This window comes from Delphinus delphis, chromosome 19 (genome assembly GCF_949987515.2).
Source record: "Delphinus delphis chromosome 19, mDelDel1.2, whole genome shotgun sequence".
NCBI classification, from domain to species: Eukaryota; Metazoa; Chordata; class Mammalia; order Artiodactyla; family Delphinidae; genus Delphinus; species Delphinus delphis.
Genome location: NC_082701.1, coordinates 904554 through 1479404, shown reverse-complemented (window position 1 = coordinate 1479404; position 574851 = coordinate 904554). Strand labels below are relative to the sequence as shown.

General features: G+C 48.3%; 4 protein-coding genes across 14 annotated transcripts in view; 2 read left to right on the top strand and 2 right to left on the bottom strand.

Moving 5' to 3' along the window:
- The window catches only part of CEP112 (centrosomal protein 112), a 418686-nt gene extending 348204 nt beyond the window's left edge, over positions 1–70482 (bottom strand). For 3 of the 10 annotated variants that reach the window (XM_059998182.1, XM_059998189.1, XM_059998190.1), the window contains exons 1-10: positions 70359–70474; positions 64213–64326; positions 60939–61129; positions 58802–58977; positions 30101–30191; positions 27130–27228; positions 16452–16499; positions 16116–16196; positions 3712–3798; positions 1055–1154 (exon numbers count right to left, since the gene is read on the bottom strand). In XM_059998182.1, the coding sequence (XP_059854165.1) occupies positions 1055–1154; positions 3712–3798; positions 16116–16196; positions 16452–16499; positions 27130–27228; positions 30101–30191; positions 58802–58977; positions 60939–61129; positions 64213–64318 (979 nt within the window). In that variant the 5' untranslated portion in view covers positions 64319–64326; positions 70359–70474. Of the gene's footprint in view, positions 1–1054; positions 1155–3711; positions 3799–16115; positions 16197–16447; positions 16500–27129; positions 27229–30100; positions 30192–58801; positions 58978–60938; positions 61130–64212; positions 64327–69883; positions 70311–70345 lie in introns of those variants that run through there. The other 7 variants (XM_059998183.1, XM_059998186.1, XM_059998187.1 and 4 more) reach the window with 7 other exon arrangements.
- Positions 70483–83616: 13134 nt separating this feature from the next.
- APOH (apolipoprotein H) lies at positions 83617–95196 on the bottom strand. Its single transcript, XM_059997307.1, has 8 exons — positions 95065–95196; positions 94492–94668; positions 92980–93076; positions 91485–91561; positions 90305–90493; positions 87801–87980; positions 85447–85644; positions 83617–83771 (listed from the first exon to the last, which is right to left on the bottom strand). Exons 1-8 carry the CDS (start codon positions 95126–95128, stop codon positions 83716–83718), a joined length of 1038 nt encoding a protein of 345 aa, XP_059853290.1. The 5' UTR covers positions 95129–95196; the 3' UTR covers positions 83617–83715.
- A 42491-nt stretch (positions 95197–137687) lies between these two features.
- Positions 137688–502365, top strand: PRKCA (protein kinase C alpha). The gene is made up of 17 exons (XM_059996552.1): positions 137688–137985; positions 140800–140831; positions 289621–289703; positions 399173–399284; positions 402599–402727; positions 428200–428356; positions 429418–429552; positions 429795–429891; positions 454794–454925; positions 455924–456097; positions 458058–458149; positions 460345–460407; positions 461308–461446; positions 478663–478743; positions 483467–483574; positions 484674–484814; positions 496182–502365. The coding sequence occupies exons 1-17, from the start codon at positions 137813–137815 to the stop codon at positions 496344–496346; spliced, it is 2013 nt and encodes a 670-aa protein (XP_059852535.1). The 5' UTR covers positions 137688–137812; the 3' UTR covers positions 496347–502365.
- Positions 502366–522757: 20392 nt separating this feature from the next.
- On the top strand, positions 522758–558759 carry CACNG5 (calcium voltage-gated channel auxiliary subunit gamma 5). 2 transcript variants are annotated; one of them, XM_059998468.1, is made up of 6 exons: positions 522758–522858; positions 549957–550210; positions 551694–551780; positions 552687–552827; positions 555226–555371; positions 555610–558759. In XM_059998468.1, the coding sequence occupies exons 2-6, from the start codon at positions 550015–550017 to the stop codon at positions 555829–555831; spliced, it is 792 nt and encodes a 263-aa protein (XP_059854451.1). In that variant the 5' UTR covers positions 522758–522858; positions 549957–550014; the 3' UTR covers positions 555832–558759. The 2 variants fall into 2 exon arrangements, with proteins under 2 accessions (XP_059854451.1, XP_059854450.1); XM_059998467.1 differs by having other exon boundaries at positions 555574–558759.
- Positions 558760–574851: the final 16092 nt, after the last annotated feature.

Genomic DNA, 574851 nt, shown 5'->3' with positions numbered 1-574851 from the left:
GCAGACGCTGAAGAGCAGGTCTGGGATTAGAGACCAAGTTTCCTAATAAGCGGGGTGCTCGCCTCTCTCTCCCTCTCCCTCTCCCCCTCTCTCTCTCTGTCTCTCTCTCTCACTCCATTCTGCCTCTGACTATTATAACAGACTGGGAATTGGCCTCAGCATGTTTCACACGCCCACTGTTACCGGACTACTCCACCCAAAATATGAGGTCCTAAAACTCACCTCTCAAAAATCTTCTCTGACTCCCCAGCATCTATGGGATAAACTTGAAACTTCTAAATCTGAAATTCAAGGTCACGCTTAGGTCACGCCAAGTCACCCATCTTAATCTTTTTCAGTCTGTCTCTTAATGTATAGGATCTCCACTCTAGATACATGGTTTTGCAGCATCCCCTCCACAACTTACCAATATCACATTCCTATCCCAGGACTTGGAACTCTTCTCTCAACTAATCCAATCTTACAAAATATTTTCAGCACTCTCCCTAATGACTGTCTGTTGCATTTCAATGTTTCAACCTATAGTCATAGTCAATTTAACACTATTGATTACATGCTTTCTTTTCCTTCAGAATGAAAGTGTAAATGGGGAATACTTTTTAAATGTTTGTTCTGTCGATCACAATACTAGCATATACTGTAAGGCATAAAGATACTTAATGGAATGAATTTTATTAGACCAAAAGGAGTAATTTCTCTAGACTTCCTTGTGAAAGCCAGTAAGTTCTAATTCTATGACTGACCTATGGCAGCTCCAGCCCAGTGAAGAGGGACAGAATTAAGAAGGAGTAACAGTTACAGACGCTTCCAAATCTTTAACCAAACCAACCACCATTGCTACCACACACACACACACACACACACACACACACACACACACACACAGTTTTTCTCAAGTCCTGTAGAAGCTCACATCAACAGGTCGACTGATGGAAACCCACATAAACATTCCCTTCTCATACTACAAAAGGTCAGAAATAAAATTCTACTTTATACAAGAACTAAAATAAGATGGAAGTGTTATTAAAAGGTTTATATAACAATACAACATCACCTTTCTTTTCAAGTTTTCTAATAGTCTCCTCCGTTTCATTTTGTTTCTTTTTGTATAAAGTTTTCATTTCTTCTATTTCATTATTCTTTCTTTCTAAAATCTGCAAATGAATTTAAAATATTTTAGTATACAATATTGTTTTATGTATGGAACACATAATTTTTTTTAAAAATAGCACAATATTTTTGCAAGTCTATCTCAGCTAATCCCATAAATGGCTTCCCAAAAAAGATGAAAAAATTATACTTTAGTGCATTGACAAAATATTAACTACACTAGAATAACTGATTACCGAAAGACATGTTATCTGCTTTGAATTTTCATGTACCAATTCTTAAGTAGACCGTAAATGATAAATTAGGTGATTCTCTAAACTATACTTCAGAGATTACGCCGTCACAAACTAGCAGAGAGAAGCCATCAGAAACTTGATATGTTGATACAGTGCAACTCACCTCCCCACCACACTGGGATAGCACATCTGCAGACACGCACATCCCTGAACCCTCCCACTAGTGTCCTTCTATCACTTTCACGCACAATAACAAGAATTCCCAGACACGTGGGAACACGTGATGCCATAGGCTTCTTTTATACTTAGTTCTGCTACTGGGAATCAAAAAAGTCGGCTCAAAACATGTCAAAAATCGCATGGATATTTTACATCCTTAATTTATATTGTGTCAGAAGTTTTTAAATGAATCATTTAATAAACTTAATTATGATTATATGCTTCTAAGTACATCTACACGCAAAAAAAAAAAAAACTAGAGAATAACCAAAGAGTAAGAAAGTTTGCAAGCAGAAAAAGAAATGTACTAACCAAAGGGAAAAAAGAAAACCAAATTGAGGCAGAAGTATGAATATCCACTTTTCTTGTGGTTGAGGTATATTTCCTATATACCCAAATTCAGTTTTTTAAAAAAGGTTATTCACCAATGTCTAACCAACTTTTTCTTAGTGCTTTTATTACCAGCATTTTACTTCACCTTTCATTGTTTTAGTCCCACCTCTAAGAATGACTGGTAAATAAGAAAAGGAGATAGTTTGAGCCCAATGTCCATAAAGAAGGTGTGCAAACAGATAAAACACTCTCCATTCTATTCCTTCCCAATTCCTAACACTTGGAAAGTGGCACACATGCAACGAACTGATGGATATCCTTTCCAGATCTAGCATGAGGTCAAGGATTTTATTTATATTTTACCTGGCATTTCAAACTAGTTGCATTGCTTTCTTTTTTCATGCAGAATTTATTTTAAAAGAGAAATTCCTGGAAAGGATTCTATTATTAAATGTTTTTCTTAGAACAGAGCTTTGTAACAGACATACCAAGAAGCCTATTTCAAATTCTATTACCACGATTTTCCCAAATATATTTCTATATTTATTTATCTTATACATCAATAGGTTCTATTTCATTTGGACATACACATATGCTATATTGAAATTATATTACTGAATCTCTAACATATCCATGAAAGAGAACTGTTTTTCTTGAACCATTTAAAGTAAAGTAAAATACTAGTAAGAGCAGAAAGCAATATTTGCCTTTAAAATTTGAATGGAAAAGAGGAAAGGAGAAGGAAAAGGATTCAATTTTTTTTCTCTTTCTAATTTTCAGCCAGTGGTTTCCGTCTTGTTGCTCTGAAAGAAGGTGAGCCAAACACGCACCTGACTAAATACTAGCATGTTCTCGGTTCTACGGAAGCACGGGCACGTGATGCTGTGGCCTCAGCTCCCTGTCTCCACCTTTGTCACTTAACTCTGTGAAGCAGGGTCACAGGCTGAGTTCCAAAACAGACAACACCAGGCTTCCATCTGGATCAATTTTCATGAGTTACAAATTCATACATCATATATTAAAATTATACATTATATACCATTACATTTTTAAAATCAATACTAAAATATAGTTATAAATTCAAATTCAATGTACAATAATTATAAATTGATGACTTTTGCTGTGCTCATTAAGAAGAAAAATTATACTTCAAAGTACAAATTGAAATACTGTAAGGCATAAATCCCAACGAGCTACTGAAAAAAAAAAGCCTACACTGGCAGTGCTAGCATTACAGTGCACGCAGTCTATACCAAAGAGAACTAAATACAAGGGTTTCTTTTTAAATTAAAGGGGAAATTTTAGGGACTTCTCTGGTGGTCCAGTGGTTAAGACTCTGCACTTCCAATGCAAGGGGCGTGGGTTCGACCCCTGGTCGGGGAACTAAGATCCCACATGCCGTGAGGTGTGGCCATAAATAAATAAATAAATAGAAAGGAATTTTTAATTGCCAGAAAACTGAAAGAATCTTAGACCAAAACAAACTCTAGTATTTACAGTTGATGACTTATTTCAGCCTTTATGAAAGGTAATGATAGAATGTAAAGGACTATAAGAAGACCAGCCTTCCATCGATAGATAAAGAAGAACTAAAAGGTCATGTAAACTATAAGGATTTACATAAATACATCTGTTTAGCAAATGAAGTTTAAAGATCAACTTTTGCTAGGATATTAATTTAGCAAATCCCATTTATAAGACAGACTCCCATAAGTACATAAGGAAGTGGGTGGATGGATGGATGGATGGTCACAAGACCTAGAGTATTTCAAATATTCAATATCAATAAGATAATGAACTGCACACACCCTACCTTCTGAACATCAGCATCATGCTTCTGTTGCAGTTTAAGTTTCTCTTCATGATATTGAGCTTCCATCATTTTTGTTTTCATGTCCAACTTCAAGGAAAATATTTCAAAGGTGTGATTAATTTACTTTTCCCTTTGGCAAAAATACACAAATTAAAATAACTACCTATATGAAAGAGAGTATCATTTTCCACCTTTACCTTATAGCCACTAGTCCAGCAATCATACTACATATACCAATATGTTGGTTACATTCTTTGATTACTTCTAAGCTAATTAAAAGTCTTTTGAATAAATCTCACTTGACAGGCAAAAGTGAAAATACCGAACTCAGATTCGTCAGTGATCCCCAGTCCACTCCACCGCCAAAAAGCAGTCATTTTAAAGCGATATTTTGCTAAACCCACTTGGTATTTTAGCCTTTATTATTTTTCAATTGAGTAAGTCTCTATTCAACTTTTTACTTTTTTCTTTTCTCACATCTACGTACTCATTTCTAAATGCTCTTATTTACCTCTATACTTAAATATAACAATTTGTGAAAGAATGTCCATATAGGCATATCACTGATAATGCACAGATTTTCCAGTTCTCCGACTCCGACTCCCTCAGGGCAGTGACTTCATCTCTTTCCAGCGTCTGTCAACAGCTCCTAGCCTCCTAGACTCCTCAGACTGACCCCTGGCCCACCAGTGTTCTGAGCAAAGCCAGCAAAATGTAACCAACACTTGTTAATAATAATGAGTGCATCCTAGGATTAAAAGAGTAATAGTGACAGGTTTTCAGAACAACAACAGAAAACTGATTATCTTAAATGTGAAAGTATTTGACCTGATTCCTTACTATTTAAAAGAGTATGTACACTGGAGTCTGACAGGCCTCATTTTTAACTCTAATCCTAATCCCACTAGACGTTAACTGTGGTGACTTTGGGCAAGTCACCATTCTGAGATTCTATTTCCTCTTCTAATAGTTAAGGATAATTATCTTACCTCAGTGAGTTGTGAAAATTATATTCAATGACATCATTTAAGTAACCACAGTCAGTACAATGATTGGTACAAAGTAAGTATGCAAAAAAAATTAGTCTACAACCTTCAGGAAATTTTGCTTTTAAAATATTAGAAACGTACTGTCAAAACATTTTCTTGAAAATTTTTGAAACATACTTCATATTTTTCAACTACTGTTTTAAATAAATAATGAATCTGAACTAATGATAAATGTGCATAATCAAATAAACATATCAAAATGAAATTTTAAAATTTTACAAACAAAAGCTAACATAACATAAATTCTTGGCATTTGCGACAACATGGATGGACCTAGAGGGTATTACGCTAAGTGATATAAGTCAGACAGAGAAAGACAAATACCCTATGATCTCACTTATATGTGGAATCTGAAAAACAAAACAAATGAACAAACATGACAAAACAGAGTCATATATACAGAGAACAAACAGGCGGCTGCCAGAGGGGAGGGTATCCGGGGAGGAGAGAAATAGGTGCGGGAGATTAAGAGGTACAAACTCTCAGGTACAAATAAATGACTTAAGGGTATGAAAGGTATGATGCGGGGAATATAACCAACAGTTATGTAATATTTTTGTATGCTGACAGATGGTCACTAGACTTATCATGGTGATGACTTTGAAATGTATGTAAGTATCAAATCGCTATGCTGTGTACCAGGAACCCACATAGTGCTGTGGGTCAATTATACTTCAAAAACAAACAAACTCATAGAAAAAGAGATCCGATTTGTGGTGACCAGAGGTGGGGTGGGGGGAAGGAGGGCTGGAGGAAGGTGGGTGGTCATAAGGTGCAAACCGCCAGTCACAAGACGAACAGCTGTCAGGGACGTAGTGAGCAGCACGACACACAGAATGGACCCTGCTGTGCGCTAACTGCAGGTTGTTGGCAGACTGACCCCTAAGCACGCCCACAGGAGGAAAGCAGTGTTTCTGTCTCTTTAATGTGTCTCTGTGAGATGACGGATGTTCACTGCGCTTGCTGTGGTCATCGTTTCATGATGTGTGTGAAAGGCGCATCCTTATGCTGTGTGCCTTACGCTCACACAGCGTGGTGTGCCAATTATATCTCAATAAAACTGAAAGAAAAAACAATGAACGTTCTGAGCGGCAGACAGGGAGGGAGCTGTCCGGTTACTACGCAAAAGGACGCAATTCTGAACATTTCCATCCTCTGGCTTCTAAGTCACGCAATAAGCCTTCCTCATTTTAGCAGAAAGGACGCTGGGTGATCCACATCCACCTGAAGATCCTCAACAGAAGCACTGGGGGTCTACTGCAGAGGAATCGAACTCAAACAGCAACATGACAGAGCTGGGCAGATGCCGGAGACACAACTCACTGCTGCGTCTTTCCACAGCACCTCCCCGAGGGAACGCGTCAGGCCTCAGCTTCCGAGGTCCAGCCCTGAACACCACGTGACCGTGCGGCCACAGCCGACACCACCACCTCCACCCGCTCTGCCTCAAGCTTGGTTGACGCGGCGAGGAACAGACGCCTGGCGCCTGCCTCAGGAATCCACTAGCTAGAGAAGAATCGTTCAGATTCTCGCTCTCAGCCAGTCAGCTACGTGGGGGAACAAACCCCAGTTCTCTAGGGGCAGCAGCCAAGAGAAAGCGGAGAGTCCGCCTGCCGATGAAGGGGACACGGGTTCGTGTCCCGGTCTGGGAAGATCCCACATGCCATGGAGTGGCTGGCCTGCACGTCCAGAGCCTGTGCTCCACAACGGGAGAGGCCACAACAGTGAGAGACCCGCGTACCGCAAAAAAAAAACAAAAAAAAAACGCATGTTTTCTACACCTTGCTTTTCTCTCTGAACCATATCTCATGGAAATCACTCTAAAAACACCTGCTACAGTTTTTTTCATTCTTTTAAATAGCTACCACCTATTCCTCAATGAGGAGAAAACAAAATTTGTTCAACCATATCCTCCTTAATGCATATTCACTCTATTTTCAGTCTTTTTCCACTTCAAACAACACTGCAAAACATTCTCACATATGAGTCCAACACACTTGAACTTTGATTTCTACAGGGTGGATTCTCAAAAGACATGCCAACGATTCAAGGGTGGCTGTATCTTAATAGGTTTTGCCCTCTGTTATAGGCAAATTCACATTTCCACCAAGAGGAGATATCTCACTACTACTCTAAGTTGCACTTCCCTGAAAACTACTGTGTGTCAGCCCCTTTTCCCATGTTCTGGGGCCTTATGAATCTGGTCTTCTATGAAATGCCCTTTCACAATTTTAATCCACGCCTCTGTCTGTCAATCAGTAAAACCTGGTATGCTGTACACATTAAGACACAGTCTGTCTCAAATATTTTCCCCAAATCGATTATTTTTCTATTGATCTTTTGTTGTATTTTTTTACCTTACAAAGTCTTTATTTCACTTGAGTCAAATATTTCTATCATTTCTTTCATACGTTCTGGGTTTGGAAAGGTATTCGGGTTAGAAAGATCCTCTGATGTCAAGATTTTTGCTGTTTTGAAGCTTTTTCTGTCTGGGCCTCTAGAGGTTAAAGGTACATCCAGAATTTGTTTTTGTTTATTTTTGTTTTTAGAGGAGAGGACCCAATTTTATTTTCTTCCAAGTAAATGAAAAGTTGTACCAGGATCATTTACTAAATAAAAGTCTGTTCTCAGTGTATTGACAATGAACTTTGTTACTACTTTTTTATTTTTACGGGGATTTGATTTTTTTCTTGGAATGTTCTTTTTGGTTTTAACCATGTCGGGACTGCCTAATAAAAGCAGTTGAGAAGTATTCCCTCCTCCTCCACAATCTCAAAGAGCCTGTGTAATACTGGAAAATAGTTCTTCCTTAAATGTTTCCTTACAGAAATACGTAGTTGTAAAGTGGAGTATTTTAGTACCCTTTCTGAATAACTGTAGATATTCTTTTTAAGTAAACCAACACTCATAAGTGCTAGGTTTTTAAAGTTACTTGCACTGTAGAATATGACGCTTTTCACACTGTCACAGTAGTTCTATTGGTCTGTCTTGAACTTGGAATGGCTCTTTTGCCTATGCGTGATTTTGTAACATCATCCATTACTCATTTGGAAAACATCAGTTCAATGAGCTACAGAGATTTCCAAATATTGAAAATTTCATTACCTAATATAAAAACTTCACACTGTTTCATGTCACCACCGATCTCACTGGAAAGGTCTTAGTATTGGAAAGTTCTTGAGCTCACAGTGACTGATACAAGGTTGCCAAAATTCTAATTTGTATTAAAAGGTCAAATTTTATCACCAGCAGCAAATATGGTCAGTTGTTTTGCTTAAAGTGACAGGCTCAATTTGTTCATTTTTGAGAAAATGTCTGACACTATCCAAGTCCAAAGAACCATATTTTGTCCCTCGGTCATTCTTTCAAATAAAAATGATACTCCCCGAGAACAGCAGCTACTGCAGTTCACAAGTGACAAAAAGCACACAAGCGTTTTGCCTCTGGCGCGTGGATATGCACTTGGATGTGAACCGTAAGTTCTTTATACATGGCTCCATTTCGTCACTCAGATATCCAGAAGATGCATGTTTGAGGTACGAGATTTAATAAAATTAATGATTTTCTACTTGCTTCATCGAGGATATTCTTAAATAAGATTGGTAATTTTTTCGCTGTGAGCATGTGACAGTGAAGAATATGCCTACCGGTACAATTTGGTGCCACTGCCTTGATGTGGGTTAGGATACAGTTTTACCCAGCACTGTGTTTGCAACATCAATGCAAGTGTCAATACAGTAAAAAAATAAATAACATTTTAAAATTATTACAAAAATAATTTTGACCTCATAGACCTCATGAAAGAGTATTGGGGACCGCAGGGTTCTCAGCCCACACGCTGAGAACCACTGCCCTAGAGAAACTCTTGTACATGTGTGTCAGGAAACATGTACAAGATTGTTCACAGGGTTATTGTTTGCAAAAGTCAAAAATTAGAATAGATTCATCGACAAAATGGCAAGAGACTGCGGAAGATTCATTGAATAGAAAGTAATGCAAATGAGGCCAACCACAGCTAAATGGCGTAACAAGGATGAACGTCACCCACACACTATTGAGCAAAAAAATATGTGAAGTTTAGGTTTATTTAAATGAAGGTCAAAATCCACTAAAACAGAAATATTTTCATTTTTAAGAATGCAGGCATTGGTGGTAAAGTCAAGCTTAAAAACAAAGGAGGGAAATTACCAGAGAAGTCAGGATAGCAGTTACTGCTGGGGGAGATGGATGAGGTAAGATGGGGAAGAGTCAGACAGCAGGCTGCTGACGTCTTGGCAATGATCTCATCCTTGCCTGCATGCACTTTCCAATGGTTCTCTTTTGTATAATTATTTATTATAGTTTGTAAGACTCCGTGTATCTGAATGCTATATTCATAAGAAATGTTTTAAAATATAAATTCTCTCATTATGTCAATGACTGTAGATTACATCATCTTGGATTTATTTAAATTCTACATTTAACTAGCAGATTTGCAAAAGGAAAAAATGCCTAATTGGCATTCTGTGTAAGAAAGAAGCAATATCCCTTTTTAGGCAATGGGTGGGAACATTCAATATGGGTGGAGGTGAAGTTCAAAGGAAATACTCTATTTTATTTCACAAAAAGAGCAGTTTCTACTGTCTGTTCTCTGAAAACTGACGGTTGCTCTGAAAATTGATCTCCCCTTGTGTTGTCTCTTCTTTCATTTTCAGTGACAACAGTTTTCCAAATGTCTTAATCTATGTCAGAAATCTTTTTTAAGAATACTAAAAAAAAAGAACCCCACTGCTTGATGGTGCTCAAGGTCACACAATTCTGTGATGTGGATATCACAGGAAATGTGTTAGCAATTACAAAGGCAAACAAGTCCAAGTATGTTTGTGAATGACAGACTAAGGTTAAAATAAAGGATCACGGTCACCGAACCTTCCCACAATGCCAAATAAATTGAAAAAAACTTCTAATCTTAAAATATTTTATAGGTGTGTTTTTACCAATCAAAAGAAAACTACTACGGTTCTTCAACTCTAATAAAATAATATTGCAAATATTACTCATTTAACATCTAAGGTATTTTCCACACAGTTATAAACTAAAAATGGAAGTTGTGTTTTATAAAGTTTGATTTCCAAAGGCTAATTAAATATTTTAGGACTCTCTAAAGCATCAAAAGAATTGCATCATTTATTAAACACAGACAAACTCTGTAGTCTGTATATAATTTCATGTCACTCAATTCTCTCCACACTTACTGCATTCTTAAACTTAAGCATTTCAACTTCCTAAATTTTGATTTTATAACATTAAGAATTGATTAACCTAGATTATCATCACTACTCATAGTAAAACCCTGTGAAATGGATCTGAGATTTAAATACAAAAATAAGATTTTAAAAGAGACAAAAACACGAAATTTTTTCATAATCTTGGAATAAGAAAGTCTATTCTACAAAAACCAGAAGCCATAGAGAAAAGACTGATAGATCCAACTACTGAAAAGAAAACTTCTATACATTAAAAAAATAGAAATAAATCAAAAGACATACAGAGAAAAATACTTGTAAGATATATGACAAAGACCTGAATTCCTTAACATATAAATTGTTCTTAGGAATCACAATGAAGACAAACAATTTTAACAAAAATATGGAAAGGTATAAGAAAGACAGCTCACAAAAGTGAAATTAAAAAGACAATAAACAGGGCTTCCCCAGTGGTGCAGTGGTTGAGAGACCGCCTGCCAATGCAGGGGACGCGGGTTCGTGCCCCAGTCCCCCAGTCTGGGAAGATCCCACATGCCATGGAGCGGCTGGGCCCGTGAGCCATGGCCGCTGAGCCTGTGCGTCCGGAGCCTGTGCTCCGCAACGCGAGAGGCCACAACAGTGAGAGGTCCGCAAAAAAAAGACAATAAACAGACAAAAAATATGTTCATTCTCACTTACATAAAAGCAATGGAAATATCAAAGCATCAAATATCATCTCACAGATAATCAAAAATGTTTATAATTCAGTGTTGATGAAATGGGAAAATAGACATTCTCATACAGTATTGGTGCAAGTACAAATAGACCTAACCTTTTTTAATAGTTTATTAAGATATACATAATTCACATACTATAACATTCACCCACTTAAAATATACAATTCAATGTCTTTTAATACATCAGAGAATTATGCAACATCACCACAGTCTAACTTAGGACATTTTCATCACTCCAAAAAGGAACTCTCACACCCACTGGCGGTCACTCCCTACTCTCACCCAAGCCTGCAGCCTGAGGCAGACATAACCTCATTTTAAGGGCAATCTGTCAATGTCAATCAAAACTTTAAACCTGCAACCCTGTTACTGGGCAATTCAATTTCACAGAATTTATTGTATAAGAAGAAATATGCAATACATAAAAATATACACAGGGATATTCTTGAAACACTATCTGTTGTAGCAAAATACTCTACAAACCTCTATCCCTCAACAGGAATCTATATTAATAAAATGTGGTCCATCAGTAAAATAAAATACAATGCAACTATGTAAAAAGATGATGCCATGCTACTGATATAAAAAATCATCAGAATATACGTTAGCATTTAGAAAGCAAAATGAAACAGTATATAGAGTATGTGCTAGGATCTTATTGGTATTTTAAAAATGAGATATTCCTGGAAACTTTTAAAGAGAATACATGTTAAATTTTCTGCAGTGATTACCTTGAAAAGATCAGGTGCTGAGGAAATGAAGATTACTATTTCATTTAATATTTAATTTTAAAATAAACGTAACTCACCTGAAACAATGCTATTTCTTATTTTTAAAATGCCACCCAGCAACAACAAAAGCATTTGTAGATGAGAACATGTACAAGACACATCAGGGTTGTCTGATGTGAACATGCAAGAGCCTGCTGAATTTCAAAACAGAAAAGCATTTATCCTCATGCCCATAAGTATATGTCTAACAAAAGTGACTTAATCAAGTAGACATAAGATCATCCTTCTAAAGGATAACTACACACATCACAATGTAACTATGCATTTAAGTTTAGGGAAAAATCCAAGTTAGAAAACTATCTCTTGAAAACAGACAAAAATATTAAAGCGGTATGGGTGGTATTTTCTTTTTTGTTAATTCTTTTTTTTGCAAATGGACCTTTTTGTTTATCCATCTATTCATGCACCATTCTAGAAAGAATTTGATAGTTACACAAATATCGATATACACAAATATAATAAGATTAAAGTACATAGACAAAAAATCGAAAAGAATATGAAATAGAAAGAGACCACTAAGGACAAAGATTTAGGACAGCACGCAAAAGTACACGTCATAAAATATTACAGTTGCTGAAAATATGCTGTGGAAGCTCTGATCTTTCTAGTGACCAGAACAGGGGAAACACCATGATCTCTAACAGTTATATTAGGTTTAGCATAGAGATACACATGCAATTCAGGAAAATCAATGTTTTTCCTAAAGTCTGCATATCTTTCTTTTAATGATTAGTATTCTCTATTTTCAAAAATGAAAATATTAAAAAACTATCTCCTGAAACTGAAAAAAACTTTAAAGAAATACATGTTCTGTATTAAAAATATAATTAGTCATCTTATATTTACAAAGGCAATCTAAACTGCTACCTTCCTCTACCTTCAAATGGCTCCTAATTATCTTTGCCTTTTTATATTCATTCTCATTTTTGCATATAATACATCCTTTACTTGTACCTTATAATCACATACAATGTTCATGACACTTCCAAGCATTAATTTTTATTTTAGAGGTTAAATTGTTTATGACACTAAACTTACAAAAATCCATTATTTCAATTGACCATGTAAGACACAATTCATTACCCCACAGAAATATTTAGAATGCTTATAAAGACAGACATCTAAGGACATTCTTCCCAGAATTATTTATATTAGTGAAAACTCAACCTCAATACCCAACAATAGGGATAATTTAAATTAACTGGGGATAACTGTATAATATGAACTATAATACAGCCATTGAAAATAAATGCTTAGGAACAATATTTAGTAGCATAAAATACTTGAGTGATACAAAACAATGTATATGATATCATCTCAATTTTCTAAAGAAAAATAACATGTTTACAGGATACATAAAGAAAAGACTAAAAGACAACCCAATGACATTTTACCAGTGTTTTTATTTCACAGATGATTTTATTTCTTTCTTTACATACGTCTATATTTTCCAAGTTTTCTTTAATAAAAATCCACAAATTATTTTATAATCACAAATACTACTTTAAAAGAAAGATGAAACTAAGACAATTCTCACACTGGGGCAACTCAGCATATAGTTTTAAATATTTTAGGATGGAGAAAAAAATATGATCAAAAACTTTCATCAAAAATAGTCAGACTTGAGGACACAGGGAGTGGGAAGGGTAAGCTGGGATGAAGTGAGAGAGTGCCATGGACATATATACACTACCAACTGTAAACAGATAGCTAGTGGGAAGCAACCGCATAGCACAGGAAGATCAGCTCGGTGCTTTGTGACCACCTAGAGGGGTGGGATAGGGAGGGTGGAAGGGAGACGCAAGAGGGAGAAGATATGGGGATATATGTATACGTATAGCTGATTCACTTTGTTATAAAGCAGAAACGAACTCACCATTATAAAGCAATTATACTCTAATAAAGGAGTTTAAAAAAAAAGTCAGAAATGACTATGTCGCTACACAAAGAGTTATTTTAGCCAAAATATACACTGGATATATTTTAAGATATGGTGTAAGTTGATGTTTACATGCAAACTTCTCAATGATGCCACAAATATTTTTACAGTATGCCAAAAAGAAAAACAAAAACATGAGGGTGCGGAAAAAATAAAGCCACTCACATTTAAAATTATGAATCTCAAATGCAATACACAATAGCTTTAAATGTTTTCTCTTTCAACACGTATGTGGGGAGCCTTGGTATGTTTACCCCTGACCCAAGATGTCATCATAAAGAATTAGGACATTATTTCACGAAACACCAAAAAAAAAATTCAAAAAGACACCAGGTCCTTTCAATTATTTATTCTATGGTAAGCAGTCTCAACAGTAAAAGGAAAAGGAAAAATAGTTGGTAATGGCTTAGAATGACGTGTAAAAACAATTAATGACAATTTTTTTAAAAGGAAAGAATTTCAGGGCTTCCCTGGTGGCGCAGTGGTTGAGAGTCCGCCTGTCGATGCAGGGGACACGGGTTCGTGCCCCGGTCCGGGAAGATCCCACATGCCGTGGAGCGGCTGGGCCCATGAGCCATGGCCGCTGGGCCTGAGCGTCCAGAGACTGTGCTCCGCAACGGGAGAGGCCACAGCAGTGAGAGGCCCGCGTACCACAAAAAAAAAAAAAAAAAAAAAAAAAAGGAAACAATTTCGAAACAAGAGTTCCAAAGAAGGTGCATCTGAATGTAAGTATTACCCTCAAAAACACTTTTTAGAGTGTAATTTCTTTTTATTTCAACAGGTTCTTCAAACACTAGCAGTGCACTAAGACACAAAACCCTGCATGCCTTAAATAGGAGCTATAAAACGACGGAATATTACTGAGATCAGCAGCAGTCACTCCACCAGATCGAAATTTAAAAGAGGGGCGTGGAATGAATTGGGAGATTGGGATTGACACATATACTCTACTACATATAAACTAGATAACTGACGAGAACCTACCCTATAGCACAGGGAACTCTACTCAGTGCTCTGTGGTGACCTGAATGGGAAGGAAATCTAAACAAGAAGGGATATATGTATACATATAGCTGATTCACTTTGCTGTACAGCAGAAACTAACACAACACTGTAAGGCAACTATACTCCAATACCAATTAATTAAAATACATGAATACTTTTTTAAAAAAAGAAATTTAAAAGAAAAAAGAGCGCTTCCTCCTCTGTTATCGACAAAAATAAACTTATACGCTCATGATATTGTTTGGAATATCTAAGAAAAATATCATTGTCTTCTGTGATATTTTATAAATAGGATGGTAAGAAAACTCTATCATGTTGAAAATACCCAAATTGAAATTAAATTTCAGAAATTCTTAGAAGCCTCCCATTAAAATGAAAGATAAAATTATTGAAATAAATTAATTAGAACCATTAATCTAAGTCCAACAGTATTTTTCACAATTTGCCCATTTAAATAGTGCATTACCATTTACAAGTTACATACATATTCACTGTTCTCATTTGACTTCGTAACAACCCTGTTTAAACAAAAATTAAACTAATATTCTTGACTTCCCTGGGTCATATAACTAGAAAATGGTTAAGGCAGATTAAGAACATAATTCTTCAGGGGCTTCCCTGGTGGCACAGTGGTTGGGAGTCCGCCTGCCGATGCAGGGGACACGGGTTCGTTCCCCGGTCCGGGAGGATCCCACGTGCCGCGGAGCGGCTGGGCCCGTGAGCCATGGCCGCTGAGCCTGCACATCCGGAGCCTCGGGAGAGGCCACAACAGTGAGAAGCCCGCGTACCGCAAAAAAAAAAAAAAAAGAACATAATTTTTCAGGTTCCTAATCTAATTCTCTTTCATCGTACCACATAGATGACCAGTGTTTCATTGGTGTCATAAGCAAAAAAATAATAATAATGATGATTTTTAAATTTTCCAGAATAAAAGTTTTTAAAAGAAAATAATAAAGCAAATTAATGACTACTATTATACATGTGGAGTACACAGGTACCCAAAGACTACAAAATCTTCCTACTAATCCTGTAAAGCAGACACCTCCCAAGTAAGATGAAGAAACTGAGACTCAGGGAGGTAAGTATCTGCCCATTTTCACATAGCTGGTAAGGAGGATTTATATCCACATATTCTTGACTCCACAGCCTTTACTCTTAACCAATAAACACCACTGCCTCTTTAATAATTCTATTTTCAAATGATCAAAGAAAGATAGTACATTGTGTCCTATAGCAGCTCTGGCATAGCTGAATTTAGCAGATCAATTTAAAATAGTAGAAACAGTAAAAATAGTGAAATTAGAAAGATACATTATGAGGAAGCTGAGATAAAGAGAGAATGAAGGGATTCACTGAGGTCAAAGATACTGCTTCTAAAACCTGCCATCCCCCCCAGGCCCTGATAATCAGGAACTGATAGTCAGGAGAGAGCCCCTCAGCACAATCTGTCCAGCAGGCCTGGGGCCAGGACACACAAAACGGAAGACGGGCAACACAAAGTTGAAGACAACCCTGCCTTACCTGCATCAGTATTTTATATCCGTACCAATGACAACCTCTTCCTACCGTGCAACCTTATTCTAACCAGAAAATTCACACTACACAAAATACAAAAATTGTTTAATAAACTAGATACATCAGAAATATCTCGATCCTACCTCCTTCCCATGCATTCGAGACAGTAACTGATCCTCCTGGAGACTGCTGGATTTTCTCAGGCTGAATTTGGGAGTCATCTGCTGAATGAGAAAGAGTCATTCAATACTTTTTCAGTCCTGGTTTATCAAAAAGTAAACTCTAAATTGGCTGAAGTTCATGCCAAAATAATACCAATATTGGAGAAAAATAGTGATTTATTCACTTCCAAGCGATAGGATTAATAGGACTATTATGCTTCATAACGTGGACTTGCATTATTTTCTCTAAATATCTTGAGGATTATTTTCTTTTAAAATATCTAACCGTAGGAAAAGTTCAATGCATTTCTCACCTACCAAAGTAACTGGGATAGGCTTCTGTCTCAGGTACCGAGGATTTTCTATCTGAAAATTTTTAAATAAAATAAAGACATTAATATTTGAGTTTTAATTAAACTATAATGAAAATGTTTCCCATATGTCTTAATATTTAGTATGTTTCTTAGAATGGGTATTGCATAATATATTTTTAGTGCCCCATGAACAAATAAAATATAAAGCATTAACTCCTTCGTGCCATAAATGCACCTGCATGACCCTCTCACAGCCTAACCACCCAGCCTCATCCCCACTTCTCCTCACCTCACATTTCATCCCCCAGGACGCTGAATGACCTACATCACCAGAATATGGTAGGTCTTCCTGTGCCTCTCTACCTCTGTCTACCCTTCTAACCCCTATAAGTACCCTCCTATCATCCTTCGAGTCCCAATTTAATCGCTACACTCCCAGGAAGATTTGATGTATGAATCCTTAACTTTACCTTCATAATAAGAACCGGAATACAAAATTCCTTTGGGATTCCTCCTATATCTACCTTTCTATCCCCCAATATACCCTATGTTCCAAGGGCACCGAACAACTTGCTTTACCTTGAAAGCACTACACTCTCTCCCGTATCTGAGCCTTTGCAACCTGTGAAATCATTCTCATGTGGTTAACTTATTCCAGACTCTCAGTTCAGGAATGTCTCCACCAGGAAATTTAGTTAACTTCCTACTACTGCAGCAGTACCCTGGAGGTTCATCTTCTTTTTGTGAGCTAACATCTATCTTCTGCAAAAATTGTGGACTCTGAAAACAGACTATGCCTGTCTTGTAACACACCTATCCCAACATCCACCACAGGACACAGTAGGTAGTGGGTGTCTCACAAATATTCAGTAAGAAGGAATAAAGGAAGGGAGGGAGGAAGGAAGGAAGAGAAGAAACAAGGAAAGAAGAAAGAAAAGAAGGAAGGAAAGGGCAAACTGCACCTGATCCCACCCTCTTATCATCTCCTGAAGTACGCTGTGTGTCTCTCATGGCTCTTCTGTTATATTTACGTGTTTAATCAGTATGTCTCCATATCTGTCTTTAAGCTCAGTGAGTGCAAGGATGATGACTTCTCAATTGTGTATTCCTGGAACCTAGCATAATACTTAGCATGTAGCAGGCTTTCAATGAAATATTTATTGAATTAATGTACTATATGATCAATTAGAAACACTGATTGTTATCTCAACTATTTGATCCACAAATGAAGTGATAATTAAAAATCATTATCATGGAATTCCAATCTCTTAACATCATAAACTCACAATTTGCTACATGGATAACCTCAAAATGTACAAGAATATGAATGTAACACTAATTATGACTTCAACCTAGGATAGTGGTTCTTACCCTGAAGTAAACCATTAGCATCAACTGACAAACTTTTTCAAACATATATTACTGGGTTCCACTCCTCCAAAATCCCACTGTGTTTTCAAAAAGCTTCTCAAATGGTGTATTATAATTAATAATCATGGAAGATGAACACTCCATACCCAATTTGACAATAAAGTTCGGGGTAAAGAATCAATTAATCAAAGAATATAGCAGCAATGAAATTAAAAATAGAACTTAATCAAAAAATATTTTAATAGGGCTTCTCTGGTGGCGCAGTGGTCGAGAGTCCACCTGCCGATGCAGGCGACATGGGTTCGTGCCCCGGTCCGGGAAGATCCAACGTGCCGCGGAGCGGCTACGCCCGTGAGCCATGGCCACTGAGCCTGCGCGTCCGGAGCCTGTGCTCCGCGACAGGAGAGGCCACAACAGTGAGAGGCTCACGTACCATTAAAAAAAAAAAAAAAAAAAAAAAAAAAATTTAATATAGGATGGATAAACAACAGGGTACTACTGTATAGCACAGGGAACTATATTCAGTATCCTTTAATAAACCACAATGGAAAAGAATATGAAAAAGAATATATATATGTATAACTGAGTCACTTTGCTGTATAGCAGAAATTAACACAACATTGTAAATCAACTATACTTCAATAAAATTCAAAAAAAAAATTTTAAGCCTCTATAGTGACAGATAGGATCTGAAGAATAACTATATTTCTGCACCTAGATTAGAAGAAATTTACAAAATAATTTCTTTCACCTACAGGCTGGTTCCCATAAAGTAATGGCAACTGCCTGAATTTAAATTTCTCTCCCCATCCTCCAAAAATCCATACAGACGAACAAAGAGAGCATTTATTTTTATTAATACCCATCACCCATGCCTACATCACAACAAGGAGAAAGAGATTACAAAAAATTCAAATAACATACAAGTGGCCAAAGAAAGATCACAAATCAGCAGAATTAGATCCTAAGCCAAACCTGAGTGATAACATGGAAAAAAAGCAAGTCCTGAGGGTCCTACTAGTGGTGGGACATAAATGTCATCCAATATTGACCTGTAGAAGGAAAGTGGCTTAAGTGGGTCAGACAAAAAGCCTGAGAGATGAGAGTGCTGGAGACAGAGGAGTCAAAGAGGGTCACGGGGTGTGGGCCAGAGAAGGCGGTCTTAGGAAGCGAGCACTTCTGCAGTAGAGGGAGGGCCCTGGAAGGAAGGCTGTCCGTGAGGAAAAAAGAAAAAGGGGCTACGGAAAGGGGCCCTACGGAAACAAGAAGAAATCAAGGAATCTGAAGACAGGCCAAAATGACAGCCACAGAAGGCACCATCTACTAAAGGTATTGCAGTTCAGTGGAGCAGGAGAAGGGAGCCTCCCTGAACTAAGAAATAAATAAAGTACGCTACCCAAGCCACCACTCTCATACGCTCGCTGGCTATTGCTTGTTCAGAAAAACCTAACAGAAATAATCATGAACAGAAAAAAGAATCCGATGTCCATAAAAGCTTACTATAAAAAAATAGAACATCAAAATCAAAACCTGTCAGCAGAAGGAATCACTTTTTTAAAAATCCATGAAACAGAAGAAAACTGTCATACAGCCCCCCTTTTGCCCTCCCCTGTCTGCAGTGCTCTGATTCATCAGGCTTTTTGGACAGTCCACTTAAGGTAGGCCACTCTCCTGCAGGTCAATATTTGATGATATTTACATTCCACGACCACTAGAACAATATATATTCAAGTACAACTTTTAAATAATTTCAGGAAGTTCATAAAGAACACAACAGATAAAGACAAAAAATAGAAAGATGTTAAGTAGAGGCTGACCAAATAAGAGCTTGGCAAAGCTGCCGGATGCCAATATGTAAAAGTCAGCTGCATTTCTATAAATTAGCAAAAATCATCTAGGAAAAAAGACGATTTTACAAAGACATAATTTATAATCATAAAACAATATATAACTCCTAAAAGTAAATCTAAGAAAACATTCATAAACCCTTTATGGAGAAAATAATTTAGCTTTTTCTGAAAGACATTAAGACTGAAATAAAAAGAGTGTGAAACCATGTTTTTGGATAGCCTCAATATCATAAAAATGTCAATTCCCCTTAACTAGATCTAGTGACTAAATTTATCCAAACCAAAATCTCAATAGGAGTTTTGGAAAATTTAATAAGCTCATTATAAAATGTATATAAATAAATAAAGGGACAAGGATAGCCAAGACGTGCCTGAAGGAAAAAAAACAAGGTGGGTTGTCTTACAAGACATAATAAAACTATAGTAATGAAAATAACTCAAAGGAACTAACTGGAAAGTACCAGAAACTCAAATATATATAAGAATATGATTCATGAAAGATATAGCACTGCAAATTATTGAGAAAATAAGGATGTGTTCAATAAGAGGAAGAAAATAAGAGCAGATCCCTTCCTCACACCCTGTATAATAAATTCCCAAAGGATTAAATACTTATAATTAAAAGCAGAACTATAAAAACTTTCAGAAGACAACTGAGAAGAATGACTTCATGGCCTTGGAGTAGAGAAAATTTCTTTAAACAACACATTAAAAAAGCATAAACAAAAAAGAAATAATAAATTTGACCACTTTAAGTAAGAACTTCTCTCTCAAAAAAATATTATAAATAAATTGAAAAGGCAAGCCGTAAACTGGATGGAGATATTTGCACAAATAATTAGTCTACACAATGTGTAAAGAAGTTCTTTAAAATAAAAGAAAGAACAACAGCCCATTTGAAAAAAAAATGGGAAAAACTTGAGACACATTTCACTGATGAGGAAATCTGAATAACATAAACATGAAAATATGCTCAATCTGTTGAGAAATATGAAAAATGTAAAGTAATACCACAAAGAGATGGTGTCTTACAGCCACTAGATTGGCATACATTAAAAATTTGACAATAAAAGTGTTCCAGATGTGGAGCACTACTGTTGGGTGTATGAATTAGTGCATTTACTTTGGGAAACATTTATTAAGTAAAGATAATAGTAAAATCTACTTAAATATCATACCAGAGAAAGATGCATAGTCTTTAGTAAGTAACACTGTACTATACATATACACAACTTTTTGAAAAACAGAGGCAGCAAATTTCCAGCAGGCAGCAAAGTACACTCAATAAATATTTATTGTCTGAAGGTATATATATGAAAAGTAAGTAACCATTCTCTATTTTTGGAATGGAGAAAACCAGCATAGAAAGTAAGTCCTTCAAAGACACATGCATATAAAACCCTAATTCATAAAGCAGAATTAAATATAAGGGGGAAAATAAAGGAAGAGGGAAACAGAGAATTCCCAAAGATGCTCAAGCTCTAATTAAGCTTAAAATTTAAAACCAAAAGCCAAGAAAACCATCTGTGGCTTATTTTTACCCGGCTCTACATTTGTAAGCAGGGCACAAAATATTGGTTTAGCTAATTACAATGTAGCATCTCAAGTATGCAGAAATAACTATTTCATCCTCTTCACCTTTAAAAGCCATTAAATACAGAAATTAAGGAGTCATCCTGTTATCATAAATTTCCTCTCTCAAGTTGACCAAAAAAAAAATCTATTGTAATATTTAAAAGCAAGAATGAACACTGTAAACAAGCATAAGTCTCCTGTTGTTGTTGTTCATTTACAATACATTGTGTTTGTCTCATGCCCACTTCTAAAATGTAATGAGAACTATTCATAGCAGAGCATGTTCTTTAGTCTATTTGAGGGAAATAAGCAGTCTGTTTTCTGATTTTATAACAGCAGCCAGACGTGCTTTGAAGTTAAATGTTCCCACTTTGTAACCCACAAGTATCATGGACTTGCAGCAATCTGTAGTCTTAACATTCACTTTCTTCATGCTATTTTAGAAGACTTCTTGTTCTCTCATAACACCTCAAGAAAGAATACCACAATAAGAAATGTCCAAAATGGAAGATAAAAAGAACTTATGTGAAATATTAAAGTCTAACAAAATATTATACAGAAAGCAAAAGCCAAAAATAATTTAGTTCCAATAGCATGAATAAATCACGTGACAAAACATTTCTTGTTTGAAAAATAGTCACAATAATAAAATAAATAATAATTTAAACTAGACATAAATACAGATATCTGAATGCTCTCTACTGAAAACTGGCTTTTAACATTTTATTTTGTTAAGTTTTTTAGCCTAATTTTTCGGTTACAAAGAGTTCTGTCAGTTTGTTTCTTGAAGAGATTATTCAGGACTTGGTCAAACTGACCTCCTTATAGACTAACTAATGTTGATCAAATAGAGATGCTCCAAGGTTCCAGAAATATAGAAAGACACTTTATCTGATATTTTAGCTGTCTTGGAGGAAAGGACATTCTCAGGCAATATATTACTAGCAGCACAACTAGAATAAGCGTTTTTAAGTCACAGCATCTGTCAGAAGAACTGCCAAAACTCTTTCTATAGCATAAAATAAATTCAGTTATCAATGTCAAATCAATTATGCTCCAAAATAATGTTTTTAAGTCAATATTTTAGAACTTGAAAAATGTTTTCCACAGAAAAAAATACTACAAATGAAGGTTCATTTGTTGGTTTACTCACGTTTCAACAAACATTTAATGAGCACAAATGAAATACAGATATAGACATCAATCATTGCCACAAGGAAAAGCAAATAAGCCAAAGGAACAGAATGGTAACACACATGTACTGTCACCTGATTTATGAGACGAGTAACACTGCAGCGCAGCAGGAAAAGAATAGTCTTTGCAATAAATGCAAGTGTCACCTGGATACTTATAAGGGACGAAAACAAATCTTAACTTCCTATCTTACAACATATACTACAATCGGCCCCAGATGGCATGTAAATCTAAATAGAAAGAGTGAAACAATAGAGTTGTTAGAAGAAAACATAGAACGTCGTCAGGAACTCAAGATAGTCAAAGACCTTAAACAGGACAGAAAAAGCATTTTTTCATGAGATGAAAATGTGAAGATGAACAGCATTAAAATTTAAAATTTCTGTTCATCAAAGACACCAGTAAGAGAATGAAGGAAAGCAACGAAGTGGAAGGAAATATTTACAATACTATATTCCAAAAGTAGTCATCCAGAACAGATACAAAGCTCTTACATATTCAGAAGAAAAAGGCAGACAACCCAACAGGAAAACTGGAAAAGTCGTCAGTAAGCACTTAACTCTGAGAGGCTACCGGAACTGTCAGCCAACATACTGAACGGCATCTAACTCTATCAGTCCTCAGGAAAATACATATGAAAAGCACACTTCCCAAAGTCACTAACCACTGTCAAGAACGGCTAAGTTTTATAATTAAAAGAAAAACTAACTGACACCACCAAGTATGGAAGGGAAAGTAGAGGGGCAGGAACCGGCCCACGCCGCACCCCGATGACGGTGCAGACCGGCACAGTCACTTTACAAAACCGTTCGGCAGCATCTACCGTATCCATTAGCTTTGCGCTCCTTGGCTTCCAACTAGCGCACTTTATTTAGCCCAGGACTCCGAGGCTCGGCAGCGTGGGCGCTCCTCTCACCTGGACTCGCCCACGCGTCCACTCAGCCGGGGGGACAGCTATGCCCGGTGACTGAGCACAGTTCTGGACAGGCCCCGGCAGGGCGACCACAGGGAAGACAGCCAGGGGTCCCTCACTCCTTACAGGGGGTGCTCGGGGGCGTCTCCAGCTGCCAAGGGCTTGCCGGTGCCCCCCAGCCCTGGACAGGAAGTTCTCCCCCATGGGCTCTGCCCTCAGTGGGGCCGCCGGACTAGGGTAGGGGTGCTGTCCACCCCCGGGAGCTCCCCGCGGGATCGGGGGGCCTCACTCCCGCTGACCTCCCCCACTCCATCCTCCGCCGGGTCCCATTTCCTCCACTGCCTGTCCTGGGAGATCTCCTGCACAAATTCTGAAGAGACCTGACTTAAGGGCGTCACCTAAAGCGTCCCCATTGTTTGTTCGCTCCTGATGGGAGCGAGGCTCTCAGTCAGCACCTAGGTCCCAGGTGGGAACTGGTGGGGGGCTGGTGACCCGATGGAAGGCCTGGGAGAGCCCTCCCCTTCCGGGTCCCACAGCCGTGCTCATGAAAAAAGAAAAAAATTTTACATAAAGACAGTCATGCATGAAATATACGTTAACAAAGCAAGAAAGCTTCCCAAAAGCTAAAGGTTAAAAAGGTTAAAGAGTAATTTAAAAAATAATACAGGAGGAATTGTATTATTTAATTGCTAGCTTTACCAAGTAAATTCCTACTTGAATTATGCATTCCTAGGGAAAGTATTAACACACTCCTAGGAAAAGAAAGAATATAATTGGGGGAGAAATATATTTTTTCAACAATAACTAGAAAATTAAAAATCTAGAACATCTAATGAATCAGAAAGTAGGTGCTGACAGGCAAGCCAGCAACATAAAACATGTGCCCTTAGTACAGAGCACAAAATTCACTAGCTATAAACCGATCAGAGGAAGAAAGAAACAGAAGTGCATTGCACATTCCCATACAAAACTAAAATCAAAGCAAAATCGAAGCTTTTGAATACACTGGGTATTTAAATTATTCTACTGTGATCAAGAGATACAGTTCAACCTGATTAATGCAGATGCGTTATAAATATATAAAAACGCAAGACTTTCATATTTTACACTGTTAGTGCATTCTTTGAACAATAAAAATGTGAAACAAAACCCCAGGCAGTCCTAGTTTTAGGGCATTACCTCAAAATATTTTAGATGTTTTATCTTAATTTTTTATATGAATGAAAATTTTAATCCTCTGAACAGTTAAATAATTGTGAAAAGTACTCTATGTACTATGTGCTAAGAAAGGTACAGCAGACGTTTCAAATGGCTAAGGGCAAAGGCAATTTTCAAAGGACAGCCCAGAATTTTATTTTTCACTTTGATACTGCTTTCTGGCAAACAGAATGGGTCCTTCTGAGGGATTTCCTGTGCTCCTCTCCCACACCAGTAACTCAGCACTCCCCTCCAGTGGCAGCTCCCCTACCCCTTCAAATGTGAAAACGGTCTTCTTATTGCCCTCTCACTATCAATTCTTTCTTCTCTTTCATTAGCATACTCCCCAAATGCCATGGAGATTCACACTGCTTTAAATCCTTCCGGGTCCCCTCCCCTCTAACTGTGGCCACTGCGCTGCCAGCCCCCTCACTCTGAAGTCTCTGAAGACTAGATCTGTCCCAGACCCTGGATACAGCCACCACCTACAGCAGTGCGGCTGCAAAACAAGACGCCAGCCCTGGAGACTCACTCATGGAGCTGAAAACCTTGAACTCCCCAATTAATCTTACCACCTCTCTTAACCCTACCAGTCTAGAATAACACGTTGAAATCCCTGAAATGCTTCCCCCATCAGACAATCAATTAACTGACAGAGACACAACCTTCCCATTTTCCTGCAACCAAACCTTCAGGCACCCTCCTATTCAGCCCACCAATCAGCCACTAAGCATTCTTTATTCTCTTTGAAATGTGTCTCTTTCCTATCCTTTCCGTCTTCACAGACATTACACCACCGTGGAGTCCACCGCAGACACCTAAATGAGGGTTGGCTCCCTTTCTCCGTGTCTATGCACACCCACTGTGACCTTCTTAATACCACCTAGTCACATGTCCTAAAGCACTGCCTTCATTAAAGATTGGTATTTATATGGGATTTCCCTGGTGGTGCAGGGGTTAAGAATCCACCTGCCAATGCAGGGGACACGGGTTTGGGCCCTGGTCTGGGAAGATCCCACATGCTGCGGAGCAAGTAAGCCTGTGTGCCACAACAACTGAGCCTGTGCTCTAGAGCCCGCGAGCCACAACTACTGAGCCCACCTGCCACAACTACTGAAGCCCGTGAACCACAACTACTGAGCCCATGTGCCACAACTACTGAAGCCCGTGCGCCTAGAGCCTGTGCTCCCAACAAGAGAAGCCACTGCAATGAGAAGCCTGCGCACCGCAATGAAGAGTAGACCCGCTCGCCCCAACTACAGAAAGCCCGCGCGCAGCAACAAAGACCCAACACAGCCAAAAATAAATAAATAAATTTATTTTTAAAAAAGAACATTGTTAGTAGGAAGGGTTTTAGGTTTTTTTAAAAAACTAACAACACCTGATGTCAGTGAAGAAGTAAGAAATAGACAGTCCTATATACTTCTGGTTGGAGAACAAATTGGTATACACCTTCTGGAGGGCAATGTACCAAGACCTAACATAACCTAAGAAAGCAACCAAGTAGGTATAAAAGGACTCTTTTATGGAATTTTATTGCAGTATTACTTATATTAGCAATAAACTGGGAGCAACCTACATGCCCAAAAATGTCAGAATGTTTAAATAGGTTATGAACTATCTACTCAAAAGAAAAATTAGTGCTACCATTAATATTCATGCTAATAAAACTATTATTAACTTATACCAAACTTAAAACAGCACATAATAAAATAGTAATTATAATATGACCCCAATTTTGTTTAAATCTTAATTTTATAAATACACACAGAAAAAAATGAGGGAAAGATATATTTAACAAAATGTTAATACAAATTTTATTCATCTGACTTTATGTGTTTTTCAAATTTTTCAAGTTACAAATTATTTTAATAATAAAGTGGGATTAAAAAAATTGATCAAATACCTTTTCACTTCCTGAAAGCATTTAAACAGCATATATGTAAAGTGGAATGTGGAGGGGAAAAAAAATTAATCTCACTACTGCCTAAAATTTAAAAGCTAAACTTCTCAGTTTAGTATTCAAAGCTCCAATGCAGCCCAACGTGATGGCACTGCTCTCTAACCATAACTGAGTCCCGGTCACGGCCACACCTTTCTTCACGCCTCTTTCTGCCTCTAGTTCCTGCCCCCTCCTCCCTACCCACCCAGAAACGTTCACAGCTGGCCTCTGAACATGAAAACCGCCGTCCACGATGGCGGCTCATCCTGAGGCCGCCTGGAGAATGTTTCTAACCCAGCTGACCTTGCTTCTCCAAGTCCTCCTCCTCTCTCCTCCGCCTCAGGATTCTACTTTCTAGATAACTCACTTTGGTTATATAGTTTGACCATACACTATCTTAAAGTTTATTTAACTGTTTCATGTGTATATCTCTTATTTCACCAACAAGAAAGTCAGCTTGTAGAGGGCAGGGACCATTCACGCTTCTTTGGAATGTTATTTCTCTTTCCTGTTCCCCAAGTCCTTCCCAGTGCTCACACAGTACTAAATGTCTAACAGCCAGTAATAGTCATTGTTTAGAATTAAATTAGTGAAGATGTTTTCCAAATACAACATGATTCTGCCACATCAACATACATACATGAAACAAATACTTTTTTACCCCAAGATTCCAACTATTAAGGCGAGCTTCGATGTCACTGTCATCCAAAGAAAGAGCAGATTTCCTCGAATGAATTTCCTAAAGTACAAAAGAGAAAAAGAAAAGCAAGATGAAAAAAAAGACAGGATGGAGGGAAGAAACAAAAGTGGAAAGGAAGGAGGGAAAGAAGGGAGTGAGAGAAGGAAGGAAAGAAGGGCAGAGGGGAGGGAGGGAGGGAGGGAGGGAGAAAACAGGACAAAATATATGTCATTCAGAGTAATAAGAGTTTTGTGTGCCTTTTTTAGTAATGCTATACTACCCTCAGAGGAAAGGATTATGTTACAACGGAGTTAGTTCTCAATTCTAAGTAATGACTGTTTATTACAGCTGCTTAAGGCTATGAGAGGCCTTCACAATATATTCACACAGCAACTAGATTTCAGAAAAAAAAAATCAAAAGAATATTTTAAAAAATAATCCAGACCCTTCTCTTTAAGTTCTTTCACAAGAAGTTTTAATTGTGGTATACCACAGTAACTTTAAAGGGGGGTAAGGAAACACTTGAAAAAATGATTATTTACTCTCATTAAAATTAGTTAACAGGGCTTCCCTGGTGGCGCAGTGGTTGAGGGTCTGCCTGCTGATGCAGGGGACGCGGGTTCATACCCTGGTCCGGGAAGATTCCACATGCCGCAGAGCGGCTGGGCCCGTGAGCCATGGCCGCTGAGCCTGCGCGTCCGGAGCCTGTGCTCCGCAACGGGAGAGGCCACAACAGTGAGAGGCCCGCATACCGCAAAAAAGAAAAAAAAAAAAAAAATTAGTTAACAGGGAAGTTTGTATTGCTGTCCAAGAAGCTTTTTGTTCTTAAATTAATTCTCATTCATACACTGTACATAAAGAGAAATAAGCTTTGGATTCACATCATGAAAACATAATTATTTATTATGAAAAAGTAATTCTTTACTTCTTAAAAAAATTAAGGGACTTCCCTGGTGGTGCAGTGGTTAAGAATCTGCCTGCCAATGCAGGTGACACGGGTTCGAGCCCTGGTCCAGGAAGATCCCACATGTCGCGGAGCAACTAAGCCCGTACGCCACAACTACTGAGCCTGCGCTCTAGAGCCTGCGAGCCACAACTACTGAGCCTGCGCACCTAGAGCCCGTGCTCTGCAACAAGAGAAGCCACCACAATGAGAAGCCTGCGCACCGCAACGAAGAGTAGCCCCCGCTCACCGCAACTAGAGTAAGCCCGGGCGCAGCAACAAAGACCCAACACACAAAAATAAATAAGTAAAAATAAATAAATTTATAAAAAAATAAAATAAAATTCCATGCTCTTTTCCCTCCCATATAATTTATATTATAAACTTATCAAACCAGATTAAAATTATAATTAACTGAGGACAGCCAAAGATCTGTACCCAGGAATGGACAATGACCTGAAAGCCCTACAAACTTAAAAAGTAAGTCTGTGGAAAATAATAATGTACATCCTACAGTACAGCCAAAATATTTTATTTAAATTTAAATTCTTGGTATAGCATTTTCATGCTTTTAGAAAACCTCACTACTAACAAATAAATCTATTTATCTATGGTCATTTAAATTATCTTAAGTGATGAAAAATACATTAAAATGTTCTTCAGACACAGATGTAGAGAACAAACGTATGGACACCAAGGGGGGAAAGCCGCGGTGGGGTGGGGATGGTGGTGTGCTGAATTGGGCGATTGGGATTGACATGTATACACTGATGTGTATAAAACTGATGACTAATAAGAACCTGCTGTATAAAAAGATAAATAAAATAAAATTCAAAATTTGAAAGAAAAAACAATGTTCTTCATATTTTACTGAATCTCCAGATTTCTACTGAACAAAATGTTGGGTTTATTATATACACTATATTAAAATTCATTATTGCCTCTACTGTTGGTCCCTTGCTTTTTGAATGTGTGTGTGTGTATGTGTGAATGAGAATGTCTTTTAAAATGCACCTCCCTTATTTATTTTGAGTAAATATAAGATTGATAATAATTTCACAAATATCTAAAATGTGCTGCTCTTTATATTAAGATATTTATGAAAGTTCCAAACTGGACCCCTCCATCACTGGAGAAAATGGAAGGAGTTATGTTCAGAGCAAATGTTCTGAAACAGTCGTGTTTCACATTCGACTTGCTTGTAACTAAAAGTCTCATCACCCAAGACAAGCTGAGCTATGCTGTAGGAAGCAGGCAGAGTCCTCTTTATCAACCTGACTGGAATGCTCATTAGCTCCATGGTCAAACCAAATCTATGTTAAGTAGTTACATGCAAGAGAAGTATTCATATTTCAAGATAGGAACAGTTCACCTTCATCAGGAAGGCAGTGTTCCCTACTTCACTACAAACTAATCCCAATTTCTTAAGTTTATGACCATTGTGCGTCTAATCATTTTTAGACATATACTGAGTAAAAGGGGAAAAGTTAACTAAAAAACAAAACCTTTTCAAAGTTATTCTTCAATGCACAGGAAAAATGATAAGACTGATTAACACGATGCCTCAGAATCTTTGAGAAAGCAGAAGGAACGCTATGGAACATACCAAATACACCACTTTCTTTGAAACCAGGATATTCAGCAAAACCTTCAGACTTTATTGTTTGTAAGTAATCGTTGGAATTTAACAATATGAAACTAAAAATATGTGGAGATTTTTTTTTTTTTTTTGCGGTACGCGGGCCTCTCACTGTTGTGGCCTCTCCCATCGCGGAGCACAGGCTCCGGACACACAGGCTCAGCGGCCATGGCTCACGGGCCCAGCCGCTCCGCGGCATGTGGGATCCTCCCGGACCAGGGCACAAACCCATGTCCCCTGCATCGGCAGGCGGACTCCCAACCACTGCGCCACCAGGAAAGCCCTATGTGGAGATATTTTAAAACAAGAAGCAAACAAACAAAAAAAACAAAAGTAGAATCTGATCTTACATAACTCCTTGGGGTAATAATCTGTCCATCATCTCTGTAGGTTGGACTCATAGACTGTGATCTGGTTTGGAGCTTTGCAATGCATTGTTCCCTATTGAGAGACCAAAACAGTCACAGTCAGAATTGGGGGAATTCAGAGGACACAGGGGTATTCAAATCTAGGACTACAATATTCTTTTCCTTTTGGAAATGAGATGACTGTTTATATTAACAATGACGTTTCAATAGCAAAGAAAAGAGAAATACGAAAAATAACCACTTGTATTCATTAAACTATAAGTAAAATGTCACCTAAATGCCACATGCTTGCTTACAAACAAATGCTCTTGTTAAGTGGGACTATAATAAACCACATGCATTTCCCCTTTTCCTACGTGTAGGAAGAGAAAAACTGAAGCATACAGTCTCAGAGAAGATAATTGTTTTCAAAGGTTAGCAAGTTTTGTTGGATTCATGTTTCACATCATGATGAAGTCTTAAAATATATAAAATAACAAAACTTTCACATAGCTGAAAGTCTGAATTAATTTGAAGCCATATCAGAAACCACAGATAAATCAAAGTCCTAAATTTAAAAATATGCCATGTTAATTTGGGTAAAACGTAAGTAGAGCATAAACAGGAAAACAGTTTAAGCTTCCAGATGAATTAGAACAAAAAGATTTTTCTCCAATAGAAAATATATAAAATATATAAAATATATAAAATATTGTACAAAAAGTGCCATTCTCAACACTCTACTTTAGCCTAGAGTCTCCCATATATTTTTTCTTTTTTAAAAAAGAGCTCTATTGAGGTATAATTGACATACAAAGAACTGAGCATATTTACTGTGTGCAATTTGATGAGGTTGAACATACGCAAACACCTGTGATACCATCACCACAATCAAGGTAACATATCCAATACCTCCCACCTGTGATACCATCACCACAATCAAGGTAACATATCCAATACTTCCCAGAGTTTCCCTGTGATCCTTTGTTTTTGTTTTGTTGTAAGAATACTTAATATGAGGTCTATCCTTTTAACAAATTTGAAGAGCACAATACTACATTGTTATCTAGGCACTATGCTGAAGATATGGAAACAACCCAAATATCCATTAACAGAGAAATGGACAGACCAGAAGTGGTAGACACATACGATGAGATATTAGCTCTTTAACTGGATTATGTGGATGGCACCTGGTGCAATCATCTTCCTGTACTGCCATATTTTTATACTACCAAGGATAATGGATAAATTACTTTATCCATTACCCTAGGGAATCTAGTTTCCTAAGAAAATATTTGACTTCCCTTCATGTCCACTTCTCTCCCATATATTTCTATTCGAGCTACTTCAATGGAAGTTCCATGATTACAAATATCTATTCTCTGAATGGTTACTTCAAGAGACACAAAATGAAAACTAACCACTATTTAATGAATTAAAGCCACTGACTTTCAACCACTAGCCATATCAGGATTTCCTTCACAAGTTGTGGGTCATACTAAGTATTCTCAAAAGACGGAACAGTAGTTCAAAAAGACAAGATTAAAATTAATGTGTTTTTTGGTAGTTAACACTGACAGAATAACATTCCTCAGACTAGTTACCAAGTAATTGAGAATGTCTGAAAAAGTTGTTTTAAAGAGAGCTGTAGATTTTTTTAATACCCCTACTCAGTAGTCCAGATAGCCAAATACTTAAAAATAAATGAGAAAAGGAGATAAAGTAATATTTTGAGAATAATCTCATCAGCCAGTGTGCTTGAGCTGATATAAAGCATTTAAAACTTAGTATGTGGGAAGAGACACCCTGATATACCATACTAAGTAGTGGCCTGTTCTTCTTTAAGAATAGATTAAACAATCATAAAAAGAGCGATACTTAAAAATTGAAAAATGCTTAAATATTAAAAGTAATTCTTCTCATAGAAAATATTAATAAAAAGAGGACTGAAACATTTACCTACTTATTACACAGGGTGCATACATGAAACAACACACCCTTTTAAGTCACATGTAGCTGTCTTCTGTAACGATCCTACCTTTCCCTTCTTAGTAAATTTTCAAAATAAGTTATTGAATCTATGTCCCACCCTGCCATGTCCTCTCCAATCAACTACAATCTGACTTCCACTCATCCTGAAAGTGCTGTAAGTAAAGTCAGCATTGATCTCCTAGGTACTCAAGCAAATGAGCCGCGATCTGTCCTTCCCCTGGCTGCTCGCACTAAGACATTAGGGGTGGTGCTTTAAAGGTGCCACATTTATTGGCTCCACAGAACCATTCTTTCCCGGTTCCTATCCGGTCCTTTAGAAATCTCCTTCACAGCTTTTTCACTAGCTTTTCTTTCTCTGCCCATCTCATACATGCTATAATCCCTGGGGTTCTGTGTCTAACCATATTTATTTTCCTTTTATGTGCTTTCCCTGGTCAATCCAATATACTATTAGTTTTTCAAATAATAAGGAGAAGCTCTGATTACCAATCTACATCTCCAGCCCAAACTGCTCTCTTGGCCTCCAACCCCATTGCAAATACAAACTGAATCGCCCTACCTCCAATTCAACATGCCCCAAACTAAATTCATTCTATTTCCCCTGAAACATGCTCCAGTGCAGGCCAAGTAAAGCAGAGGCATTGCTGAAGTCAGCTTCTTGTGAAGGCAGTTGAGCCAACTAAAGAAGGAGGTCAGCATCATTGCTAAGATCCAGCTGGCACAAGAAGCATGGGGCATTAAGCACAGAAGTTTCATCTCTTGCCACTGATAATGACTCCAGCTGGAAACACAATTAACTGGAACTCTAAGGAGGCACAAAGACGGCTCAGATTCACAGTGATGGGGCTGGAGGTCAGGGTGAACAGGGAGACAGAGGGCAGGGGGCAAAGCTTAACCCTGTGTTATCCTTTAGGAAGAACAGCAGGCGCTGCCTGCCACAGAGAATAAATAGCAAGTCATGGTGCTTATGAAGACAGCCTACCGTTGGTACGGGGGACCCGATGACAGCGAGGTCAGGACTACGGAGTTTGTGCCAATGAGGAGGAGGGACTGTGGCTCATTCACATGTGGGTGCCAAGATAGCCCAGAAAGCAGGGTCTCGGTGTATGAGTAAGATTCCCTGGCATGCCAGTGCCTCCTTCCTCCTCTGGAGGAGGAAAACTAGAGGAAATGTAAGTTTCCCCTTTCACTTTTTCCTAATGCTAAAATACTTCAACGACGATCCAGAAACATTCTCCCAGCATCTTTGCTGATTCCAAATACTACAGAAACATAGACTTGTCACGATAAAAATAAAGAGATAAGTAATGAGACACATAATAAGCTTTAAAAGCCTAAACAAAGACTGACTGAATTTCTTCCTGCAAAAGAAACTTATACATATGGAAAATTTCTAAAATGTCTTTTTAATTTGTGTCCTCAATGTGATTCAAGTAGACATTTCAGATATAAAAAGGAAATAAACAATCTGTGATCATAAAAATGTGCTTAAAAATGAAAAACATGATTACCAAATTTTAAAACCACAATGTAAGAAGAGAATGGCAGATAAAATATAGCATAAAATCAAATCAGTGACTTAGAAAACTACTTCAAGAAATATTCTGAGAACACACAAAAAAATTAAGGGATGAATATAATAAATAAAAATGCAACAGATAAGGAAGATAAATTCAAAATCTCTCATATCAAAATAACATGAATTCCAGAAGGCATAAATAAAACAGAAACTGGGAAAATAATAATTAAAGAAATAGTAGTGACAATGCCAGTCAAGACTGCATTGGAGAAAAACCTAAAGGAACAACCTAGAACATCTCTTTTAGCTCGGACAAAAAGGCAATGCCCAAAAAACCCCAAAAAATGTAATGCCATGCTATTGTCAAAAAGACCACAAATAAATGTTGGTGAGGATGTGGAAAAAAGAAAACCTAGCACCCTGTTAGTGGGTATGTAAATTGGTGGAGCCACTATGGAGAACAGTAAGGATCGTCCTCAAAACACTAAAAACAGAACTACCATATGATCCAGCAATTCCACTCCTGGGTATACATGCAAAGAAAATGAAAACACTAATTCAAAAAGATACATGCACCCCAATATTCACAGCAGCACTATTTACAATAGCCAAGACATGGAAGCAACCTAGGTGTCCATCAACAGATGAATGGATGAAGGTGTGGTACATATATACAATGGAATACTACTCAGCCATAAAAAGCAATAAAATTTTGCCCTTTGCAACAACATGGATGGACCTAAAATGTATTATGCTGAATGAAATAAGTTAGACACAGAAAGGCAAACACTGAATGTTATCATTTATGTGTGAAATCTAAAAACCAAAGCAAACAAATATAACAAAACAGAAACAGACTCACAAGCTAATTGTTACCAGTAGCGAGAGGGTGGGGGGAGGGACAAGGTAGGAGGAGGGGATTAAGAGGTACAAACCACTATGTATAAAATAAATAAGATACAAGAATATATTGTACAGCACAGGGAATATAGCCAATATTTTATAATAACTTTAAATGGAATATAATCTATAAAAATACCGAATCACTAGTAGTATGACTGAAACTAATATAATATCGTAAATCAACTATACTTTAATTTTAAAAAATGTAATGTCATAAAAAGGACAGGAACTGAAGGTCTGCCAGGCTCTGGTTTCAGAGACAGCTAGAAAGAGCAGGAAGTATGACTCTGGACAAGTAGGAGAGAATCAAAGTTCCTCTAAGTAGAAGGACAAAGTCAAACTCATCAAGAAACCAAAAGCAGGGATGGAGTTCCTTGTTCTTGAGAAGAAGCTGAAAATCAGTGCTGGTGACCACTTTGGAAAGCTCTGGCTTATAAGAAGCTTTGTGCCCTGGAAAGGCAAGGAACACAGACATGGCCTCAAAGCCAAGGAACTAGACTCGTCGTATGAAAGGACAGAGTTCAAAGTGAAAAGAGGGGGCGCAGTGGTTAAGAATCCGCCTGCCAATGCAGGGGACACGGGTTTGATCCCTGGTCCGGGAAGATCCCACATGCCACGGAGCAACTAAGCCCGTGCGCCACAACTACTGAGCCCTCGTGCTACAACTACTGAAGCCCGCACGCCCTACAGCCCGTGCTCCGCAACAAGAGAAGCCACTGCAGTGAGAAGCCCGCGCACCGCAATGAAGAGTAACCCCTGCTCACCGCAACTAGAGGGAGCCCGCGCACAGCAATGAAGACCCAATGCAACCAAAAATAATTTTTAAAAATTAAAAAAAAAAAGTGAAAAGAGGCATTTGGTTCCCCAAATTCCTATAAACAGGAGGCAGCCTGAGAAAACTACTCAGCTTAAAACAAATCATTGCTTCTGTTAAAAAGCAAAAAAAAAAAAAAAGATAATTCAGAAGGAAAAGTCAAGAACCCAAAAGACAGAGCAGAGAACCATGAAGAACACTTCCAGGAAGCAGCACTAAGCCTTAATCAAGAAACTGGCAATCAGCACCTGCTAGATTTCAGAATTTCTATGGAACTGTCATTGGTTTGTGTCTCCCATTTTCCCTGTTTTTTAAATGGGAATTCTCCAGTCCCTCTCTCACCACTGGGGGGGTGGGGGGGAGGTAACTTACAACTTTAGTTCACAGGTGTTTACAGTGGAAGAAGCCACACCAGGAAAGTCTCACCTACACCTAGATATGACTTTTATTAGGTTTACTGAAGTATAACTTATGTACCGTAAAGCCATACCCATTTAAAATGTAGAGTTCCGACAAATGCATATACCTGTGTAACCAGTACAATGAAGATACAGATTCTTTCCATCACACCCAGAAGTTCTCTTGGCCTCCCTGGCAAGCAATCTACTCCCTCCCACAAACCCAGGCAACCTGCATTTCGCAGAATCTCTTATATATGGAAGCAAACAGAATGCACTTTTTATGTCTGGCTCCTCTCACTCAGGAAGAGATTTAGCCATGTTGTTGCATGTATCAAAGTTCATTTCTTTTTATTGATTAGAAGTATTCCATTATATGCATGAACCTTAATTTCCTTTTTGATTCATGTACTGATGGACACTTGTCTCCACATCTGGCTATTATGAATAAAGCTGCTACGGACATTCAAGAATTTATGTGGACATACATTTTCATTTCTCTTGACATGTAGGAATAGAATTGTGAGGTCATGTGGTAAACTATCTAAAACTTTGTAAGAAATTGGTAAACTGTTTTCCAAAGTGGTGGGGGCACTTTATATGCCCATTAATGCTGTATGAGACTTCCAGTTTCATCTCATTGTCACCATACTTGGTTTTCTGTCTTTATCATTTTAGCCATTCTAATGGGTGTATAGTGGTATCACAATTGTGCTTTATAATTTTCATTTCCCTGATAAAGGATGACGTTGTCCATCTTTTCATGTGTGTACATTAGCCATTTATTTATATATACACTTTGTGAAGTGTCTGTAAAATCTTTTGCACATTAATTGGGTTGTTGTCTACTTTTCCTTGAGTTGCACATACTCTAGACACAAATCATTTATCAGATATATGTATTTAGAATATTTTCTCTATATGCAAGGAGCACCATCTATTCATGATATAATACCCTTTGTATAGTTTCTGGATACAATATGCTAATTAAGAATTTTAAAATCTATATTCATGCAGGAATATTGGTATGTAGTTTTACATTCTGGGAATGTCTGTCTTCTTTTGAAAACAAAGTAACACAGACTTAACAAAGTGAGTTGGGAAGCATTCCCTCTTTCTCTATTTCCTGAAAAAAATTCATGTAGGATGATATCATTTCTTCCATAAAAGCCTGATAGAATTCACCAAGGAAACCATCTGGGCTTACAGATTTCTTTATAGGAAGGTAGTTAATTATAAAATAAACTTCTTTGGTTAACTATAGGGATACTCAGATTCCCCATTTCTTCTTGTCTTTTAAGGAATTCTTCTATTTCATCCAAATTTTCACTGATACAAAGTTGTTTATAATAGCCTCATTATACTTTTTTTTTTTTGGCCATGCCACGTGCTTGCAGGATCTTACTTCCCTGACCAGGGATCGAACCCGGGCCCCTAGCAGTGAAAGTGAGGAGTCGTAACCACTGGACCACGAGGGAATTCCCACCTCATCGTATTCTGAATGTCTGTAGGATCTGTGTGGAGCCTCCTCTTTCATTCATTCCTGACATTGCGAATTTGTGTTTTCTCTCCCATTTTATATTTTTAACTGTGGCAAAATACATGGAACATAAAATTTACCATCTTAACCACTTTTTTTTTTTTTTTCTTAACCACTTTTAAGTGTTCAGTTCAGTGGTTGGAAGTACAATCACAGTGTTGTGCCACCACCATCACCATCCATCTCTAGAGTTGTTCCATCTTCCCAAGACAGAAACACCTTACCTATTAAACAGTAACTTCCCTTTCTCCTCTCCCCTCAGCCCCTGGCAAACACCATTCTACTTTCTGCCTCTATGAATTTATACTTCATATAAGTGGAATCATACAGTATTTTTCATTCTGTGACTGGCTTATCTGCCTTAGCATAATACCTTCAAGGTTCACCCATGTTGTAACATGGGTCAGAATTTCCTTCCTTTTTAAGGCTCAAGAATATTCCATTGTATCATATGCCACATTTTTATGCATTCAGCCATTGACGGATACTTGGGGTGCTTCCATCTTTTGGCTACTGAAAATAATGATGCTATGTACAAGGCTATACAAGTATCTGTTTGGGTCCCTGTTTTCAATTATTTTGGATATATACATGGAAGTGGGATTTCTGTATGATATGGTAATTGTATTTTTAATTTTTTTGATGAGCTGCTGACAGTGTTCAACCACAGCTACACTATTTTACATTCCCACCAACAGCACAGAGGGGTCCAACTTCTCCACATCCTTGCCAAACACTTGTTTTGTTTGTTTGTTTTATAGTAGCCATCCTAATAGATGGCATCTCATTATGGTTTTGACTTGCATTTCCAGAATGATTACTGATCAATTTTTTGGAGAAATGTCTATTCAAGTCCTTTGCCCACTTTTTAATCAGGTTGTTTGTTTTTGTTGTTGTTGAATTGTGGGGTTCTTCACATACTCTGGATATTAACCCTTTTTCAGGTCGGTGATTCGCAAATATTTTCTCCCATTCCATGGGTTGCCTTTTCACTCTGCTGATTGCGTCCTTTGATGCACTAAAGTTTTCAATTTTGACATGGTCCAATTTATCTACAGCTTTTTTTGGTTGCTGCTTGTGCTTTTGGTATCATATCCAATAAATCAATGCCAAATCCATCGTCATGAAGCTTTCCCCCGATATTTACCTTTAGGTATTTGATCCATTTTGCGTTAATTTTTTTGTTTTTGTTTTTGTTTTTTGCGTTACGCGGGCCTCTCACCATTGTGGGCTCTCCCGTTGCAGAGCACAGGCTCCGGACGCGCAGCCTCAGTGGCCATGGCTCACGGGCCCAGCCGCTCCGCGGCATGTGGGATCTTCCCGGACCGGGGCACGAACCTGCGTCCCCTGCATCGGCAGGCGGACTCTCAACCACCGAACCACCAGGGAAGCCCACTTAATTTTTATATATAGTAAAAAGTAAGAGTCCTACTTCATTCTTTTGCATGTGAATATCCAGTTTTGCCACGCCATTTGTTGAAAAGATTGTCCTTTTCCTATTGAATGGTCTTGGCACCCTTGTCAAAAATCATTTGACCATATATGCAAGGGCTTATCTCTGGGCTCTCTATTCTAATCTATTAGTCTATATGTCTGTCTTTATGCCAGTACCAGACTTTTTTACTAATTTATCCAATCATTAATTTGTTCATTCATTCATATTCATTTAACAAATAACTGAGTTATTAACTGTGCTCCATGGTACAGTGACAGGCCTTAGGAATATAATTGTGAGCAAGACAGTCTCTCTCCTCAAGGAGCTTTGTGAATAGGAACCACAGACTGATATCAGAGCAGACAACACCCCTTCTATAGTTTGTTAAAGATCATTCCCAACAGTCTTTGCATCATCTTCATAAAACATGAAGTCATAAGGAAAAAACAAACGCTTTATTGATTGCTACGTACAGGGACCTAAGTACCGTGGCCTCTACGTCATTAACACTGACTAATTGTGGTGCCTCGCTCACCAAATCTGGCCAATGCATTATGTGTTACCGGGCACACTCACATTTACGGTGCTGTCTGTCCTTTGTATAGAGGTTGGTTTGGGCACATTTCCTCTTTGCTTCAACAAATACCGAGTACAAAGAACTACTAGAATCTCCAAAGGTGTGTGGACTTATGTATATTTTTGGTGCTCTCTCCAAGTGAATTTAGCATCTCAGTATAGCCAAGCAAGAAACTTATTTAATTCAAAAACTGCTAGTTATTTTTTATTTAAAATGCAAAAAAAAAATATGTTCATTACAAAAGGTAAATAAAACTGGCAACAGATCTAGCTTCCCACATTTCCCAGCACAAACACCAAATGTGAAAGTGAACTGTAGGGTTGTGTACAGTTCTCTCTTTCCTTCATGTATCTTAGACTAGCATCAGCATTGACCGTCCTGCAAAATAGCCTTATTTCCCAGAAACAGGAAGACTACTATACCTGGGTTGGGAAATCCATCCTTGCTATATCCAAAATATTTACATGGTTGTAACATTTCTGATGTTTTTTTTTCAACTCTAGCAATTTTACAGCCACTTTTTACCTCTTCTTCTTTCCACACCTCTAATCTCTATTATGAGGTGCTAGCTACTCGAAGGGAGGTACGATTAAAACTGCACACTGGTGCAGAAAGCTCACTCTATCCTTTGAGGATAGCACGACACTGTTTAGATTACTGTGGCATTGTAGGAAGTTTTGAAATTAGAAAATGTTAGAATTCCAGTTTTGCTTTTCTTTTCCAAGACTGTTTCAGCTATTCAGTGTCACTTGAGATTCCACATGACTTTTAGGAAGTATTTTTCCTTTTCTGAAAAAAAAAGCCACTGGAATTTTGATAGGGATTGTATTGGGTTGGCCAAAACGTTCATTCGGGTTTCCCATGTCACCCAACCCAATATTATTCAATATATCACTTTGGGTTGTATTGTACATCTTAATAATATTAAGTCTTCCAATCCATGAACTCATGTCTTTCCATTTACTGGTGTCTTTTTAAATTCCTCTCAACAATATTTTGTAGTGTTTTTAGTGTACAAGTCCTTGGTTAAGTTTATTCCTAAGTATTTTATTCTTTTTGACACTGTTGTAAATGGAACTGTCTTCTTAATTTCCTTTTCAGATTGTTCACTGTTACTGTATAAAATTGTGACTGATTTTTATTTGTTGGTTTTGTATCCTGCTACTTTATTGAATTTGTTTATTAGTTCTAATAGTTTTTTGTGGAATATTTAGTTTTCTGTATGTAAGATTATATCATTTGTGAACAGAGATCATTCTTCTTCTCTTTTCAATTTCGATGACTTTTCTTTTTCTTGCCTCATTGCTCTGGTTAGGACTTCCAGTACTATGTTGAATAGAAGTGATGAGAGTGGGCATCCCTGTCTTACTACTGCTCTTAAAGGTAAAACTTTTGCTTTCACTCTTATGTATGCTGTTAGCTGTGGGCTTTTCATATACGGCCTTTATTCTTTTGAGGTAGTTTCCTTCTATTCATAGTCTGTCAAGTATTTTTATCATGAAAGAGTGTTAAATTTTGTCACATGCTTTTTCTGCATCAATTGAGATGATCACGTGTTTCTTTTCCATCATTCTGTTAATGTGGTGTACTATAATGATTGTTTCATTTGTCAAATTTTCCTAGCATTCCGTGAATATACCCCACTTTGTCATGGTGTAAATCCTTTTACTGTTCTGTTGAATTGTTTGCTAGTATTTTTTTCAGGGTTTTTCATCAATATTCATCAGGAATATTGGTTTGTAGTTTTCTTGTAGCGTCTTTGTCTGGCTTTGGTATCACAGTAATGCTGGCCTCATACCATGAAGCTGGAAGTATTCCCTCCTCTTCAATTTTGGAAGAGTTTAAGAGTTTGGATTGGTGTTAACTATTCTTTAAATGTTTGACAGAATTCACCAGTGAAGCTATCTGGTCCTAGGCTTTTCTTTGTTGGAAGGTTTTTGAATACTGCTTCAATCTCCTTACTAGTTATAGGTCTGTTCTAGAAATAGAAATAGATTTTCTATTTCTTCATGATTCAGTCTTGGTAGACTGTGTTTCTAGGAAATTATCCACTTCATCTAGGCTACCCAATGTGTTGGTTTACGACTGCTCATTGTACTCACTTATAATGTTTTATTTCTGTAAAATCAGTTACAATGTCTCTTCTTTCATGTCTGATTTCAGTTGTCTTCTTTTTTTTCTAGTGGTTTCCATGATTTTCTCTAATGTTTTCCCATTTTCTGTTTTATTTCCTTTCTTCTGCTAGCTTCAGAGTTTGTTCTTTTCCTAGTTCCTTAAGATGTAAATTTAGGTTGTTGATGTCAGATTTTTCTTTTTTAATGTAAGATTTTACAACTATAAATTCCCCTCATAGCACTGCTTTCACTGCATCCCATAAGTTTTGGTATGTTGTGTTTTCATTTTCATTTGTCTCAAGATATTTTCTGATTTCCCTTTTGATTTCTTTTTTGACTTCTTGACTATGAGTGTGTTATTTAATTTCCACATATTTATGAATTTTCCAGTTTTACTATTGATTCCTAGTTTCCCTACACTTTGATCAGCAAAGATACTCTGTATGATTTCAATCTTTTAAAATATATTAAAACTGGTTTTGTGGACTATCAAATGGTTTTATCCTGGAGAATATTCCATGTGCACTTGAGAAAAATGTATTCTACTGCTGTTGGATGGAATGTTCTCTATATATTGGTTTGGTCAAATTGGCCTGCAGTGTTGTTCAAGTCCTCTGTTTCTTTATGATCTTCTGATTGTTCTAACCATCACTGAATGTGTGGTACTGAAGTTTTCTTACCACTATTGTAGAGCTATTTCTCCCTCCATTCTGTTGATGTTTGACTCATATATTTAAGACTTCTGATGTTTGGTGCATGTATGTGTATAACTGTTATATCTTCCTGGTTCATTGACCCTTTCATCATTATATAAGTTCATTCTTTGTCTCTTGTAACAGGTTATTACTTAATCTATTTCTTATAATACAAATCCACTCCTGCCCTCTTTTGGTTACTATTTGCATGGAATATCTTTTCCATCCTTTCACTTTCAACTTGGATGTGTCCTTAGATCTAAAGTGAGTCCCTTGTCCCTTGTAGGTAGCATATAGTTGGATATCATTTTATTCAACTGCCTTTGTAACCCTATAAAAAATAAAAAGTGGAGTTGTAAACCAGAATTACCATTCTACAGGTTTTTATATTTACCAATGTATTTCTCTCTTTTTATTTCATGAGTCTAACTAGAATTTATCAATTTTATTTAACTTAAAAAAAAAAAACAATGTTTGCCTCCATTGACTTTATTGTTTTCCTGTTGCACTGATTTCCACTCTTATCTATTTTATTTCCTTCATTCTGCTTACACTGGATTCACTCAGCTCTTATTCTTCCATCTTCCAAAGGGAGAAGTTGTGACCACTGATTTTGGATTTTTCTTCTTTTCTGACACAAGCATTAAAAACTCTAAATTTCCCTCTAAGCTGCATCTCATAAATTTTGATATGTTGTATTTTCTTTATCATTTGGTTCAAAATTTCTATAAACCCTTGTGATTTCTTTCGTGACAAATAGGTTATTTAGAAGTGAGTTTTTTTAATTTATAAACGTTTGACGGCTTTTCTGGATGTACTATAATTGTTTCTTATTAAATTCCGATGAGATCAGAAAACATGCTCCGTGTGACTTCCATCCTTTGAGACCAACTGAATTTCTTTTACGACCCAGACGTGACTTATCCCGATGAACATACCATGTGCACTTGAAGAATGTGTAATCTGCACTTATTGGATGGGGTATTTCTTAGATGTCAACTAGGTTGAGGTAGCTCAGAGTATTGTTCAAATCTTCTAAATCCTTGTTGATTCTTTGGTCATGTTGCTCCATAATTCCTAAGAAAGGGATGTTAAAATCTGCAACAATGGCTGTAGATTTGTCTATGTCTCTCTTTAGCTCTTGTTACTTTTTGGTACATGTATTTTTTTTTTAAAACAGATCTTTACTGGAGTATAATTGCTTCACAATACTGTGTTAGTTTCTGTTGTACAACAAAGTGAATCAGCCATATGCATACATATATCCCCATATCTCCTCCCTCTTGCATCTCCCTCCCACCCTCCCTATCCCACCCCTCTAGGTCATCGCAAAGCACCGAGCTGATCTCCCTGTGCTATGCTGCTGCTTCCCACTAGCTAACTATTTTACATCCAGTAGTGTATATATGTCGATGCTGCTCTTACTTCGCCCCAGCTTTCCCCTCCCCACACTGTGTCCTCATGTTCATTCTCTACGTCTATGTCTTTATTCCTGCCCTGCCACTTGGTTCATCAGTACCATTTTTTTTTGGTTCCATATATATGTGTTACCATACAGTATTTGTTTGTCTCTTTCTGACTTACTTCACCCTGTATGACAGACTCTAGGTCCATCCACCTCACTACAAATAACTCAATTTCATTTCTTTTTATGGCTGAGTAATATTCCATTATATATATGTACCACATCTTCTTTATCCATTCATCTGTCGATGGACATTTAGGTTGCTTCCATGTCCTGGCTATTGTAAATAGTGCTGCAATGAACACTGTGGTACATGTCTCTTTTTGAATTATGGTTTTCTCAAGATATTTGCCCAGTAGTGGGATTGCTGGGTCATATGATAATTCTATTTTTAATGGAGCTGGGGGAATCAGGCTCCCCAATTTCAGACTATACCACAAAGCTACAGTAATCAAAACCGTATGGTACTAGCACAAAAACAGAAATATAGATCAACAGATAGAAAGCCCAGAGATAAACCCACTCACATATGGGCACCTAATTTACGACAAAGGAGGCAAGAACATATAATGGAGAAAAGACAGTGTCTTCAATAAGTGGTTCTGGGAAAACTGCACAGCTACATGTAAAAGAATGAAATTAGAACAGTACCTAACACCATACACAAAAATAAACTCAAAATGGATTAAAGACCTAAATATAAGACCAGATACTATAAAACTCTTAGAGGAAAACAAAGGAAAAGCATTCTTTGACATAAGCCACAGCAAGATCTTTTTTGACCCACTTCCTAGAGTAACAGAAATAAAAACAAAAATAAACAAATGGAACCTAATAAAACTTCAAACCTTTTGCACAGCAAAGGAAACCATAAACAAGATGAAAAGACAACCCTCAGAGTGGGAGAAAATATTTGCAAATGAAACAACGGACAAAGGATTAATCTCCAAAATATACAAACAGCTCATGGAGCTCAATATCAAAAAAAACAAACAATCCAGTTAAAAAATGGGCGGAAGACCTAAATAGACATTTCACCAAGGAAGACATACAGATGGCCAAAAGGCACATGAAAAGATGCTCAACATCACTAATTATTAGAGAAATGCAAATCAAAACTACAATGAGGTATCACCTCACACTGGTCAGAATGGCCATCATCAAAAAAATCTAGAAACAATAAATTCTGGAAAGGGTGTGGTGAAAAGGGAACCCTCCTGTACTGTTGGTAGGAATGTAAATTGATACAACCACTATGGAGAACAGTATGGAGGTTCCTTTGCTACACGTATTTTTGAAGCTCTATTATTTGATGCATATACACTTATAACTGTTATGTCATGGTTATGAATTGACCCCTGTATCATTACAAAATGATTCTATTCATCTCTGGTAATTCTCCTTGTCTTAAAGTCTATTTTATCTGATATTTAATATGGCCATTCCAGCTTTCTTATGTTTGTTGCTCCCATTACACATCTCTTTACATCCTTTTAGTTTTAATTTACTTGTCCTTGTATGTATGTCTCTTACAGACAACATACAGTTTGTTCATGCTTTTTGATCCAGTCTAACAACCACTACCTTTAGATTAGAGTGTTGAGTCCATTTACATTTAACGTAATCACTGATATGGTTCTATTTACTCTGCCATTTTGCTATTGGTTTTACATTTGTCCCATCTTTCTTTGTTCCTGTTCTTTCTCCCCTACCTCCTTTGACTGTGTTCACTGACTATTTCATTGTATTCTGTTTTAATCCCTCTAGTTATATTTCTTTCTAGTTGTATGCCTATTATACTTTTAGTACTTGTCCGAGGTATGTGCTAGGCTAGCAGTCCCCAACCTTTTTGGCACCAGGGACCGGTTTTGTGGAGGGCAGTTTTTCCACGGACGGGGGGTGGGAGGGGAATGGTTCAGGTGACAATGTGACCGACGGGGAGCAGCAGATGAAGGTTGCTCACTTGCCCACCGCTCACCTCCTGCTGTGCGACCCGGTTCCTAACAGGCTGCAGACCGTTATCGGTCCATAGCCTGGGGGTTGGGGAACCCTGTGCCAGGCAATATCTAATATGCCTCCCAGTTATCCCAAAATCCCTTGTGTAATGCCCTTTTCTTGAGTGTGGACTGAACCTAGTGACTTACTTCTAATAACCAGAATCTGGCAAAAGTGATGGATTATCACTTCGAAAACTACCTTATGAAAACCCTCTGGCTTTGGACTTCCCTGGTGGCGCAGTGGTTGAGAGTCCGCCTGCCAATGCAGGGGACACGGGTTCGTGCCCTGGTCCGGGAAGATCCCACATGCCACGGAGCGGCTGGGCCCGTGAGCCATGGCCGCTGAGCCTGCGCGTCTGGAACCTGTGCTCCACAACGGGAGAGGCCACAACAGTGAGAGGCCCGTGTACTGCAAAAAAAAAAAAAAAAAAAAAAAAAAAAAAGACTCTGGCTTCCATCTTGCTTACTTCCTCTGATGGAAGCCAGCTGCCCTATTGTGGGCTGTCCTACAGAGAAGTCCAGAAGCAAGTAACTGGATGAGGCCTCTGGATGACAGCCATAGAAGACTGAGGGCCCCAAACCAAGAGCCCACATATAACTGAATCCTATTAAACACGTAAGTGAGAACAGAAATGGATTATCCCCTCAGTTAAACCTTCAACTGAGACCACAGTCTCAGCCAATATTTTGAATTCAGCTTTATAAGAGAACCTGAGCCAGAAAACTCAGCTATGCTCATGAAATAAATGTTTGTTGCTTTAAGCTGCTAAGATTTGGAATAATTTGTTACACAGCAATAGATAACTAATAATGATTTGGGTACATGGAAGTGAGGTGCTGCCTAAAAATTCAGAAGTGTCTTTTGAACCAGGTAGTGGTCAGAGTCTAGAAGGATTTTCAGTAGTGTGCCAGAGAAACACGAAATTGACTTCAACAGGCTGTTAGTAGAAATCTGGAATTTGAGGACATTGCCAGTAAGGGCTCAAAAGGAAGTGAGAAATCCTTTTTATACAGTGGTAGAAAGCCACCCCATCATCTTCAATAACATGAGAAATAGAAAACGTGCCTAATGAATTGGGTGAGTGCTATAGCTAAGTAGATTTCCAAGCAAAGTATGTCTTGCTGCTTACAGTAAGATGCAAGAGGAGAGTAGTAAGTTAAGTGAAGGACAATTAAAGAAAAAGGAACTGGGGCTTCATGGTTTTAAAAATTCTCCGTCTCTCCAGAGGCAAAACATGAGCAATTAAGAAATGGCACCAAGCTAAGTTTGCGCACTGCCGAGAGATTAAGCCAACAGTACAAATCAACAACCTTTTGTTAAGATCAAAAAGATCAGGGCTTCCCTGGTGGCACAGTGGTTAAGAATCAGCCTGCCAATGCAGGGGACATGGGTTCGAACCCTGGTCCAGGAAGATCCCACATGCCGCGGAGCAACCAAGCCCATGCAACGTAACTACGGAGCCTGCGCTCTAGAGCCCGTGAGCCACAACTACTGAAGCCTGTGCACCTAAAGCCCATGCTCCACAACAAGAGAAGCCACCACAACGAGAAGCCCGTGCACTGCAACGAAGAGTAGCCCCGGCTCGCCGCAACTAGAGAAAGCCCTCACACAGCAACGAAGACCCAATGCAGCCAAAAATAAAATAAATAAATAAATTTATTTTTTTTAAAAAAAGATCAAAGGTGGTACATCAGAGTACATTCATATATAAAGACCTTTAAAAAGATTAAGGGTGTGCATCTCAAACAACAGGGCTTCTGAAAAACTTAAGGACACTGTCCTTCAATCTTCTGAGAAGTAACCCAACCTAAAAAGAGATGAGTATATGTGGCTTTTGTCTAATGGAGTGAACACACATAGGATTCACAGGAGGTCTACAAAGGTTTTGAGGAAATTATATCAGCAAAATCACTGTCCTTGGACTGAAAGGGACAGAGTACAAAATGAAAAGGGACCACTGGACCCCCAAAATTCTTCTGGAAGGAAGCAGACTAAGAAAACTACTCACCTGCAAGCACAAACTACCGAAATGCAAACACTTACTATTTTTCATGAAAAAGAAAGGATAACTCAGAAGATGGAATCAAAAACCTAGCGGGAGGAGCCAAGAGACATGGAGCATTATACCCAGATCTTGAGCCTTAATTAAGGAACTTCCGACATTTACCCAACTGGATTTCAGAATTGCTATGGACTTCTTTGTACCTCCTATTATTCTCCTTTTTAGAAATGTCTATAGTAATTATTGTATGTTGGGCGTGTGGGGAGCAGTTAACTACTGGAATAGACATTTCTCCAAAGAAGAGACACAAATGGCCAGTGAGCATGTGAAAAGATGCTCAGCATCATTAGTCATTAGGAAAAATGTGAGTTAAAACCACGAGATACCACTAACATGCTCATTACAACGGCCAAAATCTAAAACACAGAAAATACCAAGAGTTGAGGATGTGAAGAAACTGGAACACTCATATTGCTAATGGGGATGTCAAATGGTACTATTCTGGAAAATGGTTTGATTCCCTAAAAAAGTTAAAAATACACTTACCACACAACCCACTGCTAGATATCTACACAAAAGAAATGAAAAACACATGTCCAAACAAAAATATGTATATGAATGTCCATAGCAGCATTATTCAGAATAATTAAAAACTGGTAACAATCCAAATATCTATTAACAAGTCAGTGGATAAACAAATGTAATATACTCATCAGTGAAATACCATTCAGGAATAAAAAGGAATGAATTACTGATACATGCCACATGAACTTCAAAAACAATAACCAGATGCATAAGACTACATAATTCATGATTCCACTCATATGTAACTTCTAGAAAAGGCAAAACTATAGTGACAGAGAGCAGAGCATTGCTTGCCTGGGGCTTGGAGTAATTCCATATTATAAAGATATTAATTCTTCCCAAGTTGATCTACAGACTCAATGCATTCTCAATCAAAATCTCAACAGGGGCATGTGTATGTGTGTTATTAAAACTGGCAAGATAATTCTAGAATTTATATGGGAATGCAAAGGACCAAAAAGAGTCAAGGCAGTCTTAAAGAAGAAGAAACCTGGAGTGCATGCACTGCACTACCAAAAATCAAGACTTTATTTTAAAGCCACAGTAACTAAGGCAGCGTGGTTAGTATTAGTACACACAGAGAGAGACCATCGGAGGAGACAAGGGTCCAGAAACCCACACAAGTAAGATTTTCTGGTTTACAATAATGGTGTCAACTATAGTAGTGGGGAAAAATAGCTTTTTTAAATGATACTGGGTCAGATGGCTATCATTTATCCACAGGAGGGGGGGGGATGACCCCTACATCACTTCATACATAAGAATCAACTCCAGATATAGCACATATCCAAATGAGAAAGGTAAAATAAGGAAGCTTCTAGAAGGTATCCCCATGATCTTGAGACAGGCAAGGTAAGAAATCTTAAACAGGACACACGCAAAAAAGAATATCAGAGATGACTGACTAAAAATAATTATATTATAATTAAATATTGTTCAACAGAACATACCAGTGAACGTGGGAGAAGACATTTGCCATACATGTATCAAAGAATTTGTTTCCAGAATATATAAAGAGTTGCAACAAATCAATGGAGAAAAGACTGACAAACCATTTTTATTAAAATGGGAACAAACAGGAACTTCACAAAAGAAGATACCCAAATGGTCAACAGGCATAGAAAAGTGTGCTCAATATCATTAGTCATGAGGGAAAATGCAAATTAAAACTCACATGTACCAGACTAGAATTGCTGAAGCTAAAAGAAACTGAACAACCAAGTACTGGTAAAGACGATGAGCCACAGACTTTGAAAGCCTTCCTGGTGGAAATGTAAATTGCTATAACCATTTTGGAAAACTCTTTGGCAGCATCTACCATAATTACACTTCCAAGTCAACACAGTATACATATGTGCACTAGAAGACGTGTGAAAGAATGTTCACAGGATTATTTGTAATAGCTAGAAGCTCGGACAACCCCAAACATCCAACAATGGCAGAATGGAAATAAAAATGTGATATATTCACACAGTAATCAAAGAAAAATCCATTGCTAAATGCAACAACATGGATCAATCTCACTACATAATGCTGAACAAAAGAAGCTGGAAAAAAGTGAAAATACTTTATGAACCAAAAACTAACCTATGTTGATATAATGCAAAATAGTGGTCACCTTTTGCGGGGACGATAAATGACTGGGAGGGAGCGAGAGAGAGGTTTCTGGAGAGCTGGTCATGTTCTCTATGTTGATCTAAGCAAAGAAATGATCAACACAGAATACAGAGCGCTGGCCTTTCAGGACAAGGGGGAGGAGGCATGGCCGAAGGTCTCCTGGAGCAGTGATGTGCTATTTCTTGGCTGGGTTAGCAGCATAGGGACGTTTATTTTCTAACTGCTCTTTAAACTGTACCTGTCATTTTCATACACTTTTTACATATATGCTATGTTTCACAGAGGTAAAACTTTTTAAGAGTAATACAACTACTGCCTTATAAATCAGAAAACTAAAATGAGAACTAACTTTAGATTTCACATCTGTGCATTCATCTGAGCAGCAAGTAATACTGTTATATACCATCTGCGGAATAGTTTTCTTACGGTATTGCTAAATATCAATGAAACATAAAAATAATTAGCAACAATTAATACCGCAGTAAAGTATCAAATAACACTGAAAATAAGAAAATGAAAATAACTTCCACGGATCCACAATATATTTATTTCAATATTTCAAAGAGAACTTTATTAGGAATAAAAAAAACAAAACTAAATTTTAAATAAATGAGAAGCTTGACCAAACCAAAAAATGATCAGAGATTCATAAACTTTTTAAGACTTTGTATTTTTCCCCATTTCCTACTTTAAAATAACACATTTGATTTTAAAATTAAAAACCAGCTTTAAAAGTCACTCATTTAAATCAACGTTTATTAATATATCTCTGGTTTAATAGTATCAACACTCAAGAGAGTATTTTAATTCCCTCTAAGTTTTACAACACATATAAGCTTACTGTCATCCTTTTTTGTTTAAAAGAACAATCAGAACTAAACTGTTCAATATTATGATCTCACAAAAAGAAACTTGCTTGTGAAACAAAGAGATACTTATTACAAAGCCCCACTCGTTAAAAAATTTTAAAAAGTTAGAAGTGACTAAATTTGTCAAAAATCTGACTCAATGAAAAAAAAGCCTAAAAGAAATGCAAGGCCATTATTTTCAAAGCTATTCCATCTCAGTTACAAATTGCTGTCACTTGGCCTTGCCTTGGTAAATACCTAAGAATGATATTTAATTAGCACATCACTGTTGAAAATTAATGAGCAGCTAAGTGGTCCCATGAGGGTGTGAAACATACTGTTCTATTGAGGATCCTAAGAAAGTTTCCATCCCTTGTTTATGAAGCAGTCTTACCCCTAGAGCTCAAGGTTAAACATCTGCCTAACAAGTGTCCATTCTGGCAAAAAGACCAAGTTAATCACATTTGTTCCTCACTAAACGTTCTCTCCAAACACAATGATGAAAAAGATTGACTTTTCTTTCATTAATTTAAGAAAAATGATTAATTTTTCTTTCTTCCAAAAAGACCTGTTGGGGAGAGGTCCTCTTAAACCTTAGACTGACCAACAGGAAGCTACCAGATACTGATCACAGGCGATCCTCACCAAAGAAGGGAGATAGCCAGGAAGTGCAGTAAGCACACAGCACAGGTCTTTCCCGGGGGCAGAGGCAGTTTAGATGCACCAACACCCACCTCCCACTGCCCACCTAGACAGCAGCTCTCCACCTGGCAGGAAGACCCAGGTCTAGAACTCCAAGCCCCACTTGGTAGCCCCTAATCACATATGGCTACCTGAACTAATTAAAACCCCAAATTCAATTCCTCAGCCACAGTAGCCACACTGCAAGTGCTCAGCAGTCACATGTAAATAGTGGCTGCGATACTGGACAGCACAGCTGCGGAACATTCCCACCACTGCGGGATGCTGTATTACACTGCTGCAGAATATACGTAGTATACGTATGGAACGAAGATACGTAATGTACTAGTGCAGAATGTATCTTTGCCTAATCAACAGGGCAATTCTTAAATAAAATGAATGTACTTTTTGTGAATAATATTTAAGGATGTTTTACTACATGTAACCCTAACCATAATTATCTATGCCAATGGACATAAAGAAATCCTAGGAAGGAAAGGTAATGATAAGCTCCCCTGTAAATTCATCCAACAATTTAGAAGCAGAGGCTATTTATAGGTCAGTGCCATTTACATATAGAAATGGAGTTTAACAAATTTAAAAGATTCTATCTACTATAGTTGCGTATACAGACTAAAAATTAAATCAATATTTTTAAAGTGAAAACTGTTTTTTCACACAGATCAACATACTCAACCATAAGTACATTTTTTCATTATACTTGGTCACCATCTGCTGGCGATGTTCTTAAACTGTACCAGCACACGAAACGCTGGCTGTACTGGGAGACATTTTTAAAGGACACAGTCCCCGCTCTTCGCCACAATGCATTCCTGGAAAACCACATCATAAAGAGGCTCACTGTAAAGCAAATCATATTTTCCATAAGGGCAGGACTATAATTAGATTCTTCATTCCAAACTGAAATCTGGCACCAAATAACCCATGGAAAGATCTCATTAAAGCAAGATGCACAAATTATAGTCCTCTACACTCATGTAAAATAGGATAATTATTCTCCAAGTCCTTTCTTAAAGGTATGAACATATTTGTTATTTGAAGGATACAACATAAATCAAAAGATAAAACTTTAATTTATGTAAAATTAACCTAAATCTAATATGGTAAAAGTCATATATAATAAATAATAATTCTGCTTGCATGCTCCTAGAATTCTTAAGCAATCTGGATGATGACTCTTTATAAAGTGGCATCTGAGGAAATGTAAACAACTGCTGCCTTCTTTCTCAGCAGTGAAGTCCTCTAAAATAAGCAGCATTGTCTCTCCTCCACCGTGAAGCAGTGTTTAAAGGTCGGCATTGATTCCACATCTCTCCTCTTTGCTTTCTTCTAACTCGTTAACTCTTAACCAAAGTTTCCAGTAGAAACAATAAGGGGTATTACATCATTCTTTTTCATCGTCCCCTATCCCAGAACCTAACTACACTCTGGTGATAAGCTACCAGACCACATCATACTTGACTGAAAAGCTATAAAAATAATTACAAGCCATTAAAAAGAAGCTTCAGGGCTTCCCCGGTGGTGCAGTGGTTGAGAGTCCGCCTGCCAATGCAGGGGACACGGGTTCGTGCCCTGGTCCGGGGGGATCCCACATGCCACGGAGCGGCTGGGCCCGTGAGCCATGGCCACTGGACCTGTGCGTCCGGAGCCTGTGCTCCGCAACGGGAGAGGCCACAACAGTGAGAGGCCAGCGTACCGCAAAAAAAAAAAAAAAAAAAGAAGCTTCAAAACATTTTTCACAGAACAGGAGGACAAAATAAAATCTATTACCTTTGTGTCTGTCTTTGGGATAATGCACAGAAAAAAGCACAGAGAGACGACAAGAACTGAAGTCTAATGTCACTTAGGCAGCTTCTAATACACGCTGTAATAAAATGTTTAAAAACAGGGCCAGCCACACTGTGTTCCCTCTGTCCTGGAAAAGGGGGCTTGCTGAGTTATCTAAATAAAGGCTGATTCAAAACCTCTTTTATTTTATTTTTACTTTATTTTTTTATTTCTTTGGCCACGCTGCGTGGCTTTCAAGATCTGTTTCCTGACCAGGGATTGAACCCGGGGCCCCAGCAGTGGACGCACTGCGTCCTAACCACCGGACCACCAAGGAACTCCCAAAAGCCTCTTCTAAAATACTATTACCTCTCTTTATTCTGAGAGTGTGCAGGAATCATACTTACAATCTGAACTTTTCTGCATAGCATTAATTTCTTTCTCTCAGAAACACAGAATGACTTTTAGGAACTGAAAATAATTAATGACCAATGGACCTTAAGACAATACCCTTTGGGAAGATTAAATAATGAGAGAAGCAAAAGAGCAGTCACTCTAACAAGCAAGCCCCTGTGTGGCCTGTTAAAGTAACCATCCCCGCACCACTGATGATGGCGTTAGCAACAGCCAGCACTTCCACAGGTCCCGGGTCAGAAGCTCGACGTGCAGTATGCACTTCACCCACACGACTCTGACGTTAGTACTACCCCCATCTCCAACTTACAGGAGACGAAACTGGGGTTTAGAGAAAGTAAGTAAGCTGCCTGAGGATACATGGTTGCCAAGTGTCAGAAGTGATATCTGAGCAAAGGCAAACTGCCTCATTTCAGCTCAACCTAGAAATAACCAAGAACAAAGGTATAGTCGCCCAAGATTGCTAACACAGCTCAAGTGGAGAAAAAATGGATTATAGTGAAGTTTCCATGTTTGCTGCATAAAGTACTCATGCCTACATGGAACACCAGAAAGAATATGGGGTCTGGAATCACAAAGACCTAGATTCCAATACTGAATCCATCACTGGGAATGTTTATTGACCTTACTGAAGCTGTTACCTCATCAATAAATACAAAGGGCAATTTTGTCAACCTCACAGAACTGCAGACAGGATGCAATCAGATAACTTACAAAAGATTTCTAGAAGAGTATTTAGCATACAGTAGGTGCTCCATAAACGTACAACTTGCCTCACTTGGTTCCTATTTTAACAAACTAGAAATACAAGTGAAATCCACAAACACTGAGACTGTTCATTGGGAAAATTTCATTCTTATGTTTAAATCTGTATATTTGCTATATATGGTTAGATTTATTAACGTGTGTAACTATTGTAAATAGTGTGTATGCCCAAGCTTTTTAATAAGATAGTGTTTTGGAAGGCAACCTGACACCATCTATCAAAAAATGTGTGATTATTAAAAATAACACAGACATGTGTACAAAAAATTTTTGAACTTTTCACACCAGATTACTCCCACTCCCTAAAGGTAAAACAGTTTCGTATGTGGCACCCAGAAATATTCCATGCACGCGTACCCATACGTATCCATATATCCTCTTTAAAATACACACACACACACACACACACACACACAAATGGAAGCTTACTACACTTTTATGTACTTCTTTTGAACTTTATACATCTTAGAGATCATTCCATACTAGCCCATATATTTTTGTTACCATTGCACAAGGTGTTGAACCTACTAATAATCCCACCAACAGCTCACCCATTAAATGTTTTACTGTGCCCAGCTACAGCATCACTAATAGCCCAAACACACACAGGCGCATGATGATATATGCACCAGGAAGTTAACTAAGGCGTTCTTTTAACACTAAAGAATCAAAAGCAGCGAGACGGGTAAGTTACAGTAAATCTATCCTATGGATTATTATCTGTGATGAAAAAGATTACACAGGTTACATGACACAGGATTAAGACACAGTTAAGTGACAAAAGAATAATACATGTAGTACAAGCCAACTTATTTTTATTTTTTATTTTTTTTTGCAGTACACGGGCCTCTCACTGTTGTGGTCTCTCCCGTTGCGGAGCACAGGCTCCAGACGCACAGGCTCAGCGGCCATGGCTCACGGGCCCAGCCGCTCCGCGGCATGTGGGATCCTCCCGGACCGGGGCACGAACCCGTGTCCCCTGCATCGGCAGGCGGACTCTCAACCACTGCGCCACCAGGGAAGCCCTATAATTTTTAATTACATACGTGTGGGTATGTGTGTACTATGGAATGATACACACCAAACTGTTGATGCCAACTACCTCTCGTGAGGGAAGTGAAACAAGAACATGGAGGGAAGGACTCTTTTTACCCTTCAGAGTTCTACACTGAGGTTTTTACAAAGAGCGTGCATCATATATAGACTGTATAATTTTCTAAAATGAGGATAAAAACTGTATCAGTCATCTATTGCTGCATAACCAATTACCACAGACATAACAGCTTTAAACAACACATACATTTTCTCATAGTTTCTGTGGGTCAGAAGTGCAGGTGCAGCCGAGCTCAGTCCTCTGCTTAAGGCCACACAAGGCTGCAATCAGGGTTTGCCCAGAGCTGGGTTCTCATCCGGAGACTCAATGAGGGAAGAATCTGCTTCCCCACTGTCACGGTTGTCAGCAGCTTCCGTTCCTTCTGGATATGGGATTCACGGCAGCCTGCTTCTTCAAGCCAGCAAGGAAAAGACAGCAAGCCTCTAGAGCCAGTCTGCCAGCAGGGCAGTCTTATGTATCGCAATGTATTCATGGACGTGACAGCCCATCACCACTGCCATACTCTATTGGTTAGAAGCCACTCACAGGTCCTGCCCACACTCAAGGAGGAAGGACTGTACAAGGCTGTCAACACCCGGAGCAGGATCTCGGGGCCACCTGAAACTCTGTGTACCACAAAGACAATCAGGATCTTTACCATCTCTCAATGGTAAGCACCTGAAAGATGACTGGGAAGTCATTTATATGGATGTATCTCATGGTTGTCTAAATGAAATTAACCAAACTGTACAGGCAGGAGATCTATGTCTATGGTCTCATTAGTAACATTTTGTAAAACCATGCTCCAAGTTCAAATATAATTCAAGTATTTCATTGTCAAGAAAGGAAGCAGCTATTTGACATTAAATACAATAAAAGATCTCTAATAAAATGGCAAGGCAATTTGGAAAGTGGTTTTTATAAAATAAACCATGGGTAATAACATAAGCTTACACCAAGAACTATGAAAAAGGATAAAACCAGGACAGGACTAGTTATGTGTTGAAACTGTCTGAAGTGAAATGCTAAGTTTACTAGTGTGCAATGTGTATTTGGTGGAAAAAAGCATGATAATAAGCCTGACAGAATATGACCTCGTAATACTTCTAATGTGTCTAGAATGAGGCTGCATGCCATATCCTACAGGAAGAATAAAGGTAAAGGGCAGGTGCCGTCTCTGTTGAATAGGGTCCTAACAAAGGGGCTTCAGAAGGACTCTGCATCTTTAATAATATAAAAAGGCTAGGACACAAACAGCATAATCTAAAATGCCATGAGAAATACTTCACATACAAAAAGGTCTAAGTAAAGCAGGATTTTATAAAGTGATCAAAACAGAAACACTAAGGGGGAAAATCTTTTAAGATTAAAGAGGATGTTCAAAGGACAAGTTGAAGTGGTTGTAACATTTATGAGGCAGCATTAAACTTCAGTTCTAAGTAACAATAAATTATTCACTACAAAAACATACATGTGTCAAATATTATAAGCCTCTTAAACTTTTTAAACAATTCCTTGCAGAACGGAGGAGATGTATTAGGTCAACACGAGCAGATTCTAACTTTTTCAGCAGCACAGTATGACCACTCAGAGCAAAGGAACAACTTCAGAAAAAAATATGAAGACAGACCATCAATAGATTCCACCACCACTACTGATCTGATCTCACACATTTTATATCTGGTCTTAAATCAATTGTATTGCCTTTAGATGAAGTAAATGTTAGTTTTACTTTTAAGTGCCTTCATGTACATAAAATTACAAATATCTGTTAATTAACGTACATGCAAATTAAAATTTTTAAATAGATCAAGTTAAGTTAAGAGAAGCATGTAAGTAAAGATACCCCTGAGAAGTTTTGTTTTTGCAGCCCTACTTGGCCTTGGCCTTAGTGAAATTCTAACACTTGACTAGAAAGAGACTTGCCTTTTCCAGTTCCTTCATTGCCTTTACTAATTGCATTGTTAAAAATATAAAAAGGTTAGGACACAAACAGGGCATCTCTGTAGCCTATAACCACACATCCCTTAACTTCTTCTAAAATTTATCCTTCCCTCAACTTTTTCTAACAGTACTTTTTGCAAATCCTTGTGAGCCATTCTCTCTGCCACAATATGCCTGCCTCAAAGAGGCTGTGTCCAGAATAAATTCAATGTGTGGCAGTGCCTAACAGCCCATTCACTGACTCAGGTAGGCACTCACCAAAAACTAAGACTCATCCCGTTGGTCACAGGTGCCCACCCAGGGCCAGGCACTGGAAATACCGTGCAGACAGGAAGAACACTGTCCCTGCCTCAGTCTCTGTAACGAGACCACAATCTCCTTACACCCCAACTTACTGCTACACAGCTAACAAAAATTCCAGTCACACCTCTTCTGCTTCTGAATCTCCTAGGAAGGCAAAAATTAGTATTTAACACCGCCTGCTTTGGACTCATCTATTCATTCCTTTTCACTCTTCCGAAACATGTCCTTAATTATATCACCTCTTCCTGTTCCATATTAATTTGTTTCCCCTTTCTAATAAAAAAATTTCATATGGACTGGATCTCTTGCTTTCTGTTCACCTGTTCTTTTCCACCATAATACCTGAGGTCTGAAAAACATAACCAGACTATATCAACTACGAAGACACTTCAAATTACTAATAAGATTTCTGTATCTTTTAAGGAATAAACCAAAAAAAATTATAGCAGAAAAGAAAGATTACATATCCATAACCTATTCAAATTCCAAAAATTAAAATTACCAAGAGAATGGTGAGGAGTAATGTATGAATTGACACTGTCCAATACTTTAACATTTCAGGGAACATGCCAAAGGTAAAACTCAGAATCTGATAGAAGTCCAATTTAAATCTACCCGTCCTAAAGGCCAAAAGTCATACTACAACAACTGTTTTATTGTGTACTTAACAAACTTAGAAGTTCACGTTTATTTGTACTAAAAATCCTATTTAAGCTTAGTACTCTAGTAAGAAAGCACAGTTTAATAGGGTTTATGTTTGCATTCATTGTTTTATTAAATCAAAACGAACACTGTTCAATGAGGGGGAAGGACAGAGGTTCAAGCATAAGCTTCAGGAGGATATGGAGGATTTATATTTGGTTGAAGTCAGTGAAATGTCCTGAATTCACGCTTGTCATAAAGGGAAACAGAGAACTGTGTCATTTAAAGATTTTCAGGCACCACTTTCCAAGCAGTGGACTAGATAGAAATATTTAACATATATCCAAAAAGCAGCTAAAAACATACTATAATCTTGAATATACAACAAATGGAAAAGCAAAACTGTTATTTTAACTATACAACATTCCTTCATAGCCCTCAACTTCATAGCAAAAATATAAAGTAAACCAACTGCTTACCATAAAAAAAAATGGGAAAATGGAATGTACTAACCAGTTCCAAAGATGGGCTAAATAATGAAACACACTTGAAACCCCAAGTTCATGGCGTACCTCTGGACGTGGGTCGGCGACTGTACCAAAGAGCAATCTTCTCCAGAAGAGAGCGTCCGTGACTCGCTGAGTCTGTGCTCACCGTTCCCCAGCTCGCCCATCACCCAGTCTGGTAATCCTTCTGGGCTGGACAATCCTTTGGCTTGTGCTGGATTTGGTTCATCAAAATAGATGGACTGATTTTTAAAAATTAGAAAAATTATTCTTTCAAAATGTACTATATGAGATAATCAGTTAAGATTTCCATCAAGTTTAGTGACAACCTTTCAAATACTCAAATTCAATTACATAAAAATATATAAAAATGTATCATTCAATGAAATATTAAAATACATAAAATGGATAACTTATTTACATTTTAGTTATGTTGTGCTGTATAAGAAATCTGATAAATGATAAAATTACATGACAGATACATCTGATAATAATGATTTATATTACAAAAGGAATATTAGCTGTATGAAAAGATAAGTGAAAAGTTCTTTTTAAATCATGTGCTCTCCTATTTCTTTCTGTGATCATTAACTACTCTGCACGCACACACACACACACACACACACACACACACACACACACACCCCCAGTAGGCAGAGAAACCAAAATCAATAAAAACCAGAAATAAAAGTTTCTGGTCATCCTGCAGTATCCCACAAGCTAGATGAAAAATCCAAGACAGGTCTCTAGGCCTTTACATTACTAACACTAGTAAAATAAAGCCCTTTCCTACAATTCCATAAAATGAGTGTGAAAGGGAAAGCATGATACAATACACTCATATTTCAACATCTGCATGTGTTTCAGAAAATGTTCTACCTTTGGTCATTAAGAATAGATGGGGGCTTCCCTGGTGGCGCAGTGGTTGAGAGTCCGCCTGCCAATGCAGGGGACACGGGTTCGTGTCCTGGTGTGGGAGGATCCCACATGCCGCGGAGCGGCTGGGCCCGTGAGCCATGGCTTCTGAGCCTGCGCGTCCGGAGCCTGTGCTCCGCAGCAGGAGAGGCCACAACAGTGAGAGGCCTGCGTACAGCAAAAAGGAAAAAAAAAAAAAAAAAAAAGAATAGATGGGCTGGGACTTCCCTGGTGGCGCAGTGGTTAAGAATCCGCCTGCCAATACAGGGGACACGGGTTCAAGCCCTGGTCCAGGAAGATCCCACATGCCGCGAAGCAACTAAGCCCGTGCACCACAACTACTGAGCCTGTGCTCTAGAGCCCACAAGCCACAACTACTGAACCCACGCGCCACAACTACTGAAGCCCGGGTGCCTAGAGCCCGTGCTCTGCAAGAAGAGAAGCCACCGCAATGAGAAGCCCACGCACCGCAACAAAGAGAAGCCCCCACTCGCCGCAACGAGAGAAAGCCCACGTGCAGCAACAAAGACCCAACACAGCCAAAAGAGAATAAAAAAAACAAAACAAGAATCCGCCTGCCAATGCAGGGGACACGATGGTCTGGGAAGATCCCACATGCAGCAGAGAAACTAAGCCCATGCACCACAACTACTGAGTCTGCGCTCTAGAGCCCGCAAGCCACAACTACTGAGCCCGCGTGCCACAGCTACTGAAGCCCGTGCACCTAGAGCCCGTGCTCTGCAACAAAAGAAGCCACCACAATGAGAAGCCTGCACACCGTAACGAAGAGTAGCCCCCGCTCGCTGCAACTAGAGAAAGCCCACGCGCAGCAACGAAGACCCAACGCAGCCAAAAATAAATAAATAAATAATAAATTTTTCTAAAAAACTTTAAAAAAAAGTAATTCAATCCAACCTCTTGTTACATTAAATAATACATACAGAAGAGCTTAATAAACTAGAATTTACTGACATCCATAAATTATTACATAATCCAGTGAAAATTAGTGGAAAATTAAGGCCCAATATTTAAAAATTCATTTTAATGTTTTTAGAAATATTGTAGAATACTGGAGGATGACTAAATCAATTAAGTATGGTTCCATTAGAGCTCAATATCTGATTTCCATTCAAGGTGGAAAAAAACTGAATCAGGGAGCAAAAAAATAGTTTTAGCTAACATATTTTCTAGGACTTGTAGCTTAATAATATGACCATTCCCAAATGGGATGATAAATTGACACTTTTAGAGAAACAAACAAATGCATCTTTTGGTCAAAGACACCTACCATGTATGAAGGTAAAGTTTTCAGCGTCCCTGGCTCAGGGCGGTGAGTGAAAGGGCCCTCGAGAGCCCCTCGCCTGAGCATGTGTAGTAAGAGCTTTGCGTACAGATTCCGATTCCTCCTGCCTGTGACCCCTGCTCCTGTTCCTGAAGGCTCACACAGTTTTCTAATCCAAAGTGCACACCTCTGCCGCTCTAGAAATACACAGGAGCTGTTAGAGACTTGAGTTTTCAAAAAATAAAACATTACATTAAAGACCCATAAAACATCTGCTCTAGTCTGCAGCAGGGATTGGCCGACAGCGAATATTTTAGGTTTTGCAGCCATATGATATCTACCCAACTCTGCCGCTGTAGCATGAAAGCAGCCACACACCATTCACACCACACGTCACCAAATGGTTATGGCTGTTTTCTAATAAAACTTTATAAAAAAGGCAGCAGCCTGGATGTGGCCCAGGGGCTACAGTTTGCCAACCCACCCTGGTCTAGAGTTTAACTTTAAACTAGTAATAAGATCTCAGGATTGCTACCAAATAAATCTGAGACAAAAACGTTGCTGTTCGCATAGCACAGGGAGATCAGATCGGTGCTTTGTGACCGTCTGGAGGGGTGGGGTAGGGAGGGTGGGAGGGAGGGAGACACAAGAGGGAAGAGATATGGGAACATATGTATATGTATAACTGATTCACTTTGTTATAAAGCAGAAACTAACACACCATTGTAAAGCAATTATACCCCAATAAAGATGTTTAAAAAAAAAAAAGGTTGCTGTAAAACCATCTCTAAAATAATTTCCGTTGTGTTGAAAAATCTTTCTGTAATTCTCATTACACAAACCAAGAGAGAGAGAATGCAATCTTATTTAGCATTTTAAACCTAATCTAAAATTGAATCTCAAATGTTTTATTTATTAAACTGGTAATCTTCAGGGATTTGTGGATGATTTATTTAGGAATTTCTTTTAACCTCTCTAAAAACAATTGAGGGTTACATATTTACATGTAATTTTGAAAAATAATTATCCCTTTAAAAGCTCCCTTAAAAATGTAGCACAGTTTAATCCACATATAATGACCTATTGATTATCTTATCTTACCACGACACAGAATTGTTTTTAGGTCTCAGGAAAACCATTTTGACATTAATCTTTTATCAGTCTAACTCAATTTGAGGATTATATATCTAACACAAATCATAAATCTGCTTCAATGTCTTAGTTTCTAAAGGTCATATTCATTTATTGTTTTACCTACAAAAATCCCTGGGGCAGATTTACCACTTTGCTCATACTGGATTTATCACTACATGTATGAAAGGTAGTCTCTAAATAACTTTTGTATTTTTAGCTTTGAAAATTATATAATCACAAAACAAACTTCTTGAAATATCAGGTGTACTTTGTGCAAAAAGAAAATACAAACTAAAGCGGATAAACTTAAGCAAACAGTTTTTCAAACTATATGTTTATACGCCCTGCAGCAAACTGAGATCCATATAATAGTCGGTGAATACAACTTAGGACAACAATCCAGCTAGCAAAAAAAATTAATTCCTCTATTTAAAATAATGGCGAAAACCATTATCAAAAGTAGAATTTAACTATAATGAAATTTAAGTTATTATGAATGTTCAGGTTCCTGACCGGGACGTGAGTGTCTGAGCATTCATTATGAATTAATTACATAAAAGAGGGTCAGGGATGTACCAATACATACTGACAATGAGTCATGAACCAAAGATCACAATTAATCCAATTCTATGTACCCCAAATCCCTTTTTAAAAGAAGATGAGGGACTTCCCTCGTGGCGCAGTGGTTAAGAATCTGCCTGCCAATGCAGGGGTCATGGGTTCGAGCCCTGCTCCGGGAAGATCCCACATGCCGTGGAGCAACTAAGCCCGTGCCCCACAACTACTGAGCCTGCGCTCTAGAGCGCGCGAGTCACAACTACTGAAGCCCGCGCACCTAGCACCCGTGCTCCACAAGAGAAGCCACTGCAATGAGAAGTCACCCCAAGAAGCCCACGCGCCACAAGGAAGAGTAGCTCCCACTCGCCCCAACTAGAGAAAGCCCATGTGCAGCAACAAAGACCCAATGCAGCCAAAAATAAATAAATTAATTTTTAAAAAGTGATACTGCATCTTTAAAAAAAAAGATGAAATATGAGGATAGTCTGAAGTACATTTATAATGAGAGATTTTAATATACACTTATGCTAATCAGCAGATCTAAGACAAGAAGGAAAAAAAGGCACTGAGTATCAGAAGAGGACACAGTATAGAAATATCATTAAATACTAATTCAACTAATCGTGAATGAGCCACGGGACAGGAAATATTCATTTTAAGAAAAGCAGAAGAAGAAAGAAGAGGTTACCATCCAACAAGGCAAGAGAAGAAGGCAGAGGAAGAGGCGTGAAGGGAAGACCATGCCAAGCCACCCTGGACTCGGACAGGCTGCAGGCCCTGCCTGGTACGATGGGTGACCACAGAACGCGTAACTCATACACTGCGCTCCCTCTTCCCAGTGCAGCTCCCTGGAATAAAGATCTAACGTTGAGTCGGCTCCTCATGTTGAATATGAAGTTGACTCAGACACCTCACAGAAACAGGGGACTTGGACAACACGGGGGTAAAAGCCCGTCTCCTGGTCCCACTCCGAACCCTCCTCGCGAAAGCTCCCGAATCAGATTTACCTTTACGGCCAGCCTTACGCCTACTATGACTCAGAGGGTCTTCCCTGCCCCTCAAACTCTTCAACCGCTCTCTGATAAACCTTTTTTACTTGAGACAAAGACTCACAGAGGAGAAAAGGTTAGGAATTGCAGACAAGATGCCAACAAAAACGCATTCACACTTGATTTTAGTCAGTCAACCAATGAGCATGTAAGACTAACAGATTCTTTTCTGCTTTGACAAACAAAAGGGTCAGAGACAGGTGGACAGTAGGCTCCTGAAAGAAGAACCATCTTCATGGTAGGAGGAAAAAGACGCAGGAAAAAACAGTTACAGCCAACTTTAAAGACCCATGCAATTTAAGCTCATGACCTGTGAGAAGTGGTCTCACAGTAATAATACCTTTCCACAGTTCAGTAGTTCACCATGACTAAATTTGTGTTTACCCTCCAACAGCTCAAGGTAAACAATCCTTTATGAGCTTAAGATGAAAACTGTTATTAAATGAATCCACTTTTCATTTTGAAAGTTCATGGGTTTGACTAAATAATACAAAGAAAAAAATTAATTTTAAGAACGTAATTTGCAAACATAATCTTACCTGACCTATGGGGTAATTTTAGAACAAAGGGCTTCATATCTACCACAAAGTGATCAAATTCCGCATCCAGCTTCTCCCATTTTTCTTCTTCGCTTCCCATTTCCATAATTCAGCCTGTAAAAGATTTAAAATTAAAATATTAAGATCTGTATGCTGAAAACTACAGAACTCATGAAAGAGATCAAAGGTAGCAGTAAATACCCCCAAATTGATCTATAGATTTAATGCAATTCCAATCAAAATCCCAGCAGTATTCTTTGTAGCTATACACAAGCTGATTCTAAAATTTTCGTGGAAAGTTAAAGGAATTAGAATAGCAGAAACAATCCTGAAAAAGAAGAACAAGTTTGGAACACTCACATTACCTGATTTAAGATGCACTATAAAAGTACAGTAGTCAAGACAATATGGTATTGGTGAAAGGATAAGACACATAGACCAATGGAACAAACTAGAGAGTCCAGAAATTGACCAACACAAATATGGACAACTGACACTCGACAAACGTACAATTCATGGAGGAATGATAGTTTTTACAACAAACGATGCTGTAACAATTGGGGATCCATATGCATAAATAAATTTAAACAAATAACCTCACTCTGTATGAAAAATTAACTCCAAATAAATAACAGACCTAAGTGTAAAATGTAAAACTATAAAACTCTTAGAAGAAAACATAGACGAAAATCTTCATGACTTGGTGTTAGTCAAGGATTTCTTCGATATATCACTAAAAGCACTACCTGTAAAAGAAAAAATTGATATATTGGACTGTATCAAAATGAAAAATTTCTGTTCTGCAAAGAACTCTTTCCAGGAGTTGAAAAGATAAGCTACAGCCTGGGAGAAAATACTGCACATCATTTACCTCAGAAAGGGCCTATATCAAGAATACATAAAGAACTTTTAAAACTAAACCATAAGAAAACAAACAACCCAATAAAAGTAATCAGCAAAAAAAATTAGTTCCTTTACCAAAGAAGATGTACAGTTGAGAAGTAAGCGCGTGAAAAAGATGCTTAACCTCATTAATCATCAGAGAAATGCAAATGAAAACCACAATGAGATATCACTACCTGCCTATTAGGACAGGTAAAATTAAAAAGGCAAACACCACCAAAGCTGCTGAGGGCTCAGCGCTGAGAGGCCTTCTCACGCATTGCTGGGAGGAGCACAGAGCGGTGCAGCCACTCAGGAAGACAGGTTAGCCATCGCCCACCCCGTTAAACATACCCGTAGCGGAGGAGCCAGAAATCCCCCTCTTGGGCATCTATTCAGGAGAAGCAAAATCTCTATTCGCACAGAAACCCGGATGTAATGTTTCTAGCAGCTTTCTTCTTCTATAGCCACCAAACCCTGGAAACACCCACGTGTCCCTCCCCCGGGAAATGGATAAACCGCCGTGGCCTCGCCACACAACGAAACAGCGCTCGGGCAGAGAGAGGACGGAAGCGCCCACTGGCCCCGCCACACGGATGAGCGTCCATGCGCGAGGACGCGACGCGCAAGGCGCCGTTCCCGGAGGGCCGCGTGCTGTACGACGACACCCACTCGTACGGCATCCCCGAAAAGGCAAAAGCTACAGGCACACAGAACAGCTCGGTGGCGCACTGGGGTAGCACTGGGGCGCAAGGAGAGCACACGGGGCGCTGCGACTGTCCCGCGCCTTCTGCGCCCGAGGTCATAAAAACCCACTCTGAGTCTGTGTAAGAATTCATCACACTGCAACACCAAGAAAGCGATTTTAACCGTACGTAATGTAAAAGGTTTAACTTCCATCAAAAAACGTAAAATACTGGTCCTCGTACTTCTTCCTAATCAGGAAGAAAACCACTGAAAATGAAGGGAGTGGACCCCCAAACTCAGACACAGAGCTTCTGACAAAATTTCTTACGTTAAAAATATACCCAAGAGTCCACATGTTCCTCTCAGGTTCGAAATGCCTTGGTAAGGATGCGCACCATCTCTACGCTATGCACGGTCCCCAATTTGTCATTTGGCCGGTTTACAAACCACACGTTTGGGGAAAGGCTCCGGTGTGCCTCGGCGGCGGCCCTGCTCCACAGACGCCCTCCCTCTGCTCAGCGGGCCCCTAACGTTCAGCAGGGCGCCCACCTCAACACCAGCAGCCCCTGCGCGGACGGCCCTGGACCCGGCCCCTCCGCGTCCGGCCGCCGGCCGTCCCTCGCAGCTCGCGGCGGTGGGCCGGCGGCTCCCTCGGGGCCCGACGAGCCCTGCCGGGGATCTTCCCCCCGCGCCGGCAGGCAGCCGTGCCGGGAAGGGAAGCAGTCTCTGACGTCCACGCTACCGCTCCCAGCCACGGCTCTCGCAAGCCCGCCCGCAACGCCCCTCTTATGAGGCCCCCGCCAGCGGGCCGGACCCAGCGCTCCCCCTGCATCGCTGCCGCCCACCAAAATGCCCTCCGGCCGATCGGCCTCTTTTCCTCCCTACTCCGCACGACAGCGACAGCGACCGCTCGACACCGTCCTTCGCTCCTCAGCTGAGGGTCTGCTGGAGAAAACGGGCACCGCCCTGAGGTCCCACCGGAATCCTCCGTTTTCTCCCATTTCGCCGTCCGCAAGGCAGCCCTGAAACTTTTACCAGCCCTCTCCAAGCCCCTAAGCCGTTGCAGCTCCGCTGACTCTCCACGTGGGAAGCTCACCTCTTCCTGGGAGGAAAACGGCATGCTCTTCCCTCCACCGCCCAACTCGCCTCCTCGGGAGCACATCCTCACGTGCTCGCCCCCGCCCCCGCGTCGGAAGCGGTGACCGTCCTCCCTGCCGCCGAGACCTCCATCACCGTCAGGGGCCTCCTCGCTGTTTCACACTGACTCCTTCCCCTCCGCCGTCCCCATTCGCTAAGCCCCGTGAGCCAACACAGCAACAAACGCTCAGAAAGGTCTCAGAACCTGCCTGTGTGCCTATTCTCACCGCCGCTCTCTCAGAGCAAGCCCTCCCCACCGCCGACTCACCCTAACTCTCCCTGCTTCAGTCCTCACTGGCACCAGAGATGTCCCAAGTACAAAGCTCCGCACATCACTTCCTGTCTCCACCGCCCACTGCCACGGGACAGGATCCAAACCCAAAGTTAGGCCGGCCTGCCAGGGCCTTTGCCTTCTGAGCTCCCTACACACACGCGCACACGCACACACGCGCACAGATGACCATGTCCCACCGGTGAACTCCCTGCCATTCTGCAAACACTCCAAGCCCTTACAGGATCACACAGGCTGTCCCACTGCATGGAGTCATCAAGAAATGCAACTCAAACATCACTTCAGAGTAGAGCTTGCCCCACACATCCCAGACTCATCTCTCCATCTTAGTGTGTACTGCTCACATCTGTGCCACGGCATTCATCACGCTGTTACCTCTTTTTTACACATCTGTGTACTATTTACAGGTCTGCCACCATCTGTGAGCTGCTCCTGGAAGGCAAAGACCGTGACTGACACATCTTAGTAGGTACCTAGCCCATTACACGGCACATAATAGAAGCTGAAGAATCAATCGACTGGTAAATAAAAGCTAATAACTAAAGGGATTAATGTCTTACTTTTACATGCCTAATACAGGCAAACCTCAGAAATATTGCAGGTTCAGTTCCAGACCACAGCAATGAAGCAAACATCGCAATAAAGCAAGTCACATGAACACTGTGCTTTCCCAGTGCACATAAAAGGTATGTTTACGCTATACTATAGTCTATTAAGTGTTCAATAGCATTATGGTAAAAAAATGTACATACTTACCTTAATTAAAAATTACTTTATTACTAAAAAAAAAGCTATCCATCATCTGAGCCTTCAGCAATTTGTAACCTTTTCGGGGGTGGAGGGTTTGAAATATTGCGAGAATTACCAAAATGTAACCCAGAGACACAAAATGAGCAAACACTGTTGGAAAATGGCACTGGTACACTTGCTCAAGGCAGGGCTGCCACAAACCTTCAATTTGTAAAAAACGCGAAAGCGTATAAAGCAAAGCGCAATAAAACAAGGTATGCCTGTGTTTTGTTTTGTTTTTTAATTCTGTTCTGAGTACCAAATAGGTCCCCTAGAATAGAAATACTATTGCCCTTAATTCTATTTACCAAAACCGGTCGTTGTACCTTCTGCATTACAGTAGAAGAAACATATTTCAAATTCAAGACTTGGTTAAGATAAATTTTATTTAAGCGCATTTTCTGATTGGTTAGTTGTCTTGGCATTATTTGGTTGCGTGGTTTTGTTTTGCATTCCTACAATAACTAGCTGCATTCATACATAACTCCATCAGTTATGTACCTGGTAACAGAAGGCTATGATACCACTGCTGGATGTTAGATCATAAAGCTGAAAAGCAAGTGGATGAACAAACAAATGGAAACTCATAAACCCAGAATTTTAAGCACAGCTTTGACCTGGAAGTGTATTTCCAGGCTTAAACAGTTCATCCTGCCCACGTACTCTAACATATGCCTGAGAGCACCCGTAGCTAGACAAAAAGATTCCTAATAATCACTAACTCTCAACAAATCTTTGACACACGCAGGCGACGTTAATGTTTAGAGAAACGAAAACTCAGTAAAAAGACCCAAAGTCGTGAAATTAAACATAAAGCTCAAACTAAAATTCTGAAACCGTTAGCTCTCAGATCCATCATATCTGACCTCTTGGCCATTTAAATATGAATCAGCAATATCTCCAACTAGTAAAGAAGTTGGAGAAAAGTAGAAAGACGATCATAATTGCTATAATAACATGCAATACTGGAGTACACATTTTTTTTAAAAGCACTATAAAGAATCAGTGTGATACTTGGTAAAAGCTAAAACTCAGCTTTTCCTATCCCTTATTTATTCTCCAACAAAATGAAAAAAAAATTAAGTTATCGTTCCAAACTTTCAAGGAATTCTTGCTACAGAAATTACATCTTATAAGTAGGTTATATCTACTTAGTGCCAGCTAATCAAAAACTTTTATTACGATTTATTAGAATTGCAGATTTAAATTATTAGATTAAAAAATAAGGAAAGCTGTATCTTTGACTTAGGTTTAAAATACTTAGAGCGTGCCTGCCAGTCCCATAAATTAGTGCAAACGCAAAAAAGGAGGTAAACTGGGTGAGCCTTGCTTATAGCTACAGTCTAGCTGGCTCAGGTCTTTTATTTAACTCACCGGCACCGTCTTTTTTTAAACCTGTGTCTATGTGGACAGCTACAAAACGGGCTAAGACCTTCTCAAGGTGCTTCGCTGTCATAGGGGTCAGCAGAGCATAAGCGGGCCACCAACATTAAAGGTCCTGCGGAAAAGGAGCCACACCGCTCAACAAGGAACACACCTCACATACATCAGGCCCCGAATAAACACACTCCTCAAAGTTGCATGAAGTCAATTTTGTTCAATCAAACCATACTTTAAATAGATGGCGGATCATTACACAAAACTTGAAAACCGTCCTCCGGTACATGCAGCCGGTTTACAGGTGCCTGTTTCACCCGGCTCGCCCTTTTGGGTGTTTGGACAGTTACCGGACACTGACCGCGCCCTGGCATAACCCTGGAGACGGGGGAGCACGCCGAGGCCTGGGGGGGCCAGTGACGGCTGGGGGGCGGCTGGGCCGCAGCCTGAGGCCTGCGGGGCGGCTCGTGCCCCCGCACCGGCCTTTTCTACCCCGTGTCCACGCACCTGTAAACAGGAAGGCCGCACGACCCTCAACACACAGGCCGCTCGCATGGACGTCCCTCGTCCCTCGGACACTCGGACCCGGGACACTGGGTCGTGGCCAGCGGGCCGGCGGCGGGCCGGGCCTCCCGGGGGCCACCCCTCACCCCGAGGGCCCAGGACGCCGTCCGGCTGCGGGGGGAAGTGTTCCCGCCGGCCTGGGACCCGGGCGCGACCCCGTCAGGTGCCCAGACCCGGACATGCTGACCCGCCTCAACTTTCCCAGAACCTCCCCGCCCTGCGCGGCCCGGACTCCAGTCCGCCCGCGAAGCAGCGGCCGCCCGCGCCCAGAAGCCCCCGCGGCGCCCGCCCCACAGGCCTGCAGGGAGGCCCGGGCCCGCCCACGGGGCGACCGCTCCCCGCGCAAAATTCCACCCGAGAACCCGCGTGTGGGGACCCCGGAGGGGAAATCGGAAAAACGAGAACCTGGCGCCCCTACGTGCAAGCTTTCCGAGCGGCCGCCGCCGTCGCCGCCGTCGCCACCGCCGCCGCCGCCACAAAAAGGTTTCAAATCCGTGCGGGCGCAGAGGTCGCAGCCTCGCAGCAGGCCCGGGGGGTGGGAGGAGCCGGCTGGGCGGTGGGACGGGAGGAGGTGCCCAGCTCGCAGGCCCCGCCCCCTTCCCCAAGCCTCCGGCGGCCGCGCGCGGCGCCGTTGCCATGGCGACGCTCCGGGCCTCGGCTGCCCCGCCCAGCAGGCCGGGGACGGGGACTTCCGCACTAGCGTTTCTCCGCCCCCCAGGCCGCGCGGCGTCGTTGCGCTGGCGACGCTACGGGTCTCTGCTGCCCCTGCCTAGCAGGTCGGGAGCAGGCACGTCCGCGCTCGCGTTTCCCCGCCCCCCCTGCGCTGGGCGGCGTTGTCATGGCGACGTCCCGGCCCTCAGCGCAGCTTCCGGCTCGCTTTCCAGCGTGGCGGCCCCTAGACCAATCCCAAGCAGAGACTCCCGGGATGACCAGGCCACGCACTGGACGCTGCTGCCTTCAGGCATCCCGCTCGGACAAGTAGCTCGTGAACACTTTAGGGGCGGTAGAGAAAGAACGGGTAAAGAGCAGAGAACACGGGGTTGCAGTAGGATATTCAGAGGGTGGACAAACGACATTGAAAGAATCTAAAGAACTGAGAACTTACTGCCTGGTATCTCACAACCCAGAGGTGAATACCGTTGAATTAAAGGAGAAAATGAACACTGCTTTTTTTTTTTTTTTTTGCATTCATAACTATCCAAGATATGAAAAAACTTACCCCAAATTCCGAAGATGCTGAAATAATATGAAAAGGCTTTGTGTTTACCAATTCTGGATAGAATAACAAGATCAAGAGCAAAATGTATTTTTGCTGCTCCCAGGAAGTCTCATCCACCTCGGGGCGGTCTCCATTGCTATGTTGTGGTTTTCTCTGGTCTTCTGTTACATTTCTGGAAAGGCTCTGAACTATATATATTTTTAAAAATACCGAACAGAAACAAAATTTAAATTGTGAAAACACTCACTTAAATGAAATTCAGTTTACCACTGTTTTTCATGTAATTTCACACAGGATTCCTTCTGCAGTATCTGCAATACACACAGTGTGATGCCAAATCTAACATAAACACAGCTTGAAGCATCTTTTCAATTTTCCATAAAGAAAATAGAAGATTCATTCATTTGTAACTAGTTACTTTCAAGCTTCCAGAGGGAAGGCATATTCTTTCCAAGGTGCTTTTTCAAACCCTCCCACTGGAACCAACGGTTTTTCATGATTTCAGTGACAAATTATTAAAGCTAAGGAAAAGAAGAGGTATGAAATACTTTTAGGAATGTTTAGTTTCTCAAAAGCATAGTTGAACATGTTTATAGCTAAAGAATAATGGGTAATTCAGTCATTTGCACAGAGAATCTGGGATGCAATACCCACACATGCAATTGCAGGAATTTGACTACCCAATGAAGAGGTTCAAAACCATGCTGCTGGAAGAACATGAAATGAATTTGACAATTGATGTCTAAATGAAGACTAGCAGAAAAGTAGAAGAAGAAAAAAGGGGATTGAGGGGGGAAATGCAACAAAGTCAAGTTCATCTAAGAAAAAATTGCAGCAGAAAAAAAAATACATGACTTAAAAGGTTAAAAAAATTAAGGTAAGTTTCTTAAAATAATTTCTATATTTAGGTGAAAGTAAGAAGAGAAAATCTCCTTTTACATTTTCAAGAACTAGGAGATTGTCACTATGTGTGTATATATATATATATAAATATATATACACACACACATATATATATTTAAAAAATTAAGATATGTACATAGGATTTTTATAGTTATTTATGTAATACATATGTAGCTGGGATGCCAACTGGAACCTGAGCTGTGTTGACCTTTGGATTCAAGCTTTTGTGTCACGATGTCCATTGGAAATCTCCTTCCATGACAACCAAGGAAACTTCTAGAAAGTAACTCACCCTAGGTGACAGTGAGCAGATATGGTTCAGTAACAGTACACAAACATTGAATGGACAGGTGGTTCCACGTAAAGTACTAGCCATGGGTTGACTTCCAGCTCTCCTCCTTTGCTTGTAACAGAGTGATTCCCAATCTTTTAAGGTGAAGATTTTCCTTTGAGAATCTTAAAAAGCTATACCTCTCCTGCCCCCTGTACTTCACCACCCCTAAATGCCCACATGCCCAAAAATATGAGTACAAATCAAAGGGTTCCCCAAATTCCTCAAGTCCATCCATGGAACCTTGGTTAAGGACTTCTGCCCTACGGATTTTATATCAACTTAAACATTGAGAACAGAAGCTATAGCGGCATTCTTGTCCATAATTTCTGAAGCTATTATGGGCAAACACAGTACAGACATCACTGCCCTCAACACTTGGTTCCAGCAACCTCAGGGCAGGCATTAGTGAAAAGCAGCAGCAGCAGGGATGCCTTCAGCGAGCATCAGAGGCAAGAAATGAGAAGAATATCCTCACAGCTACACACACTCGGAGAAAAACAGATGATGCCCACCATATGGTGGCTAAGGAAGATGCAGAGCACGCATGAGCCCCACCCTGGGAATACTTGGGAAGAAATATCTGGAATCGGAGTCCCTTCAGGGACCCCAAGGGTGAAGACAGATAAATACTCTGTTGTAAATGTTCCAGTGCTCACGTGGCCTGAAAAATACTGTTTCACACGAAGGTTTTATGGCCACAAACCTATGGCAACCAATTAATATGACTTCTATGTCTAGTTATTTCATAAAGGATAATAATTTGTCACCTCAATATATATTTATTGAATGTCTAGTATGTGTAGATTGTTTTAACGGAATGTTTCTTCTACCACGAATGTTCTGACAGCTCACCCTAAACGTCACTTTCTCAGAGAGGCCATCAGTGCTTCTCAAACTACCCCTTATTCTCTTTCAAAGCCCCCTGCTCTTTATCTTCACTGCCTTTATCGAAATTTGTAGTCAAATATTAACTGATATTAAAGATCTTTTTAAAATGTCTATAGGCGGGACTTCCCTGGTGGTCCAGTGGTAAAGAATCCGCCTTACAATGCAGGGGACATGGGTTCGATCCCTGGTCGGGGAACCAAGATCCCATATGCACAGGGCAACTAAGCCTGCGTGCCACAACTACTGAACTCGTGCACCTCAACTAGAGCCCCCGTGCCGCAAACTACAGGGCCCATGCGCTCTGGAGGCCACACGCCACAGCTAGAGAGAGAAAACCTGCCACCACAACTAGAGAGAAGCCCGCGCGCTGCAACGAAAGATCCCACATGCCTCAGCACAGATCCCGCGTGCCGCAACTAGGACCCAACGCAGCCAAAAATAAAAGTAAATAAATAATAAATCTAAAAATTTTTTTTTAAATAATATGTCAGGCTTCCCTGGTGGCGCAGTGGTTGAGAGTCCGCCTGCCGATGCAGGGAACACGGGTTCGTGCCCCGATCCGGGAAGATCCCACGTGCTGCGGAGCGGCTGGGCCCGTGAGCCACGGCCGCTGAACCTGCGCGTCCAGAGCCTGTGCTCCGCAACGGGAGAGGCCACAACAGTGAGAGGCCCGCGTACCGCAAAAAAAATAAATAAATAATAAAAATAATATGTCTATAGTTTCCATCAGGACAAGGACCATATCTGCTGGGGTTTACCACGGCAGACCCAGAGTTCCTAGCACGGAGAGGCAATCCATACATGTTTATTGAACCAAAGAATTAACGCAGATGGGTCTTTCGTGCTTCTCTCTGTACCTGGAGTGGAATATGACCGCCCCATAGCTCCCTGCTGTGGGAGAGGCCAAATTTCTTTCTAAGAGAGTGAGTCTGACTGTCTAATGTGAATCAGGAGAGCACACTTAGTCGAATCAGGTAATGTCAGGACTGGGCATCCCATCATATAAACATGACTTTGTCAGCTCACTCTTGTGCTTAGGGGACAGTAGCTGGGGTTCTCTTCTCAGAGAAGGGGATGGATGACTTACCTCAAATGGTTCCAAGTATAACAGAGCTTCAAGAGTTGGGAGGTCAGAGATGAGTTTCTTCCCTCCAAAAGTTTACAGTATTGTAGGAGGTAGTAACACAAATACCGAATAACCATATTAGAGTCAGATTATGCCACCTGGTTTAAAATAATATGTTATGGGAATAGAGGAGAGATTAAGAAAACACATCACTGTGATTATAAAGTTACCATATGAAAATATATACTGAACCTTGTTTTATCTTTGGCTTTAAAAAGGTATTGAAATTGAAGCATTATTTCCATTGGAAATGTTATTTCCTATCAGCCACAAGTGACTTAAATGAAAATAGAAGGATTGTTCCAAAAACAAATTAATGGTTTACCTCAATATTTAAAAATCAAATGGTAACATAGTTGATAATGATAGGATAAACATGACCCCAAAAATAGTTTTCCTTTCCCAGGTGGGAAGTTAATCATGCTATACTTCTCAAGTTGAAAGGGATCTATTTATTTTCAAAATATAAACTTAAAATTAAGAATTAGTCTGGATAATACTGAGCAATGTGAAGTCAATGATTCTCTACATAAAACTTGGGACAATGTGACTTTTACTAATTAGAAAGATAATTTTTCATAGATATTTTGAGCTAGGCCTGCATTTTGTTATAAGTATTAAATCTGATTATCCATATATTTCAAAATCCCGTTCTATAAAATTATAGTAACTATAGCAGAGACTAGAGGTTACCTCCATTTTGTTTAAGCTACTGTTTTCTGAATTTTCTGTTTATATAAAGTCAAATTTAAACCTGATACAGTAATTTACTTCTCTCAACTTTAAATTATATGCATATAAAACATATGTTTCCTGGGCTTCCCTGGTGGCGCAGTGGTTGAGAGTCCGCCTGCCAATGCAGGGGACACGGGTTCGTGCCCCGGTCCGGGAGGATCCCACATGCCGCGGAACGGCTGGGCCCATGAGCCATGGCCGCTGAGACTGCGCGTCCGGAGCCTGTGCTCCGCAACGGGAGAGGCCACAAAAGTGAGAGGCCCGCGTACCGCAAAAAAAAAAAAAAAAAAAAAAACATGTTTCCTAAAGGCATTCTTTCATACCTTAATTTCCCTGAAGATCCAAATGTATAAGTCTATAGTAATAAATATATTACTAATAATACAGAAAATGAGTTACAAAACAGCTTACAAGCCATTCTACCAATTTACATACTTACCATATACACACACAAAGGAAAACAACGTGTAAGGATGTGAATCAAAGGCGGACAGTGAATCTCTAGGTAATGAAACTAAAGATGATGTAAGTCCTTCAATTTTACTTCCTAGATACCCTCAAATCTCTCCAAAAAATAGCTCTATTTTAGAAAACGTTGACTTAGACATAAAATTATGAAATTCACCGTATTCTTCTCCTCAGACATAAAGTTATGAAATTCACTGTATTCTTCCCCACTCAAACATTTTGGGTGTTTTTTTTCCCATAAATTTATTTATTTATTTTTGGCTAAGTTGGACTTCGTTGCTGCGCACGGGCTTTCTCTAGTTACAGCGAGTGGGGGCTACTCTTTGTTGCGGTGCGTGGGCTTCTCACTGCAGTGGCTTGTCTTGTTATGGACCACGGGTTCTAGGCGCACGGGCTCAGTGGTTGTGACTCGCGGGCTCTAGAGCGCAGGCTCAGTAGCTGTGGCGCACGGGCTTAGTTGCTCCGCGGCATGTGGGATCTTCCCGGACCAGGGCTTGAACCCGTGTCCCCTGCATTGGCAGGCGGATTCTTAACCACTGCACCACCAGGGAAGCCCTCTCAAACATTTTGGAATCGAGGTTTCAATAGCTTCAGTGTGAAGTCAGTTATCCAGTAGTTTGAAGGATTGTGAATAATAAACACATTGCAAAGCAAGTACAAGACACAAAAACAAATGTTAGTGACTTTGGATCACTGAGGTGGATTATCAGGCAATTATTTCCACTTACTATCAAGAATAATCAAGAGTTAACTGTAAAGAGAAACAAAATTTTTCTTCCTAAGCTGAGATTTTTGAATTGCGTATTTTTTTCAGGTTATAAAAGTTTTGATGATTTTATACGGAATTTGGAAAACACTGAAAGGTTTAAAGAAGAAATAAAAATTAATTCTACCATTAAGGAATAGCCACTATTAACAATTATAAATACATTCTCAAATCTTATACATATATACATGATCGTCTTAGTGTCTACTTATTTTTGCATCATTTGGATATAACATAATTTGCTTAATTATTTTCCTGTGATTGGATATATGTTATTAGCAATTTTTGGCTCTTATATAATACTGCAATAATTATCTTCTAATATATACATCTCAGTTGAAGTTTCAACTATCTCCATAAAAGATATTCCTGCAGGCATGAATGAAATTAAAGCTTTTGATCATTACTGCCAAATTGCTTCCTGGAAGTGTTTTGCAAATTTGCAATTCCACTCAAACAGTCCCTGAGAGCGGCTGTCTCACATCAACAATTTTTCTAATCTGTGCTAATTATATATATAAAAATAGTATCTCTTTTTAATTTGTGTTTTCCGCTATTAGAAAAGCTGAAATATTTGAACATCCCTATTAGTCCTTTTTTCAAATTCTTCCACAGAGTGTCCTCTAGTCCTTTGCCCATTTTGGGGGGAAATTTCACATGTTATACATGTCTTCCATATTTTAATCTATTGTTTCAAAATCAGCAAATGGCTCTGTACACAGTACTGATGCCTAAGCTGATATTCTGAATAACCAAATTTCAGTCAGTGATTCACCATTTTGCATTATTAAGATTCTCTGTATCATTACATTGAAATACATGAATGACTCAGTCATCTAAATGGAAAGCAATTTATAAATACAAAGAATGAGTATTATTATTGTTACGTAAAGACATTAGAGATAAATAAAATAATCCTGTAGCCAGTAAAGTCCTTAAATTGGGTAGGAAATAATTCAGAACTTTCTAGGTCACAGAAGAATAAATTATACCACAGATAGATGTAGTTTAAGGAGTGTAGAAACCAAGAATTATGGGACATGTTTTCTTTTCATCACCACTAGAAGACAGAGTTACAACCTGTAACACAATGATTCTGGATTCCTTTCTTTTGCCAGAACTAAGCTGAGGCAATTGATCTGTGCCAGAGGCTATTAACAGAGATAAACTCGGCTATTCGTCCCCCCTCCCTTTCAATAACACAAACAGTCCCCCACCTACAATGGTTCAACTTAAGATTTTTCAGTTTATATGATGGTGCGAAAGCAATATACATTTAGTAGAAACCGAACTTTGAATGTTGCATTTTGCTTTTGTCCCAGGTAGTGATCTGAAGTCAGACGCTCTCTGGTGATGCTGGGCAGTGCGGCAGCCAGGGCTCCCAGTCAGCCATGCGATCAGGAGGATAAATAACCCCTCCACTCCAGCCATTCTGTACCCAAACCATTCTGTTTTTCACTTTCAGTACAGTACTCAATAACTTACATGAGATATTTGACACTTTATTATAAAACAGGCTTTGTGTTAGATGATTTTGGCCAACTGTAGGCTAATGTAAGTGTTCTGAGCACGTTTAATGTAGGCTAGGCTAAGCTATGATGAGCAGTCGGTTGGGTGTATTAAATGCATTTTCAACTTACAATGTGTTTATCAGGAGGTAACCCCATTGGACGTCGAGGAAGATTTGTAGACATATTGCTCTCACCAACGTTCATGCAAACAGCAACCACCTACTAGGCCACTTCCTAGCCTCACCTATACAAAAATCTCCTCACCACCCTGTTTCAGCACCCCTCCCTAGGCTGGAAAATGCCAGCTTTAGAATTCAGTTATTTCCAGGAAGCCACCGGGAAATGCGTTGCTTCCCTAGCAGTGTAAAAAAAGGGAGGAAAGACACAGTCCTGAAGTTTGGCTCTGTAGCTCCGTCACTTGTGTAAACCAACTGACATAACCTCCGTGAGCTTCAGTGTCTTTACCATCCTTATGGGATGATTGGGAAGATGGAGTTAACACAGGTGAGCTAGATGGGAAGGGAAGTGCTTCCCGGTGCCTGACGTGGGAAACGTCAATCTTTTCCTTCCAAACTGTCTGTCATGAACTTTCAGAAGTGGCAGATGCCACTGGGAAGCAGCATTAGCACACAAAGAACTAAGTATGCTGCACGCTCACACACACTCATGTAAACACATTCACACACGCATGCTCACATGCACATATGGGCACAAAGATCACACACTCGTACACACACTTGTGTACACAGATACATCACACATTCGCGCACACGTGCACACATACTCGTGCTCACATTTACAAAACACACACTCAAACAGCATACACATTCACGTACACATGTGCACACCAACCACACACACTCTCAAATGTGCAGACATATACTCACACCCATATGCACAAACCCCAAGCTCTCCTTCCTTCCTTCCTTCCTTCTTTCTTTCTTTCTTTCTTTCTTTCTTTCTTTCTTTCTTTCTTTCTTTCTTTCTTTCTCTTTCTTCTAAATCTATTTCAGTGTTAAGGTGGGGAATGACCCTCAGGCTAGTAGATGGGAAATTTTACTGATAAATACTTATCATTGAGTTTGGGGACTCAGAAATCAGATCCTACATATTGAAAGATTGGTCAATGTCTTAGAAATGAGAAAGTTCATTTTCTATAACTTCCTGAAGAAACATGTTAGAGCACGAAATAAAAGTGACGACCTGGATCCCTTTGTGTTTAGAAGCCCATCTGCCATAATAGCTTACAGGGTTCCAAGGGTCTGCAGTTGCGGGTTAAGCGACATTACATAGCATGGGAAGACCACCTTCAACCTTGTTAAAATGTAGGATGATAACCATCGATTTGTGATTATAATTTCACTCTTTCTGCACCAGGTTGCCTGTGGGGGAGAAGAAGAATACTTTCTGGTACCTCAGCCAGCAGGGAAGGTCACTGCACTCTGGCTGGGGAGGGTACAGCTGAATTTTGGTAACAGGCAACCTGGTGATCTAAGCATTTAAGAAGAAAAACATTTCAAATAGAGAGGCTACTTATGGGACTAAATGGACCATATAATCACTAAATAGGGGGGCTGCAACTGGGCAGTTTCTTCTGATGGGCTCCTCTAATCCAAATTGCCTCTTCAGAATGAAAAATAGCAGATTTTTCTTTCTGTGAAAATATCATTAGAGGAATCAGTACTATGGCCTAAGTTCTAAAGTTTACTCTGATTAATTTTCAAGGACCCAAGCCTATCCAGTGGCCTGAAATGCCTTCAAAGAAAAAAATGATGCAAGAAGCCACCCTCAACAAACTTGCCATATTCCGGGAGTTTTTTATGGAATAGTCTATTAAAAGTTCCATCTGGAGATTCCTTATAAAAAGTTCCAGCAAAAGAGATTTGAATACAGCAGCAACTAACACAACAATGTAAAGCAGTTATACTCCAATGAAGATGTTAAAAAAAAAGACAAGGAATTAAAAAAAAAAACAGATTTGAAAGAACATATATGGTCAGATAAATATTCAGGAGTGAAATTTCTGGGTCATTTGGTAGTTCCATTTTTAGTCCTTTTTTTTTTTTTTTTTTTTTTGGCCACACCACATGGCACGTGGGATCTTAATTCCCCAACCAAGGATCGAACCCATGCCCCCTGCACTAGAAGTGCAGAGTCTTAACCGCTGGACCGCCACGGAAGTCCCTATTTTTAGTTTTTTGAGAAACCTCCATGCCATTTTCCACAGTGGCTGCCCCAATTCACATTCCCACCAACAAGGTAGGAGAGTTCCCTTTTCTCCCCATCCCCGCCAACATTTGTTATTTGTGGTCTTTTTGATGATGGCCATTCTGACGGGTGTGAGGTGATATCTCATTGTGGTTTTACTTTGCATTTCTCTGATAATTAATGATGTTGAGCATCTCTTCATGTGCCTGTTGGCCATCTGTACGTCTTCTTTGGAATAATGTCTATTCAGGTCTTCTGTGCATTTTTTAATCAGATTGTTTTTTTGATGTTGAGTTGTATGAACTGTTCATATATTTTGGCTATTAAACCTTTATCAGTCATATAATTTGCAAATATTTTCTCCTATTCAGTAGGTCTTCTTTTTGACTTGTTGATGGTTTCCTTTGCTGTGCAAAAACGTTTAAGTTTAATTACTTCCCATTTGTTTATTTTTTTGTTTTGTTTTGTTTTTGTGTTTTTTTTTTTGCGGTACGCGGGCCTCTCACTGTTGTGGCCTTTCCCGTTGCGGAGCACAGGCTCTGGACGCGCAGGCTCAGCAGCCATGGCTCACGGGTCCAACCGCTCCGCGGCACGCGGGATCCTGCCGGACCGGGGCACGAACCTGCGTCCCCTGCATCGGCAGGCAGACTCTCAACCACTTGCGCCACCAGGGAAGGGAAGCCCCCATTTGTTTATTTTTATTTCCTTTGCTTTAGAAGAAAGATTCAAAAAAATATTGCTATGATTTATGTCAAAGAGTGTTCTACCAATGTTTTCTTCATTAATTGGAAAAGATACACACAACCCAGTGTTCATAGCAGCACTAACAATAGCCAAGACATGGAAGCAACCTAAGTGTCCATCAACAGATGAATGGACAAAGACGATGTAGGGCTTCCCTGGTGGCTCAGTGGTTGAGAGTCCGCCTGGCGATGCAGAGGACGCGGGTTCGTGCCCCGGTCCGGAAAGATCTCACATGCCGCGGAGCGGCTGGGCCCGTGAGCCGTGGCCGCTGAGCCTGCGCGTCCGGAGCCTGTGCTCCGCAACGGGAGAGGCCACAACAGTGAGAGGCCCGCGTACCGCAAAAAAAAAAAAAAAAGAATATGTAGTGTGTGTGTATATATATATATATATATATGTATACACACACACACACACACAATTGTATACAATAATCAGCCATAAAAAAGAATAAAATTTTGCAATTCGCAACAACATGGATAGACCTGGAGAGCATTATGCTGAGTATGATATCACTTATATGTGGAATCTAAACAATGAAACGAATGAATATAACAAAGCAGAAGCAGACTTAACAGATATAGAGAACAAAGTAATGAATGCCAGTGGGGAGAGGGAAGGAGGGAAGGGCAAGATAGGGGTAGGGAATTAGAGAGACAAGCTACTATGTATAAAATAAATAAGCTACAGGGACATATTGTATAGCACAGTGAATATAGCCAATATTTTACAATATCTTTTTAAATGGAGTATAATCTATAGAAATATTGAATCACTATATTGTACACCTGAGAGTAATACAATACTGTAAGTCAACTATACTTCAGTTTAAAAAAAAAAGCTTCATTTACAGTTTTAAAAGTCTATATATTTAACATTTTTGAAACAATAAATTTAATTAGGAAAATACCTGCAACAAAAGGGAGGATAATAGAACAACATATTCTCTCCTTTTCTGGAGCAAACCCAGCGATCCAGTCTGGGGCAGGGGAAAGGCTCTGAAATTTTTACTGCTTTCTTTCCATTCCTACAGCTGTGAGGTAAGATGGGGGGAGGTCCAGTTTTAAGTGAATAGGTGACAAGTTAAAGAAAACAGTGGTTCTAAAACTTAGTGCTAAAAGAGGAAATCCAGGGTGGATGGGTTTTGTTCAGCAAAATGCCTAAATAGGGCCTTTTGGTTTAGAAAGGGGAGTAACCGCCCACTCTCAAAGCTGACCCTCAATACACGTCATGGAGAAAGATAAGGGGGGGGGGAAGCAGAAGGCGGAGAAGAAGAAGAAGGGGAAGGAGGGGGCAGGGAGGGAGGGGGGAAGCAAGAGAGGTTGAGAGAGAGGAAGAGGGAAGAACATCGAAGGAAAGGATTGAGAAAAAAAGTAAAGCTGTTTTTTAAAGTTAAGTAACGGGCACTTGGAGATTTTGAATGACATCCTGGGAAGTGGGGGGCACACTGATTTCTGTAAAGGGAGGAGGAAGAGAAAAGCATCTTGGAGGAGATGTCGGACCACACCCCGTGAAGGCAGGTGAATCCTGAGGAAGACGCATCCCGGAGGAAACACCTGTGCGGAGACAAAGTTTACCAGTCGCGATGGGCAGTACAGAGCGTGGAGATGGCAAAGTAAACAACTCTTTCTGGGACTTTTATAAAAAGGGATACAGAGACGGAGCAGTAGCTAGAAAAAGATGTGAGGTAACAGTAAGGTTTTCTTTTTAAAACAGTGGTGATATTATTGCATATTTATATGCTGATAGAAATGCTCCAGTAGAAAGGGGAAAAAAAATAAACATGGAAGATCATTCATCAGAAGAACAAAATCCTTAAGTAGGAGACAGAAGACGGGATCCCGGACACGAGGTTTGCCCTTAGACGGGATCTCAGAGAAACGAGGCGGAGGGCAGAGACCCTGGTACAGACATGGCTGAGATGGTAGACTTGGTCATGGGAAGACTGAAAAGGGTCTTTTCTATTTTCTCTGCGAAAAAGGAGCAAGGTCATCGGCCGAGAGAGAGGACAGGGACGATGGCTTGAGAAGGGCTGAGAAGAGAAACAGCCACGTTGGGGAGTTGGGGAGAGAACAAACTAGTGAAATGCGGTAGGATTGCCAGGCACGGTTGAGAGCGTATGTGAGGCCCACGTTCGTGAATCGAAGTGGGACCTATTAGCATAATTGTGAGGTTTTCTTTTTTTCCAGCAACGTTCAGCTGCTCTGGTGCAGGCACAGGGAAGGCAGCTAGAGCCTGGGGTGGGCTTTGCCAGCACGTACTATAGGAGGAGAAAAGGCCAAGGACGTTAGACATAAACAAAGGAGCAATGTCAGTGACCGGTCACGGAATTCTGGTGGGTAAGGAAAGCTATTTAGGCATTATGTAAACCAAACTTGAAGGGCTCAGATCCATTTCTATTGGCCTGAAAGTCGATGCATTCCTTTTTGGTGATGCTCCTCAAACTTCAGAATGCGAAGAATTATCTGGGGACTTTGTTATAAATGTAGATTTGGGGGCCATCCTCGGAAATTCCGGGACACAGCATTTTTTTCCTTTGTAATAATTACCAGGCGATACTGATGCCGGGGTCTGTGGACCATTCTAAGAAAACTCTTGCCTCGCAGTTGTTTTAGGTGAAAGCGTTTAGGAGTCGAATTAGGGAGAGGGTAACTGGGTTACCTAGGTAATTATTTACACTTTCCATTTCACAGCCATGCAAGGACAATGTTCCGAATATTTGGGTTTCTTAACCAGATAATTCAAAGTAAGCCACCCTGGAGTAACACTGCAATGGCTGACGCGATAAATTCAGTCACTTTATTTTTCCATTTCCATTAGGTTCCTTGGACAAACACATACAAGGATGACACTTAATTTTGAATCAGGAAACCAACTTAGCACGGTTTTACATCAGATGCTTCTGTTTTCCAGAAAGCGAAAGAACTGTGCTCTGTTTGGGGAGAAAAAAAAAAAAACATTTTAAGAGAAACAGTCATCTCTTTTTTTTTTTTTTTTTTGATGAGAAACAGTCATCTCTTAAATCTGTTAAGTAGCCAAGCCTAGTCAAATACATTTTATAAACGTGCAGAATAAATCGAATTACGTGAATGAAAGCATTCAGTGTGAGCTTTAAGTGATGCGAGAAAAATCAGGGAAATGATAAGGCACTCGTTTCCAAGAGAGAAAATAAAAGATTAGGTATAATTCTGACAGTCAAGATTAAAAGAAAAAAACTGTATCAGCCCTTTATGTAATCGCCAATGCACCAACAGTGCTGCATCTGTCTGAAGACTGTAAAAGAGAACAGCACGAAGAAGTGCATTAACAAAGCTCTGTTTGGTTTTTTAAATTATCTTCCGCTAATATTTTTTCTGCTGATCTGTGCTAGGATTACTGTGCTTTGTCAGCTTTAGTATATAATGTCTCACTAGGGCTCTGCTGTGTTTTGAACAATAACAATTTATCCAGCGCATTTCTAACTATTTGTAATTATAGTGATAATAACCACCATTATTATCATTGTGTACTTACTCCATGTCACGCATAATATTTCTAATCATCAAACCTATGAGGTGGGTATTATTTGCTAGTTATCATTTCCTTCTCTCTCTCTAGCTGGCCACTTCTCAGACCCCTCTCTCCTCTAATCTGCTCCCAACTCTCTCCTCTGCCAGCTGATACAGGGCTGTCAACATTCTTGAAGCATTTCTAAACCTGGAGGCAATAATAGCTTCTGGCTGGCTCCTCCTTTGTAGAAACAAAGATATGTAGACCTTAAACCTGAAACTAATGCTCTGTGATGACCTAGAGGGGTGGGATGTGGGGGGAGGGTGGCAGGGAGGCTTAAGAGGGAGGGGATGTATGTATATGTATAGCTGATTCACTTTGTTCTACAGCAGAAACTAACCCAACTTTGTAAAACAATTCTACTCCAATAAAAAAAAGTTACTGTAGGCAATGTTAAAAGAAAATCACATTCTTGGGGAAGATATTTTCATAGCTTGTAATTAAAAAAAGAAGTTTTGTATCCAGAATTTATTTTAAAAAATAAATTTAAAAAAACCCCCTGAAACTAATGGCTTTAATGCTGGCCATTATACACTTCTTTATCACCCACAAACACAATATCATCTTCCTTAAAATGTTTGGCTCTAACGAACACTTTGCGCTAATGGGTACTTTTCAAACTCCTGGAATTGCCGAAGGAAGGAAAGAAATGTTAGAAGACCTATAAACCAATGACCATTGACATGAGTTACTTTGTAGTTTGGGGTGAGTTCTTTATCATTTGGGACCAAGAGGTGATCAGTATTATTATTCAGTATTCCATTCAATATTATTATTAGTATTCAAGCATGACCTGGAATTACACATGATGGCATAATTCAACACTCATCAAATAAAACCACAACCCTGAGTTTTAAGGAAAAGAAAAGGAAAGGAAAATGTGGGGAAACTAAATACAGCTTACTGCTTCATCTTGGTATTTCCTCCTGCCCCACTCTCTTTTAAAAAATCCAGTGGCCACATTGACATGGCTTCTTTTAGTCATCAGGTAATCAAAGTACTGATTATGGCGAAGGACAAGCGTAAGTGCTAGCTAAACATTCCAGTGTTGAACTCACCCTTGAAGCATTTGGGGATTTGAATGACGCCGTCTATGCACTGGGCATCCTCTGTATAGCTACACTTCTTCTCCTTATTTTTGCAGAAGAAAGAAATTTTTTGGCCATGCAGCATCCCATTCTTAAATTTGTCTTGGATATTTACTCTCTCTCCTTCATATATCACGGTAGCTTTTTTAACAGATAATTTACAAGACGCTGAAAGAGACAATATTTGTAGTCAAGACAGGACTTCATTTACTCTTTCTTAAAGAAAATGTAGCATTTGAACCAGTAGATGTTCAGACCTGAAACAAAGTGCTCAAGACGAGAAGGTTCTAAGACAGCAAGTAACATCAGTATCATTGCTAACTGTTGCTCCTTATCAATAGAACCTTTAATCATGGCTTCCAAGATCGCCTTTTCTTCCCCTGGAGTAGCCACATAAGAAGGTCAGAGCAGGGCTTCCCTGGTGGCGCAGTGGTTGAGAGGCCGCCTGCCGATGCAGGGGACGCGGGTTCGTGCCCCAGTCTGGGAAGATCCCACATGCCGCGGAGCGGCTGGGCCCATGAGCCCTGGCCGCTGAGAGGCCCGCGTATCACAAAAAAAAAAAAAAAAAAAAGTTCAGAGCAGAAGCATCAGATACTAGGCTTCTGTGCAAAAGAACTTCTATCAGATACCTGCCGTTTCAGGTAAGCGTCCCCGCCCCACTCAGCTCCCATTTATTGAGTTGCTGCACCACCCACCAGCCACTGTGAGTGTTGGCTCATAACAGCTCATAAATGCTCCTTTCTCTGAAAAATGCCCTTCAGCCATAAGAGAGCCACCTCTCCAAGGAGAGTATGCACATCAGTCCACAACCCCAGGGTCAGGGAAGGGAGCAGCCCGCAGCCTATGACGGGCTGAGAAGGGGATCAAAATAATCAGGTCCCCTTGCCTCTCGATAGGATGGACTCCCATGGTCCAGAGCTCCCGGGGGATTAAACTGAAGTTAGACTCCAGCTGAGCCCACATCCTCGTTCAAAACATGGTCCCTGGCTTGGCAGCGTCAGTATCACCTGGGAACCCAGTAGAAATGCTAGTTCTCAGGTCCTACTGCAGCTCCAGCAAATCAGAGACTCTGTTTAAACAAACCCTCTAGGAGATTCTGATGCACAGTGAGGTTTGAGAACCAGTGTCCAGCTCCATCCTACCTGCCTCACATTCTTTTCCCTGAGACTCACTTAATAAACCAACTGTATTTGAATCCCTGTCTCAGGCTCTGCTTCTAGGGGACCCCAACCTAGTCATATGTCATTTTGCCTGTTGTGCCTAATTGCCTTTTCTATTTAAACTGTCCAACCCAGACTTCCCTGGTGGTGCAGTGGTTAAGAATCCGCCTGCCAATGCAGGGGACATGGGTTCGAACCCTGGTCCGGGAAGATCCCACATGCTGCGGAGCAACGAAGCCCGTGTGCCACAACTACTGAAGCCACATGCCACAACGACTGAAGCCCACATGCCTAGAGCCCGTGCTCCGCAACAAGAGAAGCCACAGCAGTGAGAAGCCCATGCACCATAACGAAGAGTAACCCTCACTCACGCAACTAGAGAAAGTCCGCGCTCAGCAACAAAGACCCAACACAGCCAAAAGTAAAATAAACACATTATTTTAAAAAAACAAAACTGTCCAGCCCACAGCAACTTGAGCAGAAATGCAGCGCAAAGTCGGTGTTCTTTGCATAAGCATGACACGGACCAGATCAAGGATAGACACCTAACTCAGAAGCAACCAGCATCTCAGGGAAAAGACGCCAGTGAGTGATGCATCCTTTAGTTGAGAGGTCCTGGTGTAGCATCAAGCCAGGTTCAAGGTGAGTAAGCAGAGAAACAGATATGAGAGAGACCATGAGGCCAATGAGACGTGGAAAGAGTAGCAATAGTTCCTGACTTCCAGTCGCAGTCCTCAAGAGGACCCGTTGTGTTTCATTTCCTCATAGTCAATGTCCATACAATTGCCTGTTGCCTGTTTATAATTTGTCACCATTTCCTGGAACTAGCCGGAATGCGTGGCTGGGTTTTGCCACAGTGAGAAGGGTCTTGACTAGAACAAAGCAAAAAAGGATGCTCATGGGCCAAGGCTTAAAAGCAATTATAGGAAGCCCACACGATCTTCCGCCATATTATCAAGGCTTACAAAATATGTCTACTTCATGCAGTTTCATCTCAAACAGGATTGCTAAGCGTGAAGTTTCCCCATGCCCATATAAATCCCAGTAGCTGTGAATCAAGTCTGAGAAACAAAGTGGAAGATGACTGGAACAAGAAGATGGCAAGTAAAGGCGATCTACTCCATGAATTGGGAGGCAGGTCAAGACCTTACCCCTATTTCTTACCTTTACAACTTGGCTGTGCAGACCATTTTCCGAATTTGCCACATTCTACTTCTTCTGGTCCATCCAAGGCGTATGTATCATGGCAACCATAAGTGGCTTTATCCTTGTAATAAAGTACTTGCTTTGCAGGATAGTTCACAAATCCATTGTCTGGTCTTGATGGGAACGGGCATTTTACTTCTAAAAAGTTTAAGCAGTAAGACGTATTAGTATAAATAGCGTGGGGTCCAGTGGTTACGGAATAGCCACGCGCTTGTCTCTCTTATACCACTGAATCACTGGGTGTTCCTGTGCCTAGAACACAATTTCTGGGGACCTTGGTGCTTAATTCTGTCCCCTTTATCTTATCCTTGTGAGACTCTGGATATTAAAATAGAAACAACAACACTTTGAAAGAAAATTAATGAGTTACCAAGTGCTTTGGGCTTTCACATAATCACAAGGTAGTACTTATTGCAAACTTCATCTGCACACAGTCTAAGATGGTGGGTTTGAAAGACGGAAAAAGTCTGTCTCTTTTAACCAACGGACCATGAAATTAAAACACAGCGATTCCCTCTATGCACACTAGAACAGCATTATTTGGATTTTAAATGTTAAATCTAACTCTTATGACTGTCTTCAGACTATACAAGAAACCAGCATGAAATATGAAGGAGAAAACTGAAGGCTTCCCGGCTTTCTTTAGATCCTCAGCAGTACAGCCCCAAGCCCGTATCCCTATTTACCCCAGTAAAGAAAGCCAGGCTGGAGGGAGGAAGTCTAATGAGATGGTTCAAGGGGACCAAATCCAGTGCTGGGCTGCTTGGATCAGTTTTGGCTCTTCCACAAATTGAGTGCAAAAGAATCTATGAGTCTATAATAACGCTAAAAAGAAATAGTTCATGGAAGAAAAACTCTTCCCTGTAGAAAAATTCCAGCTAATAAATATAGAAAGAAAGATAAACTTAGAAAGCCACCATTTTGTAACCACCAATGTCTCAGTTGACTGAGTTCAAGGATTATCAGTGGATGCTAAAATGACTGCTAGAGAATGAATATTCTCACCGTCTCAAACTATCACCCACAGGTTGCTTACTAATTCAATGAGAAAGAGATGCCTTTACCAAGAGAAGAGGGGCATACCCCACCTGACCAAGGGATCAAATCAAGCATGACAGCGATGGACTGACACCATGTGCCTTCTGATGTGATGGAGTGTATTCTTAAAAAAAAAGTATTTAACTCAAATCCAATCATGAGTAAATAATCGACCAAATTCACATTGTGGAAACTTCTCCAAGACAACTAGCATGTACTCTTCAAAAATGTCAGTGAAAGACAACCAAAAAGGCAGGGGAAAACTCTTAACTAAAGGAAACCAAAGAGCTATGACGACTAGACAGAATCTGTGATTCATGATTAGATTTCACAGAGAACAAAACACGTGTATAGAGGATACTTCTGGATCAGCTGGGGCAGTTTGCATATGAAATAAATATTGTTAATTGTATATAATGTAATTGTTTAAATTATTATTGTTAATAATTCCAAATATGTTAAATGTCTTGAGTACAGTGATAACATATGACAATGTTGTTCTTCGGACATTCATGCTGCTGAAGTGTTCACGGGTAAGTGTCATGATGTGTACAACTTATTTTCACATGATTCAGGGGGAAAATAGTATGTCTATAGAAGGAAAGAGAGAGAATGTCACAACATGCTGACGGCTGATCTATCTATGTAAATGGCTGAAAAGAAAAAGAACCCACTGCTTAGGACTTGGGAGAATTAAATGAGATGACACATATATAGGAGGAGACCAGTGCCTGGCCCAGAGTTTAGTCCCCCAAAAGGTGCTAGGTATTAGTAGTAGTAGTAGTTTCCCTATGCTAAAAAGCACTTACGTTTGAATCATTCAGTAGATATCTGTAACACCCACTGCGGGAGAAGGTAACAGTCCTTAGTATAATTCCTGGTGTGCGTGATAAATTCTACTTGTTATGCAGTGGACAAATTCAAAGATAGTAATGAGGAGTCAAATTAAAGGAGAAAGAATTTTCATATATATTTTTAAATCAAGTATTCTTGTGATTCTTAAGTTTAGGTAAAGACTACAAAAGCTTATATCGATCTGACTGCAACCCAGTTTTTCGCCTGTTTCTTAGGACTCCCCAGTTTAATCCAGCCTCACAGTAATACTCAGCTGTCCATGCACACACCCTGCTCCTTCACACCCCCAGGCCCGCGCCCTTGTGTGGTATGCCTATGCCGTTCCCCCATTCTCCACTGCTCCCGCGAGCCCTTCCTCTGGGAAACCGCAGACAGACCCCTGCATCACAGCTCATCTTCCTGAGCTGAGTCAGGTCTCGCTCATCTGGCATCCTGGGTACCTGGCAGATGCCGGTAAACATTCGTTACACAAGGTCATTAGAAACCCTCCATGACAGAGAAATTTTCAATCCTCTTCAAAAAAGAGATTCTACACTCCCGTGATGATTCTGTCTCATCATTGCACTCACCCTTACATTCTGGTAATTCTGTCCAGTTTCCATGTTCTGTGCAGGTAACGGTGTCATTTCCAAACATTGCGTGCTGTGGCAAGCATTCAAAGACGGCCTTGCCTCCATACAGGGAGTTGTTCCCAGACAATGGCTGATAAACACTAAGTTTTGCAAACTTCGGTATTGGTGGTGGAGGGCAGGTTATAGCTGAAAAAAGAAGGAACTATCATTTTAATGAAAATAGTTGAGTCTTTTAAAAGTACTCTTTACAGAACAACAACAACAAAAATCCAGAGATTAACTTGGGAAAATGCAAACTTTGATCAAATACCAGGGGAAACACAGTCAGCTGGAGAAGCCAAAGAAGAAAATATGATCTGGAAATCAGATGTCTGAACCAGTCAAAAAACTAAAAGATGGGGCTTCCCTGGTGGCGCAGTGGTTGAGAGACCACCTGCCGATGCAGGGGATGCGGGTTCGTGCCCCTGTCCGGGAAGATCCCACATGCCGCGGAGCGGCTGGGCCCGTGAGCCATGGCCGCTGAGCCTGCGCGTCCGGAGCCTGTGCTCCGCAACGGGAGAGGCCACGACAGTGAGAGGCCCGCGTACCGGTTAAAAAAAAAACAAAAAACAAAAATCTAAAAGATGAAGGAAATTTAGGTCTTGCCACCACTGATTTGCCTGCTACAAGACCACGTTGCTTATGATACCATACGTCTTAGATCCAAATGCTACCTTGTAAGACGTTCCTGAGAGTCAGAATTGGCGAAGGACTTTGCTGAGGGAACCTCCTGCAATAGCTGCTGATGACGACAAGTCATCTGTGACACCTGAGCGACATCGTGGTCCTAGTTTAGGTCTGTTTGTTCCTGTGGAATACCTCCTGCTTCTGTACGCTGTCTGTACGGAGCTTACACAAGCAGCATCACACAGAGACTCAGTGGGTTGCCGTCCTTACCTAACTAATCTGGAGTTTCAGTGTTAGAGTCAGCGTCAGGGTCAGAGTTTATCATTCCAAAGCGGTTGTTTCATCTTCCAGAGTAAGATGTCAGGATGGACAGTCCCCAGAAAGGCAACCAACCATTTCATGGAGCTGGGACTGAGGGGTTTCCAGGGTGTAGATCTTATAGTGGTAAAACCAGGGAAGTCCCAGGCAAATCAGCTAGTCACCTCCCTGTAACTGGGACCCACAAACTCACGAGCACAGACAGGAAGTTTCTGACTCCATTCTCCCTCCTTAGTGCATTGAACAGAATTAGCTCCTTTCAGATAAAACCTGCAAAGGGAAAATGTAATCCACTAAATTATAAAATAATCCATCCATGGCATCTCAAATGTCTTTTCTGTTAAGCATTGCTGCAGATTAATACTCTTGGCTTCTCGGGACGTCTCTGGTGGCGCAGTGGTTAAGAATCTGCCTGCCAATGCAGGGAACACGGGTTTGAGCCCTGGTCTGGGAAGATCCCACAAGCCGTGGAGCAACTAAGCCCATGCACCACAACAACTGAGCCTGTGCGCTAGAGCCCACGAGCCACAACTACTGAGCCCACATGCCACAACTACTGAAGCCCACACGCCTAGAGCCCGTGCTCCACAACGAGAGAAGCCACCACAATGAGAAGCACGCACACCGCAACGAAGAGTAGCCCCCGCTTGCCACACGCAGCAACGAAGACCCCCTCCCAAAAAAGTACTATTGGCTTCTTTTCCGTCTTATAATACTGTTTCCTGAGAGGCTTAACATTCCTCTGAGGCTCATCAAGTCTCCCAGCCTAAGGCTGCAGGGAACTGCTGAAGAATGGGAAGGTCCCATCGCTAGTGGGTATGGAAGCCAGCCCTACCCAGTGCCCAAACCCCTTGTCTCCAACCAGCTGGTCAGGTTAACTGCTTCCAAGCAAAGAACCACCTCTTTTTCAGGATCACAAAAGTGAATCAAACCGAATAATCCCTAATATTCCTTTTCTGAGAGCCTGTTGACCCAAATGTTTAAAAACAATGCAGTCTATTTCCATTGCAAATGTACCATTGTCCCTGAAGCCAGTTTGTTCAAGGTCATTCATCATGAAGCCTACCAGTCAATTGGTGTTTCAGATGAAAGGACTGCCTCTTTCACACACAGTATTTCTTAATCTCTAATCACAAACAAGCCTCCTCAGTGAAACTTTGCCCTGCTCTACAGCCGATGAGCCATCGCCAGTGTCACTGATGGTGTATTTGCTCGTGAGGCAGGGAAGTCATATGACCAACCGTAAGTGCTTTCTTCTGGGGATGCTGTGAGGATGAAGGTTATGTTTTACATCATCACACTCAGGCTTCTCCATAAAATTCTCTTCCACGAGGTCACAGTCGATGAAATTAGCCTCATAACTAAAGCCCAAGTCCGATTACTAAAGTATTTTAACTCTCATGCCAAGATTTGGCCCAGAGGTCATAAAGAATTATCACCCAGTTTCAATAATTTCAATGTACTCCTCAAATAAGTAACTAATCAGGAGCAGAAAACTTAGAACGTTGACTTCGTATTTCACGAGCTGCTGTATTCTCCACCCCTTACCCCGCCCTCAACACCACTGTGGACTTGTATTCAGTGATCTGTACTGGGCAAGTCCAGCCTAAAGACTAGAAAAGGACCAGCCTTGATGATTAGCTTGAGGGCGCAGGAATGGGCTGCATCTGTGAGCCAGAAGTCCTTACCCGGTATTGCAAGAAAAATTGATCGTGTTGGGATATTCAAAAGTTGTATAGCGTACAGTTCCGTTTTCTAAGATTCCAGCAAAAGGACATACTCTGGCTGTGATTTAAAGATATAAAGGTCAATTTCCATTTATAGAATTTACTATTGAGATTAAAATGTATCAACTCATTTCTATTATTTGATCCAGTAACTCTACTGGTAACTATTCTAAGAAGAGAACTCAAAATAAGTCAAATGATATATGCACCAAGGCACCCCTTGTATTGTTTGCCATGCAGCATGCGAGATCTTAGTTCCCCGACCGATCGGGGATTGAACCCTCGCCCCCTGCAGTGGAAGTGCGGAGTGTTAAGCACTGGACCGCCAGGGAATTCCCTGTATTGTTACTTCTAATGACAAAAACCGAACAGTCTAAATGTTCACTATCATGGTATTATTTTAATTAATGGTAATTAAAGGGTAAATCCACCTGAAATGTGATACGGCCAATAAAATGTGGATTATGAAGACTACAGAGATATAGTCCGTGCTTCTGATATGCTAGTGAAAATAGAAAAACACAAAATGGTGTCAACTCACTGCAATGAGGAAAGTATACACGTGGAAAATAACTTGAAAAAGAAAGTTGTTAGTGTTCCAAAGTTAAGGCTGATTTCCGGAAAAATTTTCCCTAATGATGTTACAGTGGTTTTTCGTTAACAATTACGTTTTGTCTTTTTTAATCAAAAAGCACATTAAAATCACCGCATGGACACGTATCGTTTTCACAAATGGTATCACCCATACAACCAAAGTAACCAGAGCTCGGATAGGTCCGTACAGTTATTTTTGCTGCTTGACTTCTACATAAAATTGCCAGAAATCCTCTCAGGTGGATTTTGTTCAAGAGCCGACTGTGAAAAAATAACGGCAGCATCACGGAACCACGCTCTGAGGAATAAGTAAGAGCAACCATCGGGAATTCCCTGGCGGTCCAGTGGTTAGGACTCTGCGCTTTCACTGCTGAGGGCGAGGGTTCAATCCCAGGTCCGGGAACTAAGATCCCACAGGCTGAGCCACGTGGCCAAAAAATAAAAAAGCAACCATCTACCATAAAGTCAGATATCTGTGAATGTATATATACATATATAACTGTTATATTGCATATGATATATTATTATATATAATATTCCTGTACATTATTAATTTAATATATTTATATTTTATTATAAATATAATTTGTAATATAATCTCCACTTCTCTTTTCACATCGGCAGTGTTTTCCTCCCCTTTTATCGTACCAAGTCTCTTCTTAAAATCTCCCCTAGTTCCAGGCTGTGCTGCAAATAGCACTTACTGTCCTTAGCCTCTTCTCCTGTGGAACTCCCCACAGACCCTGCTGTTTCTTCACAGCCCTCCACTCCACAGTTCTGCTGGCTTTCTGTACCGCGAGCATGACAAGGTAGGTCATCTCCCCAACATGTCCAGGATGTGAATGACGGGGAGAATGCATGAGATGGAGGCTGACTTACGTGTGCATCTCAGAGTGTTGATGGGCCAAAATCCTGTGAGCGGGCAGGTGAACCTCCGGATCCCTCCCCGGGACACGTAGCCTGGCTGGCAGGAGAACACGATCTCCTCCCCGGGGGCATAGGATGTTTTTAACGGAACAAATCTGGCAAATGGTAAGTCATCTGGCTTGGGACAGACTGAAACAGAGCACAGAGCAGTGGCCCGAGAAATCTGTATTTGCAGGTTTAAGTTCAGCTATAGCACACACAGATGAAAAGTATTTCGTGCTACCAGTAATCTGCACGCTGAGTTCTGTACCAAATGCTTGACTTATGCAATACCTCGCCTAATCTCACCAACTTTTGAAGAGCGCTATTGTCATCTCCATTTCACAGGTCTGTACACTGAGGCTTAAACAAGGTAAATGTCTCATGCGGGAACTTTAGACAGGGCTGTATCAAAGAACAAGCACCAATCCGCTCTCTCAAGCATCCACCCTAAAGGGAATTTAACCAATCATTATGGATCCCTGGCGTATTATACAAGGGGGACGGATATATGAATTATTTTTTTCAAAAGCAAAGAGTACTTACTTCGTCCTGCAATAGCAACGTGGCAGAGAAAACTTGAAAACAAGAGGAGCAACGGAGGAATCATCGTGGAGGGTTCACGCTGGCACTACCGAAGTGGCTTTCCTCTACTAAAAAGACAGCTGTAAATATTAAAGTGCTTAAATATTAACCATTTTGGGGTGTACTTTTATCTCTGTAAATAGAAGATAAAGGATCATGGTTTGACAGGAGCTCCAAGACCTACATTCTTTAATCATTTACTTTTCACTTTGGCGGGTCTGTTGTGAAATCTTTGGTAGATGGTTTCTGTCTTCACGACATTTATGTTAATGACACACAACAGCTCGGTCTCGCCTCTGATGCAATCCTGGTAGTTCCAGGTTGCCCGGCCTCTGGTCCAGACGTCTTGCTCTCCATCCTTGGTTTGTGTAGCGGTGGATAGAAAACGCAAAGGCTGAATTACCCGCTCCACCCCCAGCCTTGGCATGCAAACTGAGGACCATCGCTTATTTTCAGGTCTCTTCACCTCTAAAATGACGTTCCAGGTTCCAGATATATGAGCAAAGAACATCTTCACAGCAGCATCTAAGATTATAAAGCCTAAAAAACTGAGGTCACCATCTTCTCTCACAAACTGACTGCTTCCTCTCTTACCTGCAGAGAGTAACACGACCCTCCTGGTAGCCGGTTTCCAGCCTCAGCACTACCCTTGCATTCTCAATCTCCTCCCACACCAAACCAACGCAAAGCCCCGCTCATCCGTTCTGAAGACTCCTTAGGTCTGTCGAGCCGGATTCTAGATCTGTTTGAGGGATTGGGAAGTCGATGTGAAATTACAGGTATGGACACTAAGAGGTACAGAAGTCGAGTAGGAGAGGATGGGCCAAGGCTGATGATGCTGTTTAAAAGGGCTCAGAGCAGACCATCCAGGACCCCAGAGTTCTCCTACATATCCCTCGCTCTGAGGGACTGAGTATACAAATGGACAATGGCTAGACAACGTATAAAAACAGAGCTCTGACCCACAATCTCTAGCAATGGGCCAAACTTAGAACCAACCAGAGAAAACCAAGTGTGTTCCTCTAATTGAGCACACAGGATGCCCGGCTTCCAGTTAGTCCACATCCAGCTTCCCCAAACCAACACCCTCCCATCAGGGCATGCTTGAGGCTTTCCCTTTTCATCTGCAGTAAAGGTTTCCCATCCTTTAACAGATTTGGGGTGTCTGCCAAACACGAATGATGATGGCTAACTGCCTTCCGGTAGCAAGCTCTGAATACATAGCCTTTGCTTGTTCTCGTTTGGGTGATGGTGTTTTATATCCACAGGTCTAAAGCTCCTTGGGACACATCAGTTTGAGAAATGTTCTTGTCAGACAGCGATTCTTAATGATGTTGCTAACGAACATGATGTTCCGTGCTAAGGAGAACAGTGCACTGCCACTGACATAAAACAAGCGTCCTTCCCCTTTGTGGCTAAATCACAGTCTTCACACACACACACGCACGCACACGCACACACACACACACACACGCACGCACACGCACACACACACGCACGCACACTCCACCTTCCTTTCCTAAGAAGAAGGATTTATGTTTGATTGCTCGCAAGCTCTGTGTTATTGTGGAGAACTCCCTTGATGGGGGAAAAGAGAGAAAACGAATGAAAAGGGCCAAGGTGTCCTGTATAATAAAGATGTGAGGTGGGTGGAGGAACAGAGAGAAAGCCACGGGCTGCACAGCAGGAAAAGAAAACCTGGAGAAGTTTGAAATAGAGGAGAGCAGTTTCGGCAGCAGCTGTAAACTGAACGATAGACATTGGGAGGACCAGTGATGAGGAGGGTTTTTTTGTTTTGTTTTGTTTTGTTTTTCTGTGGTACGCGGGCCTCTCACTGTTGTGGCCTCTCCCGCTGCGGAGCACAGGCTCCGGACGCGCAGGTTCAGCGGCCATGGCTCACGGGCCCAGTCGCTCCGCGGCATGTGGGATCTTCCCGGACCGGGGCACGAACCCGCGTCCCCCGCATCGGCAGGCGGCCTCTCAACCACTGCGCCACCAGGGAAGCCCGAGGAGGGGGGTTTTAATGATGCTTGCTGATGGGTGTACTTCCTCACATGAGGAAACTTTCTGGAGAGGGTGGAAACAGTCTATATTTTATTTTAGGTGGTTGCTACTTGGGTACATGAAATTATCAAAACTCTTCCACTAAACATTTAAGAGCTGTGCATTTCATTATATATTAATTATACCTCAGTTTAAAAACAATGCACCGACTTCCCTGGTGGTGCAGTGGTTAAGAATCCACCTGCCAATGCAGGGGTCACGGGTTTGAGCCCTGGTCCGGGAAGATCCCACATGCCGCGGAGCAACTAAGCCCGTGCCCCACAACTACTGAGCCTGTGTCTAGAGCCCTCAAGCCACAACTACTGAAGCCCACACACCACAACTACTGAAGCCCCCGCACCTAGAGCCCGTGCTCCGCAACAAAGAGTAGCCCCTGCTCGTGGCAACTAGAGAAAGCTCGCACACAGCAACAAAAGACCCAACACAGCCAAAAAAATTTAAAAAAAAAATATATATATATTTTAAAAATGCATGTCTCTCTTCCTCCCTCCCTCCTTTCCTTTTATTCTTCCTCCCTTATTCCCTTCCTCTTTCCTTCCTTCCTTCCTTCCTAATTCCATTCCAAATTCATGGGGTGGACCTGAGTGGGATATTCAGAGTGGCCCTTGTGAGAATGCCAGCCCAGTGGTGTCACGGGAGTGGCATATACAATGGATTGAGCAAACAAGCACATATCTTGAGGCTAATGGGAGTCAGTTTCCTTACTGATGAAAGGAAGTAGCAATAAGGAAAGAACGGAAGCCCAAATAAACCCTGTGGTGGTGTATTGCAAGTGGATATATCAGTACAAACTTTACTTACATAGAGACAGATCCAGAAATAAATATAGATAAGAAGGTGTGTGCATGTGTGTACATATGTACATCTGTATACATGTAATTCCTAGTTCTGTCGACTAAGATAGCCTGGGAATGACAGTATAGCCGGTAGCAATGAGCACACCTAGTGCCTAGATCCTGGTTTCTAAATACACCTCTCCACTGAAAGGTGCCAGGGCTCCTTGGAAAATTGGCTGATTCTAGGAATGGGGCAGGGTAAGTGCAAGATAAGCCTGGAACGTGGGGTGAGGAACAACTCAGGTGATGCTCAGAGAATGGCAGGGACCTGTTAGAAAGACCTCCGGAGTCATTTGAAGGGACTCTCATTAGTCAAATATGGGACAACTTGAGTGTAAAATAAATAATCATAGTAACAAATTAAATCCATTGACCAAAACAGGAATCAACAAGTCTACATTGATAGCAATAAACACATTCATAGATGGGAAGATAAGAAAGTTCTTCCTGACATTAGAATGCCAACTAATCAATATAGCAGGAATATGGAATTAGAAAAGCACAATTTGGAATTTATCACAGAAATATTTAATTCTGGCAAAAAAAAATCAATGGATGTTAAAACTAGGGGTGTTAGTAGGATGTGAAATGAGATGCTCGTATAGTCTTAAAAGTGTCACCACATAAATTAATAATTCATTACAAAGAGAGGAGAAAGGAATAAACTTATAGTGGAGGAACCTGGCAGATACCACTAGAATCAAATAATCAAAATTAACACCACCATTAATGGGACAAATTGACACTGTGTGCCCACCCCGCTCCCCCACAATAGGATGCAATGAGAAGAACACAGCATCTCTTCTGAGATATTCCTGCCCCAAACCTAATAACCCGGGTTGTGTCATGAGAAACTTGAAGGACACCATGCAAAACAACTGCCTTGTAATCTTCAAAAAGGCAAAGGCCATGAAAGGAAAGAAAGACTGAGGAAGCCTGGGAGTCAGGAGAAGTGACTGGACCACATGACGCTCTTGCTATGAGAGCCTGAGGGGACATTTGGTGAAACTCGAAGGGGGTCTCTGGGTTAAGAGTATATGGAAGTTTTTTGTTCTATTCTTGGAACTTTTCTGTATGTTTGAAATTGTTTAAAAATATAACTAAAAACAGGAAAGAATGCATGTCCTTTGGGTGGTTTCCACTTTTAAAAAGATACTGGTCTTAACTGGACCATATGAGGCCTCAACTTTTATTTACATCACTGCCTAAAAATCAATGCAATGGGCAGAACTTTCTCAGTTTTAGGTTTATGTTTATATTCTATTAATATAAAATATATACTATATATATTAATATATAATATATGAGATTATTATATAAACTTTTTTTTTGAATCATCGACAACCAGCTCCTATTTGCCAACTACAGAACTTTGGAAAATGATGCAAAAAATAGTAGCAGCAGGAAAACGAAGAAACAACTAAATCAAACTTAGCTTGACGGCTTTAAGGGAGAGTCAAGTGTTTGCGTTTTTTAAATTTTTTGGCTAGTAAAACTTTCCCTTCTTTGTAAAAGTAAATACAAACATAATGGATGGTAATCTGCACAATTTATAAATTATTATTAGTCCTGCGTGCTTTGCCACTTGAACATGTCTGAGAATTACAAAATGTTCCCAGAACCCTCGCAAACACACACATGGGTCTAACGAAAAACCTTTGTGATGAGCCTTAAGATGAGATGCAATCATTCATCTTCTAGATTGTGATGTATTTTCACCTATAACTTCAGCACCAGCTGGTGGATGTGTAGTCTGGTCTATCTTCCTCTCCACATGGTGCAGCTCACACCCCAGTAACAATAATATAATGACCGAAGAGCTGGCTGAGAATCAATGTGAAATGACATTGTAAAGACACATTTAAACTTGCCATTAAAGTGTGATTTGGCAGAGCAAATGGAAAAAGCATTAAGATAAAAATCCAAGGAATTCTGACGCATCAAGTGCCTGCTTTGTGTTGTTGGGGTTTATAATCAGCACTAAAGAGAAGCCAACCCTTGGATTTAATGTTGCACTTAGGATATTATGTTTTATTAACCATGAACAAGGATACAGAACCACATAGACACTTAGGTTGAAGAATACATGACAACATTTGTTTCACAAGAGACATAGGACCTTGTACTTAAAATTCTTAATGACTGGGGAGGGGGATAAAATAGGTGAAGGGGATTAAGAGGTACAAACCTCCACTTATAAAACAAACGATCCCCGGGGATACAGCGTAAGAAATGTGGTCAACAATATTGTGATGACTTTGTATGGGGACAGACAGCTACTAGACTTACTGTGGTGATCGTTTCACGATGTGTGCGAATATCAAATCATATGTGATACACCTGAAACTAGCATAACATCATACATCAACTCTATCACAATCTTTTAAAATGCGGAAAAATTCTTACTGACTTTATATCCTTTCCTACTCTACTTTGTAAGTTCACTAGAGAGACCTAGACTCAGAGTCCAAGGTTTCGTAGTCCTGAAATCCCATTGCATCACAGGTTCAAAAACGTTCTTATTTACTTCACAAGCAGAGACTTTGACCATAACGTTAAACATTTAGCAACGGTTTAGATTTTAAAAAACGCTTTGCATGTTGTCTCTTTATGGACTGGGATTCCAGCTAACGTCCACCAGTAAAGCTCTCAGTGGAAAGATGCAAATGCCTTTCTGCTCCTATGACAGCAAAGTCTATCAGGAGCTGCGAGCACATTTGCAGAGGGGATAAAGGAACGTGTCCCAGGGCTTCGTGGGCACGATTATATACGTCTAGAAATGCGTAGTCAGCCGAAGTCTGCACTGAGACATCTTTGTGCAAATTCTGGGATCCCCTACTTGCAAATAGCTTTCACCTGGCAGAAACTAATACGTTTATATACTGCAATTTCTATTTTTATCTAGAGCAGTTATTCTTAACTTTGGATGCACAGTATAATCTCTCAGACTGTTTTTTTAAAAAAATAGAAAAATTCAACAGGTAAGGGTCCAGGCATTGGGCTTCTTTAAAGTCCCCAGGTAATTATGATTGCAGTGGGGGCTTAAGACCCATGGATTCAGCATGTCAGTATTTACCTAAGTTCAACTGATAAGGTTCCACCACATAATTCTCTCTCTTGCCAACGTGAGATTACTTTTTATACTTTCTGTAGTGTGTGATTCCTTGATCGCTTGTGAATTACTTCCCAGGTTCCACATATTCATTCATTCTCTTGCAAACATTTCCTAAGCCCTCGTTAAGCTGTACTTGGTGGCTGACAGTGGAATTTCAGAAATACACAAGACTTGACTGTTGCCTGTAAGGAGTTCACAGTTTCCTAGGACTGAGATACGGTGCTACAAATGAAAAAATGAAAGTCCAAGGTTCTTAATTTCCTTAGAAGCATCTGCCGACATTTCACAGAGGATATTTCGCTCGGATTATGTCTTAAAGAACCTTGAGTTTAGCAGTTCAGAGGGCATGAGGTGGAGTGGGGTGAGATGATACGGATGTAGGTGTTCCAGGCAGCTGTCAAAGCAGGAAGGCGTAAGACAGCAGGATGTAACCCCAACAGCAGCAGTACAGCTGAATGTTGCTGGAGCAGAACGTTTCAGGTGAGGAAGAGTGGGAAGTGAGGCTGGGAGGAGGTAGGATCTGGATGACAAAAGCTCTTTATATGCCATGTTTAAGAGTTTGCAGTGAAAGGGAGGACCAAAGTCAAGTGTGTATTTCGGAAAGAATATTAACAGTGGCATATACGACAGATTGGGGTAAGTGGGCAGAGTGGGAGAGAAAGGGGTTGAAAAAAGAAAACCCTTGGTATGTCTCACACTGATCCTATCTTCCATTCTCACTTTCCAAACCAACCTTGCACAATGTTGCATGTTAGTGAGCGAGGGACATTTTTATGCAATTGCCCACGTGTACACCTGGCCGTGATGACACAGGAGATGTGCTGCTCTCCTGGAGCGCGCTTTGCAGAGAAGGCTTTTATTTCCCAAATCATGGCCTGAGATGCCAGAAGAGTGGAATTCTAGCAAAGGACTTGAGGATATTACTCAGAAACTGGAGGGAATTTTGCTGGGAGGATTCATCAACCAGATGTTCAGGTTTTAAGCTGTATATGAAAAGTGCCAATAGTTGGGATACAGAGTCTGTGGAGGAGAATGGGAAACAAACAGAGAAAAGGAGCACATTATTTGGTTCTTCATCGGATGACTCCATCAGGGAAAGAGGACAAGCCCACCACCTTGGAGGAAGTGTGATGTCCTGGTTGGGGCCAGAGGCTTTAATCAGGGAACACTGGAGTTTGAGTCATGACTCCTCCTCTTACTAGCTGTGGCCTCTTGGGCAAGTCACATTCTACGGTTAAGCTCTCATCTCCAACATGGGGGTGAAAATGAAACCTACTTCACACGCTTGTGGTCAGGATTAAATTAGAATGCATGCAGAGTACTTACCAAGCGCCTGGCTTAAACTGAGTGCTTGATGAAATTTAGCTGTCGTTAACATTCTTCTCAGCAGTAATATCGATGCCTCAGATGTCTTACCCCAAAGTTCTGGAAATTCCTGCACAAAAGCATAATTTTTTGTGCACAAAGCCACCGAAAAACTAATAGATTTCAATGAGACTCCGTGAATTGGTGCTCGTTACTAGAAACCATAGAGAACAAAAGACAGAAAGAAAGAGCTACATTCCGTACCCTACTGCAAAGTGTGAGTAGCAGTTATCTCTAGGCAGAGGAGTACGGGCATTTACTTTCTTCCTTTTTTTTAATATGTCAGATTTTTGTTTTATTTTGCTCTCACTGATTTTTAAAATCTTGTCAATAGATAAGACAGAAAATCAATTTCCACATTTGGGGAAAAAATAAGAGATGTCTGTATCAGGAATTCCCTGGTGGTCCAGTGGTTAGGACTCAGCGCTTTCACTGCCAGGCCCGGGTTCAATCCCCGGTCAGGGAACTAAGATCCCACAAGCCGCGCAGCACGGCAAAAAAAAAAAACCAAAAATAAAAATAAAAAAATAAGATATGTCTGTATGAAAATCCACAAACACAGGAGTAGGGATGTAATTCCAATATGTTAAATGAGCGTTCCTGGGAGCTATTTACCAAATCGTCAGACTCCCTGCTGCAGGAATTCACATTTGTATAGAAAATACTACAGATGTTTCCCCCGAGATTCAGTAGAGTCAAATTTTCACCCAGGTAACGTCTAGTGGTCATTACAAACCCCGGCCTGGCCCTCCAGACCTCAGTCTCCTCAGCCCTCCGTCCATCCCTGACATGTGGGTTGAGGGAAAGCTCCCAGCTCCCTCCCTATTCCTGCTTCACTCAAAGTCCCAGGTAGGACAAAAGGCCATTACACTTTGGAACACAAAGAAGAGAACCCTGGGACCCTACACACAAGTGTCATACACTATGTAGAAAAACATATTGTAAGAAATCCAAAGACAAGATCAGTGTGATCTCATCACTAGAGATTCTAGAAGGGAATGAGGGTTAGCAGATGAGGGCCTGAGAACAAAATGCTGAAAATGCATTCGCTAATGAACTGACGTAGAAGGAAATGAAAAGGCAGCCCGACAACTAATACGACTTCCAAGAAGTTCTCTGATGAGCTCAGATATAAAAAGACCATGTTAAAAAATAAAAATAAAAAAGGATGGAAGAAGGGAAATATTACTCAGAATGGATCCACGTGCAGCATAAAGCAAGTCTGCAAAATGTCAGGACCTCAGCTGACGTAACTAAGTGCGGGGTGAGATAAGTTTGTCAACGCTGCAAAGACAACCAAGTCAAAATCAGTATCATATTCAGAATACAATTTTGTGTTTGATTTTCATATCATAAGTGCTTTCCTAGACCATTATTTTATGCTTTAAAGACACGCTTTTTTTTTAAGTAACTACATAACCTTCCATCATCTATACTTCAACCATCTCCTGCTTTGGGACATTTAGGTGGCATCTTTCACCATTATGACTAACACCACAGTTAAGCTCTTTTGCAAAATCTTTGAATCAGTTATTTCCTTAGGATCTTATTTCTAGAGGTGGAATTACCTGGACAAAGGGCAAAACATTTTTAAGGATCTTGATACATAAATGGCTTGACTGCCTTCCAGAAAGGTTAGCCCAATTTATGTTCCAACTTGACAATGTTTGAAGGTTCTAAACACAGTGTAATGTTAACTGACAAAGAGGGAACTGAATTATTTAATTTTTCGTTTTCTTCTGGCTTATCCAGCAAAGAAAATTATACTCACACCGAAAAAAGGAAAATGGACATCATGAAGAAGGAATTGAAGCTTTGCTAGAAAGTAATGTAAGTAACCAGCCATCCCAAATGCATTTCGGGGCTATAAACCCAGGAAAATATATCCCAGGTTGCATGAACTTGTAATTGTGACCTCAGTGTCACTGTCATCAATCTTTACATTATAGGACGTCAAGGAAGCCCATCTAGTACCACGGACATTTTATTTTAAGACATATATGTACAACATTGTGATCTGTGTCAAGAAAATATATAGAAAAATGCTGGAAGTCAATGCACCAAAATATAAAGAGTAATTCATTTAGGAACAGATCTTTTTCTTGTTTTCTCTATCTACAAATTTTATGTAGTGTGTTTGTATCACTTCATGGTGGAAGAAAAAGGAATTTTTTAAAATGATAAACAAGAGAGATGCCTGAAGACACAGGAGGAAAACCAAGAGACTGTGAAGACCAAGCTTCAGTAGGTTTGACATAAATCCACAGCCTGGTGGTAAGAACTGTTAACCAAGACGGTTCATGTGCAGTTCAATGAATGGGAAGTGATCGCTAAAAAACAATGTGTGATCTCTTCCAACAGGTTACAACAAATTAAGCCTAATTCTAGTTCTGACTTCATTTTATGTTAGTAAATAAGGGGAAATGCTTTAGCAATAATGTGTCTCCATTTTAGCAAAGCATTTGAAGACTTATCTCTTGATGGTACCCTTGGGAGTGAGATGCTGAAATGTGAATTGGGATACAATGTTATTAGCTGGCTTCGCAGTAGCTTATACAAACTGTATGTGGCAAGTTCTGCTCAATAGCTATAATACGAAGAAACCAAACCCCAGGAGGTTTGATTAGCCCTGATAGGTCTAAATTATATGAAAGTAGGGACTTCCTAGCGGCCAAGTGGTTAAGACTCCTCACTTCTACTGCAGGGGGCACGGCTTTCAATCCCTGGTCTGGGAACTAAGATCCCACATGCCATGTGGCACGGCCATAAATAAATAAACAAACAAATAAATAAATAAAATGAAAGTAAAAGAAAGCTTGGGGAATGGTTTACTATTTTTTTTTTTTTTTTTTTTTGCGGTACGCGGGCCTCTCACTGTTGTGGCCTCTCCCGTTGCGGAGCACAGGCTCCGGACGCGCAGGCTCAGCGGCCATGGCTCACGGAACCAGCCGCTACCGCGGCACGTGGGATCTTCCCGGACCGGGGCACGAACCGGCGTCCCCTGCATCGGCAGGCGGACTCTCAACCACTGCGCCACCAGGCAAGCCCTGGTTTACTATTTTTAAGAGAATAAGTAGCATAAATGTTCCCCAGCAATACGACCTATTGCTGTTTATTTTATTTTATTTATTTATTTTAAATTTATTTATTTTATTTTTGGCTGCGTTGGGTCTGTTGCTGCGCGCAGGCTTTCTCTAGTTGCGGTGAGCGGGGGCTACTCTTCGTTGTGGTGCGCGGGCTTCTCATTGCGGTGGCTTCTGTTGTTGCAGAACACGGGCTCTAGGTGCACAGGCTTCAGTAGTTGTGGCTCGCAGGCTCAGTAGTTGTGGCGCACGGGCTGTGTTGCTCCGCGGCACGTGGGATCTTCCCAGACCAGGGCTCGAACCCGTGTCCCCTGCATTGGCAGGTGGATTCTTAACCACGGCACCACCAGGGAAGCCCCTTGCTGCTTATTTTAAATTTAAATCTTCAAACTTAAAGTGAGTGTGGACACTCAACAATGTTGATTTAGATGAACCCCTTAAGAAGATCATGGATTTTTAAGAAACATTCTTTAAGCATCTCATTATATGAATATATACAAATACATCAAGCACCTTTAGGGACGATTTCCCTGGTCTCCTAGGTAAAAATAAATCCAACTGGTTAATTAACCTGTCAACAGTATTTGTGATTTCCCTTTGTTTCTACGTGTGCTCATGTTAGATTCTTCAGCATAGAATGCCCCCCTTCTTATATTTGCGCTGCTCCAAAATCTTTCATTTATGTACCAGAACCCTAGAGCCAAGGGTCCTTGCACTACACACATAACAATACACTCTTCTATCCTCTCAGGTCATTTTATGAAAAGCTGGTAAGTTAGAGAAACTTTCCAGAAGAAAACTATAGAATTTTGTCCCCAGTCCTATTCTACTCAATACTTTCAACAAATTGGATGAAGACTTTTAAAATTTCATAAATTGTTAGTTTTTGCACAGAGGAGAGAATGTGGACAGTTGATCTCAAAAAGAGCTCAACACATCGGCCAGAAAGCGCAGGATAAAGTTCACAAGATCTCTGTAAATCTCAGCTTGTAGGTTGATTAAGTAGGGGAAAGAGCCGTTCCAGCTTGAAGAAATTCCAGATGCTTCCACAGAGAAAGAAGTAGAACTGAAATTCAAGCCCAGCGAGCCTTGGGCTACCCAGCGAGGGCTCTGGAGCAGGCATCGCCGGCCCTAAGACGGCTGGGCCTGTGTGTCCCCTACTTGCCCATCACGGGATGCAGGCTGCCCAGACAGGGTGTGACCTCAGGTCAGGCAGTCTGCAGTGAGGCAGCCCCAGGGCAGCTGACGGCGGAGACCCTGTGCTGGCCACCCTCCCCTCAGGTGGGCAACAAGTCCTTCCCTAAAGGAGGGTTTTGGGGGTGCATCTCTGTGGATTCAGAGACTGCTAGAATTTCTCCCCTATTCATTTTAGTCTAAGAACACCCCCAAGTTTAATCAGAGCCCTTGGCTGTCCCCCTGTATGCTACATTTCTCAGACTCCCTTACAGCTAGGCTCGACCATGTGACCACGTTCTGACCAATGGGATGTGAGTGGAGGGATACAGTCAACTTCAAGGCTGCTTCCTTACAAAGGAAGCGGCCCTTTCCCTACACACTCAGTCTCTCTCTCACTTCTATCCCTCCTTGTCTGTGGACTGGAATAGGAGTGGTAGTAAGCCTGCTTCAACCGTGAAGAAAAGAACAATACCTAAAGGAATACCAGAGACACACGATTGAAAGAATCTGGTTCTCTGATGATCTCACAACATAGAGCCTTCTACTTCTTGGCTAGAGAGAAAAAGACTGCTATCTTATTGGAAGGGCCATCTTTTTAGTTCAACGTCTTAGCCAGGATGATATTTCTGTTACCGCGCCACAGCCAACACCCTAACAACTGCTGAGGCGATTGCAACAATGCATCTTTGCAGCAAGGTGGTAGTAATGGAAGTGGTATGCGGTGATCAGATTCAGTTCCATTAGGAAGAAACAGCCATTGTTGTTTGCTGATGGATGTGATGTGAGATTCCAGAAAAAGAGTCAAGAATGACCCTAATTTTAGGCTTCAGCAATTGAAGAATAAAGATGCCATTTATTGAGATGGGGAGACCCGTAAAGGATTGACTTCGAGGTTGGTTTTTACCTGATAAACTTGGGTACCTACAAGAGCCAAGTTGGGTAGAAGAATCTGGAGTCGAAGAGACACATGTAGGCTGGAGGGATGAAGCTGGGAGTATATACACAGTCTTCTTTCTTTCTCTGAAACTCACCAGAGTCTTTGCACTTGTTCTCCGTGCTTGGAGACCCTTCTCCTGAATTTCTGTGCTGTCTTCCCTCTCATCATCTGGGGTTCGTGCCTTCTACAAGCCCGGCTAAAAGACCACTCTGTCCCCCATTCACTCGGCACCACACGGCCCTGCTTTACCTCCTCTGCCACTTTAATGGACACTTGAAATTACCTTTGATACTCTGTTTATCATTGTCTCTCTTCCCACCTAGGGTGCAGACCGTGCCAGGACTGACTCTGTCTTTACCTGTCGCACACTCAGCACCTAGGACAGTGCCTGACACACAGTCCATGCTCCATACATGGCTGGGGGCGGAGGGATGGGAGAAGAAAGGAGTAAAGTAACAGGACAGCTCAAAGCCATTTCCCCGGCGACACTCACCAGCTTGAGGTTCGCTTCTGCTAATAAATCTCTTTGGAAATTTCAAGTGCTTATAAATTTGCCTTATGTTAATATAGATTTGCCTTATTTTTTTTTCCATTTTATTTTATTTTTTCAAAGTTTTTTTTTAATTGAGATATAGTTGACTTACAATCTTGTGCTAATTTCAGGTGTACAGCAAAGCAATTCAATTATACATATACATATATATCTTTTTTCCAGATTCTCTTCCCGTAGAGGTTATTACAAAATATTGAGTATAGTTCCCTGAGCTATACAGTAGGTCCTTGTTGGTTATCTATTTTATATATAGTAATGTGTATATGTTAATTGCAAACTTCTAACTTATATCCCCCTCTTTCCCCTTCGATAACCATAAGTTTGTTTTCTACGTCTGTGGGTCTCTTTCTGTTTTGTATGAGTTCATTTGTGTCATATTTTTTAGATTCCACATATAAGTGATATCATATGATACTTGTCTTTCTCTGTCTGACTTACTTCACTTAGTATGATAACCTCTAGGTCCATCCACGTTGCCGCACGTGGCGTTATTTCATTCTTTTTTATGGCTGAGTAATATTCCATTGTATGCATATGCCACATCTTTATCCATTCATCTGTGGATGGACATTTAGGTTGTTTCCATGTCTTGGCTACTGTGAATAATGCTGCTATTGCACATAGGGGGGCATGTATATTTTCGAATTATGTTTTTTCTCCAGATATATGTCCAGGAGTGAGATTGCTGGATCACATGGTAGCTCTGCTTTTAGTTATCTAAGGAGCCTCCATACTGTTTTCCAGAGTGGCTGAACCAATTTACATTTCCACCAACAGTGTAGGAGGGTTAGCCTTATTTTTCAAACAGCTACATGCTAGACCTATTGTGTGGGTATATCATTATTTATTTAACTAGTACCCTAGGGATGGACATTTAGCTTGCTTCCCGTTTCCTGCTATTACATTCAATGCTGCTGAGACACCTTTATACCTATTTCCTTGTGCACATGTATAAACATATTCATAAGATGAATTCCTAAATGTGGAATCACTAGACTTAGGGTGTGTGCATTTTAAATTTTAATAGATGTTCTCGAACAGCCTCCTACCAGAGCTTGGCAGAGGGGCTGGAATTGCCTTTCCCTGAGATCGTAACCATTTCACAGCCGCCAATAATGTATGAAACGTTGGCAGTTTAACTCGGTTCGCTGAACGTTTCCTTGCATGAACACCAGATGGCGGAACAGACTCTGATGTGTCTGCCACAGGTGACTTGCAGATCAGCTGCAAAGACTTGAAATCTCCTTTTGGTTCTGTAGATTCAGTAGATGAATTTGGAGAACCAGTTGTACATTACTGAATCTGTCGATAGAGATGTTTCAGTTCATCGGTAATAGCAGATGGGAGCCTGTGCTTTTTTTCCCTTTACTTGAAAGCACCCTGAAAAGATGCTCATCTTTTGCTCCATAATTCTTCCCCATTACCCAGACACTACCTTTTCTGCAGCCGGATGGAAAATGTGTGAATGGTACAGAGAACACAAGTTAGCGATCATAACTCTTGGAGTTGTATTGATGTGTGAAAGTGACTTATTTAGTTCATATTGCTTCAACAAGGGAGTGTACGAACATATGTATGTCACATAAAAATATTTCCTCCAGCAAATAGAAATGAATAATTAAAGTTGATGTATTTACTACGATAAGACTTCCATTTGGCAGGTCACCAGCAAACCAATTTCACAGCAGAAAAACATTTCTTTTTTCTTTCCTGGAGAGTGTGTCATTTGAACAGAATAAATCCAGTTAGAGTTGTACCTGCTTGGCCACTGAGGAGTACACTTTAAGATGGGAGTTTAGATAACTGTCCCCAACCTACAGCCTACCTCACACATATATCCAACAGAACAAGTACTCACTGATGTATATGTGCCCACCTGCAAAACATTTTCTAGTCTGTAGGGGGAAATATTTTGTAATCAATCCATCATTCCCCTAAAAGGTCAACAGGTGGAAAACTGAGCTACCTAGACAGGACCCATATTTACTACTTATTACAGAGTCGACTTTTGCTCCTCCTGAGAGAATGACAGAGGTCTTCCTTGTAAAGTGTCTAAGATGACATGTACATAATTTTAGGGACAAAATTGTCTAGTTGTGGTTGTTCCTCGGGTCACTGAAGTCCTTAAGCTGAACAGGAAGGGATCCTGCCTCAAATAAGGAAAAGTTAAGATTGATGAAGACCTATTACATGCTAGGTATCTATCTCAAACCTATGAAGGGCTAGGAAGTCATGGCCCAGAGAAGAAAAATGACTTGTTCAAATGCACATAACTACCGAGTGGCCAAACAGAATTTGGACCAAAGTCTGCTGATCTCCTGGACCAGTTCTAGGTTCTCAGCGTGTGCCCACTGTGCCCTCCCCGCCCCAGACTAGCAGCATCAGCATCGCCAGCATAACTAGAAATTTCTTCAGAATGCAAGTTCTTGAGCCCCAACCTCTCTGATGGAATCAGAAACTCTGGGGGTGGGGCCCAGCAACCGGTATTTTCACAAGCCCTCTAGGGCATTCTGGTGCACGTTCAAGTTTGAGAACCTCGGTCCTAGAGGCGTTCTCCTTCCACAGCATCATGATGCCTGGAAGGGGGGAACCAGTGTTCACCAAGGCACCGCCGTGAGCCAAACACTGACAGGTACGTGGCGTCTTATTTCTTTTAATCCTCACGACAGCCATGGAAGTTAGGTGTTATTATTTTTATTTTACATTGAGGAAACTGAAGCTGAGTACGATAAGGTCATTTGTTGAAGCTCCCAATACCAGTAAGAGTCAGAGAGGCAATTCATACGAGGGTCTATCTGATCCCACAGCCTAAAGGTTCTTCTACTATCCACTAGAAACTTCTATCCTAAGAGCAGCATTGATCGGCTAAGCGTTTATGTGTCCTGAGACCACTCTAGAAACTTCTATCCTAAGAGCAGCATTGATCAGCTAAGCGTTTATCTGTCCTGAGGCCACTCTAGAAACTTCTATCCTAAGAGCAGCATTGACCGGCTAAGCGTTTATCTGTCCTGAGGCCACTCTTCACACGCGATTGTAATAAGTTTGGTTGTCTGGTTTCTCAGCCTAACTCTAGATCAAAGATAACAGGTCAGAGGGATGTTGCTACAAGCAGATTAAAAGGGACCAAGAGAAACAAACGGACAGATGAATAGTCTGGAAGGAGACAGTAAAACTATTACCAAGTGAGTAACTTTAAAAAAATGTTTTTTAACTCTATCACTCCATAATCAGAGAGAGCAATACAAGTTAGTTATAAAAAATTGAAGGTTTGGGGCTCTTTTGTATAAGGGTCAACACTTCCAAACGTCTTGAACTTGTCACTATCATAATCAGTATCCTAATGGTGGGTTTGCCATTGAAAGTAGGTTAGGGGGGCTTCCCTGGTGGCGCAGGGGTTAAGAATCCGCCTGCCAATGCAGGGGACACGGGTTCGAGCCCTGGTCCGGGAAGATTCCACATGTCGCGGAGCCACTAAGCCTGTGCACCACAACTACTGAGCCTGCGCTCTAGAGCCCGCGAGTCACAACAGCTGAGCCCACGCGCCTAGAGCCTGTGCTCCGCAATGAGAAGCCACCGCAATGAGAGGCCCATGCACCGTAACGAAGAGTAGCCCCCACTTGCCACAACTAGAGGAAACCCGCGCGCAGCAACAAAGTCCTAACGCAGCCAAAAATAAATAAATAAATATTTTTTTAAAAAGTAAGGTTAGGTTTTCCACACAGCGATGTGTGAAGTGCATTTCTGACAAATCTGCATAAGAAACAGCTCAAGTGAGAAATGCTTTGTCTCCTGAGGCACCAGGTACCCGTGCAATTCTTCCAAATGGAATCTTGCCATCATCAAGTCCACCATTACCGCAAACCAAGCTGGCCTTTGACTCCTGCACCTGCCTTTCCTGTTGACTCATTTTTATTAATAAAGGACCCCTTGCTGCACCCAGCCGTAGACTTCCACCCAGAGAGACCGAGGCCCTGCCGCGAATCCCATCACATGGAGGAGACCTAAAGCTCCGATGTAAGTTCTTAAGTCTCTGAAATAACAGGTAAGAATCCTGGAGGAGCTGACCCATCCCTTCATCCTTCTGACACAGGAAGAAAGGCCCCATGAGACTGAAGACACTTCAAAGACCTTTTTTTGAATTTTCTTTTCTTTTATTTTTTTATAGAGTAGGTTCTTTTTTTTGGGGGGGGGGATGAATTTTAGCGTTTACTACTATAGCATAAAACTTTTCATTTTCAGTGTCTCTCTACATTCAATCCAGATAATTTTTAAACGATAATTATTCTATGGAAGCACATTCAGTTCTAGCTAGGAAACCCAAATACATGAGTTTATATATCATAATTATATGCACAGCCATGTGTATATATATTACAGATAATACAGATAATACATAAAATTTATGTAATATAAATGATACACATTGAATATTATATCTACCCTATCATTTTCAATTGTTTTTGAGTTTTATTTATTTCTTCTACAGCAGGCTCTTATTAGTTATCTGTTCCATACATAGCCATGCATATATGTCAGCCCCGATCTCCCAGTTCATCCCAGCCCCCCCAGCCCCCCTCCCTGCTTTCCCCCCTTGGAGTCCATACGGTTGTTCTCTACATCTGTGTCTCTATTTCTGCTTTCCAAATAGGTTCATCAGTACCATTCTTCCAGATTCCACATATATGCGTTAATATACAACATTTGGTTTTCTCTTTCTGACTTACTTCACTCTGTATGACAGTCTCTCGGTCCATCAACATCTCTACAAACGACTCAATTTCGTTCCTTTTTATGGCTGAATAATATTCCGTTGTATATATGTACCACATCTTCTTTATCCATCCATCTGTCTATGGGCATTTAGGTTGCTTCCGTGACCTGGCTATTATAAATAGTGCTGCAATGAACATTGGGGTGCATGTGTCTTTTTGAATTATGGTTTTCTCTGGGTATATGACCAGTAGTGGGATTGCTGGGTTGTATGTTAATTCTAGTTTTAGTTTTTTAAGGAACCTCCATACTGTTCTGCATAGTGGCTGTATCAATTTACATTCCCACCAACAGTGCAAGAGGGTTGCCTTTTCTCCACACCCTCTGCAGCATTTGTTATTTGTAGATTTCCTGATGTTGCCCATTCTAACTGGTATGAGGTGATACCTCATTGTAGTTTTGATTTGCATTTCTCTAATAATTAGTGATGTTGAGCAGCTTTTCATGTGCCTCTTGGCCATGTGTATGTCTTCTTTGGAGAGATGTCTGTTTAGGTCTTCTGCCCATTTTTGGATTGGGTTGTTTGTTTTTTTAATATTGAGCTGCATGAGCTATTTATATATTTTGGAGATTAATCCTTTGTCTGTTGATTCTTCTGCAAATATTTTCTCCCATTCTGAGGCTGTCTTTTCGTCTTGTTTATGGTTTCCTTTGCTGTGCAAAAGCTTTAAGTTTCATTAGGTCCCATTTGTTTATTTTTGTTTTTATTTCCATTACTCTAGGAGGTGGATCAAAAAAGATCTTGCTGTGATTTATGTCAAAGGGTGTTCTTCCTATGTTTTCCTCTAAGAGTTTTATACTGTCTGGCCTTACATTTAGATCTTTAATCCATTTTGAGTTTATTTTTGTGTATGGTGTTAGGGAGTGTTCTAATTTCATTCTTTTACATGTAGCTGTCCAGTTCTCCCAGCACCACTTATTGAAGAGGCTGCCTTTTCTCCATTGTATATTCTTGCCTCCTTTATCAAAGATAAGGTGACCATAGGTACATGGGTTTATCTCTGGGTTTTCTATCCTGTTCCATTGACCTATATTTCTGTTTTGTGCCAGTACCATATTGTCTTGATTAGTGTAGCTTTGTAGTATAGTCTGAAGCCAGGGAGTCTGATTCCTCCAGCTCTATTTTTTTCCCTCAAGATTGCTTTGGCTATTCGGGGTCTTTTGTGTCTCCATACAAATTTTAAGATATTTTGTTCTAGTTCTGTAAAAAATGCCATTGGTAATTTTATAGAGATTACATTAAAGCTGTAGATTGCTTTGGGTAATATAGTCATTTTCACAATATTCATTCTTCCAATCCAAGAACATGGTATGTCTCTCCAGCTGTGTGCATCATCTTTGATTTCTTTCATCAGTGTCTTATAGTTTTGTGAGTACAGGTCTTTTACCTCCTTAGGTAGGTTTATTCCTAGATATTTTACTTTTTGTTGAAATGGTGAATGGGATTGTTTACTTAATTTCTCTTTCTGATCTTTTGTTGTTAGTGTATAGGAATGCAAGAGATTTCCGTGCATTAATTTTGTATCCTGCAACTTTACCACATTCATTGATTAGCTCTAGTAGTTTTCTGGTGGCATCTTTAGGATTATCTATGTATGATATCAAGTCATCTGCAAACAGTGACAGTTTTACTTCTTCTTTTCCAATTTGGATTCCTTTTATTTCTTTTTCTTCTCTGATTGCCATGGCTAGGACTTCCAAAACTATGTTGAATGATAGCAGCGAGAGTGGACATCCTTGTCTCGTTCCTGATCTTAGAGGAAATGCTTTCAGTTTTTCAACATTGAGAATGATGTTTGCTGTGGGTTTGTCGTATATGGCCTTTATTATGTTGAGGTAGGTTCCCCTCTATGCCCTCTTTCTGGAGAGTTTTTATCATAAATGGGTGTTGAATTTTGTCAGAAGCTTTTTCTGCATCTATTGAGATGATCATGTGGTTTTTCTCCTTCAGTTTGTTAGTATGGTGTATCACATTGATTGATTTGCATATACTGAAGAATCCCTGCATCCCTGGGATAAATCCCACTGGATCATGGTGTATGATCCTTTTCATGTATTGTTGGATTCTGTTTGCTAGTATTTTGTTGAAGATTTTTGCTTCTATATTCATCAGTGATATTGGTCTGTAATTTTCTCTTTTTGTAGTATCTCTGTCTGGTTTTGGTATCAGGGTGATGGTGGCCTCATAGAATCAGTTAGGGAGTTTTCCTTCCTCTGCATTTTTTGGAAGAGTTTGAGAAGGATGGGTGTTAGCTCTTCTCTAAATGTTTGATAGAATTCACCTGTGAAGCCATCTGGTCCTGGACGTTTGTTTGTTGGAAGCTTTTTGCTTTTTGCTGCAACACTCCTAGCTGGATTTTGTGCTCACTGAGTTACACGAAGCTTTCATAGTTACAGAAGAAAAACAAAGATGAGCTGGCAGCCCACCTATCAGAGTCTTGAATTTCCAGGAGAAATTGGACAAAGTGGTGTATAGGTGAGGGTTCTGCCCCATGAGCATCCTTTGGTACTCACTGCCGGGGCCAGCCCATGGTAAGCCAGAGCTGCTGACAAGATCAGGATAATTCACAGCTCCCAGTGGGTCTTGCCTGGGGAGTCAATGAAATCTCACTAGGGGAAAAAAAGAACATTTCTACCTGAATCCCTCATCAGTCTGGACTCGTTACTGGCTTCTCTGTAGTTGGACTAAAGCAACAGGATAGCAGTTTATGGATGGCTGATCTGAAGCGCATCGAGGCGTGGCAGCTGGGCAGATGCAATGGCACCGAATTCAAGGGAACCCTATAAGTGGCTTCTACCAGCAATGTGGGTCTCAATCAGTACCATCCGGACAAGCCTCGTAGAAAGTGCCCGTGATAAAGCAGCAGCCGTTTCCACAAGCTCTCACGAGTGGTGAAGTCTCTGAGGAATGGGGTAATGCGTGGGGTGGGGAGGAAAGACCTCAGAAGAGACAGCGGCACCCAGAGTCCAGCTCAAGTCCAGTCCGGAAGGTTCTCCACCTCCTCCCAGAGCTCGCTCCGCTCACAACTGCCCTTCTTCAATCTGCTTCTTAATACGGGTGCTCAGTCCCCAGCACGTGCCAGGCACTGTGCTTTCCACACCTTGTGTAACCCTCGCAATTCTATGACATATACGATTATTTCCTCCTTTCTCAGATGCAGAAACTGAGGCTCTCAGAGGTTAAGCGTCTTGCAGCTGTTATGACCTAGAGCTGGGATTCAGACCCAGGCATTCAGACCCCAGAACCTCCCTCTGAACCCCTAACCCTTGCTACTCAAAGTGCAGCCCCCCGCGCGTGGATGTGGCAGCAGCGGTGGGTGTCGGTAGTCACCTGGGAGGGGTCAGGGTGCAGAATCTCTGCCACGCCCGACACCAGCTGAGAATCTGCATTTTAACAAGATCCCCAGGTCACCCGTGGGTTTATTAACTGTAGAGAGGGAGCCTGGCGCTGGCTTCCCACTGCTGTGTCTCTGCCCACACTTCTCTCCAGCGCCCCCGCCCACCCTGAGGACAGGTTAGGGGCTGGACAATGCTGGAGGGGGCGATGGGGCTAGGGCCAGCTCACCATAGGGTCCAAAGGGGTGCTGAACTGGGTCCCATGACTTCCGTAGACACGGAAACGGGATTATGACCATTCCCCAAGCCTGGCAATATTCCTGAGGTTGAGGGGTTGCAGCATTCACCATTCTAATGTTTCTCCTCAGTGCTTGAGTCATCGTCAAGATGCCACCGCCCGCCACGGAGCTCTGCTTCTCAGAGACTTTCAACAGTCTTCAGAGCCTGTTTCAGGGCAGACCTGGTCCCTTCCATAAATGAGCTGGAATTTAAACCCTCCGGCTGAGAATGATGATCCAGCCCTAGAATCAAGGGGATCTAGTGCTGGGGTTGGGAGGTGCCCTCAGTCAGTCAGTGGTTCTTAACCCTGGTGTACACCCCAGGTCTCCAAAGGCTCTTCCGAGACCTACCCCCTGAGTCCTCTCCAGATTCAGCAAATCGGAATCTCTGCAGGGAGGTCCAGGAATCCCTTCTACAAAAGCTTTTCAAGACGAAAACTCTAATTCGAAAAGATACACGCACCCCAGTGTTCACTGCAGCACTGTTTACGATAGCCAAGACATGGAAACAGCCTAAGTGTCCCATGACAGATGAATGGATAAAGAAGATGTGGTACATGTATACGATGGGATATTACTCAGCCATACAAAAGAATGAAATAATGCCATTTGCAGCTACTTGGATGGACCTAGAGATTATCATACTAAGTGAATTAAGTCAGGCAGAGAAAGACAAGTATTATATGATATCATATATACGTGGAATCTAAAAAGTAATACAAATGATCTTATTTACAAAACAGAAACAGACTCACAGACATAGAAAACAAACTTATGGTTACCAAAGGGGAAATGGGTCGGGGAGGGATAAGTCAGGAGTTTGGGATTAATAGATACACCCTACTATACATAAGATAAACAACAAGGATTTACTGTATCGCATAGGGATCTATATTCAATATCCTGTAATAACCTATAAAGGAAAAGAATCGAAAGCTGTACACCTGAAACTAACACAATATTGTAAATCCCCTATATTTAATTTTAAAAAAAGAGTTTTCAGGTGATTATAGAATAATCTCAGGAGTAGCAATTGAAAATAGTTATTTCTATTCCAATCCCACCCCACTTCCAACCAAAATCCTGAGCGGTCAGGGGGCAGAAATGAACCTTAAAAAATCAGAATACAAATGAGTTTTAAGACAAAACACCGGCTTCAAAGGCATTTCAGCTTTGTGGACAGTTGAACTATGGACCCAGACTCTTCCCAGAGCTCCTGGCTGGTTCTCTTCTGTGGTTAGGAAGTGGGCAGCTTGAAAATCTCTGGCCAAGACAATGGTCCCTGAACCTGGCTGTACTTCAGAATGTTACACACACAGATGCCTGGCCCTCTGCCTGAGCCTCTGAGTCAGGAGGGCATCCGTTCAGGACCTGGATGGATTTTCACGTTCCTCCAAGTGATCGCGATGCACTACAGGAGTGTGGATCGCTGGGCTGGGGACTTGCAGCTTCTTCGGATGCCCAGGTAGATCACGTTTTGATCTGAGGGCTGGGACACAGTCCTGAGTTCCCAGAAGGCCCCCAGGGAGCCAAAAAGAGAGGACCACCCTCACCTGGGAGTGATGTCGGTTGAAGAATCAAGGAAGGGGTCTCAAGCAGCCAGAAAGAGACGACAGCAAAGATTGAGTGGAGGAGGGAATCCAGGGCTACAGACCCGCGTCGGGCCGAGATGGAGCTCCGTTTGCTCAAAAACACGGAACACAGCTCTGCTGCAGAGTCTGCGTACAGAGATGGCTTCTGCGATGAAAATCATCGTGCACGCCTGACTTGGCTGTAATTGACTGACTACGGCGAAGGCTGGAAAGTGAAGTGAAAAAGTTACATGTCAAGTATGGATTCTGCACTGGAGGTCCTGTTACTTTACGTCTCAAAATCAAGTTTAAATTGCTTTGGGCCCCTACCTAGTGACTGCAGAAAATCCAGTCTCAAGAGATTCTGGAGGGTCCAGTCTTCCTCTTCTTGGTTATAAAGGCCCCCAACTTCTGCGGCGTTAGACAACCGGGCAGGGGCTGGGGCTGCAGCCTGCGATCAGGATGGCCCCCATCTTTCAAGTTGTTCTTTGGGCTCCAAGAGGCTGCCGATACGCCCTGGTCACCGCCAAGAGATGGTCCTTGACTCCCAGGCACCACTGCTCTGGGCCAGGGTGGGGGTGTCTCAGAAGCACCCTGCACAGAGCACCCCTCACTGGCCAGAGGTACTGCAGGCCAGGCACCCAAATGCGTGCTCCGAGGGAACAGCGCCCCCCTCTGGCCATTTCTGCCTGCCATACTCCCTCCCAGCTGCTCCCATTCGGTTATTTCTCCAGCTGCCCCAGCAAGGAGCTTCTGGACGTGTCATGCTGCCCTGCCCTTGCCAGGGATGCGAGCAAGTGGGGAGTGGTGAGAATAACCCTAGTTAAAGACCTATGTTTTTCCTGGTAACTCTCCCTGATCCTGCTGTGAAGTGCAGGCTTGATTTTAGGAGGCCAAGATGGCTCTCTTGTCTTCTCATTACTTTCAGCATCTTTGGGAAACAGACGGATTTGCCAGCCAGTGAGGCAGCCCTGCAGTCAGAGTAACTGCGTTATCAACACACAAAGGGAGAAGAGGTGGCCCCCGCCCCCGCTCCCACCTCCACCAAGGACAAGCATTGCTCAGAGCACAGTTTTCTTGAATCACCAACTGGACCTCTTTAATTTTGCTGTTAACAAAGGCCGAACCTTGCCTAAAAACAGTCACATCCATACTACGAAGTCTGGCCCTAGGATTTGTGTTAGTACATGGCTACAGTCTAGAGTACCCTGAGACAGCTGCTGTGCTGATTCTAGTCTAGATGTGTATCGGTCAGGCTGCAAGTAACAACAAGTGACTCTGGCGGATGCGAGCACCCAGGAATGCACTGGAAGGATACCAGGGAGCCCGTGGATCCTTTAGGAAGACAGAGGCCCAGGAGGGGAGGCAGCAGGAAGCCCAGCCACGGCATTTGCAGACCACCCGCTCTGCCCTGAGGGTGGCAACACGACCCCCTTGAATAACCCCTCTCCACCACAGTATTTTATATGGAGAGATATCACTTCCAAATAAGGACAGTGTTCTGATGTAAGACAGAAAAAAACCAAAATAACAGCGCCACCAAACTAAGACAAATACAAACGTCCACTGCAAGGTGATCCCAGCACGACCGGTGCCTGGAGCAGTAACCGGCTCTGTGCGCCCTTTCCTAGTTAATTCCACGACAGACCCCAGAGGCAAGTGCAGTCAGAGAGGCTGGGGATGTGCCCGGGGCTCCCAGCAGGCCGAGGGGCCCAGTCAGGCAGACGGGTTTGTCCGGTACAGAGGCTGGCCTCTTCCCCTCCCCCAGCCGTTCCTCCCTGCTGCTCCTGGCCAAGCTCTGATTCCCTAATTGCACTGAAGTGAGCGTTTCTTTTTGGCTCCAAGCCTCCTGCAGATGAAGCCAGCTGCGTGTCTTCCAGCCCTGTGGACTTCCCATCCCTGGGAAGTGGCTGGCTCTCCTTTTCCCTGGATAGAATGTAATTTCCACGTGCTTTTCAGCAGTTTTATTGAATGACCGTGGTTCCAAACTTTTTCATCCTTGACACATCGGCTCCCACATGGTCCTACAGGACAGGGGGCATCCTTGTTAGAGAGAAAGGTCCACGCAGGACAGCCTTTCTCACGTAAGGAGCTGCTTTAGCTTATTCCTTGGTTAAAACCAAGCGTGCCTCGGAGACAAACACTAAAAACCCAGCCACACCTGCAGACCCTGGCGCTCCGCGGGCTGGAAGTGACACAGCCTTTCAACTTAGGGACTTGGCAGTGAGCCAGTCACCTCATTAAAGATCTATGGCAACGGTCGGGGGTGGGGGGGGGAACCTGCCTTCCTATCGGGTCATAATAACAACAAAAAGTGAGGCCAGCCGTATCTGGTGGAAAGAAGCCCAGCTTTGGGCTCAGGAGACACGCGTTTGAGTCCAGGCTCTGCCACCGGCCAGCTGCGTGAGTCTGACCGAGTTACTGAAGCTCTCTCAACCTCAGCGTCTTCATCTGCAAAATGAGGTTTTGGTGAAGATCTAGTAAAAGTACACTCGTGAAAGTTTTGCACAAACATTAGGATGGTATCAGAAGGATGATACCAGAAGGATGATACCAGAAGGATGGTATCAGAAGGATGGAGCAGTTATGAACAGTATGTGCACCAGAACCTGATTCATCAGTCCAAGCCTTGTGTCACAGACGCCCACTGCATGAACGGGAGGAAGAAAAGGCACGCGTGAAAACCACATTTGAAACCACCAGAAAAGCCCGTGAGTTTTCCAGCGGGGGGTCCTCGAAGTGCGACCCCCAAACAGCAGTAGAAGCATCACCTGGGAATGTGTTCAAAATGCAGATTCTCAGGCCCCACCTGGCCCGATTCAATGAGAAACTCTGGAGGTAGGGCCCTGTCACCTGTATTTTAACAATATGAAAAGATTATTTTTAATTTAAAACGTTTTTTAATTTAATAAAAATTTAACAAGATGAACGCCCTTGAGAGGGATGAAGTTTGAGACCTGCTGCTTTACATACGTGACCTCAGTGGGTCGTTACAACAAAGCTGCTTTATCATTCCCACTTTAGAGCTGAGGAAACTGAGGCTCGGAAGAGAAACAGAATGTGCCCCAGTTCACAGGAATTCACCGGCTCCTACATATACGCCCCCGCCCTGCCGCGGATTATCTGGTGGAGGTGTTGAGACAGTCTTTCCTGTGATGATTAAACAGCTGGTGCCAACTTCCAGGTCAGCCAGTGGAGTGACCACAACATCAGGAAGCTGGGTCACTGAGAAAACCCAGCCCTCGGGGGCTGCGCACGATGCCACAGTGACTCATGGAAGTCCGGTGGCCTGCTCTGATGACAAGAGCTCCCCGGTGACCTCTGCACGTCCTTCCTACTTGGCTCCTGTACACGCAGCCCGCTCATCGCCACGCCCCCCCCACCCCGTCCAGCCCTGCTGATAGAGCCAGCACCCTGGCCCTGGCGGAGCTTTCAGGCTGGCTGGCTGCCTCCCCACCCTCCCAGCCTTCCTCAGACTCCCCAGGTGAGGGCAGGAGCCTGGGCGTGTCCTCCCCATCCTTCCAGCCGGACCTCTGCTGCTTGAGGGTGGGGTTCTCCCACAGCTGCTCCCCCGCCCTGCTCCTGGCAGGTCTGGATATGTCACCCGCCACCAGGAAGGACACCAAGAGTCATTCCCAAGGCTTCACCCAGAAACCCTCTTCTCCCAAATGGATTTTCCATTTCCTCGTCGGGTGCCTCCAGAGAGGAGCTACACCCTCACCCACGCACTCAGGTTACTCACCCCACACCTGGGCTAGGGACGAGGGAGAATTTCATCAGGGCTGAATCCATGTAAGTCCTAGGAAAATGTTTCCTTAATGATCTCAGGTCCCCCAAGTTTGGGCGGAAAAGGAGGCTACAGTCAGGGTTCAAGCTACCCGAAGACTTGGCTGAGAACCTTCCAGGCTGCCCATCCCTGGGCATCAACTTGCTTACATCTCACTGGACGCTTTTAGCTGCTGAGGAGTCTGGGATGTGCTCTCAGCTGGGTGCATCGCCTCCAGAGTAGGATGGCAAGGAAGAAGAAGAGGCAAGTGGGCTTGGGTGGACTACGGTCTCCCCAGAAACTTAGGAGTGTAGTTAGTTGCAGGAAGAGCCGTGCCGGTACCACTCACGGACTAAGAAAATGCCGTATGATTTTGCAACCAGGAGGTTCCTAGTGAGCTCTGCAGGGGCAAAAGCTCAGCAGCCACTGGATTGGGAGCGGAGTGTGATTGAAGACAGGTGACAAGGGTTAAACAATGAGCGGACAGTGGGGAGGTGGGGATGTAGGACCCAGACTTCCCCACAGAGCCCCCTGAGTAAAGAGCAGTGAGAAAGAGAGAGAGAGGAGATACGCACACAGCGCCAGCCTTCATTTTCACTGTGTCTTTTCTTCTCCCGGCTCCGTCTTGACAAGACTCAATAACTGTAAAATTGACGGATCTGAGCTTCGGTCTCTCTCTCTCCTTCTTCCTGGGGAAAGTGCTAACGAGGAACGGAATGGCCAAAGGCTGAACCTCAGGAGGGGTAAGCAGGTCCCAAGAAATACGTACCAGCTGAGGCTGAGCGCGGACGATTTTCTCCTTGACACAAAGCTGTTCAGTTCTCACTCTTTCTCCTGACGGTCCTTGCTTTCTCCTTCCTGTCTTTTTATTCTTCCTTTATGATCCTTTCTTTCTTCCATTCCCAATATACATGTCTTAAGTAGGGAGCTTATATTTCTTGACCACCTGCTTATGTGCCAGGTGCTGGACTTGGGGTCTCAACTACATTGTCTCAGTTCTCCCAGCAGCCTTTGTAGTGATGTACATTATTACACTCATTTTACAGAAGAGGAAATTGAGGCTCACAGAGTTTAAGTAATCGGTCAAGGTCACACAGCTAAGTGAAGTGCCCCTGGGAACGACTAGATCTGTTGGATTCCCAAGCACTTTTTCTCTCTATTATTTTCTGGAGGGTTTGTGAAGTGCTATCAAGGGGCTAAAGAAACGTCAGTTACTCACTTGGGTCCAAGGTCACAAAAGAGACATGGAACTGCTGCTTGCTTTTTACAAAGTCCAGATCTGTCTTTCTGTCAAGTACCACTGATCTACTAGTAGAAATCCTCACAAGGAAGAGCTTGAGGAACCCACTGCTTTGCCGTCTGTCTCGGTTTTCCGGGAGCTCAGCCAGCCCCCCACCAGCCGGGGTGCTCAGCCTGCAGGCAGAGTGATGGGGTCCAGCAGCCACGTGCTCCATTTATAGAATCTCTCAGACAACTGATAAAAGAGTAGCAACTTTCAGAGCAACTTGACATTGGTGGAGTTTCTAATAGACACGGGCATTTTCTGCTATTGCTCCAATCTTTTTCCTAAGAAGTAAAAGAGGGTTTTGGCCCTTACTTGGATTATTAGCAGTAATAAAACAGTAATAAATTCTGGAATGAATCCACTGGTGGCCTTTCCAAGAACAAGCCTCAGCTCTGTCTCTCTCTCTCTCCCTCTCTCTGGACCAGTTACATTTCTGATCATGCAGTGAGATTCTTTCATTTGTGGAAAGCTACCCCAGAACATATTTTAGGTGGTGAAAGAAGCCAAGAGTGATGGCTAAATGCTTATTTATTTTCTCATTAATTGGCTCTTTAGTGAACCAAAAATAACCTATTTGATCAACAAACACATATTGATCTCTCCCAAGGCTGAGCGAATGTGAAAAGACACGATCTGAGGTAGTTAGAAAAAGGTATCCTAAGCTGCAATACTGGTTAATCTTTTCATTCCAAACGTCTGGTGGAACCAATGGCTGATATTTTCAAAGAGAGAAGAGCGTGGGCTATAGCAGTGGTGGCAGCTCCTCGGAAGCATTTGTCTTTCACTTTTTAAAAACATGGATCCAGACACTGGGTTGTGCAACACGAATATTTTCCTTTAAAAGGCAAGTACATACAGAGGTTACCCGTGGGGAACAGGAAGGGAGGGGGCAGCGGGGAGAAAACACTTCTCTACTATTTGTCTTTGACCACGTATCTAACTGAGCCTTCCTTTAAAAAACAGAAACTAGTTCAATAAAAGCAAAAAACAGCCCCTGCAAAAGAGGGGGCAAGAGCAGAGAGTGTTTTTGAAAAACTCACCCCCTTGGCCCAGATTCACCGGAAACATATCGTTGCTGTTTCCCTCAAGCTGATGTACCTATTGTAAACGCCCAAGCACCTCTGTCAGCAAGAGCACCAAGTGGAAATGCGGATGGCAGGGTTTCGGGGGTGAGTCCTAACTTCTGAGTCGCTCTGTTTGGTTCTAGATGTCACAGGCACCGGCAAGCGTGAAGGGGAAAGGTGAGGCATTGCTCCTGTAAATGTGAGGGGAAACAATTTTGGTTGTAATTAGCTGGGTGCCCCAGGAGAAATCATACCGACTCTATTTTGTGTTGTTTGCAAACCTCTGGCCCCAGCATCCCCACCTGTCAGTGGAGATTTTTGAGCTCAGAGACTGGTTCATTCGGAGCCCCTGCCTGGTTCTGCGTGGATGGGTAAGCATCCCAGCACCTCGGAGGCTGCAGCTGGAGCCCACGTGGAATCTGTCCCGATAACTATGAATCCGTTTTGCATGCCCCTCCAGGCAATCTGGCTGCAGCGAGAAGAGAGAATAACAAGAGATGCTCTCTCCATCTTCTGCACGCCCTTCCTGAAAATACAGTTGACGCTTGAACAACGTGGGCGGTGCGGAACCTACCTCCCACACAGTCAAAAGTCTGCAGACCACTATCTCTCCTGCAAGAACAAAGGAAGGGGTCGATGACTCACCAGGGGCGGGACGCTGGAACGCTTTGGATGGAGTCAGGACTCAACCCTAGTTCTTTTGATTACACATCCTGGGATCCCTAATCGAACACAAACTTTTCCTCACACTTAGTTCATGTAAAGATCTGTAAAGTGGGTATATAGGTACTATATTTATTGGGAAAGAATCTGAGCAAGAATATACATATATACCCACACGTATATATATGTATAATACATATGTATGAATCACTTTGCTGTACACCTGAAACTAATACAGCATTGTAAATCAACTATTCTTCAATAAAAAGATTTTTAAAAATCTATGTGTAAGGGCTTCCTTGGTGGCTCAGTGGTTAAGAATCCACCTGCCAATGCAGGGGACACGGGTTTGAGCCCTGGTCTGGGAAGACCCCACATACCACGGAGCAAATAAACTCCTGAGCCACAACTACTTTGCCTGTGCTCTAGAGCCCGTGAGCCACAACTACTGAGCCCGTGTGCCACAACTACTGAAGCCTGCTTGCCTAGAGCCCGTGCTCCACAACAAGAGAAGCCACCACAATGAGAAGCCCGCGCACTGCAACGAAGAGTAGCCCCCGCTCACAGCAACTAGAGAAAGCCCGTGCGCAGCAACGAAGACCCAACACAGCCAAAAATAAATAAATAAATAATATCATTAAAAAAATCTGTGTAAGTGGACCTGTGCAGCTCGAGCCTGTATTGTTCAAGGGTCAACTGTACATATATTTACTTACTTCTCATATGAAGTGACACGAGGCAAACTGGTGATTGTTAAGCTATTTTCTATCACCAAAGGGCTCTTTAAAAAAAAAGTGGTTGGTGTTTGATAGTTTAGCCCAATAATCCAATGTTTTCTAGATACTGGAATAGGTAGAAATGGATATAGTTATACTTTTTATTTTTATTTGGTTTTATTTTTTTTGGCCGCACCGTGCAGCTTGTGGGACCCAACCAGGCATCAAACCCAGGGACTGGCAATGAAGGTGTGAGTCCTAACCACTGCACCATCAGGGAATTCCCTAGGTATACTTTTTAAAGAGACCCTATATCTGAAAATTCAATTTCATAAGAGGATAAATTAGAAACATTAAAAATGTTGTGAATGGTTTTTACTAAATCCTTTTTTTAATTCCATAAAGAATTTCTTCAGGTAATGGCTCTTCAAGTTCACCTTAGCACTTGTTTAAAGATGATTAATTGGTTGAATTAGGAATCATAAGAACTTAAAACTCAAGTGTGGAAGACCATTTATGGGGAATCAGTCAGTAGTGAAGTTAGAGCATCTTCGAAAGATCATGAGTCATTGGACAAAAACAAGTCGACCCTGAGCTCCTTGAAGACGGGAACCTTGGCTTTCATCTCTGATTCCAAAGACCTGGCCAGGTGTCCAAATAGAATCAGGACCCTGAGCTGTGGACTCCAGCCACGATGCTTGAGATGATGTGGCACAAAGGTGCCTTCCCTGGGGGCTATTGGGGCACATTTGGGGTCTCAGGGACATGGGGGCAGGGAGGCAGCAGAATGGGGGATGGGCAGAGCAGGTTCTAGAGTCTGCAACCTTGAGCACAGAAAGGGAGAGGCTGGACAGCATCCCTCAGAAACCGGTGCTCCCTGAGAACCAGCCTCCCGGAAGAGGCAGGAACAAGGAAGTGGGGGGAAGAGGAGAGAGGCTGACTGACCCCCCTACCCCGACAATCTCCCATTTCACAGGCCCCCAAAGTGGGACTTACTTCCATGGCCCTCATCAAAACTGAAATGATGCCAGGGGCAAGCAGGCCTCCTGTCCTCCCGAATCTTCTCCCCCTTTCCTGCTCAGGCAGGTTTCTCTAAAAAGCCAGAAAGACAATCCATAGATCTTATTTAACACAAATAAGATCAAGTGAGGAAGTTAACAAGAGATGAAAGGTTTGCGTCAAAGTATGGAAGGCTGGTAACAGATTCCGTTTTGGGGTCTGATGGTTGAGTTCAGCCCAGCCCACTCGAATGGAAGCCCCGTAAGAGAAGGGACTTTATTTCGTAACCACTGTATCCCCAGTGCCTGTGCATGGTGGGACCTCCAGGGGTATTTATTTTACGAAGCTTGCGGTTGGTGAGCCTAAATATGAAAAGGTGAATCCCCAGGGTATATGGAAGCAAAACGGAAAAGTTAGGGATCAGGGCACCAGGAAGCACTGGCTAGCTAAGGGGAGAGCCGGCCACTACCGATTTGGAGAAGAGGAAAGTGGGGACAAACTCAGCCGTCCCAGTGGTCTCTACCCAAGGCCTGCCTGGTTACCTTTATCCAGACAAAGCCCGACAGAAACTGTTGCAGAGGAATTTTTGTCTTAATGGTCAGACATCTAACTGCTTAGGAGTAACAGCAGATTTCATTTGCAACATGTTACATCTATGGTAGAAAACTAGGTGTATCTGGCTCAAGCCTTTCTACAGTTTCATGAATAGTACTTGAGATTCTAACTGTTGAGTTTAAGACTTATCTGTTCTACTGAATTTGCTAGTCTGTGTTTAAGAAATGGCAGAGGAAAAGCAATTAAAAACCATAAAACAAACTTGCCATTTGTTGCTAACTTTGTCAGAGTCCATAACATCACCTTTCTTTACCATGTTCTATCCATAAGTTAAACTATTGCAAATAAGAGAAGCACCCTCCCGGGTCCATGTTAGAGAGCACAGAAAATGACGGAACACAGGATAGTTCCCAGCCACAGAAGCTTATGCATGTCTCCGTTCTTAACTTGCACAGAAGAAATGATGATCCTTGGTTAAAACTGATATCACTGTGGAATTACAAAGTACCAAGCATGGGAGTTTGTGTTCCTTTACACCATCTTCCTGTAGTCCAAGTGCTCTGAGCTAAATTACACACTCTATCAAAAGAAAAAAAAATGTAGCAAATAGATGGTGACTCAGCTGCCTTGAAACATTTGTTTTGCTTGTTTATTTCTTCTCTGAGCTGCATGAGGAAGCTCCATGTTTAGTCACCGAAAGCCATTCCTGCACCACTAGATGGAAGACTGGCTTCTCTCTGACTCTTTCAATATTTACATTGTCAGCAGCAGCGTTCGTTGGTTCCTCACCCAGAAGATCTCCTAAACTGCAAAAAATAAAATAAAAAATCCCACTCTACAGTTGAGAGGACCAGCCTGGGAGAATTCCTCTTGTGTAGCCATAAGAGTTGACATGAAAAATGATGATGGCGCTGGCCATGGACTGCAAGCCATTTAGTGGGCGGGTGTAGGGCATGGGCTGCTGGTCGGGCAGCCAGGGTTCACATCTCAACTCTGCTGGTTGCTACCTGAGCAATAGTAGATACATAACTTCACCTCCTCTCAGCTCAGCACCCCTTTGTCCCTCATAGGTTGAATGGGGATAATACCCCTCAAAGGATGTGAGGATTGAAGGAGTTGACAGTTGCCTGTAAAGAACTTAAAATAATTCCTGGGACATAGTCAGGAATGTTGGTAAATGTTAAATGCATTTTTATTGTCTCTCATTAAACTTTACAAGTTATTAAATCATTTTAGGTCAGCTATAGAGAGCTAAATTATCTTACTGTCAACGAGAGGTATTTATTAGAGACAATGTTTATAAATTTCAAATTTATATTTCATTGGTCCAAATGAGCCAGGAAATACCATCATCTGACTTTACCTCAGCAGACCTCCTCTGGAGCTGTCTCCGGGACAGACCAGCTCTCGTCAAACAGTGTGCTTTCTGCATTCACGCCTTTGAAATTCCAGTAAAAAATTTTTTTCTAAGGCTATGGAGCAATTGGTAAGCCAGTTTTATCAATATTGAACCTTCATTTCTCTCTCTCTCTATATATATATGAATGGTTTGAGCTAAATATATGTATTTATATTAACAATACATTTAATAGATATTTAAATAATATATTTACATTAAATATATTATATTATTTATATTAATAATATATTGATATAGTTAATATATTTAAATAATATATATTGATATTAAATATATATATATTTAGCTCAAACCATTTTTCAGTCACTGACACCCAGACGGTAAGAGAAGCACCCAATTTCAAAGGTAATAAATCAGGATTTGACAACTTTAGTTCAATTCATTCTGAATATGTGTTTGACACTTTTAAGAAAGCAACTCAAGCACTCTTAGAAGTGTATGTGAACACAGTACCCCAACGACGAAACTTGGGTTTCCTGCTGGTTCTGAGACCTTTGTTAAAAGGACAGAAAAAAATCCCTGTATAAATGTGGGTATAAGATAAAATTGTACAGCAAAGATAAAATTAACACAGAAAGCTGTTAATGTGAGTTTTTATGACACTGAGGGTCACTTTTATCATTCTTTTGTCCAGAAAAACATTCAGAAGGACATATTTTTAACATTCATATTTAATTAACTGAAGTTAGATTTAAAAATATAGTTCTTCCTTAAACTTTTAAGTTTGCAAATGGTACTCTTTTATTACTAATCACTTCTTAAAAATATATATTTATTTATTTATTTGGTTGCGCCGGGTCTTAGTTGCAGCAGGTGGGCTCCTTAATTGTGGCTCGTGGGCTCCTTAGTTGCAGCTCTAGGGCTCCTAAGCTGCAGCATGTGGGCTTCTTAGTTGCAGCATGCGGGCTCCTTTGTTGGGGCATGCAAACTCCTTAGTTGGGGCAGGCATGTGGGCTCTAGTTCCCTGACCAGGGACCAAGCCCAGGCCCCCTGCGCGGGGAGTATGGAGTTTTTTCCACTGTGCCACCAGGGAAGTCCCTACAAATCGCTTTAGAGATGCTTTGAGGAAGAGGATAATAAACAATAATAAACAGTCAATTCTCTGGCAAACAAAGGACCCCTTATTAAGACTTAAAACTTAAGTAAGTCTTATAAATCTAGGGAATTCAAATTATAAAAATGGTGCTAAATGAGATGATGGATGTTCCCTGAACTTACCGGGGTCATCGTTTCATCATGTGCGTAAGTAAAATCATGATGCTGTACACCTTACACTCATACAGTGCTGTGTGCCAATTATATCTCAATAAAACTGGAAAGGAAAAAACCTGGTGAATCTTAAAATTCTCTTAAGTGTTTTCATGCTGCTTACAAAGTCTGTGAGATTTCAACTTAAAATCACAGCCCACATCCCTTACTCAGTTACACATTTTCAATTAGAATCTGTTAAATCCTCTAATATGCCAAATTTTCTTGAAAACGAGTATATACACAGTTTCTAAACTCAACTCAAAAATACAAATACTGCAGGTTTAATTTATCATTGATAGAGCTAATTCTAGATCTCTCTGAAGTGAAGGACATTTACCCACTGAAGACAAGACATTGAAACTGACCTACAATTTGAGGTGACCATTTCACTTAGCCAAGGTCATTGCCAGACATTCCAAAAGAGAAGAAATCTGGAACTGTGACACCAAGAATGACTTTTCCTCTGAATGCCTGTGGAGTTGGGCTGTTTTTAATAGACACGCTGCCACAGACTCCAAAATATAGAACACACCACTGTGGCATTCAAATTATTTTGAGCTGAAGTCATCTGAGAATCACAGATGCAGGAAGAGGCTTTTTCTCTGAACTTCCTTATCTACCTAAAAGCAGATCCTTGCAAAAGGACTCAACTATCATAAATCCCCTCCCTGGGAGTTTCACAACTTTTATCACTGGAGATGGAATCAATGGGGTAAGAGATCACCTAAACAGACCTTGTCACAAAAACACCGTATTTCCCATCTATTTTCCTAAGGGCCCATTTATCTTTTTTTTTTTTTTTTTTTTTGTGGTACGCGGGCCTCTCACTGTTGTGGCCTCTCCCGTTGCGGAGGACAGGCTCCAGACGCGCAGGCTCAGCAGCCATGGCTCACGGGCCCAGCCGCTCCGCGGCATGTGGGATCTTCCCGGACCGGGGCACGAACCCGTGTACCCTGCATCGGCAGGCGGACTCTCAACCACTGCGCCACCAGGGAAGCCCCCCATTTATCTTTGACCTTACATAAGTGCCCTTTGGTCCCCTTCTCTTCTCCTATTAAGACGGAATATGAGCCTCAAATTCTAACCACCCCTTTAAGTAACATTTTTCTCTTTGCTTCTGTGTACGTGGGGAAAAAATTGGCCTTTTCTCCTCTTAATTTCTTTTGTCAGTTTAATTCACATGCCCCCATCACTCAACCTAAGAGGTTAGAGGAAAAGGTTTTTTTCCCCAACACCTATCAACCGTATTTAGTCAACATAATTATTTGACATACCTGTTTACTATTCCCTCTCCAGGGTCATTCCCATGATCATAAAAACATGAGGTTATCTTCCTATAAAAAAATGTATTTAGATTTCAGTGACCACCCTCCATTCTTTAAAAACGTTTGCTTGCAACAGTACCCCTTAATCTCTGACTTCAGTTTCTTCCCCCCCACCCCAGACTTTTTTTTTTTGGCGGGATGTTAGTGCCCCACCAGGGATCGAACCCACGCCCCCTGCTCTCTTAACCAATTAAGCACAGAGTCTTAACCACTGGACCGCCAGGGAAGTCCCCTCCCCTCTTTAAAGGCCCTCCAAGCAAGCTTTGACACACTCCCACCTCTCCACTGAAACTGTTGTTCCATTCACTGTTTATCCCCAATATCCTATAACAGTGCTTGAGCATAAGTGGTCAATGCATATTTATAAACAGTGTTTCTGAATGCTTTTTCTATTCTTTCTTGTTAGAGTTATATCTCGCATAGAAACTTGAATGACATTTGAAAGGATTCCAAGGCTTTGGGAGGTGTCACCATTCTAGTTCTAAGGCCACGCCAACTACAGAAACAATTGCAGATTGTAGAGTTTGCCAGAAAAATTAAGTGTGCGTTCAGAAGAACCAGGCTGTCATCGCTGCACTGACTCTTGGGAAACAGCTCCTCCCAAGGGGACGTTGGGATGCCACGTCGCTTACTGATTTACCTAGATAAACCTCGTGGGACATACCTTCTGAGCAGCTTCTCCAGGTTTTCCTGGAATCTTTGCCCTATGTCGATTGGTGGGAGATGTTCTATTTTTACTCCATGACTGCGTACAGCAGGAAACATCCAGACTGAAACAAGATCAAAGTTTTGAAGGTGGTCATGCCTGTGCGTTAAATGAGAGCTATCATCAAAATAGAAGTGAGGGCTTCCCTGGTGGTGCAGTGGTTGGGAGTCCGCCTGCCGATACAGGGGATACGGGTTTGTGCCCGGGTCCGGGAAGATCTCACATGCCGCGGAGCAGCTGGGCCCGTGAGCCATGGCCGCTGAGCCTGCGCGTCCGGAGCCTGTGCTCCGCAGCAGGAGAGGCCACAACAGTGAGAGGCCCGCGTAACGCAAAAAAAAAAAAAAAAAAAAATAGAAGTGAGAGTGTGGATGAGTTAAATTTTCCCGGGTAGAAGTGTCCACAAATTTCCCTCTCCCACTCAAATCACCAAAGAGAATGTAAATTACGCAAAGGCAGATATATATATATATATAGCATACTATGTATATATGTGTATATATATATAGTAAACGCAAGATATTAACGTTCCAGGACCCAGCATTCATTGTTAAACAAAGGCATTGAGCCTCGTAATTGCCAGCGCTCTCCCTCTGCTCAGCCACCCGGATGCTCACTTCTACCCCAAAATACCCTTTTTAAAACAGGCGGTTCCTAGACTTTCTCTGATGCAAAATCCTAGAAGGAGGATGGAAGGCCTTACCCTGAAGGGAAAGAGGGAGGTTTCTGTTGAAAGTGATATATAATAAAGAGTACAAAAACAATAGTACGGGAGAGGAGGAGTAAAAGTCCCTGTAGCTGGGGGCAGAGGAGGGGATGCCTTTGGGGCGGGTGGTTTCTGAGAGCCTGCTCGGAAGGTGCAGGGGTCCGAGTGAATGTGGGGGGCGGGGGGGAAGCAGAAAACAGAGGGCTTGAACAGTCTGGTTGGAAGCACCCCCCACACACATGGAGCCCCTGAGTGCTTTGGGGCTGGAACTAAACTTGCCCCGCACACCTACTGGACAGAGCAGGCTTGCCTTAGCCTCCGGCGAAAGGCAGCTGCAAGCCCTGTGGGAGGGCCCGCGGGTTCTTCCCCTCGTCTTCCAGTTCACGTGTTTATTTGGACTAGTGGACTTGGCTATTTAGCTTTAAACATGTTTACAGTTTTGTTGAGTACAGGATTGATGTAAGTTAACTGTACGCATATTGATTTATTTTAGTTTTTGACCGAGTGCCACACGGCTTGCGGGATCTTAGTTCCCCGACCAGGGAACGAACCTGTGCCCCCTGCAGTGGAAGTGAGGAGTCCTAACCACTGAACCGCCAGGGAAGTCCCTGCATGCATATTTAAAGTCTACAGTTGGGTGAGTTTTGCTATGTGAATATCTGTGAAACCAGCAAATACTGAACAGAACTACCCCCCCCAAGTCTCCTCCTGGAGTTGGTATTTTGGCATGTTTGATATGTGAATATCTGTGAAACCAACAAATACTGAACAGAACTACCCCCTCAAGTCTCCTCCTGGAGTTGATACTTTGGCATGTTTTGCCTTGTTTTAAGCTTTTATTGATATTATCTAGAGATCGAGAGATAAGGCAGGGGACAGATGAAACATGATTCATCATGAATTGATAATTGTTGGAACTGGGGGACAGGTACATGGGATTCGTAGTTTTGTCACTTCCATGGGCTGATACGTCCCCCAGGCAGGTTCAGGGAAGCAACTAAGTACCTGCTCCCATTCCCGTTAAATTCTAGGTGAATGGAAGACTATGAGAGCTGCTTGGGTCCTCTTGCAACTAGGTTTTTCAAAGAATCCAGGCCTTTCATAAAAAGCACTTTAAGGGTGAAGGTGGTGGGAAATGCAGTGGGTTTAAAACATGAACGCCAGCTTACATTTTTGGTACTCCTTCCGTGGGTCATCTTTTGCTTCCTAAGTCACAGCCACTGGGAGTGGAGGGCACGGCATCTGTCACTTCTGGAGGAATCATGGGCCCCAAAGGTGGGGGGTGGGTCTCACCACTCACTTTCTCCGAAATGCATGCTTGGTAAAGCTGAGACCCACCGTCCTACCTTGCATTTGTAGGAGACTTTAGGACTTACTACCCACCATCTGGTTTTATTTATATTTATATACATTTATATATATGTATCATCGGGTTAAATGCTTAAGAAAATCCTAGGGTTGTTATCAATATCTCCATTTTTAGGTGGAGAGAGAGAGAGTTGAGAAGTTAATTTATCCAAATTACACAAATCAGTTAGTGCTGAAGCTCGGACTCGAACCCAGGTTTTCTGGATCCTCCATCTGGTTTGTGCCATGGCTACTAGAGAAAACCTGGGAGAAAGTGGAGGAGAAACACTTTGTGGAGGAAGCAGAACCCTTGGACCCCTAGAAGCTTCCTTGGGCAGTCCGCTCAGGAATTTAACTTCCAGTTGTGGATTGGGGCTAAGGAGGAGGTGAGGGTCAGCGGCTGAAAACACTTCCCGAGCGTTTCACATGCAAATTAGTACCATCTCTACTCCATGCAACAACAGTGAATTTCTGGCAATAAAACCTTTTGTGTTAAAAATAACAAATACCTCCTTTTGGTGACAACATTAAAAATTACGGTTTCCAATGCCCTTTCAAAATGTAAACCCTAGGCCAAAGGCTTCTCTTCCTGCACAGAAAAGCGTTTGTATTCCCACCATCCAGAGACAGTCACTGAAATGAACGTTTTGCCATGTATATCTTTGTATACACCTGTGTGTAACTGCACAGGCATATTTATATCATATAGATGTGGCTGTACATACATTTTAAAAAATGGCGTCTCTGAATATTGTTTTACATCCTGCTTTCCCTTACCAGGGAATTATGGGCTTCTTATAATACAGTGTATCTAATTAGGGATCGATGGTATTTTGCTTTGAGGTTTTCCTAAAGTCTGCTCCAGGCAGCACCTCTGCAAAGAGTGTTGGGCTTCCTCCTCAAGGTCAGGGGTCACAGAGGAGGACTCTCACAAACGGTGTGTTCAGTCTACCATATCTGCTCTCCTGCACTTTCCCCAGGAAACAGCAGACTCTAAAATCATTGCTAACATCCATGTCTCACTGACCACTCCACCTCCCCAGGAGTTCCCCTTTCTGGAATCCCCTCCATTTTAGTGTCACCATGGAGATCCTTCTCAGGTGGGCTGCCGGGGCTGAAGCTGAATCTGGCCTCTGTACTCGGACGCCAAATTAAATCTCGGAGACAGGGTTTTGGGTGAAGCAGAAAAGGATAGTTTTATTTTCCCAGGCAAAGGGGGGCACAGCGGGCTCATGCCCTCAAAACTGTGTATCCCAACCTGGAGGGGGTAGTGAGGAGTTTTCTAGTAATGGTTCAAAGAGCCGTGGTCAGCTCGTGGACCTTCTTCTGATTGGTTGGTGGCGAGGTAACCAGGAGTCAGCATCACCAGCCTTCTGGGTCCACCCGGTCTGGTGTCTCCGTGCTTGTGGGCAGCGTGCAGTTAACTTCTCCCACCTGGAGGGGGTTTCAGTATCTGCAAAACAGCTCAGAGATATTATGTGTGTATCCTTTGAGTGGGGGGACCAACGCCCTGCGCCAAGGCTGCACTATTGTTTCCTGACCGCTCCTCCCTGGTCTCTGCATCCCCCTCCCCTCCCTGATTAGTAACTGTTTGAACCTGCCCGTTGGAACTCAGGGAAGGTCCTGGAGGCTGAATGAAGCCTATTTCCTGTAATTGAGAAGTGGGGGACACAGAAAGGCTTTTGTGCCCAGGAGTGCCCAGGGTCTGGCTCGGTTTCAGGGCCACTTGTGGCCCACACTCTCATCTGTCCTTGCCGGGGGTGGTGTTCCACTGCGCGAGGATTCCCCGCCCCAGGTGTAACCCCACGCCCTGCGCCACAAGTGAGCCCATCTGTAGGCAATAGAGTACTGACGCTCAGCCCAGCCATCAAACAACAAACTTCCAGTGAGTTCTCGCCTTGCCCATAAGGAACGACAGTAAGCACTGAGGCAAGAGAGCAAAGCCACAACCAGACAGAAAAGAGATATTGTCTCTCTCTGGTCTCCCCACTGCTGAGATCAGTGGTTCCACTCGCACACAGGTGATGGCCAGGCTGCTGCCAAGGTCCACTTGATTCTTAGCTCATCTTGCCTGTCACTGTGCTCAGAGATCACCCCATCTGCAACTCCTCCCTCCAGCTCTCCCATATTTTTCTTCTGTCCTTATATCAAGGTTTCAGGGAAACAGAAGGAAGCTTGTCTTCATAAAAGGTGTGAGGACCTTGGTCTTAGATGCAGAGACGGCTGTGAGGCAAGAATCTGTTTCTTTCTACCGTGTTCCATGTGATTTACAAGTATTAAGCCATCAACAACCATGGTGTGAGACGCTTATGGTGTTTTGCAGAGAATTTGCTCAATATTCCCGACATCCCCTGCTTTTCATTCCTTTTATTTTGCCCCCTTGGACTGGAGGGGGCCACCACTACTGGCAAAATTTCTGACCAGGATAGCACGCAGGTGCAATCTCTTTAACCTCCAAGTACATTGGCGGGAGAGATTGCAAGTGAGCCAGCAAAGTGCATGCCCCATTAAGGGCGGGTCAATAACTAACACGTGTCAAAACATGAAAGACATTCCTGTCATCATGCGTTCAACTGGGCAGTCTTAAAAAAGGGTAGCCCTATTTGGTCCATGTGATATGCTCTAAGATAGTATAGATCTTAGGAAAGCTTTCTTGCTTTTTTAAACCTCTCGAAGGATTAAACATGTTCCCTTTCTCGCTATCTTCAGTAGATGAAGTTGTTTTGTGAATTTAGTGAATCTGACGATGAAATTAAACCATAATGAAACGTTGTTTCCCTCATGTATTTTAGCATCCTCCAGGCAGAACTAATGAATATTCAGCAAGTGATTAGTTGGTACAACCCCACGTGCGTCCTCGAAGACCCATGCCAGCCACCCTTTCACAAGCAGTTTTACTTGGTAATTTACAAATGTACTGGCTGCGCTCTGCACCTGCCAGTAAGGCAGTTGTTAGCCTAGGATGCAAAATGAGTTCTAAATTAAGGTTCTGGACTTGTAAAATCAAGAAAGCCTGATCATCCATGATTTAACTGTGGTAGTCAGTGAGTAACGGGATAAACAACCAGGACGAGTCCTTTAACCGTCCTAACATCCAAATTAGACGTCTATACAAGACGCAGGTGAAGCACAATTCAATTGGAAGCATGTGAAAGTGCCCGTGTTCCTTAATTGAAAGTAGCTCCTTTTCTCCTGCCGTGTATAATAAACAGCGTGGTGGCCCGGGAGGGGCGGGGGTTGGATATTGGAGCCAGGTGAAACCTCAAATTGATGCAAGCTTATAAAAGCTGGGCTCTTGGGCCGGAAACACGGTGGGTCTTGGAAGCGGGAGAGGTAAGTGAGCGTCTGAGCGCGGCGAGCGGAGTCTGCGAGGAGGAAGACGGCGACTACGACGACGACAAGCTGGACGGCGTGTGCGGTGGACGGAGCGGAGCGGGCGGCCTAGGGGGAGGAAGGCTGGGAGAAGGGGGAGGCGGTGGCGGCGGAGAACGGGCCCGCTTCCGCGGCGTCCTTTAGCTCCCAGGCCCGGGCGCCCCCTCTGTTTCCCCGGCGGCGCGGAAAACGCGGGGGCGTCGACTCCTCCAGCGCCGGCGCGCCCCCGCCCCCGCCCGCCCGGGCCGCGCTCAGAGCATGCGCGGTGGGCGGGCCGCCTCCGCCGCCCGAGTCGGAAGCGCCAGCGCTGGCGCCGCTGTCAGTGCGCGAGGGGCCAGCAGCGCGCCCGCGGCTCCGCTCCGGCGCGGCTCCGCTCCGGCCCGACTCCTGCCGCGCCTCGGCCGCCGCCCGCGCCCCCCGCTCCCGGCGGAGGTAGCAGGCGGTGGGGGGACCATGGCTGACGTCTTCCCGGCCAACGACTCGGCGGCGCCTCAGGACGTGGCCAACCGCTTCGCCCGCAAAGGGGCGCTAAGACAGAAGAACGTGCACGAGGTGAAGGACCACCGCTTCATCGCCCGCTTCTTCAAGCAGCCCACCTTCTGCAGCCACTGCACCGACTTTATCTGGTGGGTGCGCGCGGCGGGGCGCGGGGCCGGTCCTCCCCAGTCTTGGCCGCCTCTCCCGGGGAACTTGGGGAGCCGCTGGGAGTCCCAACTCGCCTGGGACGCTACGCGCGCGCCGGGCAGGACGCTCGCGGGCGGGACTGCCGGGAGTCGCCGGCCGGCCGCCCCCCGCCGCGGCAGGGGGCGACACAGGCCCCCCAGCCTTCCCCGGCGTCCCAGGAACAGACCGGGAGTCTCCGCGGGTCAGGGCCGAGCGCCGCGGAGAGTCGGAGGGCGGGTCCCCAGGGAAGAGTCTGGGAGGCGGCAGGCGGCGGCTGCGCGGCGCGGCCCGGGTTGGGGGTGAGCGGGGCCGGGCGCCTCGCGGGTGTGGACGTGGCCTTTTTCCTCGGGCTCGGGCTCGGGCTCCGGCTCCTTTGTAGCCTTGGGTCCTGCCCGCTGCAACTCGTACCTGTTGGCCACGGAGTGACTCTGGTTTCCCTGCGTGAGCCTGGGGAGAGCGGACAGGCGACCAACTGTTAAGAGCGTGCAGGGGAGGGGGGAGCTAAAGGGAGCAGGTAAACGGTAGAAGGGCAGATGGAGTCCTTTAAAATAACCCGCGTCAGCACGGGGTCAGGCTGGTAAAACCCAGCGCGTGAGGACAGAGCCCGTAAGAAAAACGCTGGCAGGGCTGAAGGTGTCAGAGTTCTGGTAACTTTCAATGAACGCAGAAATTAACTCGGGGGTCCCCGGGGGTTTACGGGGAATGGGTAAGTGGTGGGCTTTAGAGACGGGTTCTCTGAACCCTGTGAAACTAGAGGAAATCGTGTATGTGCTTTCTTCCCGTGAGAGAGCTGTGGCTTTTATTAACTGGCCTTTTCATAAAGGTCAGTGATTCCTCCTCAATTCTTCTATTTGAGAAAGCTGGAACTAAAGGTAGTCCAAATGCTCCAGTTACAGGAGCAGTAGGCTCTTTCCAATTAGGTTGCTAGCCACTCTGCCTCTTCTACTTCTTGTTCTTGGATGTAGGACACCCGCCCCAAGTCAGACATGTCTAGGGTTCCGTAACTCCTGCCCCCCCCCCCCCCCCCCCCCGCCCCGCCAGGCTGGGGAATGGCGCCAGGTTCATAGCACAGAGCGCGCCCTGCCACCAGCCAGCTGGCATGTGGATCTTGAGGCCCTCTGGAGAACGCTACCTGGATGCATCACAGCTGGGGAAAATCATCTCTAAGGGCGAGGCCCACAAACATGGCGCTAATCAATAGGTGTTTAACTTTTCCTTTATGTGTGGCTTTATCTGAATCCATCACACCTGGGAAAATTGTCTCTAAGGGCGAGGCCCACAAACATGGCGCTAATCAATAGGTGTTTAACTTTGTGGCGTTATCTGAATCCATCACACCTGGGAAGGTCATCGCTAGGAGAGCCCCACCCACGGGGTGCTAATGAGGTGCTTAATTGTCTTAGAAATCAGCTCAACAGTACACTTAAGAAAAGTACAGCTACCTCCGTGAATGGTTTCCAACGTGTAGTCAGCGTATGAAGCAGTTGTGCTCCAGGGAGCACATAGGTAGTTGTAGATAAGACTATTTAAGTTCTTGGAGTATTAGGGCAGAGAGGAGATTGCATTTAGTTAAGGGGAGGTCTTCAGCCTCGTGTATCAGCTGTGAAATTCCATTAAGAGGGAACAGCTAGACTACTGATCACTTTTGCAGGAAGTAGGTAAGGTAGAAAAGGGACTTGCAACATGTATATCCAGGCTCGCTGAAGACTTTCCACTATCAATTGCTAGCCCCTGGTGAACTGACGTGGCATGTCAGGTCACCAGGTGTAATGTGAGTGGAAAATAAAGATCTCCCCGGCCTCTTTCTCACGGAGTAATCCCTGAAACAGTTCTCTGCTTAGCTGTAAAGCAACCCCTTGGAAGTTCCAGGAAAATATTCCCCAGCTTTGTTGAGCAGTGGTTTTAATTTTTCAGTTTTCTTTTCTGGGTCCTTGATTTGCAAGTCATTTAAATATTAAAGCACTGATATTTTAAAACTAAGTGCGTTTAATTATTTTCTGGGTGGGGATGACAGTTAATTATAAAGATATGTGAAGTGCTTTGTAAACTTAAAATGCTATGTAAAGTGAGAGATTATGACTCATAACCTTCTGAGAATTTTAATGTAGTTCATCCTAGTTGGAATGGTGTTTGCAATTTAACGTCCACATCAGGATTTTCTGCTTAGAAAGTAAATTCTCTAAAGTAATTTACAAGAACAAAATAGTTCCTGAATGTGCTTTGAATGCCCTTGGTTCTAGGTAAAATTAGATCATAATCTCACATGTGAAAAATAGGGATGATAGTTTGTAAAATGTGGCTCCTTTAAGCCAAAGTTTAATGTTAAGAGTGGCGCTGCTTGGCGATATCTAGACAAATACTTACATTCACAAGAAATGATGAAGCTGCTTGTTGTCTTTAGGGAGAAACAATTTTCAGTTGGTCTTTAGGGACCAAATTCAGCTTTTTTTTTTAACCGTAAGGTCAGGTTCTCCTTGTTCCCTGAATATTGTAGCCAACAACTTTATAGTCATGTTCTTGCCTTGAAATTTAAGTGTTGATAACAGTGTAAAAAAAAATAAAACTCGAATACATTGAGACAGCTTAGGGAGCCTTTGGAGGTCAGATCTTCTTGAAGCTGCATTGACCCAGTGCTCTGAGCTGTTTAGGCATGTTTTCCTGTCACATCATTGGGTTTCATGTACAAACCTTTAACTAGAAAGCTTTGTTACATAACTGGCTTAGGATGTGGCATCCAACACACAATATGTTAAGAAATCTTCTTGTTTGTTTTTCAGGGGGTTTGGGAAACAAGGCTTCCAGTGCCAAGGTAAGCTGCCCACGTTGGATTTTATTTTCAGGTACAGCATGAAATAAGCATTCCAGACAGGAACAGTGTTTCCAGTCATCTTTTCTTTGATCTCCCCCCCCCCACCAAAAAACGTTGTTTAGATGTTCTCAAAATATGAGGGCTGTAAATTTGGGCCTTAAAAAATTGTTTATTTTGCCTCGTAATCTGCATATAGAGCTGCCTTTTTCTTCAAGGGAAAAACCTTCCTGGAACTTATTTTTTTTGCCAAGAACATTCTTGTCAGAAACTGCTGTTTTGTGTGGGTGTTGAGAAAAAAACGAAATCACGGCGTGTGTGGCTCTTCCTGTTTTTGTCCATTTTTTACCTAGGCATTGGGTTGGACCCCTAATCTTGGGCTATGCAGCACGCTAGCGAGTTTCTGGTTTTTGATGGTCGATTGTCATCCAGAACAAAGTTTGCACGTTTTAAGGCGGCTGCAGCATGAGGCGCGTTATCTCATCTTACGCTCTCCATTGCATCCACAAAGAAATCCCTTTCCTCCTCTGATCTGTAGTTGCATTTTACATCCTCCGAATACCTAACTTTTCATACCCTTATGTTTGTTGAAACATTTTTTTAGAATGCCTTATTGCTTGTGAAGTCATCCCAGTTCATTAGCCCACCTTCTGGCTCTCCTGTCTATATTATGTTTACTTAGTTCTGGTTACATTTCCCATCTGGGCTTCGGTTTATTAGGGCAAGTGGAAAGTGCATTCTAGCCTGGAAAATATTATACTAACAGTGTTTAACGTTAAGTGCGTTAGAGACACACAGGGTGTACTTCCTGTAACTTTAAAATTGTGCTCGTAAGTTGGTTACCATTTAAAACCTGCACGCTTGTGAAGTTGTTTCTTATATGCATTTTCTAAAGATTTTTGGATGCGGGGATTTTATGTATAATCAGTGTTCTACTTTCCTTTACGTTGTGATTAACACCCCTATTGAATAAATTTATTTGGAGAGTCACATTGAGAAATCAAGTTGAGTCCTTTGCAAAAGAATGAAAGGCGTGTTGCCAGTCTAAGAAACGAAAGGAAGATGTGACTCTTTCCACTTCGCAAAGTTGTGGACCTGAACTTTATAGGCAACGTTTGAAGTCTTTGAACAGGATTTTAGGAAGTTTAAAGATGTAACCTTGTGATTCGGGGCTAATGTGATACCTACATCTCCTGTTATTTTTGGTAATGTGTTTGAATGTGGAGGCCTAGGGAAACTCATAAGAAAAATATTTACTAAATGGTCTAGATAATGCACAAGAGAAAGGGGGTATGTTATGTAGAAAATAAGCTTTTTAAATACAAAGAACCCCAGGATAAGGTTTGTCCCTTTGAGACCTGCCGGTTTTGTTGGCCATACTAGGCTACAGCAGGACCTGAATGGTTTTTTCGGCATCTTTTGAACTTCCAGTGGATTAGCAGGTTAATAATCTCACATCCAATCACTCCCTCTTACCTTAATTATAGAAGTGCTACTCATAAATTGCGCAAACACTGTATATAAAAATGAAATCTTGTTTCCTTTCCCACCCTCAGGAATAACTTCTATTTAAGACATCCATTCATTCACTTATTTACACATACTTTTTAAAAATCAAAATTTTCAGTCATTCTGCAGCTTTTTTTTTTTTTAGCAGTAGGTGGTAGGTGTCCTTCCATATCAAAACATCAGTTCTTCCTTATTTGCATGTGTGGAAATAACAAATTGATTCACCGGTCTCTGAGACATTTTAAATGTTTCTAAGTTCTCTGTACTATTGTAGTACAAATACAGTTGTCAATATCCTTGGGCTCTAGGTATTTCTGCAATAGATACATAGAAGTGTGTGTGGATACATTTTAAACTGCAATGAGCACAGCTTAAGTTGCTCTCCAAAAAGGGTCCAATTTGTATTTCAGTATCAATAGAGTACCCCTTTCTCTTCATTCTTACCTATATTTTTGCTCTGGTAGGTGAAAAGGGCCTCTTTCAAATTCCATCTCTCGTGTAAGTTTGAGCACTTCCAACATGTTTTCGCCCCTTGTATCTGTCCTGTGAATTTCCTTATATTTGAAATTCAGGGTTTACAAACCGAACTATAGCAGTGAACGTGTGCTCTATGCAGTATTCTTTGCTTTGAAGAATTAAACCTGATCGCTTGAATGAGTTCCCCTATTGTATTTACAGATGTTTAATTCACAGAAACCATTTCAAGTTATAAGTCTATTTGTGGGGAGCTGCTTGTTACAGTTGTGTAGTTATGTGTCATCTGTAGTTTTTGACTTCTGAGCAGGCCTGTGCTAACCCATTATCTTGTTGTTTGTAACTTAGATGACGTTAGCTCAGGGCAGTGCTCGTAATCACATAATGGTTACCCAGTGTTTCCTATCTTGGTACTTGTCTCAGTCTTCAGTATATTCTTAAATGGTCAGATGTTAAGTTTTCTCCTGATCTCTAACTCAACTTTTCCTGTTGGTTTGGTTTGATAGGCTCGTTCTTAGCAGAATGACTCGTCCTCACGTGTGCCCTTTGCAGCCCACCCTCTAGGGATGACAGCTGGAGGCTGAGGCTGCTTTAGTACCCGTACTTGTCACCTGATGGAGGGGGTGTAGTGTTCCAGCTCTAAGTGTGTGGCGTGTTGCTTTGGTCAGAAGATAAAATACCTGCCGGTGAGTTTACTTCAGCTCAAAGGGGGCAGATGCTCCGAGTCACACATACATGGACTCGTTTAGCTTTAAACCTAAAATATTCACTATTGTTTAGTGTTAAGTCAGAATTGGAAGACTAAAGAAATAAGCAAGTTTTAGTCCTTAAAACTGGGTTTGTAATCTGTACCATCTAGAAAGCATATTTTATAAGGGTGTTTCCAAAAGAAACATGTGAGGCGATTTCCCACTTCTTCCCTTCCCCCAAGATATAACATAAATGGACGCAGAAAGCTTTTCTGAAGAGATCTGTTGGGTCATTCCCGCTTTTACCTGTTGGACTCTATTCCGTCCTTACAGCACACGTGGTACAGGGATGCAACCCTGAAAATGTGTTACTAGGGCAAGTAACAGAAGCCGATCCTGCGGTGAGAATTTGCTGCCTGACGTGGTTGGAACCAAGGGCCTTAAACGTTGGGGGAGGACAGGGTAGATCTTGCAGCCGTGGAACCTTCTTCCGGTTCTTGGAGATGAAGACAAGCCGAAATGACAGGACTCGAATTTGCTGTATTTTTGTTTGGCTTATTGTTCTGTGGGTTGGCTTGATCTGTTCCGTGCTCACTTCACCTCCGTGAGGCTGCTGGAGAGCTTGGCCTTGCCTGCTTCTGAAGGAAGGATAGAAGCAAGCTTGTCTGGCCCTGGGCATTGAGGAAGTTGAGGTTCAAGCCCGGAAGGCCTGGGTCCAGTTGGGGTCTCTGTCCTGCTCAGGCTGCTCCCAGCAGCTGTCCGAGAGTGCCGGCCGCCTCAGATGCTCTTCCTCGGGGGCCGTGGTGCCCCAAGCAGCCGTATCGCCTACTTTGGCTACTGGGAAAGGGAGTGAGCCAACTCGTTTCTTTCCCCCTCAGTTAGCAAGGCCTATGCCCTTCTCTACTTACAGTGATAGAAACAGCCTCTCAAAAGTGACCTGCTTACTTGACGGGCCAAATAGTCTGTTACATCTGGCTAACCTGCTTCTGTTTTCCCTTTTTCTATTCCTTCATGGTGAATGTCACAAGTTAAAATGTACTGTCACCCAGGCTCTCTGAATACACGCTGGAGACAGCATCAGTATGAATTCCCACGGGTGACCGGGGTCTACTGTTGTGGCTCTTCGTCCTGGGTGGTCCGCCTGGCACGTGCAAGCCGTCTGCAGGGAGTTCATTCACGTTCATGTGCTCGCACAGCGCTGCTGAGCCAGGTTTGAGTCTTGAGCCGTTTCCCTGCCGAGCACACATCAAATACTGTGCGTCGTGAGGCTAACTGAAGCTCTGTGTTTTTCCATCGTTGAGGGTGAAGAAATCAGCTTTCTCACCCCTTTCCTGATGACATTCCATCTTGAAGGCCTGTTTCAGGGTCCATATTTCGGCTTACCCAAGTAGGACAGTGCTTGATACTCCTTCTCTGAGAATGAAAGTTGATGTTTGAAGAAAAAAGAATGGTTTCCCCCTTTGGCTGTAGGAGCTGAGGAATCCCAGAAAACCGGGCCGTCTAAGGGAGGGTGATCTCTAACAGGGGGTTGGGTTGGCAGCCTTTCAGAAAAGGATGCCTAGTTACTCACCACAAGCCTCAGGGTTCTGAGAGCCAAGCAGTGTGGCCAGCAAGCGCCAGGAGAGGGTTGGGGGCTGGGACCCGGGCGGGGCTGCGTGGTGAAGCTGGCCGCCTTCGACAGAGTACCTGCCCTTCCCGTGTACTGGATCAGCCACCCCTGGACTCTGGGGCGGCCCATTGATTTCCGAAGTTGATGCCAGGATTTTCCATCTTCAAAACAGGTCAGCATTTCACGACCCTGCTTCTCACTTGGTTACCCTCCCCCCAGATTAGAAGCTATGTGAACTATAGGTGAGTGTCTGGTTACCTGTAAGTTCCAAAAAGGCAGGTCCAGGTAAGAGTGAGTATAATTCGGAACGCTGCAGGTTTTGCACTGAGGTCAGACTAAAGGGTTATTTCAACTTCGAAGATGAAATTGTCTGTAATCCCTAAAATGCAGGAAAGTGATTGAGATGGGCAGCTAGAACTTTCTTCTCCTCTCAGAAGTAGAGACACATGAAGAAAACTTAGTATAGGGGATTCCCCTTTGGTGCCAACTGTTACGAAATGATTTCTGATTAGTGGCTTTTTGAATTGCTCTTCTTTCACTCAGTACATTAAGTGAAAGTGCTTTTATTTACACACACACCCCCCACCCCCCGAAGTTGATGCTGGTAGAAATCTCAAGTATTTATTTTTGCAGATGAATCTGACATGCAAATTTCCTTTACTTCTACCATGTGTCTTAGTGTCCTGAGTGTTTCACTCTCCTGGAGGAGTTTTTAGTCACATTAACCCTTAACATGCTGGTTTTTCCTTCACAGGGGTTTTCAAGGTGCCATTAGCTGTCTGCAGAGCTTCCCTGTACGGATGGAGCCCGGCTCCCTGCCAGGACATTCAGTCTCTTCAGTCCCGCTGCCTTGCTTTTTCTGACTCATCTTAAGGCTGCTCTCCTTCCTCCCATCCTCCTGTCACTTGAAGGAAGCTGTACTTTTCCAGAAAGTGTGTTCTCGCCATGCTTTCTCCAACCTGTTTTTGCCCAGAGAGTACACTTGGAGTCTTAGCCTGAAGTTTAGCCTGGACCTTTTCCGTCCTCCCTGCCATTCTGGGTGCTCTCCCTCTCATAGGACCCTCCCCCCACAGTATTTCCTGTCTGTTTCCTCTACCAGCCCTGGGAGCAAGGACTGAGGCTTATTTCTCTGTCTTCCATGTTTAGTGCAGTGCCTGGTGCTCGGTTGACACTACGTAAATATTTGCTGGGTGTGAGATTGTGTAAATATTAGAGGTATGGTATGAATGTTCCTAGCTGGAAGGATCACAGTCACTTCTGCCTGCCTACTGTTTTTTTATATAAATTTATTTATTTTTGGCCGTGTTGGGTCTTCGTTGCTGCGCGTGGGCTTTCTCTAGTTGCAGCGAGCGGGGGCTGCTCTTCGTTGCGGTGCGCGGGCTCCTCACAGCGGTGACTTCTCGTGGAGCACAGGCTCTAGGCGCACGGGCTTCAGTAGTTGTGGTTCGTCGGTTCTAGAGCGCAGGCTCAGTAGTTGTGGTGCACGGACTCAGTTGCTCCGTGGCACGTTGGGATCTTCCCGGCCCAGGGCACGAATGCATGTCCCCTGCATTGGCAGGCGGATTCTTAACCACTGCACCACCAGGGAAGCCCCTGCCTACTTGGAAGTCTAGTTTATAATCCAAAGTTATGTCAGCGAGGGGTAGATCTTGAGATGGCATAAGAAAAAGTGATTTCTGAAGCTAAGCATCGTTAGTCAAAATATAGAACAGAAAATTCTAATTCATGTGTGTAATAAGTTCTATGTCATGTTAAGCTTAATGAATTAGTACGATAGGAATAAACCACTTGGTGTGCCTGCCTTCTAACTTTAGAGAAGTATCTGGACATCAGAAATGAATCTTTCTGCCACAGCAGGAGGGGCGATGCCTTAGGTGGGGTACAGGGGTGAAAAGTCAAAACCAGTGCCAGGATGTGTTTGGTACAGTCGTTTAAATGGTCCTTTGCTTGGAGATTGCTAATGGCTGAAACCAGATTGTGATGCTCCAGACAGAGTAGTAGCTCGACTTGATTCTGGTGTTTTTAAACTTCTTGTTCCTGAAAGGTTTCTGTATCTTCACCTGAGGAGTGGGGGCGCAGGGGTGGAACGGTTGTCACCCAGTGGCAATCCCGTGACAGGCTTCAGTCAATTGAAAGAAAGTCGTGTTAAGTGCTGCCTCACGCCAGACAATCCAGGAGCTTTCTCATTTCGTATACTTCTTTGCAAAAGCGCCCCGTTGAGCACAGCATATGGTCATTTTTAAAGAAAGGAGTGCCGAAGAATCTGCCAGGCTGGTGGGGTGGAGCTCGGGTTCAGATTCTAATCGTTCTGCACAAAGCACTTTTCAGAGCCAAATGGAAACTTTTTTGGTACTTACAGAGCCTGAATTTATATTAAGGGAGGAAAGAATGCTGCCATTGAGGGAAACACTGAAACATGTCTTGGTGACATAGAATGAAGGCCTTGCTGTCCTCATGTGTCTGTCAGAATTTCCACGACAAACCCTTTATTTCAGGTCTCTCCCCTCAGACTGAAAACTCATGTTAGACTTTAACCTGAGACGTGAACATTTCAGGATTGGCATGGTTTTAGCTGTCAAATCTAGTTGAAATTACTACAGCTACATTAAAAGAAACCCTCTTAAATTATACAAAGGGGAAAATGGCTTCTGGAAATAGAATAGAGGGGAATGATTTGATTAATTGTCAGCGCAAGATAAGAATTATTTAAGAGCAAGTTCACCAAGTAAGATTAGCATGAGGACAGTTAATCTTTGCGTTTGTTTGCTGTGTTTTCCCCCTAATATCTATACACCTCTAGTTTGGGCATTTTGGGAAATACAAGATCATTAATTAACTGGGGTGACTTTAATAGGTAAGAAATAAGAGTGGAAGCCCGGGACCTGATGGTGTGTACTATAAACAAACTTAGATCCAACTTGGACAGACTTGTATGAGAAATGGGATAAGAGCATGATCCAATCAACAGCTGAATTCTGAGCAAAATTCTTTTAGAGATGATCTGACTCCTAAGTGCCAGTGATCCTGTTGGTGAAACCATGATGCTTGGAGTGATGAGTCCAGTGCCTCATGCACTGTAGTCTACGATGGGGAGATTTTCCTGTATTTGAAACACAATAACAAGCGCCCGTGTCGTGCTTACTCTTAAATACTGTTCTGAGCACTTTTCAGTCCTCATTTGATCCTCATGACACTTCTGAAAAGGTCCGCAGCGTCATCCCCATTTTACAGCTAGGGAAACTGAGGCACAGAAGTTTGGTAGCTCGCCCAATGTCACATAGCTGGGAAATGGTGGAGCTGGGGCTCGTGCTAGGCAGTGTGGGTCCAGACTCCGTGCTGTTACCCCAGGTGCCCCGCCGCCTGGTTCCTCTTGCTTTGTCAGACCTCAGCCACCTCACTGGATGGTGGAGGTATGCAGGGATGAAGTTGTTCAACTCGGTGACGCCCCTGTGCTTGCTGCCTGTAGCGGGAGGTTCTGCTGGACACCGCAGGGCAGACAGCCTGGCGGCGTAGATGGAGACAGCTCACCGTCATAAGTCTGAACCAAGTAGGAGTCGACCGACATGAGGATGAAGATGTGTTTTTGGCTCCTTAAGAGGTGGCTTTCGATTTGGGCTTTGTAGGATGCGTGGGATTTCCTTCATTTGGGGAGCTGGGGGGAGATGCTCTAATATGAGGAAATAATGGAGTAAAAGAACCTGAAAGCGACTTGGGGGTCCAGGGAGGCTGTGGTGCTGGCGGTGTTGCCAGCCCTGACCCCCCGATAGGGCAGATGGAGAAATGCCCGAGGGTCTACCCCCTGCCTGTCCCCACAGGTGGGCTCTTCTCTGCTAATCCGTGACTTTCTCTTGTAGTTTTTTTGCGTTACGAGGGCCTCTCACTGCTGTGGCCTCTCCCGTTGCGGAGCACAGGCTCCGGACGCGCAGGCTCAGCGGCCATGGCTCATGGGCCCAGCCGCTCCGCGGCATGTGGGATCTTCCCGGACCGGGGCACGAACCCGTGTCCCCTGCATCGGCAGGCAGACTCTCAACCACTGCGCCACCAGGGAAGCCCCCTCTTGTAGTTTTTAACTGTCATGCTCACTTTTCAGAAAGATATTGCAGTTACAGGAAAGAACAGTATTACACACAATGTCAGATATGTTGTATTTTTTGGAAAATGTGTTTTAGTAAGGGTGCTGCTCTGACACTATTCCGAGGGTCTTTGTTCTGAAGCTGGTACTATTGGTGGCCAGCCTGGCGATTAGGACTGGAGGTGATAACGAAGGCTGAGTTCCAGTAGGCTCATACACATCAATAAGGGAAACAATAAGAAAGAAATAACATCACATATTTAAAACTGGCAGCACATTGTTCTTTAAAAACTGCACACTGGTTTATTTTTCCAGAATTTCTGGTTCATTCTCAGTTATTTCTTCCTTCTCCACGGGGCTAAACTGTGGGGAAAGTGCTATAACCCTAATCAGAATCCTTGGAAGGGAAAGGGGTGCTGCAGAGCACCTCAGGTGGGAACATAAGATGGGCTTTCATCTGGATTTCAGCTTTGCAAAATCGGAACTCACAGAAGACTGCTGCGCTGGTATGTGCTCGGCATATGCGCCCCCCCCCCCCACCCACCGGGAGCTGGCGTTCCCGTGCCCGCTCTCCAGGGATGGACGCTGGGGCAGAGGCTAAGCACTCGCCCACTGTCCTGCAGCTTTGAGACCAGGGTGATGGAGTGTCTGTTGTATCGCAGTAGTTTCTTGTTGGTATCTGAAGCTGTACTGATAAGTAGCCAGTCCCTTTCACTCACGTTTTCACTTGTTTTTCCTTCTGTCAGATTGTCTAATAAAGTATGATTTGTAGTGCTGTTTGTAGTTGGCATAAAACTAGAAAGCTAAGCTCATGCTTGTAAAGGTTTGCGTTAGTTTCCATTTGGATTTGTTTTGAAGTTCAGTGGCAGTAAATGAGCTTAAATTATTTTCCCCCTTTTGAATTAATGCATACAACTATACGTAATTATCTTAAAATGTGAAAATGGGAGATGGCTCACTTTTAAAACTTCGGAAATTGCAACTTGATTCTTAACTGTTTTACAGTGTAGGGAGTAGTTTAAATCATACTTTTTTCTTTTTTTCTAAAAGGTGCTTAATGCAGTTGTAATCATGAAAAGTTGTAAGTTAACATTAATAGGTGGATTACAGAATGATCCTGTTAGTCATAGGCCTAATTTTGAAATCTTCAGTATATCTGATGTTTTCACATGGTGAGTTTGATCACTAAAGTGATTTTTATCACTTTAGTTTTACATTAATTTTTTCAATCTGAGTGACTCAACATGGAAAACTTGATCATGCTGTTTTTAATTTCAGTTTCTAACAGTTCAGAAACATGCAGGACTGATTCTTATTTATTCTTTAGGTTCAAAATCAAGTTTGGGTTAAGGGTCGAGACGCATTGTCTTACTTTCCCTTTCTTAATCAGAACCGTCAAGCACCACAGCACCTGCTGGTTGAGCGGAGTCTGATCATGTGATGCAAATTAACTTGCAAAATCACAGTTTATTAAAGATTAGCTGTTGGGTGGGAGCTGGAACAGTTTATGCTTGAGATGTGCCGTGGGTGGTCTAAAACGAATCTGATGCACTGCTGTAGAATAATTAACGTAAGCGGCAAAGGTATTGGAGATCAGATGATAACTCATTGGGCGAGGCTCTGGGCTTCTGTTCTTCAGTTAATACGGTGAGAGGTGTGATACTAATGCTTGTCATGACTAAAGCATAAACTGGGGGAGAATACAGCATTCATGCCGTGAACTTTGATAGGCTCGTTCGTGAACAAGGTGCTTGGCTAACTTGCCTATTGGTGGAGAATTAATGAAGTTTTATCCCAAAGTTGAGAGTACATCGTCGACTTCTGGCTCTTGTTTGCATTTCCTTTGTGTCCCTTTTATGTCAAATTTTATTTGATCTGTATATATTGTCCGAGCAGCCTAAAACTATGTGGAGACTTAGGATTAAAAAGAAAAAATGGAACTAGTAGAATATAGTCACGTCAGATGGGCGAGATTTTAGTCACTAAGAAGCTGGATAGCTCTCTTAACCATTATATTTACTATATCTGTAGGTAATTAAAAACATGCTTCTATTTAAATGCGGGTTAGTCCTCTGAATTCACGTCCATTTAAGTACTAACCTTGGCCTCCTTGGTGAAGTCTGTAGTCACAGGATCAAGAAGCGCCGTGGTCTTGGGATTTAAAGCAGGAAGGGATTGTGGAGGCTGTATAACTGAGGCCCTGAGTTCACAGCCTTGGACCCGGCCACGAGGGTTCCGTGATGTGCTGTAAACCCAACCGCAAAACTGATCTTCATGCCCCCACTCCTGTAAAGTGGTGCTGTGCCCACTGCCGCTTCCTGCTTCCTGGTAGCTCATAAACCTTTGTACTTAAGCGTACTCTCTAGTCTTACATCTTAAGTTCTATTGCCAGCGAGTCTAGGTGCTCATCCCATAATCTACTGAAGCCTGAGGAAATCTGGAAACTTGGAGCAGGCGCTGGATTCCTTTTATTGCCTTTGAAAAACGGCAGTGCCGTTCAGAGACAAATGTGCATCTTGCTCTAAAGCCTAGGAGGTTTACTGAGTAAGGATTGTATGTTCATCTTTCATGACGTGGCTTACCAGTCTGGTAATAACAAACATCTTGTTTAAAATATTAAAGATGTGTAAGACTTTGAATTTGGATGAGAATTCATGGGCAAGGAAAATGGCTCTGCTTGAAGTTACATATTTGACTTTTGTCCTTCTAATTTTAGCTCCTCATGATTCTTTGGGAGCAACTACATCCCTGAGCTACTTAGTCTACTATTAATCTTACACTGAGATATTACAACAGCTTATTTTGCATTTTATATGTTACCTAAAGTACATATGTACAAACCCACTAGTATTAACCTACAAATGCACATATTTTTGGAGGCCCCCAAGCAAGATTTGAAGGGTGACTAAATATAACCATAAAGTTTATGTGGCTTTGCCTTCTGTAGTACAGTGACCTGTTCTTAGAATTGAAATTATTTCTGAACAGTGGTACAGCCAAATATAGACGTCAAACCTTAGTTTCAGTGTTGACTTGAGGTTCTGATCTTAGAAATACATAAATATAGAAAATATACAAAATGATGGAACTGAAGTTAAACATGGACACTTTATGCATACCTTTTTCAGTATTTTCTATTTAAATCCAAACACAACGTAAGTCTTGTAAGTGTTGCTTGGGGAATTTTCTTTCCTGTCCTAGATTTCTCAGTTGCTTTAAAAATGAGCCAGAAGTGATGGTTCCTATTTTTTTTCCTTGGTGAGTTTCCCTCCCATACTCTTGGACATCTTTATTGCTCCAAGAGACTTTGAATCAGATTCAAAGTTAGGAAACTCAAGGTAAATTATTACTGCTGATTTGATATATATGAATAATTTTGAAGATTTGATAGGACTTGTGTTAAGAGTAGGAAGTTTTTGGGGCTTCCCTGGTGGCGCAGTGGTTGAGGGTCCGCCTGCTGATGCGGGGGACATGGGTTCGTGCCCCGGTCCGGGAGGATCCCACGTGCTGCAGAGCGGCTGGGCCCGTGAGCCATGGCTGTTGAGCCTGCACGTCCGGAGCCTGTGCTCTGCAACGGGAGAGGCCACAGCAGTGAGAGGCCCGTGTACTGCAGAAAAAAAAAAAAAAAGTAGGAAGTTTTTTCTTTTTAAAAACTTTTTATATACAGAAACATGCATTGATCATAAGTGTATAGCTTGATAAATTTTACACCAGGGCCTCCTGTGTAACCAGCAAGGAGTGGGAAGTTTCTAGGCCACTTTTGTTTTTTGCTCCTTTGCACCTGCTGCTGTATGGAAGTCATAACTTGCTTTGAATAATAGCCTTCCTTTTCAAAGTCAGCTTTCCTGGGAAAATCTTTGATTCTGGGGTGAGGCAGTGAGTGGGGAACTTTCAGTTCTATGAACTGAAACTTACACCAATCTCATTTCATCCTCAAGTGATTGAACCATCCTTGGCTCTAACTGGAGTTTCTCATCCAGCTCCTTAAATCTTTGGAAGAAAGCTTTCCTTCACACTTTTATTTTGAACTAATTCTGTTTCACTGGAAAGTTGAAAAATGATACAATGAATTTCTGTTGCAGCCAGCTTCCCCCAATATTAACATCTCTCATAACTGTAGTATAATTAGGAAGAACAGGAAATTAACATTGGTACAGTATTAACTAAACTATAGATGTTATTTGAATTTGCACCAGTTTTTCCACTAATGTCCTCCTTCTGTTGTGGGGTCCTGTATAGGATCCCAGAGTGCATCTAATTTTTTAGTCTTGGAGGTAAATCATGTTTTGTTGTATCGGTATGGTATGTCTAATCATGCATTGGTGCAATCAGATGCCTTCCTTGATTTAAAACAAAAAAATGAGACCGCTCCTGTTTTTTATTACTGTTAGTTGCCCTGGAGTAATGCCAGTCTGGGTGGGGTCTGCCTGTGGTCACTGGTTGCTGGGTGGTTGTCAATGAGTTTATATTGCTTGTCACTGCCAGGCGTCTTATTTGCAAGCAGAAAAATAGGAATGGAAGCCACTGAAGGTTACGGATCTCATGCATCTGCCAGGTTTTTTCTGGAGAGACGAACTAGAAGTTCAGAGCTTGATCTGGAAAGCCAGCTTGTTCTCTAGACTGTTGTTGTCCGATAGAATTTTGTGTATTGGCAGGAATGCCCCATAATCTGCCCTGTCTTGTAGGGTAGCCGCTGGTGCCGTCTGGCTGTTAAGCCCTTGAAATGTAGAACTGAGTTGTTTGTTGCATTCATTTTTAAAGTTAAATAGCTACATGCAGGGGGTGGCCATATGGTATTGGAGAGTTCAGCTTTAGCGCATCCTTAGGGAGGGAAATTGGATCATACCTTTTAAACCTTTCATTGTAAAATAAAATGCAAATGAATAAAACCACACAGAAAATGTATGGTGTAATGAATGTCCATAAAGCCACCGTTGCTTGTAACTGCTGCCCAGCTCAAGCAGGAGAGCCTGCCTCGTCCGCATTTGCTTCGTTTCTTCCCCCAAAGTGACTACTTCCGTGACTTTCAGATCCATCACTTCTGTGTGTTTCGTTTAGTTCTATCATGGGGTTATCCCCAGATACTGTAGTTTAATCTTGCACGTTTAAAAATAATTGGAAATGTCCTTAAGTCTCTCTATAACTTCCCCATTTCCTTATAACTTACCTGGAGGCGTCCCTGGGTTTTTGGACCTGTAGAGTTTCCCACAGTCAGAATCTTGGTAACTAGATGCTCATAATACATCATTTCCCCCTGTATTTCCTGCAAATTGGCAGCTGGATCCAGAGGTTTGATTGGATTCGAATTTAATTTGGGTTATATAGTTTAAGATGCCTTTATAAGGTCACATGCATGTTAGTTACACGTATATTAATGCGGAAAGACCATGAATGGAGTTTTCCTATCAAAGTATCCAACACTGAGAAGTGAATATAAACCAATTGAACTAGTTAAGTTTTAGGGAGTATGGTAAGCCACCTGGGCACATGTGCTGCACGCTACTTGTGGGAAGACTTGGTTGTCGGAGGTTCTCGAAGTGTGCAGTGTTCATTGCACCTCTGTGCGAATTTTACTGTTACCCAGTACTTCTGTGGGCAGGAAGTGTGTGTGTGGATGTGTCTTTTCTGTGGGTGGTGGAAATAATTACTGATTGAACTTATATAGCCGTTTGCTTGTCTAAACCTCACCTACATGACTGTCCATATGGTCGTCTTGTTCCTGGTCTTGACATCCAACCTAAGATCAAAATCGGGTTTTACAGTTATTCTACGCTGGGACATGTGGGCGCAAAGAGAATAAGCGTGTGAGGCGAATTTGGTGTCGTCCTCTTTGGGGAAGATTGTCACCTCCCTGGATCTGCTGTGGACAGAACCATGTACTAGCTGTTGATACGGAGGAGGGCTTTCATAAAAGTGAACAGACTGAGTCTTATCAGGGAGTTTAAAATACAACTGGGTAAGGATGACTTAGACACGTAGAGCACTGAAGAGTACTTCAAAAAAAGTCAACATGTGTAAGTTAAAGTGTAAAAGTTAAGAGACCTTCCAGTGATAAACGAGCACTAGACTGGAAGATAGGTAATCTTGCTTTTAAATCCAGTTTAGGCCTCTTCCCTCGTTGCAGTGGGGGGGTTGGGTTCTATTCGGGGTAGCAAGTATGTAACATTCTTTTGCCGGCTGCTGTGGCAGGTACCATGGGTCTCTTTCGTGGTCCTCTTTCAACTTCATCCTCGAGTCGGGGCTCCAAGTAGCTGTTACCTAGCAGTTGGTGGGCATTGACGTGGGAGGCCAAACGTCATCCTGGGCCACCTGCTTTCTAAGCATCCTGTCAGCTGTTGATCTTCTGATGCTGGAGATAGGAAGCACTACCCCACCTTGCTACTGGGTGTTTGTATATCCCCCTTCTCTTAATTATTCCATTGAAGCACAATATCTCAGAAAAATAATCTATAGTAGTGAATTTTTTTCTAAAAATATTATCATTGAAATGCTGAAAATTTCATGTGATTGCTGGGAATTGGCCTTCAGCCAGGAATTGAGTTGGTTTTGGATGGAAAAACCCGATCCTCCCTTGATGTTTTTCTTTATTGGCAGCGTGTAAAATGTTAAAATTTTCTGACTTCTGTTGGGTCCAAGCCAGTGTGTTTGTTTTTTACTAAATTATGTGAACTTTTTACGGTTGAAATCTGGTATTCGTGGCCTTTTACAGAGCTCCGTGACCCAAATAATCGCTCTGGAGCCCCTTTCTGCTCTGGAGAGGAAATAAACAGTGGGAGTAGAACTTTGTGTTTCACCTTGTAGGAGCCATAAGGCTGAAATAATGGTACCCTGGCCCCAGTGATGCTTGATGATAGTGGGATTCAGACATGCATAGGAGAGGAGATCACGGTGGACGCAAATCAGGATGCAGTGTTCCTAAAACAGTTTGAGCACAGTTGAGGGAGAGGAGAAAAGCCCTAAAGGGTGGGTGGTTATGGTTTTGGGGGAAGCTTGCTTACAATCCTTTGAGCTAGATAGAGCCCTAGGATTACTGTTGGGTTTATAGGGCCGCATGCTTTTGCACGCACAAATCCTATTTGTGCAAATTTGACCTTTTAAAGTTTCCATTACTGTCCCCCATCCCCTTAAATAAAGCTGACCTTTGAACTTTTAGGTTTTATGGCTGAGAAGGCTCTGAGACCTACATCTATGGTTGGCTACCGTCCACCTCCTCATCTAATCATGTAGTCAGTGCGTATTCTCTACCAGGCACTGAGCTATTGCTGGGGATCATAGTACCTAAATTTATTGAACATGGCCTTTGTGTGGCCCAGTGCTAAGCACTTTATACGTAATTTTTACTAGTTAACCTTCATAACCACTGAGGGCAGGTTGTTTTTAGCAGGTTAAGTATTGCCTGAATCTTACAACTAAGTAACTGGGGTTAGGTTTATATTTGAATATAGATCTTGATCAGTGATTCACTTTTTTTTTTTTAATTGTTTTTGGCTGCATTGGGTCTTCGTTGCTGTACGAGGGCTTCTCATTGTGGTGGCTTCTCTTGTTGCAGAGCACAGGCTGTAGGCACGCGGGCCTCAGTAGTTGTGGCATGCGGGCTTAGCTACTCCGCAGCATGTGGGATCCTCCCAGACCAGGGCTCGAACTCGTGTCCCCTGCATTGGCAGGCGAATTCTTAACCACTGTGCCACCACGGAAGTCCCCACTTTATTCTTTCACATGGATTTTTCTGAGGTTTCATCCAGAAAGCTTTTGAAAGTTACATTCTTCATGGATTTGTATATTTAAAAAAAACAAATCCCCCATTTTTACAACTTGGATCCAGATGTTGTTTTCCCTCCCCACTACCCTCCCACCCAGTCCTTCATAATAAAACAGAAAAATCTGTAAGAACATGCTCTTTAACTTCCTATTTCATATCCTGGTGTTATATGATGCTATGAAACAAATGCAGTCAAACCTAGCAAACATTCAGCTGAGGTTTTAAAGATACATGGAATAGATTTACGTTTAAAATAGTAATCCAGTCATTTTACTTTCTAGGAGCGTCCTTTTCTCTGTCCTCACCTGAGGTTGGGAGACCAATTTGTCATGGTCTGTTGGCTGTTCTGCCTGTCTGTCCATCCTTCTGAGCTGCTGGATCAATTCTGTTGACCTGCCCTAGAGTCGGGCGGTGTCTGCCCCGCACAAACTCGGCTTCTCTTAGAATTGGCGGTGTGTCCTTGTATCTGTTCACCAGACTCGAATTTTGGGTTTCTATTTTGGTGGGCCACTAATTTCAGTATTTGTAGATTCTTGATAAAGTTTGAAGGGGAGATCCACTGGAAGTGATATCAGATGGTACCTTTGTTTTACTTCTGATAATCAGTTTATTGGAAAATACTCCTGTAGTAGTGTCATCTCCTTAACTTCCAAATACTTGAAATCAGCTCTGAACTTGTGTGTCCTCCACCCATGTGTCTTAGTCTCTACTTTAGTTCCTCTCCACTCTATCCTTACGCCTTCTCTCGCTTCGTGTTTTTAAAATTTGAAGTCATCAGATGGTTATTTGAATATTAGTGTGACAAGTTTGGGGGAGAGTTCTCTTAAAATGAGGTACAAAAATTGAGGTGACCGTTTACTCCACGGATACATCTGCCAGGAACTGTCTCTAACGCTGGAGAGATACATAAGCCAGACTGAGACTCTGCTCTAAGCCCTCTAGTAATGGGCCCAGTAGTCATGCAGACGCTTATGGAAAGGCCATGGGACTCTGGCAGTGGATGACAAAGGGTGGGGACTGAGTCTGGGGGTCAGGAAAATCTCCCCTGAGGAAACATTTGAGCTCTAATGGGTGTGAAGAGCTATCTAGGTGAAGAAAAAAGGGGAAGCCTTCTGGGTGAAGCAGCCGGCTACAGAGGCCCTAAGGGGAGGGAGCCATGTGTGCTCTAGGAACCAGAAGCAGCCCTTGGTTACTGGAGTGTTTGAACGCGGAGTGAGAAGGCTGGAGAGGGAGGTGGGGCCACCTTGCTGGTCTCGGACCAAGTTAAAGACTTCAGTCCTTGAGCCTGAGAGCCATGGTGGGAATCCGTCACAGGGCTCTCAGGAAGGAGGTGGCCTGGTCAGAATTGCCTGGGGAAGGATCATGCCTGCTGTTAGCTGGAGAACCAGTTCAAAGTGGGCAAGACTGGATGGGGCAGCCCGTGGGGAGGCCCCGCCTCACCCTGGTGAGCGATCGGGTTCCTGCGGCTGCAGAGATGTCTGCAGACCCAGGGTCTGTTTAGGAGGTGATGGATTGGGTGTAGGGGGATGAGCAGGTGGCGACAGGGGCAGTGGTGACATCTGTCGTGTGACAGGCCGGGAGACCAGGCTTCAGGGAATGGCACGTGGCTTTGAACCTGTGGAATATGTAGTCCCTTCAGGGTTTTCAGAGGGGAGAGAGGAAAGGATGGCAGCTGGATCCCGGGACTGGGACTGGGGGTCGGCCAGAGCGGGGAGCGGATGCGCGTCACCTGCTCGCAGGTGGACTTGGATGAAGGGCAGGAGGGCGAGCAGCCAGCAGAGGGGAGCCCTCTGCCCATGATGGGCTGTGCAGATGGGAGCAGCCCTGCCAGGGGAGGAGGGTCGGGACCAGGAGCTTAGAGGGTTGGGGTGAGGCTTACAGGCGGGGGCTGGGTTGATGGGCTGCCGGGCTTGGAGCTTCTGTTGTCCTGGGGCAGAGAATAGAGGAGAGGGGGAGACTACAGCTATCCGAGCAGTGACCCCCGGACAGTTCCTGAGGGTCGTTCAGTGAAACGCTTCCCCTTGGTCTTTCCGTGCATTGCCTTTGAGGTTATGGCTCCCTAGAAATGTTTGTTTCAACCCATCAGGGTTTAAAAAAAAAAACAAAACAGTGACCCTGCTTTCAGTCTTTAGAAAGACGGGTGAAATTGGGTTTTTTAACTCTTAAATTTGTACTCATGCAGCACCCAGTCTTCATTGAGCTGGGTCTTATCAGACCCCTTCTCTCCACCTCACTCACGGGTGTTCCTGCAGAAGGGAACATCTGGGAGGATGAGCTGTTTGCAGAGATAACCAGCTTGTGCGTGACTTGGGGAGGCACGCACCCCAGCTGTCACCCCTCTGCCTTTATTTACTCAGGATGTCTGTATTTGTCAGTAGAAGGTTTTGTGTTTTTAGTCATACAGCTGTAATCTGTATCTCATCCTATCAAAGAGATAAAACGGATCAGTAGGCAAGCGAGCGTTTGGTGTTTGAGAGATTTTTATTAAGCTAGAATATTCTGTTAGAGACTGAACTCCATTTCCATGTATTTGGTTAAATGGGTATTAACGTGATGGCAGGAAAAAGGGTATTTGGAGGGTCACGTGCTCTGGCATTGACTAGATTATGGAATTTCATAAATACGTTAAGACGGACTTTAAAACAACAACAGGAAAAAGGATTTTGGGCTCATCTGTGCGTGTGGGTGAGAGTCGAATGGGGATTAAGGGCTTCTGACTTGGGGGTGTGTGTGCTCCTGGTCAGAATGAAGGGGGCACACCCTGCTTGTGCTTCACTCTTTCTGCTCTTGGACCGTTGACTGCTGTTCTCTTCCTAAGAAATCTGTGTTAGTAACTGCTTGCCCTGTTGTATCCCTGGAGCAGCAGCTCCATAAACTACCGAGGGGCATGCCTACGGTTCTGCGGATGCAGATGGCCCTGAAGATAAGTTGTGACTGAGTGCTTTGCGTTGATAGGCAGAGCTGTCAGAGGAGTGTGCAGTTGGAGCTCACTGCTTCGTGGACTTGGGTCATCAGGGAAGAGAGTTCGGGTGTGTGACTCTCTTAGCTGTATCTTGACAGCCGAGTCTCAGTGGTTTTGGCTGGACCCCTTTGCGTCTCCCCTCTGTCACCCCGAAGACTCCCACGTACATTTATTTTGCTCTCCCACGTGGGTGGTGCCGCATCCTCTACTCAGTCATCGTATCGGTCAGGATAGGCAAGGTTTTCTGCCACAGCAACACGTTCATCCCCATACCTGTGGCTTGATGGAGGTTTGCATCTCCTTCACTGCACCTCGATGGAGGGGCTCCTCTCCACAGTCTTGTAGGATCTTGCCATCTAGAACCCAAGGCCACCTCCTTTGCCAGGAAGAGACAGCATCACACAGGGACTGACCTTTCAGTGCGTCAGCTCAGAAAGGACTCTTGCCCACTGCTCATTGGCCAGAGCAAGTCATGTGACCTTCCAGTGGGGATGGGGAGATGACCACACACAGGGAAGAATGGGAATGTTCGGGCGTTTCTGCCACATCTGTATTGTCAGATTTCCTTCACAGAAATAAAACTGTTCGAATAGAACCTCAGGTGGGAGATGTGTTGCTTATAGCCTGTCCTTCATTGAAGCTATCTTAACGGCAATAGGAGGTACACACAATCAGTTTTGTTAAAGCACTTATTTTTATAGATTTTTCCTTTTATTTGAGCAGTATTTTCGTTTTGAATCCAATGTAGCAAATCAGTTAACTTTTACTCAGTTACTAGAACAAGGGAACTTTTGCTCCATTTACGGGAGGATGTATAAGTCTGATCCATCTCGGAGTAGACTATCAGGATTCTGGTGGTTCCCAGGGCATCTGAATAGTTTCATAGCCTCTGCTGTAGGGTTTGGCGGGGCATGTGGGGAAACTGGGGGAAGGGGCGACATTAGCATCGAACACTGACACCCAGGCTGGATCTCTTCCATTTTCTATGAGGTCTAAAATAGGTTCCTGGCATTTTTTAAAAGATCTGATTTAAGAGTCTGGTCCTTTTAAGGAGACTTCTTAGTTTAGGTAAAGTAAAAACTACATTTTCCTCCTCCAGACCTACTCGACCAGTACTTCTGTCCCATGTGCCCTGCATGGAAATAGCCCTCCAAGAGAAACCAGTGTGGAGGAAAGAGGTCTGCATTACAAATAACTAAATGTACTAGGTTGCCTAATAGCGAATCTAACAAACGATGACAAATGATTTTTAAATACAGATGGATTCCCCTAAATGCTGAAAGTTTTGCATTCCTCAAAGCGCCCAGTCTTTACTCCTATTGTAGGATGGATTGTCGAGCTGTTTTCTGATGCATGTTCAAGGATGAGATGGTCTAGGCTGAATAGTGGGACTGGATAGAGCATTTAGATAGCAGTAGAATGCACCAGGCCGTTGTCACTGCATTTGGAAATGTGTGTTTCCTGATCTAGAGGTAATAGAAGGAAATGAGAAGGACATACTTGCGGCCACCATCCTGAGCCCACTTGTCTAGCCATGTTCTAGTCTTCACTTTCTGAAATGTTAATTGCTGCAGTGCTAGATGAGGCTTGAATCTATCTTGCTGGTATTCCTTAGACATTTATTGAAGAGTTTCTGCCTGTGCGTTGGAAAGAAAGTAGATAGGTTCGGGGGCGGGTAGCTGATCATTTTGGTTCTGATAACTCTTCTGCTAAAAGGAATGGAATAGGTACAGAATTCAAACGGTTATAGTATCCGCTGAGAGAGGGGATGGCTGCAGTTTTGGAAGCTGATTTTGCAGCACTTGGATCGGTAGTCCTCACCTTCCAGAGTGTTACAAAGTCTCTGTTGACTTTCCTACACCACTGCCTCAGTGAGGAAGCAGTGTGGTCCTGCTGTTTATTTGCCCCAGTATTTAATTCATCTTTTAAAATTGGGCCTCCTGAAAACAGTGGCTGTAAAGGAAAATGGATTTTTTTGAAAAGCCCAAATTTCTTAAGTTCCCACTTGGACTAAGATCCCTTTCATTAATTCAAGGATTTGTTTTCTTTGCAAAAACCACTTTGAAGCTAACGTAAAGTCTAGCTTATGCTTAAATTTTTTCTTAGGTGTTTTCCTAGAGTTATTGGAAAAACATCCTGTAAAAGGAAGTTTAGTTTCTCTTCTGTTGGTTCAAAAACCTAATATTGTTTTGTCATTGTTACTTGAGGGGAGCTCAGAAAGACGTATAACAGCTGCTTGGAGTACATTTAAAGAACTGTACTCCCGAATCTTGTTTTTCCTTGACTCCGTTCTCTTCCCCCAAAGACCTTTAAATAGAAGCTGTTTCCTCTGCTGCCTTAAACACCAAACCCTATCTATCTGATGACTTCTGGTCGCCGAGTAAGCAGTGGCAGCTGGCCTTTGAAGGCTACCAGAAAGGACAGAAATACTTTATGGAAATAGCCTGATGGTACCTTAGGGCCTCAAACTTAGCAAATCCCCCCAGAGCAACAAAATAACCCCAGATTAAGAGTCCATCTTGAAACCTGCCCATTACTCTATGAATGCATGCTTAGATTTTCAAATGCTTGTATAAATTTGTATAATAGGTGAAAGTGAGAGGTCTGAATTTATAACTTCGTTGCACGAGCTAAAAGTGTAAGCCTTAGCATTTGATGTGCGCGTCATTTTAATTCTAGGCTTAACAGGAGGGACTGTTTTTGGGTAAAAATGGTGTGGATTGGTTATGTGCTCAACATACGTACTTTCCTCTTGTTTCTGAGTTGCATTAAACTCTTTGGGGGAATGGAAAAAGGACATGGAAGCCTTACAGACAAGCTGTGCACCATAATTTGTTTGTATCGGGCAAAAGCCGTGGACTTTTGCGTAAAGATAATCTCAGTAATGGAAAACCCCCACCAGGGCCTCAGGGAACTGGAGTTGGGTGGGGATTTGGCCTTTGGCTGGGGGAGTCCTGGTCTCAGCAGTGGCGGATAGGTTGTCAGAATGAGGCCCCAGTTTGGTTTAGGTTGTTAGGTTGTGAACGTTCCGGAAGCTCGTGTAGCGGATGGGTCAGCAGAGACTTGCTGCTTCTGCTGCACAGAGTTTGTCCGAAAGATGAGTCTGGCCTAAGTATAACCAGCTTCTTAGTTTCCTTAGGATGGGAGCACATAAACTACCTTCAGGGGGAGAAAAATGAGAGCATAAATATTAACATCAGACTATTTAAAATGTTCAGTGGAGGGCAAAGAGAAAATGTCAGTTAGGCTTTGCCTGCTTTGAATAGACCATCTGAATTTGGGTACCTCAGAACTCCTGTATTTAGAAGTCGTTAGTATTCGTCACTGAGAAAGCCACTGGGTGCTGTTAGGCCAGAAGCCATAATTATGGTACAATTATCTGGCAGTTAAGGTGTGGGAGCCAGTCCTCATCCTGAGGGTGCAGGAGGAGCTTGACAGTTCCTGTTACAAGGTCCAGCACCCAGAGTCAGGGAAGCCCAAGGCCGGTTCTGTGAGAGTCCGGCGGGGGGCGGGCAGGGAAGTCGGCCTGCAGGAAGGATGGATACATGATTCATCTGAAAAAGCACTGGCATGGATGGTCGTAGTTCTTTTTTTCTTTTTCTTTTCTTTCTTTTTTTTTTTTTTTTGGAGAGAGACAAACTACAAACCTCACGGCACCTTGCTGCATTTTATTTTATTTTTTTTTGCCAGTGGTCCTGGATCTCTGTCCAGAAGCCTCCTCAACTTCCTGCTCTTTGACAAAGAAGTTTTGGGATCTGGCGGGCCTCAGTTTCTTCACGTTACTGCTGCTCGCTGGCAGCAGACAGATGTTAAGCGCTTCAAATTCGGTTTCAGTTTATCGGATCCGTCACATTTTCTTCCTTTACTCTCGAAGGTGCAAATCTGATGGGTATTAAGCAACTTTTAAGAACTTCTGTTTCGTGTGAATTATCCTTTCAGAGGTGCAAAATTTAGAGGCGTATTTTGAAATACGTGCTTTGTGATTCTTGCAAGGTGGAGAGGTGTGCTTTGCGTTGGGAGTGCTTAATTCTGAATCTCGAGAAGTTTACTGAAGGGTAAAAATCTAAACGATTTAAGGTTACGGATTTTTGAAAATTACTCAGAAGGCAGGAACTATTTTGGTGAGATGAGTCAACAAGGGTAATCAGTCATAAATAATTAACTGAGATACTTGACCGTGCCAGTATGACCCTAGCACAGTGTGATAGTAGCTTGGAATTTGAAATTGAACTTGACCTGGTTCTCTTCTGAGTATTAGTCTGTGTGAATGAACACCTTTTTTTGCATGTTGCCCTAGACATTTATATAGCTTTAAAAAGCCACCTTGCATGTTACTGCAGTTTATTAAATGTTTCAAACAGGAAGGCAGCTTGTAAAACTGCGGTAGATTTCTAGTGAATTACTTTTTTACAACTCTTGTACAAGGAATTCAAGATCTTGGATTATCGTATATGGGCCACAGGTACAATATATGTGGTTTAATAGGCTGTAAGCTATTGTCACTGTTGCAGTCATGAATTCCATCCAACGAATGTTTTCTGGACCACATTATTTGCGGGATCCTATGCGTGAAGCACTGACTAAAACAGATGTGGCCCTACTTTGATTTCTTTATATATTTAAAAAATTTATTTTTGGCTGAGTTGGGTCTTTGTTGCTGCGCGCGGGCTTTCTCTAGTTGCAGCACAGGCTCGGTAGCTGTGGCACCCGGGCTTAGTTGCTCCGCGGAATGTGGGATCTTCCCGGACCAGGGCTTGAACCCGTGTCCCTTGCATTGGCAGGTGGATTCTTAACCACTGCACCACCAGGGAAGCCCCAGCTACTTTTATTTTTAATTTTTGGCTGCACCACATGGCTTTCAGCATCTTAGTTCTCCCACCAGGGATCGAACCCCGGCCCCCTGCAGTGGAAACTCGGAGTTCTAATCACTGGGACCACCAGGGAATTCCCAGATGTGGCCCTACTTTTCAGGAAGTGCTGAAATCCATCCAATTAAAAGCTGAATGAAAACAAATTCAGAGATGGAGGTGCTAGGGGAGGTGGTTGAGCATCTGAGCCCGTTTGCGTGTAGGTAGAACTAGTGCCGAGCAATTAAGAGTTATGAGAGCAGGACAGACTGGAAGTTACAAACCTAGATACTATAAAAATGATGTAAGCAAATGGAAATCTGGGAGTGCAGATAAAAATGAGAGCAAGTACGAGCATGCTGGCATCCACATCTTTCAAAGTAGAGTCAAACAGTTCTGCCCCAAACCAAAGCACATCCTTAAACTGAATTTTTTTAATAGGCTTCACCAATTCAGAATCATAATTTTGTTTTGCTAATAGGCAAGCAAATTTAAGTTTAATAAGAATGAATTAGCATATCAAATACCTCATTTTTATAAAATTTCTCTCTGTCCATGTACACAGGAAGATACGTGGAATGTTTTTTTGCCTAATGTTAATGATATATCTGTGGTGTTTGATTTATTTTTGCATTTGTCCATTTCTGCATTGCATACATTCTTAACATTTTGTGTTTTTTTTTTTTTTTTTGCGGTATTCGGGCCTCTCACTGCCGTGGTTTCTTCCGTTGTGGAGCACAGGCTCCGGACGCGCAGGCTCAGCGGCCATGGCTCACGGGCCCAGCCGCTCCGCGGCATGTGGGAACTTCCCGGACCGGGGCACGAACCCGTGTCCCCTGCATCGGCAGGCGGACTCTCAGCCACTGCGCCACCAGGGAAGCCCATTTTGGCATTTTTTTAAATAAAATATTTAAAAGTAGATAGTTTTGGTTGTTAGGGATATGAACACTTTTTGTAGTTTTAATTTCCGAAATTGGGGTGGGTAGAGAGGTGATACTGTCTGCCATACTGAGCATTGGTTGTGTGTCACGTTATGCCCATGGACAAGTTTCCTAAGTAACTGAAAACATACATTGGGGCTGTTGATACTGTCGGTACTTAATCCATCTCTTTCCTGCCATGATTTCCGTTTTTTCCACATGACTCTTTCCCCCAGCCATTCTGAGGCCATACAACTCTTTGTTATCACTCAGAGTGCTGTAGCTTCCTTTCTGTGAAGAAGCTTTCCCTCTTTTTTTGTTTGTTTTTATGGAAAGCTATTGAAGCGAGAGAAGTGGGTGTGTGATGGAGAAGGTGGTGTTAAGGTCAGTTTTAGGAGTTACTCAGCCTGCTGTGCGGAGGTGAGACTGGAGGGAGACCAGTTACAAAGGCCCCTGAGGCACTCTTGCCAAAGGATGATGGTCACGTGGATAGAGGAGGTGGCGGTAGGGGTGGAAATAAGAGGCCACACTTGAAAAATGGACGAGACTTAGTGGAGGTTTAGACAGGGAGGGGGGAGGGGGCAGGGGATGTCCAGGGCGCCTGCCAGGTTCTGAGTTTGCACAGAGGATGCTGGTGGTACCCTTCCCCGAGACAAGGCATGTTGGGGGAGAGCAGCTGGACTGTACATCTGATTGCTGAGGCTGGCCCAGGTGACCTTGGGCTTCATTTCAAAATCAGTAGCCTCAGAATGTCTGCATTGTATGTCCAGCTAGGGCCTGTGAATGTACTTTGAGGGGGGGGCTCATCCCTCCCGAACTTAAAAAATTGTCAGCATTTTCTGGGGAGAGGTTCCTTGTGTATCTTAGACTCTCAGGGGAGGGCCATGACTCAGAAAGGTGAGGAACCACTGACTAAGTGTGTTTCATCATGATGACCATTCAATAGGTACATGTCATGGACTCATGAAGCACAAGAATCATATCAATGAATGGAAATTTCCTTCTCAGCTTTGGAGCAGGGAATTTGAACTGCTCCTAAGAGCCATTGTTTCGGGACATCTTCCCTGACCTGTGTCTAAAAAAAGTGTGTGTGTGTGTTTTTTTTTTTTTTTTAACACACTGCTTAGTCTTTAATAGTCACACCTAGTAATCACTAGTGTTTCCCTGTGCTAGGTAACTTAGGTGATTACCCCCTGTGAGATTGGTATTAGTGCTCCCATTTTACAGATGGGGAAACTGAGGTTTAGAAAATGTAAATTAATAGTAGATAGTAAGTGGCAGAACTGGGGTTTGAATTTGACTCCAGTCGCTGCTTTCCACTGTATTTCCTGCTGGTTGACAGAAGTGACACCTGTTGTTTGTATCCTAGTGCTTTGTCCTCAGGTCTTTACTGAGAGAAGCAATAAGCATACTGCAGTCTGATCGGGTCTCTTTTATGTAATGGCCCTGCAAAGGCCCAGAGTAAGATTACCCCCTTTTATTTTTCTAATTTGTTTTCTGTCTTTTCTGTAAACTAAATGCCTTTTATCCTCTACAGCTGGACCTGGTTAGGAATTCTCATACCTTGTCTTGCTTTGAAAGCGGCAGAATACTCAGATTCACAGAATTATTGTACCCACGTCAGACTGGCTGTTTGCATGACCATCCTCGTCTCCCACATCCGTTCTTCTAGCCGGTTCTTAGGTTTGTGGTGGTACTGCTGGTTTTTTTAGGTTGTGATTGAATTAAACCTTGTTAGGATGTTGACTTTTTGAAGTGGTCATTTACGTTCAGCTGGTGTGACTGATGGACAGTTATCTTTCAGTTTCCTCTGGAATCTTTACTGAGAGTAGTGTATTTGTTTATGCCGTCACTTGCCTGATTAGCTTTAGGGGGAAACTCAGGCAGTCTCGGATCATCTGCCAGCGGGAGCCTCTGCTTCCCTTAGCACAGATTGGTGGTTTCTACGTCCCCCTTCTAATACTAGAGGCGGGCTTTCCCAGAGCTACTGGGGGGGACCACTCCTCTACCATGGAAAAGAGAAAGTGTCAGAGGGGTGTCTGAGTGTACCGTAGTCCTTCTGATAGTCAACAGATCTCTTCCACTTACGACATTTTTATCGTGAAATTGTGGATAGGAAAAATGAATATAACAATAGCCTTCAGATTTAAGATGAAGAAATCTCTCAACTCCAAATTTGGAAATGTGCAAAAATTGAACATTAGAAAAGAATTCATAGCCCTCATAAAAAATGCAACTGAGAGACTTCCTTGGTGGTCCAGTGATTAAGACTCTGTGCTCCCACTGCAGGGGGCATGGGTTCGATCCCTGGTTGGGGAACTAAGATCCTACATGCTGCATGTTGTGGTCAAAAAAAAAAAAAAATGCAATTGAGTATGTCAATATTGTGATTTTGAGAAGGCCAGGTGTAGTGCTTGGCATATAACAGATGTTTAATTTTATTGAATGAATGCGTAAGGAGACAGGTGGATGAATGCCACCAGAACGTAAGCTCCTTGGGGGCAGAGTTGCTATATTTCTAGCATCATCTAGAAAGGACTCAATAAGTATCAGTACGTGGTGAACGAATACCTAAATGAATGCCAGTAAAAGATGAGTTGTTGGATTGGTTTTAATACAAAAACTACAGACCCTAAGAGATAAGAGCAAAGTATATATTAGAAAGTCTAGCTTTCAAGAAATATCACTTATGTCTTATGATACCAGAAACCCATTTTTATTTGGAAATATTAAATAAGAGCTAACATTTTGAGTTTAAATATAAATTATATTATGGTCATACTTCTTAAACTCTTAGGTCTCAGAACCCCTTTATACTAAAAAAATTATTGGGGACTCGAGGGCTTTTGTTTATGTGGATTTTATCTACCAATATTCACCTTTATTAGAAATTGAAAATGAGAAAATTTTCATTTGAGAAAATAAACCCTTTACACGCTAACATAAATTACATATTTTATGAAAAGATATTTTTCAAAACGATGTAGAAGAGTGTTACACACTGGAAATCTGTCTGACTTAAACACATTTGGACTCTAAGCTCCTTTTGCCTTTAATCTGTTACATCGTGTTGGAAGTATATGTCGAACATACATGTAATTGTAAAAAGGCAGAGTGTTAGCCTTCTCAGATAATTGGAGTTCTTCCTTGATTTTGGTAGTTGGCAGGTGAGTTTCTCAGGTTGGTAGCCATATAGAATATGAAACCGTATCTGCATCCATTGGTCTCAGGTGTTGAATGGCTCTTTTAAATGCTCGTGACCTCCTCCTTTGGTTTGGAAGACACTACTTCACTTAGTCCTGTGGGTCTTTTAAGTGATACATTTCATTATAAAAAATCAATTAGAGTTAACATCACCATCCATCTCATCAAAAAAAACCTTTAGGTCTTAAGAAGCTGTCAAGCTCGTGACAGATGCAAGTCTGAGAATTCTTTCACTTGAAAGCCTGACTTATCACTGGTGATAAATATTGTCAGTTATTTTCCATGAAGTGACAGGCTCACGTCATTCATTTTCAAGAAAGTACCTGCCAGATCTCCAAGTCCGAATAACCATAGTTTGGTAGTTCTTTCGGGTCAACATGGCGTTCCATGGGAGTAGTGGATGTGCCAACCACATATACTGAGTGCAGCCGAAGCGCTTTATGCATCGCGTAGAATGCGAACATGGAATTTTTAATGCGTCATCGAGACATTCTTAAATATGAAACTGGTGTTGGAGACACTGGGAGTTGGCGGGACGAGTGTCATGCCGGTTGGCACAGTGATTCATCGTAAGGCTCCAGCAGTCTTATCACAAATGCTCTCACGCCGTTGGGGCAGATGTCGACGCAGGAAAGAAGGCGCATAATGACTTCGTTATTATCAGGAAGATAGTTTGGTTCATGTGGACCCTTGGATGTCTGTGGCTCACACTTGGAAGCCAACTTTAAGGGTTTGAAAGCCACATTCAAATTCCTACTTTAATAGACAGTTGTACCAGTGGTCCAAGACAATCCGTAAGTGAGGATTCATATTTCTCTTAGAAATGCATGCGAGGCCTACAGATCACCACCTTACTTTGTTTCTGGTGTGTTAACCTTGGTCTGTATCCTTGAGCCTATAACAGCAGACGGCTGACAGCTCATTGGAGCAGATCGGACAGCAGAGGGGGTGGGCGGCCTGAATTTAGGATAATCTAAGGAGTGAATCACACACTGGATAATGGGGTTGTAAAGTGACTCTCCGCTTTAGTCAGCGGCTTAGCTGAAAAGCCAAACTACAGAGGTAAAAATTACAGGTCTCTAAAATAGATACTTTGTGCAAACTTTTAATGTAGCATTTAGCTGAGAACGCATCTGGGGTTGGGGTGAGAATTCTCATAAATGCTTTGTGTTTTGGAATGTAACGTCGTTAAGAGCATCAGTAATTTCTCTCTGGAAGTGTTGAAAGTGCACCAGGCATCTAAAAAAAGAGCTGAGGTTGCTTCTCTAAGGAGCATCCTGCAAGTGGAGGACAGTGTCTCCTCTTCCTGTGTGTGATTCCAGAGGCCCTTTTAACTCCTAGCGGATGGTCTAATAAACGACTTCATACCTGTGGCAGCAGGTGTGGAGCAGGTATTTTACTGGTGCCTCCCATTTAAAGTTTGACGATAGTTTTTCTCATGAGACCTTTATTTTAGAAAGGAGGAAAGAGATGCTGGGTTTCTGTTGTGCTCCCTCGGGGTTGACCACCCCTCTGTGTCTGGCAGGGTTATGGGCTTCCCAGGAAAGGGCTGGGAAACCAGTAGCTGGTGCGAATCCCCACCGCGTGGGCCTGTCTTACTGAGTGCAGGGCCACGCAGAGGTTTGCAAATATGTCGTCACATCCTTTGTTCCCTCGCTCCTGCTTTTCCTTTTCCCCTGGCCTGGTGGCTGGGAGGAATGAGTCGCCCTCTGCTCCCGGCTGGGCTGCGGAGCGTCTGCCCACGTGGTGGACTCTGGCAGCCCAGGGAGGGTTTCCCGGGCCTCGTGGTCGTCCAGCTGCTGTGTTCTGCACCTTCTCCAGGCTGCTGGCCGTGCGCAGGTACTAAACTCGCTCCCCCGGGAGGAGGACGCTTGGCCTGGCTCCCAAAACCTGCCCGAGCACCCTCACTCGCAGCTTTGATTGGTGTTGGGTGTCCCTTTGGCGGCCTCCAGCCCTCTTATTTTTAGGGCCTTGGTTAACGTCTTCTGTGTGTGAAACATGAAAGGTGAGCCACAGCCGCTAGAATTGGAAACTCAGGGTTTTTAGGCCACTCTTCTCTTGTCACACGGCCCTGTTGGGTTCTTCAGTTACAGAGGTTACAAAACAATCCACCCTGGGAGCCGGTGGGTGGGGGCAGGGCAAGGAGAGGAGGGGCAGCGCCTGGTGGGCATTGAAAAGAGATATTGTAACTAAAGCTCGGCCGGCGTCCTGAGAGCAGTGGCCTCTCGGGTGCTGGCAGGAGTCTGCTTACAACTCAGCCCGGTCACAAGTCGGGCGGGGTGGGGGGGACACTTGGTGATAACGGGACTTCTTTCTCTGTGGGGAACTGGCTTTTCACATGTTGACGTGGTCCGGGGGGAAAACGTGTGTGCCCTGTAGGCGACGTGCACGGCTGATTGGAGAGGGGGAGGGCTCAGGAGAGGGTGGCGTGGGTGCTGGAGTTGGGGGTCCAGCCAGCCCTGGGCACCCCGGGCAGGGAGCTGGGCTCCCGCTCAGGTGAGTGTCAGGGGACCTTCTTAAGAGACAGGGGAGGGTGGTTACAGGGGAGATGGTTTCTTCCTCTTCCTGAAATAAACAGGAAAATGAACTGAGGTGAAAATGGTTACAATTGTTTTCCACCTTTGAAGGCCACGCATTCCTATTGGGGCTGGGTGGTCGCTGCAGTGCCGTGAGCAGCCCACGTAAGTTCAGAGAGTCCTGCGGCTGGTTTGTCCTGGTTTCCTCCCTCTGTCCCCAGTGTGCTGACAGCTCGCTCTCTGCAGTCCTACAATAGACCCTGCTTCTCTTCTTACCTCATCGTATACTGCAGTACCTTGTAATTGTGGATCAGCTCTCTCACTAAAGTGTAAATGTTTGATGGAAGAAACCGCGTGGGCGGTGTGTGTGCTCATGGCCCGTCCTCTCCACCACGCGGCACCCAGCCTGGGAGGAGGTGGGACAGGCACCGCATCACCTGTGGAGCGGGGTAGGTGTGGCCAGCTCACAGTGCAGGGGCGGAGAGGACTGCAGGACTCCCGCCCTGAGCCGCCGTCTCTGTTCCTTGCTCTGTGCTTTAAGCCTGTGAGACTCTTCCTGAAGACTTGAAAGTAAAGCCTTTCACCCAAGGCTTTTAGATTTTCACAGCTCATCACTTAGGGCAGGGACAGTGACTCTCCTGATGCTAATTTAAACTTCCTCCTATGCATGTGGCCGCATTTGAGAAAGGACTATGGGGAACTACAAAATTTTTGAAATTGGAAACAAATATATCCTAGTACATGCTGCTAAAGAGTCTTCTCAGCTCTTCTGGGGGTTATAAATCATTAAATGCTGGCTTTTAAATGATTAAGCATATGACTACGTCATATTAATTCCAAGAAGCACATTGCCTACTCAGACCATAAAGGTAGTTGAAGCCATAAAGGTAGAATTTTTATATAAGGATACACAGGGCACTTTATGGGCGCAAGGATAGGAAACATCGCCAGGCTATGAGGGATCTTGGAACCAGGATCTGGTTGCACCAGGAGCCAAGCCTGAGGTCCCTGGGGGCTCGAGGTCCCTCGGGGCTCACGTCCCCTCCCCTCCCTGAATTGGCTCATTCTTCTCTGTGGTAGCAATCGGGTTTTCTGCACTTGCATGCTTACAGGTTCTAAAACGGCCCTATCAGGTCCTGAGTGTGCCAGCCCCCAAGTTCAAGTGCTAGTAGACAGTCTCAGCGTAAATTCCCAGCAGAGAGGACTTGGTTGGCCCAGCCTGGTCAGTGCCCACCCTGATGCAGGGAATTCCACCCCAGGGAAGGAGTCTGGGGAATGAACAGCTTAGGGGGCTGACCTGAGAGCCCAGCATCTGGGAGCTGTCTCCCGATTCTGGGAATGGTCTACCAAGGCTGCAAAACCCAGAGAAAGCCATCGGGTCTGATACCACCTTGGCTCCTCATCTGCAAATTGTTTTCCACTACTTCCTGTTGAGGGGGCGGGGACCCCTCATGTCTTCCTGGGGCCTGGAGACCCATCCTTGTGCATGAGATGGGATTTTCAGAGCAGGGCACGGGTTATGTAGACAGCCCAGACGATGTCTGCCACGGGCTTGTTGAAATAGTAATTTGGTCCAAGTAGAAGAGTGTCTCGACAGCTCTAGCGCACACGAAAGGAAAAAGAACGTTTTGAGTTGGGTCTCTGAGTTGTGCTGCTGTCGGGGAGGATGGAGGTGGTAGTGGAGATGATCTGTGAGGGATGCTCTTCTGTTTTCTTAGAGGAAATCGTTTTATCCATCCACATCATATTCCAGAAACGTTTCTTAGCCAGAACCCTTCAGTAATGTGGTTTTAATGCCAGGTTAGACGTTTTACTCTGTCAGATTATGGTTTGCCGTCAACCAGCTTTACCTGGCTGTGCTGAAGACAGTTTCGTTTTCTTCGGGGCCGTGCTCTCCAGAGACCTAGTTCACAGCTGGGTGCCTGTGATTGCATTAAACTGATAAAGTCCCCTGGTTAAAAGGGTATGTCCTAGATCTAACATCTGCAATCCTTTCCATTAAGTATAGTACAAGCAGATCTTCGTGTTTAGGTGAAGCTTAACCATTTTTGGTGGCTCACTTTGATCCTAATCTCTATTTTAATTTTTATAATTGCTCCTGGCAACCATCTCTCTGGACTGCCGGCTGAATTTTATGACGGGTGTCCCTTCCTTTACACGATGGATATAATCGGCTCATTTGGGTCAGAAAGGGAGTTTGCTTTCCCTTCTGACTTCTGTACGAAAGCACTGAGGAATTCCCCAGTAGAAACAGTGTGGAAAATATTTGGAAATGAAGAACTTAAAGTGGTGTCAGGTTGTGTGGCTGGCTGAGTAGTTGTGGCCCCGGTGGACTGTTTCCAGACCCTCAAAGCAAACGCTAGGATCTCACTTCAGGCCTTTCCTCCTCCGTCGCTGGGAACTGTTTGATCAACAGGACTTGGCTTGTCTTCGTCCTGAGTTACAGTGCCCGGCAGAGAGAGGCCCCTTCTTACTTTGCCAGTATGTATTACCATCGAATGTAGCATGCAGTCCATCCGGAAAACTTCTGTGTTTTGGGTGTCAGGTTCTTTAAAATCTGTCGTCTGCTTGGTGGAAAGAGCTTGTGGCTGGGATTACAGACACGAATGTGGCCTCTTTCTAGATTGTTAGTTAATATACATCTCTGGACTCCGGAGGGTTTTTGCGGAATGAAGGAGTCCACAGTCATCTGTAAGATGACTTCCAACCCAATGCATCAGGATCCAAGTTTGAGAAACTCAATTTTGGCATTTAGGGTTCTTAATAGGTAGAATGAGTTGCATTAACTCTGCTGCCTGCAGTGCAGGCTCTGGGTCCTGAGTCACTCCATAACACAGTGCCTAAAATGGTAGTTGCATAATAAATACTGTCGAATAAAATAAACGAATAGATGCATGGTGACCATTCTGAAACTCTCGTAAGATAAAATTGCGTGTCGAGGCAGCCGGAGTCTGACCTGGCACTGGGGGTTTGTTTTGAATAATGGAGGATTAAAACCCCTCTTATGTTAATTGTAAATCTGAAGTCCCGGACCAACCTTGGATCACTCTGGTGTCTTACTCTGCAGGGCGTTTAGCCACAGAAGGCTGGGCTGTTTCTTTTTCCTGCTTGCTTGTCTTAGGACTGCCTACTTGACTAATCAGTTTACACTGTCCCTCTTAGGCCACTGATCCTATTTTTCCAGCCGAGAAGCAGCAGGGTAATAGCAGTGTGTCCCACGGCTATTAAGAGATGATATTGCCTTGCCCATAAAGTACTTATTTTTTCTCTGCAAAAGGATGATTAAGCAGAAATTTAATTTTCATTTATGCATTTGCCTTTTTTGTGATGTTTCTTTATCTTCTAGTGTAGTCAGGGGAGAAACATAATTTTTATTGTCATTGCTGATTATGTAATTTTCAGTATCTTAACAGGGTGCTTTCTTGGTCCTACGTGCTTGCACTTCACCAACCCATTATGAACTCTAGTTGCCGGGGGCGGTGGGGAGAAGACACTGAAAATTGAAACGATCCTTGGCATTTGGTATTTTCTGAAAGATTAATTTGAAATAAGCACATTTTATGGTATTTGCTAACAATATTCTCAGTTCCTACAGGTCAAACTTTCTCATTGAATATGGTTTTTCCCCCCAGTTCATATATGCAGAGAAAGCTTCATTAAAACTGAGACCATCCTAATTCAGTCTTAAGCAGGCAGCCAGCCCAGATCCTTAAAAACCCCTGCTGTGAATGTGCTAATGAAAACCAAGAAAAGTGCCAGTGGAAAGGGAGGTGGTGAGATGCCTCTTGTTGCCTCTAGTTTTAAACAGTAAATTTCTAGGATTTTGGAGTGAAGTATTGTAACTGCTGGTCCAGTGGTGATGGAGTTCCTGATACATTACTACTTTTGCTGCTGGGTCTTGAATTCCTACAACTAAACTTCAGTCTGATGGGTACATAGATGTTGTATCATTCTCTGAACTTTTTTTTTTTTTTTTTTTTGCGGTACGCAGGCCTCTCACTGCCGCGGTCTCCCCCGCCGCGGAGCACAGGCTCCGGAGGCACAGGCTCAGCGGCCATGGCTCACGGGCCCAGCCGCTCCGCGGCACGTGGGATCCTCCCAGACCGGGGCACGAACCCACGTCCCCCGCATCGGCAGGCGGACTCCCAACCACTGCGCCACCAGGGAAGCCCTGAACTTTTTTTTAATGTCTACAATATCTTATCACCATTATCATGGCCATCTTCATTTTGAGTCATTCTATCCTCTGGTTCAGCTTCTGAGAATCATTCCTTAGGAAGTAATCTTAAATATGGAAGATTTTTGCACAGAAAGCTTGCCCATTGCTGGTTTACTTAAAATAGCAAAAAATTGGAAGCATCCTTTATGTCCAGTTTTTTTTTTTTTTAATTTATTTTTTGGCTACATTGGGTCTTCGATGCTGCGCACGGGTTTTCTCTAGTTGCGGCGAGTGGGGGCTACTCTTGGTTGTGGTGCCGAGCTTCTCATTGGGTGGCTTCTCTTGTTGCAGAGCACAGGCTCTAGGTGCGTGGGCTTCAGTAGTTGTGGCTCGCGGGCTCTGGAGTGCAGGCTCAGTATTTGTGGCGCACGGGCTTAGTTGCTCTGTGGCATGTGGGATCTTCCTGGACCAGGGCTCGAACCCATGTCCCCTGCATTGGCAGGTGGACTCTTAACTACTGTGCCACCAGGGAAGTCCCTATCCCCAGTTTTAAGGGAGATGATTTAGTGATGATCAGTACTGTACGTACATTCAAGAGGACTAAATTTCTTTCAAATGCTGTTTGGGATGAATAGGAAAAATGCTCACGGAAATAGACCCTGCCACTTACAAGAAATTAAATTATATTCACAGAATGATTAGTGGTTAAACAAATCTCCAGGTAAAACCTGAATTGTGATAACTGATCAGATGATAGTTGACTTTTCATCATTTTGGTTTTTTCCCTGTATTTTTAGTTTTTTAAAAGGAACCACATTTGTATAAAGAAACACCATGTAGGTACTTTAAAGTGAACAAGACATAGCTAGAAATGGGTGCTTTGGTAATAAAAGTAACTCTTAAAATGAATCCTCTCGGGTGCAGAAGTCTCTTCTGTATGTTTGGGGGCAGGGCTGCCAGGAGGTGAAAGAGGTCCTGGTTAATGGCCCCAGTTGTGTCATAGCTCCTGAGTAAAGGAATTGGTGGAAAGAGGGAGGGGAGGAGGGTGTTCAAACAGGTAGGAGGGCACCAAAGGCACCTGTGGTCTCAATCACAGTCTTGGACCAGTGCTCTTGCATTTAGCTTTGTTTTTTATTTACTACAGTATTTTTTAATGCTGTGAGCTGTGGATGCAGTCAGCCTTGATTAGAATAGTAAGGTCTGTCCTGATAGTAAAGGCAGCAGAGGCAAAACCAAATCCCAATAAATAATAATAAAATAATAATAAAGACTTAGATTTAGAATGCATTATGGCCTTTCTAGAAAATGTGTATTCCTTATTAATATTTGATTAAGGAATGTGGAATGGCTACAGGGCTTTGGAACCAGAGTATGGGTGAACACGGGTCTTGCTTGTCGGTTTTCTCATCTCTAAAATGGAAACAAGACCTTTCTTATAGGATTTTGTGCATATTAAATGAGAGAATGTACTCACAAGCTCACTGTAGTGAGTTCATGGTGTGTAGTTGGTAGGTGAGTAGGTGGTGGTGTTTAAAAACCCGCCAGATGCTGGGTTGCGGAGAATAGTCTGTTACAGTAGCTTGGAGTAGACACTTGGTCTGGGTTCTAAATGGTTCCTTGGAAGGGCAGGTGAGCAGTAGCATGATTGCAGGTAAGTTCCTTTGGAGAAGTTTTTTTTCTGGTGAGCTTGAAGCGGAGAAAAGGGTAACAGATTAGAGTGTAATGATATTATTTTGAATTAATATGACAATTAGAACCTAATTACCTTGTTTTGCTCTCCACCTCATATTTTACAGTCTGATCTCTTGAGCATTTTGAAAAGAAGAAATTTGGTAAAATGTACTTGTTTGTGTCCGTGGAGTTCTTATATTTAAGGACTGAACTTAAGAGTTCCTCTGCCTCCCTGGGAATAATGTTTAACTGTAATTGGATAATCCGTGTCATCCTGGGTGCTAGCGGGACTTAATGGTTGCTTTGTGTCAGTGGCTGCAGGATGTGTAAGCTTCTTGGAGCGAGAGACCAGAGTTGTTCACCTTCACCCTTCTAATACCTAGAATGTTCTTTGCATATAGTAATGAGTTAGATGACTCATCAGCCCAATGCCTTAAAGAGTCAGAGCCTAAAGCTACCCTGATGATAAAAGAAACAACTACTTTGCTCTTCACAATGTGGCAGAGTTAATAATTTGTGGGAATGAGTAATGCTCTTCACCCACCGGCAAACAAAACATGCACCAGCACCTTCTTGTTCTTCTTGAGACCCTTTTTTCCCCTCTCGCAGGGATGGCACGTTCGCTCTGCTCAGTGTCAGCGCCTCCTGGCCCGCTCACTTGGTGAATGCAGTCCAAACAGCCCGCTCACACAGAAAAGCCGCCTGTTTCCATACCAGCAGTCATGTTCTTCTGCTTGGTTTCCATAGTTGCGTATTGTTACGTTAGTCTGGGGAGTTGCAGAGAAATTGAACAGGGCATTGGGGTGAGAGTACCTCAAATTCTGCTAAGGAAATGTTTCACCTTGAATAATGAGCCAAAAACTGGCCATGAGTTACTGGCTTTCAGCAGTCTCTGTCCTCATGTTTCATTGGTTGATTGCCTTTTGTCCCAGCTGAGCTCACCTTAAAACTGAAAGTTGTTTGGAAATTTAGTATGAAAAGTTCTTCAAAATTTGCCATTCCCAGAATGCATCTGGGAAGAGCCAAGCACATTTCAAAACGTGAATTTAGATGTTATGAAACTTAACGTGCCCCCCCCCCGCCCCCCATAAAGAGAACTTCTCAGATTGTTGAGTGGCACCAACACTCATCACTAACAGCCCACGGACATGCCTCATTTTAATTCTTTGAAAACCTGCACTCATCAGAAATGATAAGTTTGTAAGTGATTTTTTGAGCCTGCCCCACAGGTCTCTCAAAAAATTATGGTTTCTTAATTATGGAACTGGATTTGATACACAGAAAACTGGCCTCCTGTGGAATTTGTCACACCACGTAATGACATAAACCTCTCAGTAGCTGTAGCAGTGACAGGATTAAGGCCTCATCTCATTTACAGAAGAAGCCATGCCTGGCCCTGTGGGTCTGAAAGTCTGGAGGGCTTTCATTCTTGGGCTCATTGTCATCTAATGAAGACTTGGTTTTATTTAGCAGAACACCTGGGGGGTGTGTGGGTGTGGGCGCAGAGTGCCCAAGGGATGAGCTGAAGGATGCTGACGGGCGACTCGTAAATGGTGTCCCAGATACTAATAACAATTCATTCTAGGCCAACACCAAAAATATTTCAGATTTTTTAGACTTCTCTCAGGGAGTTGGGAACAGAATAGGATTATAGAAATATTTATAGTAGGCATAAACTTGCACATAAAGTACTTTAAGCAAGCATGTTGCAATTATTTTTTTAGAGAAACTGGAATAAGTAATTATTTCTTGTAGCCTCTGACTTCAACTCCTACTAAGCCATGCACATTGTCTAAATGTCTCGACTCGAATGTTTCTTCACCCCTTAAATTTAATGTTCCCTGGACCAAAATTCTAGCAGTCATGGCCTGGATGTCTCTGGAGACAATTCGATTTTGAGAGGACAATTCCTATTTCTTTGTAGAATTGGGACTATTTCATTATCACCGTGGCAGCGGTCGGAACAGCCCCAAAGCCCTTCTTTCAAAATAACTCTTCCAGGGACTTCCCTGGTGGTCCACTGGTTAAGACTCTATGCTTCCAATGCAGGGGGTGGGGGGTGGATTCGATTCCTGATTGGGGAACTAAGATCCCACATGCTGCCAAAAAAAAAAACTTGCTGGGCATGGTTACCAAGACCCTAAATGTATTTTGCTTTATAGTATTTGAGGTTGGAGGGAAAAAGCTTTTTAGTTTCTCAAACTTTGAGAGCCTGTCACATGGGCTGAAGCTGAATCTTAGGAGCGGGGTGGATCCAGTGAGGCCCCCTTAGGTTGAGTGGGAGCCTCTTTCAGTACTTGGGCTGCAGAGACTGGAGAGCATCATCCCTCCTCCTGAGTTGTGGTTGCTAACGAGAGATGCCCGCTGGTTCCTTGCAAGGCTTGCCAGGATATTCTGTGTGTGTTTCTGGCAGGCGTGGCCCGGTCTGGGTCCTCTTCCTCAGCTCTGCTCGGAAGTTGGGAGGTGGGGCGCCGATTGGAAGAAACCTGAAGGTGGGGGAGAGGAGCAATTAGACATTGGCCTGTGGCGGCCGAGGGAGCACGGGAGGTGATGGAGGCCCAGCGCTGATACAGGTGGTGCCAGGAGCCCGCAGGCAGGTCAGACCGAGGGGTAAATGGGCTGCTTTTGCAGCATCTTCCCCGTGCGCCGCCTCATGGGAAGTCTCAAAGCCACAGTCCGTCATCTGAACCGGATGATGCGGTTTCTTGACTTTCTGTGCTGAGTTGAGTCCAGGGCTCGAACAGCTGAGCTGGCGGATGGTCAGTTCCGGGTGGCACCTGCGGGAGTCTCGGTGAAGTGCTGACGGAGATGAGGGACTGAGTCTGGAGTATTTTCCTTTTCTGGTTAAAGTAGTTTAGGGTATAGTCTTTATGCTTTGGTTTGCGTTCCTTTTTGTTTTGGGTAGGTGATTAAAAGTAGGGAAGAAGACCAAGTTCGGTTACAGTAAGCTGTCAATGACCTGTGACTGTTGTTTTCATCGAAGGTTATTTACAAGACTCCGAGGCCTTGGACGGCGGCTCAGCCGGGGCTGTGGGCCAGGAGAATCTGCCCCAAGGGGGCCCAGTCTGAGTGAACTTGTCCTTGTGTATGTTGGTGGCTGCAATTCGGGGCCCAGCAAGCGACGTTTAGCAAGAAGCATCCGTTTGGGATCTTGAGGCTTCAGAGGCCAGAACACAACCTCTACCTTTCCCTTGTAGTTCTTTCTGGAGACATATGCACGTTGATTTTCTTCCTTTTTGGGCTAATAGCATGGAATCTACCTAGTCTTCCTTGTTCTGCTTTTTAGATGGTTGTATTTTATTAAAGGTGGTCCCTGCTTCTTCAGCATTCAGCCGTGTAGAGTGACCTTAGTTTGCCCTTAAGAAATGGAGTAAGTCAGCTGTCCCTGGTGAACACGGTGATCCGGAGAGCGGGGCGCTTGGCGGCTCTCTGCGTCAGACGCTGAGTCCTCCCCACAGCCCGTGGAGTCTGGCTCACAGAAGGGTGTGAGACGTGTCCCCACGGTCCTGCTGTGGAGGCTTCATCTCCTGCCGGCCTGCACCTCCTGCCCTGCTGAGCCACTGGCATAGTCAAGGAGGCGGGTGCTCTCGCCTCTTTGCCTTCTGCTGCTGCTGCTTCTGCATGGAATCTCCTCTCCCCCTTGAGCCTGGCTGGCACCTCTTGGGTCTCAGGTTGGGTGTTTTCTTCTGTCCTCTGTCTAGTTTGGCCCATGACCTTCCGCGTGTCAGCTGTGCCTCTGTTACAGTTGTCCCGTGTTTGCCTTCACTGGATCCTCGCGCGCTCCTTAGGGCAGAGAGTGAGTCTTTGTGTCTCGTGAGCCTGGTGTAAAGTCTGTTGCCAGGCTGATGGGGAAATAGATCTTTCTAGCCCCAGCAGCTAGCGTGGTGCCTTACAGGTTTGTAGGGTCCTCAAGCAGGTTGTCTTGTTTTGTAACGATAGCATCCTAGAACCGCGATCTCTGGAGACAGTCTAGATGTGCCCAGCAATTGTGCGTTCTTTGTCACGCTAAGACTCACCTTGTTTTGCTTCTGCAGATACGTACATTTAGATGAAAAGACATTGCAAAATTGAGCACCAGCCAGCCCAAGGTGCGAGGTAAACATTGCCTGACTACTGTCATGTGTTTTGTTTTTGCTCAGCCCTGGTATTTCACCAGTTTTCATTACCTAGGGCAGTCTTTTCCTATTGCAATTGCATGGAACGAATCTTAGAAGAAATGGTGACGAATAACGGCGTGAAAACAGAAACACGGAGCGACAGCTTTTACTCTTTAAATAAATTTTATTTTTGTGTTGGGTCTTCGTTGCCGTGCACGGACTTTCTCTAGTTGCGGCGAGCGGTGGTGTGCGGGCTTCTCGTTGCGGTGGCTTCTCTTGTGGCTCACGAGCTCTAGGTGCACGGGCTTTAGTAGTTGTGGCACACAGCCTCAATAATTGTGGCGCGCAGGCTCAGTAGTTGTGGCGCACGGGCTTAGTTGCTCTGCGGCATGTGGGATCTTCCCGGCCCAGGGCTCGAACCCGTGTCCCCTGCGTTGGCAGGTGGATTCTTAACCCCTGCGCCACCAGGGAAGCCCCGGCTTGCCCTTTATACTTGGTTTAAAGAAAAAAAAACTAGCTGTCTGAATGTAAAACATCTCCCTAAATTCCATAAGTAATAACTCATTCCTTAATGAGGCAAACTGTCTATAATTTAGTGAATTCGTAGTGTTTGTTACAAGTAAATTCATTAAGAAGGAGCAGTGTTCGAATAAAGACGATGCAGTTTCATAAACAATTAAGGGGTGTCTTCCATGTGCTCTGTACTGTGCCCGGCACAGGGAGTGACCGGGGTGGCCAAGCCAGGGATGGGCTTTAAAAAGATGAGTTTCCTGGGAGGAGCAAGCAAGGGAACGGCCTCCAGCCCAACAGGGGAAGCTTGATAAATGCCAGTGGAGAGCTGACACCAAAGGGGCCTGGAGCCAAAGGACAGGAACTGAGGCGGTGTTACTTGCATTTGGTCTTAAAGAACGGAAGCACTTGAACAAGCAGGCCTGTAAGGAGAGGGGTGTTGTGACATGCGATGGGGGCGGGGGTGGTGTCTCCCTGATTTGAGGAGTTTCCGCTTCTCCTTCCCTGCTATCACTCTTGACGCACACGTTCACGTACTCAGCCAGTGCTTTTTCCTGTGTGCTCTTATTTCTGCTTTTCCATCCATCGTGGTCTTCTGCAGACCTCGTCTTATTTTAGACCAATCGATGTGACTTTGTTTCTTTCTCCTGCATGGGTGGCTCAGTGAACCCTTTAAATGTTTCGCTTGCAGATTATTTCAGAACTGAGGAATAGAAAATCTAATCGCAGCACGTGTTCTAAAAGCGGTAGTTTCCATTGTGTGGGTGTGTTCATGACTCTGAAGGTCTGTCTGTAAAGCTTGTGTAAGAAACAAACACATCCCCACGCTAGGTGAAGAGGGGGATTTTATATAAAAGCAGTATTTATCTTCGCATCTGCATGTTCCCAGAATAGGTTCTTGCCTTCATAGAGCAGTTTTCTTGAGGCTTTGTTGGGGAGTTAGGGCAGACTTTCTGGAAGGACCCCCACATTCAGCATTCTGTTGGATTTGAGGTATCTGTTGAGCGAGACAGCCGGGCTTATAGGTCGTGGCATTAAATAGCCCCGACAGGGCAGAAGGGGGAGGAGGGCTTAAGAGCCAGCTTCTTAAAGCCTAGCAGGAACGGGTGGGTGTAGGTGACCCGGCCCTGGGCTAAGCGCTTTACGTACGTGATCTCATTTAATCCTGTTTCATCAGAGAAACTGGATGTATTTGACTCGAGAGTTCATGCTCTTAACCACACAAAACGCTTCCACTTACTGATTTTACTCTGCCCTCACGGTTACTGCTCCTTGCTTTCCCCAGTGGATTAGCTCTTTCTATACTTCACGGTACCTAGAATAAGTCTCGTGTAATCCTAGAGGCTCAATAAATTCTAAAATGAAGACGATTCTCCTTGACAGAAAATCGGTTTTACTCAATGTATGTCCACAGAACAGTTATGAATGGTTAATACGCCCCGATTATCTTACACCTATTTAAGCAGAAGTATAAAACTCGTGCCAAAGGCTCACGTGAGTGATAGACGATGCACTGTTTAACATTATCTGAGCCATGGCTTTTCTTTGTGAACTGAGCATTGACAGTAACGCAGCATCCGTGTCACTTTTGTTTATATGCAGAATGCATTTGAACCAGGTAATTTATCTTTCCTGAGTGGTCAGAGAAATATGGAGACATTTGTGAGATGTGTCCATGTCGTGACTGGGATACTTTGTGCTTTCTAAGCTGGCTTTATAGTTTAGATGTGGTAGCTGTTTATTTGCCACTGAAACGACCTCCACAGATTGTCATAATCTTCCCACCTACAAAGAGCTCTGTTTCTGCATTTCTTGATGTATAGTGTTAAAGGCAGCTATCGTGAAGATCACCTTTTAGATGTTAACCCAGAGGACCATTTTTGTTGATGCAACTGTAGTACTTTAAACAGTCCTTCTGAAGCCAAAAGTTTTATACCTGAAACGCGGATTGCTCTTGGTAGAAAATGTACTTTAAAGCAAAACTTAATGACTCTACCTTCTGAGTAACCTTCCCAGCTAGGCTTTCCATAGTGACATGTACCTGACTAGCTTATTAAAAATAAATTGCCTTTGTGTTCTCATTTTCAGGGCCTGGGACTAAGGTTAGAAGCTGATTGGGCAACTTTCTTTTCTTCAGGGATAATACCAATAGTGACTATGGAAGAGACACTAATTGACCCATTATAACTGCAGTGAGAATACGAATTAGTTGTAGGGAGTTTGTCAGAGTTAAGTAACAGCCATGAATTTGAAGAGGTGTGAAATAGCAGGACCAGAAGAGAAAGGAAGAATGATGAATGAGAAAATGCACTAGCGGCGCTGGCCGGCTCCGCTGGCCCATTTCCTTGAAAGGAGGGGACCCTCTTTACTCCAGTAAATCTCGTGTGCATCTCTTGTAGATTCAAGAAATTGCTGTTGACTCAATGATTGAAGAACAATGCCAAAGACACCTACAAAATAGCAAAAGTCAGTCTTGAAAAAGCACTTCATAGCAAAAATTAAACCTTTATCTAAATTATTCAGTGATTGAAGAGGCACATTTGGGATTTTTATTCCTTGTTGGCCTTTTTTTAAATTAAAAAAAATTTTTTTAACATCTTTATTAGGGTGTAATTGCTTTACAATGGTGTGTTAGTTTCTGCTCTATAACAAAGTGAGTCAGTTAAACATATACATACGTCTCCATATCTCTTCCCTCTTGCGTCTCCCTCCCTCCCTCCCTGTGTTGGCCTTTATAGAATGGTAATTGTCATGTCAAAGTGATGTGTTCAGGTTGACCTCTGCTCCTCCCCTGTCTTCAGAATTATTTTTTCAGGGCAAAACTAAAATCTTTTGAAAACGTTGCTTTCAGGGGTACCAAAAGTTAAAGCTTGTATAACGGGACTCAATTTGCAGACAATTAGGAAGTTTTACAGTTTTCACAGGACCGTACTGAGTTCACGGCGTCTGATTTCTTTAAAGGAAACAAAAAGGGTCCCGGTGTTTTTTGTGCAAGTCGATGTTAGGGGAGTAGAAATGAAAGAGACCCACTGTTCACAGGTGCCCGGGCCCTTGGCCAGGAATTCCTCAGCCTGGAACGTGAGTCAGAAAAAAGCTGCTGGTCGCACTGGCGGATAAAGGACTTCATGAAGGCCTGGAGCACAGGTGGAAGATGAATCTGGAAGCCAGAGGCCGTTAAATAGAAACAGGGGTCTCGAAGGCGTCCATACCTACAACAGTAGTGAAAACCGAACTGAACATTCGAGGGCTGAGAACTTGGGGCTTCGCTATTTTGACACCTTTCTGCTCTCGCTGTCGTTATTCTGAGAGTCGTGCCAGGGAGTTAGGGTGAAGTGGGCTTGTGAGGCGCTCTGCTGGCTGAGTGACGGACTTGGGTGAAGGGAAAGCAGTCGGAGCAGTCAGAATGACTGGGTCTCGGCTCCTTCAGACCAGACTGGGACCTGAGCCGCGTCCTTGCTGGTCTCATGGTGCTCGGCAGGTTTTCAGGGCTCAGCCTCGTCCTGTCGTCTCATGGGAGGTGACGCCGACTTGTAACATGATAGTCACTCAGTCACGAGACGATGAGTTGAAATGAGGTGCAAAAGGTCCTTGTGCAGGACAGGCGCTTAAAACTTCACTGCCTGCCCACCCTGCATGAGCACTTAAGAGCTACGCTCACAGGAGCCCCTGTTTATAGAAGACCCTACTGGGAGTTTCCCTGTCTTGGGGGGACCTGGAATTAGGGTGCGGCACTGACATGCTCGGCAAGTTGTCCTGACTGGTCATTGTGAACTCTGAACTCGAGCCACGATGTCCGAACTGTCCAGTGTGTGTTTAAGGTAGTGAAGCTCGTTCTGCTGATTCTTACCTTGTACTGAATTCCATGACTTGATTTAAATTATCGTAGGGGATGGGGCACTATGAAAATCTAGGTTCAGTTTTTGACTGTTCCAGGGACTTCTGGCCTGGAGCAAATCCCTTGGCATGTTTCATGTTTCTTATTCATAATAACAGGAGGGAAGGGGTGCTTCTTTAAGGGGAGACATGTGAACACAACTCTTTTAAAACAGCAGGTTCTGTACAAATACAAAACACTGCAATTGGGTTGAGCTTCTGGGCACTTTAGAGTAAAGGGGGCAGGTGGGGGCTGGGTCCTGCGGCCTGGCCTGGCCCAGACCATCTAACCCAGGGCAAATCTCACCTCCTCTACGTTTTAGGTGCCTCATCTGTCAGCTGAGGGGATTGGGGCAGCTTGACTCTGGGCCCTTTGTTCTCCAACATCCCGTTCTGGCCCCTCCCATTGGTCACTGACTGGCACCTTCTCCCTGAGAGGCTGTGAAAAGGGTGGCTGGTAGGCGTCGGGTCAGAGCTGTATTTTATCTTTCAGAATATAGTTTAACTCAGCTTTCATTGATCAGAAACTCTGCCTAAGTGAAGGCTGAGGTAAACATGTGAAGTGCTGGGGTTTCACCCCAGACTTGCTGTCGCGGAGACTCTAAGATTTTGCCTCTTAAAGAGCTTCTGCGACTAGACCCGTCTAACAAGGTCCAGGATATCCTTGTACTTTATGGAGGAGGTCCTGTGAGGATCGGCCTCAGGTCCCAAGATGCCCTCAGGAAACAGTGTTTGCGGGAGGTGGGAGGACCCGCGAGGGGAATTGAAACCGTTCAGGTGGCTCCTTTTCCCCTTAGTAAGCGTCCCTGAGGCTGACTGCAGCTGGACGGCGATCAGATGAGAGCCACGAATGCTGAGACGAACGATGAATAAGCCGGGAGATTTTTAACTTGGGGGCCTTGAAGTACTCAGTCTCCGGTTATTTTCCACCTCCCCCCAGATAGTCCAGTATAATTTAATGGACTCATTCACCTGCACTTTTTAGCACACGTGGTACAGTCCACTCGTGGAGGACGGGAGAGGGGGCGACAGCTCACCAGGTGTTGGTCGTCTTCACCGTCCCTCCGAGTTGGCCATCTCCCTGTCCTGAGCATCCTGCATCTCACCTGGAGGCCCCGCTGAGCCGCCTGGCGCCCTTCCTGCTGCCCGTCTCCCCAAGAGCCCAAGCAGCTTGGTGGCCTCGCTGCTGTGAGGCCCGTTAAGCACTGCCAGGTTTTCTTTTCTGCTTTGTTCTGGTCTTATCACTAGTGTGCATGTGTAATTTATCATCCAAACCAAGATGCTTGTGACAGTGAAGGGGAAGCACCATTAATAATGAAGCTAGCACAACAGGCGTGAACCGGGACTGCCCAGACAGACCGGGACAGCGGTGCCCTGCTTGTCACCTGTACTTGATCAAAGCCACCTGGATGGTAAGGAAGCCTATACCTCAGCCTCTGAAGCTACAGAGGTGTAATCAGTTTCTGAAACAATGAATGGGATCCATGTGGGGCAGGGGGTGGTTAACCGTTACTGGGCACTTCCCAGGTGTCAGCTGTGAGGTCGGCGCTTCAGAGGCTCATTTAATCCTCGTGATAATTCTGGGTACCTTTTTCTGTTCTGTATGGGAGTATATGGCTGCATAGAGAAGTTAAGTATTTGCCTGAAAGCAGTAAGGTGGGGTTCAAACCCAGAGTTGAAGCTCACAGCCACTGTTACACCAGTTAATACAGATGCAGGGGGAGAATAATAGTATAAGAGTGCGGATCGTACATGTTATCTTAAACATTTCCCTTAATCTCAGAATCTCAAAGATTTTCTGTTTATCTCCAGCAGAGGAGTACGGATTTGATCGTAGTACTACAGAATACAAGTAGCAAGTAAAAAGTGCGGTTATGCATTTATTTTTATTCTCTCCAAGTGCCCCATCTTTGGTGAAAATAGTCACGCTTTAAAGCCACGAAAGAGTTGATCTGGCTTCATTGTTGATGCCGAGGGAATTCCCATCTACTGATCAAACGCCCTGCCCTGCAGTCACTAATGAGGTTAGGAGTTGAGAATGGAGAGAGATTGACTCTCCTGAAGTTTAGATCACGTGAGATCAGTTTTGAAAGCAGTCTTCCTCTGTGGAGACTGGTGGTGGGCTTTGAACCTTAGAGAAACAGACTAGCCTGGTGGCGAAGGGTGCAGCCCTGAACCCAGACTGCCTTGGTTCAAGTTCGAGCTCTTCCACTTCTAACTTTGATCTCAGGTAAGGCATGTACCTTCCTCTTCCTTTGTTTCTTTGTAAGGTGCAGGTAATACCACAAACCATGTTGGGATTGTCGAAGGCATTAGTATATGAAGTTCTTAGAATAGGGCCTTGCAATAGAGCAACACTCTGTTTTATCTCTGATTTATATGTTGCCTTTTAAAAGGTCGCAGGTAATACAGTAGAACAAAGTTACCATCTAGTGGCCCGTGTCTTTGGGACATACAGCAGTACTGCCTAGAAACGAGATGATGGATTTTCTCCTTAGAAGTGCTTCCTGGGGCACAAGGCAGTCTCTTGAAAGTGCCTCTGCCCAAGGCCTGGCACGTAATAGGCATCTAATACTTTTTGTTAAATGCAACTGAATTTTAAAATGCTTGGTGTCTAAGTAAATGTAGGAGAGAAAGAAGTGTGGTACTCAGAGGCTGAAGTTGGAAAGATGAGGCTGTGGATAGAGGCTGGGGGCGGGTGTCTGGAACTGCTTATGCATCATTTGAAGGTTGCACCTGCTGCGCTTCACTGTGTGTTAGAATCTCCTGGAGCCTCATTTAAAAATGCATCCCCAGCCTGAGATTCCGACTCGGCAGGTCTGGGTGGGACTTGGGAATCTACTTCTGTGCACCAGACGTGGAAAAATGCTGTTTTAAGTCCACCTACGTACATGTGCCCTTGTAGACCCTTGGCAACTGCAAAAGAGGAAACGCAAAACCACCTGAACGATATGCATGCGGCGCACATGCAAATGAGAGGCTGTCCGAGTCCGCTGATTGAGGGAACGTTTTGGAGCCACGTTCACAGGTGTTTGAGTGGCGCTGGTGAATTCTCTGAAACACAAGCAGTGATCGTAAATTTACAGACCCCTTGTCGAGAGGTGGTAATTTCAGTTGCGCGGAACTTCAGAAACTTTTACTCTTAGCTGAATCTTCGACTTTGTCTAAATAATAAATATATCTAACAAAACATTCTGAAATCATTAAATTTTGCTCTGAAAAAGCCAAAGCCCACGTAACTATGTAAATATATTCTTTTTCCGCAATTATCTGGAGAGTTTCCCTAAGAAATGAATTGGGTGGGTGAGCAGTAAGGATGCTTCTGTCATCTGTGAGGGACAAGCTTAGCAACCATCGAGAAGGGCAGCAAAGGGAGGTGGATCAGCTTTGGTCCCCACGTCCAGTAGAGATGCAAAGCTATTAACTCTGAAATGGTAGAAGTCTGTTTGCCGTCATGGGAAGATAATCTTATGGGTGAAGGCAGCTGGAGGAACGTTGCTGTAAACACGATCCAGCTGCCATTTACTGAGTACTGCGTGGCAGACACTTAAAATGGACTGTTTCCTTACACCCTTCCACTAAACCTCTGAGTTTGCGGTGTTATCCCTATTTGCTGATGAAGGACATGTGGCCCAGAGAGGGAACTTGACTTACCAAGGTCACACAGCCTCTAAGCGGCCACTGCAGCTCTTGTGCTTTAACTGGCATGCGATTCTGACCCTACGTCGATCTCAAGGCCTATGAGGATATACACCAAAATGTCCATGATACCTATTTGAGTGGTGAGAGTATGATGATTGTACTTTTTCTGCTGTTCGTCTTTTCATTTTTTTGGGCTGTGCTTCGAGTCTTGTGGGATCTTAGTTCCCCGACCGGGGATCGAACCCTTGCCCTCGGCAGTGGAAGTACAGAGTCCTAACCACTGGACTGCCAGGGAATTCCTTTTCTGCTTCTCTTAATTCTCTCGTTTTTTTTTCCCCCAGCCACTAGTTTAATAACAATAGTGAAGTAAACCGACAAAATCCTGATGGCTTTCTAAGTGTGTAAAGTTGGTGATTGGTGTATTGCGTTTCCTATTCGGGGATTTACCTGGTGACCATCACAAGCTAAACCAGTTGCTGCAGAGAAGGTGCCATTGAACTCTTCCCTCCTGTATTCACGATCGGGTTCCATCCTGTGCCGGGGGTGGATTATCTCTTGGGTGTAGCATCAAGTACGCAAGGCTTGAATGTAGGTAAGAAGCCGGATTAAACTGTCCTCAAGTTTTTAGCATCTGATCAGTAAACCCTAGGCCTTGAGCAGCCCTCAGTCAAGGAGAGCAGTGTGTCACTAGTTAGCGGCTTTACTTCCAGAGCTGAAGCGTGGGAGCCGGGCTCCTGCAGTGGGGGGCCAGCCTTTCTCCTGCTTCCCCCTTCTGCATTGGGTGAGTGCCCGGGATCGCCACGGGGATGGTGCGGTCCTGGCCCGTGCTGCCAGGTCTGTCTCTGGGGTCGGGGTATGGGCAGGTGGGAGCATCCCTGCGTGCTCTGCTTCGTCTGGGGGCTTTCCCAGCCGTCAGCCCCTCCAGCTCTCACCGCTGGACCCAGCTTCCTCGTCCAGCGGGTCTGCCTGGTCGCCTGTTCTGTGCTGAGTGACAGTGCGACGTGTGGCCTCAGCATCCTGTCTGGAGGAGCTCTGAAGGGTTGGTCCTCCTAAGACTGAAGGCCTGCTTCTCTCTAGGTTTGTTCTCCAGGTCATGCAGAGGTGGCTGCATCCCCTCCACTGTTTCCATGGTACCAGCGCAGCCTGGAGGGTCCCCCACTTATCTAATTTCCTCCTCATCCTCCAGCCCCCTCTGCGCCTCAGACCCCCGAATTAATCCGGCAAAGAGTCTTGGTTGGCCTTGTCAGAGCTGGGCTCCAGGGCCTGTGGGGATTCCTGTAAAGACGGCACGGCAGCTGCCGTCTTACTGAGTGGCTAAGTGCCCGGCGCCCATGAGTTTTATTCTTTCTCTGTTGAACCTTCCTTCCTCGCGTGGGTATGGCCCCCTAGGTGGGTAATGGCTTCACAGGGGAGCGTTCACCATCGGATGGAGGGGTTGATCATCTCCCCTGTGTGCTCTGCTGGGGGAGGGGGGGTGTCTCTGGGCTGCGGTCCTGGGAGGGTTGGGCATGGAGGGAAAGAGGTGGAGCAGGGCTGAAGTGAAATTCATTGTAGGTAATAAGCATATGAGGAAAAGAAAGGACCTAAGTCTGGTTCATGAGTATTACCCGTCACCTGGAGACACCCAAGTCCTCAGACTTGCAGGGCACTGGCTGCGCACAGAGGGATGCGTTTCCACTAGGCTTGCTGGCTGAAGAGGGCTAGTGATTCAGAGGCTGTGCAGACATGGGTGGTTTGTGCCCCCCCCCAGCCCCGTTTGCTTCTTCAGAAACGGAGCCAGTGGCGCTTCTGAGCCGGTCTCCTTACTTCCTTTTACTGTACGTTGTGCTGTGAGCCGATGACTTCTTGGTGAAGCTGGTTTGAGTCTGGGAAAAGCATCCCATGCCTACAGTACCCTAAAGCTTCTGTGTAAGCCATGCACGTTGCTTTAGCGCGTTGTGTGCTGTTGAAGCCTTCGGTGTGGGGGGGTCAGTTCCTGAGGTTGGGTGTCTTTTCTATCATATTTAAAAGAGATTGGTGTTCTCTGGGCTTATTTTACCCTTCAGGTCAGCTACCAGGGAGATGCTGAACTGGGGAAGAACAGGCAGTGAAGAGATGCGTAACGATGCGGGGGCTCAGGGTAGCTCCTGTGGAAACGTCCGCATCCCTGGCTTTTCAGGCTGGGCCTGCCCATCAGAACCGTACGGACCTGGTGCGTTGCTTGCTCCTAAGCCTGGGTCGCTCAGACAGCTTTGAAGGGTGGGATACCGGTACCTACCTTGCCCATGTGTTGTGAAGGTCAGCTGAGGTCGTGGATGATGAGGTGGGGAGACAGGTAAACATGATATAGACAAGACTATCTGCCTAGGTCGTGTGTGTATTCATCGGCTTCCGACATGCTGGGCACAGGACAGTATGCTAGGTCTCGGCGCAGTCCCAGCACACACAGCCTCAGCTTGATGGAAATGCCAGTTCCCGGGCCCCACCGGAACTTGCTGAATCAGAATCTCCAGGCTGGGGTCCGGGAATCTGTTCTAGCAAAGCCTCCTGATAACATACAGTCACGTTTAAAGCCCTGGCACAGTTAGGAGGGAAGCAAATGAGCAGAACCTCGTGGGCAAAGCCAGCAGAGGTTGGTGGTAGAGGGGGCGGGCGGGTCTGTGAACTCGATGCTCCAGCCTAAGACATGAGTCTGAGTGGCCCTGGGTGGGGTGGGAGGAGGCCTCTTGTAGAGTCTCATCCCGGTCGTAGCTCCTACAAGCTCCTCGCTGGGGGGCGGGGGGAAGGGCACAGGAGGCAAAGAAGCCTTCCATGACTGAGACAGAAGTTGCTGGAAACGCACCAAGCCAGTTCGGTGCTTGAGTTCAACCTCCTGTAAAGGGCTGTTGTTCTTCCCTAAACACTTAATCTCTTAAGAGCAGTTTTAGGCTCTCACAAGAATCGAGAGGAAGGAACAGATTTCCCATATCCCCCTGCCCACCTCCTCCACCGTCACCACGCCCCACCTGAGTGGTCCATTTCTTAAAATTGAACCTACATTGACATACAACCCCCCAAAGTCTGTAGTTTACGTTATGGTTCTCTCTTGGGGTTGTGTAGTCTATGGGCTTGGACAAATGTATAATGATGTGTGTCCATGATTATAACAGTATTTTCTCTACCCTAAAAATTATCTTTGCCCTTTCATCCCTACCCTCTGCACCCACTGAAAACCACTGAACTACTTACTGTCTCCGTAGCTTTGCCGTTTCCAGAAGGTTGTACAATTGAAATCATACAGTAGGCAGCCTTTTCGGCCTGGCTTCTCTTCCTTTGTAATCTGCGTGTAAGGTTCCTCTGTGTCTTCATGGCTTGGTGGCTCATTTTAAGTTCTAGATAATTTCCATCCTCTGCACGTACCACAGTTTCTCATTCACCTCCGGCAGGGCGTCTTGGTTGCTTCTAGGTGTGGGCAACTATGAATCCTGTAAAAGGTCTTGACTTCTGCTGTCCCAAAGCCTTGGTTTCAGTTCTGTCAATCCTCTTGCTCTCTTGGACTCTCAGGAAACAGACTGGGGAACAGGAATTGTGCCAGGTCCACAGTGTGTGAGCTGGTGTGTGACGTAGAACCCAGGGACACAGGTTCTTATTTCTGTTGTTGCTGATCGTCACTGTTCAGTGTGCATGGGTAAAAGGGAAAGTTAAGAATCATTGAGGGACTCACTGACTTTTACCCAGTGTACTTGAATGTAAAAGTCCTGATTTTTCTTTTGCTCTGCCACACGTGACATTGTTAAATAACAGATTTATTGGGATATAATTTGTATGCCATAGAATTCACCACTTTAAAGTATACAGTTTAGTGGTTCTTAGTATACTCACAGAAGTGTGCAACGATCCACCCGTAATCCTAGAAGATTTTCATCGTTCCAGAAAGGAACCCTGTAGCCCTTACCAGTTCCTTCCCACCCCACTCCCTCCAGTCCCTGGTGACCAGGACTCATCTTTCTCTTTGGATCTGCCTGTTCTGGACACTTGGTATAAACAGAATTATGTAATATGTGACCTTCTGTGTCTGGCATCTTTCACTGAGCATAATGTTTTCAAGGTCCATCCTCTTATTGGTAACATGTATCTGCCCTTCGTTCCTTTTTACAGCGCAGTAATACTCCACTGTGTGAAGTACACCATTTTCTTCACCATTCGTCAGCTGGTAGACTCGATGGTTTCCACTTTAACTGTTGAGTGACGCTGCTCAGAACATTTGTGTACAAGTTTGTTGGAGATGTGTTTTTCATTTCTCCTGGGGATTTGCCTGGGGCTGAATTTGCTGAGTGATGTTACTTCTATGGTTACCATTTCAAGGAACTGCCAAGACAGCTTCCAGAGAAGCTGCCCCGTTTTACGGTCCCACCAGCACGGCAGAAGGGCTCCACGTCCCACTTTACAATCCCACCAGCATGGCAGGAGGGCTCCACGTCCCATTTTACAATCCCACCAGCGCGGCAGAAGGGCTCCACGTCCTTGCAGACGCTTGTTTGTCTTTAGTCATCCTGGTAGCTGTTAGGTGGTGTCTCATTGTGGCTCATCTGACTTTAACTTTCCTGATGACTAATGATGTTGAGCATCTTTTCCTGTGTTTATTGGCTACATCTTTGGAGAAATGTCCCTTCAAAGTCTTTATTTGTCCTTTGACTTGTAAGAGTTCTTACATAATCTAGATAAAAGTCCTTTATTAGGTATGACTTGCAAATACTTACGGGTTGTCTTTTCACCTTCTTAGTGGTGTCCTTTGAAGCACAGACATAACTTGAAGTCTAGTTTATGCATTCTTTCCTTATGCTTACGCTTTCTGGTGTTATATCTAAGCAAACCATTGCCAAACTTAAGGTCAGGAAGATTTATTCCTATGTTTTCCTCTAAGAATTTTATAGTATTAGCTATACTTAGGCCTTAGGCTCCATTTGAGTTAAGTTTTGAGGCTTTTCTAATTTTTGTTGTTAAAAGTAATCTTTGGTTAGGGTTATTGAGATCTTATAAGAGATTAAAAACATTTTTCTAAAAAGGATTGATGCTCAGCCGTCCTGTTGTTGAAATTACAAGTCAGAAAACCAAAATTATAGGTTTAGTGTTTTGGAGGAATAAATACATGCCGCAGTCTCAAATCAGTTTTTCCTAAAATTGAGCTGACGGCTAGGACAAGGTCCGTTTTAGGAAGTGTTTTGACATTGACCCCAGTGAGCAATTCAAGAAGTGCATACAACAAAAATCAGATTATAAACACTCCTGTGGGCTCTTCCTGGGGAATTGAAGAGAATTGTACTTTATGGGGAAAAACTTGAAAGCATTTGACCTGGTGGTTTGCCCGTAGTTACGTACATTTAGACATGTAAATGGACTATAGTTTTTTTTTTTTTTTTTTGTTGCGATACGCGGGCCTCTCACCGCTGTGGCCTCTCCCGTTGCGGAGCACAGGCTCCGGACGCGCAGGCTCAGCGGCCATGGCTCACGGGCCCAGCCGCTCCGCGGCATGTGGGATCTTCCCGGACCGGGGCACGAACCTGTGTCCTCTGCATCGGCAGGCAGACTCTCAACTACTGCGCCACCAGGGAAGCCCTGGACTATAGTTTTAATCAGGGAGGAAGTGACATCTACTCAGCTTCCTCATACTTGCCTATTTTTAAATGAGGAAATTAATGGTACATACCTCATAGGGTGGTTGTGAGGATTAGGTGAGTTGATACATTAAAAGGCTTAGAACAGCCTGATGGTTAGTAAAGGCTCATTAAGTGCTTCTTAAATCTTCCATTTATTTTTAATATTTTCAGTATAGTTGGGCCACCAATATAACCTGTACTTCTCACTTGAATGTTGAATACTATAACATCTTTGAATTATTGTGTAAATGTATGTTAATTATTGTTGCCCAGAGTAAAGGAATAGTAAACAGTGCTTATGAATAACTTAATGAGGAGGCCTAATGTTTCCATTGTTTTACAACCTGTTTTTCACTTAGTTATAATAACCTAGATTCAGAACAGCAGTTGTAGAACCAGGTGGCAGGATTGATTGACGTCAAGTCCCTTGTCCTTACATCAGCGTAAGGGATGCTAGGCTACTCAGTGCTCCTGAAGCCGCCCCCATAGGTGTTTAAAAAAAAAAAAAAGGAACCAAACAGGCAACAACGTCTCTGATGTGGAGTTTATGTTTGTTCCGTAATTTAAACAAAACAAACAAAACACTCAGGAAAGAATTCTCTACCGACGTGTTCTTTTTCTCCCAGCCCCGACGTGAGAAGTTGGGACTTTAGAGGAACTGTAGGGCTTCTGGAGATGGCTTTAGGCCATTACAGGGCAGCATGTGCAGCTTGGGCTCCGTCTCTGTCCTCGAGGAGTCCCTGCTCTAGTAGGGGCAGGCAGGTGGGTTTGGGTGGGCGCCCCGTGGAGGGAGGGAGTTCTGGTGGAGGCTTGTAGGTGAAGAGCCGGCCTCTTCTCGCCAGGAGGGAACCGCCACCCGGAAGCTGCCTGAGGAGGGAGGAGGGTCACGAAGTTTAAGTTGGGGGTGGGAGGGTGTGGGGTGGTGGAGAGGGTTGGGGAATGACTTGGCGAAAGTAACCTGAGGCCGGTTTGGACTTCGTCGTGCAAGCCGTCAAGGGGTTCACCACTAGGTGTAATTAGTGCGGATCAGCAAAGTAGATACGGATTTGCTGGTGTGTGCAGTGAGAAGAAAATGGCATAGACCGTCTCCGCTGTCCTGCGGTTGTGAAGTTCTGCTGCTTGGCTTGCAGGATTCTGGGATGGTTTAACTCGCTTTGCCCTCGTTTTTAAGCAAGTCTGATTTCTTTCTGACCTGGTGATTTGAAAGCAACAGCCTGTGGCCAAAAATATTGGGTTGGCCGAAAAGTTCATGTGTCTTTACCCGACCCCAATACTATTTCCTTCTCTTTGGTCAAGCTCTGTGGTCATTAGGAAGAATTTGAAGCTCCTCTTGAAATGCAGGCTGGGGATGTGATTATGAGCTTTGTGGGTTCTCAGTACAGAATAAGGTTCTCCAAGAGCGTGGATGCAACACGGTGAATGCTGAGAGAGAGAGATGGGGCAATTAATCTCCATTACAGAGGACTCGTGGATGTGGGTTTTTTGTAAGAGGCATGTGCGAAGCAAGGAGGGCTGTGCTGAGAGAGCTTTGCTGGAGAAAAGGCTGGAATGAGTCACTAAATACTGCTTTCTCCTATTACCATTCCTACTTTAAAAGATCAATTAATATGTATATATAATAGGAAAATTAGAAAGTAGAGAAGGAAGTGGCTTAAGCACAGTGGTTCTCAGTCAGGGGTGATTTTGCCCCCCAGGGGATATTTGGCAAAGCCCCGAGACGGTTCTGATTGCCATAACTAGGGGTGGGACCGCTCCTGGTGTCTGGGGGAGAAGCCCGGGGTGCCGCTCGGCATCTTACAGGCACCGGAAAGGATGATCCAGCCCCAAGGGCCAGTAGTGCTGAGGTTAAGAAACTCTGCAGTAATCCTGCCCATACATGATGATCCACCTCTAATTGTGGGCACTTGATGCTTGAACAGACCGGGTTTGAACTTCGTGGGTCCACTCATGCATGGACTTTTCCAGTAGTGAATGCTACAGTCTGCACGATATGCGACTGGTTACATCCTTGGATACGAAGGAACCTCACGTATGGAGGGCTAAGTCACACGTGGATTTTTGACTTCAGAGGGGGTTGCTTCTCCCCCCTCCCCCCGCCAAGGGTCAACTGTACATAGTTGTTGGTATGGTCTTCAAGCACTGTATCCTGATTAGAATGGTCACCTTAGTCTTCCGAATTTTGCATCCCAGGTTTCTGTCTATACTGTAAATATTCTAATTTACTGCTCTTGTGAATGACCTATAATGAACAGCTTTGTGCGTTTGCCTTTTTCTGATCTAATCGTTTCTTAAGGGTAGGATTTACAAGTGTTCATATTATTTTTTCTAGGGGGGATTTTTTAATGGTCGTTGGCAAACATTTCCAAATTGCTTTTCAAAGGCGTGGTACTAATTTCAGCGCCATCGGCAATAAACGGCTTCCTGTTGGCCTGGGCTCTTGCCAGCATGAAGTGTTGATGTTATGGGAAAAAAACTTTATTGTTTTCCTAATTCTATAGGCCAAAAAGTGGTATTTCTTTGAGTAGTCCTTCACAGTGTGCTGTTCTGGGGGGGAAACTTTCTCCCAAACCTTGTGGAAGACGCACATCCTTAGAATCGCCGTCACTAGCATTAGAAGTTGTTATACGACCATCGATGTCTACTCAACATGATTATTGTGAAAATACTTTTACATCAGTAGAACGATGCCCGTGCTGACTACAAGGAAGTTTCCTAAGAAAGTAAACTGCAGTGGTTCCAGCTTTCTTGGAAGACTTTTAAAAGAACCAGAATCGTTTGAAGCATCATGGCAAATCCTGTTGAATTCTAAGAAAGAAAAATTATTTTTGATGAAACGATTCTAGTTAAACTACTTAGATATAAGTAGGGTTCTGTTACTTGCCTATTTTTGAGTTTTGTGTGCTTCATGGGACACTTAGCGCCCCTTAGCATTTCATAGAGTATGCTTGCTTGGCACATAGAAGAGTCAAATACAAATTAAACATGGGTGAATAAATTTATGCCCACTGTAGGGCTTGGAGTATAATTTTCTACTGTAATGATTACAGAGGGTTATAGCTGAGTGTTACCTCTTGATGGGCTCTTGGTCTTGGTTTTGATTTACAGTACTTGATTTTAAAATATTAGGAATAAAACTCCCAATTGAATTACTTTTCCAGTAGTAAACCTGTTGTATGACATAGTAATTTGTCTTAGAACAGAGGTTCAGAAACTCAGTGTCAAAAGCAAGGATGTTCTCGTCTGTTTTCTAACAGCTATACAAAAAATCTGGTTTGTTTTATTCCTTTTTTGAATAAAACATCTGTCATACTTTCATATGTGTCCTAAGCTTTGGTGGTTCTTTAGGGGAACCATTCCAGATTTTAGAAGTATTTTAAATAGTTGGAAATGACTTTTTCTCTTCAGTTCTTCCAACATCTTAAATTATTTTAGGACTGGTATGTGTAAATGCCTGACCTGGGGTTTTGAGAACTGCCTTCCTCTTTGACTTTTAAAACTTAGTTCTTGTCCAGTATCTTTCTGAATTACGTAGCAGTTTTGCTTCATTCGGGACTATGTGGGCTCACCTAGGATGAAAGCTGTGTGGTGACGTCCAGGTGGGACACAGGTGTGGACCAGCATTGTCCCCAGCGGCTGTGGGTCACTCCCTTCTGTTCTTTTGTGCTGTTCTCTGACTGGCTGCTCTGTCCCTCAGCCCATCAACCTAGAGTTTAACATAGCAGGGATTTAAATTGCTCCGATTCATTTCATATTTGCCATAGGAGACATCTGAAGGCAGCATTTATGCCGCTTTTGTGGGAATCAGGTGCCCAGCTTCATCTTGAACCTGGGGTTATAGCTGGTTCTGTATCACACGCACATACACGTGGGATTTGGTCGTGATATTTTATAAGGCTTTGCCTTTTTCCTCTGCTCAAAATAGTTGGAACATGAAGCCCAAAGTTCTGTTCTTCCCTCCCCAATCGTTGATAAATTTCCAATTCTTTTGGTAAAAACACTTCTAAAAATTAAAATGCATACGTACTCTTGATTTAGAGAAAACAACAAGCAAACAAAACACAAAACAGATGGAAGGGCACAGTGTTAAAATTCCCTTTCCCGTGACCCAGGCCTGTTTCACAGGTGGAACCACCGTTGAGTTCTCCGGTTTGTCCTTTCAGAACTTCACTTTTGACATACGGATCTTACTCTCCCCTTTTTGTTTAATTCACACGGTTCTATAACTGTCCTACAGTTTGCTTTTTTCGCCAACAGTGTAGATCCCGGACCTCTTTCCACATCAGCATGTAGACGTGACTAACCTTGCTAATAGTTGTAGTGTTCTGCTCCGTGGATGTGCCATAATTTACTTAGCTTCCTATGAATGAGCTTCTAAGTTATACGCTGTGTTGCCTTTTTAAACAGCTTCAGCGACCTCCTTAGACTGTCTCTGCATCCTGCCCCACCGGTTGTTGGCTCTTTGACTTCGAACACGTTGCTTTGCCTCTTTGGCTTTGGGTTCCCCTCTGTAAAACGGGGGTGGGTGGTAACAGTACTGCCTCGTGAGAGGGTGCAGAGTGAAATAGCTGTTGCCTGTGAGGCCCTTAGCGCAGCGCCTGGGACCTGGTGGGCGCCCCCTGAGTAGCCACTGCTCTGGCTGGGGCTGTGTGTCTGTACATACGAGAGTGTCAGTGGAGCAGATTCCTCAAAGCAGACTTGCTGGATTGCTAGTTATAGGAACGTGCAGTCCTGACTTTGAGGGGCGTCCCCGGTTGTCTGTGCAAACGTTGCACCAAGTTACGCTTCCACCTGCGAGTGATTCACCTGCTCTTTAAAAGGAAGAGTTTTTTTTTAAAACATAAGGCTTGAGAGCAAGTAAGTTCCTTTGTTAATTCCTTTTACTTATCTCTCGTTCGTTTTGATTACGTAATGACGTGTCTTATGAAATGCTGGTGTGATAATGAGTGCTTTGTGCAGCTCTCCCGTGGAAGAGTTGATGACAATGTGAAGAATCTCAGTGGTCTTCGGACTTGGGGTTAACATTTTCTCCCTCGTTTCAGTACAATGTGCTTGCCCGGGAGAGTGAAGGTTGCTTCCTGCGTGTTTAATGTTCCCTGACATTTGTGTGTGAGTGGGTCCGTCCTGCTTGATGCACAGCGTGGAGACCCACCTGGATGACTGACATCCACTCGTGGTGAAAGAGGAAAACAGCCCTGGATCAATTTTCCTTCTCACTGGGCAGGTTACAGGGCAGATGCAAGTGAGATGCCAGGCTGCAGTTAGAGGCGTTGATGGATAAGAGCTTAGCAGCCGTGTGGGCAGAGAAATGGAGGCTTCTGCGTGCAGTACCTGGGCGGGAGCCTCGTTAGCTGTCGTGGGGCAGGGCAGGGCTGGTAGCTGGCCATCCCCGCTGCAGGGGGAGAGAGAGGGGCAGCGAGGGGCTCTTGGCAAAGCCTGGGAAGCACCCGGCTCCTATCTCCTAGAGTGGGTGATACCCCCTCACCCCCTCTTCTTTTTTGTAAGCGACTCCCGACGGTCCAAGCAAAGGGGCCCTTCACTTTGACCTTCCTGCAGGGCTAAGGGGGTGGTGGGGTCATTGGGAAAGTGGCTTCTAGCAGAGAACGGCAGAAGTCACAGGCTGGACCCGTGCTGGCTTTGCTGCTCCTTACTTTGTGATCACCTGCAGGCACATCGCCAGCTGTGTGCGTGGCCTCTACCTCTGTCTCCCCCCACTGCGGGAGGACACCTTCGTAGGGTTATTGTAAGGACTGGAGAGAGTGTATGTGAAGAAACCAGGGTAGTGTCTGGGTCCTAGTGGGTCCTCAGGAGAAAGGTGGCCAGCATCATGTTTTATCGTCACCACTGCTGATGTCATTGTCATCCTGAGCAGGGGGGTGTGTCTGGCACCCCCCGTGGGCTTTGCAATGCTCTGGTCCTGTTTGAAACATGACCAGTTCGTAGATCCTGGCCCAGGAGCAAAGGTGGTACAGCACCCCGACCTTCTGTGATCAGGCTGATTCGCTGGAAGGTGGCCCTCTGTTTGACACTAGTCGACCCCAAAATTTCATTTCTATATGCATTCTTGAAGTCGGAGATGTAAGGATTGGATTCCTGTGAAATGCACACGAACCATGCCTGACCCATTTGTCAATAATCCAAGTGACAGCGAGTTGCTTGGAACGGTACCAAGTCACGAGGGTGGACCATTTTGCGAGAGATACTTCCCGTCTTCTAGGGTGCTCATAATCGTGACAGATGGTCCCGTTCATAGTTTTGCATTCCTGGACTCCTTGGACTACAACAGCGGAAATCAGGTTATGAAATAATTTTCAAAAGAAAGAGCCCTGACACAACAGAGAGCAAATAGGAGGAAAAGGGAGAACGTGCAGCGAGTCCCACCCAGCTTTTTGTTTAAGGAACACTGCTTTTATCCTCAAAAGAGAGAGAAAGGCTAAACGGTTTCCACAGATGTTCCTGAGTTGTCAACTGTGCCTGCAGAGACTTTGTGGAGGGGAAATGCTGTGAAGCTTGATTCCAGAGTTTCCGTGGGGTCATCTCGACACCGTAGGTGATTGGTCCCACCTTTGGTCCCACCGAGGTTATACCTTAGCTGCTGCTTGTTCAGGTGACCCATGTAGGGGTCCCCAGAAAGTTTCCCGTGGGCTTCCCTGGTGTTAGGAACTGTCGGCATGACTTGCCAAGCCTCCGGGACCTTGTTTTCTTGGATGAGCGCAGCCCCGAGCCTCCAAGCAGAAGGGAGGGTGGCCTCGCCTCTGTCCTGAGGATCAGTCGCGTAGCCAGGAACCAACTCCGGGACCGTTAGCACTCGGAACCAGAGAACCGGATCTGCATGGCAGAGGGGCACTCTGCAATGTCCGGGTGCTTCGGAGAGAGAATCAGACCCTCCTGAGGACCTCTGGTGGAATCTGTGCCCCGGGGGAGAGGAGTATTCCCCCTTTGGCAGATCAGATGGGCCCATCTCCCGCCAGCCTTTCAGCAGGGAATGAAAAGTGCTGGCGGGGGCCTTCAGGCGCGTCCCAGCGCCTCCACCCCACGGGCCAGTAACCCGGGCTGCTCCTGGCGCTGCGTCAGTCTCCTGAGTGGTCGGGTCCCGGGACGGGGCAGCTGGTGGGAGGAGGGTGTCCTCTGTCCTTTGGCTTTGCTGTGGCCTCTCTGTCAGAATGGCTCACCCATCCCCACACGTGGACAGGTCCTGCTGGGTGCTTCAAGGCACGGTTCCACCTCCTACGGCTTTGTGATCCGTTCCCTGGTTTGTTCCATAAACACTGATGGATTGCGATGTACCCTTCAGTGCCCCCGGCTCCCTCTTCCTCCCAGGTGGTCCTGGGGTCGGGGCCAGGCTGGTTCATGGTTCAGTCCCCTGCACCTGCCATGGTGCCTGCTGGCGCGAGCTTCGATGCTTACTGGATGAAAAAATTCCCAGAGTCCTCTTGGCTCGATTACTAAGTGGTCATTTACTCATTAAAAAACACCATAGTTCTTTAATCGGCAATGACTGAGCTTTGTTACTTCACTTTAAATTTTTAATTTTATTTTGAAAACGCTTAGAGAACTTGAGAGAACAGTAAACATTTTTGTTAATCGGGGTCTGCCGACTTGCTGTATCCATCACACACACACACACTTTAGCTGTAGCAGCTACAACCAGGCTGCAGACCTAGAGGCACCTGACCCAGCGCTACACACTGCAGTCTTAGGAAAGGAATTGGAGGCTGTTAGAAAGGACCTTACCAAGAGGAACACTGCGCTTTGGGAGTACAGAGCAAGGAGATGACTGTTAAACTGGAACAATTAGATTTGGTTTCATTGAAAAGGTAACACCTGATCTGAACTGTGTGCAGAGATACAAATTCAGGTATCTGTCTAAAATTATAACAGGGAAAAAGTTCAATCTATCACAAAGCTTTACTATCTTGACAAACTTCAACTTTACCATATTTGGAGCTTTTGCGATTCCTCCGAGGTTCTGTAATAACCACACTTATTTCCTTAGCCTCTCGGGCTGTCATTGACGTGCCTTGAATTTCGCTTGCCTTTCCTAGTAGGCGTGTCAGCTTGCAGAGGGGGCTGTGTCGACCCGTGAGCTGTGTGGTCTGCTGGGACCTCCTTGCTGTGTGAGATGCTTCTCAGAGCTTGGTGACTTCGAGCAATGAACGTTTTCATGATAGCCGTGGCTTAATTTTGCAATTATGCTCAACCGTTCTATACATCTGTGAAAAGGAGATGTAGGCCATTCCCAGAAGTCAGAACTTCAGCTACTTCTGCCTTGTAATAGAGGGTTTCACTGAATCTAAATATGTCCTTGAAGCTGAAAGGCTGCCTCTGAAGCAGTTTGGGGGGATGCGACCCTTTGTAAGATCTAGAGGTGCGTGTGATGTGGGCAAGTGGCCCCCCCGACCAGCGAGAGAGGCTCTTCAGTCCTCGTAGGCATCTTGTTGGCTACGTAGAAGGAAGTTACGGAAGGTAAATTCAGTATTGGCTTGGAGTAGAAACGACAGCTTGTGTGAAGCGGAGAACTGCAGGCGCAGAGCAGTGGGCTTCTAGGACACGGGCAGCGTGAGAGGCAGGGGTCACCCTCGGCAAGCTGGGGTCTTAAGCCCCTTCTCCATAAAGTAAGATGAACTTCTGTTTGGTTTTGTCCAGCATCCTCGTGGGTGGCTCTCCACTGAGGGAAGATACATGGCAGGTGTGAAGACTTGGGAAAACGTGGGCTGATGGCAGAGGGCGTCTTAGTACGACCCTTGCTTCTGGTTCTCCGATTCCTTCAGGGGGTCCAGCCCCCTCTAGGTCTCAGGCACCGTCAGTGCCTCATTGATGTGTTTCTCCCAGACACACACTCTCCGTTATCATCCAAATCCAATTCGTGATCCTCTCAACTCAGTAGAGGATCAAAAAAAAAGTGACTCCCCCCTCCACCCGCCTTACACGAGAGGAGCTCTGATGGGCAGGAGGGGGCCACCATCTCCTGACCCCGGCTTGAGCTGGAGGCCCGGGGCCTAGGCTCATGCAGGGTGTGGGTAGAGGGTGGGTCAGAGCTGGTGGCCTGCTGTCCTCCACGGCCCTGGGCGGGTGATCTGGGGCAGGTGTGCAGCCCTCCAAGGTCAGCTGGTGAAGGTGCCCCGGGGACCCCTCCAGGTGCAGGGGTGTGTCCAGGTTTGAGGGGGGCGCTCCCTGGAGGGGGAGTTGGGCCTGATTTTTGTATGTCACCGGCTTTTAGGACCGGGCAGCCCAGGAAGATGTGTGAGCAGGACTTTGCGGTGCCGGGCATGCGGCCCCTGGAGGGCAAGGTTGTTGAGTACCGTGGGAGACGGAGGATCTTGGTTGAACATCTTACTGTGACGAAAGCATTTTTTTTTCCCGCCTGGAAGCAGAGGTCTACGGAAGCCATGACACGACTAAGCTCAGAAATCCTGGGTCAGGATTGGAGCTGAGCACTTGGCCCACACCCAGCCCTGGCCCATCCTTGGACCTGGGGGTGGGGTGGGTAGGGGGAAAGTGAGTGAGTTTTCAAGGAAGAACTTTCACCTGAAGTACTAGGAGGGGGGCAGGCCTGCCGTGGGTGAGCCTGACGAGCCCCGGTCTTGGTTCCTGACTCACATTCTTTCATGATCCGTTCATGGTTGTGGTATGGGGCTCACCCACTGGGTCTGGGTGCTGAGGAGTTAGCAGACAGGCTAGGGAGCCCTGTTCTCTTGGGGCTTCTGTCTTCTGGGGGCCCGTGACAAATGAGCACATTCCGTCCGCGAGCAGGGCCAGGTCAGATGGTGATGCTGTGCTCTGAGGGGAGTCAACGACTTGGTGGCGAGAGCAGTGCTGCTGAAGAGATACGGTGCAGGTTTCAGCTTCCTGGTAGCCACGCTGCAAGAGGGAAGAGTCACCTTGCTGTACAGCAGAGATTGGAACAGCATTGTGAATCAACTATATTTCAGTTAAAGAAAGAGGGAGGAGAAATAAGTGACACTGATTTCAGTGTTTAACCAGTGTATCTATGTTGTCGTTTTGACGTATCAATAGAAACAGACTTTGCATCGTCTTAGGTCTGGTATGTGTGTCACACTTGGAGCACATCTCTGGACTGGGACCCATGTCAAGTATTCATTCAACACCTGGGTTCGCGGCATGGATGGGGCAGGTGCGGCACGCTGGGGGCGGTGGCATGGGCCCACTTGAGGTTGGGTGGGCACCTTTTAAACAGCATCCCATCCGTTGAGGGTGAGGAATGGTTCCTACAATGGACCTGCTTCGTTTGCTGCGGATATAACCCACACATCGTGGTAGATTGTTTATCTCACTTCCGATGGTTCAGACAGCTTAGTTTATTCAGGCAGTCCTGTCTGGGGTCCTGTCCTGGGCATCTGGGTTGCCCTGAGGACGGGCAGTAAGAGATCCCTGTATGTTCTAGGAGGAGACAGTGGAGAAGAGAGCACAGCCGTCCTTGTGAGAAAGCTTGTAGGTCCTGTATTTTCCGCTGCTTTCCTTAATGATAAGGAATTCCACCAACGTTCACGTCTAACCTGAAAAAGTCTCCTACTGGGACAAGTCACTGGCGCTGGCAGCGTGACTGTTTTTAGCATCATTTCTGTACAGGTTTAAACTGTTACTTTATTGAATATTGCAGCTATTAATTTCAAACTTAAGCAAGGACATGATTGCTAAGTATAGCTTTTGTGCCACCTACTCAGCCTTTTGGCTGGATGAAACCCTACTTGTTGAATGGAATTAAAATAATTTCCATCTGAGTTTTTTCTGGTTCAGCTGCGAATCAAGGCATCGGTTTAGAGTTGGTGAGAGTGGTAGGACCTGCTTGCAAACGCGAGGCAAACAGTCTTAGCAAGTCACCTCCCCGCCTTTGTGTATAAAAATAAGCTTTGGAGCTAATTTGAAAAAAGACAAAAGAATAATTTGTAATCCCCTATCTTCTGCCGTGTTATTTTATGTAGTTCTTTTTTATATTTAGTGTGTATTTTCTCATTCTTAAATATTTGTCAAGAGTGTATAATGGGGCTTCCCTGGTGGCGCAGTGGTTGAGAGTCCGCCTGCCGATGCAGGGGACACGGGTTCGTGCCCCGGTCCGGGAAGATCCCGCATGCCGCGGAGTGGCTGGGCCTGTGCTCCGCAACGGGAGAGGCCACAACAGTGAGAGGCCCGCGTACCGCAAAAAAAAAAAAAGAGTGTATAATGACTGTAATGTACCTTACAGCTCTTCTGTCATCAATTTAACTACAAATGACTGATGTACCATTTTCGTTATAAGTAGTGCTGGGAGATGAACATCTCTACATATTTATATGAAAATCTAAATATTACAGCGTAAGTTGCTAAAAGTGGAACTATCAGGTGAAACAATACAGGCATTTTTAGTGCCTTTTAGGGCTGCCAGATTACCTTCCAGAAACACGGCACAGATTCACATTCTTACCTACAGCGTGTGTGCCTTTCCTTCCACAATCCAACCCTGCTGGGATTTATACTTCTCAAGGAGTTCATTAAGTTGGCGGTAGGCATACCATTTTGACGCAAATTTTTAAAGAAAGAAAATCCATTTAAAGACACTTTCTATTTTTTCCCAGCCCCTCTTTGGAGCCCGTGTCCTTGACCGAGGAGGGGCCAGGTGTCTTTCCGGGGCGTAGCTGAGGGGCGCCGGCGCGTGGGCCGCAGATGGTCCTCAGGGTCTGCTTGCATGAGCCGCTTGCGATGAAGCCTCATACCGAGGACTTGGTGCGTCCAGGTGCTCCAGAGCTTCGTGATGAGGTTAACACGTGTCGTTGGTAATACGTCATAGGGTCACACTGGGACTCCCCCCTCCGTGGGGGATGATTGTTCCTGATGCGAAGTCAAAGGCCGCATCCTGAAGACACCACTGTTGTCCAGCTCCTGAGTTTTGTGACGTTTCCCATGGTCTGCAGAATGTAGGAGCTCAGAAAAATGCTGTGACATTGTCTAAACTCCAAAGGATTGTAGCCGGTGTATTTCCTTCCCCAGAGGATCTGGTCCCTGTCGCATCTTTTTCAGTTACTGTGTACCAGGCCGTGAACCCTCAGCACTTGACTTCCGTGATGCAGCCTTACAGCAGCGACACGGCAAGTACTGTTTTCTTCAGCTTATTGATGACACAGTGGAAGCTCGAAGTGGTCAGGTGACTCCGTTGGAATCACACAGCTACGAATGGGGATTGAATGGACCCCAAAGCCCAAGTTGCAGAGTCCAGGCCCAGCATCCTTAAACTGGGAGGGAATGAAGCAGAGAGAACACCAGGGTGACACTCAAAGCCACTGAGACACCAGCTCAGATGATCTCTAACTGCCACCCGCAGGCAGTCTGTACCCACTGAGGACCCACGGTGGCTGGTCCCACAGCAGTGTTGTGACCCAGTTGTATTTGTCAGGTGAACGGGGGCTCGGGGTGCCTTTGAGATGTCTTGGGAGAAATATCAGAGTTGACGTTGGGCTAATTTGGAAGATGAAATGAAAATAAGTGGGTAAGAGTAAGAGCTGGATGGAGTAAGGAAGGCACTTGGGTGTGGAGAAACCTCAGAGGGGGAGGGAAAGTGCCGTGAGGAACTGCAGGAACCGCCGGGGACTAGAGCGTTAGAAGTGTGTTTAATCTTGCAATTAGGATGCAAGACAGGGAACATTCTACCCTTTGGAGGATGCGTCTGAGTGTTCAGGGAAACCAGAAAGGAGGAATCGCGAGTGTCTAATTAATGAACAGGAAAGGCAGATGGATGATGCGGGAGGGGGTGGCTTTACGCTGCGGGGATGTTTTTTTAACCTGTAAAACTATAGCGTAATTTCTTCCCATTTACAACAGGCTTATGTCTTGGCTGCTGCTAAAAGCATCCAGAGATTTCAGTGCACGAGGCAGACAGTTGTTATGTCTACTTTAAAAATCAAACTTGTGCTCTTTCCAAAGACTTAATTTGATTTGCTCAATTTTTGTGTGTACTGGTTCTGCATTTTCTCATGTAGATTCAGATACGGTTTAGAAGTGAAATACACAGGCGGCTTGGCTTTGGGAAGCACAGAGGACCAGTGCTGTGGGCATGAGCTTCTGGTCGGGCAGCGTTTTCCTACGGTCAAGTGGAATTTTCTTATGGCTTTTGAAAGAAAACGATAGTTTTTATCACAAATCAAAAAAACCCCCTATCATTTCTTTAAAGCTGTAAATGAGATTTTTGTGTGTTCGCTTTGAATTTGTCACATTTTCAATCTGTAATTCCTTTTTTATGATAACATAAAAATGGTTAAGACGGTAAATTTTACGTTAAGTATACCATTCAGTAGTGCTGAGTATATTCACATTCACATCCACTCCAGCCCCAGGAAACCCCCGTTCTACATTGTTTCTATGAATATGACTGCTGTAGATACTCATAAGTGGAATCATAGAGTGTTTTCTTTTTCCAACTGGTGTAATTCATTTAGGATAATGTCCTCAAGGTTTATCCATGTTAGGCATATCACAACTTTTTTTTTAAGGTTGAATGCTGTTCCTTTGACGTATATACCACATTTTGATCCATTCATCTGTGGACGGACAGCTGGGTTACTTTCATCCCTTGGCCAGTGTGAATAGTGTTACTGTGAACACAAGTGTGCAGATATTTCTCTGAGACTCTTTCAGGTCTTGTGGATGTACACCCGGTAGTGGGGCTGCTGGATTATTATGTAGTTCTATTTTCAACTTTTTGAGTAACCTTTATACTGCTTTCCATAGCAGTTGCACCGTTTTACAATCCCACCACTAGTGCACAAGGGTTGCAATTTCTCTATATCCTAACACTTGTAGTTGCGGTTGTGTTTTTTTTGTTTTTGTTTTGTTGGTTTTTTTGATAACCATCCTAATGGCTGCGAGGTCAGTCTATGCTTTCTTATCTATTACAGCAAACTTTTCCTCATAGTTATGAACAGATCTTCAAGTATCATTTGAGGTTCATCTACATTTGCTGCTGTAGTACTCGGAAGGAGAACGTTTAAGACGTCTGTGTGTCTGAGGACTGATTGCCCAAGGATATTCCAGACATGGCTCCTCTTTAGCTGTTATAACTAAATGGAGCCCTACTTCTTTACTTGGTGCAGGTATCCAGTCCTGTAAATACTGAGTTCTGCTGAGTACCAGTTGAGAACACAGAGATGAGCAGGACACAGACCCTCAAGGGGCTGAGGGTGTGGGAAGGGTGAACAGCAACAGAGGGAGGAGCCCAGGTGGGGGGGGGAGAGACTAACCAGGGCCATTTGCAACGGAAGGATAGAGAGGGCTCCTTGCAGATAAAGCCGGAGCTGGACTTCGGAAGGTAAGTGGTTCCCTTGCTAGTGGGGGCGTGCGTGGAGTCCGTGCACACGTGAGCGGAGGGCGGCCCCCGCCTGGGGCAGGGTGGTCGGCGGGAGGGGAGGTGAAGCCGGCCTGCGGTGTGTCTGGAGCTTGGCTCCGACCTGATGAGAGGTGGGAGCCGGTGAAGCTTCGTGTCAGGTGAGCGGACCTCTGCCGGCCGTGAGGAGATGAGGTCGCTGGTGTTGGTGAGGTGTCAGGTGAGACAGGGCTGGGCTAGGGCAGTGGTCGTCGGGATGCGGGAAGACGAGGGGGCTTTCAGAGCACTTCGCACGGCCAGCAGCCGTTTGCCCATTTCTGTGTGGCTGCTGAGGGAGAAACCTGAAGACCGCTCCCAGGTTTCTGGCTGTCGGGCCGTGGTCTGAAATCAGCACTTTGGGAGTGGAGCTGGGGGCAGACACCACCGATTCTGTCTTGGATGTGTTGAGGTTGGTGTGTCTATGGGACAAACACGTGGTGATGCCCGAGGCTCACTTAGCAGAGGCCAGTGGTGGAGATGCGCTCCTAGGGCTCATTAGATGCAGACAGTGCTGAAAACCGTGAGCGTGGGTGAGGTGGTCTCCAAACGGGATATAAGGCAGAACAGTGGGCCTTGGGCCACACTGTTGAAGGAGCTGGAGGATGAACCCTCAGAGTTAGGGGTAGACCAAGAGGAGGGCTGAAGAAAGTAGGTAGGCATCTCCCAGGAGGAGTGGTCAGTTACTTCAGATGCAGCAAAAGAGGCTTCGAAATGCTGCTGAGTCATCTGGGTTCGGTTTTCGTGGCTGCTGGTTGTAGAAAGTCACTCAAGTTAAATGGTTAGTGAGGAAGGAATGTAAAGTATTCTTTGAAGAAGCTCAGATGGAAAGAGAAGCGGGAAAGGTGGGAAAAAGGAGGTCAGGGGAAGCTTTTTTAAAAGGATGGAGAGACTTGGGCGTATTTTAGTGGAAGGGAAGAGGTCAGTTATCATTAAAATAGTTCACATGATAGAGGGCTTGCCCTGTGTCGGCCATGTTCTGTAGCTGTACCTGAATGAACTTGCCCAGTCCCTCCTACAACCCTAGGAGATGGGGAGAGAGTTATTACTCCCAGTTTTACAGATGAGAAAACTGAGGCACACGATTAAGTGCCTCCAGGTGGCAAAGGCAGTGAGAAAGCCCCATCCTATCTGTGTGCATCTCACTCTTGGCCGCAGCACTGTAAGAATGTCTCCTGGTGTTGAGGGAGAAGTTGAAGATGTAGGGCAAAGAAGGAGTAATTAATAATAGAGCTGGGATATAGAAGACCCTGGAGAGGGTGGGCTGCCATCTTTGTGGAATCGGTATTTTTTTCTTTTTGAAGAGAGCAATGAAAGATGCAAAGTTTAATCATATGGGAAAGACATTTAGGGAAAATGTACGAAATCAGAGGAGAGCCCCTAAATATAGATGGACTTGGTGCTAAAGGAGGACGCTTGAAGGATAATTTTTGTGATGAGTTTCATGCATGACTTACCTTTTCATCATCAGCGATGTCCCTGGCCCCTGCATCGACTTGAAACCCACTTTCTGCCTATCATGGTCCTGTTCTCTGTAGGAACAGTGGTTTTGATTTCTCCTGCTGTACGTAGTGGTGCTTTGATTCATATTTATGGGTTAATTGGCTTCTTTACTCAGGATTTGATCTGCCATTGAGGCTGTGGCACTGTGATTTTTAACTTTTTATTTTATATTGGAGTATAGTTGATTAACAATGTTGTTAGTTTCAGGTGTACAGCAAAGTGTGGCACTTAATTTAAATGGTTGTATCAAGAAGAACCTACTGGGTTTTTCTGGAGTCTAGTGACACTTGCTGAGAAATCTTATGTTCGGAGTATATTGAAATCATTGTGACACGGTTTAATATTACACATTTTAAATACTAAGACTTGTACCCTCTGATGACCCTGATTTGGTGGGGAAGAGAAGGAGATGCCCGTCTATGACTTACCGTGCCCCACACGCCTGCCCAACTGGACCACGGGGTGCTTGCTGTAGGAGCGTGTCCGTAATGGGCAAATAGAAATCTCAATTCCATATTGCACGAAAGCTCCCAGGTAAGATACTAGTACTATTTATTTATGAGATTACCCTGTGAGCTGTAATTCACATCCTTGGCCAATCAAATGGAAAAATGAATCACTGCAAGTAGTGTTTTATTTTGAACCCATTAAAGCAATTGAAGTGAAAGTTTTCCAGGTACGCATACCCAGCTCTCTGCAGGAGGGCGAATGCAGGTGTCAGAGTATCTGTATGAATGCTCTTGGTGAGCGAAGGCATACAGTAAGCAGCAGCTGTAAATCCATTTATGAACCATTCAAATAATAGAACTTTGCAGCATAATGCTAGTTTCCCATAATATTTAAAAAACAAATCAGGTTTAAATGGAATGCAGGGAGAAATGGGGCTGTGTAAATTCGAATAAGTACTAATTGGACTCAGAAGATTCCCTTATTTATTGTGCAAGTTGTTGAATTTCCGTTACTCAAATAGAAAATGAGGCGTAGTCCAGAGAAAAGTCCTTTGCTTATGCTCTGTGGTGTAAGGATTGCTGTGGCTTTTCCGAGGCTACATGCACAGTGCGGGAGGAATTGTAAAAGTCAGCTGGCTGTGCTTGTATTTTAAGCAAGGCTGCAGGCAAGCACCACACTTGCTGTTCGCCCTGAATTCTGACTCTTAGGCCCCGTCTGCTCCGTGCACTCACGTGCTGGAGGCCTGGAGGGAAAGCGATGGGTATTAACTTAGTTACAGTGCCCTGCATAGGACTTGGTACCGAGATGCCCAGGAACTGTTTGGTGGTGGTTTTCACTTTGTCCTGCTAGAAAAGCCTCTGCAGAAAACACTCTGGCCTATGTATCATCATCTTTCAAGTAATCCCGGCAAGGTAGCTGCTTCCTAATCTCGACTTTTCCAGAAAAGGCAAAAATCTAAAAGAACTTGTCGGGGCTTCCCTGGTGGTGCAGTGGTTGAGAATCCGCCTGCCAGTGCAGGGGACATGGGTTCAAGCCCTGGTCAGGGAAGATCCCACACGCTGCGGAGAGACTAAGCCGTGCGCCACAACTACTGAGCCCGGGTGCTGCAACTACTGAAGCCCATGCGCCTGGAGCCTGTGCTCCGCAACAGGAGAAGCCACCGCAGTGAGAAGCCTGGGCACCACAACCAAGAGTAACCCCCTCTCGCTGCAACCAGAGAAAAGCCCGCACACGGCAATGGAAACCCAATGCAGCCAAAAATAAATTTATTAAAAAAATAAAAACTTCCTTTGATGGGTTGCAGCACTAAACTGCCGACGGTGCCAGGGGCGATTGTGTAATCGTCTTAGTGTCTGTCTGCGTCTTCCAGTTCTTGTTCGTCTTTTACTTACGTATGTTTGGCAGGCCACAGTTCCCAGGCTGCTGGAGGTTAGCTGCAGTCTTGTCCTCCACAGCAGTAACGCTGGGGAATTGCCGAGACCTGTTTGCCCTGTTATCACTGCCCCTATATCACAGGAGCTGGCAGGCCTCCTTCGTGCAACTGAAACCCATCTTCCTGGAATTTCAGCTCATCCATTTCTCCACCATCAGGCAGGAGGGAAGGTGGAGAACAGCAGTCATTCCCGCGTTGGTCTTTGGTTACTTTGTGAAGAGGAATTCGAAGCACACTTTGCAGAGATGTGTATGAGGCAGGTGTGAGGGTGAAGAGCCATGGAGGTCTCTCAGCTGGCACTCCAGGGCCCTAAGGCGTCATTACCGAAGTCCCTGGTCCTCCTGCTCACTTCGGTTTTTCCTGAAGTGGCCCATAGCCGTGGTGATGAGCATTGGTGCTGTTGTTCTTGGATTTTACACGTGGACCATCCTCTGTTGCGATGCTTTCTGGATCAGGTCCAGCGGTCGTTTCACATGGGAAACATCTGCCTATATTTAGTGTCACCACTAGATCTTCCAGCATCAGTGTTCTGTTACTGCATATTCATTTATAATAGGGGAGAGAAGACACACAACCCTCTGTAATTGCTATTTGAATTTCACAGTTAGAGTAGACATTTAAGGATTTAGTTAGCTTTAAAATGTAAATTTAGAAGTTCCTGGTAGGCGAAGCATATTTCTCTAAGGATTTGTAATCTAATAATTCAACCCCTGCTCCTTTGAATGTAAAATTAATCCTTCCCAATAGGTACTAATGCCTGAATGGGAGAAGGTTGAACGTTCTTGGCAGATGGCTTTTCATTAGCATTTTTTTTTTTTTTACTTGAAAAAGTTGAGTATTTTGGTGGGAGAAAATACGCATTGCTGGGCCGTGCCAGGTCTTCTGTGGCCGTGTTCCTACTGCTGGGTTTCAGGGCTTCCTGTGGACAGTATTACGGTTGGTATGGAGGAACACTGGCATATATTATTCTCACCTCTCTACCAAAAAAAAAATGGCTTCCTTCCCTTCTCTCCAGCCAGCTGTCAGATTTGAACGCCAGCCCTAGTTTCCTCTGTCAGACGCTGAGTTAGCGGGTGAGTGAGAGCTGGCAGAAGCCCGTTATGGTTTCCAATCACCAGACACACCCAAAAAACCCTCGCTGCAGATGTCTAAGAAAACTGAGATATTTGCCTCTGGGTTTCAGTACACTGATCTTTTTTTTTTTTTTTTTTTTTTTTTTTGCTCATTTTGACTACAGATCTCCCATTAAGAAAGAAAAGCAACATTGAATTAAAAATGATTCCTTGATGGGATATAGTCTCTTAACTAGTATGATTTGCTCAAAAGAACTCGGTTACTTTCAGATACTTTGTATCAGTAAAAGTGGCAGCATCTGTACAATGGGGGGATGAGGCTCTGAACAAAAGACTCTTGTCTGGGTCACCTCAGGGTATGGCTGGAATCCCAAGTACAACTGGCTCCCAGGTGGCTAATTACCACTTTGTCGATCACGCCTGGAAGATATGCAGATTCTCTTGCCAGGAGTCCCTGGCGAGGCTGAGGACGCTGAACCTTTGTAGAGCTTTTCTGGGGTTTTCAATGTCATAGAAAAGATGTTGGTGGATCCGAATCTGTTGTGCTGAAGTTGGGCATGAATCTGGCAGTTAAAATGTCAGATTTGAAAAACACGTTTGATCCTTTGGACGGATTTCTGTCTTTGGCTGGAGCCTGATACCAAAGGGGTCAAAGTAAAGATTCTCCGCCTTCACTCTGGTCCACTCGTTTCGCGTCCCCTGCGTCATCCGCCAAATGAGAGGGGGCAGAGCTCGATGAGGATTTTCGTCCTGTGTCTGCTTCTGACTGTGCATTCTTGGCAGCTTCATCTGTGGTAGACACTTTATTTCCAGGAAATCTAATTTCAAGACTGAAAGCCTTTCCCAGGTCACCTCTAGACAGTCTTCCTGGCTTTGAAAGTGGAAGCCTGGGTGCTAATATTTCCACCGTTGTGTAGACTCAGTGACACTCACCTTGTACGTGGCCAGTGGGCATCCTGTTGAAGTCTTGAGTTGAATGTGTGACTTGTGGCCTTACGTTGTCTCTGTTCATTTGTTTTATCCCCCTACCTATTCATTTGGACCCAAACATGTCCCAGGAATGGTTAGACTTCGAATCAATGCAGTTTGTATATGCACATTTGAAGGTGGTATGATTCTGCTACTGAGCATATTTTGCATTTCTTGTTTAAAAAAAAAAGTTCTTCCTTACAGTTAAATGAGCATGTTAGCAAAAGTGTTGCATTTTACGATACATTAACAGAATTTTACTGTTAATATGCCAAGGATTATGGTGTTCCTTCTTGAACATTGCAAGCAGCGTTTGAGGTCTGTCTTGAACACAGGTTGTACACTTGCGTGTGTTTCTCAGGAATAGGCAGTGGGTAAGCAGCTCAAAATCGTTGTTTTAAAAGCTTAAATTCATTTTGAAGTGGGCTGGATAAGGGTTTAAGCATTTATCTCATTTGCTGTTAGAATGACCCATGACACTAAGAAGGTTATGCTCACTTACGTATTATGAAAATTGGCATTGACATTAATTCACTTTCTGTACCTCTTTTATGGTAGATGAATAATATACAGAATAAGAAAGATTTACTGGGAAACATGCTGTAATCAAAATACTGTTAAAAGCAACTGTAGGTTGATGACATGTTATTTGCAGGTAAACTTGAAATTATGCAAGAAGAAAAATACTGGGAAGGAAAACAATTTCAGCCCGATTATTCAGTGTTTAAAAGCCCTAGCTCTGCGATTATGTTGACTACATTCCATTGATCGATTGTTAGTACCTTTATAATGGTGAGATTTATTCAGATCTTTAAGGCAGCATTTTATGCCGATGGTCGTCAAACGTTTTAATATAAGTTGAGCTTTGAAAACTGGCTTGTAAAAACGAGAGAACACACTGATTCCCTGCCAGCTCATCATTTGGATCAACGATTTAAAATGCAGCTTGTGGGGGACTTCCCTAGCGGTCGAGCAGTTAAGAATCTGACTTCAGTGCAGGCGGCGTGGGATCGATCCCTGGTCGGGGAACTAAGATCCCACATGCCACGGGGCAACTGAAACGAAGCCCGCGCGCTCTAGAGCCCATGCACCACTAGAAAAACCTGCGTGCTGCAACTAAGACCCAACGCAGCCAAATAAATAAAAGTTAAAAAAAAAAAAAGGCGGCTTGGGTGTTTCATACCAGATACGTGTTTGAATGTGCCCATCCAAATGAGGACATCCTGACCCACAGCTTGTTCCCTGATTATGCGTTTTTTGGTTTATCTGGTTTTTAAAAAATTGGTTTTAGACTTACTACATCCATTCTTAGTGAAAACATTCATTTTGCCTTCATCAGTGATTAGGGCTGGAGAAAGAGAAGGTCAAATACAAAGCAGTTCATTTGCTTCTTGTTGGTTTGATGTGGGGGAAGTCTAGCACTTTTCATTGAGGGTGTGTAGTATATGACAGTTACCAGAAAACCTTGATTTTTGGTAAGTTTTTGACTTACCACTTAAGTTATGGCTGGAGCAAGTTTAGAAAGCATTTTGAGGTCCACTTGTGAAATATGAACACTCAAGAAATATGGGAGGGGGGAGATGGGGTAAGAAAGGCTCAAGGGTTTGTTTTTTCCCTGTTCTCCTCTGCTTCGTTGGTCGAAAATCTAGGATGCTTCTCTAGACCTCAAGGGGTACCATGCTGGTCGTCTTTCTCTGTTGCATTCAGGCAGGTAACACCTTCATCTTGATATCCTATTGATACTGTTCTATTGATGAATGAAAAATTTTAATAAAGATTATTCCTCTTTCTAGGGAAGGGAAAACTTAGGAAATGTCTCATGCCTGCTTTAGTATATGCAATAGCCCTAGACAGTGTATTCTCTTTTTCTTCAGGTGTATTTGGGACTACTAGAAATTATTTGCATCTCAGAAAGTTAAATATTTGAGAATAAGTTTGTATTTAGATGTTTGCTCTACAGTTTCTTTCCTTTAAAATTTTTATATTGGAGTATAGTTGAATCACAGTGTTCTAGTAGTTTCAGGTGTACAGCCAAGTGGTTCAGTTATACACACACATGTATCTGTTATTTTTCAGATTCCTTTTCCATTTAGGTTATTGCAGAACATTGAACAGAAGAACCCTAACCCTGACGAGATGAAATCCAAAGTCCTTAGTCTTCTGAGAGTTCCAGATGGAAACTGGATTCAGTTGGCACATCCTACCAGTCAGTCTACCATCCTCTGTGTTCCTTCCTTTGCTTTTTTTTTATTCCTTTCTTCAACTCACGGGTACTATCCGCGTGCCTCCCTCGGTGCCATCAGCCTGTAGGGGTGCGAGGGCAGCATCCCCTAGTCCCCTCCACAAAGGTTCCTAGTGTTGTATGAGTGTATTTCTGCTTTGGGAGTCTCCTAGTTTTGTAGGAGACACCAAGAAGGAATTCTTTAAAAATCACCGAATCATATCTATCCATCATCGGAGGATTTTTCTTTATATGAGGATTATTTTTATATTATGTATGTTGTGAGCATTGCCAAAAGACCTCCAGTATAATTTAACAACTTCTAAGTAAATTCACAGATGGAGACTCAGAAGTGGCTAGTCTGTAACTTTGTCACTGACAACTGTACTAAGTTTTTCATTTTCCTGGTTTGAAGGACAGTTTATAATTGCTAAGACTGAAGTACCCTAGTACAAGGACACAGTTTCCTGACCTTTAAAAAAGTTGATATGTTGCTATTCTTGGGTTCTGAGAGCAGTTGTATAAATTTCGTTCCAATTCATCAGCATTTTTGAGTAGTTGAACTCTTGAACTGGAGCAGAAAACGACTTCCTCAGCTGCGTTCTCCTCTGGACTTGGGGTTTTCTGTTTTCCTTGGCTTAGAGATGCTTCTGCCTCTTACTGAGGCCGAGGGAGCTGGTCTACGTATAGGGTTAGTATTTTCTGTGTTTGATTGTTGTTGGTCGTTCAAGAATCCTGAAATCCTTAAAAATGAGCAAGCTTGTTCTTTTTAGATACGATTAGACATTTAAAGATTAGTTATGGCCTTACTGTAAAAATAGAAAGTGAAAAACGGTCTCGAAGTTCATTTAGTTTTCTTGCCCCCTGCACTGGTGGTGCTCAAAGGATGGTCTGTGGATCCCTGGGGATCTATACGAATTTTTCCGATGGTCTTCAAGGTCAAGCTTACTTTCTTGGTAAAACTAAGGTTTTTTTTTTTTTTTTTTTTTTTGCTGTTTAGTGGCATTGGTATTTGTCCCGATGGTGCACAAGCAGTGGTGGCAAGACTGCTGGTGCTTTGGTGCGAGACTGCCCTGGGCCAGCCCTGGGGTGAAATCCACCTCCATGTGCTTGTGGGGATTACAAAAAACAGCTCCGCTCAGCAATGTCCTCAGTAAAGCAGTAGACATTAACTTTATTAAAGTTTAGCTCTTTCCTTGCTGTTTTTCGATACTGTGACAAAGTGGGCAGTGTGTGGAAAGCACCTCTGCTGCATGCTGACGGGTGGTGGCTTTAAGAAAAAACGTGCAGTTTGTTACCAGCTTAACTAACAGCTTTTCTCATGGGACATCACCCTGTACTTAAAAGTGACAGATCAGTTATTCACACTTGGGTGTTTGTTGCTCGTTTTCCTTAAAATGAAGTTAGGCTGTCACTTCAAGGAGTAACTGATTGGATTTACCCTGAGCCCAGGAAGTTTGAGAACTGCTGCTCTGGGAGGGTTTGGGGATCCCCACCAGGAACTCGACAGCTCCCTGAGCTGCTGCAGGTGCCCTGGTCTGAGCCACGCTCTCTCTGCTTCCTGGTGCCCTTACCGTCTGAACTGGCTGAGCACACCTTATCTTAGTGGCAAGACGATGGATGATTTTGTGTTTGGGTTAATTTATGAAAATGCCACCCCCCTCCCTTTCCCTGGCTACACACGTGTACATAACCAGGGAAGTTTGTTTGCTAACTTACTAAGTAATTACTAAGTAATGTGACCAGCTTGGCAGTGATTCTAGTCTCCCAGCGCCTTTGCTACCAATTCTGTTTTTTCTGTTGATGGGTGACAGTGTGATTCAAGCAGATGATACAGTTCGTGGACACCAGGCATTGTACTAACAAGTAGAACACATAGGGAGCTGATTTAATACATTATTGACGTAGTATGAAGCCACTGAAAATTGTTTTTAAAGACGAGTTAGTGACATAGTTAATAAGAAAATGGCAGGGCACAGATGTCAATATAAATAGACCACGAAGTACCCAGGAAGAAGACCGGGCGGAGGAGACACACCGACGCGCCGGCGCTTCTCTCTGGTACCGGGCGGAGGAGACACACCGACGCGCCGGCGCTTCTCTCAGGTGCTGGCCTCACATTTTCCGAATTCTCTAAAACGACATTGGATTATTTTTATAATCAGCAGTGTAAATAAACTTGTTTAAAGGCCAACTTGTCTGTATCTTGTAGTGAAGTCCATATAATTTCTGCTGACTTTAAATTCAGCAATATTTGTATTTAAGCATGACTGAGAAAAGATGCTGTCGCTTAAATTTTGTTGTGATTTTCATTTAGAAAAGAGCAAGGTGGAAAAGCACCTCCTACGGATTTTCCTCCTCAAAGAGCAAGTGAGTCAGATTAGCGCCAGGCGGATGCTGGCTTGGCTCACATGTGAAGGGGGGACGCCCTTTGTAATTTCCGTGAGCCGTCAGAGATAAGAAGCTTGCTGTAAAGTGGCGGTTTACCTCCACTTGCTCAGCTGTAAATTATTAACTTTTGGCCCAAAGGTATCCCTGAAGAGTCCTAAGTTATTCATTCAGGAATACCTTTGTCAGAGGTTTTAAAAACAAACCACCGGATTACTTTCTTTTTCGCGATACGCGGGCCTCTTACTGCTGTGGCCTCTCCGGTTGCGGAGCACAGGCTCCGGACGCGCAGGCTCAGCGGCCATGGCTCACGGGCCCAGCTGCTCTGCGGCATGTGGGATCCTCCCGGACCGGGGCACGAACCCGCGTCCCCTGCATCGGCAGGCGGACTCTTAACCGCTGCGCCACCCGGGAAGCCCTTTTTCTTTTTTAAATTAACAATTTTTTTGTTTTTACCAAGCCGCAAGGCATGTGGGATCTTAGTTCCCTGATTAGGGATTGAACCCGTGCCCCTTGCATTGGAAGTACGGAGTCGTAACCACTGGACCGCTGCGTAAGTCCCCCACCAGATTTCTAAGAGCACTCTTTTTTTTTTTTTTAACATCTTTATTGGACTATAATTGCTTTACAATGGTGTGTTAGTTTCTGCTTTATAACAAAGTGAATCAGTTATACATATGTTCCCATATCTCTTCCGTCTTGTATCTCCCTCCCACCCTCCCTATCCCACCCCTCTAGGTGGTCACAAAGCACCGAGCTGATCTCCCTGTGCTATGCGGCTGCTTCCCACTAGCTATCTATTTTATTTTTGGTAGTGTATATATGTCCATGCCACTTTCTCACTTTGTCACAGCTTACCCTTCCCCCTCCCCATATCCTCAAGTCCATTCTCTAGTAGGTCTGTGTCTTTATTCCCGTCTTACCCCTAGGTTCTTCACGACATTTTTTTTCTTAGATTCCATATATATGTGTTAGCATACGGTATTTGCTTTTCTCTTTCTGACTTACTTCACTCTGTATGACAGATTCTAGGTCCATCCACCTCACTACAAATAACTCCATTTCGTTTCTTTTTATGGCTGAGTAATATTCCATTGTATATACGTGCCACATCTTCTTTATCCATTCATCTGTTGATGGACATTCAGGTTGCTTCCATGACCTGGCTATTGTAAATAGTGCTGCGATGAACATTGTGGTACATGACTCTTTTTGAATTATGGTTTTCTCAGGGTATATGCCCAGTAGTGGGATTGCTGGGTCATATGGTAGTTCTATTTGTAGATATTTAAGGAATCTCCATACTGTTCTGCATAGTGGCTGTACCAATTCACTTTCCCACCAGCAGTGCAAGAGTGTTCCCTTTTCTCCACACCCTCTCCAGCATTTATTGTTTCCAGATTTTTTGATGATGGCCATTCTGACAGGTGTGAGATGATATCTCATTGTAGTTTTGATTTGCATTTCTCTAATGATTAATGATGTTGAGCATTCTTTCAAGTGTTTGTTGGCCATCTGTATATCTTCTTTGGAGAAATGTCTATTTAGTTTTTCTGCCCATTTTTGGATTGGGTTGTTTGTTTTTTGTTATCGAGCTGCATGAGCTGCTTGTAAATTTTGGAGATTAATCCTTTGTCACTTGCTTCATTTGCAAATATTTGCTCCCATTTCTGAGGGTTGTCTTTTTGTCTTGTTTATGGTTTCCTTTGCTGTGCAAAAGCTTTTAAGTTTCATTAGGTCCCATTTGTTTATTTTTATTTCCATTTCTCTAGGAGGTGGGTCAAAAAGGATCTTGCTTGTCATAGAGTGTTCTGCCTATGTTTTCCTCTAAGGGTTTGATAGTTTCTGGCCTTACATTTTGGTCTTTAATCCATTCTGAGCTTATTTTTGTGTATGGTGTTAGGGAGTGTTCTAATCTCATACTTTTACATGTACCTGTCCAGTTTTCCCAGCACCACTTATTGAAGAGGCTGTCCTTTTTTCACTGTATATTCCCGCCTCCTTTATCAAAGATAAGGTGACCATATGTGCGTAGGTTTATCTCTGGGCTTTCTATCCTGTTCCATTGATCTATATTTCTGTTTCTGTGCCAGTACCATACTGTCTTGATTACTGTAGCTTTGTAATATAGTCTGATGTCAGGTAGCCTGATTCCTCCAGCCCTGTTTTTCATTCTCAAGATTGCTTGGGCTATTCGGGGTCTTTTGTGTTTCCATACAAATTGTGAAATTTTTTGTTCTAGTTCTGTGAAAAATGCCAGTGGTAGTTTGATAGGGATTGCATTGAATCTGTAGATTGCTTTGGGTAGTAGAGTCATTTTCACAATGTTGATTCTTCCAATCCAAGAACATGGTATATTTCTCTATCTATTTGTATCTTTAATTTCTTTCATCAGTGTCTTATAATTATCTGCATACAGGTCTTTTGTCTCCTTAGGTAGGTTTATTCCTAGATATTTTATTCTTTTTGTTGCAATGGTAAATGGGAGTGCTTTCTTGATTTCACTTTCAGATTTTTCATCCTTAGTGTATAGGAATGCCAGAGATTTCTGTGCATTAATTTTGTATCCTGCTACTTTACCAAATTCATTGATTAGCTCTAGTAGTTTTCTGGTAGCATCTTTAGGATTCTCTATGTATAGTATCATGTCATCTGCAAACAGTGACAGCTTTATTTCTTCTTTTCCGACCTGGATTCCTTTTATTTCCTTTTCTTCTCTGACTGCTGTGGCTAAAACTTCCAAAACTATGTTGAATAAGAGTGGTGAGAGTGGGCAACCTTGTCTTGTTCCGGTGGACAAGTGGAAATGCTTTCAGTTTTTCACCATTGAGGACAATGTTGGCTGTGGGTTTGTCATATATGGCCTTTATTATGTTGAGGAAAGTTCCCTCTTTGCCTACCTTCTGCAGGGTGTTTATGATAAATGGGTGTTGAATTTTGTCGAAAGCTTTCTCTGCATCTATTGAGATGATCATATGGTTTTTCTCCTTCAGTTTGTTAATATATGGTGTATCATGTTGATTGATTTGCGTATACTGAAGGATCCTTGCATTCCTGGAATAAACCCCACTTGATCGTGGTGTATGATCCTTTTAATGTGCCGTTGGATTCTGTTTGCTCGTATTTTGTTGAGGATTTATGCATCTATGTTCATCAGTGATATTGGCCTGTAGTTTTCTTTCTTTGTGACATCCTTGTCTGGTTTCAGTATCAGGGTGATGGTGGCCTTGTAGAATGAGTTTGGGAGTGTTCCTCCCTCTGTTATATTTTGGAAGAGTTTGAGAAGGATAGGTGTTAGCTCTTCTCTAAATGTTTGATAGAATTTGCTTGTGAAGCCATCTGGTCCTGGGCTTTTGTTTGTTGGAAGATTTTTAATCACAGTTTCAATTTCTGTGCTTGTGATGGGTCTGTTCGTATTTTCTATTTCTTCCTGATTCAGTCTTGGCAGGTTGTGCATTTCTGAGAATTTGTCCACATCTTCCAGGTTGTCCATTTTATTGGCATAGAGTTGCTTGTAGTAATCTCTCGTGATCTTTTGTATTTCTACAGTGTCAGTTGTTACTTCTCCTTTTTCATTTCTAATTCTACTGATTTGGGAGTCTTCTCCCTGTTCTTCTTGATGAGTCTGGCTAGTGGTTTATCAATTTTGTTTATCTTCTCAAAGAACCAGCTTTTAGTTTTATTGATCTGTGCTATCGTTTCCTTCATTTATTTCTGATCTGATCTTTATGATTTCTTCCCTTCTGCTAACTTTGGGGTTTTCTTGTTCGTCTTTCTCTAATTGCTTTAGGTGCAAGGTTAGGTTGTTTAATTGCTTTAGGTGCAAGGTTAGGTTGTTTATTCGAGATGTTTCCTGTTGCTTAAGGTAGGATTGTATTGCTATAAACTTCCCTCTTAGAACTGCTTTTGCTGCATCCCATAGGTTTTGGGTCGTCATGTCTCCATTGTCATGTTTCTAGGTATTTTTTGATTTCCTCTTTGATTTCTTCAATGATCACTTCGTTATTAAGTAGTATATTGTTTAGCCTTCATGGGTTTGTATTTTTTACCGATCTTTTCCTGTAATTGATACCTAGTCTCATAGTGTTGTGGTCAGAAAAGATACTTGATACAGTTTCAGTTTTCTTAAATTTACCAAGGCTTGATTTGTGACCCAAGATATGATCTATCCTGGAGAATGTTCCATGAGCACTTGAGAAAAATGTATATATTCTGTTGTTTTTGGATGGAATGTCCTATAAATATCAATTAAGTCTATCTTGTTTAATGTGTTATTTAAAGCTTGTTTCCTTATTTTCATTTTGCATGATCTGTCCATTGGTGAAAGTGGGGTGTTAACGTCCCCTACTATGAATGTGTTACTGTCGATTTCCCCTTTTATGGCTGTTGGTATTTCCCTTATGTATTGAGGTGCTCCTATGTTGCGTGCATAAATATTTACGATTGTTATATTTTCTTCTTGGATCATTCCCTTGATCATTATGTAGTGTCCTTTGTCTGTTGTAATAGTCTTTATTTTAAAGTCTGTTTTGTCTGATATGAGAATTGCTACTCCAGCTTTCTTTTGATTTCCATTTGCATGGAATATCTTTTTCCATCCCCTCACTTTCAGTCTGTATCTGTTCCTAGGTCTGAAGTGGGTCTCCTGTAGACAGCATATATATGGGTCTTGTTTTGTATCCATTCAGCCAGTCTGTGTGTTTTGGTTGGAGCATTTAATCCATTTATATTTAAGGTAATTATTGATATGTATGTTCCTATTCCCATTTTCTTAATTGTTTTGGGTTTGTTATTGTAGGTCTTTCCCTTCTCTTGTGTTTCTTGCCTAGAGAAGTTCCTTTAGCATTTGCTGTAAAGCTGGTTTGGTGGTGCTGAACTCTCAGCTTTTCTTTGTAAAGATTTTAATTTCTCCATCAAGCAGCCGCTTAGCACAGGGAGATCAGCTCGGTGCTTTGTGACCACCTGGAGGGGTGGGATAGGGAGGGTGGGAGGGAGGGAGACTCAAGAGGGAAGAGATATGGGTACATATGTATATGTATAACTGATTCACTTTGTTATAAAGCAGAAACTAACACACCATTGTAAAGCAATTATACTCCAATAAAGATTAAAAAAAAGATTTTAATTTCTCCCTCAGATCTGAACTGAGATCCTTGCTGGGTAGAGTAATCTTGGTTGTACGTTTTTCTCCTTCATCACTTTAAATATGTCCTGCCACTCTGTTCTGGCTTGCAGAGTTTCTGCTGAAAGATCAGCTGTTAACCTTATGGGGATTCCCTTGTATGTTACTTGTTTTTCCTTTGCTGCTTTAATATGTTTTCTTTGTATGTAATTTTGACAGTTTGATTAATATGTGTCTTGGCATGTTTCTCCTTGGATTTATCCTGTATGGGACTCTCTGTGTTTCCTGGACTTGATTAACTATTTCCTTTCCCATATTAGGGAAGTTTTCAACTATAATCTCTTCAAATATTTTCTCAGTCCCTTTTTTCTCTCTTCTTCTGGAACCCCTATAATTCGAATGTTGGTGTGTTTAATGTTTCCCAGAGGTCTCTGAGAGTGTCCTCAGTTCTTTTCATTCTTTTTTGTTTATTCTGGTCTGCAGTAGTTATTTCCACTATTTTATCTTCCAGGTCACTTATCCGTTCTTCTGCCTCAGTTGTTCTGCTATTGATCCCATCTAGAGTATTTTTAATTCCATTTATTGTGTTGTTCATCGTTGCTTGTTTCATCTTTAGTTCTTCTAGGTCCTTGTTAAATGTTTCTTGCATTTTGTCTATTGTATTTCCAAGATTTTGGATATCTTTACTTTCATTATTCTGAATTCTTTTTCAGGTAGACTGCCTATTTCCTTTTCATTTGTTAGGCCTGGTGGGTTTTTATCTTGCTCCTTCATCTGCTGTGTGTTTCTCTGTCGTCTTATTTTGCTTATCTGACTGTGTTTGGGGTCTCCTTTTTGCAGGCTGCAGGTTCGTAGTTCCCGTTGTTTTTGGTGTCTGTCCCCAGTGGCTAAAGTTGGTTCAGTGGGTTGTGTAGGCCTCCTGGTGGAGGGGACTAGTGCCTGTGTTCTGGTGGATGAGGCTGGATCTTGTCTTTCTGGTGGGCAGGTCTACGTCTAGTGGTGTGTTTTGGGGTGTCTGTGGCCTTATGATTTTAGGCAGCCTCTCTGCTAATGGGTGGGGTTGTGTTCCTGTTTTGCTAGTTGTTTGGCATAGGCTGTCCAGCACTGTAGCTTGCTGGTCGTTGAGCGAAGCTGGGTGCTGGTGTTGAGATGGAGATCTCTGGGAGATTTTCACTGTTTGATATTATGTGGAGCTGGGAGGTCTCTTGTGGACCAGTGTCCTGAAATTGGCTCTCCCACCTCAGAGGTACAGCCCTGTCTCCTGGCTGCAGCACCAAGAGCCTTTCATCCACACGGCTCAGAATAAAAGGGAGGAAAAGTAGAAAGAAAGAGGATAAAATAAAGTAAGATAAAAGTTATCAAAATAAAAAAAAGTTAAAAGACGGACAAAACCCTAGGAGAAATGGTGAAAGCAAAGCTATACAGACAAAATCTCACACAGAAGCTACACACACACAGTCACAAAAAGAGGGAAAGGAAAAAGTAATAAATCTTGCTCTCGAAGCCCACCCCCTCAATTTGGGGTGATTCGTTGTCTGTTCATGTATTCCACAGATGCAGGTACATCAAGTTTATTGTGATTTAATCCGCTGCTGCTGAGGCTGCTGGGAGGGATTTCCCGTTCTCTTCTTTGTTAGTACAGCTCCCGGGGCTCAGCTTTGGATTTGGCCCCGCCTCTGCGTGTAGGTCGCCGGAGGGCGTCTGTTCTTCGCTCAGGACGGGGTTAAATGAGCCGCTGATTCGGGGGCTCTGGCTCACTCAGGCCGTGGGGAGGGAGGGGTACGGGTCCGGGGCGAGCCTGCGGCGGCAGAGGCCAGCATGACATTGCACCAGCCTGAAGCGCGCCGTGCGTTCTCCCGGGGAAGTTGTCCCTGGATCCCGGGACCCTGGCGGTGGCGGGCTGCACAGGCTCCGCGGAAGGGGGGTGTGGATAGTGACCTGTGCTCGCACACAGGCTTCTTGGTGGCGGCAGCGGCAGCCTTAGTGTCTCTTGCCCGTCTCTGGGGTCCGCACTTTCAGCCGCGGCTCGCGCCCGTCTCTGGAGCTCCTTTAAGCAGCGCTCGTAATCCCCTCTCCTCACGCACCAGGAAACACAGAGGGAAGAAAAAGTCTCTTGCGTCTTTGGCAGGTGCAGACTTTTCCCCGGACTCCCTCCCGGCCAGCCGTGGTGCACTAACCCCTTCAGGCTGTGTTCAAGCCGCCAACCCCAGTCCTCTCCCTGCGCTCCGACCGAAGCCCGAGCCTCAGCTCCCAGCCCCGCCCGCCCCAGCGGGTGGGCAGACAAGCTTCTCGGGCTGGTGAGTGCCGGTCGGCACTGGTCCTCTGTGCGGCAATCTCTCCGCTTTGTCCTCCGCACCCCTGTGGCTGCGCTGTCCTCCGCGACCCCGAAGCTTTCCCCCTCCCGCCACCCGCAGTCTCCACCCGCGAAAGGGCTGCTAGCGTGTGGAAACCTTTCCTCCTTCACGGCTCCCTCCCACTGGTGCAGGGCCCGTCCCTATTCTTTTGTCTCTGTTTATTCTTTTTTCTTTTGCCCTACCCTGGTACGTGGGGAGTTTCTTGCCTTTTGGGAGGTCTGAGGTCTTCTGCCAGCGTTCAGTAGGTGTTCTGTAGGAGCTGTTGCGCGTGTAGATGTATTTCTGATGTATCTGTGGGGAGGAAGGTGATCTCCGTGTCTTACTCTTACGCCATCTTTCCGCTCTCTCTAAGAGCATTCTTATAAGCATTCTCTTTGGTTTCCATAAAGGTCAAACATTTTCTTAAACTTTCTGCAGGGCTTTCCTGGTGGCCCAGTGGTTAAGAATCCTCCTGCCAATGCTGGGGGACACGGGTTCGAGCCCTGGTCCAGGAAGATCCCACATGCTGCGGAGCAACTAAGCGCGCGAGCCACAACTACTGAGCCTGTGCTCTAGAGCCCGTGCTCCGCAACAAGAGAAGCCACTGCAATGAAGAGTAGCCCCCGCTCGCTGCAACTAGAGAAAGCCTGTGCGCAGCAACAACACCCAACATGGCCAGAAAGATTTTCTGCGGCACCAATTTACCTTCAAAGGGGGAAAAGAAAAGCTCCCTGGCCGCGCCTCCACCTGCCCCAAGGGTTCAGGCGGCTTCTGTGTAGTTGGGGTGACGGGGACTTTGCCTGGTTGCTGTAAATGACAGGCCACCAGCACTGTCAGGTTGCGTGTGCTCCCTCGTCCTGGGTGACCCCTTGGGACGTGGTGGTACACGGCGGGCCTTACCTAAATGTTGAGTGAGTGAATGGCTGATGAGGCTACTCCCTGGTTGTGGCTTTTTCTTAATCATCTGTGAATATTCGCAAAGTCTGCTTCATGACAGAGCCTGCACCCTTGGTACTTGCCCTTACGGAGGTGGTGGACTGAGGCTGGAGGCCGCAGGTGACTGCTGCTTGGGCGGCGTCATCCTCAACCCCTGCTGGGTGGGCAGCCACTGTCCAGACCAGCTGGGAGTGGACACCAAAGAAAGGGGAGGGAGGTGGGCTGTGCAGAAAGTGGGACAGAACGGCGTTGCAGCAACCCCATGTGTGTTCCCGCCGGGCTGGCAAGGGCAAGAGGAACGGGGCGTGTGATGGGGGCAGTTCAGGCTGGCACGGGCAGCTGGGGGGTAGACGGAGCTGGGGGCTGTGGCTGCCAGCCGTGGGCAGATGTGCAGGGCCAGGTGTGCTGGCCTGTCACGCTGTCCAGCGTGGCTTTTGAGCCTTTTTATGGACTGACCATGATTATAACAACAGCTGAGTGCTTAGCATGTGCCAGGCTTGTCCAGAGATTAATCTGCTCAGTCCACCTGACAGTTCTGAGCAGGCACTGTTGCATGCATTGCACAGATGAGGAAGCAGGTGACAGCACAGTTAAACAAGCCACGTTGTTTACTGGGAGTGGAAGGTGCTGGGCCTTGATCCTTGGCTGTCTGAGTCTCTGAAGTCCGCTTGACCTTGCTTCCACTGTGCGGGGTCCCCGGCGCCCCTGTACTGCCGCTTCAGGTGCCGTAATCTTTGCCGTGGTTTGTTCGCTTGGGATCACCTTTGTTCACATGTCATAGCACCTGAACGTTGCCCCTTTTTTTTAAACTAAGTAAAGATTATTTGAGAATCGTTAAATCCACATTGGAATTTATTGTATGTAAGCGTAATTATAGACTCACAGCTGCCACCTGTGCCACAAAGCAGTCTGGCTAACCCTCCCCCGGAGTTCCCTACCTGGTGAAATCCCTGGCTGGCGCAGAGGGTTTGTCGCTGCCTTTGGTGGCTCCTGTCCTGCGTTGCCCAGGGACTGCCTTTGTGGTGCATCCTCTCGTCAGCTGCGAGATTGCTTCTGGCCACCCTCACCTGTGGAGTCTTGGAGGTGTCTCTCATTGCTCCGAGCTCAGGTTTGAAGTCTGATGAGCACTCAAGCAGCCGGCTCTCTTCCTGACTGCACGCCAGCCCAGGGGAGGAGGGTCCCCCCTCCTCTAGTACTGCTGCAGAATGACAGCCACCTGTGTTCTCAGTACGCAGGCGTGTGTTTGGTCTTTTGCTTGGCTGCCTCTTGGGTAGAAGAAGGTGCAAAACATGACTTGTCCTGATAGAAACATATATTCCCGCATTGAATTCCCATTAAAAAGTGTTGCTCTCTTCATGGCAAAAAAAGGACGTGGGTTGAAGCCTGAGCTGTTCTTTGTCTTAGGCCCTAGATTGTAAGCGGCTGGGATTTTTTTTTTTAATTAAAAAAACAACCAACTTAACTGTTGTTTCCATTGTAATTCTTAGGCTAGAACACAAACCACATTGACCTGCAGACACTGCACACACTTGCTGTTCCCCAAATCAGCCGCGTTTGAGTGTGGCCCCCTTCACGGGTGGTACAGACAGCGCAGCACACGTCTGGGGGTTTCAGTAAGATTGAGTTTTACCGTCTTCAATGGAAGCAGCAGCCCTCCATTTGGAAGGAAGAGCCGGAGTGAAGGAAGGACGTGGCTTGTTGGAGACGTTGGGGCGTGGCTGGCGGTTTTCTGTGGGTTAAGTTCTGAAAGCTCTGAGAACTTCCTACATGCAAACGAGCCTAGTTTAATCATTGTGGGAGATGGTGGGAAAGTCTTCAAGGCACGTACCCACCCATCCACCCCTCGTTCCCAGCACTTACTGAGCTAGAGAGGCTCGTAGTAAATGTACCGCGTCCCCAGTGTTTGTTGAATGAGTAAAACTGCCCCTGTGTTCAGGGACTCTGCGCCTGAAGGCTGTGGAGCATCTATCTGCTTCGTCTAAACTTTGGGAGAGTGAGAACTAGTTACAATAAGGGAAGAGGAGGCATTTGGAGGATTCTTGACGGGCCGTTTTGACAAAGTCTTTGAAATCTGAGACCAGCTTTTGACCAGGAAGATAGGCAGGCAGCCTCTCTTGGCTCGAAGTTCTGGGGTTCATTGCTGCCATCGTGCCCTGCCTTCCTCCCTTTCCTGGAGTTTCCGAATCTTTTTTACAGGAGACGTTAGCCCTGAAAGAAGGATGGGTCGGAATGTCTACTGGCTTACTGATAACACGTTGGTTTTGTACCAAACTGGAAATACTCTTGGATTCTGAGCTAGGTGGACATCTGATGGTCTTGGTCAAAACATAACACAATGAATTCTGCTACAGGACCCGAAAGAGCTTGTTATACTCTGTTTTTCTGCCCTCAGTCCACAGGCAAACCACCTTCTGCGTTTACTCAGAAGCGAAACCAAAATGATCTGGTTTGTGATGTAGAGAGGGAAGGAAAAGAAAATGGAACTGGTGTCTGGGGGAATTTGTCACACCAGTTCACAGGCTTTTCTGATGAAGCACTTTGGGGGCCCATGTCAGGTTTCATCCCTCTGGAAGGAACAGTCTCTTTTCTGTGAGCACTTACGTCTATCGTCAGTTCGTATACATGTGTCAGAAGTCAGCCTGTGGGCAAATTTTTGGTAGATCTGTTGAGTGTTTTTCAGCCTCAGAGCGATGGGTGTTACCAAAATTCCTTTTTCTTCCCTCTTGTGCTTTTTACTCTCCTCACTTTTGCCTCGTGAATCTGTAGTTCTGGGTTCCTGATGTCGGACTGTTTCGGAAGGTTCAGTTTATGGTGATTGGATGTGTTGTGAATTAGAACGTACACAGCACGAGGCAGGGGTGTTGTCTGTTTTATTCATACGTGGATGTCCCCGTCCCTGAGAGCATGGAGTAAAACCCTGAGACGCTGAAGGTTGCTGGACACATGCATGTCAGACATGTAAGAAAGTTACAGGCGAGCCTGCCACAAAGGCATGTTAGTTTCAGGTTCCTAAAAAATAACTGAAAGTCAGTGATGATTTAATCCTAAAGTAGAGAGACAGACAGGTTTCTCCCAGCCAGTCTTAACTTCACAGCATCATCACGAAGTACAGGACCTACAGGAGATCTAGGGTCAAGTCACTTCTGTGTACTGATACTATATTCTTAAAGCAGTGGCTGGGTTATGTATAACCATCTTAAAATTCAACAAACACAGGTGAGATAGTGCTCTGACGTCACTGGATTGAAGGGACACTGCAGAGGAAGAGGCAGTGCCAGAACTCTGGACGCAGTTAGCAGTGGCGTTGGGGATGTATCGTGCAATTCCCTCTTACCCGTCACGAGATAATGGTGTCCGCTCAGAGCTGCGAGGATGTGGGCCTTGCAGTTGCTAAGCTAGTATTTTTTTTTCCCCCCAGATTCCTGCCTGATGCAGCCTTTTATGCACCATAGTCAGTAGCTGTGCCTGACATGGTTGGGATTCCACATTTGGAAATCTTTGATTACTTGACATTTACGGGTTTGAAATTTTGATTACTTTTAGTCTAATTCCTGTGAATTATCTATCAACAAGAGATTTACTGATCAAATGAAGAATATGGAATGATGGTTAAGAAAGACTTGGATTTCTTCCAGGTGTCTTAAGAAGCATCATTTACATTCCATAATTGCTAACCCAACTCAAGATGGTCCCCTGAGGACCACTGCCGGTCACCCCGTGTACTCTCAAGTAGGCTGTTAGGGAGGACTTGAAGGCGTCCTGGTTTTCTTCCCAGGTAATCTGCACGAATAATTATGGTTCGATTGAATGGCCTGCCCCCAGTTGAGCAACCCAATCATATTCTGCAGTGAAACAACACTTAGAGTTCCAGAATCTTACACAGATAGCTCTAATTAGGCTGGGAGCGCTGCTCTGGAGCGGAATGTGTTTAAGAATTCAGTCTTAAGTGCTGGTGATGTCAGTTTTTCAAACACAGCACGCTGTTCTCTTCCTCTGTGTGAATCCTCCTCTAGCTGCAGTACACTTGCCTTAAAGCGAATCAGGTGCTCGTGTTCAAGTTTTTTAAAGCATAAAAACCCTGTTTATGAAAACAGTTCTCTTGGGCACTTTGTGGCATTATGATAATGCAGGAATAAAGGAGGGCCGGGACCTCCTGTGGGGAGACCCCGGAGGATCCTTGTCCCCACTGCGTGTTTTGGGAGGAGAAACATCGTTTCTTAGTCCGGGGCTGTCTCTCCACTTGCCCTGCACACTTTCAGCATCTCTTGGGCAAGAAGGAACAGCAGATATCCTGAATATTGGCCATGATTTTGTGCTTATCTGGAAATTCATTGGTTTCTAAGCTATTATTTGGAATAAGAGTTGGTGACAGGGGAAAGGAGTCTTCTAAACCTCAGCAAATCCATTTATGGAAGATCCGTAATGTCTGAATTTGTCTCATTCTTCCTGTGTGCACTGCCAAGGCTTTAGCCATATGTTTCCGTGCTATTTCTATGTTAGAATCTAGTAAAATGCCTTCACATATGAACATCCAAGTGATGATTGTAGGTCCCTTTGTTCGAAAACCCATGTAACTCGCGTGGTTTTGGAGTTGATGTCAGTCACGGTTTGCTGATCTCTGAGTCCTGCTGCGTCTTCCTTTCCTTCCCTGACTGTGGAGAAGTGGCTTCTCTGAGACGCTTCTTCCTGCATCAGCGCCGTGACCGCTAAGCCCTCACTTGTGTGACTGTGCCCTCCAGGCTGGCCGCGCTCACTTTCTTACGGGTGTGGTTTTGCTTTCTCCTGCCCACCGAGGCCAGCATTTCCCACGGTGCTGGGACCAGGGAGTTGCTCTTTGCTGCTTGTTGTGTGAAGGAATTTTGTTGGTTCCCTATCCGCCTGTTACTTGAGGACTTTTGTTTTCATTGTCGAAGGTGTCAGTGATGGTACCGTGGTGGTCTCACTGCAAAATCACTTGAAGTGTGTGTTCGCAGTGCCTTCTGGGATGAGAATAAAGCATGGCGTATCTGTCCGGCTGCCTGATCCTGAAACACTATTGCATGGAAAGTGCTTGCCTGGAGCTCAGGAAAAAGGGTTTTGTAGTTTGCGAACCCAGTGGTTCCGAGTAGCGTATCATGGATCTGTTTGCATGTCACATGTGTTTCGAAAGCCCTAAGGTTAACCCCCGTGGAAACAACGTTCATTTGTGGGGGCGGCGGGAATGGTCCTAGAAGGACTCAGGTGGTGTGATGCGGGGGGGGCTGTCGGTGCCAGGCCTGGCATCACCGACGCAGAGTTCGTCCTCCCGGTGCGTCTGAAGGGCCCGTCGTGGCTGAGGCGTCGCAGTGTGGCCAAGTCACTGCCGCAGCAGCGGGGGCTGAGCGGGTGGGCGTCCGACCCCGCCCGCCCTGCCTGCGTCTGCCGGCTTTGCCCGTGTGCACAAGAGGGCAGCCGGGTGAGGAGAGCGGCAAGGACGAAGGTGTGGAGGGGAGAAGAGGGGTGCAGAGCCAGGAGGTGCAGCTGAGTCCCGCTGGGGCGGAGGCTGGGGGGAGGTCCGGCCCGAGCGCAGGGGAGGAAGTGGCTTCCACGGCCACTGAGGGCCTTGGTGGGCTCTGGGGAGGGACCCTAGGCTGGCTTCGAGCGGCGTTCTGTCATAAAGGTCGGTCCAGGCGTGTGATGCCAAGTGAACAGGTCAGGAGCCCCACCCATGTCAGGTGGCGTCCGCGGGCCAGGTGTGCGGTGAAGGGCCAGACCTGGGAGGTGGCAGAGCAAACAGAAGTGAATGGAAAGTGGAAGGTCGGGGCGTTTACAAGGGCGAGGCGGACCGAGGGGGAGCTGGTTTGGGGAGGAAGCTTCGTGTAGGCACCGTGTGTGGTGGTTCTCTGTGCCGGCAGAGCCCAGTTCCCGTGGGGCTGGGGTGTGGGGAGCGAGGGCCTTACTTATGGGACTTTGTATTAAGTCTTGATTAATCTAAGACAGTTACGGGAATTCCATGGGGGGGCGGGGAGAATGTGAGCCCGTCGGTGGGACAGGGGGCTTCTGGTAAAGGTTTCCTACCCTAAAAAGGGACTCAAGGAAGAAGCCATCTCTGCTGCTGCTGGATGTTGCCTTGTGGGGAGTTGTGGCAGCTGTCTTGTGACCATGAGGAAAGTTAACCTTGTCAGATGGCAGAGGGTAGAGGGAAATAGGACCTTAGTACATGGGTTGGGTGGCTGAGTCAATCAACCCTGGGATTTTCCTGCCTCAGGCGTTCCTTGTTTTGTTAGATAAATATGCTTTATTGTTTAAGGGAGGGGTTGGCAAACTGTGGCCCACGGGCCACACCACCTGTTCTCCCTAAAGTTTTATAGGAACACGGCAATGCCCTTATCCTTCCCCTATTGTCTGTGGCTGCTTTTGCCTTGTAACAGCTGAGCCGAGTAGCTGTGAAAGAGGCTTTCTGAGCCACGTGTTCTAAAGCATTTACTCTCTGGCCCTTCAGAGGAAAAGCTTGCCGACTCCTGGTTGAAGTCATTTTGAGTGAGATTCTCTATCTGTGCCTCTGCTGTGGAGACACCGACCTTGTTTTATACCTGGTGGCTGGAGATCATTGCGTAGAAAAGGGCTTTGTAGGTCAAACATGGAGTCTAGACTGAAGATGTGCTTTTGGGGGTCAGGAGCATGGAAACCAAGCCAGAAAGTTTCCAAGAATTGGGCAGCCAGTCGTGTCAGGTCCAGGTGGGTTGCGGTCTCAGTGTGGTGGCGACGAGCCAGGAGCCTGATGGCACCTGCTTAGAAAGAGGAGATGAATAGGAAGAAAATGAGGGGCGGAGACTAGTTTATTGTCTCAAGTTAAAAGACCCAGACTCTGCAGCTGTGAACGTGAGATGCATCTTGATGGTCTCAGATACGAAGATTCATGTTTAATCTGATGGTCCCAGACAAGGAGAAAGTTGAGTAAAATTATTTTATAGCTTCTGTGATACCTGCTCGTGTGGCACTGGGCACAGAGTGAAGGGATACCTGAGACCCTCAGCTTACGACTGACTGATGACCCTTTGCTTTGGTAAATAAGACCATCTCTTCTCTCCACGGTAACGGCCAAACTCGTGTTCTTGGCTTCGGTCCCACTGTGTGGCGGACGCTGCTTGGAGCCTGTGGCTCTGATGCCCTGAGTGAACAGGGATTAAGGAAGCTGATAAGATGGATTTGATGGCAAGGATGTATGATCAGAAGGTGAACCTGTGGGCCTTGCCATGAAGCAAAGATTGTAGCAAAGGCATAGAGCTGTCTTCAAAATACGAATGAACAGGTGAGATGAGGTGTCAAAAGGAAGACAGCCTGGGCCAAGGAGGATTTATTTGAGCAATTCTGGGGAAAAAATGGCTGGCGTCACACCAGCCAGCATTCAGGGGAAACGGCACAAGACATTTCAGAAAAGCTTGAAAGGTATTCCAGAGAAGTTAAGCTGAAAGCTTTGAAGAGGAAGGCTACTCCTCACAGCAGGTACTTAATTTTTAGAGGATTTTTTGTTTTGTTTTGGCCGCACAGCATGCGGGATCTTAGTTCCCTGACCAGGGATCGAACCCGTGCCTCCCGCACTGGGTCTTAACCACTGGCCGCCAGGGAAGTCCCAACAGGTATTTAATTTTGATGAAACAGAGGGAATAAGGGATTCTTGAAGTGATAGTAAAATTAGACTTCTGTTAAAGCTTGGATCACCTGAAGACTTTGCAAGCCATCCGTGTGCATGCATGTTGAATCAGCATTCATGCACATTGAGAGAAATCGTCTTATTTTAAAAATGTAGTTTGAAAGTCTATTGAGGGTGATAAAGAATACCTTTTTGTTACTGGGGATTAATTTGTGTGATGGCTTTTCTGGCTTTTCTACCAGGTCCAAACTCCTTGAGAGTAGGGACTGTGCTTTTGGTCAGCTAACATCTGGCATAGCTCCTGGTATACAGCAGGTGCTCCATAAATATGTACAGAATTAAACGTGTTTTACTCCTGACTTTACAGGACTTGTATTTTGAGATGCCCAGTCAGTCTAGCTCTGTGTGGGTAGTAACATCCTCCAAAATGAAAATGGATTATAGCCTCATTTTGTTGCTGTTGGTTTCATGAACCTAATAAACGTGTGTAAATGTATATATTGGGCTGTACTGTCTTCATTTCTTGATCGGTTTTGATATATTTCGTGTATGAAATGGGTTTCCAGGAACAGAACCCCAATTAATATCATTATGGCTCTAGGGAATAAGGATTTTCTACTTTACTATGGTTTGATTCGTGGTTATCATCTAAGAACCAGGTAGAGGTGGCGTGTGTGTTACATAGGCTGTCAGGGCTGGGAAGAGGTCTTGCTGACGGTTGCATCATTCTGTTTATTTTCCGGAGGAGGAAACCAGTGTTACCTTCCTTACCCACGTCCAACTCCTGATGATTTTTAGGGCAGGACGCTCCCCCGAGCCTGGACCCTGCTCTCCTCAGTGGAACCATGTACCTGTCTCCTTGGCCCTGCCCGTCCCTCCCTGCAGAATTTCATAAGAATATACATTAGAGATGAGAATTAATGCGTCATGGATGGGAAAGAACTATTATAGACACGTTGGGGGGTGGGTTCTATGTGGTTTTATCCTTTAAGATCTTTTTCTGAAGTGAAACCTTTATTCTGGGCCGATTGGGGGGCTGTGGATATAATTATATACTTATGTTTGTGGGCAGCATGTCTTTGGTCTGTAAGACAGAATACATACTGCTTTTCTCTGCATCCTTCAAGGACCCCCGAGCTACACATCCTTCATTTTATTTATTAAAAAAAATTTATTTTTTGGCCGTGACGCATGGCACGCGGGATCTTAGTTCCCCAATCAGGGATCGAACCTGTGTGCCCTGCAGTGGAAGTGCAGAGCCTTAACCACTGAAGCGCCAGGGAAGTCCCCTCTTTATTTTTTTTTATTTTTTAATGTAAAAAATTTATTTATTTTTGGCTGCATTGGGTCTCCGTTACTGCGCACGGGCTTTCTCTAGTTGCGGCGAGCGGGGGCTGCTCTTCGTTGTGGTGCGCGGGCTTCTCATTGCGGTGGCTTCTTTTATTGCGGAGCACAGGCTCTAGGCGCGCGGGCTTCAGTAGTTGTGGCACGCAGGCTCAGTAGCTGTGGCGCATGGGCTGAGTGTCTTCGCGGCATGTGGGGTCTTCGCGGCATGTGGGATCTTCCCGGACCAAGGCTCGAACCCATGTCCCCTGCATTGGCAGGCGGATTCTTAACCACTGTGGCACCAGGGAAGCCCTTTATTTTATATAAAGATATAGACACCTGTATCTGTGTTTTGGGCCGTTCCCTTTTGTCCCCCAGCAGGGTCCCTGATGGACGCTGCTCTATGGCGCAAGCCAGCCCTCACCCTCCTGCTGCTGTCATGGTTGGAAGCTTTGGGGTGACGTTCATGCAGAGAGAAACCTCCTGCCTGCCTTCACGGCAGGTGCCTTGACCGTCTGGGCTTTGGGGCAGCACAAGTACAAGGGCCTCAGCCTCCCAGCAGACTGCAGAGGCCCCCGCGCTGTGCCTCATGTCCCGGGGCTTTGGCTGCAGAAAAGCCAGCATCTTCTGGGTGTGGTCAGAAGCTGGGCTTGTGGTGAGCTGACTGAGGCAGCTGCCACGTCCCTCCTTGGTCCTTTAGGAAATGGCTTCTGTCTGAGGGGTGCAACCTGCATCCGGGGCAGAGCGGGTCTGAGCCGTTTGGGTGCCCTGAGCGGCGCTCCGGGTGGGAACTGCTTCCCGATCCACCTCCAGCAGAGCTGGGTTTTCATTCATGGGGTAGTAGAGCTTGCAGGGGCATAGTCACCTTGCACCTCTCCACCGCTGCTCTTCTACCTTGGTCCACACAGGTGAGAGGTGAGCTGGGCTCAGGAGACCCGGGGCCACAGGAGGTGGCCAGGTGCTCGGGTTCAGAGTCGAAGGTGGCTGTTTAGCTGACTGCTGATGGCTTGGGTGCTTCTCCACGAATCCCTCACCCGCCGTGCAGAGAGGAAACGTCCAGCTTGCCCCCGGCACAGGGCTTTTCAGGGGAAATCGCAGGACCTGGGGAGAAGTGGAGTTTGAATTTGCTTCTCAGGGTGAAGCTGCTTTGTGGAGCGGTGTCTGGGTGAGTGTTCAGGCTGCAGAATGTGTTCCTGTTTGTGGACCACCGACAGCCAGCTTCCAGGTTGGGCTTTCTTGTAATGGTCCCTAATGTATTGTCTTTCTGATGGGAGGGAAAAATAACAGTGGATCTGAAGCCTACACTGCCCCTTGAGCAACTGGCTTTATTGTTTTCTGTACTTTCAGATATTTCAAACGGGCCTTTTACGTGCTCTGTGTGGTGCGATATTCATACTTATGAAGGCCATCTGCTAGCAGATGTAAATGAGCTCCATGCAGCTGTGTTGGACAGTGGTCACGAAAATGAATTCATTCTGCTCCTTTTCCCCCTTGTCCTTTGACACTTCAGGTCTCTCCAGATTTTTCTTCCTGGAACAGGCCACGTTCTTCAGGAAACGTGCCCTCATGTTTTCCTTGCCTGTGGGGAAACTGGCTTTTATTGCTTCCTGGGGTCCTTGACCCAAGCTGGTCGGAAGAAAAATTGACGACACCAGAAATATTTTGCCTAAGTTTCATCTCAGCCGCCGGGAGGCCCACGGAGAAAGCTTTGCTCTGGGTCACTGAGGTTTACCCCTCAGAGCCACCCACACTGTGGCGTCTTCCTTCATGGACCCCCTGCTCCTCCCTCCTGTATTACACTGAAATTCCTCGCGAAACTGAGCAGTGGGGACTAAATGGGGAGGGGTCCTGAGCTGGACTGGTGGGGCTGCAGCTCTGTGCCCCGGCGGCCGGCTTCCCCAGTTCTCTGCCCCACGCTGTTGGCAGCTGTGACTCTTCAGCGAGCATCGGAAGCCAGTAGTTAAGCGTATTACAATTCAAGCCCAGCCGAGGCCACGTTGGCCCTGGGAGGACCCGGGGACCCGTGCTGTGGAAACCGGTAACAGCGTCCCCTGCACTCTCCTCCTCTCTCCATTTGGGGCAGTTCAGCATTTCCAGGGCACTCAAGTCCATTTCTTGTTTCCTCCTTAGACGCAGCTGTAGCCTGGAAGGTAGGTGGGAGGCTTCCTGTGATTCATGGTCCAGGGAGAGACCACCCAGAGCGTCGGAGGGCCAGGGGGATCGATCCCCCCTCACAGGTGGAAGGGGCGTAGCTCTGCTTCGGAGACAGTTTTCTCGGAGCCGTGCTGGGAAGCCGAGGCTTTGGGGTGCAGGGCTGGGCAGGCTTCAGGAGGAGGTGGGATTGAGCGGACGGTCACTGTCAAGGTCACACGGGGGAGCCTTCTAGGGGCGGCAGACACGTGTGTCCCGATGCTGAGCTGTCATCCATCAGTTCAACGGATGGTTTCTTGTTACCATGACTACAGATCAGCTCCCCCTCAGGTGCTTCCTGAGACGAAGCTGCAGGAGAGCCCCACCCCCAGGGAGAGTCTTTCCTACCTTTACTCGTTCTCCTTCCTGATGGGGCTTCATTTGCAGGGGTGTAGTTTTCATTGCCCTGAATACTTGAGGAAACTAAGGCTTCAGAAGGCCATTTTTCCAGGCTCCCACGATTGTCCTTGTGACCTAGTCCTTCCCGGTTCTCTGGATCTGAAGCACCTTGCTGCTGGGCACTGTGCCTGCCTTCTGTGGGTCTGTGTAGCCCTTCTCACATAGTAGGTGTGCAGCAGATGTTGATTGAATACCAGGAGGCTGCCGGTGCTGCTGAGTAGGTCAGGTTTTCTCTCCCGAAGCCTGGGACCATTCACTGTGGATGCAGCCTTCCAAACTCCGCCTTTCCAGGCAGCGTAGGATGCACCTTCAGTAGGTTCGGGGGCAGCCTGACAACCCGGGCAGGTTGTGAGATGCTGAGGCTGGGATGTGTGTGATGAGCCTGCGGAAGTGGGTAGCCTAGGAAACGGGTGGGGGCGGGGCGGGTGGGGGCGGGGAGGCTGACCAGCATTAATAAAGAATTCCTCCTAATTTGGATACATCGTTACTGCCCCCCTTTTCTTTGAAGCAGAGAACTCTGGAGGTAAAGTGTTCCAATAACTGGGCTGTTTTGGGGAGGCTGTTCCGGAAGCATGTGCCCTGGGGAAACCCCGGTGCCCAGAGCCGCCTTCAGCCTCCCCGGACCCTCGGGACATCTTGAGAGGTAATTACCTCCATGGCAGTTTCCTGTAAGCACAGTCGAGAGCAGCCTCTCTCCCTGCTGAGTTCGTTCCAGCCTCTCCGTCTTCTTTTTCTGCTCTGTTCTCTGAAACACTGCGTGACTTGCCTATTCAGAGCACAGGAGCTCGGGGAGAGGCACGGGCTTGGGATCCCTGGGCCAGAGATTTCCCCCCAGGCTTCACATCCAAGACACCCAGGGACTCAGCCCCTCCTGCAGCGAGGCCTGGGCACTGGGTTGTCCTTGTGGAATTTTCCTGGGGATGAAGCACCCCTTGTGAATAGGCTCTGTCCTAGCCGGGCTCCCTGGATTTGCGGGTAGAGCAGGCAGGGCGCGCGAGGCGGGTCCCTGCAGGAGCAGCCGGGCCGCGTTGGGGCCTGGCTTGGGGGTCCCTGGGCGCCGCTCTTTGCCCCTCACCAGAATCTGCTGGGGCTCTTGTCAGCAGCCCGCGGAGCTGGGTCCTGTTTGTGCTTGAGCCTTGCGGTTTGGGAGACGAGGCAGGAGGCTGACCCTTAATCTGTACGATGGCTTTGCTCTCCCCGTGGACGGTGGCTGTGTTGTCCCTTCTCATCCCTTGAGCCCGTTGAGGGGCGGGCTGGGAGTGGGAACCAGCCCCCCTGTACGAGGCTTGGCGATGGGCTTACCGACCGCAGTCCGTGGGGGCCTTGTGAAGACATCACAGGCCTCACAGTGCGAGGGGACCCGAATAAAAGGAAATCGACGGCTTGAAATGATTTTCCGAAGGCAGAGGAGGCGCTGAGCTGGTCTTGCGGGGCCCGTCCAGCCCCTGTTGCTGGAGACCCCTTTCTGTGGGCTGCTCTGGCTTTCGGCGGTCCCCCCTTTGCTTTGCTGATTGGGAAGTGCAGAGCCAGGTGTTCATAGGGAGCGCCCCCGCCCGCGGCTCTGGAGTCAGGCTGTCCGTTTCAGACTTCGGCTCTGTGTGGCCTTGGGCAGGTTGCCTCGGTTAGATTCGTGGCAGCTGCTCGTGAGAAAACAGTCCCTCAGTTTATCTCTGGGGTTGTTGTGAGGTTTATTAAAGTACAGTAATTGGAGCCTCCTGGTCCTTAGGGCCCCCCCAGAACACAGCGCGTGTTCAGTTAATGTTAGCGAAGCCACTGCCACCAAGAAGTCCTAGCTTCGAGAGCTCTGTTACTTGTCTCCCAAACTTGACTTTCTGGTTAGATCCATATTTTTCCTAATGCTGATTTTCAAATTGATTTGTACTTTGCTGCTTGTATCCTTGTGGGTGACCTTTGATCAAGTGTCAGGGAAGCAAAAGATACTTACATCCAGGTGCCAGGCTTCAGCCATGGAGTCTGATGTGCGTGAAGCCAGAGCGAGAAGGAAAACGTTGCTGAGCAGCGGGGCAGAGCGGGGCCGGTGCTGCAGCCCGAGTGCTGCGTCCTGAGCGCCTTTCCGCCTCGGGACCGTTGCTAGACCTTCTCTGTGCTGGCCCTTCCTTCCCAGCCCCGCTCAGGGGCCTGGCACCGTCCCTGCCGGATGGACTTCCTGACATAAACTGAGACTCTCCCTTTCTTCCTCCGACTGCTTTATGAAGTGCGGCTTGTGTTGTCAGAAGAAAGGCCCACGTGTTGCCATCATAGGGCTCCGTGCTCTTTACAGGTGCCAGTTCGTCAGGTGGACACAAGGGTGCACGTGTGCTGCGTTCCCATGGGCATCGTAGGTGTGCTCACGGGCACACCGTCACAGACCCCACCTGCGAGGGGAGACTGTTCCATTAAAAACAGCTAGACCATTAGCACTGGATGAGGGTCCTAGAAAGGGGAGGTGGAGGCATACCGAAGAGCAGCCGGCACCCTCTGAAATAGGGGAAATATAGAGTCATAGAAAAGAGACAAGAAAAAGATGTATTTGAAACAAGATGCATTAAGTGCAAAGGGCAGGGAACGGTTCTCATGAGCTAAGGTGGAAGACTTTGTAGGAGTCAGTGATTCTGAGCTGGATCCTAAAGAAAGAATGAAGAGCTTTTCAGGCAGAATGGCTAATGTTAACGTCAATACGGTGTACAGAGGTGAGAACCAAGAAGGTGCATGTTTGACACGGCTACGCTGAGGCCCCATCCTGTGCTGAGCTCAGTGGGAAGTTAGAATTGGAGCTGCTGAGTTGAGATAAGGGATGTAGGATCGTCATCATGGGTCAGGGGCAACGATCCCGGCTCTGTGGTTGGAACGGAGGCATCATGCGCAGCAGACGTTCCGTCAGGTGGGAACCAGCAAGAAGCACCTGGTGATGCAGGAGGAGACGGATGGCCAGTCCGGGACGCCAGCAGGGAAAGATGAGATCACGCTTCCAGGCAGTGTTGGGGGAAGTCATCAGGACTTGTTCAGGAGTTGTAAAGAAAGAGAGGGAAGAAAAATAACTCCAGGTCTGCAGAGCTGGAGGGCTTGGAGGGTGGATGGCACTGGTGTTGGGTGGAGACCATGTGACAGCCAGAAGCTGATCCCTTAGGGACTCCTCAGCTCTTCTCAAAAGAGGGGAGGGAGATGTGTGTCCCTGGGTTCAAACCCCAGTTCCACCTGTGGTCCGCCGTGCAGTTGTGGCTGACTCTACCTCTGTCTTAGTTTCCCCATTTATAAGATGGGGCTGATACAGCACCTGCCTCATCAGACGGTTCTGAGGACTAAAGGAGATAACATACGTAAAAAGCTCAGAACAGCGTCTGGTGTGTAGTAAGTGCTTGGTAAACGTTGGTGCCGTTTCATTATTAGTGTTCATCATACTGAAAATCAGACGTGTGCAGGGCGTCAGACACCAGCATGAGGATGAGCAGTCTAGATTTGGGGGATGCAGATGGTGACGCTGAGAACAAAGGCTCTTGCTGATGGATGCACGCGGAGGTTGCTAAATGGGGGATCGTCACATGGGGCTGGACACGGTGCTGTGGGGACACCCCTGGATCAGTGAGCAGATGACGAGGAATCCAAGAGACAGTGAATAAGTGGGGAATTAGGAGGCAAATCAAGAGACTGTTGTCATGGAAACCAAGGAAGGAGAGTAGGGTTTTTTTTTTTAATGTTAAAAAAAATGTCATGCAAGTCAGAGTCCTTTGAGAGTTGGCTGAAAATTGAGGAGAAAAATAAAACACTGATTAGGCCTGGTTATTGTTAAAGATGCTAGAGCAGTTCTGTAGCGGGTTAATTTATTACAGAAGCCGAGATCAGGGATACGGGCACTGTGGATGAAGAGGATGAGGCTGCAGAGCGAATGAAACCCTTACTTGCCTAGGGGAGACTTGAGTGTCTTAAAAGACGTGCGAAAAGCAACCAGTAGCGGGCAAGACAGTAGAAATGCGAGTGCAGGAGGGATTTCTGTGGGATGCCGAGAGGGGTGCATCATGCGTACAGAGGAGGAAAGGAAGGGGAGCGGGGTGGGGGTGGGGTGTCCTGCCCAGGTTGAGGCGCTGCAGGTGCAGGACTGCAGCAGAAGCACAGGCCTTGGGAACGGGTGTTCTCTCCGCGGGAGGAAAACCCTGCTTTTGAATCGCGTGCGTGTTGGTGCTACTCAAACCTTAAACTGCAGTTTTCCCCTTCTTGCAAATGATAGGTTTCTTATTCAGCAGGCTTCTAAGCGTTGGGAAAGAAGTAGCTCAGAGAGCTTTAAAAGCTTCTATTTTCAAGCTGTCATTTCCCCTAGAAAACATGAGTTTAGAGACAGTTTACGGAGGGATTTGCTCGTTCCCATTGGAGACGCCGAGTCTGTGGCTGGAGCAGCGCCGTTTACCTGCAGCCCCCGAGCAGGTGGGACTCAGGAGGAGGAGACCCCAGGGCAGCTTGGGTCAGGATGCTGTGAATCTGAGAAGTAGGTGGACAGTTTTCCTTCTGTTAACTTCTAACAGCTTAGCCAAGAGCAGGATGTTTCCTTAGCGGGTCCAAACCCACGTAGGCCAACTGGTCTCCCACCCCGATCTTCCTTTGTTTTCTGAAAATTCTTCATCTGTTGGTTCTTTCTAAGAACTGACTCAGCGTCTATAAATATCTTTTAACAGGCTCTCTTCCTGTTTAGACACCATGAATAAATAAATCAGGTGACTTTACAACTGTACAGCGGGCTTCTGGTTGGGATGCCTAGGTGCTCTTCAGATGGGCTTGGAGGTGAGGGGCATGGAAAACAAATTCCCAAACTTGCAAAGACAACAGGGAGCCAAGGGTCCCCTTCTCTCCGGGGTGAGAAGAGACGCAGGTTTGGAGGATCGGGTGGCCTCCGGCTCCTGGTCTCACGAGGCCGAGATCCTGATGCTTTTCTATTCTTCCGTTTCTCCATCAGCAAAGCCAGCCCTACGGACAGAGGGCGAATCCAGGCGTTTCAGTGCCTCTCGCCGTTGCCTGGACACTGGTCCGTGTGAAATCAGGAAGCCCGCATCTGCCACTGTCCAACTGGGCTCTTTTCTGGCCACAAAAAGTTCAAAAAAGGGAGCCTTTTAGAGAGGAAACAGGCTGTCTGGAGAACTTTGTCAGGCCAACTTCCATCACCTGTGGGAAGTCAGTCTGTTAGAACCAGTTACTTAATTTAAACCAGACCAAGAAGAGGATTTAAGGGGATTACAGAGAACCAAACATCCCCTCTTGAAAGTGGTAATAATCGTTGTCATTATTGGCAGCAGTAAGTGCCAATAACAAGCCCTCCTCAGGGAAGACCTCGGTGCACGAAGAAGGAGTTATGCTCGTGAGCACTCACAGATTGCGTCTCATCGGATTTCCACTCAGTCCTCCCAACAACGTGTAATAAACTAGATGGTACTGTACCCACGCTTCATGGGGGAGGAAACTTGCTCCCTCCCTCTGGACATATGGCCCTGCTGGCCTGTGCTGTCCGTTCCGGAGCACATTCCCTTAGGTAGCTAAATAGTTCGCACAGGGTCTTTTGTTGTTCTCGTGTTTGTACCCAGTGGTTTGAGATCCTTCATGTCTGAGGCTGGCGGACGCCAGAAGTTGGAAACAGCACAAGGGGTCTCTGCTTCTCTGCATCTTTGCCCAAGGCTGCGAGAAGCCTTGGCGTACATGATTGTTTGCTGATGCTCTGTTTCGGCAAGAACTCGAGGAGAAAACCTTTCCTGCATTTGACCTGAAGGACCCCTGATTGGCATAGGCAGAGAAAGAATCAGTTTCTCCATGCTTTAAAAAACTTCAGCCTTAAAAAATGTTTTTCTTTGTCATCCCTCCCGCGCACCCTGGAAATCCCGTAATTAGTGCAGCAGCCTCGTGCTGCTGGATTTCCTAAATCGCTCCCAGAAGGACCTCAGGTGCCGACATGTGCCTGCCTTTTAAATAAAGGGTCTTGGTTCCCCCCTCACCTCACAAAATGTCCTTTTCCTATCAAATACCAGGAACACTGACTCCTAAAATATCAGGTCATTCATTGGCTTCTAAAGTGATGGTGATTGGCTCCATTGAGTGGATGGGCTCAAGTTTCTGAAGAGGAGAATGAAAACAGGAGCTAAAAGTAAGTCTAGGACCCACAGTTGTACGTTTCTTCCCCCAAAGCTGCAGGATGGAAAAGACTCCCGATTGTCTATAGCTATACTTAGTTTTCAGTTTTTAATTTTTAAAGGTTGTCAACTTGGTTACTTTTGACTAATTTGGCTGTTTAAGAAGCCAACAAATGCTTATCAGACTCCGTTTTCTTAAGCCCCTGGTGGATGTGGAAAACGGAGGAGGGGCCTCTGCCCCACGGAAGGTAGAGGCTGGCAGGGAGCTGGGCCTTCAACCGTAAGCCCCCAGTGCGTAGGGAACCCTGACGGTGGTGAGTGGTGTGAAGCAGCACCGGGCTCTGGAAGTGCTTCCAGCGCCACTGGGGCTGGTGGTCAAGGGGGGCCGGGGTGGGGGGAGGTGGCAGCGAGAGCCAGCGAGGGACCACCGGGGCCGAGGGGTGCAGGGAGACCACTGTTACCTAGCTGTGGCCCTCACTTCCTCTCTCTTCCAAAGTCTGTTTCTGTAGCTGAAAAGGACCTGCAACCCCAGCTGTCTGCTGATGGTCTTTTCTCTTGAAAATGCTTATTTTTATGCAGCTTCACGTGACTTGTCTCTCATCCGGTGAGGATGCTTCTCTGGTTCAGGTGTGTTTCAAGGTCATCTGGGGGCCTGTCTGCGTCCCCCTGGAAAGTGGAGGTGAGCGTCCGGGAGCAGCCTCCAGAGGAGGGGCAGGGTCACGGCTTCTGGGCAGTTCTTTCGCATGGAGCCTGTTTTCTTGTTTCTGTTCTCGGCACGATGAGTGTAATTCCGGCGAAGGCGGAACGCTGAAGTGAAGTGATCCGTTCCCTGGCCCTGGTGACTAAGGGGGAGATGCGTGTTTATACCGTAACAGCTGCCGGTGATGTAACCTCTGGGTGACGGTTTTCTTAGAAGGAATCTGGGCTGACTGTAAGCTTCTCGGGGTTTATTTTATACCATGCGCCGCACCGCACGCTTCAAGTGCCGTAGCCTTTGGTAAGTGCTGAGTAGACGGATGGACAGAAATGTCACCCAGGATTATGCTCCCAGGTTCCAACTAGTTCACCTTTACGGCCCCAGCTTTGCCAAGGGTGTGACAGCACACGTGTCACTCTCTCTGGCTTCTGGGTCTCACCCTCCAGCCTCTCGGCTGGTCTTCCTGACTCCATCCCGGGCTCTCCACGCCTGCCCCAATCTCTCTCCACTCTGTTGAGCGACGTTGGTACTCCCATTTCCACTCCATGCTTATGGCCATCGAGAGGTTTCCCATTGCTTTTGGGGCAAAGCCCCCAATTCTCTAAATGGGTTGTGGGGCTCTGTGTCGTCTGCCGCGCCCGCTATCTGAGCCCTTTTCTTATCTTCCAGGTTCCATGAGCGTGCCCTGCCCCGTGCCCCCTTCCTGTCCCAGGCCTTCCCCTGGGCTCGTCCCCACTGCTCACCTGGTTATGGGCTCCTCTTCTCATGGCTTCCAGCTGAGACCTTGTTGTTCTCTGTAAGGCTTTTCCTTGGGCCCCAGACTATCTCAGGTTCCCCTGATTTGCACTCATGTCCCCACACTTTCTTCACAGTGCTCATCCTGGGTACGATGTATTCAGGATTGTAATTACTCGTATTTGTCCTGTCTGTAAGCTTGGTGAGGCCAGAGGCCATCCTTTTATGTACCCCTGAACCCCAACACTCGACACGTAACCACTCAGTCATATCACTTGAATATATGACTTGCCTTTTTCTCACATAGACACATGCTTGCTTTTCTCTTTCGGGATAACTTCCGGAACTGGGTGGTTACGAGCAGGTCCTGGATCCCTGTTTGTCTAAGAGCCAGTAACTGTCCTCACGTTTGGGGAAGGAGGACATTGGAGTCGCTGGCTTGAACACAGGAGCATCCCTGCCAGTGACCCTGCCCTCATCTCTTGTGGGTGGTCACCACTTATCCGTGTGCTGCTTTCCCGGGGCCGTTCTACACAGTGTCTCCTTGGAGCTCATGGAATGCCCATTGGTTGTTAGCAGCTTCTATTTTATCACACCAAGAGCTGAATCTGAGGTCACTCGCTCGCCCCTTGGTTGCAGGTGGCGGGTGGATGCAGGTGTAGCGCTGAGGTTTCCTGCCCCCAGCTGGATGCCGGGGCCGCCCTGTCTGAACTGTGTCCATGCAGGTCTGCCGGACGTTACAGAGATGCTTAGGTTGGTCCCTCGCCAGCTGCCCTCTGGCTTGCAGCTCGAAAATCATGGATGAGAAGAAACTGGGGGACAGCTGTGGTGAGGTGGTGGGCTTCTGTTAGTCCTGCAAGGAAGTTTAGCCTTGGTTTTGGAGACTGAAGGAGTCAGACGTCTTCAGTGTCGTGGTGTAGGAGACATGCCTGTTTGCTCTGGCGGCAGGGAATCCCCACGTGGTGCAGAAGGGGGAGATTGGGTCTGTAACTCGGTAAACGGGTTACACGCTTTCCTTCGGCTGACGTCTTCAGTCCGAGGAGTGACAGGTCGGGGCGTGTGGGGATCCGGGAAGCTCGGCCAGCACTAAGCCTGCGTGCAGGCTCCCCGCCGCCTCTCCCCACCCCCGAGGAGGCAGGCACTGGTCTTTGGCAATGGTTCCCTGCTGATTGGGGTCCTGCTGGGACGCGGTGCCCGTTTAACAGGAGGAGTGGGGTGAAGGTGTGTGGAAGAAAGGGCAGGGGAGCGCTGAGCTGAGCTGGGTCCTGACCCCCCACAGCCGGATGCAGAAGGCGGCTTCCTGGTTGCCGGAAGCCCCGGACGGGGCTGGAGAGCCACCAAGTAGGGGGCCAGTGTGCGAGGAGGTCCCTGCTCCATCGGAGATAGGCTTGTCCAAGACGTGGCGGGAAGGGGCCACGGTGCGGCGGGTTTGGAGCCCAGACACCCCCGGGCGGGGGTCTGTGCCCTGCTTCTCGCTGGCCTCGAGAAGGGGTTTAGCCTTTGAGTCTGTTTCCCTCTCCCTGAAGGGGGCCGATGACCGTGATGCCTCATCGGGTGGTTGGGACTCCAGTGCCACACGTGCGCAAAGCGCCTTCTGCCGGTCCCGGCACAGAGCTTGGCGGATTCACTGGGGAGCAGGGCCGAGGTGCAGGGTCACGAAGGCGTCGTGGGGCGTCCTGGGCGCTGGGGCGGCCCTGCAGGCTTGGTTCTTGCGGTCCTGGAGCTTCTGAGGGGAGCTGGGCCTGTCGGGTGCCGCGCTCTCCCATCGGGTCTAAGACACGTGCTCCCGCCTTCCAGTCCTGGAGCCACCTTACAGTGGCTGGCCTGTCGGGCTGTGATTAGCGGTGGTCTGTTCTCGTTCTTTTGAGAGGCGCATCTTAGGAGGTGGCAACAGTGATCTGATTCTCTGGAGGGATCCTTAGAAGCCGGCTGGCAGCCTGGTGGGTGAGACCTGGGACTCAGAGCCCTCCTCCCGTGGCCTGCAGGGAACACCCTTTTTTCTGGAAGGTAAAAGGGTTCATGTGCTGTTAAACTTGCTGGCTCAGCGAGTCCCTGGTTGGGGGTGGGAGGGTGGGTGGTGGAGAAGAGGGGCTTGCCTTGAGGCAAGGACTTCTGTGGGCTCATCTGGAGGCCGTGTCGGCCGAGCGTTTCGGGGAGGATTTTCCCCTGTTGCCTGTGTGGGCGTTTAATTGTAGCACTTGAGGGTTGCATGTTACCTGTTGAAAGGTACTCCCACCTCTGCAGCCCTTGTTTGCACCTGGTGGAGAGAAGAAAGCTTTTGAGAGCGAAACATGATTTCCTTCCCTCCTTGTTTTTTTCCTTAGCGTTTGGAAAACCCCACTCAGTTTCTGGCGTCCTTGAGCATCTTCCCCGCCGCTTGGCACGCGCGGTGCACACGGCACACCTTGCCCGGCCCGACGGGGTCTTAACGGGCACTGAGGTTTCGGTGACACTGAGCTGACTGTGACGCTGCCCGGGGGGGGGGGGGGGTGGGGTGGGGCTCTGAATAAAGCCCTGTGCCCTCTGGTTCCCTTCAGAGGGCGCTTGCCTGGGGCCAAGTCCCCACCCGTCCAGGCGCTCCCAGGCCGCAACCCGGGGGTCGGCGCATGAAAAGGCGGAGGGAACACGGAGCCCTGTTCCCGCAGAAGCGCGTCCGACACGCATGCCTCCAGCCCGGGAGCAGCGGCTCGGAGCCCAAGTGTTGGACGCCAGAGGCCACGCGGAACAGTGACTACGGAGGGGAAGGCGTCTGGTGGCCCGAGGAGGAGGACGGCCCATGCACCCCCCTACGGCGCAGGCCTGGTTGGAACCATCCTGGCATCGAGCCGCTAATGTCGTGCGACGCCTCAGAGGACTTGCTCGCTCTTACGTAGAACTACTCACTTTGCGGCCTTGCACGTGGCCGGGGGCCTGAGACGGCGCGCTGGCACATCTGCACCCGTGCCGAGCGCCGAGCTGACAGAAGTGCACGTGTGCCCAGCCTGGGTCTGTGCTCCCCGTGCCTGGGGTAGGGGATGCTGAGGGGCTGGCCTTCTGGCATGGGGGGTGGTGATTTTAATTGACGCCATCAGGGCTGGGCTCACCAGTCCCGGAGGAGTTAGGGTGGACTTTTTTTTTAAATGAATTTATTTATTTTTGGCTGTGTTGGGTCTTCGTCACCGTGCGCGGGCTTTCTCTAATTGTGGCGAGGGGGCTTTTCATTGCGGTGGCTTCTCTTGTGTAGCACGGGCTCTAGGTACGTGGGCTCAGTAGTTGTGGCTCTCAGGCTCAGTAGTTGTGGCCCTTGGGCTCTAGAGTGCAGGCTCAGTAGTTGTGGCGTGCAGGCTTCAGTAGTTGTGGCTCACAGGCTCAGTAATTGTGGCACACGGACTTAGCTGCTCTGCGGCATGTGGGATCTTCCCGGACCAGGGCTCGAACCCATGTCCCCTGCACTGGCAGGTGGATTCTTAGCCACTGCGCCACTAGGGGGAACCCCCAGGGTGGACTTGGGGCCTTTGAGTTTCCTATGACTCCGGCAACCTTGGCTCTGACAAAGGCACTGCTTCCTGGTTGTGTTCCTCCCCCCAGCAGTACCCCCAGCCCCTTCATTAGCCCGGGGGTGGGTGTGGGGACCCAGCCCCCTCACTGGTCCCCCTCCTGATGCCCCTTCTCCAAGGTGGAAGTGGTTTCCATGCTTGTCACTCTGACTCAAGACAATGATGCCAGACGTTTCCAGCATCTTTTGTCCCTGATAGGGACACAGTCTAATTCTGCTTTAAAAAAATACAGATTGGGGGCTTCCCTGGTGGCTCAGTGGTTGAGAGTCCGCCTGCTGATGCAGGGGATGCGGGTTCGTGCCCCGGTCCGGGAAGATCCCACATGCCGTGGAGCGGCTGGGCCCGTGAGCCATGGCTGCTGAGCCTGTGCTCCGCAACGGGAGAGGCCACAGCAGTGAGAGGCCTGCGTATCGCAAAAAAAAAAAAAAAAAAAAAAAAAAAAAAAAAATTGGGCTTTGGTTTTCCAAGCAGCTCTGTTTTTGATGTGACTATAGTCCAGCACCCCCTCATCTGGATTCTGGCAAAGGGCTGGTATGGAGAGCTGACTCCCCCAGGGCCCTGGGGTTTGCAGCCGCCGTGACTCGTGGCTGCAGTTTTGGTGTTGCGTGGAAGCCAGGAGTGTAGGGGCCACACAGAAGACCCCCAGAGGCAGCGGTACTGGGTTCAGCCTCCTGTGAATCATCCCCAGAAGCCCAGAACTGGGACCCTTGAGGACTGAGGTGCTCTCCTGGGGCTGCGGGGAAGGAGCATCTCGGGGTTCTGATCCCCCAGATCCGCACAACAGAGGAAGCTTAGATGAACGAGGACTTGGTCAGGGTGTGTGCGCGTCTGTGTCAGGGAGAGTATCTTCCTGCACTGAACTCAGGAGAGGAGCTTCTGGCTTGTTTCGCTAGTTCTAAAGAGACACAAACCCTTCTTAACCATTGAAGAAATTCCCTCTTGGCTCCCTTTTATTTCTTGGTGAAACAGGCTTTTAATAATATATATGACCCATGTGTGCAGTTCTTAATCGGTTTTTTCATTAAGTTGGCACCTAGCCCAGTGCTCTTTCCAGAAAGAACCAAGCAGGCTTTGGCAAGGCTGTCCCTGTGGGCAGTGGAAGACATACGGGTAGACATAGATTCTCTAGGCTCTTGAGTTTGTACCTAGGAGTGGAACTGCTGCATCACATGGTGAGTCTGTTTAAACTGTGGAACTTCTGGAAGTTGTTTTCCAAAGCACCACACATGGCTCGGCAGTCCACACGGTGGGAGTCCCAGCCCCTTCACAGCCTTGCCAACACTTGCTGTGTCGTTGTGATGGTTGCCATCCTCCTGGTTGTGAAGTGCTACCTCACTGTGGTTTGAATTTGCGTTTCCCTGACGACTAATGATACTGAGCATCTTTTCATAAATTGATCGGCCATTTGTATATTTTCTTTGGAGAAAATGTCTATTCAAATCCTTTACCCATTTAAAAAATATATATTAATTTGACTGTGCTGGGTCTTAGTTGTGGCGCATGGGATCTTTGTTGCGGCATGCGGGATCTAGTCCCCTGACCAGGGATCGAACCCAGGCCCCCTGCAATGGGAGCTGGAGTCTTAACCACTGGTCCACCAGGGAAGTCCCCTTTACTTATTTTTAAATTGGGTTCTTTTTTATTGAGTTGTCTTTTTAATATATTCTGCATATAAGTCCCTTATCTGTTAATACTATTTGCAAGTTTTTATTTTTCATTTTGTGAGTTGGCTTTTCACTTTATTGATGTTCTTTGAAGGATAAAACTTTTTAACTTTTGATGTCTGATTCATTTTTTTTTCGTTTGTCGCTTTTGGTGTTCTGTCTAAGAGAACCTTGCCTAAGCTAAGGCCATGGAGGTTTAATGCTTTCTTCCAAGAGTTTTATGGTTTTACGTCTGACATTCAGCCAGGCAGGTGATCCATCTTGAGAGTGTTTTTATATGTGGTGTGAGATAGGGGGTCCAGCCAACTACATGCTTTTTACACGTGGGTATCCAGACGTCCAACACCGTTTGTTGAAAAGACTACTCTTTTATTTATTCAACTTATTTAAACAAACAAAAAATTCACCCGTTTCTCCCACCCACCACCTTCCACTCCGGCAACCACCAGTCTGTTGTTTGTACCTATGAACTTGGTTTTTCATGTGGATTCCACAGAGAATATGGTACTTACTCTATAAGAGAGTTTACGGTACTTATTTCTCTGTCGACATATTTCACTTAACAAACGACTCCCTTTTAATTTCTAAGTTTACATAGTCTTATATCCCAGTAGTTTACCATGGACTGAAGTTCCAGAATTGCTTCAATGTTAAGCCATCAAAAGACAGGCTAATAAACCATTAAGAGGGTAAGTGCTGTATTTGGAGGACTAGCTCCCTGAGAAAGTTCTGGCCGGAGCCTGAAGATGTTAGTAATGTGTAAAGGGTAAGGGAGGTACCGTACCCTCGAGATGTGTGTGGAATGGTGACGACAGAGGTGACAGGGATAACTAGAGAGTGAGTTTTGGAAAAAGGGAGCCATTAACGTGTATCCTTTTCAAGTCCCGTACACTTTCCCCCATCAGTTCTGCCCTCAGCCTCCTGAATGCAGCTTTGGCTAGTTGTGTGTGTGTGGCCAGGTGAGTTCTGAGTAGGAGATTTTCGGCCCTTTGCTCAGTTCCCTTAGGCAGCTGATGTTGTCTGAAGGCCTTAGCAGAGGTGATCACTTCTCTGCCTACTTTCCAAAGCACTGTGTCTCTGCGCCTCACATTGTGTGGGTATCTGGTTATTTTTCTGCCTCTGCTGGGCGGTGAGCATCTACAAGGTGAGGCTGTCTTACTCGAGTCTGTAGTTTTGCTGTATATACGGCTCGGAGAAGATGCTCAATAAAAGTTAATGGATCAATTAAACCCTTGAATTAGCACTATAAAATTTAGGTTCTTCAGAATGAAATCTTGGTGGAAGGTGGCCTTTGTGTTCTGTTGCATTTTGTGCCTTTTTTAAAAAAAGTAAGTTGATGTCATGCTGCTGCTCTTAACTTTAGGATACGTGTATCATTAGTCGTTTTTGGAATATTGCAATTTGTCCTAATAAATGTGGTGTTGCAAAAGCAAGAGCTGGTTAAAGGGGCCGGTACGCTTTGCCGCCTTGGAGCTCCATGAAAACCGAAAGTTGGTTTCGAAAATCAGCGTGTGCTGATTTAGCTGCATTATGTGCTTTGAGGCCTGCTAGGCTCAGGGCCATTAAACTGCTCTGTGTAATGCAGGTGGCAAGTTGGGAAGGAGCTCCTGTCCTCGTAGATGCTTTTATCTTTGAAACACTGTGTATCTGTGCTGACCCTTTATTTTGAAAAGTAGTTGCACAGAAATCTGAATTTAGCGGTCAGACATATTAGGAGTGGGTAGTCCAGGTTGTAATAAAATCTGTGCTTAGAGAACTCACCGTGGGTTTCCCTGGTCCTTTGATTTGCTAAAACGAATCCCTGTAAGCAGTCACTGAAAATCCTCATACAGCCATACCCCAAAGTGTGCTTTAGAAAAGTGAGCTGGATGTAACGTCGTCTAATGCCTCTGTGGGCAGGTAGAGGAGAGGTTCTGGCCAACACACCAGATCCAGTACTGTTTAAATTTATGGAATCTGTCGATTTTGCTTTTTTTCTGCATTGTTTATAGTGCTTTGAAAGAGGGGTTAGCCCAGCCTTTGGGAAACACCACACGTAAACAAACAAAAACCAAAACTGTGCTGTATGAGCTTCAGAGGATGGATAGGTGGAGAAACTGAGGTATTACCTTTGAAAAATAACATATATGTAAAGTAGCAAACAGACCCAGCCCTGACCTTGTTCATGGTCTCTGAATCCAATAGGCCCCAACCCTTTTTCTCCCCCAGAACTCCTCCTCTGTGTCCCTAACACTGGGCTGAAGTTTGTCCATTGTTCAGATTCAGTTTGGTCCAGAGAAAAGGCATGCGGACCCAAAGCTGTGACTTTTGTAAGCAGGATGTCAGGTGCCACGTGAGAGGCTCGGACTAGAAATAGGCCAGGACGGGGGCTTGTGGGTTTGGGGTGGCTGCTTTTACCGGTTAGGGCGTGTTCCTACAGCACGCTGTGTCGGTGGAGGTGGCGGCAGAGGAGGGAAAAATCCCGCCCCCCCCGGCCATGATGCTCCCTGGTCATCCTCGGATGTGGGCCGGGAATACACTTTCATTGCCCAGGAGCTTCACTTTGGAAGCGTGTGTTGTGCTTGTGTACTGATGACTTTTAAGGAGTGATTTCTCCCTGTTGTTTGGTTTTGTTTTCAAGGAGGTGCCCTTTGGAGAGAATTTTGTGTTTCCTTAAAAGCATCATTTACAGCCTCGATGGGCTTTCACTGAAAGCCTGGGAAGACTAGAGACTTTGGAATTGCATTTTTGTCCCTTACATACTGGTGACCTTTGACAAGAGTTAATTCTTTTTTTGTTGGAGTGTTATTTTATTTTTTAAAATTTATTTATTTATTTATGGCTGTGTTGCGTCTTCGTTTCTGTGCGAGGGCTTTCTCTAGTTGTGGCAAGCAGGGGCCACCCCTCATCGCAGTGCACGGGCCTCTCACTGTCGTGGCCTCTCTTGTTGCGGAGCACAGACTCCAGACACGCAGGCTCAGTAATTGTGGCTCACGGGCCTAGTTGCTCCGTGGCATGTGGGATCTTCCCAGACCGGGGCTTGAACCCGTGTCCCCTGCATTGGCAGGCAGATTCTCAACCGCTGCGCCACCAGGGAAGCCCAAGAGTTAATTCTTGTACTAAGTGAGTGGGGTGCTTGTTATGTGCTGGCTACCATGCTGTGCCCTCACAGACCTCGTGTTGCAGAGGGACAGTGGGGGGACAGTTAAGGGAAGCTCGCAGGACTGACTTGAGGCAAGATGTCCCACCCACTCTGGCTTTTGGAAGAAGAGGACACACCCCTCCTGGTCTCTGTTTCCTCTGAAGCGGGCATTACAGTACGTCATCGGGTTAGTCCCGAGCACTGAATAGAATAAGTCAGGTGAACCGCCCGCTCCCAGGGTTGGCCGCCCCGTCTGCCTGTCCTGCCTCACCTCTGGGACGGGTTGTGAAGCCTGAGACCTCCACCTCCTCCATTGTCCCCATGTGCAGCCTTCTCTTCGAGGAGTCCTTTGTGCCCTCTGCGTGTTGCTGACTAGTTGTGTTGGGAGAGCCTTGGAGCGTCTGTAACTATGATGGGTGATGGGTTCACAATAAAGAAATTATTATTTTTTTTGTGGTACACGGGCCTCTCACTGTTGTGGCCTCTCCTGTTGCGGAGCACAGGCTCCGGACGCGCAGGCTCAGCGGCCATGGCTCACGGGCCCAGCCGCTCCGTGGCATGTGGGATCTTCCCGGACCGGGGCACGAACCCATGTCGCCTGCATCGGCAGGCGGACTCTCAACCACTGCGCCACCAGGGAAGCCCCAAAGAAGTGATTTTGATTGGGGGACTATTGATTTGCTACACGTGAAATGGGAGTTAAAAAAAATCCGAAGACTCTGTAATGAACTGTAAAGCCTTAATGATTTGTATTGTGTATAATGAACTAAACCTTTTTTTTTAACATCTTTATTGGAGTATAATTGCTTTACAATGGTGTGTTAGTTTCTGCTGTATAACGAAGTGAATCAGCTATACGTATACATATATCCCCATATCTCCTCCCTCTTGCGTCTCCCTCCCACCCTCCCTATCCCACCCCTCTAGGTGGTCACAAAGCACCGAGCTGATCTCCCTGTGCTATGCGGCTGCTTCCCACCAGCTCTCTATTTTACGTTTGGTAGTGTATATACGTCCATGCCACTCTCTCACTTCGTCCCAGCTTACCCTTCCCCCTCCCCTGTCCTCAAGTCCATTCTCTACGTCTGCATCTTTATTCTGTCTTGCCCCTAGGTTCTTCAGAACCATTTTTTTTTTAGATTCCATATATATGTGTTAGCATACGGAATTTGTTTTTCTTTCTGATTTACTTCACTCTGTATGACAGACTCCAGGTGCATCCAGCTCACTACAAATAACTCAGTTTCGTTCCTTTTCATGGCTGAGTAATATTCCATTGTACATACGTGCCACATCTTTATCCATTCATCTGTCGATGGACACTTATAAACCTCTAATTTTGTACCATATGTGCCTTCCCATCATATGACCAGCAGCCTCTAAATAAAACCAGATGATTTCCTGCCTAAAAGAAAAAAAAGCAAAGATGCCTACTGCCCAGTCTGCTACATGAGGGCTGCTTCCTATCCACTGGCCCCGGGGAGGGCCCGGGCCCGATGGGAGCTAGAAGGGGAGGGTGCTGAGTCTACAAGAAGGTTCCAGGCTGGAGATGAACGGACAGGTCCCAGGAAGAGGAGGCACTGAAGGGGACAGAGAGCTTGGCATTAGAGAAAGGTCCCAGGCAGGTGGCATTTTCTCCGGTGTCCTAGTTATTACCAAGATAACTTTTAGCCACGCCCTCCCTGCCCTGCAGGTTCTCGGGGCGCGGGTGGGGGGGAAGGCATCTGCTTTCACACACACAGTGATGGGGGGCCAGGCATGTGCGGGGCCAGCATCCGGGTTGCCCAGCGATGGGCTCCTGCCCTGTAGTGTGTGTGTCTTCAATAAATTGTGCTGCACTATTTGTGAAAACCTACTAGCAGCTAGCAAACTCATGCAACTAGCAAAACATTTTGATTTTTTCCATTTGAACTTTTGAAGAAAATGGTATGGTTTGGAACTGCGACGAGGTGCTTTCCTGCCGAGTAAGATCTTAGAACTTCGCTGAAAGTAGCCTGTGGCCCACTCGAAGGCTCTCACCTTAGAACATGTCCGGTGACGGGGAAGGAAGAGGAAGGAGACGTTTCAGTTCATTCGGAAGAAACCACAGAGTGAATGTCGTCGTCGTCTGTCTTTGATTCTTCAGTTCATTAAGCAAGTGGTATATTGACTTAAAATGATCAAGTTTAGAAAATCAGACATTGGTATTCATCTTTAGAAGGAAATAAAAGGTGTACATGCCAGGCTGGTAAAGCTACATATTACATCTGAATGTCTAAGCTCTGAATATTGGTTTTATCTAGATTTGGTCTATCAATGAAGAGCCTGATAGAACATAATAGAAGTTAATATCAAGGAGTGATCTTTAACTTCAAAAAATTTTAAAGTACAGAATTAGAGATACTTTTTCCCTGGGGCAGTTTCAGTGAAAGATGCGTTTGTTTTGGCTTGTGTGTTAACATGCAGATCCATATACACTTTAAATTTTGTTATTTCGTAGGATAACATAAGGCACTTTTTTTCCTAATTAGAATGTGTCCACAGAAGATGATTTTAATTGACGTGTTCTAGCAGCATTAGAGGGTCGAACAGGTATTTGGGAGGAGTTGTACTTGGGTTATATTCGTATTTGCCTTTCTGTTCCTATTGGAGCCTGGGCGGGGCTGGCGTTGGGGGTGGTGACGAGGGTGGGCGGGGCCGGGAAGGTTGGGCCAGCCCCCCCTCCCAGGGCGCGGCCCGCCAGCCCCAGTTCCTGACTCTAGTACCCCCGCCACCTCGAGGGTGATCTCTGACAGAAGCCAGGGGACAGAAATTTTGTTCTATTGCTCCTGGCAGATACCTTTTTGATTCTGCCTCTATTTAACTGTGCAGGAAATTGGATGGAGAGCAGGACGTTGCCGGGAAGCAAGCCTGATTAGGTTTGTACCTCGCTTGCTTCCTACCTTGCTTGTATGAAGTCCTTTATGGCCCCTTGGAGAGGCAGAGATACTCCCCAGACCGCCTGAGGGAACAGGCGTCGGGCGACCTTTCCCGTCCCCGGGCCTGGGTGGTCCGATTTGCTGAAGATACTACAACTGGGTCCAGTTCGTTTGAAGTGTCTCTGCCGCCTGCCTTCTTGCATGGGTACCTCCCGGCACCTGTTGGGAGCGTCATCCTGTCCTCATAGCCCAGGAGACAGACCCCGGCCCCGGCGGGTGTGGGGACGTCGGTCCAGGCACAGCAGGGTTTCCCGAGGTGGGCCTCTTGTTGGGGCGTCTCGGGAAAGGATGCTGTGTCCTTGTGAGGGTCCCCGGGGAGGTGGGAATGGTGGGCGTCTGGCGAAGAGGGAGCACCGCCGTGGATGGACGGTAGGATGAGGAAGGCCCCCTGAACTGTTTGTCTCCTCCCGAGACGGGGTGCCTTCCAGGAACCTCAGCACTTCCCGTGCCACATGTGGGCCCCCGCTGTGCGTTCCTGCGGTGCCGACACCTTCAGGAATGGGGCCCGGGCACCCCGGCTGAAAGGATGCCCCCGAAACCCCTAGTGGGCTCCGAACTTCTGCTGTCAGTGAACCGCACTCACAGGTGTCCCTCAGAAATGATGGGACTTGTCATGGCTGGGTTCCCAAAAGCACGGGGCCCGTGTCACCCTTGCTGCCCCTGAAGTGCCGAGTCGTGCCCCTCACCACATTTAACCACGCTTGCATGGGGGGAGGCGTTGGGAGGGTCCCCCGGGGGGCCAAGGACAGTTTTCCCATCGGGGCCCAGGAAACTCTCCGTCCTCTCGCTCCCTGTTGGCTGGAGGGTGGGGGAAGTGGAAACGCCCCAAGTGGGAAAGGCCCATTGGTCCCGTGGCTTGGGGTAGGGGCTCTGGGGTTGGCGGGGATTGGGGACCTCAGGGGTCCCAGGAAGAGACTGGGGACCCATCCCCACTTACCGTTACGATTCTACACCATCTCCCCTTTTCTCTGTTCATGATCTGTTCAGACTTGGTCGGGTCCTCCCTTCCCACGGCCATCATCTCTTTTGGGATGAATTGGAGTGAAAGCAGGACATCGCTGGGAAGAAAATCCGATTGTGCTTCCTCCCACACTTGTGGGTTTCTTCTGCTCAGACCTAACACTGGTCTCCCATGTTTTCGAGGTTTTCAGTATGACCCCTTTAGCTTCAGTGGAGTCGGAATACCTTCTCCCCATCTCCCCCACTGCCCCAGATCCCATAGCAGGGGCAGCGGGTTTTTTTTAAATTGTGGGACATGATCTCTATGTATTTGAGCTAAATTAATTTTTTATCAATAACCCCAGTTATGCTTAGTCGTCAGTATTGGATATGAACCCAGTACTTGGAGACTTTGATTTCCTTCTGAAAATGGTTCTTCCCGATGCCCTAGTTTCACGATGTGCTTTTAGCAGAACTAATCTGAAAGGACTCAAAATTACAGTTAATTGCATTCAGCTTCAAAGTGGTTTGCAATAGCCGAGCCAGGCCCACTGCACCACCCCGGGGTGGGGCAGCTGCCGCAGGTGCTAACTCCTAGTCAGCGTGCCGGCCCCCTAGGGAAAGCGCTTTGGGGGTGACAGCCTCAGATGTGCGGCCTCAGTGGCAGGCGAGCGCCAGGCGACAGTGGGGACCAGCAGGTGGGTGCGTGGACTTTGGGGTGGGTGAGTGAGCACTCTTCTCCCTCTTTTGAAAGTACACCAGTTTCAGGTACTTGGGGTTGGGGGACGTGGCATCCGGGCAGGCTTAAGGTTTGCAAGGTAGCCGAGCCCCGAGGCACAGAGGAGCTCCTCCTGGCGGGTGGGGTGCATTCCTTTCCCTCCGTCATCACTGTCAGTCGTGCTGCCGTTTATGCTGGGCTGGCCAGGTCCGGGAGAGGTGCCTGACGGGGATAGAAGGGGGGCGACGGTGGGCCCGGGCAGCGGTGGGGTCTGCAGAGGGCGGAGGGAGTTGGGGGGCAGGCGGCAGAGGGTGCTGTAGTTGGAGGGGGCGGGCCTGTGGTGGACTCAGCTGCGGGCATGGACTTATTTTTCTCAGATGAGGAATATCTTCATGAAAAATGTAGGGGCCGCCTGTGTTCAGCTTCTCCTTTGGAATGTTCTTATTTTCTTCTTCACAAACTGACTTCATTCACACTGTCTATTTGACAACACAAGACTAATTTTGGAGCCTAGCTCTTTTTGGCAGGAAAAGTTCATTACTTTTAGGCGGCTCTCCACACATTGCACAAATGTACTTGAAAAAGTAAAGTACGTCTGGTTGCCACACAGACACCATGAAATTGCCGGCAGCAATGAGTTTTCCGAGAGAGGTTTTGTTGATGCCATGAGGAAAGAGGCCCCCAGAGCATTTTGAGTCAGAGCTGCCAGAGAAACGTACGATGCCAAAGCACCTGGGAGGCCATGGACTTGATCGTTCCCGAGTTCCCAAGATGATCCTAATTTCCTAGGTTCTGTGAACGCCCATCAGGTTTTCAAAGTGACGGAAGTCTGGCTGTCCCACACTTACTAGGCATCATCTCAGTGCACTTAGGGGAGGAGCCCTGCTGTGGTGCTTTGATTGACTGGGCTCTGACCTGCACGGGGTTTTCCTGCCACTGGATCCATGAAGTCAGAGGTGGGCGGAGGTGAAAGGCCTTCCCTCTGCTCCTTCCTTGCTCTGTAAGTGCGTGTCTGAGTAGGGGAGGGGGAGTTTGCAAGAGCCTCCTCTGTCGCAGGCCCCGACACACACTCATCTCCTCCCCTTGGTTTGTTTGTCCCTGTGCTGGCTTTGGATGGTGTCCCCTCACAGTTCACATCCACTTGGAAGCTCACAAGGTGACCTTATTTGGAAATAGGGTCTTTGCAAAATGGGATTTAAGATGAGGTCATTCTGGGTTGGAGTGGGCGGCCGTTGTCCTTATGAGGCCTCGTGACAGCGAGTGGAGGGGATCCGTGCAGCACCAGGGGTTGCTGGGGACACGAGGGGACAGGCCCTGCCAACACCCTGATTTCAGACTTTGGGCTTCTAGGATCCTGAGACTGAGCTCCTGTCCGTTAGGCCAGCTGGCTTGTGGTGGTCTGTTAACGCAGCCCCACCCGCCACTGTACGCCTGTGTCTTCTCTGTCCGTTTCATACAGGTTGCAGGCTGCTGTTCGTACTGGGTCTCCTCTTGTCCTGCCTGATTTAGGAGCGGCTAATGGCCTCTGCTCATTTCCCTTCCTGTCCGAGGCTCTGTAGGAGGCCTGTGGCCCCAGACCCAGAGTGTGGGATGGTCGGAGCCCCTGCCCGGCTGTGACGCCTGGTCTTTCCCGCAGTGGATTGGGGTGGATATTGGGCGTCTAGAGTTCACATTGTTGACCGCTCAGCCAGTTTCTGGCCACAGCTTCCGTGCTTGCTTCAAGCTCCCTTCTCTGCTGTTTGAGAAGCGTTGTCAGAGAAGAAGACAAGCCAAGCAATCCGTCTTCTCCTCCCCCAAGCCCTGACTTCCACGACGAGGGCTCGAGCCCAGGCAGAAGCGGACCCACCGGCTCTCGCCGTAGCTGTTCTGCGGAGGGGCGAACGCCAGCCTTGGAGGAGCAGCCTCTGTGCTTAGAAGGAGGGCACGGGGTGGGGGTGATAGCAGATGGGGGAGTTCAGGGCTTCAGGCTGGCTTAGTGATTCCAGGGTGCCCTGAATGCCAGTGGCTTCCACCAGCGTGGCCTGGGGAGGGGGCTTGGAGAACTGAGATGGAAAACGTTTTTGTCTGGAGTGATAAGGGCAGAATGCCGTATTTCACCAGGAATTTGAGTTACCTTGGAATACTCTCCCCGACTTACAACCTTACCACTTGTTTTAGGTGCCTGTCCAAGAGAAGAGTTCTTAGCCATGTATTTTGGGGCCTGTGTGGATCAGAACGGTCCCTATTTGTGCCTCTCCTGAGGGGAGGAGCTTTGTTTTGGGGGACAGAGTCTGGGGTTTTCTTGGTTGGAGGTGTTGTGACAGCACCCCTGTGGAAATCTAGGCGACCCACACGGCTCAGGTTTTCTTCTGTCTCATCGAGTCTTGGGGTGACGTTCTCTGAATGGTGGTGATGAGGGTGCCACCTCCAGGGGCTGGTGATGCCCCAGCACAGCGCTGAGCTCACCCCAAGTGCTCAGGGAAGGTGAGCTGTCATCGCTAACTAGCTGAGTCACCTGCTGGGCCCTTCTAGACCTCAGTCTCTTTACAGAATGAAGGACCGAGGCCCGGTGCCTTTGTGGGTTTCTGCTGAATAGGGGAGTCTCTGTCATGTCGCATCCATCAGGTTGGCTTGGACAAGCAGCCCGGCATAAACATTACAACCTTTACAAAGTCACATTCTGAAGGCAGTGATTCCCAAGACGAGGTAGATGAGATGAGTACTCCAAGCTGCTTAGTCTCTGGGGGTATAGTGATGTCAATTTTTAAAATTTGAGGTGTTTTTGAACCACGAAACAGAAGCTGTCTTGCAGAATCACACAGTGATGTTTCTTTTGTTAGGATATTTGTGTGAATTAATCTTCTTTCCATTTAGGCCACTGGAATAAAGTTATATCTAAAACATTGATTTAAGGCTCAAAGAAAGCTGCAACTTTCTGGAACAGAGCCTAGACTCTGGAATTAAACTGAGTACTAGGAACAGCTACCAAGAAAACCCCCTAATGGAACATTCTCATGCTGCTCGGGTCCCTTTTAAGGGCCCTTTCAGAATCTTCTGAAAATCCATTGTAATTTTTCTTACAGGTTTGGCTACTGACTTTTCTAGTTTACATCAGATTAGAGAAAACAAGGGGAGAAGGAGGGAAGGAAGCTTTATGAAAAGCCTGCTGTGTGTTCCAGGGACCTGGCATGAGCTTTATTATGCCCATTTTACAGATGGGGAAGTGTAGAGGGTCAGAGAGGGAAGGTAATCTGTTGAAGTTTACCCAGCTATGAGGTAGTGGAATTAGGATTCGAACCTGTGTTTGCTTGTCTGCAAAGCTTTCCCACTCTTGGGTGTGGACACCTGCATGGTGACAAAGGGCAGTCTGACTTCAGAGGGTGCACGAAAAAACTCATTCGAACCTAGAACCTAAGACCATATAGGACACTCGCTGGAAGATCAAATTGTGTCCCATGCCTCCTGTTTGAGAAGGTGAGAAAGTACAGCCCCTCAGTATTTGCGGGGATTGGTTCCAGGACCCCCCGTCAGATACCCGAGTTCACGGCTGCGCACGTCTGCACACGAAGCCCTCTGGGTCTGCGGATCCATGTCTGCGATCGTCAATCACACATACGGAGCGCCAACCGTATATGCTGCAACACTTTAGAAATGTTGGTGGTTCCAAGTTACTTTATAAGTTTTGGTAGTTGTGGGGTGTTTCTGTTATCTGGGAAATTCGTCTGGTGGAACACCTTGTCTTCTAATGGTGCTGGTGAGTGGGGTTTGGCTGTTTCATTTTCGTTCTTCCTTGGTGACGTTAAGAGGCTAGGAGAGAGGCATGGTCGTAGGCCGGGGGTGTTTGCTCGTTTTTAGGGTGCATGTTGGTCTCGTTCTCCTGGGAGTGCTTTTGAGCAAATCGGTGTTTGGGCCATGGCTGCCGCTTTCTCCTTTGGGCGTGTGAGCATTGCTCTCTGCCCGTTCCCTGACTCTCTCTTGCGGTGCTACCGAGTGAAAGCACGCAGCCTGCCGGGCGGTAGTTGTCAGCGTGGTCGGGTACCTGTGCAGGAGGGGTCACGGCCACCGGCTTGGAGTAATCCATCTGCAGTTTCTATGGATGAATCATTCATGAAAGCGGTTTTCCATCCCGCTCACTGGATGCAAGCTTTTCTTGCAAAGTTGATTAAAAAAAAAATTTAACCTTTTCTTTTTGCCTCTTTGCCACTGTTTTGTATGAATGCCAGTGTTGTTTTTTATTTTTTTTGTAAATTCAAAGGAATAGGCATTCCTAGCTTGAATCATGATGTGATGTGATGAATTCTGTAAACGAAATCCATGAAGATCATTGATTGTGGACTTGGAAATGTCTAGCAGGCTTGAACGTGGCACGTGGGCTGGGTAAGTGTGTCTGTATTCATGCCCCACGTAGTTGGAGTCCTGGTTCTTCCTGCTACGTAGGTTTTAAACAGCTCCCTTGAGATTTTATCCAGTTTAAACATTCAGAGTATGTTGCAGTGTTTGTGTTTGAGAGGAGAAAATATATGTGTTTAACATTCAGGGTTGGCAAGCTAAGGCAGGCTGGCCTTTCCAAGCCCACCTGTTTGATCCCTTACCCCATCTCTTGAACAACTTTTGCGGGAGTGTTTTGTGCTTTTCCACTGTTTCTGAATTTTAGCCACGCAGAAAGGGAGAAGTACTAAAGTCACGCTCGATCTGTCTGGCCCATGGCGCTTCTTGAGGTTTGGCGGAATGAAATTTTGTCTTGTCCTCCCAGTGACCCATTCTGCTAAGGCTTTGGAGACCCAGCTGAGTTGCACCTTTGGATGTAATCGTGGGGTTTTGTGCCCTCCTACTGGCTGGTGGGGCAAACTGTCAGGCTCCCCTTGTTTCCTTTGTTGTGGGAGCAGAACAAGGTTCCAGGATTTGACGTTGGGGAGATGCTGCAGGTTATTGAAGCAGCAGCTAAAGGCTTCGCATGTCCCAGCCCTACCCTGGGGTTTATCCCAGTGACAGGTTTATGAAATAGAAATACAGATATATAGCCTTCTCCGAGATTGCCTTGATATGTCTGTCTGTTTAGAAAAGCACATCCAAATACTTTTGAAGGTCGTGTGCCAAATTAAAAACTCAACTGCTAAAATCTCGTCTGTATATAAAAAATATATTTCCAACCAGATTTCCTCCAGACTTTTGATCAATCTCAACGGACCTCTATAAAGTAGATAACCATATAGTAACAGTAAAGTGTCCTAACGGGAACACCAGTGCAGCATGAGCTGTGATGAACAGTTTCGGAAAAGCCTTCATTTTCTGATACTCAAAGTGAGAAAGTGACTTCATATTCTAGTACAGCGATTGCCCTAAGGGTTGTCTGTGCCCATTTCATCCTGCAGTAATTGAGGCTCAGAGAGCTCATGTGCTAGACAGCTAGTGAGTGGCCGAAATGACGTAAAATTTTCTGGGGAAATATATCCAAAGATTAACCAGCGTGCACTGAGCACCTAGGGTTGTATCAGCGATAGTAGGTGCTGAAGCCTATTGACCCAGGAGCCTGTTTGCTTGATGTAGAAGCATTTTGTGGGCATTGTGGGAGCTCTTGAATTAACTGGCAGCCAGAGTGTTGAGAATTGACACCTGCTTCATCTCCAAACAGCTCATCCAACTCAACAACCAAAAAACAAACAACCCAATCGAAAAATGGGCAGAAGACCTTAATAGACAGTTCTTTAAAGAAGACATACAGATGGCCAACAGGCACATAAAAAGACGCTCAACATCATTAATTAGAGAAATGCAAATCAAAACTACAAGGAAGTACCACATCTGCTGGTCAGAGTGGCCGTCATTAAAAAGTCTACAAATAACAAATGCTGGAGAGGGTGTGGAGAAAAGGGAACCCTACACGGTGGGGGGAATGTAAGTTGGTGCAGCCACTATGGAGAACGGTATGGAGGTTCCTTAAGAAACTAAAAATAGAGCTGCCATATGACCCAGCCATCCCACTTGTGCGCACATACCTGGACAAAACTATAATTCAAAAAGATACATGCAGCCCTGTGTTCATAGCAGAACTATTTACAATAGCCAAGACATGGAAACAACCTAAATCCAGTGACAGATGAATGGATGAAGAAGATGTGGTACAAGTATACAATGGAATACTACTCAGCCATAAAGAGTGAAATAGTGCCATTTGCAGCAACGTGGATGCAACTAGAGATGATCACACTAAGAGAAGCAAGTCAAATACCATATCATACGTGGAATCTAAAACATGGCACGAGTGAACTAATGTACAAAACACGTGGAGAACAGACTTGTGGTTGCCAAGGGTGGGGGAGGGATGGAGTGGGAGTTTGGGGTTAGCAGATGCAGACTGTTATATTTCAGGTGGATAAACAAGGTCCTACTGTTTAACAGAGGGACTATGTCCGATCTCCTGGGGTAAAACCATAATGAAAAAAATGAAAAAATTGTATATACGTATGAAGCAGTCACTCTGCTGTACAGAGATTGGCACAGCATTGTAAATCAGCTGAACTTCAATTAAAAAAAAGTCGGGGGCTGCCCTGGTGGCGCAGTGGTTGAGGGTCCGCCTGCCGATGCAGGGGACGCGGGTTCGTGCCCCGGTCCGGGAGGATCCCACATGCCGCGGAGCGGCTGGGCCCGTGAGCCACGGCCGCTGAGCCTGCGCGTCCCGAGCCTGTGCTCCGCAACGGGAGAGGCCGCAGCAATGGGAGGCCCGCGTACCGCAAAAAAAAAAAAAAAAAAAAAAAAAAAAAAGTCGGCACCTGGAGAGAACGGGCATGGGCTGAGGATTCCCTGGTGACTGAGGGTGTTCTGCGGGATTTCACTGAGGTGTTGTTTCTGTTGTTCATGAACGGTTCTTGGTGGTTTTCTTTTTCAAATCTAACTTCATCACTTTTAAAAATGAACCCTTGGTTGTGGACCAGGGGTGTGTTATGGGCTCTGTGGCGCTCACGTTCAGGTCTCTCTGCTCTGGACTCAGATAGGTGGGCAGGTGCTTCCCCGGATGGAGGCTGAGTGGTGCTTTGCAGCTTCTGAGGCGAGCACCCGACCCAACCAAGCCTGGTTTGTCAGTGTTTTTCGTTTTCTTATGCAACAGCTTCTCTCTAAAAGGACACAAAGGAGGAAATGGGAGGCTGGAGGGCAGCGTTAAGGTTCTTCATTCCAAGCAGCAGGCAGTGGGCCCCCTGTTGCTGCTTAATGAGAGAAGAGAGAAGGCCATCCGATAGCCAGTGATCACCTTCACGTGATGACTCAGCTCGGTGTAGAAATTCCATCTGCCTAAGATTTGAATATCTTGTTTTTATTTAAAAATATTAAATGGATTTTATTTGCAATCTTTTTTTATAAGTAGATGAGGGATTTATTATCTTGTTATACAACAAACCATGGTGTCTTATTTTTTAGTTTTACCTGTACTATCTATAAATATCTTCATTATATCAAGTCTCTTTCTCTGAATAAGACATCAACTCTCTTAATTTATTAAAGCATTTAAACAGTTTTTGTGTCTTTTTTTAACAACTTTATTGGAGTATGTTTTTGTGTCCTTTAAAGGAAAATTCTAAGCCAAGATTTAGGTCTTCATTACTAATGATGGCAGCTTTCTTAGAGTCAGTTTACAAAAACACAAACACCCCTGCATACCACCTCCGGTTTTTGCTTTCTGTAAGAATGTTGTTTCTTAGCTTAGGGGAATAAAATGTCATTTTTAAGAAAAAAATTTCTTACTAAAAGCAGTGCATAGATTGATTGCTGGTACAACCTAGGAAATATTAGGTGTAGGTGTGAAGGGAGAACCGCACATGCGTACATTCATACACACGTATTCCTGTGTATACACACATATAGATATTCCTTTTCTAATGAGCTGCTGGCAGCTGTGAGACATCATTTCCACAAAGCCGGTTTTAACCTGCACCCTTGAGCAGGGCTGCCCGCGTGGCCTGGAGCGCTGGGGGCCTGGAGGTCAGGCTGGTCACCGTCCCCTTGGCTCCGGGGCCCTCGGGTCCTCACTTCCGTGTGGCGCCCCGTCATTCCCCGTTACAGGGTGAGAAGCAGCGTGACCGCCCTTGGGTTAGGTCTCCCAACTCCTAAGCAGGAGAGAGGCTTGCCGGGGTCTTTGAGGGAAAAGCAGCCCCAGGATCTGTTAGTCTCCGTGAACTCAGGGACCTGTGAAGAAAGTGTGGTTGCAGCTTTCTATCAGGAAGGTCAAAGACGACTTGGAAAGGTCCTGCTCCTGGGCCCACAGCTCGGCCCGTGGGTGCAGGCCGCGTACGGTCACTGTTTTGGGGATGGGCTCTTTGGGGGCGTGGGCAGGGGGAGAAAATAAGGTTTGGCTGCACATCCCAGGAAGAAGCCAGAAACCTCAGAGTCACTTGCCCAGAAGGAAATCCCCCGACGCGCGTCAAGAGCTGAACCGCTTTGCCTGCTGGCTCAGGGCAGAGCCAGCTGCGGTCAGAGGTCCCGGGCCAGCTGGCTTTGGGGCCCCGGGCTCTGCACACACAGGGATCCCCCATGTGCCTCACAGTTCAGACCGAGAGCCCCTTGTGTCAGTACCAAGGATTGCCCTTCGGGAAATGGCCTTGACGGACCTGCCATTCGAGGAGTGAGTTATTAGCAGAGCAAAGGCAGCCGGTGAGCGAGACTCGGAGACCAACGTGAACGACTTGAGAGAGAGGAAACGGGGAGAGTCAGACGTGGGAAACACCCCGCCCCGGTCAGTCCCCTCGTGGGCCGAGGAGGCCCCTCGCGCCTCGCAGTGTCCGTTCAGTTAGCCCTGTGGGCTCTATTTCCAGTGAGAGGAAACAGGCTTTTCTCAGCACTGAGGTTTGGCCTGTATTTGGTTACCCGTTTTTTTGGTTTCTTTTGAGAAACGTGTTGCCCGAGTTCTAGACCATGAGGATAGATTAAATAAAGAACCTTATTTTGGACGTAGCCGCTAATTTCTGCAATTTCAGTCTCGCTTCGCGGTTGCCGACCTAATATTTATTTCCCCGATCTTTTTGTCCCATGAGCAGCGTTCATCCGAGCGGAGTTTATTTTATGTTGGCGGCATCCGGAAGTGATGCCTCACAGAGAAGGAGTGGATGCCCTGCTGCATCACGTAGGTTCTGCACTCTGTTCTCGGGCCACTTGTCTGTCTCTGAGAGTGTGTGTCATCGCTGACTGTGTGTTGCCTCTGCGCAGGTGAGCTCGCGTGTCCTGGGTTATTCATCGCACCCAGGGCCCGTGTCTGGCACATAATAAATACCCAGTAACGGGATATTGAATGGAGTTGGGTTGCAGCGATGTGTCACAGACAAGACATGCACAGGAAAATACCATCATCACAGAGCAGAACTAGGCTTTTCAGCCCTCCGTGATTTTAGGGGAGAACAAATATAAAACACATTTTCAGACTGGTGAATCCAAATGAATTTGAAATATCGAGTGGACTGTTTTCTAAGCTTTATGCGTCTGGAACACAGAACAGTGCAAGTGATTGTTTTAAATGCAGGGAAGAGCTGGAAATTGGATTTCTTCAGAGGGAACTGTGTCTGGCTGCATTCTCCTCTCATCCCATCCCTATGTGCTTTCGTAAAAAGGTCTGGCAAAGTCAGCCTGACCTTTGGGGAGAAAAGGGCTTACCTGCGGGGTCACCGAACAGCTTGTGGGTGTGGGTGGGGCAAACTCAGATTCAGTGACTCGGGGGGGTTTAGAGAAGAAAGGTGAGGAGTCAGAAGCAGCAGAACTGCTTCAGTCAGGTGGATCAGTAAAGCTCAGGGGACTTCCCTGGTGGTGCGGTGGTTGAGAATCCGCCTGCCAGTGCAGGGGACACGGGTTCGAGCCCTGGTCCGAGAAGATCCCACATGCCGCAGAGCAACTAAGCCCGTGCACCACAACTACTGGGCCTGCTCTCTAGAGCCCTCAAGCCACAACTACTGAGCCCACGAGCCACAACTACTGAAGCCCGTGCACCACAACTACTGAGCCTGCGCTCTAGAGCCCGTGAGCTGCAACTACTGAAGCTTGTGCGCCACAACTACTGAGCCTGCGCTCAGAGCCCGTGAGCCGCAACTACTGGGCTCACGTGCCACAACTACTGAAGCCCGTACTCTGTGCAACGAAGACCCAACGCAGCCAAAAATAAAATTAAATCTTTAAATAAAAGAAAGCAAGCTTAAAGTTTGTTTACAACAGCGGAGGCAGCCACGGCAGCCGCCTCGGAGCCCAAGCTGGGCGGTAGCCTCTGGAAGCCTGAGCTCCTCCCGCCAGGCTCGGGCGGACGTCCCTGCATTTGCTTGTTGCAGGTAACAGGGTGGAAGTAGTCTGAGTCATTACTTATGGCCCAGGAGTCCTGTTAGTATTTCTCCAATTTGCTCTTGTTTTTCAAGGGAACAGAAATTCATCATCAGGTGTTTCCACAAAATTGACTTCATATTTCCTTCCCAGGTTTACTGCTCAGTTGCCAGAAAGCAGGGAAGAGTAGCAGAGTTTAGGGCGAGGCGCTGGGAGGGAGTGTCTTCAGACGAACGAAATTCCAGGTCCCATCAGCGCCTGCAGACGCTGCCTCCCACCAGACTCCTTCGTGCAAAGGAGGTTTCGGGAAAAGAGGCGCAGCTCCCTTGGGGTCCTCTGGATCCCAGATATAAGGTCGCTGGAGAATCGCAGCCTCCACCTGCAATGATGAGAGGTCATTTTTCAGTTTCCAGAGAAACTGGCTCCTTTTGAAGAGGCAGCAGCTGCTTCTGCCACCACCTGAAGCCCCTGAGCCCAGACTTGCCCGATGAGCGGGTTGGACGAGGTGCCCTCTGTCCGCGGCCAGGCTGAGGTCCGCGCCCGGAAAGCATACTTCACTCCGCTTTCTTACCAGGGAGCCCGTCGGCGTCTCGTCGCCCGCCCTCCGTTCTGCCCCAGCATCAGATGCCCCTGACTGCATAGGTGGGCCGTGCCCTCTGCAGGCGGTCCTTAGACCTAGGCGTGGGGTCGGTGTAGCTGTGGTGCCCGCACCTGCTCCGTCTGCCCGGGGCCGGGATTCCCGCTCTGCCCGGCCTCCAGCCTCAGCGTCCTTGCCCCCAGACCTGCTCCGTCACACCTGTGCATATCGCGGGGCTCGTCCCGCTTAGCTCACCTGGAGCCCTGCTGCCCATCTGCTTCTCAGCTGGAGCTGCTCTGCCCGGTTCAGGCCCGTCTTCACACCCGGGCCGCGGCACACCCAGCCTTTCACAGAGGCCCGTGGTAACCACGGGGTCCCCCTGTGCAGCCAGTCTTTGCCCCTCTTACTGCTCAAATCCAAGCGTGATGGTCGGAAAAATCAGAGCATTAGAATGACTATACCGGCACCGAAAATGAGAACCCCAGGAGCTGCTGTCATGTGGAGCTGACCAGCCCCGAGGCTGGTGTCCTGGAAAAGCTCCAGCCCTCAAACCAGCCTGCGGGGTTGGAACGCAGCCTCCCGGTGATAACTGACTGCGATTTCCTCCTGTCTGCCCTGCTGTTTGTTCATCCGTAATAAAGTCACCGAGCGGGAGTATCTGGAGACGGTTACTGTTCCTCCTCTTGCGTGACTGACCCCGTTCAGGCGTGAGCGCCGTACAGCCTGACCGGGAGACCATTCCGCAGCCACAACCCAGGTTAGGAAAGTACAGCGCCCGCCGTGCCAGTGACGTTATCAAAACCTCCGATGACGTCGTCTCTCTCGGTCTCGTGTGTGTGTGTGCGTGCGTGTGCGCGTGCACGCGTGAGGGCTTTCAACGGTTGAGGCGGACCCTGGACCACTGGCCGCGTGGCTCTCCTGCCGGCGCCCCGGGAGCTCCGTGTCAGCGCCGTGGTCGGTGGAGGAGTTGAGCCGGTGGGTGCTGATGCTGCTGGGGCTGCCGCGTGCGCTTAGCAGCCGCAATGAATCCCACGGGGAAGGAAGGACCCAGGTTGCAGCTTCCGACTTCATACTCCGCCTTTAGGTTTAAAATGTGCCTGAGAGTAAAGTTCCCCGGCCCTGCCGGAGAGTCCTCTTCAGATGTGCTGCCTGTACCAGGAGTTTATTCCTTGCAACTTAGGTGGTCAAGAGTGACAAACTTTTCCTAGACAGGATTATTGCAGTGGATGGCTTTGGTTGAATTCGGTGGTTTTAGGATTTCGAGGTGGATACGCAGACTCTAAAGCTGATGTGGAATCTGTGTCACGTGGAGTATGGGGTGCCTTCCCCAGGATTTGCACCCACCAGTTTTCCAGGCTCCACCTAAACGGCCAGCTCTGGTGACCACTCGGTTCTCCCCTGAGCCGCTTCCACTCCAGCAGCCCTTACATCATCTTCTGCAGGTGGCTGACATCTGATACCCTGTATCTTCCACGCTTTGGTCCTATAGGGTTTCCGACCTCTCAGGACAAACAGAGCTAGCTTAATCCCCCCTGCAAAGACCAGACTTCGAAGTATTTGCAGACAGCTCCCTGGAGGCTGAGCCTGCCCTTTTGGGCGGATGCCGGGTCCCCTGAGGCTGCGGTTCTGAGTCTCACCATCTTCCTAGCCTGGAGACAACCTAAACCAGGGAGTGTCTGCAGGGACACAGGGATGCAGGGCCTCGGGAGGAATAAAGACTTGTGTGGTACATCTTCTCCATCCTGGATTGTCTACCTCTGTTAATGCAGCCCCTCCTCCTAGTAGCTCTTGGGGCAGCCCCACCTCATTGTTAATTGTCCTCATTAAATACCTTCTTCTCTTCTCTTCATCTGTGGTCCTTCTCTGCACTCCTGTAGTTTTGACGTCAGGTGTGGGAATTTGAATTGTCCTTATTGCTTGATGGCATCTCGATGGTGTCTAGCTTGTGAACCACCCTAGTCTAGCTTTGGATTTGGGGGCATTTGTTTGGCCTGCCAGGACATGTACTGTCTTTCCCAGTTTCCCATTTTCTGCCCATTTTCCCACCTGGGAAGATTGCCGATGTGGGTTCCCCAAGGTCTGGAAGGTAAAGCCTTTTGTCTGTCTCCGCCCCTCATGAGCTGGTCTCCCTCCCGGCTCTCATCAGGGGATGCATTTCCCCTCTCCTGCTTGTCAGAAGGTCTGTACAGATACAGGTATTTGCTCATTATAGGTATTGATTAAGGTCCATGGAATTGACCGCCATCACACATAAGGAACAAGAGATTTTGATTGCTGTTGATGAAAATGTAAAGGAAATGCATGTAGTTGCCCGTGGTGGGTTTAATTTTATCCGCTTTTCCACCAGCCCTGGACTGGAGAGGCCGTGGTTTGTGACCCCCCTCCGTGGCAGTTTGACCCGTTTTGAGGCCAACATGGTCGCACTTTGGGGGTCTTTGGGGTTGAGAAGGGGGCAGGCTGAAGCTCTGTCAGCTTGTCCCTGGGGGCGTGTGCCTCTCTGCCCTCCTGTCCTGCCGGGCCAAGGAGCCTTTGTTCTGTATGCACACTCATCAGAAACCACCCGAGAACATATTTCAAATATCCACGAAGAGAGCCATTTCAAAGAAAATTCAGAAAAGAAAAATCCAGAAAATCTAGGGGAAAACACATCTCAAAAGAATAAAAACATGTTAATGTTAAGAAAATTATTTTAAATTTGGAAATAAGGCATTATGGGAAAGGCATGGCCTTTCATTGTTGTTCAGAGGCTCTGTGGAACGAGGCCAGCCAAGGGCTGTTTATTTTGAGTGTTATACTTGTTTCTGTTCGATTTTAGCTTTTTTAAAATAGCAAAGTTCTCATCACATGGAAAAGTTTTTTCATATCTGTATGAAGTGATGGATGTCAACCTTACTGTGGTCGTCGTGTCACCGTGTAAGTCAGTCATTAGGCTGTATACCTTAAACTTACACGATGTTGTGTATCAGTTGTCTCTAAATAAAACTGAAAGAGAAATAGTTTGAACACAAACAGGAAAGCAAAAAAGCTTTGAGACATAATTCCCAATACACAGTCATTTGAATTCACATAATATACGATCACTCAAATATCATTTGAAGTCTACAGTGCAGTCAGTGGTTTCTAGTATTTTCAGAGTTGTGCAAACACCAACACCATCTATTTTAGAATGTTTTCATCCCCCAAAAGAAACCTGTTAGCGGCGACCCCCTCCCCTTCGCTGAGGCAGCAGTGCGCCTCTTGGTGGACTGCAGTTCTTGTTGAGCCGGCCCTACGGGCTCTGTGCCGTCCTCATCCGCGAGGTGGACAGTGCCTGCATTTTCACAGGTGCACCGTTCTCTTTAGTAGCCGGCTTTCCTTCTGTCTCCTACCGTGTCTCAGACATTTACCGGCTTTAGTAAGTTTGTGTGGCTGCGGAGTGTTGTATCAGGTGGACACCTGGAGACCTACATCTCCGTTGTTGGACTCTTAGCCGTTTTCCTGTTTTTAGCTCTTACAGATAATGCTGTTATAAACCTCTCTGTGCCACACATCTTTGTGCATATCTGATCATTTAAAAAAATGAATTGCGAAGTGTGGAATTGCTGGTATAAAAAGCCAAAAGTTTTTAAGCAGATGACGAGATGTTATCGCAGGTCTGATTGTTCTTTTTTGTTTCTTTTGTTGTTTGGTTCTTGTGCTTGTCTCTGTTACTGTCCTCAAGCTTTACAGAGCTGTGTTTTCTCATTTCTGTGTAGACCCCCGTGGCTGAGCCCTCAGCACCATGAGTCATGGAATTGTATTAAATACGTACCTGATAGGTCACACTATATAACAAGACAAATTGAATTCTTTTTTAAAAATTTTTTTATTGGAGCATAGTTGACTTACAATGTTGTTTCAGGTGTACAGCAAAGTGAATCAGATATACATATCATATGTCCACTCTTTTTTAGATTCTTTTCCCATATAGGTCATTACAGAGTACTGAGTAGAGTTCCCTGTGCTATACAGTAGGTTCTTACTAGTTATCTGTTTTATATATCATAGTGTGTGTATGTCAATTCCAATCTCCCAATTTATCCCTCCGCCCCCCTTTCCCCCTTTGGTAGCCATAAGTTTTCTACATCTCTGACTCATTTCTGTTTTGTAAATAAGTTCATTTGTACCATTTTTTAAGATTCCACATATAAGCGATATCATATGTATTAAGACAAATTTAATTCTAAATGTGTGCTTACTAATTTCCTCTTATGATGATTCAGACAGCATTATGTAGGGTAGCTAGCTAGCGGGAAGCAGCCACGTGGCACAGGGAGATCGCTCAGCACAGGGAGATCAGCTCAGTGCTTTGTGACCACCTGGAGGGGTGGGTTGGGGTGGGTGGGAGGGAGACGCAAGAGGGAGGGGATATGGGGGTATATATATATATATGTGTGTGTGTGTGTGTGTGTGTGTGTGTGTGTGTGTGTGTGTGTGTGTGTGTGTGTGTGTGTATAGCTGATTCACTTTGTTATACAGCAGAAACTAACCATTGTAAAGCAATTATACTCCAATAAAGATGTTAAAAAAAAAAAAGCATTTCAGGATCTTTTAACTTGTTACTATGAATATCATCTTTAAAGTTATATTTTTAGTTAATGGCTGAGAAATTGAAATAAATGTAGGTGAACAAAAGGGGGAAAAGTGAAATAAAATCTTCCCAAACACCGTCCCTTTACCGGTTTGGTCTGTATCTTTGTAGACTCTTCCCCGTGCACAAACATGTACAACTTCTAAAATCAGTAAACAGCTCTATATCACGATTGTTGTCAAATGTAAGTTTTTAAAAAAGTATTATGTATAAGTGTAGATTAAAAATCACTCTGGTGTCAAAATTCTGGATAACAATTTACCTTTTTTTTTTTGGCTGCGCTGGGCGGCTCATGCAGTCTTAGTTCCTGACCAGGGATTAAACCCGGGCCTGCGGCAGTGAAAGCACCGTGTCCTAACCACTTGACTGCCAGCGAGTTCCCAATTTACCATATTTCTAAACTTATTTTGCCTTATATTTTCTGGCATGCAATTTGGAAATGTAATACTCATTTTGTAAGGTTGACTTTTTTTTTTAATTTTCCTTGCTGCTCTCTGCCCAGCGTCCTTATTTGTATGAAAACGTTCCCGGTTCCTTTGTCTCGAGTGTTTCCCCAGCCCTCACCATTTACCGGTGGGCATATGGAATCCTTTGGACACCTTCAGATTTCCTTTTTGGAAACTTCTTGCCTCATTGCTTTGTAATTATGTTGTGTTCCACATCCCTGATGCTTTATTAGTTCCCGACATACTTGATAAAAGAGAGGTAATTAGCGTATTATGGCTTCTTGTGAACTGTTGTCCAAGATAAGTAGAGGGAAAATGCTTGATGGGAAAAATTCACATAATAATGTGGACTGATTTTTTTCTTTTTGTCACGTAAGCTCCATGTAATCTAAAGAAAGTGAAAGTGTTTTATTTAGGGAAACTTTCTGCCGGTATTTATCTCTAAGAATTAAAAACTGCCACTGCCTTGTGGCCGCCCTCTAATTTCAGAAGTACCGTTGTACCGTGTTTGCCGTTGTGTCCTGCGGTTTCTCACTAAACTTTAATATCCTCCTTTCATTCGGAGACAGTTCTCACGCCCATTCCAACATTGATTGAAATCAAAGCCAAACCAGAACATTAAATATGAAACACTTTTTCCTTAACGTTACCCGCAGATGCTTTGTAATCACGTCATGGCTAAAACAAACAGACGAAAGAAAGCACTGGATTGTGAAATGAGAGTGTTTCCTAAAGGATTTGGAGCAACTTCATACCTTCCTTCTGTGAACCATGACCCAAAGGGGTGTGTTCTTGGTTGATATGAAGCACGTTCCTTTCCATCAGTGCTGGAGTTTTCCTGTGCCCCCTGCCTGCCCCATAGTGTACGTGAGGTGGCCGAAGCCTGTCTTCATGATTTCACGTAGATGTAACTGCAGACTCCGTCACTCACCTGGGGGGAAGTGTCCCTTGACCTTTTGTCTTTTTTCAGCCCCCCAGCAGTATGATTTCTACCACGAGTCTTCTGTGCACTTGAGGCCTGGATCAGAGCCTTCTGTAGGCTTCGCACACTGGGAAGGCTTGGCTTTGCCTACTTCCTGATCTTGAAATCGCCTATTTGTGACTCTGTTTTCCAAACTAGACTCAAAGCTCTTGGGGAGACCTGAGCCTTATCGATCTTTCCCATCATCAGGGCCCAGCGCCCCACGTGGGATGTAGCTTTTGCTCAGTAAATCTTTGTTGACCAGAATTTAACTAAACTGAATGCTTCTTGTCTGCTGCCTCTGTTTCTTTACTGCCTGCTTTCCTGCTACCCACTGTATTTTAAATTTTAATTAAAAATAAATTTTTATAGAAGTATAGTTCATTTACAGTGTTGTGTTGGTTTCTGGTATACAGCACAGTGATTCAGTTATAAATATATATATATATATATATATGTAATACTCTTTTTCTTATTTTTCATTAAGGCTTATCACAGGGTATTGAATGTAGTTCCCTGTGCTCTACAGTAGGACCGTGCTGTTTATCCATTCTCTATATGATAGTTTGCATCTGTTAACCCCACACTCCCAATCCACCCCTCCTCCCACACCCTTGGCAACCACCAGCCTGTCCTCTATGTGACTCTGTTTCTGTTTCGTAGATAAGTTCATTTGTGTCGTATTTCAGATTTCACATGAGTGATATCATATTAACCCCTATATTCGATATCTCTTTTTACCACCACCCAAACCAGGACCTGTGTGTGACAATGACCCTCCAGTCCCTGATCTGATAGACTTGCCTCAGTCAGCTTCTTCCCGGTTCTTTGTGAGAGTGACGCTGTTGAAAACTTCCTTTTTGAAACGCTCCCGCCTTGCAGATTTCAGGGCTTCAGGCTCTGTTTGCTTCTCTCCGAGGCCAGTCTCTGCTCTTCCACTGATTCTTCTTCTTGCCATCTAGCAAGAAGTTCATTTCTTTCTTGATATTGTTTTCAGGATTTTCACCATCTCTTCTCAGAAGAGGTGAGAGACACCTCTTCCTTTACATGTTGTTTTTCTTAACTGGACCCTGTGCTCCTTAAGGGCAGACACCGTCCTTGAACCTTCCTGCCTGGGGAGGATGCTGCTGGTTTCCAGCATCTCTTGTAGGCAGATGTCTGCAAAGAATTGTGCTTCATTAAACCCCAAGTCCTCCCGTGCCTTCCTGGCTTTTTACTGGCCACTTCACGGGTATTTGTGGAAGGAGTGGCCAAATGGGCGAACATGCAGCTTTAGTTTGAAAGATTGATATAGATTATGAAATTTACAAACACCAGAGAGAGAGACACGGTTCTTGGCTTTACCCCGACCTTCAGCTCGTAACCAAGTGGCTTGTTTCCTGAACAAATATGTGCTGAAGATGTTGACTCTTCACGAGGCTGCTAGGATATCAGAGCTTTCACTTAAGGATGAAATTGTAGCCTAGCATTAAACAAGAGAAGAATCGAGGTGGGGAGAGTCATGACCTCATTACCCACCTGCCCAGCTTCCTGCCCCGCCCAGAAGAAAAGCTTCCAGAGGGCACAGTTTGGAAACTACTGCAGTAGAGTCTGAACTCTCCTCTGATGATGTTATTCTCAGGTACTCGGTGATGTTTACCGCCTTTTAAGAAGGTGAATGCTAGAGTTTACTTCCCTGAGCTCCTCGACCCTTGAGGATGCCAAGTGCTTGTTTTTTGGGTGGTTTAATACTTGTGTGGGAACGTGTGTTATATCACCACTAAAGACTGAGCAAGTACTTGACATAATCAGCAAGTGTTCTACAGATAGGATCGTTGTTACAGTTTTGGTTGCAAATACTAGCTAATGTATAAAGCAGGACATGGGGGAAAAAAGCCGATGATTTCAGTTTGGGACTTCCGATGACACTTCTGTATTAAACCCTTTAAGGGTTCTGACTTTATTAAACTCATGAGCAAATGAGTCTGAACAAATGCCCCAATATTTTTGAATTACATCATTTCCATTTCACCAGCAATTTAGGTTTGAAATAACTTTTTTTTTTTTAACCGACAGTCACCCATAATCTTTGTGGGCCCTTATTTTTCCCTGTGGAAGTGTGAACAGAACCCTAACTCCCGAGTTTGTTAATTGCTCACTGCTGCTTTGGACTTAAAACTGTCCTCAGTGTTCACCGGTGATGCGGGTATATTTTATAGACACAGATGTGCTGTTCCACGGAGCTGTTACAGCCTGCTCTTGTTCATCTCCCTTAGGTGAAATCTGAAGTTGTTTTTTTTTTTTAATACATAAAGGCATACATTTATTTATTTATTATTTTTGGCTGCGTTGTGTCTTCGTTGCTGTGTGGGCTTTCTCTAGTTGAAGCGAGCGGGGGCTACTCTTCCTTGCAGTGTGCGGGCTTCTCATTGTGGTGGCTTCTCTTGTTGCGGAGCACGGGCTCTAGGCAGGCGGGCTTCAGTAGTTGTGGCTCACGGGCTCTAGAGCGCAGGCTCAGTAGTTGTGGCGCATGGGCTTAGTTGCTCCGCGGCATGTGGGATCTTCCCAGACCAGGGATCGAACGTGTGTTCCCTGCGTTGGCAGGTGGATCTTTAACCACTGTGCCACCAGGGAAGTCCCTGAAGTTGATTTTTGTACGAAGCTTTACCTGGACACTGTAGACGTAACCTTCTCTTAGTAACTTGGGTTCCATTTGAGAAGCACAGTGTTGCTGTTTTCTTAAACACACACGTACCCATCTGAATACAATTTTCATTTATTGAATTATTTACTTTCTAGATACTGCCTTGGTTTATATGTGTGTATATGTAAGTTTTCTAGGGCTGCCATAACAAAGTACCACAAACTGGGGGGCTTAAACAGAAGTTCTGGAGGCTGGAAGTCCACAATCAAGGCATCGGCAGGGTTGGTTCTCTCTGCGGCTGAGAGGGAGAATCTGTTCCATGACCCTCCCCTGCTCTGAGGGTTTGCTGGCGATCAGGTGCTTCTTGGCTTGTGGAAGCATCACCTGACTTCCGCCTTCATCTTCCCAGGACATCCTTCCTGCGTGCCCGAACTTCCCCTTTCTATAAGGGCACAAGTCATATTGGATTGGGGCTCACCCTACGTCAGTATGATCTTAACTAACTATATCTGCAACAACCCTATTTCCAAATAATTTCATGTTCTGGGGATTGGGGCTTCAGCATGAATTGTGGGGTATAGGAGGACACAGTTCAAGCCATGACAGTATGGCTAATGCCTGAAATGAGGAGATGACAGACATTGTCATTTGGCAATTCTGGGTAAGAGAGATGGGTAGAAATGACAACAAATTCCACTGAGTGTGCTTCAGAGACTTGAAAGACAACTGTTGCAAGATCGTAAATTCCGTCCTATGGAATTGTCTGATTATCCTTGACATAGTAGGTATAAAAGAAACTTCGTTTACACGTCTCTGCTCCGGTTTCTCTGATTAACTCTTCGTCAATATAGTGACATGATTTCTTCAGGGCCTTTGACCAATGGAGGGAGAAAAAGACCGTGACCACATTTAACTTGTGTTTTAGCCTTTTATTATGTATGTTTCCAAATATCTGCAAAAGTAGAGGGAATGAAGACCGTATGCCCATCTCACAGCTTCGGTAATTGTTGGCTTTCGCCAGTCTTGTTTCATTTATCCTTTTTTTTTCTTTCTTCCTGGAGGCTGTTAAAGGAAATTGAAGACATCCTATTTTTTAAAGGTAAATGAAGGAGGTTACAATTTGTGACATTAAAATTAAGAAAGAGAAAGGTAAAACTGCTCCATAATATAAAATATACCCTGGTTTCTGCATTATAACTGAAGTAGAAAAAAAAAAATGGGAGGTAAGGGGAGGAGGAGGGACAGAGAAGGTGTGAGAGACACCTCTTCCTTTACATGTTGTTTTTCTTAACTAGACCCCGTGTTCCTTAAGGGCAGACACCGTCCTTGAACCTTCCTGCCTGGGGAGTGGGGCTGGACGGGAGGTGCTTGATAAACATGTGCTGAGTAATTGAATAAGAGTGAAGTTCCCCCAAAGCCTTGCGCAGACCCACTGAGAAAAACACATATTTGGCTATAGAGCCAGAGAAAAGGAGAGATCCCCCAGTTACTTTCCCTGACATTCAGTCCCAGTGCAGCATTTTCACAGCCCTAGCAAGAGATAGGTTTCTCTCTGCTGCGTGCTGTGCCCCAGGCGAGATGGGATTAGTTAGAAGCTAGAGGTTTCGTCTACACTGTAGGAGATCATTCTTCATTTGCACTGAGAATTGAAGCATGATTCCTAAGTGTATTTACCACCTTCCATCCTCCCAGGATTCTGGAGCTGCAGCTTCTTTTGCCCGCCATTCTTGGAAAGATTCGGGGTGCTCTTAGAACAAGTGGCATGCATTTTGCTGAAAGAGTACAGTCTCGGGTTCCTTACAGCAGGTAGACCTGTGCTTTTGTAAGTGAGTTACGTCAATGCAGAGGAGACAAGTCCTGTTCTGCTAAAATAAGGGGGTTCTAGACTGGTCTGTGGTTCTAGAGCCCAGTTCAACCTTACCTCCTTGCAAGTCCCTCACAAACCCCAGTTGAAGTCATTCCAGACTAAGAAATAAAAGACTTAAAAATACTGCAGTGAGAGCGAACCCCAGTGTTAACTATGGACTTCGGGTGGTGATATGTCAATGTAGGGTCGTCCGTTGAAACGAATGCCCCATTCTGGTGGAGGACGTTGACAACAGAGACAGCTGTATGTGTGTGGGGACAGGGGGTCTGCATGGGAAAGCCCTGTTCCTTCCACTCAATTTTGCTATGAACCTAAAACTCTTAAAAAAAACCGTTAAAAAGTGTTGTAGAGAGAAGTCTGGTATTACGGACTTGATAAACCCTTGTGTAGAACGTGTGCAGTGTTTAAGCATCAAAACAAGGAAATCTGAAGGGCATCCTGGGTTGTGGGTGTTCAGATAGGGGCTCTTGTTGCCAGGGTAGGAAGGCTTTATGCCCTTAAGAAGTTACAAGGAAAGTTGGATTTCTAGATGATGTTAAAGTCGGCACAAAAGCACTGCAGATTTGAGCTTAACCATCAAACCTTAGGGTTTCGCTTCAAACACTGTTGCATGATTTGTCCCCTACTTTAAGGGAGGCTCTTGGTTCCATAACGCAGATCAGCCTTTATACTACAGTTAAGGTAGTCAGATTTTATCACTGTATGTTGATAGTTGGCATCAGAAAAGGCCATTCCATTTCAGTTCTGAGTTGAATATGGGAAGAAGTTGAAATAAGTAAAGGAAGGAAGACCGGCTGTCAGCTCCCTGTCGGCATGTGCACGGCTGTCGTCTACATTCTTCCGTGACGCTGGGGCTGTGATGGGCCAGTAACCATCAAAGCTTAGCTTTATTCTGCGGCTGCAGAGGGAGCTTCTCTTCTGGAGACTCCTGTAGAAACTCCTTTCTTCCTTCAGCCCCTCCAGGCCCCCCGCGCTCTCTCCTCTCATACCACCACCTCCTTTCCATGCCACCTGCAGAGGTGGGTGTCCACAGGACCGCCCCTTCCTGGAGCCCTCACTCACTGCCTTGCCTTCAGCTGTCAGCCAAGTGATGCCTCTCAGACTGTCGTCTGCGGTCGTCAGCTGTCCTTTGACCCCCAGCTCTGAAGTTCTCTTGCTGCCTGACACTATATCTTGGTGACCCCCCAGGACGTCATGTGCAACTTGTCGAAAGCCGAGGCCCCTGTTTAAACAAGGGCACAGGGAGAAGTCTCTCCTCCTTCAGCTAGCGTAATTCCCGTGAACAGCGGGCCCAGGCTGCGGGTCCCCACGATTCTTTCCTGCCTCTTCGTCTCCTCCGTTCATTTCCACCACCTGCCGCTTCTCCCTTTGTCATTCAGGCTCCTTTAGCTGCAGGTGCAGGCAGCTCGGGTCCAGCTGGCGTTAGCCATATAAAGCATGTATGACACGCGCTTCTGTATCCAGTGTATTAAATTAGATGGGCTGTATGAAGGTACAGGTGTCTATGAAGGAAGTGAAAATGTTAAAGGGTGTTCGACGGATCACGGACCTGGAGGGCGAGTGCCACACCGACACTGAGATCTGGTCTCTGTCTGTCTCTTCCCCCTTGGTCTTCTCTGCTCTTTTCACCTCAGGGCTCTCGTCTTGGCTGTAGCATGGCAACACTCTTGGCCTAGATCCTCTGGCTAAGAATGTGGGGGCCACCTCTGGCTCCCCTTCCTTCACACCTCGGGTTCAGTTCCTCAGCTCTTTCTTCAAAGTACATCTCAGTTCCAGCCAGGGAGGAATGCAAATGAGGAAGCATCCGTGGGACGTGGTGACGTTAGCGAGAAAGTTGAGAGGACGTTAAAGGTGATTCTTCTGGGGAGGGGCAGAAGGGGGGCTGCCTGGTCAGAAATAGGAATATTAGGGGTTTTGACAGGGTCTGTTTGGGAGAACGTGCACAAAGGCATAGGGGCAGAATCAGTGTGCCGGCTGAAGAATGGCATTCCTTACACTATGTGATAAAGCACATTGATTTGATTTGTTTTCATACAACTTTAATGTGTATCACACGAGAAGACTGTTTTCATTTTTACAAATCTGAAACCAATAATTTTCTTTTAACATGCAAATATAATATAAGCTCAGTTTTTCGTTGCTTTTCCTACAATGCCGAAAGCAGCTCGCTCGCCTTAGAGAGTTTCATTTCACTGCGTTCCGACGTGACGTTACCTTCCATTAATCCCTTCCAGCTAAGCAAAATTTAATTAAAACCATCTCACATGACAACAGCCATTTATGTATTTAAAAAAAGGAACTCGCAGAAGCTCAGCTACCCATCTTCTGCTGTGAATGAAGTCAAACTATTAAATTTAGTAGGTTCCTTTTTTGAATTCAGGATTCGTTACATAATGGCTTTTACCCCATTAATTTTGGACAACAACGTTTTTATGCATCTGTTCCATGTTACCTGACTGTGAACTGAATTTGAAATGATATGGTCTCAAGACTTGGAGGTGAAAGGGAGTTATTGTTTAAAAAGAAATGGAAAATGACACATCAGTATGTATTTTTTCCCCACGATGGGCATGGCGATCTTTGTGAAATGTGAGCAGGGATGATCCCATTTTGCGTGTAATGAAGTGACAAAGTGTCTCAAGGATTTGGTAGGAAAGCCGGGCTCACAGGGTGAAGGTCCTCGTTTCCATCGCTGATACTGATGCTGACTGTTCGCATGTGAGATGTGAGAGTCAAAGGAGCGCATCTCTGATCCTACACGACTGTGAGTCCTTGGCCCTGAGACTCAGTTTTCCCTGTGTCCCCAGTGTGATCTGGCATGGACTGTGTGTAGAATCTTATGAAATGGAAGTAAATACTGCCTTGGTTTTAGAGCTGTGACTCCCCTGTGAACACAAGACAATCATAAATTCACATAAGCAGGACTCTACAGCTGTGCCCCTTGTTTATAGCTTCATAAACGTCAGTCACTCTAGTTTGACGCATTACTTAAATTATATCGTGGTAGACTATACAGAACGTAAAATTTACCATTTTAACCGTTTTTTTGTGTACAGTTCAGTGGCGTTTAGTATAGGCACAAGGTTATACAATCATCAACCACTTACCATTTCCAAAATCCTTTATCATTCCAAACAAACTACCCACCCACACCCCGCACAACCTCCGTTCTACTTTACGTCTCTACGAGTTCTAGGGATCTCATACGAGTGGAATCATACGGTATTTGTTCTTTTGCGACTGGCCTGTTGCACTCTGCATAATGTTTTCCAGGTTCACCCACGTTGTAGCAGGTGTCAGAATTTCCGTTTTAAGGCTGAATGATGTTACGTTGTATATAGAGCACATTTTGTTGATCCGTCCACCTCTTGATGGACATCAAGGTGGTTTCCACATTTCACTACCGCAGTAAGTCTGTTATGAACACCAGGGCACAAATCTCTGCTTGAGATCCGCTTCCAGTTCTTTTGGTTTTACACCCAAAAGTGGAATTGTTGGATGGTAGGGTAGTTCTATGTTTAATTTCTTGAGCAATAGCTGTACTGTTGTCCACAGGGACTGTACCATTTTACATTCTTACCAGCAGTGGACAAAGGTTCCAGTTTCGTCTCATCCTCACCTGGTGCTTTGTTTTCTTCTTTCTTTTAATAATAGCCTTCCTAGTAGGTATGAAGTAGTGACTAATCACCTTTTCTGTGTGTGATCGTGTTGGTGGCAGTTTTAAGGAGGAATTTGCATTGATGAGCAGGAAGCACTGAGTGCAGCTGATTCCTTGTTACGTGGCATCAGTTCACCATCTGCTTTTTTCCTTTTTAAGTAGAGCTCTGTGCGTGAATGGAGGATGGAAGCCGTCCCTGGGCTTCGCATTTGCCCACGATCACTCTAGGAAACATTGTCCGGTGTCACGGGCTCCCAGTGGCCCATCTGTGTGACGACGACGTTTGACACAGAGACAGAGCACTCAGGTCCACCCCGTGTGTGTGATGGGCCAAGACTCGTTAGAGCTGAGCCCGCTCTTAGCAAATTCGTGGGTGGGGGAACAGAGTCAGAAGGGGGTGTTGTTTCTCTGAGTGGATTTCAGCCCACCCTCTACTGGTTTCTGTTCTCTTGAAACTAACAATCGTGATTGAGAACCGCTGTGAACATCAACAGGTCAGCGTCACCACACACACCTCTATTTTTTTGGGGGGGGGGGGATTTTTTACGAATTCTGGAGCCAAACATAGGTGACTTATTCTGTATCTGAAACACACTTTTGACAGATGGCGAAAACTCGCCTAATTTCCATTCATTTTACTTCCATAAGTAAGATGAGCGTGCAGTGTGGGTCAGGAGAGTGGGTATTCTCAGTTTTAGAGCCAGGCAGCATTGAGAATCGCTGTCTGTCCAGGCCTGTGGCCTGGATTACTTCTTGTCCTCCGTGTCGTTCGCTTAGTGTCGCGTGTCATCCGTCACTGCCAGCCAGCAGGAGTGCATCACAGAGCATTAGAGGGAAAGCCATTTTATGCTTAGAAAATAATTGAATGAAGGTTTACTTTGCGGCTTCAAGCTGCAGGATAGCTTCGTGTTTTCAAACCTCTCATTTGGTTATATAAGCAGAGGTGACCCAAAGTCTTTGAAAATGAAACCCCATTCAGAGTCGTATAGGCCAGCGTGGGCTTGCTTCAGCAAAGGCTCCTTGAGGGGCCAGGGGTCCAGCTCCAGGACACAGACCATGGGGTAGGATGCTGCCAGGCCCTGTGTCCCTACTTCTTCCTCCTTTGCCTGCCAAGGTCAAGCACATATGTATGGCAAGCGTCCTGTGTGATCCCCGACCCTCCACGCTCCCCATTCCCTTGCCCCGCAGAACGTGGTGAGATGCAGACTTTCAGAATTCCGAGTAATAAAGGATAGAAACAATAGCACCTAACTGTTAGCCCAAGGAAGTCTGTGCTGACCTGGTGGACCCAGGGCATTCTCTTGTTCTATTCAGTGCTTTCCTCAATCTTCAACTGCACTAGCAAGACGTCGCAAATGTTGGTGTTTTGTTGTCTTACAAAGTAAGAATGACCCACCTTAGTTCAGAACCTGAAGCCAGAGGTCCAGGCCAGCTGTCAGGGATGTCGGAGTGTCTGGCCCTTGCTCCGTGTCCTGGGCAGCCGTTCCAGGCAGTGCTGCTTCCGCCTGGAGTCCGCTCCAGCCCAGCTCCTCTTCCTGGCCGCCCAGTCTCCCCGCAGCTGGGCTGGAGTGAGCCGAGAGGGTGTCTGGCGCTCCCTGTCCTTAATCAGCCCCCATCCCCGGCCTGGGTGCTGGCGTGATCTTTTTCATTAAGTCTGAATCTTGAGTCGTGGAACAGGCCTTGCAGGGTCTTCATCCCCTGGTAACTCTCCTGGGGGAGCCGCTCTCTGGACCCTTCTCCCCCCTCTCCCGTTGGGGGAGTGAGTACAGGCACCTTAGATGTAAGGTGGGGCGAGAGGGGCCGCTGAGGCAGGTTGGGAAGAAGTGATTTTGGAGTGGCTGGGGGTTTTTGCTGCCCTTTCGGAGTATATCGTGCAGTGAGGGTGTGGTTCTCTTCAGGATAAAATTGGACATGCGATTTAAGGTGTACAATCAATACACGGCCAGCTGGAGAGATGTAATTGCACTGACAGGTAAATGGGGATTGAAAGGACAGGTGCAAACACCGAACTAGCCAAAGGGATCTGATAAAGATGGATTTTCTTAAGTGTCCACCTGAATGACATGGACAAAAAAGAGACGAAAGGCTCGAATGTTTGAGTGATTAAGTAGGGAATCAGAACGCGCCTTTTCCCTTCAAAACAGCGTATCCATAATAAACTGTGATGAGGAAGTAGGGCTCCCGTGGCCCTCTCCCTTTAGTGATTTATCGTCCTAATCCCAGTGAGTGAAAGCGGACTCTGTCTGGGGAGAGCAAGCGGATGGGATTAATCTGAGCCGTCCGCCGCTTTACTATCCATCCTTAGGGAGCGGCGCGATGGGGATGCTTCAGCAATGCCGTGAAAGCCCGCGGCTCTGCAGGCTGTTAGGAGTGAAGTGCTGCCCTTTGCGGTGTCTGGGCCCTGCCCGGGCAGCCAGGGGCTCTTTCCTCGGGCCCCAGTGGTGCCCAGTGGGCAGCAGCCCGAGAGAGCCCCTTCCTCAGGTTATCTCTGCTTCTGAAAGGATGCTCCTGTGAGGTCTTGAGTGTTCACCTTCCTGTGGACGGTTCCCTCGCTTGTCCAATTCTGCCTGCTCATGCCGAGCGTGAAGTATTTTTATAAAAGATATACTTTTACAGTGACCTTGTATTATGACCACCTTAAAATAAAGCTGTTTAAAGAGAAAACAGCCATCCTTTATCCTGCTTCCCTGACGTGGTTCACCCCCATCTTCATCCTCCAGGTTTCATATGTACACACCCGCATAGACACACACACATATATTTATGTGTATATATTTATTAAATATACTTAAAAGTATGTTTTTATGGACCCATTTTCCTGGCACCCACGTGCAGAATCTTGGCATCGCCTTAAGCATCTTTTGCTCTCCTGTCCGCCAGTGGACGTGGTAGAGGGAAAGGGCTGTGGGGTCCAGCAAACCTTAGAGTCCTCACTCCATTACATGGGGGAGGGGGACTGCACCTAAGACCCTTTTCTGTCTGCCCCGTTCATCTGTCCTCTGCCACCATCTCTTCTGTCTGCAGACACTGTGCACTTGTAACATGCTAGACGGCAGAGATCAGTACAGCGTTTTCCCTTCCATAAAATGTAGACGTCAGAGCATATTAAGTAGTGTTATGAGGACTCAGTGAGATCATGCAGGTGAAATGACCCATCGGAGTGACACAGAACAGGAGGCTCGACAAATGGTGTCTGTGGTCAGCTGGCAGGTCCCACCAGTTCTTCGATTTCCCTGACGTCTCTTACATCCACCTCTTACAGACTGAACAGTGCTGGGTGATCACTGTCATCCGCAGACTATAGAGTGGGCTTCCGCGGGCCCTTACGGCCTGATCTGTCCAGGGTATTCTTGCCTCAGCACCACTGGCCCTTCAGAAGCCCTGCTTTTGTCTGTTTATCTGGCTCACACCTTTCGGGGCTGCCCGTGCCCCTCACAAATATCCTGAATGTCTTACTGGCCCCTAACTGCGCCCTTAGTTTTAGGGTCTTGGCTCTGGGCAAAGCTGCCAGCCTCTCCCACCCTCTCCTGGGCCTGACCCTCTTCAGCTGGCTTTATCTGCTGACACATGTGCAGGAAGGTGCACTGCTGGTGTCACTTGTGGGAGCAGCCGAGAGCTGGGAACCTGGGAATTTCCAGCCTGCCTTCACTAAAGACTAAGGACTCACCCAGTATTTCTGAGGGAGTATTGTTTTTTAGCGTGCTGTTCAGCAAAGAACAACAGAGTAGTGGGTTATGCCCTTTGGAGCTGAACCGGAAGCTTTTAAGGAAGGGTGACCTCGGTCACTTATTTTTTTTGTATCCTCCATGTTATACTTTTCATAAAAATCTTAGGTTACTTACTAATTTCTGTAACTAATGATTCAGTTACTGATTCATCTTCGGGAATACTTAACAAACCATGCTGAGTTTGGGAAACGCTTTGTATCGTGGATTTGGTAGATTTGCGGTCCCCTCCCAGCTAGTGCTGAGCAGGCATATACAAGAGGGGTGTGAGGTTGCACCCTAGCTTTTCTTCACTTCAGAGGGCTGTTTTCTGTAGGTTGGGTTTGTGTCTTCAGGAGTTCTTGACGTTCAGAACTCTTCTAAGGAAGTGCTGCACCCACAGTTGGGGATATACACGTATTATTTATAATAAATTATTCTCTTACTAATAGGGTCTAGTGTTTATCAGTGTTTACACACCTCTGTGTTGGTGGAGGAGGGTGCACAGTAATTTACGTGTTGCTTCCTGGTTTATACCTCGGCAGAACCGTCTTACAATCCCTAGCCCTTCCCCTCAACTTTAGAGAAGAGGAACTAAGGTTTAGGTCTCCCGGGGCCCTGTCCGTGCTGGCATCTTGTGGTTCTGTTATGTAGGAGTCCAGTCAGTACCAAATGTGGGGACTTCCCTGGTGGCACAGTGATTAAGAATCCGCCTGCCAATGCAGGGGACACGGGTTCTAGCCCTGGTCCGGGAAGATCCCACATGCTGCAGAGCAGCTAAGCCCGCGTGCCACAACTACTGAAGCCCGTGCGCCACAACTGCTGAGCCTGTGAGCCACAACTGCTGAAGCCCACACGCCTGTAGCCCCGTGCTCCACAATGAGAAGCCCACACACCACAACGAAGAGTAGCCCCTGCTCACTGCAACTAGAGAAAGCCCGCGTGCAGCAACGAAGACCCAACGCAGCCAAAAATAAATAATAAATAAACAAATTTATTAAAAAAAACCCCAAAACGAAATGTGGCTGAGTCTTGAATGAAATGCCTTCTGATTACTGTTGACGAGATTCTTTCTGTAGTGAAATTAACTTGACTTATGACAGCATGTAGCCCTGTTTGGAAAACAAAGCTTTGTATATTCAGTCTAGACTTCACTAATTTTAGTTTTCTTCTCTCTCCACCAGTTTGCTGTTTTGTGGTTCACAAGAGGTGCCATGAATTTGTTACTTTCTCTTGTCCGGGTGCAGATAAAGGACCCGACACTGATGTAAGTAGCCTGGAAATGACTGTTTTATGTTGATGAGGGTGTTTCCGAGTTTGACGTTCTTAACGGCTGAGCTGCTGCTGTCCTGGCACACACTGTTAGTAGGAGGACTTACCAGTTCGTTTCATACGACTTTGGCTTTTACTAATGAATAGATTTACAGTCCTTTTGAACCCTGGCAGGACCATCCCAGGCTCAGAGGAGAATCTCCTGTTAACCTTGTTGGTACTCTTCAGCTCTGGGCGGCACATAGCTAAACCTACCGGATTTATAGTGGTAGCTTTCCCAAACACAAGGCAGTTTATTCTGGAAAATGTTGACACATTTTACAGTGAACATAAATCGCCCTTCAGTTTATTTGTAAGGTCGATTAGCTAGTAGGGCTCTCATGCTTTTGGCCGATGTAACAAACTGTCCCTAGTTGGTTTCATGGGATCCTTGCTGCCTTTCATTAGGTATTATAAATGCTCCTGGTGACTTGAATAATTCAGCGTCTGTTTCCCTGAACAGATGATCTCTCAAACTGCCCACATGTGAATACCTCATCTCTCTGATTTGTGACCTGACTCTGCCTGTCTCTGCTGAGTCTCTCCGTTGCATCCCTTGTTGGCTGAAAAGCGGGGTCGGCAGAGCAGAGTGGGAGTTTGGGGGCGGGGAAAGCACCAGTGCCTAAAATACAACCAGTGGAGGGGAACTTGAGCTGTTACATGGAAAGTCATGTTTTTAACTGAGAAAAACAATTGCAGGGTAGGCCCGGGAGACTAGGCATTTCTGGATGGCGTGTGCTGCGCCCCATTGGCCACTAATACTGAAATGATTTGCTCCAAGTGATTCCTACCTTTGGTGCTGGTTCTCATTGTTCTGGGTGGTTTTTGTGGTTTTTTGGGTTTTGTTTTTTTAAGGCATTCCGAGTGGATCATTTTGCCTTGAGGGAGATTACAGAGGTAGAAGAAAAGAAGTTAGAGGCCAGGAGAGAGCTCTGAGGAGCCCCATCCTGCAGATCGGGTGGGAGAGGAAGGAAGGGGGCCGGGAGAGGCCAGCAGGTGAGAGGCCAAGTTCACGATTCCCGAAAGGGCCTGTCGGCCAGCTCTGATCGCATCTGTGATCTTACTCTGAATCCTCTGTTGGCTCCTAATATTCCGCGTAGATGGTAACACACATCCGGATTCGCACAGGACAGACTTGCTCACCTCGGGGAGCCTTGGTGGATGCCTGTTTATGCCTGTTAACTATCTTCAGCAGCTCCTTTCCCGCTCAGAATTTTTTTTTTAAACATCTTTATTGGACTATAATTGCTTTACAATGGTGTATTAGCTTCTGCTTTATAACAAAGTGAATCAGTTATACATATACATATGTTCCCATATCCCTTCCCTCTTGCGTCTCCCTCCCACCCTCCCTATCCCACCCCTCTAGGTGGTCACAAAGCACCGAGCTGATCTCCCTGTGCCACGCGGCTGCTTCCCACTAGCTATCTACCTTACGTTTGGTAGTGTATATATGTCCATGCCACTCTCTCACTTTGTCACAGCTTACCCTTCCCCCTCCCCATATCCTCAAGTCCATTCTCTAGTAGGTCTGTGTCTTTATTCCCGTCTTACCCCTAGGTTCTTCATGACCTTTATTTTTTTCTTAGATTCCATATATATGTGTTAGCATACGGTATTTGTTTTTCTCTTTCTGACTTACTTCACTCTGTATGACAGACTCTAGGTCTATCCACCTCACTACAAATAATTCAATTTCATTTCTTTTTATGGCTGAGTAATATTCCATTGTATATATGTGCCACATCTTCTTTATCCATTCATCCGATGATGGACACTTAGGTTGCTTCCATGTCCTGGCTATTGTAAATAGAGCTGCAATGAACATTTTGGTGCATGACTCTTTCTTTTTTTTTTTTTTTTTGCGGTACGCGGACCTCTCACTGTTGTGGCCTCTCCCGTTGTAGAGCACAGGCTCAGCGGCCATGGCTCACGGGCCCAGCCACTCCGCGGCATGTGGGATCTTCCCGGACCGGGGCACGAACCCGTGTCCCCTGCATCGGCAGGCGGACTCTCAACCACTGCGCCACCAGGGAAGCCCACATGACTCTTTCTGAATTATGGTTTTCTCAGGGTATATGCCCAGTAGTGAGATTGCTGGGTCGTATGGTAGTTCTATTTGTAGTTTTTTAAGGAACCTCCATATTGTTCTCCATAGTGGCTGTATCAATTTACATTCCCACCAGCAGTGCAAGAGTGTTCCCTTTTCTCCACACCCTCTCCAGCATTTATTGTTTCTAGATTTTTTGATCATGGCCATTCTGACCGGTGTAAGATGATATCTCATTGTAGTTTTGATTTGCATTTCTCTAATGATTAATGATGTTGAGCATTCTTTCATGTGTTTGTTGGCAATCTGTATATCTTCTTCGGAGAAATGTCTATTTAGGTCTTCTGCCCATTGACTTTAGACTATACTACAAAGCTACAGTAATCAAGACAGTATGGTACTGGCACAAAAACAGAAATATAGATCAGTGGTACAGGATAGAAAGCCCAAAGATAAACCCATGCACATATGGTCACCTTATCTTTGATAAAGGAGGCAAGAATATACAGTGGAGAAAATACAGCCTCTTCAATAAGTGGTGCTGGGAAAACTGGACAGGTACATGTAAAAGTATGAGATTAGAACACTCTCTAACACCATACACAAAAATAAGATCAGAATGAATTAAAGACCTAAATGTAAGGCCAGAAACTATCAAACTCTTAGAGGAAAACATAGGCAGAACACTCTATGACGTAAATCACAGCAAGATCCTTTTTGACCCACCTCCTAGAGAAATGGAAATAAAAACAAAAATAAACAAATGGGACCTAATGAAACTTAAAAGTTTTTGCACAGCAAAGGAAACCATAAACAAGATGAAAAGACAACCCTCAGAATGGGAGAAAATATTTGCAAATGAAGTAACTGACAAAGGATTAATCTCCAAAATTTACAAGCAGCTCATGCAGCTCAATAACAAAAGAACAAACAACCGGCTCAGAATTTTATCCTGTTTTGGCTGATCGCTGTGGCCACCCTCCTCCCAGCCTGGGGCCAGGTGCAGAGCATTAGCAGAGAGCGTTTCGCTGTGACGCGTAACAGAAGGCGCCCCTGTGATCTGCCGAGTCCCCCCGAGTTCTGCCCCTGCTCATCTTTGTGTGTGTTGACTTGCCTCACATTTTAATATATTCAAAATTTAAGTTACGAGATGAGCTTTTATTGAGTCTGAGAGAAAAAGAAGTGGGTGAGCTATTAAAAAGGTACAGAATAATGGGCCAGTCCTCCCTGTCTGATCAAAAAGGATTGTGCATTCTTTTCCACGGGACACTTTTGCCTTTGGGTCCTTGGCATCCAGAGACTGTGATTGTGGCTTTCTGGAGCCAGGGTGTGCGATGTGACTTCCGTCTGTGTGCGGGACGGATTTACTTATTGAACAAACCTGCAAGCTTCCCAGACTGAACTCACCAGGAAAGTAGTTGGAAGAGCATGAAGGTATCAGGACATAAAGCTGAGCTGAGGATGGGGAATACATTTTAAAATCATGGGATTATAGAGCTGGAAGGGGTATTAGAGATTTTTCTAGGTTAACTTTATTTTTTAGATGTGGAGACTGAGGCATATTAAAGAAAGAAAATGAAACGAGCTGGGGCAGTGTCCTGATGCCCTGGAATACCTGGTAGGTTTGTGGCTGATTCTTTCCAGGGTGTCGGTTGTGAAGGGAAGGAGAGAGGGGTCCCTGGCCTGGGCCTGTGGTCAGCGGAGCATGTTGACAACCTGCTACGTGGTTTCATCATTGAAAGTTCTGTTCAGATGTTTAGAAGAGCGCTGATGGGGATGAAAAAGACCAGGTCAGAGGATGGAAGGATCAGGAACAGGGAAATCTAATTTAAAACTACCCCAAGCGTTTGTTCCCTGAAAATTAAAGAAATTCAAGCTTTTTTCAAACCGCAGTGTCTGTGCACCTTAATACCGTCTTCACTGGGCTCAGCGGACCCCAGAGCATCCACGGGGGGGCGAAGGAAGCCACAAATCTTGTGAAATCCACAGAGACTGTACCTGCTTTGCCATCTTCAAGAGGAAAGGAACGGAAAATAATGAAAAATAACCTAGTGGTACCCGGATTACAGGAACCAGATGCGAAGGGAGATAAACATTCTTTGGGGGCTTCCCTGGTAGCGCAGTGGTTGGGAGTCCGCCTGCCGATGCAGGGGACACGGGTTCGTGCCCCGGTCCGGGAAGATCCCACATGCCGCGGAGCACCTGGGCCTGTGAGCCATGGCCGCTGGGCCTGCGCGTCCGGAGCTTGTGCTCCGCAATGGGAGAGGCCACAACAGTGAGAAGCCCACGTACCCAAAAAAGGAAAAACAAACAAACAAAACATTCTTTTGAGCAGACATAGTCTTCACGTCTCAAGGAGCAGTCTGGTGGGAAGGATGCAGAAGTGCAGGGAACCTTGAGAAGAGGCTTCTGGGTTCAGTGGAAGGACCCTGCCCCCCCCCCCCGCCCCCCCAAAACCCCTCAGGCCATTCTCCCAGCCTCCCCACCCCCTCTGGACGAGCAGTGTTCTCTGGCCAGAAATTCCCTCCCAGCATATCTACACACAAAAGCCATGATTTTTGAGACTTTAAGCGCAAGCCCGTGCACCCGAGGGGAAAAGAAGAGGGAAGCCTTTCAAAGACGCTGGTGAGAGGTTGGCTGGTTCACTCGCTGATGCTGCGGGTCCCCAGAGCCCGGCCTCACAGCTGGGTGCGGGCATGCGGAGCCGCGGCCGGGCCCAGGACGAGCAGCGCACGCCTCACCTCACGTTGCGAGGGCGCTTTGAGTTGGTGCAGAATTGCGGCCTGCAGGTGTGCACCCTCAGAATGCAGCTCGGGGCCGTGCCCAGCACCCCTGCCCTGCGTCCAGGATTTTGTGAGAGGGTCCGCGTTTAGAAATAGCTCTTCTCGCCCTCCCCGCGCCCAAATTAAGACTGGAGCCAGGGGCTTCCCTGGTGGCGCAGTGGTTGGGAGTCCGCCTGCCGATGCAGGGGACATGGGTTCGTGCCCCGGTCCGGGAAGATCCCACATGCCGCGGAGCGGCTGGGCCCGTGAGCCATGGCCGCTGAGCCTGCGCGTCCGGAGCCTGTGCTCCGCAACGGGAGAGGCCACAACAGTGAGAGGCCCGCGTACCGCAAAAAAAAAAAAAAAAAAGTTAAGACTGGAGCCAGGCCACGGCAGGTGGAGGGGGGAGTGTCACCTCGTTTGGCTTGGGGGCAGCGAGCCCTGTGACTTCGTTCTTCCGAAGGGACCGGAGCGCCCTTCTTCCTTCCGCTGCCGCTGGCCACCTGCCTTGATGGTTGTCCCGTCCCTGCTCTGCCCGGGCTGCGGTGAGGCCGGCCGGGCTGGGTTTGAGGGGGCCGGCTCGTCCTCAGGCCCCTTCCCTGCACTTTTAAAATTTTCAGCTCGAAGACTTTGTCCTTCAGTCTGGAGCCCCTCCCTGTCCTTAGGACAACCTCTGTCCCTCGAGAATTGTGTCTCCTTGTGATTCCCCTCCTGCCAGAGGGATCACGAGGCACCTGGGTTTCCAGGGTGTGTGCACATGCTTCTGTGCGTGCGTATTAGCACTTTAAATCCTTGTTTTCCATACGTTGTTTTCTCTGCCTTCAGTGAGAAAAGCCACGAAGCGTCACTTTTAGAGAGAGACTCACACCGATCTCAGTCCTGCTGTGAAAGACCATGTCCGGACTCACCCCGTCAATCTGTAAAAGTGTAGGGAGAGAAGAGTCTTACGTGATGTGTTTAAGATGACACAAGTGCTCAACAGCTCTTTAAACGTAATCCTTGGGAGGTTTGCCCTGTGTGCTGGGTATGTGGACATTGGAGAAGGTGGAGGGGGGTCTCTTGAAAGGCTTCAAGCCCTGGAGGTCATCAGCTTCCCGGAGTTGGGTCTGCATTTAGCGTAGTCTCCCTGCCTTTATTCACCTGACGCATCCTCACCGGCCGGTGCCCCTGGCCTGTCCGGGGAGAAACGATTCCTGAAGGGCTTTGCTCTTCTTGTATCTGAGCCGTCCAATTGAGTCGAATTCAGGGGATTTAAAAACAACCTCCGGGGTCATTACTGAAGCTTCCCGGGTTGGGGGGAGCCTCCTCTGTGCAGGTGGCATTGGGAGGTGGCTGCAGCCGTCTGCATGTTTGCAAGAGCACAAGTGAGGAGATGAACCGACTTGTTACAGGGCAGGGAAGCCTGCTTCTGATCTGGGTGCCCCTTCAAGTCTGTGAAGCCCGTGAAACCGAGCCATCTGAAGAAGCTGAGCGCATCGACCATAAATGACTGACTCGCAGCCAAAAATGGGCCCCAGTGCACAGCTTGCCGCAGAGCCGGAGCAGCCTCCGGAGGGAGCTGGACCCCGTGGGCAGCCGTGTGTCCCGAGAACTGAGCTGCCTGCTTTGCCTTTTGACAGCCTGCGAATTCTCTTGTTCTCAAGTTCTTCTCAGTGTCGTAGAAACTGAGCAGAGGAAAAAAGACCGCTAAGTTGTTTAAATTTCAGCCTTTCCAGGCTGCGTTTATAACAAAACTAGAAACATGTAAAATAAATCTAGAAATAAATTTACTTAGTGGATCTTCTGTTTTCTGCAAGTGTGCTTTTACATGTAATAGGGAAATAGGACCATTGTGTGAGAAAAACCCTGTTATACCCCAGACATTTTTTACATTCCTGAACCAACAAAATGTGATTTGTAAAAGGTGCAGGCGCTAAAAAGTGGCATTTAAAATTCAGCAGAGGTACTTCCCAGGTGGCGCAGTGGTTAAGAATCCACCTGCCAATGCAGGGGACACGGGTTCGAGCCCTGGTCCAGGAAGATCCCACATGCTGCGGAGCAACGATGCCTGTGCGCCACAAGTACTGAGCCTGCGCTCTAGAGCCCGTGAGCCACAACTGCTGACCCCGTGTGCTCTAGGGCCTGTGAGCCACAACTACTGAGCCCACACGCCACAACTACTGAAGCCTGTGTGCTCTAGGGCCCGTGCTCCGCAACAAGAGAAGCCACTTCAACAAAGAGCAGCCCCTGCTCGCCGCAACCAGAGAAAGCCCCATGCGCAGCAATGGAGACCCAACACGGTGAAAAATTTTTAAGAAAAAAAGAAAAAGAAAAGAAAGTAAGGAGAAAGATTTCCCTCCCTTTCAAAAAAAATAAATGAATAAAATTCAGCAGAGTGAGGTAAAGAGAGTCTCAGAGAAGGAACTGGGAGCCCTGCCCTGCCGAGTCACCGAAAACCTTTCTAGGTCGTGGTTTTCTTACTCATCAATAGGGAGATTGAACTTGGTGATCTTTACAGTTGTCTTCAGCACTAAATAATATTCTGTCACCTAAATGTTTATCGAGGGCTTCAAGCTGTGAAGATAAAAAGGTGATGGACAGGTCCTGCCCTCCCAGTGCATCCTCTCTGGTGAAAAGGATGCAGATCCTCACGCTGTAAGGTTGCATGTGACGGCTGCCATCAGTGGGGGAAGAAACAAGCTCTTGTTGAGTTTGAGTGGAGGGGAGAGTGCATCTCATGGGAGAATGAGGGAAGGCTTCCTGAAGGTGGTGACATTTTAAAGATTTATTTCCATTTTTTTTTCAAAATGTTCTTTTAAAAACAAGTAGACCAGTATTTTTCTGTTTCTCCTGCTGGCTTAAGGGAGTTCATCCCTCACCAAATGCTGCTACTCAGTGGTGTGTAAACTCAGGTGACACATCCTTGCAAGGGGACCCGTTAAAAGAGCACAGGCCAGGGCTGCCCTGGTGGCGCAGTGGTTGAGAGTTTGCCTGCCGATGCAGGGGACGCGGGTTCGTGCCCCGGTCCGGGAAGATCCCACATGCCGCGGAGCGGCTGGGCCCGTGAGCCATGGCCGCTGAGCCTGCGCGTCCGGAGCCTGTGCTCCGCAATGGGAGAGGCCACAACAGTGAGAGGCCCGTGTACAGCAAAAAAAAAAATAATAAAAATAAAAAAATAAAAGAGCACAGGCCAGAGAGACCCGCCATGTTCTGCAGATCCTGGTGAGATCCCCCCAGGTGAACCTCTGAGTGGAAGCCTCGCTGGTCCTGAAACCCCGCTCTGCACTCCTCACGTGCCATGCTGCCACGGGAAACCTGGAAAAGAAGTTATTTCGGGGAAGCAAACCCAACCCCAAGCTCCCGTGCTAATTCTGTGCTTCCGTGGGTGGGTTATTTTATGTACCAGATTCACAGTCACAGAAGTGTTTCCTACAAGGGAAGGGACTCCGGCTACTTTTGCACCAAATTAATTTAGCTGAGAATTAAAAATAGCCTCCAACACTTGCATCCCCACCTGCAGTTCTGATGCGCTCCGGGGGCCGTGGAGGGTGGGGCGTCCGTCCTCTTGATGCGCCAGTGAGAAGAGGGGGTGTGTGTGGTGTGAAAATAGAGAAGGTGCCCTGTGCGGGAACCAGGGGGCCAGGACCTGTTCTTGAGAGGGTCACCCCGGGGGCTTTTCAGCTTAATCCAATGGCTGAAGTTGCCACTGCGCGAATGTCTTTGGAACTCTGTGCTCAGAATGGCACATATGGCCAGCAGCTCATTCTTTTCAGAATCTCTCCTCTTGCCTGTCCCCCCGTCAGCCTTTGAGAGTGTGGTGTGATTGTTTAGGGGAAGCAGCCAAAAGCCCAGTGGAGCCAGCTCTGAAAAAGGGGTGTGGTTAAGGTGGGTGGTACCATTTTTGGTCAGAAAGGGGGTAAGATGATAAGGTAGACAGTGATTTTCTTGGGAAAATTATAAACTGTCTCTGACATCAGACTTGAAAAGCGACGCTTGTGCCTGAAGCATGGGAAAGCACTTAGGAATCGTTGCGTAGCTTCTCACGGACACTTTTAGTTAATACCCATATTCTAGAAAACTGTTGTCTACCTCGACGGTCATGCCTACACAGTGCATTCTTCATGGGGCCGTCCTCTGTCATTTCCCTTGGAAACCAACAGCCCAGTGCAGAGCCTGGCACAGAATGGGTGCACAAAGAATACTTATTGAACCAGAGAATGAGTGGATGAAGGTCTGATAACCTAATTTGGTCACCAGTTGTATTTACATGATCTTGAAATACTTGGCTAGTTTTAGCTACGCGTGAGATTGTTACTGACCTTGCCCAGAGCTTAGGAATGGATGTTTCATCAGCGTTATTATGTCACCTCGCAGGGTGGAAGCCACGCCTGATGGGCTTTCCTTCTCTTTACAGTAGTCATTTCAAACCATGGTCTCAGCTATTTGGAGCTGAGTTTAAGAAATGGTGGATTTGGACAATAGCTTTTGACTGACTGGGGTCAGAAATTGGTGTGAAGGCTTCCTTATTTTTTCTGACCCGTACCAAGTGACTTAGTAATATCAGTTCATGATGTACAAACAACCAGATTAACCCGTGCCTGAGAACGGGAGTTGGGGCCACTGTGGCTCAGATCATTGGCAGCTCAGAGCTAGAAGTTCTGCTCCACAATCATGGCATCTTGGTGATGGTACCTGGTGTGTACTTAGCGTCTCTATGTCTGGTGCTTTTTCTGCTCTTATTTGTAATCGTTAAATGGTCCTTGAGCGTTTATTTCATGCCAGGTGCTATGAGATGCAAAAGTTAAAAAAAACCCATGGTCTTTGTCTTCAAGTAGCTCATCCTTAGTGGGAAGTCATACCTATGAATCAACCTGCTTATTTATTCAGATGGTTACTTCCGTGGGTAACCCACATAAATGCACACGTTATTATCTTCATGGTACAGATGTGAAAATGGAGGCTGGGGGTTAAGCGACCTGCCGGAGTCCAGCAGTAAGTGGTGAGCTTTGACCCAGGTCTCTCTGCTTCCAACCCTGTTCTTTCCCTGGCGCCTCATGGTTGGTTAGTAAAAGCCAGCTTCAGGGGCAGGCTTTCTGTGGGCGAAGGCTCTGTTTTGGGGGTCGGGGTCTGGGGTCAGTGTGTCTATGAGAAATCTCAAAACAGTAAGAAACTCGAGATGTTAAAATCGCAAGGTGTTAACAGGAAAAGCCTTCGCCAAGAGGACTGCCAGCGCCCACTAGCGAGGACTGCAGCGTGTGGCGGGGCCAGGTGAGAGCCCGGCCATTTGGAGACTTGGTTCTGTTCTCAAGGAAACGGGAAGGTAGGGCTTCCCAGGACCCTGGGTTTCTGGAAAGATTCAGTGCAAGCGGCCTCACCCTAAGCTGAGAGCCGGCCCAGCGGGATTTGTTTGTTCCTGGATTTTAATGAGTCATCTTTGTTGAGCCGAAGGAGGAGCCCCATTCCATTAGCTGGTACCTTCCTCACCTCGGCTCTGCTTTTGCTGTTTAATAACTTGCCGGTGGGAGACTCAGGAGAAGTCTGTGGACAGAAAGAAGTGCATTTCCTAGGGGACAGGGCAGGAAGGAAGACGGAGGGTTTTCTAGTTAGCATTGTCACTGTGACATTTCTTTATTTACAGTGAGAGCAAGGGTCCAAAACAATGACAACAGTCAGTGAACCTCCTTAGTAGGAATTCTGTCTAGGCCTTCGACAGTGGCCGAGAGAGATGAGACCAGCGGGAGAGTCGCTTTGCTGACAGCTGTTTATACTGTGTTGCCCCAGAAGCTGTGAGCGAACGCCCTCGATCATAGTCTGTTACGAGCCGGAGGTGAGATGGACAGAGGGAAGGTCAGCTGTTCTAGTCATTTCGCTTCCTTCCACATCTCTGTTTATTTTTCTAATCCAGCCTGCTCCCCAAACACATTTATTTTGAGACTGACAGTCCAACGGTGGAGAGCCAGGTTCTAAGAAGAACGTCATCGCCATGACACGACCGCGCCTCTCTCCTGCTTCACGTTTTCCCAGGGTTTCTACAGGGTCACACACGACAACTCCGCTGCCTGTTTGCTGTGGCTGTTGGTTGGTTCCCCTCCACCTTGACCTTTCCAGGGGAGGGTAGCACAGGTTTCTTACATAGTGGTGGCAGTTTTCCAAGAGGGCAAGGCTTAGCGCACTTACACATTATATGTCCTGATGTCTCACGACCAAAGCAAGTCACATGGCCAAGCTCAGGGTCCCTGTGAAGGTAGATTAGTTCGGGGTTCTCCAGAGAAACAGAACTGATAGGCTGTGTATTTGTGTGCACAGGTGTACGTGTGTGTACAGGTGTGGGTGTGCGCACACGGGTGTGTGTGTGTTTCCCACAAAGAGATTTCTTATACAGAACTAGGTCATGAGACGGTGGAGGCTGGCAGGCATTTAAATGTTAATCTCATCCAAAAACACCCTCCCAGAAACACCCAGGATAATGTTTGACCAAATATCTGGGCACCCCATGGTCCAGTGAAGTTAACTAAGCACAGCATTATCCATCGCAGGGGGACAGGGCACAGGTGTGGCCCTGGGAGGGCTGGGCCGCGCGGGCCATTAGCTTAACAGTTTACCACAGGATGACTTATTGTGGTTGTGTTGTGATGTTTTCTTTCCCCGGAACCTCACCCATCTCTGTATTCCCAGTGCCTCGTGTGATTTCTGACTCACAGGTGATCATGAACGTGTGTTGCAAGAGTGAATGGAAGAAAAAATGAAGTCTCTGATCCCAAAATAAAATAAATATCTGTAAACTGTTTCAGGAGATTCTCTCAGATCAGTGCCAGCCGTTTCTTGATCTTAAATTAGTCTTTAGGAGTGAATTTCCTTTAGAAAGTTTTTTTTCTACCTGTGTCGAGAGAATCTTCCACGTTTGAGGAACTTACGCAGGATGCCCATTGCACTGTGCTTTGCTAAACGTATGACCAGGATTTGTAACCTGGTGAACGTTTTTCGGGTTAAATGTTGGTGGGGAAAGAACCTGTTCAAAGGAAGTGCTTACTTTGTCGACTGCATGTTTTGGATTTGTGTTCCTTGAAGTCACTGCTAATTGTACAGTTAATCTGGAGAGGTTTCTAACAAACCACAGTTCAAGAGGAAGAGAAGTGGTAAAGCTGAGGAGTCAGGAGTCCTTGATTTCTTTCCAGTTTGAACTCAGAGGTGCATGTCTAAGACATGCCTCGCTGTGCCAGGATAAATAATCCTTGCAGAAGTCATAGAGGTTGCTGTCTCACGCTCAGGAGAGATTTGTATTGTTATGAGATTGCTGTATGAAAGGATATTTTGAAATGCACAGCCTACACACTGTTAACAATGGTTGAGGGTTTTTTTTTTTTTATGTCATAAAAATCCCTAAGACAAATACCTTTCAGGAGGCAGTGTGCACGTTGCTTGCTGTCTGTAACCTCAAGTCCCTAGCCTGTCCCTCCCCACCTCTTTTTCAAGGCAGGAAGCTTTGGAGAGTCAACATGGGGTAGAAATTTCATACCTGAAAATGATACTTTCCGTGCAGGAGGGTGATTTTAGGTTTCTAAGATATGAAGCTGTATGATGACTCATTTGTTCTTAAGCAGGTCGTTCTCCCGTTACTAAAATTAATCACGAAAGACCAGGGAAGCTTGAACAAGGGGAGTTCACACAGCAGGTCTTACAATTAGAAAGGGAGGCCTCTTTCCTTCTGCATTTGCGAAGGTTGAATGGTGCACCGAGGTTTTAGGTAATTCATGTTAATCAGGGTTTTTTTTTTCATTACAAATCTGTAATTTAGAGTAACTGAAGGTACAGAGCTGGAAGCGAGGAAGAAAAGTGACAAGTAGAAAATTTAAAAAGGAATCGGGTGCATGTGTGAAGCAGGCCTTCCTGCAAGTCCACATGCCCACCGTCTGCTTGGAGCTACGTGCTTTGGTTTGGTCATATTCTCACTTACTAAACGCCTGGTCACCCAGGAGCCCAAGGATGGGAGAGTCCGATGAAATAACCTCTGGAAATGCGTGCAGTTTGCCAAAGAGCATCTTGCTGTGTCCGCTCACGTCTGCTCCTGTCCCCTCCAGTTTCTCCACTAGGCAGCATCCCCAGTGGTGTTTGGCAGGTATCAGGCAGGTCACATCATTGCATTGCTCTTTCCACACCCTGCAGTAGCCTTCCTTGACCTTTACAGTGAAATGCAAACGTCTTACTCTGGTCAACAAAGTCGGTGGTGACTGGGGTCTGGTTCCTGTCCACCTCACGGACAGGACAGGCTAATAAGCGAATTTGCACCTGAGGGCTTTCGCACTGGTGGATTCTTGTGTCCGGACCTTCACGATGCTCATTGATACCATACCGGTCTCTGCTCAGGTGACTCCACAGAGAGGCCTCTTCAGCTCCCGCCCTCCCCTCTCCATTGTCCATTAGCGTGTCCTCCTTATGTGCCTTTGATGGTCCTTGTCACCCGGGAAACCGTGCTATGTATTTGTCACTTGCCTGCTGTCTGTCTCGTCCCCCAGCGTGAAGCACTGTGCGAGCAGGGCTGTCGTCTCACTCTTCTATTTGACCTGGAACTGTGTCTGCCACGTACTAAGTGCTCAGTTAATATTTGTTGCCCAGATGAATGTATGTGACTTTTACAAGAGAGATGAAAAAACCTTACAGGGTTTTGTTTGTTTCCTTCCGATCACGTAACTGGAAGGAACTGTCCTAGGATCGTGGAGACTTTCCTTTTCTGTGACTGTAATACCATGCCATATGACAGCCAGCTGGCCATGCCCGGCGAGCCTAAGGCCCGCTGTGTGACTGCACTATCTCCCTGACAGCCAGAAAAGCATGTTCTTCATAATCTTAACGTTAGGACTCTGTGGGCTATAAAATTCATTAGAAAATAAAATGTATACGATCAGTCTTACTGAAGCAGAATTCCCAGTTACCCACCAGATTCTGAATGTCAGCCGTTCTAGGTCACTACCATAAGTCTTGAATTGGAAACCTTGAGAATAATTTGTACCTAATAGGATCTTAACGTTGAAGATTCGGGTGTGGCTGCATATTGGCTTGAGCGCGGCGTCCTCTTAGGTTTCCCTCTGCAGTCATCAGCTTCTTTTACTGACTGTCTTGTGGGCGGGGGGAGTCGTTAAGTCAGTTGTGATACATCCGTGCAGTAGCACAGGTGCAGCCGTTAAGAAGGAGATTATACAGACACGAAGATGCTTGTATGATGCTCCGTGCCAACGCTTAACGTGAAGGTATTGCTGTGGTTATAGGACTGGGACCGAATTTACGTGCGGAGGGGCAGGGACTACAAAGGACCCTGGGAAACCGAAATCATGATCATTTGATTTTTAAGATGATCCGACATAGATTATTTTTCTGGATTTAATCTTGTTGGAATAGTACAATTTTTGAAAAGCTCTAATTGGCATATTTGCCCCCTCTCGAATCTCATCCACGAAATTCTTTTGAAATGTGACCAAGTGCTGTGGTCTCCCAGGACGTCATCTGCAGACGTCTGGGCTGCCACGGGCTAAGTGTATCCGTTTGCAACACGGGTAATAGAAAACCTGGCCAAGCAATGGTTTGAACTAAACGGGGGTTTTGTTCTCATGGAACAAAATGTCTGGACTGGGAAGTCTGGGGCTCACGTGGCATCTCCAGGATTCCATAAGGACCCAGCCTTTCAGTTCAGCCTTCTTATCGTGTGGCTTTCGTCCTTTCATCCTCATCTTTGTTGTCCTGGTTGTAAGACGGCTGCTCCATCACCATCCCTTCCAGGTTCCACGCAGGAGGAGAGAGAAGGGTGAAGGTCAAAGCACAGATGCCTGTTGAGTCTACTCCCTTTTAAAGGATTCCCCATGAAACCCAATCTGACAACCTCATTTACATCCTGTTGGCCGGAACTGTATCACACAGCCACTCCTACTTGGAAAACCGTGGGAGTTTTATTTTGTTTTGTTTGAAGCTGTGGGTGTATTTCTGCCCAGAGCAAGGTCAAGGTAGTTCAGTAACAAAGAAGAGGAGAATGAATATCGGATAGGCAGGTAACAGTGGATTCTGTGTTGAAGTTGCCGAGGGTACGTTGCCTTCTAGACGTAACCGCCTTCACCACCCGGGGTGCGACGCGCCCTTTTCTGTACCACTGTTGCTATGACTTTTTCTCGGTGGTACAGGAAGCCTTCTGTTATGGACATGGTGTCATGAGGGGTTTTCAGATACAGTCGAATTAACTGAGCTTCTTGATCTGTTGATGATAGGAAAAGGAGACAAGAATGAGGAAGTCTTGCGATAAGTTCTTTTTTTTTAGCAAGACTTTTCTGAAAAACAAAACAAAACTTGTTCTTTCTGTTGGTGACAGTACTTCTAAGTTATCTTGTGAGGAGCATTTTTTGTTTTGATAATGAAATATTTTGAGATTCCATAATTGTGTTGACTCAGTCATAATATTCTTGTTACATAGTAGTTGCTGATAGTGAATAATAGGGGTTGATTGAAGCAGAGAGGGTATACCAGTTGCTCACTGTTCATGGAAGCAGCTTCGGTCATTCAAAGCAGCAACAGCATCCTCCATAGGTACCAGACATCGTTTGGAGTATGAAGTGCGGGATGGACAGCAGGTATTAAGGAAGGTGTTGAGAAACTGGGATGAGCAGGAAACCAAGGACAGAGACCCGAAAAGCAGTCAGGAATGTTCAGCGTGAAGTAAGGGGTAGGTTGTAGGCGTTGATGAGCAGTGGCTTCTAGCCTAGAAAGAAGGGTGGGCTTATCTTTGGAACTCCAAGGGACCGACCCACCCCATGACTAGGTGTTATAAGGCAGAGTGGAGTGTAAACTCCAAGAAGAACTTCCAAGGAGCGGACGTTACTAACCATAGGAGAGGGACCTCAGGACGGGGGAGCCCCAAGAAGGGTAACCGAGGGCTGCGTGTCACGTTCTTCCGAAGGAGCGGTGATGGCTCCCGTGCATGCTCTAGAGTTTGCTATGAGACTTGGAAGGATGCTGGGTTTTCTCTCTGGAATGCCTTCCCCCATGGCGCCCGGCCAGTCCCTAGTCTTCCTGTGAGGACCACATAGGGCATCTCTTCTCTCAGAGCCTTTTCCCGACCATCCTTTCTGTCTCCATGGACTCCCCCCCGCCCCCTGCCCCATACTCAGCTGCTCCTTTAGTTCCCCTGCACATCCCTCGCTGGAGACACTCACAACCCTGTGCTGTCATTGTCTCTACCCGCAGGTGGCTGTCCTTTGAGGGCAAAGCCACCTTTCACCTTCCTGTCTTCTGTGCTTACCCAGAATCTGGCAGTCTCACTGGCTCTCCAACATTTATTTTATTTCCGCCTCATCCATGAAAGAAAAGCAAACACGAGCAGAGGCTGGTCACAATAGAAGAGGACAGTGTGACGTTTTCTTCTCTCATGTGTGTTTATAATGTGATTTAGTTATAACACACACCGCTGTGCGCTGTTTTCAGTGTGTGGCTTGGTAAATTATCTGAAGGGCCTGCTGGAACTCTTGTTCATAAGATCCTTCCCATTTTAATTTTATTGGGGGAAATTATGGGTTTTTGGAGTTTGTTTTTAGCTCGTGAATGAACGTGATTTATTTACCATAGCATTTGAATTATGAGCATTTCCCTGTTATTACTCCCTGAAAGGTTTGGTCTGTTTCTACTAGAATCTTCTAAGGGAAATTGATGAACCTAGTAACCTAATTCTAGACCTCCTGAAATTTGGCACATGGATGGTATCTATAGTGTTCTGAATCCGTTCCTATTGGACGTTTAAAAATAGTCACGTCATTAGGGAATATGTTCAAGAAAAAAAGATTTTAACCCCAAATCGAATGACCAGATCATTGTTTTTAGTCTCTTAAACTGGGTATGCATTTGGGTAGCAGTTTCTGAAGAGCCTTCTGTACTCTCTTCCTTTTCTTTCCTGTGCGATGCTGCTGTTGTCATGGAAACAGATCTTGGAGTTGCTTTGTTACACAGTGGAAGGGACTCCCTGATATGGAGAGTTACTGCAGGTCGTATCAACACAGAGCCTTTATTAAGTGTCGTGCTACAGTGCGTATTGTATGAAACATGGAGCTCTGTGTTCTTTGGAGCTTGCACTAAAGAAGACATAACTCTGACACCCATAAAACACAAAACAAACAGCAGAGTCCTAGCCTCAGGAGCCTTGAAAAAGTACAAGCAGCAGGCACGCGTCATTTCTGTTGCAGGTGATGTGCTATGTCCGTGGTCAGGACAGGTCATCACTAGACGTCCAGTTAGGGTTAGCTTGTCGAGAAAAGAGGCTTGGGAGGTTTGAGTGGTCCAGGAAAGGAGCAAGCCAGAAGTTAAAAGGATTGTTGGAAATTCCCCACAACCGTTTAGAGGTAGAAATTGGATCCTGAGATGAGAATCAGCTGCGCCTAATAGTTTGAATGCTCGGAGGCCTCCAGGTTGTAAGGTATCCCGAGAGGGTATTTTGTGTTGTGTTGATTGGGGTCGAGGGGAGTGAAGCAGTCGAAGGAGCGGTGGACTCCCGTGGCCCCGGGTGTTTGTCTCTTGCCTTCTAGCTTCCAGCAAATACCATCACCTGCCTGGGCCTCAGGTTCCTCGATCACCTTTCCATTGGTCATGCTCCCGTCAGTTGTACTGAGGTTGAACTGGGGGCCGATGGCAAAGGCCCTTGGCCCTTGTGCTCATTTCCTTCTAAAACTTCAGGTGTCCAGAGTTATTATTTTTAAATGTACTTTTTGCTTGGGCTGCAGAACCAGTTAGCCACTCTCTAACGCTAGTGTCCTGCACTCTTATTCCTAAGTGACTGCTGATTTCCCAAGAGATTTGCCCACAGACTTAACAGGAAAAAGCATAAGGATCCCAGTACCACTTGCAACTGCTATTTTAGGCACCCTGAAATTCTCCGGGGTCTGTCATGACCAATTTTGCCGCTTTAAAAAAACCCTGCTGTGGAGTATTTTTTTTAAACTGCAGTGATTGAAAAGTCTCACACCAGGGCATCCCTGGTGCGGTAGGAGACCGGGGCCTTCATTTATGAGATGCTTCAGACGCTGTGCGCCGTGCAGCAGAGTCAGGACTCTTGGGGGACCTGCCCCCTCGATACAAACCAGATTGTAGCTTCAGCTAATTTTGATTTGGAAATTGCCCCCTTAAAAAGAAAAGTCCTAAAAATGTTTGACATTTACAGGATTCTGCAGCAGTTGGCGGTTTCTCTAGCAAGTGTGTTCCCAGACCTTGAAAGAATTTGGCGATCGCTAACTCATGTTTTTATATAGTGGAGGAGTACAGATATAGTCCTGATGGTACACTGTAGTGATGGGTATAGAGAGTATAATGGCTGTCAAAGTCAGAATTCTCATTTTTTTAGTCTATAAACATGTTTTCAGCTTCCAGATATAAACTCATCTATAAGGATAATGGTAGTGCGTGACCACAGAATTTTTTCTCTCATTTCTCAGTTGCTTTTCACTTACTTCTTCTTAATAAGCACTGTCTCTAGGATCTCAAAATATGGTATAAATTGACAAGATGAGGTTCAACCGTTTTTCCTCTGGAAAATTGAAATGCGATTTCACCCCTCTTTTTCGGTTAATTGGGACAGCTAACAGTAAACATCCAATTACGCAGTGACGAATCTCGTCTGGCTCAATCTGTATCCTTTAAGAAGAAGTCCTAAGTTACAAGGCTGTGTTGAAAAGAAGGCCAGTCTGAGACAAATTTAGATTTCATGTGAAGAACAAACTCCTCTCAACTTTATGGATGGACACTGTGTGTGTGAGAAAAGAAACAGGGTCAAGAATTGTTTCATCCCTTTTCTCTGAAAGGCGAGAAAGGAAACGGGGAGACCTGGTTTCTACTTTTAGAGCAGGCGTCAAAATGCTGAATGCTCTTTGAAGTAAAATATTCAAGTGAGGAACGAATGGAGGAACTCAGATTTAGCTCTGAAAGACCCTGCTTGCAACTCATGGCGCCTTTAGCTACGTTCAGCCTCTCATTCCTCCCTTGGCCGTATCTCAGCTCCCATTATTCATGACTGGGACACGGGGGCTTTCTCTTGGTCTGGACCGGAAAGCCCCTCGAGGTGTCCAGTGGGGAGCCGCCGGGGTCCCGAGGTGGGCATCCTCCCGGTGCCGGCAGACTGGGAGCCCGAGGAGGAGCACCGGCACCACGCTTGGGAGGAGATGATGGACGTCGCGGGACAGCGGGTGCCCTGGGACCGAGCCCGTGAAGCCGGCTGTGGCAGGACAGAGCACCCACGCTTGATGAGCCCCCTCCCCTCCTTTTTTTTGGCTGCTTGCAATTTCTGTGCTTATTTCCTGTTAGTACCATTGAGTGATGTCCCTGAGTCTGTCCCAGCTCTGCTAGGCAGAAAGGAGCTCCTGCTGCTAGTGGAGCCCAAAGGAAAGAACTGCATGGGGTGGAGGCGGAGAGCAGGAGGGACTGAAGCGGGAGAGACAGCCCGGAGCAGCATGAAGCTTGGGGCCGACGGCGAGCTCGTGCTTGTGACCTCCTGCAGAAGCTCAGTCCTTACTAGGTATTATATTTTTTAATTACAGAGGGGCTGGGTTAGTCCCTTACAGGTGGTTTGTGCTAAACCCCACGGGGCCCTTTGTAGAGGGAGGAGGGACCAACTGCTCAAAGTGAACTAGAAGGATGCTGCGGGTGTTTCATGATGCCCGATCTACTGGCCGTAGCAGTGAAAACCATAGCATCTCTTCGGAACTTGGGCGGAATGGTGTGAGCCTGAGTCGGTGGGTCTGTCGTGGGCTGACACGTGTGGGTGACTCACTGAAGAAACAAGTCAGGCCCCCAGAGAAGGCCGAGAACGCTTTTCACTCGTCAGACCCGCTTAGTGGGGCCTTGAGCTCTGCTGCCGGCCCGGGCTGTGGTGTCGGGACCCTTGGCACCGCTTCCACGTGAATTCTGTCACTGCTTCTGGAAGAGCGGTCTGCTGCCCTCTGGTTCCCACGAGCATCCAGAAGTGGTGGTGGAGGATCCCAGTGGGCAGGACTGAGTACAGGAGAACGGGCAGCGCTCCCTGTGGTGTGGGCGACCCGAGCCACCGGAGCAGAGGTGGCCAGGTGGGTTTGGCTCGGGGTCTAGGCTCGCCATCAGTCCGGTCTCAGTCCATCAGCTGCACATCTGGGTCACCTGGGGTGCTTCCCCAAATGCATTTCCTGGACCCCCTCCAAACTCAGGCAGGTCTTAGTTGGGAAGGATGAGGCCTTAGGAAAAGAAAACTTTAGAGGCAAATAGTCCTGCTGTTGCACCTCAGCTCCAGACACGCTTACCAGTTGTGTGACCTTGAGCAGGTCGGTGAACCTCTCCAAACCACCGTTCTTTTATCTGTGTGCAGAGGGTAAGCAGTCATACTTGATCTATAGAGTTTTGGGATGAATTCAGTGAAATAATGCACGTAAAAAGCTTATTAGCTCATGGCCCGTCACATAGTAATGATTCAGTAAATGTTAGCTGTTACTGTGCTTCACCGGAGTGTGCATCTGCTGCTCGGTACTGTGGGAGTGTGCAAAGGAATTAGGAAGAACACGCTCCCTCCTCTGACGAACATTCGATGCAGGTGGATGAGACAAGCAACTGCACGTGCAGGTTGCGTGAGCTTTGGGAGAAGGGAGTACTTTGTGATGCAGTTCAGATTGCTGGCGGATGCTGGAAGGAGAGAGTCTGGACCTGGGGGTGGGGATGGGGGTCCGGGGTGGTACCAGTGGAAGCAGAGAAGGCGGTGACTCTGGAAACGTTTCAGAGTGAGCGTCAGAGGGGCCTGTTACCAGCAGAACTGCCTGCTGATGATGGCGCTGTGTCTAATTCAAGACTCTGACTAATTGCTGTTTTTAGTTGCTTGTGTTCAAAAGCTTGTTTATGCCTCTGGAAACCGTCAGCTGAGTGTAGTGCAAGGAGCTTGACGCTCAGTCCAAACTCCTGGAATCTTGTCCGCTCTCTGCCCCTGACTAGCTTCTGAGGCCTCGGTTTCCTCGTTGTGGGGATGGGCAGGAGGGCCAGCAGCTGTCAGGGGTCTGGGGCCCCAGCACGAACCATCGTTCAGCAAATACATCTACCGCCCTCCCCTTCCAAGACATTTATTGCACAGCCTTGCTTTTCAGTTCCTGGTGCTACGGACCACCCATTGTTCGGTGGAAGACTTACGTGTTTCGCTCATTTGCTGGTTGAGGTTCACATTCCTTTAATGTCCACAGAGATGGACATTTCCTCTTAGAAAAGCATTTTTGTTCAGTTTGGATTATACAGAAGGTGTACGTCACCATGCGTTTGTTTGGTGTCTGGTCTCAACAAGCTGTGACTGTCATTTTGGAAGACGGATGTGGGAGCATCTTGGCGTGTCATTTCTCTGCTCTAGTTCTACCTAGTGGTGGTCCCTGACTTCTAAGCCGTTGACTTCAGCTGACCCGTGTTCATAAGTTAGTGTTTTCCTGGGTGTCAGGGTCTAGCCCTTCTCATCTCCCACTGCGGACCTGATCAGTGACGTAACGTTCGACTCACACCCCCTGGGAGGCGCTCACTCTGCCTTCACAGATCTTCCTGTTTGTCTGCTGTGGACCAGGGCCCCCCCACCCCCACCCCACGCACAGAGGATCCATCATTGAACTAAAGAGACAAAGATCCCTGTGCTCGTGGAGTGTCTGTTCCAGGGCCATGAGCCTGGAAGTGTACCTGCCCTGTTGTCCCTGGTGGGGGGTGACCTGTGACAGGTGCCCACATCCTTCTTCCTTCATCCAAGATTCCTTCCCTCCCTGTTCTCTAGAGCCTCCCTCGTGACTGTGCAGGGAGACTGAGTCATGGAGATGGCAGTGCACTTTCATATAGAAACAGTGGACCATGTGATCATCGGGTGTCTGTGGTACGCTGTGAAAAATGGCCACGAACCCTCCCACGCTTGTCTCGAGCTTCCTTGTAACACGGTTGTGCAGACCTTCGGCCAGCGGCCGGAGTCCATTTCTCCGCTTTGACGAGTCCAGACTGGCTCCGTGACTCCCTGTGCCCAGTAGATGTGGCACGAGCAACATTGTGGGCAGTTGTGAACCAAGGCTCTGAGGCTTTGCAGCTCCCACCCCTGCTTGCTCTTTGGAACGTCTGTCGCCGGAAGGAGCCCTTGTGACCCTCCTTGAGGATGAGAGGCCACGTGGAGCAGAGGGGCTTTCTGGCTGAGCACCCCAGCCCCAGCCCCATCACCCCCAGGCCTGTGACTGAGCCGTCACAGACCATCTAGTCCCCGGCAGCTGCCAGCTGGACGCAGCTGCGTGAGTGTCCACCAGCCTAAAACCTCCAGGCGCTCACCTGCAGCGTCAGTACAAACTGTTCTCGTCTTCAATAATGGGAAGTTGTAAACATTTATGTGTTTTTTAATATAGATATTGATATATTTGCCATTTGTTGTGAATGACACAGTCTTTGGAAAGTTGGCTTTGGACAGTGACTTTCATGTTTGAAATCATCCACGTAGAGACGAGCTTTTTCAACAGAACCTCCTGAGGTGTGGTGACTGGACGAGTGTGTGTTGTGAGGAGAGACGAGCGCTGTGAGTGTGGTGGTGCGAGTGTGGGTGGGAGAAGGCTCCTGGGCGCGTGGACCTGCTCCACGTGGCTGCAGATGGAGAGGCGGGGGTCTGAGGTGACCCTGGCCAGAACTTGCACAAATATGATTTCAGTGAACTGAGACTTGTCTCTTTGCTGCAAGTGCTGATGAAAGTGATGACTTGGTAACATCAGTCCAAAGTGGAAAATGGGCGTCTGCCTCCATCAGTTAAGCAGGGCCGTGGCAGGGCCGCTCCACAGGCTTTGCCCTCTTTGCCAAAAGTTGTGTTTTTTGCTTTGTTTTCTCGTTCAGTTCAGAAGAACGTCTGGGAATATTTTGTTTATAATTGCTTTATGAATACCACTTTATTTAATGCCCTTGCTGATCACACTTCCTGTACATAAACGGTCCAAGTCAGCGTGGCCCCATATTGCCTTAATAGTGATGACAAGCCGTATGCTTTATGAAGTGGTCTGAAAATGATACTCCACCGGGATTGAAGAATTTTGGAAATTGCCTGTGTTACCTGTGTATCTGTTCTGATCCGTAGATAAAAGCAGCTACGCAGTACTATAAGGAAATAACTGAGAACATTTATTAATGATGTAGTCAAACAAGTTTTCAAGTAAACATATATCTGAGATACATAAATATATAGCTGAACTGTATATGTCACTGTATATCAATCAGCCTGTTGTCCCAGGGCTTTCTACAGAGAGGATTTCTGGGGATATAACGGGGTAGGTCTGAAATAAAGAGGTAGTTTGCTTTATGATTGGTGTACCACCCGTTATCGACTTTTCGGGTCACCTAACAAACCGCCCCAGAAGCCGGCGGCTGTAAAACAACGCTGGTGTTATCAGTTACATAATCTGCAGGTCCCAGGAGGCCCGGCTGATGGCACTTGGGCTCAGCTGGGCACCCCGCCTTCTCATGGTGGGGCTGGGGGTCCAGTCTGCACTACACCCCTCTCATCCTCCTTTGACCTGGGTGTGTCCTCCCCGGGCTGGCAGAAGCCCAAGAGGGTAATAAGCGAACCCCAAGTTTGCTTCCTTTAGGGTCGGAACTGGCACGTTGGCATTTGTGCCTCCTTCTGTTGGACCAAGCAAGCCACTTGGCTCAGCCCGAAGTCAGGAGGCGAGGAAGCATGTTTGACCTTTGTGGGAGGAACTCCAAAGTCATGTGAAAAAGGGCGGAGGAGGGAGGGTACAGGGAGGAGAGAGGAGCTGGGGCCAGTAAGGAGATACACCACCTTATCTGACTCTTAAAAACAGCCAGGACCTGCTAAAGGTGGGCAAAAAGGTGGATTCGATTAGCAGTGGTGAAGAAACAGTTTGGGGATGCTTTCGCCTTTGAAGGAGGTATCGTCCTCCTTCGATACCAAGGGTTGTAAACGACAGCTGGTGGGTCAAATGCCACGCGAGGCTTGTTCCGTAAATGTTTCCCTGGAACACAGCCACGCCCGTGCATTAATGTGTGAGCTGTGAATGGCTGCCCTGGCCCTGTAGCAGGAGTCGAGTGAGTGCTTGTGACAGACCGATGGGCCCGCGAAGCTGAAAGGTGTTAACTCTCTGGCCCGTTACAGAAAAAGTTTGCTGACCGCCGTTTTATATTATGTGCCTGTGAAGCAGATTCAGCTGTAATCTCCGTCTCCCTCGACCCCCTACCACCCCGGCCCCGCAGCTCCTTTTACGGTTTTTCCGGTGTGCGTGGCATTCTGATTCTTGTGTGTTTCTGTAAAATAGGGAGAGAAGGTAATCCTGGCTCTGGATTCCAATACAGTTTACATCCACAAGCTCCAATCCTTCAACCAAAATTTAGGAGCTGACAAATTAGACGAGAGCACCTACAAATGAGGGCGCTGTGGCCACTCTGTTGGTCATTCATGAGGTTAGACAATAGGGTGATTGTGTCTGTTCTGCTGAAAGACAATCTGATTGTCTTTTGTGTAGAATAAAGTACAGACCCGAGCACCCTCCTCCCAGGAGAAATACTGCAGACCTCTGTGTGCTCGGACCTCCTCCTGTCGGCTTCTCTGTTGCCCTGTGAGCTCCGAGCCTCTGGTCAGCATATCTTCATGCTGCTTTTCATTTTCCTCACTCCCTTTTTTTTTTTAAATTAATAAAATTATTTTTTTTGGCAAAATACTACAAAGAAAATTTAAAAGGAAAAAACTATTCATTGTAGGGCTTCCCTGGTGGCGCAGTGGTTGAGAGTCCGTCTGCCGATGCAGGGGACACGAGTTTGAGAGGCCCGCGCACCGCAAAAAAACAAACAACAACAACAACAACAAAAACCAAAAAAAACCTATTCATTATATTATACCTATCGCCCCCTTAGTATATATTTATAATGGGTTTTCTCAACCAGATGGGACTTTATATGGTTTAAAAACAATCTGGAAGACTGTACGGAAATATGGGAAATGTTTGTAATACAGTGTTTCATAAAAAAGATATGAAATTGCAGGTACGCTGTTGGAACCACGTAATAAATACGTATCTGTATATAGCAGACAGATGCCCTCGTCCTAATGCCCAGAGCCTGTGAATGATGCCTTACATGGCAGAAAGCACGCTGCAGAAGTGATGGGTCTTGAGACGGAGAGATTATCCTGCCGTTATCTAGCTGGCCCTTCGTAGTCACAGGGGTCCTTAGGAGAGTGAAGGGAGTCAAAGTCAGAAAAGGATAAGGAAGCAGAGTGCTTTGCTTTGAGGATGGGCAAGGGGCCATGAGCCACGGAGCCTCGGTGGCCTCTGAAGGCTGGAAAAGGCAAGGAAACAGATGCCCCCGGAAGGAGCACAGCCCTGCCGCCACCTTGATTATAGCCTTGGAAGACTCGCTCTGGACCGCTGACCTCCAGGCCTTGACAGATCTGTGTTGTTCTCCGCCACCAAGTCTGTGGTACTTTGTTACAGCAGCAATAGAAAACGAATCCAGCACATACAACTGAAGAGAAGATGCTTCAGAAAGTTACGAAGAGGGTGTATTTTACTTGGCTAGTGTATTTTGATCCAACCTTGGTGAGTTTATTTTGGTTGAATGGTTAACACTAAGAGGCAGCCAGTGACTTTTAAATGTTAGAGGAGAGGGAAAGTGGTTGAGTCTGAAGTTCCAAATCAAATGATATGCAAACCTAGGAAGCTGTTCCCTGGCTTGGGTTTTGTTACGTCAGGGGGGCAGATGACTCCAGCCTTAGAAGGGAAGCCAGTCTCTCTCTCTCTTTTTTTTTTTTTTAAGCCTCTCTCTGGTTTTCAGCAGACTTTTTTGGGCTGAAATGTTACCTTTCATAACTGTGTTTTCTTGTAGTTGAGATCTTTGCACAAGGCTAAGTGCAAGCATTAAGCTGAAAACATGTTTACGGACTCTCATCGTGTTCTGTCAGGTGACACTAGCCTTCTGGGACACAGACGTGTGCGGTGCACCAAGCTTGCTCTCCACCCCGGCTCTGTCCTCAGAAGCTGTCATGATAGGCTTGCCGTGTTCCCCCCAGCAGCTTGACCTTGTGGGCCTTTGAGTCCAGCGAATCATTTCCTCGTCCTGCCCCCTCTGTCCCGCCGTCCTGTGACGTGGCAGAGCCTGGCTCTTCACTGGTGACAGGAGCCCCTGCCACGCCTAGTGGAGCCTGATAAGGGTCTGCGCACCTGCAGGTGGAGCCGCTAGCGCTTGACCAGCTCCCCCTCCTGGGCGGTGGCATGGCCCACAGGGGAAATTCCCGAACCTCAGAGTCTGCATTTCTCTCCACAGGGAAAATGAGGATTTCGACATTTTTCAATTCTTTTTATTTGTCCCAAGGCTGGTTTTACATGTTTTGAGCCACTAGATGAAGATCGTTATGGAAGTGTCCTCACGGGGTCCCCTGGGCGGTGACTCGGTGACGCTGTTACAAGTCCAAGCCCGTACTGCTCGCTGCACGACAGGCCAGTAATCGAGAGATGAGCTGTTGGGGCCGAGGAGTAGCAACTGCATCCGGAAAGCCAGCCGACCACGAGATGGTGGGCTTGTGCCCCAGCGAACCATCTGGGCTGAGTTAAATGCAGGCTTCTTTTCTACTAAAAGGGGAACGAGTAAGGTCAAGCATTTCCTGGTTCCGGTCAGACTCCGGATGGGTTGTGTTAATTTCTTCCTTCCTGCGGCCGTTCACAGGTGGGCCTGGGCAGGATGTGTCCTGTGAGCTGAACAAAGGTATTTTAGCTTCACGCTGGTTACCTGGGAGGCAGGGTTCCCAGAGATGGGCCATTATGTAGAATTTAAGCTTCTAGGCAACATCTCTTTAGCGATGAACTTGTAATAGCATGCAAAGGTTCCTCCCTGTTACAGCGCGAAGTCCCTGAGTGTTGCGGTCCACGGCTCAGCGGATTCTCCAGGGTCGGCTCTTCTTAGGCCTCGAAACAATCTGCTGAGGGTACTGCCCAGTGGCGTGCAGGCCGAGCAGAGCGCCATGACCTCTCAGCTGACTCACTCCATGCGCTTCCGCCGCTCCCTGTCTGTCCTTCCGGGTCTGCAAGGTGCAAAGGCGGCCGGCGTCAGGGAGGAGAGGGAGCTCCAGTCGCCGTGAACCAAGTTAGGAAGCGTGCGCGCTGGGCTTGGGCCCGTCCATAATGCGCCCTTTAAAAGTTCCTCGAGAGTAAACGATATGAAATTTGGCCCTGGCCCCTGAGTTCACTTCGCTCTGACCTGCAGCCCCTCGTGTATCTGATGTTTATTGTCTTGAAGGTGATCAGCTGCTCTGAACTCTGAGTGGAGATGCAAGCTGAGTACATTTATTCCCGATGAGACCATCTTTTGATTGGAGAGATGGAAGGAGGGATAAACACATCAAAATATTTAATTAGGCCGAAGACAACGACACGAAGTCTTACTGATGCATGCAGATGTGCATGGCAGGGTGAACTTCCCCGTCCTTTCACCAAGGTTCCCCCCGCAAACAGGGAAACTAAGAAATACTTGGGTAGAAAGAATCATCAGGTAGCACATCTTTTCAGCTGTCGAGGTGGCTGGATGTCAACAGCAGGACTGGACCTCTGCAGTTTGTTACCTGTTTTACCGTCCTCAGTTGGACTCTGTTTCCACGAAGGATAAAATGGATGTTTTCCGAGCGTCTTCTTTTCTTTGTTCCAGAGAAGTTCGGGGAGGTGTCGATTCCCAGACCTTCTGTATTTTGTTGTTGTTAGAGCGATGGACTTCTTGTGTCTGAAGCACAGGGGAGCAGGCTCGCTGCCCTTTTTACAGACTCTCTCTAAGCTGGGCAGAGGTATCCAGGGATTCCTTATTCTGGTTTCTGCTGCCGTCCCCATGCAGCCGTGCGGCTTGAAACGCCGATGTTCCTTCCTTGCCTTTCTGAGGGGTTAATACAGGTGCTTCCCTGTATCTGCGATTCAACCAACTACTTTTCCGTTTTATGTCAGGCACTGGAGCGCCTGTGGATTTTGGTATCCGCGGGGGTTCTTGGAACCGCTCACCCATGAATACCAAGGGACAGCTGTGTTGGGGCGAGTGGTGGAGATTGTTCCCCTCCTGGCCCGGGCCAGGCCCCTCGTCTCTGCCTCTTTCTCCCTCCCTCCCCGGGCCTTTCAGGTCCTCCTGACACCACCTCCAGTTGCTTACCTGGATTTTTGATAATTAGGATCCTTTCAGTAACATCCGTTGTCCCAGCAGGTGCCTGTCTGGCTGCTGTACACTCAGCAAACGCCTAAGTGCGGGGCTCTGGGAAAACCTGCGACGGGGGAGGCCAGGGGACCACGCGGCGCGAGGGCAGAGCCCGTGCCCAGCAGAGCGGCAGCCGGCCGGAAGGTGGGGGGCTGCGTCAGCGTCCAGATGTGCCGGCCGGAGGCTGTTCCCGCCCAAGCTGCACCTTGAGCTACACCTGAGAATCGCCCGAGGGGCTTTTCCAGGGAGGCACGAGGAGGCCTGGGTGTTCTCCGGATCAGTTAGGTCCGAGCCCCAAGGGGGGAGTGGGTGGCCTCCGTGTGTTGGCAGCGCTGCCCGGGTGGTCCCATGGGGGCCCAGGGCTGAGAGGCTCTGCTTCGCCCGATGACGTAGGAGAGTAGATTCCTCTGTGCCTCTTGTCAGGAGACAGAGATAATGGCTCTGGGTTCCCTGGGTCTACCCGGTGTTTGTGATGTGACTGTTCCAGGTGAGGTGACCTGGCCCACGCTTTCACAAGTCGCCCTGTGGTGGCCTCCCGTCCTTGCCGTCTCCCCTCGGGGTGAGCCCTCTGCCCATCCGCAGGAGCTGAGGCTCAGACTTCTCTCCTGACCACCTGTTTTCACACCCACTTCCTCATCAGCTCGTCTCGACCTTCAGCTCAGCAAATGGACCCGCTGGGTACCACACGCCACGGATGTCTGTGCGTCCCAGTTAGCGGCCGGGACACAGAGAGAGCGGACTTTCTTCTGAACTTGATTTTCTGAATGCTTAGCTCACGGTCTGGAACCCGCGTTTCCAGCGGGGGAGTTTGATTTCCCCAGAGAGGAGCTGTGTTCTGGCTCCAGGGACCGGGTGTCCATGCATTCCTACACCCCCGGCACATGCAGCCCTGTATCCCCCAAGCCTTCCCTGGCGTTGCTCCCATGCCATTTAGTGCCTTCTCCCCTGGAGCTCCGTGTTCCGCTTCTAAGCAGATCAGGGTGCCTTTCCCAGAGGGAACGCTGCAGATGGCATCGCCCATGGGGATGGGTTTTCTCCCCCAAGTGACTCACTCCTGCTAAAGACCAGGCTCTGGCTCGAGTACGTCGCGCCCACCTCTGTGCGGAAGGAATTAGAGCCAGCAGAGGACTTTGAAGAAGTTACACGGTGATTCCTTCTTTTTCATGGCTGTTGTTCACCACAGTCTCAGTTCTTTGAAAGTGTTTGTTTGTTTGTTGTTTTGTATCATTGATGCTTACTTTTTTTATAAGCGTCTCTCTTTGTCTTTTTAATTTAATGGCACGCCCATTGCCCTCCCTTCCTTGACTGGGGTAAGACTGTACGCTAAGGACTGGCGTGGACCCACTTTCTCACCCACGGGTGACGTGGCTGTGGATAAGCGCCCTGACTGCCTCGCCCGACAGTCAGTTAAAGGACGCTCTCCTCTGAGGCTGCGTGAGGCTCCGTTCACCCCCAGCCTCTGACCTGCTGCGTGGGTGGGCCTGGTTTGCGCACACAGCCTGCGGGGTGGGGGGTGAGTGGGACGGCGCTTTCTTAGCACAAGACGGACACGTCTGCTTTCCTGCCTGTGGTGAAGGGAAATCCATGGCTGGAAAATACTTGAACCTTAGGCAGTCAGCAACACTAGCCCTTTGAAAATGAATTTGAAGGCAAAAGAGATGTCAAACGTTAGAGTTTTTGTGATGTGCCTCTTAGATACAACCCTCCCTTTCCTACACTTCCTCTCCCCTTACCAGGTGGTACTTAAACAGGGACGTCCAGAAAGGTGCAGAAGAGTGATAGAGCTCTTCTTTTCGTTTTAGGAAGTGCGCTGTTTTTCTCCCCCCAGCACCTTCTCATAAGCAATGTAACTGCCTTTGGTTTGCCTAAGAGAGAAAACATTTCTTCTGCTCGCTTGTCTGCCTTTCCCTCAGGTGAGCCGTGCCTCTCTAGCCTCTGGAAGGCAGTGCAGCATTTGGCCGCATCCCTTGTTTTCCTGTCTCCTCTCCCGGGGCTCAGAGTTGACCTGTCCTGATACCCACTGGTGTGCTCCATGCTATCAGGCCGCGTGTCTTGAAACACATAAGCGTCCAAGGCTGGAAGTTTGCACGTTAACCGCTTGGTTTACGATGAGTTGTTAATTTGGCTACGCAGAGGGGGGCTGTTTTGAGGGTCAGCCCTCTGCTTCTTCCTCTTGCATTACAGACCAGTCTCGCCCATCAGGTTTTTCCATCTGAGGCTCTAATTGGATGCCTAGCGGGTCGGTCAGAAGCCGCCAAGGAAGGATCCAGAGAAGATTCTTCGCGCTGCCCTCCTGCCCTGGCCCGGGAGAATCGTTTCCTCTTGCAGGGTTCGTCCTGAACGAGAGGCTGCTGTCGACTGTGGAGAGCTGCATTTGATGGCTCGGCCTTATTTCTGCCACTTCAGAGGAATCTGTTCCCCTGTGGGGGCTGCTGCTCGGGCATTAGAACAAGTTGTCTGAAGGTTGTCAGGCTCCGTGGGGCAGAAGTCAACCCTTTCCTTCCTTCTTTGCAGCACAGAAGTGTTTACCGAGCACTTCCTTTGGGCGGTGGGGAGGGAGCTGGAGCTTTCAGCTTCCAGTCTGTTTCTCTGTCCTTTGAGGCACCCCGAGGGTCCTTTGCTGATCCCCGCCCCAGCCCCAGCCAGCCTGAACGTGATTAGTTTTAATCGCGTTAACCTTGACCGTGTGAGTGGCGCTGACCATGGTTTTGTGTCAGAGCCAAAGGTTCATGTTCACATGTTCCCCTCGGATGGGAACTGTGCGGTGGCTCAGTTGGTGTCTCCGGAGCGTGAGGGAAGTTCTGTGGTCTTCTGTGGATTCCCCGTAAGTCTGATGAAAGTTGCATTTTATCCCTAGATGTCCGACTTCCTCTTGAGTTTTGTATTCTCAACATTCAGAGTCACAGGTTGATCTCTTTGAACTTCCGGGCCACATGTGTTTGAATGATAAACTTCCAGCGTGAGGGAAATGGTCACATAAGCGTCAGGACTTATAGTCTGGCCCATACCGCTATTATTCGTTACTGACAGCGAAATGAAGGAGGATCCCTTGGGGCAGACTTGGGCTAGCTGTGCTGATTTTATTGATCCAAATGATTATGATTTGAATGTGTTTCAATTCTAGTGAGACCAGGCTCTAACTGGTGCTTTACTGTCATTATTTACTTGTACCAGCACCATCATAAGAAACAGCAGTTAGCGTCAACTACATACACACTGAGTACCAGGTGCCATCCTCAGTGTCTTACATGAATTCGTTTCTCCAGTCCTCCCCAGACTCCGAGGTCACACTATCATCCTCTCGGCTTTTCAGCAAGAAGAAGCTGTGGCTTAGAAAAGTTCAGTAACTCATCCAAGGTTTACTAAGTGTGACAGCCGGGATCTGAACACCGCAGCCTGACCTGCGAATTCCCGCGTGACCGCGCTTCACCGCCCATCTCTCTGGCCTCTTCCACGGCACTCATATTTTGCCAGATGGAGAGAACTCACCGAGGAGGAGGCCTGCTTAAAAGATTCTTGAGAACAAGTAGGCATCTGATTTGTGCCCATGGCGGAAAAAGCAATACATTGCCGTCTTGAGGGGCCGCTAATGAAACCTGCCCATTGTGGACCCAGAGCCCCTGCTGCCCTGTTGGTGGACGTTCCTCGCTGCTCAGGGCCGGCCCCTGACCAGGGCAGACAGCACGGCTCTTACGGGGCTTCTGCAAGTTCCTCTGTGGCTGCTGCCCGGCCGGCTTGCTCTGTCCCTCCTGCCTCCGTTCCTGTGGGCCCCTCACTGCTTCATCGCCGTCACCGGCTTCTTGTTCTCTCAACAAAAACAACAGCAAAAAGTCCCGGGTTCCCAGGGCCTTGTGAGACCCACAGGGCCCTCTGGTCCTCTCCCCTCCTTTAACGAGGGGCCACACAGCAGGGCAGTCGTGTCATCCGGGCCAGACCTCCGGTTTCCTGACTCACCTTCATCCTAACGTGCCTACATTTGAAATCGAAGTGAGGGCTAGAGCCCAGAAGAGCGCCATGCCTGGCACGTGTCGGTGGTCGGCATTTGTTCTCTTTCCTTCCCCTCCCCCGTGGTTGCTCATTTGCCCAGTTCTTGGATAGCTGTTGGCTTCTGCCCTCTGGTATCCACATACTCACGATTTCCGTTTCTTACCTGGGTTTGACTCGTTGCCTTTTAGAGACATCTCTTTTTAAAACTCTTATTTTTAAATTTTTGCGCGTGTCCCACTTTCCTAATCCTGACGTTTATTTCTCGCAGTCCCCTCAGCCTGTTACCTATCGCAGCCCTGGGCGGCAGGGCCGCGTCGTGGTGTTGAGACGCCCCCGTGGGACAATGGTGTCTAAGAAACACGGGCTGTTCCTCTGATGGCTGTGACCTTCTTGGTGTGCTCTGGCTAATTCAGTCCATCTGAATTCCGTGGTATATGGATGGATCCTCCATGAGTCACGAAAGGCTCATTCACAGAGGAGTCATAGAGAGACAAACAGATGGGAAAATAAAACCCCTAAGGAAATGCTTTATGAGGTTACAGTGTGCGTTAGGTTATACAGTCTGGGAAAAGGAGGGTAATGCGAATTAAAAGATCTGGGATGCTATTAGGACAGCGTTTAACATGGGTAACTTCAGAGTAGGAAGACCTGGGTTGCAGTGGCTTCTCCACTTGCTGGTTCTGTGGCCTCGAGCTACCTGCTTATCCCCTGTGAGCTGTGGGACGGCGGGTGCAAACACCATCACCCTCACCAAGCACAGCCCTCGGGCTGCTGAGAGCACGTCCGGCGCCTCCAAAGGCTTGTCGTGGGGCTGAAAAGGGCAGACACGTGTGCGTGTGCCCTGCGCAGGGCTTAACTCACGACAGGCCTTGGACTTAGCTCTCCTTTCTCTCATTGCCTCCCTTTATCCTTTTAAGTGGTTGTCACTATCAGAATCCTTGTTAACAGGAAGGGCTGACAAGGCAGGCTCTAGCTGCTCCTGGAGAGCATGTGGCTGTCCAGTCCCCAGTCGGTTCCTCCATCCTCCTGGACCCATGAGACTGAGTGAGAACGTTGGGGGCCACGCCCTGGGCTGGGTGCTGGACAGACAGAGGTGAACGGCTTGGACCCGCCTTCCAGGAGCCTGTCTCTGGAATCCCTCCTCCACAGCTAATGCATGAACCGAGGCGTTCTGTCTGCAGGTCACCCCACTAGGTTATCCGCGTCTCTGCTTTAAGGGTTTTAGTGATTCGTTCTCTGGCTCCAGCTCTTCCGTGTGAGTTTTACTCTCGGGGAGGCTCCACTGCGCGCCTAAAACTTTCTACGCATGGTAATTCAGCATGCGTCCAGGCGTTGAAAAGTCTGGCTGGCCCTAGATCAGAGCGGGCAGAGAGCTACAATATTCCAATTTTCTTTTTCTTTTTGACAACGGTAGTTCACCAAAGCTCCCTCAACCAGAGTAAATTATTACTGTAACTTATGGCGAAAATTATTAGAGGGCCACAGGTAGCATAATCATTGAGAAAATAAAACAAAATTTTGAAACAGTCCCTAAACTTGCATGGCTCTGTCGCTCCAAAGACGAGTTTTAGGAGGCGGTGGTGAGAACCGCAGCTAAAGCCTTTCCGTCTGCGTGCATTTATGGGGTCTGTACTCGAGAGCGTTTCTATTGCACGTGGGGCACCGCTTAAAAATGAGTGTTCGTGGGAAGATCTTGTACTGACAGGCTTTCCCTGTGATTAAGTGACTTTGGTCTTCATGTCACACTGGAAAAGTCATGAGGCGCGGTTCTGGTAGAACTCTCTTCATTGTGCATAAGACTTATATCTTATCTCATCTCCGCTGTAGAAAAGTCGCCCCGCATAGAATTGCAGTATTCTCTATTTCCCCATTTCTGGCATCATCAAATGTTTATCTTTCTGCTGATTAAGGGATTGCCTTCTTATCCAGCGGCCGCTCCACAGCTGTTCTTGATGTTACTGAAGACTGTTTGGGGAACAGCGAGGCCCCGGAGCTGGCACCTTCCGGGGAGGGGTGAACAGCATGGCTCTGGAGTCCTGGCTCTGTCGCTTAAAGCTGTGCATCTCTGAGAGCCACTTAACCTTCCTGAGCTTTAGTTGCCCATTTCTACAAAGTGGAAGGAATCATACGTACCCTGGGGTGGTCTTGTGAGGGTTAAACAACACACAGACCCCAAGCGTCTGGTGGAGCACCCAACAGGACAGCATGTGGTCGCTGTTGTGTTTGCTTTCCAGTCCCATCCATTGTTGGCAATGCTGTTCTGGTCCGAGAATGGACATCAGTGGCATTTGGGACTTGAGCGTGACCTTTCATAGGCTGGAATGGAAACCACAGCAAAACAATTCTCCATTTAGCCAGAAGGCATTCAAGTTGGCAAATTGCCAGACAGGGTGATGTGCTCAAGGGACCCCAGGAGGGCCGTTCCAGAGACAGCAGCGCAGCCGTTTCTGCCCACGGTGTTCTCTTTCTTGGGCCCTGAGTCCGAGGCCTCGTTCCAGGCACGGCCCCATCAGGGATGAGACTTTGTCCTTTTATCATCCAAGTGCCCTGAAGAGTCCACCCGCTCTCGACCTCTGTGACACTCGGCTGATTTATGCACAGGTAAATGCGGTGGAGTGATTTTTCTCGGAGGCGGTTTTGTGTTCTGCCGTCACAGTATTTCTGTGTCGCATCCTCAGATTTTCGCTGTTGCTTTTGTGGTTTTCCCCCCTGACTGTCTCTGCCTTCTTTGAAAAAGCTGCTTCGCACTCGAAGCGTCAAGCTGGGTGTGGGCGCGGCGTGTATAAGTAAGTGCTTTAGGTGGGGCGCATCCTTCTGTCATGGGATCAACAGTTAAATGGCGCAGCAAGAAAGAACGCATATTTGATTTGCAAATTATTCCTACATTTCCCCTTCTCAAGCCTGACAATTCTGCTATTGAATTTCAGCTTTCAATCTCAGTAGGAACGGCTAACTTCACGTGAGACTTCTACATCAGAAAACCACATTGTGCCTGTGGCTGGGTCTTTAATTCAGATTTGAAAGCACGGATTCACCAGCTCACTCAGACGCACCAAATGGATGTAACCCGTAGTCCTAGGTGGTACCACTTAGAGGAGAGTGAAGAGCACAAAACGGCTGTAGGAAAGGTCGCCACACTTAGAAATAGGAACCCAGCATCGCTTGCGTAACCTGGGATTTGAAAGTAAGTTTTAAAAATCAGTTTAGACGTGTCAGCCACTGGCCTTGTCTTGGAGAAGCGCAGCTGGCGTCTCTTGGTGTCAGGAGAGCTGCTGCCTGATTCCGGGGAGGCCGAGTTTTCCCCACCGGGCGCCGCAGGCCAGCAAACTTCTGGACGTGTCTGTGGCAGCTTGAATGCTGCTATTTAAGGGCTGATGAAGAGGCAGCTTGGAGAAAATCTCAAGACTAAATGCTCTGATTCATCACTGTCGTTCAGGCTTTCCAGCCTTCAGAGCCGGCCCGGGCTTCGGAGACAAAGGGTGACATTCAGCCCAAGTCAGCAGCCCCCACGTGGTGAGGGGGTGGGAGGCGCAGGGAGAGACCGCTGGGAGGGCGGCTGGGTCGCTGGGTCAGCTTCCTGGGTGCGGGGGAGGTTGAGTGATCTATGGACTGAAGATGCAGCCCGCCTGGGGGGCCCTGGCTCAGAAAGAGCCCGGTTGGTGGGTCCGGAGGGGCTGCGGCCCCCTGAGGGGGTGGTTCCTGCAGCCCTGGGGGCTCCAGCACGTTGCTAGGGCCGCGGGGGTGGGGCGTGGAAAGCCAGCTGGGCTAGAGCGTCTGTACTTCTGCCAAAGGGTTTCTAGTCGCAGAGAGGGCTCTGGCCGTGGAGCCTGTTAGACCTGCTGCCACATCAGTTCCGCCCCCGTCACTCTGACTTCCTCACTTGCCTGCATCTTCTGTTCCTCTGGGAAGGAGGGTGGCGAGCCTCCCTCGTGGCGAAGGAAGACGAGGCCATGAGACCAGTGCGTGGTCAAGGGTAGCTGTCAGTACATCGTTGGATGCTCACGGGTGTGTATCCCTGTGCATCTCACCTCAGGCCCTCTGACCCTCCGTGCTGCCCTCCCGCCACCCCTGCAGAGAATAACCAGATAAGACAGGGTGTGGACGAGCATTGAGTAAGACCCCACAGAGGTAGCAAGTGGCTGTTTCTCGTTGAGCCTCATGTTCGTATGTCCTCGGGCTGCTGGCCGGTGACCCTTCTTGCCACAAGGGCAGGCAAAGGTCTTAACTGGCTCTCAGAGGAGTTCGACATGTTCTTTGCAATAGCTCTGATAAGAAAGTTTGATGAACAAAGATGTGAAAGTGAGGGTTTTTTCTTGTTTTTAAAACTAGATTTTAATCTGTCCTGTGTTGTCTTTGCAGAGATAAGCGAGAGTCAGCTGAAGATTAGTTCAGTGAGACGGTCTAGTGGAAAGTGCTTCTTCCGGCACCCCCCAGCGGGGCTCCTGCCTCTGCTGTTCTTAAAAGGGACTGATGGAGGCCTCCCTGGGGGTCCAGTGGGTAAGACTTGGCCTTCCAGTGCAGGGGGTGCAGGTGCGATCCCTGGTCCGGGAGCTAAGATCCCACAAGCCTTGCGGCCAAAAAGCCAGCACATAAAACAGAAGCAATATTGTAACAAATTCAATAAAGACTTTAAAAATGGTCCACATCCAAAAAAAAAAAAATCTTTAAAAAAAAAAAGGGGACTGATGACCCTTTGCAGAGCCAAGGGAAACCAAAAGACTTTGGAGGCTTAGCTCCCTCATAAGCTATCATTTTTCCCTCTGTGGCTTAAATTAACTTCTGCAACAAGTGAAGTGCATTTACCCAGGAATCAAAGCGAGTTCACCCTCCTGGACTTGGATGTGGGAGGAGAACTAATTCCACTCTTCAGACAGAGGCCAGTGCAGAGGCAGCGCATGACAGCTGTGGTCCCGAGGGCAGGAATTACACGTGCAAAGCGGAGCTGCCTTCCAGCTCCTGCTTGGGGTCCCTCGGCCATGCAGGGGACTCCGAGTGCCTGCTACACACAAGAGCTGCACAAGGAGGGGACCACTGATGCTGAAGTTAAGTAGCAGTATCACCTCTTTATGCCACGTTTACTATTTGGGAGGTTACAGAAAAACATGTGCCCTGTCGAAATGTATAATTACGCGGCTTATAATTCTTGGGGGTCTGTTAAGATTTTCCATCTGTGTATGCTTCCCAGTTAACAATCAAATGTCAAAGTCCTGAGCTTGTATGAGCCCCTGAAACATTTTCGGATCCCACAGCAGATTTTTACAGATAATTCGACCACATTTGTTCTGTGTGAGGCTCGTAGTGGGAGCTGAGTATCAGGCATTGACAGAGGCCTTAGACTCTGACTGCAGTTGTCTGGGCCTGTATAAAACCACAGGGGGAGAAAGTCATTTCATGCTTTGAAAACTTACTAGTTAATGTTTAAAGATCTTATACAGAGTGGACGAAGCCAAACTTTTTTCCTAACCTTCAAATTATTAGAGAGGTTATGAGCCTGTTCTGTGTCAGCATTAAAAATAGGAGCTTTTGTTTCTCTTTTCGTTCTGCCTACAGTTTCCATAATACAGTTTGCAGTTAACTTCCTGAGATCACGTTTCTCAGCATCATCGTGTGCGGGAGTTTTGTGCCAGTTTCTCTGGGCATCTCGTGGTGGTCCTTGGGTGTGGATGAGAAACGGGCATCCACGGTTTACTGGTTTACTGGAGTCTAAGGACTCCGGTAAACCGTGGGCAGGCTGGTAAATAAAGCTGGAGCGTGGACGTCCCGGATGAGAAGCACCGAGCACGTGGAGAGGAGAGCGGGGAGGGATCATCTATGCCCAAAGGAGGCTTCTTGGGAAGATGCTGCAATCAGACTTGGGTGCCCAGCGGGCAGAGCACAGCATTAGGAAGTTCGGAACCTCTTCAGAAACTAAGAGCTGGGCAGGATTCCCTGGAAGAGGCCTATGGTAGGACATGAAGCCTGGAGAAATAAGTGGGAGCAGATTGGAGAGACCTGACCATCACCTGCCATTGTGTGTCACGTGTTGTGTTGGTTTCCCTTGAAAAAATTATCATCGTGCTGTTAAATGAGAGAGTACAGATTAATGCGTATTTTTGTTTTACCAAATTAGAATCACATTGTATCTGCCAGGCCATTTTATTCCAGTGTGTCCATGTACTCTTCTCAGGATGGGGGTAGCATTTTAAAGGTAGAATTTGATGAGCCACTGAGGCCTTTTCATATAAAATACTGTACTTGGAAAAAGTGATCGTTATAAAATACCTTGGAATCACAGCTAAAGAGTCAATTACTGTTTCATGTCCAGGAATCCAATTAAAGTTGAGTTAGGCTGTTATTTTCATACAATTTCCAAAGCTACACCCTTCCGTAATTCTCACTCTCGTGTATAGTCAGTAAAATATTTAATACTGTGCTTGCGTTAGCACCTGAACTGTTACAAACGGCCTCATCAGCGGTCACCTGCTTGTTTCCTTTCTGTGACGGCAGATGTCTTTGAAGTGAATGAAGCTGAAGATGTTTACGTCAAATATAATTTGGGGGGCATTTCCTTACTGATGGAATCTTCAGAAGAATGCCGGCGTTTCTTGTCTGCTTGGCAGTCTTTAAATACCATGCGTCTCTTTCTCTTCTCACCAAAGCCCTACTCCATTTCTTATTTATATAATGAGAAACTGTAAGACAGTAAAACATATAAGTGGCTCTGAGATGAGGCTTTTGATGATATCAGCTACTCTTTTTTTTTTTTTTTTTGAAACTGACTGAAGGAAGTCTATGAGTTCCAGCTTGTCTGTTGGTTAATAGGAAGCAACAGAGTGCAAAGTAGAAGTAGGTCTGGGGCAAGATGAGACCCTTTGCAGTCTTGGGAGCCGGACCCGACACTGCAGAAATGGCCACACCCGAAGTCCGTTTCCCAAAACAAGCCTGTTCTCTGGCTTCCTGTGTCCGATGTCAAAAGCAGAAAATGGGAGGACAGGGGGATAGTAGACTCATTGAGAGCAGGACTAAATTTCAGCAGGTCCAGTAATTATACAGAAGAAGTGGTGAAGGCCACTTGGTGTAGGAACAGAAGCCCCATAGAGCTTGGGAACCCCGTGAAGTGGACCAGAGTAGCATAAACACTGATTTAGGCTCATCGTTGGGAAGATGTTCAATTATATTGATTTATTCTGTTTAAGAAAGCAGAGTACTGGACAATACATTTTAGAAATATTTGTACACACACTGGCTTTAAAAAAAAAAACTAAGGGCTTCCCTGGTGGCGCAGTGGTTGAGAATCTGTCTGCTAATGCAGGGGACACGGGTTCGAGCCCTGGTCTGGGAGGATCCCACATGCCGCGGAGCAACTAGGCCCGTGAGCCACAACTACTGAGCCTGCGCATCTGGAGCCTGTACTCCGCAACGGGAGAGGCCCCAACAGGGAGAGGCCCACGCACCGCGATGAAGAGTGGCCCCCACTTGCCACAACTAGAGAAAGCCCTCGCACAGAAACGAAGACCCAACACAGCAAAAATTAATAAATTAATTAATAAAACTCCTACCCCCAACATCTAAAAAAAAAACTAAAAACAAGACTCGGTACATAAAAAGAGAACATATAATTATCTAGGAAATGTGGACATGCTCTTACAACAAGAGTTACATGAAGCCTTGTCATAGTATTTTGGGTCTTTATTCAAAGATAAATTCCAATATAATTTTTAAAAAGTAAATTCTCGCAACTGCCCTAGGTAGATTACTATTTTCTCTATTATACAGATAAGGAAATGGTAATTCACTTGCCCAGGATTACATGATTTGAGTCAATCAACAAATATTTATGGATTGCCAGACACTTGTTTAGGCTTAAGCAAACATTAGAAGATTTTCCTCTTTGAGCTTTCAAAGATGTTACTTCTACTTGTCATTGCTCCAAGAGTTAGGGAGTTTATCTTCACACTATATGTCTTTAAGTTTAAGAAAAAAAATTATTTCCTTATATTAAGAGTGTTATTTTTTAAACTCCTACATCACGTCGTGCGTTTCTTAGTACACGCTACTGGTGTTTTGCATCTCTAGTTAGACTTCCAGAGCTAAAATAAAGAAAATTAATGAGAAAAATGGTTTAACCATCTCAGGTTCTGTCAGTGGCAGTTGACTTTTTGTTCAAGGAAAACAGTGAAGCACAACTTTTTAATGACAAACAGAAGAGGAGAACATTTTAGAATCGGATCATTCTAGGAATCACATTCAGTATGGAACGTGTCCTGAAAAATCCTAAAAGTCAACAATCCTGGTGGAAAGCATGAAATGAGTAATGTGTAGTGTCATCAGAAAATATAATAATACACTGCATTTACCTTTACCAAAAAAAAAAAAATAAAGTGGATTTTGTGTAATAATACCTTATTCAGATGTGTTAATTTTGCTGTGAAATCTATTCTGACGTTAATATAGCCGTTCTAGCTGTCTTTTGACGAATATTAACGTGGTTTATTGTTTTCCGCCCTTTTACTTTTAACACTTCAGTGTCTTTAAAGTGGGTTTCGTGTAGACAACATGCAGCTTGGTCTTACCTTTTTACCCAGTGTGACAATCGTTGCCTTTCAATTGGAGTCTTTGCACCATTTACATGTAATGAGATTATCATTAATTTACATGGGATTGTATTCACATTTCATGATCACGACCATCTTTCTATGGTAGTGCATTCAGTTTGCTTTCCTTCCTTCCTATATTTTTTTGGGGGGGATAATTGAGTATTTTAATCTATTTTATCTTCATTATTGGCTTATTAGCTCTATTAGTTTCCTAGGGCTGCCAAAACTAATTACCACAAACTGGGTGTCTTAAAGCAAATTCTTTCTCTCATAGTTCTGAGACCTAAAAGCCCCAGACTCAGGTGCCGGCAGGGTCGTGCTCCCTCTGAAGACTTCAGGGCCCTTCCTCGCCTCTTCCAGCTTCTGTTAATTGCTGAGGGTCCTCGGTGTTCTTGGCTCCTAGCTGCGTTGCTCCAGTTCCTGCCTGTCTTCACACGGCCGTCCTCCTCCGTGGGCCTGTCTCCAAATCTCCCTCTCTGTGGAAGGACACCCGTCCTTGGACTCAGGGCTCATGCTAACTCAGTGTGACCTCATCTTAACTTGATTCCGTCTTCAAGGTCACATTCACAGGTACTTGGGGTTGGAGACATGGTCCTGGGGGACACAGTTCAACCCACAACTTTAGCTGCACCTCGTTGGGGTTTGTTTGTTAGTGATTGCTCTGGGGTTTATGATATAATCACAGTCTGCCGTCCGATAATATAATATCACATCACATATGGAGTAGGTCCCTTACAATAGTTTACTTCTGTTTCCCCTCATTTCTGTCAGGTGCTGTGCCTTTGCCCCCTATAACATCTCCCATATCTGTCCCTTCTCTACTGACTAAGGTAAGCCCCTAATTTCCTGCCCTGTGTCGTCAGGAGTCTCAACTTGCATTATTGACCGTGGCATTCAAGGTCCTCTGCAACCTTGCCCCCGCCTGCCTCTCTACCTTCATTTCTCATGTAGGTACGACTTCTGCGCCTCCGAATAAGCCAGGATGTGTCGCATCTGTACTTCGGCTCATGCCAAGCCATGAGCAACGCTCTCCTGTCCACCTCATCTACCTGTCAAGCCGTTATTTCCCTTTCAAAACCTACACAAACCCGTCCTCTTGTGTGTCATCCAGTGGTGCCAGCTGTGCCTCGTGTACCTGCTGGGGGACACACACCCCACTCCCAGCTCCTGCCTCTTTTCACTGTACAGTCTACGGTGCCCCCTCACGACAGACAGGAGGGCGTGGACCCAGGAGTCACAGCCATCTCTGAACATCTCGGACAGCGCCAGACTTACAATCACCGATCAGTATACACCGAGTAAAACTGTGAAGGAACCGTTGAGTGCTGGCTGCACCCATCCTTACTGCTCAGACTTGTTAACAGACCACATGTTCCCATCGTAGGTGCTGCGATTAATTCTGTCCGCCTGGGCTGAGCTCTTTGTCTGTTCACTGTTCCTTCATAGAAAGTCACTTGAGAGTCGAGTCATTTTCATCGTTTCAAACAGTGACAGAACACGTGGATATATATCTTCCAGGTGCCTAAAAAATATGGTGATTTTCCACCTCGTTGTCGGAAATAATGAACCGTTACTACCCCGGGTTTGATTGGCGTATTTGCCTTGGCAGGTGGTTTTTTTTGCAAGCAGAAAAACCATCTTAGGGAACTTTATCCCCGTGCATCAAAGCACTTACGATTCTGTGGACATCTGTAAGACGATCGTGACTGGGAACATTCAGAGCCGTTAATGACGTATCGTGGCCACTTGGAACTTTGTGAAACGTGTGGCTTTGCTCTTTCTCTCTTAGGCCTCTGCACAAACCCCAAGTCGTCTTGAAACATCGGAATGTTCAAAGGGCTTTATTTTCCTAATTAGAGAAGCCAAAGCAATTCTAGCTGTCACAGTGGCCCGAGCAAGCAGAGGCAGGAGTGGACCCTCTGCGGAGCCTCCAGAGGGGCACAGCCCTGCTGGCACCTTGGTTTCGGCCCGGTGATGCTCCTTTCGGGCTTCTGGTCTTCAGAACTATAAGGGAGTCCATTTCTGCTGTTGAAAGCGACCAGGTTTGGGGTAGTTGGTTACAACAGTGGTAGGAAATTCGTGCAGGCACCGTTATTGCCTCATTTTACAGAGGTGGAGACCGAGGCTTACAGAGCTGGATCAACTGCTGTAAGTCAGAAAGTTGAGCCCAGGTAGAGCTGGGATCTGCACCCATTCCTCTGGCTGGAGACCCCTTTGTCTGGAAGGGATGCTCATCTGCTTCTGTGGCCGATGCTAACAGGTGGGTGGGGACCAGCCAGGGTCTCAGGCGGTGCTGCAGACCATTCCCTTCTGCTTCGGAGTAAGACTCACTCGAGGTCCAGACCCCTCTCAAGAGACTGAGTTCTTGGACAGGCGAGAGTGATCCCTCTGGAGACCACAGGAGGCCACAAGCAACAGTGTTATTTGACTGTGTTCTTCCACTTTTTTTTTTTTAAGATTTTTTTTTTCTTTTGACGTAGACCATTTTTAAAGTCTTTATTGAACTTGTTACAACACTGCTTCTGTTTTAGGATTTGGTTTATTTTTGGCCGTGAGGCATGTGGGATCTTAGCTCCCTGACCAGGGACCAAACCCTCACCCCCTGCGTTGGAAGGCGAAGTCTTAACCACTGGACCGCAGGAAAGTCCCTGTTCATCCACGTTTAATCAGCGCCCGAAAGGGCAGAAACAGCAGATTCCATACCAGTTGGTGTGCAGCACTTGTATGGGCTCCTCTGGTGGTGGTTCTGACCTGAATTATTTCAAGTATGTGGTAGGAATGCAAACCACTTGCCATTGAGAGAGAGGCTGATTTTCCATTCTGAAGTTTTATTTCTTAATTACAAGAAAGGCATCCTGAATTGTCTACTGTGTTGCCATTTCTCCCCCCTCCCTTTATTGGCAATGGGGTGAACGGGGTCTGCCCCTTCATGGTGATGGTACAGAGAATTCATTTTGAGCACAAACAAAAAGTGAAAGGGGCTTTTGAAATCCAGAAGGAAAGAAGTTTACGGCAGCAAAAGCCACCTCTCCGCATGCGCCACACCCCGTCCCCCGATTAAATTCCTCTGAAATCCCCCATGTGTTTCTCTTTAGAGACTCTTCAGACTCTGTACTTGCGCCTCCGCTTGAACAGCTCGAAGGACTATCCTGGCCTCTCGTAGTCCGTGTATTTTTCAGTGTCTCGTGTATAAACAGACACGCATTTCTGACCTGTGCTGGGTTTCTTTCTTTCTTCTTGGGTGTAGTAGTAGCCAAGAGGGGGAAGGAGACCATGGGACTAAAACTGATGGTGTGAGACCATCACCTGGTCCTGAATCACGATTCTCTCTCAGAGCCTGATGTCCCTGGTCGTGGGTCCTTGGGGAGCACGTGCTGAGTTTCTGCACAAACCGTCGATTCTCCTGACAGTTGAAAGTTCCCTCGCGGCCTCAGGAAGGCTCTAGGAACAGAAGAGGGAGAGATTTGTGCAGGGTGGGTGGGAAGCCTCAGCCCTCACAGGAGCCCCCGGCCGACCTCAGCCACCTCCACGGTGCAGGCAAAGAGAGACAGACCATCAGCCCTTCTCGCAAAGAGCAGAGTGTTTTTTCTTTGCGTGTGTGTGTGTGTTTTATGAAAATATATTTTGTTGCCAAGCACAGCTCTTATTAAGTGGCACCTTCTAGTTTAATACATGTAAATTATGAGTTATGTGGGCAGTTATATTAATTACATGTTGGGGTATAGCACATTACCCCAAAACATAAGCGGCTTAAAACACTCAATGTTTACTGTCTCACAGTTTCTTTGGGTTGGGGTCCGGACCCAGCTGAGCTGAGTATTGGATTCAGGCTGTGGTCACGGCAAGGCTGGCCTGGGGGGTCCACTTCCAGGCTGGCCGTTACTAGGGTTCGGTCCCCTGCAAGCTGTTGTCTGAGCCCCCCCCCCCCCCCCCCCCAGTTCTGTGGCACACGGACCTCTCGGCTTCCAGAGCACAGCTCACAGCTTCCGTCAGAGTGAGCGGGAAAGGGCAAGCAAGCCCAAACCCAAAGTCCGTTTATAACCTGACCTCAGAAGTGACCGCAACGATCCCATCACTTTTGCTGCATTCTTTACGTTTGAAGTAAGTCTCTGGGGCCGGTCCACACTCGCGGAGAAGACAGTCCAGGAACACGTGGACATCAGAGTGCGGGGGCCGCCGTGGAGGCTGTCTCTCCTGTGGGAGCAGGAGAGTGAGCTTCCCTTTGCGCAAGCCCGTTCTATGAAAACCCCCGTTTATACATGAGAAGAGAATTTTTGTCCTTCTTTCCTTTATTGAAGTGTGCCTTCCATGTTATGAAATGCATAGACCTTTAAAGTGTGATGAGTTCTGAAATATATATAGGATTTAAGTTTTTGAGTAGCCTGGACTGGGAGGCTTTTTAAATGCCAAGTACGGTGGATTTATATTAATGCTGCATGTATTAGTCATCTTTTGCTGCATAACAAGTCATCCCAGGGCTTAGTGGCTTAAAGCAAGAGTGTTTATGGTCTCATGGTCTCATGGGCCAGGAATCCAAGCAAAATGTCGTTGGGTGGGTGCCTGGACTCGGGGTCTCTCAAAGTCTGTGATTCAGGACTTGGCTGGGGTCTCCTCATCTCAGGCCTTGGCTAAGAGAGGGTCTGATTCCAGGCTAACGTGACTGTTGGCAGGGTTGTTTCTCACTGTCTTAGTTCCCCGCCTCATGGGTTTCTTGCTTGCCTCCTAAAATTGTGCAGCATCGAGAGAGAAATGCCAACAAGAGGAAGAAATGGCAGCAAGATTTCAGTCAGTCTTCTGTCACCCGGTCACAGAGATGACAGTTCAACACGTTGCCCTATTCCATTAGTCAGAAGCCGGTCGCTAGGTCCGTACCACCCTCGGGGAGAGGAGACCCCAGAGGGCGTGGACACCAGGAGGGGGCCTCACTGGGAGCCTGTCACAAGCTGCCCACCACGGTGCAGAATAAAACGTGCCCCTCGGGTCTCTGATCCCAGGTGTGTCTTTTCAGTGGGACGTCTGAATATAGAGAGCTGTAGGAAAAAACCTAAATTCCATAAAAATCTGATGAGTGATTTTAGTTTGTATTTTTATTTTTTAAAAATATTTATTTATGGGCTTCCCTGGTGGCACAGTGGTTGAGAGTCCGCCTGCCGATGCAGGGGACGCGGGTTCGTGCCCCGGTCCGGGAGGATCCCACATGCCGCGGAGCGGCTGGGCCCGTGAGCCATGGCCGCTGAGCCTGCGCGTCCGGAGCCTGTGCTCCACAACAATGAGAGGGCTGCGTACCACAAAAAAAAAAAAAAAAAAAAAAAAAATTATTTATTTACTTTGGCTGCACCGAGTCTTAGTTGCGGCGTGTGGGATCCAGTTCCCCAACCAGATACCGAACCCGGGCCTCCTTCATTGGGAGCACCGAGTCTTACCCGCTGAACCACCTGGGAGGTCCCTGATAAGTGATTTTAAATCGTGACTCCTTTGTCCCCAGATGTGGTTAGGTCAAAGAATTGTTGTCCCGAGAAAATGAATGAAATAACCACGCAGATATGAAGGCAGGTTGGTTGAGTCATTTGTCGCCTCCTGGTTCTCCCTTTTTCCCTGCGTGTCTTCTGGGTTCCCCTACAGTGATTCTGAAATATTTTCATAAATTCTTTTCTATCCCTCCCGTCGAGAAGCGGAGCTTAACTCCCATCCCCTTAAGTGCAAACTGAACTGAGTGATTTGCTTCTAACAAGTGGAAGATGGTGGCAGTGGCAGTGTGCGGCTTCTGAGACTAGATGTGAAAGGCACTGTGGCCTCCTCCTTGTCCCTCTGGGATGTCTCACTCTGGGGAGGCGAAGGGCCCCGCGTGGGGACGCTCGGGCGGCCCTCGAGGGGTCTCCTGGTGAGAAGCTGGTCCTCCTGCCGACAGCCACGGGCTGAGGCAGCCTGGAGGCGAATCCTCCCGTTTATCAGGTACCGTGTCAGCGCTGCAGGTGAGACCAACAGCTAAAGGATACGGTCCTTCTTACGTTGCTTTAGAACCAGTCGAAGAATGCACGCAGGAGAGCTTGTGCTGCCTTGTGCTTCGGAAGCTGAGGTGTGGGACGGCGACCCAGGACGGCTTACTTCACGCACAGGGGTGATGAGCTTGGGGCCTGGGATGGAGTTTAGACAGGCCGATGGAGAGCCAAAGGGGTCCGCAGGCTGGGGTGTGGCCTGAGGTGATGAAAGTTATGAAGGTGAGAGGCCCCAGGCCTGTAAGTAGGTGCACCAGCGTCGGGATGGGGCCGAGGAAGAGGACGTTGACCCTGTTCCGAGGGGAGCTCGGAGAACGCCCACCAGGGCAGGGCCAAGACTCTTCTCAAAAAGCAGCTTTGAACTTGTTGCGATTTGGAATAAGCGTGAGTGTGGGGTCCTGGAGCCCCAGGTTGTAAGAAAGAAATCCTGCACAGGGCATCCTTGGCCCGGGAGATTCTCAGGGCTTCCATCAGCAGCCGTGCTGGGACCCATGTTTCAAGCTTTGGGCTGGAAGAAACCATTTCCATGACTACTCATGCCCTTCCTGCCCCCTGGACGCCCCCTTTTCTGATACCAACGGACCCACCTCTACCTTTCAACATCCTACCCCTTCTCCAAAGGCAAGACCATCCTAAATTTTAAAGGACTTTTTTTTTTCTTTTTTTTGCCACTAGCAAAAAAAGTTAAGTACGTGGATGTGAAGGTAGTTTGGTTGTGACACTTGCTGCCCTGGTAACAGCCTTCTCCTCCCTCCTGGGTCCGCAGGCTGGATTTTTATTCACGGGGAGGCCTCTCCTTGCTACGGGGAGGGACCGGCCAGCTGGGACTCTCCGTTGCTCCTGGACACTGACAGTTTTGTGTGAATTCTGTCCCATAACACTTCGGATCACACAGTTGTCTCCTTGGTAGATGGTCAGCTCCCTGAAGGGAGGGATTGCGTTTTGCTGAGCAGCCAGCATGACGGGTGCTCAGGAAGGGCCGTCTGCCTTTTGGAGGGTGGAGGGAGCTGGGTCCAGTGTCGTCACTTTTTGTTTTGCGCAGCCAGCCTTCTCGGCTGCAACGCACACGCGGCCTCCTTTATGGAAATCACCACCGGCAGAGCCCTGGCCACCGAGGACGTGCTTTTCTACCGTATTCCAGAATCTCGTGGAGGGATGCACCCTCCCCCATGTCACCTGGGCATCTTTGAGCAGAGAAGCAAGCTTGCTACTTCCTCACGGAATGTGGTAGAAACTCTTCACAATGTCTTATAAAAGGCCTCTTCATTCGAGTGCGGGGATAGGAAGCCTCAGGAATGATGATGATGATGATGATTACTGGCACTTACGAACTACCACAGTGGACAAGCTTAGCTTCTGTGGTAATTTTAGGCCGTCCTTAGGGGAAGGATTCCCCCCCAGATGCTATTTAAGATTAGAGATGCGTGGAATCCAAGAAGAATTCATAAAGTGTTGCGTTTGTCAGACCTTGGCAGGGAACGCTGCTAATTATTTTTTGTTCCCGTTGTTAAATACAGAGCCTTCCCGTTTGTTTTGCCAAATGAATTTTCACTTCTCTACCACTTTTTCTTGAGAGAAAATGTTCAGTGCAAAGGCAGGCGCGAGCGGTCCAGGGCGCCACCTCTCTGAGACCGAGGCCGGGCGGCTCTGGGGCTGAACTGCAGCTCTGAGGACACCTTCGGGCATCGAGTTTCTGTTTACAGCCTGGAAGCTTTCCCTTTTGAACACATTTGGGTCTTTCACTGAAAGTCCCTTTAAAAATTCAAGGTTTACTTTTTATCACCAGAAAACATCTATTAAATATGCATCTGCACCCGGAGCCATATACCAATGAGTACTGCCTGTGCTCCGAGGTCTGAGGAGGACCCCCTTTTTTTTTTTTAAAGTCCAGACAATACTTTTCATGGGCATTGGGTGGCAAAAGCTATCCAATTCCATTTTAGCCCATAATACATTATTTAAAGAGAAGATTGAAGAGAAGATTGGAGCTACGGAAATGCGGATATTTAAGCAAAGGGAGAGGTGTGAAGATCTCAAAGGTGTCTTTAGACATTTGAAAGGCCCTTGGGTGTGGTGGCAGCGGGGCTGTTCTGATGCCCCCTAGGGACGGACCAGGTGGGACCAGGGCGGGGAACATGGAGGCCAGACCTGCCAGCAGGCCGGAAGCTGGACTCAGTCCTTCACAAGGTTGTAAACCTCTGGTCTCCAGAGACACTCAGAGACTGGGTGACTTCTTTCCCCCTCTGCTGCAGGGGGATTTGTCGCCGGGTAGGACTCCTTTAAGGGGTAGCATATTATCTACAGTGTCTCTGACTTGGTTTTCTTTAAAGAGACTCGGGTGGGGATGTAATGAATTATTCAGGGACTCCTCTCTGTGAAGCAGGCTGCACAAAGACTGACAACTTGGTACCAATTACGATTCTAAAATTGTTAGTAGTACATTCTATTCACGCACTCTACCTGCTTGGCACCTCTTAGCTCACTGATGGTCCCACAGTTACTCTCTGAATGGGTACAAAATCTGATGCAAAAAAAAAGACGTATATGGCCTAATGGGTATTCAAGTCTTAAAATTGGGGGGAATGCATAGGATTTTCAAATGCATGTTTTCAGTATCATCGTTGATGTGCCAGGTCTCTCGTGTAACGGGTACTGAAATATGGCCTATGTTTTCTCTGGGGGTGGGGCTTTTCTGGACCGCTTTAGCGAAGGGCCCGTTGCCTCTTTTTAGGTGCTTTGTGGCAGAACCCACAGAGTGCTTCAGCAGACACAGTGGTTTTTCTCCCCAGACTTTCAAAATGTGGAGAATTCTTTTCCAGCGTTTTCCCACAACTTTCCCTAATGAACGGTGAGAGACCCACCTCGGTAGATTTTCTGAAGCCTGTGATGGGGGTTATAGCCAGAGAACAGTGTTTGAGTTCATATGCAGAACAGATGCCCTAAGGTGCCAGTCTGGGTGCTGGTACGTATGCCTGTAATACGCCAGATAATTGTACGAACGTATTTCACTCCACAGTGCTTAGCGAGTTCACCCACCTACGTTTTGTAGGTGTTTTATCTTTTTCACCTGCAGTCGGTATGTGGGCCTCTGAATGAAGCCCACAGCTGCCAGACTCTGAAATATTTAAGGACTTCACAGCCTGAGCAACATGGGCACAGCTGTGCATTCAGGAATTCTCCTGGGACACGGCAGGGCCCCTAGCTGCGAGGGTCGAAGACCAGGCTAATGATTGTTGGTTTGATTGGTGGCTCGTTCATGCACCAGATGTTTATTTAACAGCAACTACCTGTCAGGCATCCGGTAGACACTGAAGAGCATAAACAGACGTTTCTCCTTCTGGGGCAGATGGTCTAGGTGACAAGACCACAGTGAACATATATGCAGACAAATACATTGTTTAAAGTCGTGCCAGGTGCCACAGGGGCACAGAAGCCATGGTGCCCTGGTGGGAAACAGGAGGAGGGTTTTCCTCCGTTGGGTGGTGGGCACGGCTTTGCTGGGGTTGGGCCTTTACGCTCAGCCTCCTGGGAGGCGTAGACTGGCTCTAGGGCAGGGCAGCGGAGAGCACTCCAGGGAGAGAGGAGCCCGGCCTGGGCCTGGAGCATTGCGGGCAGAGAGGGGCGAGGTGCAGGCCAAGCAGGGGTTGGGGAGGGAGGGGGCAGAGGCAGAAAGTGGCGGCCTCCTCGGCTGTGGTCGGGGACTCGGTTCTCGCCGAGCTGCAGAGGGAAGCAGCTGCAGAGCTCTAGGCCGGGAGTGACATGATCAGAAAGATGGCCCTGACTACTGCCTGGAAAAAGAGAGAGAGGGAGACGGGGGAAGGGGAGAGAGAAGAGCAGCGGCGCGACTGCAGTGGCTCGGGGGGGGACGATAAGGGCCCCACCCGGGTGGTGGCAGCAGAGGTGGCAGGAGTTGCAGAGCTGCCAGATGGTACCTTGTGGGTCGTGATGGGGGTGCCCCAGGATGGCTGGAGTTTTCAGCTAGTGTTTGAAGCGTCTTACTAGAGGCAGGTGGATGGGTCCAGCGCAGACAGGGCGAGAGCAGCGCTGGGGAACTGTGAGCACCGGGACGGACTCAGGGCTGGAGGGGCTCTCTCCCCGCTTAACTCGACAGCTGAACAAGCATGTGGTGTCCCTCTGGGCTCCGGGGGGACCAGCTCAGGGACCTTCGCATCTGGCCCCGTTACGGCTCTCGCATCGGAAGGCTTGGGCAAAGGAGCCTGTGAGTCAGACGGTTCGGGGGCAGGGGACCGAGGCTCAGCGGCCTTGCCTTATCGAGTGGAGGAAACCGGGGCTCAGAGAGGTTGCGGGTTATTCATCCAAAGACACGCGGCCAGTTAGGGGCAGAGCTGCAGAGAAGCTATCCGTCAGAAGCAACGTTTCCTTCTTTTACTGAGAATTTTGAGTGATGCTTTTGGAAATCTTCGTTAAATCCTTCTCACGTCTATTTTTTTTTTTGACATCTTTATTGGAGTCTAATTGCTTTACAATGCTGTGTTAGTTTCTGCTTTATAGCAAAGTGAATCAGCTACACATATACATACATCCCCATATCTCTCCCCACCCACCCTCCCTATCCCACCCCTCTAGGTGGTCACAAAACACGGAGCTGATCTCCCTGTGCTATGCAGCTGCTTCCCACTATCGATTTCACATTTCTCACGTCTAAGTTTTAAAAATCCTTTCACAATTAATTTATTTAAGGATTAAGCCAGTCAGAACCCCAGGACTGTTTCAAGTCAACAGCTTAAAAGTGGAATCTTGGTGTTACCAGGATCATTTCCTGTGTGTGTGGATTGCAGTATTTGGGCTCCCGTCTCTCTGTGAGAAGCTGAATAGCTTCAGATCTAATGAGTCCTGGCCCCTGGGGCAGATAGATTTTGGAATTCACTGTTGATGGCGTTTTTAAGTGTCACTTTCCCCCTTTTATTTTATTTTATTTTTTTTTGTGGTACGCGGGCCTCTCACTGTTGTGGCCTCTCCCGTTGCGGAGCACAGGCTCCGGACGCGCAGGCTCAGCGGCCATGGCTCACGGGCCCAGCCGCTCCACGCCATGTGGGATCTTCCCGGACCGGGGCACGAACCCGTGTCCCCTGCCTTGGCAGGCGGACTCTCAACCACTGCGCCACCAGGGAAGCCCCCCCTTTTCTTTTAATAAGCCCTGAGCTGTAAGATGGCCCACAGAGCCTTGGAACATCGAGATGGGGGCTCTGAAGGATTGTGGTGGGGATGTCAGGTTTGGAGGTGAAGGTTCAATTTGGGGTGTCGGCTACTCTTCGAAGAGGACGATGTGCTCTCCCAGACACACGGCGCGTCAGTAATTTACAGGTTGTAGAGCTGAGAAGGTGGGTGTGCGTGGCAGAGGCTGATTCTTCCTCCAAAGATTTGCAGAAGGCAGTGGCATTTTGAATGCCCAGCAAAGGTGTGTAATGATTAAATCCAGGGTATAAAGCAATGGTCAGGAGGGCTTTGGCTGGACCCAAAGGAAATCAAGAAAATGAGCAAACGAGAAGGCAGCTTAAAATGTAAAATACAGACGGATATTGATGCCATTTCTGTGAAAACTTAGGAACATTCCATGAGTATTGCTAGTCAGGCTCAGGAAGATGTGTTTTTAGAGGGGGATGTGGTTCTTTTGGGAAGTTTTCCCAAGCTGTGAAGCAGCGCGATGTAGTGGGGAGAAGGAGAGCCCTGGGCTGGGACTCGGCAGCCCCGAGCCCCCTGTGGGACCCTGAGCACATCTTCTGACCTCTCAGAACCTGTTTCCCCATCTGTAAAATAGGAATAATGGCACGAGTCCGTGTAGCCGCATGGAACTGTTGAGAATCCGCTGAGATAATGTACAGAAGAGCAGTCTGTAGGCTGCGTAACGCCGTCTAATGAAGTCTGAATCTCCTCCCATGCTCTGTTTCTAAAATTCAGGCTGTGCACTCAAACCACTCTGGAGAATTTAAAAATACGACCAGCCCCACTTCCGGCGTTTTTCTTCCACTTGGTCTGGGTTGGTGCCAGGCCTTGGAAGTTTTCAAAGCGCTTAGGTAATTCTGCTGGGCAGGCGTGGCTGAGAACCTCAGGCCTGAGCCGTAGGAGGTGGGTCTGAGGGCCCATCCTGGCCTCGGCCTTCGGGGGGGTGGGGTGGAGGGGGCGGGGGCGGTCAGAGGAGACCGTCAGCTGTCTCCTCACAGCAGCTCTGCTTTCCCCTCTGCTTGCTGTCACCCTTCTCAGGGCTTCCCTGGAAGGTTTCTCAAGCAAATGTCTATTCAGCCAAAGCCTGCTGCGTTTTGAAGTGCTAATGAGACAACTGCCTGAGAAGGTGGGCCTGTGGAGAACAAGAGCTACGATTTTTCTCAAAACCTATCATTTAAAATGATTTCGAAGCCTGTTGAATTAGACTGGTGGGATAATCTCATAAAGTGTAGCAGGGTAGATGTGCGGAAAGGATCGTTTTCACATGTTTTTAATTCAGTCAAGATCAATGAAAGATCTTGTGTTTACCAACGGAGCTAGAGTTTAAATTTTTGAGTACAGAATTCATTAGCCTGTTTTAATGAAGAAACCCAGCTTCCTTGTCAGCGTGTCAGCTGAACTAGAGGGTGCAGCTCGATGCTGCTTTGAGCTATAAACATCACAAGCCAACAGGCGGAGGAAAGTCACGTTTCACCTTTGAGGCAGGGTTAGACCTCTGATCATGCCACTGAGAACGTATGTTCTGGGATCAGAAGAGAGTGAACCCTTGACTTGCTATTGTCATTCAGTGTGTGTCATTTCCACACCCAGGGATGATTCCTCTCTCAGAAATAAGGCGTATGACCCAGCAATTCCATTTCTGGGTATTATACCCAAAAGAAGAGAGCCAGAGTCTCGAGAAGATGTTTGCACACTCGTGTTCATAGCAGCGTGAGTCACAACAGGCAAACGGCGGAAGCAACCCAAGTGTCCATCAGCGAATGAGGGATAAACACAATGGGGTCCATCCTTGGGATGGAGGGTTATTTGGCCTTAAAAAGGAAGCAAATTCTGGGACTTCCCTGGCGCTCCAGTGGTTCAGACTCCACGCTTCCACTGCAGGGATCACGTGTTTGATCCCTGGTCGGGGAACTCAGATCCCGCATGCCGCACGTCGTGACCAGAAGGAAAAAAAGGGAAGCAAATTGTGACACATGCCGTAACACGGGCAAACGCTGAAGACAGCACGCTAAGTGAAAAGCCAGTCATAAAAGGACAAGTACTGTATGATTCCACTTACTGGAGGTCCTTGGAGGAGTCACATTCATAGACACAAAGTGGAACGGTGATTGCCGGGGGCTGGGGATTATGAGGGGTGAGTGTGAGGTTGCTAGCAGAGTTCCAGTTGGGAGGATGACAAAGTTCTGGAAGTGGATGGTGGTGACGGTCGCACGACATTGTCAGTGCCCTTAAGGCCACTGAACTGAACACTTAGAAATGGTCAAGTTTGTTATATGTTTTACCACAACAAAAAAAATTGCAAGGAGAGCAACGGTGAAAAACATAGGTGTATGAGCAGGCCTTCTGTATCGTGGTCCAGGAGGGCTGTACCCTGGAGATGCGGCGAGCGCTTCAGTGCTTTTGCCAGCCTGGCAACCGCAGTGCTTTTCTTTCTTGCTCAGAGCTGTGGAAGGGAAGTAGCCGTTACTGAGATACTTTAGGGCAGCCTGAGAGGGAGACCTTGAAGGAACCCAGACGTGAGGGAGACAAACAGACGGAAAGCCGCGACTGGCCCGTGGCATCCCTCACCAGCGAGGCACCTGGTGTTCTTCTAGGGCCCTTCTGTGTCCACTAGCTGGTGTTCTCAGATATTCCAGTGTATGTGAAAATATTTTTATAAAACTTACTATATGTCCAGTCCTGTGAGGAATGCTTTAAATAGAACAACCTCAGAAGGTTTTTTATTATTATTCCCATTTTAGAGATGACCGAAATGAGGACAGAGAGAATAGTTGTCCAGGGCACTTGGCTGGTAACAAGCATCAGAGGCAGGATTTAACCAGGATTCGGCCGCTTGGGATCAGTGTGGGTGACTGCTGTGTGTCCCTCTTGTGTATATGGTCTCTGTGGGTAGAATGAGTGCCCATGAATCAGCATGGGAAATTTTTGTACAGAATGATTTTCTTTAGTTCAGAATGGAGTGATGATTTCTCCCCCATGATTTCTGGTGAAAGCACCAACAACTATAGTAAGTATTTCATACCGTATGCTATTTTTAAAAAATTTTTATTTATTTTTGGCTGCGTTGGGTCTTCCTTGCTGCGCGCCGGCTTTCTCTAGTTGCGGCGAGCGGGGGCTACTCTTTGTTGCGGTGCGCGGGCTTCTCATTGCGGTGGCTTCTCGTTGCGGAGCGCGGGCTCTAGGCACGCAGCCTTCAGTAGTTGTGGCACGTGGGCCCAGTAGTTGTGGCTCGCGGGCTCTAGAGTGCAGGCTCAGTAGTTGTGGCGCACGGACTTAGTTGCTCCGCGGCATGTGGGATCTTCCGGGACCAGGGCTCGAACCCACGTCCCCTGCATTGGCAGGCGGATCGTTAACCACTGGGCCACCAGGGAAGTGCCCGTACTGTACGCTTTTTAAAAAGTTGTCTATTTTAGGAGCAGCGTTTTCGGGTTTATAGAAAAATTGAGTGGGAAGTAGTTTCCGTATTACCACCCCCCTCACACAGTTTTCTCCATTCTTAACACTTTGCATAGTATGGTACATCTGTTATAATTGAACCAATATTGATACACTGTTATGAACTAAAGTTCGTAGTTTGCATTAGGGGTTCATACTGTGTGTTGTATCGTTCTGTGCGTTGTGACAGATGTACAGTAACATGTATCCATCATTGAGTATCTTCACTGCCCTGAAACTCCTCTGTACTCCTGTTCACCTCTCCCTCCCCTTCACCCCTGGAAGCCGCTGATCTTTTTATTGTTTCTATCACATTGCGTTTCCTGGAAAGTCACAGAGTTGGAATCATGGTCGGGAGCCTGTTCAGGTTGGCTTCTTTCACTCAGTGACATGCCTTTAAGGTTCCTCCTTGCCTTTTCATGGCTTGATGCTCATTTCTTTTTATCCCTGAAGAATAATCCATTGTCTGGATGGGCCACAGATGATCCGTTCACCTGCTGAAGGACATTTCGGTTGCTTCCAAGTCCTGTAGGCTTTTAAAAATTTTCGGCTTCCTACAGATTTTACCCTCGAAGTCCTGAGACGAGAAGGGCCATGAAAAATGTTCTTTTTGGCCTGTTGTCTTAGGGTCTGAATAATCCAGACTCCAGGGCTGTGCCGGCCCCTCCGGGAGCTGCGGACTGCGGGCCTGGGGGCGCTTGAGGTGTGGCTGGTCCGCGTGATGTGTGTGCTGTCTGTGAAAACTACTCATCAGATTCCAAAGACTCAGTGTAAACAAGAGTGTGAAGCATCGTTAATAGGTTAACGTTGATTCTGTATGGAAATGATAGTATTTTAGATATACTAGATTAAAGTACATTAGCATTGTACCAGCTGCTTCTTCTTTTTGAAGTGTGGCTACTAGAAAAATCTAAATTATCTTTGTGGCTCACATTAGGTTTTTCGTTATGTTTCTGTTGAGCAGGTCTGCTAGAAAAATAATGCTTGGCCTCGGTCTGCCAGGCCCCTTCCAGAAAGTCACTCAGCTGGTGTTTATCGGGCCCCTACTTGTATGCCAAGCACTGTCAAAGCTGTTTCTTTCCCTTTCAGCTTCAGCTTCCTGCCTCTAAAATGGGAGAAAGTCGTTCCCCTCTGGTCGTGGGAACTCAGTAAGTCGTCCTTGCTCAGCTTCGGTCCCGGGGCGAGCTCGGCAGCTGTGAGGTCCCAGCCCGCACCCCTAGCCCAGCTTGCGGGCAGCTTTGCAGCCTTGAGGGCACTGGGGTGGGGGGCGGCGGCGGGAGGCTTGCTCTGAGGTTCCACGCGCGCCGTCTTCTCCATTTACATTTCTTGACCTTTCCCTTTCTCAGCCAGCAGTCCCTGGGGAGGCTCGTTTTCTGAGGCGCCCACCTGGCCTCTTCCTGAGTTTTAATCCCAAGCTCCCGCTGAAAGCCTTAAAGCACGCTCGCACAGTTATAACGCGGGACTCTGTACAAAGTGAAGGCCACTGTGGTTGCTCGAGCGGGAAGCTGGAGCTGCAAGTGAGTCTTGGTGCCATGACCTGCAGCCTCGCCCGTGTACCGGGAGGTCCCTTCCTCTGCCCCGGGGGTGGTATTTCTCTCAGTGGTCTTCCCAGTACCTCGAGAGACAAGATAGCAGCACCTAGAACCTTCTGGAGCCTGTCTACTGTTTCCGACTGAGGCCTTGACCGTAACCCACCGATTTGCCCACTAGCTGTGTGCATGTGAAGGCGTTTTGGGAGACCATGGACTCTGGGGATTAGATCTGGCCGTCACAGTCCTGGTCCCAGGTGGTTTATGGTCAGAGAGGTTATGTGGTCATACTAGAGGGAGTGATAAGATGCAGGGGCTGGTAAGGGAGCCCCAGGAATGGTCACGGGCCCACCGGCTGTCGGTGATGTCACCCTGACGATGTCTGGGAAGCGCTATGGTCAGATTTCAATCTGAGATGAGTTACTGCAGCGGGAGAGGCAGAGGAGGGGCAGCCGGGGGGTGAAGTGCTTCCATCCCGCCTCTGCCTGGCTCATCGTCCCTGCCCTTGGGCTGAGATGCCCCCCTGACCACCTCTGCTCTGTGGCTCCTCTTAGATCTATGCATGGTCCCTGGAGTCCTTCCTACACAGAATGACCAGCCCAGGCCCAGCAAAGGGGCAGATGGGGCCTGTGGCTCACGTCAAGGTGCCCTTGCTCGGTTCTCTGTTGAGGTTCGGTAGGTGCGGAGGGGGGTGTGGGCGCTGTTTGTTTCAGGACCTTTTGTTGTTGTTGTTTTTGGTTTTTTTGTTTGTCTGCACCACACGGCATGCGGGGTCTCAGTTCCCTGACCAGGGATTGAAGCTGCGTGCCCTGCAGCGAAAGCGCAGAGTTTAACCACTGGACCACCGGGGAAGCCCCTAGGAATGTTTGGTATTTTAGGGAGAAGGAAGCAGAGAACATACTTTCAGATGAAACTTTCTCATTTGAGTAAAATAGACCACTTGTTGGGAGGAAAGCATCGTGAAGGCAAGAAGAGCTGGTTTTTAGGGACAGCCTTTCCCACTTGGGTAACAAGAACTTTTTTCCCCCTGAATGTTATATTTGATGGGCCTTAGGTTAAGGGGGTAAACTGTTTAGAGGAAAAGGTAATCTATCTTACCAACAGGAACTATGGTCATTTTTTTGACTAAAACTATTTGTTAATTCAGCAACGTGTCCTAAATGAGAACCACCCTCAAAATTGAAGTACAAATAGCTTCTTCAGTCTTCTTGTTTGACCCCAGGTTTTCTTTGCTGGCGACCGTCTGGGCACCCTTGCTGCTCGGTATTTGTGGCCCAGCTTCACAATAAGGCCGGGAAGCCCAGGTGTGTGGAGTATCAGCTGTGCGCCTCACCAGCCTCCCAGGGACTTGGAGGGGTACGTTTGGGGGAAGATGCTTAATGAAAAGATGTTTTGTAATTTAGAAAGGAAGTTCCCACATAGATAATTGAAGCCTAAATGGAAACATTAAAAAACATAATCGTCACGTTATATAGTGTTTAAACGTATTCCATCGTGAGTGGGGGGTCCATCCTGTACCCGGTGTGTGCAACGTGGAAAAGGCAAGCCTTTCTGCTGCCACTGGTAAATGTCAAGGGGAAAGGAGGCCGCGTATGCAACACTGAACTTGTCATTCGTTCAGTTCAGTATGAGAAATTCGGGATGAGTGTAAGCAACTAATTTCTCTGAGTATCAAAGTTCAATATTGAGCAAATAGGAAAAGGGTGCTGAGGTGACCGAATGAAAAGACAAGGTGGGCCAGACATGGTACAGCATCACAGGCAACTTCCGGAAAGGTCAAGAGTGTGACTGTGGCCCGAGAGGCCGCCTGGCTGTGATGGTGAGTGAGCCTGACCCCTGCTGGTGAGTGGCTACCAGATTGTGGATGTGAAGGAAGCAGGGTGTTGGTTCCTAAGGGGTCAAAGATCCTGCCAGGCCACCTGCAGGTCTGTCCCCAAGGCCGAGCCTTAAACCAGCTCTCGATGCCGCTGCCGGAATTCCGCGTGGGAAGGGAAATGGACCTGACGGTTGAAAGGTTTTTGGTTTCGACCATCCATCATTCCTGCCCTTTCCCAAACCAGGACTTCACTGCTTCCTCTCGCTGCCCTGCCCTCTGTTACCTCAAGGTTTCACGGACATGAAAGGTGGTTCCTCCACAGCAGCACATAAAGGTTGGAATTCCAGGTTACCTCGGAATTAGACACTTGACAAATTGATCCAAGGTATATGCCGTGTGTTGGGAAACTTCAGTGTGATGTTCATCTCAGAAATATCTGAAGCTCTTCACATCTTAGCAACGACAATCAGATGGGAAGAAGTCCAGAAACTTGAGTTCATGCCTTGACTGTGATGTCAGCAGAGTCTTAGTGAGAGCAGGTGGACAGGGAAGGTGACAAGTGGTGACGTCACAGAGGACTGTTGTTTATGTGTTTCTTGGAAAAAGTGATTGATAGAATATAAAAAGCACTAAATGCAAAGGAAAAGATTAACATGTTGAACTGCATTAAGAAATAGAAAACCAGAGTCCCCTTTTTCTGTAGAGGTTAGCGTTTTCCCCACTGGGCTCTCGAGCTTATTCTAGGTGATGCCATTGGGTGCTGCAGGTGAGAAAGGAACCCACGGTTTACGGAATGGGAATCTGGCTCTCACTCAAATGCCATTTACGTGAGGCCATCAGAGACCAGGAAGGCTTGCACTGCAGTAGTCTGGTTATCTTTAACTCAGTCAGCCACCTGCTGTTGCCCAGGACGGCTCTTCAGAATAGCTTTTGGGGAGTTGATGAAGTAGGGATGATTTTCAAATGAAATTTAAGAAATAGGCTTTGAGATACATAAGGAATTCCTTGTGGTACCAAACAACATTAGAATCTCTTCATTCTGAGATGATTTAAAAATCATTTCCTTGTGTTCTGTTATCTAAAGCTTACCAGTCAGGAAAAAGAATAACTTTGTATGAAGTGGCAGAATTGGGAACAAAGGCTTCCTTCCATCTTCGGGCCTCTGCTTCTGTATTCCTACAGGATTGGGCAGGGATGTTTAGGTGAAAACTCGGGGTCTTTGGGAGTTTTTTCTGTGTATGTTTAAGGTCAACATTTTCATGTTAAAACTATATCTTCAACTGCTGAGCGGGGGGAAAGGGATGGTCTCTTTGATAAATGAGGCTGGGCCAATAGGATATCCCTATTAAAAAACATCTCACCCTCGGTTCCCCCCCCCGCCAGGTCCCACCCCCCAGAAAACCCACTTCCAGCTAGATGGTAGATCTAATTGTAAAACAGTAAAGGTTCTAGAAAATGAAATGACAGAGGAGAATGTGTGTTTAAGCGGAAAGTAAAGAGCACCAGCCAGAAAAAGGAAACGATTAACATATTGGACCACAGTAAACTGAAGAGTTTCTGTTAATTAAAACATTGAGAGGGCTTCCCTGTGGCGCAGTGGTTAAGAACCCGCCTGCCAATGCAGGGGACACGGGTTCGAGCCCTGGTCCGGGAAGATCCCACATGCTGCGGAGCAACTAAGCCCGTGCGCCACAACTACTGAGCCTGCGCCCTGGAGCCTGTGAGTCACAGCGACTGAGCCCGCGAGCCACAACTACTGAAGCCCGTGCGCCTAGAGCCCGTGCTCTGCAACAAGAGAAGCCACCACAGTGAGAGGCCCACGCACCTCAACGAAGAGTAGCCCTCACTCGCAGCAACTAGAGAAAGCCCGTGTGCAGCAACAAAGACCCAACGCAGCCAAAAATAAAATAAATAAAATAAATTAAAAAAAACAATTGAAATAATTGTTTTAAAAAAAACACACAACATTGAGAGAATGAAAGGCAAGGTGGGAATCGGGGAAGATGTTGCTACCCCTGTAACTACTGAAGGGCTTTTGTCCAGAATAAAAACTCCTGCAGATCAGTAACAAAAAGAGAGACAATTCACTTACTGCCTGTTTAGGCAATAAATCTGCACACTTTGTAAAAGAAGGTACAAATGCACAACAAGCCTATGAAAAAGTACTCGACCTCGGTCACCAGGGGAACGCAATTTGAAACCGTAACAAGGTACCTGCACCTCTCCTAAGAAGGAACAAGATGAAAAGGCCTGTAGTACTGAGGTGGTGCAGCCGCTTTGGAGACCTGGTCAGCAGCCACCCCATGACACAGCAGTTCTGCTCCTAGGCGTCTGTCCCGGAAGTCAGGCCCAAAGTGTTCATGGCAGTGCTGTCCATAATTGCCTGAACCTGGAAACAACCCAGGTGCTCCTTGCAGATAGAATGGAGTTTATTGTGTGTGTAACCCTACAGTGGAATAGCGTGTAACGTCGAATGAAAAGCCTGTTACATGCTACAAAAATGTGATTCTCTCAGACATCATGTTGGGCTAAAGAATCCAGGCCCCAAGTTAGGTGTTTGTTATGACTCCGTGTGTACAAAGTGGAAAAAGAGGCAAACCTCATCAGTACTGCTTGCGGGGGAGGATGGCTGACTGGAAGAGGCCCTTGGGGCTCTGGACTGTCAGCTGGGCTGCGGCGATACCAGGAGGGGTTCGTGGGATAATGCGTCAGGCTGTGCGTTAGCACGTGTGCGCGTGGAAACTTTGTTCTACGTGATGAAAAGGAAGCTGCTTTTAGAGATGCCCTCACACGCCCAGGGGACCGTGCGGTTTGCGACAGTGTCTGTGCGGTGCCCGCGAAGCCCGGGGAAGAGAAGCAAAGATGCCAAGGAGCCGAGAGCGAGGTCGCGACGTTGCCAGGAGTCACTCGCGGTTGGGAGGACTCCGCTTAGCTCTTGTTCTGGGCTCCGCCTCCATCCTTTACTACCTTTGGCAGTTTTCCTATTAAAATTCCACGTCGCGTCTTGATACAGCCACGCTTGTCTGGAGCTGAGTGCTTAGCTCAGACACTTCAACCCGAATGCTGAGGGTTAAATTTTCAGTGCAGATTGACAGCAGAATCCAGTGGGATAGACTCTGGGCTGGAAACTGGGTTCTGGTTTCAGCCTCCAGTCCTGACCGGGGACAGGTCACCTGGCCGTTCTCTCTAGGTATCCACCCCCGCAAGTCAGTGACGGCAAAGTCACAGGAAGAAATCACGCCCCATCTCTGAGGTTGCTAGGCAGATAAAGCGAGGTAGTATCTGTGCACACAATTTGCAAATTGTGACAGTGGAGTAATACGTCTGCTTGCATAATTCACACATCCAGGGAGCTGCTAATCACATCTGCACGTCTCTTAAATTTCCTTATTAAAGTCTGTAGACACATGAGGTATGAAAACCAAAACACAGTTAAAAACAGTCAGCATGATGGAGGAATTTTGGAGAAATCTTCACGTGTAGAATTTTCTTGTTCCTCATCTCTGTCGTATTGCAGAATTGCACGCACTTATTTCTATGTTTTCACGTTATTAGTGGACCACAGTGGATGGCTGGATGTACAGGAGAGGAGCTGGTTCAGGAAACGATTGGGGTTTTTTACCTGTATTTCTAGAGTAATTTTTGTCAGTAAATGCCCATACGTTTAAATTTAATTATTTGCCTGTTAACAACTCCTTATGCCACATTAGGAATAAAGTTTCACACCATGTAATCATTTTAACTCTTACCACCGATACTTGGAGTGTTCTCCTCGATGGAAGAAAAATCTAATTTGGAACGTTTAGTCAAATTTTTTTCAAAAGACTTATTTATTTTTGGCTGCCTCGGGTCTTAGTTGTGGCACGCGGGCTTCTCTCTAGTTGTGGCGTGCGGGTTTTCTGTCTCTAGTTGTGGCGCGTGGGCTCCAGAGCGCGTGGGCTCTGTAGTTTGCAGCATGGGGGCTCTAGTTGAGGCGGGTGAGCTCGGTAGTTCTGGCACTCTGGCTTAGTTGCCCCGCGGCACGTGGGATCTTAGTTCCCCGACCAGGGATTGAACCCACGTCCCCTGTTCTTTACCGCTGGACCGCCAGGGAAGTCCCTAGTCAAATAAATTGATCAGGAGAGATATATCTGACTGAGGAGAGGAAAACCCATGGGTTAATCAACTTCATTTTAATTGAACAACCTTCCTAAGTGAGTTCTTTGGAAATCGTTGTTCTCAGAAAATAGACTATTGATCTAGGCCAGTGGTTTTAAAATTGTTGTTTAGCAGCAGATGTATATTCCTGCAAATAAAACCTTCCGCTGAACCTCAATATATAGGACGGATGAACGGGAGGTCGCTCTGTTTGAAGGAGCACGTGGGGCGGATAGGTCTATTTTACCGAGATTTGGAAAGACTGTTGGGACGAGTAGAAAGCTGGGGAAACTGTTACTCCGCGTTAGGACGTGAGGAACATTCCTTCTGTGTGCTGTGGCGTGTCATCCGTGTCACCGGGGAGCTGTCTGTTCAGCACACTGATGGAGGTGAAAACTGATGGAATTCAGTGACTGTGGTCCAGCCATCCTGTGATCCTAGACAAAATTGGCTAAACTCCTAATACCTCTAGGTGCTGATAGATTAAACCTCCAGTTGAATTTATACAGTTTCCAGAACAAATATTGTGCTTTGAGCAGCTTTGAAAAAAATTAATAACGACTTCAGGAAAATATCCAGCATGAACCAGCTTTCTTGAAATTCTAACCCGAAGTGTAACATCACCTCTCCACCACATTGGAAAAGCTTTTGAGAACTGCTGGCATGGGAGCTTTAAAAAGTACATGTTTGTTTTTGTGAGTTTGGGAAAAAAACTGTTCTGTCTACAGAGGAACTTTTCCATGAATCTCTCAAGACATTTTATATAGGAACACTCATTCATGGGTTGAGCCAACAGCATAACTGGGAAATGAGAAAATGGTTCAAACACACACACACACACGTTACGTCTTCCTCCAAGGTGAGTTCACCAGTTGTTGGTTGATGTAAGAACCCTGCCATCAGGTTAGCCCACGCTTCTGAAATGCCCTTACATTATAAACATGAAAGGTAAAGGAATTTTGAACCAGTAAACAGAGAACAACCTTAAAACTTCAGACTGTATATATTATACCCCCAAGAACTCCTGATCTGTTCTCATTCAGCTAAAATCAGGGATACTTAGGTCATTAATCTATTCGAACAGAAAGCAAAGAGCATTATCTATAATAAATACAGCCATCTTTTTTTCCTGTTTGAAAAGTGTCTGTGTTTTTAATTGTGCTCATTACAGAAAATTCTAACAATGTCAAATATGAAGAATAAATAAAAAGTAACCCCAAATTCAGGGGATGGGCTGTTAGAAAAATGCGTACAAGCATTTATAACAAAACATAACACTCCTCTTTGACTTATGCTTTGCTGAGTAATATCTAGCCTCCTAAGTGGTATTTTTCATTACGGAGGGCCATATCCACCCACCAGAACATATACCCAGCTCATAGAAGTATTCCACCTTCTCAGAAAATGAAATACCGCTTGTAAATAAACATCTAGAAAAATGGACTCGAGGGTAAGAAAACAATGTGAAACAAGACCCTACTTATTAATGAAGTCAAAGCGCCCCGGGTTGGTAAGGGAGATGAAATACACATCTCATGTTGTCTGTGGCCTGTGAGTTCATAGGGTCTTTTTGGAAATGAATTTGGCAAGATGTATCTATAAGCTTTACTACTTATAACCTTGACCTAGTGACTTCTGTGTTGATTGACCTGAAGAAGGAATCCATATTTTAAAAGCTGTTCTATGAAGTGCTCTTGCCAGTTGAGCGACGGTGCAGTTAGCTCTCCGTATCCGAGGGCACAGACCTCGGGGACCCTACGGGCCTTGAGCATCTGTGGATTTTGGCGTCTGCAGGGGGTCCTGGCACAGCCCCCGTGGATACCAGGGGACGACTGTCACACCATACAGAGGGTAGCTGCACGTCAGTTAGACTCGCGTCCAGACGGCTGTGCACCTGCTCTGTGCCTCGGCCAGTCACTGAACCTCTGAGCCTCTGAGTCTGTAAATGGGAGGGACAATAATCTCTCCCTCTGAGTGTTTTCGTGAGGATTAAAATGAAATTTTAACGTGCAGAGCACTTAGAACCTTGTCTGGCACATAGAAAGCACGCAGTAAACATGGACTGTTACCACCTTATATGTGGTTGTGAGTGTGAAATGGAGTAACGCTTGAGGACAGTGTCCGGCTAGAGTCAACAAGCCCTCTGCCTTAGGGTTAGTTACCATGAGTCCACAAAGTTAGACCCACCGCATCATCCGATAACTGGAGGAGAAGCCAAGTAATTCTAGTGGTTCCAAATGGTGGCTTGCAAGACGCTCACAACATAGAAAATCAGTTACGACCCAGCGTTGACATCAGGATACCAGTTTATGTGCACCGTTGTTGTGCCTAAATGAAGAATATGTGCATCAGAAGATGAACTAGAATTCATTTCCCGTTACAGTGCCAGCTTCTATGGTGATCGACAAGGCGCGAAGCAGCTTGGATTCTGGCCTTATGAAATGAATTTAGAGCAGGAGAGAGACTTAACCCCCTCCTTATAGATATCACGATGATCAAGGAAGAGCTTGAATCATCCCGGACCAGTCTGTAATTTGAAATAAACGCCTTTTGAAGCGCCAAAGCCCATGGCTCTTTACTTCGGCATGTAATTTGTTTCCTATTGATTTTTGCAAGGTGCTTGAGGACGTTTTTCATGCTGAAATTTCATTTCTGCTGTTCACAGGACAAGAGAAATGTGATATCCATGAACAACTTGACCAGGCTTGAAATCTCATTTTGTTTGACTGCTGAGCGCGCGTGTATAAATGAGCAGATTCGGGCTTCAAGACGGAAGGCAGGAGGGCGGCGCTTGGCTCCTGGGCCTGGAACCCCCTTAAGAAGGCTGTAGGGGGGCTTCGTGGGCTCTCATTTCTCCCTTCTCAAACCCAGGAGTTGTTCCTCTGTAGAAGAGCAGTGCTCTTCTGATCTTAACAGTCTGTGGTCAGAGGATTTAAAAGGTGGTGAAGTAAACAGACCCCTGGGTCCGGAGCACTTGGCCGTCAGAGCCCCAGAGACGGCGATTACTTCTGCGTCCCTCAGAGCAGTCCTCGGGGCCTTTGTTTCTGCTTCTGAGCTGCCCTCCTGGTTTTGGCCTCAGAAGTGAAGCTCCTTTTCCAGAGGAGAGTAAAAGCAGGACCTGGCCTGGGCAGGGGGCTCTCTGGGCGGCGGGGGGGCCTCATCGCACCCAGAGGCCGGCATCTCCCTCGCTTACCCCACCCTCAGCCTCCGTCTGCGGGAGCTGGGGCTGCCCATCCTGGGTCTGCTTCGGACCGGAGCCCGGCGGGCCTGCAGCTCCAGCCCCCCTACAGCTTTGAGTTCTGTCTCTCACCCACAGAGATGTTTATTTTATAGGGGCGTAGACTGTATCTTTTCAAATTGCCTTTTTTTCCCCTGTATTTCTTTTCATGTGTGTCCATGTATTCGGAGCTGAAGGAGGAGGGGTCGCGGGTGAGATGCAGGTGGCAGGGGGTGGGGGCTGCTCCTGGCGGGTCCCCTGGTGCCGCCTGAGTCATCATTCTTGATCCTGAGAGCTCACTGCTTAGCCCGCTGTCCCACCGCCCCTCGCGAGCTGCCAGCTCCCTCCAGCCCCTGGTCCGAGGTGTCGCCCAGCCCCGAATGCAGGACTAGTGTCCTGTGCCCCCCAGCCCGGCTAGCTCTTCCTTTAACCTTTCCCCTCCATTTCCCTTTGTTACCTGGGAAATGCCAGGCTCCAAAACTGCTTTTCTTTGCATCTGTGACGGAGGAAGGGACCGAATTTTTTAAAAAGTAAAAAACAGTCCAACGTTCATCGTCTCCCTTTGGTATTTGCTGTTCATCTTACCCCAGAGTCAGGGTACCCCGCCCCCAGGTCAGCACTCCTGGAAGCCTCCCCACCTCTGCTAGGTGGAGCCCTACGGGCCAGCTGGGGCTCCCACCTGCCAGGTCCACGTCCAGTGGGGTGTCAAATCCTTGGAGAAGGACAGAGTGGAAGAGGAGTTTAGCATGGAGGGGCCTATGTCTGTTTATCCTCTCAAAATGATGACGATCCAGGAAACGCAGCTCCTGGGCAGGGTGGACCCAGCCAGCCGTTCAGCCACCTGGTCACCGGAACAAAACGTCCGTGAGGCCACACACACGCGGGGTTGGTTTGGTTTGCACAGACTGTCCCTTCCTCCGAGTGGGGTATAACTATGAGGAAGAAAATGCATGAGATTGATTTCCTTCTACAGAAGTGGCCCCGTCTGTGAGTCACCAGGTTCCAGGCCTTGTACATCTTTTATTTTAAATCCGGCCCCCCCTCTACATCCGAGGGGGTTGGCTCATGTGCTCGTCCAGATCTGTGAGAACCTCCTAACTGGGCCCAGTCTCCCCCGGTCCCCGGGGAGTCATGCCAACAGTTCAGGGGGTGACCTGATTGAGTTTGCATGTTTAAGGGGCCAGTTTACTTGCTTGGTAGGCAGAGGGCTGAAGGGGAAGCAAGGAGAAATCACATGCTGTTGATTCCTAGTTGAGGTAGAAAGGAGGGTTGGGTTTCCCTCCTCCCTTTGGCGAGTCCCTTCATACCTGCCCGTCACAGCCCAGTGCAGGTCACTCTCTCTATGTGGGTCTCCGTCCTCTAAGCTGGAGTTCCTTGGTCACCCTGGGGAGGCCAGCATCTCTCAGGGTCCCTCACCCAGTGGGCACTCAGTAAATAGATTAAAGGAATAGAGGGAAAGTGCATTTACAAAGCTGAGAAGTCAGGTCTCTTACTGTATAGTTGGGTTTCTCAAGTTCATCTTAGAAACTCTGATGTGACTTCTGCGCTGTAACCTCCTGTGGCTTTGACGAAGGTCTCTCCTTGGCCAAAGTTTGGTCATCCTCTGAGCTCTCTCCTCAGCGAGGCCCTGACTCGTGGGCTCCGGCTTCGTCTCTGCATTGTCAGGTCTTAGCAAGAATCCTGCTGAGTCAACTTAGCTGGAAGCGCCCCCCCCCCCCCAGGAATCTGATCCCCTCGAGGCCTGATGGAGGCCATCATCCCCCACCACCCCTGGTGACGTCTGGTCCCCCTGCCCCACCTTCAGCAAGAATCCTGTTAGGTTGGTTTAGCCAGAATCCCCTCCTCTCATCCTTGATGCTTTTTCCTGGTTGTTTTCCATCCACTGACCCCCACCTGCTCCTAGGCTGTAAGGTCCCCCTTTGCCTTGTTGTCCAGAGCTGAGCCCAGTCTCCCCCCCTCCCCGCCCGCACCTACTTCGATAGCCCCCGGGAACAGTCTGCCGTACCAGCTGTACCAGTGCAGCAGCATCATGAATAACTCTAAGCTTACACCTGAAGTAAAGTCAGTTCCTAGTCGGGTGCCCAGGGTCTGTTCTTAAAAGCTAACATTTCCGTTCCCTTAATGGGCGAGTGAGCAAGGACTCCTGCAGCCTCAGATTCTTGAGGAGTCTGTCTGCACCGGCCTGCTGGCGTCCCTGCGTTCCGCTCAGATCGCCAGCCCCGGGCCGTGCTGCGCTCCGAAGCCGGCAGGGTTTGGCCCCGGGTTGGGGAGGAACCAGACCGGGTGGGAAGAGGCTTACCCTCCTGGCTTTCCCAGTGGGCCTCCGCGCCCCTGCCGCCCGGCGGGAGACCACGGGGCAGTGTTCGGGCTCGGACCCCCAGCGCCTCCTGCGTTCTCGGCCCTTCAGAGAGCTAAGAACAGGCACGTCAGCTTCTGCAGAGCCAAGTATAAGAGGCCACCCACTTACATATACGTAAGCCTTTATGATATTCAAGCCCATGCATTTCGTATAAAGTGCAGTTTCAGCGTGCAGCTCGGTGGGTTTTCACCCCTGAACCCGCCCGTGTAACCTGCACCCAGCACACCCCAGCACCCGGCACCACCCCCCCTGCCCCCCCGGGAAGGTGACGGCTCTCCTCGCCTGACGGCCTGGATTAGCTTTGCCTGTGTTTGCACTTTATACCAATGGACTCATACGGTGTGTAGAGGACGGACGGCTCAGATGAAATCGGGGGGGGGGGGGTGGTTTGAGGATTCTTTTCTCTAATCCTCAATTTGTCACATGTTCCTAGAAATAACAGAAGTGAGTGGAAAGTCCGTCTCATTAGAGGATTGAGCATGCTTGGTACACAGCCACCCGTTAGAACTCACAGAATTTAGTGACGGTAGTGACTGTGCTGCTTGCGGATTGTTTTATTAGTCCTTTACTGCCTCGTTTATTCTGTCACCAGAGGAGGAGTACTTCTTTGAAATAAACTGTCTAGATCGGCGGCCGGGCACTTCCTCCGCAAAGGGCCAGACCGAAAACACTCTCGGCTCCGTGGGCCAGGTGGTCTCTGCCGCCGCTGAGGCAGAAGCGGCCACAGACAAGGCTCACGCGTGTGGCTCTTCTCCACGCAGCGTGATTTATGGGCCCTGAAGTGTGAAGTTCACGTGATGTTCGCTTGTCACAAAACATCACCCCACCTTTTGTTTTTCCTTAACCGTATTTGAGAGGGGATCGCTCTAAAACTTCTAAACGTTCCTCTACCTTCTCAGAGCAAGCTGATGACGTCTTCTTAGTCAGCTTGGGCAGAAACCAGGCCCGTCTTCTTACCGTGTCTCCCTGGATGAGTGACTTCTCTGGTGTGTCTCCTCTTCTGTGGCGTGGGGACAGTAGTCAGGGAGGACATCCTGCTGGTCACACCGGCTGTGCCAGGTATTCAGGGGCAGAACCCAGGCCGACTGACCGTGGAGAACCAGCGCCCGGGTGGGCCGGTTCATACTTGGGATGTCGCCCTCGATGCTGCGTGCACCCTGCAGAGGTCTTCTGTGTACCTTCCCCAGCCTTTGCCTGGTAGATAGTCATTGCTCTTATTAAAACTAGAGTCAGAGGAGAGAGTCCCTGCCTGGGACCCCCAAGCTGGTCCCTTAAGAACGAGAGCTTTGTGGAATGTGCAGGTTAAGTGCATGGACTTTGGGGCAAGACAGCGTGATGGAGTCCCAGCTCTGCCACCTAGAAGACATGTGTCTCGGGCTGTGTCACTCACCTCTCTGTTCCTTGGTTTCCTCCTCTGTAAAATGGGGGAAAATAGAATCTACCGCACAGCGCTGCTTTGAGGATTAAACAAGTGAATACGTGTTAGAACGTTTCAAACAGTCCAGGCACAGAGGGAGCTGTCATTATGTGTGTGTTTGCTATCATTATTTTTTGTTTTCAAGTAGTGAATACATTATTGCTGGGCTCTGATGCCTGGTAAAGATAACTGAGGTTCCCAGATGTATGACTGCTGGATAAGTCACATATTAGGTGACAGATTAAGTGACAGATTGGGGAATATCTCATGAACATTGCTTTATGATTTGATGATTTCCTATCCTATCTCACTGTTTTATTTATTTATTTATAATTTTATTGGAATGTAGTTGATTTACAATGTTGTGTTAGTTTCAGGTGTACAGCAAAGTGAATCACTTATACATATATATACATATATACCTATTCATTCTTTTTCAGGTTCTTTTCCCATATAGGTTATTACAGGGTACTGAGTAGAGTTCCCTGTGCTCTACAGTAGGGCCTTGTTGGTTATTTCCTGAACTGAGGATTTTCTGTTTGGGGGCTTCATAGACATACCAGAATGCAAGGGTTAAGAATGGGTGATCAAGTTTTAAGTACTGTGCAAAATGAATGTGTTCCTATGAGACTTGAAGTGGCGCATCCCGAAGGAAGTCACAGTTAATGGTTAGTTTCCTTTGGGGAAACATTCTTAAAGAATTATAGTCCTGCTCTTGCATATCCTTGATGGAAATCAAACAGCTCCTGGGTTAATGTTTAGTTAAATGAGCCCCCCCGCAAAAAAATCACTTTCCCTGGTTAGGAGCAGAGGAAAATTATTTTAATTGAGAGAGATTTTTTTAAATGAGAAATAATTCTGTTAAGGTGGTAAGATTATGGGTGATGAATATTTTTCTTTTCTTCTTTTTTTTTAAAGATGGATTTGCCTTTTGAAAAGGGAAGGGGAAAAAAGCCCAAAGCTATTATAGTCTCTCTCCAAAATAAATTATCTTTCTTGCAACACTAAGATTGCAGAGGTGTGTGTCCTAGACCCACAGCCTAAAGCCTCAAGAATATTCTAGGAAGCTGGTGATACATATTCAAAGAGTGCTGGCATTTTCACGCTGTTAATTCCTCTGGTTGATCTTGGTTTGAGCTCAAAGCCGGAGTCTGCCGGGTGGGCAGAAAGGGAGAAAACATCACGTTTGGGCGCAAGTTCCATGTCCCTCAACTCCCGTCTCCTCCCCTCTGCGTCCTCCTGTCCCCACTTAGTTCTGGCTTGGCGTCAAGCAGATCTGCGAGGTGAACTGGTGATCGGTTTCCTAGGATGGCTGTAACAAATTACCGCAAACCGGGTAGCTTAAAAAAGAACAGAAATTCATTCTCTTACGGTCCTGGAGGCCAGAGTCCAAAATCAAGGTGTCAGCAGGGCCAGGCTCCCTGCAGAGGCCTGGGGGGCATCCTTCCTTCCCCGCCGTAACTCTTGGTGTCTCGATGCTTGTAGAGCATCACTCCAGTCTCTGCCTCTGTCCTCACAAGACCTTGTCTCCTGTGTCTCTGTCAGATCTTCCTCTTCTTTCTGAGAACGCCCGTCATTAGATTTAGGGCCACTGAGAGATCCTTAATGACATCTGCAAAGGTCTTATTTCCAAAGAATGTCACGGTCCTGGATGCTGGAGGTGAGGATTCAGACTGATCTTTGAAAAAGTTTGAGAGTCAGTCTCCCCGTTCACCAGCCTTGAGGGCTTAACGTCTCCCAGCCTTGGCTCTTTCCTCGTGGAAAATGGAGGTGGTGGTATTTACCCTGCTGGGTCCCGAGCAGCACATGGGAGCGTGTGAAAACAGGGGGCACAGCACGGAACTTATGGCAGGAGCTCAGCGAATGTGCTGGAATCTGGACTCGGACTCTCCTTGACCTCATGAGCTTTCTTGTCCTCAAGCGGATTATGTCTGACACCTAGTCGTTGGGTGAATCCAGACAAGTGGGGGAGTCTGCCTCTCTAGATGACGCAGGCTGCTAGATTCAGTGAATTAATGCACGGAGTCTACACCGGTACCTGGCCCTGTACTGTGGCTTGCTGCTGTGGCACCGTGACCCTGTGGATCTGAATCGGCAGAGGAGGCTTCCAGGAGTCCCTGGAGATCAACGCTGAACCCCCTGCAGGGGCCACAGTGCAAGTGGCTCCCACTGGCCTGTCCTAGCTCTGGGGTTCCTTTAGCCCAGGACTCAGTATCTACTTGGCCTCCAAAAATGCTCTTGGTTTAAAAAAAATTTTTTTCACTTCAGGTGTTCAGGTAATGAGCCAGGATTAGCATCACTTCCCCGATCACATCTTTAGCTGATGCGATGAGAGGTGAGTCCCAGCAGTGTTCCCTGCAGAAGACACAGGGCATGCGGAATTCATCGTCCCTTGTATCAGAAAAATGGGTTCCTCTGCCCTTTCAGCCCTGGACCAGTAACTGGTCCCTTTAGGACTTAGCTTAAAAGAAGCCCATCCCCCTTTGCAGCCTGAGGTCGTGCCCTTCCTGGAGACTGCTGCTGCTGTGTGATGCTGATGTCAGGATACGGCTTTCAGCCTGAAGGGATCTTTACTGAGTTCCTCTGGGGGCTCGCTCCCCAGTGACTCCGTGTTTTGATGCGTCTGGAGCTGTGTATACCTGGTGACAGTTAACGCTCATCAGTTGATGCTTAGTGCCCACAGCGTAATGACATGTGAAGGAGACCCTGTCCCTGCCTGCAGTCGTGGGCCTGGAGCCATCGGAACCCCAGGTGGACACACAGTCACGGTTGAGGGTGTGGACACAGCAGAGGTGATGGCGAAGGGCCTTTTTAGCCTCACTGCCGCCACGTCGTTCAGACGTTGTCATTGCGAACGGGCTCTGCAGGTCTGCTCGGCAGTTAGGGTCCACTCAGAAACCCGCAGATTTCCATCCTCCTGGGATAGGAAAGGAGCGAAATCCTGGACTGGAATCGTGGAAGTTGAACGTGACAGGACATTTCCTTAGTGTCACTGCGGCCGCGTCTCTCCCCGCATTCCCAGTCCTGTGGGAGTGTCTGTCTCAGGGAATTTTCTTGTGTCAAATCTTATGTTCTTGCTCCTCCTCCCTTTTCCTCCCTCCTCCCTCCTCCCTTCCTCCTTCCTCCTTCCTCCCTCCTCCCTCCTCCCTTCCTCCTTCCTCCTTCCTCCCTCCTCCCCTCCCCTCCCCCTCCCCCCTCCCCTCCCCCTCCCCCCTCCCCCTCCCCCTCCCCCCTCCTCCCTCCTCCCTCCTCCCTCCTCCCTCCTTCCTCCCAAGGTGATCCCTGTTCTGAGGTGGATGTGCATCATTGTCACATTCTCAACACATGTATAGATGTCTGTCTAGCTAATTGTCTAACGTCATTGTGTGTCTTAAATGTTGCATCTGTTGTTTCACAGGATACACCGTTCTTTTATAACGTGTATTCTCTTTGCTCCAAAGTTACAGATTTGAGGTTCATCCCCATTGTTTCACGGAGATCTAGTCCCTTCACTTCCCGTGTTACATAGCGGCAACAATTTATCTGTTGCCCTGCTGGGATTCAGCTGGGTTGCTTCTGCCTTCCTGCTCTTTCATTTTTTAATTTACTTAATTAATTTGGTTGTGCCGGGTCTTAGTGGCAGCATGCGGGATCTAGTTCCCAGACCAGGGATCAAACCCCGGCCCCCGTGCATTGGGAGCGTGGAGTCTTAACCACTGGGCCACCAGGGAAGTCCCCTGTTCTGCTCTTTTAAACAGAGCTGCAGTGGGCACTCTTCCACTCTGCTTGCACACACGTGTGAGAATTCCCCAGGTCTGGGCACACTTCGAGGGGAACTGTTGGCCCAAAGGTGGACTTGTCTTGTACTGGGTTTGGCAACTTGCTTTCCAAAATGCCTGAACCAGTTTGCCTTTCTCCAGAGGTGTTGGAGGGTTCTGTTGGCTCAGGTTCCTACCAGTGAGTGCTTTTATCAGATTGAACAGGTTCAACCTGACAGGTGTGAAGCGGCAGGCCTTTGCCTCTCTGTGATTGCTGGGAAGGTTAGGTACTTTCTCGTATATTTGTTGTATGAAGTATAATATCCTTGGCCTGTTTTTTCCTCTGACTCTTAGGGACATGGGAGAGAGGCGGCTCTTCTCTCATTGATTGTGAGAAACTCTACGTATTTTAGATAGGCATTTCTTGTTACGAGTCACCAGTATCTTCTCCTGTCTGTGACCTTTTAGCTAAAATATTTTTATGAAGGAAAAAGAAGAAATGGGCAAGAGCAATAACAGCTTTAAGAGAAGCATCTGTAAGAGGGTCTATTTATTCTGCTTCTGAGACTACAGTTGACCCTTGAATGGCACAAGTTTGACCTGTGTGCGTCCGCTTGAACGCAAATATTCTTCAACAGCAAATGCTACGGTACATACGGCACGATCCACGGCTGGTTAAATGCTCGAGTACGGGGGAGCCGGGGATGAAGGCTGACTGTAAGTTACACGTGGGTTTTCGGTGCCCCAAACGCCCTGCGTTGGCCGAGGTCACCTGTGGTTTGTGCTGTGCTAATAGGCTAGCAGATCGTGGCAGTTCTTCTCTGTTGAGCTGGTATCAGGATGGGGCTTTCACACCTGTTTTTTCCTTCCTGAGTCTCTGTTCTGCCTCCTTAAAGCATCACCTTTAGGAACATGCATTTGTCCCTGGTGGGTCTCCAGGCTCCCTTGCTTGAGGCTTCAGTAATGAGTTGCTGCTGCCATCACCCTTGCCCAGGAGATCACCACCTCCCACTTGCAGGCCAGAGTGTCCTGTGACCTCTGAAAGGGTTAGACTAGCCTGCTAACACCCACCAGCATATGGTGATTAGCTGCCATTCTCCCAAAGTGGAGAGACGTTCCTCCTAATACAGAAGTAATTTGTGTTTATCACAAACCCCACCAAAAGCATAGCTCTACCCACCAGGGCACGGCCACTGCAGAGTCACACGTGTGTGGCTGTGTGCCGTGTAACAGCAGGAGCGATTGTAAAGTACAGATCGTTTCAGGTCGTTCCCTTTTCACTTAATAAATACCTTGGAAATCTCCTTCCTGGCTAATGGATATAGTCCTACAGTGTCAGCTCTAACGGCCGCATAGGTGTCCTTTGTATCTTGAAGATCTGGAACGATTTCTTCTTATTAGATACATTGGTGCTTTCCTTTTTTTTTTTTTTTTTTTAAAGCAGGCTTGACGTGAACATGGATGTTTGTGAATATCTTTAACTACTTCCTTGTGGCGGGGGGGATCCAGGCCTGGAATTACTGGATCAAAGCCCTGCTCATTTCTCAGACTTCGGAGTACAGCCCCACATTATTCCTGTGCCAGCCGCGTCCTGTGAATCGGGAACAGGGAGGTGGCTGAGGTCCTGGGTCTCGGGTCATCCTCTGGGCGCAGAGGCAGCCAACCCCAGACACGGGGGCTGCCCCGGGGGCAGGAGGCCGGTCTTCAGTTAAGGGAGGTGTGGGCAGGACAGAGGCTCCCTTGGGCTGGTCCGTGTAGCTCCCCTCACCACACATGGTCTTCTGCCTAAACCGCGTACAGCGCTGACCATGACGAAAGGTGCAGCCCCACCTGTGCTTGACGTGAGTTGCATGTCAAGCACACGCGACTCCTGTCCATCCAGAATAATAAGATACCAGCCTCACCTGCCTCACAGACGTCAGATTCAAGCCACCGGGTGGATGGAAAAGTGGTTTGCGGACGGTCAGGTTCTGTTACAAATGTTGTATAAACAGCATCACTGATGCTGTGCTCGGGTGTGCACAAGGGCGTCCGATGAGTCACAGCCCCCAGAGGACATTAAAGAGGAAGGTGGTCCAGGAATGAGAGTCTCCTGACAAACGGGTGTGGGCAGCCATGAGACCCACCGTGGGGTTGAGGTCCATCCTCCGCCGAGCGCAGCGGGGAGAGCACAGCTCTGCTGTCACACAGCCCAGGTTCAAATCCCTGTCTGGCCACGACCAGCTCTGCGATGTCGGCCAAGTGACCTAACCTGCCTGTGCTGAGTTCCTGCGTCTGTAAAATCTAGATGCTTCCAGAGTCCTTGTGAGAATCAGGGAATAAGGCCTATAAGGTGCTTACCCAGGATCTGCTGCTCAATTTGTACAGGCTTTTATTATAGGCTTTTATCATTCTCTTTTTTCATCTTGTTAATCCTTGTAGGGAGACTGTTAGAACAGAAAAAAAAAAAAAAAAAAATTCCCTAGCAGTTTCAAAGCAGCCTAAAATCAAATTCTACTTTTAAGATTCAGTTTTCATTCATCATTCTGGAACTTTCTAAATAGCTCCTTCCTAGTAAAAAGTGCCCATTTTGGGGATTTAATTATGGGCCATGAGGACTTGCTTCCTCTAAGGTTTGAAGAAAGATCTGGTTTGTTCTACAGGAAAATGAGTAGCGGCTCCATCTTTTGGCAGCCTCACGGGGGCCCTGAGGGGCCTGTGTCCAGGGCTCCCTTCCAGGTTGGCTGGCGCTGGGCCATGGCTGGTTCTCCAGGGAACAGGGTCTTTCTCTGTAACTCTGAGCATGTCAGCGAGAGAGCTGTCATCTCTGACAAACGTGTTTTGTTGTTGTTGTTTTTAATTGCTGCTGAAACATCGGTTGCCTCTTCTGAGTTTACCTTTGTGAACCCAGAGATCACAGAATGTCGTGGTTTGAGGGTGACTGGTCCTAGATTCGGGGGTTTTGTGGTCTAGCAAACAATTTTTTAATGGATGGGATGAGCATTAGAGTGGTCAACTTTTAATTTTTTTTTTTAAAGTAAGGCTATTAGTAAAAGTTACTATCAGCTACACCACCATTTTGTCAAAGAAAGCTCTTTTAACACCACCTGCCTGCAAAGGAAAAAAAAGGGGGGCGGTAAGAGGGGAGAAAGAGAGAAAGGACTTACGCTGAGAATGTTTCTAAAGATTTTGCATCAGTTGGTTTCATGAAAAACTTCCTCTTTTGTTATTTGTTCTCTTGTGCATCCAAGGAATCAAGAGATTGCATCCACACAGAGGAAAGGAGATCAGATGACTCGCTCAGGGTCAAGTAGCAAATCATTCTGGGGCAGGGCTGGACCACGGTCCTTCTGAAGCTCCCTTCAACCTTCTGGGCTGCTGGTCGCTGAGCTCTGTAAACTGCCTCTGGTCCTTGGATTCATGTGACGCATGAATTGTGATTTGTTTTGTAAATTGTTCATAACCAAAGAACACTATAAATCAAGAAGCACGTATTCAGTGCTTCAATGCCTGACCCTGAGGATTAGTCTGGGTGAACGCTAAGCGCTGCGTTAAAGAGATACCAGCTCCCAGTGGCCGAGCTGAGAGGAAGGCAGTCCTGAAGCTGGTGGGCAGCTCTCTCCTCGCGGTCACTCAGGCACCTGAGTTTCTGCCACCGTGATGCTCTGTCCGTGGGCTGGGATGCTTTCCTCGTTCGCATGGTTGAAGCTGGTTTGCATGGAAGTGGGGAGGGGAGGATGGGGCACTTAAGCGTGATGTCTTGAAGGCGAGACCCAGAGGAGTCAGCTCCAGCCTAAACCAGTAACACAGCTACGCTGGACTGCAGGGGAGGCCGGCAGAGGTCATCCCAGCTGAGCAGCCAGTGAAAACTTTGGGGGTGAAGTGGGGAGGGGTTTCCATCACTGGAAGAAGAGGAGGTTGGGTACTGGGGAGATCAAAGAGCAATCTTGGTTATAGACATGAAGATGTTTTTGGTCCTTATCCTTTCTCTCTCTAACAAAATGGGAAAAGAATGTTCCTGCCGGGGCTTCCCTGGTGGCAGAGTGGTTAAGAATCCGCCTGCTGCGGCAGGGGACACGGGTTGGAGCCCTGGTCCAGGAAGATCCCACATGCCGCGGAGCAGTTAAGCCTGTGCGCCGCAACTACTAAGCCTGTGCTCTGGGGCCTGCGTGCTACAACTACTGAGCCCGTGTGCTGCAGCTACTGAAGCCCGTGCTATGCAACAAGAGAAGCCACTGCAATGAGAAGCCCGCGCGCCGCAACGAAGAGTAGCGCCCGCTTGCTGCAACTCGAGAAAGCCCGCGCCCAGCAACAAAGACCCAACACAGCCAAAAATAAAAATAAGAGAAAGAAAGTTCCTGCGTCTTGAGCTCCTTCGGTTCTCAGTCCGCCTTACTCAACACTCCCGTATGCTGGAAGGCAGAGGCCCAGGAAGGCATGGCTGATGTGAGAGCTAGTCCGCCCCATCTCACTTAGTGCCCCAGAGGTCTGGTGCGAGGGAGGGGTGTATGTCTTTGCCCCTTTCCCCAAACACGCGTCGCCTACTTGGAGTATTTCACAGGGAGATCCAAGTGCCCGAACCTGATGATGTCACCCGGTGTTAGAGGTGACGCCCGTCCTGGCAAGTGCTAGTAGGGTGGGATGGTGTGAGGACTGCAGGCTTTAGACCTGTGTTTACCAGCACTCAGCTCCTGCTTGATGACGTGTGACAGAAGGGACAAGGCTGTAGATTTCTCTCCCAGATGGCTTCCTTATTTTTAGTTTGGCAAGAAATTGCTGGAATCTATTTCTTCACGCCGATGGTCTGAGTGCCTTGAGCGAAGGGCAGACCCAGGCGACCCGGGAAAGAGAGGTTACTGAGTGTGTCACCGCCCAGCACATTCGGGGAAATCACAGGAGGAGGATGTTTGCTCATAACTTGTGTTTTCCTTTTCCTTCGGCACATTTACGGTTACGTTCCCCAAATCCAAAAGAACAGTCTCCTGGTTCCAGGGGAAAATAATTAAATTAGATCAGAACCCTGCCCCTCTCCTCTGCAGAGAGCCTCGGACATCCTGCACTCCCCTCAAAATCGCATCATCCTGAGCGGGGCCCTGGAATCGCTGGCGACTCGGGGACCCGCATTCCAAGATGAAGGACCAAGATGGAGACCCTTCTAAGCACACTTACTGCAGGAATTCACATCTGTATTAGCGTCCTGGGGCTCCCATGACAAACGACTGCAGCGCAGTGGCTGAGAACAGTAGAGATGTGTTCCCTCAAAGTTCCCGAGACCAAAGGTCCAACATCCAGATGTTGGCCGAGTTGGGTCCCTTCATGACGTCACTCTCTCCGGATGGTGGCTGGCCTCTCTCCGGATGGTCCTTGGCGTTTCCTGATTTGTAGAGACGTCCCTCCAGGCTCTACCTCTGTCTTTATAAGGCTTTCTTCCCTATCTCTCTGCATCTCAAACCTCCCTCTCCTTTTTCTTATAAAGAGTTCAGTCGCTGGGTTTGAATTTAGCCCCTGCCCCCAAATTCTAGTTGCTCTTGAGATCCTCAACTTAATTACATCTGCAAAGACCCTATTTCCAAATAAGGTCATATTCACAGGTACTGGGGTAAGACTTGGGCATATCTTTCCGGGGGTGGGGGGATGACGACACAGTTCAACCCCCAACAGTATCATAGCAAACAGGCATGAAAAGAGGTTATATCTATTACCCTGGTCCCCTGGTGGGCTGAGTGCAGACTTACAGCCTTGGAAATGCAGTAGGGCCTGTTTTTCACAGCTGGGAAATCAGAAGTGCCAGAAAGTGAGCTGGCTCATCTCGTATTAAAATACTCACCCCAGGGGCTGCCCTGGTGGCGCAGTGGCTGAGAGTCCGCCTGCCGATGCAGGGGACGCGGGTTCGTGCCCCGGTTTGGGAAGATCCCACATGCCGCGGAGCGGCTGGGCCCGTGAGCCATGGCCGCTGAGCCTGCGCGTCCGGAGCCTGTGCTCCGCAACGGAAGAAGCCGCAACAGTGAGAGGCCCGCGTACCGCCAAAAAAAAAAAAAACCTCACCTCAAAGTGGAAACCACCCAAATGTCCATCAGCTGATGACTGGATAAATAAATGTCCTATATTCATACAGTGAATATTATTGGGCAGTAAAAAGAAGTGAAATCCTGATTCTTGCTACACTGTGGTGAATATATCATGCCAAGCAAAAGAAGTCAGACACAGAAGTTCACGTTTCACGATCCCATTTACGTGTAATGTCCAGAATAGGTGGAGCTGTAGAGACAGAAAGCAGGTTATGGATGCCTCGGGCTGGGAGCGGTGGGGTGGCCACAGGGGAGTGGGCAGGAGCTTTTTATGAGTTTGGGATTCTTTGTGAGGTGATGAAAATGTTCTAAAGGTGATTGTGGTTGTGGTCACACAGCTCTGTCCTGAAAACCATTGAATTGTGTACTTTAGATGGACTGTGCAGTGTATGAATCATACCATATTTTAAAGAAAAGAAAAGGAATTAGTGAACAGCCCTGCCCCTCACCAGTCCCCACTGCAGTCCTGAGCTGACACGACGGTGTACGAGCCTGGTCGCAGGCGTGCTTTCAGGACACAGCCTTCGTGCCCCTGTTTCACTGTGGGGACCCGTCAGGGTTCATCCGTGAGTGGTTGATGCCAGTGAGGAGGCATCACAGAAGCCATGCTAATTATCAAAGTCATTCACAACGACTGTGTTTCTTTCTCATCCATCTTCATGTCCCCAAGGGCTCTGAAGACTCCTCTCTGATGGCGTTTCTTGGGGGCCCTTTAAAGAGATCCTTTCTGGGAAGCAGGGAGCCACGGCCTGCAGATGGACCCATGATTCTAAAGCTTCAGGTGGGCAAGGGCTCGAAGCAATGCATCGTGTGGCCCGGCTGCTGCCACCACCCTGTTCACACTCAGTCTCTGCCACCAGCCATGGTCGTGTGCTCTCAGCAGACGTAGCGGGGAAAGGGAGCCCTTGCTTCTGATACTTTCCTCCCGCCACCCCACAAACCCCTAAAAATCCGTGCCCTGTTTCAGAGTTTCACCAGGAGTTTCTGGGTCATCTTTCCGTCCCCGTTGAACAGCTGTCTTTATGGCTGAGGTGGGAGAGCCCCCGACCGCCAGCCCTTGGTCACTCCTACGTGCAGTGAGTTTTTCATCAATGGCTTTCTCACCACTGAAACGGTTCTTAGCTGACCAGCGTGTCCCCAGAGGCCGTTCGAGTAAATGTGGGTTTTTCATAGACAGGATATTGGCAATGCAGTTTGATTGCCTTTTAAGAGGAGACTCCCTGAGCGTCTTCCAGGGACCAAATCGGTCATGTAACAGATGCCTAGCGCCGCTCTGGGTCCTGGATAGAGGCTAAGGTCATGGTACCCGTGTGTGGACACCTGCAGCAGGGGATGAAACAGCTGCACAGGGATGCAGCAGGAGCTGTGATGCCCTTGGCAGGGACCCAGAGTGAGGGAGACGTCCTCGTGAAGTGGAGGTGGTCAGAAAAGCTCCCGCCGCCGCGTCCCATCCTCCCTCCCACCCTGTGGTCCAGGGACACTTGGGTGCTGCTCTCGGTCTCCAGGACCGCCTTGATTTTCCACATTACAAGTCACTCTGTTACACTGTCTCATTTAAGGGCATTGGGGTGGAGGTGGTGGTAGGGGTTGCCATCCGCGTTAAAGTTCGCTGAGGACCAGGGTTCTCGGTGGGCTCGTCTCCCCAGCACTTATCACCATTCCTGGCACATCGTAAGCACTCAACAAATATTGAGTCAAGACGTGAAGGAATGTCAAAGCTGTGGAGTCTCCTGTAGGGAAGGAGAGAAGTGAAGGCCAGAGGAACAAGGAAGTATTTCAGGCATCGAGCTAAATATCTAAGACAGATAAATAACAGATGTGAATCAGCGTGGTGCAGATGCTGAAATCAGAGGGCTGTGTGTTTCCCCATCTCACCACCAATTTGCTTTAATGGTGTTGATCAGACCCAGACCGTGCCTGATGGCCCAGTGTCAGTGCTGGTAAACACAAACGGTAAGAGTTAGTTTTCCTCGTAGCCACGTCTGGTCCCTTAGCCAACTTGGGTGCTTCCGTGCGGATGTGTCAGAGCCTTAGCTGCTGTTTGTGGTGCCGCCTCCCGTTAGCTGGTCACGGGCAGCCTGGTTTTCCTTGGGTGCTGTCGTCTGACCCTAAGGCACGGGGGTTGTTTGGACGCCCGTACGATCAACCAGCTTTCACTTATGGATTTACATTTAATTTAGTGCACATTGTCATTCTGATTGTACAGAAGTTAAAAGCACTATTTTAAACTGAAAAGATTCATCATCAATTTGGACAGCTGTGTGGTTCCTGATGTTCCTTCCATCGTTAGGATTTTGGGATCCCATAGCCAGAGTGCAGCATGGAGCCTTCCTGGCTAGGGCTCTCTGTGTTGTAGTTGGGAAGTCGAAAAAACGGCTTTTGAACGCAGCGACCTATAGAAATCTGGATGGTTTCTTCTGAACAGGACGCTGTCAGAAAGTTTGGGTGAGTTTGAAAGCTAAGATGGTCATAGGGGACCATCTTAAAGATAAAATTGTCAAAGACAAAAGCGTTTACCGAGTCAGAACCCTCTGCCTGGCTAACGAACGTGAGAGTTTCCGTGGTGCCCGTGATCGTCTCCGCATGGCGGCGCTGATTTCTGTCAGCTGCTCGTGGAGTGTCGTGAGCACACCGGTCTAATTCTGAAGTTCGGGTGCTGTGCAAAATTTCCCTTTGGTGGTGGACTTCACTCTGGTTCCAAGCAAGCAGTCAGAATGATATGCATTTTTGCAATTCTAAATTCTAGAACACTGCACTGAGCAGAATTTTTCTTTCTTAAGGGTCCAGGTCTATGCTTAAATCGGAAGAAGTAATATCAGCTTCTTCATCAATGGCTTAATGTTCTGTAAAGTTTATATGCTGCACATAAAATATTTTTTATAGTTTCATAAACTTGACCTCTGGTATTTGTTGCTTCCCACATTCTATGCTGATAGAATCTTGTTACTGGAAAGAAATTTAAGGGTCTTCCAGGCCATTGGTTTCCAAAGTGACTCTTTAGGGGGGGGAAAAACATTCCCCAGTCCCATTATGGACCTGATCAATCAGAATCTCATGGGGTGTGGCCCAGAATTCGTGTCCTTGAAAAGCTGTCCAGTAGAGTAGGAAGGAGGAGGGAAGAGTTTCTCACTGAAACAAAATGGGCCAGCAGATCATTGCTTAAGCTGGTGATGGGTACTCAGGATTCATTGTTCTCGCTACTCTGCATGTGTTTGAAATTTTCCACAGTGAAAAGATTTCTTAAAAGTTTCCCAGGTGGTCTGCTAATCAGCCAGGCTTGGGAGGTGCAACCTGCTCCCCTCTCTAAACAGGTGAGAATCTATAGGTGAAGGTGCCACGTGGTTCGTTGGTGGCATCTAGAACTCACGTTTCTGCCTCATTGGCCTGAGCTCTTCATGCCAGATTGTCTGCCCAACTAATCGTTTTGCTGACCTTCTTGGAATTTAAAAAAGCATTAAGAAATCTGACTGGTAGGATTCAACTATTTTTTTTTAAGCTCGGGGGAATTTTGCAAGATTTGTTTCTGCACACAAGTTCTTCTTTAAGATGCATTTACAGTCGTGCTGTGGGGCTGCAAGATAAACATGGGCTTTTCTTTTTCTTTTTCTCTTTGTTTTGAAGTCTTCAGGGATTGCATCTTTTTTTTTTAATTGAAGTATAGTTGATTTACAATGTAGTTAGTTTCAGGTGTACAGCAAAGTGATTCTGTGTGTGTGTGTGTGTGTGTGTGTGTGTGTGTGTGCGCGTGTGTGTTCTTTTTCAGATTCTTTTCCCTTATAGGTTATTACATAATATTGAGTATAGCTCCCTGTGCTGTTGGTTATCTATTTTATATATAGTAGTCTGTATATGTTAATCCGAAACTCCTAATTTATCCTGCCCCTTTCCCCTTTGGTAACCGTAAATTTGTCTTCTATGTCTGTGGGTCTCTTTCTGTTTTGTATATAAGTTCATTTGAATCATTTTTTTTTAGATTCCACATAGAAGCGGTATCATATGGTATTTGTCTCTCTCTGTCTCTGATGGACTTTTTGTGAATAGTGCTGCTGTGAACATTCCAGGTTTTGCGTACATAACGTGTTTTTGGTTTTCTCGGGTGTATACCTGGGAGTGAATTTCTGAGTCACGTGGTAAGTGTGGTTCACTTTTTGATGTCCTGGCAGAGAGTTGTTTTGAAGCAGCGGCTCCATTTTACGGCCGCGTCAGCAGTGTGTGAAGATGCCAGTGTCTCCTTGTTTTTGCTGGTGCTTATTACTGCGAATCTTCTTGATTCTGGTTACCCTAGTCGGTGTGAAAGTGGTATCTCACTGTGATTTTGATTTTCATGTCCCTAATGGTTGATGGGGGTTTTTTTGTTTTTTTTTTTTTTGCGGTACGCGGGCCTCTCACTGTCGTGGCCTCTCCCGTTGCGGAGCACAGGCTCCGGACGCGCAGGCTCAGCGGCCATGGCTCACGGACCCAGCCGCTCCGCGGCATGTGGGATCTTCCCGGACCGGGGCACGAACCCGCGTCCCCTGCATCGGCAGGTGGACTCCAACCACTGCGCCACCAGGGAAGCCCATGGTTGATGATTTTGAACATCTTTCCATGTGTTCATTGGTCATGATATGACTCTTTTGGAGAAACGTCTATTCAGATCCTTGGCCCGTGCTATACTTGGGTTATCCTTTCATTGTGGAGTTGTAAGAGTACTTGTTTTATTTTAAGCATGTCTCCATGTGGGTAGAAAAATGAATGGAAAAATAGTAAATATTTTAAACACCAAAGATGTATAAGAACAGTATTGCTTGACTTAAAATATTGTTCCATGTAACATAGTTTTAGGAATCATTTTGGTGGCTGGAGAAATCTGATATTGATTGTATAACTATGTTAAATATAGCGCACATATAGAATCCTGAATCCTTTTACAGCCTGTCAGGGTAGGTGCTAAGTCTACTGAGGGGAATGCTGAGTTAGTGCGGTAGCAGATTTACTTTGAGAACATTTTGATATTTGTGAATTTTTCATAAATTTGTTATATAAATTTGAGACTCATACATGCAATTGAGACTATTTCACCGATTCTGTTGGAGGTTTTTTGTTTTTAACTAAGTTGTATGAAAGCTGAAGAGGTTAAGTATCTTATTTGTGGTATTGTGAATTCTTCCAGGGGAAGCGAACCTTTTTTTCTTACAGGCAGTTGCAGGAAGTTATTGTTTCTGTCTTTAAATTATCATAATTGGGTTTCTTCATCACAGGCTGGTAAAACTATGGAGTATGTATGAAGTCATGTTTATTCATTTGATATTACGACATTAAGTATACTAAACTTGATTATGTTAATTTCAGAAGAATAGAACATGCAGTGTAGAATTAGGCAAATATACACAAGTTGCGGTTGTGTGCCAGGATTGCTTATAGTTCCAGAGTAAAATCAAGTCTTATCCCCAAATCTGATTAGTGTCTGTTTGTTGGTGTATCTGACACACAGGTTTTCTCACCTCGGTGACAGGTGAAATACAGCCTTGGCTCCTAGAGTTCTCAGCCAGTGTCCTGGAGCCTGTGCGGGCTCCTGGGGGTTGAGTCCAGGACAGCACAGCAGTGGTGGTCAGATGCAGAGCCATCTACAGGAGAGAGTGCACTATTTTGCAGATAGAACTGGACTTCGGCGTTATCCTTTCATTAGTCAGTGCTCCTTGAGACTTTAAATCTGTCTCCAGGCTACTCATTTCCTAGGGACGCTGTGGCACATTACCACAAACTGGTAGCTTAAAGCAACAGAAATGTGTCCTCGTAGGGTCCTGAGGCTAGAAGTCCAAGGTCAAGGTACTGGCAGGGCCGTGCTCCCTCCGAAGGCTCTCGCTCGCTTCTTCCAGCCTCTGGCGGCGCCAGCAGTTCTTGGCGTGTAGCTGGTGGCCTGTGGCTGCGTCACCCCAGTCTCTGCGTCACCCCAGTCTCTGCCTCTGTCTTCACATGGCCACCTTCTCTGTTTGTGCCTGGGTGTCTCTCCTCTTCTGATAAGGACACCAGCCATTGCATTTAGGTCCACCCCTAATCCAGTATGACCTCATCTTAATTTAACTAATGACGTCTGCAAAGACCCTACTTCCAAATAAGATCTCATTATGAGGTTCTGGGTAGAATTTTAGGGGGGAACGGAACACCATTCGACCGAGAACACAAAGCTAGCCACTTCCTTTTTCAGGCACAACTTTTTCAATTAAAGGGTTGTAGGCTTCCATGTATGTTACCTCCCACACAAAATAATCTGATAAGACATATCTTAGAAATGTGGGGGGCAGGTATGTATTTGTGTGTTTCAGGAAGGGCTTTTTAAAAATCCAGGTGGGAACAGGTATTTTTGGAGTATCTACTGCATGGTAGGCATCTTTACATGTACTATCTCACTTAATTAGGTCAAGGTACCTTCTTTTTATTCTAGCTTCTCACATAATTGCAATTTACTAAATTAGTTGGCAAGATCTTAAAAAGTTACCATTTCCTACCTGTTACCACATCTGTGTCTATCTCATGCCGAGTAGGTAACTCTTACTTGGGTATTTAACAGCTGGTTTGGGACAGATTCTTAAGCTGCTTGAACCTCAGTTTCCTCATCTGTAAAAGGGGGGCAGTAATTCACAGTACCTTATGCAACATTGTGATGGCTAACAAATACTATGTTTGTCAAATATGAAGTGTCCCACAGTGTCAGTTCCCACTATTACGCTTTTTTTTTTATGGCTTTTTTGAGGTATGTGCATGTTCTTTTTGTCATTACTGCCAGAGAGGGTTTAGGGATAGATGTATAGCAGACATCCCACTTTCCCATAAAGAAATTGTTATTCATGGGCGTACCAGTTAAGAATTGCGTGCAGCTGTAGGCATTAGAAAAATCTCAACTAATAGCAGTTTAAATAAGATCATTTGTTTTTTTTCCCCACGTGAACAGAATACAGAAGGGAGTAAGCAGGGCTTATGGGGCAGCTCCACCACCATTAGGAGCAAGGTCTCTCTGCTACACCATCTGAGCCCATGGCTTCCATGCACAGTCTCCTCTGCCCCAGAATGGCTGCTGAAACTCCAGCCCTCATATCTGTGTTGCCTGCCACCCAAAGGGCAGAAAGGGCACCTCCTTTAAGCAGCTTTTCAGGAAGTCCACGTAACCCTTCACTCGTATCTCATTTATCACATGACCACGCTTAGGTGCTAGAGAAATGTTTTCTTTCACTGTAGATCTCAGTGTGTCCAGCTAAAATGGGGATTTTGTGACCAAGGAGAGAGGAAGTGGGTGTTGGGGGTAGGTAACCAGCATCCTCTGGTTTTTGTAGTGGTGGGATTATGGTCTGCAGGCCTCTGCAGACAGCACTTGGGGACTGAGGGTCTGATCTGGAGGCGAGCCGTGTATGGAGCCCTGTTTCTGGGGTAAAAACATCCTGCTTTAGAACAGCAGCCTTGCACATGATTTTTCGAACAACCCATTGATAAGCGGAGAACTGTCCATGCTCCAAGCCTGAGAGAAAATGAATGATTTACATCTCTGTCTTGTTCATCTCCTGCTCTAGCTGTTGGTCCTTCCGGGCCTGCATATGCTCTGGGAGAAGGAAGCAAAGCTCAGCGAGAGCTGCCTCCAGTTTAAAGGAAACCCACAAACTGTAACTCTCAAGACCAGAGCATCACAGAGCATGACAGGAGCATCATCAGAGTCGTGACCCCGGGCCTGTCCGGGGTGACGTGAGGTCCCTCCCTTGTGTCACTCTGGCCTCCCTGCACCTGGGACAGGAGTGGGTCTCCAGGGTCCCTTTAAACTGCTTGGACTTGAACATTCAGTGTTTTACTTGCAGACCCAGAGCTAAGAAAAATTGCCCAATGCCTTTGCTCAGCCATTTCGCTGGGTGAGATTTTAGGCTACAAGACATTCATCACTGCTCTGAATCTAAGTTTCAGATGGGAAGAAAAATATACCTATCTTTTTATAATTCACAGTTTCCTGAGAGCCCAGTCAGGAAATCTGGCCGGGGCCTAGACAACCATTGCTTGCTAATTCTCCATGAATGTTAGTTTTAGAAAATAAGTAGAAATCCACCTAGTGTGTGGACTTCATTTAGCACACAGAAGTGGCCGTGTGGGTGCCGGTCCCACACCTGCACCCCCGTAGTGATGATAGAAAGAACATTGTACAGTCGACCATCAGGCTCGGACTCTAGCCACCAGGCAGCTGAACGTCTGGATCAAGTCCTTCCCCAGATGCGCAGTGAGTGACATGCAGTGATGGAGAGCCTTGCAGCACTGAGATTTATTACCTTGTTTATGTATTCAGTTCATTGCCCAGATGTCTTCTGCGCATCTGCTGTGCGTGGGCCCTGGGGGCCCACGAGTGAATAAGGCACAGTGAGTGGCCGGTTCCGGTCGCTCCATGACTTATGCCCGGCCCGGGAGCTGTGTGCACCTGTCCCCAGCCACCAAAGCCCATTCCCAAGAAGATGGGGACCACTGGGTGGAGTCTGCACTTTAATGAGAGAGATTTGCTTTGAGCCACATCGTCACACAATTAATTAATTAGTTACAGCTGTGGTAAGTGCCCTACGCTATACTCCAGAGAGATCCATCTGGGAGAAAAAGAGCAGAGTGGCTGGACGTTTAGGCAGGAGAGAGGGGCCTGGGGGTCGTGAAGAATCTCGAGGGGCCATGGGAAGCTAGCAGAGGGCTTTAGACGGTAGGACCACGGCCAGCTTCTTGACAAGAGCAGGAATTGTAGCTTCCCCACGGCTGGATGTTGGGTAAGACAGGGACACAGGCCTGAACAGCTCACAATATTAAACAAACTTTTTAAATTAAGTTCCTCATTTATAATTCTGATTAACACAGAACATTTATAAACTACAGCCTCTGGAAAAGTGACACAAAATGCATTAGCGCGTGTCATTCTCAGCCTCTTCCTGATGAAATACGCGAGCAGCCCAAGATCAAAGGACACAGATGTTCCGGAGCCGTTTCATCTCTGGGCCTGATGGGGACAGGATGAGGGACCGGGTTTGTAACACGGACTGTCTGGTCCCTTTCATGTCTGTCAAGCTGCCTGGGTCTGGGCTGTGTTTCTTCATGTTTGTAATCTGGTTCTTGGGTGTTTTCCCCTCCTGACTCACTGGCTGGGTTTGAGGCCCATCTTTGTTCTTCAGAAGGGCCCTGGTCCATCTGCCCCCAGGAACCTCATGTCATTATGTGACTTATACCAGTGTCACTGATATCAAAGTGGGGGAGGATTACAGGGCCTCGGAGATCAAAACAGAGCACATTTGGTGATAAACCAGGGGAAGTAGGCCAAGCCTTGTGCCCAATGGGCCTTTTCCATCCTTTTGGGTGAATTATGCATGAACTGGCCTGGAGCCGCCAGCACAGGCCGTCTCCCTCCGATTACCAAAACTGGCTCCAAATAGGGAAGAAATCTCCAGGCGGCTGCCTGACCGTGGCCACAGATGGGCACGTCCTTAACCCTCATTTTTTAAAAACCATATGGAAATTGGGTCAGCACTCCACAGTCCGTAATGAAGAACGTTAAGGACTTCTGGAAATAAAGCACCTTTATGACCCTCTAGTAGAGCAGGAAGCTCTTACATGGCAATGAGAGAGAAACTCTCACTGTTTTGAATCGTTATTGAGATTTTATCAGGCTAGGAGGCAGCAGGCTAATTTCTCAAGGCCATTCTGGTGCCAGAAACATTGTGTCATGAACATGTAGCTGGTCCAACGTGGTTCCCTGGGGTCAGAAGAAATGTTGCGTTCATTTTAAAGTCAGGGTACGACGTTGAAGGAGGCTCTTGTCCTAGAGATGCTGAGATCGCCTCCTTTAAACTTATTTCAAGTATTTCACTTATAAAACAAAAGATTAACTATATTTGGACCGACTATGACTTTAAAAAAAATCATGATTAAGGGGGAGGAAAAAAACCCTTCGATTAATTCCAGGTACAATTTTGAGAAAGTTCTGGGCATTCAACAATTCGATGGCTCTCAAAGATAAGTGGCAGATGTCACGCCACGAGGGACTGCAGTATCTGAGACTTGACTCGTGAATTCTGATAGAGGAAACTCTGACTCAAGCGATTCCACATTCTGGGAAATGCTCGCATTCTGTCCTGCGTGTCTGCCTTCCCCAGGGACGTGGGCTGGGCTGGGGACAGAGCCTCTGCCGAACAGCTGGCGTCATAGCTAGAGAGCCCAGGCCCCACTGCTGCAGGTGTAAACTCTTCCCCCCTCTTCCCTGCTCCCCTTCCTTCCATCCATCCGCCATCTTACTTCCCTCTTATTTCTAGAACCTTCAGATTCTCCCTAGGAAAGGGTAAGGAAGGGGAACCCGTATGAGTGAAGCCGATCGCGTTGGGCACACTTAGCCCTGAACATCACGTACCTTCCCTCGCGAGCTGAGGAAGGAAGGCTTTACGGGCTCACAGAGTCTCCCAGTGCTGGCCGTTTTCTAGGCCGTGTATTCTGAGCCAGTTGGAGGACCGAGCGTGGGGAGAATAACTTAGCAAAGTGGCGAAAGTCGTGGTTTCTCAGCGAGGCGGCTGCAGCTGAGTGTCTCTCACGAACGGCTGGATTATGGAAGTCAGAACGGGTGGTAAAAGGAAACAAATGGGCCTCTCCCCTTCACCGCCTCTTTCCTGCCGTCTGGGTAAACCAGTCCCAACTGGGTTGCTGCTCGGGCAGGTGTCAGCCCTCCCAGGGCCGGAGGTCTGAGGAAGCCACCCGTGTAGGCAGAAGCGGTACAGCTTTTAACAGTGCGAGCAGCAGCTGGCTCGGTCTAAGCAGGACTGTTGCATTTTTTCCTTTCCCTGGAAGGAAGTGACAGTTGAGTGCCCTGGCACTTTGACATGGCCTATTTTCCCTGTGGGAAACTCTTAAAAATATCCATTAAGTCTGGTTTGTATATGCAACCCAAGGGCGTGCCCCTCAAACAAATATCATTATCTTCATCCACGAGATAGAAGCCTTCTGGAGATGGCGGCTCTGTGCCAGCTCCTCCCGGCCACAGGTTGGGCAGAGCTCAGCCCTGTTGAAACCCATCCTTCTCCTCCCCCGCTCGGCGTCTCAAGGCAAAACCTCACTAAGCAGATGTCTCAAGAAGTGTATCAGAGTCCCTGTTAAACCTCTGAAAGGGAAGGGAGGAAAGAAGGACAGCGGGGGGGAGCTGCCTGTATGAAGTCCAGAAGACGAGGGCTTCTTGTAACCCTTCCTTTGCGTTCTTAACCCCATCCTGAGGTTATAAAGTAAGGGAGGGGGCTAGATTGAGATGCGGGTAGTTGAGACAGCCCAGAGCATCGAAGAAAACAGGCATTTTGGGGTAATTAAAAGAAAAAATTCAGGTCAGCCAGACTGTCACAGGTCCCCGTCAGCGGCCACAGCGGTGGCTGAGAACACGGACCCGTAAACGTGTGTCTTCCAGAGCAGCTCGTGCTGCTTCCAGAGCCTCCGAGGAGAGGCGTGTCACCCTGTCACGTGACCCCCAGCCAGCGAAAGACGCGGAAGCAACCAGCTCTTCTTCTCCGCAGCTCGGCGAAACCTTGATGAAATGGCTAAAAGCCACAGAACCGCCCAGCCGCTCCACGCACGGCCTCTCCTCGCTGCTGCCTGCCTCCCTGAGCCCATGAAAAACCCAGCTCGCTCCCTTTCAAGGGCGCCTCCAGAAGCCGCCACCTTCAGAGAGGGAAGGCCACTGCGTCTGGTGGTGAAATAAGCGTCCAACTCCAGGCGGGAAGAAACAAAGGAGAGGCGGCGCCCAAACAGGAACATTCCGCCTTCCTGGAAGTGACCAGCGGATGGACTCGTGTTCCCGTCCGAGTGGCCGGGGCTCTGTCCCACCGCTGCCCCTGTAGCTGCAAGGGAGGCCGGCAAGGGTATTCTGTTACTCCCCAGGGTGTCATTCCAGCAAAACCCAGAGACCTGTTCGTGAGGGGAAGAAGGAAGAATGGACTTTGGTCGGGAACCTAGAGCGTCGGCAGCGGGGAGGGCATCCAGGTCCCCGGCCATGGGAGCTGAGTGCTTCTGCAGGCCGTGAGCACGCTGTCAGCAGCCCGCTGGCACAGCGACGCGCTCGTGTCCAGGCACCCGGCTGTCAGCCGTCCACAGGAAGTGCGCCCGCGTTTACTGCACCCCGAGAGCCCCGGCTTCGGCCCAGCTGCTCTCCTAATTATTCTGTGCCTGTTTGTACGGGGAACTAGACCTATCTGGCAGCTAACAAAATAGCCTTGAGGCTTGGAATCCATTTGATCCCGGAGCATCTGGAAGGAGCTCGGCTGTGTAGTTCCTTGACGAAGGTGTCCCCTGGCAGTGGAGGGGGGTTAAGTCTATCTGGTCACCAGCACGGCCCTTTCAGTGACTACGTTCTAGCTCACGCATCTGCTGCTAACAAATATTAACCCTTAGTTAACCTAATGAACCCCTGTCTGCAGAGGAACTGAAAGCTCTGTAGGGAAAACTCAGGTTGATCCTGCTGTCCAAGTAAGGTGGCCCCTCTTTCCCAAAATTCTGGGTGGACTGAGCTGTCCAGGCTATGAAATTGTGGGCCTGCAGGCTGCAGAAACGCGCCAGCGCCGACCCAGGAGACGCCTGAGTTTTCGAGGTCTACGAGTTGATGTTTTCTTTTTTTTAACATCTTTACTGGAGTATAATTGCTTTACGTTGTTGTGTTAGTTTCTGCCGTATAACAAAGTGAATCAGCTATACATATACATATATCCCCATATCCCCTTCCTCTTGTGTCTCCCTCCCACCCTCCCTATCCCACCCCTCTAGGTGGTCACAAAGCACTGAGCTGATCTCCCTGTGCTATGCGGCTGCTTCCCACTAGCTGTTTTACATTTGGTAGCGTATATGTGTCCATGCTACTCTCTCAACTTCGTCATGCTGGCGTTTTCTTGATAATGGTTTCACAGTTCAGGTGTGTCTTTAAATATTGCTGTTAGAAACTCATCAGAATTATGACCTTATCCATCGAGGTATTTAAAAATGTGATCATTTCTTCTCCAAGGACCTACAAACCCTATTCTCCTCCTGTGTGCTTAAAGACGTACTTTGCTCTAAATTTACTCTCGTAAAACTTGGTCCGATCAACTAAATTATACCACCTGTCTTGACCACCTAGCAGTCAGCTGGGAAGTTCATTTGTTCCACTTTGGAAATAGAAATCTTTTCATATCTGCATTAGAACCAGATTTCTTTACGAAGACTGTGGTTCTTGGGGTGAGAGTTAAGTGAAAACATTAAAAATCTATATCGATGCACTAGGAAGCACCTGTCAGGAGGACAGATACTTGTAGCTGATCTGGGGTTTGTGTTGATGTGTTTCCTTAGAAACTGTCACAGAAACCTCAGAGAATGGCAAGTAAGGGTACAAACGAATATCCCCTCTAGCTGCGTGTAGGTTCCAGATATGTTCAGGAAGATCGCATTCAAAGCAGCGTTTCACTGTGTCAGAATAGCTTCGATCCTCACGTGTGTTCGCTGCATTAAAACTTGGCGGGGATTTAAAACTAAATTCAGAGTCCATATTAAGAAAAAGTTCTCTACAAAGAGACTTGATAACAATCGTAACCATACATTGGCACCCCGTATGAATACTGAGTTGTTCATAGTTACTTGTGTGCAAACAACGTCCATCTCCACCTGTAATCTGAGAAACAAGATTAGTAATAACAGGAAAGCTGATTACAAACAGGTATGTTTACAACCAAAATTTTAGCCCAGCAGAGCAGATCCAGTGGCCCAGAGGATGGCTCACTTCTTTTAATCAGTGCTTAAGGGCAAAATAACAGTATAACCAAATAATTTTAAAGTGAGTTGTAACGAGACTTGACTTACGGTCTTTCCTTAGGACCGTGGTTCTCATTTTAATGTGTGAAACCGACATCCCTAGAAAATAAAATGCCAGAGGAACATTTGTCAGGTGATGAGCTCCATAAACTGGAAGGCACTGACCTTTCCCAGGAAACTGTTGGTTTGCGAGGGGCTTTAATGCTGAGGCCGAGACCGAGACCAGGAGCGCTGTTGCATGTTCAGCCGTCTCTTCCCATTTCCCGAAGGACAGACGGTAAAACAGTTTTTTTCCCCATCTTGTCCTGGTGCCACATCTCGCTTCTTTGGTAAAAGAAATTGAAATGCTCCGTCTTCCCACCAAAGAAAACTGCGTCCTCACTCTCAGTGGTATAAACTCACAAGTGAAATCAGCTATAAGTTCTAGAATTTTCCTAAATGGGTAACAGTGTAACTGGTATTTATTTAGTTTTCCATCCTTAAACGTATGACCTTCGCTGGGTCTTTTTCCCTAAACTTGAGATTGGCTTTTTGAGAGACAGAAATATATCAGAAGGTGCTATGTCTGCTTAGAGACCCTGGAAGGTTCATTTGCAAAGCACCTTCCTTTAAAGGTGTGTCACCTGTGAAAGAGTTGGTTGGAGGCTGCAGTGGGGATTAAGTGTCACCGTTGTCATGACCTTCAGCAAACGCATATTGAGCTCCCAGGAGGTGTAAGATACGGTCTCTGATCTCTAAGAGTTTTCCATCCATAGGGAGGGATACAGGATTCATTCCTTCATTTGACAGATGCTGGCGAAGCGTCTGCTTTATGCCGGGCCCTGTTTGGGTACTAGTGGTTCAGCCATGAAGAAGGCAGCCGCGAGGTCTTCTCTAATCGTGGAATTTACATTTTAAAGACAAAGAATGAAGAGTTTAGAAACAAGTGAAAACTAAATAAGGAAAATAATTTCTGATCAAGTGGTGAGAAGAAATAAGCTACTGAAACGCGGAGTCTCTGGGGACTCCTGGAGGGGGGAGGGGGCTGAGCCCGAGGAATCTGGGGGCTCCAGGAGGTGGGAGGGGGGCTGAGCCCGAGGAATCTGGGGGACTCCTGGAGGTGGGAGGGGGGCTGAGCCCGAGGAATCTGGGGGACTCCTGGAGGTGGGAGGGGGCTGAGCCCGAGGAATCTGGGGGACTCCTGGAGGTGGGAGGGGGGCTGAGCCCGAGGAATCTGGGGGACTCCTGGAGGTGGGAGGGGGGCTGAGCCCGAGGAATCTGGGGGACTCCTGGAGGTGGGGGGGGGGGCTGAGCCCGAGGAATCTGGGGGACTCCTGGAGGTGGGGGGGGCTGAGCCCGAGGAATCTGGGGGACTCCTGGAGGTGGGAGGGGGGCTGAGCCCGAGGAATCTGGGGGACTCCTGGAGGTGGGAGGGGGGCTGAGCCCGAGGAATCTGGGGGACTCCTGGAGGTGGGAGGGGGGCTGAGCCCGAGGAATCTGGGGGACTCCTGGAGGTGGGAGGGGGGCTGAGCCCGAGGAATCTGGGGGACTCCTGGAGGTGGGAGGGGGGCTGAGCCCGAGGAATCTGGGGGACTCCTGGAGGTGGGGGGGGCTGAGCCCGAGGAAGGGGCGTCCACGTGGAGCCCTAGTGCCCGAGCTGGGCAGAGGGACGGCAAGTGCAAAGGCCCTGAGATGGGGACAGAGCAGCAAAGGTCCTTCGAGAGCCTGCAGGAGAGGGTGGGCGGGCTGGGTGTCAGTGGGGGGTGGGCGCATCTGGAGGTGCCGCTGGCGCCTGCGAACCCCGGGCTTCTCCCCGAGGGGGAGGCAGGCGTGAGGGCAAGCAGCGGCCCGGGGAGGGGTGGGGCCGGTAGGGCGCTGCCGCACCACTAGGCCGGGGAGCCGCTGGGACGTTCTGAGCCGAGGAACCTGTGCCAGGCAGTGGATCACGACAAGTAATATGGTGGGAGTGGGGGACGGTGGATGGGGAGGGAGCCCTCAGAGAGCAGATGAGTGCCGCCCGGCATCGGGTGGCAGCCTTGGGGGCGTGTGCAGGGCCGGTCCAAGGGTGAGGCGCAGCCGAGTCACAGGCCAGCTCCGGTGGCTCCCCGCAGAGCCCGAAAGCCCCTCCCCGGGTCTCTGCAGTCGGGGGCTTTTGAGGAGGAACGGGAAGGAGATCGGTGGCTTGAACGCGGTGTCCCAGGGCGGGGGTGATCTCGGGCTGTTGGCCACCTATGGCTGTTTAAATCTAAACAGATGGAAGGTAAAGGAAAAGTGAAAATTCACAGGTCCTCCGCCTCTCACGTGCTCAGCACGCAGCTAGCAGTCAGTGCGGGGGACGCCGCAGCGGCTCCTCTGGGCAGCGCTGGGCCAGGTCATTGATTTATCTGATGAGCAAGCCCTCCGTCTTCCTACACATCGTGGGAAAGTCTCCCGGGGGTGCACTTCACAAACTACCTTCCCTGTAGAAATTTCTGTTTGTACTTCCGGACACCAAGTAGATTCTTTGTGAAGTGACGTCGGTTTGGCTGTCAAATGCTGAGGGCTTGATCAAGAATTAGAAAAATTGCGTTCCGGAACGAACAGAACGTTCAGATTGCATGTACCGCAGAGGCTGAATACAATTTCCGCCTGATTTAACTTCTCTGGAGTCGCCGGTTGGGAAGGCGAGGGCCACACACAGGCTCTGAAACATGGGTTCGTGGGCGCTGCAAGGGCAGCAGGATTCCTCTCTGCTCTCAGGGTGACAGTCCTTAAAAGTCATCAGACTTCCCGTCCCTGACGGCATGCTGTTCCCCTCTAGTGGAATCCGAGGGTATCTGTCTTTCTGCTCCAGCTTGGACATATTTGCAATAGCAGAGGAGATGTGACTCCAGAGATATCTGGGAATAACAGTAACCTGATAATCTGGGGATCTAGACATATTAAAGATGGAAGATGCCGTTGTCATGTATTTCTGCTTTATGATAGGCGGCTGCTTTACATTTTATCTTTTTTCCTGTTCTCATGGGAAAATAGCCTTCTGCCCTGGGTCCATTTGAGTTACTTGGGGGAAGGAAAAGTGTGGGCATGCGTACAGTGTGTCAGGTTTATCCTGATACCGGAAGGAGGCTTCTTGCCCAGTTTGTTTCTCTGTCTGCCGCTGGTTCAGCATCCAGCCCAGAGTCAGACCCGTTACCTGAGCCAAAGGCCTGCGTTGAAATCCTAATTTTACCACTTTTACTCGCCATGGATCTCGCTGAAACCTTTCCCAAGGTTTCTTCATCTCATCCTCAGTTTCTTCAGTTTCTTCATCTCTGACTGTCCTCCTTTGACCCTTCCCGGCTGTTTCACAAGATAAAGGAAGTAGTAAGCTGGGTTCTGTGTGTTTATCTGAGCTCTCCCCCCGCACCACCACCACACACACACTGTTTCTGGCAGTATCCTGTTAGAAAGGATGGGTAAACAGGTACCCTGGAAATACGTTTCTGAACCCTGCGTGTACAGGTAGAGCAAGGGGGCGGGGCTGTCGGGGGCTGCCTTTAAATTGGTTACAGGGGACCACAGGCTGCCATCTGGTTTGGTTATATTTCCCCTTTTCTTTTAAATGTTGACTTTTTCTAAAGTCAAGCCAGTGAACAGGGGGAAAAAGTCATTTTTAGAATACTAGTGATCACAGTATTTCTGTATTCTCAAATACAGAGACCATCACTTAGAGACATTTGCACAGATGTCTTTACATAGCACCCCTCCCCCTTCTGCTTGCTCCGTCTCCACCTCGTAGCCTCCCTGGAAGGGGGTGGGCAGCTGGGGCGGTGGAAAGAGGAAGCACTGAATATTAGACATTGGGATAAACAACAAGGTCCTACTGTGCAGCACAATATCCTATGATAAACCATAATGGAAAAGAATATTTAAAAAATGTATATATATGTATAACTGAAGCACTTTGCTGTATAGCAGAAATTAACACAACATGGTAAATCAACTATATTTCTATTAAAAAAATCATCCAGTGTCTTAACCAAAAAAAAAAAAAAAAGACTAAATGTTCGTCAGGGCGAACCATGCTGAATTTGTGCTTTAATTGTAACACTTAAAACGGTTTGCTGTGAGTAGAAATATTAGCATGTTCTCAGTGATATTTTTGCTAGATATGTTTCACTTAAATAACAACAAAAAAGGTATTCAAATACCTTTCAAATACCTATTCAAATTCAAATACCTGTTCAAATTCAAATGCCTATTCAAATTCAAAGGCTTCTGCCGCACTAAGGGCAAACTTCATATGTGCCAGGGGTTTAAGATGTGGGATTGAAGAACTGAACCAGTGCTATTTTTGTCATTACCCTTCCGGCTGAGCTCCGGGAGGAGTTGCTTGGGATGCATTTAAAGTCACAGGGGGTGGAAAGTGCATTAGTGTTGCCTCCTGTTGTTTAAAAAAAAACAGAAAGAGGGAATACATCTGCTTGATGCGGGTGCGCGCTCCAGAACCAGCCGCACACGGCAGCCAAAGGCAGAGATGCTTGGACAGCAATGAGGGGCACTGGGCAGTGTGCTGCTGCAGGACCACACCGTGGTGCCTGTGACAGTGCTTCTCGCGGGCGAAGGTCAAGGTGGAGGAGCCACACGGTCACATCTGTACAGCTGAACCCAGTGCATCAGCGTAAAGCTAAGCGCCAGAGACTTTGTAGCAGAGGCTAGAAATAGAGATTTTTTCTTTCTTTTTTAATTTGTAAGGGGTTCTCCTGCTTTATGGCTTTAGACCAGCCATGCTTCACTGACAAATGGCTGGAGAGTTACGATCCCCCAAATGGCTGGACCTTCACTGTTTCTCAATTCCCAGTTTAAGAAAAGGAACAAAAACATATCAATAGAAAGAACAGTAAATCCTTGAGGTGAGCTGCAGTTGGAGGTAAGAAAATGTCAACCAGCATTTTGTGGTGGCTCAGCCGTCAGTGAGCAGATGGGGAAATCCTAATTCGAGGACAAATGCCTGCATGTAACAGAAATCAAGGAAAAGCCGAGAGTTACGTATCACTCTGTTTTTCACCAAGATGTGAAACTGGTTACTTGCAAGCTTATCCAGGAGGCTCAGCAGCCGGCCAGCCCAGCCAGAACGTCTTGATCAAAAACAGACCCCTGGGGCTTCCCTGGTGGCGCAGTGGTTAAGAATCCGCCTGCCAATGCAGGGGACACGGGTTCGAGCCCTGGTCCGGGAAGATCCCACATGCCGCGGAGCAGCTAAGCCCGTGCACCACAACTACTGAGCCTGTGCACCTAGAGCCCGTGCTTTGCAACAGGAGAAGCCACCGCGATGAGAAGCCTGTTGCCACTGCAATGAGAAGCCCGCGCACCGCAACGAAGAGTAGCCCCCTTTCTCCACAGCTACAGAAAGCCCGCGCGCAGCAACGAAGACCCAACACAGTCAAAGATAGGTAGATAGATAGATAAACTTATTTTTAAAAAAGATTAAAAAAAAAACCAGACCCCTGGCTTATAATGGATGTGTAGCTTTTCATTTTACTATTTCATGTTCATCCCTTTGGCCCAGGATTTCCACTTCTGGCTTTTTTCCTGAGGAGCTGGTAAGACGCTTGCACCGTGTGTGCTCACAGACACCTGTTGGTAGTGTTGTTTGTAATAGTGAAATTGGAAGTAACCTCAATGTCCAGGAACTGGGGACTGATTAAATCAAATATGGTTTGGCCATATGATAAAATATCACACAGTAAAATGAGATACTGCTTGTATTTAATGACATGGAAAGATGTTGGAGATGAACTGTTTAAAAAAGGAAAAAAATCACAGACCAGCCTGTTTAGTATGATTCCTAAGAAAACACACACCTCCACACTCTCATATCTTTTTGAATGAAGCATACCCAAAAGATAAGATTTTCCTTTCTACTTTGTATTTTCTAGTCTTATTATGACAAATGCGATCTCACCTGCATAACTGAGCCTGTGAGTAAACAACTGGATGTTTACCACAAGGTTATAATCAGAAAGATCACTGGGCGTCGGGAAGTAACTATCTAACGTAGCTCGGAGAGGACTGCCACTTTGGAAACATTTACTGGGAGTAATAAACAATCTGGGAAGGAATCAGGCATCTAGAGGAAGGAAGGATCCTGCCCACTCTGGACTGTGCCGTAAAGAAGGAGACAGGAACGCAGCCTCCGCCAGCCTGTTTTGTTTAATCAGTTGAGCAATACTAGCTGCTTGGGAATTCCAACATGATAGGGAGGCATGAAAGTCAGCTTCCTGCAAGTAATGTTACACTTTTTCGAGTCCGTGAAAGAAATCTGCAGCATCCCTGGCGTATTATCCACCCACCAAAGCTTAGGTTTCACATCTGTCCCATCCCATCTCAGAGTGTCAGCCAGCGTTCCTCATGTGAACAGCAACCCAATTCTGTCTTTACTCAGTGAAACAAAGATGATGGAATCTTGGAGATGCTTGAATAAATACGTCTCCATTTATCCCTGATTTGTTCTCAGAGAGTCATATAAACTTGGCCATGAATTTTTTTGGGGGGGAGACAAATAACTGTTGAGGGCTGGCGAGGGTTCACATAATTAAGATGCTTCTTGGGTTCCTGTTTTGTTTTCCCTTCAGACTGGGGCATTGGAGCTAACGAAATCTCTAAGTAGCACAAATATTATTTGGTGCTTTCAAAAATGCTATAGAAGTTTATCTAATAGAGAAGCAGATGGGTGGTTGCCAGCGGTTGTGGATGAGGGGAGGGTATGGCTCTAGAGGGGCGGGTAGTACAGGGGGCTTCTTTGTGGGGCTAGAGTTCTTCTGTATCATGACCATGAATGTGATCAGTTTCATAGGAACTACACACACACACACACACACACACACACACACACACACACACACACACACACACACACACAATGAGTGCATGTAAAAACCAGTGAAATCCATATAATAGCATTGTACCTACGGCCATTCCTGGATTTTGACTGTGTTACTACGGTTTTGTAAGAAACCATCCTTGGAGGGAAGCTGAGTGAAGGGTTCCATGGGAACTCTCTGCAGTTTTATAGCTTGTGAGTCTAAAAATAATTCAAAACAAAAGCTTAAAACGGAAAAAAGTAACGTTCTTTTAAATGTGAGATTTTCCTGAGAAGATTGTCATTTGCAAGATTTATCATAAATCTAGTTAATTAACTCACCTGATTGAACGGACAAAGAAACGTAATATTTGAATGATTTTTTTCTCCCTCAGAGGAGTCAGGAAAAGGAAAAATGATGATATATCCTTGACACAGAAACGTTCATGAACTCCTGGGTATAAAGTATAGATAGAGAGGTAAGGAACAGATGTGGAAGGTTGGATTATTTCCCCTGCCGTTTGCTCTGCCACCTGTGCGAGGATGACGGCGTCACCCATCGCCACATGGCCAGCAGCTCCCCACAGAGGACAGGATCTCCCCCAGGGCCAGGCTTGCCCTGTGCCCGGACCGGTGGCAGCCAGGGGCTGAGAAGTATGCCTCCTGCAGGAACAGATTTCGTTGTTCAGTTCCTACCTCTTGATTTTCTTCCCCTGATGCTGGGGTGTCCCCAGGAGTGGTGGCCTCTTAATCCCTTAGTCCCAGAATGAGCACTGCTACCCTGCAGCACCTGACATAGAACATGAGTGAGAAATAAAGGTTTGTTGTGGAAAGCCAATGAGATTTGGGGGTTTTTCCATCACAGCTTTGCTGCTAAGCTAATGTGATACCTAAAAGGCAGATGGTTGATTTGACGTCACCAACTTGAAACGATCTTCAGTTGACCTTAAACCTACAAGATTTCAGCTGGAAGTTCTCTGTTGTCCTTCATCCAATAATATAAAATGGCAGAGGACTGAGCTCTCCGTGGGTCTTTGTAGATTCTTTTATTATTCGGTTCACTGCCCCTTCCTGGGGAGGATTTTACACCGTTGGCCCGTTGACTTTGGCTTGGCCGTGTGTCTTGCTTTGGCCAGTGAAGTGTGAGCAGAAACGATGGGACCATTTTCAAGTGGGAGATTTAAGAGCCGTTGAGTGGTTCTGCCATTTCTCTTTTTCCTTTGCCATGAGACTGGCAGTGTCCCAGGGAGGGGCTGCTCTCTTGGGTCCCAGGGTGAAGAGTGAGAAACAAATGTTTTCTGTGGTGAGCCACCGAACGTTAGGAACTTGTTAACACAGAATAACACAGCCTCTCCCACGTGAAACAGGACCTGAGCCAGACCTGGAGCCTTCACTGTTATGGACACACCACCTGGCACACAGTAGGTGTACGATAGATAATTTTTGACGTATAATGAAGAAATTGATAGCTAACTAGGAAATAGCTTTTTTTTAAAAAAAAAAAAAAGTCTATTCAGCTCTTCTACACATTTAAAAAAATATATTTATTTGTTTGGCTGCGCCGGGTCTTAGTTTGCAGCCTGCGGGATCTAGTTCCCTGACCAAGGATCGAACCCGGGCCCCTGCATTGGGAGTGTGGAGTCTTATCCACTGGACCACCAGGGAAGTCCCGGAAATACCTTTTTTTTTTTTTTTTTTGCTGAATAATAATTAGGCTTTGTGGTTTCAATACTTGCATATTTCAAGCATCTTATTTTAATATCAGAATTTCATACTAAATCATCAAAGATTCTTTTGGAATGTGAAAGCTGTCATTGATAAGATGTTTATATACGTCAAGTTTTCCGGAGATGTTAACATATAAAATTTATTACAAAGTAAGGAAATACTGGTTATATTATAGCTTTTAATTAAGATTTCAGTTTTATTGATGGCTGGTGGGACCAGATATCTGCACTGTGGTCTCATGTAGACACCTTCTCAGCAGATTGCTGGGGAAGCTACAGACAAAGCCGTTTACCACCAGATATAACAGCTGTGCCCCGAATTCCTTCACCATGTGTAGGCTCTCCCTCTAAATGGTCTCATGAACGGGGTGAAACAGAACCAAATAAATTCAGCTGGGATTCCTGGTAATTTGGATTACGTAGATAATGTATGAATTCATTTTTTTTTAACTTAAATCGTTTCGATAGTGTTTAGAGCCTCCTCTCACTGTTACCTCTGAAACTAGTCAGAGGTCTATTTTACTTACATATCTATCTAGAGAAAAGCTGTTTTCTTGTTCTCTATCCGAGGGTTATTTTTTATTCTGCTTTCTATGTAAATGTCACTATGTTTTATGTTTCCCTCTGTGGCTTGCTGTTTTCATTAGACAATATATCTTGGGGATCTGTCCCTGTAGTTACAGAAAGATCTAGCTCATTTGATTTAACTGCTACAGAGTATTCCAAAATTTAAGTAAATTATGGTTTATTTGACCTTGCTGGTAGCTATTTATATAGAATTTTTTAAAAAGACTCTGTCACTTCTCATTTAATGATTACAGCATCTTACATAGCAGGGCAAAGAACCCGTAAGGATCTTTCTGCTAGCAAAGCTGGGTTTGACAAGGTAGTCCAACTGTAAAGGTAAATGTTACTCATCAGAATAAAATGGGGTTACATTACGATCAAAAATTAACTGTCACCAGAAATGGAAGACCCTTAGTCCTGTTTTAGAGCAGACCACATTCAACAGGACCGGTATTAGCAAAGGCAGAGCACACTTGAGCAGGCTGATTCCTGAGCCTGACAAGGGCTGTCAGAGCCTTGTTCGCTCAACACGCGATGTCCAATGTCATGATTAGAATCGTATCCAAGTTACATGAAGTCACCCTCGTCAGATGATCTGGTTTTGGTCATACTCTGATGTTAACAAAAAGTTTTAAATAGGAATTTTTAAAATCATAGACTTTAAAAAAAAAAAAAAAAAAAAACTTGTTCCCAAGAAATTTAAGGTCACAGAAATAATGCCAGATTCACCCTCGGAGCAATGTTTTTGGTGTTGCTTGTGTAGTCAGCACGGGGGTGACGTTTAGACCCAAGCTTGGCTTACAAGTGTGCTTCATGGGAACACATCAGATGGTGAAACAGGGGCCTTTCCTGGTACGTGGAGGGAGCAGCGTGAAGGAGCCACACTGCTCAGGGCGGCTGAGGAAATCGCACCCCGGGCTTCAGTGAAAGGCAGTCTTTTCTAGAAACTTCTAAAGCCTGAACCCCAGCCCTCAGGGACAGCGGTTTCCGTCCTCCCTCTATGGGAAAGGTGTAGGGCATTTCAGAGACACTCACGTTCAGGTGGAAAATTCAAGCCCGGATGACCTCTGGCCAGAAGGCTGCCGTTCTTTTCACTCATCCAATTAAAAGGGCATTTGAAGGGATGTCTATTCAAATATAAACATCCTCGTCAAAGAGCATCATTGAGCGCCCGCCTCCTGGGGTATGAGGGTTTGAACTCCTCTAGAGGTTTCACATTGCATGTTGCTGGATGCGTCTCCATCATGGAAGCCTGCAATTTAAACCGCATCTAGAAGACGCCTTCTAGATGCTTACAGACGATACAAGAAGATGTCTAGGAAATGCAAGGCCCATGAGCATCAAAATATTGTGCACTGCAGACCCATGGGTTTATTACTCTGAACGTGTTACAAAATGATGGTGATGGTGCTGAAGGACTTTGAAAAGTCCTGGTAGAAATGCTGAGATATGTTTCCAATTAAGTTGCTGTATTATAAAATTAAGGTAGGAAAAGCAGGCTAGCAGATGCTTCCAGTAGGACTTGAAATGTTCACGTGTTATTTTTTTCCTAAGCGGTCTAGATTTAGATTTGTGGGTTAGAGTTCATTTGTGCCTATGAAAATTGGTTTAGTCAAAAACTTGTTTTTCTCCCCCAAACATGTAGACGACAGAGACGTCTGAGCTGAGTGTTTCCCGCTTTCGTTATAGCATAATGTCAGGCTTGTGACATATGACAGCAGGTTTCATACTCCTCTTAATGAGAGGTTGCCAATGCCTAGAGAAGTAAAGAGTAAGATTTGCACCTATTGCACTAAATGAGAAAATGTTACCAACTTGGTAGTAGTGCAGATTTGGTGTGTAGACCAGCCATGTCACTGTGGTACCAGGTGCAGCCAGACTTACCCTAACTTATATGCGGGATACCTATCGTGAATCCCCAGGTGAACAGGGATGGAAGTGTGCTTTGTTAAAGATTCGGAGGTCCCCTTCACACATGTGTAGGGAGGTTCACCATGTATGAGACAAAATGCCTTTAGGCGATGCTAAGGCAGGTTTCTGCATCCAGGTGGCTTTGCGGTCCCAGAGGAACCTAATATCATGTTTGTTTCTTTTCCCTCCTTGCTTCGGTTTCCAGGAAGCCCAGAGATAACGTGAAAACTTACTTGCCAGCCTTGGTCTGGTCCAGCTGCAAATTCAGCAGTGTGCCTTAGGAAATCTCTTTAAAGCCCTCAGCGTCTGTCCTCTGGCGGGGGCTGGGGGGTTGGTGATAAATGATGAGAAGATGGAGGGGGAGGAAGGTAGAGGAATAACTGTCTGCATGAGTGGCAGGTAAGAGAAAGAAAACACTCTGGAAGGCCAGAGGAAAGAATGAAAGCGTGCCCGGTCCCGGCATCTGGGGCGGCTTCCTGGCAGGACGAAGCAGCCTTCGCTGTTGCTTTTTAAGGTGTTTTCGGCAGATGGGGTGTTGGCAGAAGATGGTTAGACCAGGAGTAGGGAACACCCAAAACAAGGTGAGAGGGGCCAGGGTGCTACCTGGGGCTTCCCCAGCGGAAGGGTTGCACATCGAGGTTTATAGATGTCAGAAAGACCCCTCGGGTCCCGTCCATCAAACGCTGCTTCTCACTCCCCGAGGGCGAGTGACACTCGGGCACCTAAGGCCCAGCTCCTCTGCGCACACCTCCCTGGCCACACGGAGCCTCTTGGGGATGCCACGGCAGGCGCTGTTTGTGTGATTCACTCAGCAGCTGTGGGGAAGCCCATCTCGGAGCCCGCAGGGCACAGCTCCTGCCTTGGGGTCCTATCTTTCCATCCGGGTTACCAGCATCACCTGGAAGCCATGGCTGACACACCTTTCACTGTCCCAGGCCCCGTGGCTGGTCCTACACTTCGGGGGATCCCTCAGTTGGCCTGTGCCTCGAAATGCTTTTGTTTTGAAAAACTGATCAGAACGTTTTAGAAACAGCACATGCTTCCTACGCTTAGAGAAAAGCAATCTGATTCTACTTTTCAGATCAGTCTTGAGACTCGTTCTCCCAGGACCCCTTCCCATGAGATCCAGTGAGTTACATATTTGATGAACCAACGACAGATGCACTTTTGACTTAATGTGTCCTGTTTGACTTAATGGTATTTACCCAGCAAATATTACTGTATTCCCTATTCAGTAAACAGAGCGTTTAATTCATGAATTGTACAATAAAAGTCCATGCCTGGGAATTCTGCACGTGAGACCTGGTGAAACTCCCAAGCCTGCCGTTTAGTTCACATCTCTGCAGCAGTGTCCGTGTCCCGGTTTTGCTGACGTACCGCGGTCGCTCGTGTAAGATGTTATCAGTGGGGGAAGCAGGGTGAGGAGTGCATGGACGGTCTGTACTTTTCTTGCAGATTCTTGTGAGTCTTCGATTATTGCAAAATAAAAAATGAAAAGTTGGTTGTTTTCTTTTTAAAAGCAAGACAGGATCAAAGAGATCATCTATTCCAGTTGTTTTCAAATTTTTCTTTTAGCAGCAGCCTCCCTCTCCCACCCTCATCCCACAGGACGTCCCGACACCTCTGTCAGGCTCCCCAAAATCCCACGGGGAAGGTCCCGATCCAACCAGCACCCTCGGGGTCCAGATGAGGAAGTTGGGGCCCAAAGAAGTTACTGGCTATTGATGGAAAATCAGAGATCTGGGAAGTTTGATTTTTAGAGCAGTCGCTCTCTGCAAATCTCCACTAAGTCACAGCCCTTCAGCTGACACTGGCTTCTCTTGTCAGACGAGGTGAGATCAGACCAGGAAGAGCACCCGTGCTCCTGAGTTCATTTCTGCGCCGCAGGAGGTGGTCGCGGCCACTCGCCGTGATGCCCGGGCAGGTTGGATGGGCAGGTTGTCTCACAGGCGCTGCCCTGGAGGGCGAGTCCAGGGCGGAGCGGAAGGACTCAGGGCCACAGAGTTCTGTGCCTTCTTGCCAACGTGGCCTCCCCTCCAGCCGCCTGTGGGCACCGGAGCCCGTTAGCTTTCTCCTCCCTCCCCTTGTGAGCCCAGGTCCCTGAAGTATTGCTGGGAAACCTTTGACACCTTGGAGTTTATGACGATGACGTTACTGTTGGAAGTAATCTTCTCTTGCCTTCATCCAGGGATCTTTCAGGTTGCGAAGCCCCTTCTCACATGTTCCCTCGCCCTCACCCCCCGGCTGGGACACTGGCAGACTAGGTTTATTTCTGCTTTGTAAATAAATGGCTGCTGAGCTTGTATCAAGGTGGAGTCAGAACACAGGTCTCCAGAACCGTGGTAAAGGCTTTATTATAGGAGAGATGATGGTTTTCATAACGCTCCCGCACACAGGGATGGTCCGCAGGCAGGTGGGTGTTTGTGTTGTTATTGCAGTTGTTATCGTAGGCACCGTCCTTGGCACAGTTCTAGGGTGTAAAGACTCCCAGGACCTGGGCCTTCTCCAGCCACATCCAGGAGGGGCAGCTCTCTCCTGTACCTCCGAAGGTGAGAGCCTGAAGATGCCACGTGGGCTTGGATGAGCAAGCCTTAGGTCCTCCTGAAAAGTGAAGCAGGTTCCCCGTGTGCCACGTCAACAGAGATCGATGTGACAGCCCACTGGCAGGACAGCCGCCCTGGGACCGCCTCGTGCGCCCGGGCTCCGGGGGCTGTGTGGGAGCTGCCACACTGGATTTATTTCACGCCGATGGTTGATGCTGTCCTCCTGCAGGGAGAACAGGCTGTCCTTCCCCCGGCCTCCTTTTTGCCCTCCACATGGTAGGACACAACCTTTACTATCTGCATTGGGAACTTTTAATCGGTACTGACACCAGCCTGTGCCCTTGACATTGTGCCCAGCATCCTGGGATATTGGGGAAATTGGTGGAAGGCTAAGCCCACACTTCAGACCACGTTCACAGCTGCTACTGGCTGGAGAAGTTACCTCCCAAGGAAGGTGTGGATTTTTCTCACCCCAAGAGACATTTCCAAAGTAAACCAGTGACCTGTGTCAGTCATTTACACACGTAGGCACCTGGCACCCATTAAGCACTTATAAATATTTGTGGAGGAACCTTCTAAAGCAGTAGTTCTCTGTCTTGTGCACCTGCCAGCGTTAGGCTCACCTGCAGGGCGTGTTGAGGCCTCCTCCACCGAGTTTGATTCAGTTGGTCTGGGGAGGGGCTAAACGATTTCATTTCTAACAAGTTTCAGGTGACGCTAGTGCCGTGTAGGGACGATACTGTGGAAGCCACGGTCCTAGAGCAGAGATCGGCAGCCTTTTCCTGTAAGGGCCAGTTAGCCTTTTAGCCTTCGTGGGCCTGCAGGTTCTGTCACTCAGTTCTGCCATTGTAGCCACCGGAAATACGTAAATGAACGAGCACGGCTGTGTCCTGTAAAACTTTATTTACAAGAAACAGGTGGTGTTCTCATTTCAAAAACAAATTGTGTTGCAAATATTAAAAATGTTTTAGAGGTGTTAGGAGAGCCTCATTCTGGGTGGATTTCTGAAAGCTCGGATGGGAACCAGTGTTAAAGCCTCAGCTACGGGTCAGATCCCATCTCTGATGTTCACTGGCCGCAAGACTTTGAAGAACACTACCATCTCTGCAGAATGAGGAGGAGGATGATAATAATAATAATAATACAGTGACAGATCGGAGGAATGCTAACATTTATCCAGTTTACGTGAGCGTTTGACTTACTATTCTTCATACTATTTTAATCTGCATGATTAAAATATTCCAGAATTTTTAAATTTCTATCTTTAAAAAGTAGTCAAAATAATTCATTGGTCGGTATGTGTCTTAGATTTTAGGTTCCAGTGTCACCCAAATGGTCAGTTATCTTATGAAGTCACGATCACCTTTGGAATTCCCTCACATCACCAGCACCCAGGCTCTTAGAAAGTCAGAAGCCAAGCATATCTTTCTTTGAGTATCTTTGCATTGGAGAAGCCCCAGAGTAAAGGACACATCAAGGACACCCCAGGCTTCCCTTGTCTGTAGTGGAGCTCGTGGTTTCTCCTCCCCATAACCCTGCTCCCCTGGCATCTTCCTTCATTCAGACAGTGGTACCTGCTCGGGCCACAGAGAATGGTTTGGGAGGAGGAATCGAATGAGGAAGGGTTCTGATGTGGCATGTTGAGGATGAAATTGGTTTACAGCCCAAATAGGATGTGTTGATCCTTCAGCTCAGTGCTCTGCTTTACGTATAATAAACAGAGGCGCGGGAAGCAGAGGGGCTACTGCTTTACGTGGGTTTTCCCTTCTCAGCACCTCACTAAGATTGACTTGTTTTGTCTTTATATCAACCACATAAGACAAGTCCTGTTAATTTCCCGGTGTGTAGATGGGGCAGAAAGGATGAGTAATTTGCCCACGGTCATGCCTCTGGGAAGGAAGGGAAGTGGGATTTGAGCACAGGCAGTGTGACCGCAGAGTCCGTGCTCTGTCATTACTGCTGTGTGCTAGGTGTGATTTTTGCTTCCTTGTCTATATCTGTAGGTTGAGGAACAAAACGCTACTTGGAAAAAGGCTGCCTAGTTGTCCCTTCAGTCATCTGCGTGGTGCTAGAGGAGATGAATTGCCACGGGGGCTGGGGGGGGCTTCAGGCATTTCCAGTGTTCATCTGATTACACTGAAGCTTCCCTCTGCAAATGCATATGACGCTTTGGAAATGGTGCAGAAGCAGGAAGACGGCCCGTGGGTTTGGGTGCATATCTGGTCTTAGAGTATATTCCTGGAAGCCTCGCCCTAAAGGAAGTGGCCCAAAGTCTGCTGAATGGCTCCAGGGTCACTCAGCTCAGCTTCACGGATACACCCTGATTTTGTGCCTGCTACAGCCCACGCTGGGCCCTGGGGATGCGGCAAGACCGCGGTGTCTGAACCGCTCTGCTCACCCTCGGGCATCTTGCTGGCTCTGGGTCCAGAAGTGGTAGCCGTGGGAGAAACCCCGCTGTGTGCGGATTACACCCCGGAAAGAGAGGGAACGTGGGCATCCGGTGCCCAGCCCGGAACGGGCAGCCTCTTAAAAGCCCATCGTGTGACCTCAGACCACGGTGCACACACAGTGGCGCCTGGAGCCTTGCTGCGGAGACGGGAAGGGCGGGCCTGGTCCCCAGGTGCGGTCTCCCCGTGACTGATGCAGTGTGCTGCTTCTCCCCTCAGGACCCCAGGAGCAAGCACAAATTCAAGATCCACACCTATGGAAGCCCCACCTTCTGCGACCACTGTGGGTCGCTGCTGTACGGACTCATCCACCAGGGGATGAAGTGTGACAGTAAGTAAGTTTTCTGTTCTTGGTAGGCGCTGAGGCTCTGCGGCGTGCGGCCGGGGTTGACGTGCGGCCGGGGTTGACAGGGCCCTTCAAGGGTTAGTGACTCTTCAGCTCGTCCGTAGAATTCGTTCAGACATGGACTCTACCGAGAAAGTAGAGGATCTCTCCGCTGTCGAAGTTGTGGTTTATTAAACTGCTTAACTGCCTGGTTATGAGCCCTCACCCCAGAAGCACCCGGTTTAATGAGGCTGCTGCTGCCCCAGTCCTCCGTGGCGGAGATCTGCAGTCACTGTCGCACGCAGGCCTGTCAAACCCCACAGCGAGTGCCGTGTGTCCCCACCTCCAGATTCCACATTTGGGTTGGCTTCAAGATGAGCTGAGCGTTCGTACTCATTATCTTCCTGGGTCTCTGATTAGTGGGTGGACTGTGGAAAAATCCAGTAGGCTCTCGTTAGCGCTGAAACCACAGCAAGAATAAAAACGGGGAGGGCATCTTACTTTAGAAGCTCACTTGGCCTGTGTGTTTCTGGACAGATCAGATTCCTACCAGGCCAGTTAGAGATGAAACCCCCGAAGACCTCCGTCCTCTCCCCTTCCCCTTTCTGCTCTGTGTGTATCACCGCCAAACACCAGGAGGAAAGAAAAACGTCTTTTTCTTTCTGTGGAAACTCTTTACTCTGATCATTGTCATGTAGTGAGATTCCCCAGGCTATTTATTTGTTTCAATAAAATTTTATTCTTAGGACATGAAAAGGTACTTACTGAGCCTGTTTTTTTCTAGTAGAAGGGGAAGGGTTATGGGAATATAAGATGTGTCATTCGTTAATGATGGCTTTTAGGGCCCAGAGCCTCATCTGTGTGTCCCGACACGGAGCAAAGACATACGTATGTCATCTTCCCTCGGTATCCGAGGGGGCTCGGTTCCAGGACCCTCCACGGGCGCTCAGCGCCCACAGTCAGTGGATATGGGGGTATGGATTGGGGGGGGCAGCTGTGGAATTGTTGGAAAGAAATCGTGTCTGAGTGGACCTGTGCAGTTCAGACCCGTGTCACTCAAGGGCCACCTGCACATAAACATCAAGCTCTGTGAACTTTATGGAGTAGACGGATAGCTTCTCAGAGCGCAGGGCTGCTTCACGGAAGCTTCGCGATCAGCAAGGCCGGTGGCGTCCTGCATTTCGGGAAACGCTAGGATTCCAAAGACACTGTTTTCAGAGGCTCTGCAAGGGTGGATTCTAAGTGCACTTGTAAATACACTTTTAATTATTTTAAAACTTGGAACAAAAGTGAATCCTCAGCTGTGTTAGGCACTCAACCTCGGCGAGTTGAAGGTGACCTTGCAGACGGGGCCCTCCCGTTTCTCCTGCTACATCCGCTGCAGAGTCAGCCGGGATCGTGAAGCGTGCCCTTAAAGAAGGGCACCAGCTGCCCGTCCTCTTCTGGGTGAACCAGGATTTGGGGATGCTGTCCAACTTTAACACGAGACAGAAATAAATGCATCGCTGAGGCTGAACTGAGTCTTCGCCTGGCACCGCTAGGCGGTGAAAAGTTCTGTTCGCATCAGAGGCCTTTCTCGGTTATCCAGGAATGTCTTTATAGTAAATAAGTGGTATAGATTTGAATTTATTAACTAAGCGTATGCTAATGAAATGACACTCATCTGGTTTGTAGATTAGGATCCTGCTTAATAACATATTAGTTGTAAAATGGGTTCTGTTAGTAAAAGTTTTGAAAACCACTGACCTAAACCAGTGTGTTTTGTTTTGAGCTCTTTGCCTTGGAGTCCTAGGGTTTCTGGGGCGGCTGCCGGTGCTCCTTCCTGGGGGCTGCAGGAAAATAAGCAGATGGGTGCCAGGACCCAGACCACCCCCCAGCCAGAGCCACTTCCGCAGAGAAGAACTCTCTTCCTCTGCCCTTACACACAGTAGGTTATGATGCTGTAGACACTTCTGCTCGGTGGAAAGAAAGTCAGCAACCACTTGTGCAGGCCTCTTAGTCTGCGGAGTAGGAAAGGGAGTGGGAAAGCCAATGAGCTTCCCAGGATGTACGATACAAGCCGCGGACGGTAGCGCCGAGACAAAGATACAGCCCAGGGCCCTTTCACCTCCCACACCCTCCCTGAGGTGCACGTCCTTTCCAGAGGCCTGGCATTTATTCCCTTAAGTTGCACGTTCTGCCCAAGTTTGAACACGTGATTTGGTCGATGCGGGTCATAGCACAGCTTTTCAAGAGGCTTTGTATTGGCCGAATCAGGGTACGTGGTTCTGAACGGTTCCCTTTGGGAATGAATCCACGTTAATCGTGCTTCCCTCGTTGTGTCCCTTTTCCTGCTCTCGGTGTGTAATAGTCGTAGCTGAGATCCGTTGTCCATGATGCTGCTTGCTGTGTAGTTCACCACGTTAGAATTAGCCACTGAAGAGGAAAGGGGCGTGGAGGCTCAGAAGAGCCTTGTAGCACCCCCTGCAGGATTCACAAGCATCCCAGGGCCGCCCCTCCTTCTGGAAGCCTGAAGGTACAGGGCCAGTAGAGCTGAAACACCTACACAGTCTTCTGTTTGTGCTCAGCGCACCGGACTCTCTTCAGGGTTCGTTTAGTCCATTACAGTAAGACTGATCTTTTTCTAATCCTCCCCCCACCACCCCCACCCCCGTCTGGCCCACGTAATGTCAGCTGGTGAGAAATGGCTTAGGCCAGGCGTGTATTTGTTTTACTCAGAATAATATTTAAATATCTGAAGACAGGTTTAACATATCAAGCACAGGTTCCTTTAAAAACAACAACCAACAAAAGCAATGCACTTAAGCCTCCTTGGAAATACGGTTTACTGAGGAAAGGAACATTTTCTGAATTTCCTTTACTCAACCCTGCAAATTCTCAGAAAGGCGTAAGAAATGCTTGGCAGAAAGAGTCGTCTGTTTAAAATGTGCGCGCTCTTTGCCGCTGTGTACATATGCTCTTTGCCGCTGTGCACATAAATAGTAATCGGTCTGCGCTCTGCATGCGCTCTGCATGCGTTGGCCTGTGTGGATTTTGTGTGCTGTCATGTATTGGAAGCGCTCACAGAAGACAGGGGGGTGTCTTGCTTCAGTTAAGACTGAACAAGTATGGATCGAGTATTCTAAGGACACTGTCGCTGTCATGCAGCCTGTGCTGTAAGGGACATCTGCTAACAGTTCTTTATGTCACAAAAGCATTACAGCAGAGTATCGAGTCAGAGGGTGGCTCATTTTCACTTCTGTTCATGCAGCCAAAACACCGAGGGAGGGGTGTTTCCAGGCCACGCGCCCAGCCTCACCCTTTGCTTTCTTGACTCGCAGCCTGTGATATGAACGTGCACAAGCAGTGCGTGATAAACGTCCCCAGCCTCTGCGGGATGGACCACACGGAGAAGAGGGGCCGGATCTACCTGAAGGCCGAGGTCACCGAGGAAAAGCTCCACGTCACAGGTAAGGCAATCTCGGATGGGTGTGAGGCGTGTGGTGCTCCGTGGGCTTCGGATCAAGGGCAGGCCAAGACCCGGGCTGCTCGGACGCAGAGCCACGGGGTCTCATGAACACGCCTCCCGAATCCCCAAATGCCAGCGTCAGTCGGGGTCACCACGGCCGTGTGGAAGAAGTGTTCTGCAGCAGGGCCAGCGGATTGTCCCCCTGGTGACGGGCACACCAGAAGCCACTAAGCAAGATGCCCCGGGTGAAGGTGGAACCCGGGCGAGGGCAGGCGAGGGCTGACCCAGGTGTTTAAGGGCGTCAGGCTGTGATGACCTGATGGGCCCGCCTCGAGTATTTACGCCTCCTCTGAGTTGGGTGCGGTGCTGAGAAATCCACACAGATGAACTTATCTGCTTCTCACAACTAGATCATTAGCCTCATTTTCCAGAAGAGGAAACCGGGGCGCAGAGAAATGGGAGCCCTGCAGTGTCACATAGTAACAGACCCTGTGCTTCTAACCATCACCCCACCTGCACCTCACAGACGAGACAGCTGAGGCACCAGAACTCCATGTCCCCAGGCCAGGCGCCCTCCTCGGGGCCGTGTCAGGGTGCGCATGTCACAGCACAGCTTTTCCTTGGGTTTCCCACCAAATCCACGCTCAGCCGGGGGTCCTCAAGGTGACGCCCTCTGTGCTGAGTATGGTTTAAGGCTCAGGTGGCAGCCTCGTTTCCTTGCTCTGGAGGCCTCTCGGGTACCACCCGCACTGTACGCTCCTTTCTCCTGGACCAGGACATTTATTCTCATCAGATCAGCAAACGCACTGTGTTCCCATTTGTATTTAAAAGTGGAAAAACTGACTTAATTTTCTTTGTTATAGGAAAAAAAGACGTGAAGGGTCTGTTTAAGGAAGAAGCGGGCGTGGGGTGGGGGAGGAGTCCCAGAGAAAGCTCGCTTTCGGGAACATCCTCACATTTTTTTTCTTTGGAAAACAATCCAGTGTTCTACCCAGTGCTGTCCTGTCAGGTAAGAATTCAGGGAACATCAAACAGGGTTTTGAGGTGTTGCGAGGAGAGGGTCCACACACTCTGTGGCTGGGTAACCTGATGAAATGAACCACACACGGCTAGTGGTCAGAATGGGACTGTGCATAAAATCCCCATCACAGACACAGGACCCCTGGTGCCTTTGTGTTTCAGAGAAGTTCCTTGATTTTCTCAAAACCATCCTGCCTGCCCCCTTGCGCTTGGGGCTGCGGTTCTCGCCTGCCTGCGTTCCCTTTGATTGGACGGATGCTGCACCGTCACAGCCCCAGGCTTATTTCTCTCTCTTTTTTGCTAAGGCTCCCTCATTGTCAAAGTCTCGTCCTGGGGGCAGGGAGCGTGCAGTTTCAGAGAAAATTACCGTAAAGCAGAGACTGAGTAAGTGGTGAGGGGTCGCAGCAGAACGCCTGTTGACTGAACGGCTCTGTGCTTCTCCCCGGCTTTACAGCGACCCACGGGCATGGCGACGTGGTGGACACACAGGGAGTTGGAGCTCAGCCGGGAGGGTCCCAGCTCCCTGAGGGCTGGACTGCCTGGCAGGGATTCCAGCGTTCAGCTCGCACTCCTTTGCTTCTGAGTACAAAACAGACTGTGGTGCTAGACCGGCCCGTGCCTTCTCCATGTGGCGCTGCCTGAGTGTTCCAGGCTCTTCTGTGAGCCTCAAGAGCCTTGCAGGTGTGAAACTGCACAGAGGGGCACAGATGCGCCGTCTGGGGTGGCACACGGTAAGAGGGAAAGACCCACCTTGCAGGGGACGGACAGCCAGGTGTATCCTCCTGGGACTGCTATGCTAATCACTCCAACATTGCCAAGAGTTGAACTTGACTCACAACTGTGGAATCATCTTAGGGGAAGACACCCTCCCTGAGTTTGAGACTTTTCATGCATGAAAGCCAACCAGTGTAACCTATGGCTGCAATCTAGGTCATGTCTCGAGAACGAGTCTACACGTTTGTGCAGAGACGTAGCTCTGCTCTAGGACTATGAATTCAGCAATACTTTTTCATAACAGCAGCAACGGCAGCTCACAGTGACTGAGCACTTCCCACAAAAGGGCCACCTTTGAAGCACTTTACATAATTAACTTATTTAAACCTGTGCGGAAGTTTATTATCCTTATAGATGAAGAAACCAAGGCACAAAGAAATTAAATAACTTGCCCAAAGTCACACAGATGGTCACTTGAATGGTTACATATTCAACTGATAGAAGTAGAGATATTTTAATGACAGTACCAGTAGGAACTGGAATCTTATCTTAGTTCAGGCTGCTATAATAAATACCATGGACTGAATTTCTCTTGGTTCTGGAGGCCGGGAAGTTCAAGATCAAGGTGCCACCAGTTTGGTTTCTGGAGAGAAATCTCCTCCTGGCTTGCAGGGGCTGCCTTCTGGCTGCGTCTTCACTTGGGGGTGGGGGGGGAGAGAGAGAGAGAGAGAGACAGAGAGAGAGAGAGAGACAGAGAGAGAGAGAGAGACAGAGAGACGGGGGGGTAGAGAGAGAGAGAGAGAGAGAGTCTGGGAGTGGGAAGAGGGAGGAAGGAAGCAAACTCAGTGGTGTCTCCTAAGGGCACTGATCCCATCCTGAGGGCCTCACCCTCATGACCTCATCCCCTCCCAAGGCCCCATCTCCTGTACCATCACCGTAGGAGGTTAGGGCTTCCACATACAAACTTGGAGGCACAAACATTCAGTCCACAGCAAATCTAACTTAAAAATACAGTAGTTATTTGTGTGCAGGAAATTCAGTCCTAAATATAGACATCCAAACTAAAGGAAATAACCCGTTAGTAATCATTTCCTTAAGACTTTTAGAGTAATTTTAGATTTTCAGAATCAGAATTAGCCTGGCTTCAAGGAGAACAGAAATATAAACAATAAACCATAACGAGTAGAGCTTATGGTACAAGAAAAGTCACAAAAGTAACACACAGGGCTTCCCCGGTGGCGCAGCGGTTGAGAGTCCGCCTGCCGATGCAGGGGACACAGGTTCATGCCCCGGTCCGGGAGGATCCCACATGCCGCGGAGCGGCTGGGCCCGTGAGCCATGGCCGCTGAGCCTGCGCGTCTGGAGCCTGTGCTCCGCAACGGGAGAGGCCACAACAGTGAGGCCCGCATACCGCAAAAAAAAAAAAAAAAAAAAGTAACACAGAGTTGCCTACACCTTTCACCCAGCAGCCCCTGATAGTCACGTCCTTACATAACCATACTTTAGGCATCAATGTAGTCACATTTTTAAATAGTACCCGATAAATTTGTGAACAATAGGTACCTATGTTAGTCAGTAGAAATTGTTTTCAAGAGTCAAAGAGAAGACCTCAGGCTTCCTTATTCCAGTATAAAAGGCCGGCGAGGAACACAGGGCAGGGCCCCTCCCTTGTGGGACCTAACACCCCTCCCGCATCACCTGCCTGTTCCCCTCCCCACCCAGCGGGTCTGGCACTTGTGTGTGGGTGTCTGGACAGATGGTTTCCGTAACAGCAGCTGCCATTGACCGAGTCCTTGCCGTGTGTGTACTGCTGTCCACAGGACTGGACCTTTCCCCATTGACCGAGTCCTTGCCGTGTGCGGACTGCTGTCCACAGGGCTGGACCTTTCCCCACGCCGAGTGCTGTCGTAGTCATTGTTTCCCTGACCCCTCAAGAATTATATCACAGCGTACTGTTCTTGCCCTCATTTCAAGATGAGCAAAGGAGCTAACGTGGTGGGGGAAGGAAATTGCTCCGAGTTACGAGGCGGAAAGTGAAGGGAGGCGGCCTGAGCCCTATCTGACCCTGCACCCCAATGCTGTCAGTCTCCCAGGTCTCTCTTGCTAATTAAAGAGGCTCCTCTGGATGAATAGCAAACCCATAAATAGTTTCTAAACCCACACTCGACACCCCACAGCTTCTCTGAGGCGACAGAAGGTCTAAACGTGGGACTTAAGACCAGGGGAGAAAAGTGTAACGTGTGGAGGAATTAAAGAACAACCAAGTCCACGTATAATTAAGCTCAGTTATGTGGGTGCCAGACAGTCCCATGGGAGGTGCTGGGGCGTACGGCGGGGGGGGGAAGGACCCCGCGGAGGAAGAGTCTGAAGGACTGTAGGTGTTCGAGAGGCCAGAGGGAAGAGACCTGCAGCTGACGGCTGAGATGGGGTAGAGGAATTAGCCGGCCTTAACGGGAACACACATATAAACAATAAACCAGCACGAGCAGGGCTTATGATACCAATGCAAGTGATTTCTTGGAAAATGCACTTAAACCCGAAGTACCTGTGTTAATTGTTAGATGGGCTCCATTTCCATTTGACCTGTGCAGAATCACTCAAATTGAAAAGAATTCCCAAAGTAAAGTAGAAATTCCCAGCGGACTCCGGGGATGGAAATCACCCTTTTGAAATCAGAGATCAGTTTCCTTTTGAGATTGGTACAGTATTTCTGGGAAAGGCCTCCGCTTTTGTGGTGTATTTTTATTTTTTGCCTTCGGGCAGTGGTGCTGATGTTATCTGAACAGTGTCAATATTTTTTTCCGTTCAGTATGCGATTTTAATAGGTTTCCTACATTCCTGTGTACTTTTTATCTGGTTTGGAGGAGTGCTATGAATTCAGCAATGCCACTCGTGGGAACGGATTTTCAATTTAATGTTGTAAGTAAATGGGAAAAATACCGTATGCTTTGCAGCTGTTTCAGGAGCACATCTCTTCCCCAAATAGATGATTCTGCAGAAGAGTCTGATTTTCTCAGCTACTTTGTGTTGTTAAGTTATGGAGATGAACTTCTAAATGGACTTCCGGGGTTGGGGGGCGCTTCCTGCTGGTCCCGGCAGCCTACAGATCGCGTCCTCTGTCTCTCTTCTAGCTCTGTGTCCGGACTTTGCCCTCACACGGTTGTTGGTTTAAAGAATACTGCTCCCTCTGTGTGTTCTTCCACCTTTTAATAGCGTCATTGGGATGGAGTCAAGGCGGTGAGACAGCTTTGTATAATAATCATTCATTCTTTGATCGGACTGTGTGTTATCCATTTATAAGCTGTGTGTCAGGCTCTCTGCGAGGCCCTGGGGGTGCTAAGATAAGGAAGACATAGTCCTTATGGGGAGAGGACACTTCAAGGAAAGATGCTGGGCCGCGGAAGTGCTTGGTGTGTTCAGGAAGCTCAACCCAGTCCGGGATTTCGGGGATTTTGAGTGCGCCATGGGGAAAGCTGGGGGGAAACTTCTCTCCATTTTCAAGGGGTTAGGGCTACAGTCATCCCAGTTTACAGATTGCACGGGTCTTAGGAGTCACGGGGTAATAGCTCCCAGTTAAATACTTCTTTCTCAAGCAGAAGCATTTACAGTTCCGGGTGGCTGTGTTTTCAGCAAGGACAGAGCATCACCCTCCCACCCTGAACTCCAGGCGTGACCCTGAGGTTCACTGTGACCCTCGACTATCTTTGTCGATTCCAGGACAGGAGGCGTGGCAGGCGGCCCATTGGTCACCTGAGAGCTTTGCTCAGATGCTTTCACCCCCACCCCCACCCCACCCCCACCCCCCACCGGCAGGAAGGCCTGGGAGTACAGTAACCTGTTTGGGGCGGCCAGCAAGGAGCAGTTGGGCCAAGCCGCTTGCAGAACGGGAAAGGTATTAGTTGGAGGTCATTTCTATTAAATAAAAGCTTAGCTGTGGGAATCAGATCCAGCTCAACAGCACAAAAGGTGACGCAGCTGCTGTGGCTGTCCCTTTGCTTTGGGATAGGGAGGGGTTCTCAGGCAGCTGCTTCCCCTCAAGTATATCCAGATTGTCCATTACCGGTCATGCTGCCTTTGATCACCTGGTTAAGGTATTTTCATCAGGTCCCTCCACTGCAAAGGTACCTTCTTTAAATTCATAATTAATGAGGGGGCTGGATGTTGTACTTGGAGACCAGCAACTTTTTGTCCCATGGTTTTGGCAGCCGTGGTCCAGCCTTAATCAGTTATTATACTGACGGTTGCAAAATGGTGATTTTCTAGTTCTGTAATTGCTTCAACGTTCAGTAGCTGGCATTCATCTGAAAGAAAAGCTTTCCCTTTATGTCCCCCTACAGTTTTTTTAAGTAGCAATTTGAGGTCACTATTTCTTTTTTAGTGTCTTTTTAAAATGTTCAAATTGTTCAAAATATGGCCAGCGGGAGCCCCTTCGTGCTGGCTCTGCGTCCCCTTGACATGACCCGTCCATTTCTTCAGTACTTCCTTTCTTTCTAGAGCCGCCTTTCTCTGAGGAACACTGGGTTTTTTTTTTAAATGGGAATGATGATAAGAATCCAAAGTCGGGGTTCTGGGGTGCTTGGGGCTCCCAGGGTGCTACTGCCTCTAAGCGCTTCCAGTAGACAGAGGCAGGGTTTTTTTTTTATGACCTCCCGCTGCTGCCTCTGGCTCTGATCCTGGACCGGAGTTCTTCTCCACCTTTCCCAGTCCTCACTGATTCTCCGTCCTCCCTCAGTAAGACCCCTGGTCCCCAGTGATGCCAGCATGCCCATTTGTTTGCCCTGCCCCACATCGCGTGCAGCAGTTTCGGAATCAGTATAGCAACACCTCTACCAAGAAGGAGCCTACTCCATAAAGCTCAAGAACTTATTGCCATTTTAAATAAAGCCTCAGGCGATGCGCCGTCGAGGGTACGTAGTCAGAACGCTGGTACCTGGACTAAATGTTTTCCTGTGTAGCCATGTTGCCCGTTTGGTACGTGGCACCTTCCCGGTCATACTCAGCCTCCTCCGTGATGTGACAAACCGAAAGGACGCTGATCCTGACGGGATGTAATAGAAAGTACACACTGTCATGCGCCCGTCCAGTATTGGAGCCAAAACTGTATTACCCGAATCTAACGAGGGAAAAAAAAAAACTAGACAAATCCAGATATTGGGACATTCTGCTTGGTAACCGACTGGGACTTTTCAAAAATGTTATTATTGTGAAGAACAAAAACCGTCAAGGGGACTGTTCTTGACTAAAGGAAACTAAAGAGACCTGATAATCGAGCAGAATCTGTGACCCAAGAAAGTAACAATTCTAAGGGACGTCCGGGGAGCAGGGCAGAAATCCGAATCTGGACCACCCTTTAGATAGTGGTTTTGGATCCACACGACGTTTCTTGGTGGTCATGGCAATGTGACTATGGGGGAGATGCTGAAATAGTTGAGGGGCGATTTTCCCTGACGTCTGAAACTCACTTCCAAATGGTTCAGCAAACACAAAACGCTGAAAGTACGTGTGAAATACACACGCACACACAAGCCTGTGTGGCGAATGTTAATCACTAGTGAAAATTTTCAGATCAACCAAACCTCCAAAAAGTTGAGCTCTGTTAGGTTGGAGCTTCCTGTTCTGGTGGGTACAGCCCTTAAACGCCCTCTGTAGAAATCCCTGTGGGCTGGAAGGAAGCCCCAGATGAACCAACCTCCGAGCTCCTGACGGGGATGCCAGTAGCCAGCCGGTCGGAACACGGTCAGCCGCTGTGGGAAAGGGGGACGTAGTGCACACCACGGGAGCCGCAGGTGCTGCCGGAGGGCCTGGGTCCTATGAGAGGAGAAACCAGGGCTTGTTGAGCCCCTGCCACCTCCCAAGCCCTGGTTGGATGCTTTCCTGTTATCACGACGACCCCTCCGGAAGAGTGCTCTCATCCTTGCCGTCATTCTGTCCCACAGACACAGGCTGCGAGAGCTTGTGTGACCTGCCCAGGTCCCCGGCTGCTGAATGGAGGCCATCCTGACGCTGGTGCCCAGGCCCACGCCTCCCACCCCCTTACCCTGCCGGCTCCTGGCTCTGGCCGAGGGCAGATGTGTGCCCGTCGCAACTCCCTCCCCTTACTACAGATAGGCCCACACCGTGTGGCTACAGTGTTGGCCATTTCGTGTTTCCATCCTCCAGTGAACAGGTGAGGCTACCCTGAGCTGGCCCTTGGCACTGTCGTCATGACCCCCAGAACCCCCTTTTCCAGGGTTTAGATAACAGCTGGCGATAAAGATGGCAGCAGGGAACCCAGCCGAACTCCTCCCTGCCTCAGGGTGGAGACCTGAAATGGGCAAGAAGGATGGAAACGAACACCCGTCAAGATGTGTGCCGACCGATCGTGCAGGAGTGGGCCAGACGCGACGGCTGTGTCCTTTCTCAGCCTGCCTCGCCGTCGCGGCCTCACCCTTGCTCTCGAATTCTCAGTCTTGGAAGAAGCCATCTCTAGCTTGGCCGGGGCTTAACATCCAGGCACAGCCTTTGCAAAAGAAAACAGGAACTGCCTTGGAGCTAAAAGCACCTAGCAGCATGCTTGTCCCAGAGGAGTGCTTGCACGCTGCCACATTCAGATGCATGGGCTTCCAGCTGACCACTGGTGTGTTTTCTTTTCTTTTCTTTTTTTTTTTTTTTTTTTTTGCGATACACGGGCCTCTCACTGCTGTGGCCTCTCCCGTTGCGGAGCACAGGCTCCCGACGCGCAGGCTCAGCGGCCACGGCTCACGGGCCCAGCCGCTCCGCGGCATGTGGGATCTTCCCGGACCGGGGCACGAACCTGCGTCCCCTGCATTGGCAGGCGGACTCTCAACCACTGTGCCACCAGGGAAGCCCTGGTGTGTTTTCCATGGATTTATCTACTCTGTCTTCTTCCTTGGTTGGCCATTCCTAAATATCTGGTGCCGTACGTCTGTGGGACCCCATCAGCAGCCGGTACCTTGCCTGCCTCTGCAGTCTGGTCCCTTCCGTGCCCCGCCCCCCACCCCTTGGCACTCCGCATTCGCATCGTGAAGAAAAGCTACGTGCCGTTTCCCCAGGGGGCAGGCTGGTTCCCACCTGCTCACCTTTGCTTGTGCTGTTTACCTTGCTCCATCAGGAGTACTGTTTAACCCTCAGCCCCAGTTCCCTTCATGAAGCCCCTCCTACCATTCTGTGCCCCGCCTACAATGGCCCAGTTTCTCCGCACGCCCCTTTCTAACATTTATTTTGTGGTTTTATGTTTATCTGCCTGCTGATCTCTTGCTACCAGACCATTGGCCCTTTGAGGTCCGAGACGGCGTCTTATCTCCTGTACCCAGTGCCCTGAATTTGTGTCTAAGAGATGGGTGTTGAGCAGAGGATGATGATGTTAGAAGAACCCAGCGAGCACAGCGTAGAAAAGACCCAGCTCTATACTGTGCTGCTACCTCCCAAGTCCAAAGCCACTCTTCCCATTGTAACCCTGTATCTGGATCACATGGAAATGATCCTGTTTTAGCCAAATTCATAAAGCCACGTGACTCTTGGGATCCTTCAGAGAGACACACATCCACCAAGAAAGAGGTTGCACGTTCCCCAGGGGACGTGTCATCATTGACATCCTGACCTGTCTGTGGTAGAGCTGTCAAGTGTGTACTAACTAGCAGCGTGTCTTCCTTGGATTGTCCCTCGTGCAGGGCTCTCTGTGCAGTGATTTGAACATAGCTTGCTATACTGAGTGCACTGGGTGCTTGTGGGAAGCAGCAAGACCAGGATGAGGGGCAAAGGGTCGCCCGTGTCATTTCCTGAAGGCAAGAGCACCCTGGTCTCCAAGCTCAGTGACATGGCTTCTTTCTCCTGCTTGTAAACTGTGGTGGTTTAGCTGTGGATGGCAAGTCCCCTCCCCGTTGCATCCTTGCCAGAGCACTTAGATCTCAAATGCCCACCTCCTAAAACCTCGCGGGGAGCGGAATCTTCACCCTGTGCCGGGTCTCTGGCCTGAGGGTCCTGCCACACTGTACGTCTGCCCGTTGAATCTCTCTCCACCTGGCAGTTTTGTCGAGTCGGTGGTGGCCCAGTGGTGCACGAACAGCTTGCTTATTTCACCAGATTAAACGTTTTACATCCAAGATACTTGGGCCCCAGTCTTGCCTCTTTCGGAATTAATTTAGTCTCACATTAGGTTTGATGCACGTGGTCGCCTTGGGAAGGTCTGAAGTGTTGACAGATGGGCTCAGTCGGAGAAAGGTCCCAAAGGTAATAAGAACATCCAGATTCTTGTAAAACTGTGGGTGAGGCGATAAGAGGCTTTTCCAGGTGGAAATCTCTTAGCCCCGACGTGGGAAGTTCAGTGGATGTTTATCTTCAGCTTTGTATTCTCAGATTCAAGACTGTGGTAGAACGAGAGACAGAGGGCCGCGGGGAATGGCTTGCTGTTCTGTTGTCTTTCTCTCTGAGGACCGCCGTCTTCCAGAAGCAAATACTAATACCAGTCTCCTGTTGGCCCGAGGCCTCCAGTAGCCCCTGACGAGTTCGCCCCCAAGAGAGTCAGCTCTGAGCCCATCTCTGGTGACCAGGAGTGTAGGGGAGAGTTGCTGGTCTGGGACAGTTGAACCCTTTCCCTGCCGGCTAAGCAGGTGTCACACGTGATGCTCCGCCATCGCGTTCCTGGTGGGGAAGCCTAGCGAAGGCCACGCCCCCGCGAAGATGGGGCTCCCTCCGCGGAGCCAGCAAGAGCACGTCCCGCCCACAACCTCGCGTAGAGCTGATAGAAAGAAGGTTGGTTTCACTGGGCCTTGGCTCTTGAGGGTTTGGCTGCTTCAGGGTGGGGAGAAAAAAAGAGAACCAGCGAACATTTTTGTCTGTGTCTGCCACGCTGCGTGAATGCTTACGATTTTATTAGCAACTGCCTGGGAGCCAGGCCTGATGTAATTTAATTTAATCTCCTCGGTTATTTTCAGTTCAGCTCAGTCTGTTTTCAGCACGGATGAGGGCAAGTCATCAGGTGGAGGGGGGCGGCCGAGGGAGGGGCAGGAGGAGGTACCTTCCACCCCACCACACACACAGCCCCAGTTACTCAGGCTTAAGCCTCCCTTCGTGGAGACGGGTCCCCAGACCAAGTTCTGGTTCCCACCAGGTTCCTCTGGGGTCTCATCACCTTGTTCCTCTGAGTAGAGAAATGTTCTGTCAGCCCGGGGAGAGGCGCGGCACAGAGGAGGTGGTAATTATGCAGCCAGAAGTGCACATGGGGCGGTTCTCTCTGGTGCCGGCAGCGAGCCCAGGAATGACACCGTCCCCTCTGGCTCCTGCGCTTACCGATGTGCTGCTGTAGCCCTTTCTCTCTGCGGTACTTTGATGCTCTGCGATTGGAAATTTGGGAGGCGGGATGCCAGGGTTCTCCCAGTTTGTTGCGTTTCGTCTCAGTCCCTGTGTTAGACAGAAGCTCCCTCCTCCGCGCCAGGTGCACAAAGCCCGACGCTGCTCCGTACGCAGCCCGCCACACCCACCCCAGACTTCAGCGTCCGGTTCCCTAAGAGCGGAGCCTGCGCGCGGCTTGTGAGTGAGCTCTCCAGGGTGATTCTCATGCACAGTAACGCTGGAGAACTGCGGCCCTGGGTGTTTCTAGTCTCGGAGTAGATTCCATTTTCTTATAACAAAGCAGGGGTTGGGGGTGGGATGAATTGGGAGATCGGGAGTGACATAGATACACTAATATGTATAAAATAGATAACTAATAAAAGCCTGCCGTACGTACGGCACGGGAGCTCCACTTCGCTGTACGGTAGAAACTAACACAACATTGTGAAACAGCTCTGCCCCAATAAAAACAATTTAAGTGCAATGTTGAGACAGTAAAACACAGTTTGAGAAAAGGTCAGTGGGTTTGTCCACCTGCTTCTAGATCCTGAGACACTTTCATTTTTATGACTTTTCAATAGAGAAAAATTTCTCCGTCAAACTGAACAGCTGAAGTGTTGAAAAGGGCAGAGAAAGGCTCTTCTCCGATTTCTAGTGCAGTCGGCAACACAAGAGGTTGAAACGGTCAGCTGGCAAAGTACACAGGCCCAGGGAGGTGTACTGCAAGATCAGGAGAATAACAGGAAAATAAAAAATAAGTAAAAAAACCAAAAAACGATGCCCGCACGTTTGGGATGGGGTTGGGGGGCGGGGAGTTATTACGATCAGAGCCCTCCACGCCCCCAAACAGACGCACATGTGGAAACGCAGCAGGTCTAAAGGCAGGAGCGAGTGTTGGGAGGGGGGTAGCGGCTGACTCTGGCCGTTCGTCCTAAGGCTCCACGGCTCACCCAGAGGTGGCCCCGCCCCAGCCCCTGGAGGCCAATTCCAGGGTAGTCCTGACTGACTAATACACCAGGATGCTGGTTAATTTACAGTGTCCACGTGTCTGTCGGCTTGATCAGAGCAGTCTCTCCAGTGTAGTCAAGATACCCAGAAGGCAACTCGTAATGAACCCGTTTTATTGATTCGCCGTGTGAAACACTGTCCCGTAGACTGTGAACGGCAGAAACCCCCTGGGGAGGGGCCTTCTTTCCCAGTAGACAGACGTCAGGGGGCTCAGGACACTGCCAAGTGAACGTGGAATTATAACGAGGGAACTGGGTAAACGTTTCATGGCATCGGGCTGAGATGTAACATTTATCTCGGGACAGAGGCAGCTGTGCTCCTGGGGCCAGAGGCCCTTGAGGTTGAATAGACGCTTCTCTGTGGGCCTTTCCGCAGGCGTCCCTGGCGTTTGCCTCGGCACCTCGGCTTTCTCTGTCTTATCTGAACGTATTCATGCTGGACAGCAGCCGGTCCTACACGTCTGGGAACCGTCTGTCTTCTCAGGGGACTTTGCCAAGCTCTCCTCTGATCCAGTGTTGAAAGAGCCCGGAGTTCGTTGATATCCAAAGATGACCTGTGCTCCCCTCAGCGCTTTGTTTCTCAGGGACAAGAAATCACTTCATTTTAGCTCTGAAATTCTACAAGTCCCTTTATCCTAATTCTTCGCAGAATTATCTTCCCCCAGTCTGATTCTGTCTTTCCAGATGATCTGTATGAAGTACCTCCGAGTAGTAGAGGAGGAGTGTTGAGCTCGACTTCAGACCTGTGGCCGCACCTGCAGCCTCACTCCCAGCCCTTCCCCACCCCAGCTCTCGGGGGTCAGGGGAGCCTCCAAACCTATGTGCAGGATTTTGTATCTGCATTCTGGGAGGGAGAGCGGCCACAGCTGTCATCTTCCCCATGGTGTCCTGTGACCCCCCCTCCCATATTTAGGAATGATTTCCGGGATGAAGGGCAATGGGAAAGAAGCAGCACTTAAAGCGTTTGGAGAAACAAAGTTTTCCCCCCAGATTTCTCACCCAGCCAAACTGCCGTTCGTGGCACATATTCTCATCTATGCGAGGGCTCAGAAGATACACCACCCACGTGCCTCTCCTGAAAACAAGTTATTTAAAGCCCAGCTAAAGAGGACTGCAAGATGAGGGGGAAGCAAAATTTCAAGTTCCGGAACGGGAAGGTCACAGTACATAAGGATAAAGCAGTAGCATTAACATCGGTTGGACATCTTGATGCGAAAAATACGAAAACTATAAATCATATAAAAATCATAACAATGATTAGGAATCCCAAAATCTAGACAATTTTATGGTAACAAAGATGGAAATGGGATGGGTGGTGATACGTGAGGGATGAGGTAGGAGAACGCAGCACTCACAAGTCTTCAGACACGGGAGGGAGGTGGGCAGAAGGTCCTGTCTTACTCTTTGACGGTCAGAGAAATGTAGAATTTTTTAAGTGGGGCTGAATCTTTAAGACGGTCATCAGTAGAATTAAAGCAAGATTTATAGTTTCTAAAATTTCTGGAAAAGATTAAGGCAAACGAAGCACCGTATGACAGGACTGAAAACAGCGAATAAGGAGGCGAAAGAGTGATCGGTAACAGAAGTGGGCAGAGGCCGTTCAGAATCGAGGTTAAGAATGTGCTGGAATCCCCCTCTCCCCACTAGCTGGTAACCCGTGCCAGGTACCCCTGAATCCCTCTCAGTCTCAGCTTCCCCGTCTACAAACCGTGGATTCCAATTAGGGTTATTATGGGGGTTTTAATATGTCCAAAGTTCTGAACATTTCGTCAGTCACAGACTTGTGCTTAAAATACAGTTTTAGGGCTTCCCTGGTGGCGCAGTGGATGAGAGTCCGCCTGCCGATGCAGGGGACGCGGGTTCATGCCCCGGTCCAGGAGGATCCCACATGCCGCGGAGCGGCTGGGCCCGTGAGCCATAGCCGCTGAGCCTGCGCGTCCGGAGCCTGTGCTCCGCAACGGGAGACGCCACAACAGTGAGAGGCCCGCGTACCGCAAAAAAAAAAAAAAAATAGTTTTAAACTTCCCGTAGTTTTCAGATTAAAAAAAAAAATTCAGCTATACATATTTCTATTAATGGAATTTGAACCTTGTAGGAGAGGAGAAAACTCTTTCTCTTTCTACCCTTGCGGCTTCTCGGCTGGGGCTCTGTAACGAAAGACAAATTAACAAGAGAAAAACAAACCCATTTCTTTAATGTAAATGTTACATGACACAGGGGCCTCCATAAGGCAATAAAGACCCAAAGAAACTGTTAAACCGGAGTGTTTTTGTACCAGGTTTAATGAAAAGTGGAAAGTCGTGGAAAACTAAAGGACGGAGGAGATGATCGCAGAGCAGTGAGCTGGGGGGGGGGGGGGTGCTTCGTGAGGCCTGTCCGCTCGCATCCCTCCCAGTCATTCACCGGCTGGAGATAAGGATGCCCCTCTCCTCCAGGTCTGGGGAAGGCGCTTCTCACATGAGGGTCTGAAGACCTGCTTCACGGGAGACAGGAAAGGTCAGCATCCCCTTCCTGCACCTGCCGTTTCTCAGATTCCTCCAGCTGAAAGTGTGCAGTCTGCCAAGGTGTCCTCTTTTGGGGGTGGGGTGTCCTGAACCCCATCAGCATAAAGCAAAATGACCCATGAACACTAAGAATAAAGAATGGACAAATTTATCAGGCGAACAGAAAAAGGGCAGCTGAAGTGGAATTGCCCTGAGTCAGGAAACGAGGCACCTGGATGCAAAAGGCTGTATTTCAAAACGCGTTGGAAATCTCGCAATTGAAAGTGCAGGCTTGTTGCAGGAATTCCCAGGAAGTTGAATGTGACAAAAGAGATGGCCTGATATCAACAAGCAGAAGCCACTTGATCCAGGGGAGGAGGGATGGCTCATTTCACGAATGCTGTTGGGAAAGTTGTCTAAACATTTGGAAGAAAAAAGGAAATTAGATCTTGCCTCACACTGTACACCAAAATAAATTTCCAATGGATTTAAAAGTTGAATATAAAAAAAGAAACAAAATAATTAAAGAAAACATAAGTTAATATTTGGCTAACCTCAGAAAAGGCAAGGATTTTCTGAAGGTGAAAGAAATGGAAGCAATAAAAAAGGAAATTTTTGACAGATTTAACTGTACAAAAACTTAAGCTGCTGTGTTTCTAGAAGCATGAAATCTAAATGGAGTTTGCAGCAAACATGACAAAGGGCTGTTACCATTCCTTCGTGTCTGAAGAACTCTTCTGACCTGGTAGGAAAATTCTTTAACACCCTGTAGGAAACTTGAACAAGGAGGAAATCAAAGAAAAAGAAACACTAATGGCCGAATAACATAGCAGGGGAAAAAAGTCAAACCTCAAAAATAACCAAGGAAGCCAAAATTACGGTGTTATTTTAAACTTCTGTCCCCACAAAAAAGAAATATTAATGGCCAGATAACCGTTTCGGGGGGGAGAGTTAAACTTCAAAAATGAAGGAGCCACGGTTACAGGGTTTTTGTTAATTTTTATCCCCCCACCCTTCGTGAGACCTCGGTATGACTTCGGGGAGTGACGTGGCAATACGTGTCAGGGTCTCGAGTGATTTTACTCCCTTTGATCCACTTCTGATAATAATAACGTAGCCTGAGGAGGAAACCGAATTCAGATGGATATTTATGCATGAAGATGAGCTGTTGCCATGTTATTATACAAAGGTGAAGAACTTTAGCTATATGGATGGCCTGAAACAGGGAATTGATCAAATACATTATGATATAGCTGGAAAATGGGGTATCAGGCATTTAAAATGCTTTCAAAACAGGCCTTGTTATGTTATAAAGGCAGTTTCTCGAACTGTGTTCGTAGGTAGGAATTCTATAAAAATAAATATTTCAGTATAGATGGATGCAGAGCAAGGAGCCCAGCAGTAACTGTGCCAGCAGTGGCGCTCCTCTACAGCGGAAGGATCGGTGCTGTTAATTTTCTTCTTTATACTTTTATGTATTTCAGTTTTTGAATGATGAGTATATCCATTCTTCTCATAATAAGGATAATAAGTGTTTCTTAAAACCTTCTGACGTTGTTTATACAGAATCATTTGGGGCTCTCATAACCTAGAAAATATTATTTCTCTCACAACCAGATTCCATTTCCTTTGGGAACATCGGGGTTATAGAACTTCAATAGCAGTTATTTTCCACTAACCGGAAGAAGGAAAGTAGTGAAATACTTACGATTCTTTTCCAAGGACAAAAAGTTGCTTTTTCTCTTCTCACACCAAACTCCTCTAGGTTCTCTTTCATAAGTTTTACGGGATTTTGGTTGAAGAGTTGCTGACTCGAGTTTCCTGGCATTGAATGCCACTGGATTTCCTGGGACAGAAATTACATTCTTACCACCAAATAGTGAGTCTCACCAATGAAACAGAACATTCAGTGGATGGGTCCTGAAGTGGGAGATAGTGGGAGATAGTGAGGGTCCCAGAATCCGGATGTATGTACCAGTGGGGGAGGGCTGAGCAGCTGTATTTTTAGTGAAGCTCATTTTTCTTGCCTTTGTCTTTGGCCATAATGGAAGCAAATAGGACAAAACATATGGGGCACATTTTCTTAACATGGAAGAGATCAGATCCGGAATTCTGCGGACTTTGACACAGACAGTGTCAGCGGACTTGACGCATTGTAATTAGATCAGATGGGGCAAAGCAAACAGCACCAGGAGCCCAGTTTGTTCACAGAATCACAGTTTTGACTGTTACCCAGTCACAAATGGCTCATTGTGGCTGATGACACCTTTGCATTTTATTCCTGAAATCCAGAGATGTTCTGCACGCGAATGGCCCTTTCCCGAGTGTAAGTGGTCCTTTCCAGTATGTTTCCCCTGAAATCTGGGGCCATGTCATGTCCTTTAGCCTTTGTGGCTCAGTGACCCTTTCTTCAGAGCAGTTAACGTTTTCTGAAAAGTGCCCGCCTCCTTTTGGCCCGGCTTTATTCTCCACTGAAAAGACCTGTGAGGTTTTTCCTTGTCCGAGAGTCCCTCCAGATGGACGCGTTATGAACTGCAGCCCAGAGAAGCGGCGTTTACCAGTGTTCCAGAGCCTGCTTTAGCTTCTCAGCCCAACGAGGATCCCCGGGGCTTTCGCAGGTTGTGCTGACCAGGTGAGGGGGACACCCAGGTGGGGCCTGGTGCAGCCCCTGCTCTCGAGTTGCTACGAAGTCTGTGGAGATGAAGCTCCGGTGGGCCGGGTGGGCGGGGGAGGGAAGGTCCAAGAAGATGGGTGTGGTGCCCAGGTCAGGGCTGTAGCCCTGGGAGGGATGGATGGAGCGTGGACCCCGGGTGGCCCAGGGGACAGGGGTGGCGTGGAGATTCGACGATTTAGGAAACAGTTACTGAGCGTGTGTCGCGGAGCTCCTCTAGGCAGTAGGGCTTCAGAATCATTAGGAGCAAAATGACGGGCCTCCTCGGCGCGGAGGGAGTGTCATGGCGGGGTTAGCGGTAAGCGTGATGGGTTGGGACCGGGGCCAGCTCCAGTCTTGCCACCTTCACCAGGTGAATGTGGAACCGGGTGTGGAGTGTCCCTAAGACTGAGATAGAAATGTTAAAGTAAACAACAGAGAATGGAGGCTGTGGACCTCTTTTCTACGTTGGGAGCCTCAAAACTGCCGTGTCACTCAAGCTGTGATTGAAGATCTCTCTGTCCCGATTCGTTCGTGAGGGAGTGACGTAGCTTTTGTGTGTCCTCGCTAAAGCGCCCTAGTGACCGGTCCCACGAGTCCCCATCAGCTCCCCATCCAGCAAGTGCCCATCCTTCACTGTTGGAGGAATGACCTTCTTCCGCCAGGTCAAGCTCGGCCACTAGGGGCACCCGTGAGTTCATGGAGAACCGCGCGGCCCGTGGGCAGCCTTCCCCACCAAGGCCTCCCTCCCGTCCAGGAGCGGCCCCAGCCCGTCCTCACTGCCCATCGCGAGGGCTGCTCCGGACCCCTGCCCGCCCCCGGCAAAGTAGGAGTCCCCCCAGAGGGACACTCCCTCTCCCTTAGACGCAGGTCCTGAAGGGTGTGGAGAAAGGAAGGTCCCTCTGTCCTTGGGGCACTGGCTCTGAAGGCATCCAGCAAGGATCCCCAACCCGGGGCCCACGGGTGCCCGAAAATTGTCATAAGACTGTAATCCTGTGTTCAGGGAGCTTGTGGCTTAAAGAGAAGGAAGACGGGCCCAGGGTGCTGTCAGGTGGCCGTGTCACCCGGCACCGTGGACACCCGTGTGCGCCAGGGAGGACTCGGGCGCTTTTGCCCTCTGCGCCCGCCCCCCGTGCCAGCCGAGCCTGCCCTCGCCCTGCCTCCGTGGCGACCTCCTGGGCCACCCGACGGCCTGTGGCCTGGAGGGTCCCGGCCCTTCCCGGGGCCCCGAGCTCCACCTGGGACCTGCCCACACCGGCTGGGGCTCATCCCCCCGACGGCTCAAGGAGCTCAGATCGCGGCCTGGCACCTGTCTAGCCCGCTGCTGGACAGCTTGGCCGCCCCCCGAAACAGCTCGTGCGAAGGACGTTCGGTACATCCTGTTCCGGAAGCAATCTGTCACCCACCAGTCTCCCCAGCAGAATTTGCCACGAGTTCTGACTTCTGGTGCAGAACTGACAGACTCTGAGGCACGGCTTCTCCTCTTGCAGCATCGTCAGTGGAGGCCCGAAGGAGAGGCAGAAACAAGCCTTGGGAACAGGGTGTCCTTCCTAGTTCCGTGACCGGGGAAGGAGCTGTCTGGTGGGGCTGGGCTTCGGAGTTGCTCGGCCTGGTGGGAGGGCTTTTCCCCTTTTTCTATCTGATGCAGCCCATCGGTGCTTGAGACGCTCCTGAACGAGGCCCCCGTGGGCTGCCGGGAGGGAGACTTTCTCAGCAGGACAAGCCCTCAGCTCTGCGAGCCCAGCCCGATGGAGTGGGAAGCCCAGGGGCCTGTCTGTGCTGGTCGCTCCTCCAGTGGACCCGCTGGTTTGCATCCAGGACTGACGAGCACACATTCCTTTAAAATTCCCTCTTCCAGAGAAGCCGTTGCCTGATCCCAGAATGGCCCCATTGATGCCTTGTCACGCTCTGTTTGCACTTGGGTGTGACCGGGCTGGGGGGAGGGGTTGGCAAATTGCAGCAGGTCAGGGCCCCCAGGAGGCTGCAAATCCGGTTTGTCTAGGAGAGCAGACTCCTGTGCAGACCTAGAAGCCTCCTGCAGCCTGGGCGGGGAGGAAGCAGGCATGAGTACACGTGAGAGGGGTCGGCTCCCGAGGTTCTAGGACAGGACGTGAGAAACAGAGGACAGAGGTGAACTCTGGTTCCTGTTAGGGGACACACTGTCTCTCCTCAGCCCCAGCCCAGGACCCTCCCAAGCTTTAGGACGAGGTCAGAGTTCACAGGGCTCAGGAGGGGCCAGAAGGGCCCAGAGGCTCCTCTCCCGCGTCAGTCTCTCCTCAGACATTCGCTGTGTCGGTGGTGGTGGTGGGGCTTGGCTCTGTGTCAGGGATCCATGAACTGTGGCTTGAGGGCCGGATCTGGCCCACAGCCTGTTTCTTTTAAATAAAGCTTTATTGGCACACAGCATCGTTCCTGCGTGTGGGTGGGCAGGGCTTCCCCTCTGGCCTCCTCAGTGTCATGAGCTCTGGATGCTTTCGGGCCCCAAGTCTTGGGGACACTGTGGTCTTGGTCCAGGCGCTGGCCTGTCAGTTCTTAGGCTGATGTCAGCCTGTCCCAGAGGCCCAGCGTACTAAGTGATTTTAGAATTGTACCCTGGAAACCACTGCACTCACATCTTTTAATCCGGTGCCACAGCCGCCTTAGCTAAGGTCAAGGCACCAAAGCAGAAACGGAGTCGTACAGCTTTACTGTCCTTCCCACCAGCCCCTCTGGGCCACGTCCACAGCTCGACCTAAGTGTGTTCACTTAACCCTCCACGCTCGGCCGCCTCCCTCCTTCCAGTGGAGGCCTCTGGTCTCTGCTTCCTCCCCATCGTCTGGGAGAAGCCGAGGCCAATTTTACTACCTCTCCCCTGGGACTTGGTCTGGACCGAGTCAGTTTTATCCAGTAACAAGGGAAAGCTGGCTTTTACACAATCGCTAGCCATCCCCGGCCTGGCCGCCGGTTGGCTTTGTGTAGCAAACAGGTTGTAACACCTCTCTCTGCCTCTGAGTCCCCGTCTACAGGTGGGCTTGCGGCAGCGTAAAGAGCTCACACCAGCGCCTGCCGCGCAGTGGTCTCCCCAGGAACGCGGTCCCTTCCCATCGCCGCCATGTCCACTAGCTTCCTGGGAAGCAGAGAGTCAGGGACCACCTACACCCTGCATGCCATGTGGTCAAGGCCAGCCGTTCTCCATGGAGAAATGACAGACCACACACACCCCCAGACCCATTTCCGCCTTCTCGCTAAAGGCCAATCTCTTAGGAATGAAATAACCCATCAGATCTCTCTGTCGTTAAACTTACACTCAAGTGCGATCGTATTTTTATAAGGAATTAACTTACGGGTCTAGAGCTCTCTGGAAGAAGGTGCTGTGGCTGTCTGATAACTCTCAGAACTAATGCTCTATGTTTGAGGACATGGCTCATGGATTTGGGAGCTCCATCACTCTGCTGCCTGATGGCAGACGACCCCAGGATCACGTGTCCACAGACGCTGACCCTTTGCCAGTTTTCTGCCCTTGCCTATCCCCCCGGCATGTTTGCACGCACATCTCGTTTGCTCTTGGTAACTTTAAAGGAAGAAGAGTTTGTGGGGGGGTTCTGGTAGTGTCGGAAAACATAACTTTTGCTTTTCCGTGCTGTGGGGTAGGATTATAGCATCTCGTTTACTCTTGCCTTTGCTGTGGAGCGAGGTTGGAGGTGGCAGGGGCTCACAGGGTCCGCACACACTCCACAGGCCTGACGTTCACAGCAAGTCCCCGTTCTGAACCTTTGTGCTCGTTGTTGGCTTTTTAAGCAGATGCCACGAGCAAGCGTGCTCTTAGAGGGAGGAAAGAAGGCGCTGAAAGCAGAGAATTATTTTCTAAAGCAGAACAGATCATTTGAAGGGCTGCGTGGTCCTTGAATCGGAAGGCACCTCTTCGGGCATCACCGGTGTCCCCGCCCAGATGTGAACTCTGTGATGGACAAGGTCGCTGTGCGTCAGTGACGACCAGTCCAGTCCGCGGGCGCCGGGGATGCAGCTGTGTCCTCGACCAAACTTCCACTTTGTAAGCCTTCAGAGCCTCCCCTTGCCCCGTGCCCGGCCGGAGTGCCCGAAGGTGACCTCAGCGTGAGGTTAAAACCCCCAGGGAGGCAGGCAGGTGGGACGGGGGGCTCTAGGTGGGTTCGGGGGTGTTGGCTTTTATGTTAGGTGACGGGGATGAGCTCGGGGGTGTCTGATGTATTGTCACACTTGATAATTTACGCTGCATATATTCTTGGGATCAAGAGACCATCTGGACCATTCTCTGAATGGATCAAGGATTGCATGGAATTGGGGTTTTGTTTTTTGGGTTTTTTTTAATCCCAAGCTATTTTGGAACAATTAAGAGCTGACTATTGAACTTTGGCCTGACCCCGAGGTCTGGAAACTCCATGCTCTATGAACTGTCCTTTTAGTAAGCTTGGTGTCTTTACCCTGAGGAGACAGCCCTGCTTCCTGGATTGGACAGGAGGGCCAGGTGGCAGTGGTGGTGGTGACGATGATGTTAGAGGTGGCAAACACTGTGTAACACGAGCAGCGATGGCCAGTGCTTAGGCCACAGCTCACACACGCCAGGTCCCCTTCTCTATACTTTGCATGTATTAGCTCACTTAATCTTCACAGCAACCCTGTGACACAGACACTGTTATGGTTCCTGTTTTGCAGATGAACAAGCTGAGAAGTGGGGTAACTTGTCCCGAGTCACACAGCTAATCAGCATTAGAGCAAGGATTTGAAGCCAGCTGCCCACGCTCCTGGCCGCTAAGTTATCCTGCCCTGAGCGGTCAGCCACCATCTGCAGCCTCTGTCCCGCACGGTGAACCTGACCGTCGCTGTGCATCCTCAGCTGGGCCTCAGGCAGCCCCTGGCTACGAGCCTGTGGGCGTGGCTCGCCTCCCTGAGAGAGCCTGGCGGCCACCCCTCCTGCCCACTGTCCTGCATCCTCACCTCCGCTTCCCCATCAGGCAGGTGCTTGGCAAAACCCCTGGCTCCCCTCCTAAGCGTTGGCTGTTCCGTCTACGCTGGGACACCTCCGAGGTAGACTCCCCGGTCTGGCGAGGGCTGTCCGGTCCAGAGCTCATGTGAGCCTCCCCCCATACGCCTGGACACTTAATTCAAAACTCACATGTCCCGGGCTCGCCTGGCCACCTACATCAGGCATCTCTGGGGCACCGTGGAGGTGTTCCTCGATCTCCATCGTCTTATTTGAATGGATTTTGTCCAGAAGGGATCTCTTAACATTATCAGGAAATTATATAAACTTTCATCCCCAGGCTGCTTTTTCTCAAGGCTGGGCTTGACATCCAATCCTTTCAAAATAGGCACCTCAAGCCAAAAGATGGTCATATAATTATATTCTGTATCTCTGTTAAAGTTCTAGAATGACAACAGACTTCCATTCTGAAAAGCGAATGCCAAGGCCTCACACGGTTCTTCACAGCATAAGCTCTCAGGCCAGCTTCTGAACGTCTAAACATTCGGGGTTGTGTTCTCTCCCAGAAACTTCCATCAACAACAACAAGGATCATAATCACTATTGGGTTCTTACCGTGTGCCTGGCACTGTTCCGAGCACTCTACATGTAGGAACGTATATAATTCTCACAATTTCCCAGATGAGGAGACCAAGGCGTGGGAAGGTTAAGTCTGTTGCCAGGGTTACACGGCCACAGAGCAGCAGAGCCAGAACCCAGACACAGGCGGCCTGGTCCCCGAGCCCACACTCCCAGCAGGTGGGACCCCGAGCTGGTGGCTCCCAAGCCCGATTCAGGTGTCCGGGCAGGGGGGCTGTTCCCCGCTACACTAAGAAATTGAAATGTGGACCCACCGTCTACTTGGGTGACAGTTGGAATGGATGACTGTTTTCAACTTAAATGATAGTATTTCAGTAGGAAGCTCACAGCTTTAATCCCATCAAGACTTTAGCTCATCACCATTCAGAAGACATAGGCCGTAGATGGCTGTGTGTGCCGGCCGTCAGGACCCTCGCTCTTGGATGGAAAAGCCAGGGCCCACACTCATTCTGCACCTGGCAGGACTCTTGGCAGCCTTGACGGTTCCTCGTTAGTTCATCTGGGATGCAGCCTCCGTGTTAGACGTTCCGGAGCTTTGTTCTGCCTTTTAAAAAGCGTCTGGTTCTCATTCCAGCGATCAGGTGGAGAGAAGCTTTGGCCCTTCCATTCTCCGTGGGAGAACTTCATTTCTATGCTCAAAGTTTTCGTCTTTTGTGATACTCGGGTTGCTGTTTTATTCTGCGTTGCGTTAAAACCTCCGTGAGCTTGGGGGAATTCTCAGGTGGCCAGGGCCCCTGGAGACCTCCTACCTCACTGAAGATTTTGAAATTGTGCGCAGAGGGATGAGGCCGAAACACCGCGTCTGGGGCGTCGTATGTGCTCACGTCGTGCAGTCTTTTTTTTTCCTCCACCATTTTCCAAGTTGCCAACAGTATAAGGCATTTTATATACGTTATTTCATTCTCACAACAATCCTGTACCTCTGGAAATATGCCCCTGTTCACTTTTCTAGATGAAGAAACAGAGGCTCGTGAGCTTAAGTTTCCAGTACTTGGGGTTACACAGTGGAGGTGGGCTTTGGAAGCAGGTCGGCTGAGCTCCAGATCCTGGGGTGCGTACTTGCTTCTGTCTGTCCCCTGCCAGCTGGATGGGGTTAGGCACTGTCTCACGGGGAAGAATCCTTGGAGGGCGTGAGTGGTGTACGAGAAACACACGGCCGGCTTCTCTGTGGCTTGTCGCCCTGAGGCAGCTCGCTGCCCCTCAGACCATTAGAGTACGGTCCCACCTGTCACCTTCCTGTGCCAAGGCTTCCAGGCAAGGAAGGTGACGGCACTCAGCGTGTCCCCGGTCGTTCGGGCAGCGCTCGTCTGTGGCTTCTGCCATTAGGGCTCTGCCCGGAGACCCAGTGTCTTTAGCACCCTTCCATCCCCCTCTATCCCTGCCCACTGCCAACGCTAGCACCTTCTTCTGAAATTCTTCCAAACCCCTCATTTAACAATCAAACTAAGCTGACCATCTGTGCTAACGGGCTGGAGCAGTGGTCCGCCAGCTTTCCCACAGAATCACCCGGAGGCTTGGTAAACACAGGTCACCTGACCGCACCCCCCTGCCCAAGTTCTGACTCAGCCGGTGATGCTGACATTGCTGGTCCAGGAGCTGCACTGTGAAAGTCGCTGGCCTAGAGATCCTGGTCCCAGGTGGATGTGTCCCCATGGCATCCGGCTCACCAGGGGCCCCGATGATGGGAGATTTCAGCCACGTTGGGGAAGAGGGTGAGGAAGACATCGGTGTGCGGGCTCCGGCCTCTGTCCCTTCTTATCAGAGTGATGGATGATTGACGGGCAGGGGCTTCAGCCCTCGCACTGTCACGAGCCTCCGCCAGGTGCACCTCTGAGCCTGCCTTCCTCTGAGGGAGAAGCAGCCTTTCCTCCTCGTTATTTTGCGTTTGCATACGAGTGCTTCTTCATCTAGACTATACGTTGGGGTCACCTGGAGTCTTAGGAAGCGCTTCAGAGTCTGAAATTCTGGAGTGGGGCCTGTGAGTCTGTGTGTCTCCTCGGTGCCCAGGTGCCGCCCCAGGTGCTGCTGGAAGGTGGGCCTGCCCTTGGTGTCAGGCTGCAGCCCCTGTGAGGCACCTCCTGCGTTACTGCCTGTGCACTGGTAGCTCTAGCCGCTGCTGCACAAGGGTTCACCTGGAGAGCGTCTAAAAGCTTGCCCCCGCCCCGACTAGAGATTCTGAGCTAGTTGTGAGCGTTGGAATTTTCAACCCCCTCCCACGCGATCCTAACGTACAGCCAGTTTAGAAACCACCAGCCTTTGCAGAGGAAAGAGGTGACTGCCAGGAGTTCAAGTGCTGCTGGACCATAGCCTAGTCTGCCGGTGGCTTGGGTGGGGAGGCGGGCCAGTCCCCCAGAGGGGGCTGCCAGTGACCCCTGGGGATCTCACTACGATGCAGATGCTGCTTCACAGGTTTGGGGTGTGACCCAGGTGTCACAGGTGCTGCTGGACCAGGCTGGTGCCGCGTCTCAAGGCTTGACCACAGGGGCCTCCCCAACACCCGTTACCCCTGGCAGGGGTGGCGGGGGGCAGCTCCTCTCGTGTTGAGGGTCCGAGGCTCTGGATCCAAACCTCCTCTCCTTTCAACGCCATCTTGACGTCTCTCGATCAGCTGGGTCCTGACGCAGGACGCCCGGCAACAAGGGTCTGTTCTAGTTTTGTAACATTGGATCTTTCTTCCTTCTCTCTTCACAGTACGAGATGCAAAAAATCTCATCCCTATGGATCCAAATGGGCTTTCAGATCCTTACGTGAAGCTGAAGCTTATTCCTGACCCCAAGAACGAAAGCAAACAAAAAACCAAAACCATCCGTTCCACGCTGAACCCCCAGTGGAATGAGTCCTTTACGTTGTAAGTTGAATCCTCTCTTCCTGATGGCTTTCCTCCCTCACATTGTTAGCAGTGATGAGCTGGGCTTTATAAACGTCTTTAAACATTGTTTCATCCCTAAGCCCTTCTCCTGTGGCAGCTAGAGAGGTAGTGTGGTCACCCCTGTCTGATGGATAGAAACTCGGTTTACCAAGACTTACGTGACGCAGGCCCCAAATTACCATCAGTAACTTCTGTGCAAAAAAATTCTTCTACGTTACAGATGATATAAAAATGTATAGTGTGTCCCACCTCTTGATGGACTTAGGGTTTTTTTTAAGGGTTACAAGAGGGTGTAGGTAAGAGTTTAAACAATAATTTTAAAAACATGGAGTAAGTGAGTACCATAGAAGCTGCTGTTGCCACTGAAATGGGAAGATTATCCTTATGTCTCAGCAGGGAAGACTTCCTGGAGAAGGTGCCATTTAAAGTGGATGTGAAAGGAATGTGAGGATTTCAGAGGCGGAGATGGGAGGAGGGAAGGAAGGGAGGAGGGGGTGGCCTAAGCAAGTCAGGGGCAAGAAAGCACTGAGTGCAGCTGAGCACAGCAAGAGGTCCTCTTTGTAGAGGAGAACACAGGAAGCATTTGTGCACAACCAGAAGGTAGCTCTGTCTAGGATATAGATCAGAGGCTGTCCAGCTTTGCTCTGTGAAGGGCTGGATGGTAAATAGTTTAGACCTTATGGGTCATACAGTCTCTGTTGCAGGTACACAGCTATGCTGTTCTAGGTTCAAAGCAGCCATAGACAATATGTGTCTCATCAAACGGCCATGACTGTATTCCAATAAAACTTTATTTACAAAAGCAAGCAGTGGGCCTGATTTGGCCCTTGGCTCATAGTTTGCTAACCCCTAGTCTAGAGCCTCGTTAGCCAAGGGGCTGGTACTTTGTTGGTGATGGGGAACCCCAGGAAGAGAATTGAATACAAGATTCTTTTGAATCTCAGGCTCAGATCATGAGCATGTGACATGTCCCCCAAAATCATGATCAAGATAACCGTGTGTGTGTGTGTGTGTGTGTGTGTGTGTGTGTTCTTTCGTAGCAAATTAAAACCTTCGGATAAAGACCGACGACTGTCCGTAGAGATCTGGGACTGGGATCGAACAACCAGGAACGACTTCATGGGGTCCCTTTCCTTCGGAGTCTCGGAGCTGATGAAGATGCCGGCCAGTGGATGGTGAGGAAGCCCGAGCGTGTCTGTGTGAGCCAGGGGTTAATTGTCTGGAAATATTAGCACGACTAGAGATTCCGGAAACGGGCCGGTTTAAGTCCAGAGTGACTGTTGATCACCAAGTTACCTGGGTACCATCTCCCCGGGGGATGCATTTCAGAAACAGCTGGACTAGAGCCTTGGGGTGCGGGTGAGCCTGGGTGGTACCAGCGTGGGGCTCAGCCCCTCCTCCCCCCTGTCTCTGAAAGGTACAAGCTGCTGAACCAAGAGGAGGGTGAGTACTACAACGTGCCCATTCCAGAAGGCGACGAGGAAGGCAACGCGGAGCTGAGGCAGAAGTTCGAGGTGAGGAGACAGCGCGGCGGCTTGACCACCTTTCCGCGTAGAAAGCTCCGCTCCAGGAAGGGCCAGGTGTTTGTGATCCCGTGTCTGGAAGGCAGACCGTCATTTAAATGCTACTCTTGTGCTTTATGTAAAGCGTAAATGTTGCGCAGTCACCTTCCTTTGCAAGCTGTTGACATTCTGTGGCTTTGATCGTTTAGAGACAGGAGATTGGAAACAGCCCAGAAGTGAGTGTGGCTGGTTCCTGTTTAAGGAATCGGTTTGGCATCAGCGGGGAGACGGCCCGGGTCTAGCCTCCTCCAGGTGGGCAGGAAGTCACCTGGGCCTTAACCTGGGAGGCTCTTCAGGTGTCATTATCAGGCCAGAAGCTTAATTTTCACTGCAGATCACTGGGAAGGGCAGGTCCTTCTCATCCTCCCCCTGGGTGCGTGTCTGCCTCTGTCCCGGTTTTGTCACCTGCCACCCCGACTTCCCTCTCTCTCCTCCTGTCAATCCCTGCTTCTCACTACTTAGCAGACGTCTCGGCCTTTCATGAACGTTCTTTCCTCCAGGCATCCGCCTTATGTTCCAAGTCACAGCTTTTCATTTTTCCCTGTTTCTCTAATCACCTGTGCGCTGGCTGTTGGAGGGATTCATTCTAGCAGCCCACGGAGTCTCTGTACCTGGCCCGTCCCTAGGGAAGTTTTCCCTTCCTCGGGCTCATTAGGATGCCCTGCAGAAGCGCACGCGTGCACACACGCGTCTGCACAGAGACCTGCCATTGGCACTAACGGGACGATGCTCTCGTGCGCCATCGGCGCTAACGGGACGATGCTCTCGTGCGCCATTGGCACTAACGGGACGATGCTCTCGTGTGCCTCCTCTTCTTGCCGTGGCTTTCTTCTTCCAAGTAAAATCCTGTCCCAGAGACGCATACAGGTCATATCCAGAGAGACTGGGTTCCGAAGGACGTAAAACACAAAAATGTTCAAAGTGCTTTGTCACCGATACCTGGTTAAAACACAAAAATGTTCAAAGTGCTTTGTCACCGATAGCTGGTTTGCCTGTTGATGGCAAACACTTAAGGGCAGGGGCTGCGAGCCTGGGTGCCCTTGGGAGCGTAAAGGGGTGAAACCGGTCCCCGAGAATATAAGTAAACGGTGGTGACGGCGGGCCTCTGGGCGGGTGGGACAGCGGGATGCGGTGCGCACGCAGGCGGCACCCCCACCCCGGGCCCCAGCCGACGGCGGCCGAGCTCGAAGCGGGTCACGTGCTGCCGGATCTTCCAGTGCTTCCGGGGAAGCCACAAGGCCAGGTTTTCACGCGGCGCATGTTCTGATTCAATTTAGCATCAGCAGCCAATTAAAGGTTGAACTTTGTGTTAGTCAAACATGTATCTGTTGCCTTAGACGCAGGGAGGATCCAGCCAGTGAGAACCAGCTTGTAATCTGTGCCCTCAAGAAACAGAGACGAAATTCTCTGCGAAGAGGCTTACATAGCTGGAAGCATGGGGTGCAGGCTTACATAGCTGGAAGCATGGGCTGCAGGCTTACATAGCTGGAAGCATTCAAGTGCAAGGCCGCCCGCTAGGGTCTGGGGGCGCTTCAGGCGCCTCTGCGAGGCGTGGCTCTTGTCTGATTGCTTCTTCCTTCCCGTCACTATCCCCCCGCTCCCCGCCACAGGAGCACAGGTGCCTGGAACGCTGCCAGGAGGGCTGCTTCCCTGACCCCATGCCCCCCGCCCCCTGAGAAGGGAACCCTTCTAGAGAGAGTGTCAGGACGGAGGGGAACCCAGGGGCTAAGGAGACCCTGCGTCCCGCGTGGGGTGCAGGTGGGGGCTCAGGGCCATGGGAGGTGCGGGGCGCACCTGGGGGAGGAGGGTGCTCGGGCCTCGCGGTGGCGTCGCTCGTGGTAACGTCTGAGGCTTCTCTTTGCTGGTGGAAAAACACTGATGCACGTCTCAGGCTTCATTTCTGTGGCTTCCTGGTGAGTGACCTTCCAGTTTTTCTGGGCGGTGAGTTTAGCTTTTTACAAAGGTCAGCGTTCCAAACTCAAAACAAAAACAAAACAACCCGGGCTAGAGGGCTTGAGGCTGGAGGGCAGCGTTTCTCTCCGGGGGCGGGTTAGGGGCTGTGTGCGTTGAGCCTGGCGCTGTTCAACGCCTCGGCTCTGGGGGTGTGAACGTCACGGACCCGGCGGTGGCGTCGCGGGCTTTGCTGAAGGGCCTCCCCCGTCCAGCTCTGTGAGCGCTGTGCCCGGGGCGCCTGGTGGACCACGCTCCAGCCTTTCCTCTCAGCGCCCCCCGGCTGTGTCCCCAGGCTTTGCCAGTCACCGCGGCTCACTTAGAGCATTTGTAAGGCGCTCTGCAAGAGGCTGCGCGGGAAGCCGCTTGCCAGCATCACCGAGATGCTGAGAGTCTGGGGACCCCTCTCGTGCGGCCATTCAGACTGGGCAGATCGGATTCTAGGCAGGGCCTCGATTGTCCAGTGGTGGGGTCTGGAAATGGGGAAGTTGCAGGGTTTCCCCAGCACCAGCCTGCTGTGAGCCAGGCTGTGAAAGCCAGGTCCACGTTGCAGCAGCCCTGGGTGGCAGCCAGCCTGCCCGAACGGGCCCCAGTGGCATCAGGCTGTGAGTTAGGACGCTGCCTCTGGACGCCCCTGTTTCGTCCCTCTCAGCCCCCAGCCGCAGCGTGACCGCCTCGCAGCATCTACAGAATCCCCTGTGTTCCCTTCCCTCCATGTGATACATGCCGTGGACTTGCTTTCCATACCAGTGCTCCCGCCCCACACCCACTCTTTTACAGATACTTTCCCAGTTTGATTCAGCTGAGTGCAATTTTCTTTAAAATTTCAAGTTCCGTGGTGAATCAGGAGTGGCTGAAACACAACACACAGTTAGTCTTGTTAGGAACAAGCCTTCCTCAGTGGGATTGTAGAACCTCTAGTCTATAGGGTTATTCTTTCCATGTCCAGCTCTGTTTTCTAGGAAGAGTTAACTCAACTCTGGTTTTCGAATCCTTCCCCGGAAATTAAAAGTCATTGTCTTATGAAAGAAAAATCAAAACAAATGAGCGTTTACAACTCAGCCACTGCACTAGTATTTATCTGCTCATAATATGGGAAAAGATTTCAAATTTATTGTTGATTCTAGAATCTTGGCAAACAGAATGATCAGTGAGTGAAGCTCTTAGGAGCCCAGGAGAATCCCAGGATGGTTGGAAATGACCTTACTCTGTAATGTGTTGTCCCACCGGAATTCGTCTGCCTAAAAGTTGAAGCCAGAACCTTGACTGTGGTATTCACGGGCAGCGCGTCCGCGGGCCTTTAACCTGTACCGTGTTTGTCTTCAAATAAAGTGCACGTGGACCCCGATTCACAAACATAAATTATATATTTGTTCACTAATAAGGTTTCCAGCAATGAATAAAGCAAACCGTCCCCCCATCTGTGGAGGTTAGGCTCTGTACCTGTGGGCCTGGCTTCAGATCTTTTTGGGAACGATGCAGGAAGCGTATTGGGAAATAAACAGAACCCCCTGTGCTGGGCAGTGACCCCCTGGGCCCCCCGCCGCTGTTGAGGACATCAGGTCTCCTGTTCCTTACTCCCGCTTCTGGGCCCCGCTCCCCGTGGAGAGGCTTGCGGTCAGAGGCCAGGAAGAGGGGCTGCTTTCCCTCAGAGGTGACCAGCGATGGGTTAGCCGTGCCCGGCAGACTTTCCTTCAAGGGTCCCCTGATAAATGCTTCCGGCTTTACACAGCACGGGGTCTCTGGCACAGCTGCTCACCTCTGCCTTCGTAGCAGGAAAGCGGCCCCAGACAAGATGTCAGCAAATGGGTTTGGTTGCGTTCCAACAGCACGTTACTTACAAGAACAGGCGCCGGGCCAGCTCCGGCCCGTGGGTTACCAGCCCCTGGCTCAGCCCGTGGACCCGAGAGTCAGACCTGGTTCTGCCACCTGTTAGCCATGTGACCTTCCTGTGTGTGTCCTTCGCTGTAAATGGGAATAATAGCTGTATTTACTTCACAGAACTGTTCCGAAGATTAGTCAGAGGAAAGTTCCAAGAGCGCACTTGTGCGGGCGTTAGCTCCTAGCATCCCGCTCTGTATGCTCCACTGCAAAAGCTGGGTTACTGAGGGCACTCTTCTTTTAACTTTAGGAGCTTCCCTTAAAAAATGAGTTTTCACGTTGCAATCGTGCTGTAAGTAATGGGCACGTTCGAAGTTCTGTAGCCCCGCCGTGTGATGAAATAGAGCCTCATGGTAAGAACTTTGTCGCCGTTTAATAACATTGTTTTTATGGAGGGATCTGTCCTCATTTACATTGACACGGATTTCTGGAACATAATGTGTGTAAACTTCGTGTAACTGGCAATGGATCAGATAATCCCTGGACAAAACAGGGTTTCAGCAGTTCTCAGGGGAGGAGAATTCCGACGCTGAGGAGTCAGTCTGCATGGGCGCTTCTGCAGGGGCTTGGTTTAGGGTCCCGGTTAAACACTCCAGGTGAGCACATCTGGAAGGTGCTGGCTGTAAGCCACCGGGAATGAAGGCAGGTTATATAATTAACCACCAGGAGAGCGGCCGCTAATGACTCATTAGGTCAACGACAGAAAAGGCCCGCCATCCACTCACACGAAAGCCCAGCAGCTCTATGCCTGCCATGTTGCTGTTTAGAGCTCTTGCCAAATCCGGGGTCTGGACCTTTCGCATCTTGAGCTATGCCTGGGGACTTCTATACGACATTCAACTTACCCGTTGGAAGACAGGGTATCTTCTGACCACACCTGTTCCTTGTTGAAAACGTTTTCAGAGGACCTACTGGCATTTGTCCATTTCCCCGGTTATTAGTGAGCTGGAGCATTTTTGCCTTGTGTCTGTCAGTCGGCTGACCCTTCCCCGGAGCCATCTGGGCCACGTCTACCTGCAGAGTTGGGTTTGTCCCAGAATCAAGAAAATGGGAGGAGGAAAGGGGAGGCGAGGAAGAGGACCCCTTCCCTCCCTAGGGTCTGATGCAGAGCCTTCTCCTAAGGCCCGGCCCCTCATCCCTGGGCACGGCCTTCTAACCAAGACCAGCCCTGCTACCCGGGGAGAAACTGAGCCAGAAGAGACGAGAACCTTCATCAGGTTTTTTTTTTTTTTTGCGGTACGCGGGCCTCTCACTGCTGTGGCCTCTCCCATAGCGGAGCACAGGCTCCGGACGCGCAGGCTCAGCGGCCATGGCTCACGGGCCCAGCCGCTCCGCGACATGTGGGATCTTCCCGGACCGGGGCACGAACCCGCGTTCCCTGCATCGGCAGGCGGACTCTCAACCACTGCACCACCAGGGAAGCCCTTCATCAGGTTTTAATCCAGTATCACTGCCACTACCTCTAACTTGTATTCTGATGACTCTCAGGTACAGATGGGCTTTAAAGGAACTCATTTCTACCTGTGGGGTTGCTTGTCTCCCACACACGTCGTTACGGTTATAGGAGAGTCGGAGGTTTAAAAAAAAACGTCAAGCAGCTTTCCTCAAAGGAGGCCTCACCCTTCTGCCAGACTGTCGTGGATTCGTCACTTTCATCATTTGTTTTAGATAATTTAAAAAACAACATGATAAGGAGCTAAAAGCACCTTCGTCTCTCTCTGTTCTTGCTACCCGCCTTGCTCCACTCCAGCGTAAGTGAAAATCTAATATTAGAAAGAAAGTTAAGAAGCAAAACAGACGCATCTATAGCGGAATTAAGACAGCAGAGGCCACGCGCTTCGGGCTTTGTCTGCGTCGGAATTCTTCTGTTGTCAGAAAATAATGGAAAGTAGTGCCCAGGGGGAAGGCCGGCAGATGATATTTCATAAATAACTCCGTGGAGTATAAGCGTTCAGGAAAACAAGATGAATTTATTTAAATTGCAGTGTGTGAGCTCCCTGTAGGGAAATAGTTTTAAAGTTCTATAGAAAAGAGAGAAATTGATGACCATGTGTGAGACACGGCAGTTGCTTGTGGGGTGTGGTCTTGACCACCATCTCTCCTCCTGTCCCTTCAGGAGCAGGAGATAATGGCTAAGCTCCAGGCGTTTCCTGTGTTGAGCACGGGTACCACGTTCCTTTGAGAAGTGGTAGTGCCTCGTGTGGTTAAGAGCCCAGCCCTGGGGCTTCCCTGGTGGCACAGTGGTTGAGAGTCCGCCTGCCGATGCAGCGGACACAGGTTCGTGCCCCGGTCCGGGAAGATCCCACATGCCGTGGAGCAGCTGGGCTCGTGAGCCATGGCCGCTGAGCCTGCGCATCCGGAGCCTGTGCTCCACAACGGGAGAGGCCACAGCAGTGAGAGGCCCGCATACCGCAAAAAAAAAAAAAAGACTCTGAGCCCATTATTGGGTGCAGATAAGTCTAATTTTTTTGCATGGCCAAGTAACTATATTAGAGACAGGGATATAAGAAAGCTGGGGTGATATTTGAGTTATCTAGTAATTTAATAACACACATTTCTAGTAATAATCTCAAAAGTCACAGTGAAATCTGTTGAGATTTTCTGGTTAGTTGGAAAGTTGTGAGCGGAGGTCAGACATCCAGGGAAGTGAAAGGGCAGGGCACCTCTGGCCTGTCTTCTGAACACACGGTTGTCTTACGTCTCATGTTGTAGTAAACATGTGACCTGAAGACTGGGATCCCGGAGCTATGTTGATTTTAACAGGTATTTTGGAAATAGGTGACACCAGCTTCTCGTGGCTGAAATACTTTATTTGGAGACTTGTTGGAATAGATTCTACAGAGTGTCCACTGGTCAGAAGCAAAGGTGGATTAGCAGCGGCTTCTGTCAGTAACGTATGATGTTGTGCCTTCACAGCTTTTTGTATTTGTGACCATTTGGTCTAAACCCAAAAGAAGCCAAGATAGAATTGATCCCCGTGGCGCATGAGAATGAGCTGCTTTGCGGGATCTGTGGTGGAGCTCCACAAACTACTAGCCAGGATCACCCTGGAAGCTCTGCAGATGCCTGAAGATCACATATGTGTCTGTTCTTATTTATTCTGGGGAAACGTTTTGAGATTATCCTTGTTACTGATTAACAAAACATGATCCGATTATGCTTAGAGTTAAGGTATTTTAAATCACCGCACAGGAGACTCAATTGCTAGGTTATATGTGGAAAGAGCAAGCAAGCATTCTTCTGTTTCCTGGTGTTGAAATCGGATTTTCCAAAAGCCTCCATTGTCTTTGAAGACTTCAGCTAATTCAGGATATCTTCGATGGGAAAAAAATAGTTCATTGGAGACCCTCAGATAAATTGTAGCTGTTTGTTGATTTGATCTGGCCTGCCACTGTTACTATGGAAACCTGAGTACTTTCAGATGACCTTTTGGACACAGAACAGAAAATCTAAGTGCCCTGATACGGATTCTGCTTTTTTCCCCCCTAAATGGCTTACATAATTACTTTCTGAACTGTGTGATGTTAAGAGGGGAAAAAAATCTATAAAATGTACATCAGTTAAAAGAGATTTCATTTTAATCTTTGTGCTTCGGTTCTGTCTTAGGAGCAAAATCTTAAACTAAAATGGGACAAGGCTTGGTGTTGGAAACCATTTTCACCCTCCATTATTAGATCATTGTAACGGGGTTAGCCCTGCCCCTCAGCAGAGCAAACTCCAGGGAAGCCTCTGAAAGCAACTGCACAGAACTTTTTATTAGTCTGTGAGGGAGGCTGAATGCATTCATATTACAGCAGGGCAACATGTTTTCAGTATAATTTATCTTATGGAAGTGATTTTCTTGGGAAACCAGAAGAAGACAGTACACCCCGGTCGTCTGTTCCATCCTCGTGAATTCCTGAAATGACAGAAAAGCTTTGTGTTTGTAGCCGTGGAGGTAGCCTTGTGGCTGGGTGTTGCTGGTTGAAGAAACAGGGCAAACCTAGTACTAGCAGCAGTTATCACGTGTCCCCAGGCCCTGGTCCCCACAGGGGATTCGCGGGTGCCAGCCTGCTTCCCCCTGTTGACAGGCATGGGAAGGAGGGAAGAGAGAGCCAGTGTCCATCGACGTGACGTAGACGTGATGCACGTGTTTATCAGCTGAGGAGCGCAAGGCCCCTGGAAGAGCAAAGCTGGAATAAGGATAACAGCACACTCGACGGTGTTGGCTGTCTTTCGCAAGGAACGTAGCCTACAGAGAATTAGGACTGTGGATCCCTAGAGAGGTGATCCCAAGGTCTCTGAAGGGGGGCTGAAACCTTCATGCTCTTAACCCTGGCAGCTCCACGTCTGCTCCGTGTAACAGCAGCATCTGGGGGCTTTGACATTAAACACGTAAACACGCGGGAGGTGGCTGCTGGGGGTGAAGAGCACGGTTCTGGGTCCGGCCGTCCGGGTTTGAAACTGCAGAATCTCAGACCCCGTCCTGGACTCGTACTGGGTCAGAATCTGCATTCTAACCACGTCCCCAGGTGATTCGTGTGCCCGTCACAGCTTGAGACATGCCGGTGGAGAAGACGTGACCTGTTGACTAACAAGTAAACAAGTTCAGATTCCAGGGTGTTTGTAGTGAGGGCAGACTCCATCACCCCCGTATCCATGGCAAGTGGCGTGGGGTCACAGCCAACCACGTGTCCACTTCTTGGTTTTAGTGTCTCATTTTATCATTTTTCAATTTTATGGAAGTAGAGTTGATTTTCAATGTGTTAATTTCTGCTGTACAGCAAAGGGATTCAGTTATATACGTATATATATAAGTATATGCATGACCTTTCTGTTTATCCCACCTGTCCACTTTTAAATGGTTGGGGAAAAAAATCCAAGGAGAGTAATATTGTGATACTTGAAAACTAGGTGAAATCCAAATTTCAGGGTCCGTAGAGTGTTAGCGACACAGCCGCGTCCGTTCATTCCCTTGCTGGCTGTAGCTGCTCTCAGGCTACAACAGCAGAGCTGAGTCATGTGACAGAGACTAAGACCCATGAAACCTAACAAAATACATGTTGTCTGGCCCTTTCCAGAAAAAGTTTACTGGCCCCTGGAAAGATGGAATAACGGAATATCAGAGCTGGGAGGGGTGTTAAAATCATCCTCATCAATGGGAAAACCAAAGCACAGAGGAATTTAGTTGAGCTCGTGCGTAGCAGGACCCAGCTCCCATCTGGCATAAGGCTTCTCTCCCCTGTCCTGGTCCTGTCCCCCCCGCACCCATGACACCCTCCCCGAGGTGTACGCCACGTTCTTTCACGCATCTCAGAACCTGCTGTGTTCCCTTGGAACGACCCGCCCTCCTCTGCTTCCCTGTCTCAGGCTCATCGGATCCTAGCCCAGCCTTTACATAATCCTCCAGCCTTTTAAACTGGCCCGACGTTTCCTTGTGCAAACTGAAGGCCGCTGCCTTGCTGGACACACCTGTGAGATGTGTCGCCTTCATGAGTCCAGAGTAAGAACCTTGGGTCCTGCTCTGAATGCTTTGAAATCTGAACGTCAGGCCCGCGAGGAATCCACCTTTTCCTGGCTTTTGTCGACATCGCAGGGAGGCCGTCTGAACTCAGGTGTGTGTCTGGGAAGAGGAGGGAAGCCCTTGTCCGGGGCCGAGGCCCACAGTCTCCCTCTGCTTAAACCCCAAGTCCCTCAAGCACTGGGGCAAACCCACACGTGCGATGAATATGGTCACCCTTGGAGATGGACCAGCTCCTTTCCCACCCTGCTGGTGGGCTCCAGAAATGGGTAATTCTGGGGATTTCCAGCTGCTGAATCCTGCCTCTACTCGGGGCTAGAGAGCTAAGACGTGCATCTTGTTGCTAAGGACGTTGCTGAGTAGTAACGGGACGTGAAAGCTTCTACCCTGTCTCCACCCTGTGGGTAACGGTCCTGACCCTCTCTCCTCAGCCCACACCCGGCAGCTAACCTAGAGGAGCAGGTGCTGACTCAGGCCACAGGTCGGTTCTCTGTCCAGCTCTCGAGATGCTGGTGCAGCCTCACCGCTGCAAAGGTGGTGACTGGCCTGGTGTCGTGTGGCAGGAACGAGGCCGGGGGACACGGAGGCTTCAGCGGGCTCACCGTGGCCGGGGTGCTCTCGGGAGTCTTGTTCTGGTTTTGCTGATGGTTCTGTTTCCATGGATGCGGGTCGCCTTTGCCTTTCAAGACCTTGGCCTTGGGTGTTCCTCTTCCCTGGCGTGAAACCGACAGACAGGTGGGGTCCCGGAGCGTCCTCGCTCAGGAGCTGAGTGGATTCAGCACTGCTGTGTCTTCAGCGCGTCATTGAAAACCAGGTGGTTGACATTTAGGCTAATTGCAGCCGACAGTGGCTTTGTCCACTTTGAGCAGGGGCTTTGCTTCCTCCCCGCCCACCCTGACATCCAGGCCCGCGGTCCAGGAAGGCTCCCTCGGGGCTCCTGCCGACTGTCTGGCTGATTCACCGCATAAGCCTTTCCTTTTATTTTTTTTAAAGGAGATTTGGGTTGGTTTGTTATAGCCAAGCTTGAAACAGCTTAGAGTCCTTTCTGGGTCCATTTAAGTCTAAGAATAACTGCCCGGGGGCGGCTGGAAGGCTGCAGGCTGCAGGGCGCTTGCACAGAAGTGTCCCTGCTGGGGGATTTTTGTCTGCTGTCACAGATGGAAGTTGGAGGTGTGACCCCCTACAGCTGTGTCACAGAAGTCCCAAGGCATCTTGGCCAATCTGGAGACCTTGCTACCTCGAGGTATTCAGGCAGAGATTGGGCAACTCTGACAGAAGCTGCAGGAGAGAAAGGCAAGCTGAAACTTCGTCCGCAGCCCTTTCCAGCACCAGGACTCCAGGGAGGGTGTTTCTGTTTCTCTTGTTGGTTCCTTTTCATCTGGATGTGGATTGAGATCTCTAGCCTAAAATAGAGCTTTGGGGACTGGAATAAAATGCCCTATTTTGAGAATAATTATAAATAGATTTGTGATTACAGATTTAAAGGGCCATAATTTTAAGATGTAAGAGAAGCTTACCGATCCAGACCTGTGGAAAACAAGTGAAATTCACAAGCTGCCCAGTGTCCTGTCTTTGTGGGCAAAGTCTTCCGAGCACAAAATGTCATCCAGTTGTCTCTGGGCTCCTCTCTGCTCAGGATCAGGGCTGTCGGGACCCTTTCAGGCTGCGGAATTTGGGTTCAGAAAATCAGCCTCCCTCACATTTTCTCCCAGCAGCTGACCCACGCGCTGTATGAACTTGGAGAATGAATCCCATGACTGCTTGTGTAGAATTCTCTGTTAAAATGGTCTCCGCTTGCTTTTCTCACATTAGTACTTGAGAAAAGTAAAGTTTTCCAGTCATGATGGGTTATTTTAGAAGTTGAAAGGTGAACGGAGTCAAGCCTGGTGGATACCTGGCATTTGGTCAACCAGAACTCGGCTAACGAGTTGCTCAATGCTTTTACGTTTCGCCAGTAACCTTGGGCCTTCTGAATCATCAAGAAAAAGTACATGTCGTTACACATAGTTTTAGTGGCAAGTGGGTTTGGTTTTATTCTCATTTATGGAGTAACAGCGATCTGTGTATAAAGCGACCTGGTAGCTGGCTGTTAGCACCGCAAACACTCGACTAACCAGCACCCCTGTGTCCCATCACCCCGTCCCGCGGATTGGCCGAAAGCAAAGGAAACACATGAATATTGTGGAGCTGTTGCCATGATGCCACGTCTGGCCGCACAGACGCCACGAGGAAGAAGAGAGAAGGGTCACGGCCCCTGTGGTTTGACACGGTTCGTTGGGGAAGGGTTAGTTCCCGGCCCTGCAGGGGCCCGCGGCACACCTGCAGCCGCGAGCGCCGAGCGCTACCCACCTTCCTTCCCGCCGTCTCTCCCCTGCTCTTTGTCTGCATTGTCAGCGGGGCCTGTGGTGCATGGAACCCACTTTGCTGTCCTCCTGTGTAGCTAGCACTTGCCCTGCTAACCTCGCAGTCTTTCTCCCTCTCCTGCCTTTCCCAGGGTGTCACGTCCGCCTCTTAGAGGTAGTGCTTCCGCCACCCTGTCCTCTCCCGCCTTCCCTCCCACAAAAACGTTTACCCAGTTTCTGTGCCCCCCCCGGCCTGAGCCCCCAGCCGTGCTCCCCACTCTTAAGGATGCACTGTGTGTCCTGGCAGCTAGAAACTCGTGCCCACTGGGTCCTGTCCAAACGGCCACGGCGCCCCAGCAAGGAAAACGCTTGTGTGTCGACCACCCAGAGGATATTCCAGGCCTCCCCCATCGTCACATTAGGCGCCTTTAAAGTTTTGCCAGGGAAATAGTGAAATCGCCTGTGGGTGATTCATGAGAAGTTGAAGCCAGTTTGGAAAGCGCGCGCGAACGGGAAGAGTGCATCTGGAAACTGACAACACATTTTCCTTTCTTTCTGGTAACACATATTTCTAATCACGTATCAAGACCCAGTTCCAATCTGATTTAGGCATTACACCTACATTAGCATGCAGTCAGTGCGACGTACTTGCACTACGTGTGTGTGCTGATCTGCAAGATTAGTGTAAATACATCATGGGCTGAAATCACCAAATTGTTGTGATGTTCCACATGCCTGGCTTCATACTCCTACCTCTATTTCATGTTTTTCTCATTTCTTCCCAACTCATGTAATTGTTGTAACCTAATCAACCATTCTGTCCCCAAAGGATCCAATGGAATTTTTCAACTTGCATGTAAATTATTTTAAAAATCTGCTCTATTGTCGTTTCTGACAACACCGCTGTCTTTTGGGGAGCTGGTTAGGGCCACACACCAGCTGTGTTCTCAGTGTGTTGCTTTTGTTAATAATTTAAATTAGCCTGAGATTGTTACAGCATATTCATATTGGAAGCAAGTGGAAAATTTAAACGCTCGAACACTTGGGCACAAAATTTGCAAGAAGAGGTCCCACCCCTACTCTAAGCTAGAATCAACATTAATAGTCTTTCCAAAGCACTGTACTAAAGAAAACATCGAATAAGTCATGTTTCTGAAGTTCCTCATCTCCAGAACTCATACCTGACACTACAGGCGTGTCTCCTGAAGGGGCCGCGAGAGATTAGTGACCCGGGTGACTGGGAATGGGGAGGAAAACAATATTCTTTGAGGTTTCACAAGTCTTTGCAGAGTGTGGTAGCTGTCCTCCTGTTGTGTGTGTTTTAAAATGTTGTCTCACGATGCGGCGTGTCCGCTTTCGAGGAACATCTCCAGAGGTCGGCCACTCCTGAGTATGCTGAGCCCCTGGGCGATGTTGCCCCCACCCCGCGCGCCCCCCGAGTGAAAACCCCCTGCGTCCTCAGAGTAGGCAGGCGCCTCTGGGTCATCCCGGGCGTGGAGTCACCTCCTGCTTCCAGACGGACAGACCGCCTGCCGTCTGACACCCGTCATTTCAAATGAGGGCCCCTCTCCCTTCTCTGATGAGCTGGACTCGCACCTGGTCCTCGGATCCTAATCGTGGCCCAGAGGCCTTCCGAGTGCTGTGACGTGCCTGCGCGATGTCGTTCTGTCTCTGTTACTGTACTGGAAACTTCGTTATTCCACGGAGAGTTAATACGCATACTATGGGGCTGTGTTTCCCAGCAGACAGGAGAAGCTGGTGCAAAACTCAGATGTGGCTGGAAAGGGAAATAGAAAGGAGAAGAAAGGACTAGAGTGAGGGCTTCACCTCCCTGGGCCCCTGCTGGCCGGTGACCGCGGCCCCTCCAGCTCCGGGGAGGGGCGTCCCCTCCAGAAGGACTGTCCTCCCCCGCCGGCCGGCAGCACCTTCCGAAGCCCCAGGCTGCCCGGGTTCAAACCCAGCCCCACCAGCCCAAGCCACGTGGCCGTCCTAGTCCCCTCAGTGTGTCCAGGTCTAAAATGGGGACGATTCAAGTACCACCTCCTAGGGTCGGGCGGAGGCTTAAACGGGCAGGTGTCACAAGTGCCCAGAACAAGGTGCACTGAGACGTGTCTGCCGCCACCGTTGTTCTCGGCATCCTCCCTGCGTCCTGCCCCGGGCTCAGGGCTCAGGGCTCAGGGCTCAGGGCTCCAGCCCTAGTGGACGTGCCCCTGTGCATCAGTGTTTCCTGAGAAGCTGTCACCTAGTTAAAGGAACCTTCCTTTGTTGGGCTTTCTCAGCGGCTCGTGGGCCCGAGTCGGGGCCCTGGGTGCACCCGGCACACGGAGCCCTTCTCGGGGGAGCGGTTTCGGCCCCCGCCTGCAGCTGAGCAGGGAGACCCTCCTGCCCGGAGGCCACCTAAGACCAGGTGCAGGAGGTGCCGGTGCGAAGCCTCTTTGCCAGCTCGCTTTGTGCTGGGGGTGTTTTATGTTTCCTGCACCTTTTGTTATGGGGTCTTAGGACAAGGAACCCAGGTGACTCTACCTGAGAAGGGAAATGTCACCTGGACGTGGGGAGGTCACCCTGACCCGGCGGTGGCAGTGGGGTCCCGTCACTTGTTCACATCTTTTCGTGGCAGCGCCCTCGCTGGCTTGTGAGCCAATCTTCTCCTTGTGGCTTTTTCTGAGCGTAGACCTGTCGGTAGTCAGTCCACGGCCGGCACCCCGGACCAGTGCTCTCAGCTGGCGTCTGGAGAGGAGCGTGTGACCAGTTGCCCCGGAGGCGGGGGGCGGGTGGAGGGGGGCGAGCCAGCCACCATCTCGGTCCTCACCGGGCCTGGTCCTTTTCCGAGCCACGTTTCCCCAGGTCCCGGCAGCCTGTGGGGACCCCTGGGGTCACGGTAACTGAATTCACTTACATTTTACTTCCCCGGCCTGTTGACACAAGACTCCCGTCCGCTTCCGGGGCAGAGACATCCTCTCCCCTGAAGCTCGTCCTCAAGGGCCTCCTCCGGGCCTGGAAACGAGACCCTCAGAGCAGACGCCGTGGCTTGGCCGCGCGTCCTGAGGGTGGCTGGGAGCTCCCAGGCACTGGGGAGGGGCCTCGTCCCCTCGCGTCCTCTCCGCTCCGCCGTGGCCTTGGGGTGCAATCCTTCCGGTACTGCAGCTCGGCAGCAGCTCCTGAGTAAACGGGGCGGGGGTCCCTACACAGAAGGAGGCGGGGAATTTGAGTCCGTTTTACAGATGAAGGAACCGAGGCCCCGGAGAGGCCAGCAGTGCCGGAGCTGGTCCTTCCCATCCATGTCGCCCCCCAGGTCCCCTGTCAGCCGATTACCATGTTGGGCGGTGGCGTGAGGGGACAGCCCAGAACAGCGCAGCTGCCGCCAGTCTCGGAAGCAGGTGTCCCATTGAGCTATAATTAGGTCCCTCCTTTTCAAAGACTGGTGCAGTTTAAAAACGCTCAGCGAAGATAGGATGAAATCGACGATTATGGAAATGTTGTGCTAAATTTAACTGCAGTCAGTCCCGCTTTCAAAATGCCTGCTGCTGTCAATTAGAGGCATCTTAGAAAAAATTTAAATTGAGTAATTGAGCAAACGGATTCAGCGTTTTAGGGAAAGGATCATATTTTTTTCTGTCTTTACCTCCATGGGGATCAAGTTTCCAACCTCTTCTGCTAGGTGCCCGGTCCTTCCCACCTTGCCTGCAGCAGCTGAACGGCGATGAAATGTCTGGAACTTTCCCCAAGGATCTGGGCTTTATCGCCAGTTACGGTTTGGGTTTTTGTTGTTGTTTGTTTTTCGGGAGCTGACATTCTGTGATCGCTTAGCGCAGTTGACTTTCCCCAGGGGTGGCCATTTCACGGAATTCTGCCCTCCTGTGACTGTCCGCATTTCTTTATTTCCCAGGTTATTCTGTGCTTCTTCCTGTAAGATAGACACAGCGGGTCTCAGGCACCACACCAGCCAGCCCCCTCCACCCTCACAGCCTCCCTGTCACCACGTTTTGCATCTGTGGTTTGCAGAGTCTGGGCCCAGTCAGAGGTTTGGCAAGAGATTCAGGACACAGAGACGTCTAAAAGTGGTTGGTTTTTGTTGTTTTCTAGAAATCACGTACATGGCGACTCTGAAACACACTCGGGCATCAGCACACATTGCATAGGCATCGCGCAAAGGCCTGGTTCTCACGAGAGATCTGAGTCATCCTCTATAAAGGTAGAGCCGGGAAGGTATAACTTGCAGCTCGTTTGTGCCACTTTGCAGCATCTAAGGGAACTTTACCTCTGTGGGGCCAGACTAGTAAACTTGGGCGTATTTCTGCTAAGAGTCCCAGTCAAAATGCAATCGGTCCAGAAAATAAATACCACAAGAGGGCAGTAAAGATTTGCAAATAAAAGAGCACGAAACCCTGCACCCAGAAGACAGCAGTGAACTTGACTCTGCACCTCTTTATTTTTTGATGGGCATGAAGATGAGGTTCTCGCTTTGCGCTCCCAGCTGTTCCTTGATTTTAGGGAATCATCATGGTCCTGCAAAGGGGAGGAGGCCCGGGGTTCCTTGAGGTCCCAGTGGTTCCTGCAGTCTGCTCGTGCCGAGTCCAGCCCACTTCACATCTACTCCGCTTTCTTAGCCCAGAGAAGGCTCCCCCACTTCTAAGCAATATTGCCGGCAGTCTGGAAAGTCTTTTACTTTGATGGCTTCGTGAGTTCATTCAGCTCTGACCCTGCCCCAGCCCACTTACAAAGCCGGTGCCGTGTTGATCCCAGAGGTGGGTGTTTGTAGCAGGAGAAGGATACAGGTTTCAAAAAATTACTAAGTGCCCCAGGTCCTTTGCCAGTGATGTGCTGTGGCTGTGAGCACTCCCCTTAGGGTTTCCTCTAAGATTGGCCTTAGACGGGTGTGCGCCCTCAGCTCCCTGGTCTAAGGTTGGCCTTAGACGGGTGTGTGCCCTCAGCTCCCTGGTCTGAGGTTGGCCTTAGACGGGTGTGCGCCCTCAGCTCGCTGGTCAAAGACGGTCTTTTTCCAGATGGAACAACTTAGAAAGGATAAAGTTTTTGGTTACAGCTCCTCACGTAAGCCTGGATCCTCAGCCACTGGGGAGAGCTAAGGTCGGCAGCCTTTCCAGGACCTTTGTAGCAGGTGAGACCAGTCGTACTGTTACCACCTGACGGTTGTGGCTGAGCCTGCCTGAGGTGTGTGTCAGCGATCAACGGACAAATCTGGGAGATGGGGGGGAACTAGGTTGCCTGCAGAAAAACAGCGCAGCCGGACACCAGAGAGAGGTGTGTAACGCCCGGTTCCAGATGAACCAGACGCTTTGTATTTTCCACGGTGGGCAAAGTGCTGATGTGTCACCGGTCCAGCGTGTCTCCCGGGAGTGTGGCTCGGTTGCCATGACAACAGAGGCCTGCCGGCTGCCTGCGAGTGCAGCAGCAGCGACAGCCTGAGTGGACGTGTCCGTTCAAATGCTTCTCGTTCAGAAAATGACTTAATGCGGTTTCCCCAGAAATGTTTGCTCTACCGAACAAGTACTCTGCTCGCCATGCTGTCTGGCTGCAAAGCTGCTTTTTCCGGTGCTGGTCGTGGAAGAGGCTGAGTAGTAATTTAGTTCAAGTGCATCTGAGGTTCTTAATTGCTGCCGTTCTACTCACTTAGCGAGGAGAGAGACGTTGGGTTTGGATCTAACTGCAAATGAGGATGAACGGTTTGGGAACCTGCGTGACTGAGGGTAGGAGTCGGCGAACTGCAGCCCACAGGCCAGATCCTGGCTGCTGCCTGTTTCTGTGAATAAGGTTTTATTGGAACACAGCCATGTCGTTCACCCGAGAGCTCATTCACGTAGCTCTCACACTGCAGCGGCAGAGCTGAGTAGCTACGACGGAGACGGTATTTGGCTTGCAAAGAAAACACTTAATCTCTGTCCCTTTATGGGAAACGTTTGCCTACCCTAGATATAGGAGGGTGAGCACTGAATTCAAAGATCAGGGTGTTGGATTCAGAAGCTAGGGAGGAAAATTGATTTAGACACATCCACTAGGCCCCCTGGGCCCCAGCTTCCTCATCTGTAACACGGGTGGCCTTGAGTAGCTTATTTCCAACTTCTTTCAAATACTAAAAGCTCCCTCAGTCTTAGCACTGGGGAATGACCCTCTGCGGGATGCCCCAGGGCCCTGTCTCAAGGGCTGATGGAGAGGAGGGTAGCGTTCTTCTCTTCCCCCGCCCGGTGCGGTCATGACCCAGCTCCGTGGCCCTGCGGGGCAGAGTTAGCTTTCTGGACAGGAGCATCTTCAACTGGACCATAGGCAGGTCTGACCTTTTCAAGGACTTTCTGTGGCTGCAGGGCTCTGGTTCTGAGGCCCCTGCCCACAGCTGAATGGCACACGCCTGTGATTTGCTGTCTCCCCGTGATTCCCAAATCCAGGAGAGGACTCTAGTGGGCAGGTGCCCACACAGGTGTGTAGGAGGACACAGGCTGCAGGGAGGTTGCAGTTGCAGTTTGGATTGTACTGCCGAGTCGAGGACGTGGGGTTACTTGAGGGGTTCGCTTACCCAAGAACCACTGTTAAACTCTCTGAGCCAATTAGCTTCTCTCCCAAGACTGCTGTCCGTGTTACCTGGAGGTGAAGGTGTGCTTCCATCTTGGCAGCTGATATAAAGCACAGAGACGAAGCCAACTCTGAAAAGGAAGTGCTATTCGGGCTTCCAACCGCGGAATCAGACACGGGACCTAAAAGGAACCAAGATCCTGCCTTCAGGGACGAGTCTGCCCTGAGGCTTTGGGTTTCCCGCCTTTCTCTCTGACTTTCCGTGGCCAGATTTGAACGTCCGGCCTTGTGTACCAGCCTTTGCAATACCAGGACCCCTTGACCTGGCAATTCCACAGCAGGAACCTATCCTGGGGAGATCGGGCTTGCACAGAGATGTGGATTACAAAATTGTTCATCTGCACGTTGATGACAGTGAAAATTGGAAACAACCTAGGTGTCCAGCACTAGGGGAATAGTTAGACCAAGTGCAGGAGAGTCACACAGTGATGCGGGGGGCATCATACAGTCCCCAAAGCCACGCGGTAGAAGAGCGCCTGTAGCTTAAAAAGATCACATCGTACACAGGGGAAAGACAGGGTACAAACAATAGACTTGTGTGCAGGTCAAATACGAAAACATGAGGAGAGAGGATTAGAAGCGTATCTCACAAAATGTTCACAGTGATTATCTCGTGATGAAAATAATGGATATTTTAAATTGCCTTTTTTTTAACTTATCCATGCCAGTTAAATCTTCTAAACTGAACATGTATTACTTCTATGACAAGAAGCAGCATTCTTATAGAAATTATGTAAAAGCAATAACTCTGCCTTTTATAAAGTTTCACATTAGAAGGAATTGCCTTCCCCAATCCTTCCATTCAGTCTGGAAGTATTTGAGGATCACTCCACCCTGGGCTCTCTCCTGGGCACTGGAGACACATCAGTGAACAGAACAGATGAGGTTCCCGCCCTCCTTCTGACAAAGGGAGAAAGAAGTATAGAAATAGGTAGTGAGGAGAGCTTGAGGGACGACAGGGCGCCACGTTGAAGCCTCGAGGTAACGCATCACCCGAGCAGAGACGGGAAAATGCCCTGCCCGTGTGGGCAGAGAAGGAGAAAGCGCAGAGACCCTCGGGCAGCAACATGCCTGGCATGTTCCAGAAGATGAAAAATTACTTAGCCAGAGAGCAGCAGGCGTTTTATTTACTCTGACTGTGCTACCCAGGAGGCTCTAATGCCCATTAAGTAGCATATCTTAACCCGTTGCCCACTTACTGAGTTGAGCTAATAGCCGTGACTTGTGGCTTGTGAGAAATACACAGGACGTGCTCCATTAACAGTGTCATGGAAAACGCCTTCCTTTGTGTTTTCTTCTCCTGAAACCACTTGATTTCTCTTATAAAAGAAAAAAAAATGTATTAAAGTGTAGTTGATTTACAACGTTATGTTAATTTCTGCTGTACAGCAAAGTGATTCAGTTATACATATGTATGTTCTTTTTCCATATCTTTTCCATGCGGTTTATCACAGGATATTGAATATAGTTCCCTGTGCTTATACAGTCGGACCTTGTTCATCCATCCTATATACACTAGTTTGCATCTGCTAACCCCAAACTCCCAGTCCCTCCCTCCCCGACCCCGTTCCCCTCGGCAACCACCAGTCTGTCCTCTGTGTCTGTGAGTCTGTTTCTGTTTCGTAGACAAGTTCGTTTGTGTCGTATTTTAGATTCCACACGTAAGTGATAGGTAATTAACGTTGCTCTGGTTGCAGGTGAGCACGTCACCTTAGAGGCAGGATGCTGTGTGGGGCCCGTGGTTATACGTGGCCTGGCTCTTTCTGTTACCCACGCCCTGGTTGATGGAGCAGAGACCAAAGCACCATCAGTCTTACATTGCCAGGTTGTTCAGATGTACAGATACAGACACAGAACGTTTTATAGCAGAAAAAAATTGTAGAAGGAATTTACAATTATTCTTCTGCCCCTACACCTGGTCGTTGTTGGCCTGTCTGCCCTCGGAATCTTAGAATAGGAAGAACCTTCTGTCGTCAGTTTCCTCTCTCTACACTTTACAAACATCTATGGTAAATATATTCATCAAAGCCATATTTTCTACTATGCTAGCAAATACTTTGTGTGTTATTGGAAACACTTTTACCAAATAGGAACGACTAGAATGTAGTTAAACGGGAAAGCAAACTTCAGAGGGTTCCCCAAAGGCTGTGTGCTTGCAGGACAGACCCACTGGGGACCTCTACAGTATTCCGACTCGCTCTGTGTGATTTATAGAAACGCCACACTAGGAGTCCTTTAAACTGTGAACCCCTTCAATGATGGCAGGCGGTTATGACTTCACAAGAATATATCTGTCGTATAAAATGAGACACATGTTGGCTATTAGTAAATTTTCCGATGGGGAAACAGTACTGCCTGTTCTCGAGTCCTGGTAATCCAGTTAGCACCATAATACCAGACTGGGCCTCACGCTGATATGCCATCTTTCAAGGAACCTAAGGATCCTGGGTTCTCAGTTGTTTAATCATAGCCGATAAACCGTGCTGTGTTTCAGTCTAATTGAAAAAAACAAGGGCACGCTGAGGCTTCAGCATTTAAAGTCACTATTCTATTCTGCAACACTATACATGGTTTCCATTTGTATCTCCTCTTTTAAAACTTTCTATGCCATTTTAATAAGTTGAGGTCTTTTCCCTCTTCGGGGGCTACATAAGATTCTTCAGAAATCGGGGTGAGCAGTTGCTGAGACCCGTTTCCTGTCCTGCCCACCAGGAGGGCACGGAAGCCCCCGGGGACATGCCTCGACCTCCCCACAGGTCCCGAGCCCCAAGAAGAAGGTACAAGTGTGTGTTGAGGTCCTCCCGGAAGCCAGCTCTGCCACAAGGTTTTGAGAACGAGAATTCAGCTGGGAACGGGGCTTAGCCCTGCCAGGGAAACGTGGCATGACGTGACATCCGTGACAGCAGCTGGGGGCCAGTCCAGGCAGGCACGGGGGCGCAGAGCCAGAGGTTCAGGGCACGTGGACCGGTCACAGACCGTGTCGGCCCCAGGTTGGAGATCCCAGGATGGAGACATCAGGGTGACAGAGGGGTGCCGCTTGAGCTGGATTTGGGGACAAACCAGACAGCAAGGTGCCAACCAAAGACCCGAGGCCGGACAGACGGCCAGAGGGGCGGCAGTTAAGGTCCGAGCTAGGCCAGCCGGGGCTCCTCGTCCACTGGGGGGGCTCGGCCTTTCTCTCCGCCAGACGGGCCGTCGGGAACCAGGACGGGATCCCCTGGAAGAGGATCCCTGAAGGCAGCGGACGGGGGGTAGGGTGGAAGCGGGGAGACCAGCGAGTGGCGAGGGAGGTGGTGACCGGACTGGCCAGAGAGGTCGAGGAGGAGGCCCTGAGGAGAGGGCGGATTCTGGACGAGTCTGGAGGCGGATGTGGCGTGACAGGGTCGCTGTCGAGTGAGACGTCAGTCACGTAAAGACGCGGTAAATAAATGCTTGCCAGCAGCCCTGGGAGCTGTTAGGAGGAGACCAGGGCGCCACGGGGGAGGGCAGGACCGCGTGACAGGTGAGCTGGACCCTGGGGAGGGGCACAGGCTGGGGCGGAGCCGCACGCAGACAGCCTGGGGGGATGGGTGAGAAGGCGGGGGCCGGGCCAGTGCCCACGCCCCTCCTGGGGTCCTCAGCCCTCCGGCCCCCAGGCCTCGCTGCCGCCCCCAGAGACGCGGCTCCCGAGGGGCCCACCGGGGTCTCCTCCACCCCAGGTCAGGCTCGCCCAGAATAATGAGATTCTGAGCTCGTGGGATTTTCTGCTGTTCGGAGAGCTGCTTTGAAAGCCCAGAGCTACGGTGGCCGCAGGGCCTGGGCCGGGGGCAGCCTGGGCGGCGGGCTGAGGCCGAGGGGTCTGTGGGGCGAACTGCACTCAGGGGCAGGGCCGCTGCCTGAGGGCTCCAGGCTGCTTCTTCCTCCGGCCACCTGGGGCTGGGGGCCTCCCCGTGCTGGGGGCCGACCGTGGCCACGGGCTCGTGGTCCGCCTTGGAGTCAGGGTCGCTCGTGGCCAGTCGTCCATCCCAGACCCCACACACTGATTTCAGAGCAGCATCCGGCTTCAGAGGTCCCAGAGCACCTGACTGCAGGGGTGTCCTGTCCCTGGGATGAGACCAAGGCCGCAGCCCTGGTACAGGCGGTGGATGCGGGCTTGTGAGCCCCGCGGCAGGTTGGAGGCCTCGCTGCGTCAGCCCGTGTCCCCTCCTGCACTGGAGTTGAAGCGCCAGAGGAGGGAGGGGCAGGACGGCTGGGCAAGGCCACCGGGGCCACCGGGGCACCTGCTCAGGGCCTCAGCTGCGCTCGGCGGCAGCAGGCACGTTCCTGCTCCCTCTCGGCCGTTCCAGCACCTCGAGCGTGAGGCCGCCGCATGTGGGCCTTTTCAGACGTCGTCATGAAGGTCCCAATGAAATTAAAGTCTCTGTACCGCTTTCTGATCCCTTTTTTCTTTGTGGCCATCGGAAGAACGGAATAGAGGAGCACAGTCGGTATTCCCGTCTTGCGCTTCCTGATTATCTAAATTTAGGCACAAACGAGAAGGCTTACAAGTTGGAATCGTTCTTGGGCCGATGTTTGGAGGACGGGGCTGGTCCTGCAGTTGAGGGGGGTGAATGTAACCCACGTGGTTACGTCCTGGCTCCTCACAAGTCTGTCTGAAAGCTCCTTCCACCCTCTGCCAACGGGGAGGCCTGCTGAGGGCTCCTTCAGGTTTCGTTTCTCTGGAGCATCTGTGTTTCCAGTGGTCCCAGGTTCACACATCTTTCCCGCCACCTCGCACATGCGCTGTCACTAGGGCCCTAGTACAACTGCCTTAAATACTTCCAGCCTTGAAGCAAAAGAGTTGGGCCATCCTTCCCCCATGTTTTAGTGCCTCTGCTTGGATGGGTTCACTCAGTTCATCCGAGCTGGCACTCAAGCCCCAGGGTTTGATCTCTCTACGAATGGGTTATTTTGATCAGAGAAAAGCGTCACCTAACAGCCCAGCATGTGATGAACACGATCGGGCTTCACTTCTTTCTTCCTTCTACCATAATGCTGAGTGCACAGCTCGTGCCGAGTGCGGGACCGGGCCTGGGGCTGCAGAGGCGGCTGACGGGCTCCTTCTGCAAACGCAGACCTCCCCAGCAGAGCCGGCTGCAAGCAGCTCACTCAGTAACTGTGCCTGAGGGGCTCCTGCGCATGGGGAGGGTGGGTGATTCCTCGAGAGCCTCCTCTGCTGCTAAAGAAGTAATCCACGTTTCCCCCCAAGGGCTGGGGCCGCTCTGGTCATACACAACAGCTCTCGAGAGCCTTCTTCACCTCCTGCCATCTCCCTGGGAGCCAGAGCTGCCCTTGCTCAGACCCCCTCATTAAGAACAGGGCCAGAGCCCCAGAGTCTTTGCCGTTCGGCTCAGGGCTGCCTTTCCAGCTGCTGACCGGCAACCGGCGCCTCTCCGGCAGGTGGATTTCAGCCTGTGGGGAAGCCCACACCTGCTCCAGCACCTCCACGGGCTCCCCCACCAGCCCAGATGCCCCGTGTGGTCCCCTTGCCTTGTCTTCTCTGCACCTTTCACCTCTGACCTGAGACTCTAACTCCCCGTGAGAGTACCGAGGGGTGGTCTTTACACAGCATGAGTCTAGTGGATGAGAACTCCTTGGGGTAACTCACAGGTCACGACCCAGGAATCTTCAGGTGCAAAGAGCACTGTGGGCTTCGTGGGAAAACAGATGCTCTTACGTCACCATTCTTCATGAGTCCAGCTCTTTACCTAAAAAAAACCCCCAAAAAACCAACCCTCTGTTCTTCTTACGGTACCTTTTAAAGTAGCAATAACTCACCCCCGCGGCCTGCCATTTAAGCAGTGTTTCTCCAGAGGACACACTCTCCCTTCCTGCATGGGTTTCCGCAGATTAATCTTAAGTTGGAAAATCTGCAAATAAGGAAAGCATCAGTACACAGTTTATTTCTTTTATTACACTAACTGTCACAAAGCCCCGTTTTCCCCAAGAAGTTAACCTTTCCATCCCTGGGTGAGAATTAACCCTCCCTTTGCCAGAGTCCTGTGACTTGATTCTCGGTTAAAGACGTAAAGAGTCAGGCTTCCCTGGTGGCGCAGTGGTTAAGAATCCGCCTGCCAATGCAGGGGACACGGGTTCGAGCCCTGGACCGGGAAGATCCCACATGCTGCGGAGCAACTAAGCCCGTGGGCCACAACTACTGAGCCTGCACTCGAGCCCGCAAGCCACAACTACTGAGCCCACGCGCCTAGAGCCCATGCTCCGCAACAAGAGAAACCACCGCAATGAGAAGCCTGCGCACAGCAGTGAAGGGTAGCCCCCGCTCGCCGCAACTAGAGAAAGCCCGCACACAGCAACAACCCAAATGCAGCCCAAAAATTAATTAATTAATTAATTAATTTAAAAAGACATAGAGAGTCGTCTTGTGATGAGTACGGGCAACTCTTTGCTCCTTTGCAAACGTTGCCGATAGGGTGAGTATAGCCACGGAGGTAGGAAGAGATGCTTCGTCACCCTGGTTCCCTCTCTCACCCCATCCCATCCCCACGCAGTATCCAGCTCAGCCATTTCCCATTTCCCTGGGAGAATGACTGACGGTTTTCACGTGTGTGCTTGTTGTTTAGAAAGCCAAGCTCGGCCCTGCTGGCTACAAAGGCATTAGTCCTGACAGGAGACAGCCTTCCAACAACCTCGACAGAGTGAAACTCACCGACTTCAACTTCCTCATGGTGCTGGGCAAGGGCAGCTTCGGGAAGGTAAGAGAGCCGGGTCCATGACGGGGCCGGGCTTTGGCAGAGAACGCTGGGGTCAGTCCTGTTCTCCCCGAGGATTCCAGAGCAGCCCTTCAGATTCCCTGTGCTCTGCACACGTTTCTCAGTGGTTTCCCACTTCCATTTCATTAAAAACAACTGTATCCAAAAAGCCGTACAAGGCTCCTGGTGTGTCTCCGTTTCTGGGTGCATGACGGAGTGGGTTCTCCAAAATGTTGGACGAGTAGTTTTCACAACTAAAAATTAAATGTTGGGGCTTCCCTGGTGGCGCAGTGGTTGAGAGTCCGCCTGCCGATGCAGGGGACACGGGTTCATGCCCCGGTCTGGGAAGATCCCACATGCCGCGGAGCGGCTGGGCCCGTGAGCCATGGCCGCTGAGCCTGTGCGTCCGGAGCCTGTGCTCCGCAATGGGAGAGGCCACAACAGTGAGAGGCCCGCGTACCGCAAAAAAAAAAAAAAAAAAAAAAAAAAAAATTAAAAGTGTTGACTCATAGTAAGCAAACGTAATCATTAACAGATGCTGAACTGGGTTTCTTCAGTGGTCGGCCTGTGTACCTACGTTTGTTTCTCTGGCCCCATATCTCATGGTAGATCCAGGCACTGATTTTGATCCTGCCCCCTTTTTTCTGGACTTGGCTCCTGACTTGTGAGAAGTGTGCAAAGGTCAGTCACATTCTGCTCTGAGGATGCTCCTGTAATACGTGCCTGACGCAAGACTCCTGCAGAGCACGTCGAGTATCCCTTTCAGCGGCTGCAGTGGCGCCCTCGTGTGGCGACAGCCCGCACGGAGTCTAAACCTCGGCAGCGTAGAAACTAGGCAGCCTGAGGAATTTCCTGTGCGGCGACGAGCAGTATTTCAAAACCGGCACACGGGGTGGAGCCTTATTAACATCGAGGAGTCCGCACGCACGGCCTGAGCGGCTCCCCGCCCCCATGCCGGCCGTGTGCCGGGAGCGTTCAGGCTGCCCTCGGTCTGCCCGCAGGTGATGCTGGCGGACAGGAAGGGGACGGAGGAGCTGTACGCCATCAAGATACTGAAGAAGGACGTGGTGATCCAGGACGACGATGTGGAGTGCACCCTGGTGGAGAAGCGGGTGCTGGCCCTGCCGGACAAGCCCCCGTTCCTGACGCAGCTGCACTCCTGCTTCCAGACGGTGGTAAGGGTCCTCGGGAGCTGCCCCCAACCGCGCAGGGTCCTCGGAGTCCGAGCCAGCCTTCCGCTTGGGAAGAGGCTGGGAACAGACGAGGCGTGGGGACCTCTCAGCCCCACGTCCTCCTCTGCCGAGCAGCCCGGGTACCACTGGCGGATTCGGGGCATCCCCCTCTGTGATGTGCCCTACTTAGAGAGTTAGTGTTAGTTCCATTTAGTTCCATGAATGCTTAGAGCAAAGGTTTCCTAAACACACACCGGGCAGTGTTAAGACTTAGAGAGACAAAACAGTAACTCACAGTCCTGGCTCATTAAGACCCCCGGTCCAGGTGTCAGAGCATCAGGAGACCCACCCTCGTGACAGAGTATGTTCTGGAATGCGCACAGCAGGGGGTGGCCGCCTGGCCTGTTTTGTATGGCCTGTGAGCTCTGAGAAAGGTTTAGACAAAGGACTGTTCTGTAACGTGCGAGCATTAGATGAAATTCTGATTTCAAGGTCCATGAATAGTTTTCTTGGGACACAGCCCTGCCCCTTCACTTACCCAGCACTGCCGCTTTCATGCTGCAAAGGCAGAGCTGAGTAGTTACAAGACACACACAGAGCCTAAAATATTCACTTGGGCCCTTTACAGGAAATGTTTGCTGAGCCCTGCCGTACAGGTTAACTAAAGAGAGGACACAACAATCTCCAAAGCGCTAGTTAGCCGGTCATGGGACCCTGGCGTGGTGCTTGCGAGTAACCTACAGGAAATAGAAACTCGGCACCACAGTGAGGCCATTCCCAGAGACGGGCTCTGCACGCCTCCGCGGCTGTCCTCCTGCAGACGTGACTCAGTACCCAGTAGCCGTCGTGGCTACTCGCAGAGCAGCACCCTGGAGCCTCGGGTGGACAGTGGGGCCGCAGGGTCGGGTCCCGGCCACTGAGGGTCAGCCTACTGCAGGCAGCTGGCTGGCCCTCTGCTCCCAGCAGCAGCTCCTAGGTAGCGCCAAGGGGGGAAGTTAGCGATATGCAGAGAAGAGAAAGAAACCCAGCCCAGATCCCGTAACCCTGGTTACACTGATGAAGCTCTGGAAAGCTACAAAGCAGAGAAATAAAAGTGAAATGAAAGTTTGCAACAGGAAAGCGAGAGATTGAAGCTCCCAGAGCCGTTTCCCTGGCTGTTAGCAGCCGCTGCATCAGTCTTCTTTCTTCCGGTGCACTGCTCTAATGTGTACTAACCTCTGTGAAATGGTGGTGTTTTCTGGAAGAGAGCAGAGGTCAGCTGTTACCTGTGCCGTGCAGTTACTTCCTCCTACACCCACTCAGTCTCCCTGTCTGTCCCAGCGTGTTGTCCTCATAAATACGCAGGTTTACTTAGTTCTGTGAGGTACGCGCTTCATGGGGCCAGCACTTAGCATATCAGTGACAGAGAAAATGAAGAACAGCACTTGGGCATAAAGAGAACATTGGGTTAACCTCTCCACGTACAGTCCCATCCCTCACAGCGAGCATCACTGAGCATGTGTAATTTACAAGCCCGACCTCACCACGAGCTTTGCTCTCAGGGGCATCTGGGTAAACACGTTACTTTACTGTGGCATTGCCTCCCAGACACTGCGAACCAGGACACTGGTTAAAACGAAGTAATTGGCCCGTATGGGTCCTTCACGCCGTCCCTAACTTAGAAGTGTATTCTGCGTGTAGGAGAAGAGGGAAGGTTGGAGGCCGTTCCTCTGATTGGGAGCAGACAGGTTGACGTAACCCGTCGTTTCAGGGTTACGTCGTGACTCTGTGCGTCCCAAGGGCCTCACGCAATAGGGCTTATTACTTATTCTTTATTTGGGGGAGAAAACCGGGACCGACTCTACTGGGCAAACCCGCCAGTGTGGCCCACGTTTTACTAATGGGACAGCAGAACGCAGTTGGGAGAGTGGAGGCCGCCACCCTGCTGCTGTCAGCCTGCTCACCTGTCAACCTTGGTCCTCAGGATCGGCTGTACTTCGTCATGGAATACGTCAACGGCGGGGACCTCATGTACCACATCCAGCAAGTGGGAAAATTTAAGGAACCGCAAGCAGTGTGAGTAGTTTGCAGTCGAGTCCCCGAACGTAGACGCGCGGCACTCCCGCCCGGGAGCCTCTGCCGGGGGGACCTGGAGGCGGGGCTGTGCCCGGTTTGGGTGGGATGCCGTCACCTTCCCGGGGCAGGTTGGCTGCCAGGGTCCACCTGAACGTCTCCTCCGGAGCCGGAGCAGTTTATTCCTCTTCCGGCAAGCTGGAGACGCAGGTGTATAGATGCCCTGTCGCCCCATTCCACCCTTGTCGATCGAGCCATTCACTCATTAATTGAACAAATAAAGGGGCTCTGGGCGATGGGCCGAGCAGAGGGCCTGGCTGGGGAACAGGAGAGCCTGGAAGGGGCCTCAGGGGGGCCTGGCAGCATCAGGTGAAGTTTCCACGGGGCCCTGGCCACGAGGAGATGGAAGGATGGCCGGCGGAGGCCGGGCAGGTGACAGTCTGTGTGGAGGACACAGGCTGGAGCCTAAGCCTAGCCAGTGCATGGAGAGACTTTCTGGAGGAAGAAAACCAGAACTTGGGGCCTGGGGGTGAGGAGAGAGAAGCGTCTCCAGGTGCTGCCCCTCTACAGACTGGGGAGGGGCAGCCGTCCGGAGGAGCGGGTTGCAGGGGATCACTTAGGAGGTCTCAGTGGGATGCAGGCATCGGCGGCCCCGGAGAGAGATGTGGGCTCCAGGGAGAGACAGAGAATCATCTATCTAGAGGCGAGGCTTTGAGACCTGAGGAATCACCCCCTTTTCCAGGGGCCAGGAAGCCACGGGCAACTCACAGAAGCAAATCTAAACACACAGCTCTTTTGTCCCTGGAGTGAGGATGCCCAGTGCGCAGGTGCCCTGATGAACCGAGTGGGCAAACGTTAATCGGGTTCCGGCCGATGTTCAGTCTGAAAGATATAAGCCTGGGGCACTTCCGGCCCGTGCGGGGTGAGCCGGTCTGGGGCAGGCTCGCTGGAGACAGAACGGGGCATTCTTGGGCGGATGCTCAAAACCGGAGGGGCGGGTGGCCCTGTCTCTCGTGTTGTTAGTTACAGAGCATTAAAAGGCACAGGTTACAGAGCGAAGCTTGACAACACAGAGCTGTAAGGAGCCACCTTCCATCATGAGCTAACAGGCCGGCCCATTAGTACCATTCCCTTGTATTTGTGCTGCTGGAAAGCTTTTCACTTTAAAAATATAGAAAAGCACAAAAAAATCATATGACCGTCATCTGTGACCCCCTTCTCCCTCCTCGGCGCCCTCTCCTGCCAGCCTTCAGAGGTGCCCCCCTGCCCCCCGTTGAGGGTTTGATGTTGTTTCTCTGCTCATGTAAACACGTGTGCTTATTGGAAGCCTCCCGGTGTGACGTTTACACGGGCAGCATCTTGTGTCTTCTTAGACGTCAGGAACTCCTAAACGCTGTGCAAATTTTGAAACCTCCTCAGCGCTCATTCGAGTTGCAGATACGGACCCCTGACCGATTCTGAAGCGGAGGCACTAACTGCTTTTTATTATGAATTATTTCAAACAGTGCATCACGGGGCTTCCCTGGCAGTCCAGTGGTTAAGACTCTGCGCTTCGGCGCAGGTTCGATCCCTGGTCGGGGAACTAAGATCCCACGTGCCTCGCGGCCAATAAATAAATAAGTTTTTAAAAATTGTAAGAATATTGGAAGAATGAAAAAAATAAAAAGGGTGCATGAGGTCTGAATCCTGGCGTGGGTCCCATTTCTCCCAGCGCTTGGGGTAGGGGTGAGGGGGTGAGTAAACCACCTGCAGAGAGCATCACACCCTGTCCTTTGTCTTCCAGGGCACAAGTGTATTTTCAAACACTAATGTATTCTGCCGTTGAATAGGAAAATGGAAATTTGCTCCAATCTACCATAGCCCTGACAGAACAGCCCAGCAGACAGCCACTCTTTAAAAGCTCGTATTCAAAATGTCTTCTAAGCAGTAATTACCTGTCTACCTGCCCCAGACAAGAAGCGCTTATCTGGGGACAGGTGATAAACCTGCTTCATTGAGTTTACTAGCTGTATCATTCCTTGGGGAGGTTGGAGTCATAAAACGGCAGAGGGTTGACGGCACACATAGGGCAGTGCTGAGCTCTGCTTGTCCAGGGTCTTCCGTTCTTTTGCCATTTCGATGCCCGATCCTGAGGGTAAAAAGTATCCAGGAGGCCAAAGAAAGCAAGCCAGACACCTGACAGGTGTTTTCTTTTGCAGGTTCTACGCAGCAGAGATTTCCATTGGGTTGTTCTTTCTTCATAAAAGAGGCATCATTTATAGGTGTGTATCGAAGCCCTGCTGGCCGCAGCACTGTGGAGGCTTTGCTGGACCTCTGGGCTCTGTGGGTGTGAGTTCTGTGATGGGGACTTAGAACATGGAGCAGACCCCCCCCACACCACCACCACGCCCCGGGTCACGGAGACCTGCGGGGACCACCATTCTTTCCACAGCCTCCGGGCAAATCCGAACCACCTTCTGGTTCCCGGACCTCACAAGATCGTTCATCTCATTTCTGCTTCCGCAAGAAAACATGCTTTTCTTTTCCCTGCCAGCTCCTTCCTCTGCCTTTGACTTGGCACAGAGGTGAGGGGTCAGTGAAAGCTGCATTTCTGTTGGCGGTGCTCCGCAGAGGAACACGGGAGCTGGGAGGGGAAGGGGACAACTGTTGGATTCGGTTCCTCCCCTTGTTGGTTACAATGAAGGGAGAATGTTCTCCAGTATTAAGTGGAGAGCAATTAGAAGACCATACAGCACGGGGCAGAATGGAAGGGACGCGGGTGACCCAGCGAGGTTGTTCTGAGCCCGTGGTTTGCACACCTGGTTGTGTGTCTGATCTCTCCGGGTAGGACACTAATAAACCGGTGACTGGGGTCTCCTCAGAGCTGCTCATTTGGGATCTCTGGTGATTCACCTGCACAGCCAAGGTCGGGAATCACTAGCTCAGTCGTTTAGTCATTCGTTCAGTCTGCATTTATTAAGTACCTGCTGCATGCTAGGCACTTCACTGGGCTCTAGAGATGGAAAAATAAATAAGTCCTAATTCCCGGTCCCAGCACTCCCGTGACCGTAGTTAATGTGCCATTGGGACGCAGCCACTCACGGGCGCTTCTGTCTCACGAGCAGCAGAGCAAAGCATGTGACATTATGGGAAGGACGCTGATGCCACCCGCTTCTTTGCAGAGACCTGAAGTTAGATAACGTCATGCTGGATTCGGAAGGACACATCAAGATTGCGGACTTTGGGATGTGTAAGGAGCACATGATGGACGGGGTCACGACCAGGACCTTCTGTGGGACCCCAGATTACATCGCCCCGGAGGTAGGACCCCGACTGGCCTGGTTTTTTAGACCAAGGGCTTTCCAGCTACAGACACAGCCCCCTCGTAGGATGTAGAGGCACCCTGAATCACCAAGTCGATATGTGGGGAATAAATAATACAGAAGAAGAAGCCACGAGAGCTCCCCACGCAGAGTAAGGGTGCGCCTTGGTTCACGAACTTTGGTTTTTGTTACACGTACATGTGAGATGCATGTGTGGTAGAACGTATTTCTTACGTGGTCACCAGCAAACCAGCTTAAGAAGCACTGGGGGGCAAAGAAGGGAGGACCTTGCTTGTGGGAGGGCCCTGCATGGAAACACTGGGTCAAAGGTGGTCCCGGTGATGCCTCTTTAGCAAAATCAGAGTGATTTATTTTCTGTTTTGTTATGGTTGGTTTATTTTTTTATTGAAGTATAGTTTATTTATAATGCATTAGTTTCAGGCGTACAACACAGTGATTCAGTCATATAAACGTGTACGTATCGATGGATACATACATATTCAGGTTCGTTCTCAGATTTCCTTTCCATCATGTGCTATTACAAGATATTGAATGTAGTTCCTTGTGCTGTACAGTAGGTCCTTGTTGTTTATCTCTTTTATATACCGTAGTGTGTATACGTTAATCCCAGTCTCCTAATTTATCCCCCCCTTCCCGCTGGTGACCGTAAGTTTGGTTTCTGTGTCAGAAAATCAGTGATTGGTGCTCTCAGCGGCACACTGCAGTGGATCATGGGAAGAGCACACCCACATGGTTCTAAGCAAAGTGGCTCCAAGATCTGTGTGTTGCCAGCAGTGGCCACGCTGCATTGTCTTCGTCATGACACGTATCGAGTGGCTTATCTTCCTATTTTACAAAGCTTCCTACATGCCAGTGATTGGGTGGGTTAGAACCCTGGGTCGCTGTAGCCACCTGTCTGACCACGCCCCACCCTGTGGACGGCACCGTCCCTTCCCCACTGAGCTCCAGCAGGGAGCGGGTGATGGATTCCACGGTAGGCCGACCTTCAGCTCTTTGTAGAGCTCTCGTGTTAGCTGTCGGGTGGCTTTGTGGTATTTATTCAGCATAGCGCCTCGTGCATTTATCTCCGAGGCAGTAGAAATAATCAAAAAGACACGCGATTGGAAATCCGACCAGCGTGAGCTGCACTCCTGACTTTATTATTTACAGGCTGTGGGGACTCAGGCAAGTTTCTCAAGCTGTCTGAGCCTCCGTTTCTACAGTGGCAAGTCAGGGATAATACTGTCCGCCCTGTAGAGTTGCTGAGGACTAAGGTGCCTAGTACAGTGTTTGCACCTGGCAACCCTCGTTATACCCATTATTCCAAAAGGGAAGCTAATCTTTATCCCTTTGTTAAGGCTTTGTTTTGCCTGTTATATTCCTAGACAGTGTAGGAACACAGGCTTAGAACATTGACTTAGAAACTTAAATTCTGAATTACGTGGGCAAAGATGGGGTGTTCTCTTGATACATAACCTCTTTCCCTGCAAACAGCTCACACCTTAGTATCTCCGTGCATATAATGAGCTTAAATCTTTCTCAAGCATGAAGGATAGAGACATGGTACAGAAAAAAATACAACCTCCTGATGCAGTGTTTATTGTGAAGCCTTCTCCTGGCTGACACGTATTACACAGGCTGTGATTATTAGCTGTGCCCACTCTGGGTAACACCCACCAGTTGCTGTCAAAGCTTGGTGACAGGGAATGGCAGCAGTTTGAGGAATAAAGGTGGCTTTTGAACTTCCTCAAGACCAGGTTCCTGCTGCTCAAACAGAGGGCTTCCTGTGTTCAGCGACACCTCAGCCGTCTGACATCACCAGGGGTGACAGCGTTCCACAGAGATGACATTGTCCAAATAATTGAAGTTGGCTGCCTTTGTTTTCAAGGTTCCTCGCGGTGCTAATTTCATGTGGCTGCTGTAACAACCGCCAGCTTAGTGGATTAAAACAGTGCAAATTTATTATCTTACGCTTCTGGAGGTCAGAAGCCCAGAGCAGTCTCACTGGGCTAGCGCCAAACTGTCGGCGGGGCTGCACAGCCTCCAGCAGCTCTGGGAGAATCTGTGCCTGGTCCAGCCTCTGGGGCTTGTCTGCAGCCCTCGGCTCATGGGTCTTCTACATCTTCTGTGCCGGAAGCATAGCATCTTGTAATCTCTCTCCCTCTCTTTTCTAGCCCCGGCCCTCCAGCCTCCCTCTCCTAAGGACCTTTGGGCTTACATGGGGCTCACCTAGATAATCCAGGGTCATCTCCCCATCTCAAGGGGACATGCCTTGTCGGTCGCAAGGCAGGTTGGTCCTTCGTTCACTTGACTCACTTGCCACATCGGCTTCTGAGCCTCTTGCAGTCTTCCAGAAGCCCGTCCTAGAAGACCCTGGCCATTGCTGTCTTCCTGGTCACTTTTTTGGGCCAACAGAGACTAGGTTGGCCTGGAAAAGACCCTTTGAACTGAGAAGTTGTTTGCCATTTAGGAGATCGCACCTGCATGGGGTTGGCCATGTCATGCTAAGAACCTGAGGACATGGTATCAGAGAGAGGGATGCTGGGAACATCCATCAGAGAGAGGGATGCTGGGAACACCCATCAGGGAGAGGGATGCTGGGAACAGGCCGTCAAAGAGGGCTTTATGGAAAACAAGCTTTGGGCCTCTTGATACACACTGGATCACATGCTCTGGCTCCGGATACCCTCAGGTTCTGGAAGCCTTCATTCCTCTCCGTATACCCACTGTGCAAGCAATCAGGGAGCACCTGCCATTTACCGAGTGTCCACTGTGTGCTGGGCACCTTCTGTACTTGCTTCTCATCACAAACCCTGTAGAGGAACAGGCCAGCAGGCCTGTCTTTCAGATGAGAGTCCGAGGCAGTCAGTAACAGCCTGGGGCCACGTTTGCTAAAAGGGCTGGAATCCAGCTGCCTCCCCAGGCTCAGGCCGCCTGCAGACCTTCGCACTGCCTGCCATGCTGAGCCACTCAAACCCGCGGCAGCCTGTGTGTCCAGAGAGCATCCTGCACGCTTGCGGTACCAAGCGTGGCATTGTGGGGACACAGAAAGAGAGCACGCGGGGCCTTGCCCTGGAAGTGCTTCCCGTCTAGAGGAGGTGCCGCAAACAGGAACCAAAATCTGCACCTAGATGCCGGTTGACTTTCAATGAAGAAGAACCGCGCTCCTTTGGGAGCTCCGTCAGGAATGACTGTAGGTTGTCTCGCCTTTCGCTAGCAGTTTCTTCATCGGGGTCCAGGAATTTGGCGTATTTCACCCAAGGAATCATTGCAGGGTAGAGAAAAGACCATCTGGGTTCCAAGTTTCTGAATTTGCTCAGAGGTGAAAATAACCTTGTCCTCTGTGTAAATCTTTCTGTCAGGCAAAGGCAAAATAATTATCTTAGGTGGCATTTTCCTAAATAGGCAAAGCGGAGGCTTAAATATTTATGGCTGTTCGTCAAAAGCCTTGAAATGGGTCTCGGTACTGTAGCATCTCCTTAGCCGGCAAAGATGAGCAAAGGCAGAAAATGTCACTGACACGCATGTTTGGCGCCGAGATGGACGCTGGGAAAGGGGCACCAATCAGGAGCTAATCCCTGAAGCCGACGTGAAGGGAACTCTTTGCTTTGACATAGAAAGGGTCCTTCGAGGACAGCGAGAGAGCCCTTGAGGCTTCACCTGGGTTTCATCCCCCATCTGAAAGTCGGCTGCTCCGGGCGAGCGAGGTCCGGTCGCAAGGCAGGTATCTGCCGCAGCGGAGCAGCAGCCTGGACGCTAGCATCGCCCGCCCTTCCCTGGGAGAGCGAGGCAGCGGTAGGGCGGAGCTTCCGGAAGGTGCACCACGTGGGACCCTCGCTCTCGGCCTGGTCGTGCCGGGGTGTGCGGCCCACACGCAGAGGGCGTCACCCACAGTGTGGGCAGTGCCTGTTCCAGAGCGGGCCCTCGGAACGCAGCTTCCGCTTGGTCCCGCCTGATACACGAGCAGAGGTTGCGCCACTTGGTAGGAGACAGAGGTGGGATTTGCAGCCGAGACGTTCCGACCCCAAAGCCTGTGTATCCTGTGCACGTGTCGCAGCACCTCCAGGGAGATGAGAAGACTCCCCGAGGGAAAGGGCAGTGAGGAACGAGCACGGAGATGTTACAGCCCACTTCTTCTTTAACGTCCGAGGGGTCTGAGTCCTGACCAGGCCTTTCCGTCTCTGGGGCAGCGAGTCAGGATCGTGGTCCAGCTGCCCATCCTGGGCAGACCTCTCAGAAGCCGGGGTGAGCCAGCAGCTCTAAGCCCCTCCCCCTCAGGTGCTCACCGAGGGTCCACCAAACACCCCCTGTCAGGAGGGTCAGGGGCTGGAAGCAGTTAGGAGCGGGCCACTGCAGCCCAGGGGAGCTCGGGGATATGGGCAAGACCGTGTCCCCAGGTGACGACAGACGGCCCTCCAGCACGGAACAACCCCGGAGGAGAAGCCTGCGGGTCCCCCCGCCACCAATTGCCCGCAGGCAGACGCGCACACTTGCCGTCCGTGTTGGGCTGGATGTGTTCAGAGAGCTGGAGGCCCGTCCCGGGGGTCCTGGGCTCTCCTTTCAGCCCTGCGAGAAGGCCAGCACGGGATTGCCCGTGACGACAGCCAGAAGTCTGCATTTTTATGTAAAATATGCCTGATTCTTCTCTCCTTCCCTCTACCTGGACCCTCCTTTCGCGGGGGTCAGCCTGCTCCCTCCTTCTCCTCCTTGAAGCCTTGACGCAAATGTCACCTCCGGGAGGTCACCTTTCCCGGCCACCCTGGTTCAGGGGGCAGACCTCCAGCCGCGTCCCTGGTCCCCTTCCGCGGTGCACGTCACCCTCGGATAGACCACGTCGCGTGCTCACGTGTTTACTTCTTTCTTTGTCTCCCGCTGAGCTCCAGGCAGCAGGACCCTTGGCTTTTGTTCACGGGTGGGCTGCGACCTCGGGGGCAGGAGGGATGTGGGGTGGGGGGGTCGGGGGCAGGCGTAGTGAGCTGTGTGTCTGGCCATGGCCGGGGCAGGGCAGATGGGCCGGGGCACAGGGCCGAGGCTCAGGCACTGAGGGGTCGGGAGCTCCGGGGCTGGAACCCAAGGCTGGTGGCAGGTGGCAGAGCGTGTGGGGGCAGGGGTGTGGCCCCGCGCCCCCCCTCACCCACCGCCGGGGGTCCCCAAGGGTCCAAGGTGGACGGGAAGTCAGCTCAGGACCCGAGGGGCCAGAGTACCGACCTCCCCAGAGCTTCTCCTGGCCTCTGGGGAAAGAGTTGTAGAGAGGGGCAGAGAATAAAAGAGATGTAAAAGTCACGTGAGAAAAGACCTCGTTTGGTGCTCACGGCCGAGCAGCCAGGCCGTAAATTAGCCCCTGCCAAGCTGGGAAGAAACGAGGAAACGAGATGGAAAGAAGCCGGCGAGTGCCAGCAGCGGCCCCTCTGAGATCAGCGCCTCTGGGCCGCTGACCCCAACCCCGCCCAGGCGGGCGGCCGCGGAGAAAGCCCTTGATTAAAGAAAGAGGACGATAAACCGGAAGACGCTTTCTATCAAAGGCCAGCTTCCCTCTGCGCCAGGTCACGGTCCAGTGACTCCAGCATCACAGAGGAGATGAGGCAGCCGCTTTCCCCCCAAGAAACGTTTAAAGAGCCCAGGCCAGGCATTCTGGGGGGCAGTTCTTCCTTAAATTATATAACTCTTCTCAGACCTTTCCGAGGAATGGTGTTGGTTATATTATCTCATATATTTGATTGTCTGCCTGCGTCTCTTTAACTGTCTCATAATTTTCGTGGTATCAGCGTTTAATGAGTTCAGCCTGTTCTCTGGAGCATTTGACCCCTTCTGTGATCTCGTGGTCCATGAGGCACCCCCAGTCTGTTCTCCCCCTCCCCCTCCCAGCCCTCCCTCCACAGATGACCAGCTCCTGGTGACTTAGCTGCCCCCTGATGGATGCCCGCTGCGTGTGAGAGCCAGGGAGGGGCGCCTCATCGATGTGAGTCTGTTTAATCCTTCAGTTGGGTCTGCAGAGTCCGTGTTATTGGCCCTGTTTCCCAGACGATGAACCCAAGGGGCAGAGATTCGTTCATTTTTCCCATGCCCCAGATCCACGGCAGGCTGGGCTCTGAACCCGGGGCTCATCAACTTCTCCCTGCAGCAGCTGTGGTCCCGGGAGGAGGGCTGCCCAGGGACTGACCACCTCCCTCCGGGGGTACAAGTGAGCCTCCCTCCATCCAGGCCCCGTCTTTGTTTTCCAAGCACCAATGACGCCCTGATAAGTCTTTACTCCAGGAATCCCATGGCTACATGAGTTGGCCCTTCAGTTGGGGATTTGTTTAAATCTTGCGAAAATGGGTCAGGGCTCACTGAGTCCCTTTTCACCTTGCCGTGGGGAGGACGGGCTGGGTGTCTGGACGGAGATGACCAGTCTGCTCTCATGGGCGGGTGTGGGCCATGCACCTGCCCCTGTGACTTCGTGTCATTTAACAGCAGTCCTTAGCTGAGTGGCGCTGTCCCTGTTCTCCAGACAAGAGGAGCCGTGGGGAGGAGAGGAGCCCCGTGCAGGGCTCGTAGACGGCAGGCCCCGGGCCGGGGCCCTCATGCCTCAGCGCCCCCTTACACACGCATCTCTGAAGACCACTGGACTGGAATTCTGGAAAATCTTTTATTCCAGCCGATTAAGGTCTTACAGGCACAAATGTGTTCCTGACTCCCAGTTCGTTCCTTCACTGCACAAGTGGTTATTTGGTTCAGAGCACAGTGAACAAAGGGCTTGAAGGGCTCCCTGCCCAGCAGAGGAGGCCTGAGATAAGGGGGCTCCGAAGGGGGCGCGGAGCAGTGAATCCGGCCCCGCTCCCCCCGCCTGCCACCGCAGCCTAGACCAGTGGCCAGGCCACGGTGGCCGAGCTCGAGAACCGCTCGGAGGGAGACTAGAGGCTGGTGGTGGCGCCTCCGATTCCGGATTAATTCAGCCCGACTCTGCCTTAGCCGAGCCCCACGCAGACGTGATGTTTCTGAGAAGGAAGGACTTCCTGTTTGCCTTCAGGTGGCTTTTTCTTCATCGTTGTGTAGTCAGCTCTGGCTGTAGTTCTGCTCTTTGAAGAACTTGGGGCGACGTCTGTGAAATGGGGGTACGACTTTGGGGCTGAAGCCTTGCCCGTAAGAAGCCTGGCCTGCCTCCAGGGCAGGGCTGCGTTCATTCGCATCTGTTATTTGACAGTTGTTTCAACTTGCTGCTGCTGTGTAACCACCCAAGACTGAACGGCTTAAAACCACAGCCACGTTATCGCTGGGATTCTGCCCGGCATGTGCCGGCCGCTGTGGCCCTGCTGGGCCCTGGAGGGTGGTCCCACGGGGGCCCCGGGCTGCTGGCTCTTGGCCGAGACCCACGGGTCCTCCTCTCCGTGTTCTGCCCTCCGTGAGATTTCTCCTCATTCAATAGTTTATCCAGAGCGTCTCGCCACGGTGACTCCCAAGAGGGTACAACACAGGCCCCCCAAAAAGTGGAGGCCCCTTAAGCTTCACCTAGAACTTGATTACTGTGTCATTCCCACCACCTTCTCCAGGTCAGAGCAAGTCCACAGCCAGCCCGGCGTCTAGGGCAGGTGATGTACGGACTAAATCCTGGTGGGAGGCGTGGTGCTGTCACGCTGCAGGGGCCACACAGGATGGGAGCGAGGGGCACTGTGGCCGTCTTTGGGGACAGTCCCCTGCACAGCTGGCTTTGAGCTCTGTGTGGGCCAGCAGAGAATCCGCAGCACAGCACCCCGCGGGGGCAGGTCTGAAAAGCGCCGAGGACCCAGGCAAGAGAAGCCCCTGCCCTGGGTTACAGAGCCGGGATCAGAAGCTTTTTCTGCTGAGGGCTAGAGGGTAAGTGCTTTAGCCTTTGCCTTCATCTAAATTTTAGATTTCTCCAGTTTGAGCAGCTGTTCCTGCCAAAAGGCTCCAAAGACTGATCGTCTTTGTTACATTTTTTCTCTCGCATTCAGGAAACTTAAAACCATGCTTAGCTCCCAGGCTGCACCCGGCAGGGTTGGGCTGGATTTGGGCTGCAGGCTGAAGTTTGCGCCCCCAACGTTACAGGGCTCTCGTCGGGCCTCCCCAGCCTGAGCTGTCCTCACAGGCTTGGGGTCTGTAGGGTCAAAGGGATGTGCCCACCTGGGGTCTGAGAAGTCCCTCCCAGGACCTGCGCAGCCTCTCCCACCTCCCCCCCCCTCCCCGTGCCATCGCCCCGCGGGGTGCCGCCCTGCTGGCGCAGACACGCCAGCGTCCGACGGGCAGATGGGACAGAGCTGGGACGTGCGGGAGGCTCGTCATGGCCGTGGTGGAGGGGGCGGCAAGAGCAGTCAGGCGGGCCATGTCTCCGCGGGCGGAGGGCATCTCAGGGGCCCCTGAATTCTCCAGTCGAACCTGGCCTTCCGGGTTGTTGGGAGGAATTACAGGTGGAATCCTGTTCCCCCAAAACCGGTGTGTTGAAGGGGACGCCAGTGTGACTGTGCATAGGGGCAGGGCTTTCCAGGAGGTGACCACAGCCAGACGAGGTCATTGGGGTGGGACCCCCTCGGAGAGCACTGAGGTTTTCGTAAGAGACACCAGGAGGGCAGCTCACGGATGACAGGCTGGTGAGAGCACAGCGAGGGGGCTGCTGCCCTGCCGGCATCCTGACCGTGCGCTTCGACTCTCCAGAACTGTTAACAGTAGACGCCTGTTGTTGGAGCCGTGCGGCAGCCCGAGCAGAGCGCCAGGGGAAGTCCGCGGGCAAGGTGCAAGGGGAGAGCAGCTAGTCCATATCGCGAGCTCAGTTTGTAGCGTCTGTATTTAGGCAGATGGTCCGTGGCCTCTGTTCCTCTGGCCCCAGCGCCCCGGCCCCGTACGGAGTCCTGGGTCTCGGCCGCAGGTGAACGACGCTGTAGACCAGGACGCGTTTTACCTGCTCGCAATCATCCTCACCATCTGTCACCAGGCAGAGCAGGAAGGACGGGTGGGTAAAGGTCCCGGGGGCGGGGCAGCGCCCCAGATGTCCTGCTCACATAGAGGGGCACCGTGACAGAGGGTCGCGTCCTGGCTCTGCACACCACCCCCCACCCCGCGGTGTCACTGCCTGCAAGCTGGCCGGGCCTCAGCCACCCCCGTGGGAGACGGGCACCGTGCCCAGTGCAGTGTGGCTTAAGTGGGGCTAAACCTTGGCCCCTGTTACTGTGGGTATCATATTCTTAGTGTATCTCGCTCTTAAGGAGGTTCTTGAAAATATCAGGTTGGCAGAAGAGAATCCAAAGAGGAGTTTAGTTTTTTGTCGTTGTTGTTGTTGTTGTTTTGACGTAACAAGAAATTATGGAAGTTAGTTCGGCCTTGGGCTGAAGAGGTTGGGTGACCCAGGCCAACTGGGGTGGTGTTTTCCCAGCCCTGGTCGTTTCACGGTCACCTTCCTGACTTATTCCTTGACAAGCAAATGTTACCGATAAGATAGAGGGAGATTAGCCCAAGTAGAGATTAGAGCTTTTGCACAAAGCCTTGAAACGGGAATGTTTTCTCCCCGTGTAACTCCATGTTGTTGATGCCTCACCCGACCACAGACATCTCGCTAGCACACGTCCCAGTGTCAGACAGACACCAGGGGCGGGGGCATCTTCCTGCCTGCTCAGAAGTCTGGCAGGCGACTCGGAATTTGACTCGTGGCTCTTTCAGAATTATTAGCACAGCCACCGTGGAAGAGAGTTCGGCAGTGTCTTACGAAGCTAAACGTGGTCTTTACCGAACGATCCAACCATCATGCTCCTGAGTATTTACCCAGATGAAGTGAAAACTTACGTCCACACGGAAACCCGCACAAGTGTTTACAGCAGCTTTAGTCCTAATTGTCAAGTCTTGGAAGCCACCGAGATGTCCTTCAGTAGGTGAGTGAACAAATAAACGGCGATACGTCTAGACAATGGAGTATCATTCAACACTAGAAAGAAACGAGCTCTCAAGCCGTGGAGGAAACCTCGGTGTGCACGACTAAGTGAAAGAAGGCCGTCTGAAAACACTGCACGCTGTAAGAGCCCGAATGTTGACGTCCTGGAAGAGGCAAAACTAGGAGGACAATAAAGCACATTGGTAATTGCTGGGGCTGGGGGAGGGCCATGTGGGCGGAGCGTTTTGAGGGCAGTGAAACTATTCCGTACAGTAACAGTACAGTGGTGGGTACGTGTCATGATACATTTTCAAAAACCCATAGAATGTACAGCACCAGCAGTGAACCCTGATGTAAACCCTGGGCTTTGGGTGGTAACGATGTATCCATGCAGGTTCAGCGATTGTAACTAAGATACTGCCTCGGTGTGTTGAACTTGGTGGGGGCGGGGTATATGGGAACTCCGCAGATTCCTCTCAGTTTTGCTCTGAACCTAAAACTTCTCTTTAAAGCAGTTTATGAATTAAAAAAAAGAAGAAGAAGAAGAAGAAATGCAGCCTGGGTGGCCTTTCCCTTCCAAACAAAGGTCCAGGATAGGACTGGGAACGGGGACTGTACTCACCAGGCTTTGAAAGCTCTGCATTTGCATCCCCTCCTCCCCTCCTCCTCGCTCTCGCTCTCGTTTTCCTTCCTTGCTTCCTTCCTTTTCTCTTCTGTGTTACTTGCTATTTGAAGCCAGGGTCAGTAGTTGCAAACCCTCTTTGTGCCACGTGATCCCCTTCAGGTCCTCCGGGAGCAGAACATACACTGTCCTGCTCTCTGCCTTCCGTCCCCGGGTGTAAAGAAGGCAGGGGGGTGGTTACTGTAACGGGACCTTAAGGCGCCTGTGTTGCCTTTAGAGACGTCGTTTTCTGTTCGCCCCAGTCCTGGCCACCGTGTTCATCTCAACGGGAAGTATGTAGTGCAGACTCCAAACCTTCCGTTCTCGTCTTGTGCCAGAATTCCTTTCTACTTATATTATGCATTTTGTCCAGAGCTTTCAAGTATCGCAGGTATTTCTCGTGTGATGAACTAAGATCCTCGATGTGTAAGGTATCACGTTTTAGTGTATTTATCCATTTTCGTGTCACCCTTGCAGGGTGCCCGGCCCCAAGAGATGCACGATTAGCCCAAACAGTGGCAGTGAGGGAAGGGGTGGGGGAGGGTGTGTTAATACCACAGAGAAGAGAAACCGGAAGTTTTGCTGCTCTGATCAAAATTAATTCAGTTGCATGAGAGGGGGATTTTTTAATCTGTTTTATTCACTTCTGTGCCTCGTGCCTGGAACAGCATCCGGCGCATGGACAGATGATATTTGCTGAGAGAATGAACAGAAGGTTCATCGTTGACAGAATTCCCAGGTGCTGACGATCATTTCAGAGCATTTAATACATGTGATTAAACCAGCCTCTCATTCAACATGTTTCCTTCGTCTTCCTGTGGGCCTGGGTTAGCTCATTGCCTTGAGTCCCTTTCGCCTGCCTGCCGTGCCCGGGGCCTTCCTGCTCCTGCCGTGAGACCCTGTGGAGTTACGCACATTCAACTCACCTGCAATAAACACACGTTTCTATACATACCACGTACTTGCCAGTATGTGGGGTGCTGGGGTTCCAGTGTCACAGATGAGGAAACGGAAGCACAGAGAGGCTAAGCGCCTTGCCCAAGGTCACACAGCTCCCGCGTGGCCGAACTGGGCTCCGGCAGTCAGGTTCGGCGCTTTCTTGCCGCACTCTGCTTCCTGCAGTGCTCTGAGCTGGTAGGCGCTGCCCCAAAGTGGTTTGACTGGGAGCACCTTGGCTGAGCGTTGGGGATGCCTCGTCCATACCCCGCCCCCGATGTGCTTCCTGTGCACCACGCTCTGGTCCAGGCCTGGCGCTGCAGGAGGTGGACGCAGCTGGGAGACCTTGCCGCCCACCCGGCGACCTTCCAGCAAGCCTCTTGGCTTCCTTCTCAGAACCCTGAGGATGCCCTTCCAAACCGTCTCGAAGGCCCGTGCAGCCTTAGCAGTCCAGCAGTCTGACGAGCACTTTGCACTCGAGGTCGGTGGTGTCCGCGGAGCAGGCTTGCACCAGATCCGCTGCCTTCTCCAGCCTGACCTTAGGGAGAGTCTGCTGTGCGGGGCGCTCGGGAGGGTGGCCCGGCCCCTGCGGGGAGAGCCTGGGGTCGAGTGGGGGCAGATAAGCAGCCTCAGTGTAACTGACGTGGCAGAGGTGTCGGGATCTGCGTGGCCCTGGGCTGTGGGTCCTGGAGCAGGGAGCTGGGGAGACGCTGAGTGAGCTCAGGGCCCTGTAGCTGTCAGAACGGAACACCCAGAAAACCCCCAGGCACGTCATCTTCCTTTCCAAATGGTACTGTTTCAACAAGTCAGCATTTCCACCAGCTCCGTGAAGAAGGCCTCCAGTGTCCCATGTTCTAGCCTGGGCGATTTATGATGTTTTTCGAAACGACCATAAGTTTCCCATTAAAATATTTTTATCGTTGATAAAAGGAGGAAGTAATAGGCTTTGTTTCCCTGAGACAGTCAGAGGACTTGAGCGCGTTTTATGAGTAGAGGCCAGCGTTCCTTTGTGCTGCAGCCTGGCAAGGGCGGCCGACAGGCGGGCCGTTTACTCTAGCGTGGGCACGGGGGCTCGGCCAGGACACACGCTGGGACGGTGAGGAGCAGAGTCCAGGAAAGCTTGGCCAAGGGCGGGAGCGCGAGTCCCCGGAGCCCTTGAAGACGAGGCTTCGGGGCCACCTGCTGACTCAAGTGGGCGTCGTAGCTATTTAGACCCTGTTAAGCATTTGAACCCTTCTTCGGCAAGAGTCACCCTACCTGGGCCAGTTCCCGCCCTAGCGTCTAGGGAGCCACGCTGACGCAAGAGTGATGAACCTTCAGTTGAGAAAAGTGGTCCAGATCGTGGAGGCCAAGGCCAGACGTCCAGGGCTCGAATGCCAGCTTTGCCACCTCTGGCTGTGGAGCCTTGGGCAGGCTGCTTAACCTCCCTGTACTTCATTTCCTCATGTCTGAAATCGGACGCTCCTACCGCCAGGGTGTCGCGAGGGCTCCAGGAGCTAAGAAAGAGAAAGACCCCGGGCCCTGGTGGAAGCCCGGGTGGTGACGTGGGCTCCAGTCATTGTGCTGCAGTCAGTAGCACCTGAAGCCTCACCACGCTGCCCCCCGAGTCCTCCAGGGAAGCGTCTGAAGCCCCGCCCGCTTCAGGAGGTCTTGGGGTGTGTAGCCCTGCAGAGGGGGGAGGGGTGGGGGGCCCTGGAGCCACGTCCTTCCAGCTGCTGTGGGCCTTTGGCTTCATAAGAGGCGAGAAGCCGCCCCCCACCCTCTGCCCAGGTCCTGTTCCCAGGCTGGAAGGAGACCACTCACACCCCGCTGTACCAGACAGGCAGCCACTTGTAGCGTCCTGACAGCCCTCAGGCACCTGGCTCAGGGAATCATAACCATGAAGATCGCGGTAACAAGTAGCAGTGAACCTGGATGACAGAGGCCCGGGTTCTGCCTCTGGCTTCCCTGTGCCGCAGGGAAGGCTGCCGCCAGCCCCTCCCGCCTCTCCTTTTGTGAGTTTCTCTGCGGTGGGAACCATGTCACCGGGGCAGCCCCTCGCCGGGGGGCTGCAGGGGGACAGGCATCGCCCGGGCTTGGCTGCCAGCTTCCAAGTGCCAGAGACACCTGCTCCCGTGTCCGTTGGGGACAGACCCAAGACAGCCTCCCGTCCGTTCTGTGGCCCCTGAGCTGCGTCCGCGGCCCAAAGCTGGCCCCCTAGGCTAACAGGAGCCGATAGAACTCAGTCTAGACCAGCCCTGAGCAGTAGAAGTAAATGCAAGCCCCAACTACATGTAAGCAGCCACGTTTTCTTAAAAACTTAGAAAAGAAACGGGTGAAATTAATATCTGATTTAACCCGGTATATCCAAAATGAAAAATTAGCCATGAGATATTCTGCATTTGGGGCACTAAGTCCTCCGAATCGGATGTGTATTTTACACCCAAAGCATTTCATGCCCGTTTGCGCTGGCCGCGCGTCAGAGGCTCGTAGCCGCGCGTGGCTCAGTGGCTCCCGCGTGGGACAGTGCAGGCCTACACAGCTCACAGGGGACAGTGTCACCAGCCCCCTAAATCCTGTGCTTCTAAGTGTTCAGATCTTCAGTGGGGCGCTCTCCTCAACACGGCTTCCCCTCTGCGGTGAGGTTTGGGGTAATTTGGAGTGTTTGTTACTAGCAGCCGATCGTCGAGGGGAGTACGCTTCGTGCTGAATGCGCGTTTGCAGCGGTGGGCTTGCCCCCATCTCTCGTAGCTGAGATCTTTGAACCGTCTCATTTCATCCAGGGCGTGAGCCAGGGGTGACAGACTGTGAACGTCTCCAGGAGAAGATGCTCCAGCTAAGTCCTAACCGCCGTCCTCTTATTAACCGTTAAAGGCAAAACCTTGTAAGCTCAGTGCAGGGTGAGCTGGCCGGCTCCAGGGGCTGAGCAGTGCCGTCGCCCAGAAACAAGCCATTGGCGCTCCGCCTCCTGCTGTCCTAAGCCTTGGAGGAAGTGCCAGGTGTCATCAGCACAAGTCAGAAGAGCTTAACGGACCCTGAGAAGCAAGTTGGACCAAAGCTGACAGAGTCAAAACAAACGAAGGAACAAAAGCTTCCCTTGGGCCTGGCCGTCCGGGTGTGTGAGTCATGCTGACCAGGATCGGGGCTTCCACACCCCTGACTGCTGCCACTTCTCCAAGCGGGTGGCATCTTCCAGCACCCGAGCAGAGGGGCCTGGCTGGTGAGACTGCTCACGTATGTGTAGAAACAGAGCCTGGAATAAAGCGTGGTCCCCCTCATCCAGCCCCCACTGCTCTCCAGCCTCGTAATTCGCACAGCAGTGTGAGGCCTCATCTCAGCCTGTGTTCAGAACAAGCGGAAACTAAGATAGGTGAACAGCAGAGTTTTACTGTAGAGCACAGAGACCTATATGCAGTATCCTGTAACAAGCTATAACGGAAAAGAATTTTTTAAAAAGAATATAGATACATACATGTATATATGTATAACCGAATCACTTTGCTGTACACCTGAAACCAACATGATACTGTAAATCAACTCTACTCCAATATAAAAAGTTAAAAAAAAAACACTAAAACACTGATTAATGAGAACAGACTGCAGGGCCTGGTTTTAATACAGTTACAAGAACAAATTTTACTCAAGTGCTTTTGAAATATAGTTACGACAACTGAAGTGATGATTTCAAATCTCATTGAACTAATTCTCAAAGCCCTTTGATTCATAATTTATTAATCCCAGTGCGAGTGATTCCGTGTATTTGAAAGCCATAAAGTGCAGTTTTATAATTTTTTTTTTTTTTGGCTGTGTTGGGTCTTCGTTTCTCTGCGAGACCTTTCTCTAGTTGCAGCGAGTGGGGACCACTCTTCATCGCGGTGCGCGGGCCTCTCATGGTTGCGGAGCGCAGGCTCAGCGGCCATGGCTCACGGACCCAGTTGTTCCGCGGCATGTGGGATCTTCCCGGACCGGGGCACGAACCCGTGTCCCCTGTATTGGCAGGCAGATTCTCAGCCACTGCGCCACCAGGGAAGCCCCATAAACTGTAGTTTTAAAACATGCCTGTCAATTTTCAGAGCACCGCTTGTTACCTGATTGGCTTCGGGCGAGTTCCGTAAGCTTCTTGCATCTCGGTTCTGTCCCTAAAAACTGAGAAGAGGAATTTCTGGCTCACTGGGTTGCACACAGGGTGTGCAGAGTTATCTGAACACAGTAGGTGCTTGGTGGGTGTGTCTTTCCTCTCCCAAAGAGGATTTCTGTTGTTCTTCTACTTGTTCCAGTCAGGCTTTGAGGCAGTCATTTCCCGTCTGGGGACCGGTGTGGCCGCCACCATTTCATGTCATTAGGGAATAAGTTAGAGGCCCATTCTCGTAGGGTATTTTGTGCTTTTTATGTTTTCAGGAAGGAACAAAGGTAGTCTTCAAAAGGAATTAAGGCCTCTTCGTAGGTTCCCTTGGTTATCATTTTCTTGTCAAGGAAACGAGCCATAAAGCTGCCAGGTGGAAGCACGCGCCCCTTGGTCCCGCCCACACCGGGGTGCGTCAGAGGAGTGTGCATTGCTCGTGCCACGGGGAGAAATACTCGGAACACGTTAAAGGAATGAGAGTGGGCAGACACACAGGAGGTTAGCTGATGTCCCAGGACGTTTAATGAGACATAGGGGCCGTTTGGAAGATACCCTAGAACACCCCAAAGTCCAGTTTTTCTGCAGAATGGCAGGTGACTGTGCTGAGCACCTGTTCGTTACATCCTCGCCCCGAATTCCGGGGCAGATCCTCGGATCTGGAAAGTGGGTGCCTTTGGCACACGGCCCACCTGGGACGCAGCCGCTGCGTTGTGATAAGTCTCGCCTCTTGGAAATCTGAGTCAGTATCACCCCCTTCCACGGGGGGCGGTGGGGGGAAGGTGCGGAGCCCCCGTAGCACGTCTGAGAGTCTCAGAGGGGCAAGGTCCCGGGGCCCATCCCCAGCTGCAGACAGCTCGTTTCATCGATTCCTCCCCCGACCCTGATTTTACTGACGTGTCTAAACCAAATCTAAGATATCATGTCATTTCACCCCTAAATACTTCATCTCTCACGCACGTCACCCCTGCATACACCCCCCTCTAACTGAAAAGGACCCTTCGTAACTAATCATCGGACCATTTATCCCACATGACGATATTAGCAACGATTCCCACAGCGTCATCTAATTCAAGACCGTATTTTAATTTTCCAATTTCTTTCTACGTTGGGGTGGTTTGAATCAAGATTCAGACAAGGTCCAAATCTTACACTTGATTACTGCGTTTTTTGTCTCTTTCAAAAACATTTCAAAACATCAGTCCTTCAGCAGATGCCCTTGGGTGGGTTGTGCAGCCCAAGGAAACCAGCATGTTTCCTTTAGTCTTTCGTCCTCCTCACATCATCTTTCAGCAAAATTCTGTGACATAGTTTGATTGTCTTATTTATCAGACCTTTGCTCTGAATGACCTCGGGCTTTTTCCACAAATGAAATCCACCTCAGTGCCCAAATCATTTTCACCCAAGAAGATCAGTAAATCTACCTTCCAGCAGTGCCGTGGCATCTCCCGGTGGATTCAGAAGAGAAATTCCAGAATCATGGGGCGAGAGTTCTCTGTGTGTCTGATTCGAAGGGTCCCCTTCAAAACCCAGCGGCAAATGTTACCATCACCTCATTTGCATGAACGGAGTGTGTAAATGACTACACGCTTGACTTCCCTGTTCCAACACAGGCTTTCTGATTGGCCACTAAATGTAGTTGATGTGTTTGTTTTCACACAGATAATCGCTTATCAGCCGTATGGGAAATCCGTGGACTGGTGGGCCTACGGCGTCCTGTTATATGAAATGCTGGCCGGGCAGGTAATGTTTCCCTGTGTTTTCATGCTTGTGTGTCGCCACGTAACATGCATGAAGGCTCAGCTCTGTGGGCACCACGACAGCAGGACCTGGCCGTGTGGAATGGCCGGTGCTGGTCTGACTCCCCTGATCCTGGTGAAGGAGGGAGAAATTGTACAGAAATGCTCTTCTACTCCTAAAAACCCAAACTGAAAGCTACACTCTGGAGCGTGGACCATACAGCTTTTGCATCACCCGCCAAAGGTCCCTGCACCTTGAGGACAGTGGTGGCCTTTTGTTTTCGGTGTCTCAGCCCTTGGGTGGGATTGGCCTTCACCGCACGTTTCTCTGCAGAAATCACCCCGGCCGCTCCCGGGTGTAGAGCCGGTATTATTGTAAAGGAAGAAGTCAGTTAAACTGGAAGGAGTGTTTTAATAGCCTCTCCCGTCTGCCCTTCTCTCTCCTTGGGCAATTCATTGTAATTTTCACAAAAGCCCAGCGAGGCTGAACTTCCGGTTAAGAAAAGGCAGATTAGGTTTCCCTTGGCTGTGTGACGTGTCAGGTGACCAAGGGCATCGCTGCCTAATGGGGCACTTTCTAAGGTGGTGGCCTTAGTATCTGTGTTACTAGGGTAAGTCACACCCGCTGCTGTTGACAAACAGCTCCCACCCCCAAATCTCAGTGGATTAAGAATGGCAGCGGTGCATTTCCCACATTTCAGATCTCTGCCATTGTACCTACTAATGATTCTGTCGTGGGCAGCTTTTATTAACTCTCAGCCCTCAAGTGTGCCAGGGAGTGTGCCCCTCCCTGGCCAAGAGCCTTTGTAAGAGAGAATGCAAAGAAACACCCACGTCGAGTAGCAGAGCTGCCCCCAAAGAAATCTTTGTTCCTGGGGAGAAGTCACCCTTTCTGACATGTTACATCCATTGACTCATTTATTATTCATTCAGTGCGTACTTACTGAATGTGCGTGGGAATGGCTGTGAGCAACACAGACAGAGACCCTTCCCTTCAGTAAGGTTACAGTCCAGAGAAAGACAGTAGACAGGCAGATACGGAAATGATGTGCGGGCCCCTCCTCGGCATCCTTGGGAACTGGTTCCAGGACTCCCACGGGTAAACCAGAGTCCTTGGAGGCTCAAGTCCCTTGTATAAATGGTGTGGTAATTGCGTGTAACCCAGGCACATCCGCCCGTGCACTTTACATCATCTTGCTATTACTCAGTATACCTAACACAATATAAATGCTATGTACCTAGTTGTAATTGCAATATAAGTGTTATTTAAGTATCTGTTGGTATGTGGCAAATTCAAGTTTTGCTTTTTATTTATTTATTTTATATTTATTTTGGGCCACACCGCACAGCTTGTGGGATCTTAGTTCCCCGACCAGGGATCGATCCTGGGCCCTTGGCAGTGAAAGCGTGGAGTCCTAACCACTGGACCACCAGGGAATTCCCAAGTTTTGCTTTATAAACCGTTTTGGACTTTTATTTCATTTTTGATCTGCAGTTGGTGGACTGTAACAGTGATAAGCTAAGAAGAAAAGTAACAAAGCAGAAGGACGTAGAGTGTTGGGGGAGGGTTGAAGTTTTAGCTCGGAGCGCCAGGGAGGGCCTCACATAGAAGATAAAGTTAAGACCAGAAGGAAGTGAGAGGATGTCCACGTGCACATCCGGGGGGAAGAGCGTTCCAGACAGAGGGAACAGCCAGTGCAAAGGCCCTGGGGTGGGAGTGCACACCTTTACACTTAAGGAACGGAGAGGAAGCCGCCCATGTGGCTGGAGTGGAGTGAGCTAGAGACGGAGTAGGAGGCTGAGATCAGAGAGGAAGAGAGGGCACCAGGCCCCGGGCCGTGGAGACCATCGCGAGACCATTGGCTTTCCCTCTGGGCTGGGAGACCCCCGTGGTCTCTCCTTTCTCTCTTTCGTTGTGTCTTACATCATATAGATACTAAAGTTGTCTTTTAAGTATTAAAAGATGAGGTTCCACCTATATTTGGTCTTTATTTCTCAATGATGTTGAGACTTGATATTTAAAAAGTGGTTTGTGTATTAGTTATTTAGGTTTCTTCCATCAAGGAACCATTCTTCTTAAGGCTATATACTCCCGTGTGCAAACACAGAAAAGCCAGTTCCGTGGAACCATTGTCAGCGAGACGGCCGCTGGCAGAACACAGATCGCCTGCACCTTAAGTTAATTTCCCCTCCTTGGCATTTTGACAGTAAAATTTGACTGAATTGTTTGCCCCCGTGGGAGCTATCTGTTCGCAAAGGCGCAGAAAGCTGAGTTCCCCTCGAGACCCCACTCAAACGTTCTGACTCTGGAGTCCAGGAAACAAGCCCTGCTTTCATTCAGAGTCACATGGAAATGGCGACACTCCTTAAATACGGCATTTGAAAAGCATCCCACGTTGGGATGCAGTGTCGTCGGGCCCAGCTGCGGGTCCTCTAACTCTCCACCACGCCTGCCACAAACGGGGTTTTCATTTCCGAACCCCCTTCTTAAGTCCTGATGACTCCTCAGGGCAAATTTAAACATGTTCCTGGGCCGTGACTCAGCCCAGAAAGGATAGTGAAGGCTCTGCTCAGATCACGCCCACAAGCTACAGGGAATGGATGTCCTTATTGAAAAGGGAGATTAATTATCAACTTGTTGATGGGGTTGAGGGCTCAGTGTATCCTCTGTAATCACAGAGGGCTGAAGTTGAGCAGGAAGAGAAGACAGTTTATCTCAGTTTTCTTCTCGTTTGCTTTATTTGCTGTCCGCAGGCAGGGGGACAGTGGAGTGTGAAACACCCTGAGTCTTCCTGCAGCTCCTGGATCGCTTGACAAATAAGATTACGTTCGAGCATAATCGTATTTACCCGGCCCTGTAACGAGCATCTTGCTGCTCAGAGCGTCTGGGCGTTCGTCACAAAGCACCCAGCCCTCTCCTCTTATGTGCCTTCCCGCCAGGGTCACTTATGCTTGGTCTCCATTCCTGGTGACTCGGTAACGAGTCCTGTATCCCAGAACTTCAGCCAGAATTGTCCCTGGGTACTCCCCCCCCACCCCGCATCAGTGATCTGTACATGACCATGGCAGGGCCCCCGTGACCACTGACTAGTCAGTGATTCCGGAACCATTCTGGGAAGCGTGAACCTCACCGCTCACTTGCCTATTTAAAATCCCCAAATTACACATCACCAAGGAGAGCACCCCCCGTTCAGACATTTTTTTACACCAAGCCAGGCCTTTAGTTAGCAGGTAGCTTAGCTTGAAACAGTGAGTCCAGATGTGTAGAAATCTAAAACTGTAACACAGGGATGGGGGAAAGAGGGAAGGGGAGCCATCCAGAATGGTCCTGTATGCGAGGACTGCACTGCGCGCCACCCCTGGGTCCCCAGGCTCCGTCGCTGGGGGGGAAGGTGCATGTGACTGTAACGCTCCACCGCTGACCGGCCTCAGCACCCGGGCCTGAGCGCAAGCAGTGACCTGGGAGGGTGCTCCCGGGGCGACCTGGAGAGACTGAACGGGAACCATCGGAATGTTCACATCATCCCACACCTGGGAGTTATTCTTAGGAAGTCAGGGAGGAAACAGTGATGTGCACAGAGATGTTGGTAGAAGTGTCAGTTATTAGAAGACAACGCTGGAAGCAGGTATATATGTGCCCTGGACACACGAGTCCGTCTCCGACGATGTGTCACCTCACGGCGTTAGCCTGACTGGGAGCACGGGTAGCTACAGAGAAACTGTGGGGGGGCAACAGCCAGTGAAAAACAAGGAACTCCACACTATACGTCGTGATTCGAAAATAACTGCCTGTTTTGCAGGCGTCACGGAACAGGTGCTCAGGAGAAGTAGGTTGATGCTGTCAGGCAGAGAAGCGGTGGGATGGGCAGGGGGACCGGCCTCCGCGCTGGCCCTTGGCCAGTACCAGCATCGGCACCCCGCACCCTTCATTGGGCACTCACTGGGCACGAGACAAAATCTCAGACACTTTAGACTCACCAGGGAGCCCTGTTTTACAAATTGGAAAACTGCGAACGCAAGAGGTGGGTCACTGGCCCATGGACACCCAGCCAGGAGGCGGCAGGGCCCGCGTTCTGACCCAGAGCCACCTGGCTTTAAAGCCGTGAGCTGCCCCCGTGCTGCCGTGCCCCCCACTGTCCAGGTGGGGATTGCAAACGCGGTAGAAGAGGACAGAGAGGTGCCCAGGGGATGGCAAGCCCCCGTCACCGCCACCGTGCCGGCGGCAGGCCCCCGACAGAGCAGAGGGCCCGAGTGTGGATTCCTGGGCCTGGGGAGAGCCCTCTATGCCCGTGTTCTGCGTCCCCTTCACCCCAGGTTCAGAAGCCAAAGGCATCCGCCTTCTCCACCCTCGCGCACCTTCTGAACGCAAGGCCATCTGTAACCTCACTTGATCGTAGTGAGATTGTTTAACACGTAATTACAAGATTAATGGGTTAATTGTAACTTACTTACAAATCCTTAAAAACATTACTCAAAAACACCTTCCCTGAAGAGTGTTTGGGGTTGCCCAGAGCGAGGCAAGGGGCAGAGGAGAAAATGAAAAACACACCCGACCGCCAACCTAATGAAAGACAGCCCGCGAGGTCATCTAGCTAAGCCTGCAGCCTGCCGCGTGCATGTGGGAGAGGCCCGCTCTGTTTCCCGGTGCTGGGTTGGGTGTGCGGGCGCCGTGGCAAGGTGTGGAATCGCTCAGCCTAGGCGCCCCCTCCCCCTCTCTTCCGGCGCAGCCTCCGTTTGATGGCGAGGATGAAGACGAGCTGTTTCAGTCCATCATGGAGCACAACGTCTCGTACCCGAAGTCCTTGTCCAGGGAGGCCGTCTCCATCTGCAAAGGGGTAGGTAGGCTTGGGTTCCTTTGGTGGCCGTGGACAAGAGGGTCCACTGGGGAGATGCCATGCAGACGGTTCTAAGAGGCACTGTGGGGGGACCACATGCCCACGCCACTGGGTTTGCAGTTAACTCGTCACGCTTTTTTTTTTTTTTTTTTTTTTTTTTTTTTTGCGGTACGCGGGCCTCTCACTGCTGTGGCCTCTTCCGTTGCGGAGCACAGGCTCCGGACGCGCAGGCTCAGCGGCTATGGCTCACGGGCCCAGCCGCTCCGCGGCATGTGGGATCCTCCCGGACCGGGGCACGAACCCGCATCCCCTGCATCGGCAGGCGGACTCTCAAGCACTGCGCCACCAGGGAAGCCCCAACTCGTCACCCTTCTTGTGACAGCATTGTTTTTTCCGAACCATGAGTCTCCGAGGGCATCTTGGTCCGGGCAGTAAATAGGCATGTGCTGCTTGTTCTGTAGCCTCCTGTGTGACGCTGGCCTGTGATGCTTCCGGCACACGCGGTGTTTAGCAGTTGCCCTTTTACGTATGTGTTCTCAATGCACGTAGAGAATGGCAGCTCCTGAAACAGTATATAGAGACGGCTACCTAAATTCTTCTTGTGTTTGCTGTGGGTCCAGATTGCTTCCCCGTTTCCTTATCACAGAAATCACTGTAGAAAGGCCCACTCGTGTCCCCATTGTGTGAGTCGGCGTCACTCAGAGCATCCTAAGACGTGGTCCAGGCATCCCTGCCGTCAGGGCTGGGGGCAGCGCAGCAATAGAGCGGGCGCTGGACCTGGCATTCCCTTTTCCCCTGGTTTTTGAGGGGGTCTTTCTGTTTCTCTTTCTTTTTTTTTCAGCTTTATTGAGGTGTAATTGACAAATAAAATGGTAATATATTTAAAGCACACACTGTGATGGTTTGATGTATGTGTACAGTGTGAAAGGACTCCCACAGTTGAGTTAATACATCCGTCACCTCACATCACCTTTGTTTTTCTGGTGAGACCGCTTCTGTCCTGCGGTCAACGGACTCAGTTGTACTATCCAGGACTGTCAACTGCAGTCACCAGGTTACCATGCTCCACGTGAGAGCTCTCTCTCCTCCCACTTTCTAGCTGATGACCAAACACCCCGGCAAGCGGCTGGGCTGCGGGCCCGAGGGAGAGCGGGACGTGCGGGAACACACCTTCTTCCGGAGGATCGACTGGGAGAAGCTGGAGAACAGGGAGGTCCAGCCGCCCTTCAAGCCCAAAGTGGTGAGTTGGGGCCGCGGCCGTTTCCCGAGCCCTGTTTCCCCCGATCCCGGGGGCTTTGTCGGCAGAGAGGGGGCTGCTGACCGCCGGCCTCTGCAGGCCCCAGCCTGGCCCTTGCGCGCGAGGTCTGAGCTGACCTTGAGCGTCAGGGGAGCCTGTGGCACCTGTGCCCCAAAGAGGGCAGCAGAGTCCCCCGGATGACGCGAGGACCGGGGCAGGTCGGCTTCGGGGCCCGGGCCTCGTGCGCCCCACGTGGCTGTCGTCCTTGCCCTGAGTCCTCGGCAGGAGCCCTGTCCGCTGCAGCTCCCCTGGCTTGGCCTCGCCCGACGGGAGCCCTGCAGCATAACTGGGCCTCAGCTGGCCCCCGGCGGCCCGGGCGCGGTTCCCACGCTGGCCAGCCCTGCCGCGGGGGCTGTGTGCCCGCTGGCATCGCCGGCACTGCTGCCTTTGTTCAGACACGTCCTGTCTGACTTCTGGAGTCTCCCGTTTGTTTGGGGTTTGGGGTTTTTTTGCATTTATTTGGCAAACACTACACCCCAGGCCCTCCCTGCTCTCAGTGCTTTACAAATTCGTTCATTTAGCCCTCACAGCGACCCTGTGAGGTAGCTACAGTTGTCCCCAGTTTACAGTTGAGAACCCTGCGGCACAGAGAGGCTGAGTCACTTGCTGGAGGACACACAGTGGGTGGTGGAACCAGGGTGCAGGCTTCGGTGTTGTGGCCCACGATCCTTTCCCCACTGCACAGTGGCTCGTCTTCACGTCTATGCCTCTGGAGATAAACCGAGGGTCTGTAAGACGTCTGCCCCCTCACTCACCCCACCTGCGGCCCTGCCGTGCCTCCCAGGCAGTCCCGCTTTGCCCCGCACCCCGTTTCTGAGGGCCGGGTGGATCCATGCCTTCCGGCTCCGCCCCGTCTCGGCCAGGATGGGGTGGGCTCCCGAGAGCACCGGGTAGCAGCTTTGCACCACAGTCGGCTTCAGAAGCACCCCCAGTGGTGACGCGGCCCGTGAGCTGGCTAAGGGGACCCTCCCGGGGCGCTAGGGCACCGGCTGGGCGGCTCAGGGCTTATTCTTAGAGCGGCAGCTTTCTCATCCGATGTGCTTATGTGGCCTCTCCTCCTGCTGGTGGCGAGCCCACGGATTTTATTTTTCCAAGATACTTTTAGCACAAACCGAAGAAAACCTAAAATGAATCGGGTCAGTTGACTTCCTCCTGAGTTGGCGTTTCAAGGAGGGGCCTTATGTCTCCTCTGCGCCGTCTTCTCTGCAGCCAGTTCTGGGCCCTGAGTCGGGAGGCTCTCCTAGGAGAGGATGCCGGCCCTCCAGGTTACAAAACCTGGTTTTAAGAGGGAGGAAGATGAAGACAGTGATAAATGGCGCTGCCGGCGTCTCAGAGGAATATTGTTGGGGATTTTCTATCTTCCCTTTCATATCTCTTTAGCCTTCTTAAGTTAAGTATGAAAGGTGTACAGTAGCAGCCTACACACAGCTTAGTTTCTGTACAGGAACAACGTAGAGACGCACGCTGACCCTGCTCTGCCTGTCGAGCAAAACGCAGCTACTTGTCAGTCACGTTGCAGAAGGAGGCTCCATGCAGCGAAGTCAACCGTGATTTATCCATCTTCCTTTTCTGCTTATTCCTGCCTCACTGGCAGAAGAAGTTGTGTCTTCTCATAGCTTCCCACCTATGGCAACGGTGGCCCTGAACTCAGATGAGGGGAAGCCAGAGGGTCCTTGGCTCCGACAGCCAAGAAGGCACCGTTCCCCGTGGGCCACAGAACTCATTGGACCGCATGGTCACAGCCCGTGGCAGGCAGTTGAGCCGGGAGCTGGGTCTGGGGCGGGGAGTGTATTTATTTATTCCTGGAACGCTGCTGCTGTCTGGTCATTGTTCAACCGAGTGCTGGTTAAATTTTTAAAAAAGAATAAACTGCGTCTGGCTGTGAAGAAACAGCCCCCGAACTCACAAACAGACGTGGAAATCATGGACCAAGGCCCTAAAACGGACGGATTCGTGCGAAGGGCCTGTCTGGTGAGAGCTCATCTGCTCGCGGTGAGACGGCCCAGGCAGAAACCCACGTTGTGCTGGGGAGTCTGGACACAGAAAAGGAAGCTGGGAGAAAATGCAGAAGGACGGGGGATGGGAGAGGCGGGAAGCGGAAACCACGGTGGGTGCGAGCGGCCACGGGAACAAGCAGCAGACTTTTTGTCCCAAAGCAGAAGAGCGTCAAGGGCATGGGGACAGGTTGGAGGGTTCTGGCCCCCAGAGAGTTCATCCCTACAGCAAGCCCCCTGCACGGCCGCAGAATGAGGCCCTTATCTCAGGAAGGGGCATCTCAGCGGTCTCCCGGGACACTGCGCTGGGGCGGCAAGACCACGTGCCAGGAGCAATAGTGGCCGTTCCCACCTGCAGGAAGCAGCGTACGGCACGCTGCCGTCGAGGCTGCCAGACACGTGGGGCTTGACACGGCAGCAGCAGAGGAGACCCAACGGCCTCTGAGTTACTCCGCGAGAGGGGTTCCCAGCTTTCTCGGGGGAAAGTGTAGTTCCCTCACCCAGAGCCAATTACAGAGTCAAAAGAGTTTCTAGATAAAACCCGGAGCCGCGTCCTCTCTGGCGGGCAGCGTTGTTGTTTAGAGAGAGATGCGGTGGCACCAGCCTGGCTTTCGCTGCTGAGAAACCCGTCAGGCAGGTGTTTCTGCCAGAGGCTCTTCCTCAGCGCGTGCAGTGAACCCGACGCTGAGAGCAGCTCTCCTCCTCTGAGCAGTGTTTGTAGCCCTGGCTGGCTACCGTCCGTGTCTGTCTGGGTGAAGTCTGCTCGATGCGTTTGTAGCAAGTGCTGGGGAATCAGTTTCCCTGAGACTTATCGTATTAAGGACCGTTGGCCCCTGGCTCCCGCGAAATCAAGGCCTTGGTTACTGTGAACACCAGCAGCAGGTGCCCGCGGTTGTCGGGAGATCAGGCTTGCCTGTAAGCTTGGGAGTCTCATGTTTGTTTTAGTTTTTACGTTCGTTTTGGACCCTCCAGTGAAAGTTTTTGCAGCGTCACTGACTTCCCTCAGCTGAGCTACCGTACCAGTGGGCAGCCAGCGCTTCCCTGGAGGGTCGGGGCTCCCACGGTGCCCTGGCTCTGCTCACCTTCTCGTCTCCCGGAAGCTGCAGCAACGTGCTGGCAGATGTGGGCTCCACCGTCCCGGTGCATGGCGCCACGCACTGGGTCCGCGAAGAGGCTCCAGCAGAACGTTCCATCCACGGCAACATTAAGGGTGGGTCTGCAGTGCAGTGGCAGCCTGGGTTCTGTTCAAGGCCGCACGTGAAGGAGGGCGGGGAGAGGGGTGACAGTGTCAGGCGGGTGGAACTGTGGCCTTCCCCCCGAGGGGGGCGAGTCTGGAGGCTCAGGGGTGCACCAGCTCCAAGAGGGAGTCGGGAGCCTGCCCTGCGGCCCCCCACGGTGGGAGAATCCGTGGCCCGTGTGCGACTGTGAAGGTGAAGATGATTTGCTAGGAAGCGGGCCCATCCTCGCGTGCTGGTTTCTTTGGAAAAACCGAAGCCAAAGGAAAAGCAGACGGCTGTGCTGTGATGCTCTCCTGGAGAGTGTTAGCAGCTCCGCAGCGTCCCTTCCTCCCTGTGGAACAAAAGCACAAGGCAAGCTGGTTTCAGTTTTCTCTTTACTTGCCTCTCTGTGAAGGAGGAGGTCCCACGAAAGGACGATGGCCCAGCGTCCTGAGCACCCCCCGCAGAAGGAAAGCTCTTCCTGTTTGCTTTTCCTGAAACCATAGAAGGCCTGCATCTTACTCCCTGCAGGCTGCCCTCAGAGGCACACGCGAGCCCGAGATCCTGAGCCAGCGTCACTCTGAATTTTGTAGGCGTTTGTCCTGATTTATTATTCGTGTGAATAAAATGCCCAAGAAGAGCCTTCGCATCTCCATTCAGCCCACCCACGAGGAATAACAGTCTCCGCAAGCGTCGGCAGCAGAGAGGTAATTGGTGCTTCCCTTTCTGGATTCTATCCATTGGCACCAACGAGCAGAAGAGCTAGTTCACAGGCCGGCCAGAAGCGCCCCCTGTACTGAAATGGTTATTAGAAATTAATCTACGAAGTGAACACTGAGAAGTGTATCCAGGATTGATGGGTGAGCAGAGCACTTTAGAAATAGGCATGTCTATCTCAGGTAGGCTTTCTTGGGAAATTGCTGCCGTTATTTTATCAAAAAGAGAAAAAGGAAGAGAAGGACTTTCCTCGGGTCTGCGGTGGGATGCACGGTCAGGTTCATTTTCCTGATGGCCTCAAAGCCCTTTTCTCACAGGGTCATTAGTTTGTTTAGATAGTTTGATGATGGTTTGATTATCAAAGTTAATGCAGTATTCTCTTTAATATTTTTTATTTATTTTGAAATAATTATTAATTTCAGACTTGCGGAAGAGTTGCAAAGGCAGTGTAAAGAATTGCTGCATCTCCTTCACCCACATTCCCTCAGTGCTACCATTTCAGCACATTCCCTGTGCCATTCTTCCTCTGCACCTCTGTGAGGGCGTGTAGGCAAGGACACACATGTACATATTTTCTTTTCTGAACCATTTGAAAGTAAGTTGCAGACTTACACCTAAATAATGCCTCTTTACACCTAAATAATTCCATGTGTATTTCCTAGAACTAAGGACATCCCATGGCACTGTATTCTTTTGATAATTGCTCTGAGAAGTTATTTGTACAGGGTAGCAGCTCTCCAGGTCACAGGAGAAGAAGACCCTGGAGTGGACGGCAGCCTCGGGTTCTCCCAGGTGGCAGGTGGGGTTCATCCTCTTGACCTTTCCGTGGAACCAAAGCAGTGATGCTAATTAAAATCAAGATTCTCAAGGCTCAGGGAGCTTCTCTGACAACATACGGACACTAACCAGCCTTGGGAGGCTAGAATCTGCCGTATTATGATGTGCTGAGGTGGGACTTAAGCCTTGGAACCCACGTAAGAGCACCTTCTCCTTGGTTAATTGGAGGCAGGATGTCTTCCTATTCCTTGGTAGTTATGCTCCCAGACGCTTTTCTGCTTGAGAGAGAAATGGGAAGAAAGGAGGCTTTTGAATAATTATCAACATGAATAAGGAGCGCTCTCGCAAGGCTCAGGGAGCTGCCGGCGGGGAGTCACGGGGAATGCAGGCCCTGCGGGCCTCTGGCCGAGGGAATGGACCAGTCCGCTACCCATGGTCCGGAGTGAAGGCGCCGTGATGCTGGGCATGACAATAGCCACTCTTGGAAAAGCGGCCTTGAGCGCCCTGAAGCTGGCCGTGCGTGTAAAGAAAGACCAGGCGGCGTGCGTGTTCTCGTTGCAGAGGGTACAGGCCACGGCAAGCCAGAACCTTTGCCCTCAACCACACGGGGCTCTCACCTGCAGGAACCTAACCATTTAGTGTGTCCGTCTTCAAAGCCGCCTCCAGGCCAGAAGTGGCCTTTCCTGAGAGGTGCTCTGAGGCGGCAGGTGAGGGGAGCCCTGTTTAATTTTGTCTGAGAAAATAGGGCCTGTCTCCAGGGAACGCTGGCAGGAGGTGAAAGAGGCCCCAGTCCCTTTTTAAAAAAATTATTGTTAAAATACAGTCTCCTTGCGGTGAAAGAGACGGTTAAGCAGTAGAGAAGGATATAAAATGAAAAGGCGGGATCTCCCTCTCCCCAGGGACCACTCCCGCTGCCCACTTGACATTTCCGTAACCTTCCAGAAAGCTGTACGCGTGCATGAATCTATACACTTTGTCCCTACGTTGCTCACATGGGCGTGTGGCCTCCTTTGCGTGGGGCCCGCTCCTTCCCTTTTGTCCCCAGGCCGGGCACTGACTGTTTTCCAAATCCTCTCCTCTGCCCATTCTCCTTCTCCAGACTTTCTGCACCAAAATGCACTGGCTTCAGTGGGCGTCCAGGCCTTCGGTGAGCACATCTCCAGAACCTTGGGTGACGCAATGCGCAAACTAACCTCACTTCCTCCCATAACCCTTGGCGTGCGCTCCTGCTGTGCTGGCCCTGCACGGAGGCCCCCCGCCCAGCATGCTGATCTTAGGAAGGGCAGACCCCAGCTGCCGCCCGGCGGCCCAGCCCACTCGCTGGACGGTTCCCTGGTGTGGACGTGGCCTCCCAGGAGGCGCCCGCTCCTTTCTGCCACTGGTTTAACTACATGAAGAGTCAGGGATACGAGCCCACTGCTGGCCGTGTCCTCACCACCCCTCCACGGGGACCACGGCGCGGGGCTGAGGTCAACTCCCCAGACCGGGGCTCGGGACGCGGGGACGGTTCCCCTAAGACGAGCCAGCTGCGTCTGGTCCTCGGCGCAGACGGTCCCCACCCTGCGAAGCTTCCTCTCTCCTTCGTCGCGCTGCTCACCTTTACTCTGGCTTTGTTCTGCACCCTCGTGCTCTCCCGGGGTCGGTTTGGCATTTTGCTCTGTAACGGCAGCGTGTTCGAGCTACTCACACTCACCCTAAGTCCCGCGCCGGTGACCATGAGGTTAATTTCTACGTCATCGAGACACCAAGGTGTAAGGCACAGGCTTGAGACCAGCACATGTGTGGTGCATTCTGGGTGGCCTCTGCCAGGTAAGAGTCACAGCCGAGAGGCCCACAGCCCGGCTCAGGCTCCGCCCCTTCCCCACGGCCCCCCGCAAAGATGCAGAGGCTGTGAGCCGACCGACCGTGCGCCACGCGGGGCTCCGGGTGGGGAGCGGCGCATCCCAGATCCCACCCGGGGCTTTGCCACACGTCTGCCATCTCGCTTTCTCCTGGATTCATTTTACTCGTCGATGATTTTACCAAATGGGTGGGAGCGTCCAGAAAACAGAGGAGTGAAGTCCTGAATCCAGAGCTACGGCAGGAGATAGACTGTTAATAGTGTTCCACTCGTCCTTGGCCTGTAATCAGTGGCCGTCTCCACGCCGGGCACGTGTGCTGCGTGTGGCGTCGTAGGTCTGTAGCAGGCCTGGTCATCTAGAAAGGGTCGCACACATGCCGTCCCTCTGACCTCACAACGGCCGTGGGAGGTGGGTGTTCGCATCCCCGTCTATCTTTACAGAGAGGCACGTGCGCTGCCCAAGCTGACCCCGGCTCCTGGCCTCTGATTGGGTGCTTCATCCCCACCGTACCCCGGGTCTCCGCCTGGTGTCAAGTGCGTCCCCGCGAACACGGAGGCCGTCCGGTCTCGGGGATGGCCAGAGGAGCTGTCCGGGCGCACATGCTGGCCCAGCCGTGCTCGGGCCACTTCCTCCGCCCTCCCCCCCGAATCTTTGTCCCAAGCAGTCGTGGGGACCTCACGTCCCGCGGGCATCCTGGCAGCTTCAGTTGGCGAAAGGTGTGGGTGGCCTCCGGAGCTGGGGCAGCGCACACGCAGCCGTGGGGTTCTGCTCACAGCTAGCGAGTGCTGCCTTCACCTGCTGTGTCCTCAGGTGGCGGAGAGCCCCGAGGCCGTGGACACGCCAGCCTGCCTGGTGTCCCCCGCGCCCTCCATTCGGTCCCCGGGCCTCTTCTGGCTGCCTCTCAGATCCAAGATGGCGCCCGAGACCCATTTCCCGCCAAGCTGATGGCCCCGGTGAGACTGGCTCACAGGTGGCCGGGAGACTCTTCTCTACCGTAAAAGACAATAGCTGGTTAAAGCCATTGTTTGTCTTTTCCCCAGGGATCCAAAGGGCCCTGAGTTTAATTATCCCGCGCAGTGGGTGGTGGTGGCGCGGGTGGTGGTATGAGGACAGTTGCATTTCTTGCGCAAACGTCTTGAAAGACACGTAGTTCAAGATCTTCTCCAATTTGACCTAAAGGAGGCTATTTCTGCCCTGATTTCGCTGAGTTGCGGAGCGCTCATTTTTAAAGCACCAGGAGACCCTCTGTGGTGGAAAAGTAAGTGCTGACTGTCATCGAGCCAAACCCGTAAAAGCAGCCGAGCTGCCCCCGCCCCTTGGGGGCGGGTCTTCCGTCGGGTGTGATCCCCCTCGGGGTCAGATACCCTCCTGAGCCTTGGACCTCGGTTCATCCTCAGACCCCGCCTTCAGCTCTTCCAGACGCGGCCCCCCACGTCTTGCCGAGACCCTCTCACAGTCACAGAGCTTTCGTTCTTTGCCGCCGCCTGCCCGCTCGGGGTTGGGTTGACCCGGTCTCCGCCATCCCCCTTGGCCCCCGCCAGCAGCATGGTCACGGCACGCAGCTTACATGCCGAGGATTTCCGTCCGCGCGTCACCACCCCGGGCTTCACAAGCTGCGCAGCCTTTTAGGAGGAGCCTCCTCTGGACACGGCTTCAGAACTTCCCGTCCTCAGGCATCATCCCATCCCCAGGCTCCTCCGTGTTGATGGTCACGCGGTCCCCCTTCTGAGACCTTGGGATCTCTTCGTTTACTTTGTTTTTTATTTTTCTTTGGCGGCGGAGCCCTGGCTTTGAGAAATTCTCGTTGGAAGCTGATCTGCGAGTACTCTGCAGGAGGTGCTCAGGGGAAGGTGTCAGTCTTTCCTTTGAGCCTTGTGGTTGCACAGAGGCTGTGTGATGTGTTCACAGGACAGACGGACGGGCCTGGAGCTGGAAGGACGGGTCTCCAGCTAGCGGAGGAGAGAGAATTCACCATGTCGCCGTCCTCTTCCTCTTAGGGACTTCTTTTATTTTTCTTCCCAGAAATTGCTTCTCGCTCATCTTTGCGTAGTCAGTGAATACCAGGAATCAGTGAAGGAAGTAAGCTCTTCCTAAGGAAGCACACGTGCCAGCTGCTGGGAGCACCCAGAATAGATTTGCTTGGAACCTTCCAGGCAGTGGGTGTTGATTAATCGGAGTCCTGAAGGATGTTCTGCTCACAGCCGAGTCCCCGAGGCTGTAACACTTGCGTACAAGACTCCTGCCCTGAGCGTCTGCAGCTTCTCCGTTCCCTGCTCTCAGATCTGGCTGGCTTGCCTGGTTCCCTTGTCCTCCACCTTTGCCCTCACACTGACCTTGGGACCCACCGAGCCTTGCTTCGCGGTTGGAATATTCCAGGTTCCTCAGCCACAGCCCTGTGGACCTCGGGGCCAACACCTCTTTGCGGTTACCCACCCCGGTCATGACAACCAAAAAAGAGTTCAGACGTTGCCAGATGTCTGCAGGGCGGGGGCAAAACCTTCCCTGGATGAGGACCACTGGTGTCTCCGAAGCAGGGCTCTTTCTTCTCTGTTGTCATCTTCACAGCGGCGTCTGGCCGCGGTGCTCTATGGACGTTGGTTGCTGTTGGTTGGTTTCACTGACGTATCGAGTGCAGACCCTTGATTAATTCTTGGGGAGAAACGTCGTGCCCTTTCTCCCTTGAAGAGTCCTTCGACTGGCTCACGGTGGCCTGTGCACGTAGAGGGGTGCAGGCCGCAGGCCCTGCTTCTGCTGACCTTTGCCCCAGAGGCACTTCGTGCTCCTTGGGAAGGCGGAGTGTGAAGGGAAGGCCCCACCGCCCCTCGTGCAGGTGGCAGGGCCCGAGGCATGGGCAGGACCTGCAGCATGGCCCCCGCAGAGTGACTGGAGGGGCCCCGACAAGCCCCCCACTCGTTCGCCCACGTACCACCCAGCAGTCACTGGTCTGAACTCGCCTCCAGTTAAAAAGCAGGGGTCGCTTACGATAATAAAAACCACCCCAGAGGGCTTCCCCGGTGGCGCAAGTGGTTGAGAATCCGCCTGCCAATGCAGGGGACACGGGTTTGATCCCTGGTCCGGGAAGATTCCACATGCCGCGGAGCAGCTAAGCTGGTGTGCCACAACTACTGAGCCTGTGCTCTAGAGCCCGCGAGCCACAACTACTGAGCCCGTGTGCCGCAACTACTGAAGCCCACACGCCTAGATCCCGTGCTCCACAATGAGAGAAGCCACTGCAATGAGAGGCCTGCGCGCCGCAACAAAGATTAATCCCCGCTCGCTGCAACTAGAGAAAGCCTGCACACAGCAACGAAGACCCAACACAGCCAAAAATAAATAAATAAATAAAATAAAATAAAATAAAATCAATAAAAACCACCCCAGAAAGGAAAGGCCTCAGTTAGGAAGACCTTAACCTTGAATTTATGGCGTGCTTTCCACCAAGACATGTTATTTGATAGGAGGGCGGGGAAAGTATAACGAAGCTAGATTCTCGAGGAGAATCTAGACGGTGGGGAGGAGCTGTGACGGAGGAGGTGAGAAAGTGCAACCCGAGACGCAGCTGTCATCACAGAAGCAGCAGCAGCAGGTGTCGTGCGCTCCCGCACGTGCTGGGCTCTGTGTGAAACACTGTACGCTCAACCTTCGTGGCAGCCCAGGAGGGGGCCCCAGCTGTTCTCCCCACTTTACAGATGAAGAGAAGGGGTGGACCCCGCCTCGCAGCCTGCCTAGCGCCGCGCTCTGTTAAAGGTGCAGGACGCCTTAGGCCAGCTCAGTCAACTCACGCTGCCCCGTAGTACCGGCCGGGGATGGGGCAGGGGATGGGTCACTGTCTCCAGAACACCTCCCAGAACTGTCTCAGCATCACCTGGGATCCTGGGACGCCAGCATGCCACAGCCTTCCGGTGGCTGGGAAAGCGACAGGACACCCCTTCCTCTTGTGCGGGGCCAGCCTCCCAAAGCAGCGCTGCTTACACGGCTGGGATTCCAGACCGGCCCCCACCCCTCCTCCAGGGCAGCGCTGCCCGCAGCCCGTCTTCACAAAGTGCCCTGGTGGACCCAGGTGGAGAGGAGTGAGTGTCCAGGACGGAGACTGCCTTCTCGCCTCGAGAAGGCACAAACCTGATCCAGACCGAAGCCACCAGCGATGCCTGCCACGGCGACCTGTCCGCCGGTTGACAGACGTACCTAGACCGCCGAGCCCAGGCAGGAACGGCCCAGCCTTGCCACTACGCTGACGCCTTCCTGGTTGAAGATTAATTTCGGGGCTGAGATTCTAGAACCTCCCAGTTGGAAGACAAGAATAACACAGCTTTTACTGTATCACAGACAGGCTTGCAAAGAACCAGACGTGGGACAGTATCCCAACCTCTCAGTTCAGGGGCCACTGCCCTCATTTCCACCCACATCCCAGCCGTTCAGCGTGGACGCGTGCCTGCCGGCCCCGCGCGTGCGGCCTCGTGCTCGTGGCTCCGTGACGGGACGAGAAATAAAAGAGGCCGTGGCCTCACTGGCGCCTTCCCGGCAACCCGGCCCTCCCGCCTGGGGTGTCCGTCCCGAGGCTGCTGGGTGGTTTACAGCTGAGTGGCTCTCTCTGTTCGCTCTGCCTCGCTTTCGAATCCCGTTGGCCTGCAAATCCTCCAGAACTCGTCCTGCCCAGCCAGCCCTGATGCCCTGGCCACGCTCCTCCCCGCAGAGGCCCAGAGAGCTGCTGCCTGGGCTCTAATAACCTACTGACCGCTCCTTCTTTTTCTTTTCTCTCCACAGTGCGGCAAAGGAGCAGAAAACTTCGACAAGTTCTTCACGCGAGGGCAGCCTGTCTTAACGCCACCCGATCAGCTGGTCATCGCTAACATCGACCAGTCTGATTTTGAAGGGTTCTCATATGTCAACCCCCAGTTCGTGCACCCCATCCTACAGAGCACAGTATGAAACTCAGCACCGAGAACAGGCGCCTCCCCAGCCCCTGCCCCCTGCCCCCAGCCGTGGGAAATGATCCTCAGCTCTAAAGTTTGAAGGCCACCGCCTTGTTTCCAGGGGAGGCCTGAGAACTGTAGGGTTATTAGTCCAAACGTGATCAGCTGTTCAGGGTCTCTCGCAACCAAGAGCATCATCTTAGCGGCAGATGGCGTCATGCACAGCATCCAGTTTAATTGTGTAGAGGTCGCATCTGGCGGTAGGTTAACCCTTCCTGGAAGGCAAACAGACTCTACCCCCCCCCTTTTTTTTGGTACAATTTGACATGTTTTCCAGACCCTCTGTTGATTTTCACCATCCGGATCCCCCAACCAGACATGTTCAAAGGAACCCGCCCCAGTCCAGGGAGCCGGAAACATCTCCGCCCAAGACATCTTTGGAGTAAAAGAACGGGGAGCCCAGAGAGTGAGCAAGGTGGGACCCGGGGGAGGTGGGATTGGGGCTTCAGAGGACCCACTGCTGGTGTTCTCTGCCTCGATGGAAACGGTCCCTAGGGCCCAAGAGGCCGGGAGGAATCTGGTCCCATCTGCAAGCTCACTGTTCCCAGAGGTTGACAGTCGTAACCCACTCACAGTTACGGTCCAGCAGTTACCAGTTTAGAAACAGAGGAAGAAGACCTCAGATGAGTGTTGGGGGCATCTGTCATCTCGTACCCTACTGGCTGATAACTGTCTTGATACTTGCATTTCTTTTTAAGAGGCCAAATCTTCTAAGGACTCCGCTAAGCGAGCATGTGAAGTCATTTCAGATCAAGGGTAGGTCAGTGCGCGTGTGATGTTCATTTTAATCTCTGGGAGATTCTTCTGGATCCAGGGTGCCACCCGCGATCATGCCACTACTCACAAGTGTTAGCCAACCCCCCTCACACCGACACTTCGCTGCCTACTTCCTAAGAAGCCGGAGCGCACACCTCCCACCCCTTTTGTACTTATTTATTTAATAGGCTGCGGTGTTTACGAGAGTACGATGTACAGTAAGTTAATCCAAGTGTTGACTGTAACTTCAGCCCCTAGAATTGATTCCCCTCCCGTCTCCAGCCCTCGACATCCTCTTGGGATGAACAGTACGGTTTTGGTCCCCATTTCCGGTTCATGTTGAGTGACACACCTGAAGCTGTAGAACAGGGAACCTGGATGCGCATCAGCTCAAAGAGGTTTTATTGCTAGAAGGATTTCAAAATGTTTTGCAAAGGCATCATGCAATGAATTTTGCATGTTTAGAATAAACCTTAATAACAAGTGAATCTATGTTATTGATATAATCGTATCAAGTACACAGAGTATTATAATAATTTTATAAGACACAACCGTGCTACGACTGTGACGGCTCCGGTTTCTAGTCTGCTTTTCTGATTAAGTGTTAGCTTCTTTTTGTGCCGCTGTGCTTCCTCTTCCCCACGCCGACTCCGTGCGTACCCTGCATTGGCACTGTGTCGGGCGTACTGACTTTTTATTGCAGTAGATCTGATTTCGAAGGTGAATGGCTACTTTGCATGATCAATTAGGCTTACATACACATATACATAAAAATATTCGATTCTACCTGCAAATGAAAGTTTCGTCGAGGGTGTGGGGTTACTGTCGAGGTGAGACTCCTCTTAGCCTCTGAGCCCTGTCGCCTTCGTCACGCTTCCTCCTGTGGTAGCAGGAGATGTTCAGCTCCCGTGCCCCCAGAACGTTCGTGCAGGTGTGGTGTCGTCACGGCCCACGGGCTGCACTTTGCTCGGTCAGTTCTTCCCTTCAGCCTTGTTGCTGCTGGAGACTCGGGGTAGGAGGGACGGGAGGATGCCCTTCCTGACGTGGGTGTGCAGATGCCCCGGAAGCGTGCCGTCCATCTCACCGTCCTCGGCACGCTCCGCCGTCCGCTACCGCACGTGCAGACGTGGTGAGCACAGCCAGGCCCCGGAACCGTCAGCAGACGCCCTGGGGGGGCTGCAGATGCTCTCCCAGGTGTTGCTAGAAGCGGCCTTCCCTGTCTTGTGAGGAGCACTTCCGTGGGACGCAGCATCGCAGTGCGGGGTCCTCAGGGGAGCCGGTCAGAAAGAGCGGAAAGAACGTTTCCGAGGGACGTGGTTGTCAGTCCTTACAGGGGCTGCTCTGTGCCCCGTTCCCCAGAAGCGTGTCCCAGCGAAGCGGCTTCTCACTTTGACTCTCTGGCTGTTTGCCTGAATTCCAGCTGCCACACGACCGCTGAGGGGTCTTAGGGGTGAGAGGCCTCGGCCATCCTGGGAAGCCTTGACTGGAGGAAGAGACGGGGTAGGGAACAGGTTAGACCAGAAAAGAGCAAATTCTTCCGCCACCTCTTATGGACCGTAGACTCAAGGGCTCCAGAGGGGCCCCGGCTGCGGCGCTGTGGCCCCATGGGTCCGTGCACGTCCGGGGGCCGCATCTTCCCCAGGTGCACCTCGTTTGGTCTGATAGAAAAGGGACCCAAGTATAGAAAGAGCCTAAGAAGCAGAAGGGCCGGTCACCCTGCCCCGGAACGGAGCAGCAGCAGGACGGCAGATCCCCAGCTACGCCCCAGCGGGGAGGGATGTCCCAGCAAGGAGCCCGCGGGGTTGAACCACGTGTTCCCAGCCTCTCGCTGCCTGCTCACGCTGAGCCCCGGGCAGGTCACGCTGTCCTTCACACAGCCGACACGTTTCCAAATTATTCATCTTTCTCTAGGAAACATCCCAGCTGGTTTTTATCCTTTCTGAGTGTGTGGCAAGTTTTAAAGGAAATACCGTGTCTGGGGGGCCCTGTACTCTGCGTGAGGGACTGCAGGCTTGAGGACAAACTTGGGGGGGAAACAGTAGAAGCTCCAGTGCCAGCGACGTGCTACCGTGATGGGGCGTGTTGGTGCGTCGCCATGTCCCGGATGTAGATAGAAGCTGATGCTTTTAAAAACTCTGAGCAACCCAGGACAGTTCTGCTGAAAGCACACGTCACGTTGGTAACCGTCAGCAGAATGGATTGATAAAGGTCTGTGGCTTTATCCCCCTTTGTGGAGGCCACGTAAAGTAAAGCCACAGGGAAGGGGCCGCCGCTTCCAAGGGGCTGGGATAACAAGGAGGCCCTGAAGGGCCCGAGAAGGGTCAGCCCCTGTGTCGCTGGGGCCCATGGAGGTTCAGGCCCGCAGGGGAATCCAGCTCGAGCTGGGTCCCCCGCCAGACGCTGTGACGCGAAAGGCCGTGCAGATCGGTCCCGTGACCTTCCCCTGGGAGGCGGCCGCTCCGAGGCTGCGGCCAGTGCGCTGGCGGCCCTCCTCTGGGCATCGCCTGCAGACCCACGAGGGGTTTGGGTTGAAGGAAGAATATGGGGTGCGCAGCCCGCAGAGGTGAATGGGAGGTTCGCTCGAGGCTGGAATGATTCAGGAGGTCGGTAGGAGACCCCGGGAACCGAGCGACGGCTCTCCGTCACGTCTACTGCTGTTTTGTTCACGTTCACGCAGAGCCTCTGCCTTGTCGTGTCTTCGGAGATGGTTAGGCTTCTTCTATCAGGATTTTGGGAGAAAGCCAGAGGGTTAAGAGATCTCCGGAAACTTGGTCTGAGACGGTCAGCTAGGAGAGCGTGAGGACCCTGATTAACGCGATTCAGCGAACGATTGTCGAGCCCCTCTGAGCCACGGTCCTTAGCCGTGGTCGGCAGGGAGTTTAGGGAGGAGTGGGTTTGGGTGCGGAAGGGCTGGCGGGGAGGGAGGGGCGCTGCGGTCCCCGAGGCTGAGCCGCGGGTGGTTTCCGGTGCGGCTGCTGGCCCTCCTCCGCCAGCATCTCCCAAGCGCCAGCAGCGTCCTCCCTGCCCCCTCGAAGAGGCTCCCGGTTCTCTGGGCGGGGCTGAAGCATCCAGCAGGTGGGTTCGCACCCACTTTTCCCCTGTGACTTCCTGTAGCTGGGGGTCCGGGGAGAGGGGAGCGGGGACAGAGCAAAAGCAACTAACACTGCAGGTCCCCCCCCACCTCCCCGAGTCCACGTAGCAGGAGGGATTTGAGTGTGTTGCCGGCGTTTGTTTGCTCAGCGCTGAAGGGAGGACAAAGTGAGGGTCTTGTGTCTGTAACAGCCTCAGAAAGGAAACACCATCTGACAGTCATTTTCTCACCTCGGTCTTGTGAAGTCGTCTGTCTCTTGTACCATTTCCTGCTTCTCTAAGCCCAGCAGGGGCAGCACTGAAGAGTCACGATCGATCGTGAACCTGACGCGGGGCAGCGACCCGGAGACGAAGGCTCTCAGCGTCGCGGGGACAGGGAAGGCCTGACGGTCACAGGAAGCGGAAGGCGTCCTCGCTGTTCGTGACCACACCCTAATTTGACAGGGAGCGTTGGGAAATGTTTTTAAAACCTTTTCCTTGAGTTACTTGGGTTACATTTTATGAAATATACTGACTGTCAACGTTTCTGTCATTTCCCGTGTGGGCTGGCGCAGCACATCTAGGGAATGCTGTATATTTCTGTTGTTAGAAAGGTTACCTGCGTCACACGTGGGTGAAGGCAGCCGCGTAGAAATGGTGTTGGCCACAATTCTGTTAATCCGATAATGTCAGGGGCTCGTCAGGAGGGTGAAGGGCGGAATGACCAGGACCTCAGCGCCGCTGATGTGTGTGATCGGCTGTCCGTTAATAACGGTGTAGGTCCAACTCAGTCATCAAACAGCCTTAAAATGACCCACACTAAGGCCCACACGTTCCAAAGACTTTTTTGAAACCTTATGGAAGAAATTAATCTGTTAATTCCAACAGAACATCTGAATATACTGGGCTATTTGTACTTTTTTATAGAGAACTTTATTAACTCAATTCTTCCTTAGAAATGAGTTTTTAAAATAAAACTACTGACAGTTTCATAAGATTCCAATCACACGGAGCCTGTAGGAGGACTCAGCTGGGGTCAGCTAGAGCGCCCCTGTCCTGCAGTCCCACTGCGGGATTTTCCCATCCAGTGGGGTATGGAGTCCTCATCACAATGACTGGAAGTCCAGGTGGAACACGTTAGCAGAATGACGCCCTCCGTGTTTTTAATGAGACACTGGGGACAACTGTCTAAAGTCTAGAAACTTAGGGACCGCGGGAGAGATGGCTTCATTGTCCCCTTTCCAGATGCAGCTCTGGGACAGCTTTCCCATTTCCTTGCCCTGTGAGGCTCTGCGACCACCTTTTGGCATGGGGATGGGGGGCGCCTCCTCAGCTCTGTCTCCTGCCCCCACGGGTCCCCAGGTCTCGCATATATGGTGAAAGTTCAGTGATGCCCTGCGAGAACTTGGTCCCTGGGCGACTCAGAACTACCCCGACATCCCCAAGAAAGAAGCGGCAGATGTGTCCATTGGCATCATCTCTAGTGAGTAGACGGGACCCTACTTGTCAAGGCTACTTTATAAGAACCTTTTTTTCTAAAAGAAGACAAAAGGTGGCTTTGCATTTTCTGATCAAACAGCTCTGTCTTTGCCCCTCTGCTTCACTTTAGGAGTACTTATTCCTGTGATTGTTGGTAGATTCTTGGTGATACTCTTCCTGGAAAACTGTGATTCTTTTCTTGAGGGGGTTAGTGGACCATTCAGAATCATCCGTGAAGGCTGTTTTCCTTTTGAGTGTAAAAATTCGCCTCATGTCTCTTCTCTTAGGGTCCTTTCGAATGTCTTTTGTAGATGGTCAGAAACATTTGGAATCACTGCCTTGCTGCATGAATTTGGGGGAAGGGTGGGCTGAAGGACAAGCCGTGTTTAAAGCATCCTTGAAAAGGAGCCTATATCAGACCCCAGATGTGTGTGGAGGAGGGAGAGGAAGAGACGGAGGTTGCAGCGTTCCCTTCTGTCAAGCACCTGCTGGCAGAACGTAGAGGCCGTTCAGCTGTCAGGTCCCCCTGGGTTTATCGCAGGTGAAACGGATGTACAATTCCTGCGTTGCTCTAGTTCCATGACCTCTAAGCTTTGTTTGCATGACAGCTTTGTTAGAAACATTAACTGTAGTTTGGAAGCAAGTGTGTATGAATAAAGATAATGACCATTCCTTCGTGTCCCCGGTCTCATTTGCATCCCTCTGTGGCATCACAATGAGTTTTCCTCGTGTTCGCCTGGCGAGTGTAGCATTTCAGTCTGGGTGCACCCTGTGGACGCTGCTGTCTTTTCACCTGTGTCGTGTGTGCCTCTGCATTTAGGGTCACTGTCTTTATTTCCTAAAATACTTCCTGCTTTGAATTGAAACCCAAACAGTTACGGGGATAAAAATAGTGGCAGGTCATTTAGTCTTTCCTTTACGGAGGCCAGGGCTCGTGCCAGCTGGGGAACAGCGCAGACGGGAAGGTTGGCGTGGCCCCCGCCTGCCAGGTCCCTGCACCCCGAAACTGCACAGGACACACAGCAGCTGGTGAGGATGTCGTCCCAAGACAGAGACCCACCCTGGAAGAAGGGCTCCAGAAGGAATTCAAATCTTGGGAATTTTTCTCCAGAAACAGACGTTTCCCACGCATCCTGTCGGCTGCACTGTGCGCTCAGCTTCAGGACTCCCCGCGTTCAGCGTCAGCAGCCTTCACCCTGTACTTACTCACGGGTGAAAAACGGGGGGAAATTTTCACATGTGAAACAGGTAGCCTTCCAAAACACCCAGTGTCTTAAAACTCAACACTCCCGAGGAGATTAGCCTCAAAAAGAATTAAAGACCAAGAAAACAAAACGAAACAAGCAAATCACTACTTCTGGAAGCCGCGGCGGTCTTGGCTCGCGCGCTCACCTCCTTCTGGGGGGCTGCTCCCCACTCTCGCTCTCGGGGTCATCCGATCCCGGCCTCTCCCGACCGGCTCTGCCCTGTGGTCCCTTCCTCAAGGTCCTGCCCCAGTCTGCTCACTAGATGACCCAAGTGCCAGTGTCCACGGGGCTAACATCCCGTCCGCAAGCTGCTGTATTCCCCCTGCATCTCCCGAAAGGTCAGGATCTTCCCGCTGCCGGTTTAGATGAGGAACAGCAAGGAGCACGTCTAGGGCCCTGGGAGCGGCGAGTGGTCGCTGGCTTCTGGGCTGGCCCAGGCTTCACTCGGGGCTGGTTGCTCGCACAGGCACACGCGGCTCATGGCTGCTGCTCCGCTGCCTGGCAAAGAGGCCATGTGGAGGGCGGCTTAAAATGGCTCTTCAGCCTCTGCCCTCGCGCCCACCAGGTGCTGTTTTATTTTCCGTGCGTCAGGCCCGCCGCGCGCTCTCTTTCCCTTTGGCTGCAATGCGGGATGGAGCGCGTGCATCCGGCACAGAGCAGGGCAGCGTCCTCGGAGCAGCTGCCACAGGGAGGGCCTGGCTCAGCCCACCGCGATTCACCCCGCGGGGCAACCCCAAGGCCCAGCAAGATCAGGTGGGCAGGTCCTCCTGGCGCCACGGAGGCCTAGGGGGTGGCCTGAACACCAGGAGGTCAGGACTGATGTATCATTAAGCTCGAGATCGCGGCTCCCGGCTGCCCGGGAAGCCTGTCCCCGGCCCCCCAGACACACACGCCTGGTACCTACGACCCAGGTGGGGCTCTGGCTGGGTTGGCAGCTCACGGCTGAGCCAACTCAGAGGGTCGCTCAGCTTGATGTGGACCCCGTTGCTCCTCCCTGTCCCCCGTGGCTCCTCCCTGTCCCCCGTGGCTCCTCCCCGTCCCCCTCATGGCTCCTCTCGTCCCCCCCCGTGGCTCCTCCCCTTCCCCCTCATGGCGCCTCTCGTCCCCCCCGTGGCTCCTCCCCTTCCCCGTGGCTCCTCCCCCTCCCCCTCATGGCTCCTTCCCCCGTCCCCCTCGTGCCCCATCCCATCCTCGCGTGGGCCTGGCGCCCGTGGCCACCTCCTCTGGTGCATCCACGCCCGTGAGCTTCTCCCCTGCTTCACCCTGCGTCTCCCACCCCAGGAGAGGCAGCCCAGGGGCGGCTGAGAGCAAAGCTCTGTAGCCATCCTGCTGGCCTCCCCCCGGTGGTAGCTGCTCGATCGGGGCCGAGTTGTTTGTGTCTCCCGGGGCCTCAGTTTCCTCGCGTGCAAAAGGCGCTGCTTATGACGGTGCGGCTCCATCGGGCCGAGGGTCTGTGCGGAGCGTCTCCCGCAATGGACGCCAGCTTTCACGACCCGGTGGGAGCCCCGGCGCAAGGCCCCCAAGACCACGCCGGGCCAGGGCTGCAGCAAGAGCACGGCTTCTTCTCTCCTTCAGCCCTTTTTGAGAAACGGGGCCGCGTGCCAGCTGATCGGGGGGTCCCCGGTGGGAAGGTCATCAATGAGCCAACCTCGGCCTCCAGGAGCAGGGCTGATGGGGGCGTGTGCCTGGATGTTCTGTAAACAGGACTTGGGTCCTCGCGAGGAGGGGCGGCTGAGCCGCGAGGGAGGGAGACTGAGGGGCACTGAGGAGCCTTGAGGCACCCTGGGCTCAGCAGCCCCCCGTCCCGCTCTGCGCGGGAGGAGGGAGGGAGGGGCCCACGCCAGCGATGAGCAGCAAACGGCTGTTGAAAGAGACAGAGTGAAAGCGTAACCCCCCGGGGGACCCGAGCCTGTGTCGCTGTGGCTTCAGAGGCTCCCCATCCCTCTGCCCCTCTGTCCCTGCCCTGAGATGGTGGGCAGTCGCCTTGCGGTGGCAGGGGCTTCTCTGATTGTCCTGTGTCCAGCTCTGCCCACTTACATCCAGTCCACCAGCAAGACCTGCTGGGTCTACCCTAAAGCCGTGGTTCGCTACTGGGGGCAATTTTGCCCCTGGGCAGACGTTTGGCCATGTGTTGAGACATTTTTGGTTGTCACAGCTGGAGAGAGGGGATACTGGCGTCTAGTAGGTAAAAGCCAAAGGCCAGGGATGGTACTAAACGTTCTACAACACACAGGGCAGCCCTCACAGCAGAGGATGATCTAGCCCCAAACGGCAGCAGTGCTGCTGCCGAGAACCTTGCGCTGAAACAGGCCCCCAGGCCGTCCACTTCCACCCGTGTCCACCGGTCTCCCCGCCTGGCTCCTGAGGCTGCCCTTGACCCCCGCCCCATGGCCCTCTGTGCATCAGCCAGCGTGACCTTGTCTGAGCAGGTCCTTTACCTGCTTAAAGCCCTCCAGTGGCTTCCCATGATCCTTAGAATAAACGCAAATTTCACACTACCCACCAGCCTCATACAATCTGGCTCGTGGCACGTGAATTCAATGGGTAGGAGGTAAGCTCAGAAAAGTGCTGGCTTGATTATTCACTCCTGTGTGTGTGTGTGTGTGTGTGTGTGTGTGTGTGTGTGTGTGTGCCCTTTCCCATCAGCATATAAGCTCTACAAGAAAACCGATCTGGTCCATCCCGTTCGCTGCGGGATCCCAGCACCTAGAACAGTACTTCACACATAGTAGGGCTCCAAAAAATGTTTGTTGCATGAATAAATGAGTGAATGGAAGCCAAGACTGCTCTGAGCCTGGCAAGTTGTGACCCAAAGCATAACCGTGTCATGGCCCGTGCGCTCGAGGTGTTCGCAGGCTGATTAAGGAGACAAGACGTGCATGCGAGAATCAATTCAGGACCAGCTCTCAGCGCTCTTCGCGAGCCGAGGAAACCCAAGCTATCAGTCTGCGCCACCAGCCAGCACCTAGAGGCACTGCTGCTGCGGTTACATTTGGGCGGTTGTTGACGGCCCTGAGCTTTCTCTTCTCCAGCCTGTTGTGTGCTCTGGGGTGAAATCCTGGCTCAGCTGAAACGCTAACACACACGGGCAAAGGCGACAGCCCACCTCCTGGGCGGGGAGCAGAGCGGAGCCTGCGGGGATGTGCAAGCAGTGCTTTGGCTCTAAGAAAGCAGAACAGGATGTCTCCCTGAGATGCTTTTTTTAAAAAGCCAATTCAATAAATACATTGCAGAGAGGCCTATTCTAGGCAGGAGAGGGGTAAATACAATTTGGTTCTAAAGAACAGGAAGAGCTAGTGGTGGACTCAACAGACGGAGGGAAAAGGCAAAAAATAAAAGTACACACACGCACACACGCACACACGCACACACTGAGTGAGTCCCAAAAGCATGCCAGGCACTCTTCTGGTTACCTTAAGTGCATTTTTTAAAGCCCACAATGACTCCTTGAGGTAGGTCCTATCTACTGTGCCCATCTTACAGAAGAGGAAAGCAAAGTCCAGAGAGATTAAAGAACAATTCCCGGTGAGCAACGCCCAGCAGACCTAGCCAAATGGAAGAGCAGAGATGTGAGCCATGCTGGGGGCCTTCCTGGAGGAGGGGGTGGGAGGCTGTGGTCTGATGGAGGAAAGGATGGGTGGGAGGGGTCAAAACCACACGGAAATCAGTAAACAGGTGGGAGGGGAAGGACTGACTCGTATCCAGTGCTCGCTGCGTAATTCCCACGTAATCATCTCGTTTAATCCCCATGGCACACCTGCAGAATAGAAGCCGTTGTTCACACCTTACAGATGGGGAAACTGAGGCCCAGGTTAATTAACTGGTTTCCAGTTCTATAACTCCTAAGCATCACAGCGAGGCTTCTCTGTCCTTTCTGACCTTGAACACTTAGGGCACCAAAGAGGCAGCCTGGCTGGGGTGTGCGGGACCTTCCCGGGGGCCTTCTCCCCTTACGGCTTCCTGCAAAGCCCACCCCATCACCAAGGGAAGTTTTCTTTTCTCATCTGACTCTGATGCCTATGAGACCAGAGGCCCTTCTGTAACTGTTTCTGGAAGCCTCTCTCCCACCTTCATCTGATTTTTTTTTTTTTTTTTTTTTTTTGAGCTGTCTGGGTGTGGGTAGAGAGAGAAAAATAGCACTGCGGTTCTCAAAACCCAGCAGGTCCCTTTGCAGCCGCCCCACCTGGCTGGCTGTCACCTGGAGAAGCCCCAGAGGAAGGAGCAAGCTGGCAGGCGGGGGGGCTGGCTCTGGGGTCACCCTCCCCCCACAGGACAACCCTGGTGTTGAGACCTCCCAGAGGTCAGAAACAAATGGAAGTAGTGAGTGCAGGTGACCCGCAGGGCGTGTGGGAGGGAGAGTCAAGGCTGGCCGGGCGGGTCAGCACCAGCTAGTGGCCAGAGACCTTGTCAACAGGGAAGAGCTGATTTCTTTGGCAAAGGGCAGCCCAGGGAGGAAAGGTTGGACTTGGGGTGGGGGTGGGGCAGAATACTCTGCGGGTGTTTGTACTTTCTGGAAAATTTACCAAAATAACACCTGATTCTTGTAGCTAATACAGATAGGAGAAGGAAAACCTCCCCATCCCAAGATAACCACTGTCATACTTAAAGTGCTTGATAGGGGCTTCCCTGGTGGCACAGTGGTTAAGAATCCACCTGCCAATGCAGGGGACGCGGGTTCGAGCCCTGGTCCAGGAAGATCCCACATGCCGTGGAGCAGTGAAGCCTGTGCGCCACAACTGCTGAGCCTGTGCTCTAGAGCCCACGAGCCACAACTACTGAGCCCGCACGCCTAGAGCCTGTGCTTTGCAACAAGAGAAGCCACTGCAATGAGAAGCCCGCGCACCGCAACAAAGAGTAGCCCCCGCTCGCTGCAACTAGAGAAAGCCTGTGCGCAGCAAGGAAGACCCAACGTGGCCAAAAATAAATAAATTAACAAACAAATAAATAAAATTTAAAAAACAAAAAAAATCTTGATAATTTGCTCATTTCACTTAATTATTATTAATTATTTTGTTACATTTTCATAACGGGGACAGTGAAGTTCTCATATCAAACTTACCGGGACCCTAAGCTGGGCGTCTAAAATGGGGATGGCAAACGTTGACATGCAAGTTCCTTAAACATTTTATGTAACTTAGAGCATGTAAACACACAACATTCAGAAAGGATGAGGTCTTCTCTCTCCGTGCCTCCTTCTTGCATAAACTATACCCATAATGCTTGACTGAAAATTGCCAATTTGAGGTTATTTGAAGAAAAGCAAAATATTCACAAAGCAACTGAATGCAAAGTCCTTCTTGATGTTTGCAATATTTTCTAGTATTTTGTAGTAGCCTTGCCCACAACTAGCTCTAGAGCCGTTTTTAAAAACTCATCTTTATTACCCTTCTTAAACATGCTATTGTGTCTTCATTGAAACAATTCTGTTCTTTGCACTCGTATATCTTCAGTTTCTGAGGCATTTGCTTAAATTATTTAACTAAAAAACAATATAGCGGCATCAAATGTTTGGGGAATAAGTTGGCTGATTTGTGCTAAGTCACGGTGAGAACACAATTCCACAGAGAAAAGATGTTCAGCATGTCACGGGCATTATTTAGTGTTTTGTAGAGGGAAAAAAAAAAAAGTCTGTTAATCCATTCAGTCATTCAGGGGACATCAACTAAGAAAGATTCCACTGCAAAATTTAGATCTTTCCACATAATTGTGTTGTTTTTAAGAGCTGTATAGTATTCCATTTTGTACGTATGCATTATAATGCCTCCTAACCCCTCACTTACTTTCAGCCTCATGTCCTAACGTTCAGGAGGTTCTCAACTTTTTCTATCATAAACAACACTGTGTTGAATATTCTAATCTTTATATCTTTACACACTTAACCAGTATTTCATTCATTCTTTCTTTCATTCAAAAAATATTTATTGAGCCCCTATTATGGACCAGGTACTCTTCTGGATCTTGGGGATACAGCAATAAACCAACAAAATCCCTGCTCTTGGAATTATATTCTTGTGGGAAGATTCCACATCCTTAGGATAAATTTCAAAAAGTTGGAATTTCTTTTAATATTTATTTCTTTATTTTGGCTGCCTGGGGTCTTAGTTGTGGTATGTGGGACCTTCGTTGCAGCATGCAGGCTCTTTGTTACAGCATGTGGGATCTAGTTCCCCGACCAGGGATCGAACCCAGGCCCCCTGCATTGGGAGCATGGAGTCTTACCCACTGGACCACCAGGGAAGTCCGCAAAAAGTTGGAATCTTTGGTCAGTGGCTATGAGCCTTTTCAGGGCTTTTGATACATATTGTCAAAATGCAGTAAGAAGTAAAGGAAACCACAAATTCGAATACACAATTGAATCATTTCAAAGTTTCATACATACTCATACACCCTACGTACCTGCATGTAGATCTAATAGTTACCATGTGTATTAGTTATCTACTGCTGCATAACAAATTACTCCAAAACTTAGCAACTTAAAACAACAAACATTTATTATCTCACAGTTTCAGTGGGTCAGGAATTTGGTAGTGACCTAGCTGGGTGGACTGGCTCAGGGTCTCTCATGAGGTTGTGGTCAAGTGTCACTCAGGGCTGCCGTTATCTGAAGGCTTTGCTGGGGCTGGAGTGTCGGCTTCCAAGAAGGCTCACTCTCGTGACCATTGACACGAGGCCTCAGCTTCTCACCCCTTGGGTCTCCATAGCGCTGCTCAAACATCTGACAACAGGGCAGCTGGCTTCCCCCAAAACAGATGATCCAAGACTCAGCAAGAAAGAAGCAATGCCTTTGACCATCAATCCTGGACGATACACATCATCACTTCCACCATTTGCTATTTCTTAGCAGCAAGTCACTCAGTCTAGCCCATACTCAAGGGGAGAGGACTAAGGGCCACTTTGGATTTGGGGACATATTTAAAACACCACATCATAGGTAGGTGAGCCTTCCAGGGCAGTGACCGCTGTCAGGAAGAGAAGCAAGAAACCACTTCGGTTGCACGTTGATGGAATGAGACTCTTGTCCCAAAATGCATTTCAGTAAGTCTTGCTATTGCTTTGTGTCTTTTTTATCCCCTCTTTTTAATCAAGCCTTTTATTGTAAAATACATGCTTGTTATTGAAAATTTGGAAAATATAGAAAAGTCAAGATAAAATAATAAAATTCACCCCTCATCACACCACCTAGAGATAACCACTGATCACAGCGCAGTTTATTTCCTTCCGTCTGCGTGCATCGTCTTACCTTGTGGGAAACATGGGTATACAGTTCTGTATCCTGCTTTGTCATGTAATACTGCATGCATTTGTTTTCTTCAAGTCATTAGAACTCTTTGTACTGAATACTTTAAATGGCTACTACCTTAGTTTTCTAACTAATTCCCCTATTACTAGACTTTAGGTTGTTTCCAGTTTTTTAATTATTTTGAACAACTCAGCGATGAACATCTTTGTTCCTAAAATTTTGAATACATTTTGGATCATTTCCTCAGTTGGGCTCCCAGAAATAGAATGAATGAACATTTCTGAGACTCTCAGTACTTTTTTCCTTCTGTTTTGCTTCTTGAAGCTCTACTTTCCCTGGTAACATTTTCTTGCTCTTGGATCAACTAGTAACTTGCATTTCTATTCAATCAACGTCAATGCTGTTGTTGGTTCGTTGTCAAGTTCCTTCCTTAATTCGTCCAACAAATATTTCCGTGAGCACTATATGAGGCGCCGGGGCTGGGCTATGTACCCAGGTGGCAGTGATTACCAGAGCTCACGGTCCAGAGAGCTTTAGGCTTTTGCCTCTGTCCACGGGATCTGAAGTGGCTTAAAACACTCCAAGTGAACAATAAATAAAAACAGAAGGTCAGGACCAAAGACAATAAAAACATAAATATATTTCCCACAAGAGTTAACAAAATTGCTGTTTGACCCTCATACTTGGCTTTGTATTTCCTAGCAGCCAAAAAAATTGGGAACCATTGGAAAAGAGGAAGCACATATATTCCTCTAGGAATGAAAGCCTCTCCTAGCACTGAATCCCAGAGGAAATTCTCGGGTGTGATTTTATCACATGGAAGAGAGAGTGCGCCATGGAAGAAATGACGTCCTCTACGATATTGGGGGAGCTTTAAAAAAATAAATGCAGGAGCAAATTTCACATGGCCTTTCTTTAGTGACCTTTATCAAGTTCGGGGCTTAACCTTGAAATGCGACTTCATGAAGGTGACCGATAAATAAATAAATAAACAAACCCAAATCTCTAGGTAAGTAGCCGATTATGTGGTCCGACCTGGTTCGAGAATTTAGAATTCCTGGAGGAAAACAAGCAAACCATGAGACACCAAGTTCTATCTATCACATTGGCAAAGATTAAGCCTTCTTTAAAGATTAAGACCCAATTTTGGCAAGACTTGGGGAAGCCAGCCCTGTCGTACGCCGCGGGCGGCATATAAATCGGTACAGTTCTTCTGGAGGGCGGTTTGGCACCAGGTGACAAGAGTCTTAAAAACGCGCTTGCGCACAGCAGTTCTGCTGTGGGGATTTGTCTCCTAAGGAAATAATGAAAACTGCACGTGGAGACTATGTGCCAGGAGCTCGCTCTGCTCAGGCGCCTAGGTTTGCAGTCAGCACAGCTGTGCCCAGCAGGGCCTGGAAACCTTGGGGTCTCTGGCAGTTCCGGGAGGTGAATTCTTTCTGTCTCTCACATCGGCATCTCAGCGTCTCTTTTTCTTTCTAAACCCTTTTATTTTGAAATCATTTAAGGCTCAAAAGACTGCGAAAATAATACAGAGGGCCCACATACCCCTCATGATGATGTCTTACATAACCGCAGCGTATCGTCAAAATCAGGACATCGAGCGAGTGAAATACTGTTAACTGAGGACAGACCTTATTCGGATCCCACCAGGTTTTACATGCTGTGCGCGTGCGCGTGTGTGCGTGCGCGTGTGATACCATGAAACCCTACCGCGTGTGTAGTCACATAACCACCACCACGTTCAAGATCAGGAGCTGTTCCTTCCAGAAAGAAACTCCCTTTTGCTACGTTATACTCACCTCTTCCCGGCCGCCGCCCATGCAACCACAGGTCTTTGCCCACCGCTGTAATTTTGTCATCTCGAGAGAGACATACAAACAGAAGCGCCAGGATGTAACTTTCTGGATGTGCTCCGTCCCCTCTACTTGTCTGTTTTCTCAAAATTCCAACCAGCCACACTGGCCTGGGGCCCTTTCAGGTCAGGCCGTGTTGTTGGTCACCAGCAAGCCCGTGGATTGCTGCTGGGGGTCAGGCTCCCACCTGTGGCCCAGCCATCCATGGCCGAGGAGGGAAGCCAACTGACACAAAGCTCCCCACCCCGTCGTCAAAGAGAGGAGCAAAGGAAGTCCCCCTCTGAGGGGGGCCGGGCCGGGCAGGTGCTTTACCTGGTCCAGCTACTGCGCAGTTCCCTGGGGAAACTGGATGTCCGTGGCCTACCTGATCGCCACGCCGGGCTCCTCTCGGCTAACAGAACACCATCTGGGGCTGACTTGGGGTAAACATGGGTCCTCTAGTGCCCCAGGGGATGGGTGTTCGTGGTGAAAGCCAATCTCGGAACTCCAGCCTCCTTGCCACTGGCCGGTTTAGGCGAGAGCCCAGGACACACTGAGTCCTGGCTGGGGCCCCTTCTGCGAGCTGCCTCAGACGACCTTCCAAGGCCCGCGGGGGCCGGGAGGGGCTGTCGGGAGAGAAGAGCTCAACATCAAAGAGAGTTTTTCAGGTCTGAGAGAGCATCTTGCTGCCCGGACTTGCCGCAGAAGTCCTTACCCAGGGCTCAGTAGCAAAACCCACTGCTGCAGCCGGAAGGATTTATAGCAAAGCAAAGCAGCGCAAAAAACAATAAACTGACTTTGGAGGAAAGATGAAAGGCCGGAGAGGAGCTGCTGGGAAATCTTATTAGGCTGAAAACACACAGAGTAATCATTTGAGGAGGTAGGAGGATCTTTTGGTCCCACAGGCCCTGAGTGATTTCGGGGCCTCGGTGAAGCTCCGCCTCCCCCCCCCCCCCCAGGCTCGGCCGTGACTCAGAAGGGGCAGAACCGTCCCCTCATGCCCTCGTCCGGGGGCTTTTGCCTCCACTCAGGTGGCTGTTGCTTGCCCCTAACGATGGGAAGACAGTATAACCGATCGTCCCAACCAGGTGACGCATGAAGTCAAACAGAGGCCTGTCCGTTCTGCTGGGACAGAAACCGGGACCCCCGGAGCAGACCGGGCTGGAGGGTCGCCCAGCAACCTGCGCACCTCTGCGGAGAGCTGCCGCCCGCCCCGCCCTTTGGGAGGTGCCCTTGAATCCGATATTTCACTCATTTCAGGATTTCTCCGCCTGACGAGTGTCTCACCATGACGTTTGCGGTTCATTATTCTCTGCGGTGGTGAGTGTCCTGCGTGCCACAGGACGTTTAGCCGCACCCCTGGCCTCCTCCCACTAGCACCCCCCTCCCCAGTCGTGACCACCGAAAACGTCTCCAGACATGGACAAATGTCCGCGGGGTCGGGGTCAAAGCCACCCCGGCTGAGAACCATGGATCTGGCCCCATCCTCTCACTGTTTGGGAGAAGGACCACAGTCGGTTTGCTTAGGGGTTAAAGCTTTCTAGACAGTTAACAAGGCTTGTCATCTCGGGGCCGAAAGGCAGGGGCCTCGAACGGGGGTGGGCACGGGGGGACACATGGAGGACACCCCAGGGAGGAGGGGGAAATGGGCACCTTTCCGCCCGGTGTCGTCCAGGAAGCTCTGCTATGACCCGCAGGCGCCGGCATTGTCCCCATGACTGCAGAGCCTGCCTGGGCACCGGCCGTCGGCGCCCACCTAGTGGGCCCGCGAGGGCTCCTGGCCCATCCCGCTTGCCCGGTACCAGGTGCGCCCATGGTGCCCAGAGAACTCGGCGCCCTCTCGTTCCCTGCCGTCCTCTCCTGTGCTCTCAGGGACGCGCCTGGCGCTTTAGAAGATGAACAGTCTAGAAGGACCCCCTCCACCGTAGGAATCTATAACTGAATGTGTCATAAATAATAATAAAACTTGCTCCTTTTAGCCAGACCCCGTGCTGAACCCTTGGAATACATTGTCTCCTTTATTCTCCCCACAAACCCCCAAGGTGGGTGTTCTGGGCAATCTGTGCGGTTTTCAAATGATGAAACCAGAGCTTAGAGGGATCAAGCAATTTGCCCAAGTCAGTTCATGGCCGACACGTGGAACTGAATCTCAGACCCATCTCGCTCCAGGGCACGTGAGTGCGCTCCGCTGGGGATCACGGAGTTACGGGTGTCGGAGGTGTGGCTTGCTGGAGCGGAGGTGTGGCTTGCTGGAGCGGCCGGGGCCCCCCGAGCCGGTCGGTCGAGCAGCCCTGACCTTTCACCCCAGCGGGCCATCCATCGTTATCACTGTCCTGAAAAGGGGCAGGAAACACAGCCTGACCTAGTTTCTCCCACAAGTGGACAGCAGATCTGCCGGGAAATTTTAGACATTTGCCAGTAGATGGTAATGACTGACGGAAGGAGCTTGTTTTCTCTCCCCATGCATGAGTAGAATCTATGATCTTTACATGTGATGGCTGAGGGATATGTCATTCTCCATCACGGTTTCCAGAAGCTAGAGGCTTCCAGATAACCTGAAGCAGGTCCATTTTTTTTTTTTTTTTTTTTGAGAGACCAATTTGTCATGCCCAGAAGGAGTCCCACTTCCTAGAGCCAAGCCCAGGTGAATCCTACAGACCTTCGCTTACTCTGAAAGGACAGCCAGAGCCTCTGGACAAGCATCATTGCTAGGGGTTCTGGGACCAGCTCTGCCCGTTCCAGACTCTGATTCTCACCTTTGCTACCCACATCCTCAGACCCCTTATCCTGGAAATCAGTGTCACGCTTCTCACCCACTAGGAGGGCTATGGTACAATAATAATTAATAATAATTTTTTAAAAGGAAAGTAACAAGTGTTAGCAAGGATGTGGAGAAATTGGAACGTTTGTCCATTGCTGATGGGAATGTAAAACAGTTTAGCCGCTGTGGAAAATTCTGTCAGTTCCTCACAAAGTTACACAGAGAATTATTCTATGATATAGCAATTCAACTCCTAGGTGTGTACCCGACAGAATTGAAAACAGGTGTCCAAACAAATACATGTACACGCATGTTCATAGTCACACTATTCCCAGTAGCCAAAAGGTGGAACAACTCGCATATCCATCAGCGGGTAAATGGATAAACAAATTGTGATACAATAGAATGTTCCCACAAAAAGGAATGAAGTATTGACACGTGCTACAGTGTGGACGAGGCCTGAGAACATTACACTAAGTGTACGAAACCGGACACAAAGGGCTCTATATGGGAAGATTCCATTTGTATGAACTAGCCAGACAGGTAACTCTATAGAAACAGAAAGCAGTTGGTGGCAGCCAGGGGTTGGGGGTCGGGGAGTGAGAACTAACTGCTTAGTGGGTCCAGGGTGTCCTTGTCGGGTAGTGACAGTGTTTGGGAACTAGATAGAGGTGACGCTTTTACGACAATGTGAATGTACTCCCTACGTGCACTGAACCCTTCACTTTAAAAATGGTTTATTTTATGTCACGTGAATTTCATCTCCATGAAAAAGCTTATCAATTGAGAAACGTCAGTGTCACAGCGATACCAGCCTCGGCAGGGGCCGGCTGGTGCATGATGGGAGGATGTTTCCCTAACCTCTGTGTGGTTCGGTGGTTCGCACCTGCTGGTTCGGTGAAAAGCACCCGTGCCTTCTTCCGGGATCTGTTCCCAGGTTTTCCCCCGAGGACCTGTCCGCACCGTCCTCTCTAAGCCCAGATGCCGGCTACATAAGTCAATGAATTCCCTTTCCTGATTTTCTGTCACTGGCAACCAGAACAATCCTGATGATACAGTCAGTTTCAATGTTTCCGTGGAGCAGACCCGAGTTTATGCTTGAGTCAATTTCGGGAAATTGCCGAGAGATGTGTTCATGTGGAAATTTGGAAATTCTAGCTTCCAGCCCTCTCCTGCAATCTGTACCGAAAACTGCAAGTTAAAAGTGTTATTTTTTTGGAAGGTGATGGTTGCCCAGCAACGTAAATGTACTGAATGCCAATGAACGATACATTTAAAAATGGTTAAAATGGTACATCTTACGTCTATTTTACCTTCATTTAAAATAATAATGGTTATTTTTTCTGAGTATAGTATTCATATACATATATTCATAGTAAGAAAATTTTAAACAATATAGAAAAGAATGGAGAATGTAATTATCACCCGTCATCTTTCCCCAGGGGCTAACAGCTGTGCACACTTCGGTATATTTCCTTGTAGACCTTTTTATTGTTCACTTGTACACACGTGTAATTTTATTTTTTCACAAAGTGGATCATATTACATAAATATTCTTGTGTCCTGATTTTGACTTAGCTATCTAATAAATACACGTATATATAGAGTAAATAACATTTAGATACTGTGAGCATTTTCTGTATCCTTAAATTAAAAACTTGACTTTTAAGGGCCCTATAACACTCTGTTCTTTGGATACGTAGCATGCGCCCCCCGATGGATTCCTGAACAGTAGGTGTTGAGGGAGTTTCCTATTCACGTCCATCATAAATAAGGCTGTGATGAATACTGATCACTGGGGTCAGAGAAGAGGGATCACGAGGTCAGAGGCTGCTAACAATTTCAATGCTTTTGATATCTGCAGTCAGATCACCCCACCAAAAGTGGTCCCTTTCTCGAGCTTTAATCACTGCCTGAGGGAGGGGCCTGACCATCAGGCCGGGATGGGAGCAGACCCGGGGCTGTAGGACACGGTCACTCACGGCTGCAGGGGGAGTGGGTCGGGGGGGGGTGGCCATCAGCACACCCCCCCCACCCCGGCTGGCTCCTCTGTGCTTCCTTCCCAGATGCTGCCTGCTTAGAAAACCCCCCTCACTCCTACCTTTCAAAGTTTGTTCCATCACCTTCAAAGCTGGGAAATCACTATACGAAATGCTGCTCTCTGCCTTCTCAGGAACCTGGTCCTGACCTCTGTCTGAAGTCCACGGACACGCTCTCCGTTCCTGGCCCCTTTCTCCCCACCACCCCTTCCAGCCTCGGGGTTCTGGCCCTTTGTTACGGGCTCCCTCACCCACCCTGCTGCTGCCCAGTCAGCTGAGCCGCCCCCCTGCCCTTGGAGCGCTGACCAGCTCGCTGGGCTTACAACCACTGTCGTCGGTCTTCTTCTTATGGAGGGGACGTTTGGACAGTCTCTAAGGACCTGGGCCTATGCCACCTGGCCTATCTAACACCTTAGCCCACGTGTGTCCACACTGATGTTCACATAGGATTGGCGTCTCCCTGAGGCCCAGGAGCACGAGTCACCCGGCAGAGAGTTTCCCGGGATCAGCAGAGAACAAGAAAGTCTCAGACGACCCGGCTGCAATCATCACCCTTTGCAAAGACCCTCCTCCAGCCACCTGCTTCCTGAGCCCCGCAGGGAGCTGTCCCTACGAGGCCATCTTCCAGGCCACCTTCAGACCTTTCCTGCCAAACCTCCCCCGCTCCTGTCTTCCCACCCTGCCGTATTCAGCCACGTCCAGGGCCCTCATTTCAGTGCCGTTTCTCGAGCACCGGCACCTTTGTCAGCAGTCGGAATGGAGAAGAGTCTTCATTTGGTTGACGGGCTGCCCTGCCCTTGGAACTGTTTTATAAGCAATCATCCAGTTGCCAAGGGGACAAATTATGAGAGCAGAGGCTGAACAGTTGGTCCTGGGGGACGGGGAGGGCAGCTTGGAGAACGGCCAGTGGGGCGAACACAGTGGCTGCTCGGTCACCCGGCAAGGACATGCGCAGCGGCGGGACCGCTCCCAGGTTCCACGCCCTGCGGCATCCAGAGGAGGAGAGAGCACGTCCTGCTGAGAAAAGGACTCAGTTCTTGGCCAGCCACGTTGGGAAACCTGCCGAGCCACTTAGCGGGCTGCGGGGGAGGAGGGGGCGGGCCGTGAAAACAGCAGAGACTGAACGACAGGGGCGACCGCAAAGGAGGGGCGAGTGAGGTCTGGAGGAATGAGGGACGGGGGGGTGGACCCGTGGTCCCATCAACCCCTCCCCCACCAGCAAAGTCAAGTCTAGGAGGAAAACAGGGAAACTCACAGGCCTGAACCCACGGCTGAGAAAAGAGCAGGGGAGTCAGCAAGGTCACCTGGCGGCCTAGCTCATCCTCAAGCCCAGCCCCCCTGCAGGGCCCCGCCCACCAGCTCGCCAGGGAGCATCGCTGAGCCACCCGGCACCCTCCTTGAGGCAGAGCAGAGACTCGGTCTCCTGCTTCTTGAAGCCCAGTGTCTCTTGGGCCCTGAATATTCTTGCGGCCAGTGGCCCTGTGTCCCTAGGCTTCCCTGTTGGCCCAGTCATCCCGAACACGTGGGTCCCAAAGAGCTCCCTGCTGAGACCAGATCCCGCGTGCCCGGGCCCTGACGGCCAGCCTGAGGACGCAGTGTGCTGTACCCACTCACGGCGTGGGTGATGCCCGCGAGGATGGAGCCTGAATGTGCCAGGCTCCCTCCAGCGCTATCATTTTGCCATTTCCAGGGCAAATTGCTTCTTTAAGCCTTCTCATCTGGAATGGAGGGTACTGGTGTCCTCACTCAGAGGGTCGTTGTGAGAACCCAAAGGGCCAGTGTGTGCCAGCACCCGGCAGGCTGCGGCAGGTAGCAGACACCACTGTCACTATCAACGGCCAACGCGCCATAGACGCACCGCTCCCTTGAGCGCAGGTCTCCTCTCCCCGGCCTTGCCCGGTCCTGCCCACACACACACCCACCCCCTCGAGGCCCTCTTCTCTCTTCCCTGGGCCTCCCACCCCCCCATACACACACATACACAGAGGCCCCGCAGGCCCTGAGGTCGTGCCCATTTCAAACCTGATCTGGATCTGCTGGGAAACTCTGATCTCCATCCCGACACCTTCGAAGGTGCCCCCCTCTCTCTGTTAGCCGTCCTCCCACATCAGCGCTGGCAGCCACGGAGACCTGGCGCTCAGGGTTTCCCCAGCCCATCTGCTCACTGCACGGAGAGTGCAGCCCACGCGCTGCTGAACGAATGAGCAGTGGGTGCTAGAAGGTGCAAGAAAGGGCCGGCGGGCAGGGGAGCCGAATCGGGCGAGACCAAGCTCCGCGGCCGCGGCGAGCTACCCTTCCACCCAAGCGGCTTCACAAGAAAGTTTTTCTTGCTCAGGCTGTGTGTCCATTAGAGGTCGGCAGGGGGCGCTCTGCTCCTCAGTCACCTGGAGGTTCGGAGCGACAGAAGCTCCATGCTGACTTGCCTCTCCACAGTCCCAAAGGCAGGGAAAATGGAATATGGCAAAGTGGTCGGTGGCCCCTAGAGCCTCCACCTGGCAGTGACACATGTCACTTCTCCTCATAGTCCGTCAGCCAGAGTAGGTCCCCTGGACAGGCCTGACTTCGAAGGGTGCCGAGCGTCACAGTCTCCTACCCTGGGCGGGGCGCACCTTCCGTGGACCTTCCCAACCCTGCACCCACCGGGGCAGCTAGCCTCCCCTCCACCTCCAGGGGGCCTGGCCCGACCTTCACGCCTCCTCGGGAGGTAATGGGGCATTTTCCCTGATAGGAGCACAGGGCACGTGGGCTGAGTGCGCTCCCGTGTATGTATGTTTCTAATTAAGACCTCAGGCATGCAGGCATCGGATTCGCCGAGCTTGGCCTCGGATTCAGAAAAAGCTGAGGTTTTATGCAACGCTTCAACCACGGGAATGCATGAATTGTTGAAAAGCGACACAGAGGCCCAGAGAGGAAGGGCTGCTCCATTATTCATCAGGCCCAGAGTCCCCAGGTCCCCAAGCGCAACTGCTGGGCTTAACAAACACCTACAGAATTTCCCCATCAAGTCGACAGCGAGCGCGCGGGCAGCTCCAAGCAGGGCTCCCGCCCACGCCCTCCGCTGCCTGTCTCATCAGCTCAACACAACGGGAGCAGCCTTCCGCTAGCATGCTGGTGTTTAGGGCCCTCCCTGCCCCTCACGGGCCCCCAGGCCTGAGGCCCGAGCTCCTGAAAGGAACCAGAAGGCCTTTCACTCTGTCCCCACCGCGTGTCCTGAGGTGTGTCTCCCGCAGCCCTCCACCCCGCCCGCCCCAGACGGCCGGCCTTTCCCTGAACGCAACTGGTGTCCTCCTACCTTTGCCTGGGCCGGCCTTTCTGCCTGAAACTGCCTTCCTGTCCCTCTGTCCACCTGGCGACCTCTTCCTCTTCAAGCCCAGATCAGAGGAAGGGAAACTAACTTCTGCTGCGAGCCGGCTGTTAGACGTTTGTGCAAACATTATCCCAATGAAGCGTGTGTCGGGGGATGTCATCACCAGCTCCATAACTTGTGGGGTCTGGTGCAAAATGAAAATGCGGTCCCTTGTTCAAAATGATTAAAAATTTTAAGACCGCCAAAGCAGATCATGAGACCAACCAAGCCTAAGAGCAGGTTCTGGGTGAGTGCGCAGGTCACATACCCGTGAAATCAGCCCTGGTTAGAGGGCGGTAAAGCGAAACTCAGAGAGGTCAAGTAACTTGTCCAAGTCGCACAGCTAGTTAGGGGCAGAATCAGGTTGAATTCCCATCCACCTGATCCAAATCCCCTTCCTCTCAACCACCCACCTGTGAGGGCTCCCCACTTGCCTCAGGCAGAATGACTAGGGGAGAGGCTGTGAACACCCCCGGAGACCGACGGTCCTTCTGAAGGATGCCTTAGGTGGGCAATGGGTCTCTTCCTTCACCCTGGAGAACAGCATCATCAGATGAAAGAGGGGCCCAGTCTGGGGAGCAAGTGGGCATTCTAGCAACCCTCAATCGGCCCACGAAGGAGGACACCCCATGCCCCAGATACCCCTTCCTTCATACCCACCTTCAGGCAGCCTGCTCACCCCCAACCCTAATACACACTCTTCTGTTGCCTGAAGACATTGCTGCTGTCCAGCAGAGCTGACCCTGTAGGACACAGATCCCAGGGCAGCATCTCTGGCCTTTGCTGGGAACATTAAATGCAGCCCTTGAGAGAGGCACAGCTCCTGGCTGCCCTGCCCAGTTTTCATCTTTTCATATCACTGATCCAGTTCAGCTGCTCTGGTGGGTGGTTTTCCCCTTGATTTGACAAACCTCAGTCTTGGGGAAATGCATCCTACTTAGATTCAGTCATTCAACAGTGCATCAACTGTGCACCTACTGTGTGCAAGACCCCTGCTTTCAAGGAGCTCACAAGCATAGCTGGGGAGACTGACAAACTCACCATCGCTAAATGGGAAAGAGCTAGTCAAGAGGCTCCCGGGCCCAGATGAGGGAAGGAAGAAATTACGTGTATTGGGTCAGAGGGAGCAAATTGAGCACGTTTTGCAGGACCTATAGGAGTTTTCCATGTGGCAAAGGAGCCAAGCAGGAGGTACACATTTGGAAGAGCTTGGGGGTGGTGGGGTCTGGGAGTCTGAGAGGTGTGGGACTCGGTCCCAGTCGAGAGATGTGACGCCTTCAGCGGGGTGAGAGGCCTCTCCATCACTCCTGGGGAAGGCGAGAGAAGAGAGGGAAAGCTGGGAAGTTTTCAGGCCTAAAGTGCTGTGCATAGAAACCTGGTGTGTCCTCCCCATAAACCTTCAGTGGTTTCAACTCCACACGACCCCGTTCACAGGTGACAATGTCCTGTGACGCCCAGGTCAGGAGATCTTAGAAGCATACAGGCTCCTGTTGCACTGCTGCCTTACAGTTTTCAGCAAATACGTTCACTGATGGTGTCTCATTCTTCGGAAGCCTACTTCTGCCCTCAAACACATGCACATCCCATGTATTTGACCACGTCATGGTCTGCAGAGACTACAGACCTTCCAGCGGAAGGGTTCCCATGGCCTGGCTGGCCAAGCGCACCTCCTGGAGGCTCCTCCTTGCAGGGTGACCCTTACCTGTTAGAGCAGAGGGCAGAAGCTGCTGTTCCGTAAGCAAGTCACACGAACGTCTTGGACAAGGGTGCTGGTCAGGCCGTTGTCACAGAAACGAAGATGGGCAAGGATTCAGGCCAGAAAGAGTTAACTGTTGGGTTGAACCATCCAACCAGGCTCCAGCTGCAGCTTTCAAACAAGTCACTGATTAACAAATATTTATTGAGCACCTACTGGGGGTCCGGAGCCCAGAGAATAAAGGAGACATATAAACAGAAGAAGAAATACAAAATATTGGTTGCGATCATTATTGCACATGTATTTCCACTCTATACTTCCGAGGGGTGTGCTTAAGGCCACACTGAAAGAAAGCACAGGTCCGGGAGCCAGGCAGACTGAGCTGCACCGCGTGTCCTCAGGCACATCGCTTCAGGACTCCGGGCCTCAGTTTTCTCATCCGTACAATGGGGTTGTTGGGAGGGAGGATTCCATGGGAGCAAAGCGCTTTGAACCGTGCCTAGTGCACAGGGAGTGATCAATACACACTAGCTGGTGGTGGAGTTGTGTTGTTTTGACGATGATGGTGATGATGCTGGTTAAACAGCAGAAGCAGCAGCTGAAATCTGAAGGTAAATCTGACTCAAGTCAGGGAGGGCTCGGCCAAGCTCTACGTGGCCCCCGAACTCCTCTCCTCGAGACCCCAGCCCGCGACTAGCCACCTGCAAACGCCGCGAAGGTGCTTCCCCAGACGTGCGCACCTCCCGGGGAGACCCAGTGTCCTCAGGGTCCCCAAGCCCGCCGACGGCTCGCAGTGGGGGGGGGGGGGGGGGGTGAGGCCCCGCCCCGGCCCCGCCCACTCCCCGCCGCGGCTCCAACGGCGGCCGCGGCCACTGGTGCCGGGCGGTTCGTGCGGGCGGACGGGGCGGGCGCCCCGGAGTTTCGCTCGGTACCTCCTGCCCCGCGCGGAGCCTGCGAGGGACGCTCGACCAGGGCCGGGGGCCGCTGCCGCTCCAGCGAGGTAGGAGCCGGGAAGACCGAGGGAGACCGGCTGTCCCCGCGTGGGCCCCGCAAGGGACAAGCTCCCCCCGAGCCCGAGCCGCCGCCGCGCCCGCTGCCCCCTTACCGCGGGGCGGGGGCCACAGTCCCCGCGTGCGCGCATCCCGGGCGGGCGCGGAGAGGAAGGGGCGGGGTGGGGGAGTGCGTGTGCGCGTGCGTGTGCGCGTCTGTCTGTCTGTCTCGGGGATGTGAGGGGGGTGATGACGCCCCCTCTCTGCGGACGCTGCTGAGCTGCCCACCCCGAAGCTGAGGGCGGACTCCCACGTCAAACTCGAAGAGCGCCGGCGGCCATTAGCCGGATCGTGCGGGCGGGGAAGCCCACCCCCACCTGTCGAGCTGGGCTGTCCGTCTACGCGGGTCGAATTCCCCGCTTACCGCAGCCTGCTGGGTGGCCTCCCTCCCCCAGCGGTCAGACAGCCCCGCGGGTCCGCCTGCCCCGGGACGGCCCCCGCCTGGCCGCGGGGGTGGTGGGACTGGTGGGGATGCTTGGTCCGGCTGGGTTGGGAGGAAGTGTCCCTGCCGGAGGCCACGGGGGCGGCGGGGGGTTGGGGGGAGACGCGGGGAGGCGCTGGGGAACCTGCCGGCAGACGCAGAGTGTGCGACGGCAGCCCCCAGGCACACACCAGGATAGTTCCCCAGTCGCGCCAGAGCCCCCCCCCCCACTTTAATTACTTGACCTGTCGCTTTGCCCTCATCCTAATTGGGCAATTGATGAAGATGCAGTAAGCTAAAAATTGTTAAATGAAGTCAGACTGCCTCTTCCTAGGACTGAAGAGATGATTCCCTGGGACCTGGCTTGGCGGGGAGGCTCACATTCTGAGCCCCTCCGGTGCTGACCGGGGTGCCTGTGAGCAGGCTGGGGCCACGGGCTCTCGTCTGCCCCCTGGGGCCTGCCAGACACACGGGTGGCCCTTTTCATGGTTGAGGACTTTCGTTAAGGAAAGGATTCACCCACTTTGCACTGAATTATCAGTGACTGGGCAAGAGCAGGACCCGGGAGAGGGTCCCCAAGTGGGGGCCTGTCTCAGTTTGACAGAAGTCACGCTCCAGCTGTCGCCAGCGCTGGCAGCTGCTCCACAGGGACCACAGATGGAACCTGCCTCCCGGCCCACTCAGGCCCCCTCCCTCACCTCCACATCCCCAGGGTCTGATGAATTAACAGCCTGGACTGCCCTGGAGGTGGGCACTGGGGGACTTCGGCTCGGATCTGATGTCCTGGCTCCAGGACGTCCCAGCACCATGGGCATGGGGTCGGCAGCAACCTCTGCTGACCCGACAGCCAGCGCTCCCTCCAGAGCCCCCCGCCCACCTGAGAAGCACTAGCTCTGCCTCGCTTCTCCGCTGACTCGGCAGCTTGAGGTAGCTGGGGACATCTCGTCACAGCGCCAGGTCCCAGGGTGCTTAGAAGGGTGCAACTTGTAGCTGTGCCTGAGACACCCCCCGACACGCCTCAGCCTCCCTCTCACGTGTGGAGCTCGGTGGATGCCCCCGGGGGCGGGGTGCAGCCAGCGCTGCCCTGTGCACATGCGTCCGGGCTGTGAGGTGCCTGGCCTCCTGGTGGGCTGCACGCACCCACGCCCCAGCTGGCAGCAGGCTTTGAGACCTTGGCCATCCTCAGGCTGTGTGTTGGGTTCCGTGACTTGGGTTGGGGGAGGGGATGCAGGGGGAGGTTGCCTGAGTTGTTCACACTTGGCCTGAGGAGGCCGCCTTAGATCACGGTGGAAAACACGGGCTCCAGCGCAGCTGCTCTCTGACCGTCGGACCTTGGCGGAGTCTTGGGCTCAGCTTCCTCCTCTGCACAACAGGGCCAGGGGCATGTGCAATGCAAGGACACAGGTGTCAGTGTTGGGCTCGTAGCAGATGACCAGGGCCAGTCGTCTCTGCTTCCTGCAGCCACGGCCTGATTCTTGGACGTTGCATTGAAAGGGCCCTGTGCCGCCAAGACGCCTCATGCCATCCTAGAGCTGGGGCAGGGGTGGGAGTCTTTGATCAGGTAGCTCACAGATTGTGCCCAGAAGGCAGCTGGGAGAGTTGGAATCCAGTCTCCACCAAGCCCTACCTTCTAGCCCTTGATGCCCTGGGCCTGCCCTGCATGGCGGCCTGGCTCATTCTGGGTGGTCACTGGGCACACACCTGCTCCTTCAGTCCATCCTGGGTTTGGGGTCAGCCTTCCTCCCTGGCAGAATCGGGGCCAGCTACACGTGACCTCAGGGACACCAGGAAAACCCCTGCTCACCAAATAGCATCCTGTTCCCCCAAACCGAGCAGTCTGCTGCCTAACGTTCCACCATTAGAGACTCATTCCTTTGTCTATTGCCTTGTACCCAGTTAATAAGTCAGCTACTAAACCTTAGCATCGGTGACTTGTTTAAAAGCTTTGAGGACCTGCAAGGGGAGAGAGAGGGGGGAGGAAAGAGAAAGTGGGGCGAGTGGGAGAGGAAGGTGGTGTGCCAGCCTCTGGGTTCTGCAGAGAAAGGCCCAGCGGTGAGCCCAAGGAGGCCCCTCAGGAGAAGGACGGGCTTGGGGAGATGGGCGGGGGCGGGCGGCAGGCAGGGAGAGCTGTGCACCTCAGTGGGCATTCTCAGCGGGACTGTGGGCTGGGTGGCCTGCTGAGGGAGCCGACAGAAGCCTCCAGTCCTGTGACTGGAGCAGAGCCAGCGCCTTCCTTCTCACACTGCCCTCCCTTCCCCGTGAGAGCACGGCCACGTGGTGTGTGGTGTATTCTGTATTCTAGGTGGTGCTCTCTGCATTGGGAGAGCCTGGGAGAGCCGCGCTGGCCATTTGAAAGTGTCAGGGGTAATTTGTCAGGTAGGCAAGAGGCTGGGCCGAGCTGGGCCGGGGAGGGTCCAACACCTGTGGCCCCTCACACACCCTCCTATGGCTCAAGTCCGGGAGGGCTCGGCCTCCTATGGCCTTATCTCGAAAAGAGCAAACGAGCATAATTCACTCAGAAGGCCTGGGGGTGCAGGGTTCGGCTGGGGTCACCTAAAAGGCTCGTGGAGGCGGCCCCAGGCCCGCTGGGCAACCCTGAGCCTCCCGGCGTGGGGGCCGGTGTTGGCGGGCGTGGGCTTGAGGGGCGCCAGCAGGCCCGCTGCAGGAGGGGCGGGCCAGCATCGCGCGGGCCCTCAGGGGGCCTGAGCCATGGACGGGTCCCGCCTGATGATGGCCCAGCAGGGACCAGTTTGCAGCCCGTTCCGGGTGCTGCTGAGGGCAGAGCTCAAGCCACAGCCAAGAAGTTCCGGCTCCCAGGACGCCCTTTTAATAATTTATTTATTTATAAATGTATTTTATTTATCTATTTTTGGCTGCGTTGGGTCTTCGTTGCTGCGCGTGGGCTTTCTCTAGTTGCGGCGAGCGAGAGCTACTCCTCGTTGTGGTGTGCGGGCTTCCCATTGCGGTGGCTTCTCTTGTTGCGGAGCACGGGCTCTAGGTGCACAGGCTTCACTAGTTGTGGCGCGTGGGCTCAGTAGTTGTGGCGCACGGGCTTAGTTGCTCTGCGGCATGTGGGATCTTCCCGGACCAGGGCTCGAACCCGTGTCCCCTGCACCGGCAGGCAGATTCTTAACCACTGCGCCACCAGGGGAGTCCCCTGATGGGCATTCTTAAAGATTATTCTCAACAGTTTCTGTTCTTAAATAATAACAAGTGGTGGCGACAAGGGTGATAGTAGCTCTTCACTCTTCATCAGTTACTCATTGAGCGCCTACTGTGTGCGGGCTGGCCACTGTTGTCAGTAAGGGGGATACAACTGTGGCACTATTGGCGTTTGGGGCCAGAGTATTCTTTTGGGAGGATGACGGTTCCTGTGCACTGTGGGGTGTTCAGAAGCATGCCCGGCCTCTACCCACTAAAGACCACGAGCGCCCTCCTCCCTTTGTGGCATCCAAAACTGTCCCCTGGGAGCCAGCATCAGCCACTGCTGACAACCGCCGGGGCTACAGCTACAAACAAAATGGACAGGATCCCATCCTGTTCCCTTAGAAGCAGACGTTCTAAAGAGGGAGACGAACACCATGTGTGCTAAAGGAGGAGCACGTCCAGCAGGCTGCGTGGTGCAAACGCTGGAGGGGAGGCAAGGAGGGCGGGGTGAGAGTGTGCCGGGTGAGCAGGCCATGCCGTCTTCCAGGGGCGCGCGGACAGGGCCCGCTGGGGAGGGGCCCTGGGGCAGAGGCTGCAGGGGCGGAAGCGCCTTCCGAGCAGCAGGAAGAGAGAGCGCATGGAGGAGATGGTGTGGGGAGGCGGGGAGCGGTCGGAGAGTCTCCCCTGGGCCGCGAGGCCACCGCAAGCCCGTCAGCTTTGTCTCTGAGCGTACAGGAGCCCCAGAGACTACTCGCTGCCCGCTGGGCGTTTTGCCACGTGCATTCCCAGCCATCCTCTAAGGTGAGCATTGTTTCCGTACCTCACGTTTCAAAGCCCAGAAGCGTTAGGCAGAGTGGGGTTAGCCCGGGGACATGAACTTGAGTGGTCCGCGCTCTTCTGTCTGACACTAAAACGGGGACTTTGGAGCCACACAGAAGTGGGTTCAAATCCCAGCTCAGTCACTTACTCGCTGTATGTGGCCTTGGACTAGTCCCGGAACCTCGCTGGGCCTCGGTTTCTCTGGGGAGGGGTGCTGTAGGGAGGCGTGTGTCATCCTCTGTCCCCTCGTGCCCCCTCCCCATCCGAGCACTCGTGCCCCCAGGAAGCCAGGGCGCGGACAGCAGCCTCCCATCTCCCCAGCCACAGGCTCTTCTTCTGGATTCGTGCATCCGTTCACTGAGCTGCAGCGCTGCCACCTGGTGAGGTCAAAGCCCAGATCTCCGGAGGGAGGTCGAGGGAAGCTAAACGCTCCCGCTCCCTCCTCCTCCCTCCCCTCCCCTCCCCCTCCCCTCCCCTCCCCTCCCCTCCCCCCCCCCCCCCCCCCCCGGCAGAAAGGGGCCACCCCTCTGAGTCCCCACCTCTCCTGCTTCCTTTGCTCTGGGGGCAGTGATTGCCCCCGGGGTTGCAAAGAAAAGGGCCCCAGGCTGTGGGCTTAGTAGTGCTGGACTCGGTTCGGTGAGGGTAGAGGCTGGGCCTGGCACTCCCTCTGAGCCCCAGCTCTGAGAGCCACGTCGTAGGCATGTGGGACCCACTCTACCTTCTGCACCTTCAGCTGCCTCCCTGAAACCTTCCTACGGCCCATTGCTCCGGACCTCCAAGCACTCCGATGGCCTCCCCCCAACGGGAAACTTCCAGAAGCTTCAGGGGGGCAGCTGCCATGTGCTAGGAGCTGTCCCAGCCCTACCTACACTACTGTGTTTCATCATCGTAGCACCTGTAACCAAGAAGTATTCTCTCAGATCCCCAGATGAGAAGGTGGAAGGCCTGTGGGGTCAACTGAAAGGTCCAGGTGAGAGCACACAGTTGGCAAAACAGTTGATGCCAGACAGGTTGGGGGCCAGAGGGCCAAGGCCAGAGCTTGGCTTTAAGAGCAGCTCACGACAGGGCCAGGTGTGGGCTGGGCCCTCTGCGTGGATCACCTCCTGCACTCCTCAGACCCTGTGACTGGCCCCATTGAGGACAAGGCTGTGCCGATTCAGACTAAAGTGTTACTGGCTGACGATGCTATTTGTACCACTTGGATTTCAGCTCAGCTCTGAAGGCGTTTGAGCCCGAGGCAGGCATTTTTATGTCTGCAGGAAAGATGGGTTTGGGAGATCCCGCTTTGGGTTTTTCGGCCCTTTCCCTGATGAGCCCAGCCAGCTGGTGACTTGCGTCAGACCCTGCAGAGCAGCCCCAGTGCTGTGAGCAGAGGGAAGGCCAGGATGTCCAACTCAGATATGCGGGTGGCCCGTGCGTGTTGACGGAGAGCCCATTTCAACCCAAGTGCCAGCCGGCGATGGCTGGCCATCAAGGGAGCACCCCGGGTTCACCCTGCGTCAGGATCAATTACTATCAAGCTGCCGCCATTTTCTTCGCGTCCTGCCTTTGCCGAGGGAAATGCAGGGGAGGCACAACATGGAGACATCACTCTTGGTTGTTGATTTCCTCCTCTTCCTTCCCCTCCCCTCCAGATTGGAACGTCTGTCTCCCTCCTGATGAATGTGTTGTTGTGGGAAGGATGAGGACCACTCATCGTCTGAGGGCCCCAGGACAGCGCACTGGACGCGGGCAGGGCCGCGGAGGGGGCTGAAGCCAGTCCAGGGCGGGGGGCAGGGGGAGAGCAGCCTCAGGCCCCCTGCCTCCCGACTGGGCCACGCCCACCCCAGGGAGGGGCTGACCCCGCCTGGCTCAGCTCAGCGTGCCCCCTGACCCTGCATCCTGGGGCTCGCACTGAGGAGTCTGGGGCTCTGTCCTGGGTCTGCCTGGGAAGAGCATCTTGCCTCTTTGTGGGGAGAACAGGGTGAACACAGACAGAGGCCTGTACCCCAGAAGACACAAGTTCATGTCCTGACCCAGCCTCCCTGGGCAGGACACCTCTCACAGCCTGTTTTCTCACTTGCAGAATGGATCACACCATCCGTAATAGCGTCTTCCTCTGCTTGATGGAGGGAGCTAATGAGGTCCCAACCTCGTATGAAAGCATTTAGTAAAACATCTTTAATGCTGGGGGGATCAACGTCACACCCCGTTGTGTTCCAGGCTCCCGAGTGTGTAACCTTTGTGGGGTTGGATGGTTAGAAGATACCGTTGAGATCACCAGAAAGGTCTAGCAATTAAATAATTAAGAAAGGAGATGAGGAAGAATTCAAACCCCTTAGTCCTCCAAAAGGTGGTTCTCGGTGCGGCTCCTAGCCAGTCGCGCCAGGAGCTGAGCTGCGAATCCTGAGCAAGCCAGGAGGGCTGCGAGAACAAGGTGATGGACAGCCGGCCTCCAGCCCTACAAGCCCCTCAGCTCCTGAAGGCAAGCTGCAGGCGGACGCTGCCCGCACGTCTGCACGCTCCGTCCCCAGCACTGTCCCCTTCCTGGCGTGTGCCACCCGCTTCACCCCCTCCTGGGTCTCCCCTGGGCAGCCCCAGCCCTCTCCACGGTCTTCAGCCTTGGACTAAACTTGACCTCGGGAAGATGGCCCAGGGCCCCGTTGATGGCCTGCCGCGCTCAGTATGACTGGGGCGTTTGCAGGCGGAGGTCAGCTGACCATTAAGCTATGGAACCAAGCACTCCACTTAGGCAGTGTATTTGGGACACAGTTAAATAATGAAAACAAAAATAGAACAGTGCAAAAGCCTGAGGCAGACTGGATTATGCCCCAGGAAGGAGCAGGGAAGGCCATCTTTGGGGATGGGGGTGGGGAAGTCACTGCCAGCCCCCCTCTGCCAGGAAGTTGCTCTGGTTTAAAATGTATTTTCCTTTATATATAGGTCATCCTTTGCTAACTTTTAAATGAAAGTTTACACACACACACACACACACACACATTCCAGTTGGAAAAATAATTTGTGCTTGTTACAGCACATTGGGAAATTCAGAAAAGTAGAAAGAAACAGCCTTCCCTCCTCTCCCTGGCTCCATAATGCTGGGTGGGCGTGTGAGAACTCTTTGGTGGCCGCCCCCGCCCCCAGCCCCAGGGGAGCAGGAGGGATGAAAAGCAGGCACCGCATTAGAGACTTCCAGTTTTGGCAACAGAGCTCAGCTAACACATACCCATCCGATGACCAGCACTTAGGAAGAGTTTTAAATACATAGTTGACTCATAAGAAAGACAGATGTCTTCAAGGAACTCACACTCAGAGTCTTGAGCACGTAAACTGACACCGAGGAGGACTGGGGATATTGGACCCAGATATGGTCATAGTAACTGAAGTCTAGAATCTTTACGCCCACCCAGGGACAGGGAGATGTGACATTGGGCCCTGACAAGGCCAGAGGTTGTCCCTGGGACCTCTCTGTGGACAGGCTGCTAACCTCCAGCGCAAGAAAGCTGCCAGGACATTAACTCTGTTCAGATGCTCTGCGTAGGGGGGGAAAATGTTTCCTTCAAGAAACCTAAGGGCAAAGACTGAGCTACCCATAGGTACAAAGTCTAAATTTACAACACCCCCAAAGGGGAGAAGTCCTGAACTAAAATTTAATGTAAAAATAGGTCCTGGACTGATAGAACCCCTAACTCACCCAGCGGAATCAAATTCAAAACTGCTTTCCAGGGCTTGTCCAGGACCCAGAGTGCATAGGATTCCCACAGGGAAAAAAGCCCTGCCGAAGATGAGCTCACAATAGAAACCACAAACCACTCAAGGACGTGGATTACCTTGAGGCGAGTTAGCACAGACAGCAAATGGGGACATCAGCATCTCAACTGTAGAACTCGAACTTGATCGTAGAACCATGTGAAAAAGTCTGTAAAGCTCGTCCAGTGTGTTTAAAATGACCAAGGAGCTGCCCTCACCGATCTGCTTTCTGTCCCTATAGTTTTACCTTTTCTACAATTTCATGTAAAGGGAATCATACAATACGTAGTTTTTTGTGTCTGAACTCTTTTGCTTATAATGCATTTTGAGATTCATCCGTGTCATGTGTATCAGTAATTTATTCCTTTTTATTGCTATGGTATGGACATACCATGGTTTGTTCATCCATTCCCCAGTTATGGACAGTGGGTTGGTTCTAGTTTGGGGCTGTTATGAATAAGTCTTCTATGAATATTCAAATGAAAGCCTTTACATGACCATAGTTTTCATTTCTCTGGTAGTCCCACCTAGGAGTGGAATTGCTGGGTTGTGTGGCAAAGACATGTTTAACTTTATAAGAACTTCTAAAGTAATGACACCATTTTGCATTCCTGCCAGCAATGCATGAGAGCTCCAGTTGCTCCAGGTCTTTGTCAACACTTAGTATTGTCTCTCTTTCTGATTTTAGCCATTCTAGCATCTGTATAATGGTTTCTCATTGTATTTCTAATATAATCTTGATGACAAAACTAAACAGGACTTTGGGGGAAAATTATAGGTCAATTTCATTTATTGAATATACATACAAATGTTATAAATATAATGTTAAACTATATTATATATAAATGTGTTATACACACATGTATATATATATACATACATATATGTCACAACAAAAGCAAGATTTACGCTAATAATGCAAGAATAGTTTAACATTAGGAAATCTATTCATGTAATTTATCCCATTAACAGGTTAAAGGAGGAAAATAAACATGTCAAAAATGTAGAAAAGGTAATAAAAGTCAGTATGATTGTAAAAAAAAAAAAAAACCTTGCAGAAAACTAGCAACAGAAGAGGACTTCTTTATCTTAAGCTATACTGTCAACAATATCTGACTTGATGGTAGAATGTTAGAATCATTCTCTTTCAAGTCAGTTGAGTAGGTCTCTACCATCCCTTCTATGTCCTAGAGTTACTTGACGGTACACCCAGATAAGAAAAAGAAGTGGGAACTATAAGAATTGGAATGAAAAACTACAAAACTGTTAATATTCACAAACTATATGATCATTCATTTTATAGAAAATCCAGGAGAATTTTTGTTCAGCACAGCTGCTAAATACAAGATCATCATACCAAAATGAATAATAGTACGTTTGAATATATTTAAGGACCTCTCAGAAGATACCATAAAGATAATGAAAAGAAAAGCTTCAGACTGTGAGAAAATGTCTTAGCATATAAATATGACAAAGGATCAGTATGCAGACTCTTTCAAGAGCTCCTGTAAATTAATAAGGAAAAAGATGAAGAACTCAATAGAAAAATAAATGGGAAAAAGACACGAGCGGACATTTCATAGAAATGGGAACAGGACTGTGGCTAGACATGAACAGATACTGCATATCATTAGTCATCATGGAAATGTAAGTTAATTTGACAATGAGATTCCATTTTATTCCCACTGGGACTGACAAAAATTAAGAAATCTGACAATGCCAAATGTTGCTGAGAATACGAAGCTATGAGAGCCCTTACACACTGCAGGTGGGAGTGTAACTTGGTACACCTGCTTTGGAAAAGAATTCGGCATTATGTAGTCAAATAAAACCCATCGCCTAGGTCACTGTGCTCCTGCACCGTTTCGTTTCTCAGTCACCCCACTTACAAGCGTTATATTGTCACCATTTTATATCTTTACTGAATGAGGCTGAGAAAGCTTAAGTATCTTGCCGGAGTTCACAGAAGCTCTGAAGTTTAAGACTCTTCTTTCTATCCTCTTAACAGGCCATGATTCTCTGAGAGGCTTTGAGGCAGGAATGGGGCCCTAAATCTGCCCATAATTGGTCTGTCCCAGCCGTGTTTCCACTTCTCAGTGCCGCAGGATGCAGCGCACGGTCAGCCAGCAGGAGGCAGGTCAGCCACCCGCCTCCTTCCCTGGTGGGGCATCGTCCCTTAGTGGCAGGAAGACAGCTAATTTAAAAAGGGCAAAGGTCAAAAAAGGGCAAAGGTCATTATGTCATTTAAGGGAAAATGTGGTGCCATTTATTCAGCAAAATCCGGGAATAAGGACAATAAAGCAGAAAGAAGGACAAACTAGGGCCTTCCTGGTGGCGCAGGGGTTAAGAATCCGCCTGCCGATGTGGGGGACACGGGTTCGTGCCCCGGTCCAGGAAGATCCCACATGCCGCGGAGCAACTAAGCCCGTGCGCCACAACTACTGAGCCTGTGCTCTAGAGCCCGCGAGCCACAACTACTGAGCCTACATGCCACAACTACTGAGCCTACGTGCCACAGCTACTGAAGCGCACGGGCCTAGAGCCCGTGCTCCGCAACAAGAGAAGCGACCACAATGAGAAGCCCGCGCACCGCAACGAAGAGTAGCCCCCGCTCGCCGCAACTAGAGAAAAGCCCGCGCACCGCAACGAAGAGTAGCCCCCGCTCGCCGCAACTAGAGAAAAGCCCGCGTGCAGCAACAAAGACCCAACGCAGCCAAAAATAAAAATAAGTAAAATTAATAAATTTTTTTAAAGACAAATTCACCCATAATCCTGTGATCAAAACAGCCACTACATATATTTTTGCTTTCATCATCCCACGTTAACAGATTTTTTTTTTTTTATTTTACAAATCAGCAAACCACTGATATTTTGTGTCTCACTTTTTTTCATTTAACATTTTGCAACAATGACTATGTAATGGTAGATTGAGTGGATAGACCATAGTTCATATAAATAACACCTTCCTTTCAGAAAAGCATTTTGGTGGCTTTTACCATTTTGCTATTACAGACAACATCTTTGTGTATTTTTGTCTGTTTCCTTAGCGGCAATTCCCAGAAGTAGACTTGTTGGGACCAAGAGAAATGAAATGCTTAATGCTCAGTGCATGTTGCCAGATTGCTTTCCAGAAGGATAAACCAGTTAGTACTCTCACACAGAGTATGAAAGATACTGTTTCGGAGGTGAGATTGTTTTTTTCTAATTAACCTTGTATTTTTTAGATAAGTGGTAGATTCACATGCAGTTGTAAGAAATCGTACAGAGAGCGCCCACATACCCTCTACCCAGTTTCCCCCAATAGTAACATGTTGCAAAATTAGAGCACAACCAGGGTATCGACAGGGATGCAGTCAAGATGCAGGACATTCCCCACCGCAAGGTTCCTGCGTGTTGCTCTTCCATTTCTTTATTTTTGTCATTTCAAGAATGTTATATAAATGGAACCATGAGGTGCAATTTAAGGAAAATTATTATGAAAAAGCAGAGGTAACAAAGTTACAAACAGAACTATAGAAAATACATTTTGGGGCTTCCCTGGTGGTGCAGTGCTTGAGAGTCCACCTGCCAATGCAGGGGACGCGGGTTCGTGCCCCGGTCCGGGAAGATCCCACATGCCGCGGAGCGGCTGGGCCCGTGAGCCGTGGCCACTGAGCCTGCGCGTCCGGAGCCTGTGCTCCGAAACGGGAGAGGCCACAGCAGTGAGAGGCCCGCGAACCGCAAAAAAACAAACAAACAAAAAACACAACATTTTGAATTAGGTAGTCTCTAGACACGCACATCCAATAGAAATATAATGTGAGCCACATAATGTAATTTAAAATTCTCTAAGGAAACATTAAAAAAGTATAAAGACATAGGAAGAACTAACGTATTCTTCAGCACGATATACCAGTTCACCATGGAACCAATGTTTTTACAAACCGTTGGTGAGGTATTTTCCGTCCTCTCCTCATGCTCAGTCCTAGGGATCCAGTGTGCATCTGCTGCCAGCACATCTCGACCTGGACCTGCCACGCACGTCTCAGGTGCTGGAGACACACATGTGGCTAGTGGCTGCCACGTTGGATGGCTCGGCCCTGGTCCAGAGGGAATGAATCAAACTGTGAGCGTGGGGTCTGCGCACCTCCAGGCTCGGAGGGTCCCCGAGTTAGCGAGTGGCTCTCAACCTTGGTTACACATTAGAATCACTCGGGATTTTTAAAAACTACTGATGCCTCATTGCATCCGCCCCCCAGCCCCGCCAACTCCTTCTGCCCCAACAGAGGGTTGGCAGTCATTGGTCCTGGAAGCAAACCAGCATCACTGGGATTTCTTTACAACTCCCCGGGTGACACTGCTGGGCAGCACGGGTAGGCCTGCTGGCAGGGAGGCCTGGGGCTGTGTCCCGTCGGGTCCTGACGTGCCCTGGGACCTGGGAGAGGCCCTGGGGACCCCTTCCCCATCCCCATCCCGTGTCAGCACTTTCCTCTCTCAGCCGTTCTGGAGGTTTCTGTGCTTCCGACCCTGCCAAGTCGCACCCCAGTTTCTGTCTCTGCCTTGTGCAGTTATGAGGCTGCTTTTAAAGGGCGATGCACACAGGCTCCCCACCCTGGTGCCCCGGCGTCAGCTGCCTCGGTGGTCAGTCGTGCCGCCTTTCTGGGTCAAGGAACGCAGACGAGCATTTGCTAAGAGCCCGTGACCTGCTCTATGGTCCGGAGCCCTCACGGCCACTCGGGGAAGAAACGCCCCTTCCTGCGACGTTGGTGGGACTCTCAGAGGCTGAGCCAGTCGTCGGGGGCCAGAAGCCGGACCTCCCGGCCCAGGGCCCCGCTGGGTGTCCAGGTGGCCTCAGTGAGGTGATGAAATGCGGCCTCAGGCCGCGGGGCACGCTTGGCCTGCTCTGTGCCCGCTTTCCAGGCTCTTCCGGGCCCCGCGGCCCTGGGGCCCGTGAGGTGGGGCTGCCGGCTGGGAAGCGTGCAGAGCAGCAGGGCTCGACTCTCCCACCTCGTCACCAGCCCTCTCCTGGGCGCCCTGAGCTCCCTCCCCAGGCCTTTGGTTCCGTCATCCAGTCAGGAAATACTGAAGCCTCTTCAGAAGCACAGTCAGCCCCTCGACTTCCTCTCTGGAGAGTCACGAGGTGTCTCTGGAGCCCGGACTTGTGGGCTCCGCGCCGATCCTCCAGGGGCCACCAGGCCACCTTCCGGGACTGAGAAAGCCGTGCGCCTTGGCCCTAGCCTCCTGTGTGTGCTTGGGCCTGCCACTCACGGGGAGGGGTGCTCAGGGGCAGGCCACTGGGGCCGTGGGGTGTCCTAGACAGTGTTTCGCCTTAAGTCCCGGGGGTGGAGAGGGAAACAGAAAGCCTCGTGCTGAGAACAAGCTCCTCAGAGAAACACGTCAGCCTCTTCTGCGCTGTTCTCTCCTTGCGCATCTGGTCCAAGGCTCTCGCCCCCAAGTGGCTGCTCTTTCCTTCCGTGCTAACACTGGGGGGCCTGGGACGCTGGGCTCGTGGGGGCCCCTCCTGGACCTGCAGCAGCCTGTCCAGCTCTTTGCGTGACCCCGTGCCCGGGACTCAAGGCGGCCAGGCTGGGCTGCGTGGGCAGGGACAGGGATGCGGGGAGAGCGAGGGCGGGAGGCTTGGACCACTAGCATCCTCACTGCTTCCTGAGGTTCCGTGAACTGTGCTGGAGACTGGGAAGCCGTACCGGCAGGGGGTGTTTACAGAGGCGCACCCGGTGCTGTGTCGCCCAGTCGGGCCACGTCGACCGTCCCGCAAGGGTCCTCCTGCTGCGGTGCTGCTCTCCGGAGAGACGTGCCTGCCGCGGGGCTCCGAGCTGGCCGCCAAGTGCGGCCGGGTAGCTTCTCCAAAGCCAGACTGCTTCCCCCCCACACTCTCCGCCCACCCCCTCCTTTCTCCCTTCTCCCAGAAGGAAGCATCAGCAGAAAAAGCAGTGTCTCTCTAGACACTGGTTCTAAGCATAGAGGGGGCTGGGTGTAACCAAGGATAACTTGGAGTGTCCAGCAGGGACACTCAGCTGCCGCCTTCCCGTCCTCCATCATCACTGCTTTATACAGAAAACGTCTGGTTTGTCCACCCACCCGAGTGATACAAAGGCCGTGGAGAAAAGGACCTGAAATCATCAGCCCTCTTATCTTAGGCAGGAGCCTAGTCACGTTGACAGCGAGGAATCTGCACTTCTGGGCAGAGAGAGTTTCCAAGGTGCTGAGCTCAGCACTCTGGAAACGTCCCTGTGCAGCTCACGAGCACCAGGCTGAGAGATGAGGGAGGGGTAGTTTGGGCTGGCAGAGAACAGGGCCAGACTGTGGGTTCAAATCCCGGCTCCCTCCGTCTCTAGCTGGGGGAACTTGGGCAAATGGCTCAGCCACCACCCCCCTCACCTGTAAAGAGGGGATAGCGACCCCGGTTAGGATGAACCGTGTGCACTTGCAGAGCGCCAGGCTGGAACCCCCATTTTAACCTGGTTGCGTGTGTCGGCTCATTGAGTCCTCATAGCCCTATGCAGAAAGTACTCGTGTTAAACATCGCCGTTTTAATAACAGTGCCTAGCGCAAGGGTGGTCGTGGGTTACGCGTAGCTGCTATGAACAGTGTGTGGTACAGAGTCCTGGCCCAGTAACATCAGCCTGCGGCAACTGGGGAGGCAGAGTGTCCGTTCGGTGGTGCTGAGGGGGCAGAAAACCCTGGGTCAGCTCTCCCTGCAGGCTTTTTCGGTCTGAATCTGATGGATGGCCAGTGTCACCAGAATTAGATCAAGTCTGAACATTTTTCCTGTCTACACGTATTAAGACACAGGGTACAAAATTGTTTTTCGTTTCTTGCTGGCTCTTAATGCACCGGTAGCTGCGTGAGCAGGTGGCCGGGCTTCTGGTTGCCAACAGTGAAGACTTCGTGCCACTGAATTATGTCGTCTGCGACCCCCGTTGCCACTCTGTTTCCGCGGGATCTGACGGAAGGAGGAAGTATGCAAGTCTCCCTGCCTTTTCTAAAGGCAATTTTGGTTTCCACAGATGCTGTGAGATAAAAATCTGTTTCTGTTGGGGTGGAAGTCGGGGCTTGGGGCTGGCCAGACGTCTGCTGGTGGGCTGGTGCGTCTGACGTGCCACACGGCCACTGTGTGACTTGGGGCCGAGGGGCGGGCGTGCCTGTGGTTCGTGGCTGGTGGCAGAGCTGCGAGTGATGATGTCACAGGTCAGGACAGAGGCTCCCAGGGTCAGACAAGGCTGCTCGGGGGCCCACCTCCATGTGGTTGGAGGAGGCTGCGGAACTGTTTAAATGTACAGATTAAATGGACGAGAGGCTGGTCTCCGTCACTGAAGGCGGAGAAGCAGAGTCTGCGCTTGGACACACCTAGGCGTGAATCTCGTCTCTGTCGCTCAGGAGCTGGGTGATCACCGCGTCTTCAGCCTGAGAATAACAGCGTGACTTGGCGAGGAAGGTGTCAGAGGAGGTGTGGGTGCTCAGGGGACGGCAGCCGTCCTGGCCGTCGTGGTTTGTCCCGCTCTGACGCTCTCACGCTCTGACGCTCTCGCGCTCTGACGCTCTGCTCTGACGCTTACGGTCTCTGAGTTTCACGTGCCTGTTTGTGCCCGGCACGCATTCGTCAGGCAGGCCCGTGAGATAAAAATGATGGTCCCAGTTATCCCTAAGCCGGGCCCAGCTCCCTTATCCAGCACCTCCAGTCCTTACCTGTGTCAGCTCCCTAGTGCCCAGAGCCAGCCCACGAGGAAGCATTGCTGCAATCCCATTCTACGGATGCGGGAACTCGGGGAGTTCTGTGGTGAATCATCTAATGAAATCCTCAGCTCGCCAAAGTGGATGTCTGTCCAGCCGGGAGTTGAACCTCAAATCATTTGATTCATTGAGCCACGGAAGAGGGGATGGCTAGGAAAAACAAAGAGGGGAAATGGAGCCCTGGTTCCGCCCCAGGCCCCGGGGTTGGGGGTGGGATTCAGCGGATGGGCAAAGGGGAAGAGCCACTGGGGGCGGAGACGCCTTGACCCAGAGCCGGGCCTTCAAGGAGGACAGCGGCCCCCAAGCCCCCACCTCTGCTGGTCCCTTCGCCAGCGTAGCCTCGACATTCCCTCCGGACCACCCAGCCAGGTCCTCTTCTCTTCCCGCTGCTTGGAAGGAGGCCAGACCTCAGCCTGCAAAGTGGCCGCACGTGGAGCGCCTTATCTTGTTCTCATCTCTGCCACGGCAGGTGCTGGCTCAAGATGGAGAACCAGGCTCTCAAGGAGCGAGAGGAGTGGGGCATTTATCCCTTATTCTTTCCTCCTCAAAGCATTGCCCGAAAATGGGAGTTCCTGGTTCTTAACCTCAAGCCCTCTGAACGCACATGCTTGTGGGATGTGCTCATGCGGCTGCCGTCCGTCCCCTCTTTGTTGAGTCGGCGGGGCTGGTCCTTCCCTTGGCTCGAGACGAGCACTTGGGCAGCCTCTGTGGCTCTTCGGGTCTCTCAGTGACACCAAGCTCCCCGGCAGTGACTGGACCGTCCAGTCCCAAACGACAGCCCGACCTTCCGACGTGATGCATAATGGTAGCAACTGCGCACCCCCAGCTCAGCTCTGCTGTGGCGGGAAGCCCGGCGCCTCCAAAGGGTGCGGCTGGTCCCCGCCGCCGTCCTCGCGCCGCAAGCTGCAGCTTTGGAGAGAGGGAGCTGGGAGAGATAGACGCGCCCCGACTTGGCCGGGGAGGTCGTGAGATGGCCCGGGCTCTCTGGGCTCGGGGGTCTTCAAGGCTGGGTCTGGCTCCCATGGCCCTTTCCTTGGGCTCTTCATAGACCCCTCCGCCCCTAACGCCTTCTAACTCGTAGCTCCCTTCGGGCGGGTTTTGCGCTCTTTCGTGGTTCCTTCCTCACACTCGTGGGGATCCGACGGTTCTCCCCCAGCTTCTCCCCGCCGAGCCTCCTTCACCCCCGACCCCAGCGTGGCAGCCATCCTGAAGGACCTGAGTCCCTCCAGGCCAGCGCCCTCCAGGCTGCCCCCGGTCGCTGGCATTGCTCCTACATCCCAGCCCCGCAAACTTGGGCAGTTCAGGTTGGCAAAGAGCAGCCAACTCTCCATCACCAGAGCAAGAAGCCAACATCTCTCTTCTTTGGGACTTTCCGGGCCGGAGTCACACTCCAGGCCACTGGGCTCCCAGCGTGCCCTGGACCCTCTCTCACTAAACTGCCCCGCCCTCTGTGGGACAAGGTGTGTTTGACAACTAGGGGCATATCGGTAGCCCCTTCTCACATCCCTCTTCACAAATCTCTCCCGATCTTCTGCTCACTGAACGGCTCCACCATCAGCGCGGTGAGCTCTTTGGCAGTCGTGAGTCCGGCTCTCCATCACCTAATTACTCCCAGTCTTGCGGCGGCTCTGCTTAGTTTTGGGATCTAGACGCAAAAGTTGTACAAGACGTCAGGCTTATATCCATGCACTTCCTTGGTCTTTAGGCCTCGACCCCTGAAATCTTGGTTTCCTTGACTTCTCTGCAGTGTCTTCAAACCAATATTTTACATTTTCTTCAGCTGTTCTAATTCTTTTCAGTAGGAGGGTTGGAATCCCACAAACTTGTGCATCATAGCCAGAAACGGAGTCCACACTCCCTTTTCAGTTCCATTGACTCGCTTATTTTTTTCATGTGCATCAGACTGTTTTAATCATTGTCACTCTGTAACATGCATAAATATTTGGTAGTTCCCACTTATCCATCTTTATTTTTAGAGGAATTTTCCTTGCTATCCTCAAATGTTGCTTCCTGTAAACTGACCCCAGAATCATCTTCTAGAGAGAACTCATTGCACTGAATTCATCAATTAATTTAGGGAGAGCTGACACTTTCATGGCGTTGTCTTCCTGTCCAAAAAACAGAATGTATTATTTTATTTATCACTCTTGTTTTATGTACATCAATAGTTTTAAGGTTTTCTTTATATAGCACTAGCACATAATTTGTTAAGTTTATTCCCCGAGAGTTTGCTGTTTTGTTGCTACATAGATTTTTTTTTCCCCCTGAGCATTATATTTTCCAACTGGCCACTGTATTATAGCTGCTGATTTTTTGTCGGTTATTTTTGTGTTCAGCCATTTATCTCAACACTTGCACTCTTTCTAATGGGTTTTTCAGCTGATCTGGATCTGGGCATGCATGTGTCTAGAGTCTTTCACAGGTGATGACGATGGGTCACCTCAAAAAGCCTCAAAGCACTGATGGAAGATGTTTTGCTCCACTTAGGAGGTCCTGCATTTCCTGGACATCATTCATAGCATAGAAGCCTTTGTCCTGAAAACCCTGTTGATGCAGCAAGCGTAGCCCTCAGGGCTGAGCAGAGCCCAGGTTCCAAAGCTTCCGTTATTCTCAGCAGAGATGGGGAGGGACTCTTTCGACCTGGAACAGTTTGGAGTTCTCTGTGTCTGTACAGGCGTACCTACGTGGTACCTTAGGTAGCAGGGGTAAAATGCCTTTGAAATCTTTCAAACAAGTCTTGACAGTACTTCTCAGAACGCTAAAACATTTCATATCCTTAAACCCAGAAATTCCACTTGTAGGAATTTATTCGGAGAAAATACCTGCAGATGTCCACAGATACTTAGCCCTAAGGATGTTTATTCATCATTGTTTACAACAGGGGAAATTTTGGAAACAACCTAGCTGTTCCGTAGTAGGGAAGCGGTTACATCAGTTCGGGTGCATCCGAGTCGGAGGATATATATTCTGTAGCTACGAAAAATAGCGTAGGAAATACGACTTTTAAGTAAAATAACATCAGGCTTTACTGTGGTGTGTGCAGCATGGTCACATTTGTAATGCATGAAAAATTCTAATCTGCATAGAAAAATTCTGCAAAGAACATAATATCGAAGGTATAGATATGATTATAACTGCCTGGTTAGCCCTCCGTTGTTAGGTGTGTTCCCGCTTGACTTGGTGTCTGCGGCCACGCCTTTGGGGAAACACTGCAGATCCTGTAGAGAGCATTTTGCTGGACCCTCAATAAAGTGTTGGCCACAGTCTCCCCAGCTGAGCTTCTTTTTCTGCAAGAGCAGTGGCCTTTGGTTGGTGGTCATGATGCCCCTGGGTTTCCCCTATGGAAACTATCTTTCAGGAACCTCCCGCCAAACCAAGGGTGAGAGGAGTTTGATTACACACCGACCTTCACTCCAGGAGGTTTGGACCCAGGTCTGCATCCTCAGCTGTGTAGCCTGGGCTCCTGGCAGACGGGCTTGCTGTGGCTTTGAGCTTAGTCTTGGGGCAGGCAGAGCTTGAAGTGCAAGACTCCTTGGGTCTTGCTTTTGTCAAAGGGCCATGAATCTTTGCCTCGTGCTGCTCACTTGCTCCAGAGGGCATCAGCAGTGTGGCAGAGAGAGCTCAGTGGGGCCAGCATGGAGAACAGGCCCCTTGTCAGCTCCAGCCAGCAGCTCCCTCACCACCTGGCGGAGGGTCGGCGGGGGAGGGGGGTCTCCCACATTGGGACATAATGACACCTAGAGGTCTCCAGGCTTCAGGTGCCACACTCCCTTCTGATGCTGAGCCTCTGTTGTGTGTGACACTTAATAAGCACTTGCTACATGTTTGATGATATTATATTTACTATCTGTGTCTATAGAGATGGCAGTGTGCCCACCGCCAAGACACCCTTTACATCATTATGCAGAACGGTGTTGCTCTCCAAATGAGAGGAACCTAAAATCTCTCCAGTCCCACAGCCTTAGTTGATATGGAGATAAGAAAGGAGACAGAGGGGCTGAAATTTGGCGGGGGGTGGTGGGTGGAATGAGGAGAATTGTGCAGGGACCACACGCCATGATGAGAGGGAGGTTGGAGAGCTGGGTGGAGATGAGGAAGTCTGGACCATTTTGCCCCTTTTCGGGGACAGATTTACCCTATTAAATCCGCCGTGTTGTTCACCGCTCCTTGCGTGTCAACCGGTGTTACTTTCTGACTGTACTCAGGTAAGCATGAGGTGGTCCAGCCTCACTCGATTACACTTTCATAAATCCTCACAATAACCCTTATGAAGCTACCCCTTCTTTACAGATGAAGAGACTGAGGTTCAGAGTGATCGTGTGACGTGCCCAGGACGTGACAAGGCAGAACCAGTGTTCCAGCTCAGATTCACCTGGTCCCAAAGCCATGTGCCGTTCACTCCCTGACGTGGCTGAAAGTCCCAGGGATTAAACTGTGATGCTCAGAAGCTCCATTGCTAAGTTACATTCTGGTCAGTCACACCTGGGATTTACATCATACTTAAGCAGTGAGAAGAAGATGCTAATAAATCAGTAATGAAGTTATTTTGACCACTGTTGGGTTTTTTGTTTGGTTGGTTTTTTTTGTTTTTTTTGCGGTACGCGGGCCTCTCACCACTGTGGCCTCTTCCGTTGCGGAGCACAGGCTCCGGACGCGCAGGCTCAGCGGCCACGGCTCACGGGCCCAGCTGCTCTGCGGCATGTGGGATCTTCCTGGACCAGGGCACGAACCCGTGTCCCCTGCATCAGCAGGCGGACTCTCAACCACTGCGCCACCAGGGAAGCCCATGAAGTTATCTTGATATCTTCTGCTGCCTATCAGATTACCTCAAATATAATGGTATAAAACAACAACTACCTTGTTTCATTCATGATTACTTGGGTCAGGAAGTTGGGCAGTTCCTGCCTGGAGCTTCTCATGCAGACGCCGTCGGGTGTTGTCTGGGGACGCAGTGATCCCGAGGCTCCCCTGGCTGGACGTCCGGGATGGACGGCTCAGTCCCGTGGCTGTCAGCTGATGCTGGCTGTCAGCTAGGAGCTCCGCTGGGCTATCCACCAACCACCTGGGCGTGCCCTCTAAGCAGCTCTCAACCAGGGACAGATCTCCTCCTGGGGACACTGTTGTTTACAGCTGGGGTGCTACTGGCACCTGGTGGACAGAGGCAGGGAAGCTGCTGAACAGCCTCCCCGCAGCAAAGAACCGTCCAACCCAAGTATCCACAGGGCCGAGGTTGAGAAACCCTGCTGTGAAGCACGGGGGTCTCTGGGTTGTCCGACGTACGTGGGGGCCGGCTTTCCCCTGAGTGAGCTCCCTCCTTTTGTGACCCAGAAGACACATAGCAGATGTGTTGGTGGAAGTCGTCACGAACCTGCCTAGACTCAGGGGAGGAGACGTGAGCAGACCCCATCTCTCAGTGGAAGGAGCGCCAAAGAATTGGGGTCACTTTTTTTTCGTCTTTTATTTATTTTTGGCTGCGTTGAGTCTTTGTTGCTGCGCGCGGGCTTTCTCTAGTTGCGGTGAGCGGGGTCTACTCTTCGTTGCGGTGCGCGGGCTTCTCACTGCGGTGGCTTCTCTTGTTATGGAGCATGGGCTCTAGGCGTGCGGGCTTCCGTAGTTGTGGCATGTGGGCTCAGTAGGCTCTAGAGTGCAGGCTCACGGGCTCTAGAGTGCAGGCTCAGTAGTTGTGGCACACAGGCTTCAGTAGTCGTGGCTCGCGGGCTCTAGAGTGCAGGCTCAGTAGCTGTGGCACATGGGCTTAGTTGCTCCACGGCATGTGGGATCTTCCCGGACCAGGGCTCGAACCCGTGTCCCCTGCATTGGCAGGCGGATTCTTAACCACTGTGCCACCAGGGAAGCCCTGGGAAGCAGGCAGGTCACAGGACCGCTGGGGGCTGCCCTCTGGTCACCAGTGAGTCCTGCTGGGACTGGCCAGGCTGGTGCTGGGTCACTAGACCAGCTCCCGGGAGCAGCTGGGAAGCCCTGACGAGAACCCCTGGCCCCCAACGCCTGCATTAGGCCTCAGCGGGTTTCCTCTGGGCTGCTAAGAAAGGGGGATCAGGGTGTCTGCACTGGGCTGTCCTCTGCTCCCTCCCCACTTTCCTCTGACTTCACCCTGTCCGTCCTCCGCAGCAGCTCCCTGGCCGACCTCACTCATGTCTGTAACCTCGCCTGTGTCCTACATCTAAGCGCTTCACCGCACGTCCTTTTATTACTGGCTTGGGCAGGGAAATGTGCCGTTAGTGCTTTAACCTCCACAAGACGTTTCTCCCTAATTGCTGGTCATGGGTGATAATTAGCGACTGTTAATTGCTGATAATTAACAAGCTAATGCTTAAAGGTAATGGTCCCCGGGTAATCATCTTAAACGACTCAGACCTTCCGTGCTTCCTAAGCCCCAAGCTCCAGAGGATGACCTGCATCTCAACATCTCTCGCCTGGGAGTTCGAGGGCCCCTGCATATTCTTTACGAGGGCAGTGACTGGAGAATTGTCGAGTCTGGTCTTTAACCTAGTTTTCTTCTCTGGATGTAGAAATAATACATGTTCTTTTAGAAGCTTTGTCAAGCCCAGAAAAGTAGAGAGAAAATCAAGCAGACATAACCTGATTACTTGGAAACATCCACTGTCAACATTTTGGTTTATTTCTTCCCAGTCTATGAATTTCTTTTCACAGTTGAGTTCATGTTAAACACGTGCTTTCACACCAACTTTCTTCTTTTTTTCCTTCCCTCATGGTGGCAACTTATTAAAAAAGGTCTCCCTACCCTCCAGAAGGAAAATCAAAGGAATGTTGTAGAGGATGGATGGGATCCATGAGAGCAGGAGAAATAGTGCGAAAGCAAAGACCTGGCCCAGGGCCCGATTAGGTGGGGTCTGGGAATTCATTCTAGGCCAGAGTGTCTGCAAGGGAACTCCTGTTCCCGCCCTCACCAACCGAAGATTGCGTAGAAAAATGCGTGCACACATGCGCGCGGTTACACAGGAAGGAAGGCCGGAAGGTGTTAGTGATGGTGTTGTTTCCAGGGTGGGGCCCGGTGGTTTTCATCTTCTGCTTTATAATTTCCCGTGCAGCACAGAGGGAAAAGCTGCGGTCCCGCATAAAGATTTTCACTTCACAGTCCTGCCCCTCGACGGCACTGCCTGGTGACCGCAGGTAAATCTCCCCGCTGGACCTTGACTTCCTTACCTGTGCTTTGAGAGAAATATTAGGCTTCCCACCCTACAAGGTGGTTTTCAGACTCCAAAATGTTGAGTTAGTGCATCCCCATGAAAAGATACGCTCAGGTGACTCCCAGTAATAAACCCAATAGGGTCAAGAAACAGCCCTGGCGTAGCCCTTGGTTATGGACAAAGACGGTCTCCCAAAATTGTGTGCCACCCATTTCCAGATTCCCTAGTGGTCACTTTGCATGTCCCTCTCCTCCAGCACTTCTTTTTTTTTTTTTTTTTTTTTTTTTTTTGCGGTATGCGGGCCTCTCACTGCTGTGGCCTCTCCCGCTGCGGAGCACAGGCTCCGGACGCACAGGCTCAGCGGCCATGGCCCACGGGCCCAGCCGCTCCGCGGCATGTGGGATCTTCCCGGACCGGGGCACGAACCCGTGTCCCCTGCATCGGCAGGTGGACTCTCAACCACTGCGCCTCCCAGGAAGCCCATCCCCCAGCACTTCTTGAAACTGTTTATTTCTTCAGGAGGAGGCAGTGTTGCTGCAGTGGAGACTTTGGAGTGAGACCTGGGCTTAAATCCAGAGTTGGCCACATGCCTGTGACGTCCTGGAGGCCACTTAGCATCTCTAACCCTCAGCTTCCCTGGGCATGAAATGGCGCCAATACCACTGATGGCTTTGTCCTGAGGTCCTAATGAGACACTGGATGATAAAGGGCTGTTCAGTGCTCAAGTCAGTGAGGTCATTTATTGGTAAATAAAGGTGATTTCACAACAGAAGCATCCGTTCAGCTGTGTAATGAATGCGGTTGATATTTTCCACTCCGTGCAGAGTAGGTAAACGTGTTACCCACTCTGAAAAGGGGACGTTCCCGTTTTCCCAAGCTCGCCCCGGGCCTCAAGCTCTGCCCTTGTAGAGATTGGCAGTTTGGGTCAACTTGGGCCTCTTCTTTCATTTCTTGCTTTTATAGATTCAGATCCAATCTTCTCTCCATTTTCATCTTTCCAAATCTCCAGGACCTGAATCTTTTCTGTCTGCCAAGCTTACTTTAAAATTGGCTGTTCTGCTCTGAGCAGTCACTAGCTGCTGTCTTTAGAAAGCAGGGGCTTTGCCCATTGTTGCTTGATAATAATACCTTACACCAGCATCCTGCATTAGACTGTTCAAGGCACTGGCGCACCTGCTGTGGCGTTGAGTCCCCCAGCAGTTTTGTCTTGTTATTCTTCATGTGGCGGGGGCAGCGTTGTCCCCAAAGTGGATTTCACAGAACAAAACACCATTGTGTGGCCAAAACAGTCTGGAAAAGAGTGGGATGGGTGGAGCTAAGCGGACTTTTCAGGCTTTTAACCGATGAATGTGCAGTGCGATTCTTCAAGACCTAGATGCAGTGCCTCCCAAGTTTTTCTTCACCAGAGCATTTTTTGCTAGAATATTCCATGGAGGTTTTGCTCCATGGAGCTCAGCTTAGAAAGGCCTTGAGAATGAGGCAGGATAAATTCAAATGTAGGCACATCACTCGCTAGCTGAGTGACCTTGGGCAAGTTTCTTAACCTCTCTGATTCTCAGTTTGCTTACCTATAAAATGGGGATGGTAGTATGGTTGTAAAGATTAAAATAATGTGCTCAGCAGAATGTCTAATAATGATAAATACTCGATCTACTTCAACTTTTACTGTTGTCCTCTCCCTCTGTGTTCCCTGGGAGAGGAAGGGGCCTCAGGAAGGTTAATTTCCCGACTTTCCGCGGCTACTCAGAGACCGGCTGAGCACGAAGCCCAGGCTTCTGCCTCTCAGCTCAAGGCTCTCCGCATCACACTGGGCTGGTTTTCTCGCTCATTCCTCTCTCCTCCCTTTACCCCCATCACCATCCTTGGGGTTCCAGTTCCGTTCCCTCTGGCAGATATTGGGCTTTTATGAGCCTCAAGTGTAAGTGAAAGTACTTATTAAACTGCTGTAAAAACCTTCATGACTGCAACCCATCCACCAACCCGTGCAGTCATTCCACCTGCCCTGCCACCCCTCACGTCCTCCCTGGGACCCCGGGTTCCACCAGTCAGAACACTGCCCGCCCTCGTGTAGCAGTGGTTTTGCTATCGTTTCCTATTTTCCGGCCTGTGAGCTCCGACAGAGCCTCTGACTCCTTGCTTCTGCTGTGGCGGCGAGCACGGGGCCCACACGCGAAGGTGCTTTCTGAGATGCTTGTCACCACATTGGGGCTGAGCTGTCCGCTCCACCTCCCAGCCCACTGCCTGGGGAATGGCCGGGTTTGCGGGCAGTGGGGAGCCGGGGAGGGCTGGCTGTTCTGCGTTTCATCTTCTCCTTCTCTGTCAAAGCCAGTGCAGGAGGGACTGGCGTGCGTGAAGCCCCTGTGCTCTCCAGCCTGGTGGACGGGAGCCGTTGCCTCCAAGTGTTCCCAGGCCTCCAGGACGCCAGCGTAGGGTTCAGTCTGCAGATCAGTCAACCCTCCCGGGGTCAGGGCGGGGCTCCTGCTGTGGAGTCCAGGCTGGGCTGTCCCTCCTTCTTGCAAAGAGCACCGTTTTCCTCCCCTTCCCCCCTCTCCCCTCCTACAGCAAGCTCAGACTCCACAGAGGGATCAAGCCTCCAGGCTTGAGTGTGTCTTCTGTCCCCTTTCAGCAGCTGAGCCAGGATCCCCCTGTGCCTCGGCTGAGATGTGACACCAGGCCTTGGGGAAGGCTTCCAGGCCCCAGATGCCACCCTCTTCCAGAAATAGCTCTGCCCACCTCCCAACAGCCCCACTGGGTGACCCTCTCGTGGGCTGTCATCACATCCTGGGCTTTCCCCGCCACAGCCATGACTACGTTGGACTGTAGTCACCTGTTTGCTCGGCAGACTTTAGCAGGTATACAGCTCACTTGAATCTTGTTAAAATGCAGATTCTGATTTACAAAGTTGGAGGGGCCTGAGACTCTGCATTCCTAACGAGTTCCCAGGTGATGCCAAGGCTGCTGGCCCACGGATGACACTCTGAGTAGCAAAGAGCCGTTGTTCTCAACTTGGGCCGCGATTAGCCTCGCAGGGAGCACAGCGATACCACGGCCCCTGTATGAGCCCAGCTGCACCAAAATCTCTCGGGGTGGCACCTGGGCCCTCGGGACTTCTGGATGCTCCCTGGGTGGCTCTAGGTTCCAGGCAGAGTTCAGAAGCCCTGAGCTGGGCTGTGGGCTCCTTGGGGTGGCATCTTACCCCTCACTGATTCCCAGCTCCGTCTCCGAGCCTGGACTGGCTGGGCAGGTGTGGCAGGTGTTCGCATGGCTCACCTCATGTAGACACTTAGCCTCACTCTGGCTGGTTCAGAGCCAGCTCCGGCCAATACCATGTGTTGGGCAGACAAGAGTCAGACGGCTTCTGATGAGGTGGGCTCAGGAGGCCCGTTGAACTTGGACTGTGGTGTGGCTTCTTTAGCGGGGTGGACCCAGATCTACAACTGATGGGAATCCTTGCGGAAGACACCTTCCCAAGAAACCTCTGCCGCCTGCCGCGTCCCCTCTGGGTCCCGCTGCTCCCTGCCAGGTGTCCTTGGGCCTCAGAGTCCTTCTCGACACGGAGAAGCCCACCAGGCAGACTTCAGGCCTCCATCCCTCCTCCCTGCTCCCACATCCTTGGGCGGGTCTCCCCCACAGACCCATCAAGCTGCATTTTCATTGCTTTGGGGGTGGGGGGCGCTTTGTCTTGCAGAAGGGAACTCTTCAAGGGCAAGGATGGGGTCACATTCATCCTTTTGTCTCCACGTTGGGTACAGTGGGTTGCTGAATGAATGAATGAATGAATGGCGTTATCCAGCAAGGGGGACCCCCAGAGAGGACAAGGGGGCCCCTCGCAGCAGCCTGTCAAGAAAGCTGTGCGTTCCTGACGGGGGGAGGAAGGTGGCATGTCTGTCACCCATGGCCTGACTTCCAGGGAGCCGGCCCGCTGGTCTTCATTCATCCATTCAGCACGGCTGGGGTGACTTTAGTTGCCGCCCAGGGCCCCTCCTCGGAGCCGTGGCCACGACTGCCGGCTCACCCGCTGTCCTGCCGCCAGAGCCCACTCCCTGCTGGTGGCATCGCGGCCGCAGGCCCCCGCGGGATTGTCCAGGAAGATGGGTGCCTGCAGGAGGAAGGCCCTGACCCTGCTGAGCAGCGTCTTTGCCGTGTGCGGCCTGGGCCTGCTGGGCATCGCGGTCAGCACAGACCACTGGCTGTACCTGGAGGAGGGCGTGGTCCTGCCCCAGAACCAGAGCACCGAGACCAAGATGTCCCTGCACTCAGGCCTGTGGAGGGTCTGCTTCCTCGCAGGTAAGGGCGCCCAGGGCTGGGGACAGCCCTGCCCCCAGAGAGGAGCAGCTGCCATCTCACACACCCCGGGGAAGCGACGTCCCTGCTGGAAGGAGGCTGGTCACCGCGGACGATGCTCATGAGCTCTGGGCCTGCTCCCTCCAGTGGCCAGGATCCACTCCAAACTCAAGGCCTGAGTCTCCCTGTCCACTTGGGCAAGTCCTCTCACCCCCGGGACCTGGGTCTTCCCACCTGGAAGATGCCCGTGGCCCCGCTGTCACCACACCGCCCACCCCCAGCTGAGAGAGGCGGCCTCAGCTCCCTGAGTCCTCCGTCGCAGTGCCTCCCCCTTGACTCTGCAAGGCAGGCCCTGTTATCACGTCCGCCTCACAGATGAGGGCAGGAAGATGCAGGGAGGTGAAGCGCAGGCACAGTCACGTTCTGTGAGGGCCCTCTTCCCTCCTTCTCCCCGTGTCCTCATAGGGCAGCAGGGGGAGAGGGAGCTCCACGGGGTCTCTTTTAGAAGGGCACTAATCCCATTCATGAGGGCTTCACCCTTGTGACCTGAGCATGAGGATGGGAAATTCTTAGCACTTTCTCTGTTCCTATGTCTGTGAAATGGCAGGGAGAAAACGCAGGTGCAGGTCTTTGCAACTCTGCCAGATGGTGCAGGCCTTGATCCTGCCCATCAGGGCCTCCTGCCCACTTGCTAGGGCTTCTCTGGAACCCTTGGAGTTGCTACTCCAAGGGCTCTGTCCTTTATCCCTTCATCATGACCCGGAACCAGGCTGCACAAGAAGAGCCTCTCTGTGCCCCGTGAGTCTGGTCAGAAACACCACAGTGGGGTCATGGAGCCTTTCTTGGAGGGCTCTGTAACCCATGTGTGCACGGGACACAGGGAACACTTGTTCCTCCCAGCCTCATGGTAGGGCTTTGGTGGTTGGCGCCCACCCGTATTTAGCAGGGAGGACCGTGGAGGCCTGGCCTCCCCGTGACGTGTTGAGTCTACTTTGGGAATGGCACCCAACACTGACCTCACCTCCCAGTGCCCAGACTGTGTGGCATCCATCTCTGCTTAACTCTGAAGCAGAGTTTGAAGTCACCAGGGTCTGGTTGCCAAAGTGGTCGACAAGGCTTTGGGGGTTCTGCTCCGTGACACCCACACTGGGGCACCTAAGCCAACCACACGCCATCCTTGGTGGAGTCTGTCCCAAAGCCACAAGACGGCCACCGGACACCTGACTCTCCCTTGAGTCTGCAGTGATCGCTTTTCATGCAGCTCTCGGTGCTTCTCTGGGAAAGATGTGATGTCAGGACGGGTGTCCACGTCTGCTGTGGGCCACCAGCTGGGGACGGGGCCCCCTAGGGTTTGAATCCAGCCCAGGTGTAAATACACAGAGGGTCAAACATCCTAGAAGCACCTGGGAATACCGTTTGAATTTGTTAACTTCAAATCCGTGTTCAGAAGGACCCAGAGTGTACGTAGTGGCTCTTGTCTCCGTAGGTGAGGAGCGGGGACGCTGCTTCACCATAGAGTATGTGATGCCCGTGAGCACCCAGCTCGCCTCCGAGTCCACGGTCAACGTGCTCAGTAGGTGCCTCCGACTTTCCAGCCTGGGCCACGGGCTGGACAGGGCAGAGCAGGGCAGAGGGAAGAGGCAGGGTGACTGCTTGTTTCTCAAGAGCCGATGCCCTGAGACTCAGATGCTTGTGCTGGCTGAGCTCACAGAGCTCGCTCTGCCAGTTACTTATCCAGGGTGGTGACAGGTTGCTGGAGTCTCCCATTGCTGTGACCCTGGCAAGTGAGAGGGCATCCATACCCAGTGACTTCCTCTGTTTGGGATGCTCTAACAAAATAGCGCAGGCAAGGCAACTTAGAAGCCACAGAAATTTATTTCTCTCAGCTCTGGAGATTAGAAGTCCAAGATCAAGGCGCCAGCACGGTCACGTTCTGGTGAGGGCCCTCTTCCTGCCTTCTCACTGTGTCCTCACATGGTGGCAGAGGCGAGGGTGCTCTGAGTGTGTGTGTGGGGGGGGGGGTCTCTTTCATAAGGGCACTAATCCCTTTCATGAGGGCCCCACCCTCGTGACCTAATAAGCACCTCCCAAAGGCCCCACCTCCTATACCATCACCTTGGGTGTTAGGTTTAGCAAGTGAATTTTGGTGGGGGGGCGGGGGACACAGACGTTCACACCATAGTACCCAGGGAACTGAACCAGGCTCTCTGGCCCCCAGCGAGACTGACATCATGGCCTTGGCCTCACCAGAGCTGGTTCAGACCCATGTGAACCTGCAGCACTGTTCTGAGTCAGCATAGGCCCTGAAGGCTAAGGGCCAAGGAACGAAAGCCGAGGAGGGGATGGAGCCCGGGCTGCTCAGGCAGGGCGGGGGCTTGGGGACCAGCTGGTGTACACCGCCAGGAACACTTGACTCGGGAAGGTGAGCACTGAGTGAGGCTACCGGAGGCTGACGGCATCCTTCCATCCCCTCGGTCAGAAATGATTCGCTCGGCCACGCCGTTCCCCCTGGTCAGCCTCTTCTTCATGTTCATTGGCTTCATCCTGAGCAACATTGGACATGTCCGTCCCCACAGGACAATCCTGGCCTTTGTCTCCGGCATCTTCTTTATCCTCTCCGGTAAGTGATGCCGTTTTCGCTCGTGCACTCTGCACTTCTGACATCTGATCCCTAAACCACTCTGCTCTGGGAAGCTCTGGTCCCAGCTGCGGGTCAGCCCCTGCTCAGGACCCGCCGCGTCAGTGGCTCGAGCACAGCTGAGTCCGAGCTGGAGGAGGGTTCTGAGGACCCGGGCCCGTCCATCACCTCTGGAGGAGCAGTGACCTGACAGCTCCCCCTGGGCAGAGCTGGGATGAGAACCCAGGGTCCTCCTCATGCCATGCCATCACTGACGCTTTCCCCTAGTTCCCACTGGTAATGAGTATTCCTTTTTCCTTTTGAGGGCTATGTCTTTGTGTGTTTACATGAAAGAAATACGATCTGCCTTTGGAATGATGGCCTCTTCATCTGCCATCCCTCAGCCATCCTCTAGAGACCCCCTACGCCCTACCCTGGGCTACCCAGGCCCCTTCAGCATGGATCTGTCCTCCTGGACCAACCCCAGACTGTACTCGATCATTCACTCTTTCTTTCGTTTATTCACGTGCTGACTCATCCACTCATGTGTCTCCCAGGCCTTAGCACTGGGAGCTGGGATCTCTACCTACAGAAAGGGCAGTGTATTAGGGGACATAAACAAGTGGGCAGGAAACGTGGACCCTGCCTGACAAGGGCTCTGACAGTGTCAGCAAGTACTGTTATGGGGGCCAAGGGCAGCGGCAGAAACTCAGACCAGGAGCTGGTCAGGGACGGCCGCCAGGAGCAGGCGAGATGGAGAGTGAGTAGGAATTAGGTAGAGTGTGAGGTTGGGGTGGGCGGAAGGGAGCCTGGAGGGAAGAGAGAGGATGGAGGCCAGGGGACACTAAGCTCAGTCGTGACTTGTGGTGGCAGGAGCATCAGGAGGATGTGGTGAGAGGTGGGGGGCGGCAGCCGAGGTCGCCTGGTTGGGTACTTTGTGAGAAGCCTCGGGAGGATTTTAAGCCGATGGATGGATGGACAGATGGATGGATGGACGGATGGATGGATGGATGGACGGATGGCTTGAGTAATGGACGGATGGATGGATGGATGGATGGATGGACAGATGGATGGATGGATGGATGGACAGATGGAAAGAAAAGATGAACAGCTGCCAGCACCAGGCATTCCTGTTGCCGCCCAACTTCCAAGCCACTTTAGGTTCCTTTTCCCAACATTGTCTTGTCAATATAGCTTGGGAGCCAGGTGGCGGTCAGAACACTAGATGCCCAAGAGCTTTTCTTTCTTTCTCCTTCCTTCCATCCATCCATCCATCCATCCTTCCATCCATCCTTCCATCCATCCATCCATCTAACAAATGTTCATTGAGCACCTGCAGTGTCCTCAGCCCACCCTCTGCACCATGATGTTTCCACCTAGTCCAAGAGATACAGACCCAGGTTAAGCTCTTTCTTTATCAACTTCACAACAGTCAAGGCCACACAGCAGCTTCAAAGCACCTGAGGTTTTTCAGCGGTGGGCAGCAGGACCAGAGATCTCAGACTGAGCTTGGCCACATGAAGTGTTTTAACGACAGCAACAGACAGGGTTCCCTTGGGCCAGCTTCATTCCAGTGTGAGTTAAGTGCCAAGGAAGGCCTGAATCATGCTTGTTTTCCTGTAACATTCATCCTTCAGGATGCCCCAGCTTAATCATGTGAATGGAATTAAAGCTGAGCAGCTCAAAACACAGGAATTAATTGTGTCCTGTTGCAGTTACAGTCACTGATTGACGAGACCGATGCTCCGTCGGTCGTTTGCACAATGGCGGGAGGAGCTTAGGCAGCGCTGGCCCCCTGATGTAACGCTTGCCAGAGCCTGGACCATCTCTCTTTGCCTCTCCTGCCTAACGATCTCAGTAACTGGCCGCACCCAGGGGCAGGTGGGCTGCACAGAGCCACAGTTACAAGACCATCTATCCAGGCTCTGGAGGCCCTGGCTATCTCTGCCAGGGGAGCCTGTGTTATCCCTCAGTTCAGCGGAAGCCACTTGCTAAAGTCAGCGGTTCACACCCTGAGTTCACATGAGCCTTGCCTGGGGAGCACTTAGGACGACACGGTGCCAGGCGCCAGCCCAGGCCACGTGACTCAGAAGGTCCGGGGATGGGGCTCATGGGACGCACATCTAACAGGTGGTTCCGGTGGGGGGGGGCGGTGAGAACCCTCGGGCTCACCGTGGCTCGGGAGGTGGCTGGACGGAAGCTTTCTCACCTGCAGCCGTCCGCTTTCTAGAAGGTAATGGTCTAAACAGGGCCTTCAGGAGGAGGGCTCCTGCCCTCCCTGAACTCCAGAGTGGGGTCATGGTCACCCAAGGCCGAGGCCTTCTCCCTGAACCCCGAGGGGAGGCGGTGCCCCATCGGCGGCTCCCCGGCTCCCTTGCCGAGCGCCCCTGCCCCCCTGCAGGCCTCTCGCTGGTGGTGGGCCTGGTGCTGTACATCTCCAGCATCAACGATGAGGTGCTCAACAGGACCAAGGATGCGGAGACCTACTTCACCTACAAGTACGGATGGTCCTTTGCCTTCGCCGCCATCTCCTTCCTCTTAACGGAGGTAAACCCTCCCCGCAGGCGGGGCGGGGCGGGGTGCTGCCCCGGGAGGGGGCGGAGGAGGAGGCCACGCCCACCCTGGACCCACCGCTCCCCCGCCCTTAACTCCCGGGCCCCGCCCCGCGCCCGCCTTCGGCCCCCTCGTGCTGTGCTCCCGCGGCTGCGTCCACGGCCAGGCCCCGAGCACGAGCTCCCCCTGCCTGCAGAGTGCGGGGGTGATGGCCGTGTACCTGTTCATGAAGAGGTGCACCGCCGAGGACGTGTACAGGCCTCACCCCGGCTTCTACCGCCCGCGTCTGAGCAACTGCTCCGATCACTCGGGCCAGTTCCTGCACCCGGACGCCTGGGCGCGAGGCCGCAGCCCGTCCGACATCTCCAGCGACGTCTCCCTGCAGATGAACAGCAGCTACCCAGCCCTGCTCAAGTGCCCCGACTACCGCCAGGTGTCTTCCTCCCCCTGCTGAGTCCCCGCCCCGGACTGCCGTGCCCAGACAGCCTTCCCTGCCCCCGCTGCCCTTGGTCTACGGCCCGGCTGTCCCCGTGCTTAGCTGTTTTCACCTGACCCGTGTCCCCTCCCTGCTCGCCCAGAGGAGCTCCTGCAGCCCAGGGGAGCCAGCGAGCGGATGACGGGTTGAGAGCTGGGGGTCCCCCCGCCTCTTGAGTGCCAGTCATTGGGCTCTCTCCTTCCCTGGGAGGGGTGGGCCTTCCAGCTCTGTCTTCCCCGCCGCACCCTACGTCATGGACCCAGGCCAAGGCCAGCTCTGCGATGCCAGGTTCCTTCCAGAGACCCAGCTGGGACTTGGGAGCTTGCCAACTGGCCTGGCCCTCGCGTCGTGATCTGGGCTATGGGGCCGGGAGGTGGCTCTGATCCGGAGCTCTGGCTGCTTCAGAGTCGTCCAGCGCTGTCCTTGTGAAGTCCTCTACCGTGTGGTCACCCCCCGTGTGCCCTGTCCACCCCCCCCCCCACACCACGGCCTGTGGGTCTTCTTCCTCTTCTCCCAGCAGAACTCAGCTGCCCCAGCTTTGGTCCCCAGCGGGCTGAGAGGGGTCTGAGGCCACCTGATGAAGTGACAAAGAGGTGTTAGTGGCTGATGGTGTCTTAATGTGCGTGGCCCGCAGTAACATATCTAACAAGGGCCTTTAATGCCTTAACCCCAAGCAGTGACTCTGACAGTGAGAACTGCAGAAGGTGGCTGGTCCGGGTTAATACTACCAAGCACTGTTTCAGGCCCGGGGGATGCCGTCCCCACTCACATGGGCAATATTTCTGGTCCAGGTCCCTAAAGTCTACTCATGTAGACGGACGTCTATACCACCGAAGGAGAAAGAAGGCAGCTTTCAAAGAGGCTGCCTGGGATTTGGAGCTGGTTTTGCTGATGCCTGAGTCTAAGCAAGCCGGACTCAGAATGACCCTGCTGCTCTCCTGAGGATGCCTGCCGACATCGGGGGTTGCCAGTTTAATCCTAATACAGGGCAGCATCTGCTTCCTGGGTATGGGGCGTGTGTAGGCAGGGACGCCTCCAGAAGATGAGGTGGCGTGATGCCCGTTTTCCGAGCAGGAAACCTGAAGCCCCTTCCGTGAAGTTCACAGAGGGAAACGGGAAAGGCCCAGTGCTGGACGGGACCCCCTCAGGTCTCCACGTGTCTTCTCGCACGCCCACTTTGGGATTTGAGGTTTTGAGTAGCAAAACAACGCCAGGCTGTCTGCTGTGTATTTTTGCCACACCAGCTGTTCACCCTTTCTCTTGCTCTTTTTTTAAGATAACATTCAGTTCTGGGTGCAAAAAGCCACCGTGGGCGACACGTGGGCTCCGGAAAGAAATACAGAAAACCGCACTTGTGGCCGGGGTGGCCTTTAGAAGGGGACGCATTCGTCTGCTGGGGCTGCCACGGGCTGTGTGGCTCCAACAACAGACAATTATGTTCTCACAGTTCTGGAGGCCAGAAGTGCCAGATCGAGGTGTCAGCAGATCTGGATTCTCTCGAGGCTGTTTTCCTTGGCTTGCAGATGACCATCGTCTCCATGTGTCCTCACGGGTCTTTTTCCTGCACGCCTGCATGCCCCCCTGGTGTCAGACTGGATAAGAGCCCATCCTAATAGCCTCATTTTAACTTAAATCACCTCGGTAAAGGCCCTGTCTCCAAATACAGCCATATTTTAAGTCGTGGAGGGGAGGGCTTGAATATACGGATGTGGGGCTTTGGGGAGGGGGTGGGGGACAGTTCCGCCCAGAAGAGGCAGATTGCCTCGTAGCTGGATTGTTCCCTTGTTCACAGAATAATAGAGGAGAAACGAGGGGAGCCGACTGTGGTCCCAGTCCTGCCACTGTCCCCGCGTGGGTCCTGGGAAACCCCCTTCTGCCCCTAAACTATTTCCAAGCCCTCCTCCCACACCTACCCCCAACTCTAATGATCCAGCCTCGTGTAGAAAGCTCCGGACAGCCCTCCTGTGTGACTGTTCACCCCTCCCCTGTACACTGATGGCAGCCGGAAAGCCCGCCTTCCACTCCACAGGCACCTGCTGTGACTCGTATCCTTGGTAACCGCTTACAGCTTAACAAGGAAACCAGTGCGCCCGCAGCAAAGGACTCGTGTAGTGTACTTGGAGACCGTTAGGTAGCATTTCCAAACTGGACGTTGTTTAGATGTGCTTTACTCCAGTCGTTGTCAATGTAATGAGCTCCTCGGACGCACTTTTCTCTCCCTGAAGTGCTCTCTCTCTCTGTCCATGTGCCAGGCTTGTTTGCGTGCACGTGGGGAAAATAGAATCCACTCCTGAACACAAGCTGATGGCTGACTGTGAGTGACATCATTAGGACGGGCCTTCGTCGGCCTAGATGCTGGGCTGCTAGGTCAGGCAGCTCTTACCCTGGGAATGTGCAATTTACACCTATCTTCGGGACAGGTTCTGGGTCCGTGTCTCCCCTCCTGGGTGACGGGTGAATGTATGAATTACTGTGCGACCGTGACAGTTTCTTTTCTTCTATAAATCTCAGAACTGGGACCTTTGCAGCCTCTCCACAATCAAAAGATTTTTCTCAGACATTAAAGTGTATAAACTCAACTCATAAACCGTACATTAGGGGCCCCTTCCCCAACACACTTTCTGACCTTTGGTTTCCTCAGGCACTTAAAAAAAAAAAAAAAAAAGACAAGTTTTTATTTTTTTCATCCTCAAAATATGGGATGGAGAGACTAATACACCAGAGTCTGATGCATTATGGAGTAAAACTACTCGGGGTTACCAGCCAGGGGCTGGGGACAATTCTGACGTTTGTTCCCTCTCACCTGGAACTCGCCAGCCTCCTTCTTCCTCCAGGGGTTGGTCACTGCTGTCGCCTCACCCCCAGAGGTGATCTTCAAAGAAATGGTGGTTATCAGGGCTGCACGGAGCTGAGGGGAGCAGATGGGGGCAAGTCCACACCAGCTTATCAGTGATGGACCCGAGGAGCCCGTGTCAGGGAGCCCCCTCCTTAATGTTTGGGTAACTGTCCTTCCTCCCTAAATAAAAGTGGTGTACTGGGGTTCTCCAGAGAAATAGAACCAAGAAGACACATGTATAGATTTATTTTAAAGAATTGGCTCCCGTGATGGTGGAGACTTGGCAAGTCCAAAATCTGATGGGAGAGGCCAGCAGGCTGGAGACGCAGGGAGGAGTTGCAGTTTGAGTGGGAAGGCTGTCTACTGGCAGATTTCCCTCGTGCTTATGGGAGGTCAGTCTTTGTTCTATTTAGGCCTTCAACTGATTGGATGAGACCCACCACATTACGGAGGGCAATCTGTCTTACTCAGAGTCCACTGATTTAAATGTTCATCACATCGAAAAACGCCTTCACAGAAACAGTCAGAATGATATGTGGGCAGCATGGCCCAGCCAAAGTGACACGTGCAATTAACCCACACAAGTGGATGAAGGGCAGGGGAAATAGCATTCCACCTTAAGAGTTGCAGAGTGGGTGGCAGGTGTGTGGATGGGGGAGTCAGCACGGCCACGCCAGGGGCACTGCTCCATCACAGGCTGCCCCTCTGGCTGAGGCCATCTGCCTGATGAGTGCGTGGAGCCCGTCTGCAGTTCCCCCGGCCTTGGCTTTTATCCCACACGCACCGAATGCACTCTCACATGCTAATATGACGCTTGGGAAGTTAAGTAGCCTTTGGAACACAAACTCTCCAGGTCGAGAGCGGGTGCAGAAGGGGATGAATGAGTGGATTCTGCTGAAGGCACTTGTGCTCAGATGCAGACAGGCCAGGACCCAGGGACCGTGAGCTCAGCCATGGTGGGAGGCTCAGCGGCCACCACCTGCAGTCCCAGCACTCCCTGCTGGGTAGAGGGTGGTGAGCTGTACCCGGCCAGAGCCCCTCCCCTCCTGGCAGAACTAAGGTCCCTGGATTCCCACACACCCCTGCACTGGGATCCTAGCCCTCTGCTCTGTGACCTTGGACAGGTCACACCCTCCCAGGGTCCTCCGAGGCTTTCTCTTGTCTGTGTAAAGCCTGAGCTCCCCATCTGTTCTGGAGTGAAGATTTTCTGCCTGGGTGGCCCTGCCCTGGGGTATTTGCACCCGATGAGCCCTCTGCCCTGCTCCTTCCAGGGCAGCAATAGACCCAGTGGTCAGAGGCCTGAGTTGCCCTCAGGGCGCCGCTCCACCCTCTGTGTGTTGCCAGCAGCCAGGGGATGTCAGTTTTTTCATTCATAGGATGAGAGCATTGGATAAAATCGTCCCCGTGCTCTGCCCCCATGCTTCGTCTCCAGCTCTAGAGACTGCAGGTGTCAGAGGCAAAACCCCGCCAAGCTCAAATGAGGCGCCCCCACCCCACCTCCTGCCAGGAACAAGCAGACAGCACCCCGAAGACTGCGGAATTTGCATAAAAGATCGGGTCCTTGAGGACCCCAAGGAAGAGCAAGGTCGGTATGGAGTGCACATGGCAGCCCTGGAGCAGCGGAGGGACGGAGGACGTAGGGGCCAGCAGCTACCCAGTCCCTTCCTCTCAGCCACGGGGAAGCGGGAGGGGCTTCTCCACCCAGCTTCCGCTCCCCCGGACGGCGTGATGGGGCGAACGGCCCTCGTTCAGCCAACTTCAGAGGCTCAGGGGCAGGTTCGAGGTCAAGCAGCACCACTTTCATGCTACAGGAAGGGCAGAAAGACGCTTCCCAGCTAGAAGGTACCCAGGTCGTGGCTGTGTCTGTCAGGAGCTGAAAACTGCCAGGTGGGAGTTGGGTGAAGGGAGGGAATCGGTGGTTCCCTATGAAAGTTCAGCCTAGAAAGGGTATGAAGAGCTCGGCCTCCGCCTTGGATCATCAGGCAAGGCGCCAGCCGGTCACCCCGGTGGGTTGAGGGCTCGGGGGTACGATCTCAGCTTCCTTTGCTGAGCCCCGTGCAGCCTTCCTGCAGGCTAGGGGCAGGCCCTCAGAGCTGGGCTTCGAGCCTCCACTGCCCCAGCCCCTCCCTCTGGACCAGCTGGTAGGCGGCATACTTGGAGTCTCAGTTTCTCCATCCACGAGATGGGCAGCCTCCGCAGGCCCCCTTCCCTGAGAAGGAGTGAGTCCCGGTGAGAACATAGATGGGGGTTCTGGTGTTGCCGGTGGAGGGGATGTGCTGGTGCGGGCTGAGTGCTGGCCTGGAGCCAGCAGCTCTGTAACCCAAGCTCTGCTGACTCATCATGCTGTCTGAGCCCTGCCCCCACCCTGGCTTTCTTCCCACCCCTCTCCTCCCTCCTCACCTGCAGGAGGAGCGGTTTGGGGCAGGATATCTGAAACCCCATTGCCCATTGAACCTGCCCTTGAGCTTTTCCCCTTTCAAAGCTGGTGGCAGCTGGCTTCCGGCCTAGGCGCTGCAACAGATGGGACATCTCAACAGCGAGGAACAGGTGTGGCTCAAACTGTGTTAGGCAGTAAGGCGCTGATCCCTTCGCATCAGGGAGGCAGGGGTCCGTGGATTCAAGGACCGGCTGATGCAGTGGCTCAGGATGCCATCAAAACCCAAGTTCTTTCCTTCCCTTGGTTGTGCCATCCTTGGGGTTGGCTGTATCCTCAGGGTGGCAGCAAGATGGCAGCAGCAATTCCAAGGGTCACATCAAGACGCAACAGCCTCAGGAGGAAGGAGGCTGTGTCTTCTTCTGTGTCCTTCTTAGAAGCAAAGGCAACTTTCTCAGAAGCAACCCAACCATAAGGCTCTACCTCATGTCTTATTGACCAAAACTGGGTCACATGCCCATTTTCAAACCACTGCCTGGCAAGGGGAGGGGTGAGTGTGCCCCAGCTACCTATTGATACCTAACACATTAGCCCAAAATTCAGGCGCTCAAGACAATCATAACTGTATCGGGATTATTTCTGACAGTTTTAGGGGTTGGCTGGGCTCAGCAAGGTGGTTTTCACTCAGGGTATCTCAGGCAGTGGCAGTGACCGTCATCTCCAAGGCTTCCTTGTTCATTTGTCCAGCAGTTGGACACTGAACAAGGTCCCACTGGGACCTCAGTTACGGTCAGTGGCTAGAGACCCATGCACAGTCTCTTCAGAAGGCCTGGGCTCCTTCAGAACATGGCAGCTGGCGCTTAAGAAGGAGCTTCCCAAGAGACAGACAGAAGCTGTATTGCCTTTCTTTAAAGTTACCTGGGAAGCTACCTGGTGTCATTTCCATCACAATCACCAGACCACCCAGACTTAAGGGGAGGGAACATAGATCCTGCTGGTTCACTGTGTGAGAGCATTCCCACTGGGAGGGAAGAAGGAGAGATGGGATCTGTAATGGTAACCATCCTTGGAAAACAGGATCTGCCACACCATGATTGGCTTTGTTCTCCTGGCCCCGAGATTCTGACTTGGTGTTGAGGTGCAACCCGAGAGTCTGTTTCTCTGACAAGCTTCCAGGTAAGGTCAGGCTGTGCGGTGCTCCAGGGAGCTGAATTTTTTAAAGCTCCCAAGGTAGTGATAACACGAAACAGTGTTGAGAGCCACTGGCTTAGATCTGCCTTGGACTTGGGAATAAAGCCCCTTCTCCTGAGTCTAGTCAGGGAGTAGTGGCTTCCCAAACGAAATGCAGGACAGGAAGGGGAAACGGTACAAGGCTTTCTCGTTGCTCCTCCTCCTTTCTCGTTGCTCCTCCCCCAGGCTCCGCCTCCTTAGACGAGGCTGTGCTTCGGGCAAGATGTTAAGCCCATGGGCTCAGGCCCAGCCTTTCTGTTCCTGGACCCCTTCCCTGATGAGCTGGTGTTCACCGGGCTGCAGCAAGAGCCTGCCCTTGAGAAAGAGGATGGCAGCGCCCAGCATCCTGGAGCGATGTGCTCTCCACACCACTGTCGGGACCCAGGGTGGGCCTCTGGCCCCGAGTACACCTGATGGCTGCTCAGAAACGACCTTGCAGTCTCAGGGCTCAGAGTGCAGAGTTTAACCCGATCCTCACCACTGATCTTTGAATAAGTCATTCCATACTCAGCACTTGTAAGAACAAGGACTGAGGGCTTTGGAGGTTTCTGATCAGGCGACAAGGAGGCCACGTGTCACAGTCCTCTCAGCAGGTTGCACTTGGGTCAATGTTCATCTTAAATCCACTCGCGGTCAAACGTCAACCCCCTACTCCATTTCAGATGCAAGAGAATCTGCGTGAAAATGCTATGAAGTCTATTTTTTTTTAATGTAAATGGTAAAGTCCTCCTTGGATTAAGTTATTTTTATAACAAAATGGTACAAAGACTAAATTAAAGTCTAACCCCCCCCCACAAGAGGCTCCAGGTGAGTACCACATATTAAATCCAAAGCAATTCTCGGTGCCCTAAGTGAATGAGGATTGGAAGAGGGCTGTCCTACAAGGTCAGGGATAGGTTTGGGGAAAATGGACTCGCCATCGCGAATCCAGACACGCTTTTGTGCCAAGTTTCGTCTTGTTGTCAGTTTAAACACTGTGACTTCAGCTCCACCTCCAGCAGATGGGCGTCCCCAGGTGTCGGCCTTATCAACAGGCATGTAAAGCCCTTTTTAGAGTGCTAGGCACATAGTAGGTGCTTTGCAAGCATTATCTCATTTAACACTCTCAATTCTGCACATAGAAGGACACTGAGACCTAGAGAGGGTAAGAACTTGCTCACGATCACACAGATAGTATCACATTTGCAGTTCTCTGCAAGTCCTGTTTCAAATGGCTGGTGTCTGCAGTGCTAAACGCCCACCATGGCCAAAGCACCCACTTCCATAATCAGAGAGAGAGTCCAGGTTCCATCCACAGACAGACAGAGGGCTTCCCTGGTGGCGCAGTGGTTGAGAGTCCGCCTGCCGATGCAGGGGACACGGGTTCGTGCCCCGGTCCGGGAAGATCCCACATGCCGCGGAGCGGCTGGGCCCATGAGCCATGGTCACTGAGCCTGCGTATCCGGAACCTGTGCTCCGCAACGGGAGAGGCCACAACAGTGAGAGGCCCGCGTACCGCAAAAAAAAAAAAAAAAAAAAAAAATTCAAAGATAGAGAAGGAAATCTCTCATTAAGTGGGAAAGAAAAGCGAGGTTTGTTCCCCTGAAAGCTGCTTGTTAACCCTGAGTCTTTGTCTCCCCTCTCTACTCATGATGCCAGCCTGCGTAGGAAAAGCTCACTGTTTCTTCCTTTACCCATTCACAATACTTCTGACACCAGCTGTGTGGGGTTTTCCTGACACCAAACAACTCTCAGTGACACCGGCTGAGTGTCCTACAATTCAACTCATTCCTGACACTCTGTAGAGTCAGCACAGACCCCACAGACTGAGGGCTCAGTCCCACAAGACTGCCCTCACCACTTCAGACGCCAATCACAAGACATAGGTCCCCAGGTGACCCACAACTTCTGTCCGACTTGGCTACAGATTAGAAGCTCCTGTGACTCTCTACCTTGGGTCTGACCCCTTGCTAGAACTCAAGGAAACACTAACTTGCACTTACCAGTTTATTACATAATATCGGGTGTGAAAAAGGATTTAGGTGAGTAGCCGGATGAAGAGATACAAGGGGTGAGATCTGGGAGGGGCCTGAGCACAGGGAGTGCTGTCCCTGCGTAGCTGGCACGCATCACCCTCCCCGCACACAGGCATGTTCGCCAACCTGGAAGCCCTCCACAGCCCGTACTTCAGGGTTTTCACGGCGGCTGCGTCACTGAGGCATGACGGATCGTTAACTCAGTCTCCAGCCCCCTCCCCTTCTCAGAGGGTGGAGGGTGGTGCGGCTCAAAGTTCCCAGCTTCTGGTCATGGATGGCTTGGCCTTTCAGGGGACCAGCCCCCATCCTGGAGCTGCCCAGGAGCCCACGCAGAGTGGCCTCATTAGAACAAAAGACCCTCCGGTCACCCAGGAAATTACCAGGGTGTTAGGAGCTCTGTGCCAGGAACGGGGGGCGGACACCAGTGTATGTGTTTCCCATTATGTCACACAGCCAGTGTTGGAAGTGGCCGCAGAACAAGACCCGACCTTCCTGACTGAGGCGCGGTCAGTGGGGGACCCTCACCGCGCTCTTTCTGCCTGTTAGCACGTGGAGGACTCAGCCCACGTGTGGACTGACCAGTGAGCACGTGACCGGGGCTCGTCTGCCGCATCCTCACCAGCTGATCCCAGCGTCGGGCTCAGCTCCTGGGGATGAGCTCACGGCCAGCTCTGGCCCCCAGATCTCATTCTCCCAGGACACCTGGGGCAATGGCCGTGGGCAGTGAGACCCCGCTGGCTGGCTGGAAAGGAGGGAGGACGTTTTCGTTTGCTCAGCACAACATTTCTGGAAGCACCGTATGTGTGAGCTCTTGTCCTGGTGGCTGCATGAGGTGCAAAGAAAAATGTGGCGTGTAAATGAATTTCCCTTCACCACACTTAAACGCGACAAGTGCCGCCTTGTTTCTCTAAATCAAATTAAATCTGACTTTGAGCCCCGACTCAACTGGCTGGTGAGAAATTCAAAGTCCCCGAGGGCAGCTCAGAAATCCAGCCGGGAGGGGACGCAGAGGCTGCCTGGTAGCTGGAAGTCACAGCCCCACAGGGGAGGCGAGGGAGAGGCAGCGTCCACGGTCCTGAGACACGGCTCCCCGCCCCCCAGGCCGCAAGGGGCTCTGGACCCTTGGAAGCCACCAGTGGCTCTTCCTGGCCCATTGATTGGATGCAGGCCTGATCCACCGGCAACAACGCTCCTTCCGGAGGCTTGAAAGCCCTGCCGTCTTTCTTTGTGAAGCTGGTGACCAGTGATTGCCACGGCCCAAGTCCGTTATTTTACTGTGATGGTTGCAAAACGCTGATGTTCTAATATCACCCTTTCTTCATTGATGAGGTGGAAGACGGCGGTCCAGAGAAACCTCTCCTCCTCTGCTCTGGTTTCTGTCCCTCGGTCATTACTGTGTAGCTGCATATGCCCTGTTGTATACATGTGCCCAGTCCCCAGTGGGTGGACATTTGGGTTATTTCCAGACCCTGTAAGATTGCAATGTCTTTTTTTCCTTGAAGAATGTGCTGTATTAACAGGCATTACATGACAGGGAAAAGGGAAGGGGGCCCGCAGTCAAATAAATATAGGGAATACCGGTTAAGGCAAATCTACAAGTCAAAGTTTGTCCAGGTAGCCGTAGACCATCCTTCTCTAAGACCTTCCTTGAGGGCCCTACAAGGGGACCACTAAACCACGTGTTCTTGGGAGAGGATTCCAAATGGCTTTAAAGGTGCAAGTGGCTAAGCTGTGTTTTTGATGGATGAAGGTGAACGTGTGGAAAAGCTTTTGACAGTCCCTTTCAAAAGCGTTACGCCTGTGGTACACCAAGGGAAAGGGGTTCTTAAAGAATTGATTCAAAACTCCGGCGCCGATGGCTGGAGACCATCATTGCCCTCCGCGTGGGCCTTGTGCATTTGTCTGTTCGGTTTGTCAAGAAGATGACATAAACCTGTAACCTAAGGCGATTTCCCGGCCTTAAGCCGATCTATAGCAGCCTGTACCTGGAGTATTGGTTTTGGGAGTGGAAAGCCTGTACTTGGCATTTACCCCCTGCCTTTATCAAATTATTCACTTGTCCATTCAACCTAGAACTTGCACCCACAAAGGAGCATTTTTTGTTTTTCAAATTTCGAATGCTTCTCCAATTTTATAAGGAAAAAAAAGCTAACAACTCTGCCCTCTTATGGCCAATGTATTGATTTCCTTCTCTTTAATACATTGCCTTGGGATAGAAAGGAACAAGCTTATTCCCTTTGTGACTTTGACATCGCCTCATGTGCATTTGCTTCCGAATAACGGACATCGGCTTGCAGAAGTGCAGAGGAACCTGTGAACATTTGGGCTGATTCCAAGGAAAACATCTCCTAGTAACACTTTGCCAAGCCTCCCCTATTTTCGTTTTCTTATCTTTGATCTTATCTTCATTTTCAAGACCTGTGTCTGAGCAGTGAACATCAATGTTGTTACGCTTTCTGGTCCCTGTGATTTCCCTCTGCTCCAAGGACATTAAACATATCGCAAGCTTCCTCTAAGAAGCCTTCCCTGGCTAAATGGCTCAAGAATGGTCCCTTCTTTGCCAGCTTTGGAGAGGCCCAGAGCAAAACTGGCAGCCCACTTCCAGGGAGGCGTAATAGCAGTAGTCTGATAGATGCTGCCGTGTTTCCCTTAGATTTTAAAACATCCTGTGGCACCCCTGGGAGTTCACTGCAGTGCTCTGGGGCACCACAGTACACGGCTTGGGACCTGTGGTCCCAGGGCAGTAAACTGGTGATTCGATGCCCCGTCACCCTTGCACTCTTACTGTGCATTTCCTGCAGAGGTGGACATTGCCCTACACGGCCCAGTGGAATCATCAGCGTGGGGAGCTAACCGTGACACATCACTACCGTGCAAGCGCCACCGTGGAGGGCAGTCTAAGGGGCCACAGTGGACTAAAGGAGGAGCGACCGGGAGGGCTAGTGGGGCTCTTCGTTCAGGTGAAGGGGGAATGGGGGTGCCCTGGTAGGAGGGGCTTTCTAGCCACACCATGCGGGGTGGGGAGCTTTGTGCATTTGGGAATCGCGGGTTCACTGGGGCACAGAGACTAGAGACATAGGTTGGGGCCAGAAACCAAAGAACTTTGAGCTCCAGACTAAGGATTTTGGATGTCCTTTTGGAGGCAGTGGGGAGCCAAAGAGGTTTCAGGCCGGACTCATTTTTTTTTTCATTGAGGTATGATTGACATAACATTATAATAGTCTCAGGTGTGCAGTGTAATGACTCGATATTTGTATGCACTGCAAAATGGTCGCCACAATAATTCCAAGGTGACATCCGTCACCACACGCAGTTATACATTTCTTTTTCTCATAATGAGAACAGTCAAGATCCCCTCTCCTAGCTACGTTCAGATACGCGGTACAGTGTTGCTAACTAGAGCTGCCATGCTGCACGTCACGCCCCAGGACGCATTCATTTTATACCTGGAAACGTGTACCTTTTGACCCTCTTTATTCATTTTATCCACCTCAGTCACCCCCCAATCTGTTCTCTATATCCATGAACTCAGTTTTTTGTTTGTTTGTTGTCTTTTTTTGGTTTTGGTTTTGTTATTGTTGTTTTAGATTCCATATGTAAGTGAAATGATACAGCATTTCTCTTTTTCTGTCTGACTTATTTCACTTGGCATAAGGCCCTCAGGGTCCATCCATACTGTCACAGATGGCAAGATTTCATTGTTTGCTATTCCATTGTATGGAATATATACAATGTATACAATATTCCATTGTATGGATATAATATATATATATGTATATACCACGTCTTCTTCATTCATTCATCCATCAATGGACATCTAGGTTGTTTCAATGTCTTGGCTATTGTAAATAATGCTGCAGTAAACGTGGGGATATCTATATATCTTTTCAAATTAGTGTTTTCATTTTCTTCTGATAAATACCCAGAACTAAAATTGAATTGCTGAATCTTATGGTAGTTCTATTTTTAATTTTTTGAGGAACCTCCATACTGTTTTCCATAGCGGCTGCACCAATTTACATTCCCACAAATGTGTACTAGGGTTCCCTTTTCTCCACGTCATTGCCAACACTTGTTATTTTTTGGTTTTTTGATAATAGCCATTCTGACGGCGTGAGACGATCTCACTGTGGTTTTGACTTGCCTTTTCCTGATGATTAGCGATGAGGAGCATCTTTTCCTGTACGTGGCCATCTGCATGTCTTCTTTGGAAAAATGTATATTCAGATCCTTTGCCTATTTTTTTGATTTTTTCTTTTTTTTGCTGTAAGTCGTATGACATTTTTGACAATGGTCCCCCAGGCCACAGCCCAGATCAGGGGAGGAGCAGGGAGAGAGGCTGGGCTATGAGACAAGGGGGAGGCTGTTCCCCTGCCCAGGTGGAGCCGACTGGAGGCCCAATGGGGATGGAGGGGTGGTCACCCCTCAGAGAGCCCTGTGCTGGTGGCTTCTTATCCCACCCAGGCCCATGAGGATGGAGGCCAGTCCTCTGCTTCATCTCACGAACTGCACAGCTCACCTCACGGCAGGAGATGCTCCACACACATGTACTTAATGATCTCAGAGCAGACCTGTCCAGATGCGGATTTGAGAACCTAAACGAAGCAGCATCGAAGAGGTCAGCTCTCAGGATGCATAACGTCACGGTTAATTCCGGAAGGTCTGAAGTCAGACGGCTTGTGTTTGTTTCCAGGCACCATCGTGCTCTCCCTTTTCCTCACCCACCAAAAGATAGTAAGGATCACTCTCTGGGTTGTCATGGGGATTAAATGAAGACACTGGTGTAGGGTTCTTAGCCAGCACCTGGCACAGAGTAATAGTAAAATAAATGTTAGCTAATGTCGCACCTCTTGAAAGATCTGTGTCCTGATGAAGGGGTCACTTTCATCAGAGGCAATATAAGGACCAACAATTTGTTTAATCAGTAAATTCTTAAGAAATAGGATGTTGGGCTGGGCTCCAGGAGCTTGGATGGAGACGGGGAAGGGGCAGGATGGGGAGCTAAGGGGCGGAAAGATTCCAGAAGGGAGGCTTGCATCCGGAAGCCAGCAGAGTGGTCAACAGATGCTTTGACTCGAGGGGGTGGGCTGAGGGACAGAGACTAAGGAGAGGCCACGGGCGCACCAGGGTGCAGCAGACCGGACGATGGTGTGGGCAGAGTCGGGAGAGGCTGGCAGGCGTGAAGGGGAGAGGGAGGGATAGCGTGAGACAGTCATGTGTCTCCCATTCACTCCGAGCACAGAAGACCTTCCCATTGATCCCCGGGGTCCTCAGGACTCAAGCCTGGGGTTCAGGCTCAGGGTGGACCCACCCCGGGAACCTGGGGAGAGGAGAAAACAGCCCCGGCGCGATCTCAACTCCCAGGGAGTCTGCTGGTGTGCTCCGACACAGGGGGGACGCTAGACAGAAAGGAAGCCATGCCTTCAGCCTTTCCTGGTTGCAGTCATTGGCACACGCTCCTTATAGGAGGAAGGGCTTTCCTTTGGGACAGCAGTCCAAAGAGGGTTAAATTCATTTCTTTAAAAGAAGCACCAAAATCCCACCATAGTTCACATAGTTCAAACGCATTTACATGAACAGACAACATTTATAGCAGGAAGAAAAAAGATAGCTGCCACACACACACACACACACACACACACACACACACACACATGCCAGGCTTCCGAAGGCAGAGCAGGTGTGTCCCGCTGGGAGGACTGTGCAATCAGGAGGCCGATAATTAAGCGGCAGATATATATGGAGACAGTTCTTTGGCCAGAGAACATTGCAGATTGCTCTGCAATCCCATCATCTCTAGCTAGAAAGAGGAAAAATGTGGAGAATCTAGCAATTACCTCTGAAAGCTTACCCGGTGATGGGCGGAGGGAAAGGCGGGGAGAGGACAGGCCCCGGGCACCAGGTCTGAGCCGGTGTCTGGGGCAGCGGGAGAGGAGGCTGGGGGCGGGGGGGCAGGGCTGCAGGCTCTCCCATTTGGGGCTCACAACCTCGTATGCGGGCATGCACCCGTCCCCTCCTGCAGTCTTTCTGTCTTTGAGAATGAACTTCTCAACAGCAGAGACCCAGCTCCATGAATTCACAAACCATGACTTCCCAGGAAGTTCCCTGCCTTAAAGAGGCACATCTGTAATTAACTCGGGGGTCCGTTTAGAGAAACAAATTCTCCGCAGCAGGGCCCAGCTGGTTGCCATGGAAACGCCCAGCGCACAGATGTAGGTTCTGGCGTATTCTGGGATGGAACGTAACCGCCCTGCTCTTCTGATGCAGCCATCTTGGTGCTGTGGACACTCTGACTGTGGCTGAGAACCAACCGCTTCAACTTTCAGATACTGTCCACTAGCAAGTGAGGGTCAACAGGGAATGGGAGAGCTAGACGTGGAGGATGTAAATAGAAATTTAAAGGGCTGAGCCTAGAGGGGCGGCTGAGCTGGTGGGGCCAGTGATGAGGGAAGGCTTTCCCAAGGAAGTGGCATTTGAAACCCAGCCCCGAAACTGCCCAGACCAGACACACTAGTTCACAAGGGCCTGTTCCAGTCCTTCTCTACCGGGTGTTCTGAGTTAATTGTCTATTTCTGAACACTCTGCAGGAGAACTCAGCAGAGAACAATGTTGTCACATTTTTAGTGTGAATTTTGTGTTTATCCTGAATTATTGCCCCAGAAAAATGTGGAGAATCACTCACACGTGTTAGGTGTCAGCCACCTGCCAGGTGCTGGAGGGGCACTTCAGGTGTGTGGTCTCCAACCTTCTCTTCAGAATGACCCGATGGAATAGATTCTTTTTTCCACGGCATGCACGAGAAGTTGGAGTTTGGGAGAAAACAAATAACTTGCCCCAAACCACCCAGCCTGCAGGTGCAGGGGCCTGACTGCTGTCACGATCCCAGGATCACCTGCCACCCTCAGCTAAGCTTTAACCTAATTGAAAGTTACCTGTTGAGCGCCCACTGCGCGTCAGAGGCCGTTCCGGCGAAAGGCCCCCAGGAACGGACCTTCCGGTGGGAGGGGCTGGGGATGGAACCCGGTAACACACACCTGAGGTAGGTGCAGGTGCGATGAGGCCCATAAAATAGGATCAGGGCTAAGAGAGTGGGGGCGGCCTCTCTGATGGGGTGACATTTGGGTTGAGCCCTGTACGGTAGGGGACATTTGTGGAATCTGTTAGAAATAAAGGTTTGGATTAAGTTCAGAAAATGGTGGCATAACTCTCGGTGCGGAGCCGTTCGTTGTCTTAGCTACCTGCTCGGACACAAGGGGAGAGCGCCATCTAGCGGCTGGATCCCGAAACTGCATGGATGGCGCCTGCAGGCTCGGTGCCTTTAACCTCCACACGCGCAAGAGAGACCCAACCCTTTATAAGCCCCCTGCAATTCAGAGACTGTACGGTGGGTATTCTCGACCCCGAAACAAGTAAGTAAACAAACAAACAAGCCAATAAATGAATGAATAAATAAACGAATAAATGAATAAATAAATCTCCAAGCCTCGTGTGTAACTCTATGTGTGTGCACATATTTTTTTGGCCACATCTAGGTGCCACTTGTTAATATTATTAACATTTTTTTCTGTAAACGAACTGATTGACTTGTTTACTGAAATGCATTTCATTTAAAAGAAAAATCTTTGTCAACCCCATGCAGTACGTGGAAATCCAATATCGTGCACAGAAGTAGAAAGTTATGATCAAGGCGAATCCACGGAACGCGGAATCTCATGGTTGACTTCTGGCCAGGTGCTGCCGCCTCCTGAGCGCTCTGGACGCCAGGCCTTGCCCTGTTAAAGGGATAGGCTGGCAAGTACGTCTGGGATGTCAGAGCCAGAGGAGCAGAACCAAGCAGAACCCTTAATCGGAAGGGACGAAAGGCACGAAGAGGAGAAAAACTTTCTCACAGGGAGATGGGATACTATTTAAGGTCAGGCCCTGCTCCACCTAACCTTCAGGGGTGCACTGCCCCGGAGGCTCCAAAAACACATGACTGTGTGTGTATGCTTCTCTGGGCATGGAATCTTCATGACAATCACCGGAAATGGTCCTGGTGACCATACACCACACCACACCCTCACCCCACCCTGGCCCCGGGAGGTTGAATGCCGTGAACCTGAACCAGAAATGAGGTCTCTTTTTCTGCACCTGGAGATGTGAGTGTCATCCATTAAGGGGGACAAAATCCTCCTTTAATACAACTTATTCATTCATTGAAAGCAGTTTTAAAACGTATCCAAATGGTGTGTATGATTCTTTGGGTCTTTTTATTAAATTTGTGCATTATGATTTTGTGGTCAAGGGGAAAATAAAGGAGAAATTGTGATCCCATTATAATTTTTTTGCATTTTTAAATTTTTCATTTTTTAATTCATAGGCCATATTTTTAGAGCAGTTTTAGGTTGACAAATAAATTTTAAAGTCAAATTTTCAGAAAAGTCGTCAAGAGCAATTGCTCTTTCATTTCACGATCTCATTCCTGATCAGTCTGTAGAAATAGGTATCTTTCTGATGCACACGGGGACTTGGGACAGTGCAGCTGGGAGGCTGCCCGGGCAGCTGGGAGGCTGCCCGGGCAGGGTGGGATTCCATGGAAGGCAGCTCTTCTCTGCCGACACGCTGCCAGGGTCAGGTGTCATGCTAACCAGTCACTAGCCAGTTCCCATTCCTGGCCCAGTTGCTCCATTTCCAGAAGCAAAGGATCTGCTTATAAAACTCTGATTGGGGGCTTCCCTGGTGGCGCAGTGGTTGAGAATCTGCCTGCTAATGCAGGGGACACGGGTTCAAGCCCTGGTCTGGGAAGATCCCACATGCCGCGGAGCAACTGGGCCCGTGAGCCACAACCACTGAGCCTGCGCGTCTGGAGCTCATGCTCCGCAACAAAAGAGGCTGCAACAGTGAGAGGCCCGCGCACCGCAATGAAGAGTAGCCCCCGCTTGCCACAACTAGAGAAAGCCCTCGCACAGAAACAAAGACGCAACACAGCCAACATAAATAAATAAATAAATTTATTTTTTAAAAAATCTGATTGAGAATAAGAACAGAAAAAGCCGACCCAGCCTACAAGGTCAGGAAGCTAAAGATGAGATTCTGAAGGTTGAAGGAGATCAGGTTTCACGTCTGCCACAGGGTTACTTTTCTGAGCAGGGGTGCTGTGCAGACCAAGACTGGCTCTTTCCCACCATCTCTGGGTGTTCTCCAAGGGAGAGAGTAGAACTCCGCGATCTGGCAGCCGGAAAATGAGATTTCCACATCACCCGGCTCTGTCTGCCCAACTCTGCTCTGAAAACACAGAATCTAAAAGGCCAACGGCCTTGATTTCCCGGTGGAGGAAAAGAGCAGCAGAGGCCTATGAAGACCTCACATTTCTACAGCTTTTGGATGGGAAGCCTCCCGGGTTCAGAAAGGGCCTTGTTTTTTCAGAGCGCGCATCCTGGTGATTGCCACTTAGTACACACTGACTGAGAACGCACAGAGTCCGCCGAAAGTGACTACGAATTCCGTAGTGCTTTGGAACATACACGTGGTCGATTCATCACAACGGCACCTACACAATTTCAAAAACCAGTAATCTGTACCCACACAGACCTTGTTTTATTGCACTTCACTTTATTGTGCTTCACAGATATTGCATTTTTTTTACAAACTGAAGGTTTGTGGCAACCCTTTTCCCACCAGCATTTGCTCACTTCACATCTCTGTGTCACATTTTGGTAGTTCTCGTCATATTTCAAATTTTTCGTTATTACTACTGTACTTGTCATGGTGGTCAGTGATCGGTGATCTTTGATGTTACCACTGCAAAAAGATTACAACTCACTGAAGGCTCAGATGATGCTTAGCATTTTTTAGCAATAAAGTATTCTCTTTTTTTTTTTTTTTTTTTTTTGCAGTATGCGGGACTCTCACTGTTGTGGCCTCTCCCGTTGCGGAGCACAGGCTCCGGACGCGCAGGCTCAGTGGCCATGGCTCACGGGTCCAGCCGCTCCGCGGCATGTGGGATCTTCCCAGACCGGGGCACGAACCCGTGTCCCCTGCATTGGCAGGCCGACTCGCAACCACTGCGCCACCAGGGAAATCCAATAAAGTATTTTCAAATTAAGGTATGCACATCTTTTTTTAGACATAAAGCTATTGCACACTCAACAGACTACAGTATAATGTAAACATAACTTTTATATGTATTGGGGAAACCAGAAACTTTGTGTGACTTGCTTTATTGTGATATTCGCTTTATCTTGCTGGTCTGGAACTGAACCCGCCAACTCTCTGAGCTCTGCCTGTGCATGCAAGACACGGCATTTACTCTGTCTGTGGGCAGAGCTGCTTCTCCAAGACTTTGAGACCCTGACAATCAGTCACTGTCCCTTCGGGGTCTGTGGCCCATCATTTGGGAACCTCTGCTTTCAACCATTCATGAAAATAGTACCCACATTCATCCTCCCCCTCCCCCTCATCCTCCCCCTCATCCTTCCCCTCCCCCTCCCCCTCCTCCTCTTCCTGTGCTGCTGCTTCTCCCCCTCCCATCTCCCTCCACAGTCATCTGTCCCCACCCCTCTCCC

Bases quoted from the DNA above. Each gene is read 5' to 3' on its own strand.
- PRKCA (XM_059996552.1), top strand. From the start codon at position 137,813: ATGGCTGACGTCTTCCCGGCCAACGACTCGGCGGCGCCTCAGGACGTG. The intron at 399,285-402,598 runs GTAAGTAAGTTT...CTTGACTCGCAG, and splicing joins CCAGGGGATGAAGTGTGACA to CCTGTGATATGAACGTGCAC. The intron at 483,575-484,673 runs GTAGGTAGGCTT...CCCACTTTCTAG, and splicing joins CCGTCTCCATCTGCAAAGGG to CTGATGACCAAACACCCCGG.
- APOH (XM_059997307.1), bottom strand. From the start codon at position 95,128: ATGATTCCTCCGTTGCTCCTCTTGTTTTCAAGTTTTCTCTGCCACGTT. The intron at 94,669-95,064 runs GTAAGTACTCTT...GCTCTGTTTCAG, and splicing joins CGTTGCTATTGCAGGACGAA to TCTGTCCCAAGCCAGATGAC. The intron at 85,645-87,800 runs GTAAGAAATAGG...TGTCTCTTTCAG, and splicing joins TGCACAGCCAAGTTGTAAAG to CGTCTTGTAAATTATCTGTT.
- CACNG5 (XM_059998467.1), top strand. From the start codon at position 550,015: ATGGGTGCCTGCAGGAGGAAGGCCCTGACCCTGCTGAGCAGCGTCTTT. The intron at 550,211-551,693 runs GTAAGGGCGCCC...TTGTCTCCGTAG, and splicing joins GAGGGTCTGCTTCCTCGCAG to GTGAGGAGCGGGGACGCTGC. The intron at 552,828-555,225 runs GTAAGTGATGCC...GCCCCCCTGCAG, and splicing joins CATCTTCTTTATCCTCTCCG to GCCTCTCGCTGGTGGTGGGC.